The 576,716-nt window shown below is 44.4% G+C and overlaps 1 protein-coding gene across 2 annotated transcripts; it reads left to right on the forward strand.

The window, feature by feature from the left end:
- Window positions 1-45,337: 45,337 nt before the first annotated feature.
- On the forward strand, window positions 45,338-453,091 carry SEPTIN7 (septin 7). 2 transcript variants are annotated; one of them, XM_029589487.1, is made up of 15 exons: window positions 45,338-45,485; window positions 47,914-47,915; window positions 127,051-127,153; window positions 216,399-216,505; window positions 278,302-278,402; window positions 307,479-307,613; window positions 325,744-325,861; window positions 327,331-327,423; window positions 340,717-340,813; window positions 362,460-362,511; window positions 383,008-383,133; window positions 427,356-427,376; window positions 431,780-431,915; window positions 440,809-440,948; window positions 450,413-453,091. In XM_029589487.1, the coding sequence occupies exons 1-15, from the start codon at window positions 45,482-45,484 to the stop codon at window positions 450,450-450,452; spliced, it is 1,275 nt and encodes a 424-aa protein (XP_029445347.1). In that variant the 5' UTR covers window positions 45,338-45,481; the 3' UTR covers window positions 450,453-453,091. The 2 variants fall into 2 exon arrangements, with proteins under 2 accessions (XP_029445347.1, XP_029445346.1); XM_029589486.1 differs by lacking the exon at window positions 47,914-47,915 and adding an exon at window positions 67,100-67,104 and having other exon boundaries at window positions 45,341-45,485.
- The last annotated feature ends 123,625 nt before the right edge of the window (window positions 453,092-576,716 follow it).

Genomic DNA, 576,716 nt, shown 5'->3' on the forward strand with positions numbered 1-576,716 from the left:
TCTATCACACATATACATATACACACACATACACTTTAACTGGCTCACACACACACAGACATGCTTACTTTCACTGGCTCCCTCATATATACACACATGCTCACTCTCACTAACTCCCTCACACACACACACACACACACATGCTGTCTTCCATTTGCACAGAAAAACACACACTGTCAATCTCACTGGCTCCTTTACACAAACACATGCTCACTCAATGGTTCCCTCATGTGTGCGTGCGCACACACACACACACACACTCACCCTCACTGGCTCATGCATCTGGAGTTTATATCCCCCTGTAGACTAATGTCATTCAGTGCACCTTGTGCAATTCCGATCATAGGGCCTTGAAATGTTACTAGTGTATATGCCGTTGCAGGCCACAGCCACAGTGAAGAGGCAGTGTCTCTGGAGCTGAATGCAGTAGATCGGATTGGCAACTGCAGCCTGCCAAAACATGACAGTCTTACTGCCTCCCTTACACACACACACACACACACTCATTTTCACTGGTTCCCTCACACACACATTCAAACACAGGCTCTCACTCTTACTGGCTCCCTTACATACACACACATGCTTACCCTCACTAGCTCCCGCATATACACATGCACACAGACACACATGCTCTCACTTGCTCACATACATATACGTACTTATTTTCCCTGGTTCACACACACGTTCTCACTCACACAGGCTCCCTCTCATACATAAACATACACACATGCTCTCACTTTTACTGGCTCCTTCAAAATCACATACAAATACAGGCTCTTACTGGCTCCCTTACACACACATTCACAGACTCCCTGAAAAAAAAATGCTCTCACTGTCATAGTCTCCCTGACATACACATACACATGCTCTCATTTTCACATACTATCACTAGCTCCCTCAAAAACACACTTGCATATGCTCTCACTCTCATTGGCTCACCCACACACATGCTTAATCTCACTGGCTCCTTCACACAGATACACACACTCACAATGTTCTTTTTCACCGGTTCACACACATATGCTTTCAATCTTGCTTGCTCCCTCACAAACACATATGCTCACTCTCACTGGTTCTCTCGCACACCCACACACACATACATTCAATCTCACTGGCTTCCTCACACACATATGCTCACCCACTAACACCCTCACACACACACACACATGCTCAATAATTCTCTCACACGCTCACTCTCATTGGTTCACACACACATGCTATCACTCTCAGTGAGTCACACATACACTCCCACAGCCTCCCTCACAAGCTCACATTCTCTCAGGCTCCCTCACACCCTGATGTTCTCACTCTCACTGGCTTCCTCACACACACAAAGTTGCACATACACACACATGCTTAATCTTATTGGCACCTCCACACATTTACTCTCACTGGTTCACACGTATGCTTTTGCTCTCACAGGCTCCCTCACACACATATGCTCTCACTCGCACTGGCTCCTTCATAAACACATTTACACATGCTCACTGTCACTGGCTTCCTCACACACACACACACACACACACGCTCACTCTTTGGTTTGCTTACATGCACAAACACACTCTTATTGTCTCCCTCACACACATACACTCACTGGCTTGCTCACACACACATACATGATCACTCACTAGTTCCCTCATACACACACTCATATACACACATGCTCTTACTGGCTCATACACGCCTGCTGTCACTCACTGTCTCCTTCACACAAACACACACTCTCTCTGGTTTTCTTACACACACAGACACACATGCTCACTCACTGGTTACTTCACACACAGACACGTTCACTCTCACAGGTTCCCTCATGTATACACACACTTGTTCACTCTTATTGGGTTCCTCACACACATAACTCACCCACCGGTTCCCTCACATACATACACACACACACATGCACATTCTCACTCTCACTGGCTCCCTCACAGATACATACACTTGTTCACTCTTACTAACTCTCACTAACTCCCTCACATATGAACACATACATTCTCACTGTCATTGGCTCCCTCACACACTCACGTTCTCTAGATCTCCACATACATACTATACATACACACACACAGTTGCTCATTATTACTGGTTTCCTCACATGCACACTCACTCTCACTGGTTCCCAAACACACATACATATATATATGTCTATTCTCCCTGACTCCTTCATACATACATGCTCACACATACATATGCTTTTGCTCTCACAGGCTACCATACACATATGCTCTCACTCTTACTGGCTTTTTCACACATTACACAGGCATCTGCTCACACTCTCACTGGTTCCTTCACACTCACACCCATGCTCTCACTTTCACTGACTCCCTCACATATACATACACAAGCATATTCTCACTCTCACTTTCTCCCTCTCTCAAACACATACACTCACTCATTGGTTCACTCACACACACACACACACACATACACTCATTCTCACTGGCTCCCTTATACACACACACTCAATCTCACTAACTCCCTTACACACACACACACACACACACTCACACACACACTCTCTCACTGGCTCAGTGACTGGTTCCTTCACACAAATGCACACATTCACACTGCCTCCCTCAAACACACACACACACAGTCACTCTGACTGGTTCTCTCACGCTCATACATATGCACATACGTTCCCTCTCAATGGCTCCCTCACACACACACATACACACATATGCTCACTCTCACTGGCTCACTTACTCTATCACTGTCATTGTCTCTTTCTCTCTCTCTCTCACACACACACACACGCTCTCACTCGCTCCCTCACTTACATACGCTTTCACTTTTATTGTCTCCCTCACAAACACACATACTCTCACTAGCTCCCTCACTCACACATACCAGCTCTCTCTCCCTCACACATGCAGGCTTTCACTCTTGCAGGTTCTCTCATTCATACACATAGACTTTCTCACTACCACATGTTCTGTCACAAACCAGCTCTCACTCCCTCAGGCTCCCTTACATACACACATGCAGGCTGTCTCTCACACAAGCTCTCACTCCCACAGGCTCTCACACAAACACATACACTCTCAGGGCCTCCCAAAGTCTTTTGAGTCCCATTTTGGGCCGCCATGGGATGGAATCCATAGTGTTCCCTTTCTAGGTCCTCTTCTTGGGCTTTGGCATCAAATCCTTTTTGGTGGGGTAATGCCACACCCCCATGACCAGTAAGCCAGCATACGGAGCAATGACATAAGCCTACATCATCTCCTGCTTCTGCAGTGCCTGTCTTGCAGTAGGAGCAGCATTATCTCACAGGAGATGATGTAGATTGAAATGCTGCTCATTCTGGCTCATGTACAGGGGAAGAGGATGAAGAAAAGGATGAGGATCAGTCGGTGAAAGGTCCAAATGCAGTAGATTGCACCCCAATGGGCAGGGATTTGCATTACTCCCGGCCCACTCTGATGTTAGAAATGGGTGGCAAGCCATTTTTTGTGCTGGCTCTTGCCAACCTGTAGTGATGCCTATGGTACCCATGGTAAAAGATTATTCACTGTAGCCTTAACCAGCCAAGATATAATTGGATCTTGAACATAAGTGGTGCAATTAAGAGACTGAATTACTAATATCAGTTCTTTAGCAAAAATGGTCTAAAATTACTAAAACCCCCAAGTCCTATTGAAATACAGTTTCACTTAGAACAGGTTCAGTTGGAATCTGATAACACATCAACTATTTTGTCTAATAGCATATTAGTTTCCAAATTAACAAGTTTGTCTAATAATTCACCATCCTTCAAATTAAAAGATTCACTTAGACCAAGCTCAGTTCCAATCCCTGATAGCACATTGGCTGGTTCATCCTACCAGCCACCAAATTTATACCAGAAACCAGAGAGGTATCCTGAGGTGAAAAAAACAGCAATAACTTGATAAAGATACTTTGTGCTGTAATTTATAGGCAAGCTTGTTCAACTTTTCTTCAAATGCTATAAACACATATCTTGAGTAAAAGACACTCATGTGACTGTGTGCCATTAGAACCCCAACAAAATAAAAAATGTTCATTGAATGATTAACAAAGGAAGAGGGACTAATATTTTTTGTCTTTTTAATTGCCTCATGATAGCTAGTGGCACATGACTTATAAACCACCAAGACACTCACTGATTTTGACTTCCACCACTTCCTTTCTCTGTTGTACAGAATATTTGAAAACATGAATGCCCACACAAAATGAAGGTGATTTTTGGCTCTCATTAAGTTTACAGAAGCTAACAGGGAGCAAGAAGTTAAACAGAGCTTAAAGTATTATCTTAACTTCAACCATATCCTCGAGATAAATCTGAAAAAACATCAACAAAATAAACTGAATAACTTAGCCAGAGTGAGGTGATGTTACAAGCGCGCGCGCGGGCGCGGTCGTCGTAAGCGGGTGGTGGTGAGCCCTTGGGCCACGGCAGGACTCAAGGAGGAGCCCCAAGCCACACCGTGGGAGGTGAGCTGAGCAGGCATGGTGAGCCAGGCAGGCAGGAACAGAAGCAGGGAGTCCGACCCTCAGCCGGACCTGCATGCCCATGGTAGCCAACACGGGGAAGTTGACTAATGAACGGTCCTCCGACTGTTCCCGGCCCTTTCGGACCTGCCGCAGGGAACGGCAATGGGCAGCAGGCCGGACCGAGGCGAGGGCAGACAGAGTCCTTAAACAGAAGACATCAGACGGGGCAGAAGCAGGCTGAAGCAAGACGGAGACATCAGGACAAGGGCTGAGGCGAGACACAGGAAAGATCCAGGCGAGCAGGAACTCCGATGCTGGGATACTCACATCCGAAGCCCCCTCGGCTGGCAGAAGCTCAAGAGCCCGTGGGACGAATCCCTCCTGTTGGCCACTCCAGGGCCCAACAGGACAGAAGGCTCAGGAACCAGACGAGGACGTAGGTCAAGGCAGAGACAGGAAGACATCCGGGCAAGGGCTGAAGCAGACACTGTAGACAAGGCTGGACGGAAACATGGCACTGTCCATCAGGGCACCCTACTCAGCCCACCCGTGGGACTGAGTCGCAGACCACCCTGTCCCAGATGCGCCCTACACAGCCCAGGAAGGCTGGTCACGGACCACGCTGAGAAGGAGGGTGCAGGGAAACTCCAGGCGAACAGGAACTCCGATGCTGGGATACTCACATCCGAAGTCCTTACGGCTGGCAGGCACAGGAACAAACATCTAGGCAGAGACACTGGACAGGGATCCATCAAGGCATAAGATGATCATGGAAGACCTGGATCAGCAAGGATACAGACAACTGTAGGACCTGATCCAGAGGCCATTTGCAAGTGAACAGAAAGTCCTTAAATACTGGGGGTAGAAGGCAACTCCCTGGGAGCAGCTTGCCAGGACCGCCCACCGCCGGTCCTATAACTGGGGTAGAGAGCTGCGGGCCAGCCCCTAGGAAAAGGGTGTCGCCAAACAGGAAGTCCAAACGCTGGCAAGCAAGCCACAGGCACAGCTAGGCCTCTCAGGCCCTGGAGCAAGTCCCGGATGGAACACAGGCGAGGCCCAGGCTTCAGAGCGGCCTCCGGAGGAAGGTAAGAGACCTCCTGTAGCGCAGCAGCAGGGGGGATCGCAACAGGTGAACAATGAGCAGTAATTCAAAAAGTCACAGCTGACCGAGTTGGTTTAGATTCTGGTATCTAAACAACTGCTGGAAATTTTTTTAATTCAAGGTAGCTGATGGCAAGAGATAACTGGTGAAAATATTGTTAGAAGTAAACAATAAATCCAAAATATGTCTGTTGTGCTGGAGGTGTACCATTGGCCTGGTGCAGGATTGGTACGGCCCTCTGGTTGGACCCAGAGAGCACCTGCCACCAGGAGGCGGAGCACACAAGGAGAAGGAGGCTAGCTGGTGTTGCGTCCGTCGGTCTTCAATGGCTTCGCCCCGCCAACCTCTCTCTACTTTCGGCGCCTCCCGCTCACCTTGGACTGATGGCCGCTGCGGCGTCTGTTTGCCGTTCTCTCCGGCATCCCCGGAACTGCTTTGGTGCTGCCTCCCACCATTGTCCTTCAAGGTACCTCTAGGGCGCACGCCCTCATCTTTAACTCTACGTTGGCGCGAACTTCAGGGGTGTCCCCCTGTCTGATGTCACAACATCCGGGTATATCTGCCTACAGTATTTGCTAGCTCATTGAGTTAGCACCGGGATTCATACGGATGGGATTCGCTCTCCGTTCCTAAGCTACTCTGCCACTCCATCGCTATCTGGAACTCTTACTACCCTTCGGGGTCTCTAACGGGGTACCCGCTCCTTGGGGGCCTCTTCTTTCAGGTGCTATCAGGAAACCGGTACTCGCTCCTCGAGGGCCCATGTTCCCTGTGTCGCTGCCTGCAACCTCTACCCTTCTACTTGGAAGAACTAACTTACAGTTACCATCAGTGAGTACAGAAACCATCTCTCTCCACAGTACTTCACTGGAATCAGGTACTCACTCCTCGAGGGCCTGCTCTCTGCTCCGGTGCCAGACCTCTCATCTAGTGGAATCTCTGTTACTGCTAAGTGAGTATAACGCTACTGAGTCTCTCTGCTCTAAGGGATCAGGTACTTGCTCCTTGAGGGCCTGCTCTTCCTGTCTCGGAGCTTCTCCTATTTCTGCATTGGGACTCTGAATGTTAATCTTATTGTGTGCTCATAACTCTCAGTCTCTTTCCACTACAGCACTGCCTTGCAGAGGATCCGCTGTTCCAGCGTTCTGTGTGAGATGCACCCAGCCAGGCTCTACAACTACTACTCACTACTGCCACCTCTGGTGGTCATTCACATTGTTTAATAAAAGATTCAAATCTGTGTTTGTCTGTCTGGAGTCTAGCCTGAAACCGTGGTCCCTCACGGGACTGCCCCCCGTGGGCATGGTCAGCTGCCACAGTGTCCAAGGATCCACCCAAACACCATTAACCATAACAGCTGGAGCTTCGCCAATAGCAATCTGTGGTTTCCTCAGGTTGAGCCTTTGGGTAACCGGACTGCCTGGACTTAGGAGGGCCTCAGAAGGTCTCCTGGAGAGGTAGCGGAAAGGTGTTCCCACCATGAGTAAAGGTGCATGGCTGGTGAAGAATGGAGGAACTAAACCTGAACCTGGATCACCGGAGACTTCTGGAATGCAGCAAGAGATGAAGGTCCTCCAGGCGAGATAGGCAGCATCTACCGGTCTAGTCTGAAGTAGGCTGCGGGCAGTGTCTGAGCAGGCTGGTCTGGTGGTCACAGGAGCAAACAGAGTGTCCGATTGTAGCGCAAGGGTCAAAGCCAGGGTATCCGTCCGAGGGTGGTCAGCCAAAGCAAGAGTCAGTTCCAAGATCAGTCCATACATAGTCAAGATGAGCAAAGGGCAGTTCCAGGCAGCGGTCAAGCATGGTCAGAAGGCAGGCAGTGGTCAGTTCCAGGCAGCGGTCAAAAGTGGTCAGAAGGCAGGCAGTGGTCGGTTCCAGGCAGTGGTCAAACATGGTCAGGCAAGCAGAGGTCAGTACCATGAATCAGTCCAAGGAGGTACGACAAGAGGAGGAACGAAGAGCAGGAATCAGAAGCTGGAACACAGAGAGGACCACAGGAACGCAGGAGCACTGGAACAAGACTGGATCAAGGAAGCAGGTAAACGCAGGAACAAGAAACAGCAAACTAGTTACACCGAGGTGTCGACCCAATTGCCAAGGCGAGGCTTTGGGGACTGGGCCTCGCCTTATATACACAGCCTAGGTGATGTCATCATCAGGCGCCGTGGACCGGTTTCCCGCACTGAGCCCTTTAAAGGGCTGAGCGGTCCACACGCGCACGCCTAGGGGTGGGGCAGACGTCGAGGAGGACGCTGAGTGCCGGCATGAGGAGCGCTGAGAGTCAGAAGGCCCCGATGGGCCTGGGGACACCCAGGGATGCCGCGAGCAAGAGGTGCTGGCTGCGGCTGCAAGGGATAAGGAGCCGGAGTTGGTTGAAGCGCGAGGTGAGCAGGCCTGGTCGCGCCACCAACGCAGCCGGGACACGCAACAATGTCGACGGAGCGCACTGTTAGCCTGCTATTGGACGCGGGTTTTCCCTTACCCCTTATTCAGTAAGGGGAGGAAAACGCGCGTCCAACCCGCAGCACCTAATAGTGCCCTCAACATGCAAATGCATGTTGAGGGCCCTATTAGGTATGCGCGCGGGATACAGAAAGTAAAATGTGCAGCCAAGCCGCACATTTTACTTTCAGAAATTAGCGCCGACCCAAAGGTTGGCGCTAATTTCTTACGGCACCGGGAAAGTGCACAGAAAAGCAGTAAAAACTGCTTTTCTGTGCACCCTCCGACTTAATATCATAGCGATATTAAGTCGGAGGTCCCGAAGAGTAAAAAAAGTAAAAAAAAATAAATTTGAATTCGGCCCGCGGCTGTCGGGCCGAAAACCGGACGCTCAGTTTTGCCGGCGTCCGGTTTCTGAGCCCGTGGCTGTCAGCGGGCTCAAGAACCGACGCTGGCAAAATTGAGCGTCGGCTGTCAAACCCGCTGACAGCCACCTCTCCTGTCAAAAAGGAGGCGCTAGGGACGCGCTAGTGTCCCTAGTGCCTCCTTTTACCTGGATCTACCGCCGGACCTAATTTAAATACTGAATCGCCCGCTCTCCCACAGACTTTACTGTATCGGCCCGTATATGAGGGGACCACCTGATTAAACCCTAAACTGTTCAGATGAAAACAAATCTGCTATAAGACCGTCCCTGGGGCTTCTGCCTGGATATAGGTCACCAACAATAAGGTTGTTATGCTTAAGTAAAATAACAGAAATTAGTTAACTCAATCAAGAAGCCCCCATATTTGACAATGGTGGGAGACAAACTGTTAATAAAACCAGGATTACCACTACTAGGAAAACTCACTACAAAAGCATTGTGCCCCCCTCCTCCACCCCCACTTTGGATAACTGTGACCAACTCAAAAGCTAACCTTTGAGAGAAAACAAATTCTACTCCACCCCCTTTACCTCTGAGTGAGGTTTATGGAAATAAGTATAATCTTTCATTCATAACTGAGATTGAGACCATATCCTCCTCCCACACCCCAGGTATCTGTAAGTCATAAGATCTCTAGCTTATTATCCAAAATTAAATCATGGCCTAAAATACCCTAGTATTCACAGATACCCTGGTATTCACTAATGTAATTGAGATTGTAGGCAAACAATTAGATACAATTTTAACAGGACAACTGCTAGATAACAAGCCATTGGATACATTTCTGCACTTACTTTTTCCCTAGACAATTTGTAAAGGGAAAGTACGCACATATTTCCCCTTTGAGAAAGGATGCAAAGTTCACAGGGGAAAGTACCTGCAGATTTTGCAACTTAGTTTTGAAAATTGCCCCCCTAAATAAAGGATATAATTTAAGCATTTCCCAACAGAAAGATAATTTGGAAAACTGGAATTATTCACCCAATTTGGGAAAGTAATTTTATTATATTGTCATACTATTAGTGATAAGTGCATATTGTCACTAGATGGTGCTACAATATTGAAATATGCATAGAACAGATATTTTTCTTCTTTTTTTTTTTTTTGCATAAATTACACTTGATGCTAAAATGTACATAGTGTAAAGGCATGCTTAAATTTGCATCTGGCTTTGTTTCAGGTAAGAATACAGTGTTTTAAATAACTATGCCAAGAGTGTTTCCTGTGGAGTGCTGGTCCAGTTTTCATAAGGCAATGAGATCGAGACGGATAGTATTTTATTAACCTTAATTTTTATTCTACATACACATGAGGCTCCTCTAGTTCCTTTGGAACAATCTTTTTTACATTCTTCCACTTATGACCATGCTCTTTCCATCAGGAGTGACCCAGTTCTACATTTCTGTATTTCCGTTTTCTTAATGCTTTCTATAACAGGGGTAGGTGGCTCTGGTCCTTGAGTGTTGCAAACAAGTCTAGTTTTCAGGATGTCCATAATGAATATTCATGAGACAGATCAGCATACGGTGGAAGCAGTGCATGCAAAGATGCAGTACCTCATGCTTATCCATTATGGACATCCTGAAAACCAAACCTATCTGTAGCGTGTAAGGACCAGAATTGCCTACCTCTGTTCTGCAAGTTTGTGGCACATAAATAGCTTTAAGCACGTTAAATAAGGCAGTGTGGTAACTGTGGGCAGCCTGGTTGATTTATTGCTTTAGTTTCAGCTGAAATTGGAGGGGGGAGGGAAGAGAAAAAGGGTTTGTTCTTTTTGGTTTCTGCACTCAGTTCTAGCTGTGGCTGACAGCAGGAGAATAACTGCATACAGTATCTGAAGAAGAACAATGAGAGTCATGCCTGCCTATTGCAAGGACAAGCAGATAAAGGTATTACATAAATTGGAGCAGAGGCTGACCTAAAACGACAGGAGCTTGTTTGATTTTCCTGAGATACACAGAACCTTTGAGCAGTGGGGAAGGAGCTAGCACAGGGTGTGATTACTTTTATTTAATTAAATTAGTGAATAACTTTCTACCAAACATTTTTCTAAGTCACTATTTTGGGTGATTCAAGTCAATAAGGAAAAATATTGTTGCGCTTCCCGGCCGCATTCACTCCACGGCCGGGCCTGCTCACCTCGCTGTCCTGTCCATGTTGCACTCGGGGGGTGGAGCCTTGTCCTGGGGCAGTGGAGGGGCACCTCCTGATAGGAACAGAAGGCAACTGCCCCCAGGGGGGCAGAGCACTGAAGGAGACTAAGGCTTGGGGAGAGCTTCACACTGAAGCCCGAGGTCCCCCCGGGAGGAGCCAGTAGAGACCCGGGCCGCTTGGACTTAGGTGGGCCTCGCAGGGTCTCCTGGGAGAGTAGAAGTCCAGTGTACCCACAGAGACATGGAGAGCGCAATCGGGTTTTGAGACTGGAGGTCCGATGGAGCAAGGAGGACCAGAACAGTGCTGTGATGACAAGACACGGAACAACGCCAGAATCTGGAGACGAGGTCAGGCAGGCAAAAAGTCAATGTCCATAGGTCAGTCCGAGGGATGGTCAACAAGGCAAGGGTCAGATACTGGAGGTCAGACGTAGTCAGAGGCAAGCAGAGGTTTAGAGGCAGGCGGCAGACAGGCGAGCAGGTCTGGAATAGGCTGAGGTCTTTGAGGCAGGCGGCAGACAGACAGACAAGTCAGGAACTAGCTGGGATCGTAGACAGTAGGGATGTGCAGAGGGACTGCATACACTGCATGTGCAGAGGGACCGCATACACTGCATTCCCGGACTCTCCTGACCCCCACAAGAATTGCCAAAAGTCCCTGGTGGTCCAGCGGGGGTCCAGGAATGACCTCCTGCACTCGGGCCGTCGGCTGCCAGTATTCAAAATGGCACCAATAGCCTTTGCCCTCACTATGTCACAGGGGCTACCGATCCCCAAGACTTGCCAAAAGTCCCTGGTGGTCCAGCGGGGGTCCGGGAGCGACTTTCTGCACTCGGGCTGTCGGCTGCCAGTTTTCAAAATGGCGCCGATAGGCTTTGCCCTTACTATGTCACAGGGGCCAACCAATGGCACTGGTAGCCCCTGTGACATAGTAAGGGCAAAGGCTATCGGCGCCATTTTGAATACCGGCAGCCGACGGCATGAGTGTAGGAGATGGCTCCCGGACCCCCCGCTGGACCACCAGGGAGTTTTGGTAAGTCTTGGGGCGGTCAGGAGGGTGGGGGGTTTGTTTAAATTCGCTCCTTTAGACAGCTGAATAATTTGGTGAAGATTCGTTGTATTCGTGGGGAATCGCGATATGTTTCACTTCCCCACGAATACAACGAATATGGCCCTATACGTTGCGGATTACCAATACGTTGCAAACGAATGCACACCCCTAGTAGACAGGCGGCAGACAGGCAGGCAAGTCAGGAACTAGCCGAGGTCAGTACCAGAGGTAAGTCCGAGGGTACTACCTGGGGTTGTATAGGAACAGACAGGCGCTGAGACAGCAGGATACTGGAACAGGACTGAAGGAAGCGTGGTCAATCAGGCAGAGGTCGGGTTCTGGAGGTCAGTCGAGGTCACAAGCAGACCGAGGTCAATAACGGATAGACAAAGAGATTCAAGAGACTTGAGACTGTAACAGGAGCCCAGACAACCTAAGGAGGAAGCCACAGTGATTTGGGTGGTCGTCGACCGTTTTTAGCATAATGGCGCACTTTGTACCATTGCCAGGATTGCCATCCGCTCTAGCATATCTTCCAGCTACACGGCCTGCCCAGGATTTTCTCTGCTTATTTAACAGTTTGTATCTAAAAATTTATAATGTAGTGTAAAGAAGTTTTGGGATGTGTGTAGGACTTAATCTGAGAAGATTGAGATATTTTTAGGAGGCAAGGTTTGAAGTATGTGAGGATATGTATGATGTATGAATGAAGTGAGAATTTTTAGACACATACTTTTGTGGATAATATGTTAAATATTTAAACACATGTTTGTTGTAATTTTTCTAATGTAATAAAGATTAACAATATATGTCACTATATATGGTTCTTTGCTGATAGTTTTGTGATATATAATTTAAATAGCCAGAATAATCATATCCTTTAATATTATCTAAAGCAGTGGACAAGTTACAGGAATACAAATCTGCCACAGTTCTGCTCAATTTAATACCCAGATAATGCATGTTGTCCATTGCCCACCTCAAAAGAAATTAACCCATTCAATTATCCTTCGGAAATTTATGCAGAGGGAATGCTTCAGATTTATCATAATAAATTTATAGACCAGAAAAATATACCAAAAGAAGTTATAAGTTTATTAATATTACCCAACTCCTACCCATAAATAACATATCAGCAAAAAGGCTCAATTTAATTTATTTCTTGCCAACAAGAATCATTTCACAAATTAGCAATTGACAATTAGTGACCAAGGGTTCCAAAGAAAGAATAAATAAGAGGTGATAGAGATACCTGTCTGGTACCTCTAACTACAGCAAATTTATGAGACAAGTGATCATTAACTAAAAACTGCATTATAGGATTGCTGTTGCGGCCCCGGTCGCAGCACTCGCAACCGGGACCTTACCTTGTTCCCCCGGGGTTCGGGGCCAGGAGCCCCACGATAGACCGCCAGGTCTCGGGCCAGGGTTCTGGTGGCAGTTGCGGTGTTCGGGCAGGCCGGCACGGCCTGTTCTGCGGCGGCGTCTCCACGAGGGAGACGCCGCCGGCTTGCTGAAGGCAGCTCCTCCCCTCTTAGGCGTGCGCGAGGAGGCTGAATCTGAAGGGCCTTTCCCGCCTTTCGGCAGCCCGGCCCTTCCCCTGACGTCAGACGCCAGCAGATATTTAAGGCCGGCGTCTGCCCCTGCTAGATGCCTTGCAAAGAGGTTACCTCAGGCTGCTTAGTTGCTGTATGCCCTGGATATCCGCTTGGCTCTCTGCTGGTCTCTGTCTTCAGTTCCAGCCCTGGTTCCTGGACTCCGTGGTCTGGTTCTGTCCTTGTTCCAGTTCAGATCTTTCCTGCCTGTCCAGGTATTGCTCCTCCGGTCCTGACTTTTGCCTACTCTTGATGCCTCTTGCTTGGTGCCTGCCTCGACCCCGGATCACCTCTACTGGCATTGCTGTTCGCCTAAGTCCCAGCGGCTCGGGCTCCAACGGGCTCCTCCCGGGGGAGCCTCGGGCTTCCAGGGTGAAGTCGTCTCCTCCGATCTCCTAAGTCCCAGCGGCCCGACTCCTACAGGCTCCTCCCTGGGGGAGTGTGGGCTTCCAGGGTGAAGATCCTGCACTTCGCTCTGCCCAGTATCCGCCTCCCGGCCTGTACCTCACTCACGGAGACTCCCATCCATTTTCTCCGTTAGGCCGGCCCAAGGGTCCACCGTGTCACTCATAACAGTTTGCAAGGCCATGGACTCGGCGGATATGCCTGGCCTGCAGGCCATCCCCGGAATGGCCCAACGTCTGCAGCAACAACAGCATTGTCTAGATGTCCTCGCAGCTACAGTGGAGCATCTTGCAAATCGCCTGGACGCCATGCCGTCGGACCCATCTTCCGCTCCACCACCAGCTCCGGTGGTGAACATCAGTTTGGCCACTCAATTGCCTGCGCCCTCACGCTACGCTGGGGAGCTAAGACTTGCCGGGGTTATTTGAACCAATGCTTCATACGGTTCTCTCTGCTTCCCCAGCAGTTCCCTACAGATGCGGTAAAGGTAGCATATATCCTGTCTTTGCTAGATGGGAGGGCGCTAATTTGGGCCTCTCCGCTTTGGGAGCGCAATGACCCCTTGCTCAAAAACTTGCCACAGTTTATCTCCAACTTCAAGCAAGCCTTTGATGAGCCGGCTCGGCTAGCCACCGCCACTTCGGAACTGCTGCAATTAAGCCAGGGTTCTTGCTCCTTAGCGGATTATGCCATGGACTTTCGCACGCTTGCCCTTGAGGTGGGATGGCGAGACGATAGCCTCCGGGCAGTATTCCTGGAGGGTCTGGCCGGACGCATCAAAGATGAATTAGCCGCCCACGACCTCCCAGAGGATCGTAACAGTGTCATCGATTTGGCTGGGCGAATTGATCGCCATCTCCAGCAGAGGGCAAGAGAAGTACGACCGGTTTGATGTACCCCGTCACTAGCCCCTGTATTCTCCAGACCCCTATCTTCGGCCTCTTCTCCAGGAGCACCGCAACCGGAGATTGCCACCAAAGAGCCCATGCAGTTGGGGCATACTCCACTCACCGCGGAGGAGAGACAACGTCGCCAAACTCTGGGTCTTTGCTTGAACTGCGGTCAGAAAGGCCATTTCCTGGCTCGCTGCAAAGAGCGTTTGGAAAATGCCAGAACCTAGGAGGTCGTGAGGAGCTACTCCTAGGTTGTGCTAATACTGCTCCTCAATATACTGTCCCAATCACGTTGGAATACCCGGGCGGATCATTGGAGACCCTCGCATTCCTGGATTCTGGAGCAGGGGGTAACTTCATTTTGGAGGATTTGGTGCACCAACTGCAGATCCCCACACTGCCTCGGGAGTTGCCTCTGCGGATTACCTCTATCCGGGGAACACTCCTCCCAGGGAGCATCACCGCCTCCACAATACCTCTAACCTTACGCACCGGGGCGATCCATTTGGAGGAGATTGCCTTCCTAGTTCTGGAGAAGGCCGTCCACCCCGTGGTGCTAGGGTTACCATGGTTACAGAAGCACTCTCCGATCATCCAGTGGGACACCTTACAGATTACTAAATGGAGCCCCTTCTGCTTTTCTAATTGTCTGAAGGTTCCGAGGGTACCAGGTCTCCCTCTCTTACATACCACCATCGCCCTACCTGCACCTTACGTAGAGTTCTCCGACGTATTCTCCAAGTCAAAGGCGGAGATTTTACCTCAGCATCGGCCTTTCGATTGCGCCATTGATCTCTTACCTGGGACGACACCTCCTCGGGGAAGGGTATACCCCTTCTCGCTACCGGAGACCCGAGCCATATCCGAGTAAATCGCAGAGAATTTGGCGAAAGGATTCATTCGACCTTCAAAATCTCCAGCTGGGGCAGGTTTCTTTTTTGTAGGTAAAAAGGATGGATCGCTAAGACCATGCATCAACTATCGGGGTCTCAATGCCATCACGAAGCAGGATCATTACCCACTCCCCCTGATTCCCGAACTTCTGGTTAGGTTACAGGGGGCCAGGATTTTCACTAAACTAGATTTGCAGGGTGCATATAATCTAGTTCGAATTCGTCCAAGGGACAAGTGGAAGACTGCATTTAACACCAGGGATGGGCACTATGAGTATCTCGTCATGCCCTTTGGACTGTGAAATGCCCTGGCAGTGTTCCAGCACCTTATGAACGAGATACTCCGAAAGTTACTGAATACCTCTGTCATTGTACATCTGGACAATGTGTTTATTTACTCCCGTGATCTGTCTTCGCATTGTCAACATGTTCGACAGGTTTTACAGATCCTCAGAGACAATGGTTTGTACGCCAAGTTGGAAAAGTACTGTTTTGAGAAGGATTCCCTTCCTTTTCTGGGATACATAGTATCCGCCACCGGATTCCAGATGGACCCCGAAAAGGTGACTGCTATCAGGGACTGGCCTCGGCCAAGGGGCCTAAAAGATTTGCAACACTTCCTCGGCTTCGCAAACTTTTATAGACATTTCATCCCTCACTACTCACGCATCGTGGCTCCTCTTACTGCCCTCACCCGGAGGGGAGCTGACGCAGTGGACTGGCCAGCTGCTCCTTGTCAAGTATTCGAGACTCTTAAGGAGGCGTTTCTGCAGGTTATCTGTCTTCGCCATCCTGACCCTCTCCGTTAGTTTGTGGTGGAGGTGGACGCATCTAATGTCGCTGTAGGAGACGTGCTTAGTCAAAGCAGTGACTCCGGTCAACTCCTACCCTGCTCATATTTCTCCAGGAAATTCTCTGCTGCCGAGAATAATTACAGTATCGGTGATAAGGAGTTACTGGCCATCAAGCTCACCTTTGAAGAATGGAGACAATGGTTGGAGGGAGCCGTCCATCCTGTTACGGTGTATACAGACCATAAAAACCTGGAGTTCCTTTGCCATGCACAACGCCTGAACCCCAGGCAGGCTCATTGGTCCCTGTTCTTCAACCGCTTCAATTTCACACTCCACTACCAGCCTACTTCCAAGAATGTACGAGCAGATGCCTTGTCCCGCATAGCTGAGCTGGAGGAAAACGAGGATCAACCACAATATATTCTAGATCCCGCGAAAATTAATCTATCCAGTACCACAGTGAGTCCTCAAGGGAAGACGGTGGTTCCTCGGCGCTCTCGAAGAGGGGTCTTGGTCTGGGCCCACAACTCCCTCTCGGGGGGTCACGCTGGTCTCGAAAGGACCCTCGATTTGGTTAATCACTTCTACTGGTAGCCGACCATGAGGCGAGATATCCGCGCCTTCGTGGATTCCTGTCCTACCTGTGCAATACAGAAGCCCCGGACAGGGAGACCCTGGGGTCTACTTCAGCCGTTGCCCGTTCTGGTGGAACCCTGGACCCACATTGCCACGGATTTTGTGGTGGACCTCCCGGCCTCAGAGGGGAACACAGTTATCTGGGTAACCGTGGACCGGTTCTCCAAGATGGCCCACTTTGTTCCTCTACCTAAGTTACCATCGGCACCTGAGTTGGTTCACCTGTTCACACAACATATCTTCAGAATCCAAGGTCTGCCACAAGACATTGTTTCAGATCGAGGGCCACAGTTCACCGCCCGTTACTGGATTTCGATGTACAACTCAACCTCTCCACCGCTTTCCACCCTCAAAGCAATGGGCAGACGGAACGCACCAACCGTTCCTTGAAAACATTTCTTCGTTCATTCACAAATGAGACAGAATAATTGGGCGAAGTTGTTACCATGGGCTGAGTTCTCGTATAACAACCATACTCATTCTGCCACAGGAAGCTCGCCTTTCCTAATCGTTTTTGGGAAGCAGTTAAGACCGCCTTTACCTCTGCCTCTTCCCAGTGCGCTACCGGTAGTTCAGCTCTCCACCCAGCAGTTACAATCCCTGTGGACATCCATCCAAGGAAAACTCACCAAAGCAGCCAGGGCTATGAAGAAATGGGTGGATCAATGTTAGCGGCCAGCACCCAGCTTCCTTCCCGGAGATCGAGTCTGGCTCAGCACAAAAAAAACATTCAGCTCCAGATTCTGTCCCGAAGGTTGGCCCCGAGGTATTGCGGCCCCTTGCGTATAGCTGAATGTGTGGGTTCAGTTTCATACCGGTTGCGCCTACCATCCTCCATGCGTATACATAACGTGTTCTATGTCACCCTGTTAAAGCCTCTCATCCTCTCCAGGTACCACTGTCAAGTTCCTAACTCCACGGATCCGCCTGTACATGACGAACCTACATATCAAGTGCGGGAGGTTCTGGATGTCCGGTTCCATCTCCGATGTTGTGAGTATCTGCTTGCCTGGGAGGGCTGTGGTCCAGAAGACAACACATGGGAACCAGCCCGTAACATCCTGGATAAGTCTCTTCTGCAGCAATTTCACCATCTGCATCCCGGTAAACCTGGGCCTTCTAAGAGGGGGCGTAAGAGGGGGGGGGGGTACTGTTGCGGCCCTATTCGCAGCACTCGCGACCGGGACCTTACCTTGTTCCCCTGGGGTTCAGGGTCGGGAGCCCCGCGATAGTCCACCAGGTCTCGGGCTGGGGTTCTGGTGGCAGTCGCGGTGTTCGGGCAGGCCGGCACGGCCTGTTCTGCAGCCGCGTCTCCACAGAAACCTACTGGCCCCCAGAACCCAAGGACTCAACCTGCAGGGGATGGGGCTTGCTAGGCAGAAGTCTGGCCCTTGTCTTGCTCCAAGTACCACCTTGCAGTCAACTCCGGGGCCTGTAACACAAAATTGTGATCTACTTCAATCTTTCTTCCTCTTCACCGGGGCCGGAGCCGCAGATTTTCTGCCTTTCTTCGCGGCCCGGGACCGCCGCCGTCATATGATCTTCGCGGCACGGAGGCCGCAAGCCCCGGGCTCGAGTAGCGGCTGGAGCCGCCCCCGGGGCCTCCTGCAGTGGCTGGAGCTGCTGCCGTCATCGGGCCTTCTCCTCAGGCCCAGCCCTGCATCTGTGCGTGGAGTCGTCGGTGCACGCCGCTGTCTGCGGTCCTGCACAGCTCTTCCTGCTTCCTTAGGCGCCAGCGCGTGCCTCTCTGCTAGATTTAAAGGGCCAGGCACAGGAAGTGTGCTGGCCCCACCTAGGGAGTGGACTTCCTGCTCAGCCCTATAAAAGGGCTGCTCCATCATTCAGTCTTTGCCTTGCATTGGAGTTGCTTCACTCTGGAGGCTCCTGCCTGCCAGAGCTCCGTCAGGTCTTCTTCGTCTTCTCCATGGAGTTCTTGTTGTCATGCCATGTCAAGTTATGTCTTCGTTGCCTGAGGTCCCTGTCCAGGTGTCCTGGTGTCTCGCTTTGATCCTCCATTTCCTGATGTTCCAGGTTCCTTGGTGTCCTGTTCCTGTGTCTTCATCTTCAGTGCTCTTGAGCCTTTTGGTACCTGTTAGACCGGGGGTCCCTCGGATGATGTGTGCCCGAGTGTGGACTAGTCTACAGGTGGACTGGTGTCCTGTGCTCCTGAGCCATCATGCCCTGCCAGCCGTTGGTGGAGCTTCGGATGACATCGGCTCCGTCGGAGTTCTGCTTCGACTGGATCTTTCCCTGCGCTTGTCCCGCTCCCAGTGTGGTCCGTGACCAGTCTCCTCGGGCTGTGTAGGGCACGTAGTGGAACAGGGTGGTCTGCGACTCAGTCCCGCGGGTGGGCTGAGTAGGGCGCCCTGAGAGACAGTGCCAATGTCCTTCCGCCCAGCTTCTCGTCTCGTCTGGACTTCGTCAGTTCCTCATCTCATCCTGGATGCCGTTGCATCACTCTTGGTATCATGTCTTGTTCCTGATGTCGTCGCATCGACCCTGGTCCGGGATGGTGTCAAGTCTTCGTCCGCGATGCCGTTGCATCGATCCTACTATCGTGTCTTTGTCCGTGATGCCGTTGCATTGATCCTGCTGTCATGTCTTCGTGTCAAGGCCCGTCTGCCCTCGACCTCAGGCCAGGCCTGCTGCTCCATGCTGTTCCATGCAGCAGGTCCGAAAGGGCTCGGAATGGTCGGAGGACCATTCACATTCCAACATCATCTGTTGTTGGCCTCGGGAGCTTGCAGGCCTGGCAGAGGGTCAGACCGTTAGCCATGGTGGAAGACGCCATCAACCCTCGGGTCAGTCCTGGATCCGTCTGGGGTCAGGCTGAGGCCCAAGGGCACACTAAAACACCCAGCACATAACAATAGTGGAAGTAGAATCACAAATTTTTTTTCTTTGTACTTGAGATGAGGTATGTGAGTTGTAATGCTTGTATTTTTCACTAAGTTGCCCAATATTTTTCCAGTTTTCCCTCACCATTGATACAATTTATATTGATGAAATTGTAAACTGCATGTTTTAATGTCCAATAAACCATTTCATTTTTTTAACCATGTTCTGCTCTTCTTTTATGATTAAAATCAAATCATGAGTGTGAATATGTTTCAACTGAGACAATCTTTTATAGAGATCAGCAATCTTTTATCCCTCTTCTTATAACCCTTCTTAGCCTGCCCAGAGCCCACCCACTGCCCCCACACTGACTCCTCTAAAACCACTGCAGTGACACCAAAAGCAGCAAGAAGGCCTACCTGGCCTTGCTGTGACGTCCTTTCACCGGCACTGGCACCAGGGGATAGAGAGGGACATGCTGAGGATGCTTTCCCCGCCCCCCCCCCCACGCCACGAAACGAGGTGAGGAGTAAGCGGCAGCACCGAGAAGACCAGCCTGCTCAGAGCCTGCCCACTGCCCACCACCGACTCCTCTAAAACCACCGCGGCAATGCTGAAGGTGCTTGCGCCATGTCATGTGCGCCTGACGTGAAGTGGATTAACTCATAGATCCCTGAACCCAAAACTACAATCATGGGCCAGATGTTCTTCATTGAACCCATATCAAGATGGGGCCTGAAAGGAGACCTAAGGAGTGCCTCAAGTAAGAAGCAAAGAAGATCACAAATTTAATCTACCCAACAATAAGTACTAACGCTTCCAATATCTCATGTCTAATGTTACTCTGCTATTATTGAATGTCCAGTCTATCTGAAAAAAAATCCCTTTGATTAGCGACCTGCTAGAAGATTTAAAACCAAATATATTCTGTATTACTGAAACCTGGCTGACTAACAAAGATAGCGTACTGCTAAACCAAATTGTCCACCCTAATTATGAGGTATTTCACTTCCCTAGACATAAAGGAAAAGGTGGCGGTTTATTAATGATCTGTAAAAAATAACTTAAGCTAGTACCGTACAAAGTAGAGACTGACCCTCCCTATGAAGTGGAAATTCTAAAAATCAGCTAAACAAAGGTCTAATCTACTGTCCACCTGGTTTACTTCAAAAAGACTGCTCACCATTGATTGAATTATTCACTAAAGTGTTCCCATCTCCAGAATCTACACTAATTGTAGGAGACTTTAACCTCCAGTTGGAAAAAATACTAAGAACTGTAGCCTGTGAAATGTTTCTAGAAGTAATGGAAACCCTAGGTTTGTCACAATTCGTCTCAGAAGCCACTGATAAAGCTGGCCACTGTTACGATCGTGGATCCTTGGGCCGGCTAGAAGGTGGAGATGCAGTGCTGGAGGAGAACCCACAGCTGAGTCGTAGCCGGGAGGTGGACTTGAAGCAGAGATCGAGAGTCTTCACCACTGGAGACTCGAGATCCCCCCGGGAGGAGCCCTTGGGGACCCAAGCCGCTTGGATTTAGGCTCAAGGAAGAAGTCGGAGCTGTGAGATCAACAGGAACTTCACCATTGGAAGCCTGCGATCCCCCCGGGAGGAGCCCGTGAGGACCCGAGCCGCTTGGACTTAGGAGCAGTCTCCGGAGGATGAATGTTGAGAAGAACCCCAAATCAAGGTGGGCTGTAGAGATGCCAAAAGTAGAACCAGGCCAAGGGTCAGGGCAGGCGGGAGACAGCAGAGGCCGAGGACAAGCCGAAGTCAGGAGCCAGGAAGATGATCTGAAGTCAAAGCCAGGAGACAAGCCGAGGTCAAAGCCAGGAGACAAGCCGAGGTCAGGAGCCAGGAGGACACAGGAACAAGATGAAGATAGCAAATAGCCAACCTCAAAGAGGGAACCTCGTTGCAAGGCAAGATAAGGTTGGACTGCAGGGTTTAAATCCCTGCCGGCGTCTGACGTGTTGCCGGGTGGGGAGCCATCCTCTCCCAAGCTGGCCCCTTTAAATTTGGAGTCCTTGTGCGCACGCATACCTAGAGGGGTGGGACCCGAAGGATGGCAGCGGCGTCTCCCTCGCCAAGGGAGCACCGTGAACAGGAGCCAGCCAGGCCCAAACAGGCCCCAGAGAGGTCGCAGTGGCCCGGAGCGTCCCCGAGGTAGGAAGGGGGACCGGGGCATGGCCCGGGACCACAACAGTCTTTGATGACTCGGCTCATCAGACCGTCACTGGATCTGCTTTGCTTAATCTCCAGCAAGGAAATAAGCCACTCACAGACTATGTGATCGAATTCAAGACTTTAGCATCCAAACTACATTGGGACACTGGATGTCTACGTGTTATCTTCAAGGAGGGTCTCAACTCTCGCTTAAAGGATAATTGGTGGCTCGTGAATTGCCTGATACACTTGAGTCTCTGATGGAACTGGCCGGGAGAACTGACCACTGTTGTTACGAGCGCGTCCTCCACGCTGCTGAAGAACCGAGGGTTTGGAGGCCTTCAGGTTCTGTTGCAGGCGCGAGGAGCGCGGTCGCCTCTAGAGCAGGTGGTGTGAGCCCTTGGGCCACGGTGAGACTCAGGGAGGAGCCCCAAGCCACACCGGGGGAGGTGAGCCACTGCAAGCATGGAGAGCTAAGCAAGGCAAAGCTGAAACAAGAACTAGAGGACAGGGTCTGACCTTCAGCCGGACCTGCACGCCCCCAGCAACCAACAACGCAGTGTTGATTGATGAACGGTCCTCCGACTGTTCCAAGCCCTTTCAGACCTGCCGCTGGGTAACGGCATTGGGCAGCAGGCTGGACAGAGGACGAGGGCAGACAGAGTCCTAGGAACACAGAAGACATCATAGACGAGGGCTGAAGCAGAGACATCATAGACGCTGAAACAAGCAGGAATGTGGAGGGATGCAACAATGGCACTGTCCCTCAGGGCGCCCTTCGCTGCTAGTACGACTGGTCAGGTCACGGACCACCCTGTCCTACACCCGCAGGAGCGGGACCAGCGCAGGAAAGGTAAAGCGCTGCACAAGCAGTCTGAAGAGGGTACTGCACTCCTGGCAGTCTGAAGCGGGTTAAGAACATCAGGGTCAGGATCAGGAACAAACATCTGGAACCAACATCAAGGAAACAGGCCGAGACACAGGAGAGGGAGCCATCAAGACAAGCGAAGACCACGGTGGACCTGGATCAGCCAGCAAACACAGGCAACTGTGGAACCCAATCCAAAGGCAAACAGGAACTGAAGTGAAAGTCCTTTTATACTGCTGTATGCAGGCAACTCCCTGGGAGAAGTTCACCTGGACCGTCCCTCACCGGCCCTATAACTGAGGTGGAGTGCCGCGGGCCAGCCCTTAGGGAGGAGGGCATGGCCGAAGCAGGAAGTCCAAGCAAGCCACAGGCAGGCCTCAGGAACAGATAGGCCTCCCAGGCCCTGGAGCAAGTCCTGGATAGTTCACAGGCGAGGCCATGGCTTCGGAGCGGCCTCCAGAAGAGAAGGTAAGATGCCTCCTGTGGCGCAGCTACAGGAGGGATCGCAACAGTACCCCCCCCCCCCCTTCAAAGGGGTCCCCCCCCTTTCAGAAGGACCAGAAACAGAAGGCAAGCAAAGAAAACAAGCAAGCAAGCAACCACCACAAATCGCAAACAAGCAAGCAAAAGACACGACGAGAGACCAAAGAGCACGAGACCGGGAGCAGACGAGACCGAGGGAACATGGGACCACGCGAACACGAGACCGAGGGAGCAGCGACCGAATGAATGGAGACCGCACGAGCAGCGACCGAGCGAACGACACACAAAAACACAAAAGAGGGAGCAAGGGAACACTAATAGGGGCCCAGGAGAATATACAGATAATAGATGGGGAATTAGTCTCTGGGGTGGAGAGTCAAAAGCCAGCCCCCCCCCCCCCCTTTTTTGTACTCAAGAAAAATCTAGTATACAGAGTAGCAAAGGGGAATCTGGAGGGTGAAATGGTTGAGCAGCTTTTGGTTCCCCAGCTGTATCGTCAACAAGTGTTGCTGCTCGCCCATAGTCACCTTTTGGGGGGCCACCTAGGGGAAGAGGAAACACGAGAAAAGATTTTAGCCCAGTTCTATTGGCCTGGCTTGTATCGACATGTTCAGAACTATTGGACTGAGTCCCAGACCGGCAGCAACACACGTAGCTCCCCTAGTGCCTATGCCAATTATAGAGACACCTTTTGAGAGGGTCGCTATGGACTTGGTAAGCCCCTTAGAGAGGTCTAGTCGCAGAAACAAATATATCCTGGTCATTCTCGATTATGCAACCAGATATCCAGAAGCTATTCCCCTACGAGATATGAAGACAAACAATAGCCACGGCCTTGGTGGAGGTGATTTCCCGGGTGGGATTACCCAAAGAGATATTAACTGACCAAGGGACCCCGTTTGTCTCTAAAGCGATGAAACAAGTTTGCACATTATTGCCGGTTAAAACCCTGCAGACATCAGTTTACCATCCACAAAATGATGGGCTCGTGGAGCGTTTTAACAAAACTCTCAAACAGATATTGAGGAAGTTCATCACGGAAGATGGCAAGAATTGGGACTTACTCTTGCCATATATATTGTTCGCCATTCGAGAGGTCCCTCAAAGTTAGACTGGGTTTTCCCTATTCGAATTATTGTATGATAGAAGACCATGGGGAATCCTGGATGTAGTACAAGAGACCTGGGAGGAGGAACCCAATTCTTGACGGAATTTGGCCGACTATGTGATCCAGATGCAGGACCGACTGGAGAGGGCAGGAGAGGCTGCCCGACTATGCCTGGAAAAGGCCCAGGCTACCCAAGTCTGGCAATATAACCAGTCCGCTGTTCCTCGGGTCTTCCAGTCGGGAGACAGCATACTAGTGCTACTACCGACGTCGGAAAGTAAATTGCTGTCCCGTTGGCAAGGTCCGTATGAGGTGCTGGAGAAGATGGGCCCAGTGGATTATAAAGTGGCCCAACCTGACATACGGAAGAAGGCCCAGATCTTCCACGTGAATCTACTAAAAAAATGGGTTGCTCCAACTTGCAGTCTGGTCCAAGAAGAAGACTTTGCTTCAGACGTTTCGCTAACTTCCAAGCCCTAGATGATCCTATATGGGGACCAACTTTCCACAACGCAGAAAGTGGACTTGGATAAACTAGTGACTCGGAATAAAGATGACTTCTCGACTATGCCTGGGAGAACTCACTTAGCTTGTCACGATATTATTACAACCCCAGGAGTAATAGTTAAACAACGGCCCTACCGGATTCCTGAAGCCAGGAGGCAGGTGGTAGAAGCTGAGATGAAAGAAATGCTTCGACTTAGAATAATAGAGGAATCCAATAGTGATTGGTCCTCGCCTATTGTAATGGAACCTAAACCGGATGGCAGTATCCGGTTCTGTGTTGACTTCCAGAAGGTCAATGAGGCTTCCAAGCTGGACGCATACACGATGCCCCGCATGGATGAACTTATTAAATGCTTGGGAACTGCCCAGTTTATCTCTACGCTTGATTTGACAATGGGGTACTGGCAAGTTCCCCTGGCACCAACTGCGAAGGAGAAGGCGGCTTTTTCAACACCGAAGGGACATTTACAGTTTGCGGTCCTGCCTTTCGGACTTCATAGGGCTCCAGCTACCTTCCAATGCTTGGTGGCGCTTACTACACCCACATCAGGGTTATGCAGTGGCCTATCTTGATGACATCATCATTTACATTGGAGACTGGGAGACACAGCTAAGGCAATTACAGGCCGTACTTACAAGTCTACGAAAGGCTGGATTGACAGAGCCTCACATTGCCTTAACGGACCGGCTCCAGCTATCTGGCCCAGTCCACCTTAAGTCAGACAGGAAAGGGATCCTCAGGTGGGGGCATTTCCCTGAGGTAAGGGATACAAAGGTGAGGCCCTGAGAGAGTTAGAGTGGCCCCAGGGAGAAGAAGGAAACTGTAATGGAGTGCTGTGCTCTTTTGGAAAAACTGTTCTTGCATTGTCAGTCTACTGAGGTAAGCAGCCATTTTGATTCTGGTTCTGATTCTGTCTTGCTGAACTTTTTGTAATTAAACTGTTGAAAAGCAGAACAGACTCCAGCCTGGTCTGTTCTCTGACCTTCTCCTGTCTTAGACCACTCCAAGGGCATCACAGTCTCTCTGTTAAAACCCTTGATGCTCTCCGAGTTCTCTAAAAAGACCCCAGAACCAACTAATCTGGATATCGAGGATGACATCGAATATGCCGTGGATGACATCTTGGAAGTCCGTAAGAGAGGCAAGACATGGGAGTACCTCATCTCCTGGGAAGGCTATGGACCAGAAGAAAACTCATGGAAGCCTTTGGCGAACTTCATGGATAAGGACATTGTACGTCAATTCCATCTTGCACACCCATGAAAACCCAGACCACTGTTACTGTTGCATCCGTCGGTCGAAGATGGCTGCGACCGCTCTGCCTCACTTCTTTTTTGCCCTTCTCCTCCAGTGGCGAGTGCCAAAACCCTCGGCATCTCCAACTCAGCATGGGCGTCCCTGTCTGCCATGCTTCTTCCCGTGGCCTCTTAGGGTGCGTGCGCGTGCGCACGCTGCCTACACTTATCTACACGTCATGGCAGGAACTTCGAGGGCATCCCCACCGCATGACGTCAATACCTCCGGGTTTATAAGCCTCCGCTCCGCTCCTAGCGAACAAGTTAGCAAGGACTTCAGTTTAGCTACTCTGACTGCTTCTAAGCTGCACGCTTAGACTCCTTGCTACCCTCCGGGGAATCTCGCTCCTGAAGAAGCTCTGGACACCCGCTCCTCGGGGGTCTCTCGCTTCCAACTACCCTTCAGGGTTTCTACTAACTAAGACAACCGCTCCTCGGGGATCTCTCTTCTCTTTCAGGATTATCTGCGCTTCCAGGTACTCACTCCGAGGGCCTACCCTGCTCAGAGTATCCTGCACCACGGACCTCGGGTTCGCCTTCATCATCTACCAGGAAGTTTCCTGCACTACTCTTCAGTGAGTACCTTTATGATTCAGCTCTCCATTTCCACCCACCAGGTTCGACTTATCCCGCTGTGCGGAACACTACCAACCTTGTACATCTGGGTGAGACTTCTACATCTGAGGCTGTCTGAGCGTATTGGCACCTTGCTGGACTTCAGTGCCATTCCTTCCTGCATAATTTCCATCTATCTACAGCAGTACAATAAAGCTTTTCATCTCCAGTGTCTGCTCTCTGAGTCTAGCCTATCGCTGTGGTTCACCACGGGGCCCCTCCTCATGGGAGGAGTCATCACCACTGCGACTAAGAGTCCACACTATGCCACAAACCCAACATCCTCATTCCACCCTTCAGGTTCACGGCCTATCCCACACTGCGGAACACTACCGGACCTTTACTACATCTGGGTGAGACCATCATCTACAGAGACTGTCTGAGCTTACTGTGATATCGCTGGACTACAGCACTGTCCATTCCTTAGGCAAGATTCTACTCATCAACTGCAGTATAATAAAGCTTTCTCTCCTTAGTGTTTGCTTACTAGAGTCTAGCCATTCGTTGTGGTTCCCCATGGGGCCCCTCCCCATGGGAGGAGTCATCACCACTGCGACCAAGAGTCCACAATATGCCACAAATCTAACACACACTTAGATACATAACCATGGGGGTGACTGATTCTTAACCCTCTGTTGTTCATTCTTTTTATTATTTATTTTTTATTTTATTTTATTGTTTTTATATACCGACATTCGATCGAGATATCACATCGGTTTACACGTAACTAAAAACAAAAAAGACAAGACTTGCTTATTTTACATTATAACATGGTAACTATTTGTAACATGGTAACAGGAAGGAAAGAACAAGAAACTATACATGGTATTTGAAGAGAAAGAACAATCAACTGAACATGAGGCTAGCTAGGTAGCAAGATCTACTTATTTACAAAGGAAGCAGGTAGCTGCTAAGGGAGGTGATATTTACAGAATTGCTCTAAAATTGCACAGCAGAGATGCTGTAAAGTGAGGCAGGGAGAGGGAGGGGTTGTGGGAGGCTGTAGGGGGGAGATATGTTAAGGGAGAGTTGTCTGCGGTGGGGGTGAGTTAAGTATCTGGTGGGAAGGCTTTTCTGAAGAGCCATGTTTTGATTTGTTTTTTGAAAGCTTGAGTGGAGGGTTCATTTCTGAGGGGGGGAGGGAGGGAGTTCCAGAGTGCGGGGCCTGCCACGGATATGGCACGTTTGCGGGTTGATGAGCGGTTTGCTGTTTTAGAGTTTGGGACGGCTAGGAGTCCAGTGTTTGAGGACCTGAGGTTTCTATGTGTGGAATGAGGGAGTATGACATTGTTTAACCAAGTCATATCCTTGTTGTTTATCTTCTTATAGATGAGGGTGAGGGTTTTGTACTGAATTCTTTGGTTGATGGGAAGCCAGTGAAGCTCTTTTAGTGTGGGAGTGATGTTAACAACATCTCAACTATATGTGAAATAAATATACCTTTGCATGCAGATAAAAGACTCCTGGATTGCTGAAAAAATATATTCTGATTTAATTGACTAAATTGCAATCTGAAATTCAGTAAAATACAAGCTTATCTAAATTCTGCATTTTAATACCACGAAAAGATTACAGAAATGCTCTGGATGAATTTTTCAAAATTGACAATGAAGGAAAAGGGAAAGAGAGAGACAGAAAATGGGGTAAAAAAAAGTTAAGAAAACAAAAAAGGAAAGAGAGAATGGTTAGAAAAGAAGTGTGTGTATGTATGAGAAACCAGGGGATCTCAGAGAAGGGTTTCTATAAATTCCTTTGAAGCTGCCCACTTTCAGACACTAGCTAAGTAGTGTTCAATTGTTCTCTGATATGCTCATCCGGAGGCAACAGAAGCCATATTCAAAATGCCTGTACAGAGGTAAAATCTGCACTTAGTTTTCTTCATCTGTAGCTTTTGCATCTGTAGCAGGGATTTTCTAGGGTTCATAGTGGTATAGCTGATGTGGTCTTTTTGCATATTCTAAGCCTCCCCAGTTTTGGAGCCATCCTCTTTTTGGGGTTGGTCTCAGGATTATACATTGCCACTGAGCATGTGAAGAGTGTTATGCTCAGGCTTGTGGACTCTTGGGCCGAGGGGAGGATGGTATACCTTAGGAGGAAGATCCGTAGGTTCTCCCGTCGTGTGGCGAGGCAGGACAGAAGATGCGACCAGCTGACCCTTGGCACTGGAGACTGAGGCGACTGTGGAGGCAGACGAAGAGTCGTGGCATCAAGAAAAGGAACTGTGTCTTCACCCCTGGAAGTCCGTGGTCTCCCTAGGAGGAGCCCGTAGGGACCCGGACCGCTGGGACTTAGGCGGATCTTTGAGAGGTCAAGGAGTCGAGAGTTCGGTGCAAGGGCTAACTGGAGTTTCACCCCTGGAAGCCCGCGGTCCCCCCAGGAGGAGCCCGTAGGGACCCAAGCTGCTGGGACTTAGGTGGGCCCTTGGAGACGATGGTCCAGAAGAAGTCCGAGGTCAAGTGCCAGAGGGTCGTCGCTTACCAGTCCGAGGTCTTACACTGAGGGATCGCCACTTGCCAGTCCGAAGTCACACACCAGGAATCACCGCTAGCTGAACCGAAGTCACACAACAGGAATCACCGCTAGCCGATCCGAAGTCAGGAACCAGGAACACCAAGAAAAGACAGGAACAAGGATCTGAAGTACACGAACTCACCAAGGCAAGCAGACCTGACTACGTGGGACGTTGCCAAGTCGAAGAATGGGCAGAGGAATCTTCCCTTTATACTTCCTCTACTCTGGCCCATTAGAGACAGCTGTGAGTAGTTAAGGGGCCTGGCCCCTTTAAATCTGTGAAGGAGGCATGGCCTCATGCCTAAAGATGGCGGCAGCCATCTTGGATTCCCTCCGCGGAGGAAAGCCTGCAGAACGCTGCGAGGGAGGAGCGGGGACAGCTCCCCACCCGGCGGCCAGACCGGGGACCTGCACCGGGGCGACGGGCACGGACCCAGGGGCATGACTAGGAGTTGCTGCGGCGGGTCGCTGCGGCGGGTGAGGTAGGGGGCCGCGCCTGTGGCCGTCCACAGGCGCAGAACACAACAGTACCCGATGGAGCCTAGGCTTTGGAGTTTCCCAGACGTGTTGGACAACGGGCAATGAGATGACCCGCTTCTCCGCAATAGAGACAGAGGCCTGCCTTGCGGCGTCTTTGCCGTTCTTCTGGAGAAAGGGGGCTCCGTCCCAATTGCATAGGTTCCTCTGTAATTCCTTCGGATTTAGGTGCCGTTTGGGAGGCAGGAACCGAACGAGAAGAAGTGGCACCTGCTATGTGCCTTCTCGTGCTTGATCCCTCCCGTGCTCTTTCCTATAGTCTTTGATCGATTCGGGTTACTAAATCCACAATGGAATCCAAGGATTGAGGTAACTCTCGGGCTGCCATTTCGTCTTTTATTCTGGGTGACAGACCCTCTAAGAATATGGACCGGAGACAGTTCTCCTCCCAATGGAATTTGGATGCCAGAGTCCTGAATTCAATGGTATAATCCGCCAGCGGTCACCCTCCTTGCCGGAGTTGTAAAAGCTTGGAACCAGCAACCACTTGTTTCCCTGGATCATCAAACACTTTGTTAGGGCTAGACTGTGGTAAGGCAAGAAGTGGACCCTTGGGCCGGCCTGCAGGTTGATCACAGAGCAGACCAGGAGGCGGAGTCAAGGTCTGGCAAGGTCTCACCCGGAGCCGGGAATCCCCCCGGGAGGAGCCCGTAGGGACCCAGGCCCAAGGGGCTAGGGCACAGCCGAGAGAGTCCAGAGAGTTCAGAGGGACCTGCTGGGAACAAGTCAGGTCGTCACAGGCAGGCAAGTCAGAGAGGTGGGCGGAGTCAGGCCCGGCAGCAAACTGGCAGGCTGGGCCGCGGGCTGACCAGGACAGGAGCAGACGGCAGGCTAGCAGAGAGTCCCTTGAAATTTAAATGAGAGGGAGGTCCTATAGAAGAATTGGCAATAGATGAAAGGTGTGTGAGTACAGTTTTTGATGGGTTCAGTTTTAGACGGTTGTGGTCCAGCCGAGGTTATTGTAGATAGATACAGAGAGATTAAAGAAAGTGTATCTGTCCAAGAGTTTTTATAAGGGACAAGCAATTGAATATCATCCGCATAGATTCAAAAATAAACATTTAACGCTGCGAGAATTTGACAAAGTGGAAGTAAATATATATTGAAAAGTATAGGGGATAATGATGAGCCTTGTGGTACTCCAGATGATAATGAATAGAAATCTGAGCATTGGTTTTTGACTTGTATTTGTTGTTGTCGATTAGTTAGCACTCAATTTCAGTTTGAATAAATGGGTGGCCTTTAAATAGGAAACAGGAAGTGAATCATTTCTAGACACCGTCGGATTCAGTATTATATGGAGGCTTGTTGAGCACCGAGCTAAGATGGGAGAGCTGCGGAAGAACGCATAAGACACTGTTGGTGGACATTTGAAAAAAAAGCAAAAGAAAAAAGAAAAAAAAGGGGGGAGATAATCCCTGAAGAAGGCATTGGGTGCCGAAACTTGTACAAGTCGGGATCTTCAAACGGATTCTTGGACGAACATTTGGACATTTTAAAGCTAAGAAAAACAAGGTTTTGCAGTCATTATCCTGACGGATTAACAAATAAGAGGTGCGGCAGCACACAAAAATAAACATTGATATACGCTAAAATAAAAGGCAAGCTTCAAGCAGTAATAGGGGGGTAACCCTGTTGCCAATCTCTGAAAGTTTTTAAATATATATTGAAATAAAAAATGGAGGTCGGAGGGTGAGTTAATGATTAGAAAGTAAGGCACCAAGGTGGTTGCCCATTTACAAGCATATGAAACCATCCCCTGCCCTCTTAACAAATTTATTGATGTACCATTTGGCACTTTAACACTGAGTTTGGCAACAGTGTGTACCTAAAAAGACATATGTACCAGGTGCATTTTAAGGGTATAAATAATAGAACAACAGAAAGAATAATAAACTTGTGACCTCACTCTTCTAGCAAAGTCTCTGAATTCCTCTGGAAGCTCATTTCTTAACCCTTGATTTCCTTCTTTTCCCAATTACTCAATTCTCTCAGATTAAAGAGAGTTCAGTCCTCCTTAATCCCAGATTCTTTATTTTATTAGAATATAAATCCCAATTCTCATACCTTTCCTGATAAATACTTTAACTCTCCTTCTGAAGTACCAGTGTAGCACTGGTGTAGCACTGGTGTCAGAATCAAACAGTCCTTGAATATGTTCAGCTTTTTCCCTCAAGCAAGGGACAGGAATCCATTTCTTAGCTGAAAAAAACTTTACCCCTCAGGCTCTTCCTAAAAATGAAAACTGATTCCCTGGTTCCAAGGGCACTCAGCTCCAGGTGGAAAACCAATAGTCTTTGACTCCAAAAATAGGGAGAATAAACAAGAGACTGGAAGGGTGGAAACATTTCCTTGCCTCCAAAATGAGGAGATAGTTACTGATAGAAAAATTAACTGAAGCTTGAAACTTAGTTGCACTGGGTCACAGACAGGTCAAAATCCTGGAGGGGTTATAGCACACAGTCTTAATTTTCCCGCCCCTTGCTTTGCCCATACACAGGGATGCTCCAATCCTCTGTGCACCATTTGACCCAAGAGTTTTGCAATTGGAAGTCTCTCAAAAATGGATTAAGAGTAAACTGCAATTACAAGTAAGTCAGGTTAAACAGCTGGACCCACACAAGAGAAAATATATGATCCTTATAGGATAACTTAGAAAAAATAAAGAACAGGAGACAGACAGCTCCTGCCTTCAGGAAATCCAAACTAAAATCCACGAGGATTGATGGTGGTTGGGGATCATAAACAGCTAGAACATGGCATCTGCAGGTCCTACATGGGGGAGTAAAATTCAAACCTTTTTTTACTTGTAAAGGGCTCACGTCAACCTTTACGTGAGCCCTTGGTGCTACAGCGTGGTTGACACAACTTGTAGGCAAACCTATGAGGACTACACCGGCAGCTGAACACGCTCTGTAGCAGGATAAATTGAAGTTTTATCTGAACCAGTCACTTCTCCCTTATGTTGAGACCTTGGGTTCTGGTAGCTGGCAAGTCTTAGGCAGATCCCTAGGGTGGAAAAAAAGCAAGAGTCCAATAACCCACTAAAGTCAGGACAGAATCAGAGACAGGCCAATGTTGGAGTAGGCTGAAAACAGATGTGGTCCGGTTTAGGCAGAAGGTCAGGTCCAGGCAGCAGACAAAATATGGTCAGGTTCAGATAGAAGGTCAGATCCAGTTGGCAGGCAAAATGTGGTCAGGTCTAGACAGAAGATCAAGATCTAGAAAGTCAAGCCAAGGAAGGACGAAGGCACACTGAAGACACTGGACGAGATGAACAAAACAAAACTGGATAAGGCGGGCTGGACAAAAGAAGCAGAAAGAGGCAAAAAGAGCAGAGCAAGGCAAGAATGAAGTTGGAAGAGGCAAGGCAGGACTGCTGCGAGCGTGGCCTACAGCTGGTGTTGAGAGCACGGAGGTGCGGTCGCTAGCTCATGGGACAGCGTGAGACCATGAACCACGGTACGACTTAGAGAGGATCCCCAATGTACACCGTGGGTGGTGAGAGCATGCAAGCATGGGCGAAGCAGGAACAAAGCAGGACTGGAACCAAGGCAAGGAACCTGGAACAGGAACAAGGCAGGGTCAGCCCTCTGCTGGACCTACATGCACCAATGAGACCCAGCAATGCAATGCTGGTCTCAGGAGTAGCCCTCCGGCCACTTGAAAGCCCTTCTGGACCTGCCGCTTGGGAACGACAAGTGCGTGAGACCAGATGGAGGCTGAGGACTTGAAACTTGGGAGACTCAGACGAGGACTTGGAACTTGGGAGGACTCAGACGAGGCTTGGAACTTGGAAGGTACAGGTGGGCACTGTCATTCAGGGCACCCTACACAACCCCCCATGGGCTGATCATGGACCACCCTGTCCGCTTGCATGCCCTACACAACCTGGGAAGGCGGGACAAGTGCCAGGAGGGGATCCAACCAAACGAGGCTCCAATGACCGGAAACAGGAACCGGATCAATATGGATTTACCCTCGGGGTGGTCACCTGGAGGACTCGAAGAGCTGGAAGACTCGGAACTTGGAAGATTTGGAACATCAGGACTTCAGGAATGGAACAACAGGAAATCTGAAACCAGGACAAGGCAACAAAGGAGCTCCGATGAGGAACAAGACCATGAACATCGAAGACATGGAACGAAGAGTCATCTTAGACAAATGAAGACCACGGAAGACCTTGACTGGTGAAGAAGAACATGGACGACCATGGGATCTGATCTGAAGGCCCCCAGGAACAGGAACTGACCCCTTTTATAGGGCTGAAACAGGAAATGGACTGGGGCTAACATCAGGTGGAACTGCGGGCTTTTCCCGCTGCTGGCCCTTTAAATAAACTGAGGAGGCGCGTGCTGGCACCTAGGAAGTGCCCAGGAAGTGAAGTAGCACCGAGGACAGCGGCGTTCCCGCCACGAAGATGAAGGAGCATGCACCGATGGCGGCACTTAGGCTGCGAAGGAAGGCAGACCTGAAGGCGGCACTCCTGCCGCATAGAGACGAAAGTGAGTGGCAGCTTGCAGGCCTCGAAGAGGGGATCCCGGTGGCAGCTCCTGCTGCAATGAAGAACGGCAGCGGCCCCTCCTGCTGCACAGGGCGGCATCGGCGAGCCAGGACAGCATAGGCCGCCACAATGCATTCCTTCGGCGTCAGACAATGTTCTATGTAAAAAACCCCGGTCTAACCTCCCAGACCAGGGCAACCTTTTTGTTACATGTAAACCGGATTGATTTGTATTGCATACAGGAATTCCGGTATATAAAAATTAAAAATAAATAAAATAAATAAATTGGTAGAGTCAGGTAGTAAGTGAAGGGCCTGCTTGCGGGATGGGCTCCACAAGCAGGATCGTAACAAGGAGAAAGCAAGCTGAAAACGTAGGAATTCAGGAACGCTAGCAACACGCACTGCATGTTGCGTCAGAGGTGGACCCTTGGGCCAAGGTGGGGGTGACGCAACCCATAGGTAAGGACCTACGGTTCCCCACCGTCGGCAGGTGGAGTAATCTGATAGATAGAGGCCGCTGGAGCTTCACCTATTCCAGCCCTCGTTCCCTGCGGGTTGAGCCTTTGGGTGCTGGGGCCGGCAGGACTTAGGTGGGTCTCAATATAGAATAGCAAGAGAAGTTGGTTCAGCCCAGAGACAGGAGGCGAGTGATGGTGCAGTCCTACTCTGGACTGGGTAAGGTTCTGGAAACTTGGGCGTCAATGAAACGAAGGCAGACTGAGTTCGCTCGAGCAAAGGTAGGCCGAAGCCTGGTAAGTCCATGTCCAGGGAGTAGGCAGAAGAGGCGTCCAATGGTAGGCTTGAGTCAGGGCTGGCGGCAATCCAGGGGCTGTGGCAAGCAATGCTGAGGTCTGATCACGGAGATAGTCAATAGCGTAGTCAATCGAAGCTGAGGCCTGATCACGGAGAAGTCAATAGCGTAGTCAGACAAAGCAAAGTTCAGGGTCTGGAGATAGGCTGTAGCGTAGTCAGGCGAAACGAAGTCAAAGTCCGTGTAATCAATCCGAAGCATAGGCAGGGCAGGAATAAGGAAACAGGAACAATGAGGATCAGGAACGTAGTGACGAATCTCTTAGTAGCAACGAGTACTCGACCAGCGAGGAAACCTGTTGCAAAGGCAATGTATGGAGTGAGGCCTGAGTTTAAATACTATGAAGAGGTTGACGTCATCATCTGGGGCCGCAGCCAGGTTCCCGCTGCGGTCCCTACATAAGGATCAGCGATGCGCGTGCGCGCGCCTATGGAAGGCACGGTGCGGGTAGTGGCGTCTCTCTGCGGGCCACGCAGAGAGGCCCGACGAGCAGTAGCAACAGGACCAGGAATGCTGGGGACTGTGGCAGAGCCGGAGGCACCGGGGGAGGCCCGAGGTCGGAGCTGGCGGCCCACCACCGCTAGCGAGGAGGAACCAGAGGCTGGAGTCCTTGTGGAAAGGTGAGAGGGCCGTGCTGCGGGTCTGCCACGGACGGCACTCATAACACTGCAAAGCAGGAGACTCATTGCTGACTGCTGCAGGGCCTTGGCTTAAAAGAGGCTGACGTCATCTGAAGGCGTTTCTCAAGGGTTCCTGCCACTGCGCAAACACCTATGGGAAGGCCGGGTCACGGTGGCATGGGATGCTGGGTTCAAAGGCCTTCCTGCCATGTTGAAACAAAGCCACATTGGGGCTGACAGGAGAAACAAGGCAGCGTGAGAGGGTGCTCCAGTGGCTTTCAGCTACGTTGAAACTGACCAGCATCAGAGGTGAGTGCCATGAGCTGCAAAACTTAACATTACTAAATAGCTCTTAACCTTCCCAGCTAGTTAGTACATTCCTTTTAGAAAGAGAAATCAAAAGTTCCTGACACAACAAAAATAAATCATTAAATACATCACAATTTAAAAAGAAACATGAATATATTTTTGCAGCAGAAAAATTAGTGAATACTTTAACTCAAGAAATTAACCCATTCATGAAGGGCCAGATATCCATTACAGAAATGAGCCTGAGATGGTGACTCTGATTAGTGATATTATAATGCAGTACTGTTTTCAAAATATATTTTAAAACATCATAATAACCTCCAAAACTGATATATCAATGCATTGGCTTTTGTTCCATTAAAGCAAAGCAGTCAGGGGAAGCATTTGCCTGTATAGGATGAGGTCTGGTTCTTGACGTTCAAGATACATTAAACTGGGAAAAAGGGTGATAAAATTATAGATAGTAGTAAAAAATACAGTGCTATGTGTTTTCCGTGACTATTCATGGCTCAATAGCTGAGCATATATAATGTGATGTGATATTCAAATAAATATGCCTTTCTGTACTATATTTGGGGAGCATGAGGCTTTGCTAAATCAGTGAACTGATTGGGAAGTTATATACCAGGATATGGAGTTCATAAAAAGGGCAGATTCAACAGAAGAGGAGGAAGTGTGACTGTATGGTTCCGGAAACAGATTAGGCCTGGACAAGGAAATGGTATATTCAGTCTACCACTTCAGTAACAGACTAGACTTGAGAGGAATAAATAATAAAAATTGATATTAGGAAACTATTATGAGCCTCTAGGGTAGGATGGGAAAGCAGACCAGGAAATGTTTACATAGATAAAGGAAGTCTACAAAAAAAGTCAAGACTAGGGTCACTAGTATTTAAGTTAACTGGAAATTGACAAGAATCAAATATATTGCAATGAAGAAGTGGCATACCAGCATTTGAAAAGCAAACATTAAGCGAGAAACTAGAACAAATCCCTCCAAGGACATATGTGGAAATAAGTTCCACCTCATTCGCTATGGAATTTTGGAAAAATGTAAATGTGCATTGTAGATACTATACATGTACAATATACAGGATGAACAGTCCATAACAGATAAATGTACCATTGGACAATTATTAAACATATAGAACCATCATTCTAACCTTGATTATGGTCCCTGTGAAAAAGTGTATATTCCCAACTGGAGGATCTGGTCCTTGGGACCATGGTTGCCAGGCACTAATGGGCTCATTTCTGACTCAGAGGAGTTTACTACAAAAGGAAGACCAGGTAGAGGAAATTAGGTGAGACTGAGGGAGAGCCTGGCCCTAATCAGTGAGGTAATTACATGATTATGCATGTAGAGGATCATTTCTGGGAACTCTCCAGATTTGACCCAGATTTTAGAGACCCAACTCTGGATCTCTGGGAGAGCATCCAGGATTTCCAGGTCTTAAACATCCTCTTTTTCTCTATCATAAGATGAAGAAGGGGCAGGCATTAGGATGCAGGGGAGGCAAGCAGGAGTAAGCAGGGTGAAGTCTCTCAGCCTGCAGCTACTTGACTGCCTCTCACCTCTGATTGGCTCTATAGAATAATGAGCCAATCAGCAGTGAGAGGAAGAGGACACAAAAGCTGTACTCAGGAAATGCTTTCCCTGGGATGGGGTCCCTCCTGCTGATTCAGTCCTCACAGTGACTGCACTGGCCAATGGGGTCCCTCCTGCTGATTCAGTCCTCACAGTGACTGCACTGGCCAGTGGGGTATAGGAGAAAAGAAAGTGACTGACAGTGTGGAAATAGTGAGAGGATTGAGAAAGAGGAGGGAGGCAAGAGTGTGTGTGAGAGGGGAGACCAAGAGTTGGGTGCTAAAGAATAAGAAGAGGGTGGGGAGAGCAAGGTAGGGGATAGCAAGGATAAGACAACAAAGGGAGAGATGAGAAATAGGAGGAGGGGAGGAGGAAGATAAAGGGGGAAAACAGGACCAAGAATGCAGGAGATGGAGGAGAAGACCCTTGATTGGGGGAGGAATCCAGGAAGATAAGAATAAAAGAACATAAGGTTTGCCATACTGGGTCAGACAAAAGGTCCATCAAGCCCAGTATCCTGTTTCAATGGTGCCCAGTCCAGGTCATAAGTACTTGGCAGGATTCCAAACGGTGAATAGAGTCCATGCTGCTTTTCCCAGGGATAAATAGTGGATTTTCCCAAGTCTACCTTAATGATTTTTTTAAGGACTTTTCCTCTGGGAATTTGCCCAAACCTTTTCTAAACCTAGCTACACTAACATCTTTCACCACGTCCTCTGGCAATGAATTCCAGAGCTTAATTATGTGTTGAGTGAAAAAAATATTTTCTCCTATTTGTTTTAAATATACTAATTAGTAACTTCATTGCATGTCCCCTAGTCTTTGCACTTTTTTGAAAGAGTAAACAAATGATTTAGTAAACAGTCGATATTATAGGAGGAAGGGTAAGAGGAATGGAGAAGAGAGTGCAGAAGAAAGAGAAGGTAAATGGTATGTCATGGTTACATCTGCTGTGCAGCCTCACTGTGCCCTGATTCTGCCTGCTATGACACCTCCCCACCAACAGAGGCTTCCAGTGAGCTCTATTCCTAGTTACATGAGCCATGTCCTCACTGGCCACCTGATCCAGCCTGTTGAACAGCTTCCGCTCCACCAGGGGTCCTCAACAAGCTTAACCTACAGCCTTGCCTAGCTCCTCTTCCCAAGCTCCAGACCCATTTAACCTTGCCTTGCCAAACCCAAGATGCCTCTTCAAGGAGTCTCCCTTGGCTCTCTGACCTGGCCACTCCAGGCTTCTACCTTGCCTTGTAGCCTCTGAATCTTCTTGTTCCTTGCTTTGTGGCCTCTCTAGGCCCCTCTATACCTAGAAACCTTTGGACCTTTAGCTTAGTGGCCTACAGATCTCCAGCCTTGCTGGCCTTTGGGCTTCTATGTACTTTGTTCTGTGTTGTCTTGCCTATTCCTTGTCTGGTCCTGTCCTAGTCTGTCTTGTCCAGTCCTGTCTCTGTTTGGTCTTGCTGTGCTCAGCCAGGTCCTGTTCCTGGTAATCACTCCCTGTCTTGTCAATACCTTGTTTTGCCCTAGTCTGTATCTAGTTCCAGTTCCTGTCCAGTAGCTTGCCTTGCCTTGCCTGTGTCTCTCCCAGTCCGTGCTCAGTATCTTGCTTTGTCTCTGTCTATACTCAGCTCCAGTCCTTGCTCTGTGTCCAGCTCCAAAATCCAGTCCAACCCAGCTCTAGCCAGTCTCTGTCTACAGTGCCTGCCTTGCCTCGTCCAGCCTGTCCAAGCCTTACCTCACTCACCATGATGTATTGCGCCGCAGCCAATACCTGCCAGCCCCCAGACCCAAGGACTTAACCTGCGGGGTGAGGGTGCTGGTTAGGTGGAAGATCGGTCCATGTCTTGCTTTGCAGTCCTGTACTACTCCTGGGGTGGTGTACCCTGAGTCCAGACCAGCAACCCATGATATGTGAAAAGAGAGAACATAGGAAGAATAGGAAGAAGAAAAAGGAAAAAAACAGGAGAAAAGGATAGAAAAAGGAAGAGAAAGTATTAAAATAGCTGCTGACAGAAAGAGACAAAGAAGGAAGAGATAGAACTGAAACAGAAAAGGAGGGAAGACATCAGAGAGAAAAAGAAAACCAATAAAAAAAAGAATAGAGAGACAAGGGCAGATAATGAGAAGAGGGATGCAGAACCAAAAAAATGAAGCTGGAAACACCAAAGGTTGGAAATTATTTTATCTGATAGAGAATATTAGATATAAAGAAAGAAGTTCCTTTTGGGGGAGGGCAGGAAGGAGGAAGCCAAAAAGTCATTATTGCAAATAGGGGTGCCAAATGGCTCCAGATTTTCAGGACAGGTTGATCCAGTCCTGGTTTTACCCCATTGCATGCAGGGACTTGTATCTTGCTCTTCTAAGGAAATGTAATAGGGAAGTCAGAACTACAAATCCCTGCATGCAGTGGGATAAAACCAGGACTGGATCAGCCTGTCCTGAAAATCTGGAGCCAGATGGCAACTCTAACTGCAACCCCCCCCCCCCCCCCCCCCCCCCCCCATGCTAATCTCAGGGTGAGCATAACTCAAAAGTTCTCAGGTATGGCTAGAACTCAGACAGAGCCAAGTCTTGTGTATATGATTTCATTTAGCATTGTATTGATGTGTTTTTTCCCCTTTGATAATTTTTTTTTTTTTTTTTTTGCTGTCTATGGGCTGATGTAGTAAGCCGCACTGAGCCTACGGTGGGTTTTTACTCTGGTTTTAGCACAAGTTTCTTGGTGCTAACCTTACTCATGAATATAATATGGTTTTTAGCATTAAAAAAAACCCCACACTAAGAAACCCGTGGTATACCTTGCATGGAGGCATGCAAATAGCTTTGGGCTATTAGTACCTAATAGCCCAAAGCTATTAGGTACTACAGGGCAATGCAGAGAGCCTCGTTAACAGGAAGACATTTTAGTGTGTGTGGTTTTTTTTTTTAATGTGGGAAATGTAATGCCTGGGTCGGGCAGGAGTAAAAGTTAATTTGTTTTTAGTGGCCATTGTGGTGTTGGGTGTAGGAGCTTCTCTGAGTTTTTCTATGGCAAACATGGATTATGAACATTTTGTTTTTGATGCTTTGGTACATTTTGCGGGTGGGTTGAAGAATTAGAGTAGGCAGAAGCTTTAAAGCAAAGAAGAGAGAGGAAAGAGAGAGAGAGAGAAGGCATTTTATTGCTGCGAAAGAGAGGAGGGTCCGAGAGGAACAGGCTGTCCTGACTCAATCCATTCACAGAAGACCATGCAGGCAGTGGATATTTTGTGGTGTGGATATATAGACTAAGCTCCAGGGCAATTCTTTCTCTCCCTATGAAGAAATCTAAGATGGACATGCTGATCCATGCTTGATCAAGCTTCTCGGTTCCTTGCATTTTCTTGCTATTGGCTTTTTCCAGAATACAGTGACTGTAGTGGTAGGTATGGACCAGTTATCATTTTCAAGTATTTCATCCAGGTACCGAAGGCCATGATAAATTGGATAAGGGAGTTTATCAAGTACTCTTCTCCTGCTCTGACCCCTTGACCTGCTTTCTTTCCTTTCCTCCCCTAATTGCCCGCTCTAGCTCCCACATGCCACTCTCTTCCTGCCCCATCCCTGCTCCCTGGCTACACTCCATTGATTCATGCAACTAGACTCCTCCTATCTACTCTGTCACCATTTGCCCGCTTGTCATACTCATCCGCTTTCCTATTCGCACACCCTCTGTCAAGCTCCATTCTCTCCAAAATCATTAACATCCACTCTCCTCTTTCAGGAACCTAAATGTAACCTTGCAATATATATGTGATATGGGTTTCTTCTGTAGGTTATTAGTTCAGGGTTAACCAACTTCATAAGAACATAAGAAAAGAAATTGCCATACTGGGTCAGACCAAGGATCCATCAGGTTCAGCATCCTGTTTCCAACAGTGGGCCAAACCAGGCCACAAGAGAACACAGAGGAGTTTTGGCGTCTGTTATTCCCAAGTTTCAGTAAGCATATCTGGGAGGGGGACAGTGGAGCCTATTCAAAGGAGGTATGTGTTAATGCTTGGCTGAATTTTTTTTTTCTGGTAAGACACCTGGGTACGCAGCCAGGACATGGGACCCCTTTGAAAACTGTCTGCACTATATCCCGAGTTTTTTCTGAATTCCAAGTTAAGTTGAGGGGACAGCCAGAGCTGCAGGAGAGGTTCTGCAGGAAGAGCAGGCCCGGCGCGACCGGGTGCGCATCCCATGCATTTGCACAGAGTGGCACACCCGGGGAGGCGGTGGGCCAGCGGCAGCAGGAGAGGCCGCGGGCTCTCTCCTTCTTCGACCGCTGGCTGGTTAGGCTCCACCGGCGGCCAGCGGCCTTGCCTGCTGCCATAGGGCATCTTTCGGCTTGAGTGGGGAGAGAGCAGAAGCTGTGTGCAGGCGTGCATACCCGCCCGTGCACAGCTTCCTCTTCTTCACCTCTCCCTTCCAAGCAGGAAGATTGGTGGGCTGTCCAGCCCGAAGATAGCAGAAGGCCCTTGGGCTGTTGTGGAGTTCATCCCACCACGGCCAATAATCATTTTCTAAAAGATAAAGATGGATTCTTTCTACACAGCAGAGGCAAAAAGGTCCAGGAGGGGCAGATTCAGGGAGAGTTTTGATCCTGGCTTTTTTGTAATTATTTCTCAAAGAGGATATTTTGGATCTATTTGGGCAAGTAGCGCCGGCGCCATTTTGAATATTGGCAATACGGCCCGAGTGCAGGAGGTCGCTCCCGGACCCCTGCTGGACTTTTGGCAAGTCTTGTGGGGATCAGGAGGCCCCCCCAAGCTGGCCAAAAGTCCCTGGTGGTCCAGCGGGGGTCCGGGAGTGATCTCCTGCACTCGTGACGTCGGGTGACAGGAACCAAAATGGCGCCGGCGCTACCTTTGCCCTGTCATATGGTAAGGGCAAAGGGCCACCGGCGCCATTTCTATTAACGCAGCCGTGGCCCGAGAGCGGGAGATCGCGCTGGGACCCCCCCACTGGACCCCAGGTAATTTAAAACATTTTGGGGCGGTTCGGGAGGGTGGGGGATTTGTTTTAAAGGGTCGGGGTGGGTTTTAGGGTTGTCCAGGCGGGCGCTCAAGGCAGCAGGAAGATGCATGAATGCATGCCGCGCCCTGACCGGCTACGACAGCAGTAGCAAGCCCAGCAGCAACTGGTACAGCGGCATCGGCATGGGCTTCGACCAGTGGCACATTGGCCTTCACTCCAGCTACTCGGACTCGTGCTATGGGGGCCCGGGCGACCCTGAGGCTGACGGCGTTGGCCCGCCACAGGCCAGTCCACGCTCCAGCCTGTGTGGTCAGTCCCTTGAACTGGAGAAGGAGCTAGTGCTGCACATGAAGAAAGAGTATTTTGGTGAGTAACTAATGTGTGGTACTTGCTTCAATGCCGACAGATGTTCATGGGCCTTCCCCCTGCCTTGAGTGCCCAAGCTGGACGTCCAAGCTGTGACCTCGGACGTCTGGCTTGGACGTCCAGCCGGGCGCTCAAGGCAGCGGGTCTGTAGGAGAACCATCCACTTTCCTGGTGGAATGACATTTCAAATGACATTTGAAATGACATGTACCGCTTCATGGATGCGCTTGCATTTGCGTCTCATTTGAATACTGTATCGAGCGGTATGTGAACCAAATTGTGCGCACGGCAAACGAGGGTGCTCCCGGCACTGCCGCACTCTTTCTTACGCGTCCTTACTGTATCGGCCTGATAATGAGGTTTGGGTGGACCCTTGGACACTGTGGCAGCTGACTACGCCCATGGGGGGAAGTCCCGTGAGGAGCCACAGGTCAGGCTCAGCTCTGGACACACAAACATAGATAGTTCTTTATTTAGACAGTTTGACAGTTTGACAGGCCACCAGAGGTGACAGTAGTGAGTAGATGTTGTAGCCCGGGGAACAGCGGTTTCTCCGGTAGCAGTGCTGTAGTGGAGAGAACTGAGAAAGTGAGTACAATAGAACATTCACAGAGTCCCAAACATGGAGAAGCCCCGAGATAGGGAGAGCTGGCCCTCGAGGAGCGAGTACCAGATCCTTGGAGGTAGAGAGACTTGTTGGCAAAGTACTCGCACAGCGGTTCCACGTAGGAGATGGAACTGGGGCTGGAACGGGGGCTGGAGCGAGTACCTGGTTCCAGGGAGACAGCTCTGAGGAGTAGATGATGATAGTACTCACTGATGGTGTCTGTAGCGATTTCTTCCAAGTAGAAGAGGAGATAGATGCAGGCAGCGAGTCACAGAACATGGACCCTCAAGGAGCGAGTACCGGTTACCTGATAGCGACCTGAAAGAAACAATGAGGCCCCCGAGGAGCGTGTACCCCGTTAGCAGAAAGAGTCTAATAGGAGTTGGCAGGCAGAGTAGCTGGGTACGGCGAGCGAATCCTATCCGTAAGATCACCCTTGCTAACTCAACGGCTAGCAATAAACAGTAGGCTTAAATATCCGGGCAGTGTGACGACATCACAGGGGGACGCCCCAGAGGAACACGCCAATGAGGAAATAAGAATGAGGGCCGCGCGGTGCGCGTGTCCTAAGCTACCTGAAGAGCAAGGCGGGAGGCAGCGCCCAAGCCGGCCCGGGAACGCCGGAGAGGACGGCAGATGGACACTGCAGCAGCCAAGCATCCATGGGGAACAGGAGGAGTCGCAAGAAAGGAAAGGTAGGTGGAGTGAAGCCGTCGGGCAGCGACGGTCGCAACAATACCACAGGGAGAGAGGGGACTCTAAGAGATAGAAGATGAAGAGGACCCAGGCAGGGAAAGAGATGGTGAGAAATCTTAAGGGGAGGAGAAGCTAGTAACAGTGAGATCAACTTCACGTCCTTTCAAAAGGTTAACTGATTGATCAAAAATGCAGAAACAATGTTCAAAAATGCACTGCATCAAATAATGTGAATTTTGGTTCTGCAGACCCAAAATTCAACCACAGGTTGGACGGTGTGGATTTCCATAACTAGAATTGCTCCATCTCCTTATTAATTCGGTTCAGAAGTTATTCAATAACTTAGGCGGCTCATTCTGCAATTTCTGCAACATGCCACCGGGGGCTCGCGGGCGTGTTCTTCTGCCACATGTTTGGAAGCAGATTCTTGGGAATTCACCGCAGGATAACTTGCAGAGCTGTCACTTTAGACCAAGTTTATGATTTGCGATCGGAGTTCTAATTTTGTCTATAAATAAGTTTCCTCCCATCAGAATCGCATCTTTAGCAAACCAGGGGGAGGCAAAGTAATGAGGTCATTTTTCTTTTTTGTTAATGGGTGGGAGTAAAAGTTTTAGGTAGGGAAGTAAAACAGAGAAGAAAATGTTTTAAAACTGGACGTTAGCATTATGCCGCTGAAAAATTTTAAACGCATTCCAAGGCACGCAAGATGATGAAAGGTGGGGTTCATATTTTATCCAGATGTATTACGTACATACATACACTCCCGCCCCCAGCCAGTTCCGAAACCGTACGAAATATCGCGAAACATTTCCTGGTCCGAGGGGGGGGGTGGGGTCCTAATTCTCGAGACAACACCTCCTACTAGCTCTGGAAAGAAATGCCATTGAGTGCCGCACGGCGTAAAAGTTTGACTCCAAGTAAAAAAAATAAATAAAATAAATAATAATAAAATAAAATAAACGCGCAGGCGCGAATTCCGTTGAGGTGACGTCTCCACCGAACGAGTGTAGCGGCTATTCAGAATCCCCCTTTTCCTTTCCCGCTGCGCATGCGCGAGACGGGGGTGGGGCGGCGGTGGCTGCAGGAGTTGGGGGGGGTGGGGCGGCGCCGGCAGCGGATGTGGGTTCCCGGTCAGAGCTTAGGAGCGAAACAGCGGCGGCGACTGCAGCAGAAGTAGCAGCAGCAGCAGCAGCGGTGCTAGCGGGCGGCTGAGCGCGGCATCATGGGTGAGTGTCTCCACCCGGAGGGAGAGGTGGTAGCGCCGGTGTGTGTCCCTGTGTTTTTGCGGGCGGGCAGCGTTTGAAACTTTGCGCCGCTCCTGGTTGGTGACAGTTTGTGCGAGAGCGGCGGGGTCCGGCTTCTCTCGCTCGCTTCTTGTTACCAGCGGGGGCTGCGAGGCTCAGGAGGTGTCGAGACGTTTCCGCGTTGCTTGTGCTCCCCGCCCGGCTGAATAGAGTCGTGGTGCTAGTGATCTCTCCGTACACAGCTGACGGCGTCCCTTCGTTTCTCATCCTTGCTGCGGTTTGCAGGAACCGTCGAGAAGGTCCCGGCCGGGGTTCGTGCAGATGGTTATTTATTTATTTTATTTATCTCCGGGCGTGCGGAGCAGGACACTTTTTTTTTTCTCTCTCTCTCTCTCGTGTGTGTGGTTAGTGCCAGGAATGCACTCGAGTGAGCCCTACAGTTTATTTTAATCTTTAAGTGATCGTTAGTGTATTTCTTATAGTAAACTCCCTTTCCTTTCACTTAATTATGAAGTCTTCGGCGTGTAGTTTTCGTCAGAGCCTCTTACCACCCACCCATCGTACTTATTTTTGAATTTATGGAATCGGTGGTGGGGGAGGGAAATCAAGCTGCAGAATAACTTGCTGTCTACCCTGCTCATTTGAAATGTTTTGATGTTAAATAGTTGCCAGTTCTGTAACTTTTTTTTTCTAGTAAGGATTATAGAAATACTAGTTTTTTGCTATTCATGTTTGTAGAATACAAAACAATAACTGAATGTAAGGCTTATTTAAAGCATTATGGCAAACTTTTTTTTTGTTTCTTTTAATTCTACGTTACAGTCTTGGAATCCACAAACATATTTATCATTTTGCATATTATGTATAGTGAAATAAGCAGTGACCTTAATTTCGTTCTCCTTTTGTAGATCTAAATATCCTGGAGATATGCAAGGGCCTGAACAGTGTCTTGACGAGTATGAACAAGACCAGGTGTAATTGCTGTCCTTAGTATGACGATGTCTAATGTAAAAATTGAGTAACTAACTAAGGGTAGTCCCTTCTTGGTCTTAGCAGAGATTTGTGAACCAGTATAATGCTGGGATAGTTTTAATACCTTGCCACTCGACCCTACTAGAGATATAGCTATTAAATACATGACTATAAACTCACTAAGATTAGGTTAAGGGCACACTGCCCTGTAAGATGTGTGCATCTGTGTGTGCGCACACAGGTCTTGAACTTGTGCACAAGGAATCCCGATATTATTTGCATTATACTGGTTCATAGCCTACAAATTTCACCTCTGTTTATAAAAAGTTGCATAAAATAGCATTTTTGCACAAGTAGTCTTTCAATAATTAGAAGGAACATTTGGTTAAATGTAGTGGGCATATTAAAAGCTCATTGACTCTTTTTTAGGGTGGGACTGAGTGCATTAAATGTGTGAAACTGATATTTTTAATGGCGATGTTGAACAATCAAAGCTTGGAGTTGGTGGACAGGCCAACAGGAGAAAAACTGCAAGGGTATAATGGATACCCCCTGTTGTCCTTTCCACCTTAAGGGGTGGCCAACCTGTGGCTCTTTCATGTGCAAAATGTGGTTTTTGCCCTCCTTTCCCCATGGCAACTGAGTACCACTGCAGAAGACAAGACAGGTCGGGGGCTGCAAGCAAGCAGCAGAATGACAGAAGTCATTCTGCTGCTTGCTCCAACACCTCTCCTACTGTCCTCATAATGCTGCTGATCACACCAGAAACGAGAATGTCTGTCTGGAGAAGGCTGTAGAGCCTCCACCTCCTGTCTACAAGTAGTAGTACAGGAGGACAGCAAGGAAGAGCCAATCAACTGCCTGGTGCTGCCCATCTCCCACTCCACCTGGTGCTTGGAGCACAGGTGGTTTCTTTGTTCTGCTATCTAGAGGTGAGAAACTGTAGTGAGCACTGCCTCAGGCTTAGCAGATCACTGTGCTCCCAGGACTTGGGATTCTGCTTACAGCAGAGGAGAGGATGGAGTTACCCAGAGTTCCTGTCAGGCCACAGTGATTTATGGTGAGAAAAAGGGGTGAATACTTGGGGTGGGGCTAGGGCAGGGGTGTGAGAAGTGAATTTTGGAGAGGTGAAAGGTGCAAATGCTTGAAGGAAGAGCAATGACAAGAGAATGAAGGCTTCTGTGAACAGTGATATGAAAGGAGTGAATATTGGGAGAATTGGGGATGAATGTTGGGAGGAGGTGAGGATGGGGTTGAATGCTGGGGACAGCATAAGATGAAGCTAAATCAGGGCTTCCCAAATCTGTCCCGGGGACCCTACAGTCAGTTGGGTTTTCTGGATATCCATAATGAATATGCAGAGAAAGATCTGCATATAGTCTCTGTCATGCAAATATCTCATGTATATTCATTGTGGATATCTTGAAAACCTTACTAGCTGTGGGGTCCCTGGGACAGATTTGGGAAGCCCTGAGCTCTAAATGCTGTGGGAGTTGAGGGGAGGGGGTAATTTTCATCTTACTCCCCAATTCCCTGAAGTCAATAATACAAATTTGACTGTCTGGCATCTTATTTCTAATGTCTACGCTGCCACCTGCTATGCAACAGGTTTGAAGGAGACTGGGGCTCGGGTTGGGGGAATAGGGAGATAGAGCTAGGATAAAGTTGAATTAGAGCCATGCATGCGGGAGTGGATTGTGTGTGAAGTAGTGTGGGGAGAATAGAGGGAACTTGATTTAGTGAGGGATGGGGGTAGAAACAGTTCAAAAGAACTGGGAGAAAGCCAGAGGGAGTTTGTGTGAAAGAGAGGCAAAGGTGGGGATGGGGGGTACAGAGGAGTTAAAGAGCCAGAAATGGTGTCTTTGCTGTTGGGGCAAAGGTGATGACAATATGTAAAAGAGCAGAGAGGGTGAAAGGGGAGCAAGGATGGGTGACAGCCAATCTTACGTTCAGAGATAGCAGCTAGAGGTGAAGGGTAAAAGGGGAGGGTACTAGACCAAAAGTGAATGAAAGGGGAGGGAATGAGACAGAGGTGAGATGGTGGTTGAAGTGGGGAAGAGTTTGAGCATGACAATTGGGTGTGATTTGAGGGAGAGTAGAGCCAGAAGGAGTGATGGCAGAGTATATATGAGAGGGCCAGATGTGGAGCAGAGGGGTGGGAGAGGAAAAGAGAATGGGAGGTTGGGGACAGAAATACTGGGATTCTGTATAGGGTCTGGAGAGGAGAGAGAGATGGGGCAGGGAGAAGAGAGAGGGTGAGATGGGATACTGGTGCTGGGAAGACTGTGAAGTTAGAGGGGGGGGGGGGCAAAGTAGCACGGGAGTGCGGTTGGAGGCAATGCTTTTGGGCTGCCGAGCCCACCATCATTGTTCTTGAAGTTGGAGGATGTTATGCTGATGCTGCTGAGAGAGAGGCTGGAGGAAAGGGGGGAATTGAGAGAGACTAGTGGAAGAGTAGCGTGAACCCCCCCCCCCCCTCACACACACTCACAATGCTTGAAAATGTTTTGCTCTTTGATGCAGTAAAATCATTCTGATTCCTTGGCTCTTAGAAACATAGAAATACATCAGAAGAAGACCAAACGGCCCATCCAGTCTGCCCAGCAAGTTTTCACAGTTATTTTTCTCATACTTATCTGCTACTCTGACCGCTGAGATCAGGGCCCTTATTGGTAACTTTTTGGTTCTAATTTCCTTCCATTCCTTCCACCACTGCCATTGATGTAGAGAGCAGTGCTGGAGCTGCATCAAAGTGAAGTTTCAAGCCTAATTGGTTAGGGGTAGTAACTGCTGCAGTAAGCAAGTTACTCCCATACTTATTTGTTTACCCAGCCTTAGTGTGTGAAAGATTGGCTGCTTCTGCACTAATGTTTCAGTTGTGCCAGGAGAGTGAAAAAAAAAATGTCCTTAAATGTCTGTGATACCCGTTCATATAGCTGCAGGGTTTGCACTGCTGCTGCTCATTGGCCATGACATGAGAGAGTACATACTGTTGGACCACTATTGAGGTATATGCTATAGATGAAATGATGTTAATATGACTTTTTTTTGTCCAAAATGCAGATAATCATATTTTCAAGACAGGTTTTGTCACATTTCCTCTTGTGACCTGTGATAAACTAACATGGCATGATTTGTTTCAGCTAGGTTTGTGGGTTTTTTTCACCCATAAGAGTAAAAAAAATAAGTTGACAATATCTCTTCCCTAGACTAAAATGCTTCTAGATACATCTGTCTTGTACTGGAGTAAATATTTGAGGTTCAGTCATGTCAGATACTTACAACAATTACTATGTGGCAGAACCCAAATTTCTTAAATTCCAGATACAGGAAGTTAATCTTCAAAAGGATTTATGCATGTAAAACTGGGTTTTACATATGTAAAAGAGCTTTTAAAAATTGCTAGTTTTAGGCATGTAACACTTTTGAAAGTGTATTAAAGAGGGTTGAATTTTCAAAAGGTTTTACATGCATAAATGGGCTTTTGAAAATTGCCTTTATCTGCTACTTACACGTAATGCCATTGAACTTCACTCCGCAGTGTGGGGAATGGGCTTGAATGGAGCCATTCATTTGTTTGAATTGTGGTGGTATATTGGTTTTCGGTTAATATCCTGAAATATTAAAGAATAGCCAATAGGTGCATGGGCAATAAAGTTGTACAAAGTTGTAATTTTATACTATAGGAAATGTGAATATTACACTCATAAAGATATCAAACTAATAGATAACTATTTTCCCATATGTAGTTTTAGTTACTGTTGCAACTATACTAGTGACCTTGATGTGCAATCATTTTTTCATAACTAGTATGCTCATAATTTTTTTTTGCATGCCTTTGAAAATAGCTGGATTTTTGCTGGGATTTTTTTCCATTTAAACTGTGTGATTTAGATCTGGAGAAGGTCAGCAGTAGTCTCAAGTTGAACTTTTTTTTTTTTTTTTTAAATGCAAATCTGTGATCTGCGAGACATAATTGACAATAAGTGACAGGTTTTTTTTTATCCCTGGACACTCACCTTTCTTGTCTCTCACCCCAAGTTGTAGTGGCTGACTTGGGGTGGGAGTCTGTTGGCTGTCCAGCCTTTGCGTTGCAGTGTTTGTCTTGCAATGAAAACTATAAAGATGGCAGGTGGGTTGATAACTGTCAGTTTTCCTAGTCTCATGCAAATTACTGGTGCTGTGAAAAATCTGCTTCTCTCAATGGGATACACAATTGTATGATATTGTCTATTATAGGGCATCCTAAAATTATCCTGGTGAACCCAAAGCCAGTTGGATTTTCAAGGTATCCACAAATTTGCATGAAACAGCATTTAGCGAGTCAGTGTGAATTTTGCGTCTTGTATATTCATTCTGGATATTCTGAAAAACCAACTGGCTGTGATTTCACCGAGGTAGGTTTGGGAAGTAATGGGGTACTGTCCTAAGTCTGCTACACCATTTTGTGACTTTTGGAACCTTGCCGGCCCCAGAATTATTGCTGTAAGCACAGGCCTAACTAAAAACATATTAAAGATATTTAGAGCATGTGATATATATAGTTCTTTGTGTGGTCCTGAGGTTGTTTTCCTTATGTAGTAAAATGTTTTTATGTATTACTTGAAACTGGTCAACAGTATTATACTTTTTCCTTAAAATGTATGGAATCCCTTTTGAAAAAAAAAAATTCTGCTGCTTAAAAGGGTAGCCATAACATCATTCAGGTACAAAAATTGCTTTTTGGATGAATCTGGTATAAAAAAATTGGTTTTCTGTTGAGCCAACTTGCAAATTCCCCCCCCCTTTATTTGTAGAATATATTTACAGTGTAGCCAGCAGCTGTAGCACCAATATTAACTCATCCACTCCATTTAATAAAAGGGGGACAGGTCATAAGAACATAAATTGCCGTACTGGCTGAGATTACGGGTCCATCAAGCCCAGCATCCTGTTTCTAACAGTGGCCAATCCAGGTTGCAAGTACCCAAACATTAAATAGATCCCATGCTACTGATGCCGGAAATAAGCAGTGGCTATTCCCTAAGTCAACATGATTAATAGTTTATTTCACTCTCAGGGTCTGTAAAATACCACAGACTCCTAGTTAGGTACGAGGCCACCTTACTTTAATTATAACATTTTTAAAGATTTTCTTTTTGTGTATTAAAATTTCCCCATGTCAGTCCAAATATTCAATAATCCACATCGCTTTCACAACTTGAACTCAAAGGATACAAGAGGAACAATCACTACTTATCTATTCCAGTCTTGGCTGATCACCCGACACACGCGTGTTTCAAACAGCAAGTTCTGCTTCAGGGGAATTTCCTTCTGTATCTGTCTCTTAGATGTGCTTCCCAACTTCAGTGCTGCGATTTTTCATCTTCCATATATCTCCTCTTGGCTCAATTACCACAACTTCAATTTTCCGTGGCCCCCTTGCGCCGCGTCCATCTTTGAATTGGCACACCCACCCGAGTGTTCCTATTATAGCCTGGACCGGAACCTACGTCATCAGAGGCAATCTCCCTTCACGTCCGGTTCCTCGTTATTCAGAATACACAAACCCCGAGGCACTTCTCATTATGTATACGCCAAACAGTCGTATATCCTATTGTTGCCACTGCAAATAACCGCTTCTTTCTCTCTTGTTTGTGTTTAGCATAATGATGCTGCCCCGATGAAACGCCGTCTTCCATCACGTCCGCTTCAACGTCATTGCGAACCTAAATCACATGACCTTACAGATCTCTGTTTCTGAATTTTGGAATCCTTAGTCCTCCTGATTACCGATCACCATCAGAGATCTCCTTCCCTGATGTTTGTTCAAATATAACCGTATCCATTTATATCTGATATTTCATCATAGCTGGGTTCACCTCATTCGAAGGATAAAGCTCATCGCTGTGTCCTGAAAAACCCTTTCAACCTTACATACAAATATTCAACACCCTGTTTCTCCTAGGTGGCAGTAATCCACGGGAGCTTCTAAATGAAAGAGTACCAATTTATTTTTTCATTAAGATCTCCCGGATCCATTGTGTTGAGCCAGTAAATCCAGAACTGTTCCCGCATATTCAAACGTAATTGGATATCACCGCCACGTGGGCCACAATGCACCTGTTCTAAAATGAGCCATTTCAGATCTATAAACCTGTGTTGTAAAGTGATAGTGCTGTACTAAAGGGGGCTGTGACCTTCCCAGTCCTGATACAGCTTCTGTGCTCGATGAGCCTGGTTCTGATCTTCCGTTTTGTACGCCCGATATACAAAAGATTACACGGACATAATATAGCATAGATGACTTTCTCTGATTCACAATTAGTAAGTCCATTCAATCTTAGAACCTTATCTGAGTTTGGTACTTGCCACTGGCACCCTGTAACTGCCAGGGCACACATATCACAATGGCCGCACTCCTGGTGGCCTCCTGTTGGTTGGGACACTCTTGTGGATGTAAAAGTGGACTTCACCACCATGTCTCTAATATTTTGGCCCCTAAAGAATGCAAACCTAGGGCCCGCTTGAAATATAGAATGTAAAGTCAAGATATGCCAGTGGGTCTTAATGATATTCATCACTGTGCTGGCTTGTTTACAATATTGGAGAGTGCATGTGGTCTTTTGTGAGAACGAGCGTTGTTGGTACTGTAATAAATGTCCTATTAGCATATAACGCCCTCTTATATGCTTTTTTCACAACTGAATTTGGGTAACCCCGCTGACTGAATCTTGCCATTAAATCTGGCGCTTGTGCCCGAAACTCATCTATTGATGAACAGATCCTCCTCAATCGCAGGAATTGGGAGATAGGTAAACCATTCTTTAAACCCAGGGGGTGGTCACTGGAGTATCTCAAATAATTATTTCGGTCTGTTTTCTTTCTATACAGAGTTGTTTTGATATGGTCTCCATCACGTTGTATCAAAATGTCTAGGAATGCAATAGACTGTCTATCAAAATGTGCTGTAAACTGCAAATTTTTATCAATCGTGTTTATCCATGTCAGGAATAGCTTTAAATTGTCCTCAGATGACACCCAGATAAAAAATGTCATCGATATATCTCTTGTATTCTCTTATGAATTGAAACCAATGAGAGCTGTACAATTTTAGAGCTTCGAAATCTGCCATATATAAGTTTGCAATGTCGGGGGCAACTGTGGCTCCCATTGCCACCCCTCTCACTTGGAGGTAAAGCTTGTCATCAAATCTAAAGAAATTCCTAAAAAGTACTAGCTAGAGAAGATTCAAAAAGGAAACCAGAGGGGACCGAGTGTGGACGGGGTCGAGACTGAAAAATCTTTTTCAGTAAAATAAAAGCTTCCTGCTGCAGAATATTAGTGTATAATGCGGTGACGTCTAGGGTGACCAACCAATATTCTTCCGGCAGTTCTCTCACTGCATCAAGGATTCGCAACATGTGAGATGTATCTTGTAGGAATGAGAGGGCTTCCTTTACATATGGCTTCAAAAAGAAATCCAAAAACATTGACAAGGGTTCCAATACTGAACCTTTGCTCGAAACTATCTGGCGTCCAGGGGGAGGTTTAACATCTTTGTGTACCTTCAGAAGGGTATACAGTACTGGAACTACTGGTTGTTGAACTTTTAACGCCCGAGCTTCTCTAGAGGTAATGTACCCTTCTTGAAGACCATCCTCCACCAACTTCTCAATAATCTGTTGTAATTCCTCTGTTGGGTCAGTGGGGATAATTTGATAATAATCGCTTTGATCCAATTGCCTGTGTATCTCGCTTACATAATCCTCTATTTGGATCACAATAGCCCCACCTTTGTCTGCAGGTTTAACTATAACCTGTGAGTCGGATGCAAGTTGTCTTAAAGCATGATATTGATTGTATGACCAGTCTGATGCTCTGGAATAACCCATCATCAAACCCCGTGTCTCCGACTGGCCCACGTCTCTTAACACTAGCTGCATAAATGTCACTATTGCAGAATCAATAGGACCTGGTGGCATCCAGGTGGATCTAGGGGTTATAATAGAATGATCGCGGTTATCCTGATCTTTAAAAAACAATTGTAATTGCAATCTCCTAAAGAAGCGATGTAAGTCAATCCGGGTTTTAAAAGAATTATATTTACAGAAAGGGATATACGATAATCCCTTTTCTAACGCCTCTAAAGTGTTGTCAGATAATTCTACCTTCGAAATATTGATTACTCCTACATCCTGATGTATACCTCTTGTCTTTAAAAATTCTGCTGGTTGCGGTATTGTGACAGTGTTGCTGGTCCTTGCCAGTTGGAAGGCTTCGTCCCTCTGCGTCCTCTGTACGGTCTTGGATAATAGGGCTCTTTGTTTGCTCCTAAAAATGTAGCCGGTTGTACCGTATTCGAATTTTCTCCTCTCCTCTTCACTGTGACTCGAGTCGTCAGATGAATCTTGAAACGTAACGTGAGGTCGTCTTATTTTCTCTTTTGTTTTTCCAAAAATAGATGTTATCATTTTTGTAGTCCGTTTCGTCCCTGCGAAACTTCTGTATTTTAAACTGCTTTAATTGATTTTTGAACTGTGCTATATCCTGTTCTAATTTAGTAGTGGATGCTTCCACTGTTTCCAAATCCACCATAGTAGATAGTTGTGTGCGTATATCATCAACCTCTTTTTTGTTTTCATTCACTGAGATAGCCAGACGCTCCACTATCAAGACCATCAGGTCTAGTGAGCATTTGTTCAAAATTGCTATCCACCGGGACACGAACTCTTCGTCATCCTGGAACATCAAGGGACCTTTTTGTACCCTAAGACCCCTTGGTATCCTATGTTGCTTAATATATTCTACGATCGTCGCCTGATGTAATTCTGACCGGATCAATGTTTTGGAAGAATTACATCAGGCGACGATCGTAGAATATATTAAGCAACATAGGATACCAAGGGGTCTTAGGGTACAAAAAGGTCCCTTGATGTTCCAGGATGACGAAGAGTTCGTGTCCCGGTGGATAGCAATTTTGAACAAATGCTCACTAGACCTGATGGTCTTGATAGTGGAGCGTCTGGCTATCTCAGTGAATGAAAACAAAAAAGAGGTTGATGATATACGCACACAACTATCTACTATGGTGGATTTGGAAACAGTGGAAGCATCCACTACTAAATTAGAACAGGATATAGCACAGTTCAAAAATCAATTAAAGCAGTTTAAAATACAGAAGTTTCGCAGGGACGAAACGGACTACAAAAATGATAACATCTATTTTTGGAAAAACAAAAGAGAAAATAAGACGACCTCACGTTACGTTTCAAGATTCATCTGACGACTCGAGTCACAGTGAAGAGGAGAGGAGAAAATTCGAATACGGTACAACCGGCTACATTTTTAGGAGCAAACAAAGAGCCCTATTATCCAAGACCGTACAGAGGACGCAGAGGGACGAAGCCTTCCAACTGGCAAGGACCAGCAACACTGTCACAATACCGCAACCAGCAGAATTTTTAAAGACAAGAGGTATACATCAGGATGTAGGAGTAATCAATATTTCGAAGGTAGAATTATCTGACAACACTTTAGAGGCGTTAGAAAAGGGATTATCGTATATCCCTTTCTGTAAATATAATTCTTTTAAAACCCGGATTGACTTACATCGCTTCTTTAGGAGATTGCAATTACAATTGTTTTTTAAAGATCAGGATAACCGCGATCATTCTATTATAACCCCTAGATCCACCTGGATGCCACCAGGTCCTATTGATTCTGCAATAGTGACATTTATGCAGCTAGTGTTAAGAGACGTGGGCCAGTCGGAGACACGGGGTTTGATGATGGGTTATTCCAGAGCATCAGACTGGTCATACAATCAATATCATGCTTTAAGACAACTTGCATCCGACTCACAGGTTATAGTTAAACCTGCAGACAAAGGTGGGGCTATTGTGATCCAAAATAGAGGATTATGTAAGCGAGATACACAGGCAATTGGATCAAAGCGATTATTATCAAATTATCCCCACTGACCCAACAGAGGAATTACAACAGATTATTGAGAAGTTGGTGGAGGATGGTCTTCAAGAAGGGTACATTACCTCTAGAGAAGCTCGGGCGTTAAAAGTTCAACAACCAGTAGTTCCAGTACTGTATACCCTTCTGAAGGTACACAAAGATGTTAAACCTCCCCCTGGACGCCAGATAGTTTTCGAGCAAAGGTTCAGTATTGGAACCCTTGTCAATGTTTTTGGATTTCTTTTTGAAGCCATATGTAAAGGAAGCCCTCTCATTCCTACAAGATACATCTCACATGTTGCGAATCCTTGATGCAGTGAGAGAACTGCCGGAAGAATATTGGTTGGTCACCCTAGACGTCACCGCATTATACACTAATATTCTGCAGCAGGAAGCTTTTATTTTACTGAAAAGATTTTTCAGTCTCGACCCCGTCCACACTCGGTCCCCTCTGGTTTCCTTTTTGAATCTTCTCTAGCTAGTACTTTTTAGGAATTTCTTTAGATTTGATGACAAGCTTTACCTCCAAGTGAGAGGGGTGGCAATGGGAGCCACAGTTGCCCCCGACATTGCAAACTTATATATGGCAGATTTCGAAGCTCTAAAATTGTACAGCTCTCATTGGTTTCAATTCATAAGAGAATACAAGAGATATATCGATGACATTTTTTATCTGGGTGTCATCTGAGGACAATTTAAAGCTATTCCTGACATGGATAAACACGATTGATAAAAATTTGCAGTTTACAGATCTCCCAATTCCTGCGATTGAGGAGGATCTGTTCATCAATAGATGAGTTTTGGGCACAAGCGCCAGATTTAATGGCAAGATTCAGTCAGCGGGGTTACCCAAATTCAGTTGTGAAAAAAGCATATAAGAGGGCGTTATATGCTAATAGGACACTTTTATTACAGTACCAACAACGCCCGTTCTCACAAAAGACCACATGCACTCTCCAATATTGTAAACAAGCCAGCACAGTGATGAATATCATTAAGACCCACTGGCATATCTTGACTTTACATTCTATATTTCAAGCGGGCCCTAGGTTTGCATTCTTTAGGGGCCAAAATATTAGAGACATGGTGGTGAAGTCCACTTTTACATCCACAAGAGTGTCCCAACCAACAGGAGGCCACCAGGAGTGCGGCCATTGTGATGTGTGCCCTGGCAGTTACAGGGTGCCAGTGGCAAGTACCAAACTCAGATAAGGTTCTAAGATTGAATGGACTTACTAATTGTGAATCAGAGAAAGTCATCTATGCTATATTATGTCCGTGTAATCTTTTGTATATCGGGCGTACAAAACGGAAGATCAGAACCAGGCTCATCGAGCACAGAAGCTGTATCAGGACTGGGAAGGTCACAGCCCCTTTAGTACAGCACTGTATCACTTTACAACACAGGTTTATAGATCTGAAATGGCTCATTTTAGAACAGGTGCATTGTGGCCCACGTGGCGGTGATATCCAAATATGTTTGAATATGCGGGAACAGTTCTGGATTTACTGGCTCAACACAATGGATCCGGGAGGTCTTAATGAAAAAATAAATTGGTACTCTTTGATTTAGAAGCTCCCGTGGATTACTGCCACCTAGGAGAAACAGGGTGTTGAATATTTGTATGTAAGGTTGAAAGGGTTTTTCAGGACACAGCGATGAGCTTTATCCTTCGAATGAGGTGAACCCAGCTATGATGAAATATCAGATATAAATGGATACGGTTATATTTGAACAAACATCAGGGAAGGAGATCTCTGATGGTGATCGGTAATCAGGAGGACTAAGGATTCCAAAATTCAGAAACAGAGATCTGTAAGGTCATGTGATTTAGGTTCGCAATGACGTTGAAGCGGACGTGATGGAAGACGGCGTTTCATCGGGGCAGCATCATTATGCTAAACACAAACGAGAGAAAGAAGCGGTTATTTGCAGTGGCAACAATAGGATATACGACTGTTTGGCGTATACATAATGAGAAGTGCCTCGGGGTTTGTGTATTCTGAAGAACGAGGAACCGGACGTGAAGGGAGATTGCCTCTGACGTAGGTTCCGGTCCAGGCTATAATAGGAACACTCGGGTGGGTGTGCCAATTCAAAGATGGACGCGGCGCAAGGGGGCCGCGGAAAATTGAAGTTGTGGTAATTGAGCCAAGAGGAGATATATGGAAGATGAAAAATCGCAGCACTGAAGTTGGGAAGCACGTCTAAGAGACAGATACAGAAGGAAATTCCCCTGAAGCAGAACTTGCTGTTCGAAACACGCGTGTGTTGGGTGATCAGCCAAGACTGGAATAGATAAGTAGTGATTGTTCCTCTTGTATCCTTTGAGTTCAAGTTGTGAAAGCGATGTGGATTATTGAATATTTGGACTGACATGGGGAAATTTTAATACACAAAAAGAAAATCTTTAAAAATGTTATAATTAAAGTAAGGGGGCCTCGTACCTAACTAGAAGTCTGTGGTATTTTACAGACCCTGAGAGTGAGGGGCCTACATATAATACTTGGCATAAACCTGTTGAGTTGAAATATATTGACCAGTGATACGATTGGGTTGAATTTGTGGGTGCACATTTATAGACCTCCAACATCTCTCCCTTCCTCCCACAACAGTCTCTTCTCCAAGCTGAACCAAACCCTAACCTCTTTAGCCTTTCCTCATAGAGGAATTGTTCCATCCCCTTTATCATTTTGGTTACCCTTCTCTGTTCCTTCTCCAGTGCAGCTATGTCCTTTTTTAGATGCAGTGACCAGAATTGCATACAATATTCAAGGAGTGGTCTCACCATGGAGCGATAGAGGCACTATTTCCTTCCTAATAATTATTAATATTCTGTTAGCTTTTTTGACTGCTGCAGCACATTGAGCTGATGATTTCAAAGGGTTATCCATGTCTGCATCTTTTTCTTGGCTGGTAACTCTTAATATGGAACCTAACATTTAACTTTTAGCATGGATTATTTTCCTCTGCAAGCATCACCTTGGACATTAAATTTCATCTGCCATTTGGAAACTCAGTCTTCCAGTCTCGCAAGGTGGTCCTGCAATTATCACACTCTGCTTATGATTTATCTACTCTGAATAATTTTGTCATCTACAAATTTGGTCACCTCACTCTTCATACCCATTTCCAAATAATTTATACATATATTAAAAAGCACTGGTCCAAGTAAAGATCCATGAGGCACTCCACTGTTTACCTTTTTCCACTTAGAAAACTGACCATTTAATGATCCCCTCTTTTTCCTGTCTTTTAAGCAGTTTGTAGTCCACAAAAGGACATCTCCTCATATCTCATGACTAGTGTTCTTAGAAGCCACTCATGAGGGACCTTGTCAAAGGCCTTGTGAAAATCCAAATGCTGCAGATTTTGCAGGCACTAAGCTCTTTTTTTGAGGATCTTGAGTCTGTGAAGTCCAAACCACTGATGTAGTCTCCTCAACCTTCACCACCTACATCACCTCAGCTTGGGCTAGATGTCCCGGCCAACTTCCCATCGCCAACTCCTGTTCTTCCACGCAGCCCTGATTCACTGATCTCCTTCTCACAGAGTTCCTCCACAGGCATGCCTTCAGATCCACCAGAAGGCTTGCCAGAACCGTATTCACAACTGGAGGATCTCTCATACGTGAAATTCATTGAAAAAATGGGGAATCTTATAAATGTGGAGACTGGGAATTCAAGATCCGAAGTCTTAGGTATCCTAAACATTTTTTGAGATGCCACCAGAGCAGATGGCTTTACCACCTCGTTCGGTTTTAGACTGGGTCCTCCACAAGATGTGGGAAACCCACTTTTTCCACCATAACTGCATCTCTGAAAATAGACCTAAAATATAGAATGAGAAATTCAACCATCTACGACTCCACTCAACTAGCCCACAACTCTATTGTAGTTGAGTCTGTGTTGGCAAAGGCAAAATGGTAGAAACTCCATTCAAATGCACCTCCCGAAAAGGATCATAAGTACTTGGATGACTTTGGCCATAGGGTATACCATGCTTCCTTGTTATCCACAAAAATACAACTCCATCAATTCTATATGACACAATATTTATATGAATTTCTACAAAAATTGTGCCTAATTTTGTCTAGCTGCTGACAACACCTTGCTGCAGGCCTTCTTGGACATGGAAGGAGGTCTATGCCACTTGCTTCGGTCAGTTTACGAGGCATTTGAATCCTCTGCGAGATCTTCGACTGCTATTGCTGCCTGGCGCCTTGCTTGATTAAGGGCAAGCACAATTCATGAAGACGTTCATGACAAATTAGCAGATATTCCTTACTTGGGGTATAACTTCGGTGACAAATTTGGGGAAACTGTTTCCCATCTAAAAGAGCAAAGTACGGCAGTACTTTCTCTCACTTCCCCCTCGGAGCGTCATGCACCGCCTCGAAGGTTTTACCCTTCCTACAAAAGAAGATCCTACCCAAGGGGACCATTCAGACCTTTTCCTGCATATCGGTCACAACACTACGGTCAGCCAAGACCTTCAACTCTGCCACATCAGTCATGTGGATGGCCATGCCAACAGTGACAGCCTAAACAAGGGCCCACAGCTCCACAAAAGCAGTCACCTGCTTTTTGAGTTTCATCGAGCCACCTCCGCTGCCATTCATAGGAGGTCGCCTTCAATATTTTTACAGCAATTGGGAGGCGATCACCTCAGATCGTTGGCTGCTTGATATCATCAGAGAGGATTATCACCTGAACTTAATGGCTCTTCTATCCCTTCCTCATGTACCTCCTCTTCAAAGTACATCGACCCAATTATCCCTCAAAACAGAAATTGCAAACTACAGCTTCAAAAATCTGTTCAAACAATCCCTCTTCAACAATAGAATTGGGGATCTATTCCCAATACTTTCTCATCCCAAAGAAATTGGGGGCCCCCTGCCCCATCCTAGATGTACGAAATCTCAACACACAAATCCAGAAGGAAAAGTTCAAGATGACCTCTCTCAAAAACATCCTACCTCTCCTGCAGCCCAGTGACTGGCTGTGTTCCATCGACCTGAAGGAGGCTTACTCCCATATACTCATGCACCCCTCTTCCTGGCGCTACCTTTGTTTTTGCATTCAGAACAGGCACTATCAATACAAGATTCTACCTTTTGGCCTTTCTTCAGCCCCAAGAGTATTCACGAATTGCTTAGCGGTGGTGGTGGCTCATCTCAGGCAACTATCGATCCAGATTTTTCCTTATCTGGACGACTGGCTACTAGTGGCATCAGATCAGACTACTCTACGAGCACACACGGTGCACACAATCAATTGTCTTCAGACACTGGGATTCCTAATTACGAAAAATCATATCTACAACCTAACCAAACACTGCATTTCATAGGAGCTCTCATCAATATAGTGGAGGAGAGTCTACCTTCCGCAAGACAGGATGCAAACTCTCTCATGCCTAGCACAGAAATTATGCAGCCAATCTCATGCATCGGCACGCCAAATTCTTCAGCTGCTGGGTCATATGGTGGCATATAGTTCTTCAGCTGCTGGGTCATATGGTAGCATATAGTTCCCCACATGAGACTACACATGCGCCGCTTACAATGGGGCCTAAAAAATCAATGGTTGCAGTTCCTGCAACCCCTCACCTCCAGAATACAACTCACTAAACGGATGATCAGACATTCAATGGTGGCTCTCTCCCACCAACCTATCCTTAGGAGCTCCCTTCTGGTATCTCCTCATTCTATATTTTAGGTCTGTTTTCAGAGATGCCTTCAGGAAAGGTTGGGGAGCCCATCTCGCCGATCTCAAAACTCAAGGATTTTGGTCTCCCCAAGAATCCACGTACCAGATCAACCTCCTGGAGCTGCGTGCAATTTGGAGAGCACTTCAGGCCTTCTCTACTCAGGTCTGAGGAAAACGCCTCATGGCGTACACTGACAACCAAGTCGCCATGTTTTACATAAAGGAGGGTCCGGTTCATGAACACTCTGTCGACAAGCACTTTGAATACTCCATTGGTTGACTGCAGCCGAGGTAGCTCTCACCATAATCTAACATTGGGGCTTCCCAACAATCAACCTCTTTGCCATGGGAAAACAGTTGACAAACAAGTCTTTTGCTCCATCTACCCCAGCAACCTTCGGTACGCTCCAATGCCTTCCTCATTCCATGGATGGAGGGCTTGCTGTATGCCTACCCTCCCATACCGCTCATATCCAGGACAATTCAAAAATGTATTCAAGTCATAGCAGACATGATCCTCATAGCTCCAGCCTGGCTGAGACAACCATGGTTTGCATATCTCATTCAACTTTCCGTATGCCCACTGATTCCGCTGGAAGACCACCAACAGCTACTAACACAAGAGGGAGAATCCCTCCATCTGACGGCGTGGAGATTGAAAGGCAAATATTGAACCACCTCTGCCTACCTTCGCAGGTAGAAGATATCCTTATTGCATCCAGGAAACCTTCAACCAGACGCAACTGTGCAGTCAAATGGCATCGCTACATGGCATGGTGCAAACCACGGAACCTAGAGCCGTTCTCCTTTACTGCCATACAGTTGCTGGAGTACCTCCATACTCTTTACCAAGTGGGTCTTGCTACCACATCAGTTCGAGTGCATATCAGTGCTATTGCAGTTTTTCATCACTCTCATAATGGTCTTCCCATTTCCAACCATCCTTTGGTATCCAGATTCATGCGAGGCATGCTCCACCAGTGACAAAGCCACCTGTACCATGGGATCTAAACATTATCCTAGAGCAGCTTATGATGCCTCCCTTCGAGCCTTTAGACACATGCCACGTAAGATACCTAACCTGGAAAACAGTATTCCTGGTAGCCGTAACATCAGCTAGGAGAGTAAGTGAATTACAAGCCTTAGTTCACTACCATCTTTACTTGGAATTTTACCACAACAAAGTTACCCTTCGAGCTCATCCCACCTTCCTGCCCAAGGTGGTCTCCGCTTTTCATCTTAATCAAACCAGAACTCTACCAATCTTCATGCCAAAGCCTCATAACAATGAGTGAGACTGATTCCTACACTTGCTAGACTCTAAACGAGCTCTAGCTTACTATAAGCAAACTCAATCTCCTTCCAGACCTTCTCAGCTCTTTCTTTCCTTTAATCCAAATGATCCGGGCCAACCAGTCTCTAAGAAAACCATCGCCAGTTGGCTATCACAATGCATTCAGTTCTGTTATAACAAACGTTCAATCAAACTAGACAAGAAGCCTAAGGCGCACCAGATAAGTGCCACAGCAGCATCAGTTGCACACTTAAGGAAGGTTCCGCTACCGGACATATGCAAGGCGGCAACTTGGTCTTCCCTTCATACCTTCACATCACACTATTGTCTTCAACAACAAACGGCCTCTGATGCAGCACTAGGCTCAGCAGTCTTGTCAACCCTTCAAAATCGATGAGACTGTCTGCTCTTCCTAAGGGTTGGTGTCCTGGACTTCTAAAAGACATACTACATGGACACAACCTGGGAGTTAGGGACTCCCAGACAGCATGGCTAATTCAGCCCTGCTATTGACAGGAAAAAGCAAGTTTGCTTACCATAGGCGGTGTTTCCATAGATAGCAGTATGAATTAGCCATGCGATCCCTCCCTCCTCCCTAGACGGTCATACTTAAATTGTTACCTCTTGCTTGGCTACAAAGAGGCTGAGGGAAATGGAGAATCGTGCGGGAAGACGACCGTGCAGCCGCACAGTCAAAGCTCTGTGACTCACTGAGGAAAGCGCCACCTACTCCCGGTCGCGTGCACGCTCCCAGACAGCATGGCTAATTCATCCTATCTACGGAAACACCGTTAACGGTTAGCAAACTTGCTTTTTTTTCTGTTTAGTATTCTTCGAAGGCACCTTCCCCCTGAACCATGTGCTGCTGAGTGACTTGGCTTTCCCCTTTTTTCTAGTTTAAAAAGCAGGTAGTACTGCTTTTAAAGGTTAGTGCCAGCAGCCTGGTTCCACCCTAGTTAAGGTGAAGCCCATCCTTTCAGAATAGGCTCCCACATCCCCAAAATGTTGTCCTGTTCCCTGCACCATAATCTTATCCACACATTGAGAATCCAGAGCTCTGCCTGCCTCTGGGGTCCTGCGCGTGGGACAGGAAGCATTTTGGAGAATGCTGCCATGGAGGTACTGGATTGTGCCCATATGTACCACAATTGGCTCCTCCCCAGCACTGGGGAGGAGCCAATTTCTTTCTAAGTCCACCACCTTCACACCAGGCAAGCAAATTACCAAGCATAAGAACATAAGATATGCTATACTAGGCAGACCAAGGGTCCATCAAGCCCAATATCCTGTTTCCAACAGTGGCCAGACCAAGTCACAAGCAATCCTTGCATCCACCAGCCACTCAGCTATTTACATTCCTAATAATCGAATCACAGTTATGGCAACTCTAACTCTTCCCTCCTGGGCACAAGTCCTTGAAGATGTATCCTCTGCGCAAGAGAATCACTTGGCGAGCAGGTCTTTGCTACAGGATCACTTCCTACAACACCAAGGTGATGCTCTCTATCCATGTGACCTTGCTGCTCCAAGGTAGCACAGGAGCTCCCTGACTAAGAGTTAAGACTTTTTTCTACTATGTCCTTGAAGGTCTCCTTTTTATATACCTTTCTCTCAGTTCCTCCAAGTCTGCCACTATAGCCTCCAGAAAACCGGCATTGTTCTGAGAGTCAGCAGCTCTTTGCATCATGCGCATGCATACAGCCTCTCACCAACTGGTAGATAATTATGCATGTGGTATTGGTCCAAAAAGATTGGAAGGCTCCCATCTCACTGCTGGGACTACTCTCTGTTATCGTAATATTGAGTGAATAGTTTAGGTTGCTAAGGGAGTAGGGATGTATAAATTAAAGTTCTCTTAAATTTGTGGTGTATTTAATGTTAATTTGGTGTTGACCTGCAAGGGATAATAGTTAATCCATTGATAAGGGCTGAACACTCACTTGTTTTAGATAAATTCCTGGTTGATTTTTGGTGTGAAAATCTTTCTTGCCCTTTAAAATAGGACAAGTGTTTATAAATCCAAGAGGCTGCTTAGAGGTGCCTGGGAGGGAAAGAAAGACACTAAAAATCATCTACCTTTTTTGTTTTATCCGGCTACAGCTTTTCTTCTGCCACTGAATCTTGAATTTGTTTTCAGTGGAGAGCATGAGAGGGAGTCTACAAACTTCATCTTGGAACATGCTGAGGATGTTGGGCTTTATGACATTGAGAGTGTATATTAATGCCTGGGCATCTCATGTGGAGACATGCCATTGAAATAAGGTTTCAGTGAAATTTGTCCACTCCAGGAATGCATCTGTGTGCTAGAGGTGCTCAGACTCCATCTTGGTGGCTTTCCCAGTCTGAACAAGGACAGGCTTCCATATACAGCCTCATTCAGTTATCCTCGCCACAGATGCATTTATGCATTTGGGCACAAGGGAGGGTAGAGTATAGGGCAGGGGTGGCCAACTCGGGACCTCAAGAGCTACAAACAGGCCAGGTTTTCAGGATATCCATAATGAATAAACATGAGAGAGATTTGCATGCCTGTTTCTGAGATGGTTTTCAAGGGTGACTATTAAGGTGAACTGACCTAAATCACTGTGATCCTGGAAAATGTAGTAGGCCAGGATGACAAACTGAAGAGTAGCAAATCACCTGGATCGAATGGTATACACACCAGAGTTCTGAAAGAACTAAAAAATGAAATTTCAGACCTATTACAACTTGTAACCTATCATTAAAATCATCCATTGTACTGGAAGACTGGTAGGTGGCCAATGTAACCCCGATCTTTAAAAAGGACTCCAGGGGTGATCCAGGAAACTATAGACAGGTGAGCCTGACTTCAGTACTGGGAAAAATCGTGGAAACTGTTACAAAGAATAAAATCACAGAACATTTAGCTAGACATGGTTTAATGGGACACAGCCAGCATGAATTTACCCAAGGGAAGTCTTGCCTCACAAACCTCCTATATTTTTTGAAGGGGTGAATAAACATGTGGACAAAGGTGAACCCGTAGATGTGGTGTATCTGGATTTTCAGAAGGTGTTGGACAAAGTCCTGCAAGAGGCTTCTAAGAAAAGTAAAAAGTCAAAGGATAGGAGGCGATGTCCTTTTGTGGATTGCAAACTTGTTAAAAGACAGGAAATAGAGTAGGATTAAATGGTCTGTTTTCACAGTGGGGGAAAAAAGGTAAACAATGGAGTGCCTCGGGGATCTGTACTAGGACCAGTGCTTTTTAATATATTTATAAATGATCGGAAAAGGGACATGAGTGAGGTGCTTAAATTTGCAGATGACACAAAATTATGCAGAGAAGTTAAATTTCAAGTGGATTGTGATAAATTGCAGGGGGACTTTGTGAGGGTGGAAGACTGGGTTTCCAAATGGCAGATGAAATTTAATGTGGACAGATGCAAAGTGATGCATATAGGGAAAAATAACCCTTGAGGTAGTTACACATTTAAGTTCTATCTTAGGAGTTACCACCCAGGAAAGAGATTTAGGCCTCATAGCGGATAATACATTGACATCATCAGTTCAGTGTACTGTGGTGGTCAAAGCAGTGTTAGGAATTATTAGGAAGGGAATGGCAAAACGGTAGATGACATGCCTCTGTATCGCTCCATGGTGAGGCTTCATCTTGATAAGTGTGCAATTATGGTTGTCACATCTTAAAAAAAAGTAGCTGTACTGTAGAAAGGCAGAGAAGGGCAACTGAAATGAGGGGCATGGAACGGCGCTCTGAGGAAAGGCTAAAGAAGTTAGGGCTGTTCACGTTGAAGAGAGAGCTGAGGGGGAGATGTGATCATGGTCTGCAGAATCCTGAAAGGATTTGAACAGGTTAATGTAACTCATTTAATCTTTCAGATAATAGGACTAGGGGGCATTCCATGAGCAAGTAGCTCATTTAAAACAAATGGAAGAAAATATTTTTCACTCAGCACATAGTTAAGCTCTAGAATTCATTGCCAGGGGATGCGGTTATGGCAGTTAGTGTAACTGGAATTAAAAAGGTTTGGATAAGTTCCTAGAGGAAAAATCCGTAAATTACTATTAATCAGTAAGGAATAGTATTTTGAGATCTATTTAATATTTGGGTACATGCAGGTACTTGTGATTTGGATTGGCCACTGTTGGAAACAAGATGTTGGGCTTGATGGACCCTTGGTCTGACCCAGTAGTGCATTTCTTATGCACTGCCTCCATTGTACTCAAAATAAAGACCCAAAGATGTCGCAAGTATAAGAAACACAAATATATATGACTTGCTAAATGGAATATCTCTATTAAAGAATTAGTTAACCTTCATACGATACCAAAAGAAATTGGTTATCATGCTGATAAGCCCTTATGGTTCAAGGGCTTTGTAAATCATTAGGTGACTGAATATTGTGCGATTTAGTCCAGGAAAAATAATCCTTGAATGAGGGGCTTCTAGCACTTATCTTTAAATCCACTTTCAGTGATGGTTTTCGCCTGGATTTAAAGATAAGTGCTAGAAGCCCCTCATTCAAGGATTATTTTTCCTGGACTAAATCGCACAATATTCAGTCACCTAATGATTTACAAAGCCCTTGAACCATAAGGGCTTATCAGCACGATAACCAATTTCTTTTGGTATCGTATGAAGGTTGACTAATTCTTTAATAGAGATATTTTGTTTAACAAGTCTTATATATATTTCTGCCTCCATTGTATGCAGATATCTCAATCATATTCATTGTGAATTTCCTGAAAACCTGGCCTGTTTGTGACTCTCGATGACCAGAACTGTCCACCCTGGTAGGGAGCAAAATTCTATGCATGAAACAAGAATAGGATCTGTGCTTCATCATATCTGATCTTAAGGGGGCAAAGCAGGAGGTCAAAGTGAAGGCAAAAGCCAGAAAGATGCTTGGCTGCATAGGGAGAAGAATGATTAGAAGGAAAAAAAAAAAGTGAGTATTCCTTTTATAAGTCCCTGGTGTCATCTCAATTGAATTATAGTATACAGTTCTGAAGACCACATATTCAAAAGAATATAAACCAGATGGAGTCTGTCGCGAGGGTGGCTATTAAATGGCCAGTGATTTTTGATGTAAAGCATATGGGGGCAGACACAAATATCTAAAAATGTATACCCTAGAGCAGGGGTTACCATCTTTGCAAGGATCACAGACTCCTTTTCAGCTTCAAAAAGTTTCATGGACCCACTTACACTTCTCTTTCATTTTTGCTTTCCATAACAACAGAAATAATGGTATGCATTCCAGATTTATACAACTTTGATCTAAACTGAATATGTAGGGAGGGCAATTTCCAAAGCTATTTAAAAATTGCCTTTATAATTGAAAGTTGAGGCTATTCCGCCTTCCAAACCAGCTTCAATGGGGAGAAGGAAGCAGGTTGAAAAAAAGTTCCAGGTTGGCAACTTGGGATGGCCCAAAAGAAAATCAGCAGCAGTACCTGCAAACCTGCAATCTGGTTTTCCAAGGGAAACTGCCTGTGGAGTTTCCTTTTGAAAACTCAGGCCAGCAGGGGAAAGCCAATACTTTTGTTCCTGCATACTTCGTTTCAAAGCAGACACAGTACATGCATGAAAGTATGCATGAGAATTTCAAAATGAAATCTCTGTATGTAGTCTCTCTCTCTCTCTCTCTCTCTCTCAACTTAGCCCTGTTCCTTTTTTCCTCCACAGGTAAATGTATGCTGTTCACAGAACTGGTACTTTCACTGTCAGTAACGAAAAACAGCAATTTTTTAAAGGCCTTTTTATCTTGGTAAACAGGTATTTACCTAGACAAAAAGTTTTGAAACTGACCCCTGTTTTAGGCTGCGTTTGCTTTTATACTTTTATGATTCTTACAAACACAGAAAATAATAGTCACAATAACATTGAGGTCCATATTCAAAAGCCATTTAATCAGCTAACTTATCAGTCTGTTTGGCAAAACTGGCATTTTCCTACCTGGCGAAATTCTAGCTGGATAACTCCGATATTCAGTCCCATTTCCTCCTTTATTGTTTTGAGCCATTCTGCTCACTTTTTTACTGCAGCTCTCCTCTCTCCCTGTCAGGCCAGTGGCAGAATATGGTAGTAGTGGGAAATATTTCTCACTTCTGTGATAACCCTGCTTTTCTCAGTGTGCAGCAGAAGTTTGTAAAGGTTCTTAGAGTTAGTCAGCCCCGCTTTCCCACATCCTCACAAAGTGCAGCAGTAAAGTTTACAATTGGTTTCTCTTCCCTATCCTAAACATTCAGTGGTGCAGTTTGAGACTTCTAATACTTGCGAATGTCTCTGTCCCTCCTCTTCCTGTTCTGCAGCAATGTGGGGTGAAGTTTTCAGGGCCGTAGTAGGCCCCACTCTCTCTCCTGCTCTGTGGTAGCAGTAGCCTGCTCATTTTCTCCCTATCTAAACTTTCGGGTACCCTTCTGGAGGACCCCTGGGACGATCTTGTGGACTATTGGCAGTTCATAGCCCCCAGGTTGAGAACCATTGCCCTAGAGCAGTGATGGTGAACTCCAGACCTCGGAGTGCCACAAACAGGCACTCCCACTATATGCAAATCTCTCATGCATATTCATGGTGGATATCCTGAAAACCTGGCCTGTTTGTGGCACTCGAGAACTGGAGTTCGCCATCACTGACCTAGAGGAAAGGTGGCATGGGGGAGATATGATGACATTTAAATATCTCAAATGTTTCTATGCACAGGAAGTGAGCCTCTCTTTCAAAGGAACGGAGACTGTTGAACAAGGAGTTATGGGATGAGGGTGAAAGGAGAGAGACTCAGGAGTAATCTAAGGAAATTTCTTTACAGAGGGTAATGGATACATTGAACAGCCTTCCAGTGGAGGTAACATAGACGAGGACAGTATCTAAATTCAAGAAAGCATGGGACTGGTGGAGATTATTGCAGATCCAAGTATTTGGTGTGCTTAGACAGAATAGATAGGCCATATGATCTTTTTTTTGTCATCAAGTTTCTGGATTTTAAATCTACTTTCTGTATACTATGCACTATTTGATTAACAAGTAGTGAACACTATATTCTATATTTTATAATTGAGGCATTTTGTTGGGGGAGTGGGAGGGCTTCCCCCAATAGTTCCTCGTAAAATTCCTCCTTTCTCTTTGCTCTTTCAGCTCAGTTTAAACAGTGCTGGGATTTTGTTACCATGAGCCTTCTCTCAACGTTTTTCACAGGGATTTTTTCCCCCTATATCCCCTTTGTATACCTAATTTGGCATGTGCAACAGTTCTGAGGCTGGGAGCCATGTAGTAGGGTTCCTTCCAGAAATCTATATAAGGGGCTTTAATTCTGGCTACCAGCTATCACACTTAATAATTTAACATGTTTGAAGAGTCGTTTTCTAGCAACTAAGTTTTTCGGTCCAAAGTGCAGTTTTTCATTTTGGGTATAGAAATCTTTGGGAGCAGTAGTGATATCCACAGAATAGGAAAGAGACCTTTGAGTGATTATAGCCATTAATTTCAAGGAAGAGAGTAGTGGATCAAATCAGTGGCTAGAGTTGGTAGCATGCATAAGGAGGGATATAACTAGTAGAAAAGAGGCAGTGATTAAGCTGTGTGTGGTTCATTTTGGAGAGATCTCATCTGGAGTATTGTCTCTAGTTCTGGAGGCCTTATCTCCAGAAGGATATAGATTTGAGGTGGTCCACAGAAGGGCTATCAAAATGATGTAGGATCTGCATCAGAAACACATATGAAGTGACTGACTTCTCTAGAATGTATGTGTTTAGATTTGTAAGACAGAAAAAATGAAACATTAAAATATCTAAGAAGAAGCAAACCTATTTTCAAGGCAAAAGAAGTTCTAGAACAAGGGGGGTCATAATATGAGATGCCAAATGAGGACAGATGTCAATGAATATATTTTTTTTTTCATAGAATTTGTGATGGAAGTGTAGCATGTCCTCCTGGTATGAGTAATAGTGATGGCTAAAACAATAATAGGTTGTGTAAGAGCTTGGGATGAGCACAGAGGATCTTTAATTGTTAAAAGCGGAGAGAGCACAAAGCAAGACCTAGTGGCACATATAAAGCCTTCATTGCGCCACACTTGTAGATTTCAACAGTGAGTGCTGGGGCTACCAAAATGTATGCAAGATGGTTAATATGAAATGTTAGGATTCCTAATGATAACACAGGCATTCATATAACTGCCTCTTAGTCTCCCTGAGGGTAGAAGGAGAGGGTGGGGAAGTTATCTGCCACTCTGCCTCTAAACAAGCATCAGCCACAAGAAAAAGCCCAGGGTTCAGCTAGCACTGGATGCCTTTTTTGTTTTCCTCTCATGGTCAAAGGTAAAGGTACATTTTAATACACTTTTGTGTCGGTGAATGTTGAAAAAGTCTACCTTCATAAAAAAGTTTCCCTTGGATAACAGGTCCCATTATTATTGTACAAGAAAGACAACACTGTTCTGTTTTTTAATCCTTTCAAACTGAATGTAGTTGATCAATATACATTGTAAATTATATTTTGGAGAGCATGCATCTGGCCCTGATCCTGAAGAAGACAGATGGGGTAGATATTCAAAAGCCATTTAGACAAATAACTCACAAGTCTAAATGGATTATATGACATATTCAGCCTCTTATCCAACTAAATTGTAGCTTGATATGTTATCTGGCTATAATTTAGCAGGGTGTTCTGGGGTTGTACCAGGGAAGAGGTCCTGTTATCTGCTAATTTAGCCAAATATCAAGTACATCTGATTGTTAGCCGCATATCTTTAGATCTGCTCAGAGGTAAGTTTAAAGTTATCTGGCCTTGTATGGCTGGATATCTAGCTACTTACCTGGATGTCATCAGAGATATCCAGGTAAATAGTGCACATTTAAAAAAAAAAAAAAAAAAGGGGGGAGGGAGGGGGGAATTAGCAAGTTGCGGGTCTCCCAACCAATTCCTATGACCTGTTTCAACTCTCCTCTCCCACTCAACAACAAAAAGGGCACCAATTTTTAAAAGCACCCTAAAGTGCAAGAAGGTGAGTACTCATGACCTGGGCCTCCAGCCCCCCCCCCCCCCACCACTAAAAAAAAAAAATAAAAATTTTTTTTTATCCCTTATGCCTCCCCCCCCCCCAAAAAAAAAAACAAAACATCCACTCACCCAAGCCAGGCACTCCCCACCCCCCCTGTTACTTGCAAATCACCCCTCTTGATCTGCCAAGACTGTATGCTTTGTGTTATTATCTAAGTAACCCTGGAAGCATATGCCGGCATTGTTTAGTTTAGCACAGCGATCCCAGCAGAACAAAAGGGATGACTTGCAAGGTAACTAAGTGGTTAGGAGGGGGGGCGTAAGTGGATGTTCCGGTGGGGGAGTAGAAGGGTTAAAGTTAATACTTTTAGCAAGGCCGGGGGCTGGAGGCCTGTGCCTGTAGCGCTCAATGTCTTTCACTTTAGTATGTGTTTTAAAGATTGGCCCATTTCTGGGGTGGGGGAGGTGGGCATAGGGCCAGGAGGCTTACGACTTGGTGCATTTTTTTAAAAGGTGTGTGACTTCCCTGGCCACACTAGGCCAGATAACTGTCTAATTGGCCATATTCAGCTAGTGGCCAGTTAACTTTAACCCTATCTGGCAAATTGTAGCCAGATAACTTTATATTCAGCAGGACATTTATCCTGCTGAACATACTGGACAAGTTAGCTGGATAACTTCTCCTCTAAACGGCTTTCTGAATATTGGCCTCGGACATATCTAAAACAGATCTAGGCTTCCTTTTAGTCTCTCAACAGTTACACTATAAGGAACAGCATACCTTCTGTAGCTCCAGTTTGTAAACCTGTGCTAGTTATCTGACCCATTTTCAATTTTTCCATATGTTCCTTAAAGGTAACACCATTTGTCCTGAAATTTGGTGAAATTGAGCTCTGTTACATTTTGCCAACTTGTTCATAACTATGTTCCTCATGTAGCACAACGACATGTTTTTTCACTCCCTGACGATCTTGCATGATGTGAATCAACATCCTCCAACTTCTGCCAGCCTGTCCTGCTATTAATCCCCCTGGTGTCGAGGAGAAATCAGGCTTGGCTAGGGGTTTACTGAATTTCCACTAGGGTGTGGGTGGAAGAGGTGAGCACTATCCAGTGGGAGCACTGAGAGGAGAGGATCACCTTGCTGGTGGCTGAAAGGAATCAGTAAGTTCTGCTTGTTTAAAAAAATTTCCCTATTGGGGTAGATTATTTAGTGTTTGTATTTTCCAACCCTCCCTCCCACCTACCCCCTAGCTCATCCTTTAATTTATAGGCAGGTGCCACTTTTACACTAAAAAAAAAAAAAAAAAATCAGCCTTTTAACTTCACTTTATGAATTCCCCACACCTTATTGAGAGATCATTCTCCTGTAGGTCACAACCAGATATTCAGGCTAATACAGTATCGTGTGCTCCAGAGCGCACTGTTAACCTGCCCTTGGTTGCATGTTTTCCCTTAACCCTTATTCAGTGAGGGGCGGAAAACGCGTGTTCAACCCGCGGAACCTAATAGCGCCCTCAACATGCAAATGCATGTTGATGGCCCTTTAGGTATTCCCGCACGATACAGAAAGTAAAATGTGCAGCCAAGCCGCACATTTTACTTTAAGAAATTAGCGCCTACCCAAAGGTAGGCGCTAGTTTCTGCCGGCACCGGGGAAGTGCACAGAAAAGCAGTAAAAACTGCTTTTCTGTGCACCCTCCGACTTGATATCATGGTGATATTAAGTCTGAGGTCCCGAAGGGTAAAAAAAATAAATAAAATGGGCCGGCAGCTGTCGGGTTGAAAACCGGATGCTCAATTTTGCCGGCGTTCGGTTTCTGAGCCCGTGGCTGTCAGCGGTCTCGAGAACCGATGCCTGCAAAATTGAGTGTCGGCTGTCAAACCCGCTGACAGCTGCCACTCCGGGCTAAAAGAAGGTGCTAGGGATGCTCTAGTGTCCCTAGCGCCTCCTTTTGCCTGTTTCTACCCCCGGGCCTCATTTAAATAAAGAATCGCGCGCACAGGCGAGTGGGCGTTCGTCCGCTCTCCCGCGGGCTTTACTGAATCGGCCTGATTGTGCATACACTAATGCATTTAAAAGGACCCTAATTAGACACATTCCTACTCCCATAGCAACCTTAAAACTTAACTAGGAACTGAACAAATTTGAGATGAAGGCAGCAGTCCAGGAGCAAGAGAGGGGGATTCCCAGTCTTGGGCATAGTGTCACGTATAATTTTTTTACCTGCTGGTGAGAAGTTGTACATGTGCATCCAATGCAAAGAGCTCCTGGCTCTCAGAGAAAGAGTCTGATCTCTGGAGCTAGAGTGGCAGAACTGGAGGAGCTGAGGCAGACAGGTATATAGATGAGACCTTCAGAGACATAGAAACAAAGTCCCAACTTCAGACTGGCACCCCTGGTGCTGCCTTGGAGGAAGAAGGTCTCATGAACAGAGAGCATCAACCTGGTGCAGCAGGAAAAGATCCTGTAAGCAAGGACTTGCTCTCCAGGTGGTGCATTGTCCTCTTGCACAGAGGATGTTTCTCCCATGGCTACTGCCCAGGAGGGAAGGGTTAGGTTGGCTGTCATAATTGGTGATTCAGTTATTAGGAATGTAGACAACTGGGTAGCTGGTGGGCATGAGGATCGTCTGGTAAGATGCCTACTTGGTGTGAAGGTGCGGACCTCACGTGTTACCTAGATAGGATTTTAGACTGTGCTGGGAAGGAGCCAGCTGTTGTGGTACATGTGGGCACCAACAACATAGGAAAATGTGGGTGGGAGGTTCTGGAAGCCAAATTTAGGCTCTTAGGTAGAAAGCTTAAATCCAGAACCTCCAGGGTCGCATTCTCTGAAAAGCTCCCTGTTCCACACGCAGGTCACCAGAGGCAGGCAGAGCTCCGGAGTCTCAATGCATGGATGAGATGATGGTGCAAAGAAGAGGGATTCAGTTTTGTTAGGAACTGGGGAACCTTTTGGGGAAGGGGAGAGTCTTTATTTTTTTTTCCCCCCAAAGGGATGGGCTCCACCTTAATCAGGGTGGAACCAGACTGCTGGCACTGACCTTTAAAAAGGAGAGAGAACAGCTTTTAAACTAGAACAAGGGGGGAAAAGCCAAGAGTCACTCAGCAGTGCATAGTTCGGAGAAATGTATCTTTGAAGGAAACTGATGAAACAGGAGAGTTATGGCATCCCAACAGAGAGGTTCCAATAAAAGAAAAAGTAGCCCATGTGCCTATAAGTAAAGAATTGCCTGAGCTAAAGAATTTCAAATTATCCATATCAACTGAAAAGAAGTTTGTTAATACAAACAAAACACACTTTGAAATGTCTGTATGCCAATGCAAGACAACTAAGTAGTAAGACGGGAGAAGTAGAATATATAACACTGAATGACAAGATAGACATAACTGAAATCTCAGAGACCTGGTGGAAGGAGGATAACCAATGGGGCAGTGCTTTATCAGGATACAAATTATATCACAATGATAAGGAGGAGGATCAACTTGGTGGGGTGTTGCACTTTGTTTGGGAGGGTATTGAGTCCAAAAGTATAAATATTATACAAGAGACTAAATGCTCAGTAGAATCTATAAGGGTAGAAATTCCATGTGTATTGGGTAAGAGTATAGTAATAGGAACATACTACAGTCTACCTGACCAAAATGATGAAACAGATGGTGAAATGCTAAGAGAAATCAGGGAAGCTAACCAATTTGGCAGGGCAGAAATAATGGGAGATTTCAAGTACCACATAGTACAAAAAGTGCAGATAAATTGTCAATCCTGACAAAGGACTCAAAGCTGGTTTCAAAAGTGAAATGAGTTTTTATTAATTCATTAGGCAACTCCACTGGTTTATATCACAGAAAGCTTTACGGCGTCCCCCAACACGGTCCCGTGTTTCGCCTTAGGGCTGCATCGGGAGGGCACGCCAGCAGGGATTCACATATGAAATACTGAAATAAATCAATCCAAAGTCAGGATGCTATATAGGTCTTACAGCCGAATAAAGATAAAAACAAGTTAAACCACAACTCTTACCTGACAGCTGATGTGCTTGATTTTGACAGGGAGCGCACTTACCCTAAACGCTGTCAGGTATTTAAAGAATGGCAGTGGCGCCAAAACTACAGGTGAACCAATGACGTGGATCTGATGACCTCGTTCATTGGTTCCCATTCCTGTAGCGCGCCCTAGCAATATTGTATGCGACCAGCCTTAACTGTGAGAGGTCTAAGTAAACAGGAACCATTCTATCTCCCGGTTAAGTCCCTTAGGGGCAACTGAGTCTAAAATGAAAATCCAACGCTGTTCAATGCGACCAAGCTGTTCAGCATAGCAGCCACCGCGAGCAGGTCGTGGAAACACCTCAATGACACTGAACATGAGATCTGAGAGATTATGAGATTTTTTTACCCAGTGGTCTACCAATGGTTCATTCTCTCTTGAATGCCGGATGTTAAAACACGTATCATAGAGCACTGCTCTAACCATCCTTGTGGTTTTACCAACATATACTAGTGGGCACGGACAGGTGGTCACATAAACAACTCCGGAGGTAGTACAATCTGAATATGAGCGAAGTTGAAAAACTCTTTTAGAAACCGGATGGATAAAGGAAGTGGTAGATGCTGTGTGGCAGCACACTGTGCAGTGGCCACAGGGATGGTGTCCCAGTACATTTGGTGGATTTTGTTGCTGTGCAAGATCTGCGTGGACAAGTTTGTCTCGTAAATTCTTACCCCTGCGATATGTGAACCGTAGGGGACCCGGGAACACCATCTCCATGGACAGTGCACGCCAGTGTCTGCGGATCATAGTGGTGATTTGTCGACTAAGGGTAGAGAAAGGCAAAATGCAGTTGGTAACTATGGTGTCAGAACGGGAGGATGGGAGAAACAGCAGGTCTCGATCAGTAAATAATGCACGTTTCATAGCTTGTCTTACCACCCGCCTAGGATACCCCCGAGATAAAAATCGGGCTGACAATTTCGGCTTGATAAATAAATTCTCTCCGAGTGGAGCATAACCTGCGTAGTCTAAAAAATTGACCCGTGGGAATGTTGCCTCTTAGGGTGCTCGGATGACAACTTTGAAAAGCTAACAAGGTGTTTCTGTCTGTGTCTTTGCGATGAATGGTAGTCAGAAATTGGGCATTGTGGACTGAGACAGTGATATCTAAAAAAGCCATCTGGGATTGATGCCAGCAAAAGTTAAATTGTAAATTAGAGTCACGGGTGTTGAGCCAGTCGATGAACATAAATAATTGTATCTCGGTGCCCCGCCAGACCAAAAAAACGTCATCGATGTATCTTAACCAGGTTACAATGTGTTGAAACCCCTCTGAAGGATATACAAAGGAGTCTTCAAACTCTGCCACAAAAAGACAGGCCAAACTGGGGGCCATAGTGGCCCCCATCGCCGTGCCTTTTACCTGTAAATAAAATGTGTCATGGAATCTGAAATAATTTTGTGTGAGTGCTAGGGTTGCCAGCGTAACTAACAGTGAGGTCGGGACTCTCTGGGGATCCGTGCGAGTGTTTAGAACTTTTTCAATGACCCTAAGCGCAGCAGGTTGAGGAATGTTGGTATAGAGAGAAATGATATCAAGGGTAACTAGAAAAAACGGCTCGGTTGGGAACGGAATCGAGTGTAGAAGAGTGATGAAATGTGCCGAATCCCTAATATAGGACCGGATCAAAGGTACAAATGGCTTTAGAAAAAGGTCCACAAATTGGGACAAGGGTTCCAATAATGAACCGATGCCAGCCACAATAGGACATCCAGGGGGGTGTTGAGAGTCCTTGTGAACCTTAGGAACCGTATAAAAAACTGGAGTAATAGGATGCTGAGTCACCAAAAATTTGGCCTCTCGAGGGGTCAAAATGCGGCGTTCCACTGCCTGCTCGACAATGACTTTAATCTGCTGTGACAGCTGGGAAGTGGGATCCTCCAGTAATGGTTGATAAAAGGAGGTATCAGAAAGTTGACGCATGGCTTCTGATATGTAATTATCTCTATCCTGGATAACAATCCCCCCTCCCTTATCCGCTGGCTTTACTACAATCGAGTTATCATTCTGAAGAGTCAGTAACGCTTGTGATTCCAGTTTGGAGAGATTAAATTGGGTATAATGACGAGTGGAAGCGAGCGCCCTCATGTCCTGGTCCACCAGCCTCTCGAAGGTTAAGAGAAGCGGATCGCCAGGGCCTGGGGGGACCCATCTCGACTTTGCCCGAACTAGTGAAAGATCTGGAGGGGAAGGAACATCTGCAAAGAACTGCTTAATTTTCAGCAATCTACAAAAGCGGTGAAAATGTACTTTATAATCAAATAAGTTCATTTGCACCGTAGGCACAAAAGACAGACCCTTGGTTAATACATTTAATTCAAGCGGTGAAAGCAATCGTGATGACAAATTAAAGACAGAGGGACGATCTAAAGCCATGGGTCGGATGCCTGATTCATGGCCCGGGTGGTCCGTTGAGTCTGTTGTGCTCGACCCCGGGAGCGGGTGTTGCGGATGGTTTTGGAGGGAATGCCTGGGTCCGGTGGACGCTGGCCTGAATCTAAAAAAGAGGCTGCAATAGAGGCATAGCGTGATGACGATCCAAGTGTAGAAGATGAACTTAGGAGAGCCGTAGAGGTAGTTGCCGCGGAGTCCTCGCGTGAAGACTGTGGATGCGTAGCTGGAATGTCCTCGCCCGAGGAATCGCCAGATGAATTGTGCGCAAAGGTAACGGGATTGGGACATCCATTTATATACAAAACCAGACTTATAATCGGTTTCGTCTCGAATGAATTTTTGATGTTTTATCGTCTTTAAATCAGTTAAGCTGGGTTAGAAATTCTGAATGTTCCTGCTCAAAAGTAGTGCTCAACGTAGAATTCTTGATAATTTTTATTATCAAGATAATATTATCTGGCTGGCATCGGTTCATTATTGGAACCCTTGTCCCAATTTGTGGACCTTTTTCTAAAGCCATTTGTACCTTTGATCCGGTCCTATATTAGGGATTCGGCACATTTCATCACTCTTCTACACTCGATTCCGTTCCCAACCGAGCCGTTTTTTCTAGTTACCCTTGATATCATTTCTCTCTATACCAACATTCCTCAACCTGCTGCGCTTAGGGTCATTGAAAAAGTTCTAAACACTCGCACGGATCCCCAGAGAGTCCCGACCTCACTGTTAGTTACGCTGGCAACCCTAGCACTCACACAAAATTATTTCAGATTCCATGACACATTTTATTTACAGGTAAAAGGCACGGCGATGGGGGCCACTATGGCCCCCAGTTTGGCCTGTCTTTTTGTGGCAGAGTTTGAAGACTCCTTTGTATATCCTTCAGAGGGGTTTCAACACATTGTAACCTGGTTAAGATACATCGATGACGTTTTTTTGGTCTGGCGGGGCACCGAGATACAATTATTTATGTTCATCGACTGGCTCAACACCCGTGACTCTAATTTACAATTTAACTTTTGCTGGCATCAATCCCAGATGGCTTTTTTAGATATCACTGTCTCAGTCCACAATGCCCAATTTCTGACTACCATTCATCGCAAAGACACAGACAGAAACACCTTGTTAGCTTTTCAAAGTTGTCATCCGAGCACCCTAAGAGGCAACATTCCCACGGGTCAATTTTTTAGACTACGCAGGTTATGCTCCACTCGGAGAGAATTTATTTATCAAGCCGAAATTGTCAGCCCGATTTTTATCTCGGGGGTATCCTAGGCGGGGTGGTAAGACAAGCTATGAAACGTGCATTATTTACTGATCGAGACCTGCTGTTTCTCCCATCCTCCCGTTCTGACACCATAGTTACCAACTGCATTTTGCCTTTCTCTACCCTTAGTCGACAAATCACCACTATGATCCGCAGACACTGGCGTGCACTGTCCATGGAGATGGTGTTCCCGGGTCCCCTACGGTTCACATATCGCAGGGGTAAGAATTTACGAGACAAACTTGTCCACGCAGATCTTGCACAGCAACAAAATCCACCAAATGTACTGGGACACCATCCCTGTGGCCACTGCACAGTGTGCTGCCACACAGCATCTACCACTTCCTTTATCCATCCGGTTTCTAAAAGAGTTTTTCAACTTCGCTCATATTCAGATTGTACTACCTCCGGAGTTGTTTGTGACCACCTGTCCGTGCCCACTAGTATATGTTGGTAAAACCACAAGGATGGTTAGAGCAGTGCTCTATGATACGTGTTTTAACATCCGGCATTCAAGAGAGAATGAACCATTGGTAGACCACTGGGTAAAAAAATCTCATAATCTCTCAGATCTCATGTTCAGTGTCATTGAGGTGTTTCCACGACCTGCTCGCGGTGGCTGCTATGCTGAACAGCTTGGTCGCATTGAACAGCGTTGGATTTTCATTTTAGACTCAGTTGCCCCTAAGGGACTTAACCGGGAGATAGAATGGTTCCTGTTTACTTAGACCTCTCACAGTTAAGGCTGGTCGCATACAATATTGCTAGGGCGCGCTACAGGAATGGGAACCAATGAACGAGGTCATCAGATCCACGTCATTGGTTCACCTGTAGTTTTGGCGCCACTGCCATTCTTTAAATACCTGACAGCGTTTAGGGTAAGTGCGCTCCCTGTCAAAATCAAGCACATCAGCTGTCAGGTAAGAGTTGTGGTTTAACTTGTTTGTATCTTTATTCGGCTGTAAGACCTATATAGCATCCTGACTTTGGATTGATTTATTTCAGTATTTCGTATGTGAATCCCTGCTGGCGTGCCCTCCCGATGCAGCCCTAAGGCGAAACACGGGACCGTGTTGGGGGACGCCGTAAAGCTTTCTGTGATATAAACCAGTGGAGTTGCCTAATGAATTAATAAAAACTCATTTCACTTTTGAAACCAGCTTTGAGTCCTTTGTCAGGATTGACAATTTATCTGCACTTTTTGTACTATGTGGTACTTGAAATCTCCCATTATTTCTGCCCTGCCAAATTGGTTAGCTTCCCTGATTTCTCTTAGCATTTCACCATCTGTTTCATCATTTTGGTCAGGTAGACGGTAGTATGTTCCTATTACTATACTCTTACCCAATACACATGGAATTTCTACCCTTATAGATTCTACTGAGCATTTAGTCTCTTGTATAATATTTATACTTTTGGACTCAATACCCTCCCAAACATAAAGTGCAACACCCCACCAAGTTGATCCTCCTCCTTATCATTGTGATATAATTTGTATCCTGATAAAGCACTGCCCCATTGGTTATCCTCCTTCCACCAGGTCTCTGAGATTTCAGTTATGTCTATCTTGTCATTCAGTGTTATATATTCTACTTCTCCCGTCTTACTACTTAGTTGTCTTGCATTGGCATACAGACATTTCAAAGTGTGTTTTGTTTGTATTAACAAACTTCTTTTCAGTTGATATGGATAATTTGAAATTCTTTAGCTCAGGCAATTCTTTACTTATAGGCACATGGGCTACTTTTTCTTTTATTGGAACCTCTCTGTTGGGATGCCATAACTCTCCTGTTTCATCAGTTTCCTTCAAAGATACATTTCTCCGAACTATGCACTGCTGAGTGACTCTTGGCTTTTCCCCCTTGTTCTAGTTTAAAAGCTGTTCTATCTCCTTTTTGAAAGTCAGTGCCAGCAGCCTCGTTCCACTCTGGTTAAGGTGGAGCCCATCCTTTCAGAAGTGTCTCCCCCTTCCTCAAAAGGTTGTTCAGTTCCATACAAAACTGAATCCCTTTTCCCTGCACCATCATCTCATCCACAAATTGAGACTCTGGAGCTCTGCTTGCCTCTGGGGGACCTGCATGTGGAACAGGGAGCATTTCAGAGAATGCCACCTTGGAGGTTCTGGATTTTAGCTTCCTACTTAAAATCCTAGATTTGGCTTCCAGAACCTCTCTGCCTCATTTTCCTACATCGTTGATGCCCACATATATTACGACAGCCGGCTCCTCCCAAATACGGTCTATAATCCTATCTAGGTGTGATGAATAAAGTCTGGCACTTTTGCACCAGGCAGGCAAGTTACCAGACGGTCCTCATGACCACCAGCCACCCAGCTATCTACATTTCTAATAATCGAATCACCAGCTATGTTGGCTGACCTAACACTTCCCTCCTGGGCAGTAGCCCTGGGAGACTTGTCATCAGTACGAGAGGACAATGCATCATCTGGAGAGCAGGTCCTTGCTACAGGATCACTTCCTGCTACACAAGAGTGATGTTCTCTAATGGGGAGACCTTTCTGACCCAAGGCAGCACCAGGACTGCCAGACTGGATTTGGGACTTGGCTGCTACGTTCCTGAATGTCTAATCAATGTATCTCTCTGTCTGCCTCAGCTCTTCCAGGTCTGCCACTCTAGCCTCAAGAGATTGGACTTGTTCTCTAAGAGCCAGGAACTTTTTGCACCGGGTGCACACATACAATCTCTCACTGGTGGGTAAAAAAATCATACATGTGACACTCAATGAAAGACTGGAAAGCCCCCTTCTTGCAGCTGCACTGCTGCCTTCATCTTAATTTTGTTGAGTTCCTAATTAAGTTTAGGTTACTAAGGGAGTTGGAATTAGAGTACTTTAAATTTATAGGTGTATTTACTAATTAATCTGCTAGTGTCCTACAAGGGGATGATTAAATTCTCAAGGGCTGGCGCAATATTATAATTTAGATAAGAGCCTGTGATTTTTAATGTCGGTTGCCTAAAAATCAATGGTTGAGCTGGAGTGGGTGGGTGGGAAAGACGCACTAGAATTAACTCAGTCTAGCTTGCTTATTATCTTACACACGCACAAACTCTAAAGAATACATCCCACTATTTTAGCTCTCTCCAAACTTTGTCCTAAGACTTTCCAAAACTATACTTACCAATCCTCTTCAACCATCATTAAGTTGATCCTCACTCAAAGGATTGAGAGGTTTTGGCATGCGTTCCCAGTGCTCTTCTACTGCAAAGAGTGCGGGGCCTCTGGAAGCTGGGGCTGTGGAGTTCAAAGCCTGGATCACTTACTGTGACCTGTGGAGTCCTCTCCCGAGGGATGCTGGGAGCAGTATGCAGATGAGCCTTATAGTCCTCTTCTACTGCAAGAAGCAGTTGTTCTGCCCAGATTGAGATTGGTACCCCATCTTTTTTTGTTGTCCCGGTGGTCATTGTCTTGCTGGAGAACAGGGAAGTCTGGACTTGAAGTTTTTTAAATATTTTCAAGCAAATTAACAAACACAGCCTGCTTACCTCAGCAATGCTGGCAACAGAAATGTAGTAGTTTACAAATTTCTAGCTTCTGTTCTCATCTGGGGTATCCTTTTCACACTGGGCCCTTGCATCTTATCCTTCTCCCCAGGGGAAATGCCCTGCAACCAGAATCCCCTTGTGACTGTCTTAGGGTGGACCGAGCTAAATGCCTGGTCCTGGATTTTTAAGGAGGGTCTAATGTACACTCATTTATAGTCCCAAAAAAGGAAGGTACTTTTTGTCTTATCTTGGATCTCAGAGGGTTAACGGGCATCTCAAGGTCCCCTGTTTTGTATGGAGACTACATTTGATGATGATAGTCTGGGGGACAACAGGGGATAGAGTTCCTGTCCTTGTTGGTTCTGTCAGAAAGCGTTTCTCCTTTGACACCATCATTCTCTGTTCCTCCATTGGTGAAACCTGAGACACTGATGATGGAGGCTATATGGTCTGCAGTTGCCATTCTTCATCAAGCTATTTACTCTTTTGGCCTAGTTAAGTTTCAAAATGCAGGATTATTTTCAAACTCAGGAAGCCAGTGCAACAGTTCAGACCCAAGAATTAACCTATATTTCTGTAGAAGTAGTTTAGTTAGCCAAGGGCCAGACTGTTAATTCGAAATAAGTTATCTATTGATAGGAAGTTAGAAAATTTTTGAGAAACTTGAGGCACCATAATTTGAGATTTATAAACTTCCCCAAGTTGCATATGGTTTCTCTATTGGAGCTTTTTAATATATATCTAGAGGGAAGTACTCAAAGTACTAGATAATGCTAATAAGTAAAGTCTCTCTTCTTAAAGATAGGAAAGTGGAATGGGAAGTTTAGTGGAGGGAGCGTTCTTTAACATTCTGGACCAGACTCTTTGGAAAGATCATAGGAGAGAGACTGAAAGGGCATTGCTCCTGGTTTTTTTATTTTTGAATAAGATAAATATTTTCCATCCTTTTTTTCTAAATAAGGACACTTTCTTTGGGAGATGATATGGGTATATCCTGATTTATGTAAGAAAACTCAAGAGCATCATAACATTTCTTGAAATAAACTATATATGTATGTATGTGTGTGTGTGTACAAACGTACAGCAATTAAAAAAAATATATAAAAGGAAAATTAAAAAACCCTCAACTTGTGGATATACTATAATAACTAGACCAGCAGACTCGTCTGATTACTAAACCATTCCAGTTACCAACTTCTTGGAATCTTAAAAAATAAAAAAAACACACACACGTGTGTATGTGTATGTGTGTGTATGTGTGTGTGGTTTGTGTGTATGTATATGTATGTTTGTGTGTGTGTGTATATATACACACGTACACGTGTGGGTTTTTAAAAAACTTTTATATTTATGCATTTTTACAATTACCATATTTTTCGCTCCATAAGATGCACTTTTTTCCTCCCAAAAGTGGGGGGAAAATGTATGTGCGTCTTATGGAGCGAATATAAAAAAAAAACAAACTAAAAATCTAACAACCCCCCCCCCCCCCAAGACCTGCCAGAAGCCCCTGGGGGTCCGGGAGCGATCTCCTGGGCTTGGGCCATCGGCTGCCTGTAAACAAAATGGCGCTGATGGCCCTTTGCCCTCACTATGTCACAGAGGCTGACCAATGGCAGCGGTTATGGGGGTGGGGGGTTGTAGTAAATTAATTTGGCAAGCGTTGGAGGTGGGTCAGGAGGGTGGGGGGTTGTTAATTAATTTAAAGGGTTGGGATGGGGTTTTTTTTTGGGGGGGGGGAGGGGTTCCCAGAGAGAAAAGTTTTCTGATCTGGGGAATGGACCGAAATGGCCTTCCCCAGACCCGAAACAAAATGGGGAGAGAAAAAAAAAACTATGCACTCCCCTAATTTGCTCCATAAGATGCACAGACGCCCAGGAATAGAGCCGGTTTAGCACAAAATTGTTTTGTTTTTTTTTAATTTTCCCCCTCTGAATCCTAGGTGCGTCTTATGGCCAGGTGCGTCTTATGGAGCAAAAAATACGGTAATCACAGAGAGTGTTTCCAGGTTTACAGCATTATTCTTTCCAAATAATCTTAAGACATTTCCTGTCTATAACTTATTCTCTTAATGATTTTTAAATAGGTAGGTATATAAGATTCCATCTTAAAACAGAACATTACAACAAATATGGAAAAAGAAAGTAACCTTTTTCCAAATTATCCTGAGTTGGCTGAATTACATACAGTATTCCCAATTCCCTGGTTATCCAGCAAAAATCTTAATTGGGATGGCTCAAAGAAAAAAAGAGTACATTATTCAGGTATACCAAACATTTACAGGAGTGTCTGACATTTTAGCCCCCAGCTGCTTAGCTTCCTTACTCATCTCCAGGAATTTCCTCCTTTGGATTTGAGTAGACTTGGTTAGGTCCGGGAAGACCCAAATCTTGTGCCCCAGGTACAATTTTTCTCACAGGACAAGTAGTATGGTAGTCCTCACACATGGGTGACATCATCAGGATGGAGCCCAATCATGGAAAAAAAAGAGACTCCATCCTGATGATGTCACCCATGTGTGAGGACTACCATACTACTTGTCCTGTGAGAACACCTGTTACAGGTAAGCAATTTTGCTATTCCTGTTACGAAAAAACAAGTTTAATACTGAGTCTCTGTCAGTTGATAACACAACTGTCACTAGAAGAGTGCCTCGGTATTCAATTTGTTCTTCTGTTTCCAAAAAAGCAGTTAGGTTAGCTTCTGCTCCCAGTAACTGCACAGCCGTTGTTCCCTGATCTTTCTTTGTTGAAGTTACAAAATATATATTAAAAATTGATGGTAATGTTTCCTTTGAAAATTGAAAATCTTCAATCAGATATCTCTTAAATTGTTCTCTAGGAGAGATTAATTAAACTTTAAGAAAACGTAATACCCATAGGTTATGATATCTGGCTGAGTTTCCTAAATTCTCAATCTTCATATTTTTTTCTTGAATCAAGTTTGAGTTTCCTGACTAGAAGAAGATTTTACATCCAATTCTTTTTTTTTTTTTTTTTATTCCAAGAAGTTGGTAACTGGAAAGGTTTAGTAATCCTATGAGTCTGGTCTAGTTATTGTAGTATATCCACAAGTTGAGGGTTCCTTTTTAATTTTCCTTTTATATATTTCTTTAATTTAATAGTTTTTTTTTTCTTTTCTTGAATCCCATTCTATAGTGGGCTATTTGGAGATTTGTGCTTTGTTTTTCCTCTTATTTACTTTTCTTTTATGTCTGCACAACTGCTTTTATTTCATGTTTTAAGTGTATGCTTGTACAATAATTTGAAATATATATAAATACAGAGAAAAAAGCACTTATTTACACAGTCATGTTGTGATTGACCTGTACTGGGTATGTCCAGTAACCTCAGATTGATGTGTCTTGATTTTGGGAGTGTTTTTCTCAGTGGTGGTATCTTGATGCATTGGCCAGATTCATCTGTTGGTTGAAGCAGATTATGGCTGTTTTTACCATTGCATTTTTATTTATTTATTTATTTATTTAAAGGCTTTTATATACCGGAGTTCATGCACTAGTGCATACCACTTCGGTTTACACGGAACAAGGAACAGAAAATTACATCAAACAGATTGAACAATTAAACAAATATACAATTACATCCAACAATTGGGTATAAATAACATGGCTAACTTAGTAGGAACTTAGAGTTAGAGGTGAAGGAGAGAAATAGTACCAAGTGGTAATAGAACAATGTTAATAGCTGAATAATAAATATAAATAGTAAATACAAGTTCTTATAATAAATACAGGTGTTTACAGATTACAGTCTTCATGAAAAGTTTACGTCTACAGAATAGGGTTAAGTAAATAAGAACTGGCGGTTATTTCTATAGGAATGAAGACTTCAAAAACTAAGGTTACATCTGGATTAAGAGGTATTGGTGTAGCATGTTCAAATATTTAATGATTTGGAATTGTGAGACCAAGGATAAAATTAGGAGTTGTTTGATATGATTATAAAAGCGAGAATGATTCAAGTTCTGGGATGTGGTTCTGAGCTAGACCTTTAAGTGTAGGCTTTTGTAAAGAGCCAGGTCTTGAGTTTCTTTTTGAATGTTCGAGTACACGTTTCGAGGCGAATGTCCGTGGGGAGGGCATTCCAATGAAGGGGGCTGGCAGTCGAGAATGCACGTTTCTTGAGTGAGGACTTGGCTGAAGGTACGTGTAAGGTGCCTAAGTATTTGTTTCTGATTGGTCGTGAAGACTCGTGTAGGCGAAGTGGAAGGCTTAGATCTAGCGACGTTTGTGAATGGATGTTCTTGTGTGTTATAGTTAGCACTTTGAAAATGATTCTGGATCTGATGGGGAGCCAGTGTAAGTGTTTTAGTATGGGTGTTATGTGTTCACTTCTGCTGGTGTTAGTAAGAATCCTTGCGGCGGAGTTCTGCAACATTTGTAGAGGTTTTGTGGTTATGGTTGGAAGGTCTATAAGCAGAGAGTTGCAGTAATCGATTTTGGAAAATAATATTGTTTGGAGGACTGTTCTGAAGTCCTGAAAATGCAGGAGAGGTTTCAGCTTTTTCAGAATATGTAGTTTATAATAGCATTCTTTCGTTGTGTTCTTGACAAATTCTTTGAGGTTCAGCCTTTTGTCTAAGGTGACCCCAAGGTCTCTTACTTGAGTGGAATTGATCATTGGTGGTGAGGTTAGGTTGTTGGTAGGCTGAAGGTTCTCATCTGGAGTGATAAGCAAAAGTTCTGTTTTTGACGTATTAAGTACTAGGTTAAGGCTAGATAGGAGTGAGTTTATGGACTGTAGACAATTGTTCCAGAAGTTGATGGTGCTGGAGATGGAGTCAGTGATTGGCAGCAGAATCTGAACATCGTCTGCGTATATGAAGTGTGTGACCTTAAGACTTGAGAGTAGATGACATAGGGGGAGAAGATAGATGTTAAAGAGGGTGGGGGAGAGAGAGGATCCTTGGGGAACTCCGAAAGAGGATTTGACCGGGAGGGAATCCTTGTTGCTGATTCTGACCTTGAAAGTCCTATTGTGTAGGAAGGATCTGAACCATTCCAGGGCTGATCCTGAGATGCCTATGTCTGAGAGCCGGTCGATCAGGATAGAGTGTTTTACGGTATCAAACGCAGCTGATAGGTCGAGGAGAATCAGGAGGTATGGGGTCTTTTTCTCCAGACCTACGAGGACTCTGTCAGTTAGAGAGGTTAGGAGGGATTCCGTACTAAGGGATTTGCGGAATCCGAATTGGGCTGTTGTGAGTATTTTATGCTCTTCTAGGTATTCAGATAACTGTTTGTTGACTATCCTCTCCATAAGTTTGGCTACAAATGGAAGGTTAGCTATGGGGCGAAAATTAGCTGGGTCTGTAGGGTCCAAGTTGGGTTTTTTGAGGAGAGGTTTGAGGGTGGCTAGTTTCAGGATGTCTGGTACTAGTCCTTGGGTTAGCGAGCTATTAATTATCTCTGCTAAGGGCTTCGCTATGATGTTCGGAATGGTGAGTAGGAGTTTAGAAGGGATGGAATCTGTCGGGGTGAGTGGAGGGTTTCATCTTTTTGAGAGTCATTTCTATTCAAGTGAGGAGATAGGTTCGAATGAATCTAGGTTTATGTTCTGGTTGCGTGAAGGAGTGATGATAGAAGGAGGGTACTGTGTTACTGGTTGCTAGAGGGGGCCATTAGCTTGAGAATTTTGTTTTCAAAAAAATTGAGCAAGTTCTGTGCATCTTGATTGTGCTTGATCATCTGGGATAGTTGGTGAGGTGGGTTTTGTGAGCTCTGAGACATATGTGAACAGCGCTTTGGGATCAAAGGAAAAATTGTGAATTTTGTGGGCATAAAAATCTCTCTTTGTGCGAAGGATGTTGTTTCTGTAGTTGTGCATGAGGGTTTTGTACTCATTCAGTGTAGTGTTGGAAGGATTCCTCCGCCATGCGTGTTCTTTTTTCTCAATTCTAATTTGATGGTTTTTAGTTCCTGCGTGAACCATGGTTTTTTGGTTTTGCAGGCTGGGTTGATCTCTTTGGTTTTTTGGGGGCAAAGTTTTTCTGCCACCTTGTTCGTAATGTTGTGCCATGACGAGGTGGCTGTTTCTGCGTCTGAAAGGTCAAGATTGGCGAGTTCCGAAGATAGGAGAGAGGTGAGGTCCTCTCTAGAGCATGAGTTCCTGTAGTGAATTGTGGTTTTGGTGTTTGGAGATATGGGGTTGTCCTTGATACAGAGATTAGTTGTTATCAGGTGATCTGACCATGGGATAGGGGAGCATTGTGGTGGGGAAGATTGTGAAAGGCCTGAGTTGATGAATATAAGGTCCAGAGTGTGCCCTGCTTTGTGTGTGGGACCTTTAACAATTTGAGAGAAGCCCATAGCCTTAAAAGAAGATAGTAGCATATCGCAATTAGCGGATAAAGGGATCACGTCTGTGTGAATGTTAAAGTCTCCTAGGATGACAGCTGGGGTGTCATTTTTTAGGTGTTTGGCGATGAGTTCAATGAGTGGTGATGGATCTGAATCCAGGAGACCGGGAGGGGCATATATTAAACAAATTTGGAGCTGTTTGATTGCAAATGTATGCTTTTATTATAATTTGTCTAGCTTTATAGATAGTGTGGGCTATAAATATTTTTAATCTTTTTTTTTCATTTTACATCAGCCACTGTCTTTCTATATGTATTTATCATTACAGATTGAGATTCTCCAGTTAGGCAAATATTGAAATATGGACAAAGTACTGAAAGGTGCAGAAAATCCATTAATCTAAATAGCTAGCTGCTAGGCATGTGTAATACAATATGAAATGGCAGAGAGTGGAAGATTTCTCCCTGACCACCAGAGCTTGAGCTCAGACAATCTGTTTGCCTGTCCAGCCCTTGTTTTTGAAATCTCAATAATTATCTGTCTATCCTGCTAGACTAGGCAATAAAAGTGGATTTTACTTGGGGGGCGGGGCCCAGCCAAGCTAATGAACATAGAGAACTTTTTTTCTTCTGACATCACTGGATAAAGTGATTTGCAAGCCTGGGCATCTTGCCTGTAGTTTTATTTCCATCAGATGTACAGGTGGGTGTGCAGCAAGATTGCCTGTTTGCAGGGTCCTTGGTTTATGCCTTAGCCTAGTTGGTCACAGGATGGGACTGTTCCTTGGGCAACAGCTCTTCTTTGGACTGCTTTCTCTTGTTGAACAACCTTCTTTCCATGGTCTTTTAGCTTTAGCTTTTCCTTAGTGGAGTAGGCCTTGAGTCTGATCCCAGGTTCTTTAGTGGTCCTGGTTGATCACCTCTTGTAGGGTGGGCAACCAGTCATTTTATCCTGTTTGACTCCTTGGGAGAAAGGGCCCCCCCTGCCTCATTGAACCGTTTAGTATCAAAACATCCTCACCATGTGAGTATAATATATTTCACACACAAAATTTCACCCCGGTGCCTATTTTTATATTATAATGGGTAATTTCCTGTATAGCCACTCAGCAATTAAATTTATCAATGTATTCTTGTATAATATTTTAGGAAATTATTTAGGACGACGGGGGAGAGTTTCATATGCTTAGTCACCACCCAGGTGCCAAGTTTGTGATGTAATCATTAACACACCTTCCACCTCCAATTTTATTCAAACTTATATATTTTAAAAATTACTGAACTGAATTACAGGAATTTAACTCGTTTTTTTTGTGTTGGTTTATATTTTTTTTGTTTTTCATTACTTAATAAAATAATCTGCGACTAGCACTTTTTCCAATTGTTTTCATTTTTAAAGCCGCCAAAGGAAAACTGCTATTACTTAGCTTTAAAGAATGTCTCTTGTACTCCCGACTTGCGCAAGTTTCGACATTTGCTGTCTTCATCAGGGTCTGTTCATTCTTTAATAAATGTTCTTCCAGTAATGACTTTTAATTTCAAATCAGTGAAAGGAGAGAAAAAAAACATCACAGAAAATGTGGCAAATGCACATGCTCCATCGAACCTCCGTTCTCCTTTGATTCCTGATGGCGTTTGTTGCTCTGTCTGCTTCCTATCTGTTTTTTTAAACCCACTTCCTGGATACTGGCCTGACCTATCCGCAGCTTTAAATCAGAGAAAAACCAATCCAATTGGTCATTGAGTCCCGTTGGTTGCTCCGTATGCAATCTGACTATCCATGCCTGTTTCCCGGCGATTGAGGGCTAGTTGTCCACCCTGATTATCCACAATACTATCAATGATAGTCCAACGCAGTCGCCTCAAAAGTGTGTTGATATCTATACAATGCTGGACAATAGGGGCTGTGATGGTTACATTATTTATACGGATCGATGTTCAGCTATTCTAAGTTTTACTGCCCTACTGGTACGACCCACGTACACCTTCGGACAATTACATACAATAACATATATTACAGATTTAGTAGTACAGTCAGTGTTTGACTTTCTGAAAATTTTATATCCTGTAACAGGATCCATCCATATGTCTCCCTCAATGGTAAATTCACATACTGTGCATTTGCCACATTTTCTGTGATAGTTTTTTTTCTCTCCTTTCACTGATTTGAAATTTAGAATGGATATACATCAGAGTGGTGGAAGCTCATTAGTAATTGGTACAGATTCATAGACGACATATTCTTTGTATGGCGAGGAACGGAGCAACAACTTAGTAATTTCATCGAATGGATTAACCTACAGGATGATAATTTAAAATTCACGTATACAAGTAGTGCAAAAAGCATTGCATACCTTGACGTTTTGATACAGCTTAGGGGAGACACGATTCATACAACGGTTAACAGGAAATTAACAGATAGAAATAATTTACTACGGTATGAAGTTTTCACCCGGTTGGATTCAAAAGGGGTTTACACGTTTCCCAGTTCTTTCGTATACGAAGGATTTGTGCTACATTAGAGGAATTCAAAAAAACAAGCGGAAATTCTTAGTAAAATTTTTTTTGAAAGAGGGTATCCCAAGAAGGTCATCCGCAAAGCTTACAAGCGAGCTAGATACAGTGACAGATTCTGTTACAATATCGACCAGCTAAGACACAGAACAGAATGGTATGTGTATTATCCCAGGACAAGCAGGATGCTAGTCCTCACATATGGGTGACATCAGTAATGGAGCCCTATGTACGGAAAACTTCTTTAAAAGTTTCTATGAAACTTTTGAAAGGCACCGGAGTGCCTACTGAGCATGCCCAGCATGCCATGATATTCCCTGCCACAGGGGTCTCTCTTCAGTTTTCTTTTTTCCGCGAAGCGGTTAGCCTCGCGGTTTGATTGGAGTCTGAGGTGAATTTTCATTCTCCAAAAAAATTCGGAAAATTTCAAAAAATATTACCTTCACCGCAGGGGTTTTCCCCATTTGTTACCGGCGGTAACTTTTTTCTCTTTCGATTCCCGGCTGGGAACGATAAAATTCGGGTTTTCGCCGTCGACGGCCGTCCGGCGCCATGGCCTCCATGTTTAAAAAGTGCCCGAATTGCTCTAGAAACAATGTCGATTACCGACCCGCATTTTGAATGTGTTCTTTGCCTAGGCAAGGATCACAACATTCAGGCATGTTCATCTTGTGCTGAAATGACCAATAAGGGTCGGCGACTTAGGGCCGAGAAGATGGAGCAGCTTTTTTCAGTTCAGCTGCTTCCAAGACCTCCACTTCGGCTCAGTCTTCGCCATCGGCCTCGGTTCGGCAACTGCTATTAAAAAAGAAACTTCCGGCTGCGGGAGACGCTTCCACTCTCCATCCCCCGCGATTTCATCGAAGGCATCCACTTCAGGAAGCGACAAACAGCCCTGAGAAGCATCGCCATCGACGGCGGGAGTCGGTGTCCTGAGACACTACCACAGGACGGCCTCTCCGCAAAGAAAACCCGGGACGGAAGCAGAGGCTCCAAGGGCCTACTGACGGCGATCCCCACTGATATCGGTGCCGGGTTCCGAACCTCCTCAGGGCCCTGATGGAGGAATCGGCATCGCCAACAAGCCGCCTCCCAGGTCCACAAGCTGCGCGAGTGGAACTTGACTCCCTCATACGTCAAGCGGTGCAACAGGCTCTCCGAGACGCGATTCCACAACCATCGATGCCCATCTCCGCACCAACGATTCCGGGGTCATCGACGATGCTGCGGGAACCGACATCGATTCCAACCCCGGTGCATTCACCGATACCACATACGCCCCCATCCGATTCCGTCTCGGTGCCACCGATGCCCATGCCGGTGCCTCACCAGAAGGCCGATTCCAGCAAGCCGATTACTCAGGAGGATGTTCCCATTCTGCACCCAGTTTTCAACAAATTGGACACACTACTGGGAATCTTGACAAGACAAGTACCACAGGATCCACTTCCAGGCCCTCAGGGGTACCGGGGCCCCCTAGGCCACACTCACCTGTAAAAGGCGTCAGTTCCTTACCCCAGGCCCACAGGATGAACCGGATGATTCCAATTCTGAAATATTCTTCGGAGGAGATTTATTCTCGGAAACCGTCTCCAACTGAGGATCACAGAAAGTCTCCACCGGAAGACCTCTCCTTTACAAATTTTGTTAGGGAAATGGCTGATACCATTCCATTCCCTATACAAACAGAGGTGGATCAGAGAGCAAAAGACTTTGGAAGTCTTACAGTTTGTAGACCCTCCAAAGGAGATGTTGGCAATCCAGTTCATGAAGTCTTACAGGAACTTCACACAGAATCTGGGAGCATCCAAGTTCTGTCTCACCGGTTTAACAAAAGAGCTGAAGCCACGTACTTGGTACAGACCAACTCCAGGATTCCAAAGAACACAACTCCCCACCAATCAGTGGTAGTAGAAATCCGCCCAAAAGAAGGCAAGAGACAAAAATCTCATGCTTCAGTGCTGCCTGGGAAAGAGAGTAGGTTGTTAGACAACCTAGGCAAAAAAGTTTTCCAGGGTTCCATGCTGGTATCAAAAATTACATCTTACCAGCTGTACATGAACCAATACCAAAGGAACCTTTGGAAACAGGTTCAGGAAATTCTCTTGCCCTTCCGGATCAATACCAAGAGGCATTTCAAACACTTGTACATAAAGGCCTTGACTCTGGCAAACACGAAGTCAGAGCAACTTACGACTGTTTTGAGACAGCAGCAAGGTTTGTCAGCATCGGCTATAGCGGCAAGACGATGGCATGGCTGAAGGCCTCGGAATCTTCGCCCAGAAGTCCAAGATCATTTATCTGATCTACCATGCTTAGGGGATAATCTCTTCGGAGACAAGATAAAAGAAGCTGTAGCGACACTTAAGGACCACTCGGAGACGTTAAAGCAATTGTCGTCTCAGCCTCAGGAGTCGCAGGCCTCTTCTAGAAGTTTCCAAGAAGAGAACCTCGACTTGCCTTACTATCGCCAACGTAGATACTACCCCCCAGCAGGTAGACAAAGACCTAGCCGCCCAGCACAACGCCAGCAGCCTAGGCAAAGGCAGCCGAGGTCTCAGCCACCTCCACAAACGACAGCCACTTCTGGTTTTGAACATCCCCAGAGAGCAGCAGCATAAATCCGTTCCCAGAAACACCTGTAGGAGGCCGCAATTCAACACTTCCTCAGCAATTGAGGCCTCCAGCACCACCGACCAGTGGGTGGTTATCCATCACGAACTCACGGTTACAGGTTGGATTTCTCAACTACCCCTATAGGAGAATCCACCACTTCACTCTCACTCAATAAATCAACACTCCATAATTCTTCAAACAGAATTATCCACCCTTCTGAGAGCCAGGGCCATAGAACCAGTTCCCTGGTCCTCAAAAGGGCAGAGGATTCTACTCTCGATATTTCCTCATTCCAAAGAAAACAGGAGGCCTTCGCCTATCCTAGACCTCAGGAATCTCAACAAATTTCTCAAAAAAGAAAAATTCAGAATGGTATCCCTAGGCTCCATTCTACCTCTTCTTTCAAAGGGGAGATTGGCTCTGCTCTCTGGATCTTCAAGATGCCTACGCTCACATCCCATCTACCCTCCTCATCGCCAGTACCTGCGATTTCGGGGTACTAGATCAACACTTTCAATACAGAGTGCTGCCATTCGGCCTCGCATCAGCACCAGAGTATTAACGAAATGCATGGCTGCAGCAGTGGCACACCTACACAAACAAAAGGTGCACGTGTTTCCTTATCTGGGACGATTGGGCTCATCAAAAGTCATTCAAAAGAAGGTGCTGGTCACTTCCCTCAAGCTCACCATCCAAGTCCTTCATTCCTTGGATTTCTCATCAACTACCAGAAATCCCATCTGTCCCAACTCATCTACTACAGTTCATAGGTGCAGAGCTAAACACTACGCTAGCGACTGCTTTTCTACCAAGAGCCGTGCTCAGACACTTGTCCTCTTAACTCACGATCTCCGCAACCGATTCAAGGTGACAGCTCACCAGTGCCTCATTCTTCTAGGGCACATGGCTTCCACGGTTCATGTAAACTCCCATGGCCAGACTGACCATGCGACTTCTACAATGGACACTCAAGACACAGTGGATACACGCCACTCAACCAATGTCCACTCCTATTTACATCACACCAGAGCTCAAAGCTGCACTTCTCTGGTGGACGTTAATGCCCAACCTGCTCAAAGGGTCTACCTTTTCAGCAAACCAGTTCCACAAGTGACGTTGACTACAGATGCATCCACCTTAGGGTGGGGAGCGCATATTGGTCATCTAAAGACACAGGGCAAGTGGACACGACTCGAAGCCACTTTCAGATAAACTTCCTAGAGCTTCGAGCTATACGCTATGCGCTGCATGCATTCAAAGACTGCCTATCACACAAGACTGTTTAATCCAAACGGACAACACAGTAGCCATGTGGTACATCAACAAACAAGGAGGGACAGGTTCGTACCTTCTTTGTCAAGAAGCAGCACAAATTTGGGACTGGGCCCTGACACATTCAATTCTTACGGGCCACCTACCTAGCGGGCATCCACAACACAGTGGCGGATCGCCTCAGTCGTCAGTTCCAACCACACGAATGGTCCTTGGATCCAACAATAGCATCCAAGATCTTCCAGCGCTGGGGACAACCGACGATAGATCTCTTTGCATCCCAGCTCAACTACAAGTGAACAATTACTGCTCTCTACTCCGACAGCAGCAGAACAGCCTACCAAAGGACGCATTTGCTCGCCATTGGAACTCAGGCCTGTTATACGCGTATCCTCCGATACCACTTATAACCAAAACACTAGTGAAGCTACAACAGGACAAGGGGACTATGATACTCATAGCCCCATATTGGCCTCGACAAGTATGGTTCCCCACACTGCAGATCTCTGTCAGGGATTCCCATTCGCCTGGGAGTAGCTCCCAATCTCATAACTCAGGAACAGGGTCAGTTGCCGCCATCCCAACCTTCAATCCCTGTCCCTGACAGCATGGATGTTGAAAGCTTGATCTTACAGCCATTCAACCTCCCATCCACTATATCTCAAGTACTTATAGCTGCACGTAAACCTTCCACTAGAAAGAATTATTCCTACAAATGGAAACGGTTTACGCTGTGGTGCACTCAGCAGGATTTAGATCCTTTCACTTGTCCCACTACATCGCTACTTGATTACCTTTACCATCTTTCAACTCTGGTCTAAAGACATCATCTGTAAGGGTACACTTAAGTGCAATCTCAGCTTACCATAATAAGCTGGACGACGCTCCTATCTCCACACAGCCTCTCGTCAGTACATTCATGAGAGGCCTAACTCACATTAAACCTCCAGTTCATTCCCCAAGCATAGAATGGGATCTGAACGTAGTACTCACTAGACTTATGCGTTCTCCCTTTGAGCCCATAAGTACCTGTGACCTTAAATACCTTACTTGGAAAACGGTATTTCTCATAGCCATCACTTCGGCCAGAAGGGTCAGTGAATTACAAGCACTAGTCACATACGAACCTTTTACAAAGTTCTTACATGACAGGGTAGTCCTCCGGACACATCCAAAGTTCCTTCCTAAGATTGTCACAGAATTTCACTTAAATCATCCATAGTTTACCTACATTCTTTCCTAGGCCTCATTCCCATCAAGGTGAAAGAGCCCTACATACGTTGGACTGTAAGCGTGCGCTCTCCTTCTATTTAAAACCTCACTACAGCCCAAAGAAAATCCAGTCAGCTGTTTGTATCCTATGATCCAAACAAACCAGGCAAAGCAGTGGGTAAGCATACTCTGTCAAAATGGCTAGCAGATTGCATACAATTTTGTTATGAAAAAGCAGCCTTACTCTTCAAGGGCGAGTAAACGCACACTCAGTCAGAGCATGTCAGCCTCAGTAGCACACCTTCGCTCTGTGCCTATTCTGGACATTTGTAAAGCAGCAACATGGAGTTCTCTTCACACCTTTGCAGCTCACTACTGTTTAGACAAGGAAGGAAGACAAGATTCAGCATATGGACAAATCCGTCTTAAAGAACTTGTTTCCAGTATAATCCCAACTCCTTCTACATCCAACCTGCTGTGATTTCGGCTGATTCATTTCAACAACAATACCTCACGGTTACTTCAGCACAAAATGACTCAGCCTCTAGCTTGCTAATCACCCATATGTGAGGGACTAGCATCCTGCTTGTCCTGGGATAAAGCAAAATTGCTTACCTTGTAATAGGTGTTATCCCAGGACAGCAGGATGTAGTCCTCACGAAACCCACCCGCCACCCCGTGGAGTTGGGTCCGATACGTTTATTTTATTTTTGGCTAACGCTAATTGCTACAAAACAAGACTGAAGAGAGACCCCTGTGGCAGGGAATATCATGGCATGCTGGGCATGCTCAGTAGGCACTCCGGTGCCATTCAAAAAGTTTCATAGAAACTTTTAAAGAAGTTTCCGTACATAGGGCTCCATTACTGATGTCACCCATATGTTGAGGACTACATCCTGCTGTCCTGGGATAACACCTATTACAAGGTAAGCAATTTTGCTTTACCTCGCAGTACTTCCACTACTGCAATTATTAATTCTATTAAGAAACATTGGCACATTGTGGCGCGTCATAGTGTTCTGAGTGAAGAACCTCTCATAACAACCAGTAGAGGAAGAAACATTAGGGATCAAGTTATCCATTCTAAATTTCAAATCAGTGAAAGGAGAGAAAAAAACTATCACAGAAAATGTGGCAAATGCACAGTATGTGAATTTACCATTGAGGGAGACATATGGATGGATCCTGTTAAAGGATATAAAATTTTCAGAAAGTCAAACACTGACTGTACTACTAAATCTGTAATATATGTTATTGTATGTAATTGTCCGAAGGTGTACGTGGGTCGTACCAGTAGGTCAGTAAAACTTAGAATAGCTGAACATCGATCCGTATAAATAATGTAACCATCACAGCCCCTATTGTCCAGCATTGTATAGAATATCAACACACTTTTGAGCAACTGCGTTGGACTATCATTGATAGTATTGTGGATAATCAGGGTGGACAACTAGCCCTCAATCGCCGGGAACAGGCATGGATATTCAGATTGCATACGGAGCAACCAACGGGACTCAATGACCAATTGGATTGGTTTTCTCTGATTTAAAGGCTGCGGATAGGTCAGGCCAGTATCCAGGAAGTGGGTTTTAAAAAAACAGATAGGAAGCAAGACAGAGCAACAAACGCCGTCAGGAATCGAAGGAGAGCGGAGGTTCGATGGAGCACCGCAGAAATTAAGTCATTACTGGAAAGAACATTTATTAAAGAATGAACAGACCCTGAGGAAGACAGCAAATGTCGAAACTTGCGCAAGTCGAGATTACAAGAGACATTCTTTAAAGCTAAGTAATAGCAGTTTTCCTTTGGCGGCTTTAAAAATGAAAACAATTGAAAAGTGCTAGTCACAGATTATTTTATTAAGTAATGAAAAACAAAAAATAAAATATAAACCAACACAAAAAACGGGTTAAATTCCTGTAATTTAGTTCAGTAATTTTTAAATATATAAGTTTGAATAAAAATTGGAGGTGGAAGGTGTGTTAATGATTACATCACAAACTTGGCACCTGGGTGGAGACTTTAAGCATATGAAACTATCTCCCGTTGTCCTAAATAATTCTTAAAATATTATACAAGAATACATTGATAAATTTAATTGCTGAGTGGCTATACAGGAAATTACCCATTATAATATAAAAATAGGCACCGGGTGAAACTTTGTCAGTGAACCTTTTGGCAATTTCTTTCTCTTTCTGCCCCCTTCCTTTATTTGTAGTTAAGCCCTCCATAAAATCTTATTAGACAGAAAGAGCTGAATTATCGGGAGCATAGTTGACAGAGCATTTGTGGGGCTCTCCTGCTTGTCAAATGTTAGCAACCTTAACCAGTGTAAGCTGGGGTGACATTGCTATCCTTGATGCAGTTCTCTCCCATAGCCCTCATGCCTGCCCAGTCTCTGGTGCCCCTTAACAAAAAAAAAAAAGGGGTGGTGGAGAAGAATAACTTGCCACTAGAAAGAACCTGTGGCTGTAGATGTGCTGTCTACGAAGTCGTCATGGTCATAGCATGGCTGGCTCATTTTGCCTCGTATGCATTGTTAATGCAGGGGCTGCTTCCTGCAGATTTAGTTTTGGGCCTTTGTGTTCCTCCTCTCCTGGAGAGCAGATGGCCAAGGCTGGGGATTGCACGGCAGTAACAGGATATGTAAGTTTCCAAATCCCTCATTGTCCATCTTCAGTCCTGCTCTCCAAGGTCTGCCTCAGAGACAGGGACTTAGAGCTCCTAGGTTGGGTGGTTAACTATTCAAGGTGCTTGCTAAGTCCTTCCCAGTCCTTAAGAGTTTTCAGGAACCTGGTTTGATATGAAAATAGGATATGTATTCCTAACCCAAAAAATGGACCAAAATAGAATTGCTCATACTTGCATTCCTATCTCAAAAGCTTCCCAAAGTGTGGGACTATCTTCAACTTGCTTTTTTGATTGATTAGATTATGCCATTTATTGATACAGTTGCATACATAGAAGCAATAGAACTTATCTTTTGGTATGGGAAGCTTTTTTTTTTTTTTTTTTATATTATATAAATTTAGAATTAACTTCTAATCTGTTTTTCTGGTGATATAAAAGCAACATTGAGGGCTACTTTTAGCTTGCCTGAGCCATAATTACTGCAATGAGTAAAATAACTTATTTGGCCCAGTGGCTATGGCATGGAGAATCCAGGTATAGATTCCTTTTATGGCAAGTATAGATAAGGAGGGAGAACGGCTGTTAAAGTGGCGAGCTTTTGCAGACATTGTGTGGCACTGAGGGGTGTGCCTGAAGGAGGCATTTCATGTTCTCCAGCTGGTGATGGCTGCTACAGCTGCCCAGGCATGCCATCTAGAGAGATGGGGGAAGGGGGGGGAATACAAGGTGAAGGGGTGGGGGGGAAGAATACAAACTCCAAGAAGAGAACTTGCACAGCAGTATATTTTGCTGATGAAGCTAAAAATTACAGTAGAGTATCAAAATATTCGTGTATATGCTCACACTTTTTTGTTTCAGATTGATTACTACTAATATAAAGATCTATTCCTTTTTTTTTTTTTTTTTGCACAAGGAAATGTACCAAATGTTCTAATCTTGTATTTTATAGTAAATTCACAACTTTTAGTGTGTGAAAACATGAAGGTAAGCATTTTTCTCATAAGAGAATGCAACAAACATAATTCAATAAAATAAAAACCCTTTTTGTTATCACACTTATTGGCCCTAACATATACGTAATTTTTAAAAAGTACCATACTCATACTACCAAAAAACTGGAGCAAATTTGAGTACTAAATAGAAAGGTAGAAAAAGTATCAACTGCCTGAGTGCTTAAATGTTTGAGCATACAGTTTTAGTCCTTGAGACATCTTGACATAGAAACAGGCTATAAAAGTGGTAATTGTGGCAGCAGTGAAAGATAATTGGATATTGAGCTCAGCAGCACATTCAGGCCGATACTGTAAGGTCCACAGGAAAATGGCGCTCGGTATTGAGCGCCTGCTTTCCTAACGCGTGCCCAGCCACCTCTTCCTGGGTGCGCTATACTACATATAAATGAGGGGTTGTGCTGAAAAGAAGGTGCAGGGGCAATAGCATGCCCCCTAGCGCCTCCTTAGCGGGTGCCCAGGAGAGGTTGGCTGTCCACGGGTTAGGAAAGTGGATGTTTTGTAAAATTGTCTATTTTCCTGACTTTTTTTCTGCTTTTCTGTATACTGAGTGTAAAATGTGTGGATCAGCCGCACATTTTTTTTTGTATCCCAGGCAAATGACTAATAGCCTCATCAACATTCATTTGCATGAGATGAATGCTATTAGTTTCGGGGGGGGGAGGGTTGGATGCACGTTTTGGATGCATTAAATCCCTTACTGTATAAGGGGGTAGTGGATGCGTTTCGAAAACTGAGTGCACTTTAGAGTATCGGCCTGATTGTGAATTCCTCCTGGAAGTGCAGTACAAGTCTGAAAGGCCAGCAGTGAAGGCGGAGTATTCTGTGAAACTGATTTGGAGCCCATTGCAGACCAGTAATCTTTTTTCAAGGGCTTATGTGTTCATAGAATGCAGCAGATGTTTCAAGCAAAGGACTCAGATGTTACATCTCCATGGAATGTTTTTTCTACTAGAATTCTAAAGTCTCTTGGAAACTAGGGGAAGAACATTTGTTTTTAGGTTGCTAAATATATGCAGTACATGTGTGCAAACTAGAGACCACTTATGAAACTGGAAATTGTTTATAACTAGAATATGGACCACAAACTTTTTTTTTATTTTATTTTATTGGCATTTTCAGATAAGTACATTTAAAGTGTAATACAGAACATCACATTGAGCAATATCAATGAAATAAACAATGGCTGTAAAGTTGTTTCTCGTTCTTCATTAACAAATGTAACAAGAATAACCCCCACCCCGTCTCGTTATATCCTCTAATGTCCATCCTCTGTTGTATACTGTAGGAATAGTTTCCGCAATCCAACGTTATTGTAGGTGGCCCTATGGTTGTTTGTCCTTTATTTGCAGCAAGAGTATTATGAGTCCTCAACAGTCCGTGAAGCATCCAAGGCATGTGCTTGTCAGCAAACATACAAATACCCCAGGCAGTGTAAATCAAGTGAGACATTTTCTCCTCAAGTTGCAGATCTTTCTATTTGCACTTGGGTTCTTAAAGATAGATGTCAGTGGTCTAGGGATTAAATGTGTATGTCGAAGAAACTTAACTAGCACCATCTGGATAGCTTAATGGTTGCCACACCAATCTATGGGCAGATAGTCTATCATGTTGCACCGCTGTTTTAAAAAAAAAAATCTAGGCGACGATGTGCTTGTAGTTTGAACACCTCACTCAAGGTGGGTAGTCTTATGGACTTCCAACATTGGGCAGTTGCAATTCGGGAAGCTAGCAAAATATACATACATAGTCTTCTGCTGATACCTATTTAAAGCTTCAATGGGTGCATTTAATAAAGCTGACAAAGGGGCTAGGGAGAGACCTGGGTCTGGAATATCTGATTCATCCATTGGTTAATAGTACCATTTTGGCAATCAGCTTGCATTCCCCACCAAATATGATAAGAACCATTAACTCCACATTCCCTCCATCACTTTGGGGACAACAACAGGATATACTTATGCAATTTTTCGGGATCTAGATGCCACAGATAGAGCATTTTATAACTGTTTTCTTGTAGGCAAGCGGATATAGACACTTGCTCGCCCTCTGAAATATAATGTCCCGTAATTTAGCAGAGAGGCTCTCCTGTGTGCTGCTTCCCATTTTAATATGATGGGGTGTAGAACTGAAGTTTTCAACTGTTGTAAGCATGCAATATAATTTTGATACCACTTTGTTAAAGTATCAGCCCTAATGCACATGTTCTCAAAAAGAGAGGGGATTCCTCGTAGTTTTTGGGTCCTGTCAATGTCTTTAATGAAATGCCTAACTTGGGTGTAAGGGTAAAAAGGCATTCGGCGGTAATGCAAACTTCTGTTAATTGATTCAAGGTCATTATCCCACTCCCTGATACAATACGTCATATAGTGGAAATGCCTGCTAGATGCCACTTCTGGAAAAGCTTCTGACTGGTAACCAATGGTAAACTCTTTGTTATGAAATAAGGAAGTTGGTTAATAGGAGACGTTCCCTACCACTTTTCCTTCCATCTTCCCAAAACGTGAGCGTGATATCCAGGGACCAGGGTAGACAGTGAATGTAAGTCCAGGTATTTCCTGTGGCTGCCAGGGCATGGCAGCAATAGATATTGCTCCAATCAACTGGTTAGCAGTGACCCATTATTTAGAGGTGTATACTTGTGCCATATCAATTAAGGCTTTGAGTTGAGCAGCAACATAGTAGGCTTGAAGATCGGGTACCCCCTAGTACCCCTTGTTTCTTGTGGTGGTGCAAGATGCGCCTGGCCACCCTAGGTGGTCGACGTTGCCAAATAGTCGAAAATTTCTTTTGTGTCTTCCGCAAAAAAAGCTGAGGGGCCAGAATTATGGGTAGTGTGGGTGAATAAATATAAATAGGTAGGATTTCATTTTTATTGTCGCATACGCCTGGGCCATGTAATGGACCCTTGTGCCATTTATTCAGATCCTTATCAATGATTCTAGAGAGAGGTGTATAATTAAGATTATTTATTTATTGTAATTTTTAATATACCGACCTTCTTGCATGAAAATGCAAATCAGGCCGGTTACAGTGAACTGAATAAGCAGGAAATCGAATTCCTTAGTCTGATACATTGAACATATAAGATCCTTCAAAATGAGTATTAATATAAATCCCTAAGTATTTGAAAGCTTTTTTGGCCCACCGAAAGGGAAATTCTGAGAAACATATTGTATGTTGGTCTGTGGCAAATTAATACTCTAGCTTGGATTTTTCCAAATTTACTTTGAATCCTGAAACATTGCTAAACTGAGTTAATTCAGATTCTACCCTATTAATGATTAAGTGGGATGCGCTAGTAATAAACATGATGTCTGCGAAAAGGGGATAGTTTAAAACTGCTGTCCTTTTATGGGGATTCCCAGGATGTTATTAGATTGCCTGTATCCGGGTTGCAAAGGGTTCTAGAAAAATGGCGAATAATAATGGGGAGAGAGGACAGCTGTCGGGTACCTCTTCCTATCGTAAAACTGTCCTCATAACCCCCGTTTATTTTGACCATGGCACTGTGGGATTATTATATAGCTTGGAGTATTCATTGTAGAAAGGATGGGCCAAATCATTTTAGTTAGTTTGAAACAAAGGCCAATGAACCATGTCAAATGCCTTTTCTGCGTCTATGGAGAGAAGCGCAGCCAGAATGCTCTCCTTCTTTGCCAACCATACCAGATCCAAACTTTTCCTGACATTGTCCACCGCCATATGGTGTGGCATGAATCTCACCTGAGCTGAGTGTACTAGGAGAGGTAGATATTTATTTAATCTCAAAGCTAATATCCTAGCCAATATTTTTTAATCTTGGTAATTAATGAAATCTGCCTATATGAACCGCATAGAGTAGGATCTCTGCCTGGTTTAGGCAGCATGGGTAATGCCGGCTGTTTTAGATTGGGCAAAGAGATTGCCACGGTCTTGGAGATAATTAAAAGCTCCATTAGATGTGGGGCCAAGCATTCTGAGAGTGCTTTATGGTACTTCCTGGGTAGACCATCTAGGCCGGGCGATTTATTTATTTATTTTTTTTTTAGAGATTTGATCACCAGTGTCACCTCCCTTAACGGAAATAGGAGTATCTAGTGCCTGTTGTTGCTTTGGAGTTAGCATAGGGATTCTATGCTGTTCAAATATTCTATTTTGTGATCTTGAATCTGTTTGTTAGCACTGTAGAGGGTGGCATAAAAATTTGTGAAGCATCTTCTAATTTCCATGGGATCCCTAGTAATATGATCATTGGTATCTTTTATTTTGGAATTTTACTCTGAGATATGCGTGCCTTCAATTGGCGACCTAACAGTTTCCTGCCTTGTCGCTACCCTCAAAATATTTCTGTTGTGTTCTCTCTAGATTTGTAAGCCAATTGAACATCATCTAATGCAAGCGGTTCTCAACCGGTGTGTCGCGACAAACTAGTGTGTCGCCAAGCACCGGCTGCTGTGTCGCAGTGCTCCCGGTCTCTCCCGCAGCTCTTTTCTTCCCTGCTGCCGTTGCCGCCGGGTTGTCAACACGTTCAAAGCCCAGTGGGAAACAGCATCAGTGCTAAAAAAAAAAAAAAGCCTGTGGCACTTGTGGCTGGCCTTTTCTTCTTCCCGCGCCTGCCCCCCCCCCCCCCCCCCCCCTGTGACCCGGAACAGGAAGTGATACGCGGTGTGCGGGAAGGAGAAAGAGCAGCGGTGGGTGCAGCATCGGCCCCCGAGCAATTGAAGCAGACGGTAATCGGGAAAGGAGACAGCAGCTTGAGCCTCCCGCGGCCGATGGGATTCTTCTTTCTTGGCTTGCGGGGGCTGGAGGAGGAGGCTGCTGCAGCTACCATTTGTGCTCGGCGGGGGGGGGGGAAGAGGAAGTGAGTGAGAGAGAAGCAGCCAGCCTGCGTGTGATTGAGAGCATGTGTGTGAGTGAGAGAAACTGGTCAGAGAGCTGATGTGTGTGTGTATATGTGAGAGACAATGAAAGTGACTGCTCAAGGAGATGACTGTGTATGTGAGAGTGTGAGACATTAGTCAGGGAGGTGACTGGTGTGTGTGTGTGTGAGAGAAAAAGCATTGAAGTGAGAAAGCATGGGCATAAGAAGCCTGCTGTTGTGGGGTGGGTAGATGTGTGTGAAAGAAAGCATGGGAGTGAGAAGCCTGATTTATGTGAGAGAGCATTGGAGTGGGAAGTCTGTGTGTGTGCATGCATATGAGAGAGAGAGACTGGTTGGTAAGGTGACGGGATGTGTGTGAGAGAAAGAGACTGGTGTGTGTGAATGTAAGAGAGAGAATGTGATTCAGGGAATGAGAAGCTTGTGCACGTGGAGAGCGAGCATGGAAATGAGAGAGAGACTGGTGTGTGTGTGTATGTATGTGTGTGTAACAGAGAGAAAGTGATCATGGGAATGAGAAGCCTGTGCATGTGAAGAGAGTGAGCATGGGAGTGAGAAACCTGGGTGTGTGAGACACACCATGGGGAGTGAGAAGCCTGTATATCTGAAAGAACATGGGAGTGGGAAGCCTGTGTGTGTGTATGCATGAGAGATCAGGTGACTGGTGTGTGTGAGAGAAAGAAAGTGATTATGGGAATGAGAAGCCTGTGCATGTGGAGAGAACAAGCATGGGAGTGAGAGACTGGTGAGTGTGTGAGACAGAGAAAGTGATTATGAGAGTGAGAAGCCCGTATATGTAAGTAGAACACGGGAGTGGGAAGCCTGTGTGTATGGCATGAGAGAAACTGTTCAGGAAGGTGACTGGTGTGTGTGTCAAAGACTGGGAGATGATTAGTGTGTGAGAGACAGAAACTGGTCATGGGGGCATGACTGGTATGGTGTGTGTGTGTGTGAGAGACATGGGCATTAAGGAAGAGGACCAAGAGTATAGAGCTTAGCCTCTACTGCTGCTTCTGCTGTGTGCTACTGCCTGCATGGAAGAGGAGTAGGAGAGCTGCTGGAGGGGGGTAAGTAAAGGTGGTTTTTTAAGTTTATTTTTCTTGATTGACTGCCATTTTAATTATTTAATATTATGTGATGTCTGCTTTTTTTGAAATATTTTATTGGTGTTTGGAGAATTTTTAATAGTTTTTATGAGTTTTTAATTGTTGGATGTTATTCTGTTCATAGTTGGGAAACATTTATTCTGCTTACTAGTATAGTTTTACAATTATTTCTGTGTGGGGATCTATAGCTGCTTGCTAGTTCTGTTTTCCTAATAAGAGGTGTATTGGTTTTTAGGGCCTGATTTAATATTTATAGTGTTGCCTTTTCATAGATAGGGTTGCTCCTGTTTGAGTGTATTCCATAATACAGATGTAACTGTGTGCGGATTAGTTTATGTGCATTACTACAGATCCTGGGAGTATGTTAGGTCGGTTCTGTGTCTGTTACCGAGATGAGATATTTTACTAGCATGTAAGAGTTTTATCAGTCTTATTTGTTGTGTTTTCTCAAGAGGACATGCATTGGTGGTAAACTGCTGTCTTTTCATAAGTAAGGCTATTGAGCCTGGAAGTAGAAAGAGTTTGAGTTGCTGTTACTGAGATGACACCAGAACCAGAATATCTTTTTTGAAGGGTGAATTGTATGGGGAATGTCATAATTCTGCTTTACATCCATTATTGTGGGTCAGGGGGGTTCCCGTGGATGCAAACTGTACTTTTACATCTAGCCCATTGACGATCATGGGTCAGTGTGTCACGCATGTGAGAACCATCTGTCAGGTGTGTCCAGACAGAAAAAAGGTTGAGAACCACTGATCTAATGTGTTCAGCTTAAGCCTGGCCTCAGTTAGCTGTCTATAAACCTTAGTGGACTGAGATTGGTAGTGTTTTGTAGATAAATAGCTAATTTTAGATAACAGTTGTTGGTGTGCTGAGTCCCTTTCCCTTTTAACCTTTCAGATCCTGCTCATTGAAGGAATTATTTCCTCATTCCCCTTTTTACGTATCTTAGTTAACTAGACGCAAATATGGTATAAAAAAATGTGCAAGTAATTAAAAGTATATGAAAAAATGTTCCACTTGTGGAACGTTGGTACCTAAAAGGTTTTAACAGCAGTGGCATTGGCTATGCACTGTCCTCTAGCCACTGCCTTGGAGCATTCCCACAAACATCCCACTGAGGTCGTGGGATCATTGTTAACCTGATAATATTCTGTCAGATCTCCTGCTAGCTGTTGAACAAATGTTTTTTGTTAAGCAGGGAGGTATTGAGGTGCCAGAAGGACTGCCCTCCATGTCCTCCCTGAATCACCACATCCATTCACACCATCCCATGGTCTGACCAAGTGATTGGTTCGATTTCACTCTGTGTGATTTTGGTGAGCAAGCAGTCATCTACCAGAAAAAGGTCAATTCGAGAATGAGTTGTGGGGTTTAGAGCAGAATGTATAAGTCCTGGAAGTTGGATTCTGGTGGTGCCAGATATCCACCAAGTGCCAATCCTTCGTTGCAGATTGTAGTATTGCCCTAGCTTTCTGCCCCTGCGTAGGAGTGTGTCTAGTGCTGTTATAGGAGTTATCTAAGTCCTTCTGAATGGTAAGGTTAAAATCACCTCCCCATATTACTTATCCCGCCCCATGCCTTTCCAATAGTTGCTGTATTTTGGGTAAAAAGGTGGCTTGGTCCTGGGTGGGTGCATACACAGACAAAAGTGAGTAAATAACTTTGCCCATTTTAATTTTAAGAAAGACAAATCTACCTTTATCATCTAGAACTTGCTCCATTGTGTCAGAGGATAGTGGATGAAATGAGGATGCCTGTCCCTGCATATCTGTTGTCCTTCCCCGCTGCAGCTAAATATACATGCGGATATTCTCGAAACGAGAGCCAGGTGCTCATGCCTTTTTCTAATGTGTCTCTTGCAAAAAGATGATTGTAATATTCAGTCTCTTCAGGTCCTTCTGGAGTAAATACCGCTTTCTATAGGTGTTGAGGCCTTTGATGTGGCTACTTTAATCACCATGTCTTACATAAATGGATTGCATAATGGAATATATAAGCAAGGTCTTTGCTTTCTCACAGGACAAGCAGGATGGTTGTCCTCACAAATGGGTGACATCGAGGATGGAGCCCACCATGGAAAACTTCTGTCAAAGTTTAAACAGAACTTTGACTGGCCCCTACTGGGCATGCCCAGCAAGGCACTGACTCTGCAGCCAGCAGGGGTCTCCCTTCAGTCTTCTTTTTTCCGCGCAGCAGTTGCCACGCGGTGAAAGGAGCTCTCTAACCACGTTCCTGACAGGAATTTGGAAATTAATTTCCTAAGAAAATTTGCCCCTCAGGGGTCTCCCTTCGACAAATTTTTTAGTCATCTTACGGAACCCGGTAAGTTTTTTGCCTTCTTCCATCGACTGCCGTCGAATTTGGCCCTCGAGGCCTGTTGGCACTTACCGATCCCCAGCCTAAATTTTGGCTTCCAGCCATGGCAACGGGGTTCCGTCGTTGTCCGGATTGTACCCGGACTATGTCCATCACAGACCCCCACAGGGTTTGTGTAATGTGTTTGGGTAGTGAGCATGATGTCCTGACTTGCACCAAATGTGCCTTAATGACACCCAAGGGTCGCAAAGCCAGGATGGAGAAGATGGGGCTCCTCTTCCATGCACCCACCCCAACGCCATCGATAGCATCGACGTCATCGGAACCGGCACCGTCGAAGTTGTACCACCATCGGCAACCCTCCGGTGACCGTCCACCATCGATGACTTCTCGGCCGTCGACTCCTGTCCCCTCCCCGGATGGGCGAGGAGACCGGAAGGACAAGCATCGCCATTGACGGCACAAGTCTCGGCCTGTCGAGGATCCACAGTCATTGACCTCTGAACAGGCCGAACCACAGACTAAGAGGCCTCGATCAGACTTGGCACCGTCCACGTCTCGTTCGCAGGCATCGAGGAAACCCTCACCCTCTCGGGGTGTGGGAGCCGTGATCCCACCAGTTACGGTGGTCCCTCCGGCTCTGCCTCAGCCTCCCTCTCCCGTCGAGCCGGGTATCGTTACCCCTGGTCTCCGGGCAGAACTGGACCGGCTGGTCCAGGAGGCCATCGAGAAAGCGATGCAAAGATTCCAACCTCCATTGGCACCGTCTCCGGCACCGATTCCGGCACCGACTCCACCACCGAGGAAGGAACCGACCACCGAACCTTTGGTGGAAGCGCTGGCACCGCTACTACAACGTATGGAGGCACTTATACATGCCCTTCCATCGATGATTCCAGTAGCACCGACAGCGCCATCGTCTCAGACTGGATTTTCATCGGCGGGAGAAACACCGTTCCTGATTCCCCCTTCCGGGGTGGTCCCATCGGTGCCTTCTCGTATATCTCCACCGATTTATCCTTTGGCTCCATCGGTTCCAAGACCGGCACCGACTCCATCGGCAGCACCGAAACCCTCGATGCCGTTCCCAGTACCGATTGTACCACCGGTTCCTCCAAGGTTTCCTTCGATGCCTTCGGATCCTCAACCAGGTCCATCGGGGCTTCAACCCCCAAGTGATCCCTATGATACCTGGGGTGATGATACATCTTCTGACACAGATTTACCATCACCGCCTTCTCCTACAGAGAGTAGAAAAAGATCTCCTCCAGAGGATCTCTCCTTTATTAATTTTGTAAAGGAGATGTCCGAAATTGTACCTTTTCAGCTGCAATCTGAGACCGATGACAGACACCAGATAATGGAACTGCTTCAATTTTTGGACGCTCCAAAAATCATCGCTTCCATCCCCATTCACCAGGTGTTTCTCGATCTCTTAAAGAAAAACTGGGAATCTCCTTCATCTGTATCACCAGTTAACAAGAAGGCTGACTCCACATACCTCGTCCAGTCAGCACCAGGCTTTCAAAAGCCTCAACTGGATCATCGCTCTGTGGTTGAGTCCGCACAAAGAAAGGCCAAGCGTCTAAAGCCACACTCCTCCACTCCGCCGGTCAAGGACAATAAATTCCTGGACAGTGTGGGATGGAAAGTGTACCATGGAGCTATGCTGATTTCTCGCATAGCCTCATATCAACTCTACATGACACAATATAACAGAGCCATCCTTAAACAGATGCAAGATTTTGCTGACACATTACCTGACCAATACCAGCCACAGCTTCAGGCCCTTCTTAACAAAGGGTTTGAAGCAGGGAAGCATGAGATCAGAACGGCTTATGACATCTTTGATGCCTCCACAAAGGTTTCAGCTACTGCCATTTCGGCCAGACGTTGGGCTTGGTTAAAGTCATCCAACCTTCGCCCAGAGGTCCAGGATCGTTTAGCGGATTTACCCTGCTTAGGGGACAATTTGTTTGGAGAACAAATTCAGCAAATTGTAGCTGAATTAAAAGATCACCACGAGACGTTAAAACAACTTTCTTCTGTTCCGTCTGAGGTTTCCTCCAAACAACCACTTAAGAAGGACTCTAAGAAGTCGTTCTTTCGGCCACGCCGTTACTACCCTCCATCGGCCAGGCCTCGTCCAGCTCGATCCTCTACTAGGCCTCAGCCGCATCAGCCTAGGAAACAAAGGCCTACTGTAGCCTCTCCTCCTGGGCCTGCGGCTGGCCTTTGACTCCCCTGTAGGGAACACATGCCAAACCCCTCTTCCAGACATTCCTGTAGGAGGTCGACTGTACCATTTTCTACAACCTTGGTTGCAGATCACCTCAGATCAGTGGGTGCTAACAATTATCGCACAGGGTTACCACCTCAACTTCATAACTCTTCCGGCAGACTCCCCGCCTCTTCAAGCGTGGAGTCTATCCACCCATTTGGCTCAATTACAACAGGAAGTATCTCTTCTTCTGCAATCAAATGCTATAGAACCCGTTCCTCCCTCTCAACGAGGCAAGGGATTCTATTCCAGATACTTCCTAATACCAAAGAAATCAGGGGGACTACGTCCCATTTTGGACCTTCGAGCCCTCAACAAATACCTTCAAAAAGAGAAGTTCAAAATGGTAACCCTAGGCGCGCTGCTCCCTCTGTTACAAAGAGGGGATTGGCTGTGCTCTCTCGACCTCAAGGACGCTTATACCCACATTGCGATCACACAATCCCATCGCAAATATCTGCGGTTTCTAGTAGGCCACGACCATTATCAATACCGTGTCCTACCTTTCGGTCTGGCTTCTGCCCCACGAGTCTTTACCAAATGTCTCGTAGTGGTAGCAGCATTCCTAAGGAAGGAAGGTGTCCACGTCTACCCCTACCTGGACGATTGGCTAATCAGGGCCTCCACCCAACAGATAGCTCAATCCTCCCTAAAATTGACAATTCAAACACTCCTTTCCTTAGGGTTTCTTGTCAATTACGAGAAATCTTGCTTAGTCCCGTCTCAAACCTTATCCTTCATTGGGGCAGACTTGGACACCTTACAGGCAAAGGCTTACCTTCCTCTTCAGAGGGTCCACACCCTAATATCCCTGGCTCGCCAGCTCCAGTTTCAGAACACGGCCACGGCTCGCCAGTTCCTCATTCTCCTAGGACACATGGCATCCTCGGTTCAAGTCACTCCCATGACCCGACTAGCCATGAGAGTAACACAATGGACTCTACGACACCAATGGATTCAAGCTTTTCAGCCTCTGTCCTCCATAGTCACAGTCACACAAGCGCTGCGCCTATCCTTAACCTGGTGGACGACTCAGGTCAACCTCCTTCAGGGCTTACCTTTTCTTCCACCGGATCCGCAAGTAATCCTAACCACCGACGCTTCTCACATCGGTTGGGGAGCCCATGTGGATGACTTTCAAACCCAAGGGTTATGGTCCAAAGAGGAAGCCGATCACCAGATCAATTTCCTGGAACTTCGAGCAATCCGCTATGCGCTCCGAACTTTCAAAGATCATCTATTTCATCAGATAATCTTAATCCAGACGGACAACCAAGTGGCCATGTGGTACATAAACAAGCAGGGAGGCACAGGCTCCTTCCTTCTGTGTCAGGAAGCTGCGCAGATCTGGGCGGAAGCCCTCTCCCACTCCATGTACCTCAGGGCCACTTACCTGCCGGGAGTAGACAATGTATTGGCAGACCAGCTGAGCCGTGTCTTCCAACCACACGAGTGGTCACTCGATCCTCTGGTAGCGACCTCTCTGTTTCACAAGTGGGGTTCTCTCCGCATAGACCTCTTTGCGTCCCCTCAGAACCACAAAGTGGACGATTACTGCTCTCTCATTCGGAGCCAGCACTCTCGGCCGAGAGATGCATTCTCCCTCAAGTGGACAACCGGTCTGCTCTATGCATTCCCTCCACTCCCTCTTGTGTCAAAGACTCTCGTGAAGCTACGCCAGGACGGAGGAACCATGATCCTGATAGCACCTTACTGGCCACGCCAAGTATGGTTTCCAATACTCCAGGATCTCTCCATCCGCAGGCACATTCCTCTGGGAAAGGACCCGCATCTGCTCAATCAAAACGACGGATGCCTCCTCCATCCCAACCTCCAAGCCTTGTCCCTGACGGCATGGATGTTGAAAGGTTAGTCCTTCAACCATTTAACCTTTCAGATTCCGTTTCTCGGGTCCTGATAGCTTCACGAAAGCCTTCCACAAGAAAGTCTTACTCATACAAATGGAAAAGGTACACATCATGGTGCACTTCTCAGTCCCTTGATCCCCTTTCCTGTCCAATCTCCAAATTCTTGGACTATTTATGGCATCTCTCTGAATCAGGTCTTAAAACCTCTTCTATCAGAATGCATGTCAGTGCGGTAGCCGCCTTCCATAAGGGTATTGGGGGTAATCCTATTTCAGTACAACCCCTAGTAACACGCTTTCTTAAGGGCTTACTCCATCTAAAGCCGCCCTTGCGTCCTCCGGCCCCATCCTGGGACCTTAACCTGGTTCTTGGTCGTCTTATGAAACCTCCTTTCGAACCTCTGCACTCCTGTGACTTTAAATATCTCACTTGGAAAGTGTTATTCCTTTTGCCTATTACTTCAGCTCGCAGGGTTAGTGAATTACAGGCCCTAGTTACCTATCCGCCTTACACTAAGCTCCTGCAGGACTGGGCGGTACTCCGCACTCACCCTAAATTTTTACCTAAGGTAGTTTCGGAGTTTCATATCAATCAATCTATCGTACTACCTATCTTTTTTCCCAGGCCCCACTCCAACTCTGGAGAGCAGACCCTGCATACCCTAGACTGTAAACGGGCTCTAGCTTTTTACCTAGACCGTACAGTTTCTCACAGGAAGAGCACTCAATTATTCGTCTCTTTCCATCCTAACAAGTTAGGACAACCTGTGGGTAAGCAGGCTCTTTCTTCCTGGTTGGCGGACTGCATTTCTTTTTGCTATGAGCAAGCTGGCATTCCTTTTCAAGACCGTGTTAAAGCACACTCTGTGAGGGCCATGGCGACTTCAGTAGCACACCTTCGATCGGTGCCGCTTCCTGACATCTGCAAGGCTGCAACCTGGAGTTCCCTCCATACCTTTGCAGCCCACTATTGTTTGGACAAAGCTGGAAGACAGGACTCCATCTTCGGCCAATCTGTCTTGCGTAACCTTTTTCCAACCTGATGTACCAACACCCTTCCACCTACCCGGTAGGGTGCGGATGCCCTTTCCCAAATTTCTCCTCACTTGTTGTGCCTGCTGCACACCGTTGGGTACATTTGGTGGAAGTCGGGACATCCTCAGCTCGGTACTCACCCATTTGTGAGGACAACCATCCTGCTTGTCCTGTGAGAAAGCAAATGTTGCTTACCTGATGTAACAGGTGTTCTCACAGGACAGCAGGATGTTAGTCCTCACGAAACCCGCCCGCCTCCCCGCGGTGTTGGGTTCGTTTTATTTTTACTTTCTAGGCACTGCCTGTAGCTTGAACATCAGACTGAAGGGAGACCCCTGCTGGCTGCAGGGTCAGTGCCTTGCTGGGCATGCCCAGTAGGGGCCAGTCAAAGTTCTGTTTAAACTTTGACAGAAGTTTCCGTGGTGGGCTCCATCCTCGATGTCACCCATTTGTGAGGACTAACATCCTGCTGTCCTGTGAGAACACCTGTTACATCAGGTAAGCAACATTTGCTATATCCTTAAAGAACCTAGACCACGGGCAAAGCATCGTTAATACCTTTTGCTGACCATTCCCAACACAGCGGTTTTCCCGTTGATAGCAGGGCTGAATTAGCCATGCTGTCATGGGAACTGTCAATCAAGGCCTGGGAGGCAGAGCTTAAGCAGTGTAGACTTTTTCAGTCTCTGCGGCTGCACGTGAGTTCCTGCGCAGGAAAGTAACAGATTCTCCTCAGTCTGTGTTTTTCCGCGCGTGGGAGTGCACGCGGAGCTATTTTTCTCCTCAGAATTCTTTCTGTTTTTGAGATGTCGAAAAAGCCTTCGGGTTTTAAGCCATGTCCCTGTGGTAAGATCATGTCTGTCACTGACGGACATGATCGCTGCTACCGCAGCTTGGGATGCAACCACAATCAATCGGATTGTGAATTTTGCGAGCGAATGTCCCCGCGAGCACGATGCCATAGGGCCTATAGATGGCTAGAACTCTCTGCGGAAGGAAAATCGTCGACCACTCATTCTCCACCAGGACCGGTGGCGAGGACATCATCGCTGAAGAAAAGATCATCTTCGTGGGACCCGCAGACCTCCAGAACCAGAGGTAGGAAAAAGTGGGCCAAGGAACTAGAGGGAGCCCAGGGATCTGGGTTCCTGTTGGAGAAACTGGACTCACTGGCTAAGCCGGCCCCGGACAAACAGCAGGCCCGACATTCATCGGATAATGTACGGACACACAAGGCTCCTGAGGTGCCGAGGGGACAGTGGCCTGTAGTACATATTGAGCTGCCACTTTCCCAGGGAGGCCCCAAAAACTACGCCGGCACAGGCGCCGCTGCCAAAACAGCAACTGGCGCAAAGGACCCCAGAACGGAGAATTTTGAGCACGGAGCCGGGGTCAAAAAACGGCCGATGACCGGGAAATATCGGTGCAGAAGCGCTCGAAGCCGGCCCTGAAGAGGCATGACTCTGCGCCGAAGAGGCCAGAGCCAACACCGGGGCAAAGGCCGGTGCCGAAGACTCCGGACCGGTGCCGAACAGACGGGAGCCAACTCCCAAGAGATCGAGCTGGCGCCAAAAAAAACCCGAAACAGACAACAGAGGAGCTGCATCCGGTGCCACAAATGCACCGGCATCAGAAAAAGCCGGAAAGGAGACCGGAGGTGCGAGAGACTCTACCTTTGGAGAAACAAGCACGAGATCTGACTCCTGGAGCATTGCAACCGCAACTCACAGTACAAAGAGCTATTGAGACACCAAACCCAATCGTCGACGTGGAGTCATAAATCATCAAGGAAGTCTGTATTGGAGAGGGATTCTCCGACAGAATAGACACTCAGACCGCAGGAAAAGGTCTAAGCGCCATAGAGATTCATCTTCCTCTTCCAGATGAGAGCATGGTCACGCGCATAAACGCTGCCGTATCTCACCCCACACAAGATATCATCAACCTCATCCTCCTCCCATCATAGGAGCATATCTGGAAGCTCTCACTGTTCAACTAGACGAATAATACAAATTTCTTCATCTACTTCCCCTCGTTCCAACTCCAGATCAACAGACAGAGTTATCGCAACACCAGTGGGAAGCACAGAGTAGTCAATCCGGCGGAGATGACAACTTGGGGCCTCTTGCCCCACACTCAACACAACTAAATTTATCAGGAAAATTGAGAGCGTCTCAGGAATGCCCCGATGCCACCACACACCACAAAGGCGTTTTGGGACCTTACTCAGTCCTTAGTGGGATTTTTTGAGACTCTCAAATCCTCCTATACATTACCACCGGAATCCTCACCCACTCGTGAGGACGCAGAGGAACAACCTCAAGCACTCCTTCGGGAACCAGTATCGGTACAGCCACGCTCTCCACCCATCTCCCCAATTCAGTCACCATCCTCTCAAAAGTATTCGGTATCAGTACACTCTTCGCCTTCCTCTTCCACTGGCTATCCGTCTGATCCACTGGAACAACCTGCGGAACTGTATTCTCCCCCAGAGGATCTTTCTTATCCAAAATTTGTGGATAAGATGGGAGCCATTTTAAAGTTGGACGTGCAGAAACTGCCAGAACCGAGAGCGGAGACATTAGGGCTCTTGAAGATCTTCGATACCCCCGGTGAACCATCATCGCTTCCGCCACACACCGTTCTTCACCGCGTTCTTCACCGCCACACACCGCCGCACAGTGTTCTTCAGAAATCATAGGAGACCCCCTTTGCCTTACCAGCAGTGTCTAGGAAGACTGATTTAAAGTTTAAACTGCAAAACCCTTCTGCGTACTCCACTCCACAATTACCACATGAGTCTATTGTGGAATCAGCTTTACAGAGATCAAGGAAGTCCAAAACTCATGCCTCTAACCCCCCAGGCAAAGATAACAAATGTCTAGACGACTTCGCAAAACGAATCTATCAAAATGCTATGCTAACTGCATGAATCCATCATCATCAATTCTACTTGGTACAATACATGTATGAATGTATCCAAGCAACCAAGGGGATGTTTACCTCAGCAGGGGACACAATCCCTTCCCCTTTTTCAGACATGGAAGAATGCTCCCGTCACATGCTTAGAGCAGTATACAAGGGATTTGAGAACTCCTCTCGTGCATCAGCAACAGCTATAGCGGCAAGTAGACTAGCTTGGCTGAAGGCCAGCGCCATCCGAGAAGAGTTACACGAAAAGCTAGCTAATCTTCCCTGCATGGGTGATAATCTATTTGGGGACCGTTTTTAGCCTAGTGGTTAGAGCAGTGGACTATGAACCAGGCGACCAAGGTTCAAGTCCCACTATCACTCCTTGTGACCTTGGGCAAGTCACTTTACCCTACATTGCCTCAGGTACAAAAACTTAGATTGTAAGCCCTCTGGGGATAGAGAAATACCTACAGTACCTGAATGTAAACCGGTGTGATATCTTGATTGAGATGAATGTCGGTATATAAAAATAATAAATAAATAAATAAATGATACTGTTGGGAAGTTAAAGGACCAAGCACTTGCAGTACAGTCTTTAACACCAGCCTCTTCAAGAGATTTTCACACATCTCATAGGCAATCTTTCTCGAAGACCCTACAGGAACTTCCAACCCTTCAGAACGCAGTCTTATCAGACCTTTCAAAGCAGAATCATCCCCCTTAGCGACAGCAGCAGAGGGGAAACATCGGTCACAAAGACAGCAGCAGCCGCAACAAACCACGGTTCCAGCCAAGACATCGCAATCTTTTTAGGAACCTGGCCACCACCTCCCCTGACAGAAGCCCTCCCTGGAAGAATAACAGCGTGCTTTACCACCTGGGAGTCCATAACATCGGATCAATGAGTTCTGGAAATAGTGAAGAATGGATATCAACTTCAGTTTCTAACCAACCCCCAAATTCCACATCTAGCACCTCAGGGTTTGCAAACACTACACCCCCAACTCGCCCAAGAGATAGCCTTACTTCGACATCAGAGGGCTATCTGATACATCCCTTGGGCGCAGTGGTGCAAGGGTTTCTACTCCCCATATTTTCTAATTCCAAAGAAATCGGGGGGCTACCGTCCCATCCTGGACCTCAGGGACCTGAACAAATGGATAGTTCGGGAAAAGTTCAAGATGGTATCTCTGAAATCCATCCTTCCATTGTTACAACCCAGGGACTAGATGTGTTCAATAGACCTCAAGGATGCATATACACACATACCAATCCACCGATCCTCTTGGCAATACCTATGTTTTCAGTACCACAACCATCATTACCAATACAAGGTCCTACCATTTGGCCTCTCAGCAGCCCCCAGGGTATTTACCAAATGTATGGTGGTGGTGGTGGCCCACCTTAGTCAGCAAAGACTATCGTTCCATATTTAGATGATTGGCTGCTAGTAGCATCGGATCTAATCCTTTTGAAGCATCATCTCAACAAGGCGATCAGCTGCCTACAGGAGTTGGGATTTATCATTAACTACCCAAAATCCACCTTACAGCCTACACAGATGCTGCAATTCATAGGAGCCCGTCTCAAAACCATTCGAGCCAGAGCATTCCTTCCGGACGACAGGAAGGTGACAATACGCTCCCTGCTCCAATCACTGAAGGAAACGCAGTGTCCAATGGCTCGAAACATATTGAAAGCTCTTGGGTCATATGGCGGCAGCAAATTTCACAGACCCAAACACAAAACTTCGCATGAGACTCTTGCAGTGGGGTCTCAAGACAGTGGAAACATTCGCAGCCATTGCAAAAGCGCATACAGCTGACAGCTCAGATGCGGAAGGACATCGACTGATGGCTCCGGGTACCAACGTTGGACAAGGGAGCTTTGTTCAGTCCTCCACAGCACAATGCAGTCCTCACGACAGATGCATCCCAGAAGGGATGGGGAGCTCATTTCGATCTCTTAGAGATGCAAGGCCTCTGGTCAACCACTGAACAAACTCTGCAGATCAATCTATTGGAACTCAGAGCGATACGAAATGCCATAAACACCTTTCAAGACTACCTACGGAGTCGAAGGCTCATAATATATACGGACAACCAAGTGGCGATGTTTTATATAAACAAACAAGGCGGGTCCAGTTCATGACCCCTCTGCAGGGAAGCCCTTCAGATCTTTTCCCATGCACACAAAAACTCCATACATCTTCAAGTCACTTACCTGCCGGGAATAGCAAACACCAGAGCAGACAGGTTGTCGTATATTTCACCCACACGAGTGGACGCTCAATGCAGAAGTGGTACGGACTATCTTCGACCGGTGGGGAACGCTGACCATAGACCTCTTTGCCACAGAAGCCAACACTCACCTTCCTCATTTCTGTTCGATCCAACAGAGTCTATCACGGATCGCTCAAGACGCATTCCTTATTCCATGGACGTCCAGTCTTCTATATGCATTTTCTCCGATTCCATTAATCACCAGGACAATTCAAAAGTGCATAGCAGACAACAGCCAACTGATACTCATTGCCCCAGCTTGGCCCAGACAACCGTGGTACTGTTATCTCTTACGTCTGTCGATCACAACCCCAATTCAATTACCAGACCGTCCAGACCTTCTACTTCAGGAAGGGGGAGTACTCATTCACCCACTCCATTGCTCCCTCCATCTGACTGCATGGCAATTGAGTGGATGCTATTAACTGAACAAGGGGTTTCTGCAGTAGCACAGGCCATACTTCTAGAATCCAGAAAGCAGTCTACCAGAAGAAGTCACTCCTTTAAATGGAAACGCTATTCCAACTGGTGTGAGAATAATGGTATTCCACCTATAGACTGTTCACCAACGCGCTTAATGGACTTTCTACATTCTCTGTATAAGGCAGGGTTAGCAACATCTATAAGAGTTCATCTCAGTGTGATTTCGGCATATCACAGACTGATCAATAATGGCTGAACATCCTTTAGTATCCAGATTCATCAAAGGTTTAATACATCTTCGTCCACCAATGTCCAAACCGCCGGTTCCATGGAACCTTAATGTACTGCTTGAGCAACTTATGCTACCACCTTTCGAACCTATGGATTCAGCACATATGAAATATCTCACTTGGAAAGTTGTGTTTTTGATAGCCATAACATCTGCATGTAGAGTTAGTGAGCTGCAAGCACTAGTTCATTACAACCCGTACTTGCAATTTTATCACAAAGTCGTCCTACGAACTCATCCATCTTTCCTTCCAAAGGTGATTTCGTCTTTTCATCTGAACCAGGCAATAGAATTACCAATTTTTTCCCCAAAACCTCATTCGAACGACAGGGAACATTTGTTACACAGCCTCGACTGTAAACGAGCGTTGGCATACTATAAAAGAACACGGTATCACAACTGTTCTTCTCGTTCATCCCGAATGCCCCTGGGTTGCCAGTGGCTAAACTATCTCAAGCTGGATTTTTCAATGCATCCAGTTTTACAAAAAGAAAGACTTACCACTCCCTTCGCTCCCAAGAGCTCATCAGCTACGAGCTATGGCAACCTCAATAGCACATCTTCGAAACGTGCAACCAGTAGACATTTGCAAGGCTGCCACGTGGTCGTCATTACATACTTTCGCTTCCCACTACTGTATAGATAAACAATCAGCAGGGGATGCGAAGTTGGGACAGGCGATTCTGCACACGTTGTCTAAAGACACGACTACCACAGCTAGACATCACGCTACGGATGATTAGGAAGCGTGACTGGGAGCTTGGAACTCCCATGACAGCATGGCTAATTCAGCCCTGCTATCAATGGGTTAAAAAGCAAGTTTGCTTACCGTAAACGGTGTTTCCGTAGATAGCAGGATGAATTAGCCATGCGGACCCACCCGCCTCCCTGGCAGTCGTGTTCTTATCCGCTACGCTCAAGCTTAAATACAGACTGAGGAGAATCTGTTACTTTCCTGCGCGGGAACTCGCGCGCAGCCGCAGAGACTGAAAAAATCTACACTCTGCTTCTTAAGTTCTGCCTCCCAGGCCCTGATTGACAGTTCCCATGACAGCATGGCTAATTCATCCTGCTATCTACGGAAACACCGTTTACGGTAAGCAAACTTGCTTATACCATGCATGTATTGATTTTCCTCTTCTTAATATGCGGGTTAACTTTCCCTCCCATCCCTTTATGATCCGTTGTCTGTCTACCACAGATCCCCTCATACGGGGACTTGCTGGTCAGTACAAGAAGTCTCTCCCCCCCCCAGCGATCTATAAGGCAATCATGAATGTTAGAATATTATCCCCTGAAAACAGCATTGCATACAGAAATTAAACATGAAACCATGGCTTGAAACACAAACACTTATGTAAGAGCCATAACCCATCCTTGTGACTAAACAGGCGCTTTTTTTTTCCCTTCCTTTCTTTTTTTTTTATTTTTTATTTTTATTTTTGAAAGCTTGTTCATCCCTATACTGAGCAATTTTGCCTTATGTGGAACTGAGTAAAACTGTACAACGTCATCCTTGGTCCGATAGACCATCTTGAGAAGTGCTGTGCTTAGAAGTTGTACAGCGTTTGGGCCTTTCAGCCCGCTGCCATTTGGGAGCAGAGTTTGCCCGGGTGTTAGAAGCCTCCTTAGGCAGCGCCGGAAACTCGAGCATCAGGCCTGCCTCGTGGAAGGCTGTAATGGAGTCTGTCACCAACTTTAGTTGGTGGGTTTTACCAGCATGCTGAAATGTTAAAGCGAACGGTAAGTTCCAGCAATACTTTTTCAGCGCGACGTAAAGCTTCTGTTACTGCCCGCAGCTCATACCACTTTTTCAAGGTGCTCATGGCCAGGTCTTGGAACACCACTACCTCCGTATTATTATAGTCCCAGTGGGGTTTCTTACGTGCAATGGCTAGGAGATGTTCTTTTTGTGTAAAACTTTGAAAGTTTAGGATAAGATTCGGAGGTCGGCTGTCTCTACATGCTTTAAGTGCCAGATGTGCGCGTTCAATTGTAAGTGCTTGAGGCTTGTCTTCATTTTGTTCGCTTCTGGATGTTTGAGCTAAAAGAAATGTGCAGAATGCTCTCGCCGTGGCCATGCTGTCTGCAAATTCCGCAGTTTCTGGGATCCCTCTGAGCCGGATGTTGTGGCGCCTCGACCTATTTTCTAAGTCTTCCAGTTTATCTGTGAGTAGAGTTATCTGTTTTTGTCTCAGCTTTTTTGGATTCCAGGGCTTTTATGGCTGCATTGTGGCTTTCCAAACGCATATCTAGTTCATCAACTCTATGCTCTAGGGCAGTGGTTTTCAACCTTTTTTCTGTCGGGACACACCTGACAGATGGTTCTCACATGCGTGACACACTGACCCATGATCGTCACGGGGCTAGATGTAAAAGTACAGTTTGCATCCACACAATAATGGATGTAAAGCAGAATTATGACATTCCCCATACAACTCACCCTACAAAAAAGATATTCTGGTTCTGGTGTCATCTCAGTAACAGCAACTCAAACTCCTTCTACTTCCAGGCTCAATAGCCCTACTTATGAAAAGACAGCAGTTTACCACCAATGCATGTCCTCTTGAGAAAACACAACAAATAAGACAGATACAAACACTTACATGCTAGTAGAATATCTCATCTCAGTAACACACAGAACCGACCTAACATACTCCCAGGATCTGTAGTAATGCACATAAACTAATCCACACACATTTACACCTGTATTATGGAATACACCAAATAGGAGCAACCCTATCTATGAAAAGGCAACACTATAAATATTAAATCAGGTCCTAAAAACCAATACACCTCTTATTAGGAAAACAGAACTAGCAAGCAGCTATTGATCCCCACGCAGAAATAATTGTAAAACTATACTAATAAGCAGAATAAATGTTTCTAAACAGCTATGAACAGAATAACATCCAACAATTAAAAACTATTAAAAATTCTCCAAACACTAATAAAATATTTCAAAAAAAGCAGACACATCACATAATATTAAATAATTAAAATGGCAGTCAATCAAGAAAAATAAACTTTACTTACCCCCTCCAGCAGCTCTCCTGCTCCTCTTCCATGCAGGCCGTGGCACACACCAGAAGCAGCAGTAGTGGCTAAGCTCTATAATCATGGTCCTCTTCCTTAATGCCCATGTCTCACACACACCATACCAGTCATGCCCCAATGACCAGTTTCTGTCTCGCACACTAATCATCTCCCAGTCTTTGACACACACACACCAGTCACCTTCCTGAACAGTTTCTGTCATGCCATACGCACAGGCTTCCCACTCCCGTGTTCTACTTACATATACGGGCTTCTCACTCTCATAATCACTTTCTCTGTCTCACACACACTCACCAGTCTCCCATGCTTGTTCTCTCCACATGCACAGGCTTCTCATTTCTATAATCACTTTCTTTCTCTCTCTCCACATGCACACACACACACACACACCAGTCACCTGATCTCTCTCATGCATACACACACAGGCTTCCCACTTCCATGTTCTGTCTTACATATACAGGCTTCTCCCTCAATGCTGTGTTTCACACACACCCAGGTTTCTCACTCCCATGCTCACTCTCTTCACATGCACAGGCTTCTCATTCCCATAATCACTTTCTCTCTGTTACACACACACACATACACACACACATACACACACACACACAAGCCTCTCATTTCCATGCTCGCTCTCCACTGCACAGGCTTCTCATTCCCTGAATCACATTCTTTCTCTCATATTCACACACACCAGTCTCTTTCTCTCACACACCCCATCACCTTACCAACCAGTCTCTCTCTCTCATGCATGCACACACACAGGCTTCCCACTCCCATGCTCTTTCTCTCACATAATCAGGCTTCTCGCTCCCATGCTTTTTTTCACACACACACACCCCTCCCCCCCCCCCTCAACACCAGGCTTCTTACGCCCATGCTTTCTCACATACCCAGATTTCTCACTTCCATGCTTTTTCTTTCTCACACACACACATCAGTCACTTCCTTGAGCAATGTCTCACACTCTCACATACATATCAGTCATCTCCCTGAGCAGTCACTTTCATTGTCTCTCACATATACCCCACATCAACTCTCTGACCAGTTTCTCTCACTCACAAACGTGCTCTCAATCACACGCAGGCTGGCTGCTTCTTTCTCTCTCTCACGTCCTTCCCCCCCCCCCCCCCCAGAGCACAAATGGTAGCTGCAGCAGCCTCCTCCTCCAGCCCCCGCAAGCCAAGAAAGTAGAATTCCATCGACCGCGGGAGGCTCACGCTGCTGTCTCCTTTCTCGATTACCGGCTGCTTCGATTGCCCGGGGGCCGATGCTGCTGCCGCTGCTACTTTATCACGCGGCATGGGCCGGCTCTTTCTCCTTCCCGCGCACCGCGTATCACTTCCTGTTCCGGGTCACGGGGGGGGGGGGGGGCGAGGGTAGAAGAAAAGGCCAGCCACAAGTGCCACAGCTTCTTTTATCACCGTTGCCGTTCCCGCTGGGCTTGAACGTGCTGATAGCCCGGCGGCAACGGCAGCAAGGAAGAAAGAGCAGCGGGAGAGACCCGGAGCACGCGACACACTAGGGTGTCGCGACACACCGGTTGAGAACCGCTGCTCTAGGGATAAGAAGTCGTCCTGGAGCTCTGAAAAAGAGGCCAACAGTTCATCTTTATTATTTTTAATTTCTGCTCTTAGATCGATGAACCATTCTCTCATGAGCGATTTGGTGGGTAGATCAGCTAGGGTCGGTGTGAAGTCTGTTGCTGCTTGCGGAGAAAGTATCAGGGCCTCGGGTTTTCATCCTTTCTCCCTCTCCCGCCATGCAGTCGGCAATGTCAGACCCTATTTTTCTGGCTTCTGCAGCCATTCTTGTGAAGGAGAACTTTTGCAAGTGGCTTTTTTTCCTCAGTCATCGGACCTGTATAAGGAAAGGCTCAGGCATAGACTGATGCTGTTTTGGGTTGGCTTTGTTTGCTGTTTCAGGTGATTTAGGTGAGGGGTTTCGGGAGCTGCAGGTTTAAGCGGCCATCTTGCCTCGTGGTGAACAGCGCCCCCCCCCCCCCACCCCCCCATAAACCAAAATTTTAATGTACATTGTGATCATGTAAATTCTAAAAATGCGCACATCTAACTTTTTTTTTTTCCTTCCTTCCCCTGTTTTGCTTTGCTCCATTGATACTGTGCTTACCTGGACTGGCTCCTTTAACATACAATACTTGGATTTCCTGATGTTTTTCCTCCTCGATGTACCTGCAACACTCGTATGGTGGAAACTTATTGTTAACAAAGTAGCTGTAAGTATTGATTATTATCATTGTATCCTATAGCTGCTTTAAATGTTTTCCTTGTTCATGAGTGGCTAATTACAGTGCTTGTTTCTGCAACTGCAGCAGAATAATGCAGGCAAACAGCTGTCTTTATAGTTGGAAGTTTGGAAAAAATATTTACTGCAAGCAGCAAAGTATACAGGTTTAAGATTTAAAGTGCACAGATTGTCATAGGGAAGTTATTTATAAAGGTTAGTAATTTTGTTTTACGTTGCAGTAAACACTCCCATATAAAGTTGTTTCTAAAATAAGAGCCTTCTAGTTTAGTGTACAGTTACACATACCCTTCCTTTTGAGTAATTTGTGAAAACATACCTGAGGGTAAACGAAGTTCTGTCTGCCAAGCGGCAGACAGGTGCATTTTTCTGCAATTTGCTACCTGTCTATAGTATATTAAGTCAATGCAGGATTACCCTAGTTTATTTTTAGCAGTGCTGTGTTGCTTAGGTAGCACTAAAAGAACAGTGATTACAAATGTTTACCTTTTGGGAGAAAATGTGAATGTGACACTTCAGGTGAGATGCTGTTGCTGTGCATTATATGATCAGTTTTCCCAAAAGAGGGTGGCTCCTTGCCCTCAGGGTCAGTTATAGCTTGTAATTCCCAAGGCACTCATTGGTTCATCCGTTTTTGAGTCAGAACAGTTGGAAGAGAACATTGTGAGCTACTCAGTTTTAGGTTTTCTTCTGTATGATTTTTTTCTTATCAAAACCACAGAGATATAGTTCTACTTTGTTCAGTGTTTGCCAGAGCAAAGTTTATTTTTTTTAATATAGCAAATGTTTGCAACAGATTTTTTTAAAAGTTGGAATTAATGTTTAGAAACACTATTCTGAGCTAGAAAAATTTGGAAGAAGGATAAATTAAATTAAAACAAGTTAGCTATTTAGGATTATTTTCCCTTTTGCAACATTTGCCCTTTAAGAACAACAGTTCTTCCTTAATATTGTGATTTTTTTTTTTTATTATTTTTTTTTTTATCTACAGCATCTGAATCAGTTACAATGAATGCATGGGGTAGGGTTGGATCTGTCCAATAGCTGAGTTTAGACATTAGTTATAGTGAATGTCCTATAAAAATAAAACACAACCGTTAAGTACTTAAAGCTTTTATTTGAACGGTCTAATCCAAAGCCTTTTTACCATTAGCAACAGAAGAACCTTGAAGGATATGTGGGGTTTGCAAATCTCCCTAATCAAGTATACAGAAAGTCTGTGAAGAGAGGCTTTGAGTTCACACTCATGGTAGTAGGTAAGCTATATTTCTTGTACAAGTAAAAAAAAAAAAGAATTGTCACTTTTACAGTGTGTAGATGGTGGTGAGCTTTCTTGGTATAACATTAAAATGACTTATAAATGTGTGGTGTTAGATATTAATAATTGGGTTGGAATATTCCCAGCTTTCTGAAAATTGGCAATTGCCTTTGGCCAAGTCTTGAGGATAGCTGCTGTGATAGGCTCAGGTCTGAAATGAGCCACTGTGGCCTAGGACTGCTCTACCTACTTCAGAAGAGGGTGGATGGAGAGAGACAAAAGAGCAAATATACAAATATTAGATAATTAAAAATCCTCAAACCAAATAAATGATCAGGAAGACACAGAACCCAAAGACAAATCCCAGAACAAACAGAAAATGAAAACAAACAATCCAAAATTCAGACAAGTATAAAAGCATTAAACACCCCCCCCCCTTCCCCCACACACACACAAAATAAAGAACAAAACAGAGAAGTTACAATTAAAAATATGTCCTGGCTCTGAATGTTGATTGATGCCTAAGTATTCTAAATATATTCCACCTCGGTCAGTACTCATTTGTTTGTTCATGCTGCAAGATTTTGGCTGGGCTTAAGACTTGATGTTGCATATGAGATTTTGTATTTGAGCATGTAGAAATTAATTTTGAAAAAGTTCCAGTGAACTTTGGACCAGTTCAACTCTTTTGAAGTAAGAACTAAGAAAATTTAGAAGCACCTGATTACCTGTGTGGAAATTTTATGTTAGCAGTTTTCATTCATAGAATTTGACTTACCAGATTGCTTAGCGGAGAGAAAATCAGTAATGCTTAACTGATTATTTTAGGTCATGCCATTGGCCAGTCACACTTTTTTTTTTGTCTCCTGTTGGTTTAATATGTTGGATTCAAGTAGTGTAATTTCTTTTTTTTTTTTTTTACTTATTTTATTAAATGATCAAAAGAGTACAAAGCAGGCAGCGTGACAAGGCTCAATAACAGAACATAAAGAATATACAGTCTGTGCCACCTGCCTCCCCTCCCAAGATACCCCCCCTCCCCTCCCTTCCCACCCGCCCTGCATCCATGTGCTCAGAAACTAACAGGGTGCAATAGGTCCATGATCAGTGGGAAAGCAAGAAAAAGGGTACCACCAAAACAGAAAGTAAAAAAATGAGAAACACGCAAGATCCTGCGAAGAGAACCTGTGGTACTCAGTCAAGTAGTGTAATTTCTAATGAGATTGACTGACTGGTGTAAGGGCCTTTTATGAATAAACTTGTGCAGTGTATTAGTTATTACCATTTTAATTGGCTAAAAGGTGAAAGCTGGTTACCATACCATTGTTCTGTACTTGGAATAAAGTGTTTTGAGTCTTGACTTTGTTTTAATTCCTCAAATTGTACCCACTTAAACGATTCCCTTTTCATTTGCAGAACCAAAGAAATGTTTACCTAATGACACACATTCTTGTTCTCCAAAAACAAACAGGATGGTAGTTCTCATACATTGAGTGACATCTGATGGAGCCAGGCATGGAAAATTTAACTTTGACTGTGCCTTACTGAGCATGCCCACAAGTCATTATGACACACATCCACCCGGGATCCTTTAGTTTTTTTTTTCTTTTCCCCTGCAAAGGTTTCCAGTCGTGGTTATGTGCCTTAAGCTTCTGATTTTTGTGCATTTTAAGTGTGTTTCTCCACGATTGTCAGGATTCATTACAGGGTCCTGCAGTTTTGTCCCTTGTACTTAGCATAGGTAAGGTTTTTTGGTCATTCCTCTGTTTCTGCTTGACTTTTACTTTGGCCATGCTTCTGTGGAATTGCTCTGGTGGTGCTCACTGGTCTTTGAGTCACCACCACCATTGAATTTGATACTGCTTCCCTCTTATTTCAGCTGATCATCTCTAGCCAGTTCCAGTGTTGCTCTCTGCACAAGGATTATCTATTGTCGTCCCCAGTGGATAGGTGTCCTGTCCCTTGAGGCATCGCATGATGATCAGGAACATTGCAAATGTGTCTATAATCCCAACAGGATGCCGGTCTCGCCTGGAACTGCTGGAAAAATATTTTGGGCACTGTAAGACGGATGTATTGAACATCTGTATTTAAGGACCTCAGAGCTGCATTGGTGAAGGGAGCATCATCTGGGATGAGGGACCATCATTTCCCTTGATGTTGCTGGCCAATAGGGACCCCAGAGAGAGGCTGTCATCTCACTGTTCTTGAATAAAGAAGGCATTGCGTTCTGCTTCTTTGACACCAGTATCTAGGGAAGCTAAAGTAGCAACATCTGTCTAAATCAGTGCCTAATGTTTGTATTTATTTAGAGCTTTTCTATACCGGCATTCATGATACAATCATATCATGCCGGTTTACAGGTAACAGGGGGTACAATAACCATGAGCATTTAACAAGTGGAAAAGAACAAAGTTACAATAAAACAGGGTTGTTAGAACTGGGGAAGGAAGAAGACTAAAGCAAGAGTAACTTTACAGTAGTAATTATTTACATAGTGCTGAAAAGTCTTAGTTGTTGTTGTGAATCAGTTAGCGTCAGGAAAGGCTTGTTTAACCAAGTCTTAAGCCTTTTTCTTTTTTTCTGTTTATTTTCAAATTTTTTGAACTTACACCCAAGAATAACTCTTGTACAGCAAAATTGATGTTTGCCCTTATCCATAACTATTACAAGAAAAATAGTAGATGAAAGATCATCATCAGGTAATTATACAAACATCATAATTTATAAGAATATTTAGAGGCGGAACTATGAGCACAAATTTAAGCAAACATAATTATAATTCATTTAACAACCAAGTGATGCCATTACATTACATTACTAACTAGCCGAGACTTGAGGGGATGCCTCTTGGGTTCTGGCTTCTATGAAAGCCCTAAGTTGTGCGGGCTCTAAGAAATTATACATAACACCAGAATGCTTCACACAGCATTTACATGGGTACTTTAAAATGAAATTAGCACCCAACTGAAGTACTGACGAACGCATATTTAGAAAATCTTTTCGTCTGGTTTGAGGAGTTTTAACCATGTCAGGGTAAATCCAAATTGGATAACCATATACCTTACTTTGTCTGTTTCTAAAGAATAGTTTCATTACATAATTGCGATCAGACAAGAATACAAATGAAATTAATAAAGGTTTCCTTTGGGTTATCTCAGTATCCATAGAAATTTCTAATATATCAGATAAATCTATCATAGGTATTTGAGTCTCAGCTGCTTCCAGTCCTTCAGTTTGTGTCCGCTGTTGAAGATAATAAGCCTTTGTAATCACCGGCAAAGCAGTTTCTGGTATTTTAAGAATTTGTTTCATATATTTTCGGAATAAGTCCATCGGGGAAAACAGAGCAACAACTGGAAAATTCAGAACCCTTAAATTATGGGCTCTGAGAGCATTTTCAATATAATATTTTGTTGGTAATATTGTCTATCAATTTCTGCTGCACATTTTCAACCTTTAAAACTTTTTTGTCCAAATCTTCAACCTTTTTCCCAAAATTGGAAATAAGGTTATTATTCACTATAGTTTGGTTCCTAGTTTCTAAAGTTACAGCAGATAAAATCAATTGAATTGTCTATTAAAAGTTTAATATTGCCCATATCCCATGCAGTGTTATAGTTTCTGGGGTAGCTATAGAAAAACCCGCAGCTAGGGCTCTCAAATGACTGTCTCCCGCTTCCTCCTCAATGCTCACCGACCTTCCTTTGCCATCTGATGTCATTGGCTTCTCTTTCTTCCTAGCCCCCAACGAGGATTCCGGAGTTAAACTTGTCAAAACATTCTGGACTCAGAGCCACTGCTCCTACCAGCCTACGGGTCTCTCGGGGGCTATCCTCCTGGTCTACAGGGTCTCCTCCGGTCAGGTCTAACGCCGAAGGACTCCCCCCTTCTTCCGGGGTTCCAGGAAGTATCGTGATGTTTCCCGAGTGAGCTGGGCTCCCCGGGGCTTAAGGTGGTATATCAGGTCTGGGGAGGCTGTGCGTGCTCCTGCACTTCGCTCCCAGCGACCAAGCTATCCGAAGATGTAACTGCTCCCGCGAAGAACCCTTCGATTCGAGGCTGTCGGGGATCAATAGAGGGCGAATCTTCTCTCGCCTCTCTTATTCTCCCCTTTCTTTTAGTGTGCGGCATTTCTCCGTAGAAAGAAATCGTAAAGGTAAGAGCCTCTTCTCTAGGCGTTCATTCCAGACTCACTTGGCGGCCATCTTGCCTCTGGCGGCCATCGTCTTAAGCCTTTTTCTAAATGTTAATAAGCATGGTTCCTGTCTGAGATCAGGGGGTATGGTATTCCATAGAGAAGGACCCACTGTAGAAAAGGCCTGATCTCTGAATGCTAGATGGTGGGTAGATTTGGCTGGGGGAACAAGCAGGGCACCTCTGTAGGTTTCTCTAATGGGCCTGAATGAAGTGTGTAGTTTGAGCGGGATTTGGAGGTTAAGAGGGGCTTGGGAATGGATGGTTTTATGGACGATGGTGATGGACTTGTGAAGAATTGTGAAGTGTATTGGTAGCCAGTGTAGATTTTTAAGAGTGGGAGAGATGTGGTCTCTTCTTTTGGAGTTTGTCAAGATTCTGGCTGCCGTGTTCTGGAGCATCTGAAGAAGTTTGATGGATGAGGAAGGGAGACCTAGTAAAATAGAGTTGCAATAATCTATCTTGGAGAAAGTTACGGCTTGGAGGACTGTTCTGAAGTCTTGAAAGTGAAGGAGTGGTTTAATTCTTTTTAGTACCTGCAGTTTATAGAAGCAGTTCTTGGTAGGGTTGATGAATGTTTTTAAGTTGTCTATTACTACTCCTAGATCTCTTGCTTGGGAAACAATGGTGTTAGCCAGTGCACTTTGTGAGGTATTACTGTTTTCCGGGGAGATGAGGAGTTCAGTCTTAGCTGAGTTTAGTATCAGGTTTAAGTTAGCGAGGAGTATGTTGATCTCTCGGAGGCAGTTTTCCCAGTGTTTGAGTGTTTTGGTAATGGATTCTTTGATGGGGATCAGGATTTGCACGTCGTCGGCGTATAGGAAGTGTATTAGTTGGAGGTTAGTTAACAGCTGGCATAGTGGAAGAAGGTATGTGTTGAAGAGAGTTGGGGACAGGGAGGAACCTTGAACTCCTAGTGAGGAATTGATGCGAGGGGATTCTTTATTATTGATTCTGACTCTCTAACCTCTGATAGAGGAATGTTTTGAACCATGTAAAGGCAGTGCCTGTTGTTCCAATGTCCGATAGACGGTTGAGGAGGATGGAATGGTTTACGGTGTCGAAAGCTGCCGACAGGTCAAAGAGAATTAGTAATGATTGTCCTTTGTCCAAGCCCATGATGAGGTGGTCTGTTAGCGATATGAGTAGGGTTTCAGTGCTTAATGCCTTGTGGAACCCATATTGTGTAGGGTGCAGAATTTTGTGATCTTCCAGGTAATCGAAGAGTTGCGAATTGACTAGTTTTTCCATAATCTTGGCTACAAATGGAAGGTTGGAAATAGGGCGGAAGTTGTTTGGATTGTTGGGGTCTAAATCAGTGTTTTGTTTTTTTTAAGAGAGGTTTAAGAGAAGCAAGTTTTAGGGCGTCTGGGAAGATTCCCTGTGTTAAAGAACAGTTTATGATATCCACCAGTGGTTTGGAGATGGTGTCGGGTATTAGCAGGAGTGGTTTTGATGGGATTTGGTCGAAGGGATGGGAGGAAGGTGTTTCATTTTCTTTAATAGAGATTGAATCTCTAGCGCGGTGGTGGGTTCGAACGCTTCAAGAGCGATTCTTTTATTTAGGAGGTGGTAGGAGCTAGTAGGAGAGGTGGGGCAAGGGGGCAAGAGTTAAGAGATTGGAGATTTTGCTTTGGAAGAACAGAGCCAGTTCGGCTTTGGATTGTGCTTGGTCGTTAGGGATAGAAGGTGTGTTAGTTTGTTTAGTTCGGATACGTAAGAAAATAGGGCTTTTTGCATCAAAGACAAGGTCGTGAATCTTGTGAGCGTAGACATCCCTTTTTGACCTTAAGGTAGAGTTCCTGTAGTAGTGGAGGGTGGATTTGAAGCGGATAGTGTGCTGGGGCAAGGGGCTTTGCACCATTTGCTTTCTTTCTGTCTGAGGTTTTGTTTGAGTTTTCGTAGGTCATTGGTGAACCACGGTTGTCTCTTTGGGGAGTTAGGGTTGAGTTTTTTTGTTGATAGTGGACATAATTTATTTGCTATTTTCTCTGTAATATTGCTCCAGGATAGTAGGGCTGAGTTGGGATCTGAAAGGTTTATGTGCGGAAGTTCTTTAGCCAGGTGGTTGCTGAGGTCCTCGGAAGAGCAGGATCTTCTGAAGAGATTTATTTATTTATTTATTGTTTTTGTTATACCGAGTTTCATGATAGGCATCACATCAACCCGGTTTACAAATAACAAGGAGTGTAAAGCATAACGTAACGTAAAAAACAATATTTTCAATAAGAACCTTGAACTTTAAATACAGTGAATCAGAAAAAGGGAGAGGGAAAGTTACAAAAAACAAGGAAAATAAACTTGGGATGGAAGGGGAGAAATTGAACAGCACAATATTTACATTTCAGCCTATTGATACATTAGAATAGCAAGTGAAAAAATAAGACTATGAAACGGTACATAGGTAATCAAATGAATAAATATGACACAGTTGTGAATGGTAATAGTATGATAAATATTCAGCAGGAATTAGTGAGAGAGGGTTTGAGGTTGGTTGATTCGTGTTTACATTCCATTATTGCATACGAGTTAGTGCTAGTGAGAGGAGGTTTTATTCAAGGCTTGGAAATGCTTTTTTGAAAAGCCAAGTTTTTAGTCTTTTCCTAAATGTTAAAGAGCATGGCTCTTGTCTCAAATCAGGTGGGATCGAGTTCCAGAGAGCTGGACCTGCTGATGAGATATGAAGATTGAAGGGGGTGTGTGGTATAGGTTTCTGTTATTGAGAAGGTAGTGGAGATTAAAGAATGATCCGACCAAGGGACCAGTGGGCATATAGGGGGGGATGAGTGTGTGATGCCAGAGTTTATGAAAATAAGGTCCAGGGTGTGGCCCGCTTTGAGAGTGGGCTTATTGATGATCTGCTGGAAGCCCATGGCTGTAAGTGTGGAGAGCAAAGCCTCGCAGTTGGTTGTGAGTGTGGTGTTGTCGACATGAAGTTTGAAATCTCCTAGGATCAAGGCTGGGGAGTCCAGATTCATGTGTTTTGCAATAATTTCTACAATGGGGGGGGGGGGGGCACCTGAGTCGAAGTCCTGGTGGGGCGTAAACTAAGAGGATTTGGAGTTTGGTCTGTTTTCAAGAGGCCGACTTCTAATTTTGAATCAGATTTTGCTGGGAGTTGGGAGAATCTCAACTCTTTTTTGGCTGCTAGAAGAATGCCCCCGCCCCTTGTAGGCAGCATGGCCCGGCGCATATTGAAAAGACTCCTCCCAACCCCAGTCCCATGGCAGGGTTGTACTGTATCAACAAGCTGGGAGATGTAGCCATGTAGCTCCTGTGTTGGGTGACTATCCAGCTGTGCAACTGGTCCATCTCAGGATGGTACTCAGGGCCGCACACTGTGAGCGTGAAGAAGGTCCTCAGGACAGACTGAGTCAGTCCTTGGAATCTCATAAAAGGTCCCTCAACTGGAGGGTACAGAATCAGATCTTACATCCCTGAAGCACAACAATGGTGGATCTGTTTGTGACCTATCTGACCCGGAATATCTTTCATTCCAGAAAGTGGGCACATGGAAACTAGCCTCAGACTCCTTTTGTCATGGATTGAAGCAGGGGATTGCTGTATGTGTATCCTGCAGTCCCACTAGTAGTGAAAACTCTGAAGGTCAAAGAGGACAGGTGGACCATGATTCTCATATCTCCCTTTTGGCTGAGACAGATCTGCTTCCTGCTTCTCTGGGTGATGTTCACCAGGGAACTGATCAGATTGGGGTCTTCTCCAGATCTCATCTCTCAGGATCAGGGCAGGTTGTGCCATCCCAACATAGAAATGATGGCAGTAAAAGACCATATGGCCCATCCGTTCAATTAATTTAGCATTATAATTTTCATAACTTTCTTGGAGATCCTTCTGTATTTATCCCATGCATTCCTGAATTCAGGTACTGTTTCTCTCCACCACTTCCACTGGGAAGCTGTTCCACACATTCACTACCCTCTCTGCCCCCTTTCAACTTCATCTCATGACCCCTCATTCTAGAGCTTCTGTACTTGGAATAAAAAGGCTTACCTCCTCTGTATGGAAACCTTTTGAGATATTTGAATGTCTTTATATCTCCCCTATCTCTCCTTTCCTCTAGGTTATACATGTTTAAATCTTTAAACATATGCTTTAGAATGAAGATCACTGACCATTTTAGTAGCCACCCTCTGGATCGACTCCATCCTGTATCTTTTTGAAGGTGCCGTCTCCAGAATTATACACAGTATTCCAAGTGAGGTCTCACTAAGGACCTATATAAGGGCAGTATATTCTTTTTTTTATATTTATATCTTTATTGATTTTCCATAATTAAAACAGAAACAAAGAATACACAAAATTTAGTGCAGTAATCAACCATACAAACTTATGTTTTAAACTACTACATGTTTTCTTATAGTTTAACCAAATGAAACAGGTACTTTTGTCAACAAAAAAAAAAACCAGAGGTACTAAGATAGTTGGGAGATTCAATATAGAATAATCACTTTTTAAAATAGACAATTCACAGTTCTATGCTATTCCTTTTTTACTTTTTCGCTAGAGAGGGGATGAGGTGGTTAATCTCTTCTGTTCAACAAAATATTTTAACTGATCTGGTAGAAAAAATATGAAAACATCTTGATCTCTCTTTAATATGCACTTGCAGGGAAATCTTAGAATAAAGGAATATCCCATAGTTACCACTTCCTGGCGATATACCAAAAACTGTTTTCTCCTCTGCTGTGTAGCGAAGAATAAATCAGGGAACATTTTTACTACATTTCCATGAAAGGAAATAGGGTATTTGGAAAAATATCTTTTCATTACCTTATTTAGGTCGGAAAAATGTATAAAGGAAACTAGTAATATACCCCAATCAATTATCAAATTATTTGAAGTTTCTAAAAAAAAATTAGTTAAATCTCCTTAAAGGCAATTCTGAAACATTGAAGTTGACATTTTTCTTTGGCAAAAAGTAACAATAACTAACACTTGGCAGTTCTTGTTTGGAGAAGAGCAACACTTCCTGTAGAAATTTTTTCAACGATTCCATCGGTAACTCTCAGACTACCCTTGGAAAATTAAGTAGCCGGAGATTTAAATGTTTTGAATTGTTTTCAAAAGTTTCTATACGCCTAGATAATACTTCTCTATCCTTCGCTACAGCAGCCTGAAATTCCAAATTCTTTACTCCTGTTTCTTCCAGTACTTTAATTCTATCTACAGACTTTTTAACCTCATTATGTATATTCACTAAATCCTGCTGGCTTTTCCCTGCAATAAAGTCTATCTTTTTCTCTAACCCTTTAATATTAGTAGACATTACAACCATCAAATCCCAAACTCAATCCAGTGTAACCACTGCAGGACGAATTAGTCTCCATAACCTCACCCACAGCTACTTGTTTTTCTCCTCCAATATCGACCTCAGGAGATGTCCTTCCTTCTTGCTGTTCTTAACTCCGGCCTACACTTAATCCCATTGCAGCTGAGGGCTCTCCACTCAGACGTTCCAGGGAGACCTCAGTTCCTACCAAGGGTGGCTTAATTGTTGTGTTCCCAGGTATCATCTCATTCGTCCTCTGCAAAGGTGGTAATCCCAGATTGGGACTCAGCGACGCCTCCTCCATAGATCCAGATCTTCCTCCCACTTGATCTGGTTCAGCAGATTCCTTGGCTGCTGGAGTTTTTAGCACAGACGCTGACATATATCTAACAATCTCCTGTCGGATAGGAGATGGTAGGGGCATAGTGGGATATACCCTATCTTTGCCCTTTCTTTTAGGCAGCATATTGACAATGAAGAAATTCTTACTCCAACAGTTTGTCACTTATAGTCGGTTTCCTGTGATTTAAAATTTCTTTACCTCTGTGGCTGCTAAAGTCTGAACACGAAGCTTCTCCGCCTACTCCGTCCTATTCTGGACCAAGCCGCGTGCGCCGGCGGCAGTGGCGTGCCGCTGCCTCGCTGATCTTATGGCAGGTTGGGCCCGTCCCCCTGACATCAGGGCCTCCAGAGCAGGTTTGTTTTGTTTCTGGTTCCCCAGAAAAAGCTTACGATCCAAAATAGTCAGCCAGGGGCAGTATCTTCTATTTCTTTCTGCTGACCATTCCTTTCCCTGTACAGCCAAGCATCTTTCTGGCTTTTACCCTTGCTTTATCCACCAGTTTGGCCACCTTAAGATCATCAGATACAATTACCCCAAATCCTGCTCTTCCTTTGTGCTTAGAATAATTTCATCTCCAAAACTGTACATTTCCCTTCGTTTTTTTGCACCCTAAATGCATTACTCTACATTTTTTTGCATTAAATCTTTAGCTGCCAGACCTTAGACGATTCCTTGAGTTTTGCTAAATCCCTCCATGTTTTCTACTCCTTCCTGGCTGTTCACCCTGTTAAAGATCTGGTGGCATCAGCAAAAAGACAAACTTTTTCTCGACAACCCTTCTGCTATGTCGCTCATAAAAATATTGAAAAAAATTGATCCAAGGTCCAATCCCTGAGGCACACTGCTAGTAACAACCCCCTCCTCAGAGAAAATGTCATTTACCACTACCCTTTGTCACCCTGAGCCAGTTTCTAACCCACTCAGTCACTCTAGGATCCCTACAAAGAAGACACAATTTATAAGTCTATTTTGTGCAGAACTGTGTGAAAGGCTTTCCTGAAATCCAAGTACACTGTCTAGCGCTCTCCCTTGATCCAACTCTCTAGTCACCCAATCAAAGAAATTGATCAGATTAGTCTGTCAAAATTTACCTCTGGTAAAACCATGCTGCCTCGGATCTTGCAATCCATTGGATTCTAAAAATTGCACTATCTTCTGTTTGAGCAGCAATTCCATTGGTTTGCTCACCACAGAGGTCATTAATTGGCCTTACTCCTTATTTCCACTTTTATGAATAGGAAACACATCTGTCCTTATCCAGCCCTCTGAAACTAATAACTCTAAAGAAGCATTGAAAAGGTTAGCTAGCAGAGCTGCCAGGACATCTCTTAAGTTCCCTTAGTAACCCTGGATGTATCCCATCTGGCCTCATAGCCTTATCTGCTTTAAGTTGGGTTAGCTCCTTTGGAACACACTGTTCTGAAAATAGACTGAAATTTACCTCACTTGCAGTCTTTGTTTTAGTTTTATATGGTCTTACTCGGGCCCTTCCACAGTGAACACCGAACAGAAATTTAAGCAGTTTTACTTTTCCTCATCAGCCTCTACATATTCCTCTCCTTCATTTTTAGTCTCACAATGCTACTTTAGTACTTCCTTCTATCACTAACATATTTAAGAAAAAAAAATCGTCCCCCCCCCCCCCCCCCCCGTTTTACCATATTTGCTATTTTTTCTTTTATTTGAATTTTCGCATACCTGACCACTTTCCCAGCTTCTCAATTTTTCCAGATATTTTCATTTGTCTTCCATGTACTGTGATCTATTGTAGTTTTATGAATGCTAATATTTTCTCCCTCATCTTTTCAGCTACTTTACAAAACCATAACTCTTTCCTCTTCCCTTTGTTTATATTCATAATTAAAAGATTAGTTGCCCTTATATTTCCTTTTAGTTTTGCCCACTGCCCTTCTACTTCCCCAAGATTTTCCTGTCCTGCTAATGACTCCTTAAGGTACTCCCCCATTTTGAGAAAGTTAGTTTTCCTCAAGTCTAGGATCCTCGCCTTAGCATGAACTTTCATCTCTTGTGTCCTAATATTGAACCACACCATCGGTGGTCACTGCTTCCCAGATGATTATCAACTGCAGCATTAGAAATACTGTACCCGTTGGTAAGCACCAGGTCCAGTATTGCTCCCTTCCTTTTGAGTTCTGTTGCCAGAACAGTTCTCCTTGCAGAGAATCCATGATATTCCTGCTTAGATAAAATATTACATTTGGGATGTCCCAATAAACATATAAGGAAAATTAAAATCTCTTAGCAGCAGCACATTCCCTTTCCCAGCAAGTCTGTGAATCTCATCTGTGATCTGCCTCCCTCCTTATTCCATCAAGTCCTGTTGTTCGCAACTTGCATTTTGAGAAGCTGACTTTGCAACCACTTGAGTTATCAGACGATGTATCTTGAGTTCTTTTAGCTTCAAGAAAGGATTCCACTAGAAAATGCTGTGGATTTAAATGGAAGACACAAACATCTTGATGACCTCCTGCATTTATCTGGTCTCAAGACCAACTCTGTAAGCGTTCACCTTAGTGCAGCTGGCACCTATCATCACCATGTAGAAGGTAAGCCTATCTCTGTAAAATTTTTAGTTGTCCTATTTATATGGGGCCTGCTTCATTTGAAGCCTTCTGGCATACCTCTGTATTTTGTGATTTAGTCGGCATCCTGTCCCAATTGATGGAAGCTCCTTTTGAGCCACTGCACTCCTGTAACCTGAAGTACCTGACTTAGAGGGGGGTCTTTTTTTTTTTTTTTTGTGGTGGCCAGAATTCCAAGCCCTAGTAACTTATCCATCTTATTCCAAATGTTATCATGATCGGATGGACACATAAGACTAACTGAAAGGTTGTTGGAAGTCCATCGTAATCCATCAGTCATCCTTCTAACATTTGTTCACAGCTTACATATCCACCAAAATAACCCATGCTATAGTTATGTTCCATATTAGGAATTAGCACCCACGAAAAAGATGTAGGCTTCATAGTGAATAATACATTGAAATCGTCGGCTCAGTGTGCTGCAGCATTCAAAATAGCAAACAATCGGGCCAATCCTGTATCGTGCGGTAGGAAGAGCTGCGTTAGTGCCTACGGCACCCGCAGTTACCGCCCGCACAGAGCAGCTCACCTACCGCGCGATCCTGAAGCCTAATTATATGTAAATGTAAGCCGCGTCCGAAAAGCCTTAGTCCCGCGCAAACCAGGATACTGGATAGAGCGCCTATACAGGATCCTGGGTGCGCGGGCCTAAGGCTTCACGCCACGCTGGTATCTGTCATTTCAAATGTCATTTGAAATGACAGATACCAGGAAGCAACGGCGGCGACAGCGCAGAAGCAACGGCGAAAGGACTTTTCAGTGTCCCCCCTCCTCTCGGAGCAGGGCGCGAAAAGCTGCCTTGCTCCGGGAGGAAGGGGGACACTGACAGCGACGAAGCTTTCCCCCAGCCCGGACACCGGCGAAGCCAGAAGACAGCGGCGGAGAAACGGCGAAACGACTGTCAGTGTCCCCCCTCCTCTCGGAGCAGGGCGCGAAAAGCCGCCTTGCTCCGGGAGGAGGGGGGGACACTGACAGCGGCAAAAACTTTCCCCCCAGCCCGGACACCGGCAAAACTTACAATTTTGCAGCCATGAGCCACGAGCAGGAAGGCGAAGATCTGGCTCCGATAGCTCCTCCCCGACAAGATGGCCGCCTGCACGGGGAAAGAGTACAATTGGCCGCTCAAGACGTGATGTCGTGACGTCACGTCTTCAGCGGCCAATTGCACGCTTTCCCCGTGCAGGCGGCCATCTTGTCGGGAGGAGCTAAGGCAGGCCAGATCGTGTTCGTGCTCGTGGCTGCAAAAAAGTAAGTTTTTTGCCGGTGTCCAGGCTGGGGGAAAGTTTTGCCGCTGTCAGTGTCCCCCCTCCTCCCGGAGCAAGGCGGCTTTTCCGCCCTGCTCCGAGAGGAGGGGGGACACTGACAGTCGTTTCGCCGTTTCGCCATCGCTGCTTGTGCGCTGTCAGTGTCCCCCCTCCTCCCGGAGCAAGGTGGCTTTTCGCGCCCTGCTCCGAGAGGAGGGGGGACACTGACAGTCGTTTCGCCGTTTCTCCGCCGCTATCTTCTGGCTTCGCCGGTGTCCGGGCTGGGGGAAAGCTTCGCCGCTGTCAGTGTCCCCCCTCCTCCCGGAGCAAGGCGGCTTTTCGCGCCCTGCTCCGGGAGGGGGGAGAAGAGACAAGCGGCGAAACAACTTACTTGCACGGGGGAAAGCGGTCTCCGTGGCAGCCCCAGTCCTCTCCCCTCCTCCCGAAGCCAAAAAAAAAAAAAAAAGCTTTTTTTTTGGCTTCGGGAGCAGGGGAGAGGACTGGGGCTGCCACGGAGACCGGCACCCATGATCGCGGCCGGGGCAGGTGAGCGGGGGCTGGGGGAAAGCTTGCCACCTACCCTGACCCCTGCCTCTACCGCCTGGGTCAGGGTAGGCGGTAAGTTTGCAGGTTAAACGCGCGACAAAGCGGCAGGGAAAGGTAGCGTTAGTCGGGGGCGCGGGTTACGGGATGCTAGGGGAATAGCTAATTCGCTCGTTTGCATGCAATATCGCGCTAATTCGCTCGTTTGCATGCAATATACATGCCGCGGGCGGAAGGGGTTACCCGGGGAATTTAGGACGCGGTAGGAGTAGGTTAAAGGGGATTCGGGATCGCAGGAAGGGCTAACGCGGCCGGAACGTGAGTTAAAAGCGGCTTAGGAGCAGGGTAAACGCAGCCGCACTTTACAGGATTGGCCCGAATGTTAGGAATTATTAGGAGGAGAATTTATTTTATTTATTTATTTAAGGTTTTTATATACCGAGAAAGGTTGGGAACATCTTCTCGGTTTACAGAAAAAAAATCAAAAAACATAATGCAGCAACAGGCTTAAACATGGAACACAGAGTGATCAATCTAGCCAGAAGAGACGTTGAAAATGTCTACTTGGATTACAGAAAAAGGTAATGCAGTAACAGGCTTTACAATGAACAAGTAGCACAGGGAGATAATTCTAAAGGGTATTCAAAAACAAGAAGAGGAGTTATAAATTGAATGCATAGCAGGACAATGTGTAATAGTTCTAAACAACATTTAGATAGACAGGCAGTGCTCTGGGGAAGAATAACAGAGCAATGTGTGAGGTGGTGGGGAGGGTGTAGTTGAATTTGAGGACATTAAGTGGGAAGTGAGAAGGGGGGCAAAGGCTAAAGGATAAGGGTGTGTGAAGCTAAAGGGGTATGGTATGAAAGGTGAGGGTGGGGGGGTGGGGGAGGAGGTAATAGTTAATTACGTGAAGGCTTGTTTGAATAGCCAGGTCTTGAGGTTCTGTTTAAATTTCTTGGGGCATAGTTCTAGGCGAAGGCTGAGGGGCATGCGGTTCCAAAGAGTGGGACCTGCTGTGGAGAGAGCACTGTCTGAGGTGGACTTAAGTTTTGTGAGAGGGTGTGTGCAAGATAGCCAGATGTTGGTTTCTGGTGGGCCTGCTAGAGGTACGAAATTGGAAGTGTTAGTTGAACCAGTGCATATTTTTGAAGTGTAGAGATTTATGGATGATGGTGAGGGACTTGTATAATATCCAGGAAGTGATTGGCAGCCAATGTAGGTGTTTGAGTACAGGGGTGACATGGTCATTTTGGTGGGCATTAGTGAGGATCAAGGTGGCTGCATTTTGAAGCATCTGAAGGGGTTGGATAGTGTTTTTGGGGGGGGCCCAGTAAGATGGCATTGCAATAGTCCAGTTTAGACAGAATGGTGGCTTGGAGAATAGTGCGGAAGTTGTTGAGATGTAGTAAGGGTTTGAGTTTAAAAAAAAAAAAAAAAAGTATGAAGTTTGAAGAAACCATCTTTTAGAGTAGCGTTGATGAACTTTTTAAAATTAAATTGATTGTCTAGGGTGATGCAGAGGCTATGGACCTGGGGGGTGAAGGTGATGGGAGATGGTGGTGTGTTGGGTAAGGATAGGTTGAGGTTTAGATTGCCAGGTGAGATGACTAAGCTCAGTTTTAGCGGTGTTGAGGGCAAGGTAGTTGTCAGCAAGGAGGGAGGTGATTAAGGCGAGGGCAGAGTCCCAGGTTGTCATGGCATTGGACAGTGTGTCAGAGATGGGTATGAGGATCTGTACATCATCCACATATACGAAGTGCGGAAGACAAAGATCTGATAAAGGTGGCAAAGGAGGAGGAGGTATATATTGAATAGTGGAGGAAAGTGAAGAGCCTTGGGGAACGCCTTGTGTCAGGTTATATGGTTTTGATTCACAGTTCCCAATTTTTACTCTGTATTGTCTATTGTCGAGGTATGAATGAAACCAGTGGAGAGGGGTGCCAGAGATGCCGATTTCTTGGAGGCGTTGTAATAAAATGTTGTGGTTAACAGTATCAAATGCGGAAGAAATATCCAATAAGACAAGGATATATGATTGGCCTTTGTCTAGGGCTTTTAATATGTAGTCAGAAAGTGATGAAAGTGAAAGAATGATGAATAAAATGGAAAATGCCATAATGCCTCTGTATCTCTCCATGGTGAGACCGTACCTTGAGTACTGTGTACGGTTCTGGTCGCTGCATCTCAAAAAAGGTATAGTTGCACTGAAGAAGGTTCAGAGAAGGGCGACCAAAAAGATAAAGGGGATGGAACAGCTCCCCTATGAGGAAAGAGAGGGGTTAGGGCTGTTCAGCTTGGAGAATAGATGGCTGAGGGGGGATATGATAGAGGTCTTTAAAATCATGAGGTCTAGAATGGGTAAATGTGAATTGGTTATTTACATTTTTTGATAATAGGACTAGGGGGCACTCCATGAAGTTAACAGGTAGCCCATTCTTTTTCACTCGGTGCACAATTAAGCTCTGGAATTTGTTGCCAGAGGTTAGTGCAGTTGGTGTAGCTGGGTTTAAAAAAGGTTTGGATAAGTTCTTGGAGGAGAAGTCCATTAACTGCTGTTAATCAAGTTGATTTAGAGAATAGCCACTGCTATTACTGGCATCAGTAAGAACATAAGCAATTGCCATATTGGGTCAGACCAATGGTCCATCAAGCCCAGCATCCTGTTTCCAACAGTGGCCAATCCAGGCTACAAGGACCTGGCAAGTACCCAAAAAATAAGTAAATCCTATACTACCGATGCTAGTAATAGCAGTGGTATTGTCTAAGTCAACTTGATGAACAGCAGTTAATGGACTTCTCCTCCAAGAACTTACCCAAATCTTTTTTAAACCCAGCTACACCAACTGCACTAACCACATCCCCTGGCAACAAATTCCAGAGTGTAATTGTGTGTTGAATGAAAGAATTTTCTCCAATTATTTTTCAATGTGCTACTTGCTAACTTTATGGAGTGCCCCCTAGTCCTTCTATTATCCAAAAGAGTAAATAACCAATTCACGTTTACCCATTCTAGACCTCTCATGATTTTAAACACCTCTTTCATATCCCCCCTTAGCCATCTCTTCTCCAAGCTGAACAGCCCTAACCCCTCTCTTTCCTCATAGGGGAGCTGTTCCATCCCCTTTTATCATTTTGGTCACCCTTCTCTGTACCTTCTCCATCACAACTATATCTCTTTTGAGATGTGGTGACCAGAATTGTACACAGTATTCAAGGTGCAGTCTTACCATGAAGTGATACGGATGCATTATGACAACCTCTGTTTTATTCACCTTTCCCTTCCTAATAAATCCAAACATTATTTGCTTTTTTTGACTGCTGCAGCACACTGAGCCAACTATTTCAATGTATTATTCACCATGATGCCTATATCTCTTTCTTGGGTTATAGCTCCTAATATGGAACCTAACATGGTGTAACTACAGCATGGGTAATTTTTCCCTATATGCATCACCTTGCCATTATCCACATTAAATATATAAAAACTTGCATCAGAAACTTTACTCCTGGATAGGTGGATTAAATTTACAGTGCTAAAATAGTTCAGCCTATGTATTTATCCCAGGACAAGCAGGATGCTAGTCCTCACATATGGGTGACTGGCACAGTGTACCCACTGAGCATGCTCGGCATGCTATGATATTCTCAGCCACAGTGGTCTCCCTTCAGTCTTCTTTTTTCCACGAAGCCGTTAGCCTCGCAGTTATTAGGAGTCCTGTGTGGTGATTTTTCACCATATAAGAAAGTTTGTTAAAAACCCGAAAAACTTTGACACTGCAGGGATCTCCCGTTTTTTTTACCATAGCAGTAAGTTTTTCTGTGTTTTGTCTGTTCCATACCGTATATATTAGCCTAAAAGTCATTGACGGCTGTCCGACTTTCACAATGGCTACGGGTTTTAAGAAATGCCCGATTTGTTGCCGTACCATGTCCATTATGGACCCACACTTAGAATGTGTACTTTGTCTCGGCGAGCAACACGACGTTTTGACGTGCCCAAAGTGCGCCGAGATGACGCCGAAAGGCAGAAGACTCCGGATGGAGAAAATGGAGCACCTGTTCCATTTACAACTAATGCCATCGACATCGACGTCCACGCAGTCATCTCCGGCTGGAGCGATATGCAAGGTCGTCCTCAAAAAAACAAAGACTGGATGAAGCGGGAGATCGGCCATCGCCAACCCCTTCAAAGGCTTCGATAAAATCGATGTCTGTCATCGCAAAGATCACCAAGCAGAAGCATTGACATTGGAGGCCTCATGATCCCGAGACCGATCCAATTACCGATGGTCCATCGATGGATCCTGAATCAGCACCAAAGAAGCCTCGGAGAGACGATGCGACGCAGACACCTTCCACCCCGAGGCGATCCCCACTGATATCTGTGCTAGGAACCATACCTCCACAGGGCCCTGCGGAGGTACTGGTATTGCCTTCACTGCCTCCCCCCCCCCCCCCCCCCCCCCCCCAATAGCTGCTCTGGTCTCACCTGCTATGCAGGCGGAACTGGACGGGTATATCCGCCAGGCAGTTAGCGATGCGCTCCTCGACATGCCTCCAATGCCAGCACAGAGTCTTATCAAGTCCAGTGCCATCGCCAGTACAGATTCCACCGCCGGTTCCATCGACGCCATTACCGATGTCACTGACTCAATCACCAGTTCCATCAATGCCGATGTCCACTATATCTTTTTTTGCGCCGATTTTAGCAAAATGAGAGTATCTAATCTGTGCCATCCCAGTGAAACCTCAAGAAGTACCGATGCCAACACCGAGGGGAGAGGATTTTACAGAAGAATCTCCGATTCCGGATCCACTCCCAGGTCCATCGGGGGTTCCACGTCCATTTCCACCAATTTCCCCATTGTTCCCGTTGAAACCCAGGGAACAACCATCGATGCCCTCAGTACCAAAGGTACCCATGCCATCTACACCTCTTCGACTGCATACTCCTGATACATGGGATGATCCTAACACTGATACCTCCTCAGAGAAAGTCCTCTCGGAACCATCTCCTCCAGAGGAAAGAAGAAAAATCCCCTCCTGAAGACCTATCCTTCTCCAATTTTGTCAAGGATATGGTTGACACCATTCCCTTTCAGCTGCGATCTGAGGAGGACACCAGACAAAATACCCTGGAAGTGCTGCAGTTCGTGGACCCACCTAAGGAGGTGTTAGCAATGCCAATTCACGAAGTCCTCGTGGAATTGTTACACAGGTTATGGGAGCATCCCTGCTCCATACCTCCAGTAAATAAGAGGACCGACGCAACATATCTGGTCCAACACATCCCAGGCTTCCAGAGGACTCAACTGCCTCACCAGTCAGTAGTAGTTGTTAGCACAAAAGAAATAAAAAAGAATAAAGACTCATTCTTCAACTTCACCAGGCAAAGACAATAGGTTCTTGGACAACATAGGCAGGAAGATGTTTCAGGGATCTGTTAGTTTCCAGGATTGCGTCCTACCAATTATATATGACGCAATATCAGTGTAACTTATGGAAACAGATACAAGAACTCTCTGAAACTCTCCCCCAGCAGGTCCAGGATTCTTTTTCTTCTATAATACATAAAGGTCTAGAGGCGGACAAACACGAAGTTTGTGCAGCGTACGACTGTTTTGAGACTGCATCAAGAATGTTGGCCACAGGTATAAGTGCTCGAAGATAGGCCTGGCTCAAGGCCTTAGACCTGAGACCAGAAATATAAGAGAAACTAGCTGATCTCCCTTGCATAGGAGACAATCTCTTCGGAGACTAGGTTAAGGAAGTGGTTTCCTTGCTAAAGGAGCACTCAAACTCTAAGACAACTATCCTCTGTACCTCAGGAGTCTCAAGCACCATCAAGAAGACTCCCACGAAAAGATTCCAAACGTCCATACTACAGGCAGAGGCATTATTATCCACCTGCCCATGGACGCTCATCCAGACCAACTCAAAGAGCACAGTCTAGACAACCAAGAGTGCCTAGAGCTCAACCCCCTCCGCAAACAGGAACAAAATCGGGGTTTTGAAGTTCTACCAATCTGACCCCAAATTTGCCGGTAGGAGGTCGGATTACTTTCTTCCAACACAATTGGTCTCGCATTACCACAGACTAATGGATACTCTTATCACACTTCAAGGGTACCACTTGGACTTTCTCACTGTACCAAACGATACTCCACCCACCTCGTCTTGGACAGTAAACAACCAATCCACACTCTTACAAGAAGAATTATCCACCCTTCTGAGAGCCAGGGCTGTGGAACCAGTTCCCCGGCCTCAGCGGGGCAGAGGATTCTACTCCCATTATTTCCTCATTCCAAAGAAAACAGGAGATCTACGTCCCATATTGGACATCCGGAATCTCAACAAATACCTGAAAAAAAGAAAAATTCAGTATGGTGTCATTGGGCACCATGCTACTTCTACTTCAAAAAGGCGATTGGCTCTGTTCTCTGGATCTTCAAGACGCTTACGCTCACATACCAATATTCCCTCCTCATCGCAAGTACCTCCGATTCCTAATAGGAAGTCAACATTTCCAATACAGGGTGCTACCATTCGGCCTTGCCTCAGCACTTCGAGTATTCACAAAGTGCCTGGCAGTGGCAGCTGCCCACTTGCACAAGGAAGGAGTGCACATGTTTCCTTACCTGGACGATTGGCTCATCAGAAGCCAAACAAGACAAGGAGCTCTCAACTCTCTCAAGCTCACAGTAACTCTACCTCATTCCTTGGGATTCCTCATCAACTACCAGAAATCCCACGTCACACCATCTCACCTGTTACAATTCATCGGAGCAGAATTAAACACCATAACAGCAAAAGCTTTTCTTCTAAAAGACTGTGCACTGACACAAGCCTCGATAGCAGGCTCTCTACGCGCAAGTACACAAATAACAGCTCATCCATGTCTCACTCTGTTGGGTCATATGGCCTCCACAGTTCACGTCACTCCTATGGCCAGATTAGCCATGAGACTCACTCAATGGACACTCAAAAGGCAATGGATACAAGCCATTCAACCACTGTCTTATCCAATTCAATTAACTCAGCAACTACAATCCTTGCTCCTATGGTGGACAAACATGGACAACTTGCTCACTGGCCTACCTTTCCAACAACCAATTACACAAGTGATGTTAACTACAGATGCATCCACCTTAGGGTGGGGAGCACACATTGGCCATTTGCAGACCCAAGGTACTTGGACAAAACTCTAAGCTACGTTTCAGATAAATTTCCTAGAGCTTCGAGGTATACGTTATGCGCTGCATGCGTTCAAGGACTGCCTTTCCCACAAGACTGTTCTGATATAGACAACACAGTAGCCATGTGGTACATCAACAAACAGGGAGGTACGGGCTTTTATCGCCTTTGTCAAAAAGCAGCACAGATTTGGGACTGGGCCCTAGCACACTCAATGCTTCTACGGGCCAATCATCTAGCAGGAATTCACAATGTAGGGGCGGATCGCCTCAGTCGTCAATTCCAACCTCACGAGTGGTCTCTGGATCCAGAAGTGGCAACCAAGATCTTCCAACATTGGGGCCAACCAACAGTAGACCTCCTTGCATCACAAGTGAATTACAAAGTGGACAATTATTGCTCCCTGTTCAAGCAGAAAAACTGCTTACCCAGGGACGCCTTTGCTTGCCACTGGAACTCAGGCCTTCTATGCCCCGATACCGCTCATAACCAAAACTCTAGTGAAGCTACAATATGACAAGGGGTCCATGATACTCATAGCCCCGTATTGGCCTCGACAATTATGGTTTCCAATACTCCTCAATCTCTGGATCAGAGACCCAATTCGCCTGGGCACAGCACCCACTCTCATAACTCAGGATCAGGGCAGGTTGCGTCATCCCAACCTTCAGTCCCTATCCCTCACAGCATGGATGTTGAAAGCTTGATCTTGCAACCACTCAATTTTTCAACTAATGTTTCTCAAGTGCTTGTAGCTTCACGTAAACCCTCCATACGAAAGAACTATCGTGCCAAGTGGAAAAGGTTCACCATGTGGTGTACACAAAACGGTATAGACCCTTTTTCTGCACTACATCTTTATTAGACTATCTATGGCACCTCTCAGACTCGGGTCTCCAGACCTCATCTGTAAGAGTACATTTAAGTGCAATCTCGGCTTATCACAATACTGTCGGAGATACACCAATATCAGGGCAGCCCCTCGTTAGTAGGTTTATGAGAGGTTTAATTCAGCTTAAACCCCCACACCGACCACCGGTCACTGAATGGGACCTAAATGTGGTCTTAACAAGGCTTATGCATTCTCCTTTTGAACCCATGGATTCCTGTGATGTTAAATATCTCACTTGGAAGACTATTTTCTTAATAGCCATCACATTTGCGAGAAAGGGTTAGCGAGTTACTAACACTTGTCACATACTCACCCTACACAAAATTCCTACATGATAGAGTGGTACTCCGTACACACCCAAAATTTCTTAATAAGGTAGTTACGGAATTCCACTTGAATCTATCAATCATCTTTCCTATTTTCTTCCCAAAACCACCTTCTCATCAATGAGAGAGGACTTTACACATCTTGGACTGTAAACGTGCGCTTGCGAACTACTTAGATCGTACTACGGCCCATAGGAAATCCACCCAGCTCTTTGTTACTTTTGATCCAAACAAACCTGGAAAAGCGGTGGGCAAGCAAATGCTATCTAATTGGCTTGCAGATTGTGTACAATTTTGTTATGAAAAAGCAGGCCTTCCTCTCCAGGGTGAAGTAAAGGCTCACTCAGTAAGAGCAGTGTTAACTTAAGTAGCACACTACAGTTCAGTGCCAATTCTTGACATATATAAAGCAGCAACATGGAGTTCTCTTCACACCTTTTGCGGCTCACTACTGTCTCGACAAAGGACGACGACAAGATTCAGCCTATGGACAATCTGTCTTAAAGAACTTGTTTCCAGCATGATCCAACTCCTTCCACATCCAATCTTTCGTGATTTCAGGCTGCCTCATTTTTCCCAGCAGTACACCAGTTGTTGTGCCTGTTGCACAATTTGTATGCTGTTGGTCCAATACAAAAATGACTCAGCCTGTGGCTTGCTAATCACCCATATGTGAGGACTAGCATCCTGCTTGTCCTAGGATAAGGCAAAATTGCTTACCTTGTAATAGGTGTTATCCCAGGACAGCAGGATGTAGTCCTCACGAAACCCACCCGCCACCCTGCGGAGTTGGGTCTGATACGTTTTATTATTTTATTTTTTGGCTAACGCTTATTGCTACAAACGAGACTGAAAGGAGACCCCTGTGGCTGAGAATATCATAGCATGCTCAGTGGGCACACTGTGCCAGTCAAAAGTTTCTAGAAACTTTGACAGAAGTTTTTCCGAAATAGGGCTCCGTCAGTGACATCACCCATATGTGAGGACTACATCCTACTGTCCTGGGATAACACCTATTACAAGGTAAGCAATTTTGCTGTCTGCATTGGGAGGTAATAGCTAATCTCTTCATTAGCATGAGATTTATAGAGGAGGGTGCTAATCTATGCTCATATCTTTTGTACACAAAACTCCTTGCTGCATAAAGAGTAAAGTTTGTGTGTACACAAATGTGTGCACAAGTACAAGTAAAATTGTGAGCTCTTCCGAGCGTGCCTTATTAAATTGCCATCTCAGTAATCAGGTTTTTTGAGTTAGTGTGATAATGGAATACAGGTTTTGAAGAAAAATTTCCTTAATTTAATCTCTCAAATTACAAGGTAACTTGAAGGAATTGTTTTATCAATAAGATTTCTCTTAAATTGGCCTCTAACCAGTTGGTTGGCAGTGGTAATATTCATTTGAAATTGCTTTATGTACCTCTTTGTACTAAATTTAACAAATGCTCCAGATATGAATTTTAAGTTCTAGTTTGCATTTTTCATTTCCTTTTTCTACATAATTCTTAAACCAGTTGCTATTTTATTTGAGAGCTTATTGGAACTCAAGGATCAGCCATAGCCTAATTTATCCACATTCTGAGAACAGTTGTTCACGCTATTGCTCACTTGTCCATGTAACAGCTGGACATCACATTTCAGCCAGAGAATGCAAATTGAAATGTATTAAAAAATTCCAAATATTCAAATATACTTTTAATTTCCTTTCAAAGTGTATGAAGATAGGGGTTGGGAGTGGTTGGTTTTGCAGCTAAGATACTTCTTGTAGAATAGTAAAATATGAAATTCAAATGATTTTGCATGATGCACCAGTGCTATTCTAATAATCCTTTAGACCACATTTGTGTTCCATTTTCTCTCATCTTTTCCTATAGCTTAATTTTTTAGAAACAGTGTTCAGTGATGGGCGAAAGCCAAATAGAAAAACTATTATAAGATCTTATATCGGAGGCTCAGTAAGCATATTAGTTCAAATTAAAGTGTTCCTTTTTAAGTATGTAATGTTGCATCAGGAATGGGCAGACTAGATGGACCTTACAATCCTTGTTTGCTATAATTTTCTGTGCCACCAAACAATCCACAAGGTGGGGGTAAATTAATGTACTTAACACTACTCAACCCACACCAAATTAATTAATTTTATTATTTTATCTTTAACTTTTTTATATTTTTTTAATGGATTAATATACCTCACACCAGTAATCACCATATCATTAAAATTGTAAACACCCTTTTCACAATAAAAAATTTTTTTTTTTTTTTAGAGAAGTGATGTTTCATAAAGTACCTTCAAGAAACCATCCAGGTTATCTTTGATGTTTTTAAATCATGAACACCACCTTCCACCCTGTGGTATAATTTTTTTTTTCATTTCAATTTTTGTTACTCAATAGATTGTTTATCTCTTGTAAAATATTGTGAAAAGTTCACCATCAATATGAATGAAACCCATCCACCAACTCATTGTAAATGAGCCATACTTAGCTTCAAACTGAGACGCTGAGAAATCGAATCGGCATGAGCGTGTTTTACCCAACAAGGCGTAGTTTCGAATCTCTTCTTCGTCAGGGGAACTGCATCACCACTGCTCTTCTCAGCTCATTCATGCTAATCCATCTCATTTTCTCTGAATTCAAAAAACGCTCGCAGCGCGCTGTCTCTGTTAAAAAAAAAATAAAAAATAAATAAATAAAAAAAAATGGCGAACAGAGGCAGCGCGCAGGTAGTGCAAGTGTGCGATAGCCTTAGAAAATAAGGCTCATATTCGGGCATCTCAGCCTGGCGTGCCCTCTATCTTGTGCTACCGCTGTTTAGAGGCTCAGAGAAATTACCTTTCTCTGATTTTACTAAGCCTGGTTCTTCCCAACCTGATGAGATTGAGTAAATATGGGTCAGGAGAAACACCTGATATTAGAACTCCCTTGATTGGTCACTCAGCAGGGGACGGCAGCTCAATGGGCACTGCACAGGTGCCTACTGGTTTTGGTATGGATCCTTCTTCCTTGGGTTGAATTCTTTCAGGGATTTCAATCCTTTCTTCAGGCACAGTCCTCAGCCCCATCCAATCCTTTCATTTCAGTTCCTCAGGTGGTGGTGTTTCCCTCTTCTGGTATTATGTTTAAGTGCCAAAGTACTCCTCAAGCTATAGATGTTCCTGACAGGAATCCGGAGGGCACTGATGATGAGGCAGATCCTAACTCTCTGGAGGATGGGGAAATTCCTCTGGGATTAGAACCATATAGTACTATGTTGCGGTTCTTTCATAGAGATGAATTGATGGCCCTGATTTCCTAGACATTGAAAATGCTCGGAGTTCCTAGAGCAGATTCCATGTCTTGAGCCAAAGAAAAATCCCATTTTTATTTCTTTGTATAAAGCCTCTTGTGTTTTCCCAGTTATGGAGGCCATTCAAGAATTGATTGATCTTGAATGGGACGCCCAAGATGCAAATTTTAAAGGGGGACGGAGCTTGGAAGGCTTGTACCCCCTGGATCCAGTGGCGAGAGAGCATCTGTGTTTCCTGAAAGTGGATGCGCTTGCCTGTGCCTTCTCTAACCGGACAACTATCCCTGTTGAGGGAGGAGTAGCCTTGAAGGATGTATGATGGGAGAATTGAGGCCATCCTTAAGCAAGCATTTGATGCAATGGCAGTGACTTTGCAGATAACTTTCTGTTGTTCCGTGATGGCCAGAAGTTCATATTCAGAAGTTATCTCAAGTGTCTCTCTTGGTGAGCAATATATGCCCGACAATGTGGTCCTATCTACAGGTTCTTGGGTTGATGTGGCAACCCAGGAAGTGATTCCGTGGGTGAAGGCACATATGTGTCCTCTTCAGTGCTCCCTGCTGTCTCATTGGAACCTGCAGTCTCAGGATGCATATAGGGAAAAATAACCCATGCTATAATTACACGATGTTGGGTTCCATATTAGGTGCTACAACCCAAGAAAGAGATCTAGGTGTCATAGTGGATAACACATTGAAATCGTCGGTTCAGTGTGCTGCGGCAGTCAAAAAAGCAAACAGAATGTTGGGAATTATTAGAAAAGGAATGATGAATAAAACGGAAAATGTCATAATGCCTCTGTATCGCTCCATGGTGAGACCGCACCTTGAATACTGTGTACAATTCTGGTCGCCGCATCTCAAAAAAGATATAATTGCGATGGAGAAGGTACAGAGAAGGGCTACCAAAATGATAAGGGGAATGGAACAACTCCCCTATGAGGAAAGACTAAAGAGGTTAGGACTTTTCAGCTTGGAGAAGAGACGACTGAGGGGGGATATGATAGAGGTGTTTAAAATCATGAGAGATCTAGAACGGGTAGATGTGAATCGGTTATTTACTCTTTCGGATAGTAGAAAGACTAGGGGGCACTCCATGAAGTTAGCATGGGGCACATTTAAAACTAATCGGAGAAAGTTCTTTTTTACTCAACGCACAATTAAACTCTGGAATTTGTTGCCAGAGAATGTGGTTCGTGCAGTTAGTATAGCTGTGTTTAAAAAAGGATTGGATAAGTTCTTGGAGGAGAAGTCCATTACCTGCTATTAAGTTCACTTAGAGAATAGCCACTGCCATTAGCAATGGTTACATGGAATAGACTTAGTTTTTGGGTACTTGCCAGGTTCTTATGGCCTGGATTGGCCACTGTTGGAAACAGGATGCTGGGCTCGATGGACCCTTGGTCTGACCCAGTATGGCATTTTCTTATGTTCTTATGACTATTCAATTCGGCTCCACCTGACGATGGGAGTCTGCTCTCACTTCCAGTGATGGTTGCAAGCAGGTCATCTGTGGAAGGGAGTTTTCCTGACGTTGCTGGACTGGTTGGTACTCACGACAGTTGTGAGCTCCAAGGTTGAGGAGCTCACTGTCAGGAACTTAACAGAGTGAGGGCGCTAGAATACAGAGGAGTATCTCTGGAACATCAATCGGCGGAAGCCTGGATGGTCCAGTTGGCATGCTTGCAGTTCAGCAGTCTACAGGGTTGTGCGGTCCGAATAATGATGAGTAAACCATTATGATGGCTACACTGAATGACGGTATATAAAATCAGTAAATACATCTGACAACGCAACAACTGTGGCTTACTTCAATCAGTAGGGAGGAACCAAGAGCCAGCAGGTATCTCAGGAGATAGACCAACTTATGGAATGGGGGGAAATGCATCCCCAGGTGATTTCGGCATCGCACATTGCAGGAAAAGACAATGCAAGAGCAGACTTTCTCAGCAGAGAGAATCTGGATCCAGGAGAATGGGTATTGTCTGAGGTGTTCTAGCTGATGGGTTGCTGGGGCCTCCTGTTTATCGACCTGCTGGCGACTTCTCGCAGTGCAAAAGGTCCTTGATTCTTCTGTCACAGGAGAGCTCCGATCTTTCTGTATCTATGCTTTCATGCAGGTTTGGCTGGAAGACAAGCTGCTGTATGCCGCCTCCCCCCCCCCCCCCCCCCCCCCCCCCCCCCCTCCGTGGCCCATATTGGGCAGAATAGTGTGAAGGATTGAAGGCCACAAGGGGATGGTGCTACTGGTGGCATCGCATTGCCCCAGAAGATCCATGGTATGCAGATCTGTGAAGACTCCTGGTAGAAATCCCCTTTAGTCTTCCACTGCACAGGAATCTGTTACAGCAGGGGCCTGTCCTTCATGAAGATCTGACTGTTTTGTCTTACGGTATGGCCTTTGAGAGGGCTCGCTTGTTAAAGCGTGGATATTCTTCTGCAGTGATTGCCAGCTTGCTACAAGCTCATACGTTTTCCACTTCCTTAGCCTATATGTGGGTTTGGTGAGTGTTTGAGGCTTGGTGTGAGGATTGAGGTTTGCTTCCTTGTTCAGTGAAGATCCTGCTCATTTTGGAATTTTTGCAGGATGGGTTAAATAAAGGGTTGGTCCTTAATTCCTTGAAGGTACAGGTAGCGGTTCTTGCCTATTTCAGGGGCCAGGTGAATAGTGAATCCTTGTCATCCCATTCTGATGTGGCCCATTTCCTGAGGGGAGTGAGACATCTTAGTCCTCCTTTGTGATTACCAGTTCCTTTGTGGAGTCTTAACTTGGTGTTGGATTTCTTGGCAGGTCCTATGTTTTGAGCTCTGCGTAGCCTTTCCTTGTGGCTACTGACCTTGAAAACTGTGTTTATCCCAGGACAAGCAGGATGCTAGTCCTCTCATATGGATGACGTCACTGACTGAGCCCTATCCCGGAAAACTCTCTGTCAAAGTTTCTAGAAACTTTTGTCTGGCATCCTGAGCCTACTGAGCATGCCCAGCATGCTATGATCCCTCGAGCCACAGGGGTCTCCTTCATTCTTCTTTTTTCCGCAAAGCCATTAGCCTTGCAGTTCTAGGAGTCCTATGTGGTGAATTTTCACCTGATAAAAAACTTGATTGAAACTCGGGAAAAACTTTCGACACCGTAGGGGTCTCCCTTTTTTTCCATCGCGGTAAGTCTTTCAATTTTTTCTGTCTGTTCCAATACCATCAAATCGTGCCTGAAAGTTGTCGACGGCTGTCCGACTCTCATTATGGCTACGGGTTTCAAAAAGTGCCCGAATTGTTGCCACACTATGTCCATTACGGACCCACACTCAGCGTGTGTACTCTGCCTCGGCGAGGGACATGACGTCTCAAAGTGCCCAAGATGCGCTGAGATGACGCCGAAAGGCAGAAGACTGCAGATGAAGACTGTGTGGACATCGATGTCCACACAGTCGCCTCCAGCTGGAGTGATCAGAAAGGTCGTCCTTAAAAAAAAAACAAACAAAAAAACACAACAAAAAACGGAGACCGGATGAAGCAGGGGATCGGCCGTCACCATCCCCTTCAAAGTCTTCGATAAAATCTGTCGGGCATCGAGCACAGGCAGAAGCATCGGAATCGGAGGCCTCATGATCCCGAAATCGATCAGATAACTGGAACTCAATCGACTGATCCCGAGTCAGCGCCGAAGAAACCGAGGCCTTCCACTCCAAGGCGATCCCCAACGATATCTGTGCCGGGAGCCATACCGCCACAGAGCCCTGTGGAGGTACCGGTATCGCCTTCGCTGCCTCCCCCATAGCTGCTCTGGTTTCACCAGCTATGCGGGCGAACTGGATGGTTACATCCGCCAGGCAGTTAGTCGCGCTCCTCGATATGCCTCAGATGCCAGCACCAAGTCCGCCATCGAGGCCAACACCATTGCCGGTACCGGTTCCACTTCAGTCACCGGTACCCATACTGATGCCATTACAGATTCCATCGCCGGTTCCACCGCTGCCAATACTGGACATATCCTTTTTTGCACCAATTTTAGCAAAATTGGACACTCATCTGTGCCAACCCGGTAAAATCACCAGAGATACCGATGCCAGCACCGAGGAAGAGGAAATAGTAAAGGAAATACCGATGCCTGAACCACTCCCAGGTCCATCGGGAATCACACGCCCACGTCGATCGTTTTCTCCACTGTTTCCTTCGAAGCCACTGGAGAAACCGTCGATGCAAACTGTACCCATTCCATCGACACCTCATCCATATTCACCGGACACCTGGGATGATCCCAATACTGATACTTCTTCAGAGGAAGTCCTCTCAGAACCTTCTCCTCCAGAGGAAAGAAGGAAATCCCCTCCAGAGGACCTTTCCTTCTCAAATTTCATCAAGGATATGGCTGACACCATCTCCATCCGGATTGAATCTGAAGAGGATGCCAGACAAAAAAACTCTGGAAGTGTTACAGTTCGTGGACCCACCTAAAGAGGTGCTGGCAATTACAGTTCCCAAAGTCCTCATTGACTTGCAACACAGGCTATGGGAGCATCCCTGCACCATACCACTGGTGAACAAAAGGACTGCTGCTACATATCTAGTCCAGCACATCCCAGGCTTCCAAAAGACTCGATTACCTCATCAATCAGTAGTAGTTGAGTCAGCTCAAAAGAAATCCAAACGAATAAAGCCTCATTCATCTAATCCTCCTGGGAAGGACAAAAGATTCTTGGATACCATAGGCAGAAAAATGTTTCAGGGTTCCATGTTGGTCTCCAGAATTGCATCCTACCAACTATATATGACACAATATCAGCGTAATTTATGGAAACAAATTCAAGAACTCTGAAACTGTCCCCCAGCAATTCCAAGATTCTTTCACTTCCATCATCCATAAGGGCCTGGAAGCTGGGAAACATGAAGTTCGTGCAGCTTACGATAGTTTCGAGACTGCATCAAGAATGAGGGCCACAGGTATAAGTTCCCGCAGATGGGCCTGGCTCAAGGCCTCCGACCTGAGACCAGAAGTGCAGGAGAAACTTGCTGAGCTCCCTTGCATAGGGGACAATCTGTTTGGAGATAAAGTAAAAGAGGCAGTTTCTCAGTTAAAGGAGCATTCGGAAACCTTGAGATAGCTTTCCTCTGTGCCTCAGGAGTCTCAACCATCATTTATTTATTTAAGGTTTTTATATACCGGCATTCATGAAGGACACATCATGCTGGTTTACATAAAACAGGAGTGCAGTAGATACATCAAACTAGAACTGTAGTGATGGAAGGTACAGTTACAATTAACAAGGGTAGAAGAACTGGGAGAAGGAGGAAATGAAAGGATAGATTAGTAACGGTTAAACTATATACAAGCTATACAAAGACATGGTTGTGGGCGGTTTGTTTCGAGAAAGACAAAGGTGATGATATTAGTTTGTGTCTGGGAAAGCTTGCTTGAACAGCCAAGTCTTGAGTCTTTTTCTGAAGGTTAGGAGGCAGGGCTTCTGTCTTAGATCTGGAGGAATGGAGTTCCATAAGGGAGGTCCTGCTGTGGAGATGGCCCGGTCTCTTAAGGTGACATGTTTGGTAGATTTTGCGGGAGGTACTTGGAGAGAACCTCTATAAGCATCTCTGGTGGGTCTTGAAGAGTTGTGTGTTTGCAGAGGGATTTGCAAGTCAAGGGTGGTGAGTTGATGGGTAGTTTTGTATATGACAGAGATGGCTTTGTACATGATTCGGAAGTGTATTGGCAACCAATGAAGCTCTTTCAGGATGGGAGAAATGTGGTCTCTTTTCCTGGCGCCTGTCAACAGACGGGCTGCGGCATTTTGTACCATCTGCAATGGTTTGGAGTAAGATGAGGGGGAGGCCTAGTAATAACGAATTGCAGTAATCTAATTTTGAAAAAATGACTGCTTGGATGATTATTCCAAACGACCATACTACAGGCCACGACGTTAGTATCCACCTCCTGCCCGTGGAAGGTCATCTAGGCCAGCTCAAAGAACACAGGCCCGACAACCAAGAGCACCTAGAGCTCAATCCCCTCCGCAAACAAGGTCAACTTCGGGATTTTGAGATCACATCAGGGGACAGAAGCCTGTCTACCAATCCGACCCCAAATTTGCCAGTAGGAGATCGGATCACTTTCTTCCAACACAATTGGTCACACATCACCACAGACCAATGGGTACTCTCCATAACATCTCAAGGGTACCATCTGGACTTTCTCACTGTACCAAATGATACTCCACCCATCTCGTCTTGGACAGTAAACAACCAATCCACACTCTTACAAGAAGAATTATCTATCCTTCTGAGAGCCAGGGCTGTGGAACCAGTTCCCCGGCCTCAGCAGGGCAGAGGATTCTATTCCCGTTATTTCCTCATTCCAAAGAAAACAGGAGGCCTACGTCCCATATTGGACCTCCGGAAACTCAACAAATACCTGATAAAAGAAAAATTCAGTATGGTGTCATTGGGCACCATGCTACTTCTACTTCAAAAAGGCGATTGGCTCTGTTCTCTGGATCTTCAAGATGCTTACGCTCACATTCCAATATTCCCTCCTCATCGCAAGTATCTGCGATTCCTGGGAGGAAGTCAACATTTCCAGTACAGGGTGCTACCATTCGGTCTTGCCTCAGCACCTCTAGTTTCACAATGTGCCTGGCAGTGGCAGCTGCCCACTTGCACAAGGAAGGAGTGCACGTGTTTCCTTACCTGGACAATTGGCTCATCAGAAGCCAAACAAGACAAGGAGCTCTCAACTCTCTCAAGCTCACAATAACTCTATTCCATTTGTTGGGATTCCTCATAAACTACCAGAAATTCCACTTCATACCATCTCATCTGTTACAATTCATCGGAGCAGAATTAAACACCATAACATCAAAAGCTTTCCTTCCAAAACACCATGCACAGGCTCTCACCTCGTTAGCAGGCTCTCTCCGCACACACTCTCAAATAACAGCTCATCAATGCCTCACACTTCTAGGTCACATGGCCTCCACAGTTCATGTCACTCCTATGGCCAGACTAGCCATGAGAGTCACTCAATCGACACTCAGAAACCAATGGATACAGGCCATTCAAGTAACTTAGCAACTATGGTCCTTGCTCCTGTGGTGGACTAACATGGACAATTTGCTCACAGGCCTACCTTTCCAACAACTGGTTACGCAAGTGACATTAACTACAGATGCATCCACCTTCGGGTGGGGAGTGCACACTGGTCATCTGCAGACTTGAGGTACTTGGACAAAACTAGAAGCTGCATTTCAGATAAATTTCCTAGAGCTTCAAGCTATACGTTATGCGCTGCATGCGTTCAAGGACTGCCTTTCCCACAAAACTGTTCTGATACAAACAGACAACACAGTAGCCATATGGTACATCAACAAACAGGGAGGTACGGGCTCGTATCTCCTTTGTCAAGAAGCAGCACAGATTTCGGACTGGGCCCTAACACACTCAATGTTTCTCCGGGCCACTTATCTGGCAGGCATTCACAATGTAGTAGCGGATCGTCTCAGTCGTCAATTCCAACCTCACGAGTGGTCTCTGGATCCAGAAGTGGCAACCAAGATCTTTCAATGTTGGTGTCAACCAACAGTAGACCTCTTTGCATCAAAACTGAATTACAAAGTGGACCAATTTTGCTCCCTGTACAAGCAGAGAAATAGCTTACCCAGGGATGCCTTTGCTCGCCACTGGAACTCAGGTCTTCTATACGCGTATCCTCAGATACCGTCAATAACCAAAACCCTAGTGAAGCTATAACAGGACAAAGGGTCCATGATACTCAGAGCCCCAAATTGGCCTCGACAAGTATGGTTTTCAATACTCCTCGACCTCTCGATCAGAGACCCAATTCGCTTGGGCACAGCACCCACTCTCATAACTCAGGATCAGGGCAGGTTGCATCATTCCAACTTTCAAGCCCTATCCCTGACAGCATGGATGTTGAAAGCTTGATCTTGCAACCACTCAATCTTTCAACCAATGTCTCTCAAGTGCTTGTAGCTTCACGTAAACCTGCCACACGAAAGAACTATCATGCTAAATGGAAACTGTTTACCTTGTGGTGCACACAAAACAGTGTCAACCCCTTTTCATGCACTACATCATCTTTATTAGACTATGGCTTCTCTCAGACTCATGTTTCCAGACCTCATCTGTAAGAGTACATTTAAATGCAATCTCAGCTTATCACAATACCGTCGGAGATGCACCAATATCAGTGCAACCCCTCGTTAGTAGGTTTATGAGAGATTTAATTCAACTTAAACCCCCACACCGACCACCGGTCACAGAATGGGACCAAAATGTGGTCTTAACAAGGCTCATGCGTTCTCCTTTTGAACCCATGGACTCTTGTGATGTTAAATTTCTCACTTGGAAGACTATTTTCTTAATAGCCATCACATCTGCTAGAAGGGTTAGCGAGTTACAAGCACTTGTCACATACTCACCCCATTCAAAATTCCTACATGATCGAGTGGTACTCCGTACACACCCAAAATTTCTTCCCAAAGTAGTTACGGAATTCCACTTGAATCAATCCATCTTGCCTACGTTCTTCCCAAAACCGCACTCTCATCAATGAGAGATGGCTTTACACACTTTGGACTGTAAACGTGCGCTTGCGTACTACTTAGATCGCACTACGGCCCATAGGAAATCCATCTAACTCTTTGTTTCTTTTGATCAAAACAAACCAGGAAAAGCGGTGGGCAAGCAAACTCTGTCTAATTGGCTTGCAGATTGTATACAATTTTGTTAAGAAAAAGCAGGCCTTCCTCTCCAGGGGCAAGTAAAGGCTCACTCAGTAAGAGCAATGTCAACCTCAGTGGCACACTATTGTTCAGTGCCAATAGCTGCCACATGTAAAGCCGCAACATGGAGTTCTCTTCACACCTTTGCGGCTCACTACTGTCTCGACAAGGAAGGATGACAAGATTCAGCCTATGGACAATCTGTCTTAAAGAACTTGCTTCCAGCATGATCCAACTCCTTCCACATCCAACCTTTCGTGATTTCAGGCTGCCTCATTTTTCCCAACAGTACACCAGTTATGCCTGTTGCACAAGTTGTACACTGTTGGTCCAATACAAAGATGACTCAGCCTGTAGCTTGCTAATCACCCATATGTGAGGACTAGCATCCTGCTTGTCCTGGGATAAAGCAAAATTGCTTACCTTGTAATAGGTGTTATCCCAGGACAGCAGGATGTCCTCACGAAACCCACCCACCACCCCGCGGAGTTGGGTCCGATACATTTTATTATTTTGTCTTTGGCTAACGCTCATTGCTACAAACGAGACTGAAGGGAGACCATTGTGGATCGAGGGATCATGGCATGCTCAGTAGGCTCAGGATGTCAGTCAAAAGTTTCTAGAAACTTTGACAGTTTTCCGGGATAGGGCTCAGTCAGTGACATCACCCATATGTGAGGACTACATCTTGCTGTCCTGGGATAACACCTATTACAAGGTAAGCAATTTTACTATTTCTTTGGTCTCTGGGCCAACATTGATGACAACTGGTGGAAAGAGAAGGCAGGCTGATGATAGGGGCAACATTTTTTAGTTAGGTAGGTGCAGTGGCAATATTCACCAGCGTGTGCACGCTCAGCCCTCACCTCTCATGTTTACTCTGCAAGTGACAGCAGCATTACTAATGAGTCAGCGCAGAGCCTCTGAGCCAGTGCAAGCTCACAGGCCTTGCAGTGATCCTGAATCTGCTTTGCTTAAGGGGCTTCCTGTCACCACAAACTCATGCAAGGGCAGGACCGTTGCAGGGCCTGTAAGTATCTGCTGTAAGCATTACTAATGCTGCTGCTGACATCTGAAGAGTGTTGCTAGTTTGAGGCACTTGTGACCCCCCCTGCTGAAGGTTTTGTGACCCCCCATTTGGGGTCACAATACAAACTATACTGGGAGAATTAATTTGATATGTTGATGGGATCAATAACTGATAAAAGTGCAGTTTTTAATGGGTAAAAGTAATACTGTAAGGCTTAATTTTTATAAAACTTTTTTTTATCTCAACTGTAAGTGTTCCATCAGGGTGTGCACATTTTTCTATATAATGCTGAAGAAAAACTATTTTACTATTTATTTCCTGTTTTAACAAATGGAACTTCCTTTAAACAACACAAGGAGATACATTTTTTTTTTTTGGTAGGTAAAAGGAAGTTGAAGGAATTTGTTCAAAAATTAGTTGGTCTTGTTGTAATTGGAACATGATTAGGTCAAAATATAGAACATGAGAACAGATAAAGGCCAGCTTCACAATCCCTTCACCCTCAAGTCGTCCTGTGCTTGTCCCATTCTTCTGATACACGCCTTGTTTTCATCGCCCCCATTGGAAGGCTGTTCCAAGCATCATCTGTGCTTGGAACAGTGTGTTTGGATTTTTAGAAGTCATTTGACCAGAGACTTCTTGGAAAATTGGAAGGTCAAGGGATCAGAGACAGTGGATTGGTAACAGGATTCAAGAAAACTGTTAGAACTAAATGGTCAATTTCCGAATGGAGAGAAATTTAGTGGCATTCCCCCGGGGTCTGTATTGGAGCCTGTACTACTTAGCATATTTATAAATGATCTGGTGAAAGGATCGAATGAGGTGATTAAATTTGCAGACACAAAACTGTTTTGGGTGTGAAGAACTACAGAAGCACCTTGTAATACTAGGAAACTGGACTTCTAAATGGCAGATGCAATTTAATGTGGACAAGTGCAGAGTCATGCATGTACAAAAAAATAATCCCAACTACAAATATGTGATTTTGGGTTCCATTTTAGGAGTCACTATCCAGGAAAAGGACCTCTGATCCTTGTGGATAATATTTTAAAATCATAGGCTTTGTGTGTGGTAGTGGGTAAAAAAGCTAATAGAATGTTAGGAATTATTTGGAAAGCAATAGAGAACAAAACTGAGAATATCATAATGCCTTTGTATAGATCCATGGAGCAACTGCTCTTTGAGTATTGTGTGCAGTTCTGATTGCCCATCTCAAAAAAGACATAGCAGACATGGAAAACAAACAGAAAAGGGTGACAACAATGATAAAGGGGATGGAAAAGCTCCTTTATGAGAAGCTAAACAGATTTGATCTTTTTAGCTTGGAAAAGATGACAGAGGATATGATTGAAATCATGAGTGGGGTGGAACAGGTAAATAGGAAACTAATTTATCCTTTCAAACAACATTTGGACAAGGGGAAACTTTATGAAGCAGATTTAAAACTAATTGAAGGAAGAATTTTTTCACTCAGCGCACAGTCAAACTATGATATCTGGAGGATGTTATCAAGGTAATAAACATAGTGGGATTTAAGAGGATTGGATAAGTTCCTGAAGGAAAGTTCCTTGACTAGTTATTAGGCAGTTTACTTGGGAAAGCTGGTGCTTATCCCTAGGAGTGAAATTTAAGAAATAGATCAACTATTAGGGATCGGACAGGTTCTTTGAGGTAGGGTTGATGTTAATTATTTGTGGTGTTGGTTTTTGTTTTATTAACTGTTTTATGCTGTTGATATGTTATAATTTATACTTTTCTATTTAGAGACATTTTAATTTTTGAAGTCACTATTTGTTAGAGTGCTTATTTATGTTTTATATTATGAATATCAATTAATCCACAGCGAATTATGGAGCAAGTGGAATATAAATTACAATAAATACTTGTGATCCAGACTGGCTGTGGTCAGAGACAGAATGCTGGACTCAATAGACTTTAGATTGACCCAGCATTACACTTCTTATGTTCTTATGTTTCTGTAAGGTGTAATCCAAGGATATATTTCTAGACTGCCCCCTTTTACCCTAATCCCTGACCCCCTCTAGAACCATCTTTTTGTTGCTTAGAAGGCAACCTCTTTCATTTTTTCCTTAGAGGTATTTAAATGTGTCTCAATCTTTTCATCCAGGATATACATGTTTAGCTCTTTAAGTTTGTCCCTATGTATCTCTCTATATGCTTTGTGATGAAGGTTTGACCGTTTTAGTAGATGCCATCTGGACAGACTATTCAGTTTATTTCCTTTTTAAAGGTATGGTGAGTAAAGTGGTTGACTGAAAAATATAACTATGTAATATAGCAGTCACATGCAGCATTTATTGTGATTAAGGCAGCATGGGACATGGTGAACCTGGTGAAGCTTGATGGTTTTAGTAGATTTGCTAAGAAGAACCCTTTTATAAAAACTTGTATCTACAAGATGGAGAACCATTTATGGGTTATCTGTACTTAAAACAAAACAAAACAACCCCCCCCCCCCCCCCCGCAAAAAAAAAAAACCAAACCCAACTAAAGTTCCATATGGCCAAGGTTATCCAGAGAGATTAAACATATGCTTAATTTTAATGATTAAATGATTCAGATTATTTTTTTCATTGAAGTTCATATGCATACATGTTTTTATTTCACAGTAATCTGTAATAAAATTTAATTATTCTAACTGCAGCAAAAAAATTGAACAGGAAAACTATTTCATTCTGAGGTCTACACATTGTCCTTCATAGCAGACTTAGGAAAATCCTCTTTAACAGTTGGTATTTGAATCTGAGCATCAACAGTGTTCAGCATTTATAGTAGGACTTCTGTTTTTCATGGATTTTTATATAGCTAGGTGTGGAACCCAGCAGGAGCTCTGAGCCCGCACCCCTAACTTCATTCTGTTGCTGGAAGCTGCAGATTCATGGTAGAGTCCAGAAGAGAAGGAAACTGGTACTACTGGCAGTTCAGAGCCCATGTTCAGCTTTGAGCCTTGCCAAATAAGTCTCTAAGCAGAAGCCTGATTTAGAGTTGTTCTAATCCCATGGCACCTTAAGAAAATGATAGCAGCCCCACAAAGCCAAAAATTAGTGGTCAGACAATGAAGTAGAAATTAAAGCTGAAGAAACTAATATTAGCAGCTTTGAAAAGTCTTTGAGAACTTAAGTAATTGAAGAAAAGCTGAAGTATCTGAATGGATAACAAGTTTATAGATTGCAGGAGCAAGAACTGGAAAACAAGGGAAGTTAGATGGAGACTGCATCAAGTGAGAAAATGCAAAAAGAATCCCAAGGTTAACAGTGGGGAGAAAAGGACAGTGATAAGAGTAAAAAAGTGCCAATAGTTATTTATTGCCTAATGGAAGGCTGTAAAGAGAAGTCACCTCTGTTCCTTTCAATTTTTCTGATAATGCAGTAGTTCTGATATCCTGGATTGTTTACTTTTCAGAACTCAAATTGCTCATTTTCTGTGCAAAATAAATTAGATCCACTTCATCTTATTTCTTTATTTTTGCTATAACCTTTATAATCATTTGTCAACTACATATTTATTTGTCTTCTGCTGCATGCATGTCTATGGTGCCTCATACTCTGCTGGGCACAGCTGATCATTGTAGGGAGATTTGTACAATACTCACTGCCCTCTCTAATAGCAGGGAGTTGAAAAAGTAAAGACCAATTTAGAGCGTAGCCCAAAAGGCCCCTCTGATCTCTCCTGTGCATCTGCATTGCCATTGGCTCTTGAAACCTTGGTTTGCTATCCCAGGCCACTGCTAGTGAAGGCCCTTGCCAGCAGCTGTGCTTCTCCTTTTATCTTTCTTTGATGTGCATGCCTTACCTTCAGTTAGGGTAAGCGACCATGCATGTGCTTGTCAGAAATGCAAATGGACAAGTAGACAGATGGACATGCAGTCTATAACATGTGCTCTTGCTTTTTTGCGAAACATGTTTAAAAATGGGTGATACCTGCAGCGGTTGGAGCAGCCAAAGAAAAGATGAGCAAGGAGTGTGTATAGATTCACATGCTGTAAGGCTTTTGTCCTCTGTTTTGTTTTTTTTTTAAATTGAGAGAGAATACAGGCAAGAAACAGTTGCTCACAGAAACCTTGAAAGTTCAATGTGAACAACAAGAATACAAAGTCAGCACATTATCAGGTACACATAGATAAAAGGACAAAGAATGTTGTAATCTGTCTAAAGCAGAAGAAATATGAAAGGAATGAAATGGATTTAAGGAAAGTATTTGTTAGAGTAAAACCAGAGCCCTTGTTTCCTGTGGCAGATGTTTCAAATTTCTATGATAGTTGTGGCAAGCATGTATAGTTTTTGCATAACAATTCACATCTGACTATGTAAAATAGGCTTTCAATTAATAAAAAAAAAATTTTCACCATGTTTAAACTATAGTTAAAACTATATACAAATATAACATTTACCAAGTATAAAAATCAGGATGCTGAGCACAACAGCAGTGGGGCAAAGTTTTTGTGAACAATTTAAGGAAGTTTTTAATTACAAAGTTCAGTTTGTTTTGAAATTTGCTTGATGCATTTTTTTTTTTTTGTATTCTACTCTTTGACTAGATTACAATATCTGAACATGTTTTCTGCAAATCGATTCTCGGATTATACTGACCATTAGAGAGAATAAAAAGAACACCACAAAAGTGCATTAATACAAGTTCACCAAAAGAAATATCAGCTAAGGATAATGTATATCCAGAGTACCCAGTATCCAACTTGTCGTTATTCCCTCCCATCATCCTTACCACTTCGTTTCCCAAAACCTTGTCACAGCGTATGTCCCATTTTTGCCCCACCCCTTCTTCAAACATTAGCCATATCATACTATTATTCCGACTCACTGATACCTTGGATCCAGTATCCAGAGACTCCTGTTTCTTCATGCAGTTTTGATATCTACTTGCCATACTGTAAATATACTGCAAGTTGGTGTGTTAATACATAAAAAAAGATTATTGAAAATACCATTTTTATTAGCCTTTATTGAATCTCTTGAAGATTGGGCTAGTTTGGGGCTACAGTGTGTCTGCCTTTGGGCTACAAACCCCACTTAAAAATGTTGGAACACTATTTACTAGCTGTAATGACAGCTAGTAAATAGCTAGTAAATAACAGGCAGATAAGACTTCTTTGCATGAACTAGCTATTTACCTTCCTACATTCTCCTAGTCAGACAAGTCAGATCCCCACAGTCCCTTAATCTGACATACTGTGTAGTCTTGGGCTGTGAGAGGCTGTCATGCACCCAATGGGGCAGTGACGCATGGTACTGGTCAATAATGCATACTAAAGATGGAACGCTTATGCTCTTGACATTGTGTGCACTCTGATCCAGTTGGACCTACATCAAATGTGCTATGAGGAAAATGTTTAAACTTTAAATAGCTTGTGGAATATCCACTCCCACATTCCCATTGTTACAGCATGGTCAGGACACCCAAAAGAGACATCAGCTGCTCTTTAAATGCCCCATTTCAGTTTAACAGTGACCAATCCACATGCTAGTAACTTTTATATAGAGGATAGCATATCTGAGGAGGGTCACAAGCAAGAACAGGTGTAGTCTACCTTGACTAATTGTGAATATAAATTGAAAAATTAGTGTGGTTGGCGTATGTGAGCCCTTTGTGCTGCAGCGTGGTTGACACAGCCTCCTAAGTGAACCTACAAGGCCTATTCCGGCAGCTGGCAAACATGCCCTGTAGCAGGACATTTTAGAACTTCACCTATACCAGCTACTTCCCCCGCAGTTTGTCCTTGGGTTCTGGCAGCTGGCAAGACTTAGGTGGGTCCCTAGGGTGGTGACTAAAGCAAAGAATCCAGTAGCACGCTGGGGTCAGGGTGGTCAGTTCCAGGCAAGAGATCAAGTTCAGGCGGCATGGTCAGGTCCAAGCAAGAGGTCAGAATCTGAAAGTCAGGCCAAGGGTGGACAAAGACACACAGAAGAAACTGGGAAGATAGACCATATGAGGCAAGGCTGAATGAGGAATCAGGAACCATGAACTCAAAGCAGCACACAATTCTAAGGCAGGAGATCCGTTGCTAAGACGAAGTAATGCTGCAAGTCCCTTGCTTAACTAGATCGGTTGGCCTGACATCAGAAGGCACCATTCAGCATTTCCTGCTGCGGGGCCTATATAATGTGCCCGTATGCATGCACACTTAAGGGAAGGCAGCAGGAGTGGTGGCTGTCAGCGTCTCGGGCCGTGCTGGATGGCAGTTGGGGCAGGAGGCTGTACATTGACCATGAGATGGGTCCAGCCATGTTAGGGGTGTGTTAGGCCACTCACGTGGCCCTCCTATTAGCCGCCGAATGTAACAATTATCTTTAAAGGAAAGATACAGGTACACAAAAAGAGGAATAAAACAACCTGCCAGATGCTAGACTAAGCTAAACTTTTAATGCTTGTATATGTATGTTTTTTTTTTATTATCTTTAAGACTATTTAGAGGTTTGTCAAGTAACTTTTCTCATAGCTGATGCCAGTAAAAGGTTGACTTGCTAATGATTCTACACACACTGAGTATTCAGTCCTATACTTAATCTTGAATCCCCCATATGCCAGGAGTCTGGGATCAGCCATGGCAAGATCCAGAGCTTGGAAAGACTTCACCCTTTGAAGAAAACAGGGGGGGGGAGAGAGTCGTACACGGCGAAAACTCTGGCACACAGCTTGGCATTCAGATGTGGCAGTTCCCCCCCCTCCCCTTGAAGAAATGGGGAGAGGGAAAAAGACCTGCAACATAGCAGGACTGCCCCCCCGAAGTAATGGAGAGGTGGGGGGGGGGGGTAGAAGACCTGCAATGTGGCAAAGACCCTCCACTTGCCACATGATTATGCATGAGCTTATGCATATTTATCAGATGGAAAGTATAAGATGGGGCAAAGAAGAAGGGAGCAAAACCTGAAAAAGCAAAGGCCCCCCCCCCCCCACTAGAGAAGTGAACCCTGAGGGGAGCGAATCCTGAGTGACCCTGAAAGAAAAGAAAGGGGGAGCCTGAAGACCAGCACCCCCTGCTATCAAGGAGGGAGAAGATTAGGTGTGCCAGGAGACCTGAGAGAGGAGACGCCCTGCTCAGGTGCGGAGAGTAGAATGGAGCCTGAGACTGTGAGGGGTGAGCAAGCCCCAGATAGCCCAGCAAGCACCAGAGCCAGAAGTAGCTTTGCCAGAACCCATCCCAGAGTCAAGTCTCATCACCTGCCCACACTCTTCAGCTCTCCAGCCAGAGCCTGTTTGAGAGGTAAACAGGGGAGATCACCTGAAGCTGTACCAGGTAAGTAAGTTAGCCATAAGTATTAATATATTAAGCAGGCTAAGATTTGTCATGTGTGAAACTACCCATGATACAGAAGTTTCTTTAGGGAAAACTGGTGTTAGTGGTCAGGATGTTAGAGACAATTTTTTTTCTAAATGCTACACACTGCCACATTTGATAAATAAATGTGTTTTCTGAGGAGAATATAAGTTTTCGTTTCCTGACTTAGGATCGTGAAGTAAGGTGGGAGGACAATTTGAACTGTCCTGTAGCACTCAGGTCCCTGCACCCTTAAATTTGCTTACATTGCTATACTAAAATGCTGAACCCCTCATTGAGTGACCTATTCAAAATACAGCCACTAAATCCAAATTTTTAAAAGCCAAAAACCTAAATGTTCCTCATTTTTCCTATGTCATAAACAGATGTTTTTTTTACAGCAGAGGATGAAGTACCAATAATCTTTTAGTATTCTGCTTTGATTGGGAAACATCTCTCAGCCTTATGTTCAGAGGCTGAATTCCATTTCAGCAGTGTTCTAAATCAAAGGAGCAGGATCTTGAATTGACAACCTTTTTCATTCTCAGTAGTGCAGTCCTGGCATTTGCACATAGAGGTCAGTATTCAAAGACATTTAGCCGGAGAATTCGCTAGCTACCTGGAAAAATGGCAACATTTTAAATATTGAGTCACTTATATGGATAAATTATACCTAGGTGAGTTGTCAACTGGCTATAATTTGGCTGGATAAAGAAAGATGTTCAAAGTCCATTCTGAGTTAGGTCTAAGTTATTTGGTCAACTTAGCCAATTTTCAGTTGTAACAGGCTCTAAAGCAAGTCTAAAGTTATCTGGCTTTCTGTGGCCAGATAGCTTGCTACTTAACCAGAAATCTTCAGATATTAGTTAAGTGGCACTGTTTAAATCCCCTCCCCCCCCAAAAAAAAAATGCCTTGCTGGCCTGTGGCCAATTCTAACCCACCTCCCCAATATGGTATACATGGCCCAGCCAGGCTCTGCATTCCTCACCCTCCTTCCAAATATTTATTTAAAAGTTTTTCTATACAGTCATTAAGTTATTTACCATCATAAGTTTACAATAGGGCACAAATAGAAAAAAAAATAGTAAGAAAAAACTTTACAATGAAGGTGCCATTAATAATCGGTAACAATTGAATCGCTAGAACTATTTGAATTCTGACGTAAGATGTCTATTAGTACCTGTCTCGTGGGTGGGTATCTACGGTTTTAATGTTATTTACGCTTAACAGTGAGGTAAAGATGATTTCCAGGTTGGTACCTAGGGATTATATGTTAAGTGCTTTATGCTGGCTCTTCCTTATCTGTTTTCAACGTTCTCTTTGTAAAAAGCCTGTTTGAAAAGCCATGTTTTGGGTTTTGTGTTGAACATTTTGAAATCTTTCTGTAGTCTTAGTTCTAGGGGCATGGTGTTCCATAGGGTGGGACCCGCTAGAGATAGTGCACGCTCCCTCACCTGTGTTAGTCTTGCTGTTTTTACTGATGGGATGGTTAAGAGGGCTTTATTTGCTGATCTTAAATTTCTGTGGAACATGTACTCGCAGTGTTGTGTTCAGACATATTCTGCCTTTTCATCATGGATCAGTTTGTGTATTGTGCAAAGTGCTTTGAATTGAACTCTGTTTGATAGGTAGCCAATGTAGAACTGCTAGTGTATCTGTGGTGTGATCTCGTTTTCTTTTGCCTGTGAGAATTCTCACCGCATAGTTTTGTAGTAATTGCAGTGGTTTTATTTCTGATATTTACAAACAGATGCATTGGATAGTCATTGTCTTCCCACTTTTGCCCCTTTCCACAGTTTTTGGTTTTTTTTTATATAATTTATTTTAAGCTTTTTCTAATCCACTCTCCCCACCCACAACCTCTGCAACTCCCTGGCAGCTGCCTGCTAGAGATCAGCAAAGGGAGAGACAACCAAAGAACCAGCAGCAATCCTAGCCTAAACCTGGGACCAGTTTTGATACCCTTGAGGCTTGCTGCCCCTGGGGGTGGGTTGAGGGTGTGGGAGAGAGTACAGTTCTTTCTTCCTGAATGGATCATATGTCAAAATACAGGTGGATCCTGAAAAGTGGGGATAATGCTACTGCTTTCGCCTCACTCTTATCTGAACCAACAAATGAGAGTCTTCAGATTTGATCCCTTCCATTCTAACTGCGGCTGGAAATGGCATCTTTTCTTCAGTAGAAGGTGATTGATCTTGGCCAGGGGGTTCTGTTCCAGGTATTTTCTAATCCCCAGGAATTCAGAGGGATTGAGGCTTAACCTGGATTTATGGAAGCTGAATACATTTTTTTGTTTGGGAGAGGTTCAAAATGAACTCCCTTCAGACAGTTTCTTTTATTCCACCGAAGACTGGATGTGTGCTCTGGATCTGAAGGATACTTATGTCACATTCCTATTCACCCAACCACTGGAAGTTGCTCAGGTTTCTAGTGAGGGATGCACACTACCAGTACAAGGTGCTTCAGTTTGGCCTCTCTGAGCCACAAGAGTGTTCACAAAATATTTAGCAGTCATGGCTGCACAGCTTAGTTAACAGTCTGCATTTTCCCCATATGTGGATGTTTGATGACTGATCCATCTGCAATGGGAGTCAGAGTCCTTTAAAACAACCATCCAACTTCTGTAGTCTCTGGGGTTTCTGGTCAACATCTCCAAATCCAAATGAGTCCTGTCTCAATTCAACTTATAGCCTGGATAGACTCGCTTCGAGAGCATTTCCTCCCATCGAAAGAGATGGAATATTGATGGATCTGGCAAAGTCCTTTCTATAGTTAGATTGTACATCAACAAAGTCAGTCTGGATTCTTCTTGGCCGTATGGCTGCAGTAGACCATATAGTTTTGCTGGCTCATCTGCACACATGGGGTCTTCAGTGGTGCTTCTGAAGCCAGTGGGATCAATTCTATTGCCAAATCCCATCAAATCTCTGTAACCACTGAGGTGAGAGCATCCCTTCAGTGGTGGATGAACCTGGTGGCTCTTACTTTAGGTCTCCTGTTAAGCATTCCAGCACATCAAGTGACCCTGTCCTCTACTGCTTCCACAGAGGGTGGGGAACGCACACTGGTGCTGCATGGACTCAAGGGTCATGGTCTCCAGTAGACAGTCATCTGAAAATCAACCCTTTTTAGATGTGAGCAGTTTGTTATGCTCTTAGAACTTCTTCTCACCTACTCCCTGGAAAGAAAATGTTAATCCTGACTGACAACTGGGTAGCCACGTTCTATGTGACAAAGCATGGGCTTGTTCACCGTCTGCAAGGAAGCCTTCTGAATCTTGTCTTATGTTGGCCATCACAACGCCTATTACAAAGTAATCTACCTACTGGGAATCCAGAATACTTTGGGGGACCATATCAGAAGAATGCTGCAGCTGCACAAGTAATCCTTGAATCAAGGGATTAGTTGACTTGTTCACTAGCTTGGGAACACAGACAATTGATCTTTTCGCCTCGGAGGACAACCAGGACGTTGATATCCTTTATGCAGCCGAGCAGCTATAGAATAGCTACTAATGCTTTCATGCTAGATTGGAGCCCAGATCTACTCTATGTATACCTGCCTGCTTTTCTCCTTGCCAGGATTGTCCAGAATGTCCTTTAGATCAAAGTGAAGATAATTCTCATAGTACCAGCCTCTCCACAGCCTGTTGAGATACAGAAACAGTCTGACAGTTCAGTCTTGGGATCTACTGAGAATGTTGCAGTCTTGCATAGGAGGATTGCTGTCCCTCGTGGTTTGAATGTTGAACATGCAGTTGTCTTCCTTAGTTCTCCCCAAGAAAGTAGAAGATGTACTGATTTCAGCTAGGATGCTTCAACTAGAATATCCTACAGTTTCAAATGGAAGAGGTTTTCAACGTGTTGCCATATCAGCCAGCTGGATTTTTTCTGTGACTTGAGGACTTGCTTCAATATCTATTCTTCCTCTCATCCTCTGTCCTCAGCACCTTTGTTATATTACAAGCAGGTGGAAGGGGCTCTAATCTCTCTCCACCCATTAGTATCGAAGTTCATAAAAGGTTTGTGGTATTCCAAGCCTCTAATCAGTAAACCTTCAGTGCTTATAAATCTCAACCTAGTGTTTGACTCATGAAACCTTCCTTCAAACCTCTCAAATCTGTGGGCTTGATGTTTCTTACCTGGAAAGTGTTTAATGTCATCACTTTAGCTCAAAGACTATACAAATAGCAGGCCCTGGTTTCCTACTCACCATGCCTGAAGTTTGTTCACAACAGGGTGATTTTTACATACTTACCCAAAATTTCCTCCAAAAATGGTGTCAGATTTCCACATAGCCAAGCTATTATCTGCTTCCTTTCCAAGACTGCATGTGCACAAAGGAGAAAGGGCTCTTCACTTGGATTGTAAGAAAGCCCTGGTGAATTACCTTAAGATTCAATGTCAGATTTCTCAACTGTTTTGTGTCATTTGATCCCAATAAATGGGGAAGGACAGTTGCCAAACAAGCTGTCAAATTGGCTAGCAGACTACATTGCACACTGTTATACACTGACTGGCTTACAGATGGCATACTGTGCCAAGGCTCATTAAGTGAGAGCCATGATAGCTTCAGTGGTTCATCTCGGACCATTTCCATTGAAGACATATGTAAAACTGGTTGGCAGCTCCCATCTTTGTCCCACTATTTAGACATATCTCAAAGTCAGTAACTTTAGACTAACAGTTCTGCACAACTGGTTCACCCAGTAATCTACTGTCTGCTAGAGGGACTTAGACTGTGCATTTTCAGTACTAGCTCCACAATGCAACCCTTAACTTGGGACTCTTCACATGTTATGACTGAGTCATGCCTGCTTGTTGATGGGGGGAAAAACAGGTTTGCTTACCTGTAACTAAACAACTTTCCGTAGATGGGATGAATCTGCCATACTTACTTAAGCCTGCCTGCCTGGAGAGTAGACTATCTTGCTAAAGCTTAAGGTTGTAGAAGAGACTGAGGGGCTCACGAAGCAGCAAGCCTTTTATTGAGCCCTGAGAGCTGGGTTGGTTTTGGTGCCATTGGATGATGTCACCCACCCATGATGGCTGATTAATCCTGCTGTCTATGGAGAACACTGTTACAAGTAAGCAAACTTGCTTTACTGAACAGGTAAGAGGCAGGAACAAAAATCTAAGATGGATCACAACATGGAAATCAATCAGTTTGCCAATTCTGCCATATTCTGGTTTTTGTGTGATCAAAATTCCCATTTTCTTTGAGTATTAACTATTTTTTAACCAGTGAAAGATCTAAAAAAAAATATGCTTGTTCCTGTGTATGTTTGAACTGTCGTTGCACATTTACTAAGAATATTGAGTACATTTTAGCTTCTGTTGTGGTTATGGTTCCCTATCACCATGACTCAACCAGTGAGAATGTTAGGAACAGGAAGAAATAAAGCACATCATTGAAAACCCACTCTCTGAGCACAAAACATAGGAAATGCAGAAGTGGTTACAGGTTTCTTGGCAATGGAGAAAGAACTAAAACCAAGTAAACATTAAGATCTAAATATGCTAAAGTAATTGTCCTTTCATGCTTTTCTAACCAGAGTTCAAAGTGTTACAGCAAGTTAAGATGCACGATTTACAGATGATATAGTGGCAATATGAAGTTTACATTCATAAATTTATTTATTTAGTGTTTTTATATACCGATAATCGTTTGGAACATCTAATCAGTTTAGAGACAGCAAATTAGCAACAGGCTTTACATATAAAGTATAAATTAGTGAATAAACAATTCAGAAACAGGCTATGTTTAAAGATTGGAAGACCATGTAACTAATATGAGAATAAAAATACCCAAACTGTACATTGGTTAGCAACAGGTGTCGAAGCATGACAATGAATATACATAAGTTTACATTTAGCTTGGAATTCAAAGAGTTAGTGACAATGAGTGCATAGTTATTCAGTGGTGTCGATCATCATTAATTGTAATATTGAGTGCAAATCTACCAAGTTGGGGGAGAAGGTAACTGAGACCAGCGAAGGGAGGAGAGGGAAAATGATGAAAAGGGGGACAGGGAGTGAGGAGGGAAGGCTCAGGTAAAGGCTTGCTTGAAGAGCCATGTTTTGAGGTTGTTTAAATTTCTTATAGCATGGTTCCTGTCGCAGCATGTGGGGCATGTTATTCCATAATGAAGGGCCAGCAGTGGAGAGGGCACGGTTGGATGTGGACTTAAGTTTCATAGATTTGTGTGAGGGAGTGTGTAATGTAGCTGCGTGTTTTCTAGTGGGTCTGCCAGTATCATGGAAGTAGAGGTATTCCTTGAACCATTGCATATCATTGTTGTGGAGGGATTTATGAATTATAGTAAGTGTTTTGTATTATATTCGGGATGTTGCCGATAACCAGTGTAGATATTTGAGTACAGGGGTGATATGATCATTTTTGTGTACATTTGTGAGGATGCGGGCAGCAGCATTTTGGAGAATTTGTAAGGGTTGGATCTTGCTTTTCGGGAGACTTAGGAGAATGGCATTGCAGTAATCAATTTTTGAAAGAATGTTGGCTTGAAGTATAGTGTGAAAATCATTAAGTGTAGCAGGGGTTTGAGTTTTTTAATGTAAGATCTCAAGATCTTAGACAGTGGTGTTTGAAGAAATCTTTTATTTGTAGTTATATAACCAGAATCAGTTGGATAGGATCAACCCTGAATTTTTCTTTTCTTTATTTTCTACAATATGCACTTCGGGTATGCAAGATGGTCCATACAGCAAGAGGCAGTAGATGTGGCATGAAATGCTTCAGTCTTGCTCAAGGCAGGTGAAGTGATGGCAGGTAGAATCAGGATGGAGAATCTCTCCTCTGGCCACCTGGGTCAGACTCAATTTGAGCTGTGCGGAACAAGATAACATATCTGTGCTTCCCACATGGTCAAACCATGCATCTGACACAGATAGAGGAGAGAGAGACTGTCAGATCTTACTTTGGTGGCAGGAGAAGAAAGATGCCACATGAAATGCTATTTTCCTTTTCCAGCCAGTGAGGGAGGATCAATGTGGATAGAATAAGATACAAGGGAAGAGGGGAATTGGAGTGCCTCAGCAGAAATATTTTGTCCACACAAATGGTCCCTTCAGCAATCAGCAGCAGACATTATTGAATATCTGGGCATTTCCAACAATCAACCTATTTGTATCAGAATAAAACAGAAAACTAGAAAAGCTTTGCTCCATTCTTCCCAGCAAACTCAGATCCACTCAGGATGCTTTTCTGCTTAATTGGAATGCAGATCTCATGTATACTTTTTCCACTGATTCCGCTAATAGCCAGAACGGTGCATAAAGTTCTAAAGGTCTGGGCCTGTCTAATATTTATAGCTCCAGCATGGCCAGACAAGTCTGGTTTGCATATTTAGTTCAGCTGTCCAGCCATTCTCTGATTCCTCTTGGGTAAGATCTACACTTGTAACTCAAGAAAAGGGGTGTCTGTTTCACTTAAACCTTCCCTCCTTCAACCTGATGGCTTGTCTGTTGAATGCTTAATGATAGAATTTTCCTTATCCAAAGCCACAACAAATGTCAACTAGAAGAGCTTATGGGTTTAAGTGGAAAAGGTATTCTCAAAGGACAAGCAGGATGGTAGTCCTCACACATTGGTGACATCAGATGGAGCCTGGTAAGGAAATCTTATGTCAAAGTTCCTAGAAACTTTAAGCACACTGAGCAATATCCAGCTAGTCCTATACTATGCATCCACATGGGGTCCCTCTTCAGTCTCTTTTTCCCGTGGAGCTGTCTGCATCATAGTTGGATTGAACACTAAAACATTTGGCTTTTTGCCTCATGCAAAAATTTTTTTTGTGGTTTTTCACTCTCTCTTTCGAAAGTCCATCACTGGGTCCCTCTTGGTCCCTCCCCATAGTGTCCTTAGTCAGGGTTTTCGGTGTTTCGGATGTTTCCTTTCACAGTTGTTTCCCCCTGTGATGACTGTGCCTCTGTGCCTGTTTTCCATTGATACCCACCACCATCGTTCGTATCTTTTCCCGTTTGTTTTGCCACGTCTGTTTTCTGCTGATGCACCCAGTGCCCAAGGACCATGTCTATCACTGATCCTCATGAGGTCTGCATCCTCTGCTTGGGGGCATCACATGATATCCGCGGTTGTCGCTTGTGTGCCCAGGTGACCCTGAAGGGACGTCTGCTTTGACACAAGATGGACAGCCTCTTTGGGTCAAAGAAGTCTGAGGTATCAGCAATGCCAGCATTGGAAGACCTCTGAGCCACACCGATGGACATCACAACATCAGCGGAACTGTTGGTTCCATTGGTTACCAGTGGATAGGGGCGCTGAGCCTGACCATTGTCTATCTCCTCCAGGCCGAGGACATTGGGTTCATCATCTAAGACCGGGCTGAGCATTGTGGGACGACCAAGAAGCATGGACACCATTCGCCCGGGGACGCTCTGGCTTTTTCTGTGATACTCCCGAAGCGACCCCCATGGCGAGGAGCACCAAACCTCCATCAAATGCTTGGTGTCCACGATGGTTGCCACTGGTCCTGGTGCCCGTCACCAATCCCCCCCTTGTGGGTCCGAGAAAGATCTGGCCACCCCTCCTCCTTCCCAGTCAGTTTTGGCATAGGCAACGTTTGAGGAGGAGCTGGAGCATAGAGTGCAGCTAGCGGTGGCTTTGGTCCCGAGACACTGACAGAGCTGGTGCCGCCAATGCTTGTTCTGCTTCTGGAGAAGCTCACTGTGCTCATCAATGCATTACCGACACAGCTGGCATTGGTTCTTGAGATGGCACCGGTGCACGGTGGGGCACCAAGGCCTCCTCCTACTGAGACAGTGGTCGTCACAGGTTGCTCCAAGGAGGAAGCTCCGCTGAGGCAGTTCCATCGGTGCTTGCACCTCCTGACGGCTGAGCACTTGGTGCCCCATTCCCTGTGGTATACAAGGAGGAAGAGGGTCCCTATGACCCCTGGGGGGATGATCAGATGGAATCCTCTGAATTTGCATGGTCTCCCGTCAGACCCTTTTCCTCCAGCGGAGTGAAGGAAGTCTCCACCTGAGGACTTTACCTTCACAGGGTTTGTCAGAGTGATGGTGGAGGCTATCCCATTCCAGCTTTTGACTGAGGAAGACACCGCCAGGCACAAAATGCTTGAGGTTCTTCAGTTTGTGGAACCTCGTAAGAAGATCGTGGCGGTCCCAGTACACAAGATCCTTATGCAGTTGCTTCTGAGGATTTGGGAACACCTCCTCCCAGTGCCTCCCATGAATAAGGCAAATGGGGGTTTACCTCGCCTAAAAGCCTGCTGGATTCGATAAGTGTTAACTGCCCCACCAATCGGTGGTGGCTGAATCTTCCCTCAAGAGGGCTATGCGTTCTCAGACCCACTCCTCGATGCCCCAGGGAAGGACCACAGAGCGTTGGGCGCTCTTGGGAGAAAGGTGTTCCAAGGTGCCATGCTTATTGCTTGCATCGCTGCCCACCAGCTCATCATGAGCCAGTACTCACAGGACATCTGGAAGTAGGAGCAGGAGGTAGCTGAGCAGCTGCCTTAACAGCAGCAACATACCCTCATGTTGCTGGTGCACAAGGGCTTGGAGTGTGGGAAACAGGAGGTCCATACGACCTATGATATTTTTTAAATGGCATCGAGGGTCTCTGCAGCGGGAATCAGCGCCCGCAGTCTGGCATGGTTGCAGGCCTCTGATCTCAGACCAGAGTAAAGGAATGACTCGCTGATGTGCCCTGTATTAGAAAGAATCTCTTCAGAGATTGAGTGAAGGATTTTGTAGCCTAACTCTGGGACCATCAACTCTCCACCAGCACTCTGGACCCATCCTCCTCATCCAGGAGGCCATTGAGGCAGGGGCCCAGGAAGTCTTTCTTTTGCCAAAGAGAGAACTATTCTTCACCACCTCGATCCCGTACACACCATCAGAGCTCCTACGGCTGTTCCAGGCAGAAGAGAGCTCCCAAACCCCAGCCAGTTCCTCAGTCAACTCCGGGGATGGGATTTTGACTGGGCCATAGGGGAGCGTAAGCCTGTTGCCTGGACCTGGTATGTTGGACCCTCCAGTCGGGGGCAGGCTGTGGTTCTTTGTGAACCGGAGGCCCAGTATGACCTCGGAACAATGGGTTTAGTTCATTGTCTGCCAGGGGTACCAATTAAACTTTCTGGGAGTCCCGCTAAATTGCCCTCTGTACCCATTTTAGAGCCAGTAGCACATCAGGAGGTACTACAAACAGAACTTACCTCCCTCTTAATGGCCAGAGCAGTCGAGCCCATACCACTAGGGCAAATAAGGTGGGGATTCTACTCCAGGTACTTACTGATGCCAAAGAAAACTGGAGGACTCAGTCTCATCCTAGACCTGAGGGCTTTGAACAAGTTTCTAAAAAAAAAAAAAAAAAAAGAGAGAAGCTTGGGGCAAGATGGCTGCCGAACAGGTCGGTTGGTAAGCACCGAGAGGAGAGGCTTATTTCTTGAAATTAAAATCAGTCTGCAGTGCCACATACAAAGAGGAAAGGGAAACTAAGGGGAGTAATAGTAGATTCATCCTTAGCTGATCCTCGGCAGCCTCCAATTTCGGGGTTTTTCACTGGAGCAGCCACTTCATCACCGGAGAGCTCTGTTGCTGGGGGAGCGGCGTTAGAGCGAACGCCGTCACGACCCGCTCTCCCTGGGAACAGCTTTTTGCCACTCCAAGCTTCGGTAGAAGCAGGGGGAATCTCGGCGGTGGACCGAGAAAGAAGCAGCAAAATTTGAGCAGCAGGGAGACCGAAGTGCAAATCTGGAGCAGCAGGAGATGGGAGGAACTTGCTCGAATGATTTGGAGAGAACAAATGACAGCCTCCATATTGCTGGCTCAACTTGCAACAGGAGCAACATTAAATCTAGGTAATGGGGTAAGCGGAGCATTCGCGCTGGAGATGAGAAATACCACTGGGAACCTTCTGATACATTAATTACTACAAAACCTGAAAACATAACGTTAGATGGAATATGGACAGTGCTAAAATCCATTGATAACTCAATAAAAACTTTAGCTCAAGTGACTACTGATACAAAAAATCAAACAATTCAAAATAATAAACTGATCTTGAATTTTGACAAAGTAGAAGATCTGAACAAGAGAATTTCAAGTGTTGAAAATATACAACAGAAGCTGGTAGTCTCAGAAAGAGTTGCTACAAAAAGACTAGAGGTGGTGGAAAATTCCTTAAGAGCTCATAATCTTAGGATACTTAATTTCCCTGTTATCAGAACCACTTGACCTCTTGAGCTTTTCAAGACGTACATGATGCAAGTTTTAAAAATACCAGAGTCTGCATTACCTGTGGTAGTCAAGTTGTATTATCTTCAGCAACGTGACCAGATGGCTGGGCAGGAATCACCACCAGGACAATTGTCATCTTTGAATATAACTAATCTACTTGAGATGTCCCAAGAATCTGTGATCACTTACAGGAAACCTTTGCTAGTATTCACCTTCTTATCTGAACTGGCTATGCTCTCTCGACCTAAAGGACTCACACCCATATCAAGATCTTCCCCAATCACAGGAAGTATCTCTGATTTGTGATGGGGAAACATTTCTAGTATCGGGTGTTGCTGTTCTGGCTCACGTTTGCTATATGAGCCTTCACGAAATGCCAGGCCGTGATGGTGGTGCACCTCTGCAGCCTGGGAGTGCATGTTTTCCCATATTTAGATGATTGGCTGGTCAAAAGCACGTCTCAGGCAGGTGCCAGCTGGTCCATGCACTTCACCATTCGAGTGTTGGAGTCACTAGGGTTTGTTCTCAACTACCCAAAGTCTTATCTTAGTCCGTCACTTCAATTGGACTTCATCAGAGCCCTGCTAGGCATGGCTCAAGCCAGGGCCTTTCTGCCAGGCCAGAGGGCCATCGCTTTAGCGACCATTGTGACAGAGGTGCAATAGAGCCAGCAGATATCAACTTGGCACATGTTGAGGCTTTTGGGTCACATGGCTGCAATAGTTTGTCACTCCCTTGGCACATTTACACATGTGCAGAGCCCAGTGGACCCTGAGGTTGCCGGGGTGCCAAGCCATTCAGAGCCTCCAGGATTGCATCAGTCGCACTGTCTCTCTGGCACTTTGTCTCTGGGTACTCTCTAATCTGGAATGCGGAATTTCCTTTCAGTGTCTCCCTACTTGTGCTACTCTGGGGTGGGGAGCTCAGGTAGATGGGTTTGGCACCCAGTGACTGTCTGCTCAGGAACGTTCTTGTCAGATAAACTTCCTAGAGCTTTGGGTAATCAGGTATGCGCTATGGGCTTTCAAAGATGGCTGTCTAACAAAATTGTTCTGACCAAGACAGCCAAGTATCCATGTGGCATGTCAAGAAGAAGGGAGGCAAGGGATTGTACCTTCTGTGTCAGGCAGCGGTCCAGATCTTGTCCTGGGCCCTGGTGCTCAGAGCCATGTACCTGGCCCTGGTGCTCAGAGCCATGTACCTGGCCCTGGTGCTCAGAGCCATGTACCTGGCCCTGGTGCTCAGAGCCATGTACCTGGCCCTGGTGCTCAGAGCCATGTACCTGGCCCTGGTGCTCAGAGCCATGTACCTGGCTGGAATAGAGAACATGATAGAGGACAGGCTGAGTTAAGCCTTCAGACCCCACGAGTGGAATTGGATATTACATGTCTGGGGGAGCCCAGAGTAGATCTATTCACATCCCCCTGCAAGTGGAAGGTGCCTTGGTTCTGCTCCCTGTTCAAGTCAGACGGCAAACCAGCCTCGGGCGCTCTTGCCCATCATTGGGGCAAAGTCTTTTATATGTGTATCCTCTGATTTCCTTAATGGCAATGACTTTCTTGAAGCTTCGCAAGGACAGAGAGACTAGATGCAAGGTGTTCCATAAAGGGAAAATAACCCTTGCTGTAGTTACACGATGTTAAGTTCCATGTTAGGAGCTACCACTCAGGAAAAAGATCTAGGCATCATAGTGGATAATACTTTGAAATCATTGGCTCAGTGTGCTGCAGCAGTCAAAAAAAGCAAACAATGTTAGGCATTATTGGGAAGGGAATGGTTAATAAAACGGAAAATGTCATAATGCCTCTGTATCGCTACATGGTGAGACCGCTCCTTGAATACTATGTACATTTCTTGTCACTGCATCTCAAAAAAGATACAGTTGCAATGGAGAAGGTACAGAGAAGGGCAACCAAAATGATAAAAGGGGATGGAACAGCTCCCCTATGAGGAAAGGCTGAAAAGGTTAGGGCTGTTCAGCTTGGAGAAGAGATGACTGAGGGAGGGGGGGGGGGGGATATGATAGAGGTCTTTAACATCATGAGAGGTCTTGAACGAGTAGATGTGACTCGGTTATTTACACTTTCGAATAATAGAAGGACTAGGGAGCATTCTATGAAGTTACAAAGTAGCACATTTAAAACTAACTGGAGACCATTCTTTTTCACTCAACGCACAACTAAGCTCTGGAATTTGTTGCCAGAGGATGTGGTTAGTGCAGTTAGTGTAGCTGGGTTCAAAAAAAGTTTGGATAAGTTCTTGGAGGAGAAGTTCATTAACTGCTATTAATCAAGTTGACTTGGGGAATAGCCACTGCTTTTAATCGCATCAGTAGCATGGGATGATCTTGATGTTTGGCTACTTGCCAGCTTCTTGTGGCCTGGATTGGCCTCTGTTGGAAACAGGATGCTGGGCTTGATGGACCCTTGGTCTGACCCAGCATGGCAATTTAATATGTTCTTATTATTCTCATAGCTCCTCATTGGCTGAGACAGGTCTGGTTTCCACTCCTGCAGGAGTTGTCCATCCAGAAACCAATCAGTCTGGGGACTTCCCAGGATCTCATCACGCACGATCAGGGAAAGCTGTGGTATCCCAACCTCCAGTCCCTGGCATTCTCAGCCTGTATGTTGAGATACTAATTCTGCAGCCACTTGATCTTTCTGATGATGTCTCAGGTCCTGGTGGATTCCAGAAAGCCTTCTACTATAAAGTCCTACGGGCTGAAATGGAGGAGGTTTTCTGAGTGCTGTGAGCAGAAGGTCCTACATCTGTTCTGCCCCGCTCAAAAACTGCTAGACTACTTTCTACACCTATCGGAGGCTGGCTTAAAATTCAATTCCATCTGTGTTCATCTTAGTGCGATTGGCACATACCACCGCGGTGTAGATGGCACGCTCATCTCTGTACACCCCATAATTGAAAACTTCATCCAGGGCCTGCTTCAATTGAAACCTCCCCTAAGGCCTTATTCTTTGTCTTGGGAGCTCAGTGTGGTATTGGCTTAACTGATGAAAGCTCCTTTTGAGCTGCTGCGCACCTGTGATCTGAAGTACCTGAACTGAAAGGTCATATTTTTGGTGGAAGTCACTTCAACGCGCAGGATCAGCAAGCTCCATGCCTTAATGACTTATCCACCTTATACTAAATTCTATCATGACAGGGTGGTCTTGTGTATGCACCCTAAGTTCCTGCCTAAGATGATGGCTTTCCATCTTAACAAGTCAATCGTCCGGCCCATTTTCTTTCCCAGGCCCTATTTGCACCAAGGTGAACGAGCACTGCACAGTTTGGACTGCAAGTGAGCCATAACCTTCCACCTGGAGTGAACAGAAGCCCATAGAGAGTCCACCCAATTTTGCATTTCTTTTGATAGGAATAGGGTGGGCATTGCTGTTGCCAAACAAGTCTAAATCCAGTTGGCTAGCAGCTTGCATTAGGTTCGACTAGTCTGTCCTCCGGAACCTGTTTGAGGTGTAGAACCCAACTCTCCCTACCTAGTTGTTGGGGTTCAGGCTGTCCTTTCTTGTTACCAACAGCTCCAGTGTTGTGCCCATTGGCACCTGGTTAGGTGTCTGTTGGTCCCCTTTTGTGTTGAGGAGCAGCCTGTAGCTAGGGATTCACCAATGTGTGAGGATTACCTCAGAGAAAGCAGAATTGCTTACCTGTAACAAGTGTTCAAGGACAGCAGAATATTAATCCTCATGAAACCCGCCCACCACCCCTCAGAGTTGGGTTTCTCCTTATCTTTTATTTTATCGTAATTCTGTTAAGAGACTGAAGAGGTACCCTGCGTGAACACGTATAGTGCAAGCTGGGCATGTTCACTCTGCTTAGTCAAAGTTTCTAGAAACTTTGACGTATGTTTTCCATATCAAGCACCATCTGATGTCACCCATGCGTGAGGACTAACATCCTGCTGTCCTCGGGAAAACACCTGTTACATGCAAGCAACTCTGCTTTCTACATATCAACACAACTGCCTGGATCCATTTTATATGTGAACCAAGAGTTTACTGATTTATCTGCTCTCATTTTCTGATTCATACCTTGCCATCTCATCAGAACGAGTGCATCTCAGTGCCATAGTAGGCTTACTCTATTTGTATATGGTAAGCTAACTCCATTTTCTAGTATCCAAGATCATGAAAGACTTGTAGCATACTAAACCATCAGTTCTAAAACCTTCCGTTCCATGGGATCTGAACATGGTCCTGGCACAACTGATGAAGCCAACCTTTGAACCATTGGAGTCAGCCTCTCTTAAATTTCTAACATGGAAAGTAATATTCCTTTTAGTGGTAACCTTAGCCATAAGAATTGGTTAACTTCAGGCTTTAATTCATTATCCTTTTTATTTGCAATTCTTCCACAATAGTGGTACTCTGCACCCATCCATATTTTCCACTGAAGGATGTCCTTTTTCCTTATTAATCAAGGCATTGTGCTACCATATTCTTTCGAAAGCCACATGCACAAATGGTTAGAGCTCTTCATACTTTGGCTTACTACAAAAGAACACAGCCTCATAGTCTAGCTTCCCAACTATTTGTCTTAAGATTCTAACAGACTGGGCATAGCACTGACCAAATGTACATTGTCCAATTGGCTAGCAGACTGCATTGCACACTTTTATAAGTTAGCAGGCATTCAAGTTAGATTCCATCAAGGCTCATCAAGTTAAAGCCATGGCTCTATCAGTAGCTCATCTGTTGTGTTTTCATAGATAGGATGAATTAGCCATACTAAAGACCTTCTTCCTGGAAAGTCACCACAAGAGTTTACTGTTTTATTTATTTTATTTTTTAAGGCTGTTCCACCTCAACTGGCAGCTGAGGGTCTACTCAGAACTCTGCAGTGGTTGATTACACTTGGGGGGGGGGGGGGAGGGTATTAATATGATAGTAACCCTGGGTGAAGTGGGCTGCCAACTATTGTTTTTTCTCCATCCCAGAGTGATATTTTTTTTATTGCGGAAAAACCCGTGATAAAACAAAATTGCTGAGAAATATCACAAACACCCCCTGAGATAATTTTCCTCTCCCATGGTAAAATATTGTAGCTTGATAGATCACCTTAGTTTTAAAGACAGATTGGATTTGTTTTCATTTAAAACAATTTTTAATTTAATTTTGTCGGTGTGAACATACTGATTTATACAACGTAAAAGTAAGCAAGTTCTTCAGTACTAATTATTTTTACATTATCAATTTTGTACCAACAAATCACGTACAAAATACCCTTTAACTCATAACAGTATGTTCAAATATCTTGTATTAACCAGAGTCAGGCTTCCGAGTTGGAAAGCAAAGCATATAAGTAAAAATCCCTAGAGGAAGATAGGGCTGTTCAGCTTGGAGAAGAGATGACTGAAGGAAGGATATGAGAGAGATCTACAAAATCATGAAAAGACTTGAACGGGTAAATGTGAATCGGTTATTTACTCTTTCAGTTAATACATGAAGTTAGCAAGTAGCTCATTTAAAACAAATCAGAGAGAGGCTTTTCATTCCATGCATAATTAAGCTCTGGAATTTATTGCCAGTGGATGTGGTTATGGTAGTTAGTGTAACTGGGTTTAAAAAAGGTTTGGACAAGTTTCTGGAGCAGAAGTCCATAAACTATTTGTTAGTCAAAGATTAGTAGCATGGGATCTATTCATTTAATGTTTGGGTACTTGTGACTTGGTTGGCCACTATTGGGGACATGATACTGGGCTTGATGGACTCTGGTCTGACCCAGTATGACACATCTTGTGTTTTTATAATCTCTTCTGACTACCATTTGGGTCATATAAATGTGAGATGCAGTTAATGTTATAAATGGTCATGAATGAGCCCTATATTCACTCAAATCTCTGCCTCTTCCATTTGACACAATAAGAGAGCCTTTCAATGAGGGCTGTTTCCCAGGGCTTATTCTTCCAGTGTGTGATTATAGGAGAATGTTGTAGGTGCAATGCTTTAGTAAAACCAGCAGCTTGGTAACTAAATCTTTATATTTAGTTGGAATTGAAGAGTTGTCCCAGCACTCCAACAATCCAGGAGCGGCGATGGGTAGTGGAAACTTTATAATTCTAGATATCTTACCTTCCACCTCCCCTCAAAATTGGGAAACACACTTGTATAACTATTTAAAAATATGACCCTACACTCCTGCATCCTCACCAGCAGTAATAGATGCTTGTGTCAAATTTAGCAAAACAGAGTCCTGTAGGTTCCTATGAGGGAGCCCAGCTGTTAATCCCACCTGCTTAAGGCACATACATCTTTTGTTTGTGGCCCTCCATTCTTCTCTCTGTCCCCAGTATCCAGTCTGACACCTAGGTTTCTGTTCTACTTAGGTTTTGTGCAAATTCAGAGCCAAATTTAGCATCCATAATGCACATACAGATAGATACAATCCCCTTAATGTGCATAACTCTTCCTCAGCTCTATTGAGCTTCCTGATCACCCATCCCTCATTCACATGATGCTGTAAAGCCTACTTGAACTGCAGATAAGTGCTTAATGAGGAACTGGCTAGATTAAGCTTCCCTTTTAGGAAATTAGAAGATCTGAAGGAGTAATCATTATATACCTGCAAAATAAATTTCAGCCCTTATGACATAGCAATCAGGAAGAAATTTGCCAACAGCTATATTTGGGTTATTTCTCAGTGGAGCAATGGGTGAAAGTCTGTCCATGGACAACTTGACACATCCTCCCATCACTTTCCGTGAGCCAAAATGGAACTGCTGCAACACACCCTTCAGATAAGTGGATTGCAAGTACAATAATGCATGAAAATTCATCTTTCTAGTCTAATATGTCTCCAGTGAAATCCAAGGCACCAGTGAATTCATCCAAAACCATTCTTTAATACTTGTCAGCCTCTGAACAAAGAATTATAACTTCAGGTTTGGGAGTTCCATACCACCTTGACTGTTATATAACCAAGAGTGCTAAGCTTGATTCTAGAGGTTTTGAAATGCCAAATAAATATCAGTAATAGCCAAGTCCTTATTAATTTGTATTATGGGCACATAATTCACCTTAGTCAAAAAGCTTCATGAATTCATACATCTGCACACCTAGCTATTTAAATCCATTTTGAACTGGGTTCTATTGGAAAAACATCCAACTTACACAAGTTTGTTATATTCAGACCCTTCATTCTATTTACTGAATACTACAAATGAATAGCCATCTCTTTGGGATTTGTTAGATAAATGGGAACATCAGCATATGAAATTGTTTCCACTCCTTGAAACTTAAAACCAGAAATCAAAGCTGACCCTTTGAGCCAATGACTCAGTGGCTGTCAGAAGTGGGGATAACAGGCACCCCTGCTTGATGGCATACATAATAATAAAGTGAGAATTAGTCCATTGATCAATACATGTGCTTACGGGGAGGCATACAGAGTGTGAATAGAGGCCAGAAAAGCTACTGGAAATTTGAATTTCTGCAGTACTGTAAAGAAGAATGACCGCTTAATCTTAAAGGCTTATACAGTTTTTTTAAATATTTATCCATCCTGTGTATATGGAGGTGGTGTGTGTGTTTGTGTAGGGAGAAGCAGTAAGGATGGGAATCGGGAGGGAAAAGAAAAGGACTCAGGTAGTGAAGTGGAGAAGGGATGGAGATGCGAGGCAGCACCACCTCCCCCATTTCTAGACTAGATCCTCCCCAGAAGTTTAGATTCTTAGTCTTCGGTCAAAGAACAACTGTATCAAAAGAAATATTGTTGAAATCAAGAATACTAAGTTGATTGCAAGCACACCTTTTTAATAGTCAAATGATAATTGGTGTGTAAAGGAGCTAAAGGACTGTTTATAGTGAATTTAATACTGTGTGCTATTTATAGATGGTAGTTCTTTTTATTTTTAGAACTCTTTCCAAACTGATAGTTAAATGTCGATGTTTAAATAAGAGATATAAAGGTTTTTAAATTGTAGACTTAAGAACATAAGAACATGCCATACTGGGTCAGACCAAGGGTCCATCAAGCCCAGCATCCTGTTTCCAACAGTGGCCAATCCAGGCCATAAGAACCTGGCAAGTACCCAAAAACTAAGTCTATCCCATGTTAACGTTGCTAGTAATAGCAGTGGTTATTTTCTAAGTCAACTTAATAGCAGGTAATGGACTTCTCCTCCAAGAACTTATCCAATCCTTTTTTAAACATAGCTATACTAACTGAACTAACCATGTCCTCTGGCAACAAATTCCAGAGTTTAATTGTGCGTTGAGTGAAGAAGAACTTTCTCCGATTAGTTTTAAATGTGCCACATGCTAACTTTTATGGAGTGCCCCCTAGTCTTTCTATTATCTGAAAGACTAAGATCATGAGAGGTCTAGAACGGGTAGATGTGAATCGGTTAAAGACCTCTATCATATCCCCGCTCAGCCATCTCTTCTGCAAGCTGAAAAGGCCTAACCTCTTTAGTCTTTCCTCATAAGGGGAATGGAACAGCTCCCCTATCATTTTGGTCGCCCTTCTCTGTACCTTCTCCGTCGCAATTATATCTTTTTTGAGATGTGGCGACCAGAATTGTACACAGTATTCAAGGTGCGGTCTCACCATGGAGTGATACAGAGGCATTGTCATTTTCCCTTCTATTCACCATTCCCTTCCTAATAATTCCAAACATTCTGTTTGCTTTTTTGACTGCCGCAGCACACTGAACCGATTTCAATGTGTTATCCACTCTGATGCCTAGATCTTTCTTGGGTGGTAGCACCTAATATGAAACCTAACATTGTGTAACTATAGCATGGGTTATTTTTCCCAATATGCATCACCTTGCACTTATCCACATTAAACTTCATCTGCCATTTTGATGCCCAATTTTCCAGTCTCAGAAGGTCTGCCTGCAATTTATCACAATCTGCTTGTTATTTAACTACGCTGAACAATTTTGTATCACCTGCAAATTTGATTACCTCACTCATCGTATTTCTTTCCAGATCGTTTATAAATATATTGAAAAGTAATGGTCCCAATACAGATCCCTGAGGCGCACTCCACTGCTCACTCCCTTCCACTGAGAATATTGTCCATTTAATCCTACTCTGTTTCCTGTCTTTTAGCCAGTTTGTAATCCACGAAAGGATATCGCCACCTATACCATGACTTTTTTTACTTTCCCTAGAAGCCTCTTATGAGGAACTTTGTCGAACGTCTTCTGAAAATCCAAATACATTACATCTACCTTTATCCATGTGTTTATTAACTCCTTCAAAAAAAGTGAAGCAGATTTGTGAGGCAAGACTTGCCTTGGGTAAAGCCATGCTAACTTTGTTCCATTAAACCATGTCTTTCTATATTTCTGTGATTTTTATGCTTAGAACACTTTCCACTATTTTTCCTGGCACTGAAGATTTGTTTGAAACTAAAATCTCATAAGACTAAATAAATCCTTGTCCAAATCATTTGATTTCTTTGTATTTTTGTGAATATTATAGTTGAATCATTTTTTTTTTATATCAGCAGGGAGGGATTGCTTTAGGATCTATTTAATCTCAGATCAGAATACATTTTTTTTGAGTAGTGTGAGATGCTCTGTTTCTGACTGCCAACAATGTTCCATTAGGAACTATAATCTGTAAATTGATTTTTGTAATTTCTGTTGTAAAAAAATATACACTAAATTTTCAGAACATTTTGTCCACAGTATACTTTGCTGTCAAAAGCTTTGTTAATATCCAGATATAACACATTTGGTATTTCTTTGGTCACACTCAGTCCAAGAAATTGATCAGTTATTTCCTTGGATCTTGTAACCTGCTGAATTCATGATGCTTAACTTTTTTTCTTTGGATAAATTGATGGAGACATTACTAATGTGGAGGTCAGGCTGGCCTGTAGATTACCAACCTCCTCCCTATTCATTTTATGAAGATCTATTAGCTGTTAACTAATTTATAACTTTTGTTTCTTTTGACTTGCTGTTTGCAAAGCCCAGCAAGAAGCTGAGGGACAGCTAGAAGACTCTCTGAGCACAGAGTTCTTGATGGACTAAACTGGTTTCAGATTATTGCTAGAGGTGGAACACAACATTCTTGTCATGTTTTTGCATCCCATATACCTCCTTCCCACAAAAATAATTTCGATGAAAATGGTTTAGAAGTTAAGAACAGTGCTGTGTTTCAGCTCATCAGATCTGTGGGGGGGAGGGGAACACTTTAAATCTGTCAGGCTGTCTAGATTGAAATACTGTCTTAGTCATCAGGTGCCAAAAAAACCATGAATATCCATTATTCTGTTTTGTAATTAGGGCTAATTGATACTTAATTTACAACTTTTAAAAGTTATTCAACAGCTATTGACTTTACCAACTTACTGTGATATTTCACTTGAAACTGTTTTATGGAGCAGCATGGTGGTTGATTTTTAAGGCTATTAAACAGATGTGCAAGTAAAAATATTTACAGAAGTTATCTTTTAATCAGTGGTTGGGGCTGTATTGAGTAGATGGCAGAACTATAAAGCTGTAAGCACCAGTTTACACATGAAGTAAATGGTGCCAAGCAGAGAAACAACGATGGCTTGGAAATATACAAAATTTAATTTTTCTACTAGTGAGCCCAATTGCTTGATTTTTGAGTTTATTGCATATCTGTGTGTTTCTCGCTTTTATATACCACCTGTGTTGATCATACCACTGGGTGAATTTTGCCATTTATTTTAAAGGGAAAAAATGAAGTCTTACTGGGTTAACTTATAAACTCAGTTAACAAATCAGTTGGTTTTGAAATGGGTATTCCTCAGTTTAAACAGACTTAAGCATGCTTTGTTTTCAGGACATTTGTTTTAAAATTAATCTCTTGATAATTGTAACAGTTGAGAGATTATTGATAAAAGGCAACCAGGATATGTAGTCCTCCAAGGTGAGTAACATCCAACAGAGGCCTATTTTGTGTGATGATTGTATAGCTTTCTAGAGTTACATTTTTGTTTTGCTGAGCATGTGTAGGTCATTCCATACCATGACTGTTGAACAGGGCCCCACTCAATTCCACTTTTTCAGTGGTTCCTTATGGTCACTTTTCTGTGGTGAGTGATCTCAGGAATTTTTCTTTCTTTTCACTTTGCCTCCCTTGGTTCAACTATCTCTGATTCTCTTAAACACTTGTCTAAGAATATGAAAAAATGTATCTATTTCCTTCATTTCTGCATAGCTAAGTATTTGATTGGATATTTGTTAAAATCAAATGTTTTGTGTTCGTAGTAGCTAACTTTCTCCTGAAGTCCATCAAGGAAAAGAGAATAAATGGTTTGAAGTGCCTCCCCAAGTGCAAACATGGTCACCGGTATCCCCCTTGATAAACGTGTGCTTTGCATGGGGATAATCCTACTGTCTTAGGATGTTTCACTTGTAAGGAGATGACTCCTAGAAGCCATCAGTCCTGCCTTGAGCTCATGAAAAACACTTGGCACAGATGAGTCCCAGCCACCTGCACTGGAGGCATCGACATCAAAGGGTCTAGGAGCTGCACTGGCAGTGCATAAATATTGAGGAAGCATTGTACTAAAAGATAAAGCATCAATAGAGGCTGAGATAAAACAATTCCATTGCATTGGCATCAAGGGAAACTGCTGCAGGCCATGAAGCAAAGGCGACAAGGCATCTAAATTGGTCCCATGATTTTGATTGCAGTGAGTTAGCCACCATATCTTCCTATCCATCCCTGCAGAGAGGACTGCTCATCCTTGACAGATTCTGGGGAATTGCAACAGCCTTCAAGGGCATAGGTCACAGCCACTGATATGCTTGATATGACCCTTAAGATAACTTCACCTTCAACTTCCGAGGACATTTTAGCATTGGCAGTTTGAGTTGCTGAACAGAGATTGAAATGCATGCCTCCATTTGTTTCATATCAGTCCATTAGCATGGAGGGTATAGAGCAGTGCATTTGAATACATGAGGGTAAAAGCACCCCCAGGCCTCTCTGACCAGACAGATGCAGGTTCGGGCTAACTTGCAAGTCCAAAGGTAGGAATTGGAATCCACATTCAGAGTAGTACGAGCATGGATCTGAGGTCTAATCTGATTAGATAATACCCATAGGAAAGGAGAGTATTTTTATTAAAAGAATGTAAGAGTATATTCCTTTTTCAATTAAAGAAGGAAGAGCCCAGAGTAAAAATGTTGGAGGCCCTCCAATTTCTCAATTCCTCAAAGGATGATATGGCAGTACCTATCTGTTATTCCAAAGAATATGCTGATGAGAATGGGGAAGACCCTGCCCTCTATTCCCGCTGTTAAAAGGAAAGAAGACTTGATGTTCTGTCAAGAAGCCTCCAGGATTGTTGAAAGCATCAGTCTCAAGAAGACTAGGACTCATTCCTCGGTATTCCTTGGGAAGGACTCCTGTACACTCTTGGGGGAAATTTTATCATAATGCTATACCTATTTCTGGACAACATCCTACTAGCTCTTCATGGGCCTTTATTTTCATAACACTTGGCAAGAGGCCATGGATTTTTCCAGATTTCTTCCAACTTGGACAGTCTGATTTCACTAGTAGATATGGGTAAGGTGTGCAAACAAAACCACTGGGTTAGAGCAACCTCTGATTGGTATTGCATAGAGATTCTCTGCCATAGGATATGTAGACCCTTTGTGGCTGTTCACTTTAGACCTGAGATCATATGTTCAGGATAGGCTTGTTGATGTGCCCTGCAAAGGAGAGAATCTTTGGAGATAGTTTAGTGGTTGCTGAAATAAGACCACTGTTTCCTTCAGACTTTCCATAGCAACTTCTGATCTACCCTCCACATCTGCCTGGACGTATTTGAGCGGGGCCCTCGAAAGAGGCAATCTTTCCACTCCCTCACTATGAAAAGCACGGCCCTTGCTCTCATCTAAGACAGCAGAGGCTTTTAAGCCACACTCAGCTCCCCAATCAATACCTGAGATGGGTTTTTGACTGGATCCATTAAATACTTTAAATCTCCTTTAGGAGTTGGTTTTTTCTTTTATAGGTATATAAAGAACTAAGGGGCGACATTATGGTGTCATGGGATGACCATGCTCAGAGCATGAACACTCTAGAAAGCCATGCAGTAATTGCACCCACTAGAGCTTTGCCAGATGTCACCCACCTGTGTAGACTAATATCCTGCTGTCTTCAGAGTACCTGTTACAGATAAGTAACTTTTGCTTTCCTAGCGTGTAGCAGATGGACTCAAAACAAGTGGGATATAGTGTGCTCGTGCTAGCAGTTGGAGACTGTTCTGACGTCAGCACGGGTACATATACCCCCACAGGAAGTGTGGCAATTCAGTAATTTCCATCTCCAAAGCAGTTTGGAGCTCCCTCACGCTTGCTGAGCATGTTTTCAAATTCTACACGACTAAATTCATAGAAGATCAAAGCTCCGGAATCGTCTGCAAGCCCTGCTGAGCACCACTCGGCCCACAGCTTGGGATTACTTACAGGTCCTCGGCCTTATGGCATCCACTCTGGAGGTGATGCCATGGGCACGGGCTCATATGAGACCATTACAACGCGCCCTCCTATCTCGATGGAGCCCACGATCACTGAACTACACCACACACCTACCTCTTCCAGCCAGAGTGCGGAATCAGATACGGTGGTGGTTGCAGCCCGGCCACATGAGCCGGGGGTCAAGAATGTCCTCCCCAACCTGGACCCTGCTCACTACGGATGCCAGCCTGAACGGATGGGGAGCACATTGCGAAGAACTCACCGCCCAAGGGCGGTGGAACAGAGAAGAGTCGGGGTGGAACATCAACCAACTAGAGGCATGGGCAGTCAGGCTAGCGTGCCTGCGATTGGCCCACAGACTTCGCAACAGAGCGGTCAGAGTGATGTCAGACAATGCCACCACGGTGGCATACATCAACCGACAGGGCGGAACCAGAAGCCAACAGGTATCCCTAGAAATAGCCCCCCCTAATGACTTGGGCGGAAGCAAATCTTCAGGACATCTCCGCCGTCCACATCGCCGGGAAGGACAACGCCACGGCAGACTTCCTCAGCAGAGAAAGCCTACATCCAGGGGAATGGCAGCTGTCGCCCTCAGCTTTCTGGATGATTGTGGACCGGTGGGGGACGCCGGGCATGGACCTACTAGCGGACAGGTCAAACGCTCAAGTTCCCAGATATTTCAGCCGCAGGCAGGATCCTCTATCTCAGGGGATTGATGCCCTGGTACAGCCATGGCCTCAGGGGATCCTGCTATATGCCTTTCCTCCATGGCCCCTGCTGGGCGCCATTATACACAAGATTCAGCGGCACAGAGGCCTAGTTCTTCTAGTGGCACCGGACTGGCCAAGAAGACCCTGGTACGCAGACATGAGAAGACTACTGGCAGGGAATCCACTACCCCTGCCTCCACACAGGGATCTGCTGCGGCAAGGTCCCATCCTCCACGAGGATCCAGCTCAATTCTCTCTTATGGTCTGGCCCTTGAGAGGGCTAGATTGAAGAAACAAGGATACTCGGGGCCGGTAATAGATACACTCCTCCGAGCATGCAAGTTCTCCACATCACTAACATATATAAGGATCTGGAGAGTATTTGAAGCCTGGTGCGAAACTCACTGCACCAATCCACATGCCGCTAAGGTCCCTATCATTTTGGATTTCCTGCAAGATGGACTTCAGAAGGGTCTGTCCCTCAGTTCCATCAAAGTTCGTGGCAGCGCTATCCTGCTACGGTCCCCGGAGTGACGGCAACAGCATCGCCACACACCCAGCCGTTTCACGTTTCCTGAAAGGAGTCAAACACATTCGCCTGCCACTGAAGTGGCCGGTGCCCCTGTGGAACCTCAACCTAGTGTTGGAATTTCTAGCGGGATCCGCCTTCAAACCCCTTCGAGACCTGTCTCTCCGTTTGTTGACCTTGAAGATGGTGTTCTTGCTGGCTGTATGTTCAGCATGCCGCATCTCAGAGCTACAAGCACTGTCCTGCCGTGATCCATTCCTCAGAATCACTCCAGAGGCTATCCATCTTCTCACAGTTCCTTCCTTCTTACCCAAAGTAGTCTCCCAATTTCACCTCAACTAGACCATATCCTTGCCAACCACGGAAGGTTTGAAGAAGTCAGAAGAAGGTCGAATACTGCGTCATCTCGACATCGGCAGATTACTGGCCAGATACTTGGAAATGTCAGAAGCAGTACGAAAGACGGACCATCTGTTCGTCCTTCACAGCGGGAAGAAGCAAGGAGAAGCGGCCTCACTGCCAACCATCGCCCGCTGGATCAAAGAAGTTATCAAGGCGGCCTACGTAGAGGCGGGAAAACCACCATCTCTACCGGTTAAGGCTCATTCTACCAGAGCGCAAGCAGCCTCTTGGGCAGAAACTAGGATGCTGTCACCTGCAGAGATATGTAAAGCGGAGACGTGGTCCTCCCTCCATACCTTCTCCAGGTTCTACAGTCTGGACGTTCAGGCCAGGGAGGACACAGCATTTGCGAGGGCAATCCTAAACTGACCTCTGGCAGCCTCCCACCCAATCCGGGAGTAGCATTTGTACATCCCACTTGTTTTGAGTCCATCTGCTACACGCTAGGAAATGTTGAGATTACTTACCTGATAATCTCCTTTTCCTTAGTGTATGCAGATGGACTCAGCATCCTGCCCGGCTGTCGGTATACATGGGGATTCGCCGATTCACGGTAAGCCATGTTTGCTTATATAGGGCTTCCGCCGGGTGTCGACGCCTTCCGGTTGAGAACACTGGCGGTCTCCAGCTACCATCAATTGGTCAGGGTAATCCTGTTCATTTAAACCAGGGGTCGGGAACCCATGGCTCGCGAGCCAGATATGGCTCTTTTGAGGGCTGCATCTGGCTCGCAGACAAGTGTCGCCATACTTCGCGGTTCCCCGCTGACCCAGCTGCTCCCCGGTCCTCCGCCGCCCGGGCTTAAAATGCTGTCAGCCCGGGCGGAACGCGGCAGGACAGCTGGAGTCAGCGGCACCGGCGTGCTCTCTTCTCCTCCCCCCCGCGGCCCGGAAGAGGAAGTGGAGAGCATCGGGTGCCTGCGCGGGAAGAAGAGACCACACTAGCGTGGTCTCTTCTTCCGCGCAGGCACCCGATGCTCACCACTTCCTCTTCCGGGCCGCGGGGGGGAGGAGAAGAGAGCACGCCGACTGGAGTCATCCGGGTGCCTGCGCGGGAGTCATCGGGTGTCAGCCGGGTGCCAGCGCTGGAGTCATCGGGTGCCTGCGCGGGTCTTCCCGCGCAGGCACCCGATGCTCTCCACTTCCTCTTCCGGGCCGCGGGAAGAAGAGAGCACGCCGGTGCTCTCTTCTTCCCGCGGCCCGGAAGAGGAAGTGGAGAGCATCGGGTGCCTGCGCGGGAAGACCCGCGCAGGCACGCTAGTGTCCGGGAAGAAGACTGCAGCGTGGCTCGGAGGAAAATGAAAATCTTCAACCGCGGCCGATGGGACTCCGCCTTCGCCTCCGCGAGGGCTGAAAATGAAGGAGGTTAGCGTTGGGAGGTGGCTGCTGCTGCCGCGAGTTCCCGGGGGGGGGGGAAGGGAAGGGGAAGAGAGAGAGTGAATGAATGAGCGAGCAAGCATGTGTGTTTGAGATCCTGTGTGTGTGAGTGAGAGATTGCATGTATGTGAATGATTGAGAGCCTGTATATGTGAAAGAGAGTATGTCTGTGATTGAGATCCTGCCTGTGAGAGAGAGAGCATGAATGTAAGTTTACCATTGGGAACCTGTATGTGTAAGTTTGTAATTGAAAACCTGTTTGTTTGAAAGAGTATGTGTGTATGATTGAGATCATTTGTGTGTGAGAGAGATCATGTGTATGTATGATTAAGAGCCTGTGTGTATAAGTAAGAGAGAGATCATGTGTGTCTGTCTGATTGACAGCTGGTTTAGGTGATGGAGCATGTGAGTATGTGATTGAGAGCCTGTGTTTAAATGAGAGAGAGAGAGACCATGTGTGTCTGTGTGATTGAGAGCTGATTTAGGTGAGGGAGCATGTGAGTATGATATTGAGAGCCTGTGTGTAAATGAGAGAAAGAGAGGACATGTTTGTAAGCATGTGAATGAGAGTCTGTGTGTGAGAGAAAAAGACAGCATGTATTTATGTGATTGAAAGCCTGTGTGTGTGTAAGCGTGAAAAGATAGACAGCATGTGTGTAAATGTGTAATTAAGAGCCTATATAAGTGAGAGAGAAAAAACATTTGTATATGTGAGTGACTGAGAGCATGTGTGTATAGGTGTGTCATTGAGAGCCAGTGTGAGAGAGAGCGCTGGTATGTGACTGAGAGAGGAGAAAGTTCCAAGCAAACCACCCCACCTCCTGCTAATTCAGAACAATCTCAGGACACCTGGATATCAAACGTTCCCAGGTATGCAGAGCAAAAAAATTTTTGTATCCTTATTATTTTTCATTACTGGATCTTTGTGTCTGCTATTTTGAAATATTTTGTTGGTATCTGGAAATGTTTTATATGAGTTTTTAATTATTGGATATTCCACTCATCAGCTGTTTCGAAATATGTTCTTTTTGTTAGTACAGTTTTACTGCTGATGATTTTATATTTCTTGATTTGTTTTATAAGGATGTGTGATGTTTCTTTTTTCCTTTGTTACACTGCATACAGAGACTCTGGCTTGTTGCAGTTTCCAATTCAGTTTTTGTCTGCATGCTTCTTGTTATGCGTTTTGGTCTCTTTATTCTATGTTAGGTGAGGGACAGCACGTGATTCAGGTGAGGTTTTCTGCTGGCGTGTAGTTTCTGTGTAGGACTCTATAGCAGCCTGACTTGGTCCGTTTTCCTAATAGGAGATGTATTGGTGTCTTAAGGCCTGGTGTAATATTTTCAGAGACTTATTGTACTTTAAAAGTGTGATCTTACATAAAATGCACACATTTACTTGTATTTAGTTTTAAACATATTGTATGGCTCTCATGGAATTACATTTTAAAATATGTGGCGTTTATGGCTCTCTCAGCCAAAAAGGTTCCTGACCCCTGATTTAAACAATCGGTCAGTCACACATATATCCATAAAAGCTTTTGCAAGGAAGATTACTGAATTGCTACACTTCCTGTGGGGGTATATGTACCCGTGCTGACTTCAGATCTGTCTCCAACTGCTAGCACGAGCACACTATATCCCACTTGTTTTGAGTCCACTGCATACACTAAGGAAAAGGAGATTATCAGGTAAGTAATCTCAACATTTCTATTCACACAGGGTGGTGGTTATAATCCTAAACAGTCGTACTGTAGCATCAGACTTTCAAGAAGGCTGAAGTGACCTGCATTGAGGGTTCATGGTTAAAATCCAAACTTTAATGAGCAAGGGGAGACAATTTTTTTTTCTCAATAGCCTGACTAACCTTGCTGGCTGTGGAGATTACAAAACTTGGTAATAAGACATAGAAGGGGGGGGGGGGCTGGGGTTTAGCTTAATTACTTGTCTTGTAAGAACTAGAGTTGAGGGTGGTAAGGACTGAAATGGAGGTAGTAGAGGCTATTCCTGACAGATTTTGAACATACTTGGAACAGGTATTAGAAAGCAATGGTAGAAAAAGGATTGAGAGTTTGGTTAAAAGAGATGGGGGAGAGAAGAGGTGCAATTGATGCTGGATTACATATGGTGATTTACATAAGCATATAGTTACACATGGAAATGTATATGTATATATACCTACCTCTGTACATATGTTCCTGATTTATTGTTCCCAGTTACATTTGAGTCTATGAAAGTTTATTTATTTATTTATTTATTTGAATCTTTTATATACCGAGGTTTAGCACATGCCTTCACCCCGGTTTACATTGAAACGAAACAATGATATATAGAACAAGTTGTGAAACAAAAGTATATGCATATAGCAGGTCATGGAGCAGGTTGTAACAGGAAATAACTAAAATAATTTAAGTCAAATAACGAAAATGAATATAGAAATGAAAAACGAGGAAGGTATATACAAACTCGTGCTCTTAATACAAGAAAGTATGAGTGGGAAATGAAGGAAAGAAGGGGGGGGATGGGGTAGGGGGTAGGGGGGTCGGAGGGGGAGGAAGAGGGGGGATAAGAGGTGAGGTGTAGGGGCAAGGGAAGGGCAAGAGGGGGAGGCAATGGGAGGAGGAAGGGGTAAGTAAGCGGAGAAGAGAAGAGGGGAGAAGGAGGGGAGGCTTAAGGCATCACAATTGTAATTTGCTTAAATCATCATTGAAAGTCTGGCTGAAGATCCAGGTTTTCAGTTCTTTTTTGAATGATTTATTTTCGATGATAGTGGTGAGGTAGCATGGTAGGGCATTCCAGAGTTTTGGGCCCGCTATGGAGAGAGCTCTATTTCTGGTATTAGTAAGTTTTGCCATGGGATATGTGGGTATTTCGAGTAGTCGTTTGTCAGAAGTTCTGGTGTTCCGTTGAGGTTTGTGGGGGTGGAACATTTTACTGACTGCGGAGTTATCTGTATTGTGTACTGCGTCGTGGATGATCGTCAGGGTTTTGTATTCTATTCTCTGAATGATTGGTAGCCAGTGTAGACTTTTTAATACTGGGGTGATGTGATCCGCTTTTTTATTACCGGTCAGAACTCGAGCAGTGGCATTTTGCAGTAACTGTAATGGTTTTATGGTGGATTTGGGGAGACCTAATAACATTGAGTTGCAGTAGTCTAGGTTGCTGAAGATCAGGGATTGTAGTACTGTTCGGAATTCCTGATAGTGGAGGAGCGGTTTTAGGTGTTTTAGTACGTGAAGTTTATAGAAACCTTCCTTGGTTTTGGCTGCTATGTGTGTTTTTAGGTTGAGATCTTTGTCGATCCATACACCGAGGTCCTTTGAGCTTTTTAGAGGTATGGAGATGTTGATTAGAAGAGAGTTGTGGGAGATGGTTTGGTCTGAGATGTTTCTTCCAATGAGGATACATTCAGTTTTATTCATGTTTAGGCATAATTTTAACTTGTTGAGCATGTTTCTAATTGTTAGGTGTTTGGCAGCTGTGCGGAGGGCGTCTTCTATTGAGTTGGTGACAGGGATGATGAACTGAATGTCGTCGGCGTACAGAAAGAAAGTTATTCCAAGACTGGAGATGAGGTGGTAGAGAGGGATTAGGTAGATGTTAAAGAGGGTGGCCGAAAGGGCAGAACCTTGTGGTACACCGGTGTCTAGAGGAAGGGGTTTTGATGAGATGTTCATAGTGACCTTGAAGGATCTGTTATTTAGGAAGGAGGTGAACCATTTGAGGGTGGTGCCGGAGAGGCCGATGTTTGTGAGGCTAGATAGAAGGATTTTGTGATCTACAGTATCGAATGCCGCGGAGAGGTCTAGGAGTATTAGGAGGTGGTTAATCTTGATGTCAGCACTTCTTAGAATTTCATTAGATAGGTTGGCGAGAAGTGTTTCCGTGCTCTGATTTTTTCTAAATCCGTGTTGATTCGAGTGTAGAATGTTGTTTGATTCAAGGTGTTCGTTTAGTTGGGATAAAGCAGCTTTTTCTGTCAATTTGGCTAGTAGGGGTAGATTGGAGATGGGGCAGTAGTTCGGGTCTGACGGATCTAGGTTCTTCTTTTTTAGAATGGGAGTGATGGTTGCTGATTTTAGTTCGGTTGGGAGTTCGCCTTCTTCTAGTGATTTGTTCATGATGGTGGCTAAGGTGGGGGCGATGATATGTGCCATATCTTTGAGGTTCCGCGTTGGGATAGAGTCAAGTTCATGACGCGCAGGATTTATTTTATTTAGCATTTTTTCGGCTTCAGTGTTGGAGACAGGGTTGAAATGAGACCACTGGGGTATATTCTTAGATTCTAACCAGTCATCTGTGGTAGTAGATTTGTTGAGAGAGCTTATTAGTCTGTTGATTTTGTCATTGAAGAACGTGGCTAGGTCTTGAGTTAAGTTGGTATCATTGTGTGAGTGGGTAGTAGTGTTTTTGTCCTCTGTGAGGTTTTTTACGATGTTGAATAAGGCATTTGAATTGTTAGAAGAGTTTTTAATCTTTTGGCTGTAGTAGTTTCTTTTCGTGTTTGAAATCGTGCTTTTATAGATGGCAAGGTGAGTGCGGTATCTTTGTTGGTTAGTTGGGGACATCGATTTTCTCCATTCTTTTTCCAGTTCTCTTTAATAGTTTTCCTGTATACTTGTTTTAATGTATTCTGCCTTGAGGCGACTGTTTAATGTATTTCCGCCCTGGAGGTGACTGTTCAGTTCCTTGTAAACCGGTGCGATATGTATTCTTTACAGGAACATCGGTATATAAAAATTAAAAATAAATAAAAGGGAAGCTAGGATTCAAATCCTACTGAGATGATGACTCCTGAAATTGGTCAAGTCACTTCACACTCATTGCCTCAGCTACAAACATAAGATTGAGTTTTCAAAGGAGTTACATGCATATATCATAGCACTTTTGAAAAGTCCATTTACATGTGTAAAACCTTTTGAAAATTACCTCCTTAGATTGTAAGCCTTTTTGGGACAGGGAATTCTCAAGCAGGAACAAAGCAGCCGCACAAGTGGGTGATGTCATCCGATGGCATCGATGCATGTAACAGAGCAAATAAAGATACATCAAGACTGCGGTAGTGATCTAATTTTTTGAAGCCATAAATCAATTTGGCTACCGTGTTCTGTAACAAATAGTCTTAAGAGAAATGAGTGGAAAACCCTAGTAAAGTACATTAATATAATCAATTTGACTAAGCACAAAAAGTGAGTTAATTTTACCAAATCTGATCTTCCTAAAAATGGTTTAACACAAATGATATAATGGAAATAAACATGAGCTAACTACTGATATCAATTTTAGCAGAGCAAAGCTGGAATCAAGTTTGACCCCAAAAATGGAAATCTGTTCCCTGAGAAAGGGAGATCCTGCCATTACTGATGAAATAGTTGGTGACATTTCTTCTACTCAGCCACATAACCTCTGCCATTTTTAGATTTACCTTCAATTTATGGTTAAGTAAACTGAACAGTAATCTTATCTAAACATATATTAAAATTCCTTAGATTTTCTTAGTGGTATTAATCAGCCCAAGCCAGCACCTGAATGTCATCAGCAAATAAAGGCACTAAATCCAGAAGGGGAATCGTCACCTCTTACCCCAAGTTGGACAGAGCTAATAGATTTACAAAAATACATAAGAACCGATTTACACAGTGCAACCCTCGTTGAATATCTGAAGCACCAACGCATCCCTAGAGGTCTGTGCCTGACAAAAGAACCAAAGCTTTACACAAAATATCCAGAGTTTCTCGAAAAATGGTCATATATATTAAACAAATGCTCTATGGATCTGATTCTACTGATAATAGATCAAGCACGGAAAATTGAAATTGACCTTCAAACACAATCCATGCTAGAAACATTGAAGACCTATGTAGCTCTTGATATCTTTGATACAAGTCTTCAAGAATTCAAAAAATGCATGGATAAATTCAAATTGGACTTAAGCGTATAAAATTAACAAGTTTGAGAGATGAAGCAGACTACAAAAAAGGTCCAGTATACATGTGGCTTAACCCAGACTCATCAAATAAAAAACCAAGACATGTCACGTTAGCATCTGACAGTTCCTCCAGCAGCGATGAGGAACCCTCGGGGGACTATCCAAGACCATCAACACAATGAGGACAATATCCCCGTGGGAGACGCTGAACAGGCTGAAATTTCTCCACAGGGGAATGGAACAGACCAAGAACACTCTCTCTCTCAGTTCCCATCCAATCAGTATGCAACAAATCAGTTTCCACCATAAATTGTCAGCAACAAACATCAGCGGTTATTAACATCTCTGGCTGTCTTTTATCCGTAATTGAAGAAAATGTAGTGAACAAAGGCTTAAATTTTGTCCTTACACAAACTCATAGTCCATTCAATTCTGCTGTGATTTTTATAAATTCATATGGCAACTACAGAGGAAAATATTCCTATCAAAATGTCCACCAATGCCTTAAGACACCTCACTAGTTAGATTAAAATCCAATTGGAATCCTCCGGGGGACCCGGCAATCAATACTTTTCAAGAAATAGTAATCCGTGATGTAGAAAAACCTGAAAGAGAAAAAACCCATATTTATTACAATGTCATTTTCAGAGAAATCAGCGTTACTCCGGCTTCAGAAACGATCAGACATTGTAATCAAACCCGCCGATAAGGGCGGCGCAGTAGTGGTCATAAGCAGTGAAAATTATCAACAAGAAGTCCTCCGACAGGTCCTCTAGACTAGCTTTTAGAAACCACTCGCAGAAGACCCTACCCCGATGATTTTGAATGAAATTGAAAAACTAATCGAAAAGGGATACGAGCAAGAATTCCTCTACTCCAGAGCTTTCCAAACTTTTCATGTTGGTGACACACTTTTTAGACAAACATAATTTCACGACACGGTAATTCAGTCTACTAGTAAACCAGAGGTTAAAGGTTAAACGAATGAAACATATTTCGACAATTTATGTATGTTTCCTTAAATATATACATAAATAAAATGTTTCATGATACAACATATCTCATGAAAACCTTAAATTTATATTAAAAATATATATTCCAAGATTCATGTTATTGTTATAATTTATGAGAAACAATAATAAAATTAATTGTCTGTCCCCCCACACACTCATCTCTCTCCTCCCCCCAGCACATGTCTGGCCCCCACACACTCATATCTCTCCCCCTCAAGCACATGTCTGTCCCCCCAGCACGTTTGCCCCCCACTCACTCATCTCTCTCCCCCCAGCACATGTCTGGCCCCCACACTCATGTACCTCGTCTTTTTGATTGTTGCCAGTTAAGTGTTTCACTCCCTTCCATGATCACCAGACACTGCTGCTTGCAGTCAGTACTCCTCATGGCCAGGCCTCATCGACAGCAGCAGCCAATGCAAGGATGGCTGGGCTCGTTCCACCCACCAAGCCCCCCCAAAAAAACGCGATTGACAGCAAAAATCACCCAATAATAAGCAACCCATAAACTGAAAAAAAAAGTGAATCTCTAGAAAAAAAAAAGCCCAAACTCGCATCAGAGTTGACCGGGCTTGTGCGACACACCTGCACACTGCAGGCGACACACTAACGTGTCCCGACACACAGTTTGGAAAGCTCTGCTCTACTCACACTGAAAGAATTTTTTAATCAAAAAAATACACTCGTATACCAGTCCTATATATTGTTCCCAAAATATATAAAACATTGGAAAACCCTCCGGGGCGCCCAATAGTATCTGCAAATGATTCAGTGCTAGAGCCTATTTCCATTTTTTTGGACAAGATATTACAACCATATGTCTGAAGCTCCATCATATGTCAAAGACGGTTCTCAGTTCTCATTTTACAATATCGTGATACACTTGAAGTCCCAGAGAACTGTCTATTAGTCACAATGGATATAGAAACGCTATATACAGTGATCCCACTGGATTTAGCAGCTAAAGCAGTATTAGACATATTGGAAACTTGTCCTGCACCACAACGTCTACCTTCATAATACATCGTTGAACTACTCTCATTTGCTCTTACCAAGAACTACTTCATGTATGATGGGCAGTTTTATCTCCAAGTTCGGGGCACTGCAATGGGGGCAGCCATGGCCCCAGATGTAGCAAACATTCTCGTCGCTGCATTTGAAGCTCGACACATTCAAGATTGCCAATGGCAACAGCATATGATCTGCTGGAAAAGATACATAGACTATGTACTTGTAATATGGAATGGAGCCAAATCTGGAGTTTTTTACTTGGATAAACTCTCTGGATTCTTGCTTAAAGTTTATCATAAACTATCATAATCAACAAATAGCATACCTTGACATTCTCATTATAAAACAAAGCACCAAGCTACATACCAGCATTCACCGCAAGGAGAATGAAAAACAATCTACTACGCTTTGATATTTTTCATCCTACGGTGTTTAAAAAGAACTTACCAGTAGGCCAATTCATTAGGCTCCGGCGTCTGTGTACTGACCAACTTGATTTAAAAAATCAGGCCAAAAAGATGGCAGACCATTTCATATGGGGGGGTGGGGGGGTGTACCCTATCCTCATGTCAAGAGAGCATATAGATGAGCCCTGTATGCCAACAGGGGTTACTTATTCTTAAAAGGAACACCAGAAGACTTATCGCATCGACAAACCATGGTATTAAGGCACACGAAGTCCTCTAGCATTAGCCAGGTCATCTGTCACCATTGGAAAATCTTACAACAGATTTATCCAATTTTTGGAGATCAATACGATTTGCCTACAGCAGGGGCTGCAATGTTAAAGACCATGTTGTGCATGCCAGTAACAAAGTTCCATCTTTCCCCCCCCACGGTAACAGAATGCAAAGGCTGCAGCTTCTGTGCATTGAAAGTACCCAAAACAACGGTCCTATCAGCTGAGGGACATCAAATTGCCTTACCTGAGAAATTTTCCTGTTAAGCTAGCTTTGTAGTATACGCAGTTTTTTGCTCCTGCAATTTTAATGTCGGGATGACAAAGCGATTAATGAAAACGAGACTGACGGAACACAAAAGCTGTCTAAAAACTGGAAAAATGGAAGCGCCTTTAGTGGCACATTATGTTGAGCATCAACACTGCTTTGAATATCTAAGTTGGACTGTATTGGAATACATTGGTGCGGCGGAGACAGGGTAAAACAATTAAGGCAACATGAACAGCATTGGATATTTCAATTAAGCACGGTCTCCCCACATAGGCTGAATCAAGAAATAGAATGGGCCCAGTTCATGTGAATCTCTGGTTTGAATTAAAGTCAGTTTCATCTGTGTGTAATCATGAATAATCTGCTCACTGATTCACATCAAGCACATGCACATAAAAGCGAGATCGCGGAGATCACCTCAGTAGGAGGCATCTCCCGCACCGCGATGACGTAAAGAAAACGCTCACGGACTCGTAAGTGTATCTCAGAAGCGGGGAAAGGAGAGTGGAATCCCATGAAAGTGGTTGTGATGTTTATTCTTTTTAGAATAACTTAAAATGCAATAAAGAACATCCCATTAGCAACAGAGAGTAAACCCGATACCAGGGACGTTCCTGAGGCAGCTTGGATGCGAAACTTGATCACGTCGAACTGTACTCTGTTATCAGCTAAAGGAAAGTATCCTGAATTTTCCTCTTTTAGAGTGAAATAAGAGGATTTCAATAATTCGCTTTGATAAAGTATATAGCACATTTTATACAAACAAAACTTTTGAAAAATATAAAAAGAAAAATTGATACCAGTGAAGGAAAGACCAATGATTAAAGATGATCCCGTGAGCGGTTTAAGCAAGGAGCAGAGATGCCCAAAAAACCGCAGGATGGTATGAAGGTCTATAATAATCACACCCGATATACAGGTGATGGGTTCTTCTTTTGAAAACTGAAAATTTTGAAATTAAAAATTTAATTGATGTGGTGCTTACATTAATTTATAATAAATCCTTATTGTCAACTCAGAGAAAAGGAGTACTCACAGTATATATTCGAATATGGCACCTATTTGAAAGCTTCTGTTGTAAACAGGGAGTTTCTCTCTGGAAAGCTGATCTAGTTCAGATCTTGGACTTCCTGCAGCGAGGTCTAGATAAGAGTTTAGCCCTCAACTTTCAAAGTCCAGATTGCAGCTATTTCCTGTTTCGGAGACCCAATAAAGGGTAGGCACGCAGCAATGCATCCGGATTTCAATCTCTTCTTGAAAGGAGTAAAGTGCATTAGGCTACCCTTTTGCCTTCTCGTCCCCTCATGGGACCACAACTTGGTCCTTAGAGCACTAACAAAATCTCCATTAAATCGCTGAAGCGAGCCTCCCTTAAAGATCTGTCTGTCAAGACAGTTTTCTTGGAGGCCGAAGGCTTTCCGAACTTCAGGCACTCTCCTACAGAGATCACTTTTTGATTTTTTTTTTTTTTTCCCAGACAGACAAATTCAGGCCTGTCCCTTCCTACCGAAGGTGGTGTCTGTTTCATTTTAACCAAGCTATTACCTTACCAGCCTTTGAAAAAGCCAAGACGGGGGGGGGAAAAGAGCTATATTTCCAGGATGTCAGACAAACTTTACTGAGATACCTGAAAGCTACTAATGCTTTCAGGAAGTCAGACTTCTCTTTCTGTTCGCAGGTCTGCAGAAAGGAAAGGCAGCTTCCAAAGCTACCTTGGAAGTTAGATGGATCAAAGAGGCCCATCGGTTCAGCATACTTGCTGAAAGATAAATTTAATTCCAATGGGGCTGCAGGTGCACTCAGCTACAGCTCAAGCAGCTTCTTCGATAGAGGTTTCTAGGGTGTCCCTGGAGGAAAGTTGCAAAGTGGTCACTTGGTCGTCCCTACACTCACTTACTAAAATTATAGACTGGTTATACTGGCAGACACAGACACAACCTTTGGTGCCAGAATATTGAAGGCTGCGCTCATATTCTCCCACCCACCAGATTAAAGGCTTTGATACATCCCAAGAGTAACTGGTCTAGCAGTAGGATAAGGAATGTTAAATTATATCTTGACTAATTTTCTTTCCTTGACTATTGCTAGACCAGTCTAGTCCGTCCCTGCCCCCCCCCCCCCCCCCCCCAACTAGCTGAACGAGCGCTTCCAAGTATAAAGGAATTCCTTGGTGGCCTGTCCCGCCCCAGAGGGAAGGTGGGATCCTAAACACCTTCGGGAGTTGGGGGGAAAAAATGAAATGTTAGTCATGTCAGTAATTGTTTATTCACTTTAAATCAATTTTGACTTGTCCAGGAGGTAATCTGAATCTTGAAGAGTAGACTTACGTCTTCACCACAGTTTTTTTTCTTTTGTTCTTATCTTAATTTCCTTATTCTGATCGTAGTCTCCAAAGCAGCTGGGCATAGTTCAGCTCTGGCAATAGTCTACTGAAGGCTGCCTACAACCACACCCTTCTTATGGTGGACCTGATGTCACATGCAAAATTGAGAAGTGTGGTCTCTGTCTTCACCAGAAATGGAAAGGGAATATACCCCAAGAGTAACTGATCTAGCAGTAGTCAAGGAAAGAAATGATCAGGTTAGATATAATTTAATATTGGGCACCATTGTCTTGATTAAGAAGAATTTTCCAAGTGTACCTTGATATTTTGCCTGTACCTTGATATTTTGCCTGTACCTATTATATCTTATGAAGTCCAAAAGGAGGCTGTCTTTGGCACATTGTAGATTTGGAGACATTGCTCCTAAAATATGGTCAATTTCAAAATTGCCTCTTACTACATAACAAAATAAAGCAAAAATTAAAAATTGTTATCACCATTTTATACTAGAAATTTAGTTTTTCCTTTAATTCAGAGCTTTCTTTAGTAATTGACAGCAATTTGAAAAGTAAATACCTTTTGTACCTGAGCTACCATTGGAAAGGTGTGCACAAAATTCAAATAAGAGTAGTGTTCGTAATGTAGATACACTTCTATCCTACTTTGGAATGTCTTGTCTTTTTTTTTTTTCCTTAGTCCAGTAGTTCCTCATTTTCCTTTCAATTTAGTCAGAACCAAAGCTAGGATCTGGCATCATGAGCCTTCATTCAAAACTACCTGGAGATTTTTTTGCCCTATTTTTCTCTCCCATGTTTCTAGTCTGTCATTGTTGCAATGGTCCTGTGGCAGGAAGCCTCTTTATCATAGGCTCTATTTCTGGCCACCAAATATCGCACTTAACAATGGAAAGCAAAATATTAGCTAAATCAATACCACAAATGAGAAATCATAAAGAATATATAGTAGTACAAAAAACATTTCAAGAAAATTAGCAAAAACAAAAAGTTCTTCATAATTGAAGAATATATTCAAATTTTAGTATAGAAAGATTTATATATCAAACACTAGAACAAATAAACACCTCAGAGCATATACAACCCTATAAAACCAGAATGAAAATGGATTGAGTCCATTGATCTAGTTTCAAAGAAATGAAAGGCTCCTGAATTTCCACTAAAAGGAAAGTCTCAGAAAAACAAATGCCTAAGGCATTTTATTTAACCAGCATAAGTGAAAATCCAATGCAATTGAAGATCCGATCCAATGTAAAATATGAATATAGTCCACCATCAAAATATCTTTTAGCTGAAATTATCTTGCAGATGATAGGATAGAATTCACCATATCCTTCAAGAAATTGTGCATGAGCAAATTTTTGTTGGATTTAATGCTGGAGGATCCTCTGATGGTTAAACCCGGACTTGGTCCATGTTTTGTTCTATAATGAGCTGCCTCGGGGAATAGCGACCATGAACCATGTCTGGGTTTAACTGTCAAAAGAATCTCCAGAGGATTATAACTTTCAAAGGTTCGCTAGCATTAAAGCAAATGCTTTGATCTCTGTTCCATGAATGCAAGTACTTTTCTAATGTTACTTTTATAAACTATTTTTTCTCAAGGAAAAGTGTTTTAATTGACTTTGAAGCATAGCTTTCATTTCTGTAAATAAGGCAAATTTTCTTTACAGTGGCATTTACAATTTGTTTACTTGGATTGCCATGGTAATTAATCCTACAAATTCTTTAGTGTCTACATGACCAAAGTGTTATAAACAAATTGAAAAAATGTTTTCCAATGTAAACCATGTGAATTTAAAATTCCTCTCTGGTTCCTAAAACTGTTAGATGAAGTTAGCCACAGAGAGAACCTTTTACTTAGGTCATAGAAATAAAAAATTGTTCTACTCCAGAGTTTGCAAAGTTACTAAAACTAATTTTCTGCCAGATTCTCCTTAGACAAGCAGGAAAGTCAGTCTCACTTGTGGGTGAATCATTTATTAGTGCCTAAGATGTAAGTATATATCTCTGAAGTAAAAACTTTTTTTTTCCTGAGCATGTGTGGTGCACTATACCTGGCCAGTAGTCAAGTGAGGTTCCCTCAGTCTTTTTTTTACCTTCCACGGACCAAGTAAGACAGCTCCTGCAGTGCTCTGACCATTTTAATCTTTTTTTTTTTTTAACCTGAGAAATGTTTTTGAAGGCTCTATCTGCTGCATCTGTGTTACCAGTTACTTATGGTGCAGTATCTGCACTCCCCTGTTTGGAGGCTAAAAGGATTAATGAACTCGTTACCCAAAAACAAGCAGGACAATTTCAAGAACTTCCTTGCACTGACGAGTGTGGTATACATCTTGTCAGATCAGCTTATGCTAATACTTTTATTCCAGGTTTTCACCCTCTCCCTCAGAACCAGAAGAATTGCCTGGCTACAAGATTCTGGCTGTTGGAAGGATGTACATGAGTGAGTGCCTCTGAGTCACCTTGCATTGGGGAAGATATCTTTGAACCAAGATAATGGAGTCAGTGGATCTGGTTCAAGATCACTGCTCCATTCTACAGATGTCAGCTTACATGATGGAGTTTACATGGACTACAAAACAATTCCATACTCCTTCCCAGGAAAAGCAACCTTCTTTCAAGAGGAGGCACCTACCACGGGTTTCTGCCTCAAGGATGCACACCCCTCCATCAGTAGCTGAGAGCAAGGCAAGGAGACATAGCCAAACAAAAGAAAAATTTGGTTTCTAAGTAAAAATAGACTTCTCTCACCACAGAGTACAGTGTCAGTACCCTGGAACCACCTCAGATTAGGGGTCCTACAAGTAGTTGCCATACTCTTTGCATTACAATAGTCATGAATCATGTCTGACTCCTACACATCAAAAATGGTTATGGGCTGAACTTCTTATGTTACTTGATTGCCCACCCAGACCGTAACTAACAAAAGCCAGGACAAGGCCCCTTTATAGGAGGAGATTTCCTGGAGGTGAGGGCAATAGGCCATATCCCTGCTACAGAGAGAGGCTGTGTGTTCTATTCAAGATAATTTCTCATCCCCAAAAAGAGAGGGCCTGCAGCTCATTATGGTCCTGCAAGCTCTCGATCAAGTTAACTGCAGAGAAAAGTTCAAAATGACCACACTAGCTAGAATTCTACTTCTGATGTAACAGGGAGACTGGTTCTGATTTCTGAACCTAAAAGATGTTTATACCCATGTCATGATGCACCTGAATCACTGGTGTTTATCAGATGCGCATGGTACACTAGCACCACCAAGTATAGTGTGCTTTCCTTTGGCTTTCATTGGCACAGAGTGCCTTACAGTGATTCAGTGGTATCTACATTTTTCCTTACATGGATGATTGCCTAATCAGAGAGTCACCCTGTCCTCTAGCCCATCAGTTTCTGAAAGTAGCAATCAAATGGCTAGAGTTTCTGATTCATAGCGAACTATCAAAAGTCCAGTCTCGGTCTCTCATTTGAGTTCAGTGAAATAAGTTTAAATATCAAGGAAGCCAAGGTTTCTCTTTATCCTCAGGGAGAATAACAAATATAGTCTTCAGTACAGTCTGTCTCCAAAATACAAGCAGTCTCTTCATGAAACTTTCTCAAGATACTATATGGCTTCCAGCATCCAAGTATTGCCAATGGCAAGATTAAACATGAGACAATCCTAGTGGACCTCGTGTTCTCAGACCCTATGTCACCATATTTGGGTGATCACCTAATTGAGAAATCCTTTGCTTGTGGCCCTCCAGGAACAACCTGAAAGTTAGCTTGCTGTTCAATATGCCATCTCATTAGGTGGTTCTGACCACAGATGCTTCTGTGGTGTTGGGAAGCACACATTCAAAGTCTACCATTGCAAGGCTTATAGTTCCCCAAGGAGCATCACCTCTCCTTCAGTCTGCTGGAAAGGTGAGCTATAGAGGTGGCTTTTTCAGCCTTCCAGCACCTGTTGTGTGGCTATCTTTGTACAAATTGACCACCAAGTGGCCATTTTTTATGTCAGCAAGGATGGGGAAACATTCCTTCCTACTATGTTTGAAGCAGTCAGAAGTGAGCAATGAGTTATATTGCATGCAGTCTTTCTCCATGAGACCTACTTAATGGGCACAGAGAAAGTTCCAGCAGAAAAGTTGTACAAAATACTAGACCCACGCCAATGGCTCTAGAGTAACCAAGTGGTTTGTAGAATCTACTAGTTGTGGGCATTACAGACAGATATGATTGCTACCAAGTCCAACAAGACAGTTTGACAGTTTTGTTCAAGGAAGGCCCACCTAAGACAGGCTTTGTGTATGCCTCCCCAAATAACTTGGCCAGAGATTTTTAGATTAATGGTAAGGGAGGATTGGGGATCCAAATTCTAATAGTCCTAACCTGGCCCAGGCAAAAATGGTTCCTCCTGCACCTACAGCTCTTTCCAAAAACAGATTAGTCTGCCTTCTTTGTCAGCCGTGATCTCCCAAAATTATGGCTTGCTGCTTCATCCAAAACATTGTCATGCTGGCATTGATAGTGGATATTGAAAGAACCTTAATTTCTTCTCTTGGTTGCTCAGCGGAATTAACCCAGACACTTCTACTGTCTACCATACAAGAAAGTCTACTATAAATGGAAGGCATTTTCTAGTTATTGTGCCAGCATTAGCCTCTGTCTTTTCTCATGTCAAATTTAAAATCTATTTATTGTATTTTTCGCTCCATAAGTCGCACCTGACCATAAGACGCACCTAAGATTCAGAGCTGGAAAATTTAAAAAAAAAAAAAGAAAATGGTGTGCTAAACTGGCTCTGTTCTCGGGCGTCTGTGCGTCTTACGGAGCAAATTAGGGGAGGGCATAAAATGTTTTTTGGACCCATTTCGTTTTCAGGTCTGGGGAGGGCCATTTCTGTCCACTACCCGGATCAGAAAACGTTTATCATTCTATTTGTTCGAAAAACAAAAAACCCCCATCCCAACCCTTTAAATTTAATTAACTACAACACTCCACCCTCCTGCCCCCCCCCCCCCCCCCCGACTTGCCAAAAGTCCCTGGTGGTCCAGCCGGGGTCCGGGAGCTTTCTCCAGCACTTGGGCCATCGGCTGCCAGTATTCAAAATGATGCCGATAGCCTTTGCCCTTACTATGTCACAGGGGCTACCGGTGCCATTGGTCGGCCCCTGTCACATGGTAGGAGCAATGGATGGCTGGCGCCATCTTAGTCCGCTGGACCACCAGGGACTTTTGGCAAGTCTTAGGGGGGGTCAGGAGGGTGGGGGGGTTATAGTTAGTTTGTTTTTTTTTCTTTTTTAATATTCGCTCCATAAGACTCTCAGACATTTTCCCTCCACTTTTGGGGGGGGAAAAAGTGCGTCTTATGAAGCAAAAAATACGGTACTTCATTTCTCTGAATTGGGTCTTAAGACACATTGTGTAAGAGTTAATCTTGGCAATATTGTAGTTTACCACAAGCTAGTGCAGGGTTCTCTGTCCTTAGTTAAACACTTCATGGAAGGTCTGTTTCATGTGTGCCCTCTCCCCCACTTCCCATGACGCTACTCATTGTATTATGGGATGTCAGTGTGGTTTTGGCTCAACTTATGCAGTTGCCATTCAAGCCCATTCATTTCTGTAGTCTAAAATATCTAACTTTGAAATTAGACTTCCTGGTGGCAGTCTTCTCCGGCAGAAGAGTAAGTAAACTCCAAGGGTTGTTAACCATTGTGTCTAATTTTTCAGCAATAGTTTGTACCTCATACTCATTTTGAATTTCTACTGTAGGTGGTTTGAGTTTGGACCAATCTATTCTTACTAAGTTTTTCCCAAGGTCTTGTGTGCACACAAGGCTGCAGCAGCACTGTGCATTTTGTACTGTAAAAAAGGGCTTTATCTTTTTTTTTTTTCTTTACCTAAGCAATGCCAAAGATGTCAGAATGCCTTCATAACTGTCTTTCTACCCCAGTAGACCTGGATTGCCTGTCACCAAATGCACTATTGTTAGTTGGGTCGCAGATTGATTTTCCTATGACAAAGCAGGCTTATCTTTACAGGGGTCTGTCAAGACCCATAATGTTGGAGCCATGGCTGCCTCGACTGCTAACTTAAGGGTCAGTCTCTGTTGAAATCACTTGCATTTGTAGAGCAGCCACTTGAAGCTCTATGCATTCCTTTGCATCCCACTACTTGATGCTGACTCACTGAGACACATTAATTTTGGCCAGTCAGCACTGCAAAATTTGTTTAAAGTTTGTGTTTTTTTTTTTTTTTTTTAAAGTTTGATAACTCCTTTCTGCAATTACCCATTCAGTGGGTTTTTGGGGAGAGTAGAATAGTAGGGGCTGCAAGATGACCCACAGCTTGCTAGTCCCCACAAGTGTAATTGACTTTCCTGCTTGTCCATGGAGAAAATTGTTTACTATTTGGTATTGTCAATGAATAACAGGTCAAGTCACACATACCCTTTCACCTCTCCTTGGAGTTATCAGAATTTTATTCTGTTACTTTATTAGCGACTGAATGAGGGGACCTCACTAGTCCAGTGAGCATGTGCAGCATACCACACATGCACCAAAAGTTTATTTCAGAGCTAAGCACTTCCATCCTCTGCCATCAGATGATGTTGCCCATAAGTATGACTGACTTGTCCTGCTATCCATGGAAAATACCAGTTACAGGTAAGCAGTTTTATCCATTCGAATACAATTATCACACTGCAGTTTTGTTTCTTAAATCTTTTTATTGGCAGGTACATAGTAAAGAAAATTAAATATTTTATTAGGTTTGTAGATGGAACACTAAACACAGTTGCCCCTAAAAAACATTTTGTCAATCTATTCCTGCCCTCATGAGTTCTGTCATGAAATAGAATACATTAGTGCATCGTAAAGGAAACTGAGTAAAGTACAAAGTGTATCAAAGTAATGATTGATTTAGCATTGTATAGATGGATTTTCCTGCATTTGAAGTTCCAGATTAATGTATTGTAATAGGCATCTCATGAGTTGTGAATGGATCCTTTTTCATAGTATGCAGTTTCCTTTAAGTCTTATAGATGGAATTTTTAGTATCTTGTGGTAATTGATAGTAGCTCAGTGAAATTTTTCAAGGTAAGTTGTGATTTTCCCTCTAGCTGTGATCCTGTCTATCCCCTTGTGATTTTAGCATTTTATTAAATGAGAATATTTTTCCCAGATGTAGGAAGCTCGGGTCTGTTCAGTTAATTTATATGGGGGGGGTGTCATGTAAAGATTTTAATCATGCAAATTGGAAAAATTAAATCAGTATTTAAATTTGGAAATGACAAACATTATTGATGTCTGTATAGTTCATTGAACTGTTTTCCATCTCCTTTAGGTGAATCTGGATTGGGAAAATCAACGCTAATCAATTCGTTATTCCTAACAGACTTGTATTCCTCCGACTATCCTGGCCCTTCACTTAGAATCAAAAAGACAGTACAGGTATGTATTGATTAGTTCAAGATTTTCTGTAGCATTTGAGATAACTGATAGTTAACAAATTAACATATTAAGATACTATAAATTGAAGCTATTGTACCTTTAGTGAATATGCAAAATTGTATTAAAATATTGTAACTGCTATAAGTCAGACATGCTCATGATAGGAAATAAGGTAATTTAATAGAAAACAAAACTATTTCAGAAATTAAGGCCTATAGTCAATATTTTAGAATTTTCTGACGAACCTAGGTTAGGCAACATGGATCCTCAAAAACCATACTGTTATCTGGTTTTCAGATTATCTGCTTCACACTAAAAAGTTTGTACTTAACTTACTGAGATTTTATTTATTTAGTTAAACATGACTCTCTGCCCTATCCTTTTGGCCCCAAGCTTCTTACAATAACGTAAGTCCGCCAAATGAGCAAAATATGTTCTTAATGATTTTATCTGTATTTATATGTAACAAACTAACAATCCTCCCATTTCTGTCTCCTTCCCACCACCCCCTTGCACAGTTTACATACAGATGTAATTGCTGTACTTGGGTATTAAATTAAGTAATACAAATAGCAGTGAAGGCAGGAGAAGACCCAGTTCACCTGCTTCATCAACAGATAATTATGGACCTTAGGTGGGTCACACAGAGCTTGTACATGAGGCCTATAAGCTGCTGGAAAAGATTGTGGATGCTGGAGCAAATCTATAAGCATCAACAGAGTGGACAGATTGTTGGAAAAGGTCAGATGTGCTCCTGTAGTGTCATAGCAACATCAAAAGAGACTTCCATTGTGTATGACCTTGAAAGAGGAACAAACTGAGATCTGGATACAGTGCTTCAAAGTAACACTTCATAAGTTGAGCATCTTGGACAGTTTTCTATGTGAATGTGTTGATCAGCAAACTGCACAACATTTATTAGAAACTGCAGTCTTTCAAATGCCCCAATGGAGTAGACAGATTCTGCATGTTGAGCAATAGTAGCAAGTAATTGATGACAAAGACCAAAATGGGCCATCCTGTCTGCCCAGGGCTATATAGGATTGTAACAGTTGCTCCATGCGAATTACCCAAATGCAGTCCTACCACCACTTCGTGCAGATTACCGAGTTTACTAGACAGCGGCTGTAGGAACTGGGAATTGCTTTCTGTTGTCATAAGAGAAGGATATCCACAATGAATATTCATGCAAGAGTTGTATGCATTTGGCTTGTTTGATTTACATATTCCTACTTTTAACCATCTGTTCTGTATAGGGTTCAGTATTGCCAGCTAGGTCAACACAAGTCTTAGGAAGAATTCCTGGGATGTCCTCTTTACTTGGTATCATCTTTGCTGCTGTCATTCTGTCTCTTCCTTTGGTTTGTGGGCATATAGAAGTAGGATATTTTGTTTCATTCTGTTCTGTATATGGGCAGGCCAGTGGTTCCTGAGGGTACAGTTGGTGCCTGTCTGAAGAGTTGGCATGATCACACAGTAAGTTTGAAATGGAGGACTGCATTGGATCTTTTAAAGTGGGCCACCAGACTGTTAGTCCAAACTCCAAAGTTTAACCACAGCCAGTTTTATCCCTAGGTTTCATGTAATCACAAAACATATGAATATCTGAGAACTGCGAGCTGAAGTAACAGGTGTCAGCTGAGTTGTCCTAGGTTGCTCTCCTGAGGGAAAGCACTTTCTGAAGGTATCCATTGCCAAAGTTTTTCCTTAATCCAGCTGCAGAGGTAAGTGATAATCAATACTGGATTTGTTCAGTGAGTTCCTTATCTTACGCAGAAGTTAGTGTTAGCCTAGTGTTAGACATTAAGTTACTAAGCAAATTTATAATACAGAAGATTTTAGATGGAATCTGTCATCCATCCAAGTGATTGGAATAAAAAACTTGTGTGTTCCTTGAATTTGTAGGATGCTGATCTTTACATCCTTATCACACTCACCATAAGTATCTCCATTTTGTCACAGATGATCAGTATTTCTTACATTCAGCCTGGCACTGTCTTAAAAAAGCATCTGGTATCCTACTAGCAACATTTCAGGAACAAGAGATCTTTGTATATCCTTTTCTAGATATATTTACATATCTATTTTAAAAATGTGAGCCAAACCCTTTTCTAAAGCAATAGAGATGAAAGGCTTGTGAAATCTATCTGGCACACATGGAAAAGAGAATTTAGAAAGAAGATCCTTGTTGAGAAAAAAATTAAAAATTAATTTCAATAGATAATTTGGTTGCATGGAGAGCCTCTGTTATGACTTTCAACACATAAACTTTGGTCTCAGAAATGAGTATTCTAAAAATGGTAGGATTGTTCAGAAAGATTTGCACATAAGTAATATACTGAAGTAAAGACAGAGTAAAAAATTATCAACAGAATGCAAAGCTTTTGTTGTAGGTGGAGAGCACGTCTCAGTTTTAGTAGACATTATATACAGAAAGGTGCACAAATACTCAACTAGGAGCTCTGTCCATATGCAGGAGGTGGGATATCCCAGTGCTAAATGTCATCATGCTTCAAGTTTCCAATTTTTCAGGAGATTACAAGATTTATGGAATACATGTATTCTGAGGATACATTCTCTCAGAAATGCAGTATTTGCGGGAGGAAGTGACGTCACCAGGCTTAATGGCTGCTTGAGCCATGAGCTGCTCTTCTAGTCTTTAAAAGATCACTATCCACGGGAGCCTGAACCAGACCAAATCTTGCTGAAAATCGTGAGAAACTACACAAACCAGACTCGAGATGGCAGCAAAAAGAAAATCCATAGATTTTAACTTTCTCGTATCAGAAAGTGGGGGACCACGGGATTGAAGCAGATTGACAGGCCAATGGAACCACCCCTCCAGATGGCGGCACTGACTCCTTTAATATACATTCAGAGGAGGCTCCGACTCTCACAGAATTCCGCGATTGGTTCTGTGGATTGTGACAGGACTTAAATTATGAAAAGGAAATTCAAGAAATGCTGGGAGAATTTCAAGAGGAAATATCCGGACTTGGCCACAGAGTAGATAATATTGATGCTAGAGTTGATGCGCAGGCCGGGACAAATAAGCAGCTGCATGAGGTTTGTACGGAACTTCAGGAAGAAAATCTAAGCATGCGGGCTAAACTAGCAGACTTGGAGAACAGGGCAAGAAGAGGGAACCTCCGCTTCAGAGGTTTCCATGAAACACAGGAAAACACAAACTATGTCTACAATTCGTTGGTTCTGCTCATTTTTGCTGGAATCCAGTACTGACCACGAGGAAGGGCACCAACCAGTTAAGTTGGATAGAGCTCACAGGGCCCTGCGAGCAACAGGCACTAGCCAGCCACGAGTTATCCTTGCTTGCTTTCACGATTACTCTTTGAAAGAAAAGATAGCGGGAGAGGCCAGGAAACAAATGTGCTTGGCCTGGGAGAACCAAGAAATATCAGTATACGCAGACCTGTCCCGAGCAACACTCCAAAACAGGCAGGAGTTGAGGTCACTGCATTTCTAAGAAAAGAAAATATAAAATACAGATGGATGCATTCTTTTGGATTAATGTTAACTTGGGACGGAGTGTCCTCCCATATACAATCTGTAACTGAAGCATCAATAATATTGAAAAACCGTGGCTTTGCACCGGTGACAATTGAGACATTGAGCAATAAAAAAAATTCTTGCCTAAAGAGCAATGTTCTCGTTGGCAAAGGGCGAGTGCAAGAAACAGCAGACTGAAACTCTGATTCACAAAGGAAAAATATGGACAGCACTTGAGATGTCAACTCTGCGAAGCTGCAGTTTGTACCATCTATATACCAGTACAAATCAATGAGCTATGAAACTTATAAGAATCATTTACTTTGGTTCTTTTTCTAAAACATTGGACAGTTGGAATTTTGTGGCCAGCAATATGGGAAAGTGGCCGGCCATGGGATTTTGGCAACAAGAAGTTTTTTTTTTTCTCTGGTCTCCTGTTGAGACGATACAGATGAGGCTAGAAGGAGCTTATATGATGATGACTTTACCTTCCTTCTTGAGAAGAGGCTTAATAGATCTGCATGGAGGTCTGAGCAGATCAGATTGGGCAAGAAGGGGAGGGGACGGGGAACTTAACAGGGAAGAGGGGGATGCACACGTCCAATATGTTTGAGGATGCGAAAAACGAGTATTGGTATTATGGTGTCTTCCTGAGAGGGACTTGAAGGGAAAGGGGTGCCAACAAGACTTTGCAGCATGTAATAATCTTGTGCCCAATGACTCATGTTTAGCCCTATCTGGGATACTTTTTTCCGTACTGATAACATATAGAGTCCTTATTCGTGGCATTAGACCCACTGGGCAAGGGGGGAAGAGACCTAGAGACAGAATCATTAAAGGGTTAAGGGGGGGGGGTGTCCACCCTGGAACCTTAATTATGGCTACATTTCACATAATCTCCCTTAATGTTAAAGGACTCAATTCCCTGTTTAAAAGACACTTTTTTTTTTTTTTTTAAGAAGTAGGAGATGTGTGGGCGGATATCATTTATTCAAGAATCCATTTAAAAAGCAGACACGAGTCACTCTTAAAGTCCAGTCAATATCACCATCAATTCTTTTCGCCATGCTCGAAATTAGGTAAATACACTGGGGGTTGGTATATTGTTTTCACAGCACTTGGTGTTTGAAAGTCAAATATGTATCCGAGATCCATTAGGCAGATATATTTTATTGCAAATTTTGGTGGATGGGATGGAATATACGTTGGTAAACATATACGCCCCAAATCAGGATCAAGGAAGGTTTTTTGAGGAGCTGAATTGGGTCTTACTATTACATGGGAAAGGCAAATTAATCATTGGAGGGGATTTCAATTTGGTAAGAGCCAGCGCTAGATGCCTCGCGGGGTAGCGTATCTGCTGCACCAGTCCATAGGAAAAAATGTAAAGGAGCTGTTGGATAATTGGCAAATGATATTTGGAAAGCACACTATCCATCGTCAAGATCTTATACCTTTTACTCCTCCCCACACACATCCCACTCCAGAATAGACTATTTCCTGATAGCCAAAGCGTTATTCCACAACATCACTAAACAAGACATTACCCCAGTGGCATGGACTGACCATGCAGCCGTATCGATTGATTTCACTTTTACCCAATATGACAGAGAGACACTTCTGGTGTCTTAATGATTCTCTACTGACCGATGAAGGGTTTAACAAAACTTACTCTACGCATTCAGGAATATTTGAGACTAAATGACAATGGGGAAATATACCCACCAACAGTTTGGGACTCCCTTAAAGCATGCCTGAGGAGGCTATTCATATCTAGAGCTACTTTTATTTTAAAAAAAAAAAAAAGAAAGAAAAAAAAGTATTGCTTCAGCTATTCAATACTAGGGAAGATCATTTGAGATTAGAATCTTCAAAGATGGTACGTCTACTAGACATAGCAAACGAGTGTTTCGAGGGGGCAACAAGGCTGGCAGAAATTTAGCATGTAAATTGAAGAAGATAGCTAATCAAAACACAGTTGCCAAGATAAAAGATGAAAAGGGCATTACATTGACAAATATAGAAGTCTGCAAAAGATTTCTAAGCTTTTATATAGCAATTTATACGCCCCAGAAAACCATATTTGATAAGATGAGGTGGATAGGTATCTTGGGTCAGTCCTGATACCCTCCCTGTCAGACGAGGCTCAGCGGGCACTAGATGAGGAGATCTCTACATGGAAATTTTGAACTCAATAACAACGCTAAAGGTAGGGCAATCCCTGGCCAGGACGGCCTTACAGCAAAGTTCTATAAGCAGTTTGCTCCATACGTAGTAGCATATCTACAGAAAGTTTTCAGCTGAGAACTGGAGGATCACTAGCTCATAATTCTAATATTGCAGGGATAACTGTACTGCTTAAACCAGGCAGAAACCCTACCACCTGTGGGTTGTACCGACCTATATCCCTATTAATTTTAGACCTTAAAATTTTGGCGAAAATATTGGCAGGATGAATGAACAAATATTAATACCCTTATTCATCAAGACCAAGCTGGCTTTATGCCTGGAGGCTAGCGGGGACTATTTACAAACTGGTAGACATGATGTGGTGGGCTCATGGGAACCATGTTGATGCTATTTTTCTCTCCATAGATGCCGAAAAGGCCTTTGACATGGTTCACTGGCCTTTTCTCTTTGGTGTGTTGAAGAGGATGGGATTTGGGCACTTCTTTTGTACATGGATAGCAAGCTTATACACAGAGCCCAAGGCGTGTCTCAAAATAAATGGGGGATATTCTGACCATATTTTAGTGGGTCAGGGCACTAGACAGGGATGCCCCCTTTCACCCCTATTGTTTGCCATCTTTTTAGAACCACTGGCCATTACCATACGCAACAGTGATGTCTCAGTCTTTACTTTCCCTCACCACACATTTAAATCATCCCTATTTGCCGATGACAAAATGTTTTCAATAACCAAGCCTCATACCTCCCTTCAGGTTATAGAACAGGATATTCGAGAGTTTAGTGGAGTATCAGTGTTTAAGGTGACATGGGAGAAGTCCGAAATCCTTGACCTCACATGTGAACCAGAGACAGTGCAAACACTCAAGCAAAACCACCCGTTCCGCTGAGCTTCTCAAAAGATTACATATTTGGGCATATATCTATCAGCACACCCTATGGATTTGTTCAAATTGAATTATTCCCCCCTTCTAAAGCAAGCATTGTTGGATTTGGATAAATGGTGTAATCTTCCCATTTCATGGTTAGGCCGGATAGCAACGATAAAAATGAATTTTCTCCCCAGATTACTGTACCTATTTCACTCCTTACCCATATCTATATCTAGCGATATTCTGAAGCAATGGCAAAAAAGTTGTTCATCTTTATTTGGAAGAGACGACCACCCAGGGTTAATAGATCTGTCCTTTTTCAAAACAAGATGGCAGGGCATTTGGGTGTACCCAATTTAATGTGGTACAATGTGGTGGCACAGCTGAGACCCCTGATTGTATGGCACCAAACAGACGATGCTAAACATTGGGCGATTATTGAACAAACTGTCAGAGATGCCTCTAGAAGCCACACCATGGCAGGCCAGAAAGACTTAGAGACCTTGCCACACATGCTGCCAGCTACAAGGCATACACTGAATACCTGGGAAAGGTGGAAAACAAAGCTAGAGGGGAAACAAACTTTGCTACCCCCATACTCACCTGTTTCATAATATCACCTTCCCCCCATGCCTCTCGTTATCCTCCTTTCCAATGTGGAAAGTTCAGGGAATAACACGACTCGAGCATATTTAGGAGGGAGGTGTCCCTATTTCCTTTGACTCTCTGTGCCGGGCACACAAATTACCACTCTCAGAATACTTTGCATATCAGCAGATTTGTCATTTTCTGCAAGGATAATCATATAAAAGACAATTTATATATGGGGAAGTCTTTGAAAGTTATTGTTTGACCCTGTTTCAATTTAAGGGACTTATTTCCAAGGTGTATAAGCTGCTAAAAGTGAGACTCACCTCTGCTCCAAAACATATTAAGGCTTGGAACAGGGACTTGCCCAGAGAATATTCTACAGATGAATGGTCTTAAATATATGAACATCTGGGTAAGACCTAGATATCGTCGTCTTTGGTCGAAAATGGGTATAAGTGACTATACAGATGGTACTTAACCCCAGAATGATTAGCGAAAAATTTCCCTAAAAACGATGGGGAAATGCTGGAGGGGATGCAGTTCCACGGGCTTATATGCATATATATGGTGGTCAGGGGAATGCATTGTACCTTTATGGAAGCAGGTCGAAGATAAGATATCTCGCATTTTAAAGGATACAATACATCACCGGATGGAAACAGCACTACTGCATAATAATGATCCAACCACGCATTCTCACCAACACTCCTTTATAAACCAGGCGTGTATTGCGACTAGACTGGAGATTGCCAAAGCTTGGAAATAGACGCATTGTCCACCCCTAAAGACAGTGTTATTGCGCCCTGATAATGTATGCTCAATGAACCAGTTGACAGCGGTAAAACATCAGACCATGAAGCGGTTTCATCACACTTGGGGGACCTTTATCTCCTGTGGCGCTCAACAACTACATCAGAGGACACCAAGAGATATTACAAACGTCATAACCCGAGGAGGCAGTCTGAGAACGATGCTTTATGCCCAGTATGCAAAGGGACATCATATATGGATGATACACACAGTCTGGGCACACTCTATAGCAACTGCTTCTTGGACAGAAGCACCTGATATAATATCTGGACATTGTGAGCAGAGGGAGGGGGGGTTTGATAGTCATGGGGTTGGGGGAATCAAAATGATGTTTATAAAGTTGATAATCTTTCATATGTATGTTCATGCTAATCACCAATAGAACTGTTTACACAAAAAAAAAAGAAATGTATTTGCATTTGAAAACCAGGCTTGTTTACAGCTCTGACTGCAGATGCCTACCTGTAATCTAGATGCTTGTTTGACAGTTAACTTTTACTAAGAAATTGACAAGTGGAAAACAAAATGCATGCTTAAAAATGATCTCTGTTCAGACACTAAATTATATAGCCAGCTGAAAGTATCCTGGGTTGAAAAGCAAGCTTGGCGCATGCAGATTACAATATTTTATCTTGAAAAAGGTGTTGGACTGCTTTTGGAAGAATGTTTGCTGCCAGAAGCAGAGCAGTGCTGCTATTCAGTGGATGACCCCCATCAGTAAAAGTTCTTTTGAAGTTAAACTATTTCACGATTCATTTGGAGCTAAAACTTGAGCCAGAAGAGACCTTTTATATACCTGGACAATAAGCTTCCTTATATTCTGAGTAGTCTGTTCCCTTTTTAGGATAGGTGTATACTTTTTCTGAATGTTAAAACAATGGGAAGATTGTTTTTCACAATGTCCAGGCCACATTGGGAATCACTGAGCATAAGATGGTCATAAAATGTCTGTATAAGGTAGTTTCTGTTTAGAAGAATGTTTTAGGCAATCAAAAATCAGTACTTAACACCTTTTTATTTTTCAATCCGTGTGCTGGCTAATTTTGTAATACTACGTAAAAATGACCAATTTCTTGATGGAAATTTACAGAATATAGGTTCATATGAGAAAAGCTTGATGGACAGGATGTAAATTTTTCCTTCTATAGTGCCACTAGCTTTGGCTATAGTATTGAATTAGACTGAAATATAGTTTTACTCAATACAGCTTCTGCTCAATTTGTTAGCAACATAGAAACATGGCAAAAAAAGACCATGTGGTTCATCCTCTTTTGTCCTCTACCATGTTCTTGTGAAACAGTCCCTGAGCAATTGTTTTCTCTTATCCAGAGCCCCGATCCTCTGAATCAGCACGTGTCCTTGGAGACCAAGGCTGGGGAGCAGCAGTGGCGGTCATTGGACCATCTTTATCTGGGGCCCCTCTGGGATTGCAATGGTGACCTCCTCCCTTATTTTGAGGCTCGTTGCCTGTGGTGAGTTGGTTGTGTCAGCGCCTCAGCAAACAGTGATTTCCTAGTGTGTAGCAGATGGACTCATTACAAATGGGTATAGTGTGCTCGTGCTAGCAGTTGGAGACGGATCTGACGTCAGCACGTGGTACATATATACCCCTGCAGGAAGTGCAGGCGCTCAGTAATTTCCGTCTCCAAAGCAGTTTGGAGCTACCTCACGCTCGCTGAGCGTTTTTCCAAATTCTAACGACTAAATTCATAGAAGTCCTATCTGAAGACGAGCCCCGCACTCCTGCGGTGATACCATCGGGTCCCTCCCCCAGTTGAGTTTCCCGAGGTGATTTCCGTGGTCCCTCGGAGGTACGAGCCTCGGTCTGGTGGCCGATTCGTGGCAGGGATCTAGCCCCCGAGTGAGAAGGGCTCGGGCGCGGCATAGAGGCAGCCTCGGTCCCGATCCGTTCGCGGTGAGGACTTGGCCCCCGAGCGAGACGAGTTTGGGTGCGGCCTAGAGGCAGCGGGTGCACTTCCTCGAGCGCGGCGGTGAAGGTAATCACCCTCTCCCCCCGCAGCCGGAGACCGCCCGGGTCGCAGCCGGGAAGTGCCGAAGATCAGGTAAGGCGTACATCTTTACTTTACTGGTCTCCGAGGAAGCGAGGATTATAGCGGGATCTGCTTGCGTAGCAGCCCGCCTAGGAGGTCACCATTTTGCCTGCCTGCTCGCCGTCACCATCTGCCCTGGTTCGCTGCCTTGCCCTAGCACTCAGGCTCAGTGCACAGGCGACGGGTGTGCAAGTTAGGCGCCCGAAAATAATTGGGCGCACATTGTTGATAGGCACACGTTGCTAAGCGCACGTTGCTAGGCGCACATCTTAGCGCATATTACAAAGCGCATAGAGATAAGACGCGATGGAGCGTATGAGAGCCCATGCGTCCGCAGAGCCGGCGCCTCCAGAATCAGGCATAAGAGCTCTAGGCCTCTGCTCAGCATGCCACCTCAGAGCCACACAGAGCGAGGAAGCAGACTCCCTATGTGCCCAATGTGAGGAGGCCCTGGGAGTTCCAGGGCCGGTCTCAGCCCAGCGTAATTGCTAGTTCTTCAGGGAACACCTCTAACCTAGCAGGCTGCGCCGAGCAGCCAGGGAACCCTAGAGACCTGGTGCCCCTAAGGCTAGAACCTGCTTCGCTCTCATGGGTGGAATTATTCAAGGGGATCCACGCCTTTGTCTAGATGCAGTCTGATCCCCGAACGGTCCCATACGTACGAGATGACCCGGCCCCTGGACCCTCAAGATCTAGGCACCGCCACCCGGAAGCCCCACTTATGGGGGTTCAGATTGCTCTGTGGAAGAAGAGCTCCCCGAGGAGGGAAAACTTCCCTCGGGGATAGAGCCGTATCGAACCATGAGACGCTTCTTTCTTAAGGAGGATCTCCCAGACCTGGTCTCTCAATGCCTGTCGGAGCTGGTTATCCCGGGCCACGGCACCCCAGGGGAACCTACAATGAACCCCCTGCTGGAAGGCCTTCGTCAAACGGCCCACCACTTCCCCCTCCTACAAGCAGCACAGCAGCTAATCGATCTCGAGTGGAATGCGCCGGAGGCCTCATTCAAAGGGGGTCGGGCCTTGTCTGGCATGTACCCCCTGGACCCGGCAACCAAGGAGCTGCTGGCGTGCCCTAAGGTAGACGCCATAGTTTGCGCAATTGTGAAGCGCACCACCATTCCGGTGGAGGGAGGGGCGGCCCTCAAGGATGCACATGACCGGCGCATGGATGCCATTCTGAAACAAGCCTTTGAGGTGGCAGCCATGTCCCTATGAATTGCGACCTGCTGCACTGTGGTGACGCGTTCCTGTTTATCACAAGCCAGGAACAACACCCCGGGAGAAGAAATGGAATCAGCACTCTCGTTCCTCACTGATGCTGCCTCCAATCTAGTCCGTACGGCAGCCAAGGGAGTGTCATCCTCAGTGGAAGCCAGGAGCAGCTCTGGCTGCGGAATTGGTCAGCAGACTCCTCCAAGACGCGCCTTACCAGAATGCCCTTTAAGGGATCCCTCCTGTTCGGCAGCGACCTCGAGAAACTGGCTAACAAATGGGGCGCCTCTCCATTGCCCCGTCTACCAGAGGACAAGTCAAGGAGGAACCAGCGCCCTTTTCCTAGGCCATCCAGAGGTAGAAGCTCTCAACGCTTCAACCCTTACAGGACTCTCTACCAAGCACCTTGTTCTCAGACCAGGAACCAGTCCTTTCGGACCAGGCACAGCAAGCGGGGAACTGGCTCGGGTTCGGGTACCGGCCGCACCCCACAATGAGAATCAGCCGACCCATCTGAGGGACGAAGCCATAGGGGGCAGGCTAACCCTATTCTACCGCGGGTGGGTCGAGATTACTTCGGACCAGTGGGTCCTCGACATTGTCTGGGAAGGGTATTACCTGGACTTCCTTCACCTCCCTCCGGACAAGTTTGTGCAATCTCCTTGTCCGCCCCTCAAGAGGGCGGCGCTGGAAGCTACCCTGGGAAGGCTCCTGTCCCTAAAAGCCATAATCCCAGTGCCTGCATGGGAGATAAATTCTGGGCATTACTCCATTTATTTCATCGTACCCAATAAGGGGGGCACCTTCAGACCTGTCCTGGACCTCAAGTCGGTCAACCGGCACTTAAGGGTCCCAGGATTTCGCATGAAAACTCTGCGGTCAGTCCGAAGTGCCATACAGCCAGGGGAGTATCTCACATCCCTGGATCTGTCAGAAGCTTACTTGCATATCCCAATCCATCGGGATCATCAGCGCTACTTACACTTCAAAGTCCTGGGACAACACTTTCAGTTCCGGGCTCTACCCTTCAGGTTAGCCACTGTGCCACGGACCTTTACCAAGGTAATAGTAGTGGTGGCAGCGTCACTCAGGAAGGAAGGATTTCTCGTCCATCCCTACCTAGGCGATTGGCTGATCAGGGCAAAGTCACCGGAGGAGAGCCACCGGGCAACCAAGAGTTATATCTCTTCTGGAAAGCCTAGGATGGGTAGTCAACACAAACAAGAGTTCCCTACAGCCTTCGCAGTCGCTGGAATACCTCTGAGTCCGATTCGACACCCAGGGAGACAGTCAGCCTGACCTCCAAGAGGAAATTAAAATTCCGGAATCGTTTGCAGGCTTTGCTGAGCGCCACCCGGCCCACAGCTTGGGATTACCTACAGGTCCTCGGCCTAATGGCCTCCACTCTGGAAGTGGTACCATGGGCGCGGGCTCATATGAGACCGTTGCAACGCGCCCTTCTATCTCAGTGGAGCCCACGATTACAGAACTACACCGTGCATCTACCTCTACCGGCCAGAGTACGGCATCAGTTACGGTGGTGGCTGCAGCCCGGCCACATGAGCCGGGGGTTAAAAAAGTCCTCTCCAACCTGGACCCTGCTCACTACAGATGCCAGCCTGAGCGGCTGGGGAGCACACTGCGAAGAACTAACCGCCCAAGGGCGGTGGAACAGAAGAGTCGGGGTGGAACATCAACCGACTAGAGGCACGGGCAGTCAGGTTAGCATGCCTGCGGTTTGCTCACAGACTTCGCAACAGAGCAGTCAGAGTGTCGGACAATGCCACCACGGTGGCATACATCAACCGACAGGGCGGAACCAGAAGCCGACGGGTATCCTTAGAAATAGCCCCCCTGATGGCGTGGGCGGAAGCAAATCTCCAGGACATCTCCGCTGTCCACATCGCCGGGAAGGGACAATGCCACGGCAGACTTCCTCAGCAGAGAAAGCCTAAACCCGGGGGAATGGCAGCTGTCGTCCTGGCCTTCCAGATGATCACGGATCAGTGGGGGACGCCGGGCATGGACCTACTAGTGGACAGGTCCAACGCTTAAGTACCCAGATATTTCAGTCGCAGGCGAGATCCTCTATCCCAGGGGATCGACGCCCTGGTACAGCCATGGCCTCCGGAGATCCTGCTATATGCCTTTCCCCCATGGCCCCTGCTGGGTGCCATTATACACAAGATTCAGCGGCACAGAGGCCTAGTTCTTCTGGTGGCCCCGGACTGGCCAAGAAGACCCTGGTAATCAGACATGAGAAGGCTACTGGCAGGGGATCCTCTACCCCTGCCTCCTCACAGGGACCTGCAGCGGCAAGGTCCCATCCTCCACGAGGATCCAGCTCAATTCTCTCTTACGGTCTGGCCGTTGAGAGGACTAGACTGAAGAAAAGGGGATACTCGGGGCCGGTAATAGATACACTCCTCCGTGCACGCAAGTTCTCCACATCACTAACTTATATAAGGATCTGGAGAGTATTTGAAGCCTGGTGCGAAACTCGCAGCACCAATCCACATGCCGCTAAAATCCCCATCATTTTGGATTTCCTGCAAGATGGGCTCCAGAAGGGTCTGTCCCTCAATTCAATCAAGGTTCAGGTGACTGCGCTATCCTGCTACGGCCCCAGGAGTGACGGCAACAGTATTGCCACACACCCAAACGTTTCACGTTTCCTGAAAGGAGTCAAACACATTCGCCCGCCGCTGAAGTGGCCAGTGCCCCTGTGGAACCTCAACCTAGTTTTGGAATTCCTAGCCGGACTTGCCTTCAGACCCCTCCGAGGCCTGTCCCTCCGTTTGTTAACCTTGAAGATGGTGTTCTTGCTGGCCGTGTGTTCAGCACGCCGCATCTCAGAGCTACAAGCATTGTCCTGCCACGATCCGTTTCTCAGGATCACCCCAGGGGCTATCCATCTTCGCACGGTTCCTTCCTTCTTACCCAAGGTAGTCTCGCATTTCCACCTCAACCAAACCATATCCTTGCCAACCACGGAAGGTTTGAAGAAGTTGGAAGAAGGTCGAATACTGCGTCATCTCGACATCGGCAGGCTGCTGTCCAGATACCTGGAAATGTCGGAAGCAGTATGAAAGACGGACCACCTGTTCGTCCTTCACAGCGGGAAGAGGCATGGAGAAGCGGCCTCACGGGCGACAATTGCTCGCTGGATCAAAGAAGTTGTCAAGGCGGCCTACGTAGAAGGGGGAAAACCACCACCTCTACGGGTCAAGGCTCACTCTACCAGAGCGCAAGCGGCCTCCTGGGCAGAAAATAGGATGCTGTCGCCTGCAGAGATATGCAGGGCGGCAACGTGGTCCTCCCTCCATACCTTCTCCAGATTTTACCGTCTGGACGTCCAGGCCAGGGAGGACACTACATTTGCAAGGGCAATCCTAAACGGACCTCGAGCAGCCTCCCACCCAGTCCGGGAATAGCTTTTGTACATCCCATTTGTAATGAGTCCATCTGCCTACACTAAGGAAAACGAGATTAACAGGTAAGTAATATCTCCATTATGCTTCAACTCTCTTTAGGGGAGTTGCTAGGTCTTTCAGGATTGAGAGGCCCCAAACCTGCTACTTCTCTTTCCACTCTGGAGGGGAGATTTGACTGGGTTCCGGGGCAACACTTTCAGGTTCCCCTATGGGTGCCCTACTGTGCACTCCTTCGGGGGTTTCCCTTGTTTCCATTCCCAGACAAGGGATGCCACTGCTGTGATTGACACAATTCCCAAGAATAGCCTAGCGTAGCACTCTGCCTTGGAGGCTCTGAGGTGGGGCATGTCTAACCTTGAGGGACCCTGTCCAGTGTTGCTCCCCAGTGCTCTCCAGGTTTCCCCCGGTTCGGGTGCTACCTTGGTATCTGCTGGGCTCTGTGGGCATCTTTCTTAAGGATTGTTATAGTCAGTCATCCTTGCATGTGGGACCCTCCTCTGTGAGGAGTGTTTTGGTCCAACAGCTAGGCAATCATGCCTTTCACCTTTTTGTCATGTCCATGGCAGAGGGAGTTGGAGGCCAGGTACCCTGCATGAGGAGTACTGCTCGTGGTAGCGTGCAAGCTATTCTTCCATCGTTTTCAGAATTACCCTGTCTGTGGGCAGAGCAATCATGGGTAGTACAACGTTATCCATTGGTGGCCATGTGCTCCCTTAGGAGGGGAAGTATATGCACTCATGGCTGTGATAATGGTTCCGCAGATCACCCTGGGCCTGCGCTGATGCCCTTTGGGTTTCCGGGCTGATGATACAATCAGGTTCTACCTGGATTTGCACTTGTGACTCCCTGGCTTCCCGTCTCCTGGTGGAGCCTTTGGGACTTCTCCCCTGGGAAAATCGCTCTCAGTTTCCACTGCTTCAAGAAGACTGAGGGCTCCATCTCAGTGGGATACTCCCTGCTGCCTTCGGCGGTGAGTTCTTCGCTTGGAGTTGATAGACAACTGGGCGACTTGTACTTGCCCTGGCAGTCTGTTGGTCTGCCTCCTTGTGTTCTTCTCTCCTTCCAACTTCCGATTGGTTTGTTGGGAGGAGTGGAGATGCAGGGAGAGATACTGCCTTATTTTTTTTTCTTTCTCTAGGTTGCCCAAAGGGCCTTTCTGATCCTCTTGCTATCCTGTGACAGGATAGATGAACCGGTTCTGTCAGATGCACCTGAGTAGGCTTCAGGTCTATTTTATCTCCCTGCTGGGAAGCTTTGGGCTGCAGGTCTATTTCGGGAATAGCTCTCATCCCCTGAAATCCTTGACTCTGTCCTGCACGGTCAGCTAGGTCTGATGCTTCGGCACATAGTGTCTATCCCAGGCCTTGCCTTGGTTTGTTCAAGTGTGACGTGGGTTTCTTCTGCCCATTTGGCACTCTTTTCCAGACCTTTTGGCGGTCAGTGGTCGACAGTCTCTTTCTTGAGGGTTCTCGGAGCACAGGTTGGCTTTTTTTTTTTTTTTTTTTTTAACACAGAAGTTTACATTTCTGGTTCCTTCCTGTATCCGGGAGGATCTAGATCCACTGTTCTTGTCAGAAAACTTGCTTGTACTGTTTTCTGTGTTGTGCTGTTACTTCTGCTTTCACTTGCATCACTCCCCTGCCTCGGGAATCCCTGCTACATATAAAGGTTTCTGTCTGGCTTTCTTTGCAGAACCCAACTCTTTCCGGCTTGTACCCCTTGTGGTTTGGTTGCCTCTCAGGCAAAAGAGGGAGTAGTGCTCCAGCACTATGCGGTTTACCACTTTGTCCTGCTCGGACAGCCTGTAGCATGGTATTCACTCATATGTGTCGACTACTGTCCGGCTTGTTCTAGGAGAAAGAGTTGCTTACCTGTAACAGATGTTCTCCTAGGACAGCAGGATGTTAGTCCTCATGAAACCTTTTCGCCTCCCCTGGGAGTTGGTTTCTCCATGTATTAGTTATATCATGGACTGAGGGACTCTGCCTAGGGAGCAGGGTGATGACTTCAGCTGCACATGCTCAATGGGGCATGCTGAAAGCTCTTGAATCTTTGAGATCAAAGTTTCGTGCTGGGCTCTGTCCGATTATGTCACCCATATGTGATGACTAACATCCTGCTGTCCTAGGAGAACGTCTGTTAGAGGTAAGCAACTCTGCTTTACCAGTTAACACAACAGTAATCCTTGCAGAGAATTCAGGATCTCCTTGTTTCTAGAAGATATTGCAGTTGGGATGTCCCAATCAACATCTAGAATATTAAAATCCCTTAGCAGCAGCACCTCCCCTTTCACAGCAATCCTGTGAATATCCTCCATTAAATCTCTCTTAATTTCCTCTGTATATTACATGTATATAAATAGATTTTCCATTCCCTCTTTCCAGATTAACCCACAGTGCTGCCTCCTTACCTCGTAAACCCAGCAATGCTGTTGCTTTAATAGAGTTCTTTATATATAATGCTACACTGCCTCCTTTCCTTCCCACCCGGCCTTTTCTGAATAGATTGTAGCAGGGTATAGCTATATCCCAGTCAGTTTTCCATGACCCAGGTCTCCATGACAGCTACTATATCTAAATCAGCTTCTTCCATGACTTCCTCTATCTTGGACTCTGTTCCCCATTCTATGAGCATTAATGTACATAGCTTTCCAAATATTGCCTTTTTTCTCATATTTCCCATATCTTTGAGTATTTAATGTTTTACTTACCTTAGGGCAGTGGTCCCCAAACCTGTCCTGGAGGGCCACCAGCCAGTCGGGTTTTTGGGATATCCACAATGAATATGCATGACAGAAAATCTGCATGTTATGGAGGCAGTGCATGCAAATTTTCTCTCATGCATATTCATTGAGGATATCCCAAAAACCCGACTGGCTGGTGGCCCTCCAGGACAGGTTTGGGGACCACTGCCTTAGGGTTTCGTTTACCCATCCCTAATGATTTTACTTTAAAGCTGCTTTCAGTAAGTTTGTCATTCTGTGTTACAAGACACTGTGCCCCTTCTTTGGCAAGTGGATCCCATCTCTGCTCAGCAATTCTTGAAATATCATCTCATGATCAGGAAGCTAAAATACTCACATCGACACCATCTATGCAACCATTCATTTATTTCCAGAATGCAAACTTCCCTGCCTGGGCTTTTATCCTTAACTTGGAGGATTGAGGAAAATATCACTTGTGCACCTATCTGCTTTACCCTCTCTCCCAGAGCCATGAAGTCCCTTTTGATATGATCTGTGTGCCAACATGGATAAATAGCATCAGATAATAGTAAGTAGACTTGAGGATTCTCGGCAATCTCTCTGTGATGTCTTGGATTTTGCCACCCGGCAGCACGCTTCCCAGGACAATGTCTGGTCAGCAGATGGATGCCTCTGTGCCCCTCAGAAGCGAGTCACCAACAACCACTACCCTTCACCTCCAAGGTGAAGTGGTTGCTGTGCCCGCAGCTTTGGGGTTTGCATGTCCTGGTTCCTCCCCATCAAGGGATGACCTCCTCTTCCAGGGCTGCATACCAGTTCTTCAGTTCAAGGGAAATCGGAGCCGTGGTGTAGGGTCTAGAGGCCTTAGTAATCTGGGTCCAGCTGTCATCTCGTGGAACAGCTTCACTTTCAACTCTGAGTTTCCATCTTAGGTACCTTGATAAGTATTTTATCAGTGTATTCCTCATTTTCAGGCTCGCCATCGCCTCTTTGAGCTCTGCCACCTCTTTTTGGAGGGAGTCTGCAGACACCTTTCTGATGGAACTGGCTTCCTCACTGTGAATCAAGACAACTATCCGAGATTCGGCGATAGTGTTTCCTGGACATCCTTCAGTTGCTGGTAGCTTCTGGTACCTGTTAAAAGAAATGAGAGAGACCCTATTGACTTGTTTTGAACTAAATTCCTTCTGAATAAAACCTGAAGTAAATTTACTGTAAAGAGTTGTGAGGTCCTCTCCCACTGCAAGGGGTGTGGGGTATCTGGAAGCTAGGGCTGTGGAGTTCGAAGCCTAGATTTGCTTGTGGTAACCTCTGGAGGCCTCTCTTGGGGGCAGCTGGAGAGTATATGCTGAAAAACATATGGAATCCAAGGCATCTGCATCTGTATTAATTCTTTAGCTAGCCCAGTGTTTCATAGACTTATTTTATTGGCTTAAGAGCAAGTAAGATATTGCAGCTGGTGCACATTGCAGTGAAAATGCTTGCTGAGAATTCATGAGTGTTCTGTGATATTTATTTCACACATGTTCTCTGTTTTTAATGATACATTGCACTTATTCATAGACAAACTGTATTACCTTGCAGAAATTGTGAAAGCTGAAAAATAGATGGCTTAAAGCATATTCCGTGGTATCTCACCCTATCTTATTTATTTATTTATTTCGGATTTTTATATACCGACATACTCAATACAAGTATCGAATCAGGTCGGTTTACATAGAACAATTATGCCAGAGGGGTTCACTGCCACCTGCTGGTATAAAATATTTAGTCACACTTGCATCTGCTATCTACCACTTCACCACCTCTTCAAGCAGGTATCACTTTCTCTCCACCAACATTCTTCTTCTAGTCTGTTAGGGAGGTGCTCAGAGACGCGCAGGTATGCACACACAAATGCACACACCCTGCTCCTTTAGTGTGCATGGTATTTTTTGTTTGCTTCAGCTATCTTCATGACTATTCCCCCGTGAGAGGGTGCAGTCCACTTCATCTCTTTTTCAGGCATTTTGGTTTATTACTGTTCTGATGGGTTTCAACTTCATGGGCCCTGGTTCTTGGAAGCACCTGGGGTCACTGGAAGCGTCTTTCCCATACCCACTGCCATCCTGGGGTGGCACTAGAGTCTCCACTGCTCATATTTCAGCAGGTTATTTTTCCTCTTGGGGTCCTGGGCACCTTTGGCAGGTTCATATGGAACTTTTGATTGGAGATGGATAACCTGCTAGACCCTGGGGGAGGGGCATTTCCCAAGGGGATTTTTTTCCTTGTGCACTTGGCTGAGAGTTGGTGATTGTTCCCCCCCCCCCCCCCAATTTATTTATTAAATAGGTAGCGCAAATCGAACTTCCTAAGTAGTTTTCAGATTAGATGTTCATAAAATCATTTAAAACAAAATTAAAAACTTAGACAAAACTTTAGTAAAAACAAACACAGAGAACATGAGAAAAATGAACTTGACAGTCTCAACGTTCAGTGCATCCTGCCAAAAAATTATTCTGAAATTCCTAATATAATAAATCCTGGAAAAACAAATTAAAAATAGTGACAAAACATTCATTAAAAATGCAACACAAATATTGCCAGACATAAGTTTAAAAGGCCATTGGACTAGGACGCCTCTACAATACATTTAAAATCATTGTGCCCGTCATATTTAAAATAAATGAAAAGCCTGCTGTAAAAGAAAACCCTTGACTAATTTGCTTAACTTTAATAATGTCTCCTCCTTAGGATGTGGTAGTGCATACCATAGAAACATGACGGTAGAAAGACAATATGGCCCATCTAGTCTACCTATCTGTCCTATTTAGCATTATAATTCCCATTACCTCCTTAAAGATCCCCTCTGTATTTATCCCATGCTTTCTTGAATTCAGATACTGTTTTTGTCTCCACCACCTCCAGTAGAAGGCTGTTCCACATATTCACCACCCTCTCTGTAAAGAATTACTTCCTATGATTACTCTTGAGACTACCCCCTTTGAAGTTCATTGCATGACACCCTTGTTCACGAGCCTCTCCTCCATTGAAAGAGGCTCATCTCCTGTGAATGGAAACCTTTAAGATATTTCGTTCTCACACATCTCCTCTATCTTGCCTTTCCTCCAGGGTGTATATGTTTAGATCTTTGTCTGTCCCCATATGCCTTAGAACAAAGACTACTGACCATTTTAATAGTCGCCCTCTGGACTGACTCCACCCTGTTTATATCCTTTTGAAGGTACAGTCTCCAAAACTGTACATAGTATTCCAAGGGACATCTCACCAGGGACCTGTACAGGGGCAATATCACCTCCCTTTTTCTGCTGCCCATTCCTCTCCCTATATAACCAAGCATCTTGCTGGCTTTTTCCATCACTGTAGCCACCTGTTTGGCCACCTTAAGATAATCAGATACAGTCCCCCCCAGATCCCGCTCTTCCTTTGTGCTTAGAATATTGTACCTTTCCCTTGGGATATTGCATACTAAACGCATTACTCTGCATTTTTTTTTAGCATTAAATCTTAGCTGCCAGACCTTAGACCATTCCTCGAGCTTCACTAGATCCCTCTTCATGATTTCTTCTTCTTCCTGGCTGTCCACCCTGTTACAGATTTTGGTGTCTTCAAAAAAAACCTTCCCCAACAATCCTTCAGTTATGTTGCTCACAAAAATGTTAAAGTACTGATTCAAGGAGTGATCCCTGAGGCACACTGTTAATCTTTCTCCTCAGAGAAAATGCCATTTATCATTACCCTTTGTCACCTCCCACTCAGACAATTTCTAACCCATTCAGTCACTCTAGGATATATACCAAGGGCACACAATTTATAAGTTGTCTGTGCAGACCCTTGTCAAAGACCTTGCTGAAATCCAAGAGAGCTAGTACTCTCTGGTCGCCCAATCAAAGAAATTGATCAGATATGTCTGACAAGATTTACTTCTAGTAAAGCCATGCTGCATTGGATCTTACAATCCATTGGATTCCAAAAATTGCACTATCCTCTGTTTTAGCATTGATTCCATTAGTTTACTCACCACAGAGGTCAAACTAACCAGTCTATGGTTCCAAGCCTCCTCCTTCCACTTTGATGTATAGGAAACATTCACCATTTTCTAGCCCTTCGGGACTACTCCAAGACAGGCCCTTGTACATAAATTAGTCTCTCATGATTCATCCAGTCTAATGACTCTCTAAAAGAGGGAATATCCAATAAAATGTGATCTCAAAGATCTAGAAGGACGATAGTTTAAATGCTTGTCTAAAATTATCTGGCACAAGGCTATGCAGACATTTAAAAAACTAGTATCAATTCTATTCACTAACTTATTGGCAACCAATGATACTTTAAAAGTATTGGTGAGATGTTGGTGGATTGAAGTCCCAGATACTGTTCTGGCAGCTGACGTCTGTACACATTGCAGTGCTGTAAGGGTTGTTTGGAGATGTGACATATAGAGATGGAAGATGAAAATCATGGCAGAACTGTACTCTGAGGACAGCTACTTCTATGATCTGTAACTGTCAGATGTGCAGATTACATATTCTATGCTAGATTATGTTCTGATGCCTACTGAAAATGCTTACCTAGCAAATTAAATGTTAAATATTGGGCCATCATATATGGGCATCGATTTTTTTATGCAAGCTAAAGTGTCAACAGCACCTACTGCTTCTAGTTTGTAATCCAGTGTCTCCAAATCTTCTGGAGGCACACCTAACCAGTTGGGTTTTCAAGATGTGGTTATAATGAATATGATGAGAAGGATTTGCATAATTTGGAAGCCAGGTGCAAGCAGATCTCTCATGCATATTCAATTTGGCAATTCTAAAGTCTTCCAACAATGAAAGTTATATTAAAATTTTTGTTGGATGGCCTAAAGACAAACTCAAGGTGAACCTGCTCAGACATTGCAAATATTTGATTTCCTGGCATGTAGCCAGATGGACTCAGAACAAGTGGGTATAGTGTGCTCGTGCTAGCAGTTGGAGACGGATCTGAAGTCAGCACGGGTACATATACCCCCACAGGAAGTGAAGCAACTCAGTAATTTTCCGTCTCCAAAGCAGTTTGGAGCGCCTGCACGCTCGCTGAGCGTGTTTTCCAAATCTATTTTCTACTTTTTACTTTCTACTTTGCAAATTTCTCAGAAGACAAGCCCCGCACTCCTGCGGTGATACCCTCGGGTCCCTCCCCCAGTTGTTTCCCGAGGTGGTTTCCGCGACTCCTCGGAGGTCTACGCCTCGGTCCGGTGGCCGAATCACGGCAGGGATCTAGCCCCCCCGAGCGAGAAGGGCTCTGGCCTGGCTGAGAGGCGCCTCGGTCCCGGCGTGGACTTAGCCCCGAGCGAGACGAGTTCGGCGGCTTAGAGGCAGCGGGTGCATTTCCTCAAGCGTGGCGGTGAAGGTATTTCCCCTCTCCCCCCGCAGCCGGAGACCGCCCGGGTTACAGCCGGGAAGCGCCGAGGATCAGGTAAGGAGTACATCTCTTATTTTTGGTCTCCGAGGTACGAGGATCGGCGGCGTTGCCTGCATGTGGCACGCCGTGGAGGTCGCCATTTTGTCTGCCTTGTTCAGGTATTGAGCGCCCATGATAGGCGCCTGTTGATGGGCGCACAACGCAGCGCATATATTGCTAAGCGTATGTTCATATTGTATATTATTGAGCGCATATTGCTGACCGCATATTATTGAGCGCATATTGTATATTATTGAGCGCATATTGCTGACCACATATTATTGAGCGCATATTATTGACAGCATAAGCGCCGGGCCCTGCATTCGCAAGATGCGATGGAACATTTAAACGCCCCGGCGTCTCCAGAGGTGGTACCTCCTGATTCCGGCGTGAAAGCTCTCGGCCTCTGCTCAGCGTGCCAGCTTAGAGCCACGCAGAGCGAGGAGCCAGACTCCCTTTGTGCCCAATGTGAGGAGGCCGTGGGAGCCTCGGGCCAGGACCAGTCTCAACCGAGGTTTACCGACAGTTCCCCAGGGGCCACCCCGGATCTAGCGGGCCGTCTCGAACAACCAGGAATCCCGGGAGACCTGGTACCCCGACGGCTAGAGACCACTTCCATTTCCTGGGTGGATTTATTTAAGGGGATCCATGCCTTTGTACAGATGCAGTCAGCTTCCCGTCCAGGCCCTGCTGCCGCTCCGGCTGACCCTGCCCCTGGACCTTCTCGCCCTTATCGCGGGCACCCGCCTCCAGGCAGTCCGGCTCCTGCGGACCCTGATGTCTCGGAGGACGAGTCTGAACCCCCCGAGGAGGGGGAACTTCCCTCGGGGATAGAGCCATATCGAACTATGAGGCGGTTCTTTCCCAAGGAGGATCTCTCCGACCTGGTCTCTCAGTGCATGACGGAGTTGGCTATTCCAGGCCCCAGCACCATGGAGGCATCTACGCAGAACCCCCTGCTGGAGGGTCTTCGTCCCACAGCCCGCCATTTCCCCTTCCTGCAAGCGGCGCAACAGCTGATCGATTTGGAGTGGAATGCGCCGGAGGCCTCATTCAAAGGGGGTCGGGCCCTGTCTGGCATGTACCCTCTGGACCCGGCAATCAAGGATATGCTGGTGTGCCCTAAGGTGGACGCCTTGGTTAGCGCTGTGGTCAAGCACACTACCATTCCAGTGGGGGGGGGGGGGGTGCGGCCCTCAAGGAGGCTCATGACCGCCTGGACGCCATCCTGAAACAAACCTTTGAGGTGGCAGCTCTGTCTCTGCGAATCGCAACCTGCTGCACAGTGGTAACGCGTTCCTGTTTCACAGGTCAGGAACAATGCGCCGGCAACAGACATGGTCAGCTCTCTCGTTCCTTACGGATGCCGCCTCCGACCTAGTCCGTACGACAGCCAAGGGAGTCTCATCCTCCGTAGCTGCCAGAAGGCAGCTCTGGATACGGAACTGGTCAGCCGACGCTCCTTCTAAGACACGTCTCACTAGAATGCCGTTCAAGGGGTCTCTTCTGTTCGGCAGTGACCTAGATAAACTGGCCAGCACATGGGGTGCCTCTCCAGTACCTCGACTGCCGGAAGACAGGTCCAAGAGGAGCCAGTGCACCTTTCCGAGGCCCTCCAGAGGTAGAAGCTCCCAACGCTTCACTCCCTATAGGAGTCGCTACCAGGCACCTCGTCCTCAGGCCAGGAACCAGTCCTTTCGGACCAAGCAGCATAAGAGGGGAGCCGGCTCGGGTTCGGGTCCCGGCCGCACCCCACAATGAGAATCAGCCGATCCATCCGGGGGACGAAGCCATAGGGGGCAGGTTAACCCTCTTCTACCCCAGATGGGTCGAGATTACGTCGGACCAGTGGGTCCTTGCCATCATCCAAGAGGGGTATTATCTGGACTTCCATCACATCCCTCCGGACAGGTTTGTGGAATCTCAGTGTCCAATCCACAAGAAGGCAGCATTGGAATCTACCCTGGCGAGGCTCCTGTCCTTGAAAGCCATAATCCCAGTACCTGCATGGGAAATGAATTCTGGGCACTATTCCATTTATTTCATGGTACCCAAGAAAGAGGGCACTTTCCGGCCCGTATTGGACCTCAAGTCAGTCAACCGATACTTACGGGTATCGAGGTTTCGCATGGAAACTCTGCGCTCAGTCAATACCGCAGTACAACCAGGGGAATTCCTCACGGCCTTAGACTTGTCAGAAGCCTACCTGCATATCCCGATCCATCAGGACCATCAGCGCTACCTACGCTTCAAGGTTCTGGGACAACACTTCCAATTCCGGGTTTTGCCCTACGGGTTAGCCACGGCGCCGCGGACCTTCACCAAGGTGATCGTAGCGGTGGCAGCGGCTCTCAGACGGGAAGGAATCCTTGTCCATCCCTACCTAGACGATTGGCTGATCAGGGCGAAATCCCGAGAAGAGAGCCATCGGGCAACCAACAGAGTAATCTCCCTGCTGGAAAGCCTGGGATGGGTAGTCAACCTAAACAAGAGCTGCCTACAGCCTTCCCAATCACTGGAATACCTGGGAATCCAGTTCGACACCCAGGCAGGCAAAGTCAGCCTCACCACCAAGAGAAGGTTAAAACTCCAGATGCGTCTACGGTCCTTGATCGGAGCCAGCCGGCCCATAGCTTGGGACTATCTGCAGGTTCTCTGTCTCAAGGCATCCACCCTGGAAGTGGTACCCTGGGTGCGGGCCCATATGAGACCACTACAACGCTCTCTCCTCTCTCGATGAAGCCCACGCTTCCGGAATTACTCCGTGCATCTACCTCTACCAGCCAGACTGCGGACCCAGCTACGGTGGTGGTTGCAGTCCAACCACACGAGCAGGGGGTCGAAGATGTCCTCCCCCACGTGGACTCTGCTCACCACAGATGCCAGCCTGAGCGGATGGGGAGCACACTGCGAAGAGCTCACCACCCAAGGGCGGTGGAACAGAGAAGAGTCGGGGTGGAACATCAACAGTCTAGAGGTACGGGCAGTCTGATTAGCCTGCCTGCGATTTGCTCACAGACTGAGGAACAGAGCAGTCAGAGTGATGTCCGACAACGCCACCACGGTGGCATACATCAATCGACAGGGCAGAACCAGGAGCCAACAGGTGTCCCTAGAGATAGCCCCGCTGATGGCTTGGGCAGAAGCGAATCTCCAGGACATCTCCGCCATCCACATTGCCGGAAGGGACAACACCGCGGCAGACTTCCTCAGCAGGGAAAGCCTAAATCCGGGAGAATGGCAGCTGTCCCCCACAGTCTTTCAGATGATTGTGGATCAGTGGGGGACTCCGGACATGGACCTATTAGCGGACAGGTCCAATGCTCAAGTACCCAGATACTTCAGCAGCAAGCGAGATCCGTTCTCACGGGATCGACGCCCTGGTTCAGCCATGGCCTCCAGGGACACTGCTATACGCCTTTCCTCCATGGCCCCTGCTGAGCGCCCTTATACACAAGATTCAGAGGCACAGAGGCCTAGTTCTTCTAGTAGCACCAGACTGGCCAAGAAGACCCTGGTACGCGGACAGGGGAAGACTACTGACAGGGGAGCCCCTTCCCCTGCCTCCTCTCGGGGACCTGCTTCGTCAAGGTCCCATCCTCCACGAGGATCCGGCTCAATTCTCTCTTATGGTCTGGCAATTGAGAGGGCTAGACTGAAGAAAAGAGGTTACTCGGAGCCGGTGATAGATACACTCCTCCGAGCTCGCAAGTTTTCCACATCCCTCACCTACATAAGGATCTGGAGAGTATTTGAAGCCTGGTGCGACACTCATGGCACCAACCCACATGCAACCACAATCCCTATTGTTCTGGATTTCCTGCAGGATGGGCTTCAGAAGGGTCTCTCCCTAAGCTCCATCAAGGTGCAGGTGGCTGCGCTGTCTTGCTATGGTCCCGGGAGGGGTGGCAAGACCATCGCCACGCACCCAGATGTTTCCCGCTTCCTGAAAGGAGTCAAGCACATTCGTCCGCCACTGAAGTGGCCAGTGCCCCTGTGGAACCTCAACATAGTTTTGGATTTCCTCGCAGGATCCACCTTCAGACCCCTTCGGGGCCTGTCTCTCCGTTCGCTAACTTTGAAGATGGTGTTCTTGCTGGCAGTGTGTTCCGCACGCTGCATCTCAGAGCTACAAGCGCTGTCCTGCCGTGATCCCTTTCTGAGAATCACTCCAGAGGCTATCCATCTTCGCACGGTTCCCTCTTTCTTACCTAAAGTAGTCTCACAATTTCACCTTAATCAAGCCATATCTTTGCCAACCACGGCGGGTTTGAAGAAATCAGAAGAAGGGCGTTTGCTACGCCATCTAGACATCGGCAGATTGCTGCCCAGATACCTGGAAAAGACAGAAGCAGTACGAAAGACGGACCATCTGTTCGTCCTTCACAGCGGGAAGAAGCAAGGGGAAGCGGCCTCTCGGCCCACCATAGCTCGCTGGATCAAAGAAGTTATCAGAGCAGCCTACGTAGAGGCCGGAAAGTCACCACCTCTGCAGGTCCAGGCTCATTCCACCAGAGCGCAGGCGGCCTCTTGGGCAAAATCTAGGATGCTGTCGCCCGCGGAGATATGTAAGGCGGCGACATGGTCCTCCCTCCACACCTTTTCCAGATTTTACCGTCTGGATGTCCAGGCCAGGGAGGACACAGCATTTGCTAGGGCAGTCCTACGCGGTCCTCAGGCAGCCTCCCGCCCAGTCCGGGAGTAGCTTTTGTACATCCCACTTGTTCTGAGTCCATCTGGCTACACGCCAGGAAATGTTGAGATTACTTACCTGATAATCTCCTTTTCCTTAGTGTAGACAGATGGACTCAGCATCCCGCCCGGCTGCCGGTATACATGGGTTTCACCGATTCAAGGTAAGCCATGTCATTTTCTTACATAAGAGCGTCCACTCTACCAGGTGTCGACGCCTTCCGGTTGGAAGCGCTGGCGGTCTCCAGCTACTATCAATCGCTCAGGGGAAACCTGTTTCACTAATTCATTGATCGTCAGTACACATATATCCATAACAGCTTTTGCAAGGAAGATTACTGAGTTGCTTCACTTCCTGTGGGGGTATATATACCCGTGCTGACGTCAGATCAGTCTCCAACTGCTAGCACGAGCACACTATACCCACTTGTTCTGAGTCCATCTGTCTACACTAAGGAAAAGGAGATTACCAGGTAAGTAATCTCAACATTTTAAGGCCATTTAAAGGGTCTTTCTACTCATCAAGAGATTATTCATTTCCTTAAAGCTGCCAACTGGATTGGAGGTAGTGAAACCCTCTACCATCCGTAGTCTAAATTTAGTTTTGAAATCCCTTTCAAAACTGCCTTTTGTGCCCATAATTTTTGTTTTTCTGGTTTTTTATGTTGACAATATTTTTGGTGACCAGTTGCTTAACCAGAAGGATGAATGAGTCTCAGGCCTTGTCCTCAGTGTCTCCTTTCCTTACATTCTTTTATGAGAAGGCAATGCATACAACAATGGCAAAAGCTAACTTAGCTTTTCATCTAAATTAGGAAACTGTTCTTTTGGCCTTTTGGCCTAAGAGTTAAAGGGACTTAAGTTTATTGCAGAATCTCCCCTTTTTATTGTCTGTAAACCAGGTTAATTTTAGTGTGTGTGTACCAGATTTAAAAGAAAGCTAAGTTAATTTCTTTTTCCCTTTCCCACCCATCTGTAGAACGTTTATTGATTTATAGACTTTTACAATAATTAAGTCGAGACATTTTCATAGAAAAATTCATTCAGGGATTTTAATAAAACAAGGGAGTAAACAAGCCCTTATCTATAAATTAATTGTCCCTTTGCGGCTCTTTGCCAAACTAAGATAAAATACACCAAATAAAGTTAAAGGACTTTATTATAAATTAAACATCCCTTCTCCTTTAGTAATCTTAACTATTCATTCAACAATTTTAAGATGCAGCCAGTCCAGCAGTGAGATGGGTCTTTCCAGTCTTTTGCACCAAGTTATACATGTTATTCCTGGGGGAATTCTGCGCAAAAAACCTGAAAATTCTACAAACTTTATATTGGTTAAAATAACACAATTTACATGACAGTCTTTAAGTAATTACATTTTAAATCATTACAGAAAAAAGTTATTACTTAAAGTTGCAGAATTTTAAATATTTTGAGCAGAATTTCCATAGAAATTCACTGTAAGAATGACCCTTCCACATACACACACCCTCATACAGGCTCCCTCACTCTCTCGCACACACACATCCCCTCATACAAGGCCCTCTTGCGCATACACCCACACAAGCTCCCTTTTCTTTTTCACACATACATCCTCATGCAGGCTACCTATGTCTCTCTCTCACGCAGCCCTTCACACAGGCTCTGTCTCACACAAACGCTAGCCCTCTCACATACACACGATCCCTTTTTCATGCACACGAGCTTCCAATCTCTCTCATATAGGCTCCCTCTCTCTGAAACCCACACTCAAGCATCCCCCCCACTCCCCCTCTTACCAACCAAGCTGTCTCTCACCCTCCCCCACACCCCCTTCTCCTTTCTCACACATTCTCTCACTGGCATCCCCTCCCATGCTCTCACACCCTCCCCACTCCCCCTTACCAACCATGCTCTCTGTCACCCTCCCCTTTCTCTCACACACATTCTTTCTCATCGGCATACCGTGGGACGTGCTCTGTTCGCGGCGAAAAGGGAAGGCCCTCGTGTGCCGCGAATGGCGTGCCGGGCCTTCATCTTAGCCACAAACGGAATGCGGCACACGGGGGTCTTATCTTTTCGCCGCGCCGGGCCATCATCTTCACTGTGAACGGAGCGTGTGCCACGAGACGCGCTCCTTTCGTGGCATGCCGGGGTCTCTTCTGCTATTTTCTGCGCAGAATTTGGCAATTCTGTGCAGGGGGTAATTCTGCGTTCCGCAGTAGCGCAGAATTCCCCCAGGTGTAACATGTATAATTATCTAGCAGTTGGTGAGAGGTTGTGTGTGAGCACTTGATGCAAAGAGTTCCTGGCTCTCAGAAAGCAAGTCCAATTTCTGGAGGCTAGAGTATACAGACCTGGAGTAGCTGAGGCAGACAGTTATATAGGGGAGATCTTCAGGAACGTAGTAGAATAGCCATACCTCCAGTCTGACAGCCTCTGTGCTGCCTTGGAGGAGAGAGGTTTCCTGGAAGGAAACTATTAGGCAGTCTGTGAATAAAATAAAAAATCATACTCTGAATTGTCTATATGCAAATGCCAGAAGTCTTAAGATTGGAGAATTAGTGTATGGCACTGAATGAAAATGCAGATGTAATAGGCATCTCAGAGATGTGGTGGAAGGATGACAACGAATGGGATACTAGGATACAAATTATATCTAAATGATAGGCTGGATCAAATTGGTGGAGAGATGGTGTTATATGTTAAGGATGGCATAGAGTCAAACAGGATAAAAGTCTTAAAGGAAACAAAATGTAATGTGAAATCAAAATAAATAATCTCTGGATAGAAATTCCCTGTGTGATAGCTTTTCCCTAACAAATTAGGCAACACTATAATGGAAGATTTCAATTATCCCAATACTGTGGGGGGGGGGGGGGGGGGGTGGGGGGGGCATGTTAAGGAGGTAAAGGGTTTTTTTTTTTTAAAAGAACTATAAATGACTTCTTCTTAGAGCAGCTGGTCCTGCAACCAAGAGAAAAATAATGTATATCAGTGGTTCCCAAACTTGTCCTGGAGGACCCCTAGCCAGTCAGGTTTTCAGGATAGTAGTAAAGAAGTGAAGATTGGTGTATATAAAAAAGCCTTTTATTGAAATTTGCCTGACTCTGGCCGAGTTTTGCTCTTTGGTCGAAAGCTGCCTCAGGGGCAATATGTATGGGCAGGATCTATTGCATGCCTGCAGGGCTAAAGCCACAATATTAGTACATCCACTTATATATACAAACTTTGGTGCCTGTTAGACAGTACATGTAGTCAAGACGTGTAGTGTCAAATGTGAAAAACACTACTTTCAATTTTGTCCTCAAAGTATTGGTTGATACTGTGAACCATTTAGACAGAGGTTACCAGATACAATTCTACCGCATATCTGAGGTACGTATAATTGCTGGTATAATTGCATGCGATAGATCCTGCCCATACATATTGCCCCTGAGGCTGCTCTCGACCAAAGAGCGAAACTCGGCCAGAGTCTGGCAAATTTCAATAAAGGGCTTTTTAACATGCACCGATCTTCACTTCTTTACTGCTATACAGCCAACTGGATCGGCTTCCGATTTGTTTTCTAGGTTTTCAGGATATCCTCAATGAATATGCATGAGATAAATTTGCAAGCACTGCTTCCATGTACTGCAAATTTTATCTCATGCATATTTATTGTAGATACCTGAAAACCTGACTTGACTGGGGAACCCCAGAATAGGCTTGGGAACATGCACTCTAAATCTAATCCTCACTATGATGTACGATTTGGTGCAAGAGGTAGCGGTGAAGGGGCTGCTTGGAAATAGTGATTATAACAATCACATTTTAATATAATCACAGAAGGGAGGATATTACATAAAATTTATGGAAAATAGGTAAATTAGAAAAAACTAAAAGCATTTACAAAGGTTAAACGTTTGCTTGAGGCATGAATACTATTTAAAAACACTATCTTGGAAGCCCAAATAAAATGTAGTCCATGCATTAGAAAAGGTATGAAGACCAAGCAACTGCCAGCATGGTTAAATGGTAAGGTGAAACAGGCTAATAAAGCCAAAAGGGCATCTTTCAAGAACTGGAAGGTGGATCCAAGTGAAAAAAAAATAGGAAGTTAGATGTCAAGCATTAAAAACGCAGACCAAAAGGAAATTTGAATAGATTTCTAGAAGCAAAAATCCCAAATAAAAACTTTCAAGTACATTTGAAGCAAGAAACCTGTGAGAGGTGGTTGGACCACTAGATGACAGGGGTAAAAAGTGCTCAGGAAAGACTAGGCATAGCAGAAAAACTAAATGAATTCTTTGCTTTGGACTTTGAGGGAAGATATTGGGGAGATATTACCCTTAACAAAAACGTGAGGATAAGCTGCATGGAGTGGCAGTTAATTCCATAAGAAACATGCTAGGCAGACAGGATGGACCATTTCTTCTTTTTCTGTCATCATTACTATGTTACCTAAATTCTTTGAAGGAGATGCTTGAGAGAAACTGAAGCAAATCATGATGCGCCATGAAGATGTAATAAAGCATATTGACAAATTAGAGAGTAGCAAATCATTTATTTTATTTAAAAATATTTATAGCCCACATGCAGTGAACCAGTCGAGCTAAGTGGGTTACAATACATAAAAACAAAAGTTACAAAAAATACAAATGTTAATAAAAACAAAATAAAACATCTTGAGGAATAATCATCCAAAAACCCAAATACTAAAATGCCAGTTTCAAAGTTATTTAAAAATAAATCTGGTCCATATTGCATACACTCCAGAGTTCTGAAAGAATTAAAAAAAAAAAAAAAAAGAAGATATTTCTTAGCATTCAGATAGGTGGATCCATGACTGGTGGGTTATGCTGCTCTACCAGCAGATGGAGATGGATCAAAGCTGACATCACAGGTATATATATTCCTGCACTGATTTCAGCCTCCCAGTATTCTCCATCTCCAGCAGATGGTGTATGTGCATCTCCCTACTGGAGATTGCGGTTTTTATAGAAGGAGGAAGTTCTCCACTTCCTTAGCCTATGTGCGGATTTGGCGAGTTTTTGTAGCTTGGTGTGAGGATCGAGGGGTTCTTCCATGTTCGGTTAAGATCCCACTCATTTTGGAATTTTTGCAGGATGGATTGAGCAAGGGGTTGGCCCTTAATTCATTGAAGGTATAGGTGGCAGCTCTTGCCTGTTTCCGAGGTCAGGTGAATGGTGGACTCTTGCTGGCTCAGCCAGATGTGGCTCATTTCTTAAAAGGGGTGAAACATCTTCGTCCTCCCCTGCGGTTGCCAGTGCCCTTGTGGAGTCTTAATCTGGTTTTGGATTTTCTAGGGAGTCCCAACTTTTGACTGCTGCATAGCTTTTCCTTGAGGTTACTTACCTTGAAAACTGTGTTTCTTGTGGCAATTTGTTCTGTGCATAGTCTCTGAATTGCAGGCCTTGTCTTGCTGGGAACTGTTTCTGCAAGTTACTCCGGGGTGATAGTTACGCACTGTTCAACTTTCTTTGGAAATCAAATAATTCTCTGCTGTCTGGACAGGGAGAGAGATGTGGATGAATATCGCTTGTTAAGGTCCTTGGATGTCAAGAGGCATATCTTGAGGTATTTAGGGATTTCTTTTTATTATTATCTCTTTATTCAAATTTTTCAAATTAAAACATAATACAACATTGTATTTTCATATAATAAAGGTAATCACATTATGAGACATTCATAAATCTCAAACAAAAAACCAACTAAAACAAACATCTCAATATATCTCTCATGTGAACTATAATGTGGGGGGTCCTGACTAACCATAAATTTTGCATTAATCAAACTATAAGGGAGTGATTTCTATTTCTGTTTGAGCAACCGATATTTCTGACTGATTGGTAATCATTCCTAGACTAGTTTTATCCCTTAAGAAATTCTCCAGGTGGGATGGCTCATTAAAGGAAAATTTCTTACCCTGGTAATTGACAAAACATTTTGATGGAAATTTCAAATAAAAAGTAGCACCAATTTCCAGGGTTTTACTCTTTAACATAAGGAAATGTCTTCTACGCAATTGCGTAGGTCTAGACACATCCGGAAAAACAAAAATTTTTTGGTCACAGAATGACAGATCCTTATTCTTAAAGAATTTCCCCAATACTATATCTTTATCTTTCTCCAATGAAAAAGAAACAAATAATGTTGCCCTTTTATTTATAATATCAGTAGACTCTTCTAAAAAAGTAGATACTCCTATGCTTTTATCCTCTAACTGACCATTATTATCACTAGGACACACTGGGAAATAATAAATTTTTTGATATCACCGGTATATCCTTATCTTCAAACGCTAAATTTTCTTTTAAATATTTCAAAAACATTTCTATAGGTGATGATAATCTAGTAAATGGGAAATTAACAAACCTTAGGTTTTTAATTCTCATTAGATTCTCCACATTTTCTATTTCAGCATGTAAGGAATTACAATCAATGATATTCAAACATTCTCTCTCTTGAACCTTCTGTATTTTCCCTTCTACAATTTTCAAAGTTGACTCTACTTGATTTAATCTTTTTCCTTGTTCCACAATAGACAACCTGTTAACATTTACTAATGAGGATAATGAGTTGTTAACTTGAACTAGGTTAGAGTCCAACTTTGTCAAAACCCTCCACAAATCCCCCATAGTCACATTAGCCGGGTCCACAGAATCAATTTGTGCCCGGTCTAAGGTAATTACTATATTACCTTCATCTGCCTCCGTAGATTGTGATACAGGGCAGGCAATCGAATCGGCTACAGTCAATGGAGATTGCATTTCTTGTGCACTCACATTTCCTGAAGTCTTCTCGGCTTGCTGATCTTTTCCTGTGATTCCTGGGGGTTGGGGAGGGGTCGGTTGATTGCCTGGACTTAAAGAGGCTTCGGAATTGCCTCGTGTAGAGTCCATATATGGCGTTCCCTGCCGATTAATATGTGCGTCCATGGGACCAATTCTCACAGCTGTTGGCGATGATGTTGCGAAACGCGCCTTCCTTTTTCGACCCATAAGTTAGTACCACTGGGTGCAAAGTTCCAAGGGTTATCCAGCCGGCCGCGGTCCTCGTGGTCAAAGCCGGCTTAGGCAGCGCGCCGGCCGGCACTACGTGCCGACGTTCCTCGGGTTTTGTAGGCCCGGTCCCTGGATGATGACGTCAGGAGCACAGGATCAGCTGGCTCCAATTAAGCCCAGCTCCGTTCTCTCCACGCTCACGGAGAGAAAACCTGCAGGTGTTTTTGGCAGTCTCTGCGATCCTTACCAGGACGGCTCTCCTTCACTCCCTTCAGTTCTCTCTCAGGGCCCCCTCTGATCTCCGCTCCTCGGGTTTTGTAGGCCCGGTCCCTGGATGATGACGTCAGGAGCACAGGATCAGCTGGCTCCAATTAAGCCCAGCTCCGTTCTCTCCCCGCTCACGGAGAGAAAACCTGCAGGTGTTTTTGGCAGTCTCTGCGATCCTTACCAGGACGGCTCTCCTTCACTCCCTTCAGTTCTCTCTCAGGGCCCCCCAGGTATTTAGGGATTTCTGAACCTCTCAGGAAGACAGACTGACTATTTATACTCCACGGTGGGAGTAAACAGGGTGAGCTGTCATCACGGGCTACAATAACCCACTGGATTAAGGAGGTAGTCACAGCCGTGTATGTGGATGCTGAGCAGCCGTTGTCTAGTTAGGTTGGGGTTCAGGCAGTGTCATGTTGGAGACTAGATTGCTGTCTCCCATTGAGATTTGCTGAGTTGCAGCATGGTCCTCCTTACGTACCTTTTCCAGTCATTACCGTCTGGATGTGCAGGCCCGGGAGGACACAGCCTTTGCACGTGCTGTATTGATCGGATCACGGGTTGCCTCCTGCCCTGTTCGGGTGTAGCTTTTTTGGTACATCACACTGGTTGTGGATCCACCTATCTGAATGCTAAGAAAGGAGAAATTATGTTCCTGATGATTTCCTTTTCTTTAATGGCTTCCGGATGGTGATGCGTGGCTGCGTGTTCCAGGAGTTACTGGTAAATTTCAATCCAGTCCCTAGACTAGTGTTACACTCCTTCTCTGAGCTCAGTGGTTTCCTGTTAGCTGAGTGTTAGAGTGGTTGTCTGTTAATAATAAAGTTTTTGTTAGGTTGCCCACAGTCGACTTTTGCAGAGAATACTGGCGGGCTGTTGTCAGTGCAGGGGTATATACACTGTGACTTCAGCTTTGCTCAGTCTCCATCTGCTGGTAGAGGTGCATAACCCACTGGTCATGGATCCACCTATCTACATTAAAGAAAAGGAAATTATCGGGTATGTAGTAATTTCTCCTTGCGTACTTATTTCTAGTAATCTCTTAACAGTGAGCTTGACATCCGTACTAGGCAAAATGGTAGAAGCTATTCTGAAGAACCAAATTGCTGGCCAACTGGGTAGATATAAATCAATAGGGTAGAGACAACATGGATTTAGCAAAAAAAAAAAAAAAAAAAAGTCTTGTCTTAAAAATCTGTTCAATTGTTTTGAAGGAATTAATAAACATGTGAACATGGGTAAGTCAGTTGATATATAGTGTTTCTGGATTTTCAAAAGGTGTTTGACAAAGTCCCTCATGAGACTTATCAGGAAATTAGCCATGGAATAGGAGGCAATGTCCTATTGTGGATTGGTAAGTGGTTAAAAGATAGGAAGCAGAGTAGGAGCGAAGGGTCATGTCTCTCAATGGAGAAAGATAAATAGTGGCATGCCTCAGTGATATGTACTGAGATCAGTATGTTTTAATATATTTATAGAAGATCTGGAAAAGGGAATAAGATAATCAGCTTTGCAGATGACACAAAATTGTTCATAGCAGTTAAATCACAAGCCAGTTGTGAGAATTGCAAAAGGAACTTGCAAAACTGGGGGGATTGGGTGTCTAAATGGCCGATGAAATTTAATGTGGGCAAGTGCAAAGTGATGCATATAGGGAAGAATAATCCAAACTATAATTACACAATGGTGGGTTCCATATTAGGCATCACCATGAGTGATGGGGAACAAATAGGGAGTAGTTATTTACCCTTTCCAGTGATACTAGCACTGGGGAACACTCCATGAAGCCTAAGCATAAGCGCTGGCAAGTTAAATATAAGACATTGGTAAGATAGGCTAAGAGAGAATTTGAAAAGAAGTTTGATGTAGAGGCAAAAACTCACAGTAAAAACTTTTAAAAATATAACTGAAGCAGAAAACCTGGGAGGGAGTCAGTTGAACATAAGAACATGCCATACTGGGTCAGACCAAGACCAGTATCCTGTTTTCAACAGTGGCCAGTCCAGGCCATAAGAACCTGGCAAGTACCCCAAAACTGTATTTCATGCTACTGTTGCTAGTAATAGCAGTGGCTATTTTCTAAGTCAACTTAATAGCAGGAATAGACTTCTCGTCCAAGAGCTTATCCAATCCTATTTTAAACACAGCTACACTAACTGCACTAACCACGTCCTCTGGCAACAAATTCCAGAGTTTAATTGTGCGTTGAGTAAAAAAGAACTTTCTCCGATTAGTTTTAAATGTTAGATGATCAAGGGGTTAAAGGGGCACTTAGAAAAGATAAGGCCATCACAGAAAGATTAAACTATTTGCTTTGGTGTTTACTGAAGAGGATGGTGGGGAGATATCCATATCAGAAAAGGTTTTCATGGGTAATGATTCAGATGAACTGAACCAAATCACGGTGAACCTAAAAGATGTGGTAGACCTGATTGACAAACTGAAGAGTAGTAAATCACCTGGACCGAATGGTATACAACCCAGGGTTCTGAAGGAAGTAAAAAAATGAAATTTCAGATCTATTAGTTAAAATTTGTAATCTATCATTAAAATCATCCATTGTTCCTGAAGATTGGAGAGTGGCTAATGTAACACCAATATTTAAAAAGGGCTCCAGGGACAATCCGGGAAACTACAGAGCAGTTAGCCTGACTTCAGTGCCAGGAAAAATAGTAGAAAGTGTTCTAAAGATCACAGAACATATAGAAGGACATGGCTTAATGGAACAAAGACAGCATGGCTTCACCCAGGGCAAGTCTTGCCTCACAAATCTGCTTCACTTTTTTGGAGGAGTTAATAAACATGTGGATAAAGGTGAACCGGTAGATGTAGTGTATTTGGAGTTTCAGAAGGCATTTGACAAAGTTCCTCATGAGAGGCTTCTAAGAATAGTGAAAAGTCATGGGATAGGTGGCGATATCCTTTCGTGGATTACAAACTGGTTAAAAAACAGAGTAGGATTAAATGGACAATTTTCTCAGTAAAAAAGGGTATACAGTTGAGTGCCTCAGGGATTTGTACTGGGACCTGTGCTTTTCAATATATTTACAAATGATCTGGAAAGGAATAAGACTAGTGAGGTAATCAGATTTGCAGATACAAAATTATTCAGAGTAGTTAAATCACAAGCGATTTGTGAGAAATTGCAGGAGGACCTTGTGAGACTGGAAAATTGGGCATCCAAATGGCAGATGAAATTTAATGTGGATAAGTGTAAGGTGGTGCATATAGGGAAAAATAACCCATTCTGTAGGTTCCATATTGGGAGTTACTGCCCAGGAAAGAAATCTAGGTGTCACAGTGGATAATACTTTGAAATCGTCGGCTCAGTGTGCTGTGGTGATCAAAAAAGCAAACAATGTTAGGAATTATTAGAAAGGGAATGATGAATAAAAGGGAGGATGACATAATGCCTCTGTATTGCTCCATGGTGAGACCACACCTTGAATACGGAGTACAATTCTGGTCACCGCATCTCAATAAAGATATAGTTGCGATGGAGAAGGTACAGAGAAGGGCAACCAAAATGAGAAAAGGGGATGAAACAGCTCCCCTATGAGGAAAGACTAAAGAGGTTAGGACTGTTTAGTTTGGAGAAGAGACGGCTGAGGGGGGATATGATAGAGGTGTTTAAAATCATGAGAGGTCTAGAACTGGTAAATGTGAATCGGTTATTTACTCTTTCGGATAATAGACTAGGGGGCACTCCATGAAGTTAGCATGTGGCACATTTAAAACTAATCAGAGAAAGTTCTTTTTCACTCAACGCACAATTAAACTCTGGAATTCGTTGCCAGAGGATGTGGTTAGTGCAGTTAGTGTAGTTGTGTTTGAAAAAGGATTGGATAAGTTCTTGGAGGAGAAGCCAATTACCAGTTATTAATTAAGTGGACTTAGAAAATAGCCACTGCTATTACTAGCAACAGTAACATGGAATAGACTTAGTGTTTGGGTACTTGCCAGGTTCTAAGGCCTGGATTGACCACTGTTGGAAACAGGATGCTGTGCTTGATGGACCCTCGGTCCGACCCAGTATGGCAACTTTTTGTGTTACAATGTCCTTAAATGTATGAACATGGGACATTTGATAATCATTTTACATCCACATTATTTAATCGGTTCCGTTAATAGAGATTTTGCTTTCAAAAATGCAAAGTCAGATAGATGTATCCTTTTAGACAGGGCCGGTGCAGGGGGATTAGGCGCCCTAGGCGAGCCTTCTCCCTTGCCCCCCCCCCCCCCCCCCTGGTCTCGGCCCCGACTCCTACATTGTTCTCGATTACACCCACTGACTGTGTGGTTTTCTGGGTCGCGAACAGGTTGGGCACTGCTCGCGGCCTGCGAAATCTCCACTTCTCTTTGCCGCCGCTTGTGGCCCCATATGGTTTGCACCTAGTGGGTACCAAGGGTCTCCGGCACCCGGGGGCTAATGCATTTGTGTGCCTCTCCAGCATCCCCCCCTTAATCCTTCTTGTACTAATGCTTAAGGTCACAAAATCAGTGGCATCTCTAGACTGAAGAATATTTTTTTTTTTTGGGGGGGGGGGGGAAGAGCCAAAATGAAATTTCTTCATCACACCCACCTCTATAGCATGGATCCTGCTTTAAAATTGGTTACAAAAAAAAAAGTGTTAATAAAAAGTTCAAAGGGTCTTCTGTGTAATTTTAAAAAGCTGGCCAGTTTCACCCTTCTAGTAAAACTACTATAAAATTATTTGATAGCCTCATTCAACTAATTCTATATGGCTATGAGAGTGAAGTCTGGAATATATAGGAAGGGACAGAATGTCAATACAAATCCTGCACCTCCAGTTCTCTAACTCTGTGCATCCACTGAAATTCCCCCAAACAATGGAGCTTGGATGTTTCCCTTACAGCTCATCATACTAAAAGATATTTTCAAATTCTGGTGTCACCTCACAGTAACAGCAGCACAAACACCTTCCACTGCCAGACACATTGTGAACTAACACAAAACCCAGCAAAAAAGGCACTCAAAATCTATACTGCAATCCCATCGTAACATAACAGTAATAACACCAAGGACTCAAACAACATTAACCCTACCTGTGAAAAAGCAAGGGTAAATATTACACTGGGTCCTAGAATACCAATACATCACCTACTGAGGAAACAAAACAAACCCAATTGCTATAGGTCCCTATACAGACATTACATGCTAGCAGAATCTCTCATCACGGTCACACACACACAGAGCAGAGACAGACTCTCACCAAATACAGAATACAAAATAAAGGAGCACAAATTAGACAAAAACTGAAATGGAAACTCCAAGAAGCCAGATTCTGTGTATTAACAATGGAAAAACAGAACCACCATTCCTTATAAAACAAATAAAATCAAGAAGCATAAAGCATCAGTTATAATAGTAAAACCATAATAAAAGAATATTTTAAAACTACTGATAAATAGAATTTCTAATAATTAAAATCCTATACATTTTTTTTACAATTTCCCAAACACCAATAAAATATTTCAAAACAGCACTTATATCAAACACCCAATAATTAAAACTAATAAGGATTTTAAAAAGCCCCTGCTGACCCGTTCTGTGGGAGCTCTTGATTTCCAGTCACCCTGATATTGTCAAGGATTAGGTTATCCTCTCTCACACATACTCACATGTCCATTCTCTCTCACACATACACTCACATACATACACATTCATGCTCTTATATCCACCTTAACCTCTCGCTCTCACAGACACAGACACACTCTCAGGATCTAAGACACTCTCTCCCCCTCCACACACACCACCCCCTCACACAAACTCTTACTCCTCTGGATTTTCTCATACACACTCATGCTCTCACACTCACTGGCTCCTTCACATACACACACACACACCCAGGCAAGCTCCCAGTCACTCACACACACACACACAGACCCCCAGGCAGGCACCCATGCATTCACACACATACTCCCCCAGGCAGACTCCCATTCATACACATGCACACACTAAAGGAAGACCCCCCTCTCTTTCTTTTGCCAGCAACCTCAGAGCCTCTCTCTGCTGCCACTGTCACTGCTGCCGCATGGCTATTTGGGAGGTGCTGATTGCTGCTCCTGGCAGTGAAGCCCATTCTGCTGCCTCCTCTGTGCAGGCCCTGTGGGCTACCACTTCCTCCATGCTGATCTCATACATTGTGAGATCCGCATAGAGAAAGTGCTACTCTTGCACATTCCCAAAGATTACATGTGCCAATCACTAAAAAGTAAAGTTTTCTAAACGGTTGGTCACAGGCTTTTATGTTCCACCTTCCCTTTCTTATTTTTTTGCCAATTCCTTTTATATTGTCTTTTTTCTATTTTCTCTCCATCTTCTTCCCTCACACAGTCAGGTTCTCATTATCACATGCTTTCTCTCTCTCTGTCTCTCACACACACACGCTGTCTTCTCTCACTCCCACACGCTGTCTTCTCTCACTCCCACACGCTGTCTTCTCTCACTCCCACACGCTGTCTTGCTCAAGCACAGGCTCTCACTGTCACATTCTCTCTCATATACAATCATTCATACACAGTCTCTCACTGGCACACGCTGTCTGACTCACACACAGGCTCTCTCTCACTCCCACAGGCTCTCATGGTCACATGCTGTCTCTCTTGTACACACAGGCTCCTCACATGCTGTCACTGCAAACATTCAGGTCCTCACTCCCACACACAGTCTCTCAACTCATCTCATACACGCACACATACACACTCTACAGGCCGTGGGCCTCCTCTTCTCGGGTCACCGCAGGATGGGCTCTGCAGCAGCCCTGATCTTTTCAGGCCGCCCTTCGCAATGTGGGATCCGCAGCGGCCCTGCTACCGGGCCTCTTCCTCTTCTCGGGCCGCTGCAACTTGGGATTCGCGCTGGCCCGTAAGCGCTGCTCCTCTTCTGCACGCGCTGATGCTTCTCCTCCTTCCTGCCCGCGCAGCTCCGGCACTGTTTTCTTTCAGGGCCACGCAGACAGGAAGGAGGAGGAGCACCTGCACGTTTAAACGCGACTTTTTTCTTCAGGCCATGATGACGTGAGCTCCACCACGGTCCTGCTGATCTGCCTGCTATGTGTCGCTGTTCAGCCGCCAGTGGGATGAGGTCCACCTGTGGTCACATGAGCCTCCCTGTGCCCGGGGGCATTGACTCCCCTCGGGATACCACTGCTCACGGTGTCCCCTAATACTCTGTGCCTTAGGCCCAGGCCTAGTTTTTCCACCGGCCCTGCTTTTAGAACGTTAAAACATTACTTAGCATTTGATTGGTCCCAGTGTGTTGCAAAATTGATACAGGAGGGCTGGGAAAACGCATTTGAAAAAAAATTAAATATTTTGCTTTGGCTGTCATTACTGGTGGTTACAGATCACCATTAGGTGAAAGTCTGCATTATTCTGATAAATCTACTGTGAAAATAAATTTGATCTGTCTATGATTTTCCAATGGTTTGTAAACAAACTATTAGCTGAAAAGAGCCAGGGTGAGGCGTTGGAAATGTGATTGTAAAAGATACATATCTTCTTTAAGAAGTCCCTTTTATTTCCTGTGCCTTTTCCTTTCAAGGCAAAAAGGGGTGTCTCTTGCATAGGTTGACCTTAAAACAGTTTGGAGCTTTTATGTTTAAATGTTGGTTTTAAAGGCAGCCTTATTTGATATTTCATTAATGTGCCTGAAGTACAAATTATGTGTTTTTCTTAAAAATAAAAAAAACTCTTATGGTTCTGTTTATCCATCTGACTCTTTCTGGAAGTATTGTACTCTAGGTCTAGGGTATACTGTTGCAAGGAAAGGAAGGGTACATAGTTGGAGCCAACACTTGGATATAGCATTTTGGCATAGCTCCCACAAGAGGATGTTGTGATTGGGGGTGACTTGCTCAAGAGGACTGAACTCAGGGGAAAAAGAAGCACCAAAATTCACTGTGAAGGAGTCTTAATACCCCTCCTTAAACTGTGCAGGATCTAGCCTGTACAAGCTGAGGGGGAGAGTTCTATGGGTGGGACCCCGCTGGGAAGAAAGAATCCTGTGGGTTTTAATCCAGCTGGGGTGGGTAAGAGGCAGAAAGAACCCAGCTGGAATCAATAGACCAGGCCCAGGTCTCCGGGAGAAGGCAGCTCCTGTATACATTGCTGACCTAAGGTGAATTCTGTATGTGAATGGTGATTGTTACTGTTGAAGGTAAGCAGATATGTGCTGATTTTGAGCACTGTAAATAAAAGTACTCTTAAGCCTTGACTGCTCATTTACTGTGACACAGTTCTGTAGTCTAGTTAAGTTATGAACTTTCAGTTGAACCAGGAGATCTTCAGGAAAGACACCCACTTCCTCTGTACTGCCCTTGAGAGTGCAGCCTTGCCAACTTTTATTTGCTCTGGAGTTGTGTTTTCTTGGTAGATCCCTACATAATACTGTGATCTTTAAGAGTCCCTTGTAAACATCCATTTGGAATGAAATTGTAAGCAAGTTTTAAATTCTAGGGCTTGAATTAATTTGTTTTCCTCGAATCCCTTAGGAATGCTTGTCAAGGCAGGTGATAGAATACAGTTGGATTGTTAGCTGTGAATTATACTAGTTAGTTATTTTCTGGATATCTTCCAGATGTTGCTAGTTTTTCTTGTCCATATATGGATTTAAGAATCTTTTAAGTTGCAAATGAAGTCTGAGAGATTAAGTAGTTGCCTAATATTGAGCTTTGCTGTGTATTTGCTAAGTTGTTTACCCTGCAAAGGTTGACATGCTAAAGGTAATGCATCTAATTTGTGTAAAATAATGCTTTAGTTCTTATCACCCAGTTAGATGAATCCAAAACAAGTGGGTTATGCACCTCTACCAGCAGATAGAGACAGAGCAAACTGACATCACAGTATACATACCCCTGCAGTGACATCAGCCCGCCAGAATTCTCTGTCTCCAGCAGATGGTGGACATGCATCTCCCTACTGGGGATTGCTTCAATTTAAAAAAAAAAAGAGGGAAATAAGGAAAAGAAACTTGCCCTGCTCTTTTGCGGTGATACCAAAAGGTCTTTCCTCCAGTTGAGAATTTCTGAGATGATTTCCATGGTCCCTCAGATGAGTGCCTTGGTCCAGTAGCTGGTTTTTCAGCCGGCATGGACTTGGCTATTAAGCAGCTGAAAGACAGTGGGTGCAGGAAGCAGAGTGTGGCTTGTGATGGCAAATGTCCTCTCCCCCGCAGCCAGAGACCATTTCTGTACTCAGCCAGTTAAGGCTTAGCTCAGGTAAGTTTAAAAAAAAAAAGAAATACCGAGGAGGATGGCTTTTAGCTATAGGGCTTCCTCCTTCCCCTGGTCTCTGTGCTTGGTACACCATTCCAACATTTGTCCACTTCCGTGGGATGTCGAGGGATGTGAGTAACCTCTGTAGGCTAGGCCCTGCTCTGAGGCTTTTTGCTGCATGCCACATGGTGGGCCTCAATGGCATTTTGCGCGCTTTAGGCTGCCCTCTACAGGATTGTCTGTTCTGTGTGCATCTAGCTGTGCATCGAAGTTAAATGTCCAGTTTTTGCATGTTTAGGCAGGCCTAATAGTCTACGCATCCAAGTTAAGTGGCACCTTAAGTGGCCGTCTGCTTACCTGTATGCATAAGTTAAGCATTGCTGTGCGCTTAATTTTTTTACAATGCCTAGGCATTGGGATGCCTAGAATTTTTGGACGCCTAAAACAAAAACCCCAAACAAAAAAAAACAACCTAGAAACATGCTTCCAGCCACCAATCAGCATGCTGCTAGTCTAATGGCACCTATATCTAAAAAAAACCCTGAAACCTAAACGCCTTTCTCTTTGCACTGCCTGTCATATTCAGGCATTTCAACCAGGAATGCCCACTGATTTGTGCTAGTGCTATTTGGCGGCTCAGGGAGTGTTATCTTCCTCTGATTTCACTAAACCTAGTTCTTCCTAGCTGAATGCAGGTCTGGGGAAAGACTTTTCAGGTGAGGCGCCTGATTTTGGTACTCTCCTAACTGGTTCTTCAGCAGGGGAAGGCAGCTCGATGAGTATACTTCAGGTACCTCCTGGTCTGGATACTTCCACGTTTTCACGGGTAGAATTTTTCCAGGAGTTGCAATCCTTTCTTCAGGCACAGTCCTCAGCCCCATCCATTGCTCCCAGGGCAGAGTTGCAGGTATTAATCTTTCCTGGACCTACTGGTAAGTGCCGGAGTACTCCAAGAGCACCAGCAGGACTACCTGAAAGAGATCTGGATGGCATGGATGATGCCGATCCTGACTCTCTTGAGTGTTGTGAAATTCCTCCAGGATTAGAACCATATTGGGACTATGCTAAGGTTCTTCCATAGAGATGGACTGCTGGCCCTGATTTCCCAGACCTTGAAAATGCTGGGAGTACCTGGGGTAGATTCCTTGTCTGAGCCAAAGGGAAATCCTATTTTGGTTCCTCTGCATAAAGCCTCTTGTTTTTTTCCCTGTGATCGAGGCCATTCAAGAACTGAGGTCTGGTTTTGGAAGGCCTGTAACCTCTGGATCCAGTGGTGAGAATGTGTTTACGTTTCCCAAAGGTGGATGCACTTGTATGTGCAGTCTCCAAGCAGACGAATATCCCCATGGAGGGAGGAGCAGCTTTGAATGATGTACACAATAGGAGGATTGAAACTATCCTTAAGCAGGTATTTGAAGCAGTGGCAATGAATTTGCAAATAGCTTCTTCTTGTTCCCTGGTGGCTCGCTCTTGTTTATTTCTCTCTAGTGGTTGATGACTCTGGGGTGAATTTTCAGGGCAGTTATGGAGCCAGTGGCCGCCACCTTGGCAGATGCAGGCTGCGATTTGATCCCACCGCATCCCGTGGGGTGGCTTCGATAATAGCAGCCAGGTGTCAGTTATGGCTGAGAAATTGGTTGGCCGATGCAACCTCCAAGGCTAACTTGTCTCTGTTCTGCTCTGATGAGTAAGAACATAAGAACATGCCATACTGGGTCAGATCAAGGGTCCATCAAGCCCAGCATCCTGTTTCCAACAGTGGCCAATCCAGGCCATAAGAACCTGGCAAGTACCCAAAAACTAAGTCTATTCATGTTACCGTTGCTAGTAATAGTGTGGTTATTATCTAAGTCAACTTAATTAGCTTAATGTGATATAATATATAGCGATGTAATACTGTGATGTAATATAGTTTCTGGTAATCTACCCTCTTCTCTTCTCTCTCTAGGTCTTCCTATCTTTCTTTCCTCATCCTTGTTCCTTGAAACCCCTGTTAGATGTAACTTTTTATTTTCTGGTCCTTCGCTTAAGTTGTTACCCCAGTTGAATGTAAACCGATGTGATATTCATTTGAATGTCGGTATATAAAAGTTATAAATAAATAAATAATTAATGGCAGGTAATGGATTTCTCGTCCAAGAACTTATCCAATCCTTTTTTAAACACAGCTATACTAACTGCACTAACCACATCCTCTGGCAACAAATTCCAGAGTTTAATTGTGCGTTGAGTGAAAAAGAACTTTCTCTGATTAGTTTTAAATGTGCCACATGCTAACTTCATGGAGTGCCCCTAGTCTTTCTATTATCTGAAAGAGTAAATAACAGATTCACATTTACCCGTTCTAGACCTCTCATGTAATTTTAAGTAAGAAAGGTGTTAGTAAGGGGTTTCCTTAATGATTACATCAGCACTCCTTAAAGTTGATGCATCATTTTGAGTGCAGTTAATTATTAGATCATTAGAATAACTCAGATTCTAAAAAATGAATGATCTTTCTTTTATGAAGAAAGTATTTAATTGATCAAGTCACATCATAGATACAGGAAAAATAAAAAATCAAAATGGTTTCCAATGTGTTAAATCTGCCAAGATCTCGGACATGCCATACGCTGGATAGCACAGCAGCCCCGAGCTTCTGGACTTCATGGTATATATACCCTTTTGTTTTTTTTTTGTTTTTTTATTACCATTCATAGGCTTATGGCCCAGGAGGTTAAAAACTAATTTTATTTCAATATGTCAAGTCAAACAATCTCAGACACCTGGTTTCATGTATATTAATTACTAAAAAAATTACATATATGTCAGGGTACATGGCCAGGAAAATTTAGCTGTAAAAAAATTCTTTAATCTTTATATCTGATGTGCTTCATCAGGCCACTTGGGTGCTTTGATCTTTCATCAATCTATTTGACAAGAGTACCTGATTACATATTGCTACCTTCAGTACATAAGTAAAGAAATGTCAAAATAACATAGGCATCGAGCATCTAAAACTTCTAATGACTAGATACATAGAAACATAGAAATGACGGCAGAAGAAGACCAAACGGCCCATCCAGTCTGCTCAGCAAGCTTCACACACTTTTTTTTTCTCATACTTATCTGTTTCTCTTAGCTCTTTGGTTCTATTTCCCTTCCACCCCCACCATTGATGTAGAGAGTAGTGATGGAGCTGCATCCAAGTGAAATATCAAGCGTGATTAGTTAGGGGTAGTAACCGCCGCAATAAGCAAGCTACACCCATGCTTATTTGTTTTATCCAGACTATGTTATTCAGCCCTTATTGGTTGTTTTTCTTCTTCCCTGCCGTTGAAGCAGAGAGCTATGCTGGATATGCGTGAAGTATCAGTTTTTCTTCTCCCCTGCCGTTGAAGCAGAGAGCTATGCTGAATATACGTGAAGTATCAGTTTTTCTTCTCCCCTGCCGTTGAAGCAGAGAGCTGTGCTGGATATGCGTGAAGTATCAGTTTTTCTTCTCCCCTGCCGTTGAAGCAGAGAGCTGTGCTGGATATGCGTGAAGTATCAGTTTTTCTTCTCCCCTGACGTTGAAGCAGAGAGCTATGCTGGTAATGCGTGTAATACATGAAATACTACTTGCAATAGGCATATGTCTGTACTAATTGTAAAAGTCAAAAGGCATAATCATTTATCTAGAGTTTGGTGCTAATTAAGAGACAAATTCTGGGAGCTTTGCCAAGGTAGAATACATCAATAATGAAGGTCATTCTCTGTTCTTTATCTTAACAAACCACTGGCTATCTTCACAGCTGCACGTGGTCCATGGGAGAGAGAAAGAAAGAAAGGAAAAAAAAGTAAAATGAAATGAAACTAGAAATGGCAGTACAGCACAGGTCATTTCAGAATGGTTCAGAGGTTACTGATTTTCATAGTTCTGATTTTTTGAGGATCCGGGGATCTCATCACTATGTCAAACCTCACGAAATTGCCCTTTAAAGGCTTGCTGTTTTTGGGAGCGAGTTGGAGAAACTGGCCAGTAAGTGGGGCAAATCACCAGTTTTTCGATTACGGAGGATAGGAAGCAGATGCCATGTTCCTTTAACATGAGAGGTCATGCTAAGGGATCCAAGTGTTTTCAACCCTATAGAGGAGCAGCTTTTCAGAGAACTCGACCTTTTGGTAGGTCTCAGTTCTTTCATCCCAGACAGACCACAAGGGGCACAGGCTTGTGTAGTGGACCCTCATGAACCTCCCAATGAAGATTTGCCTACCCACTCTTGGGAGCAGGAGATAGAGGGATGCCTCTCTCTCTTCTATCAGAGGTGGGTCGAGATAACATTGGATCAGTGGGTCCTGGAAATGATACGAGAAAGATATGCGCTGGAGTTTCACAGTATTCCTCAGGATGTGTTCATGTTCTCTCCCTGCCACTCTCTGCAGAAGAAGCAGGCAGTGGAGAATACGTTGGCAAGGCTTCTCAGTCTGAGTGCTGTGATTCTGGTTTCCATGTCTCAAGGAAATACATGGCGCTATTCAATTTTTCTTGTGCCCAAGAAAGAGGGTTCCTTTCATCCCATCCTGGTGTCAACTGTCGTCCAAGCATGAGGCATTTTCGCATGGAGACCTTGAGCTTGGTGCTAATGGCTATACATTTGGGGGAATTTGACCTCTTTGGACCTGTCTATAGCATATCTTCACATTTCCATTTGACTAGAGCATCAACGCTTTTTGTGGTTTGCAGTTCTGGGAGCCATTATCAGTTTTGGGCACTGCTGTTTGGTCTGCCACTGCTCCCAGGACCTTTTCCAAGATAATGGTGGTAGTTGCAACAGAATTGAGAGAGGATGGGATCCTAGTACACCCGTATTTGGACTACTGGCTGATTCAAGCCAAGTTGCTGGAGGAAAGCAGTCTGGTGACCTGCAAGGTGATCTCCCTGTTGCAGGAGCTCAGCTGGGTTATGAACCTGGTCAAGAGCAATCTTCAGCCTGCCCAGTTGTTGGAATTCCTTGGTGTTCGGTTTGACATGGCAAGGTTTTCCTGCCGGAAGCTCGTATTCAGAAGTTAATGGCACAGCTGCGTCTATTGATGAACACTCTGCGCCCACCCATATGGTCCTACCTGCAGGTACTTGGTTTAATGGTGGCAACCCTGGAAGCGATACCATGGGCGAGAGCACATATGCATCCTCTTCAGTGCTTCCTGTTGTCTCTGTGGAACCCATAGCCTCTGGACTTTTCAATTCAGCTCCATCTGCCAATGGATGTCTCCTGACTGCAGTGGTAGCTACAGCTGGATCATCTAAGGAAGCGAAATTCCCTAGCACCACTGGTCTGGCTAGTACTGACAACTGATGTGAGCCTCCATGGTTAAGGAGCTCACTGTCAGGAGCTGACAGCGCAAGGGTGCTGGGATGTAGAAATTCTCTGGAACATCAATCATTTGGAAGCTAGGGTAGTCCAGCTGGCATGTTTGCAGTTTGGTGATAGGCTGTAGGGTCGAGCGATCTGGATAATGTCGGATAACGCATAGACTATGGCTTACATAAATTGGCAGGGAGGAACCAAGAGCCAACAAATGTCACAGGAGATAGATCAACTTATAGAATTAACTGATCTACATCTCCAGATGATCTCAGGCTTACATATATCCAGGAAAAGACACAATGTAAGAGCAGACTTTCTCAGCAGGGAATGTCTGAACCCAGGAGAATGGGCATTATCAAATGAGGCATTTCAGCTGATTCTGGATCGTTGGGGTCTCCTGTTTCTAGACTTGCTGGCTATTTTTTGTAATTCAAAAGGTCAGTGATTCTTCAGTTGCAGGAGAGATCCAAAGTCGGGGATCCCGAAGAGGATCTGGCCACCCATCCTTCCTCCCAGTTGGTATTGGCATCAGCAATGTTTGAGGAGGAGCTGGAGTGCCAAGTCCACCTAACAGTGGACCGGGTGCTGCAGGGCTCCAGTCCTGTAGCACTGATGATACTGGACCCAGTGCCGCCCTTCCTCATACTGCTTCTGGAGAAGTTCAACATGCTCATCAGTGCATTATCAATCCAGCTGGCATTGGTTCCTGAGACGGCTTCGGTGTCCGGCGGGACACCAAGGCCTCCCACTACTGATACAGTGGTAGTTGCTGGTTCCGCTGAGGACGAAGCTCCACTGAGGCCAGTAGAAACATCTAGGCCTACCGCCCCTGTTCAGTGAGGATGTGGAAACCTGTAACCTTGGGGGGATGATGCTTCTGAGTCCTCTGAGCGTCTCCCGTCAGACCCTTCTCCTCCAGTAGAGTGAAGGAAGTCTCCACCTGATGACTTAACCTTCGCAGGGTTTGTGAGGGTGGTGGCAGAAGCCATCCCATTTCAGTTATTAACAGAGGAGGATGCCAAACACACAAAATGCTTGAGATCCTCCAGTTTGTGAAACCTCCTATGGAGATTGTGGCAATCCCGGTGCACGAGATCCTTAAGGAGCTGTTGCTGAGGATATGGAAACACCTCTTATCGTGCCTCCTGTTAACAAGGTGGACAGGGTCTATCTTGCCCAGAATGCTGCCGGATTCGATTTGTGGTCCAATCCTCCCTCAAGAGGCCAAGCACTTGGACTCATTCCTCAGTGCCTCAGAAGAACCATAGAGCGAAGGACACTCTTGGGGAAAAGGAAGGCGCCATGCTTATTGCCCACATGGCTGCCTACCAGCTCTGCATGAGCCAGTACTCGGGGCACATCTGAAAGCAGGTGCAGGAGGTGGATGAGCAGCTGCCTCAACAGCAGCAGGACACCCTCATGTCACTGGTGCATAAGGACCCGGAGTGCAGAAAATACGAGGTCCAAGTGACTGTTATCGAGATGGCATCGAGGGTCTCTGCAGTGAGAATTGGTGCCGCAGAATGGCATATCTGCGGGCCTCGGATCTCTGACCAGAAGTACAGGAATGCGGTGATGCCTCCGTGCCATGTGCTGGGGAGAATCCCTTCAGAGATAGGGTGAGGGATTCTGTGGCCCAACTTTGGGACCATTTTGAAACCCTCCAACAACTCTCCACCAGCACTCCAGACTTGTCCTCTTCTAGGAGACTGGCGAGACAGGGGCCAAGGAAGTCTTTCGCCAAAGAAAGAACTATCTTCCGCCCTCATGCTCCCATCCACATCATCAGGGTTCCTCTGGTTGTCACAGGCAGCAGAGGGCCCCCAAGCCCCAGCCGGCTGCTCAGTTAACTCCAGGGCTGGGTTTTGACTGAGATATAGGGCACATAGGCCAGTCGCCCATACAAGGGACATTGTACCTTCCAATCGGGGGCAGGTTGCGCTTCTTTGCAAACCAGTGGCCCAGTATAATCTCAGACCAGTGGGTTCTTTCCATCGTCCGTCAAGGTTACCAATTGAATCTATTGGGTGTCCTGCCAAATTGCCCTCCCTACCTGTTTTGGGGGCTGGTAGCGCGTCAGAGGTACTGCTAACCTAGCTATCCTCCCTCTTAACGGCCAGAGTGGTTGAGCCCTTACCACAAGGCAAAAAAGTGTGGTGTTTCTACTCCCACTGCTTCCTGATTCCAAAGAGAACAGGAGGGCTCCATTCCATTCTAGACCTGAGGGCCTTGAACAAGTTTCTAAGAAAAGTTCAAGATTTTTTTTTTCCCTCTGGCACCTTGATCTCCCTTTTTTGCAAAAAGGGGACTGGCTATACTCCCTTGATATAAAGGATGCATACACTCATCGAGAACTTCCCCACTCATAGGCAGTATCCCTGATTTGTGGTATGAAAAACAGCACTTCCAGTATCAGTTTTTGCCGTTTGGGCTAGCGTCAGCACTATGGGTCTTCACAAAATGTCTGGCCTTGGTGACAGCGCACCTTCGCAAGCTGGGAGTGCATGTTTTTCCTTATCTGGACATTTGGCTGATCAAGAGCACATCTCAGGCAGGGGCCACGAGGTCCATTTGCTTGACCATCTGGGTGTTGGAGTCACTAGGTTTCGTTCTCAACTACCCAAAGTCCCATCTAAGTTCTCAATTCAGTTGGGCTTCATCAGAGCCCTGCTAGATGTGGCTCAGACAGAGGCCTTCCTGCCTTGCCAGAAGGCAGTCACCTTGATGACCATCGTGCCAGAGATTCAACAGAGCCAGCAGGTGTCTGGCACATGTTGAGGCTGTTGGATCATGTGGCTGCGACCATCCATGTCACTGTCTTGGCATGTTTAAGCATGTGCAAAGCCCAATGGACCCTGAGGATGCAGTGGTGATAGACCATTCAGAGCCTCCAGGATTGCATCAGTCATCCTGTATCTCTGGGACTCATTGCCCTGGTGACTGGTAATTTCAAATCTGGAACAGGGAATCTTTTCAAAGTCTACCTACCCAAATTGACCTAACCACGGATGTGTCCACCTTGGGATGGGGAGCTTATGTTGATGAACTTAGCACCCAGGGTTTCTGGTCTGCTCAGGAACGCTCTTGTCGAATCAACTTCCTTGAGCTTCGGGCTATCAGGTGTGCGCTAATGGCTTTCAGAGGTTGGCTGTCCAACAAAGTTGTCCTGATCCAAACAGACAACCAGGTAGCCAGGTGGAATGTCATCAAGCAGGGAGGCACTGGATCGTTCCATCTGTCAGGAAGGTGTTCCAGATTTAGTTGTGGGCCATGACCCACGGGATGATGCTCAGGGCTAAGTACCTGGCCAGGATGGAGAACTAAGTAGGAGACAGGCTGAGTTGAATCTTCAGACCCCACGACTAGTCCCTGGACCATGGGGTAGTGAATTGGATATGCCGCCTGTGGGGGAGCCCAGATGTAGATCTGTTCGCATCCCCTTGCACCAGGAAGGTGCCTCAGTTCTGCTCCCTTTACAGGTCAGACGGGAAACCAGCTTCTGATGCCCTTGACCATCACTGGGGCAAGGGTCTTCTGTTTGCGTATCCTGATTCCCTTAGTGGCAAAGACTCTCGCTTGCAGCTTCAAGAGGACAGTAGGACTATGATCCTCATAGTGACTCACTGGCTGAGACAGGTCTGGTTTCCACACCTATAGGAATTGTCAATCAGGAGATTGATCAGTCTGGGGATTTCCCCAGATCTCATCATGCAATATCAAGGCAGGCTGCAGCATCTCAGTCTCCAGTCCCTGTCACTCATAGCCTGGATGCTGAAAGGTTAATTCTGCAGCTGCTTGATCTTTCAGCGGGATGTATCTTGGGTCCTGGTGGTTTCTAGAAAGCCTTCCACTAGAAAGACCTATTCACTGAAGTGGAGGAGATATTCCTTGTGGTGTGAGCAGAAGGCCCTATATCTATTCTCCTGCTCCACACAAAAATTGCTTGATTACCTTGTACATCTGTCAGAAGCTGGCTTAAAAACTAACTCCATTAGAGTTCTATCTCAGTATAGTTGGTGCATATCACCAAAGTGTAGATGGTACGCCCATCTCTGTACAGCCTAAAGTTGTACATGTTATGTGGGCCCTGATTTGATTGAAGTCTCCCCTAAGGACTCTCACTTTGACTTGTGACCTCAACATGGTGTTAACTCAGCTAATGAAAGCTCCTTTTGAGCCTCTGCGCACCTGTGACCTGAAGTACTTGATCTGGAAGAATATATTTTTGTGGCAGTCACCTCAGTGCACAGGGTCATTGAGTTTCCAGGCCTTACTGACTTATCCACCTTACACTACGTTTTATCATGACAAGGTGGTCTTGCGTACGTACCCTAAGTTCGTGCCTAATGTGGTGACTGACTTCCATCTTAACTAGTCAATTATCCTGCCAACATTCTTTCCCAGACCCCATTTGCACCAAGGCAAATGAGCACTGCACAGTTTGGATTGCAATTGAGCCTTAACCTTCTACCTGGATCGTACAGAAGTCCATAGATAGTCCACCCAACTTTTATTTCTTTTGATAGGAATAGGTTGGGCATTGCCGTTGCAAAACACACTATCCAATTGGTTAGGAGATTGCATCATCTCCTGTTATGCCCAGGCGGGACTGCATCTTGGGGGTCAGGTTAAGATGCATCCTTCAGAGCCATGGCAGTGTTAGCCCATTTGGAAGCAGTTCCCGTGGAGGAGATGTGCAAAGATGTGATGTGGAGGTCTCTTCACACATTCACACATCACTATTGTTTGGATAGGTATGGCCAACGCAACCATAGGTTCAGCCAGTCTGTCCTTCGGAACCTGTTTGAGGTATAGAACCCAATTCTCCATGCCTAGGGCCCATTGTTTGGGTTCAGGCTGTCTTCCTCATCTTATACCAACAGCATTGTTTTTGTGCCAGTTGGCACCTGGTTAATTGTCTGTAGGTTCTCTTGAGTTGGGGGGCAACCTGTAGCTAGGGATTCACCCAAATGTGAGGACTACCATCCTGCTTGTCCTCGGAGAAAGCAGAATTGCTTACCTGTAACAAGTGCTCTCAGAAGACAACAGGATGTTAGCCTCACGAAACCCACCTATCACCCTTTGTCGTTGGGTTTCTCCTATTTTTTTGGTTTATTATAATTCTCTGTTACAAGACTGGAGAGGGACCCCATGTAGATGTGTGGTATAGGGCATGCTGGTTGTGTCTAGTCAAAGTTCTAGAAACTTTGACAATTTTTCTGCATTAGGGCTTCATCTTTCTCCTTGATGAGTTTATGCCCTGGTTGTACTAGTTCAAATTTTTGTAACCTTTATTTTTCCATAGTAAACATTTTTCTCACAGGACAAGCAGGATGGTTGTCCTCACAAATGGGTGACATCGAGGATGGAGCCCACCACGGAAAACTTCTGTCAAAGTTTAAACAGAACTTTGACTGGCCCCTACTGGGCATGCCCAGCAAGGCACTGACCCTGCAGCCAGCAGGGGTCTCCCTTCAGTCTTCTTTTTTCCGCGCAGCAGTTGCCACGCGGTGAAAGGAGCTCTCTAACCACGTTCCTGACAGGAATTTGGAAGTTAATTTCCTAAGAAAATTTGCCCCTCAGGGGTCTCCCTTCGACAAATTTTTAGTCATCTTACGGAACCCGGTAAGTTTTTGCCTTTTTCCATCGACTACCGTCGAATTTGGCCCTTGAGGCCTGTTGGCACTTACCGATCCCCAGCCTAAATTTTGGCTTCAGGCCATGGCAACGGGGTTCCGCCGTTGTCCGGATTGTACCCGGACTATGTCCATCACAGACCCCCACAGGGTTTGTGTGATGTGTTTGGGTAGTGAGCATGATGTCCTGACTTGCACCAAATGTGCCTTAATGACACCCAAGGGTCGCAAAGCCAGGATGGAGAAGATGGGGCTCCTCTTCCATGCACCCACCCCAACGCCATCGATAGCATCGACGTCATCGGAACCGGCACCGTCGAAGTTGTACCATCATCGTCAACCCTCCGGTGACCGTCCGCCATCGATCGCTTCTCGGCCGTCGACTCCCGTCCCTTCCCCGGATGGGCGAGGGGATCGGAAGGAAAAGCACCGCTATCGACGGCACAAATCTCGGCCTGTCGAGGATCCACAGCCATCGACCTCTGCTCAAGCCGAGCCACCGACAAAGAAGCCGCGAACAGACCGGACACCCTCCACGTCTCGTTCGCAGGCATCGAGGAAACCCTCACCCTCCCGGGGTGCGGGGGCCATGATCCCACCGGCTACGGTGGTCCCTCCGGCTCTGCCTCAGCCTCCCTCTCCCGTCGAGCCGGGTATGGTTACCCCTGGTCTCTGGGCAGAACTGGACCGGCTGGTCCAGGAGGCCATCGAGAAAGCGATGAAGAAATTGCAACCTCCATCGGCACCGTCTCCGGCACCGGTTCCAGTGCCGCCCCCGGCACCGACACCGGCACCGCCACCGAGGAGGGAACCGACCACCGAGCCGTTGATACAAGTGCTAGCACCGCTACTGAGCCGCATGGAGGCGCTCATGACGGCCCTTCCATCGGTGATTCCAGTGCCATCGACAACACCACCGTCTCCGACTGGATTTTCATCGGCAGGAGAAACACCGTTCCGGATTCCCCCTTCCGGGGTGGTTCCATCGGTGCCTTCTGGTATATCTCCACCGATATATCCTTCGGTTCCATCCATTCCACGCCAGGCACCGATTCCATCGACAGCACCGAAGCCATCGATGCCATTTCTGGTTCCACCTACGGCACCGATTCCACCTCGGTTTCCATCGATGCCTTTAGAGCCTCAGCCAGGTCCATCAGGGTTACAAACCCCACTTGATCCCTACGATACCTGGGGTGATGATGATGATACATCTTCTGACACGGATTTGCCTTCGCCTCCATCTCCTACAGAGAGTAGAAAAAGATCTCCTCCTGAGGATCTATCTTTCATTAACTTTGTGAAAGAGATGTCAGAAGTTGTACCTTTTCAACTACAATCTGAAGCTGATGACAGACACCAGATGATGGAACTCCTTCAATTTCTGGATGCTCCAAAAATCATCGCTTCCATCCCTATACACCAGGTGTTTTTGGATCTGCTCAAGAAAAACTGGGAATCTCCTTCATCAGTGTCCCCAGTTAACAAAAAAGCTGACTCCACCTACCTTGTTCAGTCAGCACCAGGTTTCCAAAAACCTCAACTGGATCATCGCTCTGTTGTGGTTGAGTCCGCGCAGAAGAAGGCCAAGCGTCTTAAGCCACACTCTTCTACCCCACCTACCAGGGACAACAAGTTCCTAGATAGTGTTGGACGGAAAGTCTATCATGGAGCTATGTTGATTTCACGCATAGCTTCATATCAACTTTATATGACTCAGTACAACAGAGCCATCCTTAAGCAGATGCAAGACTATGCTGACACGTTACCAGACCAATACCAACCGCAGCTTCAAGCCCTTCTTCACAAGGGATTTGAGGCAGGGAAGCACGAGATTAGGACTGCCTACGACATATTCGATGCTTCCACAAAAGTTTCAGCCACAGCCATCTCAGCCAGACGTTGGGCTTGGTTAAAATCATCCAACCTTCACCCAGAGGTTCAGGATCGTCTTGCTGATTTACCCTGCTTAGGCGATAATTTGTTTGGAGAGCAAATTCAGCAGATTGTGGCGGAGTTGAAAGACCACCATGAGACGTTGAAACAACTCTCATCTGTCCCACCTGAGCTGACCTCCAAGCAACCGCAAAAGAAAGACTCTAAGAAGTCATTCTTTCAACCACGCCGTTATTACCCTCCATCGGCCAGGCCTCGTCCAGCTCGATCCTCTACTAGGCCTCAGCCGCGTCAGCCTAGGAAACAAAGGCCTACTGTAGCCCCTCCACCTGGGCCTGCGGCTGGCCTTTGACTCCCCTGTAGGGAACACATGCCAAACCCCTCTTCCGGACATCCCTGTAGGAGGTCGACTGTACCATTTTCTACAACCTTGGTTGCAGATCACCTCAGATCAGTGGGTGCTAACAATTATCACACAGGGTTACCACCTCAACTTCATAACTCTTCCGGCAGACTCCCCGCCTCTTCAAGCGTGGAGTCTATCCACCCATTTGGCTCAAATACAACAGGAAGTATCCCTTCTTCTGCAATCAAATGCTATAGAACCTGTTCCTCCCTCTCAACGAGGCAAGGGATTCTATTCCAGATACTTCCTAATACCAAAGAAATCGGGGGGACTACGTCCCATTTTGGACCTTCGAGCCCTCAACAAATACCTTCAAAAAGAGAAGTTCAAAATGGTAACCCTAGGCGCGCTGCTCCCTCTGCTACAAAGAGGGGATTGGCTGTGCTCTCTCGACCTCAAGGACGCTTATACCCACATTGCGATCACACAATCCCATTGCAAATATCTGCGGTTTCTAGTTGGCCACGACCATTATCAATACCGTGTCCTCCCTTTCGGTCTAGCTTCTGCCCCACGAGTCTTTACCAAATGTCTCGTAGTGGTAGCAGCATTCCTCAGGAAGGAAGGTGTCCACGTCTACCCATACCTGGACGATTGGCTAATCAGGGCCTCCACCCAACAGATAGCTCAATCCTCCCTAAAATTGACAATTCAAACACTCCTTTCCTTAGGATTTCTCGTCAATTACGAGAAATCTTGCTTAGTCCCGTCTCAAACCTTATCCTTCATTGGGGCAGACTTGGACACCTTACAGGCAAAGGCTTACCTTCCTCTTCAGAGGGTCCACACCCTAATGTCCCTGGCTCGCCAGCTCCAGTCTCAGAACACTGCCACGGCTCGCCAGTTCCTCATTCTCCTAGGGCACATGGCATCCTCGGTTCAAGTCACTCCCATGACCCGACTAGCCATGAGAGTAACACAATGGACTCTACGACACCAATGGATTCAAGCTTTTCAGCCTCTGTCCTCCATAGTCACAGTCACACAAGCGCTGCGCCTATCCTTAACCTGGTGGACGACTCAGGTCAACCTCCTTCAGGGCTTACCCTTTCTTCCACCGGATCCGCAAGTAATCCTAACCACCGACGCTTCTCATATCGGTTGGGGAGCCCATGTGGACGACTTTCAAACCCAAGGGTTATGGTCCAAAGAGGAAGCCGAACACCAGATCAATTTCCTGGAACTTCGAGCAATCCGCTATGTGCTCCGCACTTTCAAAGATCATCTCTTTCATCAGATAATCTTAATCCAGACGGACAACCAAGTGGCCATGTGGTACATAAACAAGCAGGGAGGCACAGGCTCCTTCCTTCTGTGTCAGGAAGCTGTGCAGATCTGGGCGGAAGCCCTCTCCCACTCCATGTACCTCAGGGCCACTTACCTGCCGGGAGTAGACAATGTATTGGCAGACCAGCTGAGCCGTGTCTTCCAACCGCACGAGTGGTCACTCGATCCTCTGGTAGCGACCTCTCTGTTTCACAAGTGGGGTTCTCCCCGCATAGACCTCTTTGCGTCCCCTCAGAACCACAAAGTGGACGATTACTGCTCTCTCATTTGGAGCCAGCACTCTCGGCCGAGGGATGCATTCTCCCTCAAGTGGACAACCGGTCTGCTCTATGCATTCCCTCCACTTCCTCTTGTGTCAAAGACTCTCGTGAAGCTACGCCAGGACGGAGGAACCATGATCCTGATAGCACCTTACTGGCCACGCCAAGTATGGTTTCCAATACTCCAGGATCTCTCCATCCGCAGGCACATTCCTCTGGGAAAGGACCCGCATCTGCTCACTCAAAACGACGGATGCCTCCTCCATCCCAACCTCCAAGCCTTGTCCCTGACGGCATGGATGTTGAAAGGTTAGTCCTTCAGCCTTTCAACCTTTCAGATTCCGTTTCTCGGGTCCTGATAGCTTCACGAAAGCCTTCCACAAGAAAGTCTTACTCATACAAATGGAAAAGGAACACATCATGGTGCACTTCTCAGTCCCTTGATCCCCTTTCCTGTCCAATCTCCAAATTCTTGGACTATTTATGGCATCTCTCTGAATCAGGTCTTAAAACCTCTTCTATCAGAATGCATGTCAGTGCGGTAGCCGCCTTCCATAAAGGTGTACAGGGTGTCCCTATTTCAGTACAACCCCTAGTAACACGTTTTCTTAAAGGCTTGCTCCATCTGAAGCCACCCTTACGTCCTCCGGCCCCATCTTGGGACCTTAACCTGGTTCTTGGTCGTCTAATGAAACCTCCTTTCGAACCTCTGCACTCCTGTGAGTTAAAGTATCTCACATGGAAAGTGTTATTCCTTTTGGCTATCACTTCAGCTCGCAGGGTTAGTGAATTGCAGGCCCTAGTTACCTATCCGCCTTACACTAAGCTCCTGCAGGACCGGGCGGTACTCCGCACTCACCCTAAATTTTTACCTAAGGTAGTTTCTGAGTTTCATATTAATCAATCCATCATACTACCTATCTTTTTTCCCAGGCCCCACTCCAACTCCGGGGAACAGACTCTGCATACCCTAGACTGCAAACGAGCTCTAGCTTTTTATCTAGACCGTACAGTTGCTCACAGGAAGAGCACTCAATTATTTGTCTCTTTTCATCCTAACAAGTTAGGACATCCTGTGGGTAAGCAGGCTCTTTCCTCCTGGTTGGCGGACTGCATTTCTTTTTGCTATCAGCAAGCTGGCATTCCCTTTCAAGACCGTGTGAAAGCACACTCTGTGAGGGCCATGGCGACGTCAGTGGCACACCTTCGATCGGTGCCGCTTCCTGACATCTGCAGGGCTGCAACCTGGAGTTCTCTCCATACCTTTGCAGCCCACTATTGTTTGGACAAAGCTGGAAGACAGGACTCCATCTTCGGCCAATCTGTCTTGCGTAACCTTTTTCCAATGTGATGTACCAACACCCTTCCACCTTCCCGGTAGGGTGCGGATGCCCTTTACCAAATTCCACCCCAGTTGTAGTGCCTGTTGCACGTCGTTGGGTGCATTTGGTGCAAGTCAGGACATCCTCAGCTCGGTACTCACCCATTTGTGAGGACAACCATCCTGCTTGTCCTGTGAGAAAGCAAATGTTGCTTACCTGATGTAACAGGTGTTCTCACAGGACAGCAGGATGTTAGTCCTCACGAAACCCTGTAGCTTTGAAAATCAGACTGAAGGGAGACCCCTGCTGGCTGCAGGGTCAGTGCCTTGCTGGGCATGCCCAGTAGGGGCCAGTCAAAGTTCTGTTTAAACTTTGACAGAAGTTTTCCGTGGTGGGCTCCATCCTCGATGTCACCCATTTGTGAGGACTAACATCCTGCTGTCCTGTGAGAACACCTGTTACATCAGGTAAGCAACATTTGCTTTCTAGTGTTTTAGCTGCTGTAAATATGCCAGCCATTTTATGTTCCTTTTTTTTTTTTTTTTTGTAATGTCTTCATTCTCATCAGTATCTCTTTGATTTGTGGTATTGCAAACTATGCTGTACCTCAGAAAGGGTGCCTTGCCAAGACTCTGTATGTTTCTTTTCTTTGCAACTAACAAGGAATCTTTAAGTGCCTTGCTTGCCACTCTTTTGGAAGTCTTGTCTTTTATTTTGATTTCTTTTTCATGCTACTACAACTTCCCCTCTCGGCTTATAAAAAGCATGATGGAAACTTTGGGAAAATTAGGCTATGAGTAAATAAGCATTTTTAGTGGATCAGAAGTGATCTAATTGAGTGTCAAATCACTGTAACAATTTCATAGTTATGTGGCGTGTGTTGTGCTTGAAAGGAAGTAGCAATTCAGAATGTTTGAGCAACTGTTGAGTAGTTCAAAGGAAATAAACTTTTTGAAAGAAAATTAAGCCTATGTTAAAAGGCTGCTACTGTCTTAGTTTTAGATTTATATTCCACTTTTCACACTTTTTAAGCACTTCAAAGTGGATTACATTCAGGTACTGTAGGTATTTCCCTATCCCCAGAGGGCTTGCAATGGAGGGTAAAGTGACTTGCCCAAGGTCACAAGGAGTGACAATGTGACTTGAACCTGGGTCTCCTGGTTCATAGCCCACTGCTCTAACCACTAGGCTATTCCTCCCACTCTTCAATGAAAACTGGCTTCCCTGGTTCTCAACCTCTTCTAACCACTAGGCTATACCTCCAGTCCTTGTGGGTAACCACTCTATCTTAATGGTGTTGCTATTTTACTTGTCAGATTGCACAACTTGACTTGTTGCTGTTCAAAGCTTTCATTTTCTTAAAAGCCTAGCTGGAGGCCAGGAATGAACTGAGTTAAAATGGCTTGCGCTTTTCTTCCAGGGAAAACAATGATTTATTTTGGTTCTGTACGAATATGCATGTTTTTAGTATCAGAAATTGCCAGCTGTGTTAGTGGATCTAGATGTATCTACAGAATTGAGCCAGAATCATTAACAGGTAGTTTGTAATAGTCAATGGGTTAAAAATTTTGTTTTGGAATTGCTCCAACCTATTTTTAAAAGTGTATTCTTTTTTTTATGGTACAATCCATGTTGACTGAATTTGAAATTTTTATTTTATAGGTTGAGCAATCAAAAGTTTTAATAAAGGAAGGTGGTGTTCAGTTACTTCTCACAATAGTCGACACACCAGGATTTGGAGATGCAGTAGACAATAGCAATTGGTAAGGTCAAGTTTTCATGTTTCAGTTTCTGCAAACATTTGTTATCTTTTCATGTTCACTTTGTAAACTGATCATTTTAGTTTCTCATTTGCAGTTATTTATAAACTCTCCTTTTCAAAGCATTTTAAAAGTATTGTGACCTCATAAACATGTTTAGGATAATTTCGATAATATATTGAGCCATTTGTTTTTTCTTTTTTTTTTTTTTAAATTATGGATTTCTTAGTATCAGTCTGAGCCAGATATATTAATGTATTTGCATGCATATGGTCAAAAAAGGCTAATTTGGATAGCAATAAAACCTGTCTGACAGGGCAGAATTTCAGAAGTCCTGGTCTACTGTTGCAACCGTCCCTTCCCGAAGGCTTCACTGTGCCTACCTTTCTTTCTTTGCACCTCCTCTCGCTATGGATGGGACGACTGGCTGCCGCGGTGTTTGGGTGCTGTCTCCCGCCATGCTCCGCTGGTACCTTAGGGTGCATGCGCTGCGCGGCCCTCACTCTTATTTTCCTACTTGGCGCGAACCTCAGGAGCGTCCCCCTGTGATGATGTCACGCTGCCCGGATATTTAAAGCCTACGATGTTTGCTAGCCTTTGAGATAGCAAGGGGGATTCCTACGGACGGGATTCACTCTCCATACCCAGCTACTCTGCCTCTCCAATCTTCCATTGGACTCTTAACGTTAACTGGGTACCCACTCCTCGGGGGCCTCACTTGCTTCTCAGGTCGCTATCAGGAAACCGGTACTCGCTTCTCGAGGGCCCATGTTCCCTGACTCGCTGCCTGCTCCTACCTTCTCTTCTGCCTGGAAGGATTCGCTATCTTAAACACCAGTGAGTACTGCCATCTTCACTCAGAGCTGTTCCCTGGAACCAGGTACTCGCTTCTCGAGGACCTGCCTCCGTTCCAGCCCTAGTGCCGCCATCTACGTGGAACCGCTGTGCTGTGTGAGTACATTACCTTCAAGCCTCTCAGGGATCAGGTACCCGCTCCTCGAGGGCCTGTTCTCCCTATCCTGGGGTTCTCCATACTGGGGCTTTGTGCATATTCCACTGTACTCATCATTCTTAGTTCTTTCCACTACAGCACTGCTACCGGAGGAGTCGCTGTTCCAGCGCCTGAGGGATACTAGCCCAGCCAGGCTACTTGTACCGCCACCTCTGGTGGCTTCATCACGTTGTCTAATAAAAGATCAATCTCTGTCAGGCTGATATATTTGGACGTGGCATTTGTGGATGTGTGTTTTCGACGCGCTAGCTTTACCCCTTATTCAGTAAGGAGTAATAGTGCATCGAAAACGCGCGTCCAACTCCCCCGAGACTAATAGCACCCGCAACATGCAAATGCATGTTGATGGCCCTCCGACTTAATATAATGGCGATATTAAGTCAGAGGTCCAAAAAGTTGTCGGCTGCCACGGTGTCCAAGGATCCACCCAAACCTCACTAATTATAACATCTGCAGAGCCCCTCTAGTTCACAGCTGAATAAACTAGTATTGAAGAGAAGCAGAGACAGAGAAGAACCACTTTAGCTTTTTGAGGACTCTTCTGACCTCCTCTTGTATGAGGCTACATGCCCAGAAACACACACACACACAATATTGAGAACTCTGCAAAGGGAAAGCAGAACTTCCTTTTTAATACTGCAGCATTTTAGTACTTGCTGTTCTCACAGGACAAGCAGGATGGTAGTCCTCACATATGGGTGACATCAGGATGGAGTCCAATCACGGAAAACTTCTGCCAAAGTTTCCAGAACTTTGACTGGCTCCTACTGGGTATGCCCAGCATGGCACTAACCCTGCAGCCAGAGGGGTCCCCCTTCAGTCTTCTTTTTTCCGCGCAGCAGTAGCTTCGCGGTTTAGGTGCTCTGAAGAGATTTCTGACAATTTTCCTCGACTTATTTAAAATTATTTTGCCCCACAGGGGTCCCTCCTCTAACTTTTCTCAGGCCGCGGTACTCCGGTAAGTTTGACAGTCTTTCGTCGATTATTGTCGAGTTCGGCCCTCACGGCCTACTGGCCGTCGACCGCACAGCAGCTCGATTTTTTTTCTATGGCCATGACATCGGGGTTTCGTTGGTGCCCGGACTTTACTCATACTATGTCTATCACAGACCTTCATGGAGTCTGTGTAATGTGTTTAGGCCGTGAGCATGATGTCCTGACTTGCACCAAATGTGCCCTCATGACACCAAAAATTCGCAAAGCCAGAATGGAGAAGATGGGACTCCTCTTCCGTGTTCACACTCCTACGTCGTCCATCACATCGACGTCATCAGAACCGGCACAGTTGAAGTTGCACCAGCATCGACCTTCGTCCGGTGACCATCCGCCATTGACGTCTTCACGGCCATCGACTCCGTTACTCCCACTCAAGATCGAGGGGATGGTAGGGAGAAACATCGGCATCGTAAGTCTCAGACCGTCGAGGGAGCGAAATCATCTACCTCTCCACTGTCCTAGCCACCATCGAAGAAGCCCCGTCCAGAAATGGCACAGACCATTCCTGTGACCGGGACATTGAGGTCACCCTCACCCGATTGGGGTTTGGGAGTCGCGATTCCGCCTGTAAAGGTGGTCCCTCCGACTGTGCCTCCGCCTCCCTCTTCCGTCACGGAGCCGGGCTGCTTGCTTCAGGTCTCCGGGAAGAACTGGACCAGCTGGTCCAGGAGGCCATCGACAAGGCGATGCAACTGCTCCAGGTTCCATCGGCACAGAGAGTGGAACTGGTCACCGACCTGATGACAGCAGCGCTGGCACCGCTGCTATCCCGGATGGAGGTGATCAATACCACCCTTCCACTGGTGATTCCCGGGTCTCCAATGGCTCCGGTGCGCTCCCCGTTGATAGCTTCATCAGGAGGAGAAACACCGTTCCGCATTCCTCCTTCGGGAGTATTGCTTCAGCCATCGATGCCAATTCATCCCTCGCAACCGATTCATTCGTCTGGAGCGATACGCACATTGGCACCATCGATGCCTTTGATACAGGCAACGATGCCCTCCAGGCTGTTCATGGTGCCCCCGGCGATTCCTTCGATTTTCTCGGAGCCTCAGCCGGGGCCTTCGGGTATCCAACCCCCTTCTCGTCCTACAGGTCAGTCTGCTGATCCTTATGACACCTGGGGTGATGATACTTCCACAGACACCGATGACTTACCTTCACCTCCCTCTCCTACTGAAAGTAGAAAGCGTTCTCCTCCAGAGGACCTTTCTTTCATTAATTTTGTGAAGGAATTGTCTGAGTTGGTCCCTTTTCAGTTTCAGACGGAGCAGGATGATAGGCACCAGATATGGAGCTCCTCCAGTTCCTGGATGCCCCTAAAGTGATCACGTCTATTCCCGTTCATCAAGTTCTTCTTGACCTCAAAAAGAACTGGGAAAACCCAGGATCCATTGCCCCAGTCCATAGAAAAGCTGACACTACCTATTTAGTACAGTCAGCCCTCTGCTTTCAAAAATCTCAGCTCGACCACCACTTAGTTGTGGTGGAATCGGTTCAAAAGAAAGCAAAAAGGACGAAGCCTCACTCATCTACCCCTCCTGTTAAGGAACACAAGTTCCTAGACAATATTGGTCGACGAGTGTTCCAAGGGGCCATGCTCATCTCCAGAATTGCTGCTTACCAGCTGTATATGACCCAATACAATAGGGTCATTTTCAAGCAGATACAGGACTTCTCTGAATCCCTGCCTGAACAATTCCAACAGCTTCAAATCCTTGTCAACAAAGGGTTTGAGGCAGGAAAGCATGAGATAAGAACAGCTTACAATATCTTCAACACCTCTACTAGAGTGTCTGCAGCTGCCATTTCGGCAAGACGATGGGCCTGGCTCAAATCTTCTGACTTTCGGCCAGAAGTACAAGACAGGCTATCTGACCTACCATGTGTAGGAGACAATCTGTTCGGTGAACAGATCCAGCAAATAGTGGCTGAATTAAAGGACCATCATGAGACCCTTAAACAGCTCTCATCGATACCTTCCGACTTCCCCTCAAGACAGCCCTTTAGGAAGGACTCTAAGAAGTCATTCTTCCGTCCAAGGAAGTACTATCCTCCACCAGCAAGATCCCGAACTTCGAGGCCTTCCCAAAAACCTCAGCCTCGCCAGGCCCGGAAGCAAAAGCCGCAAGCAGCTCCTCAGCCGGAGCTGCTTCAGGTTTTTGACTTTCACTTGGAAAGCAGCAGTCTGATTCCTCTGCCAAGCATACCAGTGGGAGGTCAATTGTGCCACTTTCACGGCATGTGGCAATCAATCACAACTGACCAATGGGTGCTAGCAATCGTTGCTCAGGGTTACCACCTAAACTTTCTTGCTCTTCCACCGGACTCACCACCTCTGCAAGCATGGAGAGTATCCGACCATTCTGTCCTTCTGGAGCAGGAGGTTTCCCTTTTTCAGTTAAGAGCAATAGAACCTGTCCCACTCTCGCAGCAAGGCCTAGGGTTCTATTCCCGGTATTTTTTGATCCCCAAAAAATCCGGGGGAGTTCGTCCAATTCTGGACCTACATGCTCTCCACAAGTACCTTCAGTGAGAAAAGTTCAAGATGGTAACCTTGGGCTCGCTTCTACCTCTTCTGCAAAGAGGAGAATGGCTCTGCTCTCTGGACCTTCAGGACGCATACACACACATTGCGATAACTCCAGCTCATCGCAAGTACCTCAGGTTTTTAATAGGCCCAAAGCACTTTCAATATCGCGTGCTTCCGTTCTGCCTAGCATCGGCACCACGAGTCTTTACCAAATGTCTCGTGGTGGTCGCAGCTTTTCTCAGGAAGGAAGGTGTTCACGTCTACCCCTATCTGGGCAACTGGTTAATCAGGGCTCCAACCCAGCAAGCCGCTCGGTCGTCCCTCGATTTGATCCTACACACTCTACTTTCTCTAGGATTTCTCGTCAATTACGAAAAATCCTATTTAGTCCCATCTCAAACCTTGTCGTTCACTGGGGCAGACTTGGGCACCTTGCAGGCAAAAGCCTTTCTACCTCAACAACTAGCGCTAACCCTCGTGTCTCTCGCTCACCAGTTGCAGTCTCAGCATACAGCAACAGCTCGCCAATTCCTCGTCCTTTTAGGACACATGGCGTCCTCAGTCCATGTCACACCAATGGCCCGCCTGGCCATGAGGCTCATGCATTGGACTCTGAGGTCACAATGGATTCAAGCTGTTCAACCTCTGTCGACCATTGTCCACATCACAGACGCACTCAGTCTGTCTCTCTCCTGGTGGAAAGATCACGACAGTCTCCTCCAGGGACTTGCCCTTTCAAGTGCCAGATCCTCAACTCATTCTCACCACCACCGCTTCCAACCTCAGGTGGGGAGCCCATGTGGACAATCTACAGACACTAGGGTCTTGGTCTCCAGGGGAAGCCAAACATGAAATAAACTTCCTAGAACTTCGAGCAATGCGATATGCTCTCAGGGCTTTTCAGGAACGCCTGTCAAATCACGTCATCCTGATTCAGACGGACAACCAGGTGGCCATGTGGTACATCAACAAGCAGGGAGGCACAGGTTCCTTCCTTCTGTGTCAAGAAGCTGCGCAGATTTGGTCGGAAGTGCTCTCCCACTCAATGTACCTCAGGGCCACCTCCTTCACGGGAGTGGACAATGTTTTGGCAGACAAACTGAGTTGCGTCTTCCAGCCACACGAGTGGTCTCTTAACCCCTTGGTAGCGACCTCAATGTTTCGCCAATGGGGATACCCCCAGACGGACCTCTTTGCGTCTCCTCAGAACCACAAAGTGGACAATTACTGCTCCCTCATTCGGAGCGAGCGCTCTCAGCCCAGAGATGCATTCTCCCTCTCTTGGGCAACCAGTCTGCTCTATGCATTCCCTCCACTTCCTCTTCTTTCGAAGACTCTTGTGAAACTACGTCAGGACAAGGGAACGATGATCCTGATAGCACCTCACTGGCCACGCCAAGTGTGGTTTCCCATACTCCAGGATCTCTCCAGCCGCAGGCACATTCTCTTGGAAATGGACCCACATCTGATCACTCAAACCAACAGATGCCTAAGCCATCCCAATCTTCAGGCCTTGTCCCTGACGGCATGGATGTTGAAAGGTTAATCCTTCAACCGCTTAACCTTTCAGATTCGGTTTCTAGTGTCCTGATTGCTTCCCGAAATCCTTCCACAAGAAAATCTATTTCCTATAAATGGAAAAGGTATGCATCATGGTGCACTTCGCAGTCCCTTGATCCCTTTTCCTGTCCAATCCCGAGGTTTTTGGACTATCTCTGGCATTTGTCAGTCAGGTCTAAAAACCTCGTCCATCAGAATGCATGTTAGTGCGGTAGCCGCCTTCCATAAAGGTGTCGAGGATGTTTCTATCTCAGTACAACCCCTCGTAACACGATTTTTAAAGGGCTTGCTCCATATCAAGCCACCTTTTTGTCCTCCGGCCCCTTCTTGGGACCTTAATCTGGTTCTTGGTCAGCTCATGAAACCACCATTCGAGCCTCTTCACTCCTGTGACCTAAAATATCTCACATGGAAAGTGATTTTCCTTTTCGCTATCACTTCAGTTCGCAGGGTTAGTGAGTTACAGGCCCTAGTTACCTATCCGCCTTACACGAAACTCCTGCAGGACCGGGCGGTACTCTGCACTCACCCTAAGTTTTTACCCAAGGTAGTTTCAGAGTTTCACATTAATCAATCCTTCATACTACCTATCTTCTTTCCCAGGCCCCACTCCAATCCAGGGGAACAGGCTTTGCATACCCTTGCCTGTAAATGGGCTCTAGCTTTCTATCTAGACCGTACACTTGCCCACAGGAAGAGCACTCAGTTATTCGTCTCTTTCCATCCCAACAAATTAGGGCAACCTGTGGGTAAGCAGACTCTCTCCTCCTGGTTGGCAGACTGCATATCTTTTTGCTACCAGCAAGCGGGCATTCTTTTTCAAGACCATGTTAAAGCACACTCTGTGAGGGCCATGGCAACTTCAGTAGCACACCTAAGATCCGTGCCACTTCCTGACATTTGCAGGGCTGCCACTTGGAGCTCTCTCCATACCTTCGCAGCCCACTATTGCTTGGACAAAGCCGGAAGACAAGATTCCATCTTCGGCCAGTCTGTCCTGCGTAACCTATTTCCATAGTTGACGTACCAACACCCTTCCGCCTGCCCAGTGGGGTTCTGGATGCCCTCTACCAAATTCCACCCCAGTTTTTGTGCCTGTTGCACGCCGTTGGGTACATTTGGTGCATGTGCGGACATCCTCAGCTCGGTACTCACCCATATGTGAGGACTACCATCCTGCTTGTCCTGTGAGAAAGCAAATGTTGCTTACCTGTAACAGGAGTTCTCACAGGACAGCAGGATGTTAGTCCTCACAAAATCCACCCGCCGCCCCGTGGTGTTGGGTTCGTAACGTTTTGTTTTATTTTTTTGGCACTGCCTGTAGGTATCAAATAAGACTGAAGGGGGACCCCTGCTGGCTGCAGGGTTAGTGCCATGCTGGGCATGTCCAGTAGGGGCCAGTCAAAGTTCTGGAAACTTTGACAGAAGTTTTCCGTGATTGGGCTCCATCCTGATGATGTCACCCATATGTGAGGACTAACCTCCTGCTGTCCTGTGAGAACACCTGTTACAGGTAAGCAACATTTGCTATTTAATTGTGATTGGAGGTAGGCTATGCAGGCTGCAACATTGACTTTATATGTAGTTCTGCACAGAATAAGAGTAAAATGGGAGAGGCAGCTAAATGGGGAGCAGTAGTAGAGGAAGGTGTGGAAGGAGGGAGAAATGACACTATGGAGAGTGGCTATTGTGACTGAAAAGGGGAAGATCCCTGAAAGAGTTCAGGGTGATTGAGAAGCAGAAGCTATCGCTGAGGCAAAGGAAAGTGACTGAAAAGGGGTAGGACAAGTGAATCAAAATTGAAGGGAAACAGCAAAATGAGATGGGGGAAAGTAAAGTAAAATTTGATGTCTAAAGTGCAAAACAGAAAGATAAAATGGAAAAAGGACAGAAATGTAGAAAAGCTTAGTTTTATCTTTATTTCCTTTTCTTTGGCAACTGGTAAAGAAAGAAACTCTGAAAGCAATATAGTATGTTTCCAGAATGTGTTAAAAGCTCTGTGCAGATCGTGGGTGAGGGCTCATTTGGGATATTCTCATTTTTGGAAGCTGCATCTCCTATGAATCGCGACAGTGCAGGTAATCCAGAAAAGGGCTGTTGGAACGATTCAGGCTCTGAAATCATGCACCCAAAAACTTGTGCAGAAATTATGGGAGTTTTAGCTTGAAAGCACTCAGTTTAAGATTCTAATAAAAGTTGCACAATGCATTTTCACAAGTTTGGATGCAAACTTTTCTTTTCAGTACAACTATTTTCTTTCTATAATTCTCAAATTATCAAAACATAAGCTGTTTCAAACTTGTGCAAACGAACTGTCCCGTGTTGGCTCAATGTACAAATTTTTGCACAGTTTTTTTTCTTCAAACTTAAATCTAATTCAGTGATCCTCAATGCTCATATAAACCGGTCATGACTTTCAACCTATTAGATTGTATAGTCATTAAAATATAATGAGGCTTTTTAAAACATTGTGTCTATAAAATTAGTCTCAATTTTGATGGGTTGCAAAAAATCAATTTTACATACACAGTAAATAACTATGATGGCAAATCATCTGCCAGTCTAGTCTTCCCATTATCCTTTCCTGTTGTATTATCACAGTCTACTTGATCTTTGACTTTACATTTATTTCCTCTCAACTAAGGACCATCTGTGTGTATCCCAAGCTTTCTTGAATTCTATTACTGTATTTGCTACTTCCAACTCTGGGTTGAATATTTCCTTGTTACTTGGAGTCTGTTTCCTTATTACTGAAAAGTTCTTGTTTGTGCATTATATATCTTTGATTTATCCCAGGACAAGCAGGATGCTAGTCCTCACATATGGGTGACATCAGTAATGGAGCCCCATATACGGAAAACTTCTTTAAAAGTTTCTATGAAACTTTTGAGTGGCACCGAAGTGCCTACTGAGCATGCTCAGCATGCCATGATATTCCCTGCCACAGGGGTCTCTGTTCAGTCTTCTTTTTTCCGCGAAGCCGTTAGCATCGCGGGTTAATAGGAGTCTTGAAGTGATTTTCACCTTGTACAAAATTTGACAAAAATTACTTAGCCGCAGGGGTTTTTCAATTTTATTACCAGCGGTAACTTTTTTCGGTTATCGATTCCTGGCTGGGAGCGATAATTTCGGGGGTTTTTGCCGTCGACGGCCGTCCGGCGCCATGGCCTCCGGCTTCAAAAAGTGCCCAAATTGCACAAGAACGATGTCGATTACCGACCCGCATTTTGAATGTGTTCTTTGCTTAGGCAAGGACCACGACATTCAAAAGTGCAAATCTTGTGCTGAAATGACCAGTAAAGGTCGTCGTCTGAGGGCTGAGAAAATGGAGCAACTTTTTTCCATTCAGCTGCTTCCACGGGCATAGACTTCAGCGCAGTCCTCTCCAACGGCTTCCGTTCGTCAGCTTATACTAAAGAAAAAACAACCGGAGGCGGGAGATGCCTCAGCCTCATCCCAGTCGATATCTTCAAAAGCATCGACTTCGGGCAGCGATAAGCAGAAGGAGAAGCATCGCCATCGGAGACGACAGGATACGATGGCCGGAGAGACTTCCACAGGTACGGCCTCTCCGGCAAAGAAAGCCCGGACGGAGACAGAGGCTCCAAGGCCTACTGAAGGGCGTTCCCCACCGATATCGGTGCCGGGTTCCGAACCTCCTCAGGGCTCTGAGGGGGTATCGGCATCGCCTCCACCGCCTCCCTCCACAGCTGCTCTGTTTTCACCAGCTGCGCGAGTGGAACTTGACTCCCTGATACGTCAAGCGGTGCAACAAGCGCTACGTGAGGCGATTCCACTATCGATGCCGGTGCCACCACCATCGAGGCCGGTGCCATCACTATCGGTGCCCATCCCGTCGATTCAGAGGTCACCGACGATGCCAGCGGAACCGGAGACTATTCCTACCCCGGTAAAGTCACCGATGCCGCACACGCCTCCACCGATTCCTTCCTCGGTGCCAGCGACACCAGCGCCGGTTCCTCCTAAGGATGTCACCGTGCTACATCCAGTTCTTAACAAACTGGACTCGCTCTTGGATATCCTTACAAAGCAATTGCCTCAGGACCCAGTACCAGTACCGTCTGGAGTACCAAGGCATTTACCATTGGACCCCGTCCCAGGCCCATCAGGAGTACCAAGGCCTACTAGGCCTCGCTCACCGATTCCATTACATCCTAAGAACCCAGTTGCTTACATTCCACATCAGGATACTGGGGACACCACCTCTGATATTTCTTCGGATGAAGAGATATTTTCAAATCCTTCTCCACCAGAAGACCATAGAAAATCTCCACCGGAAGACCTCTCATTTACTAACTTCGTTAGGGAAATGGCGGAGACCATACCTTTCGCTATCCAGACAGAGGTGGATGAGAGACAAAAGACTTTGGAGGTCCTACAATTCGTGGACCCTCCCGGTACATGAGGTATTCCAAGATTTACAGCACAGAATATGGGAACACCCAAGTTCTGTACCATCCGTGAACAAGAGGGCTGACGCTACTTATCTGGTACAACCTGCTCCAGGATTCCAGAGGTCTCAATTGCCTCATCAATCAGTGGTGGTTGAATCTGCCCAAAAGAAGGCAAAAAGACAGAAGTCTCATGCTTCCCTACCGCCTGGAAAAGAAAGTAGATTCCTGGACAACTTAGGTAGAAAGATATTTCAGGGTTCCATGCTGGTTTCAAGGATTGCTTCCTACTAGCTCTATATGAACCAATACCAAAGGAACCTGTGGAAACAGGTTCAGGAACTCTCGCTTTCCCTTCCAGAGCAGTTTCAGGATTCACTTCAAGATATTGTACACAAAGGCCTTGACTCGGGCAAGCATGAAGTTCGAGCAACTTACGATTGCTATGAAACAGCAGCACGCTTGTCAGCATCCGGCATAGCTGCTAGAAGGTGGGCATGGCTGAAGGCCTCTGATCTTCGTCCAGAGGTTCAGGAGCATTTATCGGACCTACCTTGTCTAGGGGATAACCTCTTTGGGGAGAAGATTAAGGAAGCTGTGGCAACCTTACGGGACCACACCGAGACCTTAAAACAGTTATCCTCTCAAACTCAGGATACTCACACTTCTTCCAAGAAGTATCCCAGATGGGACACTCGCCGACCGTACTACCGTCCACGTCGGTACTATCCCCCAGCAGGTAGGCAAAGGGCTAACCGCCCAACACAACGCCAACAGCCCAGGCAGAGGCCAGCAAGACCTCAGCCACCTCCACAAACAACTACTACTTCTGGTTTCTGAACAGCCCCAGAGAGCAGCAGCCACGTCAACCCATTTCCAGACGTTCCAGTAGGAGGCCGCATACAGTATTTCCACAACAATTGGACCTCCATCACTACCGACCAGTGGGTGTTATCCATCACGACTCACGGTTACAGGCTGGATTTCTTAACAATCCCGATAGAAAATCCGCCACTTCACTCTTCCTCAATAAATCCACATTCCATAATTCTTCAAACAGAATTATCCACCCTTCTGAGAGCCAGGGCCATAGAACCAGTCCCTGGGCCTCAAAAAGGCAGAGGATTCTACTCCAGATATTTCCTCATTCCAAAGAAAACAGGAGGCCTTCGTCCCATTCTAGACCTCAGACAACTCAACAAATTTCTCAAGAAAGAAAAGTTCAGAATGGTATCCCTTGGCACCATTCTACCTCTTCTTCAAAGGGGAGATTGGCTCTGCTCTCTGGATCTTCAAGATGCATACGCTCACATTCCCATCTATCCTCCTCATCGCCAGTACCTGCGATTTCGAGTACTGGATCAACATTTCCAATACAGAGTGCTGCCGTTCGGCCTTGCATCAGCACCACGAGTATTCACAAAGTGCATGGCTGCAGCAGTGGCACACCTCCACAAGCAAAGGGTGCACGTGTTCCCTTATCTGGACGATTGGCTCATCAAAAGTCAATCAAAAGAAGGAGCTCTCACTTCCCTCAAGCTCACCATCCAAGTGCTGCACTCTTTGGGGTTTCTCATCAACTACCAGAAATCCCATCTGTCACCAACTCATCTCATACAGTTCATAGGTGCGGAACTGAACACTACATTAGCAATGGCTTTTCTCCCAAAAGACCGTGCTCAAACACTTGTCCGCTTGACTCAAAATCTTCGCAACCAAATCCAAGTTACAGCTCACCAGTGCCTCATTCTTCTAGGGCACATGGCTTCCACGGTTCACGTAACTCCCATGGCCAGATTGACCATGCGACTACTGCAATGGACACTCAAAGATCAGTGGATACAAGCCACTCAGCCAATGTCCACGCCCATTCACATAACACCAGAACTCAGATCTGCACTTCTCTGGTGGACATCAATGAACAACCTGCTCAAAGGCCTACCCTTCCAGCAGCCAGTTCCACAGGTGACTTTGACTACAGATGCATCCACCTTAGGGTGGGGGGCACACATTGGTCATCTAAAGACACAGGGCAAGTGGACAAAACTCGAAACTTCTTTTCAAATAAACTTCCTGGAGCTTCGAGCTATACGTTATGCGCTGCATGCGTTCAAGGACTGCCTATCACACAAAACTGTTCTGATCCAAACGGACAACACATTAGCCATGTGGTACATCAACAAACAAGGGGGGACGGGTTCCTACCTCCTTTGTCAAGAAGCAGCACAGATTTGGGACTGGGCCCTACTACACTCAATTCTTCTACGGGCCACCTACCTAGCAGGCATCCACAACACAGTAGCGGATCGCCTCAGTCGTCACTTCCAATCACACGAATGGTCCTTGGATCCAACAATAGCATCCAAGATCTTCCAACGCTGGGGTCAACCAACGATAGATCTTTTTGCATCCCAGCTCAACTACAAAGTGAACAATTACTGCTCTCTCCTCCGACAGCGGAGCAGCCTACCAAAGGACGCATTTGCTCGCCATTGGAATGCAGGCCTGTTATACGCGTATCCACCAATACCACTGATAACAAAAACTCTAGTGAAGTTACAACAGGACAAAGGGACCATGATACTCATAGCCCCATATTGGCCTCGACAAGTATGGTTCCCCACACTGCTAGATCTATCAGTCAGGGATCCAATTCGTCTAGGAGTAGCTCCCAATCTCATATCTCAGGAACAGGGTCAGTTGCGCCATACCAACCTTCAATCCCTGTCCCTGACAGCATGGATGTTGAAAGCTTGATATTGCAACCTTTCAACCTTCCAACCGCTATATCTCAAGTGCTGATAGCTTCCTGTAAACCTTCCACTAGAAAGAATTATTCCTACAAATGGAAACTGTTTACACTGTGGTGCACTCAGAAGGATTTAGATCCTTTCACTTGCCCCACTACCTCACTACTAGATTACCTTTACCATCTCTCAGAGTCTGGTCTTAAGACATCATCTGTAAGGGTACATTTAAGTGCAATCTCAGCTTATCATAATAAGTTGGGAGATGCATCTATCTCCACGCAGCCTCTCGTCAGTAAATTCATGAGAGGCTTAACTCACATTAAACCTCCAGTTCATTCCCCAAGCATACAATGGGATCTGAACGTAGTATTAACTAGGCTTATGCGCTCTCCATTTGAACCCATAAGTACTTGCGACCTTAAATACCTTACTTGGAAAACGGTATTTCTCATAGCCATCACTTCGGCCAGAAGGGTCAGTGAATTACAAGCACTAGTCACATACGAACCTTTTACAAAGTTCTTACATGACAGAGTAGTACTCCGTACACACCCAAAATTCCTTCCTAAGATTGTCACGGAATTTCACTTGAATCAATCAATAGTTTTACCAACATTCTTTCCTAGGCCTCATTCCCACCAAGGTGAAAGAGCCCTACATACTTTGGACTGTAAGCGTGCGCTCTCCTTCTATTTGAACCGCACTACAGCCCAAAGAAAATCCAATCAGCTGTTTGTATCCTATGATCCAAACAAACCAGGTAAAGCAGTGGGTAAGCATACTCTGTCACTCTGGCTCGCAGATTGCATACAATTTTGTTATGAAAAAGCAGGCCTTACTCTTCAAGGGCGAGTAAACGCACACTCAGTCAGAGCAATGTCATCCTCAGTAGCTCACATTCGCTCTGTATCTCTTCTGGACATTTGCAAAGCAGCAACATGGAGTTCTCTTCACACCTTTGCAGCTCACTACTGTTTAGATAAAGAAGGAAGACAAGATTCGGCCTATGGACAATCCGTCTTAAAGAACTTGTTTCCAGTATAATCCCAACTCCTTCTACATCCAGCCTGCTGGGATCTTCGGCTGATTCATTTCATAAACAAGACCTTACTGTCGCTTCAGCACAAAATGATTCAGCCTCTAGCTTGCTACTCACCCATATGTGAGGACTAGCATCCTGCTTGTCCTGGGATAAAGCAAAATTGCTTACCTTGTAATAGGTGTTATCCCAGGACAGCAGGATGTAGTCCTCACGAAACCCACCCGCCACCCCGCGGAGTTGGGTCCGTGACGTTTTATTATTTTATTTTTGGCTAACGCTTATTGCTACAAAACAAGACTGAACAGAGACCCCTGTGGCAGGGAATATCATGGCATGCTGAGCATGCTCAGTAGGCACTTCGGTGCCACTCAAAAGTTTCATAGAAACTTTTAAAGAAGTTTTCCGTACATAGGGCTCCATTACTGATGTCACCCATATGTGAGGACTACATCCTGCTGTCCTGGGATAACACCTATTACAAGGTAAGCAATTTTGCTATATTTGAATTTCTTTATTTTATGTCCCTCTTCTTTAAAGAAATACATATTTAGGTCCTTGAATCTCATTTCCCAAAACTTAAGTGTAGTGTGTTAACCATTTTGGTAGCCTTTCTCTGAACTGCCTCTTTTATTGGCAATATGACCTCCAGAACTGGACACTAATGCATATGAAGTTTCATCAGTGATTTCTTATAGGTATATTAGCCCTCTCATTTCTCCATTGATAATCTTTCTTTATGCACCCTATTATTCCCATTATTATCCCAAGACAGCAGGATGTAGTCCTCACATATGGGTGGCGTCACTGATGGAGCCCTATAGCGGCAAACTTTCTGTCAAAGTTTCTAGAAAACTTTTGACTGGCTGTGTATGCCTACTGAGCATGCTATAATTCCTCGAGCCACAGGGGTTTCCCTTCAGTCATCTTTTTTTCCGCTCTGCTTTTAGCCTCGTGGTTAGAGAGCCCTTTGTGGTAATTACCACAATTTATTTTCCTTAGCGGAAAAAGTATTAAAAGTTATCCCTCGACAAGGGGGTCTCCCTTTCTTATATTATCGGTAAAAGAATTTTTTCGATCGGGACCGTTTTTGACTAAAGGTTTAGTCAGAAGGCCGCCGACGGCTGTCCGGCCTTTACAATGGCCACCGATTTTAAAAAGTGCCCTAAGAGTGCGATTACAATGTCCATTATGGACCCACACTCTGAGTGTGCACTTTGTTTAGGTGAAAAACACAACTTCTTAACATGTCCTCAGTGCGCTGTGCTGACATCGAAGGTCAGACGGGCTCATCTGGAAAAGATGGAGCATCTTTTTCATCTCCAATTGCTACCATCGGCTTCGTCCACGCAGTCACGCGGCAAAAAAGTTAGTAAAAGCAAAACGCCGTCCAGATGGAAAAGGTGATCGAATATCACAGACTTCTTCTCAGTCGTCTGTCAAATCCACCTTGATACTCGAAAAGAAGGTCGTCGAACAGGGTGAGAGATATCTGCATCGACATAGTCGACCTTCGATTCCCGATCAGACTTCTATGCTCAATACACAACCACTTTCCATCGAGCCGATGTCGAAGAAACCTTGGATGGAGGACTCAGGGCTTTCGAAGCCCAGCACTCCCAGACCATCCCCACCGATATCTGTGCCGGGTACCACGATTCCACAGGGTTCTGTGGAACCGCTGGTTGGGCCTTCACTGCCACCCCCTATAGCTGCTCTTACCTCACCAGCTATTAGGGCGGAACTGGACGGTTTCATCCGCAGGCAGTCCGGGAAGCTTTACGGGAGATGCCATCGATGCCAACGCCAATACAGGCACCAATGCAGATTCCACCGGTTCCGACTCCATTGCTGGCACCGTTGGTTTCACAGATTCCTATGCCAGTTCCTGCATCGACACAGATGACAACACCGCCGTCGATGCCGGATCTTTCTTTACTAGCACTGATGCTAGTTAAGCTCGATGCCCTTATCGATGTCTTGCCGGTGCATCCGCCATCATCTAGTGCAGAGTCTCCATCTCTGATGCCCAATCCACTCCCGGGGCCATCGGGGATTTCGCAGCCGGGACCATCTTTTTCGCCCCTCATTTCAATCAATCCATCGATGCCTTCGGTGCCACCATTCCACCCTCGCGTGACACCTCCACGACATTCTTCTCCAGATGTCTGGGATGATGGAGACACGGATACGTCCTCCGAGGACATATTGTCTAATCCATCCCCTCCACAGGAGACAAAGAAATCGCCACCGGAGGACCATTCCTTCTCAAATTTCATTAAGGAAATGGCAAATACCATTCCATTTCCACTGGTAACAGAAACAGACACCAGGCAAAAAATCTTAGAGGTTCTTCAATTTATGGATTCTCCTAAGGACATTATTGCAATACCAGTTCATGAAGTGCTCATGGAATTGCAACTCAGATTGCTGGAACATCCTCGCACAATTTCACCAGTAAACAAACGTACTGATGCTACTTAGCTTGTGCAGCAAATTCTAGGTTTCCAAAAACCTCAGTTACCACACCAATCTGTAGTGGCTGAATCCGCTCAGAAAAAATCCAAAAGGATTAAGCCACACTCATCTACTTCTCTAGGGAAGGATCAGAGATTCTTGGACATGATTGGACGTAAAATGTTTCAAGGATCCATGTTAGTTTCCAGAATTGCGTCATGCCAGTTATATATGACGCAATATCAGCGTAATTTGTGGAAACAGGTCCAAGAATTTTCATCTTCACTTCCTCAACAATATCAATAATCCTTACAGAGCCTCATGTACAAAGGATTAGAAGCAGGAAAGCACGAAGTCCGTGCGGCCTACGATGCTTTTGAAACCTCATCTAGAATGGCTGCAACGTGCATTAGTGCTCACAGATGGGCCTGGCTCAAGGCTTCAGACCTTAGGGCAGAGATACAAGAAAAGATGGCTGACCTCCCTTGTAAAGGAGATAATCTTTTTGGAGAAAAAGTGCAGGATGCTGTACTGCAGTTAAAGGAGCATTCTGAAACTTTGAAGCAATTATCATCTGCTCCATCAGAAACACAACCTTCTACCAGACGAACTGTTAGAAAAGATACTAGATGGCCATATTATCATCCAAGACGATATTATCCTCCAGCAACTCATGGCAGGACATCAAGACCACCTCAGAGGACCCAGACTAGGCAACCTAGAGCTCAGCCTCCTTCTCAAACAGGGCCTGCATCGGTATTTTGAGATACTGCCGGAGAACAGCAGTCATTCCTCAAATCCATTTCCAAAACTTCCTGTAGGGGGCAGGATTTCATATTTTCATTCCCAATGGTTGAGCATCACCACAGACCAGTGGGTACTCTCTCAAGTCTAGAGGACGTGAATGAAGAGTGGGTGGCTTGCCGGACTGACTGCTATTGCCTGGAGATAATACTCTTATTCAATAAACATACACATGGTTAATGTGACTCCAACATTGCTATAAGCTTTAACAGCAAGAGGAAATGTGGAAAGAATTTGCATTCACAAAAAAGCAGGGAGTAGCTTGCTTGTTATGGTGGTTACTACCCCAAACCAAATAAGCCTGATACTTCACTTTCAATACATATCCAGCATAGCGCTCTGCTTCAACGGCACGGGGAATGAAGAAAAGTGGATCTATATACAAACAACCAACAAGGACTGAATTACATAGTCTGGGTAAGCGGATAGGCATGGGAGTAGCTTGCTTATTGCAGCGGTTACTACCCCTGACTAAGCTAGATATTCACTTAGATGCAGTTCCAACACTGCTCTCTGCGGTAATGGTGGGGGTGGAAGGGAAATAGAACCAAAAGGTTACTAAGAGCCAAGACTAACAGAAGTATGAGAAAAAAAAAAAGTACAAAGCTTGCTGGGCAGACTGGATGGGCCGTTTGGTCTTCTTCTGCCGTCATTTCTGTTTCTGTTACAATTAACATAGAATCTCATGGTTACCATCTCGATTTTCTCTAAATTCCAAACGTCAATCCACCAAGATCACATTGGATACATTATCATTACTCCACACTTCTACACACAGAATTGTCCACCCTCCTGAGAGCCGGGGCTATAGAACCTGTACCCCGACCTCAGCAGGGCAGAGGATTCTATTCCCGTTATTTCCTCATTCGAAAGAAAACCAGAGGCCTTTGTCCCATCTTAGACCTTTGAAAACTCAACAAGTTTCTATGGAAAGAAAAGTTCAGGACAGTTTCCTTGGGTACAATGCTTCCTCTTCTTCAAACAGGAGATTGGCTCTGTTCTCTGGATCTTCAATGCATATGCTCACATCCCAATATTCCCTCCTCATCGCAAGTACCTACGCTTTTTGGTGGGACATCAACATTTCCAGTATCGAGTTCTACCATTCGGCCTTGCCTCAGAACCACGGGTAATCACAAAATGCCTAGCTGTGGTAGCGGCATACTTGGGCAAACAAACCATCCATGTATTTCCCTATCTCGATGACTGGCTCATCAAAAGTTGATCAAGAGACGGAACACTCAACTCGCTGACATGCACAATCACACTACTTCCCTCATTGGGTTTTCTCATAAATTACAAAAAAATCCCATCTTCTACCATCTCGCATTCTTCAATTCATAGGCGCAGACTTGAACACAACAATGTCCAAGACCGCGCACACATTCTATTGACTTTAGCAAAAACTCTGCGTGCACAGAACCAGAGCAACAGCCCATCAGTTCCTCATTCTACTCAGTCACATGGCCTCCATGGTACATGTAACTCTCATGGCCAGATTAGCCATGAGAGTAACTCAATGGACATTGAGATCACAATGGCTCCAAGCCATTCGACCACTGTTGCATCAAATCCAGATAACCCACCAGTTAAGTTTATCCCTTCTCTGGTGGACAAACGAAGACAACTTACTAGCAGGAAATTCTTTCCAGCAACCAGTTTCACAAGTGACTTATTTATTTATTTATTTTTAATTTTTATATACAGGAATTCCTGTATACAATACAAATCAATCCGGTTTACAATAAACAATGTTACCCTGGTTGGGGCGGTCCAACCTGGGCTTATTACAAGGAACATTGAAAAGTAACCATAATATTTAACATTTAACATTTGTCATAATTTGTGTTTTGCAACAGTACATGAGTTCAACTTTTTACAAAGAGCTTTAGTAGCGACAACCTAGCTACCATACAGTATACAAGTAACTTTAACTTTAACTACTTTAACTACAGATGCATCTACAGACTTTAATCTACATTTATGTAGATTAAAGTCTGTGTATGTAGTTAAAGTCTGTATTTATGTAGTTAAAGTCTGTGGATGCATCTACAGATGCATCTACAGACTTTAACTACAGATGCATCCACCTTAGGTTGGGGAGCTCACAAAGGCAATCTCTAGACTCAAGGCACTTGTACAAAACTCGAGGCAACACTCCAAATCAATTTCGAGCTATACGTTATGCGCTTTATGTGTTCAAAGACTGCCTTTCACACAAGACTGTTCTAATACAAACCGACAACACAGTTGCCATGTGGTACCTGAACAAACAGGGAGGTACTGTCTCATATCTCTTTTGCCAAGAAGCCACACAAATTTGGGGCTGGGCCCTAACACATTCCATGTTTCTCCGGGCCACTTATCCAGCAGGCATTTACAACGTAGTGGCAGACCGCCTCAGTCGTCAGTTCCAACCTCACGAGTGGTCCCTGGATCCCTTCGTAGCAACCATGATATTTCAACGTTGGGGTCAACCAACAGTGGATCTCTTTTCATCAGAACTGAATCACAAAGTGGACAATTTCTGCTCCCTGCACAAACAGAGAAACCAGTTAGCCAAGGACGCCTTTGATCGTCACTGGAATTCAGGCCTTTTATACGTGTATCCCCCGATAACGCTAATAACCAAGACTCTAGTGAAGCTCCAACAGGACAAGGGGTCCATGATACTCATAGCCCCGTATTGGCCTCGACAGGTATGGTTTCCCATACTTCTCGATCAAGGAACCCATTTGCCTGGGCACAGCACCCACTCTCATAACTCAGGATCAGGGCCGATTGCGCCATCCCAACCTTCAGTCCCTATCGCTGACAGCCTGGATGTTGAAAGCTTAATCTTACAACCATTCAATCTTTCAACCAAGGTTTCTTAAGTGCTTGTAGCTTCACGTAGACCCTCCACTCGGAAGAACTATTATTCTAAGTGGAAAAGATTCAACATGTGGTGTACACAAAAAAGTATTAACCCTTTTTCTTGCCCCACATTCTCTTTACTAGACTATCTGTCACCTTTCAGACTCTGTTCTCGATCTCGTCAGTGCGAGTGCATTTAAGTGCAATCTCAACTTACCATAATACAATAGGGGATGCACCAGTATCAGTGCAACTTCTTGTTAGTAGGTTTGAGAGGTTTAATTCATCTTAAACCTCCTATACAACCACCAGTCATAGAATGGGACCTAAATGTGGTTTTGATAAGCCTCATGCATTTTCCTTTTGAATCCATGGCATCCTGTGATATTACATTTCTTACATGGAAATCTATATTCCTAATAGCTATTACATCTGCTAGATGGGTTAGTGAGTTACAAGCACTTGTCACATACTCACCCTATACAAAATTCTTACATGATTGAGTGGTACACCGTACACATCCAAAATTCCTTCCCAAAGTAGTTACGGGATTCCACTTGAATCAATCCATAGTCTTGCCCACATTCTTCCCAAAACCTCACACTCACCAAGGTGAGAGGTCTTTGCACACCTTGGACTGTAAACGTGCACTTGCATACTACCTGGATCGCACTGCAGTCCACAGAAAATCCTCTCAACTCTGTTTCTTATGATATAAACAAACCGGGTAAGCCAGTGGGAAAACAAACACTCTCCAATTGGCTTTCACATTGTATAGAGTTCTGCTATGAAAAAGCAGGCCTTCCTCTCCAAGGGCGAGTAAAGGCACATTCAGTACGAGCAATGTCAACTTCAGTAGCACACTCATTCAGTGCCAATAGCTGACATATATAAAGCTGCAACATGGAGTTCTCTTCACACCTTTGCAGCCCATTACTGTTTGGACAAAGAGGGACGACAAGATTCGACCTTCGGACAATCTGTCTTGAAGAATTTGTTTCCAACATAATCCCAACTCCTTCTACATCCAACCTGCTGTGATTTCAGGCTGCCTCAATTTTCCCAACAGTACACCAGTTGTTGAGCCTGTTGCACAAGTTGTATGCTGTTGGTGCTCTACAAATATGACTCAGCCTGTAGCTTGCTAATCACCCATATGTGAGGACTAGCATCCTGCTTGTCCTGGGATAAAGCAAAATTGCTTACTTTGTAATAGGTGTTATCCCAGGACAGCAGGATGTAGTCCTCATGAAACCCACCCGCCACCCCGTGGAGTTGGGTCCGTTAAGTTTTTTTATTTTATATATTTTAGCTAAAGCTTATTGCTATAAATGAGACTGAAGGGAGACCCCTGTGGCTCGAGGAGTTATATAATGCTGGCATGCTCAGTAGGCTCACACAGCCAGTCAAAAGTTTTCTAGAAACTTTGACAGAAAGTTTTCCGCTATAAGGCTCAGTCGGTGACGTCACCCATATGTGATGACTACATCCTGCTATCTTGGGATAACACCTATTACAAGGTAAGCAATTTTTGCTTTCTTGCAGATGTGTTGTCCTACTGTTTTGTAACTTTGAGATTCAGATATGATCACGTCTTTGGTGCACATAAGTGTCCCATCCCTTATAACGTGCTGCTCTTTTGCAATATTGCATCCCAAATGCATGAGACTTTGATTGCATTAAAGCTTAGTTGCCATTCTTGACCATTTCTTGAACTTCCTTGGAGAACTCATTTTTGTACTCCATGTAGTGTTCCTACTCTGTTGCAGATCTTAGTATCCATTGGTGAAAAATAATTCTAAAACATGGGGATCAGATACAATTTTTAGGAACCCGGGTAAAACATTTTTTTGTTAATTTTTGTTCGCTATTTTCTTTTTCTTTGTAGCCTCACTTCTGTGTAAACAGGGAGCAGATCTGGGCTGAAGCAGCAATGACTTTTCCCAGGCCCACTATAGCGGCTCACTGGGCCTAGGCCTGCCTAAGCCAACACTAATTTTCTTTTTTGGCAGGTCACCCAGGAATTTTCTACCTTGATACAAAGAAAAATATTTTCTTGACCATATATGATTATAGGTTCCAGTCTTGTAATTTTCCATTTCTCAAGCTCCTCCTTTAAAGCATCAGGGATTCATTAGGTAAAGTAAACCTGAGTTCTGCAAACTGGATCATAATTACAAGCCTAAATGCTAGTTATTTACTCACCTGTTACTTTAACACTTTACAGATCACAATTTATGGTATGTTGAAATATTAGGGTAGTAATTTGTAATGCTATGCCTTTTTATGAAATTTTCCATCTTTTCTAATGCTATATTTAAACTTTGTTTCATGCATATAATACAATTTTTTTTATTGTTCTTCAAAGTCACAACCTTGGAGAGGCTATCCATTAAAAAAAAAATAAAAAAATCTGGGGTCACGTGATGTGGTGTAGCTGAACAGACGTGTGTGTGTGTTCGGCTATGGGCACAATCCCACCCAATCTATTACCATTGATACCCTGAAGATAAGAAATCTCTTCTCCTTCTAGCAGTGGAAGCAGTACATGTCTATAGATAAGTACATGTTAAAATCGCAACTAACTATGCGCTTGCAAAGGGGTAAAAAAGAGAGAAAAGAGCAAGGAAGGCCAGGACAAAATGGCGCCGGCATCAGGCAGTACTACACCATCGCCTTCTCACGGTGATTCTATGGGCTCTCCGCTGAAAGACAATCCAAGTGACATTATAACCCAAGTTACGGAAGCTGTGGTACGAGCACTCGACTCTCGACTCTCGGTTCACTAATTTAGCGGCGCAATTTCAAGAACTAAAGAACACCATTGTGGACATTCCTCCGAGAATGGAGCGTGCAGAGGCGCGGATCGCGGCCCTAGAAGAAAAAAACCTCTTCTCTAGTTCGGAAGGTTAATGCTCTCGATCATCCATGGCAAGGGCGGACAAACTGGATGACCTTGAAAATAAAGAGAGGCGAAATAACTTTCGTATTTCAGGTCTTCCGGAATCTCTTGAAGAGCAAAATCTCAGCCTCTTCTTGGAAAAATGGCTCCTGGAGGTTTTGAATCTCTCCAATCTGGACTGGAAATTAAGTGTTGAAAGGGCTCACCGTTTAGGGAGATGTCAAAATGGCGACAAACGCCCTCGTTTAGTCATTGCTCATATAATAAATTGGTCACAAAAACAAAAGTTTTGCAAGCTGCTCGCACAAACAAGGACTTAGCTTACCAATCTACCCTGGTTCGCCTCTTTCAGGATTTTTCGGTGCAGCTTTCACAGAAGAGGAAAGCGTTCAGTCCACTCTGCACGGACCTGTATCATCGCAATATAAAATTTCAGTAGCAGTACCCGGCAACTCTGCGTATTTGGCATGCCGGAACAGTACACCAATTTACAAATACTGCTGAGGCGAAATCCTTTATTGAAGGATTACTGGGTGAGTGAATTTTTTTTCTTTATTGGATTTAGCAAAGGTGGCAATAGACACTTTTGAGATGATATACAGAAAGACTGGGAGTCTCATGTTTTGAACTCATTCACACAGGACATGTACGCTGGAAGTTTTTTTTTTAATATATATATATATTTTTTTTCTTCTGAATGGAGACAGAAGATTCCAGGTTTACTGGTTGTGCCTTCTCAAAGATTACGACTGTTCCAAGTGGGTTTCACATTGATTCTTTGCCCCCTGTTGGAGGGGCATAAAGTTTTTTTTCTATTGAATTTGATGACGTTATGCTATACAATATGCTTGTGTACTCCGAACGTCAGCACGCTATGCTAATAAGTATATGAGACCTGCCGGGCTTGTTAAATGTTGGCAGACGAATCTTTTGGAAGTGGATTCGCAAGGACGGTATATCTTCAAACGTCCATGGGTAAAGTACTTTGCTCTCAGCGTCCTTTGTAACCACAAGAGTACAGCCTTCCACTCAACTGCCTTGGAATGCTGGAAGAGCAACTTGGATCTTAATCTCTCTGTGCAGGGATTAAACTTTCTGCCGTTCTTTTAAAGGACAGTTTGGGGTTGGATGGTGCCCTGGCACATTTTTGCGTGACTCTTGATCAACCGTGAGATTTCAGGGAGGTTATGTGCTTTCGGGGAAAGAGGGGGGTGGGTGTGGGTTGGAGGGGGATTACTCTGCTAGCTCTCCTACTGCTTATTTGCAGGAACATTGTATTTTTTATTATACATGTATTTATGTGGTCCTGGAGGGGGAGGTGGGAGAATATGTCGTCGTTGGGGCTGGAGGGTCTAGGCTGGGGGATCCTCAGGCCGGACAGTCGGAACCTATTGCTCATTTTCCTAATCCTCATGACCCATGACCCCTTCTAAGGTGCGAATTATTAGTTTGTGAATGGGTTAGTTAATCCCATCAAGCGGGCAAAAGTGCTTCAACATCTACGAAGAACTAAAACTGATATAGCGTGCTTACAAGAGACCCATCTCACTGCTGTTGAAAGCAAAAAATTATGCTGTGATTGGGTAGGGCAAGTGTATTACTCACAAGCTAAAGGCAAAAAAGCTGGAGTGGCGATATTAATCAATAAGGCTTTAAATTTTCAATTAATACTTGATATAGCTGACCCTGACGGCCGCTACTTCATTCTTGTGGGAAGACTAAATGGAAAAGAATTTACGCTCTGTAATGTTTATGGCCCCAATACACCATCTACTAAATTCTTTCATATGCTAAGCTGCCAGCTATTGAAGTATAAGCAGGTATGGCTTCTGATAACTGGTGACTTTAATACAATTATGGATCCCCAGTTGGATAAATCTTCTTCCTGTCAAAAAAAATTCTCCCCCTACCTGTTTGGCAAAATTTTGCAAAAGCCTCCATGTTATGGATTACTGGCTCAATTTGCACCCTGAGGAAAAAGACTATACTCATGTTTCTAAAGCACACAAAACACTGTCTCGCATAGACTACATTCTTGGGGACCAAACACTTTTCCCATTGATTCGGGAGGCGAACATTGGGCATACTAGCATCTCTGACCATGCAGCAATCTGGGTGGATATACAATTAGGAGGGAAGGCTTCCCACTCCAAATGGTGGTGATTCCCCGCATATATGAAAAATAATCCTGATTTTCAAAAGATTTTGCAAGAAAAATGGTCCCTTTTCACTGCAAACAATGCAGAACATCTGGATAATCCCTTTCTTTTCTGGGACATGAGTAAAGCGGTAATGAGAGGGGAGATAAGATATTATCTCAGAGCCAGAAACAAGACTTTGACCTCAAAATTTGCAATTGGAAAATGATTTAGCTCAGATTAAAAAAAATGAATGATTCAGGATCCCTCAGACAAAAATCTAGCCTGTTTTCACACTACACTTGGTGAACTGCAAGTCTATTTACATCAAAGAGCGATCAAAAGTTTCCAGGCTGCGGAATATAATTTTTTTAAACATGGGAACAAAAGGGGAAAACCTTTAGCAAGCTTGGTTAGGGCCCATTGTCACAGAACCTATATTGAAAAACTAAAAACTGCCCAAGGTAGCTGGGCTACACAAGAAGAGGAAATTGGGGAGATTGAGATCTTTCTATGCAGATTTATATACAGAGGATAGAGTTGGGGGATCATTAGAAGAACAACAATTTTTTAAACATCTGATTCTACCTCAACTTATGCATCAACAGCTAGAAATGTTAAATAAACCAATCACTGTGCCGGAGTTAGTCACACTGATTAAGAAGAGCAAAACAGGAGTACTGTTGGGAAAGCTCCAGGGCCCGACGGGCTTTCCTATAGCTATTTCAAAATCCTATAGAATCAAATTGCTGGACCCCTGTGCAATTTTTTTCAACAGGGTCTATCAAACTGTGCGTTCCCACCAGAATTTAATAAAGCATATATCTGTTTTTACCAAAACCTGGTAAGGATCTAGCACAAGCAGCTTCCTACAGACCTATATCTTTATTAAACTGTGACCTTAAGCTACTGGCCAATGTATTAGCCACCCGCATAAGTTTAGTTCTCCCTACTCTTAACTCAACCCACCAAGTGGGGTTTGTAAAGGGCAAATCGGCCAGTTCACACACAGTAAATCTAACAACAATGGCAATTGCAATTCCCACCAACTAGTCACTTGCAGTAAGTTTTGACTTGGAAAAGGCCTTTGATAGGGTAGCTTGGCCTTACCTATTTTCAGTTTTGGGTAGATATAAGTTTACAGGAAATGTGCTACAATATCTATCCCTCCTTTATATACAACCCACCTCTCATCTACTGGTCAATGGATCCATTACACAACCCTTTTCTCCTCAACAAGGGGTCAGGCAGGGGTGTCCTTTATCACCACTCCTATATGTTCTTTCTTTGGACCCGCTTTTGAGAGTTATAGTGGAAAATAGAACCATTAAAGGGCTAGAAATTGCTCACACCTCTTTCAAAATGGTGGCATTTGCTGATGACCTGCTTATTTTTCTTACAGATCTGCTTCTCTCTTTGCCTTTAGTATTAGCCCATCAGACTCTGTTTGGATCCTTCTCTGGGTTGAAGATAAATAGGGAAAAATCTGAGGTGATGTCAATTTATGGTCAGTTAAGACGAAGGTGGGGAATGAGCTTCCCCCTTCGGTGGTTGGACAACCATCTCAAATACTTGGAGGTCAGGGTCCCTCCCGACATTAATAAGATTTACCAATGTAATATCCGGCCCATGTTGACTCTCCAGGACTGTGTATACAAATGGTTCCATTTATCTCTTTCACTATCTGGAAGGATACAGTTATTCAAAATGAATGAACTTCCGCGTTGGCTATATCTATTTCAAATGTTACCCGTGTGGTTGAGTAAACGAAAATCTTCAGGAACTTTGCAGACTTTTTCGAAAGTTTATATGGCAAGGACGGAAAGTTAGAATCGCACTTCGTTATTTACAATGCACCCTTACAAGCGGGGGGTTTAGCTTGCCCTGATTTTAAAAAAATATAATCTAATTTGCATGGTGAGGCATTTCAAGGATTGGTTTGCTGGGACTTCATATCACTCTTCTATGACACACCTGTGAGCATGGTTTGAGAGTATAAACCTTACGGCTTTAATCCAATTGCCACCGCAGTTGATCCCAGTGAAAACTAGACACTTCTTAATTCTAGAACCTGTAAGACGGGCATGGGATTGCTTAAGAACATACAGGGGCATATCACGTAAGGTCTCAGTGCTGATCCCACAATTTCACCCGGGAACATACAATACCCTATTTAGAAATTGGACCAATAAAGGCCTTAAATTTGTGGGGCAGTTAATTAATAAGGCCACTAGTCAGCTGTATAGTTTCCAAGACATACAAGACAAATATGGGCTGCAGCACTCCGATTTTCACGCCTACCTACAAGTTAGGCATTATTTAGTATTGCAAAGGTTACATGAATTTCCACTAGCCTCATACAGCTTTTTGGAAGCCATCCTCCTTGGGCCTTCACAGGGCAAGCGAAATGTTCCCATGTTATGAAGGCCTTGACGAAGCAACTTCCTGCTTCGTCAAGGTTATCTTAAGGAAATGGGAGAAATATCCTACTTTAGACTTAACTGATCTTGACATTAAGGAATATCTAAAAAGAGTACCGAAAACCTCAGTAAATTCAGTTCTACGTGAACTACAACTTAAATTCATTTGACAATATTATTATTCTAAACAGAAAGCCTTTCACCTCAAAATTTGTCATACTTCCTTATGTTCAAAATGCGAGATCTCAGAAGGGGATTACTTAAATTGCTTTTGGTCATGTCCCAAAGTTCATGCTTTCTGGATGGCCATAAGGGCCTTCAGCTCTAGACTTTTTGGATGTGGTATTCCAGACCTCCCACAAATTTGGTTATTTGGGAAGATAAATTTCACACACAGATGGGTCTCAAAACAGCACAAAACTTTTTTTGATCTGGCAAATTTAATGACGAAGCAGACTGTACTGTCAGTCTAGCTTTCGACGGAAGCGCCAGCATTGGTTACATAAGATGCTAAAACTGGCTGCCTTTGATTTAATTTTGACCAATAAAGACACATCTAAATGGCTAAGACTCACGGAACTATGGGATCCTTTCCTAGCATTACAAACGGCAGAGATCAGGAACAAATTCACTGCTCTATACCCCGAGAAACAACCCAACCAGGGCAGTACCCGAGCATCGGCACATAACTATATTCTACCCGTGTTAACTAAGCTACTGTTTCAGTTCTACAGGTTCTCTTTTTTGAATTTAAAAATTTAAATGTACATATTGAAAGCTAGCAGGAGAGGGGGAGAGAGTGTGTGGGGGGAAGGGAATAAAGGGACTAACGATAAACCATAAATGACAAGACTGACTTAAAGTTAAAGGTTCAAGAATTTGTCACCGATAACATACTTTGCATCACAGTCTACCTTTCATTTCGTTGGTATCTTACGACTTCTGTAGTTCTGGCTGTGTTACAATCTATTTGTATATGCCTACCTGTACCTGCATTGTATGTAAATTCCTTCTTCACTGGTTTGGTTTTAGTTAATGGTATCCTTATGTTATGCTTGTTTGGTCTGTTATGCCTGACAATTTCTTCTCTTTTGTAATTATTCTGTATGAACGTACACTTAATTTGGAATCTTAAATAAAAAAGATATAAAACAAAAAAATATCTGACATGTAAATCTGTTTAATTTGTGTACCTTGTAGTTGGCAACCTGTTATTGACTACATTGACAGCAAATTTGAAGACTATCTGAATGCAGAATCCCGAGTGAACAGACGTCAGATGCCAGACAACAGAGTGCATTGTTGTTTATATTTCATTGCACCATCAGGACATGGGTCAGTATTCAGTAATATTCACTTACTAGTCCTTTTATTTTTCTTTTTTTTTTACAGTTTAATTTACATCTGAATAGTGTGGTTTTTTTTTTGGTTTTTTTTTTAAAGCAGATGCTGTGACCTACATGGACAGGTCCCATAACTATTGCATGCAAAAATCTGGAGGACTCTTCCAGAGCTTTCTAGTATGTGAGGAAATTTCTGCATACTACTTGGTCTGCTGCTCTTCAATTGTAATTTTTTTTTTCTAAGAACCAGTGCTACTTCCATCTTCGTTTGCAAGGGTTTTTTCTCAGCTATTGTTTGCTCTTTTTTACCAGTGATCTTCATTTGTTGTTTTACTCTATATTAGTCATCTTAGATTGGCCATTTCAGTGTTTTCTAGCTTTTTTTTTCCTCTTTGCTTTCCAACTCAACAGTCACAGTTTTGACTCTGCAGATGTGCACTCAAAAGTAGTAGGTAGTTAAGGTTTCTTTTAACTAAGCACCTATCTTTTTTTTTTTTAATTTTTCATATTTTTAATGTCAACATTTTCCAGTCATATCTGGAAAGAGTAAGCCCAACCGAAATGTGGCCTTGAAGCCAAGGAAAAATCCCAGAGGACTATTGTGTGGCCAGGCCTTGTTGAAGCAGTCCTTGGCCACTTCAGCTTCTCAGGCAAGTGCTGCCACTATCTCCTTATATCAGATATGGGAAAAACCTGTTAGATTTACAGCAACTGGACTCTAAATCTAAATGGTCTCACTGTTCAACCTTTCCTGTTCTAGCTTCGAGCCTGAACTGTAGCTCCAATCATAGGTACAGCCCTGGCAGGCTGCTGCTGTCAAATTGTGTCCAAGTATATAGACTGCTGTTAAGCTTCTGGAGCTTGAAAATAGTCCTGATCTGTAGCATTTTTTACAGATTGCACCAGTGCCTGCACTTTCCATGTTAGAACCACTGCTGGAGCGTCTCAATGTGCTCATCACTGCAATTTATTTATTTATAACTTTTTTTATACCGAATTTCAAGTAACAGGGTTACTTATCATTCCGGTTTACATTACAACAAGTAGCAAATATTGACAAATATGTCTTACAATGAACAAGGATGTGAATAACTTGGAGAACATAACTAGGAAAAAAGAACCATGTGTGCATTTACAACGAATTGGATTAAAGGGATTTCAAGCTAAATAGGAGGGAAATTAACTAATGGAGGGGGAAGGGGGAGGGGAGTTACTGTGGCTGAGTAACGTAGACTTAGGTCATGGCTAGCGAAAGTCTGTGACAGTCTGTGGGAGTTATGGATGACTCATGAAATTATGGGAATGCTTGGCCAAATAGCCATGTCAACTGAGCAGGCGCTGGTTCCCAGGGGATCATCTATGCCCGGCAGGGCACCGATGCGTCCCCCGCCTGATCCGGTGCTTCACTGGTTCCTCTGAGGAGGAAGCTCGTTTGAGGCCGGCAGGGACACTGCGGCCTTCAGCCCCCACATCCAGCTTTACCCAGGCCAACACTGGTGCCTAGGCTGCTGGATGTCAGTGAGGAGGAGGTCCCTTGCAGATGTCAGTGAGGAGGAGGTCCTATAATGACCCTGGGGGGATGACACAATGGAATCCTCCTCCAAGGACTCGGAGGGTCTCCCCTCGGAACAGTCTTCTCCAGAGAAGAGAAGGTCTCTGCCTGAGAACCTGTCCTTCACAGGTTTTGTGAGGACAGTGGTGGAATCCATCCCATTTCTGTTGATGTCTGAGGATGCCAGGCACAAGATACTGGAAATCCTCAAGTTTATGGAGGATCCTAAGGCGATTGTGGCAGTCCTGGTACATGAGATCTTTAAGGAGTTGCTGTTGAGGATTTGGGAACACCCTCTCACAGTTTCTCCTGCCAACAGGAAGGCTGATGGGGTTTACCTAGTCTGACAGGCTACCGGATTCAAAAGGTGCCAGCTGGCACACTGATCTATAGTGATCAAATCCGCTCTCCAGAAAACCAAGCGCTCTCGGACCATGTCTGTGCACACGGGGAGAGAACATAAGAACATGCCATACTGGGTCAGACCAAGGGTCCATCAAACCCGGCATTCTGTTTCCAACAGTGACCAATCCAGGCCACAAGAACCTGGCAAGTACCCAAAAACTAAATCTATTCCATGTTACCATTGCTAATGGCAGTGGCTATTCTCTAGGTGAACTTAATAGCAGGTAATGGACTTCTCCTCCAAGAACTTATCCAATCCTTTTTTAAACACAGCTATACTAATTGCACTAACCATATCCTCTGGCAACAAATTCCAGAGTTTAATTGTGCGTTGATTAAAAAAGAACTTTCTCCGATTAGTTTTAAATGTGCCCCATGCTAACTTCATGGAATGCCCCCTAGTCTTTCTATTATCCGAAAGAGTAAATAACCGATTCACATCTACCCGTTCTAGACTTCTCATGATTTTAAACACCACTATCATATCCCCCCCTCAGTAGTTTTTTCTCCAAGCTGAAAAGTCCTAACCTCTTTAGTCTTTCCTCATAGGGGAGTTGTTCCATTCTCCTTATCATTTTGGTAGCCCTTCTCTGTACCTTCTCCATTGCAATTATATCTTTTTTGAGATGCGGCGACCAGAATTGTACACAGTATTCAAGGTGTGTTCTCACCATGGAGCGATACAGAGGCATTATGACATTTTCCGTTTTATTCACCATTCCCTTTCTAATAATTCCCAACATTGTTTGCTTTTTTGACTGCCGCAGCACACTGAACCGACGATTTCAATGTGTTATCCACTATGATACCTAGATCTCTTTCTTGGGTTGTAGCACCTAATATGGAACCCAACATTGTGTAATTATAGCATGGGGTTTTTTTCCCTATATGCATCACCTTGCACTTATCCACATTAAATTTCATCTGCCATTTGGATGCCCAATTTTCCAGTCTCACAAGGTCTTCCTGCAATTTATCACAATCTGCTTGTGATTTAACTACTCTGAACAATTTTGTGTCATCTGCAAATTTGATTATCTCACTCGTCGTATTTCTTTCCAGATCATTTATAAATATATTGAAAAGTAAGGGTCCCAATACAAATCCCTGAGGCACTCCACTGTCCACTCCCTTCCATTGAGAAAATTGTCCATTTAATCCTACTCTGTTTCCTGTCTTTTAGCCAGTTTGCAATCCATGAAAGGACATCGCCACCTATCCCATGACATTTTACTTTTCCTAGAAGCCTCTCATGAGGAACTCTGTCAAACACCTTCTGAAAATCCAAGTATACTATATCTACCAGTTCACCTTTATCCACATGTTTATTATCTTCTTCAAAAAAGTGAAGCAGATTTGTGAGGCAAGACTTGCCCTGGGTAAAGCCATGCTGACTTTGTTCCATTAAACCATGTCTTTCTATATGTTCTGTGATTTTGATGTTTAGAACACTTTCCACTATTTTTCCTGGCGCTGAAGTCAGGCTTAACCGGTCTGTAGTTTCCCGGATCACCCCTGGAGCCCTTTTTAAATATTGGTTACATTTGCTATCCTCCAGTCTTCAGGTACAATGGATGATTTTAATGATAAGTTACAAATTTTTACTAATAGGTCTGAAATTTCATTTTTTAGTTCTTTCAGAACTCTGGGGTGTATACCATCCGGTCCTGGTGATGTATTACTCTTCAGTTTGTCAATCAGGCCTACCACATCTTCTAGGTTCACCGTGATTTGATTCAGTCCATCTGAATCATTACCCATGAAAACCTTCTCCATTACGGGTACCTTCCCAACATCCTCTTCAGTAAACACCAAAGCAAAGAAATCATTTAATCTTTCCGTGATGGCCTTATCTTCTCTAAGTGCCCCTTTAACCCCTCGATCATCTAACGATCCAACTGACTCCCTCACAGGCTTTCTGCTTCTGATATATTTAAAAAAGGTTTTACTGTGAGTTTTTGCCTCTACAGCCAACTTCTTTTCAAATTCTCTCTTAGCCTGTCTTATCAATGTCTTACATTTAACTTGTGAACACTTATGCATTATCCTATTTTCTTCTCTTGGATCCTTCTTCCAATTTTTGAATGAAGATATTTTGGCTAAAATAGCTTCTTTCACCTCCCCTTTTAACCATGCCGGTAATCATTTTGCCTTCTTTCCATCTTTCTTAATGTGTGGAATACATCTGGATTGCGCTTCTAGGATAGTATTTTTTAGCAATGACCACGCCTCTTGCACACTTTTTACCTTTGTAGTTGCTCCTTTCAGTTTTTTTCTTACAATTTTTCTCATTTTATCAAAGTTTCCCTTTTGAAAGTTTAGCACGAGAGCTGTGGATTTGCTTACTATCCCCTTTTCAGTCATTAATTCAAATTTGATCATATTATGATCACTATTGCCAAGCAGCCCCACCACAGTTACCTCTTTCATCAAATCCTGTGCTTCACTGAGAATTAGATCTAAAATTGCTCCCTCTCTTGTCAGTTCCTGAACCAATTGCTCCATAAAAATATCATTTATTCCATCCAGGAACTTTATATCTCTAGTATAGATCCCCATGATAGTTGTCTGCTTTGCTTGGGGGTGGACTATGATGTCTTGGGGTGTTCTGGAAAATGACCTCTAGAAGGGATGTCTTTCCTGCCAGGACCTCTTTGGGAGAGTTTTCCAATCCGTTGACATTGGCAGATCCAGAAGGTGCATTGATGGCTGGTGGTGCACTGACGGGAGTGCATTGCTCCTCAGCTTCGAGCACCCATAAAGTCCAAGAAGATAGGCAGTCATCCTGCTTCTCCTACCTCAAGAAAGCGAAGGGTTCCATTTAGTTCTGGCTTCAAAGAATTTTGATGACATCAAGTGAAGGCCAAGAAGCATTGATCTCTATTGGTAAGCGATGCCAGGAGTGGGAAATGTATGGCTGCTGCCATAAATCCTTCAAAGTGTTCAGATTGAAAACATCTCATCCTCTCAGGAATTGCAAGAGATCTTCAAGAAACCAGGCAGATGTGACCTTTTATCCCGATACCCATGCTTTGTTGACATTGATAGTTTTTGTAGAGGAGATGGACAGAAGAATCCAAGAGACAGACCAAATATTTGCATTTTTTTCACTGATGCCTGCTAACCAGATATGTTGGGTAGTTCCGCCCACTCCCTGCTGCATCGGGGGAGGTCCACAGGGCCATTTAAAGCACCCTTCAGCTGAATCTAATCATCTTGCCCAGCTATCTGTTGCACAGTGCACTTTACTATCAGCACATCTGAGCCTGCATTTTGCTGCTGATCCTAGGAGCTCTGCCCCCTTACTCACCCAGGCTATTTAAAATGGGCATGCAGAAACTTTGCTTGGCATTTTGCTGCTGTTAGGATATGGGAGATCAGATGGATATATTCCTCTTAGTGGGAGGGATCGTCAGTTATTTTTTACATCTGATTTGAAGATCAGGCCTTGGGAAAGAGATATTGTCTACCCTTAACTGCTGCTGTTTAAGAATTGTTTCAAGGAGGATGTTGAGCCTTGAATCTTTTATTTTCTCATATCTTATTTTAGTCCAATACAAGGAATAAAATTAAAAGTAAAATGATACACAAGACAAAAGGAAAAACTTACAAAGAAAACATTCCATCTCATGGATCACTATCTTTCTCCATCAGGGGGGGAATCTAGAAGAAATATCTATTATAAGGAAATAAATCAGGTGCCAAAAACTATTAAAATATCATACCAGTGTATATTCCCACCCACTCCCAATATAATCACCCAGCTTTTTAGCAAGAATAGTTTCTAAATGAACTGGATCAACATAGATAAACTTATATTTTCATAAGAACTTTAAGAAAAATAAGGCACATGTTTTAAATATAGAAAAAGCTTTCTTCTCATTTGAGTCTCTTTGGCAACATTGGGGAATATCTGAATCTTCTGTTAACAAAGCAGTTCATTCTTATACTTAAAATACTGCCTAAGTATCACCTCCTTGCCTGTTTCAGATGAGAACTAACAAGTAGGGTTCCTCTAACTTCAGTTATATCATGTGAATCTTGAAAAAATAGTGAAAAATTAAGCTCTCAATAGGAGCAAGCATGTCCATAGAACCCTTATCCACATTTGAGCTTTTATAATTTGATAATCTTTATGTTCTTTTAAATTTAAATCTTTATTTACATTTGTTTTTTTTTTGTTTTTTGTTGTTTTTTTTTTTAGTTATGTAAACCGTTTTGATTAAACACTGTTTGTAAAGACGGTATACAAACACTTTTAAATAAATAAAAAATTAAGAAGTATCCTGTTACTGTCTGTGGTAGCTAATAACATTTACAAAAAAAATCTTTCAGAGAGGAAATTTGCTAAGTTCCCCAAAATATTTAAGTAATTCTTTAGACAATAGCCACTTAGTTTTAGGAAAATTTAAAAAAAATGTAATTTTCTAGCCCTCATATTTTCCAGGGACTCATTTTACAATGCAACATTAATTTATCCTCAATGTCAACAAGTGTAGATTGCAGTGTAGCTACTGAAGGAGACATGACCACAAACTGGTTCTCAAGCCCTACAAGTCAGTTCTCAAATCATACATCTTAGTGGCAATATCAGCAGAAAAGAAACGAAGCTGGGATACAGTGCCAGCTAGAAAGATTTTCATATGCTTAATCACCATCCATATGTCTGTTGCATCAGAAGATTTAGGCACAAGCCCACCTATAAATGATCCACCAAGGCCTGGATGTGGATTGATTGACTGTGGTAACATAACATTTGCAGGTTCAGAAGTGACCACTAGCAAGTACATTCATTGTAATATACAGATCTTGACTCATCATGTTCAGAGGAGAGCCATTTAATTCCATATGTGGACCTCAGACTGCTTTTAAAACTGGTACCCGACTTCTAGGACTCAAAAAAGCTTCATTGGCCTCCTCACTTGAATTACTGGTAATGCTGCTGTTTAACCACACCAAGTAGTTATTTGTAAACATAAGGTTAATTGGTAACACTAATAAGAGAGCCTTAGATGGGAACTTTACTGTCCAGCAGTCTGCTAATTATATTGGAAAATTATCATTAGCTGATAACTATGTTGTAGCAGGCCTCAATGGGATCTGTGATAAATGTGTTCATCTTAGCACTTGATGCAACCCAGTTGATGTCATCTACCCCAATATGGGGAGAGATCCAAACTGTTGGGAGTAATGGGGAGGAAGAGGTTATGGATAAGATTAAAAATTCATATTGTTCTCTTGATCCCTGTCTGTTCTCTTTGCTATATTTTCTCAGCAATGAGTATTTGAAGTCTTTAACTTCTTTGGTAAACCAATCTCTATTTGAAGGAACAGTATCCACTGCTTTCAAAAGCTTTGGTTTGGCCTGTATTTAGGAGGGGCAGTTTACCTGTTTGTCCATCAAGCTACAAATCAATTTCAAATCTTTCAACTTTGGGGAAGTTGTTAGAGAAAGTAGTTTATCTGCAGCTTGACCCCTTTTTGACTTCTAATAGTATTTTGCATGTTTTCAATTTGGATTTTGAAGTAAAGTACTAAGGCATTACTTCTCTCATTTTATTTTAAGAGAATTTGATAGATGGCTGTTATAACAGTGTTCCTGGATCTTACTGCAGCCTTTCATACTGTTCCTCATACAGTTTTATTAAGTCAAAGAAGGCTGAGATTCAAGGGACCATTTCCTAGCGTGTAGCAGATGGACTCAAAACAAATGGGTATAGTGTGCTCGTGCTAGCAGTTGGAGACTGATGTGACGTCAGCACGGGTATATATACCCCCACAGGAAGTGCCGCAAATCAGTAATTTCCGTCTCCAAAGCAGTTTGGAGCTACCTCACGCTCGCTGAGCGTGTTTCCAAATTCTAACGACTAAATTTCTAGAAGAAACCTATTGAAGTCAAGCCCCGCGCTCCTGCAGTGATACCTGGCGGTCACTCACCCAGTGGAGTTTCCTGAGCAGGACTTCCGTGGTCCCTCTGAGGTAAGAGCCTCGGTCCGGTGGCCGGCTCGCGGCAGGGACCTAGCCCCTGAGTGAGAAGGGCTCTGGCGCGGCTTGGCCCCCGAGCGAGACTAGCTCGGGCGCGGCCTGGAGGCAGCCTCAGTCCCGGCGTGGACTTGGCCCCCGAGTGAGAAGGGCTCTGGCGCGGCTTGGCCCCCGAGCAAGACGAGTTCGGGAGCGGCCTAGAGGCAGCGGGCACACTTCCTTATGCGCGGCGGTTGAAGGTACTCTCCCCCCCGCAGTCGGAGACCGCCCGGGTCACAGCCGGGAAGCGCCGAAGACAAGGTAAGGCGTATATCTTTACTTGGTCTCCGAGGAAGTGTGGATTCGCTGGGCCTGCCTACGAGGCAGTACGCCAAGGAGGTCGCCGTTTGCCTGCCTACTCATCTTCGCCGATGTGCAATAGGCGCGTGTTAGCGCACGCGATAGGCACGTGTTAGCGCACGCGGTAGGCGCGTGTTGTTAGCGCACGCGGTAGGCGCGTATAGGCGCGTGTTGTTAGCGCCCGCGGATAGGCGCGTGTTGTTAGCGCCCGCGGATAGGCGCGTGTTGTTAGCGCCCGCGGATAGGCGCGTGTTGTTAGCGCCCGCGGATAGGCGCGTGTTGTTAGCGCCCGCGGATAGGCGCGTGTTGTTAGCGCCCGCGGATAGGCGCGTGTTTATAAGCCGCCCTTGGATAGGCGCATGCTGTTACGCGCACTTGTTGAACACCCATCATTGGGCGATACCGAATTTCAGGCGAATGGAGAATAAGAGAGCCCATGTGGCCGCAGAGCCGGCACCTCCAGAATCTGGCATGAAAGCTCTAAGCCTCTGCTCAGCATGCAACCTCAGTCACACAGAGCGAGGACGCAGACTCACTATGTGCCCAATGTGAGGAGGCCATGGGAGTCCCAGGACAGGACTGGTCCCAGCCCAGCGGTTCCTCAGGGAGCACACCGGACTTAGCGGGCCGCGGCGAACAACCAGGGAACCTGAGAGACCTGGTGCCCCTACGGCCAGATCCGGCTTCGCTTTCCTGGGTGGAATTATTCAAAGGGATTCACGCCTTTGTCCAGATGCAGTCTGCTCCTCGAATGGGTCTTTCCGTTCCGGCTGATCCGGTCCCTGGACCCTCGAGACCTAGGCGCAGCCACTCACCACCCGACAGCCCCGCTTATGGGGATTCGGATTGCTCCCCGGACAGTGAGGAGCCCCCCCGAGGAGGGTGAACTTCCCTCTGAGATAAAGCCATATCGGACCATGAGGCGCTTCTTTCAGAAAGAAGATCTTTCAGGCCTGGTCTCACAATGCCTATCGGAGCTGGCCATTCCGGGCCAGGATATCCCAGGGGACCCTAAAATGAACCCCCTGTTAGAGGGCCTGCGCCAACCGGCTCACCATTTTCCCCCTCCTACAGGCAGCACAGCAGCTAATCGATCTGGAATGGAAGGCACCGGAGGCCTCATTTAAAGGGAGTCGGGCCTTGGCAGGCATGTACCCTCTGGATCCGGCGTCTAAGGAGCTGTTGGCGTGCCCCAGGGTAGACGCCATAGTTAACGCAATAGTGAAACACACCACCATTCCGGTTGAGGGGGGAGCGGCCCTCAAGGATTCGCATGACCGACGCATTGACACCATTCTGAAACAAGCTTTTGAGGTAGCAGCCATGTCCCTACGAATCGCGACCTGCTGCACCGTGGTGACGTGCTCCTGTTTGTCACAGGCGAGAAATAACACCCAGGGAGCAGATATGGAATCAGCTCTCGCATTTCTCACTGATGCAGCCTCCGACCTCGTCCGTACGGCAGCCAAGGGAGTCTCCTCTTCAGTGGCAGCCAGGAGGCAGCTTTGGCTACGTCTTTGGGTGGCCGACTCGTCCTCCAAGACACGACTCACAAGAATGCCCTTTAAGGGTTCCCTACTGTTCGGCAGTGATCTCGAGAACTGGGCTACTAGATGGGGTGCCTCTCCATTACCCCGCCTACCAGAAGACAGGGCGAGGAGGAGCCAGCGTTCTTTTTCTAGACCATCTAGAGCTAGAAATTCGCAGCGCTTCAACCCTTACAGGACTCGCTATCGAGCACCTCGTTCCCAGGCCAGGAACCAGTCCTTTCGGACTAAGCATAACAAGAAGAGAACCGGCTCGGGTTCCGGCCCCGGCCGCAACCCACAATGACAATCAGCCGACCCATCCGGGGTTAGCAGCCATAGGGGGCAGGCTAACCCTCTTCTACCACATTTTGGTCGAGATCACTTCGGACCAGTGGGTCCTCGCCATCATCCGGGAAGGATATTACCTGGATTTCTTTCGGCTTCTGCCGAACAAGTTTGTGGAATCTCCTTGTTCACCGCTCAAGGCAGCGGCACTAGAAGTGACCTTACAGAGGCTCCTGGCCCTAAAAGCCATAATCCCAGTACCTGCAGAAGAGGTAAATTCTGGGCATTATTCCATTTATTTCATAGTACCCAAGAAGGAGGGCACTTTCAGGCTCGTCCTGGACCTCAGGTCAGTTAACAGACACCTACGGGTCCCCAGCTTTCGCATGGAAACTCTACGGTCGGTCAAGAATTCAGTACAGCCAGGGGAGTTTCTCACCTCCCTAGATCTGTCGGAAGCCTACCTGCATATCCCAATCTATCGGGATCACCAGCGCTATCTACGCTTCAAAGTCCTGAATCAGCACTTCCAGTTCCGAGCTTTACCCTTCGGGTTGGCCATCGCGCCGCGGATCTTTACCAAGGTAATAGTAGTAGTGGCGGCGGCACTCAGGAAGGAAGGAATTCTTGTCCATCCCTACCTGGACGATTGGCTGATCAGGGCAAAGTCACTGGAGGAGAGCCACCGGGCAACCAACAGAGTTATAGCTCTTCTGGAAAGCCTCGGATGGGTAGTCAACATAAGCAAGAGCTCCCTACAGCCATCCCAGTCGCTGGAATATCTAGGGGTCTAATTCGATACCCGAGAAGACAAGGTCAGCCTGACCTCCAAGAGGAAATTAAAACTCCGGCATCGTTTGCAGGCTTTGCTGAGCGCCACCCCGGCCCACAGCTTGGGATTACCTACAAGTCCTCGGCCTAATGGCCTCCACTCTGGAAGTGGTACCATGGGTGCGGGCTCATATGAGACCGTTGCAACGCGCCCTTCTATCTCGGTGGAGCCCACGATTACAGAACTACACCGTGCATCTACCTCTACCGGCCAGAGTACGGCATCAGTTACGGTGGTGGCTGCAGCCCGGCCACATGAGCCGGGGGTCAAAAATATCCTCTCCAACCTGGACCCTGCTCACTACAGATGCCAGCCTGAGTGGCTGGGGAGCACACTGCGAAGAACTAACCGCCCAAGGGCGGTGGAACATCAACCGACTAGAGGCACGGGCAGTCAGGTTGGCATGCCTGCGGTTTGCCCACAGACTTAGCAACAGAGCAGTCAGAGTGATGTCGGACAATGCCACCACGGTGGCATACATCAACTGACAGGGCGGAACCAGAAGCTGACAGGTATCCTTAGAAATAGCCCCCCTGATGGCGTGGGCGGAAGCAAATCTCAGGGACATATCCGCCGTCCACATTGCCGGGAAGGACAATGCCACGGCAGACTTCCTCAGCAGAGAAAGCCTAAACCCAGGGGAATGGCAGCTGTCGTCCACGGCCTTCCAGATGATCACGGATCAGTGGGGGACGCCGGGCATGGACCTACTAGTGGACAGGTCCTACGCTCAAGTACCCAGATATTTCAGTCGCAGCAGAGATCCTCTATCCCAGGGGATCGACGCCCTGGTACAGCCATGGCCTCCGGAGATCCTGCTATATGCCTTTCCCCCATGACCCCTGCTGGGTGCCATTATATACAAGATTCAGCGGCACAGAGGCCTAGTTCTTCTGGTGGCCCCGGACTGGCCAAGGAGACCCTGGTATGCAGACATGAGAAGGCTACTGGCAGGGGATCCTCTACCCCTGCCTCCTCACAGGGACCTGCTGCGGCAAGGTCCCATCCTCCACAAGGATCCAGCTCAATTCTCTCTTACGGTCTGGCCATTGAGAGGGCTAGACTGAAGAAAAGGGGATACTCGGGGCCGGTAATAGATACACTCCTCCGTGCACGCAAGTTCTCCACATCACTAACTTATATAAGGATCTGGAGAGTATTTGAAGCCTGGTGCGAAACTGGCAGCACCAATCCACATGCCGCTAAAATCCCCATCATTTTGGATTTCCTGCAAGATGGGCTCCAGAAGGGTCTGTCCCTCAATTCAATCAAGGTTCAGGTAGCTGCGCTATCCTGCTACGGCCCCAGGAGTGACGGCAACAGCATTGCCACACACCCAGACGTTTCACGTTTCCTGAAAGGAGTCAAACACATTCGCCCGCCGCTGAAGTGGCCAGTGCCCCTGTGGAACCTCAACCTAGTTTTGGAATTCCTAGCAGGAGCTGCCTTCAGACCCCTCCGAGGCCTGTCCCTCCGTTTGTTAACCTTGAAGATGGTGTTCTTGCTGGCCGTGTGTTCAGCACGCCGCGTCTCAGAGCTACAAGCACTGTCCTGCCATGATCCGTTTCTCAGGATCACCCCAGAGGCTATCCATCTTCGCACGGTTCCTTCCTTCTTACCCAAGGTAGTCTCGCACTTCCACCTCAACCAAACCATATCCTTGCCAACCACGGAAGGTTTGAAGAAGTCGGAAGAAGGTCGAATACTGTGCCATCTCCACATCGGCAGGCTATTGTCCAGATACTTGGAAATGTCGGAAGCAGTACGAAAGACGGACCACCTGTTCGTCCTTCACAGCGGGAAGAGGCAAGGAGAAGCGGCTTCACGGGCGACAATTGCTCGCTGGATCAAAGAAGTAATCAAGGTGGCCTACGTAGAAGCAGGAAAACCACCACCTCTACGGGTCAAGGCTCACTCTACCAAGAGCGCAAGCGGCCTCCTGGGCAGAAAATAGGATGCTGTCGCCTGCAAAGATATGCAGGGCAGCAACGTGGTCCTCCCTCCATACCTTCTCCAGATTTTACCATCTGGACTTCCAGGCCAGGGAGGACACAGCATTTGCAAGGGCCATCCTAAACGGATCTCGGGCAGCCTCCCACCCAGTCCGGGAATAGTTTTTGTACATCCCATTTGTAATGAGTCCATCTGCTACACGCTAGGAAATGGAGAGATTACTTACCTGTTAATCTCGTTTTCCTTAGTGTAGGCAGATGGACTCAGCATCCCGCCCAGCTGCCGATATACATGGGAATTCACCGTTTCAAGGTAAGCCAAGTTTTCTGACATTGGGCATCCACCCTGCCGGGTGTCGACGCCTTCCGGTTGAGAACACTGGCGGTCTCCAGCTACTGTCAATCAGTCAGGTTAATCATGTTCAGTCAATTGATCGGTCAGTCACACATATATCCATAAAGCTTTTGCAAGGAAGATTACTGACCGCCTTCACTTCCTGCAGGGGTATATGTACCACGTGCTGACGTCAGATCCGTCTCCAACTGCTAGCACGAGCACACTGTACCCATTTGTAATGAGTCCATCTGCCTACACTAAGGAAAACGAGATTAACAGGTAAGTAATCTCTCCATTTTCAATGTTCATTATGAGTTTTGTGGAGGATAGGCACTGTTTGATTTCTGCAAGATAGCTGGTTATTCTCTTATAAGTTTCTTAAATTGTATTCTGAATTGGGATCAAAATGTGAATGTCAGTGTAAAGGAAATGGGTTAGGCCTAGGCAATCCAGTGTGTGGCAGATTGGTAGCAGATAGAGGTTGAAAAATGTTGCAGACAGGGCCAATCCTTGTGGGACTCCTGTACTTAGCTTTACCTTGTTTGATAGGTTATTGTTGAAGATTACTTGGAAACTTCTGTTCGATAAATAAGAGGTGAACCATTTTAGTGTGGTTCCCGTTGCTCCTATTTCAGATAGTCTAGTGCAGTGCTTTCCAAACTGTGTGTCGGGACACGTTAGTGTGTCGCCTGCAGTGTGCAGGTGTGTCGCGCAAGCCCTGTCAACTCTGATGCGAGTTTGGGCTTTTTTTTTTACTAGAGATTCACCTTTTTTTTTTTCAGTTTATGGGTTGCTTATTATTGGGTGATTTTTGCTGTTAATTGCGTTTTTTTGGGGGGCTTGGTGGGTGGAACGAGCCCAGCCATCCTTGCATTGGCTGCTGCTGCCGATGAGGCCTGGCCATGAGGAGTACTGACTGCAAGCAGCAGTGTCTGGTGATCATGGAAGGGAGTGAAGCACTTAACTGGCAACAATCAAAAAGACGAGGTACATGAGTGTGGGGGCCAGACATGTGCTGGGGAGAGAGAGATGAGTGAGTGGGGGGGCAAACATGTGCTTGAGGGGGAGAGATATGAGTGTGTGGGGGCCAGACATGTGCTGGGGGGAGGAGAGAGATGAGGGTGTGGGGGACAGACAATTTGTTTTATTATTGTTTCTCATAAATTATAACAATAACATGAATCTTGGAATATATATTTTTAATATAAATTTAAGGTTTTCATGAGATAGGTTGTGTCGTGAAACATTTTATTTATGTATATATTTAAGGAAACATACATAAATTGTCGAAATATGTTTCGTTCGTTTAACCTTTAACCTCTGGTTTACTAGTAGACTGAATTACTATGTCGTGAAATTATGTTTGTCTAAAAAGTGTGTCACCAACATGAAAAGTTTGGAAAGCTCTGGTCTAGTGAGTAAGGTAGAGTGGTTAACTGTGTCAAATGCAGCAGATAGATCCAGGAGGATTAATATGTAGCTTTTTCTTTAATTGAATCCTCTAAGTATGGTGTCATTTAATGACAATAGTGATTCGGTGCTTAAATTTTTTCTAAATCCAAATTGCAAGGGGTGAAATATGTTCATTTCTATGTGGTCAGATAGCTGTGAGTGAATGATTTTTTCGATGATTTTTGCTGAGAAGGGTAGGTTTGATATGGGTCTATAGTTTTCAATATTCTCTGGGTCTAGGTTGTTGTTTTTTAGTAAAGGTTTGATTGCTGATTTTAGACAATCAGGGTATATCCCTTCTGTGAGTGATAGGTTAACTATTTTGGTTATTTTATTTATTGAGTTTTCAATCAATTTGATGGTTTGTGTGGGGATGTTGTCATTGGGATGGCTTGCTGGATTCATTTTTTTAAAATAATTTTTTCGATTTCCAGTGTGGATGCGTAGTCGAAGTTATGCCAAGCTGCAGTTCTTTTCACGGAAGATGATGGGGTTTGAGTGTTAGTGATGGAGTTGTTGCTAGAGTGAAATATTCTGCAAAGTTGTTGCTTTTGTTTGCGCTTAAAGGTGAAGGTGTTCTCATTTCGTTTGGGGATTTGGTGAGGTTTTGTATGATGGTAAACAGCATTCTGGGATTCTGTTGGTATTTATTTTCGTAGTGCTAATTGGGCTAGGAAAGAATTGAGAAGAGTGTCTGTTTTATTCTTGCGCCAGAGTCTCTGTTTTTCTGAGTTCCCTTTTGGCTGCTCTTATATTTTCATTATACCATTGATTGCGGTGTTTAGGATTTTTAATGGATTTTAAAATGGTTGGGTTTATTTTGTCAGCTATGGCTTTGGTGATGTTAAACCAAGAGGTGGTGGCTGTTTCTGTGTTTAATTCAATGTTCTTGAGTTCTTCTTGGAGATTTTGTTGTAGTGTTTCGCTGTCAAAGGGAGGGCAGAATGAGATGGTTTTTATTTTGTCATCTCTTCTGGTTGGTGTATTGTTGTAGGACAGGGTAGTATGTATGAGAGAGTGGTCTGACCAGGGAATTTCTGTTTGTTTGGTGTGAATTCCATGTGTCCGTGTTGATAAAGACAAGATCTAGTGTGTGTCCTGCTTTGTGAGTTGGTCTGTTGACTATTTGTTTTAGACCCATTGTTGCTAGTGCATCTGAGATTGTTTTGCAGGTGGAGGAGTGGGGTCGAGTGTCCATGTGTAAATTGAAATTTCCCAGGATGATTGGTTTATTGAGTGACAAATTGGTGATTGATTTCTATGACTGGGGAGCAATTTTGTTCTAGGGTTCCTGGTGGACAGTATACTAGCAAGATTTGTAGCTTTGAGTCCAAAAGTGCAATTTCAAGAGGAGAGGATATCTTGGTTGGGATGAGTTTCATTTGCATGTTTTTTTTGATAATTAGCATGATTGATTCTGAATTTTTGTAAAGCGGAGACTGTTTCTCTAGGCAGAGCAGTTTTCTTGGTGATTTACATATTTGTTCTTTACGGATGTTGTACAATATTATTCATTTTGTGTTTGATTCATACTTTTCATTTAAACCACAAATTCAATAGGTCTTGAGGTCGGAGTATTTTAAATTGTGGTTTACACCAATTAAAATACATTTTGGACTGGTGTGATTTTCAGACTGTTCAAACATTTGTCTTGACCTCTGTTGATTATTGTAATTGTTTTATTGCAGCATTCCTGTTTCACACCTTAAGGCCTTACATGACCTTCAGAATTCTGCTGCCCAGTTGGTTTTGGGGGCAAAGGCTAGATAACATATAATTCCTTTATTACAGCAGTTGCATTGGCTCCCATTAGAGCAGCAAATCAAATTTAAAATTCTGGTTCTAATCTTTAAATCTTTGAAAATGAAAGAGCCATCATAACTTCCTGAGGTATTAAGCATTTACAGTCCCTCCCATGCTCTACATTCTGCTAGGAAGTGACTTTTAGCCATCCCTTCTATGAAAATTGCCCATCTGTGTGAGGTCAGATGCTGTGCTTTTTCTATAATAGGACCCATATTATGGAATTTCTTGCTAGATTCCTTGTATTGAAAATGCGGATCTACTTTCTTTTCACAAACAGTTGAAAAGCTGTTTGTGAAAATCATCAATTTCCTGGCGTGTAGCCAGATGGACTCAGAACGAATGGGTATAGTATTCGCGTGCTAGCAGTTGGAGACTGATCTGACGTCAGCACGGGTGTATATATACCCCCACAGGAAGCGTAGCAACTTAGTAATTTCCGTCTCCAAAGCAGTTTGGAGAGCCTGCACGCTTGCTGAGCGTGTTTTCCAAATCTACTTCTGAACTTGATCACTGAGAAAGCTGAGAGAAGTATGCAGATGTACTGAAACTTCTGCAGTACCAGTACAGTCCCTTACCCATTGCTGTACAATGTCTGGTGATGCCAGCTCAGCTCTTATTCAGTATTCTCATCGTTGACAATGAAGTAGGTGAAGAGGGCCCCCACTCTGGATTTCTCAGGGGAACTACAGTTCAATTCTTAGCGCCAGTTATATACCTAGTCCTTACGGAAACAAAAAAAACAGGCTAGAAGGAAAAAAAATGTCAAAATTGCATAACTGAGTTACAAAAATATTCACTGCCACAGAGAAGTTATGAACTTAACCAAATCTAATAGTGAGCCACTGAGAGTAACTTTATAAAGAAAAATTGGCAGCAAATTACAGAGTAACTTGCAACCAAAAAAAAAAAATCCACAAAAAATGTTCTTGCTAAGGAGCATGCAAAAGGATACAGTCTTTATGTGCACTTCTTTGAAGCACTTACCAGCAAACCCAGTAGACCTGTCATTTGTTTCCTGTTAGAGAATGTCTACAAGTGTGTGTTGACTTCAGCTCTGTAGTTTCTAGTTGGTGTTGCAGTCAGACTGTAAAAGGGCTGAAGAGGAAACTCCAGAAGTCTCTGCACAAGTGAAGGAGCTTAAGATTGTTCAACATAAACTGTCAAAACAGCCATATTTTTCTCAAAACAGGCATTAATTGGTTTTGAAATCTGATAAGCAATCATTGCTTTTAACTAGCAGTTACGGCATTTTGGCCTGAGGCCTTCAGCCATTTTTGGGCCAGACATTTACCTCTGTAACATAAACTATACTTTCATGGTTTTTTCACATCACCTAATTTTGCCTACCAAATTCTTAAATATGTATGATAAATTGCTGTGTAAATATTACTTTGTTTTTTAGGTTGGAAATGTTTAGGAACAAATTTTGCCATCCTGATTTTTAAAACATGCAAGCTAAATATCTTGGAGTTGAAAGCCAAACCAAATTTAAAAACAAAATTAGGTTTCTACTTATAAACTTGGTAAATTTGGTACCAACTTTAACACACCCAAATCCGCATTAAATCTTGCAATGTGCTTGTTTGATAATGAAATCTTGTGTTTACGTATTAATTTAGTTTTGATTTTTGATATTACTCCTATTTTTCAGACTGAAGCCACTGGATATTGAATTCATGAAACGTTTACATGAGAAAGTTAATATCATTCCACTTATTGCCAAAGCAGACACCCTCACACCAGAGGAATGCCAACAGTTTAAAAGACAGGTAAACTGAGGCCTATGGTTTTCTGACACTGACCTTAATTTAACATTGTGCCATTTTTCTATTGTCTAATAATACATTGGAATTCCTAAAGGAGCTTAGAAACTGCAAATCAGGCTGGCAACTTACTAGAAACTGAAAATTGTTCAGCTTGGTCTGTCTGTTCTGCTGTATTTTCTTCAGTCCCCTGCTGAAGTAACTGTTCTCAGCAAATTAGTAGTAGTAGCTATGTTTTCCAATGATGTGATTGTATAGTGATACGGGTGGTGAATTACTTACTGCTACTATAATCCTAGTGTTCAAAGCCAAGAATAAATGTGCATTTGCACTTTCAAACATAAAATATTGAACAGATATCATAGTGGATGTGTTTAAAATAGTACAAAGCAGCATCCACAGGAAATAAAATAACTGGTTCCCAATTCATGAAAAGTGGCTGCTTTCTCCTTTCCTCATCCAAGAACAAAAAAAAGCAAATATAGTGGTGATTTGCTTCTTTGAAAGTAAAGGAAATTTAAAAAAGTATCCAAAACAAAATTGAAGATCGTAGTTATATGAAGCTGGAAAAATGATCCCATTTGTTTTAATGTACTTGGGATCCTTCGTTAGCTTGTTTTAGCTTCCTTTTCAATGGTACATGCTTATCCAGAATCAAGAATGATCTCTTAAAGGAGAGCCTTATTCTGTATAAAAAAAGTTCTGTGCAAAAAGCTATACATTTTGCAGGAAGGTTAATGAACTAAGTCGATCTTAGGAAGTGCAGGGCACAGGGCAAATCAGCTGGAGTGCTGTCCATGCCCACTCCCACCCCCTTAGGAAGGGGGCCCTTTGCCATACCTCCTGGCTTAATAGAAGTGATATGGGGGAAGTTCATTCAATTCTCTGCTTTACCTCTGCCTCAGGAAAGCCCTGCTTCCTAACCTCATATCTCATCCTTTGTCTCACTCACACTCACTCACTCTCACTCATGCTTCATCCCAGAGTTCCCACTATCCCCTCCTCAGTCTCTGATTTATTTATTGTCAGATGGCTGCTCCTTCACCACCTCTCTAACTGTTCCTGTTGCCATGCGGCTCCTTTCCCTCCTGTGCTGGTCAGTTCAGTAATTTCACTGCTGTGGGAGGAAGAGAAGCGAGGAGCAGGATGGAATTGCCAGACCCAATCCCCTGCTTTCTGGGCCACAAGCACGTCTGATGACATCACAACAGAGCATGGCTCCCTGGTGGTGCAGGGCCCTTCAAAGCCTGGGGCCCAAGGCAATTGTCCTGGTTCCCCCCACCACCACCACCACCACTGCAGGACAGCTGTGAAAGTGACTAAGTTGTGCATCTTTTCTTTGGGGTGTCTTAGAGGAGGCATAGGAGTATTAATGCATACCTACCAAGTTAGCCTGTGAGGAAAGAATGGGCAGAAAAATTTGATATCTCTAACAGTTTCAGTCAAAGTATTTTAAGTTCACATTTCTATTTTAGATAATGAAAGAAATCCAAGAACATAAAATTAAGATATATGAATTTCCAGAAACTGATGATGAAGAAGAAAATAAATTTGTTAAAAAGATCAAGGTAAGTTTTTAATGTATGTGTTTGCTTTTTTTCTAGCAAGATGCTATTATTTGATATCTTTAGTTCTCACAGGACAAGCAGGATGGTAGTCCTCACATATGGGTGACATCACAGGATGGAGCCCAATCACGGAACACTTTCGTCAAAGTTTCTAGAACTTTGACTGGCACCTACTGGGCATACCCAGCATGGCACTAAACCTGCAGCCAGCAGCAGTAGCCACGCGGGTTAAGGAGCTCCATAGAGATTCCTGACAGGAATTTTCCTCACGGAATTACTGCAAACTTTCATACCCCACAGGGGTCCCCCTCTCGAATTTTTGCTTCTGCGGTACTCCGGTAAGTTTTTGACCTGGTTCCAGTCGATTCCCGACGAGTTTGGCCCTCGCGGCCTACTGGCCGTCGACCACACCACGGCTCAATTTTTCAAAGGCCATGGCATCGGGGTTCCATCGGTGCCCTGACTGCGCTCGCACCATGTCCATAACAGACCCCTATAAAGTCTGTGTAATGTGCCTCAGGTGTGAGCATGATGTCCTAACTTGCACCAAATGTGCCTTAATGACACCAAAAGGTTGCAAAGCCAGAATGGAGAAAATGGAACTTTTCTTCCGTTCTCAAACTCCGACGCAGTCTATTGCTTCGTCATCCGAACCGGCGCCGTCCACTTCGTGCCAGCATCGGGCACTGACCGATGACCATCCGGTGTCGACAACCTCCCGGCCATCGACTACCTCTACTCCCCCTCAAGACCGAGGGGATTGTAGAGAGAAGCATCGACATCGACACTGGAAGCCTCGGACCATCAATGAAGGAAAGACTTTGACCTCGCCATCGTCCGAGCTGCCATCGAAGAAACCCTGTCCAGAAAAGACCGACCCTTTCTGAGACCAGTTCACCGAGGCAACCCTCACCCGGACGGGTGTTGGGAGCTGCGACTCCACCTTTAACGGTAGTCCCTCTGGCTATGCCTCTGCCTTCTTCCCTTCCGGAGCCGGGGCTGATTGCTCCAGGTCTCCGTGAAGAGCTGGACCAGATGGTTCAGGAGGCCATCGATAAGGCGATGCACAGGTTCCTCCACCGAAACCAGTGCCGATTGTGGAACCGACCACCGATCCCATTCCGGCAACATTGGCACCGCTGCTCTCGAAGATGGAAGCACTTCTAGCCACTCTTCCGCCGATGGATCCGGGATCACCGATGGCTCCGGTGCCTTCTCCACCTGCTCTGTCATCCGAAGGAGAAACACCATTCCGTCTTCCTCCATCGGGAGTCCTGCCGATGCCTCAACCATCGATGCCGATGCGGCCATCGGCTCCACCGATCCATCCATCGATGCCCTCGATGCCTGCATCAGTGCCTCCAGTACTTCCCTTGATGCCTTCAGAGCCTAGACCGGGACCTTCAGGAATACCTTTGTCCCGTCCCTCTCAGGTTCCTAGAGGGACAGGTGCTGATCCCTATGTCACCTGGACTGATGATTCCTCCCCAGACACAGATGATATACCATCACCACCCTCTCCTACTGAAAGCAGGAAGCGTTCTCCTCCGGAGGACTTGTCCTTCATAAATTTTGTGAAGGAAATGTCTGAGTTGGTTCCCTTCCAATTACAGATTGAGCAAGATGATAGACACCAGATGATGGAGCTGTTACAATTCCTGGATGCTCCCAAGGAAATCACTTCCATCCCTATCCATCAGTTTCTTTTGGATCTTCTCAAAAAGAATTGGGAACACCCTGGTTCGGTAGCTCCAGTTAACCGAAAAGCAGACACCACTTACTTGGTCCAGTCAGCTCCAGGGTTCCAAAATCCTCAACTGGATCACCAATCCATGGTAGTAGAATCTGCCCAAAAGAGGGCACGACGCTCAAAACCCCACTCTTCCTTCCCTCCAGGCAAGGAGCAGAAATTCCTGGATGCCATTGGCCGACGTGTCTTCCAGGGTCCATGCTCATCTCTCGGATCGCCTCTTACCAGCTTTATATGACCTAGTATAATAGGGTCTTATTCAAGCAGATACAGGACTTTGCAGAGTCCCTGCCTCAGCAATTCCAGGAACAGCTACAAACCCTGGTTCACAAAGGTTTTGAAGCGGGGAAACATGAAATAAGGTCCTCTTATGACATCTTCGACACCACTTCCAGGGTTTCGGCCGCTGCTATTTCTGCAAGAAGATGGGCCTGGCTTAAGTCTTCGGACTTGCACCCTGAAGTACAAGACAGATTGTCTCCGATGCAAGGCAGATCGGACAATCTGTTTGGTGAACAGATCCAGCAGACGGTGGCGGAGCTCAAGGAACATCATGAGACCCTTCACCAACTCTCTGATGCCTTCTAAATATTCGACTAAACAACCATTTAGGAAGGACACCAAAAAGTCATTCTTCCATCCAAATAAGTCCTTTCCACCACTATCTAGAGGTCGTTCTACGAGGCCTTTCCAAAAGGCCAAGTCTCGTCAACCTTGTAAACAAAAGCCGCAAGCAGCTCCTCAACCAGGCCCTGCTTCCGGTTTTTGACTCCTGCATAGAGAGCAGCAGCCAGCTTCCACTGCCACAGGTGCCGGTAGGAGGTCGATTGTACCAAATCAACAACATATGGCACACAATCACCTCGGACCAGTGGGTCCTTGCCATAATCTCTCAAGGTTATCACCTGAACTTTCTCTCCATCCCACCAGACTCCCCACCTCTGCTGACGTGGGGAACATTAGACCATTCACTACTCCTGGATCAGGAAGTCTCCCTACTCCTTCAATCCAGAGCAATCGAACCAGTGCCCTACTCCCAACAGGGCCTTGGATTCTATTCCCGGTACTTTCTAATCCCCAAAAAATCAGGCGGCATTCGTCCAATACTGGACCTGCATGCCCTCAAGTATCTCCAACGAGAAAAGTTCAAGATGGTAACCTTGGGTTCCCTCCTTCCTCTTCTGCAAAGAGGAGACTGGCTCTGCTCTCTAGACTTCCAGGATGCGTACGCATACATTGCGATAACTCCATCTCATCGCAGATTTCTGGTTGGCCCCAAGCACTATCAGTACCGAGTGCTCATGTTTGGCCTAGCATCTGCTCCATGAGTTTTCACCAAGTGTCTCTTAGTAGTAGCAGCCTTCCTCAGGACTCACGGTGTCCACGTCTACCCCTACCTCGACGATTGGTTGATCAGGGCTCCCACTCAGCAAGCTGCTTGTCGTCCCTTCATCTTACCTTACACCCTCTGATTTTGCTAGGGTTTTTCGTCAACTACATGAAATCCTGCTTAGTCCCATATCAAACGTTGTCCTTCATAGGGGCAGACTTGGACACCTTTCAAGCAAAGGCTTTTCTGCCTCGACAGCGAGCTCTCTCATTTCCCTCGCACACAGCTACAGTCTCAACACCATTCGACTGCACGAAACTTCCTCATCCTGCTGGGACACATGGCATCCTTGGGACAGGTTACCCCAATGGCCCGCTTGGCCATGAGAGACATGCAGTAGACTCTAAGGTCACAATGGACTCAAGCTGTTCAACCACTATCGACCATTGTCCACATTACCGACTCAATTCGTCAGTCTCTAGCTTAGCGGAAAAATCAGATCAATATTCTCCGAGGCCTACCCTTCCAGGCTCCAGATCCTCAAATAACTCTTACCACCGATGCGGCTGGGGAGCACATGTCACCAATTTGCAAACCTAAGGAGCTTGGTCTCCAGAGGAAGCCAAACACCAAATCAATTTCCTGGAGCTACGAGCAATCAGATATACAAACAAGCACTAAACCATGTATATAAATTAAGAAAACATTTACAAATTATCATGAGGACTGCTCCTTGCCTCCCTCGCATTCTCCAATGTATATTATCTTTCGTCCCCCTTCTTATTTCCTACTCCAAGTTTACACATCCTTGTTATAATGTAACTTTATACTCCTTCAAATCGTCTCTACTGTTTGGTTGGTTATAGTTTCTACTTGTTTGATGTAAACAGAGCTGATTTGATTTGTATCAAGAAATTCGGTATATAAAAGCCTTTAATAAATAAATAAATAAATATGCTCTTAGGGTGTTTTGGGATCGCCTGTCCAACCAGGTCATCCTGATCCAGACAATCAGGTGGCCATGTGGTACATCAACAAGCAGGGAGGGATGGGCTCCTACCTACTGTCAGGAAGCAGCACAGATATAGGCAGAGGCCCTTTCCCATTCGATGTACCTCAGGGCTACCTACTTGCCGGGAGTGGACAATGTGTTGGCAGACAAGCTGAGTTGCACCTTTCAGCTGCACGATTGGTCTCTCAACCCCATGGTAGCGGACTCTGTATTCCAACGTTGGGGTTATACTCACATAGACCTCTTTGCATCACCTCAAATCTGCAAAGTAGAGAACTTTAGTTCTCTCACTCGCAGCCACCACTCACAGCCAAGAGATGCATTCTACCTCTCATGGGCAACCGGTCTCCTATATGCATTCCCTCCACTTCCACTTCTCTCGAAGACTCTTGTGAAGTTACGTCAGGATAAGGGAACCATGATCCTGATAGCACCTCACTGGCCACGCCAAGTGTGGTTTCCGATCCTTCAGGACCTCTCCATTCGCAGGCACATTCCCTTGGGAAAGGACCTGCTTCTGATCACTCAGAACGACGGGTGCCTACACCACCCCAATCTTCAGGCCTTGTCCCTGACGGCCTGGATGTTGAAAGGTTAATTCTTCAGCCACTCAACCTTTCGGAGCCAGTTTCCTGTGTCTTGATTGCTTCACATAAGCCTTCCACGAGAAAATCTTATCTTTACAAATGGAACAGGTTTAAGTCATGGTGTTCCTTTCTGTCACTTGATCCTTTTACCTGTTCCACCGCGAAGTTTCTGGACTATCTCTGGCACTTATCAGAGTCAGGTCTAAAACCTTCCTCCATCAGGATGCATGTCAGTGAGGTAGCCGCCTTCCATAAAGGTGTTGGGGATGTACCCATTTCAGTATAACCCCTTGTAACACGCTTTTTGAAGGGCTGGCTTCACCTCAAACCTCACTGCGCCCTCCGGCCCCTTCTTGGGACCTCAACCTGGTTTTGGGTCAGCTCATGTAACCTCCATTCGAGCCTCTCCAATCCTGTGATGTTCGATATCTCACATGGAAAGTGATTTTTCTTCTGGCAATCACATCCGCTCACAGAGTTAGTGAGTTACAGGCCCTAGTTACCTATCAGCCTTACACTAAACTTCTGCATGACCGGGTAGTACTCCGCACTCACCCTACGTTTTTACCTAAGGTAGTATCTGAGTTTCATATCAATCAATCCATTATACTACCCACCTTCTTTCCCAGGCCCCATTCTAATCCGGGAGAACAGGCTCTGCATACCCTTGATTATAAACGTGCTCTAGTGTTCTATCTAGACCATACAGCTGCCCACAGGAAAAGTACTCAATTGTTTGTTTCTTTCCATTCCATCAAAATGGGTCAATCTGTAGGGGTAAGCAGACTCTCTCCTCCTGGTTAGCGGACTGCATATCCTTTTGCTATCAGCAAGCAAACATTCCACTTCAAGACCGTGTTAAAGCACACTCTGTGAGGGCCATGGCGACTTCGGTAGCGCGCCTATGCTCGGTGCCGCTTCCTGAAATTTGCAGGGCTGCTACCTGGAGTTCTCGCCATACCTTTACAGCCCATTATTGCTTAAACAAGGAAGGAAGACAAGATTCCATCTTCGGCCAGTCTGTCTTGCGCAACCTTTTTGCAACTTGACGTACCAACACCCTTCCACCTGCCCGTTAGGGTTCAGGATGCCCTCTACCAAATTCCACCCCAGTCCTTGTGCCTATTGCACATCTTGAGTACATTTGGTGCATTTCTCAGACATCCTCAGCTCGGTACTCACCCATTTCTACAAGCACCGGAGGTCCGAGAGTAAAAGATCACACCGGGACCCTTCCTCTGGACCCCAGGTAATTTAAGGCATTTTGGGGGGGTTCGGGAGGGTGGGGGATTTATTTTAAAGGGTCGGGGTGGGTTTTAGTGTGCCCGTTTTCCCGCCCTCCCCCTTCTCCTCCCCCTTCCCCCAATTTACGATTTTTTGACGATAAATCAGGGGAATTGTTGTTGTATCGCGGCTCTAACTATTTTTGACGATTTAAAATATATCGGACGATATTTTAAATCGTCAAAAAACGATTCACATCCCTACTGAGCATGCCACTAACCCTGCATCCAGCAGGGGTCCCCCTTCAGTCTCTTTTTCCACGCAGCAGTAGCCTTGTGGTTTCAAGAGCTCTGAGAATTCCTCACAACTTTTTCCTCATAGGAAACTTACTTTAAAATTTTCAAAATTTTTCCACATCCCGGGGTCCCCCATCAACCACTGACTTCCGTCGATGCTGGTAAGTTTACCTCGTCCTTTGCGCTTGGTTCCCTGTGGTGCTTTCATCGGTGCCCGATGGCCACTGACCGCGCGCCATCCTTCTTTTTCAAACAAAATGGTGACCGGGTTCTGAAAATGCCCAGAGTGCCCGAGCACCATGTCCATTACGGATCCTCACGACGTATGTGTCTTGTACTTGGGGCCCGCTCATGACGTCCAGTGTTGCACTAGCTGTGCCCAGATGACGCCAAAAAGCCACAGAGCCCACTTGGAAAAGATGGAAACCTATTTAAGCGAGTGTCTCCGTCTACTCCAGCCAAGATTACTTCGAGTCAAAAGCCTTCATTTTCATCGACTCCGTCGCCATCGACATCTCAGCGCCATTGGGACACCAGTGTCCGTCCTTCACCGGCTTCTTCACGTTCAAAGGCATCGACATCTTCCTCCTCTGTGCTGGAGAAGGACCAGACCGAGCACTGGGAAAAACAGTCACTGCCATCGACGTGAGCTTTCTTCCGATGCCGGCACCGGCAAGCCATTAGCATCGACAGAGCCACCGGCCAAGAAGTCCCGGGGAGAAGGGGCGCCATCCCCCTCTGGACCCAGGACACAGAGGCGTTCCCCACTGGTACTGGTGCTGGGAGCAGAGACTCCACTGATACATGTGGATCCTCTGGCAACGCCTTCTGAGCCTCCAACCCCGATGGGTTGGCTGTGCTGCCAACACCAGCCTTGCGGGAGGAATTGGACCGGATGGTCCGAGAGGCAGTACTTCGGGGATTCCAATCGTCACTGGCACTGGCTCCCATGCAGACACCCGATCCGATGCCTACCGTGCTGGCTCCGCTCCTCGAGCGCCTGGATACCTTAATCGGTGCATTACCTTCGGTGCACATTCCTTCCATGCCATCAGCATCTCCAAGACCACTAACACAGATTCCTATTCCATTGTCCTCTGAGGATCAAAATTTACCGATGCCAGAGCAGATTCCAGGATCATCTGGTCTATTGCTACCTCGACATCCATCAAAAGCATTGATGCCATCACCGTCCTCTGTGCCTGTGTTGGTACCTCCCGCCTTCCCATCGGTGCCACCTCCAGATCCTGCTGGATTTGGACCTTTACCTCCATCTGAAGGCCCGCATGATACTGGAGATACACCATATGATCCCTGGGGTGATAATTCCTCTGACACTCAGAACTCGGATGAACTCCTGTCGGAGCTTTCACACCCAGAAGAATGCCGTCACTCCCCTCCTGAAGACCTCACATTTGCCAATTTCATTAAGAGATGTCTGAAACCATCCCTTTTAAGCTACAAACGGAGGAGGATGCCAAGCACAAGATGCTTGAGGTATTGCAATTTGTTAATGCCCTTGAAGTGATGGCAGTTCCAGCACATGAATTGCTCCTTGATTTGCTACAATGCACCTGGGAGCACCCTGGCACAGTTCCACCAGTGAACAGAAAAACTGATGCCACCTATCTGGTCCAGTCAGCTCCAGGGTTTTACAAAAACCAACTGCCCCATCAATCTGTAGTCGTTGAGTCTGTCCAGAAGAAAGCCAAGAGATCCCGGCCACATTTTTCTGCTCCTCCAGGTAAAGAACAGAAATCCTTGGACGACTTCGGACAAAGTTTGTTCCACGGTTCCATGCTGATGGCACGTATAGCAGCCTACCAGCTATACATGACTCGGTACTCAAGGAATCTTTGGAAGAAAGTCCAAGAATTCTCTGAGACCCTACCGGAAGAATATCAAGAAGGGCTAACTGCAATCCTTCAAAAAGGTCTCGATGCTGGAAAGCATGAAGTTAGGGTAGCATGCGACATCTTTGAAACGGCCTTGTGAAAATCAGCAGCAGGCATAAGCGCCAGACGCTGGGCATGGCTCAAGTCTTCTGACCTATGCCAAGATGTCCAAGAAAGGTTAGCAGACCTCCCATGTACAGGCAACAAATTGGCGACAAAATTCAGGAAACTGGTGGAGCTAAAAGATCACCATGACACCTTGCGTCAGCTGTCCACTCTCCCCTTGGACTTCCCATCTACCACCAAGAGATCTTTGACAAGATCCTAGAAGGCTAACCTATGAGCCGCATAGGTATTACCCGCCTCCATCCCGTATTCGACAGCCTAGACCTTCTCAAAGAGGTCAGCCTCGACCACACAGGGCCCCAAAATTTCAAACTAGCAACAATTCAAGAAATCATTAAAAACATACTTATTTCAACTAGCCTTTAATATTCCTGCATCAGAACACACTTAATCACCTTCGACGTTTATCTTCCTCCACCAACCCAACTCTACTTAAGTATACTTATGCGGTTTGCTGCTGAATACTAGATTAGACTTTATTTTTTAAATTTTAGTAATTTTTATTTTTTTTCATGTTTGTGTTGGTTTTAGTTTTTACAATATATTGTTTGAGATGTTATATTATGTATGTTTGTATGTAAACCGCTTTGATTAATTTTTATATTGTAAAAGCGGTATATAAACATTTTTAAATAAATAAAAGCCCAACCAGCCCCGCAGACTGGTCCAGCATTGGGGTTTTGACTCCTTTCTAGAGGGCAGAAATCAACCTCCGCCTACCACACCCATTCCTGTGGGAGGCCGCCTGTGTCATTTTGCCAGCATATGGCACACAATTATAACAGACCAGTGGGTCCTTTCTGTGGTCACCCACGGTTACCATCTGAACTTCCTCACACTGCCACCAGACACTTCACCAAATCTGGTGTGGACTCTGACCAATCACTCTCCACTTCTTGAGGCAGAGCTCTCGACCCTCCTGCAGTCCAGTGCCATGGAACCGGTACCTCGACTACAGTGGGGTCAAGGGTTCTACTCTCTGTATTTTCTAATTCCAAAAAAAGTCAGGTGGCATTCGTCCTATTTTGGACCTACGTGCCCTAAACAAACATCTCCACAAAGAAAAGTTCAGACTGGTAACCTTGGGCACCATGCTCCCTCTCCTGCAATGGGGAGATTGGATCTGCTCTCTAGATCTTCGGGAGGCTTATGCCCACATTGCCATATATCCTTCTTATCAAAAATACCTCAGATTGATAGTAGGCCACAGTCATTTTCAATACTGAGTGCTACCTTTCGGCCTAGCATCAGCACCCCGGGTATTAACCAAATGCCTGGCAGTAGTGGCAGCTCACTTGTGACAACGCAACATCCACGTCTATCCGTATCTAGATGATTGGCTTCTCAGAGGTCCATCCCAAGAGGTAGTACTTCACTCCCTCCATTTCACCATCAGCCTACTGCAATCCTTGGGATTTCTAATAAACTACCCCAAGTCACATATGACTCCATCACGCACCCTCTCGTTCATCGGAGCAGATCTAAACACTGTCCAAGCCAAAGCGTTTCTCCCCAAAAAATCGAGCACGCACATTATCAACCTTGGCCAAAGCAGTACACTCACTGAACCACTACAGCTCGTCTGCTAACCTTGCTAGGTCACATGGCATCTACGGTTCATGTTACCCCAATGGCTTGACTAGCCATGAGTGTAACACAATGGACTTTAAAGTCCCAGTGGTCCCAATCAAATCAACACACATCCCACATTGTCCATGTCACTAGCCAGCTTCATCTCTCACTAGCTTGGTGGATACAGGAGTCCAGTCTTCAGATAGGACTACCCTTCCAACCTCCGCAACCTCATATTACTCTGACAACAGATGCTTCCAACCTGGGTTGGGGAGCCCATGTCGTCAATCTCAAACCCAGGGAATCTGGACCACAGCGGAAGCAAAGCACCAGATAAATTCAATATACCCTCTTCGCTTTTGGGATTGCCTCTCCAACAAGGTAATCCTACTTCAAACAGACAACCAGGTAGCCTTGTGGTACCTCAAGTAAGGGGGCACAGGCTCTTACCTGTTATGCCAGGAGACGGCGCAGATCTGGGCCTGGGCTCTCCCACTCCATCCTGCTGAGAGCGACCTACCTGGCAGGCGTGGTCAAAGTTATGGCAGACAATCTCAGCCGGACCTTTCATCCCCACGAATGGTCCCTGGATCCCACTGTAGCGAACCGAATATTTCACCAGTGGGGCCACCCACACATAGACCTCTTTGCGTCAATTCACAACCAGAAAGTAGACAATTTCTACTCTGCACCGCAGCCACAACACACCACCATGAGATGCCTTCGCCCACTCGTGGGCAACGGGTCTTCTGTATTCCTACGCTCCACTTCCACTCAGCAAGACTCTCGTGAAATTATGGGAGGGCCGGGGCACAATTATCCTCATAGCCCCTCACTAGCCGTGTCAGGTTTGGTTTCCCATCCTTTCCAGTCCAGCAACCAATTCACCTGGGCACAGATCCAACTCTGATAAAGCAGAACAACGGATTGGTGCGTCGTCCGACCTTCACTCCCTGTCTTTGATAGCTTGTATGTTGAAAGGTTAATACTACAATCCCTTAATCTCTCTAACAGTGTATCCCAGGTCCTCATGGCTTCATGAAAGCCTTCTACTAGGAGATGTTATTGTTCCAAATGGAAAAGATTCTCCTTGTGGTGCACCACAAAAGAAATAGATCCACAACAAAGTTCCTGGACTATCTGTGGCACCTTTCCGAGTCTGGTCTGCAGACTTCCTCCCGAGTCCACGTCAGCGCCATAGCCGCTTACCATAAAGGTGTAGGAGATGCCCCGATCTTGACGCAAGCCCTGGTAGGGCACTTTGAGAGGCTTGCTCCAGCTAAAGCCTCCACTGCGTCCTCCGGTTCCAGCATGGGACCTCAGTGTTGTGCTAGCATGGCTCATGTGACCTCCCTTCGAGCCCCTACACTCCTGCGAGCTTCGACATCTCACTTGGAAAGTGATCTTTCTAGTTGCTATAATATCAGCTTGCAGAGTCAGTGAGCTACAGGCACTGATAACTTATCAAATTTCTTCACGATCGTGTGGTACTCCACACTCACCCTAAATTTCTGCCGAAGGTGGTTTCTGATTTCCACTTAAATCAGTCCATAATACTTCCTACCTTTTTCCCAAGGCCTCACTCACAACCAGATGAGCGGGCTCTGCATTCCTTGGACTGTAAACGTGTGCTTGAATTTTATTGGACCGCACTGCAGCCTATAGAAAGTCCACCCAACTATTTATCTCCTGCAATAAAACCAAATTGGGAGTTCTGGTTGGCAAGCAGACCCTGTCTACCTGGCTGGCGAACTGTATTTCCTTCTGCTACCGACAAACAGGCCTTCTGCTACAGGGACGCGTAAAAGCGCATTCAGTAAGAGTAATGGCAACGTCAGTGGCGCACCTCTGTTCTATATCTCGTGCTGACATCTGCAGAGCTGCCACATGGAGCTCCCTCCACACATTTGCAGCACATTATTGTGTCAACAGGGCTGGCCGGCAAGATACCATTTTTGGCCAGTCTGTCCTGCATAATTTTTCCAGTTTAATAACCCAACTTCCTTCCTGCGACCCACTGAGAAACTCAGGCTGCCCTCCTACCCAAAACCACCCCAGTTGTTGTGCCCATTGCACGTCATTGGGTGTTTTTAGTTCACTCTATTCGGGCATCCTGTAGCTCACTATTCACCCACATGTGAGGACTATCATCCTACTTGTCCTGGGAAAAAGCAGAGTTTCTTACCTGTAACAGGTGTTCTCCCAGGACAGCAGGATGTTAGTCCTCACAAAACCCGCCCGCCACCCCGCGGAGTTGGGTTCACTTATGTTTTATTTTATTTTTTGCTCATACTTTTCGCTACAAACAAGACTGAAGGGGGACTCCTGCTGGATGCAGGGTCAGTGCATTGCTGGGCATGCTCAGTGGTGCCAGTCAAAGTTCTAGAAATGTTGACAAGTGTTCCGTGATAGGGCTCCATCCTGATGATGTCACCCACATGTGAGGGCTAACATCCTGCTGTCCTGGGAGAACACCTGTTACAGGTAAGCAACTCTGCTTTTTGTATTATTCATGTCATCTCTACTAAAATCATAAGATTGCTTTTTTTAGTGAATACATCCTTGAGATGTTTGGTATCCTTTGCCATTGCAAGTATAGTTGCATTTAACAGACTAGACTGGTGTACAGTTCCTAAAGGTGAACTCTGTTTTATTGCAGTTTTAATAGATACACTAGTATAATGATGTTACTGAGAAATAGTGCATCACATACAGAAATAAGTTCTCAAGAAGAGAAACAGAACCACCTTCCAATAAATTCCATAACATGACTTCAAGTTACAAACAGAGGGTTGGGTAAGATGTTAAATGGCCGGTCTGAGCATAGTTAAACATAAAAATTAGAATCCAAATGAACAAACACCTTACAGGGCATGTAACTTAGAGTCCTTGGAGGAATACATTTATGCAAGAGTTTTATCAGTAAGGAATCTTAAAAAATAAGATTATTCCCCTGATGCATTATAATACTGGAAATTTTAAGAAAGATGCTCCCATGCCCAAAGCCTGTGTTCTAAATTCCAAAAAAGCCTCCTTAATGGTCTGCATTTACTTAGATCAGGAAAAAAATACTAACACACTCATTGATAAGGAGATGTTTTTAAAATAGATCTTCAATATCAGGTCTGGCCAATTCTCGAGCAAAGGGAACTATTAAGTTCCCTATAGTTATATCTTCTTGCGATGTACATTGTGCATGCAGTGGTCTTTCTTCATAAGAAATATTGTGGTTTCAGATTGTATATTCACTCTACAGTTAAAATTCACTCCTCACCACCTTATTAAAAAATGTGGTTTGACTTTATGCTTCTGGATATGAAGACTCTGTGCTGTCATTATAAAAAGGCCTTGTGAACTAACTATAAGTTGGGGGATAAGCTACAAGGAAAAATAGAACCCAAAAGTGATCTGATGAAACACGGTAAAACTAAAATTCTTGTAATATAACAAATATAAAGAGCATAATTAGAAGTAGTTAACAATACCTGTTCTATTTTGTAGGACCGTTTACCTCTTGCTGTGGTGGGTAGTAATACTATCATAGAAGTTAATGGCAAAAGGGTCAGAGGAAGACAGTATCCTTGGGGAGTAGCAGAAGGTAAGAATCAAAGATTATTAAAGCATGTTTCCCTCCTATAAGGGGTCTATGCTTTAAAAAGAAAAGGCAAGAGTCTAGAAATGTGTATCACATAGAATTTTTAGTTTTTGGCAATCTTACAAGCTGTCCTTTCACTGATGTGTTTACCAACCACCAAAAGCAGAGTAGTGAGAAAACTAAAGATGGTCCCTGACCATTACTCCAGTTCTTTCTCGTATGAAATGACAAAGTAATTTAATAGTGGTGGTCACCTGTTAACGTAAGTCAGTGTTTCCTAACCTTTTTTGTGTTGTGGCACACCCCAGCACAGGATTAATTTCATTGTGGCACTCCACCACCTTCACAGTTGTCCTCTTCTCTTCCCTGTCATCCCACCTCTGGCATCACCTTTCCTCTCTCTCCCCTTACAATCATCCTCCCTTTCCTTTTCCCCACACCTGGCACCATCACCTTGTCTTCTCTTCCTTCAACCCCCTATCATCACTTGATCCTTCCATCCCTCTTCCCCACCACCCTGGCATCACCTTTTCCTTTCCCCTTTCATCACTTTCGCTTCCCTTCTCTTTCCCCCACACACTGAAATCATCCATTTCCATCCCCCTCTACCCATATGACATCACCATCACCTGTCTTCTCTCTCCCTTTCACCACTTGGCATCATCACCACCTTCTCTTTGCTTTTTTCCTGACTTCACCTTGTTTCCTTCCCTCTCCCCAACCCCTAGCATTATCACCACTTTTTCTTTGTCCCTCACCCCCTGGCATCACCTTCTCTTCTGTTTCTCTCCACCATTTTGACATCATCACCTTATCTTCCCTCTCCCCATGGATTCATTACCACCTTCCATCTCCCACAACCTCTCTTCCTTCATCACCATCTTCTTCCTCTACCCCCTGGAATTATCCCCAATTTCGCTTCTTGTCCCTCTAACACTGTCATCTTAATCTTCCCTCCCTAGCATTATCACCTTCTTCCCATCCCTGTCCTTCTACCTCTCTGGTATATCATTACCTTCCTTGTCATAAGAACATAAGATATGCTATACTGGGTCAGACCAATGGTCCATCAAGTCCAGTATCCTGTTTCCAACAGTGGCCAATCCAAGTCACAAGTACCTGGAGTACCTAAACATTAAATAGATCCCACACTACTAATGCCAGCAACAAGCAGTGGCTATTCCCTATTGATTGATAATTTATGGACTTCTCCAGGAACTTATCCAAACCTTTTTAAACCCAGTTACACTAGCTTAACTACAACCTCTGGCAACAAATTCCAAAGCTTAATTATGTGTTGACTGAAAATGAATTTTCTCAATTTGTTTTAAATGTGCTACTTGCTAACTTCATGGCGTGCCCCCCCAGTCCTATTATCCAAAAGAGGAAATAAGAGATTCACATTTACCCATTAATTTTGTACAAAATTGGCATGACATTTTTCAAATTAACCTCGGACTCTTGTCCTTGGTCCAATGTCCTACTAAAAATTTATGAACCATCTCAACAATTGATCATCTAATCAAGGTTTACTTTTTGTGCCCTCAATTTGACAGGCCCAACTTACAAGAGACTCCGCTTTCTCAGTTGCTGCACCCATTTTTTGGAATTCCATGCCTATGGAACTCCGGATAGCTGATTGTGTCAAGAAATGTAGACTACTTTTAAAAAACTTTTTGTTAAAACAGGCATTCTATTTTAAGAACTGTAGCTTTTGACTTTTGTTATATCGTAGTTTGCGAGATTATTTTATGGCAACTCCCGTTTTTATGTTTCGGTTGTATAGTTTTTATGTCTTTTGTATATGTATTCATTATGTATCTATTATGAAAGTTTTAATTCTTGTACATCACTTAGGCCATATTTGTGTTAAGCGATTAATAAATTTGACAAATGAAATATGAACAATTCTAACCTCTTTAGCCATTCCTCATAGGGGAGCTGTTCCATGCCCCTTATTTTGGTCACCCTTACTTTCTCCAGTGCAACTATCTCTTTTGCGATGTGGCGACCAGAATTGCACAGAGTATTCAAGGTGCAGTCTAACCATTGAGCATTATGACATCCTCAGTTTTGCCATTCCCTTCCTAATAATTCCTAACACTGTTTGCTTTTTGACCGCCACAGCACACTGTGCCAACTATTTTAATGTAATATCAACTATAATTGCCAGATCTTTTTCCTGGATGTAACTCCTAAAATGGAACCCAACAGCGTTTAGCTACAGCATTGGTTATTTTTCCTTATATGCATCACCTTGTATTTGACCACATTAAATTTCATCTGTCATATAGATGCCCAATCTCCTAATCTCGTAAGGTCCCTCTGCAATTTATCACAATCCGCTTGTGATTTAACTACTCTGAATAATTTTGTCATTTGCAAATTTGATCCCTCACTTATTAGTACCTCTTTCCACATCATTTATAAATATATTAAAAAGCACCGGTCCAATTACAGATCCCTAAGGCACCCCACTATTTGCCTCTTTCCACTGTGAAAACAGACCATTTAATCCTATTTCCTGTCTTTTTTAACCAGTTTGCAATCCACAAAATCTCCTAGTTTTTGTTTTTTTAGAAGCCTCCCATGAGGGACTTTGTCAAATGCCTTCTGAGCATTGGACTATGAACCAGGAGACCAGGGTTCAAGTCCCGCTGTCGCTCCTTGTGACCTTGGGCAAGTCACTTTACCCTCAATTGCCTCGGGTACAAAAACTTAGATTGTAAGCCCTCTGGGGATAGAAAAATACCTACAGTACCTGAATGTAAACCGGTGTGATATCTCAATTGAGATCGAATGTCGGTATATAAAAAATAATAAATAAATAAGATAAATAAATAAGATAAACTAGTGGACCTCCCCTGCACAGGGGACAATTTGTTTGGTATGAAAGTTCAAGAAGCAGTCTCCCAATTAAAGGAACATAATGAGACCTTAAGGCAGCTATCCTCTCTGCCTCAGGATCCTACTACACATGCTGCTCGAAGAACTCAAAGAAGAGAAATGAGGAGGCCTTATGAAAAGAAGAGAAATGAGGAGGCTTTATGAAATGAGGAGACTCTTTAAATCGAAAGCTCTCCAAGTCTGCCTTATCTACACCCCCCCAGGTCTTCTAGAGAAAGACTCCCCCCCCTTATAGAACTCTTTGCCGACTCACTCAATACTGACCTACCCACCATTCTACTCGGAGATTTCAATCTTCATGTGGATTCCAATCCACAATCTCCAGCTTGTGAAGCCTTCAGCTTGTGAAGCCTTCATCTCCTCTATGGAAGCAATGGGCTTCACACAGATTATACACTCTCCCACCTTAGACCTCATCTTCACCAACTCCTCCATTACCACTATCAACTCCCCATCATGTATCGACATCCCATGGTCTGACCACCCTCTCACTACAACAGCCAACCCCTTCTCTCCCTTCCCAACCTCATTCCTTCAAATACTGCAAATCCTGCTCCGTAGACTCCCTCACAACTGCATGCTCAGACATCTCCAATCAACTCGACCTCTCATCTGCTGACAATGCGATCTCCTCCTGGCTTGACTCCACCCTAAACATAGCAAACACACTCTGCCCTCTTATCTGCAAAACCATCAAACCTACTCTTCCAAGCAAAAAACCATGGTTTACCCCCGAACTTAAGAACCTCAAAACCAAACTTAGGACATCAGAAAGGCGCTGGCGTAAGTACCCCACTCCTGCATACAAAACCACATACTATCAACTCATGCACGATTACCGAAAAGCCATTCTCCAAACCAAGCTCTATTATTATGCCCATAAGATCCACAATTTTCAATACAATGCCAAAGCTCTTTTCACTATGATCTCAAACCTCACCAGAACCACTCCGACACAACCAGCAACACCCACACCAAAAAATTGATGCAATGAGTTTGCACACTTTTTTCAAAACAGTCTCCTCACTATTTGCACAATTCTCTCCTAACACTAACGTGACACTCCCCACCCCCAACCTTACACCCTTTTTCTCTTCATTTGACCCATCCTCCTCCCTTCAGATCGAAAACATCTTAAACGAGACCCTCCTCTCACCCCTCTGAAACTATTCCCACCAAGCTGTTACTATCTATTCCTAAAACTATTGCTAAACCTCTTTCCAACATCCTCAACCGATCTCTGGAGCAAGGCACCGTCCCCAACACACTAAAACAAGCTGTGGTTAAACCCATCCTTAAAAAATCCAACCTCGATCCTTCCTATCCTTCCGCCCTTTCTAACTATCAACCCATCTCCAATCTCCCATTCTTATCCAAAATCCTAGAAAAACTTGTCAGTTCTCGCCTTTCTGACTATCTCGAACTACACAATATCCTCTCCACTACCCAATATGGTTTCCGAAAATATCTAAGTACCGAAACCTTACTTCTGTCTCTAACAGACGCCATACTCAAAGGTCTGGACACTGGTAATTTCTATCTGCTTGCCATGTTAGACATTTCTGCTGCTTTCGACACGGTCAATCACAGCATACTTATCAACATTCTCATCAGCATCGGAATCTCTGGAACTGTTCTTGCCTGGATAAAATCCTACTTACAAAACCGCAGCTTCACAGTTATTACTGATAACAATGAATCTGACCCTATCAGCATTGACCGAGGTGTCCCTCAAGGGTTCTCTCTCTCCTCCACTCTGTTTAACATTTACATGCTTCCTCTTACTAACCTCTTATCCAACCTTGGCATCAAGCACTTCATCTATGCAGACGACGTCCAACTTCTTTTCCCCTTTACTGACTCCCTCCCAAAATTGGGAATCTTGCCTTACTTCTATCAACGAACAAACATGCCTTACTTCTATCTTCTCACAAACATGCATCTCGCTCTCAACCCTCAAAAAACCGAACTCCTCATTATATCTAATAAACATCCTCCACCCACTACCCCCCCCCCTTCTCATTCAACTACTACCTTCCTCTCCCACATCCGTAACCTGGGAGTTCAAATTGACAACCAACTCTCCTTTAAACCCTTCATTAAATCCATCCTAAGCGAATGCTACTTCAAGCTTCAAACAATCAAGAAACTCAGACCTCTCCTATATTTTGCTGACTTCCGCACAGTACTCCAGTCTATTATCTTTTCCAAAGTAGACTACTGCAATGCTCTCCTTCTTGGCCTCCCTGCTACCCATTCCAAACTCTTACAACTCCTGCAGAATGCTGCAGCATGTATCCTCACAAACTCCAGAACAAGAGACCACATAACCCCAATACTCATGGAGCTTCATTGGCTACCGATGCAAACACGAATCCTATACAAAACCCTATCCCTAATTCATAAAAGCATCATAAAGGACTCCTCTCACTGGATCACCCCTCCTCTCTAACTGCGCACCTCCGCCAGATCAACTCGCTCCACCCTTCAAGGAACACTTCGTACTCCCTCAATCAAATCCACCAAGCATATCTCCACAATGAACCGAGCTTTCTCCTTGGCCGGCCCTTCCCTTTAGAACTCCATGCCCCCAGACCTACGCGCAGAAACATCTACACATAAATTAAAAAAAAATTGAAAACCTGGCTCTTCCTAAAAGCCTATCCCTCAGACTCTATTCCAACTCCTCGTGACTAATCCCATAGAATTGTGTAAGATAACCTCCGTATCTGAAAACAGATTGTTACCCCCTCACACCTTTTATTCCCCCCTGCTTTGTAAATATCCGTGTAAATATATGAAACTGTTTATTCTTTATACATAATTTACCTAATTCATATAGTTCCCGTTCCTATGTTTCCATGCATTATAAGGTTCCTATGTTTCTATGTATTATAATGTTTTTTGTTCTATGTACAGGCTCCTGCCTAAATCGTTTCAAGTTATTTGTAAACCGATACGATGTACAAACGGTTATCGGTATATAAAAATTCTAAATAAATAAATATTACCATCAAAAACGATTTTGTCCTCCCGTAACTAGGCCTAGACAATCAAGGACTCAGCACAGAACACAGCCTAATCAGCAGAGAGCACCCAGGCCCCCCAGCCTGCTACTCAAACAGGTCCTGCGGCGGGCTTTTGAAGATATCTTCAGAGAACTAAGCCATTCAAAAAATCCTCAATCAGAACTCCCTGTAGGAGGCAGATTATCCAAATTTTACAACAATTGGATAACAGTAACAATGGATCAATGGGTTTTGTCCATAATATCTCGAGGTTACAAACTCAATTTCCTCTCAATTCCCACAGAATTTCAACCCAGCTTCACCTCAACAAAAATCACATTCCTCAACTTCAAATAGAATTATCCACCCTTCTGAAAGCCAGGGCTGTGGAACCAGTGCCCTGGTCTCAGCAGGGCAGAGGATTCTACTCCCGATATTTCCTCATTCCAAAGAAAACAGGAGGCCTACGTCCCATCCTAGACCTCAGAAATCTCAACAAATTTCTAAAAAAGGAAACGTTCAGGATGGTCTCTCTAGGCACCATGCTTCCACTTCTCCAAAAAGAAGATTGGCTTTGTTCTCTGGATCTACAAGACGCTTACGCTCACATTCCAATATTCCCTCCTCATCGCAAATACTTGCGCTTCATAGTAGGCCACCAACATTTCCAATAGAGAGTACTGCCATTCGGACTCGCCTCTGCTCCCAGAGTATTCACCAAATGTCTGGCAGTGATAGCAGCACACTTGCACAAACAAGGTGTCCATGTCTTCCCATATCTAGACGACTGGCTCATCAGAAGTCAATCTCAACAAGGAGCAATTACTTCTCTCAACCAGACAATTGCTCTACTTCACTCCATGGGATTTCTCATCAGTTATCAAAAGTCCCATCTCGCACCATCTCATCTACTCCAATACATAGGAGCAGAACTGGACACCACCCTTGCAAAAGCCTTTCTACCCGAGGATCGAGCAGAAACACTATCCTTCCTAGCAAACTCAAGTTACTCAAAGACACAAGCAACAGCTCATCAGTTTCTAACCTTACTAGGACACATGCCCTCCACAGTTCATGTCACTCCTATGGCAAGGCTCGCCATGAGAGTAACTCAATGGACTCTACGATCACAATGGATCCAAGCCATTCAACCTCTGCATTCCCCAATTCGAATAACCCACCAGCTACGCTCATCTCTGCTTTAGTGGGCAAACAAGGACAATTTGCGCAAGGGTTTACCCTTCCAACAACCAGTCCCACAAATAACGAACTACAGATGCATCCACCTTGGGTTGGGGAGCTCACGTAAACAATCTCCAAACCCAAGGTACTTGGACAACACTCGAAGCAACATTTCAAATAAATTTCCTAGAGCTTCAAGCTATACGTTATGCGCTGCATGCGTTCAAGGACTGCCTTTCACACAAGACTGTTCTTATCCAGACGGACAATACAGTAGCCATGTGGTACATTAACAAACAGGGAGGTACAGGCTCGTATCTCCTTTGTCAAGAAGCTGCACAGATTTGGGACTGGGTCCTGAACCACTCAATGTTTCTCCGGGCCACTTATCTGGCAGGCATCACAATGTAGTGGCGGATCGGCTCAGCTGTCAGTTCCAACCACGCGAATGGTCCCTGGACCCCGCAATAGCGACCAGGATTTTTCAACGAAGGGGTCAACCAACCATAGATCTGTTTGCGTCCCATCGGAATCACAAAGTGGACAAGTTCTGTTTTCTACACAAATACAACAATCAGCCAGCAAAGGATGCCTTTGCTCGCCCTTGGAACTCAGGCCTACTATATGCGTATCCTCCAATGCAGCTTCACTAGAGTTTTGGTTATAAGCGGTAACAGGACAAGGGGGTCCATGATACTCATAGCCCCATATTGGCCTCGACAAGTATGGTTTCCCACACTTTTAGATTTCTCCATCAGGGATCCCATTTGCCTGGGAGTAGCTCCCACTCTCATAACTCAGGATCAGGGTCTGTTGCGCCATCCCAACCTCCAATCTCTATCCCTCACGGCATGGATGTTGAAAGCTTGATTTACAACCACTCAATCTCTCAACCCATATATCTCAAGTGCTTATAGCTTCACGTAAACCTTCCACACGAAAGAACTACGCTTCCAAATGGAAGAGATTCATCTTGTGGTGCAAGCAAAACAACATCGATCCTTTCACTTGCCCCATTACTTCTCTACTAGACTACTTATACTATCTTTCAGACTCTGGTCTCCAGACTTCATCTGTAAGGGTACATTTAAGTGCAAACTCTGCTTACCATAACAAGATTGGAGATGCACCAATCTCCACACAACCTCTCGTCAGGTTTATGAGAGGTTTAACTCAACTCAAACCACCAATTCGCCCTCCAGTCACAGAATGGGACCTGAATCTGGTATTAACAAGGCTCATGCGTTCTCCTTTCGAACCCATAGATTCCTGTGATCTTAAATTTCTCACATGGAAGACTATCTTCTTAATAGCCATTACATCAGCTAGAAGGGTTAGTGAGCTCCAAGCACTTGTAACGTATGCACCCCACACTAAGTTCCTACATGACAGGGTGGTTCTCCGTACACATCCAAAATTCCTTCCCAAGGTTGTCACGGAATTCCACTTGAACCAATCCATAGTTTTACCCACATTCTTTCCAAGACCTCACTCCCATTAAGGAGAAACAGCCTTACATACATTGGACTGTAAGCGTACGCTATCCTTTTTATTTAAACCGCACTACAGCACACAGGAAATCCACTCAACTCTTTGTTTCCTATGACCCAAACAAACCGGGTAAAGCAGTGGGTAAACATACTCTATCCAACTGGCTAGCAGATTGCATACTATTTTGCTATGAAAAAGCAGGCCTTCCTCTACAAGTGCGAGTAAAGGCACATTCAGTAAGAGCAATGTCAACCTCAGCACACTATCGTTCAGTGCCAATCCTTGCCATATGTAAAGCAGCAACATGGAGTTTTCTTCACACCTTTGCAGCTCATTACTGTTTGGACAAAGAAGGACGACAAGATTCAGCCTATGGACAAATCCGTGTTAAAGAACTTGTTTCCAGTTTAATCCCAACTCCAACAAACTTCCACCAAAACCAGCGGATGAGGTTCTTCCAACTACACTCTTCGATGACCCACTTCCAGGACCATCTGGTATCCATCAACCACCCAGGTCCTCCCCAAAATCTCCTTATAGAGATGATGACCCTTGGGATGATCAGCACACTGACACATCATCTGAGGACTTCATGTCAGACCCTTCACCTCCAGAGCAAAGGAAAAAGTCCCCACCAGAAGATTTGTCTTTTTCAACTTTTATACAGGATATGGCGGACACCATTCCTTTTAAGCTATCTGCAGAACAGGATATCAGGCAACACACTTTAGAAGTCCTGCAGTTTGTTGACCCGCCTAAACAAGTATTGGCTATTCCAATACATGAGGTACTCTTGGACCTCCAACAACAGATCTGGGAGCACCCATGTTCTGTCTCCGCAGTAAATAAAGGTGTAGACACCACATACTTGGTGCAGACAGCACCAGGATTTCAAAAGGCACAACTACCACATCAATCTGTGGTAGTGGAATCTGCCCAGAAAAAATCTAAACGTATCCGCCCACACTCCTCAACTCCTTCAGGAAAAGATCACCGCTTTCTAGATTCCCTTGGCAGAAAAGTATATCAGAGTGCAATCCTGAATTCCAGAATCTGTCTATCAACTGTATATGACACAGTATCAGAGAAACCTCTGGAAGCAGATGGAAGAATTTACCAATTCTTTACCTACAGTTTCAGGAAGCAGCACAGGCCATAGTCAAAGGCCTAGAAGCCGGGAAACATGAGGTGAGGACGGCCTATGACAATTTTGGCACGGCTTCCAGAACAGCAGCTGCTGGAATCACTGTTCGCAGATGGGCATGGCTGAAGGCCTCTGACCTCAGACCTGAGGTCCAGGAAAAGCTTGTGGACTTAACGTGTCTAGGAGACAACTTGTTTGGGGAAAAGGTCCAAGATGCCGTGCAACAGCTTAAGGACCATACAGAGACCTTACGTCAATTCTCAGTTGCCACAAGATACCTCTACACAACCTCCTCGTCGACTAACTCGGAGGGACACCAGACGTCCTTATTACAGGCCAAGGAGATACTATCCCCAAACCTCTAAGGGTAGATCCACTAGACCACAGCAACGATCCCAAGCCAGACAACCTAGAATAACTCGCCCTCCACCTCTTCCATAGACAGGCCCAGCGGCGGGCTTTTGAAATACAGGCCAGAGAACAAATCCATCCCCTAAATCCTCGACCAGACCTGCCAGTGGGAGGAAGAGTATCATACTTTCACACACATTGGCAAACAACAACTTCAGACCAATGGGTACTCTCTATAGTTCTCAAGGTTACAAACTCAATTTCCTATTAATTCCACCAGAATCTCCACAGAGTTTCTTCCCACAGCAAGAATCTCAACTAATTCATCTACAAGCAGAATTATCCACCCTTCTGAGAGCCAGGGCTGTACAGCTAGTGTCCCGGACTCAAAAGGGCAGAGGATTCTACTCCCGGTATTTCCTCATTCCAAAGAAAACAGGAGGCCTACGTCCCATCCTAGACCTCAGAAATCTCAACAAATTTCTGAAGAAAGAAAATTTCAGGATGGTTTCTCTAGGCACTATGCTTCCACTTCTTCAAATAGGAGACTGGCTTTGTTCTCTGGATCTTCAAGACGCTTACGCTCACATCCCTATATTTCCTCCTCATCGCAAATATCTGCGCTTTATGGTGGGCCATCAACATTACCAGTACAGAGTACTGCCATTCGGACTAGCCTCTGCTCCCAGAGTATTCACAAAATGTCTAGCAGTAATAGCAGGACACTTGCACAAGGAAAGTGTACATATCTTCCCATATCTAGACGACTGGCTCATCAGAAGTCAATCTCACCGGGGAGCCTGCCGAGCCGAGGACGAGGAGCAGGAGAGAGTGTGACACCGGAAGGAGCCGTGAGAGAACAGAGCTCCGCCCCCACCCTCCGACGTTTGCGGGAGCTGCTGTGGGTATAAAAACTTCTATCTACATTCTCTGCTTGGGAGCCTACCGAGCCGAGGACGAGGAGCAGGAGAGAGTGTGACACCGGAAGGAGCCGCGAGAGAACAGAGCTCCACCCCCACCCTCCGTTTGCGGGAGCCGCTGTGGGTATAAAATGTCATCACCGGCGCACCGAAGCTGCGCACCAAAGGGGCGCGCCCCTGGGCGCGTTTTGCTTCGATAGAGAAAACATCAAATGGGGAGGAAGAGGAAAATTAAGACCTCCACGCCGACAACGAAGGAAGTCTGAGGACCCATGGATGCCCACATCCACCGGAGGGTGAGTCAAAGTATGAGAGATTTGACAACTGAAATATCGTTTACATCAGGGGAGTCCGGAACCCCTCCTCCTCAAAACCAAACATCCTTTTCACCCTTGGTGGAAGGAGAGTCCAATGAAGATATATTGGACTCTTCTGGTTTAGCAATACAATCTGCTAAACCACCAAGGGAGGATAATCTGGTACAGACTATGGCTTTGGGAGCAGTTGGAGGTGTAATAACTGCAAAAGAGGGTATTCTTAACCCCTCCCCTATTTTAGATCTGAACATATCTGAGCCAGAAAATATATCCTTGACTGATATTTGGACAGGAGATTAGTCCAGTCCATGAATCAAGCCACATTATTTGCAACAGATACCAAGAAAGCCCTTGAGGAACATGAAAAGAGACTGCAAGCTATAGAAGCAACTAATGTGGTAACAACTACACAGGTTGCTTTTATTCAGGCGTCAGGTCCTGCATTTATTAAAGACTCAGTAATGATATATAAGCAGTTAGAAAATATGGAAAATGTGTTAAGGAAAAATAATCTTAGAATATTGAATTTTCCTATTTCCAGATTGTTGTCTGCTAAAGAATTATTTAAAAAATACTCAAAAGAAATTTTGGGTATTTCTGAAGAAATTATTATTTCTAACTTGTATTATGTATCTAATTTGAAAAAGAACATTGCAAAAAATGATGATGTCATGGATGTACTCCAACCGGAAAGCCCTAATTTGACATCTTTCTTAGAGGCTTCGGTGGATAATATCCAGGTAAGATCTACTTTAGTAGTTGTATTTGCATTAGAGAGCCATAAGAACTTAGTTTTTCAGAAATATTTCCTTAACAAAAATTATGTCTTCTGTGGACAAACAGTGCAAATTTTTCCTGATGTGTCTAGGGTAACCCAACACAAAAGGAAACAATTTCTGCTAATGAAACAGAGGGTTTTGGCCCTAGGGGCCACTTTTTTTTTCTAAAATATCCATGTAAATGCATGATTTCCTATCAAAGGAATAAGTTTATTTTCGTAGACCCAGGGCACTTAGAAACTTTCCTTCAAGATAAAAGTGGCTGAGTGGTATACAGCCCTTATATAGGAGTAAAAAAGTTTGGTAAAATGGAATAATTTCTCTCAAAGTTATGTTTGTTTTGTTTTTTTTCATAATTTCCTTTAAATATTATTTTAGTAGAAAGGCTCCCCAATGATTATGGGGTCTGTATTGTGTTAGTTACATAAAAATTTTTCCTTTATGATTGAAGCTTACTGAATTATCATTATGTTGTAATGCACTATTTTCCTTTTCTTATTACATGTAAATGTTTTTTGAGAAAATTAATAAATTATAAATAAAAAAAAAAAGAAGTCAATCTCACCAAGGAGCTCTCACTTCACTCAGTTGAACAATTACTCTACTTCACTCCATGGGCTTTCTCATCAATTATCAAAAGCACCATCTCACTCCATCTCACCTACTTCAATTCATAGGAGCGGAATTGAATGCTATCCTATCAAGGGCTTTTCTACCCGAGGATTGGGCACGAACACTCTCCCTCCTCACAAACTCCATTTCCTCATTGAAACAAGCGACAGCCCATCAGTTTCTAACCTTGCTAGGCTATATGGCCTCCACAGTTCATTACTCCTATGGCACGCCTTGCCATGAGAGTTACCCAATGGACTCTAAGATCACAATGGATCCAGGCCATTCAACCATTACATTATCGAATTCAAGTAACCCACCAACTACGTTCATCTCTCCTTTGGTGGACAGACATGGACAACTTACGCAAAGGCCATCCTTTTCAGCAACCAGTCCCACCGATAACTTTAACTACAGATGCATCCACCTTGGGTTGGGGAGCTCACATAGACAATCTTCAAACCCAAGGGACTTGGGCAAAACCCGAAGCAACATTTCAAATCAATTTCCTAGAGCTTCGAGCTATACGTTATGTGCTGCATGCGTTCAAGGACTGCCTTTCACACAAGACTGTTCTGATCTAAACGGACAACACAGTAGCCATGTGGTACATCAACAAACAGGGAGGTACGGGCTCTTATCTCCTTTGTCAAGAGGCCGCTCAGATTTGGGGCTGGGCCTTGAACCACTCAATGTTTCTCCAGGTCACTTATCTGGCAAGCATTCACAATGTAGTGGCAGATCGACTCAGCCGTCAGTTCCATCCACACGAATGGTCCCTGGATCCCTCAGTTGCGACAAGGATCTTTCAACGTTGGGGAGAACGACGATAGATCTCTTTGCGTCACATCTGAATCACAAAGTAGACAACTTCTGTTCCTTACACAAACAGAAAAACCAGCCAGCCAAGGACACGTTTGCTCGCCCTTGGAACTCAGGCCTACTATAAGCATATCTTCCGATACCACTCATAACCAAAACTATAGTGAAGCTACAACAGGACAAAGGGTCCATGATACTCATAGCCCCATATTGGCCTCAACAAGTATGGTTTCCCACACTTCTAGACCTCTCAATCAGGGATCCCATTTGCCTGGGAGTAGCTCCCACTCTCATAACTCAGGATCAGGGTCGGTTGCACCATCCCAACCTTCAATCCCTATCCCTGATGGCATGGATGTTGAAAGCTTGATTTAAACAACCCCTCAATCTTTCCACCAATGTATCTCAGGTGCTTATAGCTTCACATAAACCTTCAACACGAAAGAACTATTCCTCCATGTGGAAAAGATTTACTTTATGGAGCAGACAAAAAGACATTGATCCTTTTACCTGCCCCATTACTTCTCTACTAGACTACTTATATCATCTTTCAAACTCTGGTCTCCAGACTTCATCTGTAAGAGTACAATTAAGTGCAATCTCAGCTTACCATAACAAGATGTGAGATGCACCTATTTCAACGCAACCTCTCGTAAACAGGTTTATGAGAGGTTTAACTCAACTTAAACCACCAATTCGGCCACCAGTCACAGAATGGGACCTGAATTTGGTCTTAACAAGGCTCATGCATTCTCCCTTTGAACCCATAGATTCCTGTGATCTCAAATTTCTTACATGGAAGACTATCTTCCTCATAGCCATTACATCAGCTAGAAGGGTTAGTGAGTTACAAACACTTGTCACGTACGCACCCTATACAAAATTCCTACATGACAGAGTGGTTCTCTGAACACATCCAAAATTCCTTCCCAAGGTAGTTACGGAATTCCACTTGAACCAATCCATAGTTTTACCCACATTCTTTCCAAGGCCTCATTCCCAGCCTATATACATATACATCTAGGAGAACGGCAATAGAGAAAAGAACAAGGCCACTGGTGGATCCCATCTCGCCGTTGGCCAAGAAGATGAACAGGACCATGAGACCACCAGCAGACTCCCGTCTCACTGGCAGCTGAGAAGAGAAAGAGGACCCCATCCTACCGGGGGCAGAGAAGATGAAGAGGCCAGCAGACTCCATCTCGCCAGCAGCCGAGAAGAGGAATAGGCTCGGGAAGTCACCGGCAGACTCCATCACAACAGCAGCCAAAGAGAGAAGAGGTCCAGGAGGCTACCTGCAGCCAAGAAGAGGAGGGAAACCCGTTCTTCCACTTCTGTAAGTGTGCCAGACTTCAAAGTGCTAGCCCCGTGAGTTTTGAATAGCGAAGGGCAGGCACACGAGCAGTGGGTGAAGGGTTCCTTCCTCTTTTGACAGCCTCCCAGGCTTGTGCCTCTTGGCTGCAGGCAGGATTGGGTCTTCCAACAGCATTCCAGACCCAATGGAGAGCTTGCCTGTTTTGTTTTTATATATGTGAGTGAATGGGAACCTGCCTGGGTGGGGGTGTATTTATTTATCTATCAAATTTTCTATACCATCGTTGATACAAGTCATCACAATGATTTACAAATTGTAAAATACATAGGATAAAATAATGTTAATAAACGGTTGAAATTTAAACTAATAAGAATAAAACAGCGAATATTGTAAAAAGATAAAAGAAATGAAATAAGTAAAAAGATAAAAAATAAAATGTGAGAAAGTGGCAGCCTGCATGTGTGTATGTGAGATCCTGTATGTGTGTATGGAAGAAGGAAAGAAGACAGGAGGAGGAGGAGGTGAAGGAAGAAACAGAATAAGAAACTGAGAAAGGAATAAGGAAAAGACAGACAAGGGGAAAAAATGGACCAACTGATTATTAAAAAAAAAAAAATTCTTTTCAGCGATTGGAATATGGCAGTTTTGGGAATGTGCATTTCTTATATATTTGCATTTTGCTTTTTCTTCATTATTCCAAAGTTCACAGAATCTGGTTTCTCTGGTTTTCCATTTGTTTTTCCTGCATATTTCTCTTTCTAATTTGTAGTCCCTTATTCTGTATTAGGTAAGGGTCTGTCTGTAATGCACATGTTTTGACAGAGGTGTGCAGTATTTTGACTAGCATGTAGTTTCTCTGTAGGGATTTGTAGCAGTCTGGTTTTATGTTTGCCCAGTAGGTGGTGTATTAGTGTTCTAGGGCCTAGTGTGTCACACAAGGCTCTCACAGGCACGTGCTCGGGAGAGAGAACCTTTGTGTATGTGAGAGCATTTGCATGTACAGTATATGAGAGAGGAGGGAGTGTGTGAAAGAATGAATGTTAGTATGTGTGTGAGTGAGAGAGAGCTCCCACCTCCTCCAATCTATGATGATCTCAGGGTGAATGGAAATCCAAAGGTCCCAGATGTGGAGAGCAGGAGTTTTTGTAATCCTTATTAGTTTTGTTTCTATTGTTTTAAAACATTTTATTGGGGTTTTTTGGGAAATATTAGAACATTTTTTAATTATTGGTTATTTATCAGATGTTTTGAATTATTTTATTGATGTTTGGGGAAATTTAAAACAAATTTATGCACATTTTTTTAAATTATTGGATGTTTGTTGTGTTGACATTTATTTATTAGACCACAGCTATCCTATAGCACCAAATTTAGGGAAGGGAGTAGCGACCCAGCAAAGAAATAAATCAAAAAAAGCTAGAATCCCAACATATCACACTCAATACTGGTGTAAGTACACAACATCATATTCGTCAGCAGACCTCATATAAGGCATACGTATTTGATGCTAATTAGCATAGTAGCATAAGTATACCGGTGTTGTAATCATAGGTCATATATTGTCCATCAAAAGGAATTTTTTCAAGAATATTTTTTATGCAAGTAAAACTTTAAAGTGGCCCATTGGCCCATCAAAAATTGTATATCGTTGCAAAATAGCACTTAGCTTTGGTTATCGAGGACATAGCAGAGACAAGGACGTGAGGACATGCACAGCGTCAAGCCCGACACGGACCGTGTTTCGGCTGGAAAGCCTTCTTCAAGGGCCAATGATATCTGCAATTTAAACAATCCATAATGTAACATAGTAACAAATCAGCAAATATATATAAACTTTATGCAGCAGTGATACCAACGATAAAGATGAAAAGTCAGCATTTTCAGATGGTAGCGTTTTCTCCTCTGCCGAAAGGGACGCAATCGCGCCAGTTTTTAAAGTGTCTGTAACCAATAAAAAACCAGACTCCACCCAGGACGTAACGTCATGGTTGCTAGGCAATTCCTAACACACAAGAAACTCCACCCAAGACGTAGCGTGATAGTTGCTAGGTCATTCATAGCAGTGAATACCACTCAATAGACGCGTTGAGACCGTCTGGATGTGTACATTGAAGCTGAAATATCCAACGTTGTTCGCGAATATTAAGAAGTCTCTGAAGATCACCCCCTCTCTTGGTAGGGAATATACGATCAATAATCCGCCATTTTAGGTCTGTAAACTGATGTTGATGATCAAGACAGTGCTGGACAATGGGTGCATTAACCTTCCCAGTATTCAAGCAGCTGCGATGCTCAATTAATCGTGTTTTAATATTCCGCTTTGTTCTGCCCACGTAGATTTTAAAACATGGGCATATAATAATATATATAACATAGGAGGTAAGGCAGATACAATTTAATTTATCTCGGACACAACATAAGGCACTTACAGAACTAAAAAGATCTTCTTCCCTCGTTATTAAACAAGCAGACAAGGGCGGTGCCACTATTGTCATGGACAAAGAATTCTACACTACAATGGTTACTGAGCATGTTTCTGACGCTATTAATTACAGAGTGCTACCTCAAGATCCTGGTCCGTCTCTTCTTAAACACATTGAGGACTGCATTGAGGACGGGTTTGCTACAGGTTTTATTACAAAAAAAGAATCTGCTTTTCTTATCAAAAAGGACTACAGATCTCCGATTATATATATGCTGCCCAAGATACATAAGCATCCCACCATCCCTCCAGGTAGACCCATCGTTAACACAATAGGATCTTTGTTAGAACCTTTGTCCATTTTTGTTGACAGATTTCTACAACCTTTTATTCCACAGATGGCTTCCTATATAAAGAATACAAAATCTATGTTATCACGTTTGGAATCAATACATATACCATCTACATGTATTTTGGTGACTCTTGATATAAAGGCGTTATATACCAGTATTCCTCAGGATGCAGCTCTTTCTATTTTGGAACAATTTTTGGAGATCCGTCCCAAGCCACATCTGGTACCTACCGAATTTTTGGTTAGGTTAGCAAGATTTGCTCTTTGTGACAATTATTTTTTGGAAAATGATCAATTTTACAATCAGATACATGGAACAGCTATGGGGGCCACCATGGCTCCCAGTGTAGCCAACTTGTATATGGCTAATTTCGAAGAACAGCTGTTATCCTGCTCCTATTTTTTCATATATCTCTCACTGGACTCGCTATATCGACGATATATTTTTTCTTTGGTATAGCGATGTTCCACATTTGAATGAATTTTTACAGTGGCTAAACACTTTAGATTCTAACCTTGTTTTCTCAATGCAGTTTCATCATCTTCACATTTCTTTTTTGGATATTTTTATTACAATAGACAATGATCATTTTACCACTACTTTGTACAAAAAACCAATGGATAGAAATACACTTCTGCATTTTTCTAGTTTTCATGCATATAGTCTAAAGAAGAGCCTTCCAATCGGCCAATTTTTGCGCCTCCGGCGTCTTTGCTCTGAGAAAATTGAGTTTAATATTCAAGCCCAAGGGTTGGCATCTAGATTATTACATCGTGGATATCCCCCGGCTGTGATTAAAAAAGCATTAAAAAGAGCATCCAATGCTCATCGAGAATGGCTATTGTTGGAGCCTACAGAAGGACGGCTGGATCCTCCATTGGTGTGTACAATTCAATACTCTTCGAGATCTCATGACATTGCTAAGATCATACGTGAGCATTGGTACATTATTCAGATCCATCAGGTTTTTCAAGAATTTCCGCTTATTGCTTTTAGTAGAGGAAAGAACCTGCGAGATTTACTAACTCAAACCCGGACGCACATTGATGCTACTGTAACTACAGATGAACCAGTCGGTCACTGGGCCTGTGGGAAGTGCACTATGTGTGCACAATCTCTTGATGGTCCGAATTGGACTGACAATGCTGGCATAATACATGAAGCTCATTTCCATTCCACCTGCCTTACCTCCTATGTTATATATATTATTATATGCCCATGTTTTAAAATCTACGTGGGCAGAACAAAGCGGAATATTAAAACACGAATAATTGAGCATCGCAGCTGCTTGAATACTGGGAAGGTTAATGCACCCATTGTCCAGCACTGTCTTGATCATCAACATCAGTTTACAGACCTAAAATGGCGGATTATTGATCGTATATTCCCTACCAAGAGAGGGGGTGATCTTCAGAGACTTCTTAATATTCGCGAACAACGTTGGATATTTCAGCTTCAATGTACACACCCAGACGGTCTCAACGCGTCTATTGAGTGGTATTCACTGCTATGAATGACCTAGCAACTATCACGCTACGTCTTGGGTGGAGTTTCTTGTGTGTTAGGAATTGCCTAGCAACCATGACGTTACGTCCCGGTGGAGTCTGGTTTTTTATTGGTTACAGACACTTTAAAAAATGGCGCGATTGCGTCCCTTTCGGCAGAGGAGAAAACGCTACCATCTGAAAATGCTGACTTTTCATCTTTATCGTTGGTATCACTGCTGCATAAAGTTTATATATATTTACTGATTTGTTACTATGTTACATTATGTATTGTTTAAATTGCAGATATCATTGGCCCTTGAAGAACGCTTTCCAGCCGAAACACGGTCCGTGTCGGGCTTGACGCTGTGCATGTCCTCACGTCCTTGTCTCTGCTATGTCCTCGATAACCAAAGCTAAGTGCTATTTTGCAACGATATACAATTTTTGATGGGCCAATGGGCCACTTTAAAGTTTTACTTGCATAAAAAATATTCTTGAAAAAATTCCTTTTGATGGACAATATATGACCTATGATTACAACACCGGTATACTTATGCTACTATGCTAATTAGCATCAAATACGTATGCCTTATATGAGGTCTGCTGACGAATATGATGTTGTGTACTTACACCAGTATTGAGTGTGATATGTTGGGATTCTAGCTTTTTTTGACATTTATTTATTAACATGGTTTTAATATTATGAATGATTCTTTTGCTTGATGTTTTGCGAGGAAAAATAATTGGGCTTCTGATTTCCAGTACAATTGTTGGCAAGTTTTTGTTTCGAATTTGGTGAGGGTTTGTCTGTATTTTAAAGATCCATTTCTTGTATAACTTTGAATTCTTGGTGTGAAAATGGTACTTATTGGCTTTTACAGCATTATGGTCCTCTCTTCCTCATTTCTATTTTCAACAGAACTTTGCTCTTTATTAATTTCATTTGCATGCAGAAATCAGTTTTGAATGTTCTTGCAGAAAATAGTTTTTCATTAACATGTTTTATTGTAACTGCTGTTAGTAGATTAGGCAGTTATTTTATGGGATGGACTTAGCTAATTTTCTCTCTAAGAGTTGGGTTGCTATGAGCATAAAATTGATAGGCTTTTTGCATCAAAGGAAGTAGTGCCCACAAAGTAATGTAGGAGGGTGAACTGTTTTCTAGGGTACCTGGCAGCAGCAAAGTTTCTGGTGCACTATCAACTTCAGCAGTCATCTAGGCCCCTGACTGGAACCAGTATTTGTTAATATATTTATAAATGATCTGGAAAAGAAAGTGACTGAAGTGATCAAATTTGTAGATAAAATTATTCCAAGTTTTTAAATCTCAAGAGGACATTGTGAGACTGGAAAACTGGACATGCAAATAGCAGATGAAATTTAATATGGACAGTTGCAAAGTGATGCACATAGGGAAAAGTTGCCTACACTGTATTTACACGGTTAGGTTCTGTATTAGGCATTACCACTGAGGAAAGGTATCTGAGCTTTATCATGTACAATGCTTTGAAATCCTCGACTCAATATGTGGTGGCAGTCAAACCCCCCCCCCCCCCCCAAAAAAAAAAAACCCCAAACAATGTTAGGAATTATTAGGAAGGAAATGGAGAATGTCATAATACCTCTGTACTGCTCCATGGTGATACCGCACCTAGAGAGAATACTGAAAGCAATTCTGGTTGCTGTATCTCAAACAAGATAAGAGTTGAACTGGAAAAGGTACAATGAAGGGTGACCAAAATGATAAAAGGGATGGAAAGGCTAAAGAGATTAGTGCTGTTCAGCTTGGAGAAGAGACAACTAAGGAGAAATATGACAGAGGTCTGTTTTTTTGTCATAGATGATATTTTAAATTTTGATCCATGGTGATTTGATCTTATGTATGTACATTTGTTAACCCTCACGATCTAATGGAGTGTGCGTAAAGAAATAATGTTAAATAAATCATGAGTGGAATAGAACTGATGAATGTGAATCAGTTATTTGCTTTTTTAAAAATACGGAGATTAGGGGACACTCCATGGAATTAGCAAATGGCACATTTAAAACCAATCTGAGAAAATTCTTTATCACTCAATGTACAGTTAAGCTCTGAAATCCATTGCCAGTGGATGTGGCTAATGCTGTTGGCAAAGCTAGGTTTTGAAAAGGCTTGGATAAGTTCCTGGAGGAGAAATCCATAAACTGTTATTAACCAGGTAGACTTGAGAAAGCCACTCATCCCTGGGTGTTAACATGGAATCTGTCTACTGTTTGGGATCCTGCCAGGTACTTGTGACCTGGATTGGCCACTGTTGGAAACATGATACTGGGCTTGATGTACCCTCTGTCTGACCCAGTATGGCAATTCTTATGTTCTTATGTAACCATTAAGCTGTTTGTAACAACTACTAGTAGCATTCAATTTTCAGACCAAATTCAAAATGTAATCACCTCTCTTATACCTCATTGTGCATTTCAAAATGACTTATAATGAAAATGGTTTGTGGACTGCTTGCTGTATCTTATCCTACAAACATAACTTTTTGTTTTAATTTAGTGGAAAATGGTGATCACTGTGACTTCACAATTCTACGAAACATGTTAATAAGGTAAGCAGCAAAGGATATGCTATTTCAGAAAAAAATATAATGAAACACATAAGGGATTGTTACTACAGGTATGTAAAAGTGAAGAGGACAGGATATTTTTTAGCAAAAAATGACACAAGGGATTATGTGACTACAAATATGTAAATGTGAAGAGGACAAAGTCAAGAAGACTTATCTAAAGCATGAGTGGTTTACCAGTCTTTATATTATGTTCATTCTCTGAGGACAAGCAGGATAAAGTCAGCCACACAAGTGGGTTATGTCATTTATTTATTTTATTTAAAAAAAATTTCTATACCGTTAAGTTATTTTCCATTATAACGGTTTACAAAAAAGGCACGTATAGTTAGTACTTTACAAAAAAGGTGCCAGTAGTATTCGGTAACATAGAAATGTTAAACTAGTTGAATAATGATATATATTACCTATTGATACATGACTCATGGGTGAAGCACATGTGATTCATTCTAGACTTTTCAGTTGTTTTTACAATTATCAGTGTGATAAAAATAATTTCCAGGTAGGTTTCTGGAGATTGTGTTGGGCGCTTTATGCCAGCTGTACCTTACTTATTTTCACTGTTCTCTTTGTAAAAGGCTTGTTAGAAAAGCCAGGTTTTCAGATTTATTTTAAACAGTTTGAGATTTCTCTGTAGTCTTAGTTCTAGAGGCATAGTGTTTCATAAAATGGGACCGGCCAGTGATAGAGCTCACTCCCTGACCTGGGTCAGTCTTGCCGTTTTTACTGACTGGATAGTTAAGAGTGCTTTGTTTGCTGATCTTAAATTTCTATGCAGTACATGTACTCGTAGTGCTGTGTTCAGCCATTCTGCTTTTTCGTCATGGATCAGTTTGTGTATGGTGCACAGTGCTTTGAATTGAACTCTTTGTTTGATTGGTAGCCAATGTAGTTCCGCTAGTATATCTGTAATGTGATCCCTTTTCGTTTTGCCCATGAGAACTCGTGCTGCCGAGTTCTGTAATATTTGCAGTGGTCTTATTGATGTATAAGGCAATCCTAGCAACAGTGCATTGCAGTAATCAATGCTCGCAAAAATTAATGCTTGAAATACTGTGCGAAAGTTTGATAGTGTCAGCAGTGGTTTTAGTTTCCTAAGTACCATTAGTTTGGCATATCCTTCCTTAACGTTTAGAGATATGGGTTTGAGGTTTAGTTCTGTGTCTATTATCACACAGAGATTGTGCACTTTCTCAGCTAATTTGATTTTTTTTATCGCTTTTGAGTATTAATGGTGTTTGAATTATGTTAATGTTCTTTCTAAGTGTAGGTATTCAGTTTTCTCAGTGTTTATTACTAGTTCCATTTGGTTCAGTAATTGTTTGTCTTTGTACATATTGGCTAAGTTTAAGGTTTTTTCAATGGTGTCCTCAATAGGTAGGATAAATTGAATATCATCGGCGTAAACGTAGTGTATGATTCCTAGCTCTGCTAGAAGATGGCATAGTGGGAGTAGGTGAATATTGAAAAGTGTTGCTGATAGTGCTGATCCTTGTGGAACGCTTGTTTTCAGAGTTATTTTTTTAGACAGGGTGCTATTAATTTGTACTTGGAAAAATCTGTTACTCAAGTATGATTTAAACCATGTAATTGTTATGTAGTCCAATTTCTTCTAGTCTTTTGATTAGTATTTCGTGATTTACTGTGTCGAAGGCTGATGATAGATCAAGTAATACCAGAACGGTAATGTTTTCCACTGTCAAATCCTCTAAGAATATTGTTTGTCAGTGCTAGTAATAACGTTTCGGTGCTGTAATGTTTCCGAAAGCCATGTTGTGATGGATATAGGATGTTATTGTTTTCTAGATGCTCTGATAGTTGTTTTTGTACTGTATTTTCTATTAATTTTGCAATTAATGGTAGATTGGAATCTGGTCTGTAGTTAGTGTTAGGGTGTCCATGTTTTTTTTCTTTAGTATTAGTTTGATTATTGCTCCTTTCAGTATGTCTGGCATAGATCCTTCCTCTAGTGAAAAGTTTATAATTTTAGTTAGTGCTGGGACGGTGATGTCTGGAAACATTTTTAGTTCGATGATGGGTAGTGCATCTATACTATGTGGGGCTGTTCTAAGACAGAAGAGCGCTCTCTGAAGAAAAAAAAAAAACTTCAAAAAAACGCAGGCCTGTCCACACAGCCACCTGCTCTCTCTTCCATCCTCTGCTCGTGCATATGGATGTGTCTGCTCTTTCAAAGCCACTCATTGAAGCCTTTTTGCATGTAGTTTAATTTTTCTTCTCAGATCAAAATTTTCTTTTTTCTTTAATTTACAAGTATCCAAAAAAAATTGTGCATGATTCCAGTTTTTTTGAAAATTGAGTTTGACTTCGCTTCTATCCTCTTTGCAGTGCTGGACTCCAAAAGATGTCATGTATGTTAAGCGACAATGTCCCTTAGATGTCTAGGCTCTGCTCATGACATGCCAGAATATGCTGCCTGTGCTCACATGTCCTCCAGGGACAGAAGATATAGAAAATACATATTTCCTGGAATCATTTAAGACAGCAGGAAAGAAAACAATCACTAGTTGAACAAGGGACCATTACCTAAATTTAAAAAGGGAGCATCCTCTTTCAAGTTCAGCTCCATGATTTGGCACACTTTCGGCACAAGCACCCTTCCCCCTTCAATAAAGAGGAAAGTACGTTGCACTCTTCAGCACCAAAGAATAGCAATGCAATGTTGCCACAGACCATTGGCACAGAGACAAAAGAAGTCCTCAGTGGAACAGAGCATAGAAAAGACAAAGGCAGAGAGTACAATATAGTCAGCTGAGAATCTGTGATGCAGATGATATATCATTGCTATTGACGAGGAAAAACACCAGAACCTTATTGATCCCAAAATTATCTTGGTACCAAGATAAGTTTTTTGACACAGAAAAGCTGAAATTGGGTAACTTTTTTTTTTTAATTATTATTTTTTTTAATCAGGCTTCATATGCAAAATGAGAAATGCCATGCCATTTTAGTCCTGAAATCAGATGGTTCCTCTGAACTTCCTCCACCTACAAAATATCTTCTTTGCTGAAAAGATATGACTGGAATTTATTAAGAAAACCTATTAAAAAATCCCAAGATTGCTGCTGCCTAATCTATATTGATTTCAGTCAATAACTCAAGCATTTTTCTTAGAGGCTAGTTCTTCACACCCTTTGTTTCTATTTTGAATGTTATTGTGGCATGCGGTAGTTCACAATGAAGAACAGTTGCATGAAACATTGATACAAATGATTCTGGATTCAATTGCCTAAATCACCTATGCCAAATCATTTCTAACTTGCATGTCTCAAACATGCATTGCAAGCTAAATTCCCAACATATAAGGAGTAAATTAGCTGGTGTCAGGGTTTTGCTTGGTTTTACTTGCAGTAGGCTAAAATAAAAACTTTGTTTTAAGGTGTACAACACAAGGTGGATAATCGAGAAGACTGAGTGTTTTTGTATGTCTTATATACAGACTGGCTTGCTGGCACCTTTATATATGAACAGAGTCTGTCTCATAAGTTTGACTATCTCTACTTTTTGACCTTTCCAACATATGGAGACAGGTAGCGACCACCGGGAGTGTGCCTATGTGGAATACAAGAACTTGGCAGGAAGGTGTGGACAGGGGAACCCAAAGAGAAATCTTCAGCAGAAAACTCCATCCATCCTTTGTTTCTTTTGCTTAGCTCCTTTGTCTGTCTTTCATGGTCTTAATAGGTCCTCACATGAAAGCCCACAATCTCAAAATCAGTTACAACCTAAAAGCAGCAGTGGTATGTTTTCATCAGGGCTCAAAGAAATCATGGGGAAGCCAACGGTTTGGTGACTGCGATGGACTTCAGTGGTGCTTAGAACAGTTAAAGGACGGTTGAGAGATCGGTGGAAGATCCAAGGGGAGAGTTGATATTGGGTTACATTTGGAAATTTTATATGCAAATTAAGAGAGGATGAATCTCACCTGGGCAAACTGGATGTGCCATTTTGTTCTTTATCTGTTGGCTCTTACTTTATTACTACATTTTAAATAATGTGGCTTCAAAGTTGAACAGTCAGTCTACTATTCTGGCTTATCTGTGTAGAGATGAAATGATCCAAACTCACGTACATTCTGATTCTCACAGGACAAGCAGGATGGTAGTCCCCACATATGGGTGATATCAGGATGGAGCCCAATCACGGAACACTTCTGTCAAAGTTTCTAGAACTTTGACTGGCACCTACTGGGCATGCCCAGCATGGCACCAACCCTGCAGCCAGCAGGGGTCCCCCTTCAGTCTTTTTTTTTCCGCACAGCAGTAGCCACGCGGGTTAAGGAGCTCTTCAGAAATTCCTGACAGAAATTTTCTCTCACGGAACTTCCACAAAATTTTCAAAATAATTTACCCCAAAGGGGTCCCCTTATCGATATCTTTGCTCCGTGGTCAAACGATAAGTTTTTTACCTGCTTGCGGTCGATTTCTGTCAAGTTTTTCCCTCGCGGCCTACTGGCCATCGATCGCACCGCGACTAAATTTTGTTGAGTCCATGGCGTCTGATTTCCGTCAGTGCCCTGACTGCACTCAAACGATGTCCATCACTGACCCTCACACAGTCTCTGTGATGTGTTTGGGGTCCACCATGATGTCTTTACTTGCACCAAATGTGCCCAAATGACACCAAAGGGTCGCAAGGCAAGGCTGGAGAAGATAGGACTTCTCTTTTGGCCAGAAACCCTGACTCCATCGATAGCTTCGACGTCATCTGAACCAGTACCGTCTACTTCCCGTCAGCACCGGGAAACTGCTGCTGCCCAACCAGCTTCAACAACTCTGCGGGTGTCGACCCCCCCCCCTCTGTTTCTCCTCAGGAGAAAGACCAAGGAGAACATCGAGAAAAACATGGACAACGCCATCGAAAAGCTCAGGCCACCGATACAGGCAAGCCCTCTGCATCGATGTAGTCTGAGCCACTGACAAAGAAGTCCCGAACAGAAAAGGCCCCATCCTCTTCTGTCTCTGGGTCACCGAGGCGTTCCCCCACCTGGATAGGTGCCGGGATTCGTGATTCCACCTTCACCGGTGGACCCTCTGGCTACGCCAGTGCTGCCTCCTACTCTGGAACTGGGTGTCCATGCCCCAGGTTTCCGTGAAGAATTGAATCAGATGATCCAAGAGACCATCAGTAAAACACTCCAGGGGTTCAAACCTCCATCGATGCCGGTTCCTGCTCCGGCCACGGATCCGATACCCATGGCGATTGCACTGCTATTGGCATGAATGGATAAGCTAATCAGTGCCCTTCCACTGGTGCATCCGAGGGAACCGATGGCCCCGATTCCTTCCTCACAGATACCCTTGTCATCGGAAGAAGAAGAATCAACAATCTCTATTCCACCCTTCAGAGTGCTACCACAGACACATCCATCGATGTCTCAGATTCTATCGGTGCCTGCCTCCGTTGATGCCCCCATACATTCCATTGATGCCTAGGCCCGGACCTTCCGGAATAACACAGTTTCTCCCTTCTGATGAACATATGAGAGCTGGTGATGAGCCATACAATCCCTGGACCGATGATTCGTCCCAGGATACAGATGATCTGCCTTCACAGCTCTCTCCTCCTGATGAAAGGAAGCGTTCTCCTCCAGAGGACTTGTCCTTTATCAACTTTGTTAAAGAAATGTCTGAAACAGTTCCATTCCAGCTTCAGACCGAAGAGGACTCTAGGCATCAGATGTTAGAACTTCTCCAATTTTTCGATGCTCCTAAGGAAATCATGTCTATCCCTATTCATGACATCCTCTTGGACCTTTTAAAGAGAAATTGGGAGCACCCTGGCTCTGTGGCACCTGTCAACCGTAAGGCAGATGCCACCTATCTAGTTCAGCCAGTCCCTGGCTTCCAGAGAACTCAACTAGATCATCATTCAATAGTTGTGGAGTCAGCCCAGAAGAGAGCACTTCGCTCCAAACCCCACTCTTCCATTCCCCCAGGAAAGGAACAAATTTCTGGATGCGTTTGGAAGGCGAGTATTTCATGGATCAATGCTCATCTCTCGCATTGCTTCCTATCAATTATACCATGACCCAGTACAACAGGGCCCTGTTTACGAAGATTCAGGAATTTACTGAAGCCTTACCTCTGCAATTCCAGGACCAACTTCATGCTCTAGCACAAAAGGGTGTAGATGCTGGCAAACATGAAGTACGGTCGGCATCTGACATCTTTGACACCGCCTCCAGAGTTTCAGCGGCAGGAATTAGTGCGAGAAGATGGGCCTGGCTTAAAGTCTTCAGACCTCAGACCAGAAGGTACAGGACAGGTTAGCTGACTTGCCCTGTGCTGGGGATAATATTTTCAGAGAAAAGATTCAAGAAGCAGTGGTGCAGCTCAAGGACCACCAGGAGACTCTACGCCAGCTCTCCTTACTGCCTTCTGATCTCTCGTCCTCTTCCAAAAGATCTTTTAGAAGAGACTCCAAGAGACAATTCTACCAGCAAAGGAGATTCTGTCCCCTGGCGTCCAGGACTCGAGCTTCTAAGCCTTACCAAAAAGGCCAATCCAAACAACCTTGAGTACAGAAGTCACAGCCAGCCTCCCCAGCCAGGTCCAGCGTCTGGCTTTTGACTCCTTCCTAGAGAGCAGTACCCAGCCTCCACTTCCGACCATTCCTGTCTAAGGCCGGTTGTGCCACTTCTCCAAACCATGGCATACAATCACCACAGATCAGTGGGTACTCGCTGTAATAACCCAAGGTTACCACCTCAACTTTCTCTCTGTTCCACCGGATTCCCCACCTCGGCTGACATGGGGAACATCCGACCACTCACCGCTTCTGGAGTAGGAGGTCTTCCTCCTCCTCCTCCTCCAGTCCTGAGCAGTAGAACCAGTGCCCCTCTCCCAACAGGGGCAGGGGTTCTATTCCAGGTATTTCCTGATACCAAAAAAGTCAGGTGTTGTTCACCCAATACTGGATTTTCGCACCTCAAACAAATACCTTCAAAGAGAAAAGTTCAAGATGGTAACCTTGGGTTCTCTTCTTCCCCTTCTCGAAAGGGAAGACTTGCTCTGCTCTCTAGACCTCCAGGATGCCTACACACATTTCAATTACTCTGTCACATTGCAGATTCCTAGTAGGCCCAAAACACTTCCAATATTGAGTGTTACCTTTCAGCCTAGCATCTGCCCCACGAGTCTTCACCAAGTGCCTCGTAGTGGTAGCTGCCTTTCTCAGGAGTCAGCATCCACGTCTACCCCTATCTCGACGATTAGTTGATCAGGGCTCCTACTCAGCAAGCTGCACTGACGTCTCTACGTCTCACGTGCCATACCCTGCTCTCCCTAGGGTTTCTTATAAACTATCCAAAATCCAGGCTAGTTCCCTCTCAAACCCTATTGTTCATAGGGTCGACTTGGACACTCTAAAAGCGAAAGCCTTCCTACCTCAGGATCGAGCTTTCACTCTCGCTTCTCTGGCCCATCGACTGCAGTCTCAACACTCAACTGCATGTCACTTTCTGATCTTACTGGGTCATATGGCCTCCTCGGTGCATGTCACTCCTGTGGTCCGCCTGGCCATGAGAGTAATGCAGTGGATTCAGTCTTCTCAGCCAATGTCCACCATTGTCCACATCATCAACCAGCTCCGCTTATCGCTGCCTTGGTGGATAAACCAATCCAATCTGCTTCAAGGCCTTCCATTTCAGGCTCTAGACCCTCAAATAACCTTAACAGATGCCTCCAACCTCTGCTGGGGTGCACATGTTGCAAACTCAGGGCATTTGGTCTCCAGAGGAAGCCAAACATCAAATCAATTTCCTGGAGCTTCGTGCAATCAGATATGCTCTCAGGGCTTTTCAGGATCATCTTTCCAACCAGGTCATCCTGATTCAAACTGACAACCAGGTGGCCATGTGGTACAACAAGCAAGGGGGAACTGGCTCCTACTTCCTGTTTCAGGAAGTCGCACAGATATGGGCGGAAGCCCTTTCCCACTCGATGTACCTTAGGGCCACCTACTTGCCGGGAGTGGACAATGTGTTGGCAGACAAGCTGAGTCGTACTTTTCAACCGCATGAGTGGTCCCTCAACCCCACTGTAGCGGACTCAATATTCCAACGTTGGGGTTACCCTCACATAGACTTCTTTGTGTCAATTCACAACCGCAAAGTAGGGAATTTCTGCTCTCTCACTCGCAGCCAACACCCTCAGCCAAGAGACGCTTTCTCCCTCTCGTGGGCCAGCGGTCTCCTTTATGCGTACCCTCCACTTCCACTCATTTCAAAGACTCTCGTGAAGTTGTGAAGGGACAAGGGACTAATTCTCATAGCCCCTCATTGGCCACGCCAGGTCTGGTTTCCAATTCTCCACAACCTATCAGTACACCGGCACATTCCTCTGGGGAAGAACCCGCTCCTGATCCCTCAGAATGGCTGCCTTTGTCACCCCAACCTCCAGGCCCTCTCCCTGACTGCCTGGATGTTGAAAGGTTAATCCTTCAACCTCTTAACTTTTCAGAGCCGGTTTCCTGTGTCCTAGTAGCTTCCCGAAAGCCTTCCACAAGGCAGTCTTATTACAAATGGAACAGGTTTGCAGTATGGTGTACTTTCATGTCCATAGATCCCTTCACTTGTTCAGCACTGAAGTTTTTGGACTACCTCTGGCAACTGTTAGGTCTCCAAACTTCTTATATCAGGGTACATGTCAGTGCGGTAGCTGCCTTCCATTAAGGTGTCGGGGATGTACCTATTTCAGTACAACCCCTCGTAACACGTTTTTTGAAGGGCTTGCTCCACCTTAAACCTCCACTGCACCCTCCGGCCCCTTCCTGGGACCTCAACTTGGTTTTGGGGCGGCTCATGAAACCGCCGTTTGAGCCTCTCCAATCCTGTGATCGCCGCCATCTCACCTGGAAGGTGATTTTTCTTTTGGCAATCACATCTGCTCACAGATTTAGTGAGTTACAGGCCTTAGTCACCTACCCGCCTTACGCTAAACTTCTGCATGATAGGATGAGTGCGGAGTACTACCCTAAGTTTTTGCCTAAGGTAGTAGCGGAGTTTCATATCAATCAATCCATTATACTACCCACCTTCTTTCCCAGGCCCCACTCAACCCCAGGAGAACACATACCCTTGACTGTAAACGTGCTTTAGCATTTTATCTAGACTGTACAGCTGCCCACAGGAAATGCACTCAATTGTTTGTTTCCTTCGATCCCATCAAATTGGGCAAACCTGTCGATAAGCAGACTCTCTTCTCCTGGTTAGCGGACTGTATTTCTTTTTGTTACCAACAGGAAGGCATTCCGCTTCAAGACCGTGTTAAAGCATACTCTGTCAGGGCCACGGCAACATCAGTAGTGCACCTACGCTCGGAGTCGCTTACTGACATCTGTAAGGCTGCTACCTGGAGCTCTCTCCACACCTTTGCAGCCCATTATTGTTTAGACAAGGCTGGCAGACCAGATTCCATTTTCGGCCAGTCTGTGCTATGCAACTTATTTGCGAACTGAGGTACCAACAACCTTCCGCCAGCCCAGTAGGGTTCAGGATGCCCTCAACCAAATTCCACCCCAGTTCTTGTGCCGCCTGCACATCTTTGGGTACATTTGGTGCATTGCTCGGGCATCCTCAGCTTGGTACTCACCCAAATGTGAGGACTACCATCCTTATCCTGTGAGAAAGTAGAGTTGCTTACCTGTGACAGGTGTTCTCACAGGACAGCAGGATGTTAGTCCTCACGAAACCCGCCCGCCACCCCACGGTGTTGGGTTTGTTATGTTTACTTATTTTTCGCATGTACTTTTACTATAAGACGAGACTGAAGGCTGACCCCTGCTGGATGCATGGTTGGTGCTATGCTGGGCATGCCCAGTAGGTGCCAGTCAAAGTTCTAGAAACTTTGACAAAAGTGTTCTGTGATTGGGCTCCATCCTGATGATGTCACCCATATGTGAGGACTAACATCCTGCTTTCCTGTGAGAACACCTGTTACAGGTAAGCAACTCTGCTTTCCCCACAGCTTTTTTTTTTTTTACAAAGATAGGAAAACTCCAGAAGGCTTTGAGTTGTCATATGCTGCCGCCTTGTTCCATTCTGTTGAGGAGGGATAGACAAGTCTTCCATCAGACTCTGCTCCTCAACACCCTAGGAGTGCATCCCTTATTGAGAATGTCTAATACCTGGCCTTTTTATAAAGAATGGCAATAGAAATTCCCTTCAGTCTACAAGAGGAGGCAGAACCCAGAGAAGATGTTTGACTTAAATATAATCAGGGTCCCAAAGTAAGTGGTAGAAATTCCAGTTTATCCCAGGACAAGCAGGATGCTAGTCCTCACATATGGGTGACGTCGGTAACGGAGCCCTAGTGCGGGAAAACTTCTGTCAAAGTTTCTAGAAACTTTTGACTGGCAGCCTGAGGCTACTGAGCATGCCCGGCATGCCATGATATTCTCTGCCACAGGGGTCTCACTTCAGTCTTCGTTTTTCCGCGCTGCCATCGACATCGCGGTCATAGGAGCCCTGTGAGTTTCCCTCACACAACCTTGACTAAAAAAGTCACTGATTTCTCAAATTTTTTTCCCCATTTGGGGTCTCACTGTGATTATCACCGGATGGTGACAGAAAAATTCTTTTCCGATTTCACATTTTTCACATTTTCTCTCAAGTTTCCATCGACGGCCGTCGATGCAAACATAGCCTTGGGTTTCAAAAAATGCCCAGCCTGCAACCGAACAATGTCTATAACGGATCCCCATTTAGAATGTGTTCGGTGCCTTGGAGAACAACATGAAATCGCTTCGTGTCAAAAATGCCAAGAGATGACTCCAAAAGGCAGAAAACTCAGGCAAGAGAAAATGGCACAGCTTTTTCAAATTCAATCCGTGCCTTCCCCTTCGACTTCCACAAAGTCATCACCGGTGGGAGTCACGAAGAAAATTCTTATTAAAAAACTACTCCCGGAGGGTTCCGGCGATGCCTCTTCACCAGCACCCTCCACTTCATCGACAAGGTCAGTCACTGAGTTGAGACCCAAGCATAAGCATCGACAGCATCGTTCCACGGTGTCCCCGTCTCTCCCTCCGCCGGAAGAACCGCTAGCTAAGCGACAAAAACCGACTTCGGTTCCGTCTACTTCCATCTCCTCTGTTCCATCATCGACACCAATGTTGTCATTGACATCGATACCGGATTTGATTACACTGATTAAACAAATTGTCACCGAGGCTTTAAAACATCAAATTCCAGAGCAACCGCCGATGCAGACACCCATGTCGATGCCGGCGGCAACGCAGATGATGATTTCATCGATACCGGCTTCACAGCCGATGCCGACGGTTACGTCTGCCGGCGTATATGCTGATGCCATCGATTCCTCTATCCACATAGATATCGGTGACACATCGATGACGGAGCCTGCTCAGGCATTGATTCCATCGAAACCATCGGTGCCTACGCCTCTCTCGTTGCTATCGATGCCATCTGGACCTATATCATAGATACCATCCATCAGTACATCGATTCCTATCTCGATGTTTTCTTTTCTTACATCGACCATGCCATCTGCTACACAGTCGATGTCTCTTTACACAATGGCACCATCCATACCTCCTTTCCAAAGGCCATCCACATTGATGCACAAGTCATCAGGGAAATATAAGCATTCATTGCCAAGACCTTCAACTGCAGCCACTGAAACTACTGGTTCAGAAGCAGCAAAACCTTCTCACTAAGAGATACCAGGAGCTGTTGGCTTCCTTGCCTACCATTCCAGGGCAAGAGGAGGAGGAAGAGGAAATTTCACCTGACCCACTGCAGGGACCTTCTGGTGTACCCCCACCTCAGAAGCATACACCTGCTCCATACCAAACTCCAACTTCTGATACTTGGTCTGACACTGCATCTGAGCCCTCATCAGAGGACTTTATGTCCTACCCTTCACCACCTCAGTCCAGAAAGCAGTCACCTCCAGAAGACCTCTTTTTCATCATTTATACAGGAAATGGCAGAGTCGATACCATTTCAATTACAAGCTGAAAAAGATGAGACACAGACCCTGGAAATACTACAGTTTGTAGATCCACCTAAGCACAATCTGGCTATTCCCATCCATGAAGTGCTACTGCAACTCCAGCAGCAGATTTGGGAGCATCCCTGCACAACTCCTGCAGTAAACAAAAGGGTAGACTCTACGTATCTCGTACAACCTGCACCAGGGTATCACAAAACTCAGCTTCCTCACCATTCAGTTGTAGTTGAATCTGCACAAAAGAGGTCTCGGAGGACAAGAACCCATGCCTCAATTCCTCCAGGAAAGGACAATAGGTTCTTAGATCAGATGGGTTGGAAAATATATCAAGGAGCAATGCTGAACTCAATCTCAGCATACCAACTTTACATGACTCAACACCAGAGAAATCTCTGGAAACAGAGATTGAAGAATTTGTACCATTCCTGCCTCCACAACACCAAGAGGCAGCACAAAATATTATTCAAAAAGGTTTAGAAGCAGGGAAGCACGAGGTCAGAGCTGCCTACGATGCCTTTGAAACATCTTCAAGAATAGCTGCATCGGGCATTAGTGCCAAGAGGTGGGCCTGGCTCAAGGCCTCTGATTTAAGGCCAGAGGTCCAGGACAAACTTGTTGACCTTCCCTGCCAGGGAGATAATTTGTTTGGTACCAAAGTGCAGGACGCTGTTGCTCAGTTACGAGAGCACTCAGAAACCCTGAAGCAACTATCAACTCTCCCTCATGATTCTGCAACACATACAAGTCGCAGACCCCCACGTAGAGAGACAAAACGTCCTTTCTACAGGCCAAGAAGATACTATCCTCCCACATCTAGGCCTAGGCCTCCTAGGTCTCAACAAAAACCTCAACAGAGACAGCAACGGGCGGCTAGGCCCCAACCAGCTCCTCAGACAGGACCTGCATCCGGTTTTTGAAATTCAATCCAGGGAACAAAGCCTATACTCCAATCCCCAATCCACCTTACCAGTTGGCGGAAGAGTATCCCAATTTTACAAAGAGTGGATGTCAATAACATCCGATCAATGGGTCCTCTCAATAATACATCAAGGATATCGCCTCAATTTCACATCACTCCCTCAGGATTTTCCACCGACGTATTCTCATCTCAACAAAAATCACATACTCCATTTACAAACAGAATTATCCGCTCTTCTGAAAGCCAGGGCTGTGGAGCACGTGCCACAAAGTCAGAAGGGCAGAGGATTCTACTCATGGTATTTCCTCATTCCAAAAAAGCCCGGAGGCGTACGTCCCATCCTAGATCTCAGAAATCTCAACAAATTCTTAAAAAAAGAAAAGTTCAGGATGGTTTCTCTAGGAACCATGCTTCCACTTCTGCAAAAGGGAGATTGGCTTTGTTCTCTGGATCTTAAAGATGCTTATACACACATTCCAATATTTCCTCCTCATCGCAGGTACCTGCGTTTCACAGTCGGCCACCAGCATTTCCAATACAGAGTGCTGCCATTCGGCCTCGCTTCTGCTCCCAGAGTATTCACCAAATGCCTGGCAGTAATAGCAGCACACTTACACAAGCAAGGTGTTCATGTCTTCCCTTATCTAGACGATTGGCTCATCAGAAGTCAATCTCAACAAGGAGCTGTCACTTCTCTACATCACACAATTGCTGTACTTCAAGAAATGGGGTTTCTGATCAATTATCAAAAATCCCACACTACTCCAATTCATAGGAGCAGAGTTGAACACCATCACTGCAAAGGCCTTTCTACCCGAAGATCATGCAGAAACACTGTCCCTGTTGGCAAACTCAATTTACTCACGCCAACAAGCAACAGTGCATCAGTTTCTCATCTTACTAGGCCACATGGCCTCCACAGTTCATGTCACTCCTATGGCAAGGCTCGCCATGCGCGCAACCCAATGGACTCTAAGATCACAATGGATCCAAGCCATTCAACCATTACATTATCCAATTCAAGTAACTCACCAACTACGTTCATCACTACGATGGTGGACGACCAAGGACAATTTATGCAAGGGCTTTCCCTTCCAAAAACCAGTCCCCCAGATAATGTTAACTACAGATGCATCCACCTTGGGTTGGGGAGCTCACATAGACAATATCCAAACTCAAGGGACTTGGACAAAACTCGAAGCAACATTTCAAATCAATTTTCTGGAACTTCGAGCTATACGTTATGCGCTGCATGCGTTCAAGGACTGCCTTTCACACAAGACTGTTCTAATCCAAACAGACAACACAGTAGCCATGTGGTACATCAACAAACAGGGAGGTACGGGCTCATATCGCCTTTGTCAAGAAGCTGCACAGATTTGGGCCTTGAACCACTCAGTGTTCCTCCAGGCCACTTATCTGGCAGGCATTCACAATGTAGTGGCAGATCAACTCAGTCGTCAGTTCCAACCACACGAGTGGGCCCTGGATCCCTCAGTAGTGACCAGGATATTCCAAAGTTGGGGAAAACCAACAATAGACCTCTTTGCGTCACATCTGAATCACAAAGTGGGCAACTTCTGTTCTCTACATAAACAGAAGAACCAGCCAGCCAAAGACGCCTTTGCTCGCCCTTGGAACTCAGGCCTACTATACTCGTATCCCCCGATACCGCTCATAACCAAAACCTTAGTGAAGCTACAACAGGACAAGGGAACCATGATACTCATAGCCCCATATTGGCCTCGACAAGTATGGTTTCCCACATTGCTAGACCTCTCGGTCAGGGATCCAATTCGTCTAGGAGTAGCTCCTACTCTCTTAACTCAAAATCAGAGTCTGTTGCGCCATCCCAACCTTCAATCCCTATCCCTGACAGCATGGATGTTGAAAGCTTGATCTTACAACCACTCAATCTTTCCACCAATGTATCTCAAGTGCTTATAGCTTCATGTAAACCTTCCACACAAAAGAATTATTCTTTCAAATGGAAAAGATTTACTTTGTGGTGCAGACAAAACCACATTGATCCTTTCACTTGCCCCACTACTTCTCTTCTAGACTACTTATACCATCTTTCAGACTCTGGTCTTCAGACTTCATCCATAAGAGTACATTTGAGTGCAATCTCAGCTTATCATAACAAGATGGGAGATGCACCTATATCCACGCAACCTCTTGTCAGTAGGATTATGAGAAGTTTAACTCACTTTAAACCACCAATTCGGCCTCCAGTCACAGAATGGGATCTGAATTGGAGAAATTACTTACCTGATAATTTCGTTTTCCTTAGTGTGGTCCCTGCCGCGATTCGGCCACCTGACCGAGGCTCTTACCTCCGAGGGACCACGGAAATCACCTCGGGAAATTCAACTGGGGGAGGGACCCAAGGGTATCACCGCAGGAGTGCGGGGCTCGTCTTCAGGTAGGGTTTTGTTCTTTAAATTTTTTCTAACGCTCAGCGAGCGTGACGATAGCTCCTAACTGCTTTGGAGACTGAAAATTACTGAGAATCTGCACTTCCTGCAGGGGTATATGTACTAGGTGCTGACGTCAGATTGAAATGTGATCCGTCTCCAACTGCTAGCACGAATACACTATACCCATTGGTTCTGAGTCCATCTGCTACACGCTAGGAAACTGGTTTTAACAGGATTAATGCGTTCTCCTTTCGAACCCATAGATTCCTGTGATCTTAAATTTCTCACATGGAAGACTATCTTCCTCATAGCCATTACATCAGCTAGGAGAGTGAGTGAGTTACAAGCACTTGTCACATACGAACCTTATACAAAGTTCCTACATGACAGAGTGGTACTCCGTACACATCCAAAATTCCTTCCCAAGATAGTTACGGAATTCCACTTGAATCAATCCATAGTTTTACCCACATTCTTTCCAAGGCCTCATTCTCACCAGGGGGAAATAGCCTTACACACTTTGGACTGTAAACGTGCATTGTCTTTTTATTTAAACCGCACTTCAGCCCTCAGGAAAACCAATCAACTCTTTGTTTCCTATGATCCAAACAAACCGGGTAAAGCAGTGGGTAAACATACTCTATCCAACTGGTTAGCAGATTGCATACAGTTTTGCTATGAAAAAGCAGGCCTTCCTCTCCAAGGGCGAATAAAGGCACATTCAGTAAGAGCAATGTCAACCTCAGTAGCACATTTTCGTTCAGTGCCAATCCTTGACATATGTAAAGCAGCAACATGGAGTTCTCTTCACACCTTTGCAGCTCATTACTGCTTGGACAAACAAGGACGACAAGATTCAGCCTATGGACAATCTGTCTTAAAGAACTTGTTTCCACTCTAATCCCAACTCCTTCTACAACCAATCTGCTGTGATCTTCGGCTGACTCATTTCCACAACAACACATCACTGCTGCCTTCATAGAAAATGACTCAGCCTCTAGCTTGCTAATCACCCATATGTGAGGACTAGCATCCTGCTTGTCCTGGGATAAATCAAAATTGCTTACCTTGTAATAGGTGTTATCCCAGGACAGCAGGATGTAGTCCTCACGAAACCCACCCGCCACCCCGCAGAGTTGGGCCTCATACCTTTTATTTTATTCTTGCTAAAGCTTATTGCTACATACGAGACTGAAGTGAGACCCCTGTGGCAGAGAATATCATGGCATGCTGGGCATGCTCAATAGCCTCAGGCTGCCAGTCAAAAGTTTCTAGAAACTTTGACAGAAGTTTTCCCGCACTAGGGCTCCGTTACTGACGTCACCCATATGTGAGGACTACATCCTGCTGTCCTGGGATAACACCTATTACAAGGTAAGCAATTTTGCTTTACAGACTCCCCTGGCGAACTTCATGCAAGGATGTGAGAAACACTTTTATCTCCCCTGCCTATGTCAAGTAACCTCAAATATAGAGTGTAAGCAGCTGCAGAACATCTCAAAGACCAGCTTCCAAATCAATCAGGTAAAATTGACATGTGAAGATACTAGAACGCTGGGTAATACAGCAAAACATGTTTCAAGCACCCATTCTAAACTCAAGTATCTACTTACCAATTGTACATGGTTCAGTGTTATGAATTTTTCCCTACCGAAACTTGTCACTTAGAAGTGCTTCAAATAGACAAAATGAACCATTTAGTACCAGTAATTCAAGAAGCTGAGGAATCTGAAACACATTATCAGGTCAGCCTTTGATGTTTGTCACTTTTAGAACTTCCACAGTAGTTATTGGAGCCAGAAGACTAACTTGGCTGCATGCATCAGATCATCATGATGTTGTGCATGACAGTCTTGTAGAACTTCATGCACAAGTGACAATTTCTCTTTGGTGAAAAGGTAAAAGAAACAGAGGATATATTGAAAATCCCCGTGCTGTCCTCTTCACCCTTTCAGCAGCTACAACTGAGCAACCCCTTACTTCCAAAAAATGATCAGCATCAGCCCTACAGGAGGCAATACCTTATTTCCAGGAGAAGATACTATTAGTATGCTTATCACACTCATCTTCAGCAACAGCATCAGAGCAGACAGTGTGGCAAGGACAGAACATGGTCTTTAGTAGCAAGACTGGTGGGTACTGTGAATCAAGGATATCATTTAAATCTCAAATCTACTTCTCCCAAACAATCCTCCAATACTGATACTGAACAGTTCACATTTCCTTCAACAAGAACAGTCATTCCTCTTGATAGCCAGCACAGAAGAACCAGTTCTACTACAGGAATGGAACTCTGGATTCTATTCCAAATATTTTCCAGTTCCAAAAATAACAGCTGGTTTCTGACTAATCTTGGACCTAAGGAATCTAAACAAATTCCTAAAGAAAAAAATTCAAAATGAACTCTTTGATTACTATGCTTCCTCAATTAAAGAAAATCTTCTGGCTTTCTTCCCTGGACCTCAAAGATGCTTGCACAGACATTTTGATTTGTGATTCTCACAGGAAATTTCTGCACTTCACCATAGAAAACAATCACTATCAATATTGTGTTCTCCCATTTGGCCTTTCAGCATCACCCTGAGTTTTCACAAAATGCCTTGTAGGTGTTGCTGTTCAAAAACATTGTTTTCTCTCAGATGATTTTTCCCTGCTTGGACAACTGGCTCATAGTAGGCCAATTCCCTTCAAGACACTAGTTCTTCCATCCACTGTGCCATGCGCACTCTTCAATACCTAAGAATTCTCATCAATTTTCCAAAATCCAACATAAAATATTCTTTATATAATCTTTATAGGAGCCTACAACCTCTGGAGAAGCATTTTTGCATCAGAGGGCAAACAAGTTATCTAGAATAATCCTAATAACTATAGGCTGGAGACAAGTCTCCACTCATCTCTTCATGAAGATATTAAGTCATATGGCAGCAATGGTCTGTTATCCTTTGTGCATCTTCGCATGAGACAAGTTCAGTGGCAACTAAAGTTTCGAGGGAACCAGATTCTTCAACCAATGTCACACAAAGTAAAAATGTCCAATGCTCATCATTTCTCTGACATAACAATTGGACTGTTCATATCTGCTGAAATGCCAATTTCACAAACTCCAAATTCAAGATACTCTGACAGATAACTTCCATTCAAGGATGTGGAGTTCATCTGAGAAACCTCTACTCTTAAGGAACCAGGTCACAAAAAAAATTGCTTCATATCAGCCTGCTAGAATTGAGATCAGTCTTCAGTGTTCTGAAAGTGTGCAGTCTATGGTAGAAGAACAAGGTGATGGTGATTCAGACAGCCAAGTAGCAATGTTATGTATTGAGAAAAGGTACAAAAGGTTCTTAGAAACTTTGGCTGGAACTAGCAAAAATTTGAACATGGGCAATTTCCCAAGTAATTTTTCTTTTGTCTGGCTTTCTGGAGCTCAGGATAAAATGGCAGACAACCATGCACGTGATCCCTACATGTTCAAATAGAGCAAGAACTTCTCCAACCTTGGGGTACTTTGCAAATAGATCTCTTTGCAATGTCTTTCAACAGCAAGGTTCCATATGTTGCTCCAGGAGACCAACAAGGGATAGACTAGCTGTGGAAGCTTTCTCTATTCCATGGAAAATAGGACTACTTTCTCCAAAAGGCAAGCAGCATGGCAGTCCGCACACATGCATGGAAGTTTTGACTTCAAAGTTTGTAAAAATTCAGAGTATGCCCTACTGGCCATGTACAGCATGCTATACCTCAACTTGTCCATGCACAGCCCCTTCTGTCTGACTTCTGCAGGGCAGAATAATGCCCCCTAGGGGTGTCGCCTCTGTGCGACCATGATCCCCTAGGGGGCATCATTCCCAGTTTGACCTTATAGAAAAGCACTCAAGGGTACCATAAGTCCAAGTCAGAAGTTTTGGAGGCATCGACATCAAGGGATTCAGAAGCTGTACCAGCTGCTAGCAGTGTATCAACTTCAGAGAGCATCAGTCTGTCTCAATATTGAGCACCATATAGGACCAGGAAGATAGGCTGTCAACTCGTCCTCTCACCCAAAGAGAGCAAAGAGTTCAACCTTTTCAGTACCAGCATTGCAGAACTCTGACATTGGTCTCAAATGAACCACAAAGCTGAAAGCAGGCACATTCTAGCAGTTGCCACGAAATGTCCTGAAGTATGTATCCTTGAATATCATGACAGTTTGAGGGACTAGGTGTCTGCCTTATATACACCTCTGGTGCCTCAGGAAGATGTGACAACCACATCTTCTGTCTCCCAGGCCATGTTGACATCAGCAATTTTTTAGGAAGAGCTAGATAGGAACATCCAGTAGACTCTGAATCATAAGATTCAGAGCATTAGTGCACCAGGATTGACTACAGTGGTGTCTCTGCAGATGGTCATACAGATCCTATTGGAGTTCTTGCTGGCATCTGGCAGAGGAGCTCCAATGCTGGTTCCTTAAGGATATTGGGCATTTGCATAGTCTTAATACTATCTGACCATAGCTGTGATCATTACATGATAGTTTATAGGTTTGGATATCTGGTGATGCTATTGAACTAATGTAAAAGCACTTACAGTACCTTTCTTTGCATATATAAAACTAAGAAAAATACCTTTCTTTTAAAAAAAAAAAAAAAGTGTCTTATGGACTATGTTCTTATGCCAACAAATGCTTTTATCTAACCTGCCTATGGCGGAATAAGCACAGATTGATATCAGTATTTAAAAACAGATGAGACTGCCTTTTTTTTTTTTTTTTTTTGCTGTTTGTTTTGTATGTATTCCTATTTAATAACAGCCTGTAATACTCCTGGCTATTCTTCATCCAAAAGGCTTGGTTATCTTAAACTTCTCCAAAAAAAAAAAAAAAAAAAGTCTGGACAGGGATCCCAGTTTAGCTAGTCAAGTTCTTATTGTGAAAGAGAATTGTGTTAACATATGGTGCATTATCAAGGTGAGTTGGAAAGCAAATGAAACCCATTTGCACTGATTCTTAATTATCCTTGTTAGCTTAAAAAAAGACTCCAATTTCAGTATCCAGGTATTTTTCACATGTACTCTTAACAAGTATGGATATTTTCAAATTGTATGTTCCAGTTTTATGCACAGTAGTATTAATATCTGAAATTTTATAAGATATGTAACTTGTTGACAGAACCCACATGCAGGACTTGAAGGATGTCACAAACAACGTGCATTATGAGAACTACAGAAGTAGAAAACTGGCAGCTGTTACATACAATGGAGTTGACAACAACAAGAACAAAGGGCAGCTCACAAAGTGAGTAATTATATACATGTGGTATGATAGTTCATAACATAATGTAAATTATGTGTAGATAAAAACTGAGTGGCCCAGTAATTATTTTGAAGCCCAGGGTCTCTTCTAGTCTCAAACGTTTTGGTTAGTGTTGCAAATATTGCTGAACTAGTATTTCAAGCCTCTTGAGAGAGAAATTAATCAAGTGCTACTGTTAGAAACGCTTGCTGTTAAGCACACAACAGGACTTCCCAAACCTGTTATGGTATCCTCAGTCATTTAGGTTTTCAAGATAGCCATAACAACTATGCATCACACACATTTGTGTACAGTGGGTTTTTAGTATATCCAAACGCATCGTACATATTCTGCATATCCTGAAAATGTGACTGGCTGTGGAGTCACCAGGATAAGTTTAGAATGCCCTGGCCTACAAGCACTATTAGGGCCAGTTCAATAGACCAGAGTTCAGTTCTCGCCTCAGGCTGCACAGGGCTAGGGGTCGGCATTAGTGAATACTGTTGATTTAGCCCTTTTGAGAGTTCAGTTTATTTGGTCTTGATTAACCACAATATCTGTTTCCATCCAAAAATCATAAGACAATTTACAGATAAAGCATCAAATTCTAATACGTTAGCATGAATAATTAAAACTCAAAAACCTCCAAGTTGAGTATTGTTTCAATAGTCAAGAATAGTGGTTGGCGGGGGAATCATGTTCTGCTTTCAGCCACTATAGGCCACTGCAGCATTTAACATAATATAGTGTCATGTGCTGGAGGTCATCCCAGATAAAGTACTTATGGTAGTGTAAATCTTTTTGCTAAGAAGTTATGCAAGAGCTATGTTTCACTAATCACTGTATCTGTAAGAGAATGTGTGAGAAAAATATTGAGGTTCATATTGTCTGAGCTAAATACAAAAGTATTACCGTATTTTTCGCTCCATAAGACGCACTTTTTTTCCCCCAAAGGTGGGGGGAAAATGTATGTGCGTCTTATGGAGCGAATATAAAAAAAAAACCAAACAAAAATCTAACAAACACCCCCCCCCCCCCCCCCCGACTCCCCCAAGACCTGCCGACTTAATTTCCTACAACCCCCCCCCCCAAGACCTGACAAATTAATTTCCTGCAACCCCCCACCCTCCTGACCCCCCCAAGACCTGCCAAACGTCCCTGGTGGTCCAGCGGGGGTCCGGGAATGATCTCCTGGGCGTGGGCCGTCGGCTGCCAGTAAACAAAATGGCGCCGACGGCCCTATGCCCTCCCTATGTCACTGAGACCGACCGCTGCTATTGGTCGGTCTCAGTGACATAGTGAGGGCTTAGGGCCGTCGGCGCCATTTTGTTTACTGGCAGCCGACGGCCCTATGCCCTCACTATGTCACTGAGACCGACCAATAGCAGCGATCGGTCTCAGTGACATAGTGAGGGCATAGGGCCGTCGGCTGCCAGTAAACAAAATGGCGCCGACGGCCCTATGCCCTCACTATGTCACTGAGACCGACCAATAGCAGCGGTCGGTCTCAGTGACATAGTGAGGGCATAGGGCCGTCGGCGCCATTTTGTTTACTGGCAGCAGACGGCTCACGCCCAGGAGATCGTTCCCGGACCGCTCCTGGACCCCCAGGGACGTTTGGCAGGTCTTTGGGGGGTCAGGAGGGTGGGGGGTTGCAGGAAATTAATTCGGCAGGTCTTGGGGGGGGGTCAGGAGGGTGGGGGGTTGCAGGAAATTAATTCGGCAGGTCTTGGGGGGGTCAGGGGGGTGGAGGTTGTTAATTTAAAGGGTTGGGATGGGGATGGGGGGGGGTTTTGGGGGTTCCCACAGAAAGAAAAATTTTCTGATCTGGGGAGTGGACCGAAATGGCCCTCCCCAGACCCGAAAACAAAATGGGGAGAAAAAAAAAAACTATGCACTCCCCTAATTTGCTCCATAAGACGCCCAGACGCAGAACCGGTTTAGCACAATTTTTTTTTTTTTTAAATTTTCCCCCTCTGAATCCTAGGTGCGTCTTATGGTCAGGTGCGTCTTATGGAGCGAAAAATACGGTACTTATTTTTATAGCGCTACTGGATGTACACAATTGTATAATGATGATGATCAGGTACAATAAATCCCAGCCTCAGAGATTACAAACTATATGGGTACCTGAGGCCATGGAAATAGTGACTTGTTCATGGTCACAAGGAATATCAGTGGGAAAAGCAGGATCTGAATGCTGGCTTCTTTGCTTCTCAGTCCACTAGGTGACTCTCCCTCCACAAAGTCAAAGGCCTTACAGTGAATTTGAGAACGGGTTGCAGTTTTCCCTCAGAGAATAAAAATGAATTAAGTGCCAAACATCTTACTTAAAATACGATCTTACAATAATAAAAATCACAATAAATAATACATTTAAAACTTTAGGTATTCATCTCCCTTACATCTACAAATATAAAATATATCTAAAAAATTTTAAAAGGATTGCCATTTCAAAAAATAAAATAAAATCCATTTATACATCTCTGGTCTCTGTAGCAAATGCCTGTGTAAACAGCCACATTTTAAGGTCAGTTTTAAAATGTTTATGCTCAGTACATATTCTCAGTTCCTGAGGCATAGAGTTCCACAATGCTGGGCCTGCTAATGATATCGCTCTCTCACGTACTTGAGTAAGTCGTGCGGATTTTAACAATGGTATAGGTAAAAGTGCTTTATTCGCGGAACGCAAATTTCTTTGTGGAACATGTAATCAGAGTTTTGTATTGAGCCAATCTACGTTTCCACCATATAATATTTTATGAATGGTGCAAAGGATTTTATACTGAATTCTCTATTCGATCGGGAGCCAATGTAAATTGGCCGGTATTGGTATGACCTGATCTTTCTTTTTGTGCCTGTTAAAATTCTAGCCACAGTGTTCTGTAATATCTGCATAGGTCTTATAACTGAATTTGTTAATTCCAGTAGAAGGGAGTTGCAGTAATCTGTACTCATAAATATTAGAGCTTGTAAAATTGTTCTAAAGTCTGAAAAAGGTAACAGTGGTTTCAAATTTTTTAATAGCATTAATTTTGCGTAGCGCTCTCTCACTTTTGATGTGTTTAAAGTTAAGTTCCCTGTCAACTATCACCCCTAAGTTTCATACCGTATCTGCTAGCTCAATTCTTTGATTATTTTTCATAATGATCAGAGTTTGTATTATTTTTGACTGCTTCCTCATGAGATGAATGCGGTTTTATTTGTTTATTATTCCATCTGCGTTAGTAATTGTTTAATTATATCTAAATATATGTCTGCTACTTCTAGTGTGTTTTTCAGTGGAGTCATCAATTGGTAACACTAATTGGAATGTCATCTGCATAAACTAAGTATAAAATTCCAAGACCCAATAAAAGAATTTAGTGGTAAAATATAAATATTAAAAAGTGTTGCTGACAATGCAGATCCCTGTGGCACCCCCGTTTGTAACTCAGTTTTTTCTGATAGTTTATAGCTAATCTGAACCTGATAAAATCTATTGGATAAAAATGATTTAAACCATGTAAGTGTTTTTGTCAATCCAATTTCTGTTAGCCTCTGTAATAGAATGGTGTGGTTCACCATATCAAATGCGGCTGATAAATAAAGTAAAATGAGTAAATATTGATTGCCATAGTCAAAACCGCGTAATATTGTGTCTGTCAGAGAAGTAACGTTTCAGTACTGAAATTCTTCCTAAATCAGTGTTGTGCTGGGTATAGTATATTATTGACTTCTAAATGCTTTCAGCTGTTTTTGAACTGATTTTTCTATTAAGTTTGCCAAAAAAGGCAAGTTAGACACTGGTCTATAGTTATTTAATACTGAATCATCCAAATTCTTTTTCTTAATAATGGGTTTAATTATTGCTTCTTTGAGTTTATCCGGAAATTCTCCTTCATTTAGCGAAAGGTTTATAATTTCAGTTAAACATGGTGCTACTATGCCAACTATAGGTTTCAGAGCAGTTATGAGTATTGAATCATTGATATGATTTGCTGGATTCATTTTTCTAATCATATTTTCCATTTCCGAAAGTCATTCGTCCTTAAATTCATTCCAAATATTTGCCTCGTACACACAATTTAATCTCTTGTTCCATTGTTATATTTAAATTATTTCTTAGATTTTCAATTTTAGTTTTAAAGAATAAAGCAATTTCATTGCATCTATGTTCTGCAAATGTTGATTGTGACAAGTTTTTATCTTTGATCAGATCATTAACTATTTTGTATAGTGTTCTCGGGTTATGCACAAATTTTTGAAGTTTTGTGCTACAGTATTCTTTCTTTGCAGATACTATTAACTTCTTATAGTAAGCTAAAAAAATCTTATAAGTAGTTAGTGTTTCAACATTTTTATTCTTTCTTCATTTCTTTTCCTTGTTTCTCAATTTGATTTTTGCCTCTTTGGCTTGAGTAAACCAAGGCTTGTGTTTATTTATGCAGGCGGATTTCATTGGGTTTATTTTGTTTGTAATATTATTTATCTCATACCAATTGGATATAGCATTAGTACAGTTTGAGAAATCAATGTTTTGTAAATTGGTTTCAGGATTAGTTTGGAGGAGCTCTTAGGACAATATTCAAATTTTATTTTTGTGTCATTTTGCAGTTCTAGGGTTGTTTTGCATTCTAACTTTGATTTAATGAGTGATCAGACCAAACATGTCCCCCTCTCTTTCCATCCTACACCAATAATCTCCCTTTCTTCCCCCACCTTTGGCTAAGTCTCTTCTCCCTCCCTTCCACCCCCATTGCAATAGCATTCATCCTTACTCGTGGTGGCTAAAGGTTCCTTCTCCCTCCTTTTCCAGCAGCGTGCTTGCTGTAGTTCTGTGCTCTGCAGCACTACACTTCTGATTTTTGTAGGACCAGGAAGCCTAATGATAAGTGCTTCTGCTGGTGTGGGGGGTGTGGCAGGAAGCCCACTTCAAATGCTGCATCCGCTTTGGCTGGTTGTAGGGGGATGCAGGACTTCAAACACCACATCAGTGACTCAGAAGGGTGAATACTTTCACTGGTTGGTAGGACATGCTTTGAAATGTAGCACATGCTTTGGCTCTCTCTTCCAGCATGGCAGACCTTGAAATACTGCATCCACAGCTCTGAAACTTCTCTTTAATTATCCTAAAATTAGGGTGAAAATCAGTTTAAATTGAAAATGAATGACCCTAGTAATTAGAGAGAATTTGTGCTAGCCTGTTTCTCAAGAAATTCTTTCCTTTAATAAGTGATGAACAAGACATAAGTAGGAACAGATTTCATTTTATTAGAGGCAACCCTTTTATAAATGGTTTCTTGAATGTAACCTTATTGTTGAACTGCAACATTGATGTAAACACATGAGTTGCGCAAGCCTAAGATAGTGTCATCCTAATGAGTGATGCTCAGAATGGAGTGCAGGCATTATCTGGGGGGGGGGGGAGTGCCACAAGCTCTGTTTTTGCATCATTCACACTTCACTGAGCTACAAAATGTTACTGAGTTTAAAAAAAAAAAAACCCAAAAAACTCCTAACACTATAGGTAGTGTCAAGTTATATCAATTTTGGCTGTCAAGTCAACAGTTTTCCATTGTTTTGTTGCTATTGAATATCAGCAATGGACCAAATTCTAATGGAATCATTCTGTATAGTATTCTAAATCAGATTAGTTTTGTCTTTTTGTCTTGGTCTTTTCAGTGATTATCTTCTTGAACTTAGTGGTGTCAGGTTACCTGAAGAAATTAGATTGTGATATGATTCAAGCTTGTAAAGTAGTGCAGTCTTTGGGGCTCATTTTCTAAGTATTTTTCCCATAGACACAATGGGAGAAAAGCTTTAGTAAATTAGGCCAGTTGCTTGCTAAATTACAAGACTTGAGGAATTGGAAGAAATTTGAAAAATATTAGCTGCTAAGGCTATTGCCGAAGAAAATTCTATTTCATTTCCAAGCACTGAGAAATCTGCTTACCAAAACAGCTCCAAAACTATGTTGCTGAACTGCATGCAGCAGAGAACACACAAATCAGAAAGTGACTCATTTTAAAGCTAAAGTATTCTTCCAGTTCATCCTACAGTTATTGAACCTCAGAAATGATTTACAGAGGATTGCAGTATTCTGAATGGGGTTAGTGCTTTGAATCCCAAGTGTTTCGATGCTGAAAGACTAACCTTTTGCAAACCATTATGACTATAATGTGAAAGTCTGAAGCAGAGCTTTTAAACTGTTTCCGAAAGTATTAGGTATGAATAAGAGATGACAACAGTACAAAAAGTGCTTTAGCTTCTTAAAGAACTGAAAATGTAGTTTACTAACCTCCAGTGACTGTACTATTGCCATTACAATGCATACATGAAGGCCTGGGAGTAAAAGTACATTTTCTGCATCGACAAGAAGGCATGAATTAACCATAATGCATAGGTGACAGCATTCAGCACCAACATGGATGTAGCTCTTAGAGCTCAGTAAGAACTTTACTGAGCATGCATGTGATATCTCACTCATGCTGCCTCTTGAGCATCTGTCTTTCTTAGTCCAAGCTACTGCATGGATGTGTCCTAGTCTTTCTCAGAATTTTTCTGTTTGGTGTCTAGTGCTCCTGTCTGCCTTGTTGCTTTCAAAAAATTTGTCACTGCATTGGCAGCCCCTCAAACAGAACTTTTAAGCTCTTGAAATTTATAATCTCTAGAAAAAATGTTGAAGAGCACAGAGATAGCCAAGAAACCTACAGTAAGCAGGCTTAAGGCCTGCATCTGTGGGTATTGGATATTCTGTACAGATACACACTATCACTGTTTGGGCCTTGATTATGAATAACTGAGCTGAGACAGCTGTGATTAGATGTCCCTCAGGGTGCAGTACTACTATACTTGGAAGATGGAGGCCCTAGGAAGGCACCAGCAGGTAAAAGTCTCATGTCTCGGCACGAGGCCGAACAGCAGAGCTGCCCCTCACTGAGAAGCAAAGTGTTGTCAGGCTCTCAGAGCATAACGTTGAGCTGGGAAGACTGCCACACCTCCACTCCCGTAGCACCAGCATCTGGATCTACTTTAGGTCAGGGACTGAGTGTAGGTCAGAAGCTTGTGGCACCAGAGGAGACACTGAGTAAAGTGCCTAAGTGATACTTGGGACCTCTTTCAGGGCAGTCCTCTCTCAGATCCAAAGAAAAGATCAGTACTGTTAGCACAGGACTTCCCTGGAGGTGGTCTTCCTCGACAGAGGTGAGTGAGATTCAGCTTTATTGACTCTGGTACCATCTTCGTGGTGCCCATCCATTTGTAGCAACATATATTCTCTCAGCGTAGATCATACTTTCTAAGGTACTACTGTATAAGACACAGTCAACACACTCAGCACAGCAGACCTCTGTGCCATCAGTTACGTCCAAGAGTACCACTGTGTCTATCATGTCTCGGAAGGCACTATCAGCGCCATCTATGGAGAAATGTGCTAGTTGGCAGGAGTTGTCTGTGCATCTGGTGCCAAAGCACCTTGGAACTAGCAGACTCTGCAACAGAGGATGCTGCCATGGCACTGGGTTCTATGTCAGCTTCACCAGCAGCCCAGAGTTAAGAGTTTCTGAAGAGTATACATCTCCCTCCAACTTTAGCGCAGAGGGTCCCTGAAGTCTGAGCCCAACTATCTGAGCTAATTTTTTTTTTTTTTTTGCCTACTTCATCTCTGAAGATTTAAGAGGGAGATTAGATTCTCTCCCGTCCAAAATGGAGATACTCCCACATAGGACTACTCAAAGTCCAGCACTGGTGTATACTTCACTGCAAAGGCTTCCAGCATTGAGTTATGAGTTAGTCCTCACCTTGTAGCAGATTCTCCTCTTCCAGGGGAATCCCTTCAAGATTTGAAAGGGAAGAAGCAGGATCCATCCTCTTGAGTTCCTACTGGATATTCCCTCTGTCGCTCTGTTCATTGTTTGGGTCATGGCTTAGTGTTCCCTCGTGGTCGAGATACATGGATTCCATTTGATCCCCTGCTGGAATTGCTGCAGCATACCTCCTCTCCAGAAGATCTCTATTCAAAGTTTTTTGATAAGCTGCCCAAAATTCTGTGAATCGGTGTTAAAGAAAAGGAGCACAGAACCAGATGTATTTGGACTTCTCCAGATCCCAGCAGATTCTGCGGCTATTCTAGTTGACATACTCGTCCAGGACCTACAGATGAGGATGTGACAAACTACATCTTGTCTTCCGGTAGCCCAAAAACTGAACCTGAAGTTTAGAATTCAGGCCACCCTAGGATTTAGAGTGGTCTAATTCATGCACCCCTCTGATGGTGGAGTTGGCATTGAAGTGTGCTGGGCACACCTATGATCATTGTAATATGCTTCCTGGGAAGGACCCACAGGTGTTGGATGCTTTTGGGAAGGATGTCTTCCAAGGTTTCATTCTTAATGCTTGAATTGCAACTCAGCTATACATGGTACAATACTTGCATGAATTTATTTAAAATATTTCATTCCTGTGCTTTCCAAAGCTTGTGGCGGATTACAATATTACACAGAAAATGATGCAATAAAATAGGACAAAAGATCAAAATAGACTGAAGAACTGCTGAAAAAAAACTGCTGTGAAATATACAAATTATCTAGAAAGATGAAATGACCGAACAAGATATCTAAACGGGAGATTCAAACACCTTAAAATAAGTTTGAGAACTTTCTTAAAAGCCTTGGTCTTCTATGTTATGTATAGCTGAAGGGAGGGAGTTTTACCCATAGTTGTGTGCATAAACCGTAATTGCCAATGCAGCAAAGAGTTTTATGCGCATAAAAAGTACATTTAAAACTGTGCGTTTGCTTAGCACCTTCAAGTGAAAATCCCATGCAAATGAAGATGTTAAGCATTGCCTTCAGAGTAGAGAGGTGTCCCGGCTTCACTTGTATTTTCTTAGCACTATTTAAGCTGCTGAGAACACCCCTGAGCAGATCACCCCCCACCCCAGACAGTCCAAGCCACTGAATTTCCAGCTGAGAAATAGAGAACCAAAGTCAAGCTCTCATCTGCCATGTGCAAAACCCTCTGATTCTTCCCAGTCGCCCTCTTCCCAGCCGGAAGGGAGACATGATGTAAAAATCCCAGAGAGTTTGGGATTGTTTCAAAGAGAGGGAGTCTGTCTAGAAAGTGAGTGACAAAATCTGTCTGAAAACTCCCAAAATGGAATTTGTAGCCAGTTTAGCTAAAGCCAACAATCCTGGGAGAGAGAGAATGGGGTAATTTCTGAATTCTGCCACCTCCCACAGATCAGAGAGCCCCACTGGTTTCTGCTGCTTTTCTTATTGCTGATATGGAATTGGGAAAGTTTTCATTTGGAAGACAGAAGCACCTTGGTGCCATACCTGTTTAAAATGTGCATTCAGCCTATGCTGAGTGCCCGTTTTCCAGTCTGCACTTTTTTTTAAACTCCTGATGCATTAGCATATCATTAGCTTTTTGCATAGGGAGTTAAAAAAAAAAAAATAGCTTGTGCATTTGGAAACTGTGCTTCAGCACATAATTTATAATGCTCAGCTTTCTGCATCGGCCTCTAAGTGATTATAGAAAGTTGTACCTATACTGTTAAATGACTTCCTGGATGAGCACAAAGTACTAAACCTTAACCAGTGCAGGTTCTGCTCTAGGCACAGCAGAGAAACCTTATCAGTTGTGGATTTTCTTTTGCAGGAATTAGATCATGGTGGGGCTGTAATAGGGGTATTTCTTGATTTATCAGCTGCTTTTGATATTGTTAATCATTCAGTTCTCTTTGAGAGATTATAGAGATTTGGAATAGGAAGAAATGCTATTGGTTGATATGCATCATTTTTTGACTAACCCGGAGCAACAGTCCTTATGGTACACACTTGAACCAGGCATCCTTCAAGTATCTGCCTTATCGCCAGCTTTAATATTTATTTGCAGTCATTATGTTAGATATTAGATACTTTTAATATCTATGATAAGGTTTATGCCACTGATATACACTTGTTTTTTTCCGGTTCAGGACTGTTTAGTTTCACCCTTGATCTTCTCTCCTGTTGTATGCATGTTTTGAACATTTAGATGGGAGATGAGGCAAAAACAGACAGTGTGGGAAGGTTGGACTCCCATTCCCAATATGCGTTCAGATCTTGATGGTAGAGGGAATAACATTACCATTTCTGGATGCTATACATGATCTGTGCTTCCAGCTTCATTCCCGCTTATTTAAGCCACAGAGCAGAGTAGAACAATTTTGAAATCAGGCTTTTATAAGCTTAAATTAAGACACCTAAGTACTAGCAAGAGATGATTTTCACTCTGGGCAAGATTTTGTTTACACCTTACTGGACTATTGTAATTCACTTAATATTTGTCCAAATGTCGCCTCAGAGCCCTGCAGCTGTTGCAGAACTCTAGCCCTGTTTGTTCTGGGGTGGAATCCCAGAGAGCATGTTTCTCACAGGGCAAGCAGGATGGTTGTCCTCACAAATGGGTGACATCGAGGATGGAGCCCACCACGGAAAACTTCTGTCAAAGTTTAACAGAACTTTGACTGGCCCCTACTGGGCATGCCCAGCAAGGCACTGACCCTGCAGCCAGCAGGGGTCTCCCTTCAGTCTTCTTTTTTCCGCGCAGCAGTTGCCACGCGGTGAAAGGAGCTCTTCTTACCACGTTCCTGACAGGAATTCGGTTTTTTTCTTTCCGAAGAAAATTTGCCCCTCAGGGGTCTCCCTTCGACAAATTTTTGTCACCTTCGCGGAATCCGGTAAGTTTTTTGCCGTTTTTTATCGACTGCCGTCGATTTTTGGCCCTCGAGGCCTGTTGGCACTTACCGATCCCGCGGCTAAATTTGGCCCTAGGCCATGGCGACGGGGTTCCGTCGTTGTCCGGATTGCACCCGGACTATGTCAATCACAGACCCCCATAGGGTTTGTGTTTTGTGTTTGGGTAGTGAGCATGATGTCCTGACTTGCACCAAATGTGCCTTAATGACACCTAAAGGTCGCAAAGCCAGGATGGAGAAGATGGGGCTCCTCTTCCATGCACCCACCCCAACGCCATCGATAGCATCGACGTCGTCGGAACCGGCACCGTCGAAGTTGCACCACCACCGTCAACCCTCCGGTGACCGTCCACCATCGATGACTTCCCGGCCGTCGACTCCTGTCCCCTCCCCGGATGGGCGAGGAGATCGGAAGGACAAGCATCGCCATCGACGGCACAAGTCTCGGCCCGTCGAGGATCCACAACCATCGACCTCTGAACAGGCCGAGCCACCGACTAAAAAGCCTCGGTCAGACCTGGCACTGTCCACGTCTCATTCGCAGGCACCGAGGAAACCCTCACCCTCTCGGGGTGTGGGAGCCGTGATCCCACCGGTTACGGTGGTCCCTCCGGCTCTGCCTCAGCCTCCCTCTCCCGTCGAGCCGGGTATCGTTACCCCTGGTCTCCGGGCAGAACTGGACCGGCTGGTCCAGGAGGCCATCGAGAAAGCGATGCAAAGGTTCCAACCTCCACCGCACCGTCTCCGGCATCGATTCCGGCACCGTCTCCGGCACCGACCCCGGCACCGACTCCGCCACCGAGGAGGGAACCGACCACCGAGCCTTTGGTGGACGCTCTAGCACCGCTACTGCGCCGCATGGAGGCATTTATGACGGCCCTTCCATCGGTGATTCCAGTAGCACCGACAACACCATTGTCTCCGACAGGATTCTCATCGGCAGGAGAAACACCGTTTCTGATTCCCCCGTCCGGGGTGGTCCCATCGGTGCCTTCGCATATCTCTCCACCGATCTATCCTTCGGCTCAATCGATTCCAGGACCGGCACCGATTCCATCGGCAGCCCCGAAGCCCTCGATGCCATTCCCAATGCCGCCTGCAGCACCGATTCCATCAAGGTTTCATTCGATGCCTTCGAATCCTCAACCAGGTCCTTCAGGGCTTCAAGCCCCACATGATCCTTACGATACCTGGGGTGATGATACATCTTCTGACACAGATTTACCTTCACCACCATCTCCTACAGAGAGTAGAAAACGATCTCCTCCCGAGGATCTCTCCTTTATTAATTTTGTAAAGGAGATGTCAGAAATTGTACCTTTTCAGCTGCAATCTGAGACCGATGACAGACACCAGATGATGGAACTGCTCCAATTTCTGGATGCTCCAAAAATCATCGCTTCCATCCCCATTCACCAAGTCTTTCTTGACCTTTTAAAGAAAAACTGGGAATCTCCTTCATCTGTGTCTCCAGTTAACAAGAAGGCTGACTCCACATACCTCGTCCAGTCAGCACCAGGGTTTCAGAAGCCTCAACTGGATCATCGCTCTGTTGTGGTTGAGTCCGTGCAAAAGAAGGCCAAGCGTCTAAAGCCACACTCTTCCACTCCACCTGTCAAGGATAATAAATTCCTGGATAGTGTGGGACGGAAAGTGTATCATGGGGCTATGTTGATTTCACGCATAGCTTCATACCAACTTTACATGACTCAATATAACAGAGCCATCCTTAAACAGATGAAAGACTACGCTGACACATTGCCGGACCAATACCAGCCACAGCTTCAAGCCCTTCTTAACAAAGGATTTGAGGCAGGGAAGCACGAGATCAGAATGGCCTATGACATCTTCGACGCTTCCACAAAAGTTTCAGCTACTGCCATCTCAGCCAGACGTTGGGCTTGGTTAAAGTCATCCAACCTTCGCCCAGAGGTCCAGGATCGTCTAGCTGATTTACCCTGCTTAGGGGACAATTTGTTTGGAGAACAAATTCAGCAGATTGTGGCAGAATTAAAAGATCACCACGAGACGTTGAAAAAACTTTCATCTGTTCCATCTGAGGTGTCCTCCAAACAACCACCTAAGAAGGACTCTAAAAAGTCGTTCTTTCGGCCACGTCGTTACTATCCTCTATCGGCCAGGCCTCGTCCTGCTCGATTCTCCAACAGACCTCAGCCGCGTCAGCCTAGGAAACAAAGACCTGCTGTAGCCCCACCTCCTGGGCCTGCGGCGGGCCTTTGACTTCCCTGTGCGGAGCACATGCCACATCCCACTCCCAGACATCCCTGTGTGGGGTCGACTGTACCACTTTTTACAACGCTGGATACAGGTCACCTCAGACCAGTGGGTGCTAGCAATTATCGCACAGGGTTACCACCTCAACTTCATAACTCTTCTGGCAGACTCCCCGCCTCTTCAAGCATGGAGTCTAACCAGCCATTTGACTCAATTACAACAGGAAGTATCCCTTCTTCTGCAATCAAATGCTATAGAACCCGTCCCTCCTTCTCAACGAGGGAAGGGATTCTATTCCAGGTACTTCCTCATACCAAAGAAATCAGGGGGGCTACGTCCCATTTTGGACCTTCGGGCCCTCAAAAAATACCTTCAAAAAGAAAAGTTCAAGATGGTAACCCTGGGCGCGCTGCTCCCTCTGCTGCAAAAGGGGGATTGGCTGTGCTCTCTCGACCTCAAGGACGCTTATACCCACATTGCGATTACACAATCCCATCGCAAGTTTCTGCGGTTTCTGGTAGGCCGCGACCATTATCAATACCGGGTACTACCTTTCGGTCTGGCATCTGCTCCACGAGTCTTTACCAAATGTCTCGTAGTGGTAGCAGCATTCCTCAGGAAGGAAGGTGTCCACGTCTACCCCTACCTGGACGATTGGCTAATCAGGGCCTCCACCCCTCAGATTGCTCAATCCTCCCTAAAATTGACAATTCACACACTCCTTTCCTTAGGGTTTCTTGTCAATTACGAGAAATCTTGCTTAGTCCCATCTCAAACCTTATCCTTCATTGGAGCAGACTTGGACACCTTACAGGCAAAGGCCTACCTTCCGCTTCAACGGGTCCAAACTCTCATGTCCCTAGCCTGCCAGCTCCAGTCTCAAAACACTGCCACGGCTCGCCAATTCCTCATTCTCCTAGGACATATGGCATCCTCGGTTCAAGTCACTCCCATGACCCGACTAGCCATGAGAGTAACACAATGGACTCTGCGACACCAATGGATTCAAGCTTTTCAGCCTCTGTCCTCCATAGTCACAGTTACACAAGCGCTACGTCTGTCTTTAACCTGGTGGACGACTCAGGTCAACCTCCTTCAGGGCTTACCTTTTCTCCTACCAGATCCACAAGTAATCCTAACCACCGACGCTTCCCACATCGGTTGGGGAGCCCATGTGGACGATTTCCAAACCCAAGGGTTATGGTCACCAGACGAAGCCGAACACCAGATAAATTTCTTGGAACTTCGAGCAATCCGCTACGCGCTCAGAACTTTCAAAGATCATCTCTTGAATCAGATAATCTTAATCCAGACAGACAACCAAGTGGCCATGTGGTACATAAACAAGCAGGGAGGCACAGGCTCCTTCCTTCTGTGTCAGGAAGCTGCGCAGATTTGGACAGAAGCCCTCTCCCACTCCATGTACCTCAGGGCCACTTACCTGCCGGGAGTAGACAATGTGTTGGCAGACCGGCTAAGCCGTGTCTTCCAACCACACGAGTGGTCGCTAGACCCTCTGGTAGCGACCTCTCTGTTTCGCAAGTGGGGTTCTCCCCGCATAGACCTCTTTGCGTCCCCTCAGAACCACAAGGTGGACGATTACTGCTCTCTCATTCGAAGCCAGTACTCTCGGCCGAGGGATGCCTTCTCCCTCAAGTTGGACGACAGGTCTGCTCTATGCATTCCCTCCACTTCCTCTTCTGTCAAGGACTCTCGTGAAGCTTCGCCAGGACGGAGAAACCATGATCCTGATAGCACCCCACTGGCCACGCCAGGTGTGGTTTCCCATACTCCAGGATCTCTCCATCCGCAGGCACATCCCTCTGGGAATGGATCCGCATCTGCTCACTCAAAACGACGGATGCCTCCTCCATCCCAACCTCAAGGCCTTGTCCCTGACGGCATGGATGTTGAAAGGCTAGTTCTCCAGCCTTTTAACCTTTCGGATTCGGTTTCTCGTGTCTTGATAGCTTCACGAAAGCCCTCCACCAGAAGATCCTATTCATATAAATGGAAAAGGTACACATCATGGTGCACTTCTCAGTCCCTTGATCCCCTTTCCTGTCCAATCTCTAAGTTCTTGGACTATTTATGGCATCTATCAGAATCCGGTCTCAAAACCTCTTCCATTAGAATGCATGTCAGTGTGGTAGCCGCCTTCCATAAAGGTATCGGGGGTGTCCCTATCTCAGTACAACCCCTGGTAACACGCTTTCTTAAAGGCTTGCTCCATCTGAAGCCACCTTTACGTCCACCGGCCCCATCTTGGGACCTTAATCTGGTTCTTGGTCGCCTTATGAAACCACCTTTCGAACCTCTGTAATCCTGTGACCTAAAATATCTCACATGGAAAGTGTTATTCCTTTTGGCTATCACTTCAGCTCGCAGGGTTAGTGAATTACAGGCCCTAGTTACCTATCCGCCTTACACTAAACTCCTGCAGGACCGGGCAGTACTCCGCACTCACCCTAAATTCTTACCTAAGGTAGTTTCGGAGTTTCATATGAATCAATCCATTATACTACCTATCTTTTTTCCCAGGCCCCACTCCAACTCCGGGGAACAGACTCTGCATACCCTAGACTGCAAACGAGCTCTAGCTTTTTATCTAGACCGTACACTTGCACACAGGAAGAGCACTCAATTATTTGTCTCTTTCCATCCTAACAAATTAGGACAACCTGTGGGTAAGCAGGCTCTTTCCTCCTGGTTGGCGGACTGCATCTCTTTTTGCTATCAACAAGCTGGCATTCCTTTTCAGGACCGTGTAAAAGCACACTCTGTGAGGGCCATGGCGACTTCGGTAGCACACCTTCGATCGGTGCCGCTTCCTGACATCTGTAAAGCTGCAACCTGGAGTTCTCTCCATACCTTTGCAGCCCACTATTGTTTGGACAAAGCTGGAAGACAGGACTCCATCTTCGGCCAATCTATCTTGCGTAACCTTTTTCCAACCTGATGTACCAACACCCTTCCACCTTCCCGGTAGGGTGCGGATGCCCTTTACCAAATTCCACCCCAGTTGTTGTGCCTGTTGCACGTCGTTGGGGGCATTTGGTGCAAGTCAGGACATCCTCAGCTCGGTACTCACCCATTTGTGACGACAACCATCCTGCTTGTCCTGTGAGAAAGCAAATGTTGCTTACCTGATGTAACAGGTGTTCTCACAGGACAGCAGGATGTTAGTCCTCACGAAACCCGCCCGCCACCCCGCGGTGTTGGGTTCGTTTTAGTTTTTACTTTTTTAGGCACTGCCTGTAGCTTTGAAAATCAGACTGAAGGGAGACCCCTGCTGGCTGCAGGGTCAGTGCCTTGCTGGGCATGCCCAGTAGGGGCCAGTCAAAGTTCTGTTAAACTTTGACAGAAGTTTTCTGTGGTGGGCTCCATCCTCGATGTCACCCATTTGTGAGGACTAACATCCTGCTGTCCTGTGAGAACACCTGTTACATCAGGTAAGCAACATTTGCTAACTCCATTGTTATACCAATTGCACTGTTTGCCTGCATTTCAAAGAATAAAGATTAAAGTGCTTACCTTGATTTTTAAGGCTTATGGTAAGGAAGGACAATCTTATTTAACCTGATAAGTATGTGCCATCTTGATGATTGCATTCAGACAATAATCAATGTTGGTGATATTCTGTAAAGTTATTTCATCTTGATAAGACTTCAGGGTTTTTCTCTTGTGGGTCTAGCATTGTTGAATAGTTTGTCAGGTGATCTTGAAGAGATTTTTGATTATAAATTTTTTTTGTAAACTAAAGACCCCTGTTACATGAGGCATTCCCTTAGATGTTAGTACTAATCCTAAGATTGGATCTGTCATAGTAATAAATTGGGAGTCTAATATGACTCTTGGACTCTAATTGGGAAGAAATTGTCAGGGGGTATGTAAACTTATGAGCACAACTGTAAATCTCACATTTGAAATAGCAACATTCAGAAACCAGTAGGAGAACATTTCAACCTTCCAGAACATTCTCTATCTGACTTAAGGTTGCTATACTCCTACAGAGGAATTTCAAAGGGAAAACTCTAGTGTGAAACTGCTCAATTAGAACTCATCAGAAAATTTAACAGAGACAGTGGTTTCATGTCATACTACAAATATCTATGAACTTAACTGTTCTCAGGTCATGCTGTCTTTTCACACTTACCTCAAGTTGTCAGTAGGCTAGACTATAATTCTGTTAACATGCTCCTTCCACACCCTGCCCTGCCTAATTTAGTGCCTTCTCTTTGTTCTGTAACCTCTCCTCCATCTCCTTATATTTTACCCACCTCCTGTACTACACTTCATGCATCTGCTGAAGTGTACTCTGTCTTCAAAAGCTTATTCTTCAATAAATTGGTTAGTCTGTAAGGTGCCACTCCCCTCTTGTCATTTTTGTGTCAGACTAATTGTGCAGCAGGACTTTATCTTCCCCTTTGTAGTTAGCATCTATAACCTCTTCTAAGACTTATGTATCTTTCAGACTCAGTTCAGCACATGGAGCAAAATAGGTGCCCTTTGTTGGTTTAACCCCTATACCTTTTTTTAACTAGCTTCTGTATCTTGAGGGGTAATGTACAATGGCTCTAGATTGTGCAAGCCTTTCCCTACAACACATAGACTTGTACAATGGGGTAATATGGCATGAGGGTACATTTTCTGAATTTCTAGCACCTGCTTGTAGGGTTATGGGTTATACCACCATCCTTTGTAAAGGAGTGGTGGTATCTTCCACTGGACTGTGTAACTCTTGCAAGGCTAGTGACAGATAGTGTCCACTTTTTCAAGGAACCTGTATTGGGCTTTTTCAGCTGTTGCTTTATTTATTTATTTATTTGGAGATTTTTATATACCGCGGTACGTAAAGGTCTACATCACCTCGGTTTACAGTAAACAATAACTTAGCACAAGGCTTTACAAGTAACCGGTTATACAGTAAGTGAACAATAAATAGCAACAGGTTTTACATAAAACAGTTAATAGTAATGTAAACAATCAACTTCAACAGTGGGTGACAACTTTATACAGGAAAACTGATTTTCAAGTAGAACTAATTTTCAGGTTAGACATTGATCATCTATAGTATGCTTGTTCAAACAACCATGTTTTGAGGTTTTGTTTGAACGTTTTGTGGCAGGATTCACGACGTAAGTCCAAAGGCATATTGTTCCATATGTTGATCCCAGCTATAGAGAAGGGAACGTTCTCTTGTGGATACGTGCTTGATGTGTTTGAGTGGATGAGCAGCTAATTTGGCTTGGTGGATATTTCTAATTGGTCTATTAGATGTGTGGAAAATAAACTGGTCAGAAAACCATTGCATCTCTTGGTTGTGTATTGATTTATGTATGAGAGAGAGCACTTTAAAAGTGATCCTGAACGTTACAGGGAGCCAATGAAGAAACATAAGAGCAGGGGTGATGTGTTCATGTCTTCGGGTATTAGTAAGTAAGCGAGCAGCAGCATTTTGCAGCATCTGCAAAGGTTGAATTGTGTTTTTTGGGAGACCCAGCAGTAGTGCGTTACAATAGTCTAGTTTTGGTTAGATTGTGGCTTGCAATACTGTCCGGAAGTCCTGTGCATGTAAAAGAGGTCTAATTCTTTTCAGCGTATGTAACTTAAAGAAGCCATTTTTAATAGTAGATGAGAGAAAATTTTTTAAGGAGAAGTGATTGTCAATCATAACCCCCAGGCTGCGGACATGCTGTAAATGGAAGCCGTCTGCTGTAAGGATAGATGATGTGTTAGTAGTGTTGTTCTTGTTCGGCGTGATGATGAGGAGTTCAGTCTTGTTAGTGTTTATTGCAAGACATTTTTCCATGAGTAGCTCTTTTATTTCAGCAAGGGCCGCATCCCAGGTTTTCAAGGCTTTGTCCAGAGAATCATTGATGGGAATGAGGATCTGCACGTCGTCGGCGTATATGAAATGGCGGAGATCCAATTTAACCAGAAGTTTACAGAGCGGAGATAGGTATCTTGATATCTTGTTGCTTGAGTAAGCCATTAATTTGCTCTATTAACTCAGCTGCTTGCAGGTAATATGGAATGTGAGTGACCCAGCAAATATGGTTTTCCTTAGCTTAGGATTGCACTAAATGACCAGGAAAATGAGATCCATTGATTTGCATCTGTCATGCTGTAGTATGAGATCTCCAAAGTCTTTATAGTATGATCACAATACTAGCAAAGACTGCATACTTTTAGTTCCCTCAAACTGAAGTTTTTGCAACGTTTTTTATAGAGAACATTGAAAAACTCACTAATACATTTCTTACTAGTAACAAATCAATGCACAGTAATCCCCTTGATTTCCGATCTTGGAATGTTTATGAACCCTTATCTGAACTAGAAGTTCAGCAAATCATAACTAATTTGAGTCCCTCTAACTGTCCATTAGATGCTATATCTACCATCTCTTTGAAAATTATTACAGAAGATATTCCTATCTTAGCAACACTTAATGTTACTTTCAGAAAGATATTTGGAAAAATCCTTAAAATGTGCTTCTGTTAAACCAAGTCTTAAAAACAACTACATTGACCCCAACAATTTCACAAGTTATTGACGTATCTCTATGCACATTGCTGCTTTTAGCAAAAATGATCGAGAAAACTCTATAACCAACTCTCAAATTACCTTGAAGAACATCAAATTCTCTACCCGTGCCAGTTCAGTTTTAGAAAAAAAACACAGTACCAAAACATTATCATCAATGAAAGATGTAATATCGCATGCATTTAATATTGGGCAAAGCTATTTACTCATTCTAATTGACCTTTCGTTAGCATTTCACACTGTTGATCATGGATTACTTATTAAATTATCAGTGTGACTGTATTAAAATGGTACATTTCATTTCTTTCTGATTGGTCATTTCAAGTAAACATTCAAAATACTCATTCTACAGTTTAAAAACAACCCCCCCCCCAAAAAAAAACTGGAATACTACAAGGAGCAGCATTATCTGCAGCTTATTTCCGTATTCCCATTATCCCAGGACAAGCAGGATGCTAGTCCTCACATATGGGTGACGACACAGAACGGAGCCCAGCACGGGAAACCTTTCTGTCAAAGTTTCTAGAAACTTTTGACTGGCCCTGAGAGGCCACTGAGCATGCCCAGCATGCCATGATATTCTCTGCCACAGGTGTCTCTCTTTAGTCTTCGCTTTTCCGTGCTGCCGTTCGCATCACGGGACTACAGCCCTCGCGTTTCGCAATTCTTGTGACTGAAAAAGTCAACAGTTTTTCTTGATATTCTCTCTCATAGGAGCTTTCAAGCTCACCGGCTGGTGAGTAATATTTTCATTATCATATTCTTCGGAAAAAATTTTCCTCACACTCGCATCCATCGACGGCCGTCTGTTTCAAAATGGCGATGGGATTCAAAAAGTGCCCCGTTTGCAATAGAAACATGTCTATAACTGATCCGCATTTGGAGTGTGTACTGTGCCTCGGAGAAAAACACGATGTTAGTACATGCCCCAAATGTGCAGAAATGACTGTAAAAGGACGGAAAGCCAGACAAGAGAAGATGGAGCATCTGTTTTCTCTTCAGCTGATTCCTTCTCCATCGAAATCATCGAGGTTGTCTCTGGCTGGAGCGACCAAAAAGGTCCTGCTTAAAAAAACCGCGTCTGGATGGCTCCGGTGATCGCCTGTCCTCTCCCTCCTCTATACTATCGACAAAATCGGCAGAACACCAAAAATCTAAACATCGACATCTATGTCCATCATCTTCTACATCGATGTCCCAGGATGAATCGATACCAAAGTGGCCCAGACAGCAGGAAACACCGGCACCTTCGATGCCTGGGCCTTCGCCGTCACCGATCCCAACCACCTCGTCAATGGACACTTCAGTACTGCCACAGACTACATCACCGGTGGTTTCACCAATGGTACAGCCTGAATTGTCTACATTAATAAGACAAGCGGTTCTACAAGCTCTAAAAGAGCAAAATATTCCGACGATTTCGTCGATGCAGACGTCCGTACCGACGCTGTCCGTGTCGATGCCGGTAATGATACCGATGCCGGTGGTACCACCGATGACGACATCCTTCTTGCCGCCCAGGATTTCAACTGGTTTTATAACCACTACACCGAGACTCGAGACACAATCCACATCACTTTTTGCACATATTCTACCATCGGTACCATATCCACCGATGACGACATCGACAGTATCCCCGCTACCATCGGGCCAACCTGCACTGGAACCTCCAGAAGTTCAAGATGAGGCCTTTCATCGACACCTTTTACAAAGGTACCAAAATGTGATCGATAACTTACCACCTGTTAGGCCACATACTACTTCTGCAGATGTTTTCATCGATGACCCACAGCCTGGTCCTTCAGCCCCCACAGCCTGGTCCTTCAGCCCCCACCTAAAACAATACAGAAATCACCTTACAGAGAAGATTCAGAAGACTCCTGGGATGATGAACCCTCTCAATTTTCTTCAGAGTTCATGTCTAATCCGTCTCCTGATCGAAGAAAGAAGTCACCCCCAGAAGATCTTTCCTTCTCCTCATTCATACAAAGCATGTCTGACTCAATTCCATTTAAACTTACAGCAGAGGAAGACACAAGAGCACAAACCCTTGAGGTGCTACAGTTTGTGGATCCACCCAAACAAGTACTGGCGATACCAGTACATGAGGTGCTACTAGATCTCCAAAAACGAATCTGGGAATACCTAGCTTCTACCCCTGCAGTAAATAAACGTGTGGAGACGACTTACATAGTCCAACCAGGCTACCACAAACAGCAATTACCACACCAGTCTGTAGTGGTAGAATCAGCACAGAAAAAATCTAAACATGTGCACCCACACTCATCCATCCCACCAGGCAGGGAGCACAGATTCCTGGATACACTAGGAAAAAAGGTATACCAGAGTTCCATGTTGAGCACCAAAATCTCTGCGTATCAACTCTACATTACTCAATACCAGAGGAACCTCTGGAAACAGATGGAAGAGTTCATAACCTCTTGACCCACCCAGTTCCAAGAGCCTGCACAAGCTGTAATAACAAAAGAATTGGAAGCAGGCAAACATGAGGTAAGAGCAGTCTATGATGATTTTGAGACTGCCTCCAGAACAGCAGCAGCTGGAATCACTGCTCGCAGAAGGGCCTGGCTCAAAGCATCTGACCTCAGAACCGAGGTACAAGACAAACTTGTAGACCTGCCCTGTCTTGGTGAAAATCTGTTTGAGGACAAAATTCAAGAAGCTGTACAACAGCTTAAGGACCACACTGAGACTTTACGTCAGCTGTCTCAAACCCCTCAAGAGCCTACGACTCGGTCTTTTCGTCGTCCTCCACGAAGAGATATGAGACGTTCCTATTACAGGCCACGCAGATACTACCCACATACTTCTAGGGGTAGATCCAGTAGACCTACACAACGCTCCCAGGCCAGACAATCCAGGCCTGCTCGTCCACAACCTCCTGCACAGACAGGCCCTGCAACAGGCTTTTGAAGCAAAGACCAGAGAACAGACCCAACCTTGCAATCCCAAGCCAAATATACCAGTGGGAGGAAGAATATCCCATTTTCACACACATTGGCAAAACATAACATCAGATCAATGGGTACTTTCCATAGTCTCTCAAGGCTACAAACTAAATTTCACTTCAATTCCTCCAGAATTTCCACCAACTTCCTACCCACAACAAAATGCTCAACTACATCAATTACAAGCAGAATTATCCACCCTTCTGAGATCCAGGGCCATACAACCAGTGCCCCGGACACAGCAGGGCAGAGGATTCTACTCCCGATACGTCCTCATTCCAAAGAAAACCGGAGGCCTACGTCCCATCCTAGACCTCAGAAATCTCAACAAATTTCTAAAAGAAAAATTCAGGATGGTTTCTTTAGGCACCATGCTTCCACTTCTTCAAGCAGGAGATTGGCTTTGTTCTCTGGATCTTCAAGATGCTTACGCTCATATTCAAATATACCCTCCTCATCACAAGTACCTGTGATTCACAGTACACCATCAACATTACCAATACAGAGTTCTACCATTTGGACTGGCGTCTGCTCCCAGAGTCTTCACCAAATGTCTAGTCGTCGTAGCAGGACACTTGCACAAAGAAGGTGTCCATGTTTTCCCATATCTAGACAACTGGCTCATAAGGAGTCCATCTCAACAAGGAGCAATAACTTCTCTCACTCGAACAATTGCTCTACTTCACTCCATGGGATTTCTCATCAATTATCAAAAATCCCATCTCACTCCAACTCATCTGCTTCACTTCATAGGAGCAGAGTTGAACACGGATCTAGCAAAGGCTATTCTACCTATAGACCGTGCAGATGCCCTTATTCTACTAGCAAACTCCATTTCCTCACGGACACAAACCACAGCCCATCAGTTTCTGATACTGCTAGGTCACATGGCATCCACAGTTCATGTTACACCAATGGCAAGGCTTGCCATGCGAGTTGCCGAATGGACTTTAAGATCACAATGGATTCAAGCCATTCAACCACTTCATTCTCCAATTCAAGTGACCCACCAACTAAGATCATCTCTGCTTTGGTGGACCAACAAAGACAACCTGTGCAAAGGCCTACCCTTCCAACAACCAGTCCCACAGATTACTTTAACTACGGATGCATCCACCTTGGGATGGGGAGCTCATGTAGACTATCTCCACACTCAAGGAACTTGGACAAAACTCGAAGCAACATATCAAATCAATTTTCTGGAACTTCAAGCTATACGTTATGCACTGCATGCGTTCCAGAACTGCCTTTCACACAAGACTGTTCTGATCCAAACAGACAACACAGTAGCCATGTGGTACATCAACAAACAGGGAGGTACGGGCTCGTATCTCCTTTAAGAAGCCGCACAAATTTGGGGCTGGGCCCTGAATCACTCAATGTACCTACGAGCCACTTATCTGGCAGGCATTCACAATGTAGTAGCGGATCGACTCAGTCAATTCCAACCACACGAATGGTCCCTGGATCCTGCAGTAGCGACCAGGATATTTCAACGCTGGGGTCAACCAACAATAGACCTCTTTGTGTCACATCTGAATCACAAAGTGGACAAGTTCTGTTCTCTACACAAACAGAACAATCAGCCAGCCAAGGATGCATTTGCTCGCCCTTGGAACTCGGGCCTACTATACATGTATCCTCCAATACCGCTCATAACCAAAACTCTAGTGAAACTACAATAGGAAAAGGTGTCCATGATACTCATAGCCCCATATTGGCCTTGACAAGTATGGTTCCCCACACTGCTAGACCTCTCAGTCAGGGATCCACTTCGTCTGGGAGTGGCTCATAACTCAGGATCAGGGCCGGTTACGGCATCCCAACCTTCAATCACTATCCCTGACAGCATGGATGTTGAAAGCTTGATATTACAACCTCTCAATCTTTCATCTCATATATCTCAAGTGCTTATAGCTTCACGTAAACCTTCCACACGAAAGAACTATGCTTCTAAATGGAAGAGGTTCACTTTGTGGTGCTCCGAAAAGAACATAAATCCTTTCACTTGCCCCACTACTTTTCTACTAGAATACTTATACCATCTTTCGGAATCTGGTCTCCAGACCTCATCTATAAGAGTACACTTAAGTGCAATCTCTGCTTACCATAACAAGATTGTGGAAATAGGTGCATCTCCACAACCTCTCATAAGCAGATTTATGAGAGGTTTAACTCCACCAATTCGACCACCTGTCCCAGAGTGGGATCTGAATGTGGTATTAACAAGACTCGTGCGCTCTCCCTTCGAACCCATAGATTCTTGTGATCTTAAATTTCTCACTTGGAAAACTATCTTCCTCATAGCCATTACATCAGCTAGAAGAGTTAGTGAGTTACAAGCACTTGTAACATATCCACCCTATACTAAGTTCCTACATGACAAGGTGGTTCTACGTACACATCCAAAAAAGGTAGTTACGGAATTCCACTTAAATCAATCCATAAATTTACCCACATTCTTTCCAAGGCCTCATTCCCATCCAGGAGAAACGGCCTTGCACACTTTGGACTGCAAGCGTACACTTGCCTTTTATATAGACCGAACTGCAGTCCATAGAAAATCCACTCAACTGTTTGTATCTTATGATCCAAACAAACCAGGTAAAGCAGTGGGTAAACATACTCTGTCCAACTGGTTAGCAGATTGCATACAGTTTTGCTATGACAAAGCAGGCCTTCCTCTCCAAGGGCGAGTGAAGGCACATTCAGTAAGAGCAATGTCCACCTCAGTGGCACATTATCGTTCAGTGACAATCCTTGACATATGTAAAGCAGCAACATGGAGTTCTCTTCACACTTTTGCAGCTCATTACTGCTTGGACAAAGAAGGAAGACAAGATTCAGCCTATAGACAATCTGTCTTAAAGAACTTGTTTCCAGTTTAATCCCAACTCCTTTTACATCCAATCTGCTGTGATCTTCGGCTAACTCATTCTAAAAAATACTTACTGTTACTTCACCACGAATGACGCAGCCTCTAGCTTGCTATTCACCCATATGTGAGGACTAGCATCCTGCTTGTCCTGGGATAAAGCAAAATTGCTTACCTTGTAATAGGTGTTGTCCCAGGACAGCAGGATGTAGTCCTCACAGAACCCACCCGCCACCCCGCGGAGTTGGGCCTCATACCTTTATTATTTTATTTTTGCTAACGCTTTTGCTACATACCAGACTGAAGAGAGACACCTGTGGCAGAGGATATCATGGCATGCTGGGCATGCTCAGTGGCCTCTCGGGGCCAGTCAAAAGTTTCTAGAAACTTTGACAGAGAGGTTTCCCGTGCTGGGCTCCGTTCTTTGACGTCACCCATATGTGAGGACTACATCCTGCTGTCCTGGGATAACACCTATTACAAGGTAAGCAATTTTGCTTTATGTAAATTCCTTTCTGGACTTAGTTTAAATTACAGAATTTACGCAGATGACATCCAGTTTTTTTATCCCTGCCTAATCGCTCTATTGCACATGCTTCAAACTTGCTCAATATTTTTTTTCTGCTATTCAGAAATTAGCACATGAAATTAGTGCTCAACATCAATAAAAGTGAAATTTATTTATCTAGGAAAACAGTTGAGTCCACTTAGCAATACAGCACCACCAAGGTTAATTTTGTGATTGCCTTGGCTGCATGTGATTTAGGAGTAATAGACTAATTTGTCAGTCAAAACACATTAAATCTATAATTAAATCTGGGTACTTAAAGATTAAAACCTTTATTAGAGTTTGAAGATTTCCATACTATCATTCAAATTTATTTTTTCCAAAATGGATTTCTGTAATTCTTTACTGTTAGGTTTATCTACTGGTTCACTTAGACCTTTACAACTATTGCAAAACGCTGCAGCATGTATTCTAAGAGGCTGTAATCGATTTGATCACATCACTTCCATTTTGAATGTTCTTCATTGGCTACCAGTACACTTCCGTGTACAATATAAAGTGCTGTCCTTAATACATAAAGATTAACAATGAAGGTGTAAATTGGATTGATACGGTTATATTTATATGTTACTCAAAGTTGAGATCTAATAAAGGTCTACTCGATATTCCAACAATAAGTTTTGCCCATTTGGGGGAGCTTCGTGAGAGCTATTTCAGTTGCAGGCTCTATATTATGAAATGAAATGCCTGAAAAATTGATTATGCCATGACTATAAAATTTTTAAATAAGGATGAAAAACATGCTCATTTAAAAGTGCTTTAACTATTCCATTTTTTCTTTTATATCTATAAGTAGTTGCTGACATTATTTAACCTTTATTTTCTTACATTTTGAATGAGTATCACATTGTGCTGAAGAAACATGGACTTTTTGTTTCCTTTTTTTTTCAGTTTTAATTTTATGTAAGGGTTTTTTAATTATATTTTTCATTTCTCATCAAATTTTTGCTTTGCATTTTAATACATTATGAATGTTATCCTCTGTAAAAACTGCCATGATCTATTTGGAACGATGGTATATAAATGTTTGTAAACAAATATTCTGCTGAGTGGCCAGTTTATATGGGTAAGCATACAAGTAACCTGAATAGATGTCCACCAGAGTTACTGCATGCAGACTTCTCTCTAATAAAGGCATAGGGCCTATGCCAGCGGTTTTCAACCTTCATAGTTCTGCGACCCTTTTAATACAATTCCCCACTATGTGGCGACCCCAACCGTAAAATTATTTTCGTTTATAGGCCTAAGTAACTGTACTGTATATACCGTATTTTACGGCGTATAAGACGACCCCCAACTTTTACAGTTAAAATATAGAGTTTGGGATATACTTGCCGTATAAGACTACCCCTCTTCCAACGCATTCCAACATTTACAGCAGGAGGGAGAGACTCGAGGAGTGAGGGCTCGCTGCCCGATTGGCCGGTGCTGGGCAAAAGGGGCTTGCTTCGGCAAGCCCCTTTTGCCCAGCACCGGCCAATCGGGGAGTGAGGGAGCACAGAATGAACTTTTTTACTGCATCCGGTGAGGGGAGGGAGTGACTCGAGGAGCGAAGGCGCGCTGCCCGATTGGTCGGTGCTGGGCAAAAGGGGCTTGCTTCGGCAAGCCCCTTTTGCCCAGCACTGGCCAATCGGAGAGCGAGGGAGCGCAGAATGAACTTTTTTACTGCATCCGGTGAGGAGAGGGAGTGACTTGAGGAGTGAAGGCGCGCTGCCCGATTGGCCGGTGCTGGGCAAAAGGGGCTTGCTTCGGCAAGCCCCTTTTGCCCAGCACCGGCCAATCGGGGAGTGAGGGAGCACAGAATGAACTTTTTTACTGCATCCGGTGAGGGGAGGGAGGGACTCGAGGAGCGAAGGCGCGCTGCCCGATTGGTCGGTGCTGGGCAAAAGGGGCTTGCTTCGGCAAGCCCCTTTTGCCCAGCACTGGCCAATCGGAGAGCGAGGGAGCGCAGAATGAACTTTTTTACTGCATCCGGTGAGGAGAGGGAGTGACTTGAGGAGTGAAGGCGCGCTGCCCAATTGGTCGGTGTTGGGCAAAAGGGGCTTGCTTCGGCAAGCCCCTTTTGCCCAGCACCGGCCAATCGGGGAGTGAGGGAGCGCAGAATGAACTTTTTTACTGCATCCGGTGAGGGGAGGGAGTGACTCGAGGAGCGAAGGCGCGCTGCCCGATTGGTCGGTGCTGGGCAAAAGGGGCTTGCCAAAGCAAGCCCCTTTTGCCCAGCACCGGCCAATCGGGGAGCGAGGGAGCGCAGAAAGAACTTTTTTACTGCATCCGGTGAGGGGAGGGAGTGACTCGAGGAGCGACAAAAAACCCATATTTCCTAGCGTGTAGCAGATGGACTCAAAACAAATGGGTATAGTGTGCTCGTGCTAGCAGTTGGAGACGGATCTGACATCAGCACGGGTACATATACCCCCACAGGAAGTGCAGCACATCAGTAATTTCCGTCTCCAAAGCAATTTGGAGCTACCTCACGCTCGCTGAGCGTGTTTTCCAAATTCTAAACGACTAAATTCCTAGAAGAAACCTATTGAAGACAAGCCCCGCACTCCTGTGGTGATACCAGGCGGTCACACACCCAGTCGAGTTTCCCGAGCTGACTTCCGTGGTCCCTCGAAAGCGAGAGCCTCGGTCCGGTGGCCGGTTCGCGGCAGGGACCTAGCCCCCGAGTGAGAAGGGCTCAGGCACGGCTTGGCCCCCGAGTGAGACAAGTTCGGGTGCGGCCTGGAGGCAGCCTCGGTCCCGGCGTGGACTTGGCCCCCGAGCGAGACGGGTTCGGGAGCGTCCTAGAGGCAGCGGGCGCACTTCCTTATGCGCGGCGGTGAAGGTACTCACCCTCTCCCCCTGCAGCCGGAGACCGCCCGGGTCGCAGCCGGGAAGCGCCGAAGACAAGGTAAGGCGTATATCTTTACTTGGTCTCCGAGGAAGTGTGGATTAACTGGGCCTGCCTATGAGGCAGCACGTCAAGGAGGTCGCCATTTTTGCCTGCCTACTCACCTTCGCTGATAAGCGCACGTTGCTAAGCACATTGTTAGCGCACGCGATAGGCGCACGTCGTTAGCGCACGCGATAGGCGCACGTTGTTCGCACATTGTAAGCCGCCCGTGTATAGGTGCACATTTATAAGCCGCCCGTGTATAGGCACACATTTATAAGACGCCCGTGTATAGGCGCATGTTATAAGACGCCCGTTCTAGGCGCATGCTGTTAAGCGCTCTTGTTAGGTGCACTTTATTGGGCAACACCGAATTTCAGGCGAATGGAGCACAAGAGAGCTCATGCGGCCGCAGAGCCGGCACCTCCAGAATCTGGCATGAAAGCTCTAAGCCTCTGCTCAGCATGCAACCTCAGAGCCCAATGTGTGGAGGCCATGGGAGTTCCAGGACAGGACCCGTCCCAGCCCAGCGGTTCCTCAGGGAGCACACCGGACTTAGCAGGCCGCGGTGAGCAACCAGGGAACCCGAGAGACCTGGTGCCCCTACGGCCAGATCCAGCTTCGCTTTCCTGGGTGGAATTATTCAAAGGGATTCACGCCTTTGTCCAGATGCAGACTGCTCCTCATATGGGTTTTTCCGTCCCGGTTGATCCGGTACCTGGCCCCTCGAGACCTAGGCGCGGCCACTCGCCTCCCGACAGCCCCGATTATGGGGATTCAGATTGCTCCCAGGACAGTGAGGAGCTCCCCGAGGAGGGTGAACTTCCTTCGGAGATAGAGCCATATCGGACCATGAGGCGCTTCTTTAGGAAAGAGGATCTGTCAGGCCTGGTCTCACAATGCCTATCGGAATTGGCCATTCCGGGCCAGGACACCCCAGGGGACCCTAAAATGAGGGCCTGCGCCAACCGGCTCACCATTTTCCCCTCCTACAAGTGGCACAGCAGCTAATCGATCTGGAATGGAAGGCACCGGAGGCCTCATTCAAAGGGAGTCGGGCCTTGGCAGGCATGTACCCTCTGGATCCGGCGTCCAAGGAGCTGCTGGCGTGCCCCAAGGTAGACGCCATAGTTAACACAATAGTGAAGCACACCACCATTCCGGTGGAGGGGGGAGCGGCCCTCAAGGATTCGCATGACTGACGCATGGACACCATTCTGAAACAAGCTTTTGAGGTAGCAGCCATGTCCCTACGAATCGCGATCTGCTGCACCGTGGTGAAGCGTTCCTGTTTATCACAGGCGAGAAACAACACCCAGGGAGCAGACATGGAATCAGCTCTCGCATTTCTCACTGACTCAGCCTCTGACTTCGTCCGTACGGAAGCCAAGGGAGTGTCCTCCTCAGTGGCAGCCAGGAGACAGCTTTGGCTATGTAATTGGGCGGCTGACTTGTCCTCCAAAACACAGCTCACAAGAATGCCCTTTAAGGGGTTCCTTACTGTTCGGCAGCAATCTCGAGAACTGGGCTACTAAATGGGGTGCCTCTCCATTACCCCATCTACCAGAAGACAGGGCGAGGAGGAGCCAGCGTTCTTTTTCTAGACCATCTAGAGCAGACCTGGGCAAGGGGCGGCCCGCGGGCTGAATCCGGCCCGCCTACGGTCTGAATCCAGCCCGCCCACTGCTGAGAGCAGACGGGGAATGAGGCACTGCTGCCTTCCCTTGCAGAGGGAAGGCAGCAGTGCCTCATTCCCCGTCTGAATGAACTGCTGCCTTCCCTTGCAGAGGGAAGGCAGCAGTTCATTCTCCGCTCCCTCACTCCCCGATTGGCCGGCCAATCGGGGAGCGGAGAATGAACTGTTTTGTTTTTTTTACAGCGTCCGGGGGGGGGGGGGGGGGGAGGAGGGAGTGACTCGAGCGAAGGCACGCTGTCCGATTGGCCGGTGCTGGGCAAGCCTTGCCCAGTACCGGCCAATCGGACAGCGTGCCTTCGCTCGAGTTTCTTTCCTACATATGTCACGGAGTTTTTTGCCGGTCCGCGGCGCGCGCTCCCGGTCTCTCCCGCTGCCATTGCCGCTGGGCTGTCTCACGTTCAAGCCCAGTGGAAACGGCAGCGGTGTTGGAAGAAGCTATGGCACTAGCGGGTGGCCTTTTCTTCTTCCCGCGCCTGCCCCTCCCGTGACCCGAAACAGGAAGTGATACAGGGAGCAGTGCGCGGGAAGGAGAAAGAGCCGTGCCGCGTCGGCTGCAGCATCGGCCCCCGAGCAATTGAACCAGCCGGCAATCGAGAAGAGAGTCAGCAGCATGAGCCTCCCGTGGCCGAAGGGATTCTTCTTTCTTGGCCTGCGGGGGCTCATGCTGCTGACTCTCTTCTCGATTGCCGGCTGGTTCAATTGCTCGGGGGCCGATGCTGCAGCCGACGCGGCACGGCTCTTTCTCCTTCCCGCGCACCGCTCCCTGTATCACTTCCTGTTTCGGGTCACGGGAGGGGCAGGCGCGGGAAGAAGAAAAGGCCAGCCGCGGGTGCCATAGCTTCTTCCAACACCGCTGCCGTTCCCACTGAGCTTGAACGTGCTGACAGCCCAGCGGCAACGGCAGCGGGAGAGACCGGGAGCGCGCGCCGCGGACCGGCAAAAAACTCCGTGACATATGTAGGGGGAAGAGGAAGTGAGTAAGAGAGAGTGAGAAGCAGCCAGCCAGCCTGTGTGTGATTGAGTGGTCAGAGAGCTGATGTGTGTGTGTATGTGAGAGACAATGAAAGTGATTGCTCAGGGAGATGACTGATGTGTATGTGAGAGTGTGAGGCATTAGTCAGGGAGGTGACTGATGTGTGTGTGTGTGTGTGTGTGTGAGAAAAAGCATGGAAGTGAGAAGTCTGGGTATGTGGGAAAGCATGAGCATAAGAAGCCTGGAGTTGTGGGAGTGAGAAACCTGGGTGAGTGTGCATGCATGAGAGAGAGAGACTGCTTGGTAAGGTGACTGTGTGTGTGAGAGAAAAAGACTGGTGTGTGTGAAAGTGAGAGAATGTGATTCAGGGAATGAGAAGCCTGTGCACGGGGAGAGTGAGCATGGAAATGAGAGAGATTGGTGTGTGTGTGTAACAGAGAGAAAGTGATTATGGGAATGAGAAGCCTGTGCATGTGAAGAGAGTGAGCATGAGAGTGAGAAACCTGGGTGTGTGTGAGACACAGCATGGGAGGGAGAAGCCTGTATATCTGAAAGAGAACTTGGGAGTGGGAAGCCTGTGTGTGTGTGTATGCATGAGTGAGATCAGGTGACGTGTGGGTGTGTGTGTGTGTGTGAGTGAGAGAGAGAGAGAAAAAGTGATTATGGGAATGAGAAGCCTGTGCATGTAAAGAGTGAGCATGGGAGTGAGAAACCTGGGTGTGTGTGACACATCATGGGAGGGAGAAGCCGGTATATCTGAAAGAGAACATGGGAGTGAGAGACTGGTGTGTGTGTGTGTGTGTGTGTAAGAGAAAGAAAGTGATTTTGGGAATGAGAAGCCTGTGCATGTGGAGAGAACAAGCATGGGAGTGAGAGACTGGTGAGTGAGTGTGTGTGTGTGAGAGAGAGAGACAGAGAAAGTGATTATGAGAGTGAGAAGACCATATATGCAAGTAGAACACGGGAGTGGGAAGCCTGTGTGTGTGTGTGTATGGCATGAGAGAAACTGTTCAGGAAGGTGACTGGTGTGTGTGTGCCAAAGACTGTTTGGGAGATGATTGGTGTGTGAGAGACAGAAACTGGTCATGGGGGCATGATTGGTATGGTGTGTGTGTGAGAGACATGGGCACTAAGGAAGAGGACCATAAGTATAGAGCTTAGCTTCTACTGCTGCTTCTGGTGTGTGCCATGGCCTGCAGGGAAGGGGAGTAGGAGAGCTGCTGGAGGGGGTAAGTAAAGGTGGCTTTAAGTTTATTTTTCTTGACTGCCATTTTAATTGTATGATGTCTGCTTTTTTGAAATATTTTATTGGTGTTTGGAGAATGTTTAATAGTTTTTATGAGTTTTTAATTGTTGGATGTTATTCTGTTCATAGCTGTTTAGAAACATTTATTCTGCTTATTAGTATAGTTTTACAATTATTTCTGTTTGGGGATCTATAGCTGCTTGTTAGTTCTGTTTTCCTAATAAGAGGTGTATTGGTGTTTAGGGTCTGATGTAATATTTGTAGTGTTGCCTTTTCATAGATAGGGTTGCTCCTGTTTGAGTGTATTCCATAATACAGGTGTAACTGTGTGCAGATTAGTTTATGTGCATTACTACAGATCCTGGGAGTATGTTAGGTCGGTTCTGTGTCTGTTACCGAGATGAGATATTTTGCTAGCATGTAAGCGTTTGTATCGGTCTTATTTGTTGTGTTTTCTCAGAGGACATACATTGGTGGTAAACTGCTGTCTTTTCATAAGGAGGACTATTGAGAACTGAGTTAATTATATTAGTCCGGCCCTCTAAAACCATCCCAATTTCTCATGTGGCCCCATGGGAAAATTAATTGCCCACCCCTGATCTAGAGGTAGAAATTCGCAGCGCTTCCACCCTTAAAGGACTCGCTATCGAGTACCTCGTTCACAGGCCAGGAACCAGTCCTTGCGGACTAAGCACAACAAGAAGAGAACCGGCTCGGGTTCTGGCCCCGGCCGCACCCCACAATGACAATCAGCCGACCCATCCGGGGGTAGCAGCCATAGGGGGCAGCCTAACCCTCTTCTATCGCAGGTGGGTCGAGATTACTTCAGACCAGTGGGTCCTCGCCATCATCCGAGAAGGATATTACCTGGATTTCTTTCAGTGATGGAGCGGCACTAGAAGTGACCTTACAGAGGCTCCTGGCCCTAAAAGCCATAATCCCAGTACCTGCAGGAGAGATAAATTCTGGGCATTATTCCATTTATTTCATAGTACCCAAGAAGGAGGCACTTTCAGGCCCGTCCTGGACCTCAAGTCAGTCAATCGACACCTACGGGTCCCCAGCTTTCACATGGAAACTCTACGGTCTGTCAAGAATTCAGTAGAGCCAGGGGAGTTTCTCACCTCCCTAGATCTGTCGGAAGCCTATTTACATATCCCAATCCATCGGGATCACCAGCGCCCTTCTCTCTCGATGGAGCCCACGATCACAGAACTACACCGTACGCCTACCTCTACCGGCCAGAGTGCGGTATCAGCTACGGTGGTGGTTGCAGCCCAGCCACATAAGCCGGGGGTCAAGAATGTCATCCCCAACCTGGATTCTGCTCACCACAGATGCCAGCCTGAATGGATGGGGAGCACACTGCGAGGAACTCACCGCCCAAGGGCGGTGGACCAGAGAAGAGTCAAGGTGGAACATCAACCGACTGGAGGCACGGGCAGTCAGGCTAGCGTGCCTGCGATTTGCCCGCAGACTTCGTGGCAGAGTGGTCAGAGTGATGTCGGACAATACCACCAAGGTGGCGTACATCAATCGTCAGGGCGGAACCAGAAGCCAACAAGTGTCCCTGGAAATAACTCCCCAAATGAGTTGGGCAGAAGCAAATCTCCAGGACATCTCCGCCGTCCACATTGCCGGGAAGGACAACACGACGGCAGACTTCCTCAGCAGAGAAAGCTTAAACCCGAGGGAGTGGCAGCTGTCATCCACAGCCTTTCAGATAATTGTGGATCAATGGGGGACGCCAGCCATGGACCTCTTAGCGGACAGGTCCAATGCTCAAGTTCCCAGATATTTCAGCTGCAGGCGGGATCCTCGAGCCCAGGGGATCAATGCCCTGGTACAGCCGTGGCCTCAGGGGATCCTGCTATACGCCTTTCCTCCATGGCCCCTGCTGGGTGCCATTGTACACCGGATTCAGCGACACAGTGGCCTAGTTCTTCTAGTGGCCCCGGACTGGCCAAGAAGACCCTGGTACGCAGACATGAGAAGACTACTGGCCAGGGAACCCTCTACCTCTGCCTCCCTCCAGGGACCTGCTGCGGCAAGGTCCCATCCTCCACGAGGATCCAGCTCAATTCTCTCTTACGGTCTGGCCATTGAGAGGGCTAGACTGAAGAAAAGGGGATACTCGGAGCCGGTTATAGATACACTCCTCCGAGCACGCAAGTTCTCCACATCCCTAACATATATCAGGATCTGGAGAGTTTTTGAAGCCTGGTGCGACTCACGGCACCAATTCGCATGCCGCTAAGATTCCTATCATTTTGGACTTCCTACAAGATGGACTTCAGAAGGGTCTGTCCCTCAGCTCCATCAAGGTTCAGGTAGCAGCGCTGTCTTGCTACGGTCCCAGGAGTGACGGCAACACCATTGCCAACCACCCGGATGTCTCACATTTCCTGAAAGGAGTCAAACACATTCGCCAGCCACTGCAGTGGCCAGTGCCCTTGTGGAATCTCAACCTAGTATTGGAATTTTTGGCGGGATCAGCCTTCAGGCCCCTTCGAGGCCTGTCCCTCCGTTTGTTAACCTTGAAGATGGTGTTCTTGCTGGCTGGGTGTTCAGCACGCCGCATCTCAGAGCTACAAGCACTATCCTGTCGTGATCCATTTCTCAGAATCACTCCAGAGGCTATCCATCTTCGCACAGTTCCATCCTTTTTACCCAAAGTGGTCTCACACTTTCACCTCAACCAAACCATATACTTGCCTACCACGGAAGGTTTGAAGAAGTCTGAGGAAGGTTGAATGCTACGCCATCTCGACATCGGCAGACTGCTGTCCAGATACCTGGAAATGTCAGAAGCAGTACGAAAGACGGACCACCTGTTCGTCCTGCACAGCGGGAAGAAGCAAGGGGAAGCGGCCTCACGGCCAACCATCGCCCGCTGGATTAAAGAAGTTATCAAGGCAGCCTACATAGAGGCGGGAAAACCACCGCCTCTATAGTCAAGGCTCATTCTACCAGAGCACAATCGGCCTCTTGGGCAGAAACTAAGCTGCTGTCGCCTGCAGAGATATGTAAAGCGGCGACGTGGTCCTCCCTCCATACCTTCTCCAGATTCTACCGTCTGGACATCCAGGCCCGGGAGGACACAGCATTTGCGAGGGCAATCCTAAACGGTCCTCGTGCAGCCTCCCGCCCAGTCCGGGAGCAGCTTTTGTACATCCCATTTGTTTTGAGTCCATCTGCTACACGCTAGGAAATGTTGAGATCACTTACCTGATAATCTCCTTTTCCTTAGTGTATGCAGATGGACTCAGCATCCCGCCCGGCTGCCGGTATACATGAGAATTCACTGAACTCACGGTAAGCCATGTTTTTTTATATAGGGCATCCACCCTGTCGGGTGTCGACGCCTTCCGGCTGAGTACACTGGCGGTCTCCAGCTACCATCAATTGGTCAGGGTAATCCTGTAGATTAATCGGTCAGTCACACATGTATCCATAAAAGCTTTTGCAAGGAAGATTACTGATTTGCGGCACTTCCTGTGGGGGTATATGTACCCGTGCTGACGTCAGATCCGTCTCCAACTGCTAGCACGAGCACACTATACCCATTTGTTTTGAGTCCATCTGCATACACTAAGGAAAAGGAAATGATCATGTAAGTAATCTCAACATTTCCGATGGTCTCTTAGGTGACCCCTAGCAAATCGTCATTCGACCCCCAAAGGGGTCGCGACCCACAGGTTGAGAACCGCTGGCCTATGCAGTCTGTCTGCCAGATCTGTGCTGCTTGTTTACCTCTCCTGATATGCCCTAATCCTTTTACTGGAGACCTAAATTGTCTGTTTTATTTGTTGGCAGATCTCAAACTGAGAACTAATTGTCTTGCACTGATCTCTTGTTAATGGCACTCCTCATTGTAATTCCCACTGGTAGGTAGCTTCTGCTCCTAAGTATCATGCCTGCTCATGAATCCATTTTGTTAATTCCTCGCGTACTTCTGCCAAATTTACAGATGAAATTTGTGCAGCTGCATCCACAGTTTGGTTATACCAAGCCTTTGCAGTATCATTGTGAGTGTGAGCATTCACATAATAAACAATGGTGAAAATAGTCTATACTAATCTCCATATCTCCTCCCACAACTCTTTTCCCCATAGTGTCTTGCTCCCTATTTTCCAATTATGTTTGTCATCAAGGCAACCAAACAGCTAGCCCATTTTCTATTGCCCATGATTCGGTGAACTGGTGACACCTGGAGTGGCTCAAATCACAGCTCTTCCGAATAGCTAACACTACAGCTTGCAGGTCTGCATACGGACTTCTCTGTTCCATCCCCTTCATAGTTATCAATTGTAGCAGAGCCCCAAAGCTACAGCTTTCCAGCAAAGTTTCCTACCTAGGTACTGAGCAGAAGCATTCCTGAAGCATACACCCACCCTTTCTTCATCTTGTATTTTGTCATATGGTTCTCCCCAGGACATGGGTGAGCTCATTAATGAAGTGAGTGAGCCCCACTTCAGGTTTGGGCTGGTCCTGTGGATTCCCGGCTGAGAGGAATTTGGCTACCTGTTCATGCAGTTCTTCCCCCCCCCCCCCCTTGTTGCCATGGCTTTGTATGCTCCATGATATGCCATTTCCACCTGATGCTTTTAACTTACGTCTGCACATCTCTCTGCCAGCAAAAGGCAGCTATTGTGTGGGGCTAGGTTAACTTTTAACCTGGTGTTAGGGCAGTTATTTACAGATTGTACTTTAACCTGTTCAGAGCCAGCCTGGCCCAAAGTGGGCTCCTTACATATCTCTACTTTCCCCCCCCCCCCCCCCCCCCCAGCAGCAGTGAAGACACTAAGCAGCCTTAATATATCTACTAAGTTTCTTTTTGCATCGTTCCCTTCCACAATGGTGGGGCCCTTCAGTGCCTGCCAACCATTGAACCATCACCGCCATAGTTTTTTTGCATTCCTTTTATTTTCTCTGACATATCTAGTGGGTTCCAGTGATGCTCCTGATGTAAAAGTACCACGTCTATCATAGACCCCCCTCCCGCCCAGCCATGATAGAATTTTCTTTTCCTTGGGGGGATATTTTATAATGTCCATAGGTGTGGTGTAAGTGTGCAACCATGACCCAGAAAGGATGTTGGTCCCAACTGGACCTTACTTATAAACTCTTTGGGCACCAGAGCAATCCATCAGCATCTGCATTGGAGACATCAATATCGATGGACCTTGGAGCTTCCCAGATTCAAGAAGCATAGTCTGCATCGGGAGGGCACCATTTGTTCCCTCAGTGCCATCTGCCATTAAGGAATTTGGAGACAGGCCATTATCTGACTCTTCCCAATTGAAGCAGGGATCAGATTCTGCCTCTTCAACTCCAGCATTGAGAGGATCTCATGTTGAGCATCAAGAGAAGCCAAAGAAGCACCTGCATCAATCTCCATCGAAGGGCAATGCTGGAAGTGAGTATGGGCCGGTGCACATTGAGAACCCCTCCACCTCCCCCCCTCCCAAAAACAAACAAACAAACTGGTCCTGTGACAAGGAGAGTTAGTCCTCAAGACACACCGAGGACTCACGATGGTCTTTACTGGTCCTGATGTCCATCACTGATCCCACCTCTCAGTTCTGAAGAGGATATGGTCATACCTCCTGCCTCCCAGTTTGTGTTGGCATTGGCAATCTTTGAGGAGAAATTGCATAAGATCATCTAGCAGGCCTTGGAGAAGAAGCTGCAGGGCTTCTGTGTTAGGGCATTAAGAACACTGAGGCAGGCACTGCCAGCCTTCGAACTGCTGCTCATTTCCCTCCAACTGCTCACAGGTGCATTGGCTTTGGCACCAGTGCCTGATCAGACACCGATGCCCAGAGGGGCACCAGGATTCGATGGCTGCCAGCCCCTAAGGAGAAGAAGTTTTCCCATTTAAGTTGCTCAAGGTCCAGGCCAAAGCAGCCAACTGCACCAGTCTGAGACCTGTTGGCTGAGGACAGAGTACCGAAAGAGTCCTTACTGGCAGACAGGGATGAGTTGGTCCCTCAATATTCATGGGGGTATGACTATGAATCTGCAGATGCCTCTGAAGAAGTGTCTACAGGTCTTTCCTCTGACCCATTTCTCCACCAGAGAGAATGAAATCCCCACCTGAGGACCTCTCCTTTGCAGGTTTTATGAGGAAGATGGCAGAAGCCATTTGCAGAAGCCATTCCATTTTCATTAGACTGAGGAAGAGTCCAGTACCAAGATGCTTGACATCTCCAGTTTGTGGAGCCTCATAAGGAGATTGCAACAGTCTGTTTACAAGGTCCTTCATTAGGGTATAGACAAGGATGTGGGAGAACCTCCTCTTTGTGGCTTCCATCAATAGGAAGGTGGGTGTGGTTTATGTCCAAAAGGCTTCTGGATTTGACAAGCGGCAGCTGCCATGCCAATTTGTTGTTGAATTCACTCTCAAAAAGACCAAGAGATCTAGCACCCATTCCTCTGTGCCCCTGGGGAGGGATTCTAGAGCAATGGATACTATTGGGAGAAAAGTTTTCGGGAGCTACACATTTCCTCTATAGCATCATATCAGGTCTTCATGGGCCAGTACATGTGGGGCATCCTGAAGCAAATGCAGAGAGTGGCCAAGCTGCTTCCTTAAAAGCAGCAAGATACCTTCCAGTCACTGGTGGACAAAGGGTTGGAGTATAGAAAACACATGGTCTGTTCAACCTTCAATGTTTTCAAAACGGCATCAAGAGTCTCTCCTGTGTAAGGGTAGGGGCATTCAGACTCTCCTGGCTGCAAGCCTCATATCTCTAATCGGAAGTTCAAGAAAGACACTTGCTGACATACTGTATATGTGAGAGAATCTTTTCGGAGATAGTCAAGAATGCAGTCACAAAGATCTAAGATCATTTTGCAATAACTTCAGTTCTCCACTAGCTCTCCAGACTCTGCTGCCTCTTCCAGGAGTTATCTGAAACCAGGGTAAAGGGGGAACTTCTTCCATCTGAGGAAGTGCTATCCTCCACCCTCTGTCCCCTCCATCAGACCCCTTTTGCTTGTCCAAGGCAACAGGATTCCTAAATCATAGATGACAACCCAGTCAACACCTGGGATGGGATTTTGACTGGATCACACACCTAGGAGCCTAGTACCCATGCCAGAGGACCACCTGGTTGGTGGAAGACTAGAGTTCTACGTAAACCAGTGTAACCTTGGATGTCTGGGGTCTCAGTAATAAGCAAGAGAGAGTGGAAATTAAACCTAGTGGGTCTCCTGCTAAATTGACCTCCAGACCCCTGTTCAGTTAACGCATCAGAAACTGCTTCTAAAGGAGCTCTCCTCCCTCTTCATGACCAGAGCAGTTGAGCCTGTTCCATCAAGGTAAAGAGGGTGAAGATTCTACATAAAGTATTTTCTGATTCCAGTGAAATCAGGTGGACTCCATCACATCCTACACCTAAGGGCCTTGAACACATTCATCAAGAGAGAAGTTCAAGCTGGTTTCCCTAGCCACCTTAATCCCCTTCCTTCAAAAAAGGGACTCGTTAAGCGCTCTATCTCAAGGATGCCTATATTCACATTAGAGATTTTCCCCAATCACAGGAAATATTTGATTCATTGTATGAGACCACCACCTCCAGTATTGCCACTTGGACTAGTATCTGCCCCACATCTTTTCACAAAATGCCTGGCTGTGGTGGTGGCGCACTTACGCAAACTGGGGTTGTTTGTGTTTCCTTACCTGGCTTATTGGCTAGTCAATAACTCATCTCAGACAGGAGCTAAGGAATTGATGTGTATGACCATCTGGATGTTGGATTTACTAGGATTCATTGCCAAATACCCCAAGTCTTACCTCAGCTCATCACCTCAAGTGGAGTTTATGGGAGCTTTGCTAGACACAACTCAGGAGAAAGCCTTCCTTCCTCAGCAAAGGGCCACCACTTTGATAGCTGCGGCAGGAAGGTTTCAGATGAATCAGCAGATATCAGTGTGGCACGCGTTGAGGCTGTTGGCCCAATGGCATTGATGGTATGGGTAACTCCTTTGGCGTATCTTTACATAAGAAGAGCCCAATGGTACCTTAAGGTCTCAGAGGCTGCAGGCCACTGAAGACCTATGGGACAGCATCCAGATCACTCAACCACTAAGGAGAACTCCCTGTCTTGTGGTGGGACAGTTCTAGTCTGGTCAGAGGAGTCCCATTACAAATTTCTCTGATCCATATTGTCCTCTCAGTAGATGGGGAACTCATGTTGATGGGCTCTGCACCTAGGGGTTATGGTCCACTTAGGAAAAATTGCATCAAATACATTTCCTAGAGCTAGTATGCTGTATAGGCTTTCAGATATTGGCTGTCCAACAAACTTGTCCAGACTAGCAACCAAGTAGCAATGTATTACATCAACAAACAGGGAGGTATAGCGTCATACCTTCTGTGTCAGGATAGTGTCAAGCTGTGGAGCTGGACCATCTCTTGGGGGATGATTCTTAGAATCATTTACCTGTCCAGAGTGAAAAATGTGCTAGCAGATTTGACTGATTTGGTCCTTGCAACCACATGAGTGAACCCTCATCCAGGAGATAGCGAATCAGGTCTCCCATTTCGAGGGAATACCTCTGGTGGATCTGTTCGTGTTCCCTTGAAACAGGAAGGTCCCACTATTCTGCTCCAGACAGAGGGGGCACACAGCAGACTAGCCTCTGATGCTTTTGCCCTGCATTGGGTCAAGGGTCTTTCATATGCGTATCCTCATACACCCTAGTGGCAAAGACTTTGTTGAAGCTCAAAGAAGACAAGGAAGTCATGATTGTCATAGACCCATTTTGGCCAAGACAGGTCTGGTTACCATCATTTGGGAGATGTCCATCAGGGCACTCTGTCAGACTGGGGATTTCTCCAGATCTCATCACTCAGGATACAGGCAGGTTGTGCTATCCCAACCTCAGGTTCCTGTTGCCTACCATTTGATGTTCAGAGGTTGATTATTCCTTTGATTTGTTTTATGTCTCTAGTTTTTAGCTTCCAGGAAGGATTCCACTAGAAAGTCCTATGGATTTAAGTAGAGAAACATTTGCCGTACGGTGTGAGCAAAGGGGCCCTAGATCTTTTCTCCTGCTTCACACAAAAACTGCTTCATTATCTTCTACATTTGTCAAATACTGGCCTCAAGAACAACTTGCTAAGGATCCACCTTAGTGTGATTGATACATGCCATCACCATATAGAATGCAAGCCCTCTGTAAAGCCTTTAGTTGTACATTTTATGTGGTGTCTGCTTCATTTGAAGCCTTCCATCAGACCACCTGCTGTGTCTTAGGATCTAACCATGGTTTTATTTCAATTAATGAAGATCATGTTTTTGTTGGCAGTTACTTTGGTGCACAGCATCGATGAGCTTTAGGCTCTAGTAACTTATACTAAGTTTTTCCATGATACGGTGGTGCTAGGTACCCATCCTAAGTTCTTGCCTAAGGTGGTATCAGAATTCCATCTTGACCAGTCAATAATCCTTCCAACATAGTTTCCCAGGCCACTTGTCCACCAAATACTGCACAGTTTGAACTGCAAAAGAGCCTTTGCCTTCTGCTTGGAGAATACTGAAGCCCATAGAAGGCCCACCCAACTGTTTCTTTTGAAGCAAAAAAGCTGGGTGTCACCATTGCCAAATATGCTATATCTAATTGGCTAGCAGATTGAATCTCCTCCTGTTATGCCCAGGTGGGTCTGAATCTAGTGAGCCATGTCTGTGGCAAGGCTGCAACATGGAATTCTCTTCACTCAGTTACTAGTATTTGGACAGGGATGGCTGACATAATACTAGATTTGGCCAGTCTTCCCTTCGGAATTTTTATGAGGTGTAGATCCTAACTCCATTCCCATCCAAGGGCCTGTTGTTGTTTCAAGCTGCCCCTAATAGGTTAAGTATAAAATACGCAAAAGGTTTGTGGCCAACAAAAATGTTGTGCCCATTGGCACTTGACTCCTTTTTCGTTAGGGGCAGTCTGTAGCTAGGGATTCCTCATGTGAGGACTACCATACTGCTTGTCCTCGGAAAAACCAAAGTTGCTTACCTGTAATAGTTTTTCTCGGAGAATAGCAGGCTGTCCTCGCAAAACCTGCCCACCACTCTTTGGAGTTGGTTTCTCCATAATTTTTCTCTTTCTAAATTATGCTGCTGAAGAGAGACCATATGGATGCATAGTATAATGGCATGTGTGGGAATTCCCTGTGAGGTGCAGTCTAAGTTCTAGAAATTTTGACTTAGTTTTTTGGGGCCAGGCTCCATAGTATATCACATCACCCATGTGTGGGAACTGACATCCTGCTGCACTTGGAGAACACTTGTTACAGGTAAGCAACTTTGAGAATGTTGGGGAGAGAGGAAAGGAAAGAGTGCTAATGGCAAGTGGGGAGAAGGTAGGAAAGGCAAGGTGATGGCAGGTGGGTGGAGTGAGGGGAAGATGATGGTGATGATGCTGAGTGGGGGGGGGGGGGGAGTAGAAGGAGAAGGATGAAAAGAAGGTTGGGGAAGAGAGAGACGGGAAGGTGATTCCAGGGGGTAGAGAGATGGGAAAGGGAAAGTGTTGATGCTAGGGATGGGGGGGAAGAGGGAAAGTGGTGTGCCATGTTGAAGTGAGCTCTGTGCCAGATGTTCCAAAACACAAAAGGTTGGGAACCACTGATCTACCATACTTGAACTCTGTGCTCTAATAGGCTACATCCAATAATCCAGTGGTTGAAGTGTGACAATTGTGTATATCTAATTTACTAACCCTAATGAATACATAGGTAATTAATCCAGAAAATCTTTGCTTTTCTAGCTATAAGAATTTAGCATTTTAGTGTCAGATTTAGTCTTCTGGTTTACATAGTTTTGTGGGCAGGTTCAGTATGGTTGGTTAAACTTAGTTTTTTGTAGAGCGTGTCTGTTTTAAGGACATATCTGTATTAAAGGCATGCTACTGGCTTTTGCATGTTTTGTTAATCCTCAGTAAGGATTACCAGTTTATTTTAGATTCTTACTCTTCTTAAAGCAGACCTTGTCATTGTGTCTTAATATAATTTTAGTGCCCTGTTTTCTTTCAGTTTCACTGATTCTGTGATGTAGGTAATAAGTGAAAATAAAGCTCAGTATATGTTCTGTGGTACATGTGAGACCTCTTCTGGTCAGATAAAAGTATATTCAATGAGACCAGAGCATTTTTTATTTTTAAATAACAATTCAGTCACCAATACTTTATAATAATGATGCTACAATAGTGATGAAAATAATCTTCATAAACTTACTGTAAAATAGACGAACTTGCTTGTATCTTGCTGTCATTGAAGCACTTCTACATCACTATTTGTATTAATACATGCCACTGCACAGTACAGATTACTAACTTGTTTTCAAAGTAAAATTAACAGAACTGGTTCAACCACTGATAAGATTTTTGCTTTTACAATGAAGATCTGCTTTTAGAATACATATATTAATCTTTAAGAATTATTCGTTACTGTGAATGTACTTTTTACATTTTTAATTTTTGTTTAAGCATGCTAAGTCTCTGTATTTTTGTTTTTTTAGATTTGACACAGTTGAAGGCATGTAAGTGGTTATTTGTTATTCCAGACTTAAGTGATTTCTTTAAAAATTAGTATCAGTATTACTTCACATTTTAAAAGTAAACTTTCCTATCAAGCATTTGCTTTGCTGCTTTTATTCTTTGTTCCAAAAATACTATGCATTACAAAATAGTAAATTATTCAAATCCATGAAACTTCTGAAACACATTTACAGTAAAGAACTGTATTTCTTTGTTTTCATACAAACTGGGACAAAGCCTCTTGATTAATGCTGTCAGTGTTTGAAAAGCCACATTTATACTACTCAAACATATTTTTTGACAGTTTATCCAAACTGTAAAGCCTAGAGAGGTTCAAGATTTTGAGACTAATCTCAGAATCTGGTCAAAGTTTGAAGGATCATAAAGGAGTGGAATGAATTTGTGAAGTTCATGCAAACTGTTCCAGTCTAAGTGGTCAACAATGTTTTGTATTACAGATTGTTTGCAGACAATAGACTGTGGCAGCTCATTACTGCAAGTCTCTAAACACTAGAAAATAACAAAATATGATTATGAATTGAGCTGACATGGCTAAAAGCTGTTAAGTAGTGTTTTGGGAACAAACCTTTGTAGCTTCCTTTTCTTTTATTTTGAAAAGTTTTGGGCAGTCAGTAAAATGGGCCACACTGAAAGGAACTCAAGATGATTGACATACTGCTTTACTATACCATAAACATACTTCTCAGTTGCTATATGTCTTGAAAAAGATTTGCCTGTCTTAAACCATGCATTTAAATTTGTTTCAAAAACATCTTTCACTTATCAATGTAAGTCATGATCTTTAGGTTTGAGATTGCTATTTATTTATTTATTAGCTTTTATATATTGACATTCGTGGCTACATCATGCCGGGTTACAATATAACTGAGAGAGGAAATTACAAAAATCCAGGGTGGGGGGAAGAGGGAGCAGATAGGAAGAGAGAAGAGGCGAGAGAAGAGAGGGAAACACAAGAAGAGGCGAAAAGGAACAGTACCTAATGGAAAACAGAGGAAACATAAGTAGCATTGCAAATTATATACTCAATTAGGGACAATGTGTAAACTTATCCACTGTGGATAACCTTATATAAATTATACACGTCAAACAGTATTATATACAGTAATATACATTATCTTTAACTAGTACATACAGGAGACACTATATGGCATTACAAATTATACATTCAGAAAGGCAGCTATGTATAGACTAGCAGGATTGCTAGAGGGAAAAGTAAGAGTTAAAGGAAAGCGGAGGGGGTAAAAAAAAGGGGTATAAATGGTTGCTACAAGGAAAAAGAAGGGTTTGAGGACAGGGGAAGGGGGTATAAGGGAAATAAGGGTATATAAGGAAGTGTGGCAGATGGGAGACAAAACAGGGGATCATTAAAAGGAGTAAAGAAGAAGGCTATGAGTACGTTAATGACAAGGGCTAGATTAAGAACAATCTTTATTCTGAACTCTTTGGCTACTTTTTGTTACCAGATGGGATTCTCAAAGTTTTTATGGTTCTTTATTTCATATATGTCTGGTTTATAGGAATACTAGCTTTTTTTGAGGAGAGGCGTGGGGGTGATAGTTAAGAAGTGCTCAGGCAGAAAATATTAAGCATACTGTTCCTGTAGGGCATATATTCTATTTATTGGTAATAAAAGCTATTGATAAGTGTTATTCTTAACATTATCAATATTTTTCACCTAGTCTAAAATTCCTTGTCTCATTTATTTATTTATTTAAATGATTTTATATACCGACAACCGTTTGCACATCGTGTCAGTTTACAAGTAACTTACAACCAAAGTATATATAGGCATAGCCTTTACAAAGAACAGTATGCAAAAGAACGCAGTAACAGAACAATAACTAGATAAACTGAGGAGGGAGGGATTCAGATTAGGAGTGACAAGGGAGGGGGCGGGGGGAGGGTGTAAACAATGACACAAAGGGATAGGTTATGTACAGGGTTTAGAGAGACATTCATTATGTACACTGGTTATATTCAAAGTTATATAACCCCGAATACAACACTCGTTGAGGTGAGGTTATATGTGAGGTTATATAACATAACATTCTTTATATACAAAGGTTAAAAGAAACATTTGTAGTTCCTTACTGATTTTTTTTTTTTTGGAGTAGGGAGCAGACAATCATAATCATTTGAGTAGGGAGCAGACAATCATAATCATTTGAGTAGGGAGCAGACAATCATAATCATTTGAGTAGGGAGCAGACAATCATAATCATTTAAAGGCATGTATTTATTATACTGCCTTATGAAGAATTTTATGATCATTTGGATTTTGTATGTCTATACACACCTTGATTTTGTTGCTACATTTTATTTATTTATTTATTTAAGTTCTTTAAATATACCGATGCTCAAGACAGGTCTTATCGAACCGGTTTACAATGAACAAGGGGAGAAACCAATTAACAGCAAGGCGTATAAAAGTTACAATAAAACAGGGCGTGAGTAACTTGGTCATTAGAAAATGAGGGATAGATTAAACAAACAGTAAAAAAAAAACATCCAGGCAGAGACTCTCCCAGCCTTTTCTGCAGTGTACAAGTTCACAGATTCTGGTAGTGCCATAGCAAGCTGCTGAGCTGACATTAGAAAGGAAACAGCGGATGGTTTAGTAGGGTAAGCAAGGAGGTGCTTTCACACAGACAAATCTAGAAAGTATCAGCCATATTTTGAGAACTGTTTGTAAAGGTTAACAATCCATGCAGTGTTTTCTAGTCCTTATTTTTTATTTGCAGACTAATATTTAGGTCCTTGGTCCTTCAGTTAACAAAATATAGGTTTCAATGATGTTTGAGTATATAGGGTGAAGAATACTGAGATCTTAGTATATATTACAGCAGATTCATAGCAGTTGCTATATTTCTAAAATATAGTATACTTTTATGGGTATATAGTGGCCTAAAAAAATATGATGTACATAATCTAAACACAGATTATACATACCTTGTATAGCAGACAATGTGCTGTGACAGATCTAAGTATTCATCACATAGAATATTAACAGTTTCATGAGTGAAGTAATCGCATGTCCAATTTCTAAAACATGCTTTTGAAATCTGTATCTTTTTATTAAAAAACAAAAACAAAAAACAATCATTGCTACCATTGTATGTTGAATAAGGAAATGAATCTGCCCTTATTAGTTCTAGGTAGACTCCTGGCAAAGATTATTATTGAAATACCTCCAGCTTTCTCTTTCATACTTTCCCTCTTGCTTTGTTAGAATGGCAGAATTGTGATGCATGGTTTTATATACATGATCTAATCAGTGGACTTTTGACATGCATTCCCCAAAGCCTAATTAACTGGTCACTTTAAAATTGTGCTCCTCAACCTATTCTGAGAACTCCTTTAGAAGATGTTAAAATCTTTATAATGCATAGATTAGATTATCTCCAAAGTATCTGAAAGATTGGTGCATTCTACTTGTTAGGAGCTTAAGATCCTCGCAAAAGGTCCAGCTACAGGTCCCCTCACCCAAAGGAGATAAGATTAGTGGAAACATGAACACATTTTTTTTTCATTTAGTGGGCCAGTTTTATGGAATTCTATGTCAAATAGAATTTGAAAATTTTTAGATACCTAAGTTTTTGGAAATGCTTTGCTTTTTAAATTAACATTTGAGTGGAAATAAGGTTTTTAGAAGTTTTATTATGTTGCTGTGGATTTATTTGAGTTTTAATATATTTTGGTTTTAAGTGTAATTTGTTTTAGATTTTTTTTTTGCTAATAGTTTTTTTTTATTTTATGTTGTATGTTAACTATGTATTTTGTTTACTATTTTTGTAAACCAGCCTGGAGTCTGAATAGGTGGTAAGTGAGGATGTAAATAAATAGCCAGATCTGACTCACAATTGAATGATCTCTCTCTAACCCCAAATTTGAAGCATATATTATCCTCATTTGAGTCACAGGTTGGATATCACAGTTTTAAAAGTGCTAAGTAATGATGCTATTAGTTTTAACCTTAAAAGAAAGAAAATGAAACCTGCTTGCTTTTATGGTAGCTGTTCTATTTGACTCTCATTCTTAACAAATCTCAAATTATCAAGCATACACTTTTTTTTAAAAATCATCACTGCATTAATTCTTGTCAATGAAAATGCTTATAAAATGAAATTTGACATTTTTGCTGTTTTCCAAGCTCAAAGAAATATGTTCTTTATATAAGATAACTTTTTGAGGAAATCATGTTGAAATACATTGTTTAAGAAAGAATTATATCTTCAGTGATTAATTTAGAGATTTGCTCTTAGAATTATCCAACTACATCCTTCCATGAAACTTTATTATTTCTCATTGCACATTTTTCCAGCATGGTGGTTGGCTACATCGTAGATCATTTTATGATATAATTTCTGGTTTTGGTTTACTGCAGGAGCCCCCTAGCACAGATGGAAGAAGAGAGAAGAGAACATGTGGCTAAAATGAAAAAAATGGAGATGGAAATGGAGCAGGTCTTTGATATGAAAGTTAAAGAAAAAGTTCAGAAACTGAAGGACTCTGAAGCTGAGGTAATAGAATATGCATCAGGTCCTAATGGTTTTGCAACTTTGGTAAAAGTGCTAAAATATTTAGTTATCTGGGTATATATATTTGGCATACTGTGATATGTTGGCATGACAATGAATACCTATTATAGTAGCACAAAGACTATCAAGATATGTATTACTACAGGAAGAATAACACAAAGCCAGCTGTAGTAAAGCAGTGGTTTTCAACCTTTCATGATTACTGTATACCCCTTTCAAGATTGAGATGTTTGTTACTCTTCATTCACAAAATTTATAGCAAATACACTTGGGTTTTTTTTCTCTACCTTGATTTCAAGGGAATTTTCCTGTTTCCATCTTTTCTGTCTTTGTTTCTTGGTTCTCCTTACCGTTTTCTTTTTGTCTATGCTTGTTTCCCTTCTTCATCTCATCCTCACTTGTCAGAATGCTTTCTTTGATTTTATTTCTCTCAGTCTTTCTTCTCTAACTCTCTCCTTCCCATTTTTCACCTTTCATTTCTTTCTTTTCTACCCTTCCAGTTCCCTATCTCTTTGCCTATTGACTCCTCTCAGCCCTCCATAGCATCTTTGCTGCCTGTCGTCCCTACTTCTCTTGCTCTCCTTCTCCTTGACTCTCTTCCTACACCTCCCTGCCCTGAGTCTTCCTCTTTCTGATTCTTCTATTCCACTCTGCCTTCCATCTCCCTTTCTCCCTACCTATTAATCTTTCACCTCCCAAAATTACTCTTTCTACCATATAGCCATCCACATCTCTACTCTTGATTTCTCGCTCCACCTCTCCCTGTTTTCTCTCTGTAACTCCCATTCCCCATCTTCCTAGTCTTGGTCTCTCTTGCATGGCACCTGGAGAGCAGCAGCAATAGAGTATCATACAACAAACATGGTAGTAGAAGGACTCAGGAAAAGCACCCAACCACAGGACTAAAGCAGAAAAGATAGATACGAGGGACAGCGCAAGCACTGTACTTCCTATCCCCATGGCTGCTCCCTCTTTTTCATGCCATTATGTAGACTTCATTTTCAATTAGGCAGCCCATGCGATGATACGAAAGGAGAAAGAAGAGGATAGGAAGTACAACACTTCAGCTGTCCCTTTACCTACTTTCTTTGCTTTAGTTACACAGCTAGCTGCCTCTCGTGTTCCTCTTGTACTAGTGATGGCAACCTTGAGCTGTCTTTATGGCAGCACTGATGTCGTACATCTCCATTTTATTTCTCCAAGTCAGAACATGGCAAGTGATGAGCCCAGGATCTCTTGCTTGAAGTTACTGCTGTCTGCTATAGGAGCATGTGGGTGCTTTCTTCAGTTAGGGCTCCCTTCTCCCGCATGGTTGTAGTGGTGGTCTGGTTGTGTACCTCCTGAGAGACATTCTCTGTCAGTAAACAGGATGAAATCAACCATAACCAGTGGGCAATGTCATCAGATGGTGCCAACATAGACACAGCTCTCAGAGCTCAGAAGTGTTTGAATATGCATGAGAGTGTCTACACACAGTGGCTGTCTTGTGAGCCCCTTTCTTTTTCTGAGCTACTGTTTGACTCTTTGTTGCTTTTGTATTTACAAGTTGTTTCTTTTTATGCTGTTGCCTCTGTAGCCCATCTAAAAGAACTTGTAAATTCTACTTAAAAAAAAAAACAAACCAGATATGGAAAAATCTAAGTTAAACCCTTAGCAGGTCCAAAGTCTATGGATGTGGGCACCAAATGTCCATCATTGACACCCAAACCATCTGCTTACCACTGCCTAGGCCTGGACCATGATGTTTCCAGTTGTCCTAGTTGCAGCAGGATGTCCCCACAGTCCCTTCATACCAGCACCTGGAAGATGAAAGGACTTTTGGAAGATGGTATCAAATAAGACCTCAAAGTCTCTGTGTGAGCAGCATAGCTAATCAGCCTCCAAGATTGAGACCTCTTTGCAGAGTTGGCACCATAAGAAGCATTGTAGATCACACTGGGACTTGGCCTCTTCTTCCCACACATCTGTTTGGAAAGCTCCCCCTACTGATGGTCTAATGTGTTTAAGTAACTTGATTCTCAGATGACTATTTCTCACCAAAAGAGAGAGGTTTTTCTAAATTCATGGCTGAATTCAATTGAACCCCAAGAGATCTAACCTCCTCCTTAGGAATAATCTCCTCCCCCATTTACTTCAAAGGGGTTAATAATTTGTTTTTGGTTTATGCTCTGGGTAGATGATCCACTAGAACTAGTAGTAATGCTATGCTTAAAAAAAAAAATCAAGAAAAGCTTTTCTTCAAAACATTTTTACTTTTCTGCCTTATTGTGGTGAACTTATAATTTAAAAAATCTTAAAACCCTGCTACTACTCTCCAAGAAGGGAATACATTTTTTACATGCTGATAGTGAGGTAGCTGTGTGTTTGACTATATATCTTTTAACTTTTAAAGATGAGTTATCATACATATTTAAAAATATCTGTGAACTTGCACCAGTTTGCCCTGCCCTTTCAAGACACCAAAAAGGTGATGAATGCACTTTGGAAGTGCAGTTTTTCTATTTGCAAAATATTAAAACAATTTCAGGGCTAGCCCAGTGGCTCAGTTACAAATTCTGCACATTGCCATGCAGAAGACTTGGATTTAATTCCTAGACCAACCTTATGCTCTCTGGGTCAACTGGGCATACTGCGGATGTAGAGTTCATGTCTCTTGAGGTGGTGGAAGTCTCTGGCATTACTCAGTAGTGACATCTAGTGGCCAAACTTGAGGGTCAGTGTTAGTTGGGGACTCTGCAGTGACTGGGTTGAAGTTGGGAAGAGGATATAAAAAAATAGGTTTGGGTGGGAAAATCTCAGGTAGTTACAAATGAAGGGTTATGGTGTTTAGCGCAACAGTGGAGAAATTACTTACCTGATAATTTCGTTTTCCTTAGTGTCGACAGATGGACTCAGGACCAATGTGTATTCTGCTCTTCTGCTAGCTGATAGGAGACTGAGTCAGATTTCAAAGCTGATGTCACTCTAGATATACCCCTGCAGTAACCTCAGCTGTTCAGTATTCTCTTCGAAAAGCCATTGTGGATATATCTTTGCTTAAATAACTTGATTAAAACTGAACTGGTTCAACTAATTTCCAAACTGGAGACCGCCAGTGCACTCAACCAATTAACACCGACCCTGGACAAACTGTGGGTGTCTTGAACTAGGGGTAGGCCGCGGTTTACCCATTCGCTATCTGAGGTTCTCCTTTTCTGGGGCAGCTGTGGGCGGGATACTGAGTCCATCTGTCTACACTAAGGAAAACAAAATTATCAGGTAAGTAATTTCACCATTTCCTAGCATGTAGCCAGATGGACTCAGGACCAATGGGATGTACAAAAGCTACTCCCGGATAGGGCCGGAGGCTGCCCGTGGCCCACTTAGTACTGCCCTTGCGAAGGCTGCGTCTTCTCGGGCTTGAACATCCAGACGGTAGAACCTGGAGAAGATGTTTATGGAGGACCACGTTGCGGCCTGACAGATCTCGGCGGGTGACAGTAGCTTGGTTTCTGCCCAAGAAACTGCCTGGGCCCTCGTAGAATGAGCCTTAACCTGTAGTGGTAAGGGCTTCCCTGCCCCTATGTAGGCTGCCTTGATTACTTCCTTGATCCTGCGGGCTATGGTCGCCCGCGAGGTCGCTTCTCCTTGTTTCTTCCCGCTGTGAAGGACGAACAAGTGATCCATTTTGTGCAACAGTTCCAATCTTTCCAGGTACCACACTAGGAGTCTGCAGACATTTAGATGGCGAAGAAGGTGTGAGTCTTCAGAGTCCTTATGTTCATCCGGAGATGGTAGTGAGATGGTTTGGTTCAAGTGAAACTCGGAAACCACTTTCGGAAGGATAGTGCCTGTAGTTCAGAGATGCGACGAGCTGAACATATTGCCACCAGGAATACAATCTTCAATGTTAAGAGGCATAGTGACAGACCGCGTGTTCTGAAGGAAGCCCCAGCTAGGAAGTCTAATACTAGATTGAGATTCCATAGAGGCACCGGCCACTTTAGGGGTGGTCGGAGTTGTTTAACCCCTTTCAGGAAGCGGGACAAATCCAAATGGGTTGATGGCTGGATACCGTCCACCTCTGCTCTGAAGCAGGATAGTGCGGCTACTTGGACCTTGAGGGAGTTGAGTGACACCCCCTTCTTCATACCATCCTGTAGGAACTCCAGAATCATGGGAATCTTGGTTGTCTGCAGGAGTATCCCGTGATCCTCGCACCAGGCTTTCGAATACTCTCCAGATCCGTATGTATGACAGGGATGTGGAGAACTTGCGTGCTCAGAGCAGGGTGTCAGTCACGGCCTTCGCGTAATGGTGCTTCTTCAGACAAGTCCTCTCAAGGGCCAGACCGAAGGGAATCGAGACGAATCTTCGTGGAGAGTCAGGCCCTGCCAGAGAAGGACCCTGCGTGGTGGTAGCACAGAGGGTTCCCCACAAAGAGTCTTTGCATGTCTGCGTATCATGGTCATCTTGGCCAATCCAGGGCCACTAGTAGAACTAATCCCCTGTGGTGATCTATCTTGTGGATGACCTAGCCCAGTAGTGGCCATGGGGGGAAGGTGTATAGTATGTCTTCCTCTGGCCAAGTCTGGTCGAGAGCGTTGATCCCTTGGGAGTGTGGCTCTCGTCTGCAGCTGAAGAATCTGGGGACTTGGGAACTGAGACGGGTGGCCCATAGATCCATGGCTGGGAGTCCCCAGCAATTTACTATCAGTTGGAAGGCTGTGGTCGACAGCGTCAATTCTCCCGGGTCCAGGCTGTCTGTGCTGAGGAAGTCTGCTGAGATGTTGTTTTTTCCTGCGATGTGGGAGGCTGAGATCCCTTGTAGGTTTCTCTCTGCCCATGCCATGAGATGGTCTATCTCCAGAGACACCTGCTGGCTCCTGGTTCCTCACTGGCGGTTGATGTAAGCAACCGTTGTCGCGTTGTCCGACATTACTCGAATCGCTTTGCCCTGGAGTCTGTGGCTGAATCGCAGGCACGCTAGTCTGACTGCTCGAGCTTTCATGCGTTTTATGTTCCATTCCGCCTCTTCCTTGTTCCATTGTCCCAGGGCCGTCAGTTCCTGACTGTTGGCTCCCTACCCTCACAGGCTTGCATCCGTGGTGAGCACTGTCCAGTTTGGTGGGGATAGGCTTACTCCTCTGCTTAGGTGCTTTTCCTGTAGCCACCACTGGAGCTGAGAACGGTACGTTCGCCTCCAAATACCAGCAGAGGTACTCTGCTGGTATTTGGAGGCGAATTGAGTAGTCCTGGGACAGTGGGTTCCATCGTGACAGTAAGGCGCGCTGGAGCAGTCGCATATGGGCTCTTGCCCACGGGACGAATTCCAGGGTTGATACCATGAGGCCAAGGACTTGAAGATAGTCCCATACCTTGGGGCATGCATTGGTCATTAGTTATCGTAATTGTTCCATCAGTTTCCTTCTTCTGGGAGGAGGGAGGAAGACTTTGTTCTGTTTGGTGTCGAAACGGGCCTCCAGGTACTCTAGAGATTGAGAGGGCTGCAGACTGCTCTTGCCTGTGTTTGTGACCCAACCAAGTTCCTGCAGTAGGCTCTTCACTCTGCTGGTCACCTGCCAGCTCTCTTCTGAAGAATTTGCCCTGATCAGCCAGTCGTCCAGGTAAGGGTGTACCAAGATCCTTTCCTTCCTCAGTGTTGCTGCCACGACCACCATGATTTTGGTGAAAGTTCTGGGGGCGGTTGCTAGGCCGAAGGGTAGCACTCAGAACTGATAATGGTGACCCAGTATCACAAAGCGCAGGAAACGCTGGGGAGCCTGATGGACTGGAATGTGAAGGTAAGTTTCGGAAAGGTCCAGGGAGGTTAGGAACTCTCCTGGTTGTAGTGCCATTATTACGGAGTGAAGAGTTTCCATACGGTAGTGTAGTACCCGCAGATGATGGTTGACTTTCTTGAGATCCAAGATGGGCCGGAATGATCCTTCCTTCTTGGGAACGATAAAATAGATGGAATAGCGCCCCGTATTTTGTTGGGGCGAGGGGACCGGAGTTATTGCCTTCAGACTGAGTAGCCTTGTTAGAGTGGTTTCTACTGCCAGTCTCTTGGAGTGGAAGTGGCAGGGTGACATCATAAATTTGTCTCGAGGGATACTGTGGAACTCCAGAGAGTAACCTTCTCGAATGATGTTTAGTACCCATTTTTCCGATGTGATCTTGACCCATCTTTGGTAGAAGAGGGCAAGTCGACCCCCTATTTCCTCTTCCTTGGATGGGTCAGCCCATTCTCATTGTGGAGCACGGCTGGATCCTACCTCCGGGCCTGCTCCTCTCTTGGTCTGGTTCTGAAAGGGCTTGCACCTTCCAGAGGGACGAGGTGCCTGGAACTGTGAGTTCCTGTAGGGTCTAAAGCGTTGTGAGCCTCTGCCCTTGGTTCTTCTGGATGAGGGACACTGAGATCTTTTATTCCTATCTTCCGGTAGCCGAGGCACTGGGAATTTGCCCCATTTTCTGGCTAACTACTCCAATTTGCTTCCGAACAAGAGAGATCCTTTAAAGGGCATTCTTGTGACGTTTACTTTAGATGTCTCGTCAGCAGACCAATTCCATAGCCATAGTTGTCTTCTGGCTGCCACTACCCCGAAGCTACGCCTCACGCTGAGGTGTGCACCAGGTCTGAGCTTGCATCCGTCAGGAAGGCTGCTTCAGGTTCCATGGTCTCACCAGTATACATTCCAGAGTTATTTGCCTCTCGAGAGGAGCAAGCAGGAACATGCCATCGTTGCACAGAAGGAAGCAATCTGCAGTGTCATTGCTGTTGCGTCGAAGGCCTGTTTAAGGATGGATTCCAGTCGTCTATCCTGAGTATCCTTCAACGCAGCCCCTCCCTCAATGGGAATCGTTCGCTTTGAGATGGCACAGACCATGGCGTCAACTTTCAGGAAACACAGGCGCTCCTTGGTCGCTGGTTCTAGGGGGTATAGGGCTTCCAAGGCCCGACCCCCCTTTGAAGCTGGCCTCCGGGGCATCCCACTCCAGGTCAATCAGTTCCTGGATGGCTTCCATCATTGGGAAGTAGCATGAGGCTTTACGAAGGGACACCAGGATGGGGTGGTTCTTTGGTTCCGTCATCGGGTCCATGCCTGGAATACCCAGAGTCTTCAGAGACTGGAAAACAAGGGCTGGTAGTTCATCCTTGTGGAAGAAGTGAAACAAGGTTCGGTATGGTTCCAGGCCTGGAGGAATTTCTCCTTTTTCCAGGGAGTCTCCATCATCATCTGAAGTGTCTGGGTCCCTGTCAGGGAAAATCTTGGTTAGGCGAGGCATGCTTCGAGGCATCTGAGTAGGGCCGGGAGGATCTTGTGCTTCCGGCAGGGTTTGAGCCTGGGGTGCAGCAGGGGCTGATTGCGCCTGAACAAAGGCTTGCAACCCTTGGAAAAATTCTAACCAGGAGAAGGTTCCTGGATCCATGTTAGTCCCGGGGGAGTCTGCGTAGGAGCCCCTGATGTGCCCTCTTGTGGAGAGGCCCCATCAGAGATGCATAGATCCAGGGAACTGTCATCTGTAGTAGTTCCGGACCCATCCCCTGACAGTGAGGGACCAGGCTTTGGTTCCCCCTGGGCTTCCTCACATTGCTTGCACAGGCAGGACTCCAGTTCCGGCTGCGCAGCTCTTATGTGGCAGGCTGTGCAAAGAGAGTGCCTTCTGGCCTTTTTGGGTGCCAGTGCCATTGCCTCTAGTTTCAATGCGCGTGTAGCTGTAAATGGGGCTGTGCGTGTAGTTGTGCGCGCAAGGTGTGTTCATTTGTGCGCATGGCCCAGTTGTGCGTGTAGTTGTTCGCGCGTCTGTATTGGACGCGCGCATCAGCTGTCCCGCGCGAGTATCGCCGGTCGAGAAGGGAAGATGGCGCTGATGCCCCCATGCTTCAGATGGCACCCCCAAGGTCTCCATGTAGACCCCTGCCTCAGATCGTGGCCTAGCCCAGCCAGGGCCACTCAACCCGATCGGTGCTCCCTTTTACCTCGCCTGGAAGTAAGCCAAAACGGTACGGCAATCTGAGCCTCAGAGACCAGAGACCTGATTTAAATTTTTCTGCTTACCTGATCTCGGCGCTTACCGATCGAGTGACGGGACGGTCTCCAACTGTGGGGGGAGAGGGCTTTACCTTCACCGCCGTGCTCTGTTTTGCACCTGCTGCCTTTCAGCCACCCTAGGGGCTAAGTCCACACCAGGAACCGGTTACCAGACCAAGGCACATCTCTGAGGGATCTCGGAAATCACCTCAGGAATTCCCAACTGGGGGAGGGACCCTTAGGTTTCACTGCAGGAGAGCGGGGGCTTGATCTTCTTTAAGGTAATTTTTCTTTTTCTTTCTTCTTTGCTGTATTTGTTAACACTATTCTAGTGTGTGGTATAGTGTCTGCATCTGCTAGGAGATGGAGAGATACTGAAGAGCTGAGGTTACTGCAGGGGTATATCTAGAGTGATGTCAGCTTTGAAATCTGACTCAGTCTCCCATCTGCTAGCAGAAGAGCACAATACCCGTTGGTCTTGAGTCCATCTGGCTACACGCTAGGAAATGGCTGGTTCTGATTGTGCTGGAAGACCAAAGGATCAGAGAATCTTCTGGGCTAGAAGAAAAATATAGTTCACAAATTATATGTCAAAAGTATCCAGACAAATAATTTCTAGAAACTGAAACTACTGATCATTATTAATGTATCTCTCCTAACTGCCACCTCCTTAGCCTTTAAAAGAAATTGAGGTCCAGTTAGCTTTAAAAAAAATAAATTCAACTTTGACAAACTCTTCATAGAAAAATTCACAACTCCCAATTAATAGCAAACAACTTATATAAACTATAATATATTAAACATTATACTATGTTATACTGTATTAAGTTCCATAACTTCAAGATATTTTTTTCTTACAGCTTCAACGGCGTCATGAGCAAATGAAAAAGAACTTGGAGGCACAGCACAAGGAATTAGAGGAGAAACGTCGCCAATTTGAAGATGAGAAATCAAATTGGGAAACTCAGCAACGTATTTTGGAGCAGCAGAATTCTTCCAGGTAATTATGTATAACATGTAGAAAGTAGTGGTATCCCATGAAAAATAAAAACTAGCTAAAAGAAAATCAAAGTAGTTGTATGGAGATATTACCTTTTATTATAATTAATAAATGTATATTGTGAATACCAATGGGCTCAATTTTTTTCCAGGCTAGCTAATTCTGTCTTGATTTTACCCCATTGCGTGCATAGTTTTTCTCTTTTTATTTTATAGAAAAGCTACTGAATCCATGCATACACTGGTGTAAAACCAAGAGTGGATCAGCTTACCCTGTAAAACTGGAGCCATTTGCTAATTCTAATATATGAAGATTGGTTCTAGGCCCATTAGAAATTGAGTGGAGCGTGGGAAACAGCATGTATGCGCATAGTCACTCCCTTAACCTCCCCTTGCCCTTAGAAAACCCTCTCTTCCTTTGCCATGGATAGATGATGGGCATGCTTATTGCAATTGGAAGAAGTATGTGTGCTGTGTAACTGCACACGTATTTTTAACCGCAGAGATGCCACAATGTTCAGATGTATGGTTTAGGCATGTGTATAAGTTTGCACCTGTGGAGGAACACACAGAATGCAAAACACATTTTAATTGTATTTTTTTCCTTAAGATGACTAAGGGATGCTTTTGGGTGAAATTCCCAGAGGAGATCATAGGGAAACAAAATCAAGACATCACAAAAAGTCTTTTGAGCAAATATTTTTTTTGAGAATGACTGACAGTGACCAACATAAAAACCTAGCAAATTGTGTGTATTTAGTTAGCGTTTCTTGTAATCCGCAGCCTCCAATATGTTTGGTGCAGCGTACATGTCAAACACACACATATGATTAAATAGGACCCATATTTGCAAGAAGGTGAAAAATCATTAAGTAACCTATGCATGGCTGTTATGAAGGTCCTGATATAAGAAGCGAGAATTGTGTATATTCATGGTACGCTGAGATATTTCAAAAACACAAAACTATCTTCAAGTGCTATTTATTTGTATGTATCCATGAAATAAGTGACTATCTGTTGTATTTTTGTGTATATATATGTATATTGAGTCATCTTAGTACAGAATAATGTGGTTACTGATGGTTAGGACCTCACTACTTTTCAGTAATCTCTGTATATGGAGAAAGATAAACAGGATATCTGTGTCAAGCTGTCTAATTGCTTCTGGCTCAAACATGCTGGCTCCTTTCTGTTCATTTTTCTGAGGAACTTGGTCTTTGGTCGGTGTCTGATCACAGCTGGTATGGCCTCAAAAACTTTGCATTGTTGGCTGCATTTCAGAAACATCACTCAAGGCTACAATGTGTATAATATAGCTTCCAATATCTGTTCTTGCAACTTGAAAATAACACAGTTCAGATCTCGGTCCAAGAGAATTTCAACTCCATATCTAAATATAAGTAATATATTCTTTATACTGGCTGTGACATTTGGATGTTGCAGCGGCAGCTTTTACTGTCCTTGGTGGAAGGAAGTATCCGCTATCATTTAGGATACCTACTGACCAGACTCGTGGGTTCTTAAGGAATTGTAGTCTGAGGCACATGGTCAAGTATTGTTGCGGCAGTGGGTGGGGGGAACCTAAGATAGTTAACTAAAGGCTCATGAAATTGATTTCTGTTGAGTTCAGAGTCCAGAAAAGCAGATGGAAACTGCTAGACAGAAAAATGGAAGGTCAAAATATTTGAAGGATTTAGTGTAACAAAGCAACAATACCCTTTTCCTGTTATAAGAACATGAGAGCTGCCATACAGGGTCAGAAAAAGGTCCATCAAGCCCAGTATCCTGTTTCCAGCAGTGGCCAAGCCCCAGGTCACAAGTACCTGGCAGGATCTTAAGGGGTAGCTAGATTCCAGGCTGCTTCTTCCAAGACTAAGCAGTTGATACCTGCAACTCTACCTTAATGGTTAATGGATTTTCCCTCCAGGAACTTGACCAAATCTTTTTTAAATGCAGCAATACTAATACGAGGGGGTCAAAAGCACTCAAAGGAGCCATAGGTGCTGCGCACCAAAGGAGCGCAATCAAGGGGCATGCTCGTTGGTTTTGCCCCTTTGTTTTTCACCAGAGTTTAACAAACTTCTGGCAATCTGTTTGAGACTACTTTTTCTCACTTTGGAATAATTTTTTGGTTTGATTTCATTTTATCCAATACTGACTGTTGGACTAACCTGTCTGATACCAATCATGGAAAATGTTCAAATACCCTCAATCATCACCCTCTCCAGACCAGAACATAAGAAATTGCCATGCTGGGTCAGACCAAGGGTTCAAGCCCAGCATCCTGTTTCCAACAGAGGCCAAACCAGGTCACAAGAACCTGGCAATTACCCAAACACTAAGAAGATCTCATGCTACTGATGCAATTAATAGCAGTGGCTATTCCCTAAGTATACTTGATTAATAGCCGTTAATGGATTTCTCCAAGAACTTATCCAAACCTTTTTTGAACCCAGCTACACTAACTGCACTAACCACATCCTCTGGCAACAAATTCCAGAGCTTTATTGTGCGTTAAGTGAAAAAGAATTTTCTCAGATTAGTCTTAAATGTGCTACTTGCTAACTTCATGGAATGCTCCCTAGTCCTCCTATTATCCGAAAGTGTAAATAACCGATTCACATCTACTCATTCAAGACCTTTCATGATTTTAAAGACCTCTATCATATCCCCCCTCAGTCGTCTCTTCTCCAAGTTGAACAGCCCTAACCTCTTCAGCCTTTCCTCATAGGGGAGCTGTTCTATCCCCTTTATCATTTTGGTTGCCCTTCTCTGTACCTTCTCCACAGCAATTATATCTTTTTTTTAGATGCAGCAACCAGAATTGTACACAGTATTCAAGGTGTGGTCTCATCGTGGAGCGATTATAGAGGCATTATGACATTTTCCGTTTTATTAACCATTCCCTTCCTAATAATTCCTAACACCAAGAAGTCCTGGGGAGAGGAGCCCCCATGCTCCTTTAGACCCGGGACACAGAGGCATTCTCCACCTGCAACGGTGCCGGGAGCCGAGACTCCACATATTCCTGTGGACCCTCCGGGGATGCCTATGGAGCCTCCAACCCCAGAAGTTGTTACCAACACCATCCTTCTGGGAGGAATTGGACCAAATGGTTCAAGAGGCAGTTATCCAAGCGCTTCGAGGATTTGTCGCCACTGGCACCAACTCCCATGCCGAGGCCTGACCCGGTGCCTACGATGCTGGCTCCGCTACTGGAAAGACTAGACACCTTCATCAGTGCCCGTGCCTCCTGGACCAACGATGCCTCAGAGGCCGCTGATTCCTCCACCGCCATCAACCCCAATTCCTTGATCATTGGACGAAGACCGTGACCCGTCTATGCCGGACCTGATTCCAGGGCCATCGGGTATACTGCCACCCACATGCCCATCGAAAACACCAATACCATCTGTGCCGCCTCACTCTTTTCGGTGCCTCCACCGATTCCATCAGAAGAACCACAGGGTGCAGGAGACCAGCCATACGATCTCTGGAGTGATGATTCCTCTGACTCACAGGATTCTGAGGACATCCCATCGGAAAGACTGCGCTCCCCTCCAGATGACCTCTCATTTGCAAGCTTTGTAAAGGAAATGTCTGAAACCATCCCTTAAGCTGCAAACTGAAGAGGATGCCAGACCCAGGATGCTGGAAGTTCTGCAGTTCGTGGATGCCCCCAAGGAAGTGACGGCAATTCCAGTCCATGAAGTTCTGCTTGACCTGTTGCATAGTACCTGGGAGCACCCAGGTACAGTTCCATGGTGAACAGGAAAACTGATGCTACCTACCTGGTTCAGTCAGCTCCAGGATTCCAGAAAACCCAGCTCCCTCACCACTCTGTAGTGGTTGAATCCACTCAGAAGAAAGCAAAGAGATCCTGCCCTCGTTCTTCTGCCCCAAGGAGCACAAATCTTCGGACGCCTTTGGACGCAGGATGTTCCATAATTCTATGTTGTCATGTATAGCAGCCTTTCAGCTATATATGACTCAGTTCTCCAGAAACCTTTGGAAGCAGGTGCAAAATTTCTCCAAATCCCTGCCAGAGGAGTTTCAGGAAGAACTGAATTCCATCCTTCAGAAGGGCCTTGATGCTGGAAAACACGAGGTCAGAGCTGCCTATGACATTTGAGACTGCCTCCAGAGTGTCAGCAGCAGGCATAAGTGCCAGACGATGGGCATGGTTGAAATCTTCAAACTTGCGTCAAGAAGTCCAAGACAGGTTGACGGACCTTCCCTATACAGGGGACAACTCGTTTGGTGAGGAAATCCAAGAAACAGTTGCGCAACGCAAAGACCATCATGATTGAGACATTGCACCAACTATCTACTGTTCCCTCTGACTTTCCATCCATTACCAAAAGGCAGTTCAGAAGGGATACCAGGAAGCTAAACTATAAAACCCATAGGTATTACCCTCCTCCGTCCAGGTTTCGTCCAACCAGGCCCTATCAGAAAGGTCAACCTTGTCAGCACAGACCTCCAAAAACCCAACCAGCTCCCCACACAGGTCCTGCATCGGGATTTTGACTCCCTTCTAGAGAGCAACAGTCAACCCCCACCTCCAGCAACTTTTCCTGTAGGAGGCCGCTTGTGTCACTTTGCAAACATATGGCACGCAATAACAACGGACCAATGGGTCCTTTCTGTAGTTGCCCAAGTTTACCATCTAAACTTCCTCACGCTACCATCGGACTCTCCACCTCGTCCCATGTGGAGTTTAATCGACCTTTCTCCACTTCTCGAGGAGGAACTTTCAACCCTCCTCCAGTCCAATACCATAGAACTGGTTCCCCGACTGCAGCATGGGAAAGGGTTCTACTTCCGATATTTTCTAATTCCAAAAAAGTCAGGTGGCATTCGTCCTATATTGGATCTTCGTACCCTAAACATACATCTACGCAAGGAAAAGTTCAGAATGGTAACTTTGGGCTCCATGCTCCCTCTTCTTCAAAAGGGGGATTGGCTTTGCTCTCTAGATCTTCAGGAGGTGTATGCTCATAAAGCAGTAACCCCTCCACATCGAAAATACCTCAGATTCTTAGTCTGTCACCGTCATTTCCAATACAGAGTACTACCATTCGGCCTAGCATCAGCACCCGGTGTGTTCACGAAATGCCTGGCAGTAGTAGCGGCTTACCTAAGACAACAAAGGATCCACGTCTATCTGTATCTAGACGATTGGTTACTCAGAGGTCCATCCAAGGAGGTAGTACTTCACTCCCTCCATCTCACTTTTACAGCTACTGCAATCCTTGGGGTTTCTCATAAACTATCCCAAGTCAAATCTGATTCCATCACGTACCCTCTCCATCGGAGCGGATTTAAACACCTTACAAGCCAAAGTGTTCCTCCCAAAGGACTGAGCACGCACATTATCAAACTTGGCCAAAGCAGTACAGACTCGCCGAACCACCACAGCTCATCACCTACTAACCTTACTAGGTCACATAGCGTCCACGGTTCATGTTACCCCAATGGCTCGTCTAGCCATGAGAGTAACACAATGGAGTTTAAAGTCCCAGTGGTCCCAATCATATCAACATATGTCCCACATTGTCCACATCACCAGCCAGCTTAGTCTCTCACTAACCTGGTGGATACAGGAGTCCAGTCTTCTGATAGGACTACCCTTTCAATCTCCAGAACCTCAGATTATACTGACAACAGATGCCTCCAGCCTTGGTTGTGGAGCCCTTATCGTCAACCTGCAAACCCAGGAAACCAGGACCACAGCAGAAACAAAGCACCAGATCAATTTTCTAGAGCTCAGAGCAATACAATACGCATTATTTGCTTTCCAGGATTGCTTATCCAACAAGGTAATCCTAATTCAAACAGACAACCAGGTTTCGATGTGGTACCCTCAACAAGCAGGGGGGTACAGGCTCTTACCTGCTATGCCAGGAGGCAGCGCAGATATGGGCCTAGGCTCTCTCACGCTCCATGCTACTGAGAGCAGCCTACCTGGCAGGCGTGGACAATGTGATGGCAGCCAATCTCGGACCTTTCATCCCCACGAATGGTCCCTGGATCCCACTGTAGCGAACAGAATTTTCCACCAGTGGGGCCACCCGCACATAGACCTCTTCGCGTCAATTCACAACCCCAAAGTGGAAAACTTCTGCTCTCTACACCGCAGCCACAAGACACCTCCAAGGGATGCCTTCGCCCACTCATGGACAAAGGGTTTCTGTATGCCTATCCTCCACTTCCAATCATCAGCAAGACTCTCGTGAAGTTACGACACAACCGGGGCTCAGTGATCCTCATAGCCCCTTACTGGCCGTGTCTGGTTTGGTTTCCCATCCTTCGCGACCTCTCAGTCCAGCAACCAATTCGCCTGGGCACAGATCCAACTGTGATAACGCAGAACGGACTATTGTGTCATCCGAACCTCCACTCCCTGTCTTTGACAGCATGGATGTTGAAAGGTTGATACTGCAATCCCTTAACCTTTCCGACAACGTGTCCCAGGTCCTCATAGCTTTACGAAAGCCTTCTACTAGGAAATCTTATCGTTCCAAATGGAAAAGATTCTCCTTGTGGTGCACCACAAAGGAAATAGATCCCTTTTCCTGCCCCACAACAAGGTTCCTGGACTACCTCTGGTACCTCTCTGAGTCTGGCCTACAAACCTCCTCCATCTGAGTACATGTCAGCACCATAGCTGCTTACTACAAAGACATAGGAGATGCCCTGATCTCTGGGCAGCCCCTTGTAGGGCGCTTTATGAGAGGCTTGCTACAGCTGAAGCCTCCACTGCGTCCTTCGGTTCTGGCATGGGACTTCAATGTGGTACTAGCACGGCTCATGCGACCTCCGTTCGAGCCCCTGCACTCCTACGAACTTCGTCATCTCACCTGGAAAGTGCTCTTTCTACTTGCTTTAACTTCAGCTCGCAGTCAGTGAGCTACAAGCACTGGTAACATACCCACCTTACACAAAATTTCTCCAAGATCGTGTGGTACTCTGCACTCACCCCAAATTTTTGCCAAAGGTAGTGTCTGATTTCCACTTAAATCAATCCATAATACTACCCACATTTTTTCCAAAACCCCACTCACACCCAGGTGAGCGGGCCCTGCATTCCTTGGACTGTAAACGTGCGCTCGCCTTTTATTTGGACCGCACTGCAGCCCATAGGAAGTCCACCCAACTGTTTGTCTCCTTTAGTAAAACCAAACTGGGAGTTCCTGTGGGCAAGCAGACCCTATCCTCCTGGCTGGCGGTCTATATTACCTTCTGCTACCAACAAGCAGGCCTTCCGCTACAAGGATGCGTGAAAGCGCATTCAGTAAGAGCCATGGCAACATCAGTAGCGCACTTCCGTTCTGTACCTCTGCTGACATCTGCAGAACTGCCACATGGAGCTCTCTCCACACCTTTGCAGCTCACTATTGTCTCGTAAGATTCCATCTTTGGCCAGTCTGTCCTGCGTAATTTGTTCCCAGTTTAATAACCCAGCTTCCTTCCTGCGACCCACTATGAAACTCAGGCTACCCTCCTACCCAAAACCACCCCTGTTGTTGTGCCTGTTGCACGTCGTTCGGTGTTTTTGGTTCACTCTATTTGGGCATCCTGTAGCTTGCTATTCACCCATATGTGAGGACTACCATCCTGCTTGTCCTGGGAGAAAGCAGAGTTGCTTACCTGTAACAGGTGTTCTCCCAGGACCGCAGGATGTTAGTCCTCACGAAATCTGCCCGCCATCCCGCGGAGTTGGGTTTGCTTACGTTTTATTATTTTACAAGCCTTTAAGCCTGTCAAAACGGGCTACATTAAAAGAAAAAATCTTTTCGGTTCATTTTTGGACATGGCTCTCTTCTAACTTCTTCTTCACTCCCCCTTCCCCTCGCTCATTCACCCTTCTCCCCCTCGTCAATCACTCCCCTTCCTCCACTTGCCAATTTTTCCTGCAATCCCATTCAAATGGGCAAGATTCCATTGGTCAGACCGGCACATCAATCAGAGCCTCTCTCTTCTCCACAACTTCTTACCCTTCCCACTTACTGACACATGTCCTTCCATCCCTTCTCATCCCTTTCCTTCCCCTCTCACTTCATCCAGAACCCCATCCCTATCCCAGCCCTCCTCCACTCCCTTTTTTCTCTTCTCCACAACTTTACCCTTCCCACTTACTCATTCATATCCTCTTCCCTTTTCCTTCCCTTCCCTTCCCTCTCATCTTCCCTTTCCTTCCCCTCTCACCTCATCCACAACCCCTTCCCTCTCCCTTAGCCCTCCTCCACTCTCTTTTTCTCTTCTACAGGGCTGGCTGTACCTTGCTGAATGTGGGAGATGCAGAGGGGGAGGGGCTCCGCTATGGGGACCTGCCTCTCTCCGAATCTCCCTCCCAGTGTACTGTGGCGTCTCAAATGGGCGAGATTTGCTCTGCTCCAGCCATTCCTGCTCCCTCCCCCCTTCCCCGGCAGCAGACGGACTGGCTCGGCAACTCTTTTGCCCTTTCCTCCTCCTGTGTGTAACGGTCCAGCAGTCCCTACTCCCTTCCCCGGCGGTGGAGGAACAGGCTGAGCCATTTCTCGGAGCAGCAGCTCGTCTGCCCTTTCCTCTCCCCTCTGTGACACCCAGCACGTCACGCAGAGCTCTCTGGTCCGCACATGCGCTGTAGAGCTGCTCTCTACTGCGCATTTGCGGGTTGTCGGTCAGAGCCCATTTATATTGTTGATTTTTCACTAGTACGTTTTGCTACAAACGAGACTGAAGGGGGACCCTTACTGGATGCAGGGTTAGTGGCATGCTGGGCATACTCAGTGTGCCAGTCAAAGTTCTAGAAACTTTGACAAAGTGTTATGTGATTGGGCTCCATCCTGATGTCGTCACCCATATGTGAGGACTAACATCCTGCTGTCCTGTTACAGGTAAGCAACTCTGCTTTCTATTTGCTTTCTTGGCTGCTGCTGCACATTGAGCAGAACATTTCAATGTATTTTCAACGATGGCATCTAGATCCTTTTCCTGTGTGACTTCTAATGTGGAACCTTGCATCATGTAGCTATAATTTGGGTTACTCTTCCCTAAGTGCTTCACTTTGCACTTGTCCACATTAAATTTCATTTGCCATCTGCATGTTTATTTCTCTTAGGGAAAGCTCTTGGCACCGCTTTAACCAGATCGTTATTTGCTTTGTTTAACACTCCATACTTATTGGAGAACCACTTAAACTTTGTCCAGAAGAGGCTGTCCTCTACTTGGTAATAGCTATGCTTTTCAACCAAGCAGAGAATAAAAGTTCATTATCAGTCTAGATTTGATAATTGAAGATCATATTTCATGCCAAAACTGGAATAATTGGGGACTAATTCAAGTAATTCAGTGGGTTCAAGAATATAGTTTTTTTTACAGTCTAAAGTCATATTGAAAATATTTTGTACTAGCACTATTACCATAATCATATTTCTTTATCATTTAGAATGTAATCATTTTTTGTTTTGTATTTTTTAGAACCTTGGAGAAAAACAAGAAGAAAGGGAAGATATTTTAAAAGCTTTTATTGACCACCAGCTAGTTACTCTTTATTAATTTAGTATACCATCCTGGACATCATTTTGTTGGATCCAGTTAACCAATCCTGCACCAGTTTTATCAAGAGCGGTGGATTTAACAGCTTGACATTTCTTTTATTCTTGATGAAGATTGATACCTTGAATTGTCTAGGGTTTTGTGTACTTAGATCATCAGCTCTGAGTACTTATTTTTATTTTTTAACTGATGTCTTTAATGCATACAAAAAATTTTTGTACAATCATGTTCTGGTGGTCAGTGGTCTACAGGATATTCTAAAATAAAAGGACTCTGAAAGGTTTTCAGTGAGGAGAAAATTGCCATAATGTTACAGCCTGTGCTTTCTGAATATTATACATGATTTCCATACAGTGCAACATATTCTAATCTAGCCTTAAAAAGTTGAAACTATTTTTGACACTTCCATTGTTTAAAAATATATATGGAAAAAAGAAACTTATAGGCTTACAATGCACCTCAGGCTTTTTATAAATGTATTTTTGTTTAGGGATTTTCTTTAAAATATATTTTCATTTAGTGATTTTGTTAGCCAGAATTCCATTACTGCTTCATTTTGTAACATTTAAATTAGGTATTTTTCATATATTGACCTTTCTAAACTAAATGTAGCTTTTCTTTCATATTCATAAATCTATTTCCTGAAAAATTTCCCCTTCCCTTTTATTCCCTAGTTGTATTTTATGATAATTAGCAGGAAAAATGTGATTAGGTCATTTTTAGAAACAACCAGATGGAGCAAAAGAGGTATAATGACCAGAGTCAAAACAAAAGAAAAAAGTTATGCAAGGTATATCTACAGGACACAGAAGGACAAAGTGTGTTAAAAAATGTCAGACTACAAAAATAGTTTGATCAAAAATAATTAACCATTACTAGCATGTAACTTGCTGACAAAGGGAAAAATAGAAAAAAGAAGGAAGGATGGAAAAAAGTGTGTAAACAAAATAGTAAGTATCAGAAACATAGGTTATTAGTGTAAACCCAACATGGTTCTGTTTCGGCCGAAAGGCCTTTATCAAGGAGAGTTGAAGTGATTGAAAATATAAATATGCAAGTACGGATTTGTGAGAGAATGCAAAATGGCATGAGCTATCTTTGTAAGAAAGGTGAGGAGGGGAATTTATTGTATTCAAAGCTCTGACAGAGTGAAAAACACAAAGTTCAAAGATACATCTTTAGTAACTAGAATATGCAAACTGGCAGGGAACAACCAAAGCGAAAACTTGAGGATCGATCTGTATTGAGAAAAAAATGAGCAGTAATTCAGAAAAACAAACATTGGAAATGTCTTATCTTTACGAAAAAGTATGAATCAAGGGTGAAAATGAGTTAAATATGTTAATACAAATTGCATTTATAGTCAACATAAGTTTTATACTGCTAAGACTACTTTTTTCTATTAGTGTTATATAAAGATTAAAGCAAACTTGATGAGGAAGAGCATTATAGCTAACGAGTAATGTCTTGACAGCCTGTGAACAGCCAGAATGGCATAGAAAAAAATGGTAAACATGACAGACTAATATTTTTTTTATGACAGAAGTTCTCATATGGGTGAAAATAGAGAAAATGAAAAAAGATCAAAAACTGTTTTTATTTATAAAATTGAAACATACCAAGGCTTAAATGAAATCAGATATGCTGGACAGTGTTACAGAAAAAGTATGAGTCATTGTAAAGAGCATTAATCAGACTTAAATCTTGAACTATATATGGAAATCAGTGCTGTTTCAAACTGAGCACTGAATTGTAGGCAAATCTTTCTATTAAAAAATGCATTGATTCTCATCATTCGCACTTGCTCGGTGATGAAAATAGTCGCTATTGAATGAAAATGGCAGTACCAATACCAGCAATTTAAAAAAACACAAAAACTCATTAGCATAAAGACCAGCAGGAGAATAGATTACAGATCATTAATAATAAAATATAAATATGAGCATCTAGACAGACTTCATAAGAACTTTTTTTTTTGCTCAAATATGGTAAAGTGTGCTTTTAGAAGTCCTGACAGTTTAGGAAAAATGTTTAGAGACAAAACCTTATAAGTAACAAATCAAATCTAAAAGGTATTCAGAAACAGAGCAATAATAGGTTTAACTAAGCAAAGGGTGTCATAAAAATGATTTGTATAAACAGGTAAACAATCACACAGAGAATCTACCTGGGCCAGCAGCAGTTTGGATGAAAAAATGAAAGGGAAAACACAAGACTTAAAGGTGCATGTACAGATGGTATTAGTGGAGAGAAATAGCTGCCCCAGTACAGGCCTTGAAAGCCTATGCCACTCATTGACAATGTAGAATACATTTTTATTAAAGACGTGGGATGATACTGACAAAATATATAAATACCATATGTGAAACACATTTTGTTCTGTGTCCTGCTGAAATGTTTTGCACAACTACTTTTTTTTCTCCCTGAGATAACAATCAGCTTCTGTGTGACTATGTACAGTCAGTCCTATATTTAACTAGAAATGAGAATCATGGCCTTTTAAAAGAGAACATTTTACATTTAGCTGTTTTCCTATATTGCATTTCTGTATTTTTGTTTGTATTGTAAAAAGTCACACAATAAACAATGTTATGAACTTTACTATGTCGCTATGTTAATATACCGACACGATCTGAATTCTCAAAGAAGTTTGCATCAGCAATTACTGCTTGTAGGAATGTTCATTTTATTGTCAATTTTATACTTCCATTTCCAGATAACCTTTTAATACAAGTAATGCAAAGCAATAATACTACAAAGTAAACAAAAGTTTAATTAACCTTTCACTAGCTGAAAGAGAAGAAATCAATGATAGTTTATCTGCTTCAGAATGCATAGGATTTAGGGTAGGGGCATAGAGAAGAGCAAGAGAAACGCCAACCTCTGGTCCTTTCTAATTGTTATACAGAAGAAATGTAAGCATTAGAGAGCAGGAATAGAATTATTCTAAATTCAGGAGTAATTTTAGGAAATCTTTCTTCACAGAAAGAATGGTGGATGTGTGCAACAGTCTCCTAGTGGAGATGGAGGTAAAAACAGTAACAAAGTTAGTCTGTGATAAACATAGAGGATCCTTAGTTGTGAGGAAGTGAAGGTAAAGCTAGAGATCAAGTGGAGTATACAGTAGTACACCAGGGGGGTATTAGGCAGACTTACATGGACCTTTTAGTTCTTTTCTGGACAACTGCTGAAATATTAGGATAGTTGAATTAACAGAAACACTTTCCCTGGAATGTGTACCTGCTAAATTAAGAATTTATAGCTATGATTTCCTAGCGTGTAGCAGATGGATTCAGGACCAATGGGTATAGTGTGCTCCTGATAGCAGTTGGAGACTGAATCAGATTTCAGTCTGATGTCAGCACTATATATATCCCTGCAGGAAGCTCTGCTCTTCAGTATTTTTCAGTCTCCTTAGCAGTTTGGGACTCTACACACGCTTGCTCAGCGTTAGGAAATCCAAACCAAAAGAAGAGAGAAAATTCAAAATCTTACCTCTACAAGACTAGCCCCACTCTCCTGCGGTGATACCTAAGGGTCCCTCCCCCAGTCGACAATTCCTGAGGTGATTTCCGAGATCCCTCAGAGGTGTGCCTTGGTCCGGTAGCCGGTTCCCGGCATGGACTGAGCGACTTAGAGGCAGCGGGTGCAAAACTGAGTGTGGCGGTGAAGGTATTTCCCTCTCCCCCTGCAGCGGAAACTGGGAAGCGCCAGGGCAAGGTAAGGTAGAAAACTTTCAGTCTCCGAGGCTTGGATAGCCGCACAGATCGCCCGTCAGCGTCTGTCCCATCGGGTTGAGCAGCCCCTTCCAGGCTAGACCCCAATCCGGCTCTAGGGTCCTCCCATGTGGAGACCCTCCTGAGGGTCGCCATCTTAAGCACATGGTCGCCAGCACCCTTTTCCCCCCTTGATCATCGTACGATCCGCCTGAGCCGTGCGCACAGTGGCAAGCCTGGTGCATACCTTGTGTGCGCACAGCGGCGCGCGCATAGGTGCTGTGTGCACAGCGAGGCGCCCACACCCCGTAAGCGCACAGTTCGGCCTGCACGCGTATCTTCACAGCCTGCATGCACACCCTTGACGCACCCAGAGCGCATATCTAAGCCTCCCGGTGCATGCATATAAATGCACAGACCAGGTTTGAATGCGCACAAACCATGGCACCACCGAACAAGAAAGTCAAAGCACAAGCCCTCTGCCCAGCCTGGCACATAAGAGCCGCGCAGCATGAAGAGGGACCTTGCCCTGTGGGTCTGTGGGGAGAATCAGGGCACAGTCCCCCCCCAGCCAGTACAGGAATCCAGATCCATTGATAGTACCCCAGACCTCTCTATCCCCAGCTCGGCCCTCCAGACAGGGCCCTCGGGGAACGCCGCTGGGTTCAATATAGACCCAGGAACCTTTTTCCTAGGTGGAATTCTTTAAAGGTCTGCAAACCTTCGTCCAGGCGCAATCTGTGCCACCAATGACACAGTCTCCACTAGAGGACCCAAGCCTCCCAGGGACGAGCCTCCCCCGGACAAAAACCTAACCCTAGGGGACACGGACACCTTGGAGGAAGACCAAGACTCCCTGGAGGAAGAGGAAATCCCTCCAGGAATGGAACCATACTGAACCATGATGCATTTCTTCTCCAAAGACGAACTACCAGACCTCGTGTCCGGGATCCTGAGGGAGCTGGCCATCCCAGACACAAACGCCTCAGCAGAACCAAAGATGCTCCGTCAGGCCTCACGCCATTTACCATTGCTGCAAGCTGTACAACAGCTGATCGACCTGGAATGGAATGCCCCGTAGGCTAGTTTCAAGGGAGGACGGGCCCTAGAAATATAGAAACATAGAAATGACGGCAGAAGAAGACCACAAACGGCCCATCCAGTCTGCCCAGCAAGCTTCACACATTTTTTCTCTCATACTTATCTGTTTCTCTTAGCTCTTGGTTCTATTTACCTTCCTCCCCCACCATTGAAATATCTAGCTTGATTAGTTAGGGGTAGTAGGGGTAGTAACCGCCGCAATAAGCAAGCTACACCCATGCTTATTTGTTTTACCCAGACTATGTTATACAGTCCTTATTGGTTGTTTTTCTTCTCCCCTGCTGTTGAAGCAGGGAGCTATGCTGGAAATGCGTGATGTATCAGTCTTCTCCCATGCCGTTGAAGCAGAGAGCCATGCTGTATATGCATTGAAGGTGAAGTATCAGGCTTATTTGGTTTGGGGTAGTAACCGCCGTAACAAGCCAGCTACTCCCCTCTTTGTGAGTGTAAATCCATTTTTCCACATTTCCTCTTGCTGTTGAAGCTTAGAGCGATGTTGGAGTCACAGTAAGCATGTGTATGTTTATTGAATAAGGGTATTGTCTCCAGGCAGTAGCTGTCATTCTGGTGAGTCACCCACTCTTCATTGGCTGCCTCTTGACTTTATGGATCCACAGTGTTTATCCCACGCCCCTTTGAAGACCTTCACAGTTCTGGTCTTCACCACATCCTCCGGAAGGGCATTCCAGGCGTCCACCACCCTCTCCGTGAAGAAATACTTCCTGACATTGGTTCTGAATCTTCCTCCCTGGAGCTTCAAATCGTGACCCCTGGTTCTGCTGATTTTTTTCCTACGGAACAGGTTTGTCGTTGTCTTTGGATCATTAAAACCTTTCAAGTATCTGAAAGTCTGTATCATATCACCTCTGCTCCTCCTTTCCTCCAGGGTGTACATATTTAGATTCTTCAATCTCTCCTCGTACGTCATGTGATGAAGATCCTCCACCTTCCTGGTCGCCCTTCTCTGTACCGCTTCCATCTTGTCTTTGTCTTTTTGTAGATACGGTCTCCAGAAGCCCTATATCCACTGGAACCCTGAGCCAAAGATCTCCTGGGGTTCTCCAAAGTGGACGCCATGGTCTGCGCAGTCACAAAGCGCACCACCGTTCCAGTCGACGGAGGAACGGCACTCAAGGATGCCCAAGACAGACGTCTGGAGTCCATCCTTAAACAGTCATTTGAGGCAGCAGCTATGTCACTTCAGATCGTTGCCTGCTGTGCCGTGGTGACACGTGCATGCTTGTTACAGGCCAGGAACACAACCATGCCCATTGAAACATTAGAACCAGCAATATCCTTCCTCACGGATGCGACCTCCGACCTGGTGCACACTTCAGCCAGGGGCGTCTCATCAATTGTAGCAGCCAGAAGGTAACTCTGGCTCCGAAGCTGGTCAGCCGACGCGACTTATAAGACGAAACTCACGAGAATGCCGTTTAAAGGAACCCTCCTGTTCGGAAGTGAACTGGAGAAGATAGACAAATGGGGCACATTTCCAGTATGTCTGTTACCGGAGGACAAGATCAAGAGAAGCCAACGCCCCTCTCCCCGAACATCCAGGGGCAGAGGATCACAGCGTTTCAGACCGTAGAAGAATACATACCAAGCACCTCACCCCACAGGCAGGGGCCAGTCCTTTCGGACAAACGCAACAAGAGGGGAACCAGCTCAGGCCCCAGCCGCACCCCACAATAAGAATCAACAGACCCATCCACAGGAAGAAGCCATAGGGGGCAGGCTTGCCTGATTCTACCAAAGATGGGTCGAGATAACATCAAAAAAGTGGATCCTAACCATCATTCGAGAGGGATACTTTCTGGACTTCCACAGCATCCCCCCAGACAAATTTGTGAAATCTCCTTGCCATTCCCCCTCCAAGAGGGATGGCAGTGGAAACCACACTAACCAAATTGCTCACCTTAAAGGCTAACACCGATGCCCGTGCACCAACGAAATACTGGACACTATTCCATCTATTTTATCGTTCCCAAGAAAGAGGGGAACGTACTGGCCCCAAGTCGGTCAACTGCTACCTGAGGGTACCACACTTCCACATGAAAACTCTACCTCGGTCATAAGGGCGGTACAGCCGGGAGAATTTCTGACCTCCCTGGACCTGTCAGAAGCCTATCTACACATCCCGGTCCATCACGATCATCAGCGCTTCCTACGCTTCACAACCCTGGACCATCACTACCAGTTTCAAGTGCTACCCTTCGGGCTAGCTACAGCCCCTCGGACATTCACCAAAATCATGGTCATAGTGACGGGGACACTGAGGAAAGAAGGAATCCCTGTTCACCCATATCTGGACGATTGCCTGATCAGGGCAAAATCTCCAGAGGAAAGTCATCAGATGACCACCAGAGTCAAGAATCTCCTGGAGAACCTCGGATGGGTCGTCAACGCAACCAAGAGTGGTCTGCAGCCCTCCCAATCTCTGGAATACCTGGGAGTCGAGTTAGACACCCAACAGGACAAGGTCATTTTTCCAAGGAGAAGGAAATTGATGGACCAGTTGAGAAAACTGTTGAACATTGCTTGCCCCACGGTATGGGACTACCTTCAAGTCCTTGGACTCATGACATCAACCCTAGAAGTCATACCATGGGCAAGGGCCCACATGTGACCACTATAACGTTCCCTACTAGCACGATGGAACCCGATGTCCCAGGACTACACCGTCCGCCTCCAGTTACTGGTGGAGGTATGGATCCAGTTCCTATGGTGGCTACTAGAAGACCAGCTGAGTAAGGGAGTAAGGCTATCCCCACTGACCTTGGGTCTTGCTCACCACGGATGCGAGCCTACGAGGGTGGGGAGTCCACTGTCAGGAACTGACGGCCCAGAGACAATGGGACAAGCCCGGGCAGTCAGGCTAGCCCTGCCTATGCTTCAGTCACAGACTCTGGGGTGAATCTGTCAGTCATGTCAGACAACACCACAACAGTGGCCTACATCAATCGACAGGGAGGATCCAGAAGCCAACAGATGTTCCTGGAAATAGACCCCCTAATGGCGTGGGCGGAAGCAAACCTAAAAGGGATCTCTGCCGCTCTCATCGTGGGAAAACATGTCACTGTGGATTACCTCAGCAGGGAAACTCTAGACCCAGGGGAGTGGAGACTGTCAACCACAGCCTTCCAGTTAATAATAGACCGCTGGGGAAATTCAACCATGGATCTTCTGGTAACACGATCCAACGCCCAAGTCCCCAAGTTCTTCAGCCGCAGACGAGAACCACAATCCCAGGGGATCAACGCCCTGGTCCAGACCTGGCCACAGGAAGACCTGCCATACGCCTTTCCTCCATTGCCACTACTGGGCGGGATCATTCGCAATATAGAACACCACAGAGGGCTAGTACTTCTAGTGGCCCCAGACTGGCCAAGAAGGCCATGGTACGCAGACATGTGAAGACTTCTGGAGTGGAACCCTCTTTCTACCTCCACTCGGACCTGCTCCAGCAAGGACCAATCCTCCATGAAGACCCAACTTGATTCTCGCTTATGGTCTGGCCATTGAGAGGACTCGCCTGAGGAAGAGCAGATACTCGGGGGCAGTGATTGACACCTTGCTCTGAGCACGCATGTTTTCCATATCTTTAACCTATATATGAATATGGAGAATATTCGAAGCCTGGTGTGAAGACCATGACATCTTCAGACAGTCAAAATTCCCATGATCCTGGAATTTCTGCAGGACGGCTTTAAAGAAGGGGTTGTCTCTCAACTCCATCAAGGTTCAACTGGATGTGCTGGCCTGCTTCAGAGCCAAAGTGGATGGCATCAGTCTATCTTCCTATCCAGACGTCTCCCGCTTCCTGAGAGGGGTCAAGCAAATCCAACCGCCTCTAAAGTGGCCGGTACCCCTATGGAATCTCAATCTAGTACTAGACTTCCTAGCGGGAGCTTCTTTCAGATCGTCACCAGGTTTGTCCCTACGGCTCCTGACCTTGAAGACTGCATTCTTAGTAGCAATATGTTCAGCCCATCGCATCTCCGATCTTCAAGCACTATCCTGTCAGGAACCATTCCTCAGATTCACACCAGGATCCATACAGCTGTGCACTGTACCCTCTTTCCTTCCAAAGGTGGTTTCTCATTTCCATCTAAACCAAACCATCTCGCTGTCATCTCCAGACGAGCATAAGGACTTGGAAGACTCACGCCTCCTTCACCATCTTAACGTCGGCAGACTCCTAGTCCGATACTTGGAAAGATCGGAATCCGTACGAAAGACGGGACCACCTATTCGTCCTTCACAGTGGGAAGAAACAAGTGGAAGCGCCCTCGTGGACAACCATAACCCGCTGGATCAAAGACGTAATCAAGGCGGCCTACGTAGAGGCAGGCAAGCCTCCACCTCTACAAGTCAAGGCCCACTCCACCAGAGCCCAGGCAGTGTCCTGGGCAGAAACCAAGATTCTGTCACCCACCAAGATCTGTAGGGCAGCGACATGGTCCTCTATTCACTCCTTCTTGTGTTCAGGCCCGGGAGGACACAGCATTTGCAAGGGCAGTACTAAGTGGGCCACGGGCAGCCTCCCACTCGGTTCGGGAGTAGCTTTTGTACATCCCATTGGTCCTGAGTCCATCTGCTACATGCTAGGAAATGGAGAAATTACTTACCTGATAATTTCCTTTTCCTTAAACGTAAGAAATTGCCATGCTGGGTCAGACCAAGGGTCCATCAAGCCCAGCATCCTGTTTCCAACAGAGGCCAAACCAGGCCACAAGAACCTGGCAATTACCCAAACACTAAGAAGATCTCATGCTACTGATGTAATTAATAGCAGTGGCTATTCCCTAAGTAAACTTGATTAATAGTCATTAATGGACTTCTCCTCCAAGAACTTTCCAAACCTTTTTTGAACCCAGCTACACCATCCTCTGGCAACAAATTCCAGAGCTTTATTGTGCGTTGAGTGAAAGAATTTTCTCCGATTAGTCTTAAATGTGCTACTTGCTAACTTAATGGAATGCCCCCTAGTCCTTCTATTATTCGAAAGTGTAAATAACGGAATCACATCTACTCGTTCAAGATCTCTCATGATCTTAAAGACCTCTATCATATCCCCCCTCAGCCGTCTCTTCTCCAAGCTGAACAGCCCTAACCTCTTCAGCCTTTCCTCATAGGGGAGCTGTTCCATCCCCTTTATCATTTTGTATTGAAAGTTTTTATTGGCACAAATGCATATACAAAACAAGAGTACAGTGTTGCCCTTCTCTGTACCTTCTCCATCGCAACTATATCTTTTTTGAGATGCGGCGACCAGAATTGTACACAGTATTCAAGGTGCGGTCTCACCACGTAGCGATATAGAGGCATTATGACATTTTCCGTTTTATTAACCATTCCCTTCCTAATAATTCCTAACATTCTGTTTGCTTTTTTGACTGCTGCAGCACACTGAGCTGACTATTTTAAAGTGTTATCCACTGATGCCTAGATCTTTTTCCTGGGTGGTAGCTCCTAATATGGAACCTAACATCATGTAACTACAGCAACGGTTATTTTTCCCTATATGCAACACCTTGCACTTGTCCACATTAAATTTCATCTGCCATTTGGATGCCCAATCTTCCAGTCTTGCAAGATCCTCCTGTAATATATCACAGTCCGCTTGTGATTTATCTATTCTGAATAATTGTCATTCGCAAATTTGATAACCTCACTCGTCGTATTCCTTTCCATATTGAAAAGCACCGGTCCAAGTATAGATCCCTGAGGCACTCCACTATTTACCCTTTTCCACTGAGAAAATTGACCATTTAATCCTACTCGCTGTTTCCTGTCTTTAACCAGTTAGTGTAGACACTCAGTTTCCTGCCCATGGCTGCCCCAGAACATGGAAACCTTGGGTGACAATCCCCGAGAGCAAGACAAGCACGGGTAAGCCATACTTTACCTCTAGTTAGGACACCCTTAGTTACCGGGTGTCGGCGTTTCTCGGTTGAGTGTACTGGTGGTCTCCAGCTAAAATTCACGTCAACCAGTTCTAGTTAACCAAGTTAATCAAGTTATTGAAACACACATATATCTACAATTGCTTTTCAAGGAGAATACTGAAGAGCAGAGCTTCCTGCAGGTTATATGTAGTGCTGACGTCAGATTGAAATCTGACTCTGTCTCCAACTGCTATCAGGAGCACACTATACCCATTGGTCCTGAGTCCATCTGTCTACACTAAGGAAAAGGAAATTATCAGGTAAGTAATTTCTCCATTTAAAAATGTCAAACATTTGGATAATAAATTCATGATTTTAAACTTTGTGGCAGAAGTCATTTCATTAGTGTAACAGGACCTTCATAACAGCAAGTGGTTACTTTGCCAGTCTGACGTTTCTACCACTATATCACTCATGTATAGTCATTGATCTCATGGTGTATACCCTTTTTCACTTTTTAAAAATGTTTTGGTTGCTCATAAAAAAAAAACAACAATTAATGGTTCCTACCCGACTTCTTGGGTTCCATGCAGTACTTGAACGTAATTCAGTCTGTTATCTCCACGTGGCATTACGTTTCGAGGACGTTGCTTCAAGGGCTGAATCATTTTAAAGTGCCAACTTGTGCTGTCTAAAAAATAATTAAACAAGATGTAACAGGTGGGCAATGCAAAATATGCAGAGCTTTCTATAAATGAACAAATTCAGATGGTTTAACAGATAGTCACGGTTATATAGGCTAACTCACTGTCTGTTAAGCGACAATACCAGTGTTCAAAAGTGATTACTAGGCACTGACACAACAGGTTCTTCATCAAACAGCTATTTTAAGAGATCAGTGCTGAATTCATTCCCGCCCTTATAAGGATATTTACATACATAGACGTTACCATGTTGACAGCATAGTTATGTCAATAAAAACCTAGTTCAGTCAATGAACACAGTCCACTCAATTTCTTTATTTAAGCCCAAAAGGGCAACAGTGTGCATATGAAAAAACCAGGCTTGTTCTCTCCATGCCAAGTTGAACATCCTACCTCCCCCTCTTCAATGTGTAGGCAAGGTTTCCAGCACTGCCCATCATAAATCCAAGGCAGTGTGTTTAAATTCCACAAAGTTGGACACAATAGGCACCCTCATTTTTTTTGATGTTCCAATATAGTATATTCCACAAGGGCAGCTAATGATATATCACAAAACATGATTTGCAGGAGACATCTCTAACTACAGAATATACTTTCCTGTCTCAAACCAGGTGGGATAATATCTTCAGCTATTCACATGATCATCTAAGTGAGGTAGTCAAAGGTGTGTCTTTATTCAGTGAAGATACACAAAGCCTCTGCATTGAGTTGGGCTAAATTAATAGTGTTACAGAAGAGATTAATACTCACTGACCTATGTTGTGCTACTCTCATTGAATATCTCAAACAACATATCCCGAAAGGATTGCCCATGTATAAGGAACCGAAGGTTTACACTGAATATCCTGAGATTTTGGACAAATGGTCCTATATTCTTAACAAATGCTCCATGAACCTTATGTTGATTGTTGAGCAGGCACAGAAGATCTTCAGTGAATTACAGGAGAAGACAGGTGCAATGCTGGATGATTTAAAAAAAGATACCTTTCTGGATTTGATTCTACCATCAGGATTTCCAGCGGAGTATGGATAAGTTCTGCTTTGAACTGAGAAACATGAACATTTATAAATTTAAATGTGATCATGCTGATTATCAGAGAGGACATAATTCTCCTTGGCTTAATCGTGAATGCAAAGAAAAAAAGCTAGCTTTGACCTTCCATCAGATAGTTCATCTGACAGTGATGAGACTACAACCACAGATTTTTTTTATAGGGAGCAGACACTGGTATCGAGGGGGCAGACCCAGATGTCAAGGCATGAGGAATTGCCATGCAGTCAAGTGAGAGACCATGTACCCAGCCACAATTTGACTTAAGATGTGATCAAGTGAGTGCCAGTTTGTGTGATATCACATCTTCTGTCATTAATATTTTACACTAGCCTTACCTTGGAAGAAGAGCGAGTACTTAACAAGGGACTTAATTTTGTACCTACCTAAACACATGACCACCTGCAGTTCTATTGTGATTTCTTTAAAGGCATAAGGCAGTTACAGCAGAAGGTGTATTTTTGAAATGTTTCCTCCAGTCACGGGATCTTTATCACTGATTGCAAATACATCCAAATGGTGCTGTGAGATTTGGGGGAGTTAGTCATTCATTGGCCTTTTTTTTTTTTTTTTTTTTTTTTTTTTTTTTTTTTTTTAAACACCACACATCAGGATATGTTAGCCATCAGACAGTTGAAGAGACAGGAAGATATTGTTCTGAAAGCTGCAGACAAAGATGGTGCAATTGTAGTAATGGGCAGTGACCAATACAATATGGAGGTATAACGCCAGCTCCCAAATACTGATTTTTATCAGGAATTAACAGATGAGCCCACACTGTGTCCTGGAAGATATTAAAACCCTGGAATAAAGTGGTTATGAGCATGGTGTTTTGTCTAATAAAGAGTTCTTAAGGTAACATCCAAGGACACCTGTCATTTACGTACTGCTGAAAATCCACAAGTCCCTCCAGGGAGGCTGATTGTTTGCCAGGGGTTCTGTGCTTGAGCTGATTTCCATTTTTTTTAGACAAAATGTGTTAGCCTTTTGTTCTGTTAGCTCCATCGTACATTAAAGATAGTTCAAACATGATTAGATTCCTTCTGGGTCTTGTAATTAAATTGGACTGGCTTTTAGTTACTCTAGACATTGAATCATTGTATATGATTCAATGTCTAGACTTATAGGGACAACCTGAGGGTCCCCACCAAATACATCATTGAAATGGCAACTTTAGCACTATGAAGTATTTCCTACAGACACATGGCACAGCAATGGGGGCAGTGATGGCATCCGACATCACTGCTTTTGAAAGAAAATACCTAACCACGCTTAGTTGAATTGACTGCATAAAATGTTGGAAACGTTATATTGATGATGTATTTGTCCTTTGGCAAGGATCCGCAGCATTGTTGATGGAATTCTGCACTTGGTTGAATTCTTTGAATTCCGTTTGAAATTCACAGTCAATTAGCATGAGAGAGAGTGTGCCTTTTTGGATATCAAGATTTTAAAGATCAGTGTATCCTGAAAACTACCATCTATAGGAAACCAAACGAACACAACAACCTTCTGTCCTATGAGAGTTTCCACCCAAGGAATTTCAAGAGGAATCTCCCAACTGGACAGTTTCTGCAGCTATGTAGACTGTTCAGATACTGAGGAATTTGAGGTTCAAGCACAAGTGATGGTTACTTGTTTATGCTGCATCAAGGCAACATATCAGAGAGCCCTGTATAGTAACCAGGGTTTGTTGCTACAACCACTAGTCTGGGAACCATCAGTCACACACACACACACTAGTGTTGAGGCATTCAACTATTTCTAGTCAAATCTGCAGGTCTATATGTAAACATTGGTCTCTACTTCAATGTACCCATGTCTCCTGTAAAGCTCCAGTCCGCTTTGCATTTTCAAGGAGTCGCAACATTCGTGACTAGGTCATTCAGTCTTCTACTTTTAGCCTAACCTCAGGGAATTGGAATTTAGTGGGTGCCATGGATACACTTGGTGTGATTTGAAGATGCAATAAGACCATGTTACATCTACTACCGAGAGAGTGTATCCCATAGTTAGAGATGTCTTCTGCAAATCATGTTGTGTGATATACATCATTAGTTGCCCTTGTGGACTTATGCTGTATTGGAATGACAAATCGGATAGAGAAAACTTGTTTAAACTGAGCACAAACATGTTTGAACACCAAAAAAATGGAAGCGCCTCTTGTCCCACTTTGTGAAATTTAAACATACTGCCTTAGATCTTCAATGGGTGGTGTTGGAAACTGTGCCTGCACATTGGAGAGTGGGGGATAGGGTGCTCAACTTGGCACGGAAAGAACAAACCTGGATTTTTCATGTACACACTGTTGGCCCTTGAGTGGACCATGTTCATTGAGTTAACTATGTTTTTTTGACATTATTATGCTGTCAACATGGTAATGTCTATGTAGGAATGGGAATGAAGTCAGCCCAGAGCTCTTAAAATGACTGCTTGATGAAGAACCTGTTGTTAGTGCCTGGTCTTCACTCTTTTGTACACAAGGATTGTCATTTAACAGACAGTGAGGGTAGCCTATAGAACTGTGACTATCTGTTTAACCATCTGAATTTGTTCATTCATAGAAAGTCTGGATATTCTGCATTGCCTACCTGTTACATGCTTGCTTGTTTAATTTTTTTTTTTTTTTTTTAGAGAGCAAAAGTTGGCGTTTTAAAATGATTTTCAACCCCTTAAGCAGTGTCCTCGAAACTTGGTACTATGTAGGGCTAAGAGATTAAATCACATTCAGACAAGGCATGGAACCCAAGTATACATGTAGTAACCATTTATTTTTTATGAGCAACAAAAACATTTTAAAAAGTGGAAACAGGTATACATGATCAATATAGCAGCAGAAATGTCAGGTTGGCAAAGTAGCCGCTAGGTGTTATGAAAGTCCTGTTACACTAATGAAAAATTTTCTGCCTCAGTTTAAAATCATAAATTTATTAGCCATGTTCTTTTTGACATCTTTAAATCAGTCATAAATTCTTTAAATTGGTAGTTACACATTCCAGGGTGAGTGTTTCTGTTAATTCAACTATCCTAATGTTTCAGCAGTTGTCCCGAGTTGTACTGTTGTGGCAAACAGTGTGACTTGGATATAGAACGTTTTCATGGTAGATGGATAGTTAAGTATAAGTTTCTTGTTAGATTGGATGGGTGTAAGAGAGTGAAACTGTAAACACATGCACTTTTCACCAAATTATTATTTTCCAATCTTAATTGCAACACCTTGGCTAACACTTTGAGGTCTGCATTCAATAGTGAAATGGGTCTATAAGACCCTAGATCTACTTCCTCTCTTCCCTTGTGAATCAACACAATAGTAGCATCTGTTAGTCTATGCTGACATTGTCCTATAAATGGACTTTTGCCAAGTGGAAGCAGTTTCACTGCCTTTTCCAACTCCCCTAACATAAGGGCTTCCCTCAGCCGTTCATTTTGTTCGGAAACCTTAGGCAGTTGTATTTTTCCCAGGTATCCTACAATAAATTCTAAATAGCAGCTCTCCTTCCCACCATGTGTCTTCATAATAAGTCCAGAAGGTATCATTTATAATCTTGAGATTATCCGACAACCATCCATCCGCTACCCTAATATTTGGAATTACAGTTCCTCTGACTCTTTTCCAAAGCAAGTGTGCTAGCAGTTTACCAGCCTTCTTACCATGCTCATAAAATTTAACGTAAAATGCATTGATCTTTCTATTATCTGTCTGTATTGACTCTAACTTTCACCTTCACACCAACAATTGCGTCCAAATTTGTTTAGAGCACCTCTTTTTATGAAGTGCTTCCAGCCTTACAATTTCTCTTTCCAGCGACTTTTCTTTTGCTTCTCTAGCCCACTTGTGATAACTCATGTATCCTATTATCTTACCTCACAATACCGCTTTCAGTATTTCCCACAGAACCACTGGGCTGTATTCTTCTGTAGAGTGAATTTCTTTAAACTCTTTAATCTCTTTTGTAACGAGGCCATAAAATCCTCTTCCTAATACAGATATATTTAACCGCCATGAACACTCCTTTGACATTATCTGAGATATGTCAAGAGTAAGCTCTTTAGGGTGATGATCCGACAAATAACATGAGGATATCCGCCCCTAACATTCTGCCCAATAGTCTCTGAGAACAAAGGAAATACTCTATAAATGACTGTAAGTGTGTACTGTCGAATGAGTGTAATTTGTACTGCTAGGAAATTTAGACTTCCATACATCCACCAAGTCTATCCTTTGAATCAGTTGTCTAAGTTCTTTGTTCTGCTGTATTCCACCTTGTCGTGACCTTTCCAAAGCTGGGTCCAGACACACATTCCGGTCACAATAGGATACAATGAGAAACAAACCCCCCCCCCCACCACCACCACCACCACCACATCTCTTATTTGTGAGAAGAAAACATTTCTGACCTTTTGTTTTGATCGTAAATATTAGCTACAACCAATGGCTATTCATAGAGAACCCCCTCAATAAGAATGAATCTGCCTTCCGGGTCTTTCTGTGTCTTGTGTATGCTTATGGGCAAATCTTAGACACTATTTTGTGTCAGTCGCTAAGTGATGAAGAGCTTGAGATGATTCTAGGTCTATCCTGCCCACCCCCATCCCTCACCCCCTCCCCTGAAAACATGTAGCATCCATAAACTGAATGCAGGATAACAAAAAACAAGATGATTAAAAAAAAGGCACAGTCCTGGGAAAATCGTATTCAAGCAATCTGAGCTCCCCAAACTCTATCCAAGCCATGAAGTTGAGCAATGCAAAACAGGGTGTTACCTCGCGACGAGCTGGGGCAGCAAGGGCACCGAGTTCCGGGTCTCTTCAGCGTTTTCCAGCAGGAGCTTGTGGCCAAATAGCATCCGGCTGATGCTATTTGGCCACAAGCTCCACCCCCCACGGCGCATCAGACTTTAACCCGGAAGTCCTCGCGTTTATGTGGGAACTTCGGGTATTTAAAGGACTGAGCACAGCATTGCCTCGGCTACAGGCTTGCTGGTGCTCCTATGTGTGACTTTGGTTTCCTGTCTGATCCTGACCTCTGATTGTGCCTGGACCTGCTCTGCCTGCCCTGACTACGGACTGCTCCTGGACCTGCTTTCCCTGCCGCCTGCCCTGACTACGGACTGCTCCTGGACCTGCTCTGCCTGCCGCCTGCCCTGACTACGGATTGCTCCTGGACCTGCTCTGCCTGCCGCCTGCCTTGACTACGGATTGCTCCTGGATCAGCTCCGCCTGCCTTGACTACAGACTTCTTCTGGATCTGCTCTGCCTGCTGCCTGCCTTGACTTCGGACTGTTTCTGGACTTACCTTGCTCACCCCCGCCTGAAGCACGGTCGTGATCTCCACTGGCTGAGATTTCCCTTGGATCTACCACTTCGGAAGGTAAGATCCTTGGCTTCCTTGGATCCACATATTTAATCATAACAGATAGCCGAGGCTATGGATCCGGTAGACCTTTCAGCCTTACAGGCCATCCCAGGATGAGCGACACGAATTCAACAGCAAGGAGCGTTAGACCAAGTTACGGGAGTCTTGGAGAGATTGGTGACCGAATGGAAGCTCTTTCTCTGGCCGCTTCAGCAAATTCAGCCCCTTTGTTACTGTCACCTCCTATACGCATGCAGCCTCCACCACGTTTTAATGGAAATCCTCAGCTTTGTCGGGGTTTTCTGAACCAATGTGTAATGCATTTTTCACTCCAAGCAGCAGCATTTCCCACGGATAGAACAAAGGTCACTTTCATCTTATCCCTCTTAGAAGGACCAGCATTGGCGTGAGCATCACCATTCTGGGAACGAGAGGATCCATTGATGGACAATCTGGAACAATTCTTAAGACTTCCGTTTAATATTGATGAACCTGGTCGGATGACTTCGGCAGCCTCTGAATTACTGCAAATTAAGCAAGGGCCCCAATCAGTGGGAGAGTATGCAGTCCAATTTCGAACCTTAGCAGTGGAGCTACGCTGGGGTAATGAGTTTTACCGCCATCTTCCGACAAGGCCTCTCCAAAGCTATCAAGGATGAATTAGCGGGCCGTGAAATTCCCGAATCTTTAGAGGAACTAATTCATTTGGCGATCAAATTGCTCTGAAATTCCAAGAGAGATCTCAAGAACGAGGTCTCGCGAGACGACCTATTCGATTGGCACAGTCTTTTCAAAAGACCTTTTCTTACTCCAAGAACTCCAGAACCTCAGGTAGCAGAGGGAGGAGCCTATGCAGATCGACTGGTGTCATTTAAGTCCCGAGGAACGTCTGCATAGAAGAATGAACAATCTTTGTCTTTACTGTGCTGGCACTGGACATTTTATCAATAAATGTCCAAGCAAAACGGGAAACTCTCGGACCTAGGACTGGTAGGAGAGGCCTCCCTGGGTCATGCCGTTTCCTCTCCACAAATACTAAATACAGTCTCGATAACGCTCCATAATAATACCTTTCATCTGCAAGCCTTCTTGGACTTAGGGGCGGCCGGTAACTTTATTGAAGAGACTCTAGTTCGTCAATTCCAGATTCCTACTAAGCAGCTACCAGTTCCCCTTACTGTGTCATCTGTTTCGGGGCAACCTTTGTCGAATAAAATTTTTCAAGTCACGCAACCCATCAAACTCACCACCGGAATTCTTCACCAAGAGACTATTCAATTATATGTTCTTTCTTCCTTAGTCAACCAAGTTATTCTTGGGTTACCATGGTTAAGGCTTCACCAACCCCAGATCGATTGGGGTACCTCACAAGTAGCCAGTTGGAGCAAGTACTGTCATCAGAACTATGTTAAACAGATCTCACCAATTAAAACCAGTAACTCCTATTCATTAACCATTCCATCCAGTTTACCACAAGTATATTTATTTTATTTATTTAAAACTTTTATATACCGGCATTAGTATGCAAACATACCAGTTTACATCTTAACTAACAGACTGAAAATACAATTAACAGGGCAGGGTAAATACAGGGCGCGTAAATACAAGTGCAGTTAGTATGGAAGAAAAGAGCAAAACATCAACTTTGAACGGTAACAGGAGGGCTAAACAAGAGTCTATATACAATTTAAGTACCACTTATAAGATTAATGGAGAGGTGGAAGATGGAGACAGTTATTCTGGGTAGGCCTGTCGGAAGAGCCAAGTCTTTAGTTTCTTTTTGAACTTAGAGTAGCATGGCTCAAGTCTAAGTATAGTCAGGAGGGAGGGAGTTCCATTGCTTACGGCCTGCAATGGAGAGTGCACGGTCCCTTGTGGCGGATAGGTGGGCTTTTTTGATGGGTGGTATTGATAGTGTGCCTTTGTTGACAGAGCGCATGGGTCTGTCAGAGTGTGTGGGGCAAAACGGTTCATCGAGCCAGTTAGAGTTGTGGGAGTAAATGGATTTGTGAATTATGGTTAGGGTTTTAAAGAGGATGCAGGATGCTATGGGGAGCCAGTGAAGGTCTTTGAGTATGGGAGTGATGTGATCAGATTTCCGTGAGTTAGCGATAATTCTGGCGATGGCGTTTTGGAACATTTGTAGGGGTTTCGTAGTGGAGGCGGGTAGTCCGAGGAGGAGGGCATTGCAGTAGTCTAGCTTTGAGGAAAGAGTAGCTTGGATGACAGTGCAGAAGTCCTGATAGTGGAGGAGAGGTTTCTTTATAACATTGAGCTTGAAGAAACCTTCTTTGAGGATGGAATTGATCTGTTTTTTTAGATTGAGTTGTTGGTCTAGAATTATCCCAAGATCTCTTACACAGAGTTGGGAAGATATGGTGTTGAAAACTGGATCATTGGAGATCAGGGGTTTAGGGGGTTGGTGCTGAGATAGAAGGAGCAGCTCCGTTTTGGATGAGTTTAAGGCAAGGTGGATGTTAGTGAGGAAATCATTTATGGTGGCAAGACAAGTGTCCCAAAAGGCAAGAGCATCGGTGAGAGAATTGTGAATGGGAATGAGGATTTGCACATTGTCTGTGCAGAGGTAGAATTTGAGGCCAAGGTCTGTGAGAAGCTGACAGAGGGGTGTAAGGTAAATATTGAATAAGGTGGAGGAGAGAGAAGAGCCTTGGGGAACGCCTTGGGACAGATGGTAGAGTGCGGATTTGGCATTTCCTATTTTGACTGCGAATTTTCTGTTGGATAAGTAGGATTTGAACCAAAGCAGGGCTAGGCCCGAGATACCTATTTCGGTCAAACGGTGGATGAGGTAGTTGTGATTGATGGTATCAAAGGCGGCTGAGATGTCGAGAAGGGCAAGGAGGTAGCAGTTGCCCTGGTCCATGCCTCTGAGTATGTGGTCCGTGAGGGAGAGCAGGAGTGTTTCGGTATTGAGGGATTTGCGGAAGCCAAATTGGGCAGGATGTAAGTATATGCAGAATTCAGGGGCGTGTTCAGCAAAAAGCAGGCGAAGATGCTACCACCCCATCGCACCTATCATTGTGAGATAGAATTACTTCCAGGGAAAGATCCCCCCCAGGGGAAGGGTTTATGCCCTGTCAGAACCTGAATCAGAAGCTATGAAAGCAATATATCCAGGGACAATCGGACAGGGGTTTCATTAGAACCCTCCTCCTCTCCGGCGGGGGCCAGATTTTTTTTTTGTGAAGAAGAAAGATGGATCATTACAACCCTATATTGATTATAGAGGACTTAATAACATCACTAAAAAGAACCGGTATCCAATTCCGCTTATTTCAGAACTGTTTGATCGTTTGAAAGGAGCACAGATATTCACCAAACTGGATCTCCGGAGAGCATATAACTTAATCAGAATATGTGAAGGAGAGGAATGGAAGACGGCGTTTAACACTCGAGACTGACATCATGAATACTTAATGATGCCGTTTGGACTATGTAATGCTCCAGCGATCTTTCAGACTATGATTAATGACATTTCAGAGATCTTCTTTACTCTCTACAATCATTGTATATCTGGACGACACCTTAATTTTTTCTAAAAATGAAACTCAACATAGGATTCATGTTAAACAAGTCCTTCAACGACTGCGGGAGAACAGATTGTATGCAAAATTGGAGAAATGCCTCTTTCATCAGCAGCAATTACCCTTCTTAGGTTATATTGTATCTCGTGCAGGCCTACGCATGGACCCTGATAAACTTAAAGCCTTATTCTGGATTGGCCTCAAACCAGTGGGACTAAAAGCTCTGCAGCGATTTTGGGGTTTTCCAATTACTATCGCCAATTTATTTCCGGATACTCCACTTTAGTAGCACCATTGACTGGCCCTAACCAAGAAGGGAGCTCCAAATTGTAGTTGGCCTCCTGAAGTGATCCAGGCCTTCCAACTCTTAAAGAGTTTGTTAAAGACCCATGTTTACAATGCCCTAATCCAGAGAAACCATTCATTTTGGAGGTTGATGCTTCTGCCCTAGGAGTTGGGGCGGTCCTTTTACAACCCTCCGAGTTAGGAAAAATTAGCTATCTGTGCATATTTTCCAGGAAATTCTCCCCTGCGGAAAAAAAATTATACCATTGGGGAATGGGAACTTTTGGCTATTAAAAGGGCACTTGAAGAATGGCGACATCTCTTGGAGGGGGCTAAATTTACCATTGGCATCTATACGGATCATAAAAATCTGGCCTACTTGTCTCGTGCTCAAAGCCTAAATCCACGGCAAGCTCGTTGGGCACTCTTTTCTTAGCAGATTCGACTTTGTTATATTTTCGACCCTCCGAGAGGAATGTTCGTGCCGATGCATTATCACGAAGTTTTATTTCCGATGACGTTTCTGAATCACCCTGACATATAATCGATCCAGCCCACATAATAGTGGCAGCAACTCTCACGGTCCCGGTGGGGAAAACAATGGTACCCAGACGTTCCAGACAAAAAAGTGCTACGCTTGGCCCATGATTCTTTATTTGCCGGACACCCCGGCAGACTTGGGACTATGAGCCTCGTGTCCTGTCATTATTGGTGGCCACAGTGGGTGGCTGACGTCAAGAAGTATGTGGACTCCTGTCCTACTTGTGTGGCTCAAAAGTCGTCTAGACAACGACCGAGTGGACTTGCAACCTCTTCCGATTCCAGACCGGCCATGGAATCACATCGCTACAGATTTTATTACAGATCTCCCTCTCTCAGAGGGCAATTCAGTAATTTGGGTTGTCATTGATCGTTTTTCTCACATGGCACACTTCGTTCCCTTACCGGGATTGCCGTCCGCGCCAGAATTGGGTCGATTATTTTTTCAGCACATCTTCCGAATCCATGCTCTACCTTCTAGTATTGTATCAGATAGAGGAGTCCAGTTTATGGCACAATATTGGAAGGATCTTTGTAAAAAGTTTGGAATAGACCTTAACTTTTCTTCCGCTTATCATCCCCAATCCAACGGATTAACTGAACGAACAAATCAAACACTCAAAACATTTTTACGTTATGTTAATCAATGTCAGGTCGACTGAGCGTCTTTACTACCCTGGGCTGAGCTCTGTCATAATGATCACGTTCAGGCTTCTAGCTCATCACCCTTTTTCTTGGTCTTTGGAAGACACCCCAGACTTCCACTTCCCATCCCGACTTCTTCTGCCGTTCTGGCAGTAGAACAAATTGTTCGTTCCATGACGACTTTATGGGACAAGACTCAAGTCTTACTACGATGAGTGGCCAGCAAAATGAAGAACCAAGCAGACGAGGAGAAGACCAGAACTCTCGCTAAAATCTGGAGACCTGGTGTTGCTGAGCACACGGAATCTCAAATTACGTACTCCTTCCCCAAAATTTGCACCTCGATTTGTCGGACCCTTTCCTATCGACAGGCAAATTAGTAAGGTATCCTTTAAACTCCATCTGCCTCCTACTTGCACATTTATGATGTGTTTCACATCTCCCTACTAAAACCTGCAATCTTATCCTGGCCCGCAAGAAAGTTTAAACAGACAACCCCAGCGGTCCTGCCCGATCGGTCTCAATATGAAGTCAGAGATCCTGGATGTCAGAAGATCAAGGGGGACATTACAATATTTGATCTCTTGGAAGAATTATGGCCCAGAGGAGAATTCCTGGGAGCCAGTCCATAATATACAGGCTCCTCGTTTAATCCGGGAGTTTCATAAACGTTTTCCAGGAAACCTCACCCTAGGAACAAGAGAGGGCCTTTGCGGGGGAGGTACTGTTACCTCGCGACGAGCTGGGGCAGCAAGGGCGCCGGGTTCCGGGTCTCTTCGGCGTTTTCCGGAAGCAGCACAGGCCAACGCTATTCGGCCACAAGCTTCGCCCCCCTTGGAGTATCAGACTTTAACCCGGAAGTCCCCGCGTTTACGCGGGAACTTCGGGTATTTAAAGGACTGAGCCCAGCACAGCATTGCCTCGGCTACAGGCTTGCTTGTGCTGGTGCTCCTGTGTGTGACTCCGGTTTCCTGTCTGATCCTGACCTCGGATTGCTCCTGGACCTGCTCCGCCTGCCCTGACTATGGATTGCCCCTGGACCTGCTCTGTCTGCCGCCTGCCCTGACTACGGACTGCTGCTGGATCTGCTCTGCTTGCCGCCTGCCTTGACTTCGGACTGTTTCTGGACTTACTTTGCTCGCCCCTGCCTGAAGCACGGTTGCGATCTCCACTGGCTGAGATTTCCCTTGGATCTACCATGCCGGAAGGCAAGATCCTTGCCTACCTTGGATCCATTAATTTAATCATAACACAGGGAACCTCCTCTCGCACAGCTTCAGTCGCTGTCACTGCTGATGGAACTCCGATGGCGCAGCTCAGCTTTATCCCAGCGCCCTGAAGCTTCCGAACTTCCACCACCGCTGATTTTACTTGTACACAGGAGGGCTTCCCTGATCTGATCAAGGAAGCACTGCACATCAACTGGAGAATCAAACAGCTTTGCTTTATTATTATAGACCACTTTCAGTTTAGCAGAGTAGACCAAGGCATATTGAAGATCACATTGCCATGGCACTTTCTTAATTGTGGTGAATCCGGCCCTCTTCTTTTGTAATGTTGCAGAAAATTTGGGATAGATAGCTCTCCCCTTTGTGCACCCCTTCGTGCAAACCTTTGTGTATATGTAAAAATTTATTTTTGTTTCCTTTAACTAAGCTGTGTATTCGACTAAGGAATTTTTTCCTGCTTTTTCTGTTTCACTATAAACCGGCATGATTTGCATTTAATGCAAGAATGTCAGTATATAAAAGTTAAAAATAAATAAATAAATGCGGTGTTGCTGAAACTTAACCTCTCCCTTTTCTCCTGCAGCATTTAGAAATTTGTACCTTGTTGGGGAAACATTGCAACTGAAGGATCACAGTACCCATCCATCCACCGGGGGAGGGGGGGGGGGGCTAATGCTCAGTGAGCCCACTTGATCTGAATAACCTGATCACAGTCCTCTACGCCCAGAGCCTCTGGAATCCATCGGGCAAAAAAGTCTCTCTGATTAGCTGCTTCTTTCCCCTCAGGAAATCCCACTAGTTGCAGATTTTTACATCTGCAGCGGTTCTTTCTATCTTTTCACTCATTGTAGCAAGCTTCCACGCCAAGACATCCACATTCTACCTTGCTCTGGTAAGGGACATTTCCAAATCCTTTACAAGTGCAACCATCTCCTCAATGCGTGTTGAGTTCTCATTTACCAATTCAGCCAGAGCTGCCACTTTACCCACTACTGTTTTCAACTCCATGTGGATATTCGCAGTGAGTTTATATGAAAATGTTTCAAACAGCTGCAGAGTTTTAGTTGTCTCAAAGGGTGTCTGGGACAGGTCACTTATCCTTTAAGGCCTACTAGCCTGCTGCATCAGCCTTCCCCGCAGTAGCCCTTTTGGATGATTGCTATGTTTTTCCCCTGCGTTCACCCCATATGGCCGGTAGAAATTGCTGAGAGGGTTCTTTGCTCATCTTTAGCTTGGAACAAAGTAAGGTAGACTGGAGAATTAGAGGATAAATTGACAAGCGTCCGGGGAGCACTTCTCATTCACGTCTACCTAGATGCAGTGCATGATGTGATCTCCCTCCCCCCCCCCCCCCCCCCCCCCAAACACTTTTAGTTCCATGGATTTATATAATGGGAAAAAAGTGTATTATAACAAACATTCTTTATAAAAGGAAGAATGACTAGCATGTTTAACTGTTTATAATTTCTGTACTTAGGGCCAGGGCAACAAGAACACTCAGACTCAGTACAATGGTACAAAGTAAAATTTATTTGGCTTTACCAAGTGTTCCTGGGAGAAGCTGTATGCTAAATGCCCTCTATCTTTCAAAATTACCAGCATCTCTCAGAATAACAGAAGTGGCTCTCCTTTATAGTCAAAGATACAGCATTTGCCGAAGTTTCTAGAGTCACGTAACTGCCCAGAAACTCATTTACAAAAACACATGATGCTGTTGTCATGATAACCTAGTATGCATAGAAAATGCTTGTGAGGACATCCTTCATTCATTTGTAAAAATCATACTATTTACTTGTCTTCCCTGACACACCCTCCCACCATAAAAAGTTCCTTTATCAACATGGCTTTGATGCACTTTGTTCCTTCTGATATCCTGTTGATCTTCTTTGTTGTGTAAACAGATAGCAAGTCTGTGTCCTATATAGGAGATAGGCCTGAATTCCGTTTGCTGGCGCCAGGACTTAATTAAAACTGTAACCTTAAAAGAAGAATCTTTTCACCTGGCTCCTGTCCGTGGAGATATGCATTTGTAAGACAAAAGCTTGCATCCTGGTTTCATGCGAACCAAGCTTCCCTGTATTGTGGTGCAGATATTGTCATTGATGCCCACCTGGCCTTTAATTATAGGCTTTGCAGAGCCTGCTAGTTTCCAGATCTTTCACATTCTTTGAGTCATTCACTATAGTTCAGCAGTGTCAGTGTGAATCAGCCCTCTGAGGATTCTGGAAATGGCTGAATAAGCCACAGTTCTGAACCAGAATTATGAATTATATCATTGTCCCTCTTGTGACACCGTCAATGGAAAAGGTGTCACACCAACCAGTCTTCGATGATGAGCCATGACAAAGGAACTTAAAAGTGTGTCCTAACCACTAACCTTGGTATTTATCAGGTGTAGTGCATAGGTGTGTGTCCCTCTAGAGTCCTAATTAATATGAATGATACTCCCACAAGCATTCACTAGTTAATCAAACAATAACATCATAACTAATTTTCACTAAGTAGCTATTAGCTCTATAATGGAGCTATACAGATACCTGCATTATAAAAAGGACCTACTTCATAATAGCATGATCACATATGTTATCTTTCAGAGTTAAGTAATTACATAATAGTGGTATAACATATAAAGATAAGTACACAGAGAGACCAGTATGAAAGTACTATGTTTCTCATATAATACTAGGTATACTGGGCAAGTCTTTTCAATGAATACTGTTATTGTAACAACTACCCAGGATAATATTCATTAAAATGGCAAACAGGGATATAATCAATACACATTACCAGAAAAGTAAAGGAAACCAATAGAATAGAAAAAACAAAAATCAGCAGAAGAATTCATACTGTTGTGCATACATGATGTGGGATGAATTATAAAGGTGTTGCAAAGCATAAGACATATGCTAGTCACATGCTGTAGTGATGGAAGATCAAATACAGAGGGCATATGCATGATAGGCAAAGGCATAGCAAAAGTCCAAAACATCATGCTAGTTCTGTAGGGTATTAATGGTGCTATGCAGTATTATGACAACAACCTGTAGCAGTGGAAGCACTCACTGTATGGACAGTCCTAATTCACTTGTGGTAGTCATCTGTCCAAGAGATAATACAGCTGTAGATGGCAAGGTTTCTAAACCAATTTCAGTCAAGGGGTATTAGTTATTACGGTAGATGATGGCTAGTAATACTGCTTCGTCTTCAGATACTTCTAAGGGAAGTGGGGCTAATACCCTTCTTAAATGATAATTTAAGGCTAATACCCTTCTTAAATGAAGGGTATTAGCCTTAAGGGATAATTTAAGGCTAATACCCTTAAATGAAAATGGCGCAAAGCCCCTTCACCAGCCTCACTCTCTGATTACAAACGATCACTCCATCTTTACAAAAGTACCACGTTGAAAATCAAAAGAGACTACTATGCCCGAAAGGTTCATCATCTCAGCTTTGACTCAAAAGCTCTATTCGCCTTCGTTTCCAGCCTCACTAAACCTATCACTCCAGATATACCACCCGAACAAGCCCAGACTAAAGCAGACGAATTGGCTCTTCGTTTTAACAAAAAAATATCGGATCTCCTTAATCAGCTGATTCCAAACACTACGTCTCCAGATAACACATATCTTCCCCAAAATAAAGACATCCAGCTTAATGCCTTTGAACCCATCACAATCACAGAGATACAAAATGTATTAAAAAGAATGAAACCGTCATCACACCCATTTGATCAAATCCCTACCAAAATGCTTCTTCTTATCCCGGACACAATAGCAAAAACCCTAGCAGATATTATAAACTGCTCCTTATCACATGGCATCTACCCAGATGACCTAAAAACTGCCTCAATCAAGCCACTGCTAAAAAAAACCAAATCTAAATGCATGTGATCCCAACAACTTCCGCCCTATTTCCAACCTACCATTTATAGCTAAAATCATGGAAAAACTGGTAAACACCCAACTATCCAACTACCTAGAGGACCACAGTATTCTGTCCCCAAACCAATATGGTTTTCGCAAAGCCGCAAGCACCAAAACGCTACTAATTTCACTCATGGACTACCTACTCTCTGGTATTGATAAAGGCCAAGCATATTTACTAATCCTCCTTGACTTCTCGGCGGCCTTTGACACCGTCAACCACGCCCTTCTTCTAAAACAGCTGGCAAACATTGGTTTAACAGGTGCCACACTAAACTGGTTCAAAAACATTTCTAGAAAACAGAGGATACAGAGTCAAAATTCATAATAAAGAATCCCAATACCACCCTTCTAATAGAGGAGTGCCGCAAGGATCATCACTTTCACCCACCCTTTTCAATGTCTACCTGCTACCACTCTGCCAACTACTTACAAAATTAAGCCTGAAACATTTCCTTTTTGCAGACGACGTACAGATCGTAATCCCTATAAAAGAATCAATCTCAAAAACAATGGAATACTGGGACAGTTGCCTATTAGAAATTAAACTTCTCCTCAACAGTCTAAACCTTGTACTCAATGCTTCGAAAACAGAATTCCTGCTCATATCACCGGAAAACAATAACACACTTCCTAAACCACCCACACTCCTTCAAACAACCCACGTAAGAGACTTAGGAGCCATCCTAGACAATCGTCTCAACCTCAAAACATTCATTAACCAAACCACCAAAGATTGCTTCTACAAATTACATATCCTGAAAAGAATAAAACCGCTGTTTCACACTCAGGACTTCAGAACAATCTTGCAAGCAATAATCTTTTCCAAACTAGATTATTGCAACTCATTACTATTAGGCCTCCCAGCTTCTTACACCAAACCTTTACAAATGGTTCAGAACTCTGCAGCCAGAGTCCTTACAAATTCCAGGAAAATTGACCACATTTCACCTATTCTCAAAAACCTCCATTGGCTTCCGATCCACTATAGAATCATGTACAAAACCATTAACATTTACAAAACTATCAACCAACACACGCAACTCGACCTACAAATACCACTTAAAAAATTCACCTTCCGCCAGGCCTATCAGGGAACACTACAAAGAGTCATTCCAAAGGCCAAAACCTACCAACATAAATCCTTGAGTCTCAGAGCCTTCTCATCAGCAGGTCCAGCTCTCTGGAACTCGATCCCACCTGATTTGAGACAAGAGCCATGCTGTTTAACATTTAGGAAAAGACTAAAAACTTGGCTTTTCAAAAAAGCATTTCCAAGCCTTGAATAAAACCTCCTCTCACTAGCACTAACTCGTATGCAATAATGGAATGTAAACACGAATCAACCAACCTCAAACCCTCTCTCACTAATTCCTGCTGAATATTTATCATACTATTACCATTCACAACTGTGTCATATTTATTCATTTGATTACCTATGTACCGTTTCATAGTCTTATTTTTTCACTTGCTATTCTAATGTATCAATAGGCTGAAATGTAAATATTGTGCTGTTCAATTTCTCCCCTTCCATCCCAAGTTTATTTTCCTTGTTTTTTGTAACTTTCCCTCTCCCTTTTTCTGATTTACTGTATTTAAAGTTCAAGGTTCTTATTGAAAATATTGTTTTTTACGTTACGTTATGCTTTACACTCCTTGTTATTTGTAAACCGGGTTGATGTGATGCCTATCATGAAACTCGGTATAACAAAAACAATAAATAAATAAATAAATAAATAAATGATGGTAAGCCTAAGTATATTTGGGGATAATCATAAAAACAAGTGAAAGCTGACTCTGTGACAAAGTCTTTAGCCTATTATGTAATCTAAAACAAACTAATGTACTTTGCAGAATTGATAAACCATCAGTGTGAGTGTGCACACAGGGAAAGGAAGGAATGTAATACAAATAAAAGACAGAAATAAGGAAAATTATAAGTCACAGATATGGTTTATAGTGAAAGGGCCAAGATAAGAAGAAAAGAACAATGAGCACTTAATATACCAAAAGATATAGTAATAGAATGTTGCAGACCCCTATGACAGAGCTCCTCATATGTAAGGTATGTATTTCTTTCAAGGAGAACAATCTCATAATAAACATCTCAGGCTACCCTAGTAAGAAATCTTTGTGAAAGAGAGTGAAACAGTCATTAGGTAAAATCTAGTAAATAGTGTCATAGTAAAAAGATATTCAAAGACGGGTTCAGCGAAGACATTAGAATAAAAAATAGAATATTGAAATATTAAAGATCAGCAAAGTGATTACCCTAAGTGCAAGCTGCAAAACAAAAGAATAGGAATAGCTTATAACTTATGCTGGTGTGGAAGAGAAACATATAAAGAGATCTCCCTCTTGAACCTTAAATTATCAGCTTTGAATCACACTGAAACACATCACCCTCTATGTAATCAAAGCAGCTTCCATAGATAAAAATAAAGAAAAACCTAGTACATATGCATTTAGTTGATTCAGCATATAAGTATTATAAATTCTAAGACTGGAAAATACTACTTAACTTGGAACATACAAACTAATAAAAACAACATCACTTAGATGATATCATTAACTTGAACACCTAAATACTGGCAGAGAATGAAAGAACCTAGATTCTGCATAAAGTCACTCCCACAGAACAAAGAGAAAAGCAACGATCAGGCATAAATTGTAAGCATTGCAGTCCATATAGTATGTAAGAACTTCTATGACCAAGGATAATTTCTGCAATTAGTGCATATATAGTTCTTAGTAGGATTCAGTGATGGCAGAGCAGAATCTCTTAACTCCTTAGATTAGATGCATGTGTATGAAGTCAAACCTAAATAAAAGTGCAACAAATCCGATTAAGTAGTAAGAAAATACTTTTATGTCACATACTCCCTATATTTAACTTGCCAAATAATCCCCACATTATTTCAAAACATCATGCAATGGTCCGGACCACAAACATAAATACTCAGACTTTACATTAAAACATATATGTCACAGAACTGACTACATAATGCATGCATTCATTCATTCCTCATTTTACACATGTAACATAGAACAGACAACATGACAAACTTTTGAGCTCAAAAAATTAAAAAGTACTTTCAAAATATAAAAGAATTGGATCGATCCACAAAAGAAAACAAAAACTCAGGATTAAATTAAAATAGATCTATTAAAAAATTGAAAAGGAATCAAACTGGAAAAAACTGTAATCTTCATCTCCCATGGAACAGAGACAGATGTGCTTTGTGCTTTGGTACTCTGAAAAGAAATCTAGCATATGACAGTTAATATAATGATTAAAATTAAATTTAAAAAATAACATTACAGGTTCCTTAAAAGTCAAACTACTGTTATACCTTAATTAAAAAAAAAAAAACAGTCATAAAGCTACTTTCCTTTCTATGATGGTTCACCTCTAGGAGGCGCTGTCCCCTGTGATAAGAGCTACTTCCTTTTACAAATCTAAAACCCTTTTTTTTTTTTTTTCTATGCTATAAACTCCGAACTCACTTGAAGGACAGACTTTGTTATACCCAAGAGCAATTCATTCCCTACTGTGCCCCACCCTAAGCACTCATTCATATGCATTAGCCAGAACCTGCAATTATATATGAGGCATCTCCCTGTTTTCTTGTGTTGTTAAACTATTTCTCCCTTCATCTAAAAGTTAGCATCTAATGCGGTATAAGCAAAACTGAGAAATATCTATCATCATTAGAATATAACATAAGGTCTTTCATTAACAAAAACTCAGCCTGGATGGTAGGCATATGAGATCTGTTCTCCATTCTTTTTTTTTTCTATTTCTTACGTCACTCTAATTAAATACCTTATATCTTTAGTCCCTCTTATATCACATACTTACTCTAACACTTTATATCAAACAAAAACCTCAAAACTCTTACATCAGCAGAACTGTACAATTCATTTTAAAAGTGACTCACTCCCAGTCTTTCGTCTCAACCACATTCCTAAGGGGGGGTCACCCCCTCTCCCGCCAAACAACTGTTACACTCAATGAAGAGGTTAGTTAAGTGATAAAGCACTTTACATTCCCTTATCCAGCATAAAAATAAAGCTCAATCCCCTCTTTAACATTACTATGTCCCTCCGAACAGCATCAAATTCACTTCCGCCTACTTTCAAATTCCCATTTTCAAACTGAACAGATCAATCCATTAAAATGGAGTCACCCTCTTTTGGTATATATATATTTCTTTTTTTTTTTCGTTCTATCTCTCTGCCTATGCACCTGACCAAAGAAAAAACAATACATCCCTTTCCAATGATAAATCAAAGCTGATTATGACTGACTTTAAATAAACACAGTTTCATGCTTTCTAAATGTAACCCACCGCACATTGTGCTAAGATCTCTTCACAATAAACCCTCATTACTAACACAATTCTAAAAACGTAGATGCCAATATGAGCATCTCTACATTCCTGGTAAGAAAATATGTATTAAAACTAGCTGGACAAACCGACGAGCCACTCGTTCTCCTTCTGCCATCATTGCTATATTTCTATGTTTACTGTAAACATAAGATACAATGTAACAAGCAAGGGAGGGGGAAAAGAAAAACAACATAGAACTGAAAGATTCCTTTCTCTATTTAATGAACTGCAGCAATTAATTCAAATGTCCCTATATACCACACTGCCAGCATTTCACAAATGTCCAGATTTAAGTTTAACTACAATCACTAAACTTTTTTTACAAGGAAACATTTTACACAAAATCTTAACTTATATATATAGATTCACACAGACAAAAAAATAAGCTTATAACTTATTAAAACTAATCAGAGGAGGAAAAGAAAAGATTAACCACATGTAGCCTGCTTTAAAAGCTTAAAGCCGTTAGCACCTTCCTGAACAAAAACAAACAACCAAACTGTGGTAAACAATCCACTAACTAAAATCTCCTTATCATACTAATAATAACTTTCAAACTTACCCAATTTAACTTATTCCCTCTTCTTCCTTCAGAAGTTACTGTACTGCAGTGAAAAATCACTAAGCCATGCGGTCTGAGGACAAAAGACCCCTGTTGCTACCTAAACCTCTGTTTTTTCAACTGTTCATTCTGAAGAGAGCATAACTTAACTTGAATTTTAATCAAATCATCAACTCATTTCCTGTCTCCCTAACATATATTAAAGAACAGTTTGCAAAAAGTATTCTGATCCCGATGTAACACACAATCTATATACACCGTACAACAAATAAAATAAAAACATTGATACGTACACATTTTTCTTTTTTTTTTTCCTTTTCTCGTTACATACTCACAAAATGGATCCTGCAGCTTAAAAACTTCATTCATCATCTTCTCTGAACTCATAATTCTCCGGGATAACCTCCAGCGTACCTGGGAAACTCACTATCTTTGGACGAAAAGCCAAATTAAACGTCCAAGAACCTAGTGTACTTTTGTCCACCAAACGTACACTACAGCAAAGAATAATTATAATAACAGCTATTCAAGTCCCATCTGGGGTGCCAAAATGTTTATAATTTCTGTACTTAGGGCCAGGGCAACAAGAACACTCAGACTCAGGTCAATGGTACAAAGTAAAATTTATTTGGCTTTACCAAGTGTTCCTGGGAGAAGCTGTATGCTAAATGCCCTCTATCTTTCAAAATTACCAGCATCTCTCAGAATAACAGAAGTGGCTCTCCTTTATAGTCAAAGATACAGCATTTGCCGAAGTTTCTAGAGTCACGTAACTGCCCAGAAACTCATTTACAAAAACACATGATGCTGTTGTCATGATAACCTAGTATGCATAGAAAATGCTTGTGAGGACATCCTTCATTCATTTGTAAAAATCATACTATTTACTTGTCTTCCCTGACACACCCTCCCACCATAAAAAGTTCCTTTATCAACATGGCTTTGATGCACTTTGTTCCTTCTGATATCCTGTTGATCTTCTTTGTTGTGTAAACAGATAGCAAGTCTGTGTCCTATATAGGAGATAGGCCTGAATTCCGTTTGCTGGCGCCAGGACTTAATTAAAACTGTAACCTTAAAAGAAGAATCTTTTCACCTGGCTCCTGTCCGTTGAGATATGCATTTGTAAGACAAAAGCTTGCATCCTGGTTTCATGCGAACCAAGCTTCCCTGTATTGTGGTGCAGATATTGTCATTGATGCCCACCTGGCCTTAATTATAGGCTTTGCAGAGCCTGCTAGTTTCCAGATCTTTCACATTCTTTGAGTCATTCACTATAGTTCAGCAGTGTCAGTGTGAATCAGCCCTCTGAGGATTCTGGAAATGGCTGAATAAGCCACAGTTCTGAACCAGAATTATGAATTATATCATAACCAAATGCAATGAAATTTCCCTCCATTTTTTCCATTGGTTATTTTCATAAACATAACTACGTCAGTACATATAAATATATGTAGTACTCATTTACTGCACAGTGAAAATTAAATGCACTTATGATACCACATTTTTGTAAATTAATTACGATTCCTTAGTGTTCAGATAGGTCAGTCCCAGTGAGAGGGTTATGCACCGGCAAATGGAGACGGAACAAAAGCTGACATCACGGTCATATAGTCCTGCCCTGACAACAGCCTGCCGGTATTAATCTGCAGCAGATGGTGGACATGCATTTCCCTTTGGGAGATTGCCTGTGTGTAAAAAAAAAAAAGTTGGAAAGATATCTATGTAGCACCGCTTGCCTCCTGAGGTGAGACTGTGCGGTCTCTCCCTCAGTAGAGTACCTTCAGTCTGGTAGCTGACTGGCGTGGACCTAAATTCTAGTTGGCTGTTGCAGGCCGAGAGAGGCTCTGTGGTGAAGGCTTTAGCTCTCTCCCCCCATAGCTGTGACCTGTTCCTACTCTCAGCCACGGAGGGCTGAGATCAGGTAAAAGTTTTTATATTTAAAAAAAAAAAAAGTCAGCTACAGGAAGACAGCAGGAGAAGGGTCTGTTTCCTCGGTGTTTGGCTGTCCACTTACGTCTGGGGAAATCTGAAAGGTGAGGAGAGAGTGCAGGCACAGTGGGTTGAGCAGCCATTTGCCTAAGCCCCGCTCCCAGGCATCTCCCATTTTGGCACATGTTAGGCTACAGGGTAGTTTTGTGTGATTTTTGCTGACAGGCTATTGGCTTGCGCGTCCATGTGTGCATCCGTTCTCTGTACGTTCAGTTTGGGCGTTCTGATCATATATCTTGTGTGTCCAGTTTGAGCGTGCAGTTGGACAAACGGCCTAGGCGCGTGGGCTTGGACGCACATTGTTTTGTACATCCATTTTGGGAGCGCTTGTACACACGGGAAAGCTAGGCACAAGCCTTCATCGAGCTGTATGCTAACTGCATGGTGCCCACAGTGAAGAAACCTAAGCACCTATCTCTGTGCTGTATGCCACATCAAGGTCATTCAGCTGGAGCTTTCTTTAAGCCTGTGTCAGCGTTGCCTTGGATGCTCGGGGATATTTACTTCCTTCCAATTTGCCTTGGTCTGAGGGGAGTGTGACTTCAGGAGACAATGCAGGGGTGGTCCCCCTCCCCTGACTGGTTCACAGGACGAGTCCTGAGTGGACTCTGGCTCGCAGGATGTCAGGTTCAAGCCTATGGAGTCTGGAATGGACCTGTCCTTTTCCTGGGTGGAATTCTTTCAGGGATTGCAGATCTTTCCTCAGGGCCAGTCTTCCGAAGCAGCAATTCCTACTAAGGTAGGTCCATGCGTGCCGAGTGCTCCTCTGCCTGTCTTCACTGTCAAGCGCCTTGGCTCAGTGCGGTCTGACAGCTTGAATGCAGGTGGATCAGGATGATACTGATGATGGTGGCTCTCCTAGTGAGGAAAGGGACATTCCCCCAGATTTGGAGCCATATAGAACTCTTCTACGTTTCTTTCAAAAAGGAGTTGCTGGGTCTGATATCTCAGACCCTCGGAGTGGCTGGGCCTGACTCCTTGTGGATGCAGGAGGAGGAGGAGGATCCTATTTTGGTCACCCTGTGCCAAGGCTTCTTGTTTCTTCTTTTGGATGCCATCCAGGAGTTGCTTGATCTGGAATGGAGTGTGCCAGAGGTGTCTTTTAAAGGGGGACGTGTCTTGGGTTTATACCCCTTGAATAAACAGCCTAGAAAGCAATTGTTTTTCCCTAGGGTGGATGCTTTAATGTGTTCTATCAAAAAACGTACCACCAACCCAGTAGAGGGAAGTGTAGCAATATTGAGGCTATTTTGAAGCAAGCCTTTGAGGCAGTAAATGATTTTGCAAATTGTTTCTTGTTGCGCTTTAGTAGTTCAGGCTATCTTGCATCTTTGTCAAGAATCTGGTGGCACTGGGTCTGAACTGGAACCTACAGAAGAACCAGGGGCTGCCTTCTTGCCTGATGCGAGCTGTGACTTGGTGCGCACAGCTGCCAGAGAAGCTGCTTCAGTTATTGCAGCCAGACAGCATCTGTGGCTGCGCAACTGGCTCGCAGATAATATTTCAAAGTGTAATCTGACTAAGCTGCCCTTCAAAGGCTCACATTTCTTTGGCGGTGAATTGGAAAAAAATGGCAAGTAAATGGGGAGAGACCCAGAAGCCAGTTTCCCGGACCTTTCGGGCAAATGGCAGCTCTCAAGACTACCGGTGTTTTCAGCCTTACAGGGGAGGTTCTTCCCAGAGATCCCGTCCCTTCCGCAAGTCTGTTCTCTTGCTCGCGAAGTCCTCGAAAGGATGCGGTCTTCAGAAGTGGAGCCCTTCGGGCTGTCCCAGTGAAGGTTTGCAGGCTCACCTGGTGATGCAGGAGATAGGTGGTTGTCTGTCCCGGTTTTATCACAAATAGCTTTAGATTACTAAGGATTAATGGGTTCTCCAAGTGATTCGGAATGGCTATGTTCTAGAATTTCTTCACAGTCCTCCAAATGCCTTCATGAAACTCCCCTCAGAAGAGGGTAGAAGTGGGAGCGACATTACAATGGCTGTTGAATCTGAAAGCAGTCATTACCATTGCAATCATTTTGTAATGCCCAAGAAGGAAGGCTCGTTTCGGCCTATGCTAGATATCAAGGGCATCAACAGACATCTGCGAGTCATGCATTTCAGTATGGAAATGGTGCACCCTGTCATGGCAGTTTAAGCAGGGCTGTACCTCATGTCTCTGGATCTGACTGAGGTGTATCTGCATATTCCCTTCCAGCAGGAACATCAGCGGTTCCTCCAATTTACTATTTGATAGTCATTATCAGATTCAGACCTTGCCTTTCAGACTAGCCACCTTACCCAGGAACTTTTCCAAGGTCATAGAAATGATAGTGGTGGCCCTTCGCAAGGAGGGCATTCTAGTTCACCCTTATTTGAACAACTGGTTGATGCGAGCCAAGACATTGGAAGAGTCTTTGTGCTCCCTTCAGGGTGGTTTCCTTGCAATTGGAATTAGGCTAGGAGGTGAATCTGGCCAAGAGCATTTTGCAGCCATCTCAGACCCTGGAGTATCTTGGGGTTCGTTTCGATACAAGGCAGGGCAGAGTATTTCTGCTGGAGTCTCGGATTCACACGATGCTGCAAGCTCTTATCACAGGTCCTGGGGTTGATGGCTGCCATATTAGAGATGGTTCCCTGGGCGAGGGCACCATCTTCAGCCTACCTTGCTCTCCCGATGGAGTCCACGGTCACAGAACTATGCATTGAGGCTGCTTCTGCCATTGGAGGTGAGATCTCAATTGAATTGGTGGTTACACGTGTACCATCTCAGGAAGGGAATTTCCATGATATTGGATTGGTTGGTATTCATGACAGATGCGAGCCGCTGGGGGGGGCTCACTGTCAGGAGTTGGTGGTGCAAGGATGCTGGAATGCAGCAGAGTGACAGTGGAACTTCAAAAGACTGGGGGCACGAGTGGTTTGTTTGGAATGCCTGCGGTTCACCGAACAGCTAGAGGCTCAGGCAGTCTGGATAATGTCAGACAATGCGACAATGGTGGCTTACATCAATCATCAGAGTGGATCCAAGTCTAGATAGGTGTCTGAGGAGATAGATGACCTCATGGTATAGGTGGAGCAGCATCTCCTAAGTATATCTGCCTCTCATTGCCAGAAAGGACAATATTAGAACAGATTTCCTCAGCAAGAGAAATTTGGACCCAGGAGAATAGGAACTGGCGGAGGAGACCTTTCTGCTCTTGCTGAACCACTGGGGCCTACTGGATCTAGACCTGTTGGCGACCTTCAACAATGCAAAGGTTCCATGCTTCTTCAGTCGCAAGTGGGACCCAAAAGGGATGAGCATCATCGCTCTTGATCAGGAGTGGCCACGCATGGCCCTTCTGTATGCGTTTCCACCCTGGTCTCTGATAGGCTGGTGCAGAAGATTGCAAGTGAAACCAACACAGTCCTTTTAGTGGCTCTGGATTGGGCTTGAAGACCCATGGTATGCCTATCTCCAGAGACGTCTGGTGGGCAATCCCCTCAGGCTATAGTCTGATGGATGTATTATGTCAAGGGCCCATTCTACATGAGGATCTGGGTCAATTCTGTCTTACAGTTTGGAAATTTAAAGGGCTCAGTTGTTGAAGCAGGGTTTTTTGCCTGTGATAGTTTCCACTCTTCTTTGGGCCCAGAATTTTCTACTTCTCTAGCCTATGTTCGAGTTTGGAGGGATTTTGAGACCTGGGGTTCTGAGCGAGGTGCTCAACTACTCAAGGTGGTTATACCTTTGAGTTTGGAATTTTTACAAGATGACTTGCTTAAGGGTTTGGCCTTTAACATCTTAAAGGTTCAAGCTGTAGCCCCGACTTGTTATAGAGGAAGAGTCAATGGAGGATTGTTGTCGTCCCATCCGGATGTGTCCCGTTTTCTGCAGGGGGTTAAGCATCTTCGCATCCCAATGCAGTTTCCGGTGCCTCTGTGGGACCTTAACTTGATCCTCGAGTTTTTTTGCAGGTCCAACCTTTCAACTGCCGCGTACTCTTACCTTGCAGCTATTTACCTTGAAGACAGTTTTTGTGGTAACAATCTGTTCAGCATTTCTGGTCTCTGAGCTGTAGGCTCTTTCCTGCCATGAGCCTTTTCTCCATATGACTCCAGATGCGGTTCAACTTCGGACTGTGCCCTCCTTTTTGCCCATAGTGGTTTTGGACTTTCATTTGAATCAGTCCATTTCTCTGCCTGTCTTGAATAGGGACAGAGATGAAGCTGATTATCGCCTTTTGTGTTCCTTCTATCAAGTATCATTTACTGCAGTATTTGGAGATGGCTAAGACTGTTCACAAGTCTGAGCACCTGTTTGTGCTCCATGGTGGAGGTAAAAGGGGATCTCCAGTGACGTGGGCAACGATTGCCTGCTGGGTTAAGGAGGTAATTTTGGCAGCCTAGAGGGCTGCTGCGATTGCCTTACCAAAACAGATTAGACTGCATTCCATGAGAGCTCAGGTGGTATCGTGGGCGGAACTTCTTTTGTTGTCACCTGCTGAAATTTGTCAAGTGGTGACATGGTCATCTTTGTACACCTTCTCCAAGCATTACTGCTTGGATGTTAGGGCTAGGGAGAACTCAACTTTTTGCATGGGCAATTTTGACTGGACTGCTGGCAGCCTCCTGCCCTTTTCGGGATTAGCTTTGGTACGTCCCATTCGTTGGGATTCATGTACCCGAACGCCAAGGAAGGAGAAATTACTACTTACCTGATAATTTAATTTCCTTCCCTTTAGTGAAGGGTAGGTCAATCCCAGACCCACCCCTGGCTGCTGGAGTTTGAATCTGTGGTTAGCTGCCATAGGGCAAGCTGCCATAGGGCAAGCTATGCCCTTCTTTTAATAACTGGTAAGTGATTTCTCTACCCCTTAATGTGCTGCCATAGGGCAAGCTATGCCCTTCTTTTGATAACTGGTAAGTGATTTCTCTACCCCTTAATGTGCTAGATATGTTCCTTCATTTGGCTGAGCTCAGTGTTTGTTGATTGAGAAACATGAATCGTTGCCTGTTGCTAATGTTCAAGTATAATCAGTTTTGTCCACAATTTGGCTTTTCTAGAGAAAACTGGTGGGCTGATATCAGGGCAGGACTATATATGGCTGTGAAGTCAGTTTTTGCTCCGTCTCCATCTGTTGGCAGAGGTGCGTAACCCACTCGTTGGGACTGACATACCCTTCACTAAAGGAAAGGAAATTATCAGGTAAGTAGTAATTTCTCCTGTTTCTCTGCTAAAGCATGATAGTTGTCTAATATTACTGTAACTTAAACATAATTTGCATTGATAGTTGAAGTACAGAATATGTGAAATAAATCTGATGCATTTCTTCCTGTATATTGTCAGATGGAGCAATGTAACTGGCTGTGGTTATTGCTCAGTTAAGAAGTATTAAACGTTGTGAAGGTTGCACAAGTTAGAAGAAAGCTCTTCCTGGCTATGTGCCAGGAAGAGCTTTGGGGGCAATGATTTTTCTTCATTATCCGTGCAAATACTTTATTTGCTGGTGTTAGATATATATTCTTTGAACTGAATCAATTGAGATTTTTCTTAGAAGCTAAAAGCATACCTAGCTGAATGACTATGCCCATGTAATTTTTAATCTGTGAGATCAAGATTTGAAGACTGGAGATCCACACCTAGGTTCTTTGTTTTGTTTTGTTTTTCTTTCTTTTAAATTAATTTCTTTAATATATCCTATGATGTATACTCCATTCCCTTGGGTTTTGTTGTGTACTAAGTGTTTTTCTGCTGGTGTTACCTTTAAATTATAATGTATTGTTTCTTTAAATACGTGCAGAAATTTTGTTTGATATTTTCTATTTCTTTGGAAAATGAAAATTATAAATAAAAAATTGTAGTGTGAACATTAGCCTTAACATACAGTTTGAGATTTCAAAAATTTTGAAAATATGGGAACTAAGTTTTTAGAATGTTTTACAAATATTCTGTCATGTAGCCTGTCTGATTCATAACTATAAAAACAAAAAATATTCTGACCAGAAGGTGGCAGCATTCCTCATCCAAAACTGTATGGTGGTAATGATCTGCAAACAATTTTCTTTTGGTACATTAAAAATATCATGATTTGTGTAGCACATATGAAATGCATTCAGTGCTGTACAGAAACACACAAGACAGTCCCTATTTCTTGGAGCCTACAACATTTTCATGGCAGGGGACACACAAACAATTGAGGCTTTGAATTATGACAGCAAGACCATGACACAAGATTTAAGGTAGGTGTGATGAACTGAGGAAGAAGCACTTTTTTAACTGAGCATCATCAAATATGTTTAGGGTTGGGAAATGTTTCAAGGAGAAATCTAGTTCTGTTAGTGTTGCTAAGGAGCTTTTTTATAATGGCATATCAGCTTCAGAAATCCTCAACTTTGCAGTGGTGGTGAAAAAAAAAACGATATGTTGGGAATTATTCGGAAAGGAATGGCAAATAAAATAGAATATCATAAAGCCTCTATCAATCTATAGTGCGTCTATATCTAGACTACTATGTGCTGTTCTGATCGCCATAGCTCAAAAAGGATATATCAGACCTATAATAAGTGACGAGAAGGACAACAAAAATGACTAAGGGGCTGGAACAACTCCTTTATGGAGAAAGGCTGAACATATCTGATGAGATATGATAAAGGTATATAAAATTGGGTAATATGAAAGAATAATAGAGAAGTTATTTATCATATAGTACTAGAACGTGGGGAAACTTCATGAAACTGGATGTGATTTCTTTACAAATTTTAAGAAAACATCTGGACAAATAGGACAAGTATCAGCTACACAAATGGGTGATATCAAGTGGTACTGAAACTGCTCTCTTAGCTCAGAAAGACTGAGAAAGTGTTTGAGCATATATGGGTGTTTCTGCTACTGTGTGAGTCTCCTCACTTTTTCTTCCTCTAGCACAGAGCTTTCCAAACTGTGTGTCGGGACACGTTAGTGTGTCGCCTGCAGTGTGCAGGTGTGTCGCGCAAGCCCGGTCAACTCTGATGCGAGTTTGGGCTTTTTTTTTTTCTAGAGATTCTTTTTTTTTTTCCAGTTCATGGGTTGCTTATTATTGGGTGATTTTTGCTGTCAATCGCGTTTTTTGGGGGGGCTTGGTGGGTGGAACGAGCCCAGCCATCCTTGCATTGGCTGCTCCTGCCGATGAGGCCTGGCCATGAGGAGTACTGACTGCAAGCAGCAGTGTCTGGTGATCATGGAAGGGAGTGAAGCACTTAACTGGCAACAATCAAAAAGACGAGGTACATGAGTGTGGGGGCCAGACATGTGCTGGGGAGAGAGAGATGAGTGAGTGGGGGGCAAACGTGCTGGGGGGACAGACATGTGCTGGGGGGAGGAGAGAGATGAGTGTGTGGGGGACAGACAATTTGTTTTATTATTGTTTCTCATAAATTATAACAATAACATGAATCTTGGAATATATATTTTTAATATAAATTTAAGGTTTTCATGAGATAGGTTGTGTCGTGAAACATTTTATTTATGTATATATTTAAGGAAACATACATAAATTGTCGAAATATGTTTCGTTCATTTAACCTTTAACCTCTGGTTTACTAGTAGACTGAATTACCGTGTCGTGAAATTATGTTTGTCTAAAAAGTGTGTCACCAACATGAAAAGTTTGGAAAGCTCTGCTCTAGCATATAAGGATGTGTTCTTGCTCTCTCAAAAAATGCAGCTACTTGTAGTCATGTTTTCCCTTACAAGGTTTTTCTTTCTGTTAAGTTTGATTTTTCATTTGAGCCTCCCCACATAAAAAGAGCAAATTTTTTTTCTTCAAGATTACGATTACCAGCATGGTTAAAAGGTGAGATGAAAGAGGCTACTTTAGAAAAAAAAAAAAAAAAAAAATCTTCAAAAATTGGAAGAAGGATCCATCTGAACAAAATAGGAAAAAAAGGGCACTTGCCAGGTTTCTTGTGGCCTGGTTTGGCTTCTGTTGGAAACAGGATGCTGGGCTTGATGGGCCCATGGTCTGACCCAGCATGGCAATTTCTTATGTTCTTATTGAGTTTGATTTAGCATTGCTCCTCTTCCAGATGGCAGAAGACTAGATGTCCCCTTGGCTCTTCTAAAATGACTGTCAGGTATGCATGACTGATTTGTCCAGTGTTTTGGGCCTTCCCATGATGATCCTAACCATGCAGCCTATGCATACATGTCATCAAGGGCCATAAAGTCAAGAGATTATACTTTGAAGAATTTATTAAATCTCCTCATGTTTCTACTTCAGCAATTAAGATGAAGCATTCTTTGGCACAGAGGCCATCACCTAACGCAAATGTGCAGTCCTGTCATGATTGGTGCCATGAGTTTGAAAAGTCTTAGCATAGAAAAGGTGGTGATGTAAAGTATAGTACCAAAGCACATATGAATTGCAGAAACTACCCCTTTCAGCATAATCTCTCCCCTGAGCTGACTTCTACATCATCCAGAAGCAAAACCATGGTTCCATTTTCTGTGTAGAAACAGCATGGAGAATTTGTTTTCAGCGCATAGAAATCAAAACAGATCCAAAGTTCTCCAAAACCATTATGGTTCCTAAATCACTGTTCTTTCCAACATTCCTTGGTTAGGAAGCTGTGGACTGAGTTTGTACAAATTATTTTGCTGATATGCCACTATCTCCTCCCTTGAAGCAGATGTCTCCCATTTTAGAATCATTGACGCCTAGTATGGGAAGCCAATCTACTCTTCAAACTTTTCAGGCTAGAGAAGACATAAACAGCAAGTGTCAGGACTCGCCCTAATCTAGAGAGTGGATGTCATCAGAAGAACATCTTACAATGGTGCTGTATGAATATCTGGACACAATCAATGGCTAAGTGAGGATTGGAATAGAGGCATTAACTGGACAGAGTCACTTTTAGGGATGAGTCTAGGCTAGTTTAGGCTGTTCTAAAGTTAACCATATAAACTTATCAAATTAACTATAAAATAGCTGAGTATATTTAGCAGCGCAGCTGTACCTCCAAATATCTCAGCCAAGTTAGCTGGATACATTTATCCGGCTAACTTGTGCAACCAGATAGTGACTAAAAATTGGCCCCATATATCTCAAGGATCATTGTGCTCCTTTCCTGACAATAGCAACTATGAAAGAAGTCTCAATCTCAGTACTACAAAAGGCAATGTTTCTCTACAAGGAAAAGATAAAGCAGCCCAGACAGTGTGTCAGAGCTCAAACCCAATCTATGCAGCTTTCTCAAACCAAATCAAACCAGAATGTTTTGCTAAAACATAAAACCAAATTACTAGTTAGCCTTAGACAGTCTTTCAACGAGGGGAAGACTTCAGCACTTCATTCCTGACTGATCTTTGATAACAGATCATTAGTTGTGAAAGATGATAAAGCAAAGGCATAATTTAAATTTAAAATCCCTCCCCACAAACAATCCATTAAGTTAGCAAGAAAGCACTCTCTAGTTGCAGATCAAATCAGACCTCTGCAGCAAAAACTATCAATCCTACTCTCAGCCAATGCAGTAGAGCTTGTTCTAATTCAGAAAAGGAACATAGGTTTCTACTCTACATACTTTCTAATTCCAAAAAAGACAGGAGGGTCTGCATCCTATCTTTAACCACAGGAGCCTCAAAATTCTTCTGAAAAATGAAAAGTTCAAGATGATCTCTTTGAGTAACATTCTCCCTCAATTGGAAATTGATTGGCTGTTTACCCTAGATCTCAAGGATACATATATGCACTTTCCAGTACACAAAAATTACATGAAATGTCTCCATTGTACCATACAGAACCATCATTACCAATATGGAGTTCTCCATCTTGGACTCAATGGCTGCAAGAGTATTAACAAAATGCTTTGCAGTAGTCGCTGCTCATTTAAGGTTACACAACATATTTGTTTTACCCTACTTGTGAACATAACATAAGAAATTGCCATACTGGGTCAGTCCAAGGATCCATCAGATCCAACATCCTGTTTCCAATAGTGGCCAAACCAGGATACAAGTACCTGACAAGTATCCAAACACTAAGTAGATCCCATGCTACTGAAGCCAATAATATCAGAGGCTATTCCCTAAGTCAGGGGTGGGCAATTCCAGTCCTCGAGGGCCACAAACCTGTCGAGGTTTTAGGATATCCTAATGAATATGCATGACATAGATTTGCATACAACTGAGGCAGAGTGCATGCAAATCTCTCTCATGCATATTCATTAGGGATATCCTGAAAACCAGACTGGTTTGTGGCCCTTGAGGACCGGAAGTGCCCACCCCTGCCCTAAGTCGACTTGATGAATAGCAGTTAATGGACTTCTCCTCCAAGACCTTATCCAAACCTTTTTTAAACCCAGCTACACTAACTGCACTAACCACATCCTCTAGTAACTAATTGCAGAGCTTAATTGTGCATTGAGTGAAATAATTTTCTCTGATTAGTTTTAAATGTGCTACTTGCTAACTTCATGGAGTGCCCCCTAGTCCTTCTATTATCCGAAAGAGTAAATAACTGATTCACATCTACCTGTTCTAGACCTCTTATGATTTTAAAGACCTCTATCGTAACCCATTTCAGCCATCTCTTCTCCAAGCTGATCAGCCCTAACCTTTTTAGCCTTTCCTCATAGGGGAACTGTTTCATGCCCTTTATCATTTTGGTCACCCGTCTCTGTACCTTCTCCAGTGCAACTATATCTTTTTTGAGATGTGGTGATCAGAACTGTACACAGTACTCAAGGTGCAGTCTCACCATGGAGCGATAGAGGCTTTATGACATTTTCCATTTTATTAACCATTCCCTTCCTAATAATCCTAACCTTGCTTTTTTGACTGCTGCAGCACACTGAGCTGACGATTTTAATGTATTCTCCCAGGACAAACAGGATAGTAGTCCTCACATATGGGTGACGTCACTGGATGGAGCCCTATCACAGAAAACCTTTCTGTCAAAGTTTCTAGAAAGCTTTGACTGGCACACTGAGCGTGCCCAGTATGCCAAGATCCCTGTATCCACAGGGGTCTCCTTTCAGTCTCTTTTTTTTAGCAATGCAGTTTGCCTTTCGTTTAGGAGCTCTGTGAGATTTTTCTCAACTTTTCCTCACAGAAACACTTTAAGATTTACTTCAGAAATAATTTTTCTCTATACAGGTGTCTCCCTTCACATACATTTCATTGACACTCAGTGAGTACTATGCCCTGATTTTCGGTCGGTTCCTGTCACTTCACTATCGGTTTCCCCAGGTTACCAACTGAATTACGGCCTCCTTTCTCCCTATGTCTGTCACCTTCGGTCCGCCCCACGATGCCCACGAGTGGTCTTCCTGCGATCCTCCACCGGGTTCATCGGGGCTAAAGGGATAGGGACGTCCACAGTTCCCATTGCCGCCAGGGCCGCCATCTATTCCCTCGATGCCGCCATCGATGCCTCCATCGATGCCCTCGACTAAACAAAACGCTCCATACTTCGGGTTCTAAACCAGAGCTCCTGTAATCCTTGGGTGACAGACAATGCCAGGAGCAGTGAAGGCACAGTGACAGTCCATCACCAATTGCCATCCAAGATAGCGAAAGCATCTTCCTCGGCGCTGGAGAATGACTGTGCCAAGCGCCGTGGGAATCATCACCAGCACGGTGACCGTCTGCCACAGACGCCATCCATGACATCAGAGGCATCTTACTCTGTGCTGGAGAATGACAGGGCCGAGCACCAAGGGGAAACAGCCAGCACCAAAGTTCCACGTTCGGTGCCGGCACTGATACCGCACCGGCATCAATGCCCATTGAGCCATTTGCGAAGTGTGCCCGGGTACATGAGTCTTCATGCTGCTCTGCACCAGAGATGCCGAGGAATTCCCCACCAACACTGGTGCCGGGTACTGAGCCACCACAAAATAATGTGGAAGTGCCAGTAACGCCTAGCTTTGTCTCTTCTGTAGCTGCGCTACCCATAACAACGGACAGGGTGGAGCTGGATGTTTACGGCGCCATCGATATTTGCATTGTTGTGGCACCACCTCGTTGCAATACCTACCAATGACAGCCTAAGTCATCACCGCCAATTCTTCCTTCTGAGCCTCCACCACGAAGGGCGATGGGCACACTAATCCCGCTTCGGCACCGATCCCATCGAGACATGGTCACTAAAACGGACCAGATGTTTTCGGAAGGTTCTAGGTCGTAACATCTTCCAAGAACCATATTGGTGTCACATATTGCTATTACCAGCTATGTCTGACACAACACCAAGGGAGCCTATCTACCAGCAACATGGGATTGCTTCAAGACATCCTCCCATTGCCAGCAACAGGACTCCATACTCGAAAGTAGCCTGGTTTCTGGACCCTGATTTATGGCCTGAAGTCCCAGATACACTAGCTGATCTGCCATACACAAGCTCCAACAGAAGGTGCTTCAATTGCAAGACCACTGCGAGACCCTGCGACAGCTCTTAAGTTTCTTGCACAGCAGAGAGGTATGTGGGAAGGACTTTCACCGCTCACGCTCCCGCGTGAGACCAACTGATATCCAGATTACACCAGCTCTGCCAGTCAGGCAGGCTCCTGGATTTTTCAACCTTCCAGACATCAGAGCGGCCATCCCACTGAGAGCCAAAGCTCAGGATACCTTTCCCCAGACGCAACAAGGCGGAGGACTTTAATCCTGCTATTTCCTTCTTTCAACAGAAAACAGGTGTTCTCCGCCCATCCTGGACCTCAGAAATCTCAACAAATTTCTTTAGAAGGGAAAGTTCAGAATGGTATCTCTCGCCACCATGCTTCCCTTACTACAATAAGTGGGTTGCCTCTATCCTCTGTTCTTTCTATATGCTTCATAGTGAGTTAACAACATTTTCAATACCAAGTTCTGCCGTTCATAGTAGCTTCAACAACTTGTGTATTTCACCAAATGCCTAGCAGTGACTGCTGCTCATCTACAGAGAAAATCAGCAGTCACGCCTTCCTTTACCTGGACGACTGCCTAATAGGAGTCCATCCAAGCAAGCTCTAAATTCTCCAAGACTCACTATAAATCTTTTAAATTTGGCTGGGATTTCTGATCAACCACCATAAATCCCATATGGAGCAGTCCTGGGCACTACAATCACAACTGCCTTCCTGCCCAAAAACCTCGCAGACATATTTTCAAATTGTCCACATCTCTGCGCGCATGCAACATGGCCTCAGCCCATCAATTCTTTCATTGCTGGGCCGCATGGTTTCCATTATCCACGTCACTCCTATGGCCAGACCAGCCATGAGAAAAACTCAGTGGATTTCAAATTTCAGTGACTCTAAGCCATTCAACTGCTTTCGTCCCTGATCCATATTACCGATCCACTACCAAATCCTCAGATGATCTTGGCCATGATTGCATCCAACTTGGGTTGGTGAGCGCAAATACACACCCTCCAAACGCAAAATGCGTCTACTCCGCTCCATGAAAAGTCTCAGAACAACTTCCTGGAGCTTCGAGCCATGAGTTATGCCTTTATGCCTTCAAACACTGCGTCTCTCACAAAACTTTGTGGATACAGACAGACAATATAGTGCCAATGTGGTATTTGAACAAACAGGGATGCACAGGCTCTTAACCGCTCTGCCAGGAGGCTGTGCAATTCTGCGCCTGGGCCCTTACACACTCCATGCATCTACAGGCCACTTATCTAACAGGCATACCGAACATACTAGCAAACCATCTCAATCGATGTCTCCATCCTCACAAGTGGTCCCTGAATCCATGTGTAGCGAGCAAAATCTCCTAGCGCTGAGGTCAACCAACCTTTGACCTCTGCATATGAATCGAACCACAGAGTGGACAGATTCTACTCCCTACACATGCATCGAAATGCATTCCCATGAATGCCTTTGCTCGCTTTGCAACAAAGGCCTCCTATATGCGTCTCTTCCAATACCGCTCATAGCCAAAACTCTCGTGATGTTGACAGCAGGACAGGTTTCCAATGATTCTCATAACAACGTCCTGGCTTCGACAAGAATGCTTCCCCATACTTCTCAACCTATCACTCCAGTAACCAATTCACCTGGCCACAGGTCAGTCTCATAACACTCAATTATAGAAACAGAAATGTTCATAAAGAATAAACCCACCAACAACATCCCCAAATCCACGATCCAATTTAGAAAAACCTGCTCCATGGAAACTCTCAGCAAAACACTCTCCAAGGAACTAACTAACTTGGACCTCACAAATCCGGACACCGCCATGAAATCCTGGATAACCATCACCCACGCAGCAGCTGATAAAATATGCCCTTTGACATCCAAAAATATTAATCATGCCTGTAATAACAAAAAAACCCTGGTTCTCACCAGAATTAAGAACACTTAAACAAAACCTTCAACATAAAGAACAACAATGGAGGAAGAACCCCACTAACACGGCACGGGACTCCTACAAAACCACTATGAGCTACTATAGGACCACCATTCTTCGTACCAAAAGAGACTTCTACGCCAAAAAAATACACAGCTTCATATACGACCCCAAAACACTCTTCTCATACGTTGCCACACTCACCACCCCTATTCCTCCTATCATCCCGGAAGAAGAAGCACAAAACAAATCCACCGAGCTGGCAGTCTTCTTCGACAACAAAATAAAAAAATCTACTTATCCCACTTGCATCCTCCAACCCCACCCCTAACCCCAGTCACAACTCCCAGCCTCCTCCGGACCAAAACCACCCCCCATCGACACACAAACAGTCCCTAGAATCTTTTGATTCCACTTCTTCCTTGGAAATAGAATCCATCATTAAGAAAATGAAGCCTTCATCGCATCCAATAGACCAATTTCCGACCAAACTCCTTCTTACAATTCCTAACATCATCGCCAAACCTTTGGCCAACATTATAAACTGTTCACTCACAAACGGAACAGTCCCAGACGCCTTGAAAACAGCCTCGCTGAAACCTTTACTAAAAAAACCCAACCTGGACCCATCTAATCCCACAAATTTTCGCCCTATCGCTAACTTACCTTTCATAGCCAAGCTAATGGAAAAACTGGTCAATATTAGACTCACAGACTACCTCGAATCCCACGGCATCCTATACCCATCACAATTCGGTTTCAGGAAATACAGAAACTCTCCTACTCTCATTAACTGACAACATCCTGTTGGGCCTCGACAAAGGTCAATCATACCTTCTAGCTCTGCTAGACATCTCTGCAGCGTTCGACACAGTGAACCACACAATCCTCATCGACCGTCTCATAGAAATAGGTATCTCAGGTGCGGCTCTCCTCTGGCTAAAATCCTTTCTAAGCGATAGATACTACAAAGTAAAAATAACCAACAAGGAGTCGCATCCGGTAGCTGCCAAACAAGGAGTTCCCCAGGGTTCCTCGCTCTCGCCGACCCTATTCAACATATATCTTCTTCCCCTTTGCCAACTCCTCGATAACCTCAACCTCACATACTTCATCTATGCGGACGACGTACAGATCCTAATCCCCATCAAGGAACCCGTCTCCGACACGCTAAACTACTGGAATAGCTGCCTTCACGCCATCAACCTCCTTCTCACAAGTCTCTGCCTCGTTCTCAATACGTCCAAGACCGAACTGCTAATCATTTCCCCTAATAACAACATTCTAGCCAACAATACTAACATACCGCTAGTAAATCAAGTGAGAGACCTTGGAGCCTTCCTAGACTCCAGAATGAATTTTAAAAAATTCATCAACAACACCACCAAAGAAGGCTTTTACAAACTACAGGTATTAAAACAACTTAGACCTCTCCTTCACTTTCATGACTACCGTTCGGTCCTTCAAGCTATACTATTCTCAAAGATAGACTATTGTAATGCGCTGTTACTTGGTCTCCCGGCCTCTTCTACCAAACCTCTTCAAATGCTGCAAAACGCAGCAGCCAGGATCCTCACAAACTCCCGCCGCATGGATCACATCACCCCGATTCTAAAAATACTTCACTGGCTACCCATTCGCCACAGAATTCTCTTCAAGACACTTACCATTATCCACAAAACCTTATTTCAAGAATCCTCGCTCCAACTTACCATACCCCTCAAACATCACTCCTCTGCAAGACCCACCAGATCTGCATATAGAGATTCCCTCCAAGTTCCCCCCAAAAAATCCATTTGTCACAACTCTATAGAAAAACGGGCACTATCAACTGCTGGACCTCTTCACTGGAACTCCCTCCCGCCAGATCTCCACCAGGAACATTGCCGTATCACGTTCAGAAAAAAATTAAAAACTTTGCTGTTCGCCCAAGCCTACCCCTAAAAAAAAAAAGCCTCTGGGTCACCCACACAGTCTTTTACCTCACAGATGCGTCCATTACCGCAACTCAAAGGAACTGTTGCCCAACCAATTGCACTATCTTATAATTTGCTTAATTTCATATTCTTTATGTAAATTTGTAAATATGCTTAATTTTGCACATATACTAGATAAAATCGTACATAATTCTTATCCTGTAAGCACCCCCTCCTCCTGTTGCCCTTCCCTCCAGTTAGAATTTGTTTAACTTAACTTTTAAAATTTGTTAGAATTTGTTTAACCTATTTTCTCTCTATCAGCCTAGTTCTACATTCCCTGTTATAATGTAACTTTTGTTGTTGTTTGCTCTGTTAACTGGTTACCCCTTGTTTACTGTAAACCGGTACGATAAGACCTGGTCTTGAGCATCGGTGTATTAAAAGAATTTAAATAAATAACACAGACTCACTGATATTCTCAGGTATTTGTAGCTTCACGACCTTCCACACGTAAATTTTACCATTCGAAATGGGCAAGTTTTACTACATGGTGTGCACCAAAGGGTATTGTCCCCTTTTTTCTGCACCACTCCATCTCTATTAGGCTATCTAGGATACTTTTCGGATTCTGGTCCCCAGAATTCCTCCACATGGGTACACCTCAGTTCCAATTCAGCGTACCACCTTGGGAGTAGGGGATGCCCGATTAACGGCTCAACCTCTAATGGGTTGGCTTATCATGGGTTCTCTACCAATTAAGCCTCCTCAACGATCACCAGTTACGGAATGGGGGCCTACATATAGTGCTTACAAAGCTCATACATTTCCCGTTCGAGCCTTTGCATTCCTATAACTTTAAAATTCAGACATGGAAAATTCTTTCCTTCAGCCATCACTTCTGCTAAAAGGGTCAGTGAGTTGCAAGCCCTTGTTGCATCCTCACCAGACACTAGGATCCTCTGTGACCAAGTGGTTCTCCGTACTCACCCTAATTCTCTTCTTAAGGTAGGCACAGCCTCTCACCTTACTCAGAATATACTCTGCCCACTTTTTCCCAAGGCCTCTCTCTCACCAGGTCGAGAGGTTTTTCCACACCTTGGACTGTAAGCGTGCACTTGCATTCTATCTAGACCGCTCTTCACTCATTAGGAAATACACCAAACTCTTTCCTTCTTTGCCAAAGACATGCTGCAAGTTCCAGTGGGCAAATAAACTTTCTCCAACTGGCTAGCAGACTGTATCGAATTTTGCTGTGAGACAGCACGACTTCCTCTTTAGGGGTGAGTCAGGCACATTCTGTAATGGCCATGGCAACATCGGTAGCACACTATCGTTCAGTACCAATTGCCGACATTTCCTAGGCTGCGACATGGAGCTCCCTTCGGACATTCGCAGCCCTCTACTGCTTCCATATGGAAGTCTGTCAAGACTTTGCCTTTGGCCAACCTGTCTTGAAAAGCTTTCTTCCAGCATAATCACCAACTCCTTCCACAACCATCTGTTGTGATTTCAGGCTGCCTCATAATAGCACAATAATTGGGGTGCCAATAGCACCCCAATTATTGTGCCTCTGCATGAGTTGTCTGCTATTGGCCTGTTGTAATATGAGTCAGCCTGTAGCTTGCTAATCACCCATATGTGATTACTACCATCCTGCTTGTCCTGGGAGAAAGAGTTGCTTACCTGTAACAGGTGTTCTCCCAAGACAGCAGGAAACCCACCTGCCACACCGTGGAGTTGGATCCGCTTACGTTTTATTTTATTTTTCGCTTGCACTTTTTTGCTACAAACGAGACCCCTGTGGACACAGGGATCATGGCATGCTTAGTGTGCCAGTCAAAGCTTTCTAGAAACTTTGACAGAAAAGTTTTCCGTGATAGGGCGCCGTCCAGTGATGTCACCCATATGTGAGGACTACATCCTGCTGTCCTGGGAGAACACCTGTTACAGGTAAGCAACTCTGCTTTATCCACTATGATGCCTAGATCTTTTTCCTGGATGGTAACTCCTAATATGGAACCTAACCGTGTAACTACAGCATGGGTTATTTTTCCTGATATGCAATGCCTTGTCCACATTAAATTTCATCTGCCATTTGAATGCCCAATCTTCTACTCTCACAAGGTCCTCCTGCAATGTATCACAATCCGCTTGTGATTTAACTACTCTGAATAATTTTGTATCATCTGCAAATTTGATAACCTCACTCATATTCCTTTCCAGATCATTTATAAATAAAGTACAGGTTAAAAATATTTTAAAATAAAGCGAGAAGACATAAAGAAAATGCTTAGCTACTCATATTGAAGGCAGTGATTCCCATTCCCAGAGCCCAGTGGGGGCTAAGCCATTATTCCATTTATTTTGTCGTTTCCAAGAAAGAGGGGTGACTTTGTCCCATCCTAAATTTGAAACAGGTCAATAAATGTTTGCAGGAAACTCACTTCAGAATGGAAATACTGAGATCTGTTATGGCAGTAAGAAAGGGAGAGTTTGTGATCTCCTTGGATCTTATACAGGCTTATCTACATATCCCAATAAGGAAGGTTCATCAGCACTTCCTGCATTCTTTGATGCTGGGAAGATGTTTTCAGTTTCAAGCTCTTCCCATTTGGTCTGGCCACTGCCCCAAGATGGTGGTGGTGGTGGCAGCGGCAGCAGAGACATTATGCAAGGAAAGGATTTTGGTACATCCTTATCTGGACAGCTGCTGATAAAAGCAAAGTCTGTACAAGAGTTCAGGGGCAACACAAAGGGTGGTTCAGTTTTTGAAAGAACTCAGTCCATTTCTCCAAGAGCAGTTTATAGCCTTCCCAGATCTTGGAGTATTTATTGGCTCTGTTTGACCCAAGGATTGGCTGTGCACATCTTAGAGGATTTGGAAATTGCACCATCAGACCCTTTTGTTACTGATGGGGTGGCATTAACTCTGCTTCATGGTAGCTGCTTTAGATCTTGTGCTTTGAGCGTGGGCATATGTGAGGCCCCTTCAGGGAGCTTTTCTGTCCAGATGGGATCCTCAATCTCAAAATTACTCTGAAGTTGCCAGTAATGGAGATGGTAAGGAGCGGTTGGTTTACAGCTCATTTGGGCAGAAAGTAATCTGAAGTTAATTGCAGCTTCACACATAGCAAGGGTGGAAAAAGTTGAAGTGGACTTTCTCAGTCACAATATCATTGACCCCGGAGAGTAATCTTTATATCTGCTGGCCTTAGGTGAGGAGTCCCACTCAGATCTGATGGCGACCTTCCAAAATGCGAAGGTGGATCAGTTTTTCACCAGAAGATGAGGAAAGGGCTCAGCTGATCTTGATGCTCTAAATCAGAAATGGCCTACAGAGGTGGATCTGTATGCATTTCCTCCATTGCCTTTTATAGGAAGAATGATTTAGAAGATTTTAGGACATAACATTCTGGTGGCTCCAGACTAGCCAAGGTGTCCTTGGTATGTGGATCTTGTGCTGTTATTGCAAGGGACCAATTCTCCACGAAAATCTGGCTCAATTTTGTCTTATGGCCTGGCCTTGGAGAAGGCTTGTTTAGTTTTTTAAAAAAGTATTCTCATACGTTGTGAGCATACTTTTGCATGCAGGAAGTCTTCTACTTCCCTGGCATACATTCATTTTTGGAAAATATTTGAGCCGTGATGTGCAGATAGTTGAATCCTATTAATGCGATGGTGCTGGAAGTGCTGGATTTTTTGCAAGGAGGTTTTACTAAAGGCTTGGTGCTTAACTCCTTGAAGGTTCAGGTGGTAGCTATTTCTTAATATAGGGGATCATGTTTTGGGAAAGCTCTTGTCCTCTAATCCAGATGTGAAATGTTTCGCATGGCATCAAATACAGGCTACTGGTTCAGAGTCAGATATCTGCATAGGATCTTAATTCAGGTTTGTCTTGTCGCGTTCACAGTTTGAGCCTATTCAGTTTGTGCTGATTTCGCTGAAGCTAATTATCTTAGAGATGGGTTTTCTGGTTGCTATATTTTTTTTTTTTTAAAGGATATTGGAATTACATACTTTTTCTTGTAGGGAGTCATTTTTTACATTTATGAAGGATATGATCAGGATTCATACAGTGCCCTCCTTTCTTCACAAGGGGTTACAGCCTTTCATCTGAATCAATCTGTATACTTGCCTTTGTTCAGGAAGCATACGGATGCAGAAGAATACAGGTTGCTTCACAGTTTAGATGTGAAAATAGTTCTCATGAGATATATCAAGTTCACAAATTTCCTTCAGAAAATCAGATCATCTTTTTGTGCTGTACAATGAAGTTAAAGGTGAAACAGCCACCAAGACTTTGGTAGCGTGTTGGATTAATTTCACAGGAGCTCAGGCAGCTTCATGGGCAGAGTTGCATTTGGTTTCTCCTTTAAAGATTTGTAAGCCAGCGACTTTGGTCTTCCTTCCATTCCTTCTTGAGATATCATTTGAATGTGAGCAGCAGGGAAGAGGCCTCTATCATCACTGAGGTGTTGACAGTATGTTTGGCAGTGTCCCACCCTGTTCAGGAGTAGCTTGAATACATCTCATTTATTTGGACTGGTCTGACTGGATGATGAGGAAGGTGATAGTTTTTACCTAATGATTTCCTTTCCTTGAGTCCAGTCAGACCAGTCCAGGACCCTCCCTAGGCTACCAAACTTTTGTTTTTCTCAATTGGATTGCAGGATGCTAGGAGGAAATCTGTGGGTATTTGAACAGAGCAGGCAAGTGTTCTAAGGATATGTATATGGTGGTGGTGTTACTTTATTTGGAAGCCCTTCGATTTACAAAACAATAAGAGAAAAATAAATACTGATTGTAATTTTTCCAATTAGCTTGTTACAGATAATACTGGCAGGCTGAGGTCAGCATGGATGCATATAAGGCATAGGAATCGGATGATAAAAATAAGCCCTTTATTAAAATGCCCGATTCTGGCCGAGTTTCGCTCTCTTACATGGAGCTGCCTCAGGGGCAACTGAAAATAGATATATAAGCATTGAATGATTAAAAAATAAAACAAATTACATATATAGGTGTACAAACTCAAAACATACTATAAAACAAAACAAATATGTATGTAAACCGGAGTGATTTGTAGTCCCTACAAGAACTTCGGTATATAAAAATTAAAAATAAATAAATAAATAAATGTCAAATATCCAGATAATGATACCACAGGCAATTTAAAATGGCTATATAAACATTAGAAATAAAAACAATTTAATGATTAATTAAAAAATTAAAATAATAAATTACATATATAGATGTACAAACTCATAACATACAATAAAACAAAACATAAATATATGTCAAACATCAAAAATGGTGAAAAGAATAGAAACAGAGTAAACAAAATTCCAAAATACAGTGATGCAGTGTAATGAGTGCTGGAGAGGCTAACTTTGTGTTGCAAAAAGTAATGTAAATTACAGGGAGTCAATGATTGTGGTGGACAACCTAACCCAAAAAAATTGGCATTGAACATGCTCCTTACTTGATTGTAACAGGACTTAGGTTTGTTCACAAAAGTGATATCGCAGTGACATTCCTATATCCAAATGGAAAATGACTAAAGATCAGTAACAGAAGAGTGAAATTGAAAATAAAAAATAAAAATAGAAAAATTCAAAGGCTACCTACAGTGTCATTGATTTTCTTGTTGTGTCTAGAAACCTTTTCTCTATTCACACTGCATTACCACATGGTATTAACAGTGAAAGTGGTTTTATTGCTGCAATAGACAAAAGTAATGAATGAAATACTTGTATGGATTTTATTTAATAACTTCTTACACAAACAAAATTTTAAAACAAAAAGAAAGCACGAACAATTCATGGTCATATAAAACAACTTATTTGAATTGACCCTATTATAACGATGTATTTAATGAAGTTGACAACCATAACGGACTAATATGCACATTGTAGCTATTCACTATACAATATATAGTGCTATTTCACAGCACTGTCCGCATAATGCTAATGTATAAATCATAACGTGTGTTACTACCTTCTTTTCAGTATCGGAAACAGACGGGGTGAATCAAGTGTAGCTTTTCCATTCACAGGCATAAAAGACAGTTCAACTATTTTCAGTACTCAGACGTGCTGCCATGCCATGCTGGAATGGCATAACATATTTTTTAATAACAAACTATTGTGGCAATCCACTTCATTACCAAATACTCTATTCAAATGGCAAACGAAGGATAAACTTAATATTATAAGCGATTCTTTTCATGCTCGGTATGTGCACAATAATCAAGCCGCTACGGACAGAAAATGCCGTCGATGGCGGTATTTTTTTAAAAATTCTAAAGAGATACATGATATTTGCCAAGTCGAACATCAAACTTTAAATTAATTTTACTATGTGAGACACAACCTAAAATAACAATATGCTTCAATATTAGATATATAAATGAAATGGTAGCCAAAAAGAAAAAACAATATTTGAACCAATTACTTACATCCAAAACGTGCGATCTGGAAAGAGGTATGATGAGTGAGGTGATCATATTTGTGGATGACACACAATTATGCAGAGTAATTAAATCTCAAGCAGTTTGTGATGAATTGCAGGAGGGCCTTGCGAGACCGGAAGCTTGGGCTTCCAAATGGCAGATAAAATTTAACATGGACAAGTGCAAAGTAATGCATATAGGGAAAAATAACCCATGTTGTAGTTACACGATGTTTGGAAAGAGATCTAGGCATCATAGTGGATAATACATTGAAATCATTGGCTCAGTATGCTGTGGCGATCAAAAAAACAATGTTAGGAATTAAGAAGGGAAATGGCAAATAAAAGATGGATGTCATAATGCCTCTGTATTGCTCCATGGTGAGACCGCATCTTGAATACTGAGTGCAATTCTGTTCGCCGCATCTCAAAAAAGATATAGTTGCACTGGAAAAAGTGCAGAGAAGGGTGACCAAAATATAAGGGACATGGAACGGCTACCCTTTGAGGAAAGACTAAGGAAGTTAGGGCTGTTCAGTTTAGAGAAGACAACTAAAGGGGGATATGATAGAGATCCACAATCATGAAAGGACTTGAACAAGATAATGTAAATCGGTTATTTACTCTCTGACAATAGGACTAGGGAGTAACCCATGAAGTTAGCAAGCAGCTCATTTAAAACAAATCAAAGAAAATTATTTTTCACTCAGCACATAGTTAAGCTCTGGAATTCATTGCCAGAGGATGTGGTTATAGCAGTTAGTATAATTGGGTTTAAAAAAGGTTTGAATAAGTTCCTAGAGGAAAAATCCATAAACTGCTATCAATTAATAAGCAATAGTAGCTTGAGATTTATTTAAAGTTTGGGAAATTGCCAGGTACTTGTGACTTGGATTGGCCACTGTTGGAAATAGGATATTCTGACCAGCTAAGGGCCCTTGAAGATTGGTGTTGCCCATTCCTGTGCTAGTATGTAGTTTCTCTATATTGATCGATAGTCTAGCTCAGAGGTTGCCAACCCAGTCTTCAAGACACACCTAACCAGTTGGGTTTTTAGGATTTCCATAATGAATATGCATGAGATAAATTTGCACACACTGCCTCTATTGTATGCAAATCTCTCTAATTTATATTTATTGTGGATAGCTTGAAGACCAGATGAGCTAGGTCTATCCCACGAATTGGGTTGAGACCCTCTAGTATAACTTGTTTTCCAATCTGCACCTCTCAATAAGGGTATTGATGTTTTAGGGCATGTTGCAATGTATTTGCACTGCTGCTTTTTCATTGGTAAGGTTTGTGCTGCTTGAGCCCTGGTTAAGCTTGTGCTGTCATTCTATGGCAGGTATGCTACATAGGTGTGCTGAGTTTTGTTCTTGGCAGTGGAAAGTTTGAACTACTTGCATCAGAATGGCTCCTGCAGCTTTAGCTGTAGATACTTGCAAAGGAAATGAAAGAAGACGATTACTATATTGTAGCATAGTTATGAATTTTCTGCATGTACAGGTCCTTTGCAATAAAAAGCTCAGTTGATGGAGTCACCGATAACTTATCAGGTTAAGTTTAAATTAATTTTTGTTTTCAAACCACCTCAGAAAAGGTTAAGTCTTCCTTTATGGAAGGAGGTATGATTGACAGATGCAGGAGTGGGCTTTCTCATTTGCTGCCCCCTTTTTAGTGGGATAGAATTTCGAAGGAGATTGATCATAGCTCTATACTATTGATTAGAGATGTGAATCATGTGATCGATCGTCTTAACGATCGATTTTGGCTGGGGGGGGGAGGGAATCGGATCGTCGCGGTTTTGTTCTTTTTTAAATCGTGTAAATCGTAAATCAGGGGAGGGCAAGAAAACCGGCACACTAAAACAACCCTAAAACCCACCCCGACCCTTTAAAATAAATCCCCCACCCTCCCGAACCCCCCCCCCAAATGTCTTAAATTACCTGGGGTCCAGTGGGGGGGTCCCAGTGTGATCTTCCACTCTCGGGCCACGGGTGCGTTAATAGAAATGGCGCCGGCGCTACCTTTGCGACAGGGCAAAGGTAGCGCCGGCGCCATTTTGGTTCCTGTCACCCGACGTCATGAGCACAGGAGATCGCTCCCGGACCCCTGCTGGACCCCCAGGGACTTTTGGCCAGCTTGGGGGGGGCCTCCTGACCCCCACAAGACTTGCCAAAAGTCCAGCGGGGGTCCGGGAGCGACCTCCTGCACTCGAATCGTATTGCCGTATTGGAAAATGGCGCCGGCCTGGACCCCATGTAATTTAAGACATTTTGGGGGGGTTCGGGAGTGTGGGGGATTTATTTTCAAGGGTCGGGGTGGGTTTTAGGGTTGTTTTAGTGTGCCGGTTTTCCCGCCATCCCCCTTCCCCCAATTTACGATTTTTGACGATAAATCGGGGGAATTTCTATTGTATATCGCCTCTAACGATTTTTGACGATTTAAAATATATCGGACGATATTTTAAATCGTCAAAAAACGATTCACATCCCTACTGTTGATACTCTGGCAGTATTCTTTGGGCAAGGATTAATGAGTTACTTATGTCTCTCCAGCTATTGTAAACCTGAGAGAGGTTGATATTCAGAAGATATTTACATAGATAACTGAAAAGTTATCCATCTAAATGGCAAAACTGGCATATTGAGAGACTAAATTCTACATAAGAACATAAGAAATTGCCATGCTGGGTCAGACCAAGGGTCCATCAAGCCCAGCATCCTGTTTCCAACAGAGGCCAAAACCAGGCCACAAGAACCTGGCAAGTACCCAAACACTAAGAAGATCCCATGCTACTTATGCAATTAATAGCAGTGACTATTCCCTAAGTAAACTTGATTAATAGCCATTAATGGACTTCTCCTCCAAGAACTTATCCAAACCTTTTTTTTCTAGCCGGATAAATCCACCCACCCCCAGAATGCCCCTAATGTATCTGGCTAAATTCTAGCTGGATAAGTCAGGGGTGTTCCAGGGGTGGGTGGGAGGTGTTTTGGGGAGAACTAGAGTTAGCCAGATAAGTTAACAGGATATTCAAAGTTAGCCAGTAACATATGCATCTTACTCTGGTCATGCCACTGACCTGTCCTAAAGTTAGCTGGATAAACATAGCTGGTGAACTTTAAGGTAGCTGGGTATATTCAATCGTGCAACTGCATCACTGAATATACCCTGCTAGTTAGCCAAATAAGTTTATCCAGCTAACTAGCCGTGCTGTTCAGCTGAATATTGTCCCTGAATTTTCTTTACAATGGTATAGTTATTTTTTTGTAACCCCTAGCTTCTTGTTGATAGAAGCTTGGGGGGGGGGGGGGGGAAGGGGTACAATTTTTAAGAGGTCATAGAATGTGCAGCTATTTGAAAGTGGCAGAACTTAGGGCTTTGCCATTTAAAGTTTATTCAAAATCATAACCACACATCAATACATACCAAGACAAAAGTGAACATTAAACTTAACTTCATAATCTTGATAAACAACCCCCCCCCCCCCCAACTTCTACCACCTTCTACCCCAAATCCAAACATAAAGCATAGGCAGGTAGACAAATAATAGCTTAAAATGGACAGAGCTGTAGGGGTTTGAATAATGTGGACCATAGCTGAGGAGTAGGGTGGTGGGGTGAGCAGGTAGTTGGATGGATATAGTTTGTGTGGTGGTCAGCTGCCCTTGATAGTATATTTTGTGTCTAGTTGTTAAAACACCATTTTTAGACTCTATATGGCATAAGGTATTGTTTTTATGTACTTAAAACTGTTTTGTGTATTTACTATAACTCACCTTCAGTAGTCTGAGGAAAGGTGAAAAATATGATTGACTAAATTTGTACAAACCAGTTATAGTGTGGTCTTGCAAAATAATTTAATGGGCACATTAAAAAGCCACTTAAGTGATGCAAAAAGATTTAGGCTGCTCACAATAAAAATTCAGTATGCTCATACTATTCTCATGCACAAAAACTTGAAAATGCATAGCTAAATAGCAAGAACATGTTACATACCAAAGGTGTGCTAAATAGTGTGAGCACATTGCTTTATTTACCTCATGACTCTGCTAGCTTCTAAGATGTATACAACTAAGCATGATATTTATTTATTTTATTTATTTAAAATTTTTATATACCGGCATTCATGTTGCAAACACATCATGCCGGTTTACATATAACAGGGGTGTACAATGAACAGTTGAATAACCTATTAGTGTAGAAGGAAGCAGTTACAAATAACAAGGTAATAGAACTGGGAGAAGAGAAGAAAAGGGAGAGAATTAGGTATAGGTATTTACATTAGTAATAACATTTTTACATGTGGAAGTGGTAGATCTGGCTGAATAGAATTAATGGGTTGCTGGCTGTCGCAGAGGGAAGAAGTGTGAGAGCTACTACACTCCAAATGAGTTGAAAGGAGAGTTCCAGGACAGCAGAAAACTAACACTAGTGCATGTTTTGATCCATCTGTCTTATGTATCGGTAAAGAGAACATGGTTGGGGACAGAAGGGGAGCATGCATGGGGAAGATAGAGAGGAGGGAGGGTCTGTGCACTGGCGTCTGGCCAGTTCCCGTTCTAACCACTCTCTAATGTAGGCACTGCAATGGCTTCACCATAGTTTGCTACTGCTTCAAAGCTTATAGACATGAGCTCTGCACTAAAGAAAAAAAACAATTTTTCAGCTGAAAAAAGCTTTCAAGGCTCAGAGTGCTGTTCAGCATCAAGCAACTGAAGGGCTACAGTGGTCTTGGCCTACCCTCACGATGTTGATAACAGCAAAGATCTTTGTCCTCTAGAGAACCTTTCCTTGGAAATATATTTACCTTTTCTGTAAAAAGAAGTAGATTTATTTTGAAGAGCTCATATGTATCAATATAATTCTTAATGTCACCATCTTCTGTTTTTCTCTCCTCTGTCTCTCCTGTCCTGCTAATGCCCTCTGAAAGCTTCCTTTATATACAATGTCTTGTAACGGTTTTCACATTTTTACATTTACCACATACTGCTCCCTAAAAAATACAAATCAAAATGCATTAAAGTAGGAGTTTGTTTCACTGGTATACATAATAATTCATCTCACACCAGAGCATATGAATATGAGATAATTGACCATCAAATATAATCTATACAATATGCTTAATAGAGTGTAGGTAGCATTGATACATGCATTGCATTATAATCACAAGGCAAAGATGCAATATTTTATTTTCTTTTTATGGTATGCAGATAAAAGTTCACTTATTTCATGCTGTACTACAAATCTTTCTTCTAAGAACACACGGTAGTTAAAAGGCCTCCTATAGACATCGACAACCTATGCAACAATTGGATACCTGAGCTTTTGGAGACCAATGCTCAAGACTTTACATGTTTGGGTGGGCCATTGGAAAAATTGATTGCACTCCTCAAATGCGATGGCTCCTTTGAAATCATTCACTTTTGTTCAATACAACAAAGCTCCTTGGTTCTCAGTTTCCTTGCATAGTCACAAAAGGTTGCTTCGAAGAAACAAACGGCAGTGGCAGAAAAATAAGAGCAACACCAATCTTTCCCTTTACCAAGCTAGGCTATGCTCCTATAAGACAATAGATCAAGTCAGACAGTAATGGTACTCTGGTTGCATTCTTAGAGCAGTCTCCCAACCTTTAGAGTTATTTCACATAGTCCACTTTCTAATCACTCCACCCAGCCCATCAAGCTTATCCATTACTACTCTCTGTGAAAGGTTCATCATTTTTTTTTTTTCATTCCAAATTAGCTCAAATCAGCACCTCTCTATCAGGTCGATACAGTAACGTTCAGTTAAAGATTGCCCGTCTGTAACGTGCTGGGAGCGCACAATGCAGACGAGTATGGCGGTCCAGCAATACAGTCTCCAGTTTCACGCGTCCTTAGAGCTTCCTAAAATAAACACATAACCCTTTCCGCACCCAGCATGTAAATGAACGAAAAAGCTGTATAATGAAGGAATTAGCTATTCCCCTCCGATACTGTAACGGGCGCTGATATTATCTCCTCAGTAACCCGCTGTTCTGCCGCGGCCTTAACGTGCTAGTTTACCGCCTCCCCCTAGTAGGAGTTAGTGTAGTGTAAAAAGCATTGCTTACCTGCCCTGGTCCCCGGTCCAGCCGTCCGGTGTAGCCCCAGTCCGGTCTCCTGCAGCCCCGTCCGGTCCCCTCCTCCCGAAGCGCAAAAAAAAAAAAAAAACCCGAAAAAGTAGCAAGGCTCGGGCCTGCTACGGTAGTCCCTTCTCCCTTCCTCCCGATTTCGCGGGTAAGTGGCGGGGGCAGCAGCGGCAGCGGGATCCGGGGGCAGCAGCGGCAGCGGGGGGGGGCAGCAAAGAAGCAAAAAAAGCGGCATCCGGGATCCGGGGGCAGCAGCGGAATTGATGCCCGAGCGATTTTGGCGCTCATGCCATGAGCGCCAAAATCGCACGGCCATTCATCCAGGCAGAGGGAGCCGACGGCGAACGACCTCCGGCTCCCTCTGCCTGGATGAACGCACGGCCCCCGCCGGAATGAATGCCTGTGCGATTTTGGCGCTCATGCCATGAGCGCCAAAATCGCACGGGCATTCATCCAGCCGGACACGCGCCCACCCATCCAAGCAGCGGCGGGAACCGGACACGCGCCCACCCGCTCCCCGGGATCTGAAGCCATCAGCAGGATCGTAGCTCCCCCCGACGAAGACGAAGATGGCCGCCTGCACGGGGGAAAGCGTGCAATTGGCCGCTGAAGACGCCAAACGTCGTGACGTCACGTCTTCAGCGGCCAATTGCACGCTTTCCCGTGCAGGCGGCCATCTTCGTCTTCATCGGGAGGAGCTACGATCTTGTTCCTGATGGCTTCAGAAAAGTAAGTTACTTTTGCGACTTACTTTTGGGATCTTGACAGATCCCAAAAGTAAGTCGCTTTTGGAAAAAAAACAAAATTGTCGCTTTTTGAAAAAAAAAAACAAAATTGCTTTTGGGTTTTTTTTTCTTCTCTGCCGCCGCTGCTGCCGCCTACCCGCCCGATCGAACACGCGCCCACCCGCCCGATCGAACACGCACCTTTGGTTTTTTTTTTTGCTTCGCCTCTGTGTCCCACCTCCTCCCGGAGCAAGGCTGCTTTCGCGCCCTGCTCCGGGAGGAGGAGAGACTCAGCAAGAAGTAAGTCGCTTCGCCGCTTCCCTCCTCCCGGTGTCTGTCATTCCAAATGACATTTGAAATGACAGGTACCAGCGCACCCAGGTTACTGTATAGGCGCTGTATTAAGTGCCTATACAGTAAAATGGGTTGCGCGGGCATAACCCTTCCCTATCGCTTCACAGCCGCGGCATGCATTTGCATGCGATTAGAAGAGAGTATCGGGGACTTAGTGAAGAGAACTGTGCGTGCGGGGAGGAAGGGTGCGCCTGACACTGCCGCACTGTTTCTACCGCGGCCTTACTGTATCGACCTGTATACTAGCCAGTTTGTTTTATCTTCACCATCTTCACAGCAACCTCCCAGTTCTGTTTTCATTATGGACCGAGTTCATACCCACCTTCTGAAGTAATTGATGTAACTATAGACCTGTATCAAACTTGTCTATGCTCGCAAAATTAATAGAAAAAGCAGTACAAAAACAATTAACAGAACATCTAGACAACAATAACATACTCTACCCATCACAACATGGCTTCAGAAAACACTATAGCACTGAAACATTACTAATCTCTTTAACAGATAACATACTACAAGGATTTGATAATGGAAAACACTACATCTTGATACTTCTAGATCTATCCGCAGCATTTGACACAGTAAACCATAACATACTATTAAAAAGACTGGACGAAATTGGATTACAAAAGAAAACAATTGAATGGTTCACATCCTATCTTTCAAATAGATCGTATCAGGTACAGATAAAAAACACAATATCAGACAAGATCGACCTAAAAACAGGAGTCCCCCAGGGCTCAGCACTATCAGCGACTCTATTTAACATTTACATGCTCCCCTTCTGCCACCTACTAGCAGGGCTAGGTATCATACACTACGTATATGCTGACGACATTCAACTAATTCTACCGGTAGAGGAATCTATTGAAAAAACTCTGAACTTTGCAATGCTGTACCTAGACATAATAAAACAACTATTAAACCAAATGGAACTAGTAATTAACATAGAAAAAAAACAGAATTCATACACCTTGAACAAAAAAACATTGTAAAAATTCAAAATCCCATCAAACTTAAAAATGATAAATCAGTGGAGTTAACTGATAAGGCTAGGAACCTAGGAGTAATTATAGACACAGAACTCAGCCTTAAACAACACATATCAATAAAAGTAAGAGAAGGCTATGCCAAACTAATGGTACTTAGACTAAAACCCTTGTTAAATCAAGAACACTTTCGTACAGTATTACAAGCACTAATATTTGCTAGCACAGACTACTGTAACACACTTTTACTGGGATTACCATATACCACAATCAGACCGCTGCAAATACTACAAAACTCAGCTGCCAGAATACTGACTGGAAAAAGCAGGAGAGATTATATCACCCAAACACTTGCAGATTTACACTGGCTCCCAATAGAACAAAGAGTACAATTCAAAACACTATGCACAATTCATAAACTGATAAATGACGAAAATGCTGACTGGCTAAACACGGCACTACGATTACATGTCCCCCAAAGGAATCTCAGGTCGGCCAATAAAGCACTGCTAACTATACCCTCAGTCAAAACAGCAAAGTTGACCCAGGTTAGAGAGAGAGCACTATCTTTGGCAGGACCATTACTATGGAACACACTACCACTCGAATTAAGACTAATGAAAGATCTAAAACTCTTCAAGAAAAGCCTAAAAACTTGGCTTTTCAAAAAAGCATTTCACAGTGAAGGCGCTGAATAACAACAAACACAGCTGAAAGTCACCTATAGATATAAAAATAAAAATTGATTTTATTACTCATAATTAAATATTAAATTAAAAACAGTATACACATATCTGATTATCCAAACAATCATATAAATGGAAACCCCAACTCACTTATCAATTAGAGTATATTACTGAACTATGTAACCGCAAATATTGGCACACCATGGATAACTTACAAACCAAACCTATTTCGTGCCTAAATGTAAACCGTTGTGATGGTACATTACTAAACGACGGTATAGAAAAGCTTTTAAATTAAATTAAATTACTAGGAAAAATAAAGGATGGGTTTTGCCCATTCACTTCCTGTTCCACAGCCCTCATCAAAATACTTTGCTCAGAGGTTGGAAATGTAATGAAAATCATTAATTTTTCTTTCTCTCAGGGTCTGGTTCCCACATCATTGAAATCAGCAATCGTTCATCCCCTTCTCATGAAATCCAATGAGGATGTCACTGATCCAACCACTATCTCTATCCTCCACTCCTGTCTAGAATCATGGCAAATGTTGTGCTTTCCCAGTTACAGCAGTTCATTGACTTAAATGGATAACTCAATTTGGCTTTTGTGCCTGCTACAATAGAGTCCTTGCTTGTATCAAGCCTTGATACCATCTGTCTTGGATTTTACATAGAAAAACATTTTATTCTGGTTTGGTTAGATATCTCTGTGGCAATTGACACTGTTAACCATTAAGTTTTGATTAACAGATTGGAAACACTGGGTATTTCTTCCACTGTCTTGGTCTGGTTTTCCTCCTTCCTAACTGATCGTTCTTACACAGTAAGTATAGATGGTATACCTTCTTCTCCATATCCTTTGACAACAAGTGTTCCTCAGGGTTCCTCTCTTTCACCACTATATCCCATACTGTGCCGCTTAGGAGTGTCATTCAAACGTTTTGCACACAACATCCAATTCATTTTTTTCCTTTCACTTTAACATTGGACCATGCCTTTTGTCATCTATCCTTATGTCTGGCTCAGATCAAGATTTGGCTACATGACAACAAATTTGCTTTGAGCCTACAGAAATCAGATTATTATCCTGTCATGCTCAGAATTAGCTGGTCTTCCCTCAGGTTTCTCATTTGATGGACTTTCTATCTCCCTGAGACTAAAGCAAGTTTGTTTCAAGTTGCTGGACCTAAACTCTAGAACTCCCTACCCTTTGAGATTAGGACTGAGGGAGATTTTGCCCGCTTCAGAAAGGCCCTAAAACTTACCTCTTTCAGCGCACCATTGCAGATTGAATTTCACTACTGTTATGCTAATCTTGCAATGTTTTGTGGTATTTATATTGTCATGTTTTATTGTATTTCACTATGTAAAGCAGAATAGAAATTTGTTAAAGTATGGTGGTGGCAGCATTATATTGCGGGAATGTGTTGTAGCAGGAGGGATACGGAAGCTTGTGAAGATCAAGGGAAAGATCGATAATCAAAGTACAGGCAGATCCTGGAGGAAAACCTATTTGTCTATCACAGACCTGGGACAGGGGAGAAGATTTACCTTTCAACAAGACCATGATCCTAAGCACAAAGCAAAAGCATAAACGGTGTAGGTTACCAAGAAAAAAAGTGAATATCACAAGCATAAATGGGGTAAACAATAGAACTACTGTGAAAAATTGGTGGAATACCAGAACCAGGTCAGTAAAACAAAGGGATTATTACTCAACTAGAATTTGTTCTGGAAATAATCTAGTTGAGCTCTTTCATGCTGTGAAAACATCTGGCTCCATGAATAGTATATGCAATAGAGATGCTACTGCCTTGTTATGTAATCAGTTTGCAATTTATTTTACAACCAAGGTGACCAAAATCTGTGCTAATTTTCTTTCTAATTCTATTTCTACATCATATGACCAAGTTGTGGTACAACCAGACTGGAGTTCATTTGATGCTATAACTGCTGACATCACTCATACACAGGTCAATCAAGTAAAGTGCGGCCACGTTTACCCCGCTCCTAACCCGCTTTCTACTCACTTTCCGGCCGCGTTAGCCCTTCCTGCGATCCACAATCCCCTTTAACCTACTCTTACCGTGTCCTTAAATCCCCGGGTAACCCCTTCCGCCTGCGGCATGTATATTACATGTAAACAATCGAATTAGCTATTCCCTACCATCCAAGTTCAGATTAAAAACACAATATCAGACAGAATTGAGCTACAAAATGGAGTACCTCAGGGATCCGCACTCTCGGCGACACTTTTTAACATCTATTTGCTGCCTCTATGCCACCTACTGGCTGGACTAGGTATCATACACTACATATATGCAGATGACATCCAATTAATACTACCAGTAGAGGACACAATTGACAAGACATTAAACCTAGCATTGATGTACCTAGACATAATTAAGCAATTACTTAACCAAATGGAACTAGTAATTAACATTGAAAAAACTGAATTTATACACCTAGAGCGTAAAAGCTCTGAGATAATCAAAAACCCAATCAAACTTAAAAACAATCAAGAAATAGTACTAACCGAGAAGGCTCGGAACTTAGGAGTAATAATTGACACGGAACTCAGCCTGAAGCAACACATATCACAAAAAACTAGAGAAGGATACGTCAAACTAATGGTCCTCAGGAGGCTTAAACCCCTATTAACCCAAGCGCACTTCCGAACAGTCTTACAAGCACTAATATTCTCCAGCACAGACTACTGCAATACTCTATTTCTGGGACTACCATACTCAACAATAAGACCTCTTCAGATATTCCAAAACTCGGCTGCCAGAATACTGACTGGTAAAAACAAAAGAGAACACATCACTCAAACACTGGCAGAATTACACTGGCTGCCAATAGAACAAAGAGTGCAATATAAAACACTATGCACAATTCAAAAACTGATTAACGAGGAAAAAGCAGACTGATTAAACACAGCACTACGCTTACCCGTCCCACAAAGAAATCTTAGATCAGCCAACAGAGCTCTACTAACCAGCCCCTCAGTCAAGACAGCAAACCTTACCCAAGTTAGAGAACGAGTCCTTTCCTTAGCCGGACCAGCATTATGGAATTCATTGCCACTCAAAACAAGATTACAAAGTGATTTAAAAAGCTTTAAAAAAAGTTTAAAAACATGGCTTTTCAAAAAAGCATTCTACAATATGAATGGGGAACAAGAAGTTTAAAGGAATAAGCGAATGAACATCTACACAAAGCTAAAGTCACCCTATTAGCATAATTGTATATCCATCATCATTATAGAATAACTTAAACTTGCAGTTTAAAGTTCAATTATTGTATGATTTCCTATTAATCATATAAAAGACAAGATCCAGATTTCACATTATATACCTTAGATTATGAAAATTGTTACCGTAAATGTTTTGGCACTTTGTTAGTAAGAATTTAATCAAATATATATATGCGTGCCACCCTGTAAACCGTTGTGATGGTGCAGTACTAAACGACGGTATAGAAAAGACTTTATTTTATTTATTTATTTAAAATAACGCGCGCCCTGACTATTGCTTTTTTACCCTGCCGTTTTGCCGCGCGTTTAACCTGCTAACTTACCACCTACCCTTACCCCTGCGTTAGAGGCAGGGGTAAGGGTAGGCGGCAAACTTTCCCCCAGCCCCCGCTCACCTGCCCTTGCCGCGTCCATGGGTGCTGGTCTCCGGGGCAGCCCCAGTCCTCTCCCCTCCTCCCGAAGCAACAAAAGCGAAAAAAAGCGAAAAAAAAAGTTGCAAGAGAGAGAGAGAGGGGAGAGAGGACGGGCAATCCTACACAAGGGATTGCCAGTCCTCTCTCCCCTCCTCCCGAGTCAAGGCGCGAAAAGCAGCCTTGCTCCGGGAGGAGGGGAGAGAGGACTGGCAGTGTAAAGCGACGAAGCGACTTAATTTTTTTGCAGCCCCCCTCCGGAGACGGACATCGGCGGACCGTGGCTCCCCTGCCTCCCAGAGCTGCCGAGGAATATGGACGCCTGCACGGGCGAAAGCGGCCCCTGTTTGTGCAATTGGGCCGCTCAAGGCGTGATGTCACGACGTTTGGCGTCACGGCATGTGACGTCACGTCTTGAGCGGCCCAATTGCACGCACGGGCCGCTTTCGCCCATGCGATGCGTCCATCTTCGCGGGCAGCTGGAGGCAGGGGAGCCACGGTCATCCTCGCCGATGTCAGTCTCTGGAGGGGGGCTGTAAAAAAAGTAAATCGCTTCGTCGCTTTATTTATTTATTTATTTAAAACATTTATATACCGTTTCATCACAGATACAAGAAATGACCGAAACAGTTCACAATACATTTTTCAAAATAAAAATTAGCTGTAAAATAATAAACCCCCCCAACTGAAATTAAATACCATTAAATTATAATAGAGAAAAAAAATTATATTAAAAACTCATGATCAATTTTCAGAATAAAATTAAATGCAGTAATTTAACCATTAACTTATAAACAAGAAAAAGTAATAATAATCCAACACTTACTAGGCATAAATGATTAAGCAAGAATAGTATTTAGAAATCAGTGTCTAATTTATAATGGGATCTAAGTTTCCAAAAGCTTCTTTAAAAAAGTATGTTTTTAAAGCTTTTTTGAATTCTTTTTTGTTTTGAATTTGTCTGAGGGTCAGGGCAATCCTATGCTTTACACTGCCAGTCCTCTCTCCCCTCCTCCCGGAGCAAGGCTGCTTTTCGTGCCTTGCTTCGGGAGGAGGGGAGAGGGGACTGGCAATCCCGAGCGTAGGATTGCCCGTCCTCTCTCCCCTCTCTCTTGCTACTTTTTTTTTTTTTTTTTTTTTTCCGCTTTCGTTGCTTCGGGAGGAGGGGAGAGAGGGCTGACAATCCCGAGCGTCTGAGAACTGGCCACTTCCTGGTACCTGTCATTTCAAATGTCATTTGAAATGACAGATACCAGCGTGTCCATGAAGCGTTAGGCCCGCGCACCCAGGTTACTGTATAGGCGCTGTATAGCGCTCTATACAGTAAAATGGGTTGCGCGGGCCTAACGCTTCACGGACGCTTCTTAGACGCAGCTTGCATTTGCAAGCTATTTACATACAGGATCGAGCGGTAGGTGAGCTGGACTGTGCGTGCGGCAACCGCGGGTGCGCCGGGCACTAACGCAGCTCTTCCTACCACTCGTTACTGGATTGACCTGACAGTTACTTAAATGAACTCCTCATGTCTCATCAATCCCTGTTCAACAGCCCTATTGAAACCAATAAAGGAGGATATTGCTGGACCTACAGCTAACATCACCAAATCTTCTGTTATCCACTGGGGTTTTGCTAATTTTCCTTAAGCAAGTTTGTGTGGCTAATTTTGAAAAAGCAGTGGCATATTGATTTTTTCTAATTTTGAAATAGGCCAACTATCGCCTAATATCTTCACTACCCTTTTTGGCTAAGATAATCAAATCTGTCATTTTATCTCAGCTAAACCAATTTCTGGAAGAGAACACCTTGATTGATCAGTTTCAATTTGGATTTAGAATTTTAGTATAAAGACCTTACTTATATCTAGTATGGACATAATCATTCAAGGTTTTGATAGAGGCATAGATTACATGCTGGTTTTGTTAGATATCAGCAGAGTTTGACACAACAGATCATAAGATCCTCTTTTCTCACTTGCAGTCTCTTGGTGTAGCTGGAGTTCTCAAATGGTTCTCATCTTATCTATCAGACCGATCGCCACAAATTTGAATTGGTAGTGCTACATTTCATTGGAATGCCATGACCATTAGGATACCTCAAGGTTCAGCCTTATCGACAACCCTGTTTAATATCTATTGTAACCCTTTTTTGTGGATATGCTGGTTCCTAAAGCGCTATAAAAAAGTGTATTTTGGGATTACCTCAGTCTCTCTCCCCCTCTTCTTGTCTCAAGGGATGGGTGGGAGGATAACCTTCAAGGCCCAGGGCCTGTGTGTGTTTTATAATAGCTTTTTGGGATAAGTTGAGTGACAAAACTTGCTGGTAGGTATTTGAAATAAATTTTACTGTGATTGATTGGAAAAGAATCAATAGGAGCAAATAATAGTGTGCAGTTACATTCAGGTTCTTCAGCCTTATAGGAGTACAGATTTTTAGTGTTTCTACTTCTGTGGACTTTGACTTTCTTATCCTCCATTGTGTGGATTGAATAAGTGTCCCAAAGTGGCCGGGGCATCCTAGTGGTAGATGTCCTTGTTCTTCACAGTACTTGAGGTTTACAAGTACTCCTGATATCCAATCTGTCCTGCACCCAGGGGTGGAAACTGTTTGGGGTCTCCAGATGTTGTCCTTTTTCTCCCTTGAATTCCTCTGAATGAAAACAGATGTAGCCTCCCTGGAGTAAAGGCTACTACTGGAAAAACATTCTTAAAAGTTATCCAGTTCTGGGTAAGGAAGAGTGACAGAAAAATACTTCTTGGTGGGGGGAGAACTTCTCTCTTCGCATTGATTGGGCACTGAAATCTCTTCTTGGTCTAGGTAAAAAGGTACCCAGCCCCTCCTAACCACCTTGAGCCAAGGGAGTCAGCCTGCCAAGAATGATGCAGGTCAAAACTGTAAAAAATCAGAAAAAACAGCAAATATCTCTCTCCCCTTTTCATCCAGCTCTGTACAAGTAGTTGGCCAGGCAGTTCCTCTCCCCTTCTTGTTGTAGGCTGGGGTCTAAACTAGAAAAGCACACTGAAACAGCTCCTTCTAAAACCAAACCTCCTCTGCCACACACTACTAAGCTAGTCCACCCTTGTTCCTCAGAGGCTCTCCATTCCAGTCATCCTCTGGGGGAAGTGCTGAAACAAATGGGATGCCCCTTTGCAGCATTTTACCCAAGGGTTGGGATCTAGGGCCATCATGGGTGGAGACCCCAAGAAGTCTTTACACTATCTTACCCCTTTATGTAAGCTAATGGAATATCTCTGCATAAACTATAGGGTTTATGCTGACAACATCCAGTTCTTTGTCCTATGTCATTCTTCATGGTCCTATACATTTAATCTCATTGATGTTAAATGTGAAAAAGCCAGAAATAATTATGGTGGACCCTCACAGTATGGCCAACAGATAGCACAGTCCCTGTCATTAGAACACACTTTGTAAGGAGCCATCCATACCCCTCAATTCCTCCCAACTGGAGAGTCTGGATTGGATGCCTGAAGACTGTTTAGCCCAGACATGTTAATACACTGGGGTTCAGTTTGAGGAAGCAGTCAAGGAGCAAGGATGTATTTTTTCCACACTGGTGGGGATTCTCAGCTTCCCCCAAAGGAGTTTATTTTAGAAGTAATATCTTCCCTGCCTAAGGGTCTTTCTTTAAATTTACAGAGAGAGAGACTTTTAAGCCTCATACCCTTTAGGGGCAGACAGGCTCTCACCAGGGGGACCAAAGCCTTGTGAGCCTACTCTAAACCCTTGATGGGCAAGCAAGAGTGATGGATCCTGTTGTGAGAGACGGTGATGGCAGAAGATGTATCCAGTTTAAACTTTAAGGTATTTTTTGGACTTAAGAAAAGTTGGGAGATTTTTGGATCCCCCTTCCGCACTGGGATTTCAGAGCAGAGGACTTGCCCGATCCCACTAACTTTTCCCCAAGAGAAGTTCCCCAGAAAGGGAACTTGCCAGGTTCTTATGGCCTGGATTGGCCACTGTTGGAAACAGGATGCTGGGCTTGATGGACCCTTGGTCTGACCCAGTATGGCATGTTCTTATGTTCTTATGTTCTTAAGATCAGAGTATAAGGATGAAAGAATCTTTAAAGAAAGAAGAATTAGAGCAGGAGACCTTATCTGGCTCTCTACCATCAAAGGATCAGGACATGCTGGGTGTCTGAAAAGATGTTATTTAAAGGTAGGATTTTTCAGTAAAGCGGGGGCCACCTCCACTAGGATTCCTGAACAGCTGCTGGGAGTGTTTGCACATATAAAAATCACCATGAGCTCTACCCAGAGGTCTGGTAAAAGGACACTTACCTACCCAGAATTATACCTGTGCCATCAGTCAGATATAAATTTACACTTCTGGATAATGGATTTTAATTTCAATATCAACCAGTAAACTTTATTTCAACACCCAGACCTGATCCTATCTGAGTTCTTACAGCCTCTCACCTGATGAGAAGCACCTATAGTTCTGACACATACTGCCACCCATTTTCTTATCATGTGGTCCATAAGCGAGAGCTTCCCGCCATAAAAAGAGCCCCCCAGGGAGTAAGAATGTAAGATGGAATGGTTAGCTGGTGCAGCCCCTGAGGAAATAAATTACTTATGTGCCCTTAGCAGGAAGAATTCTCAAAAAAAAAATTAGATTACATAATTATTCTTACCAGTTTGAAAAATCCAGCATCTGATACTCTAATATTTACATTTAGTGGTCACAACATTCCAATTAAACATGTCTGGAATTTGGGAGTTGTCACCGATACAGATATTTCTCTGAACACCTGGATTAAGACCATGGTTAAAACTTTCTTTTATAAACTCTGCATGCTCAGGCATCTGCGTCCACTTCTTGATCCTCAAGATTTTCAAACTGTATTATAGGTATATACCTTAACAGGTAAAGACTATTGTAACGCACTTTATATCGGTCTTCCAGCTAATACTCTCCTCGCTTTACAGATGTTTCAGAATGCTGTCAGTTGTTAATTGGTGCAAGGGTCCGTGATCATGTCATGCACTGGTTACCAATCCAGTACCAGATTCAATGTAAAATATTTCTCATTCATAAGCTTTTTCATAACAAGTCAATACCATGGTTTCATTCTATTTTATGAATTTATAACCATTTGTATAAACTGCGATCAGTCAGTAAGAATTTGTTGGAGATCCCTTCCCCAAAGATGGCACACCTCGATATAACCAGGGAGGGAGTCTCTTCAGTTGTGGGCTCCGGGGTGGATTGGCCTATCTGGGCTTCGTACATCCCCGTTGGGCCAGTCAGTCTAGTCACATGATTTATGTTGATCACAGCGGTCCCATCCCCGAGGAACCATTCCGATGTTATGGTAGAGAGGGAGCCTCCCTTCAGGCTTGGTGATCATTGTTTTTCATGCCTTTCCTGCAGCTGGAGCCGCAGCTCCATGGGCATCTCTCTTTAATTCCCCTGCCCCCCCCCCCCCGCCCCATGACTGTAGTTGTGTCTACTTGTCCCTCTATTTTTTGTTTTTTACCTTTCCCAGTGACATCACTGATATGCTGTGGGATTGCTTCCCCTCCCCTCACCACTGCAATGGCAGGAAACTGGCTTTCCCTCACACCAACTGTTTCTCTCTCTGCTGCAGGAGGCAGCAAGCAGATCTCCCACTTCTACCTCACCACAGCTCAAGGCTTCTCACTTATTTCTGCTGACAACCTCCCCTTATGTTAGGTCTGTGGCAAAAAAATAACTCTCTCCCACCTATCTTGATCAGGCCTTTCTGCCCACCTCATCCAAAACCAGCAGGTAGCCATACCACGAGCTCTCCTAGTCACTAATATAAGTTAAAAAAAAAATTTGTATTTATATTTAGAAGCAGCATCTTAGAAGAGAGATAGTGGGAGCGTGTGTGTGTCAATGGGTACAGGAAGTATGTGTGCATGTATGTGTCAGCAGGTGCAAGGGAGTGTGTGTGTGTCAGCAGGTGCAAGGGAACTTGTAGGAATGTCAGTGGGTGCAAGGGAGCATGTGTGAATGTGTCAGGTACGAGGGAGCGTGGTGCATGTATATGTGTGTCAGCGGGTACAAGGGAGCATGCATTGTGTGTCAGGTGCAAGGGAGCGTGTGTGTATACATGGGTCAGTATGTATATATATATATATATATATATATATATATGTGTGTGTGTGTGTGTGGGTCAGCAGGTGCAAGGGAGCATGTGTATGTGTCAGTGGGTTCAAGGGACTACTATTGCTGATTTATATTTCTTGATTTCATTGTTTGATGTTTTATGAGGAATGATATTTCTTGTTTTCCATTCTTGCACTTCATACAGGATCTGGCTTGTTGGGGTTTCCAGTTCATTTTTTGTCTGCATATTTCTATTTATGGTCTCTTTATTCTGTATTTGGGGAGGGTCTATCTGTGTTTTGCATGTATGACTGAGGTGAGGTATTCTGCTAGCATGTAGCTTTTTCTGTAGGGATCTATAGAAACAGAAATGACGGCAGAAGAAGACGAAACGGCCCATCCAGTCTGCCCAGCAAGCTTTCATACTTTTTTTTTCTCGTACTTATCTGTTACTCTTGGCCCCCATCAGCAACCCCCTGGTTCCAGTTTCCCCCCCGCCATCGATTATAGAGAGCAGCACTGGAGCTGCATCCAAGCGAAGCATCCAGCTCAATTGGTCAGGGGTAGCAACTGCTGCAATAAGCAAGCTACTCCCACGCTTGTTTGTTTACCCAGCCTGTGCCATTCAGTCCTTGTTAGTTGTTGACTGAATATAATTCCTCTCTTCTTTATTCCCCCTCCATTGAAGCAGTGCGTTGCGCTGGATATGTATTCCCAGTTAAGTATCAGGCTTAATTGATTCAGGGTAGTAACCGCCATAACAAGCAAGCTACTCCCATAATTGTTTACCCAGACTATGTAATTCATTCCTTGTTGGTTGTTGCCTGAATAAAAATCCTCTTTTCCTCTTTCCCCCCTGCCGTTGAAGCAGAGAGCTATGCTAGATATGCTCTGAAGGTGAAGTATTAGTCTTTCTCCCCTGCCCGTTTAAGCAGAGAGCTATGCTGGATATGCATTGAAGTGAAGTATCAGACTTATTTGGTTTGGGGTAGTAACTGCTGCAACAAGCAAGCTATTCCCTGGGTTTTTTTTGTGAATGCAAATCCTTTTTTTCCCTCATTTCCTCTTGCCATTGAAGCATAGAGCAATGCTGGAGTTGCATTGACAGTGAGTATGTTTATTGAATAAAGGGTATTCATCTCCAGGTAGTAGCTGTAATTCCCGCAAACTACCCCCATGCCTCTTCTCTTCATTCACATCCTTTAGACTTTATGGATCCACAGTATTTATCCCACGCCCCTTTGAAGTCCTTCACAGTTCTGGTCTTTACCACTTCCTCCGGAAGGGCATTCCAGGCATCCACCACCCTTTCCGTGAAGAAATACTTCCTGACATTGGTTCTGAGTCTTCCTCCCTGGAACTTCAAACCGTGACCCCTGGTTCTGCTGATTTTTTTTCTGACGGAAAAGGCTTGTCATTGTCTTTGGATCATTAAAACCTTTCAAGTATCTGAAAGTCTGTATCATATCACCTCTGCTCCTCCTTTCCTCCAGGGTGTACATATTTATATTCTTCAATCTCTCCTCATAAGTCATTTGATGAAGACCATCCACCTTTTTGGTCGCCCTTCTCTGGACCGCCTCCATCTTGTCTCTGTCTCTTTGGAGATATGGTCTCCAGAACTGAACACAGTACTCCAGGTAAGGCCTCACCAAGGACCTGTACAAGGGGATAATTACTTCCCTTTTCTTACTCGATATTCCTCTCTCTATGCAGCCTAGCATTCTTCTAGCTTTAGCTATCGCCTTGTCACATTGTTTCGCCGACTTCAGATCATTAGACACTATCACCTCAAGGTCTCTCTCCTGCTCCGTGCACATCAGCCTTTCTCCCCCCATCGAATACAGTTCATTCGGAATTCCAATCCCCATATGCATGACTCTGCACTTCTTGGAATTGAATCTCAGCTGCCATATCTTCGACCAGTCTTCCAGCTTCCTTAAATCCCGTCTCATTCTCTCCACTCCTTCCGGCGTGTCCACTCTGTTGCAGATCTTAGTGTCATCCGCAAAAAGACAAACCTTACCTTCTATCCCGTCCGCAATGTCCCTCACAAAGATATTGAACAGGACTGGTCTCAACACCGATCCTTGTGGTACACCACTTAAAACCGCTCTCTCTTCAGAGAGAGTTCCATTTACCATCACACATTGTCTTCTGTCCGTCAACGAGTTTGCAATCCAGGCCACCACCTTGGCACTCACTCCTAAGCTGTTCATTTTATTCACCAGTCTCCCGTGCGGAACCATATCAAAAGCTTTGCTGAAATCCAAGTAGATGACAACGAGTGCTCTTCCTTGATCCAATTCCTTGGTTACCCAGTCAAAAAAGTCAATCAGATTTGTCTGACAATATCTTCCCCTAGTGAATCCATGCTGCCTTTGGTCCAGCAATTCTCCTGACTGTAGATAGTTCACTATTCTCTCTTTCAACAATGACTCCATTACTTTTCCCACCACCAAAGTGAGGCTAATCAGTCTGTAGTTACCAGCCTCTTCTCTATTCCCACTCTTGTGAAGCGGGACTACCACCGCTCTTCTCCAGTCACTCGGCACCACTCCCGTTTCTAGGGATCTATTGAACAGGTCACACAGCGGACCCGCCAGCAGATCTCTAAGCTCCCTCAGTATTCTGGGATGAACTTCATCAGGCCCCATGGCTTTGTCCACTTTCAGTTTCTCCAGCTCTTCCCATACATTTTCTACTGTAAATGGAGTTACATCTACTCCACTCTCCTCCAGTTTCTTGTTAACTAGCGACGGCCCTTCTTCAAGGTCCTCTTTCGTGAACACAGAACTGAAGTATTCGTTTAATATTTCTGCCATTTCTTCGTCTCTCTCCACACATTGACCCTTTCCACCTTTCAATTTCACTATACCACTTTAAACTTTTCTTTTTTCACTGATGTATCTGAAAAATGTTTTGTCACTTCTCTTTACCTCCTTGGCAATCCTCTCTTCCGCTTGACTTTTTGCTGTCTTGATTAATTTCTTCGTCTCCCTCTGTTCTACCAGATATTCTTCTTTGTGCTCCTCCCTTTGGGATCCTTTATATTTCTTGAATGCTGTTCTTTTAGCCTTTATTTTGTCAGCCACCTCCTTTGAGAACCAGATAGGTTTCATTTTTCTTTTGCTTTTCTTTACTTTTCTAACAATGTAGATTTGTTGCCTTGGTAATTGCTCCTTTTAGATTGGTCTACTGTTGATCCACATCTCTCGTTCTCTCAGCCTTTTAGTTCTTCCTCCAGATACTTCCCCATTTCATCAAAGTCCGTGTTTTAGAACTGCAAAACTTGGGTCTTTGTGCTTCTTTTCTGCATCCTTTTTGTGATATTAAACCATACCGTTTGATGATCACTGGTGCTGAGGTGGGCGCCCACCTGGACATCAGAGACATTATCTCCAATAGTGAGCACTAAGTCGATTATAGCTCCTTCTCTCGGTTGTTCCATTATCATTTGTTTGAACAAAGCTACTTGCAGGGCATCTACTATTTCTCTACTATTAGATTCTGCAGATGGGTTTCTCCAGACTACATCTGGCATATTAAAGTCTCCAACGATCACCACTTCTCCCTTCTTTCCTATCTTTTGGATGTCTTCAACCAGATCTCTGTCCAGCTCTTCCTGTTGGTTTGGAGGCCTGTAAACCACTCCAATAAAAAATGGAAGCCCCCATCTTTTTTTAGGTCGGCCCATAGTGCTTCTTCATTGCCCCATCTTCCTTGCAGCTCAGATGCTTGGATATTGTTTCTGACATAAAGAGCCACTCCTCCCCCTTTCCTATCCTCTCTGTTCTTCCTTAACAAGTTATAGCCCGGTATTGCCGTATCCCAGTCATGAGATTCCGTAAACCATGTTTCTGTGACAGCAACAGCGTCCAAGTCCGCCTCCACCATTAGCGCTTGCAGATCTGGGATATTATTGCCCAAACTACGAGCATTTGTGCTCATAGCTTTCCAGCTTTCTTCATTCAGGTTACTGCTGTTCCTGGACTCCTTTTGGGACCTCTTTAGTTGAGTTTTGCTATCCACTCTTCCCTTTGCATTTGTGCAAGGGAAAAGATTAGTGCCTCTGACAGTCATCCATCACAGTGAGGTTTTTCCTTTGGTTTCTGATCTGGAATTTCTGTATGCATTGGGTTTCTTATCTCTTTTCAGATAACACTTCAATCTTTTTCTCAAGAACTTCTTCAGTATTTAATACAGAGAAGGCATTTTGTACTTGTTGCACTTGATACAGTGTGTGTCTCCGGATCACAGGTCTAATTGTACCAGAGCCCACTGTAATACTGTTTTGAGTTCCTTAATGCCCTGTGTGAGGGGGGGGGGGGGGGGGTAGAGTTGTGGGCTGCACAGCTGTCAATAACGGGTGTCTGTGGGTCACAGGTCTTATCCTACCTGAGCCCACAGTAAATCTTTTTCCTTGACTTTTGGTTATTCTGTGGTAATGGGAAATTAATTCCTGAATAATGTAAAGTGGCTGAGACTTTCTTTATTGAAGCTAATTCAGCTTTAACTTCAGCCAGCTCCTTTTCCAAGGTAGATAGTTCTGAACAAATGGGGCAAGCCTTAAGTTTCCATATGATTACCCTCAATAAAGGCGCCACAACAGTTGCATTGGATAGTCCTCATTTTGGTAAATTTGATGGATAACACTTAAGGAATTACCAAATTACCAGCCTATATAATTGACAAAATATGTATTCATGCAGATTATATCAGAAACCCAACCCCAGGGGTGGGTGGGTAGTGGGGCAGGGTGGGAGGGACCACCTTTTTGGTCACCCTTCTCTGGACCACTTCCATCCTGTCTCTGTTCCTTCGGAGATACGTTCTCCAGAACTGAGCACAGTACTCTAGGTGAGGGCTCAACAAGGACCTGTACAGGGGGATAATCACTTCCCTTTTCTTGCTCGATATTCCTCTCTCTATGCAGCCCAGCATTCTTCTGGCTTTAGCTATCGCCTTGTCACATTGTTTCACCGACTTCAGATCGTTAGACACTATCTCCCAAGGTCTCTCTCCTGCTCCGTGCACACCAGCCCTTCCCCTCCCCCATCGATCTATAGCAATTTAACTTGTTCTCTTTTCCAAATGGGAGGTGTATTGGTGTTTTTAGCCCTGGTGTAATATTTGTAACATTGCCTTTTCATAGATAGGGTTGTCACTGTTTGAATACTGGCTGTTAGAACTGTTTTGATATTGGATGTTTAATATGTTTTAGTTGTAATTCAGTTTACCTAAGGCTTTCTGAGAGCCAAACCCACATCCAACATGTTACAGTAGGCTTAATGCAATATGGGATCAAAGTTCTTTATTTTTATTTTGCAGGATTTTCTGGTTAGCACCACAGATGTGCATGTAAATATAATGTACATGCTGTAAGTGCTATTTTTACCTCATAATACTGTCCTTTGAATTTCCTTTTTAATCTAAAAACTGTTATAAATGCATAATTTTCAATTGTGTATGGGGAGGAAAGGGCTAGGGGGTACAAAGCTGGTAAGGGTCACCTATGGCACCTGATACCCTTGCATCAACCCTGGCTGCACTGGCTCCATGTGGGAATGAAGGATTCTGGAGCTGTACTGTTTTGGGTCCTGTGGTTCTCCCCAGTCTTGGCCAGTGATAAATTTTTCTTCTTTTTAAGCCCTGGAGAAACAGCCATAGATCATGTATGGTCTCCCCCTTCTCTCCCCTAAAGTAGATAAGGCAATGCAGAGCCTGAGGAATCGTAAAAGCAGAAGACTCTCTGTTGCACACAGTCAGTGGAAATGTGCTGAAGTGGAAGCAAGCTACAGTCCACAGGAAAGGGATGGGGTGAGCCTGGAAGAAGTGCCTGTGCAATGTTGGGGAGGCTTCTGTCTGCTGGGCTGTCCTCTGAAAGGGTCAGCTTGCCCTGGAAAACTAGCGAGTCTCCTGGAGTGGGAGTGGAAATGGGGAAAAGGAGAGGGCTGCAGAAGGGCAGCAAGAAAAAAACTGTTTATATAATGATGAGGTAATATTGGAGCGGAGGCACTAACTGTGAGCATATGAGCAGCAGCACAATGGCGTATGTGCGGGTTTCTTTCTCTGACACAGACATCCACACACACACTTTCTTTGATACACCCATACGCTGAGACCAAAAGTGAGTTTGTTTGTGTGTGTGTGTGTATGTCTTTGTATCAGAGAGACACACACCCTCTCTCAGACTTAAAGTGAGTGTTTGAAAGTGTGTACATGGGTGTTTTAGTCTCAGAAGACTGTATATGTTTGAGACTGGCTTGACAGTGTGGTTGTCACCTCATTAGGCAACTGGTTCAAAAGCTGATTGGTTTGCAAGAGACTTTAATACCAGACCAGGAATCCAAGCTTGATCTATCTATATATGTGAGAGATCTAACCAAACTTGGGGGGGAGGGCAACTGGTTGCATGGAGGGAAGGTGACTTTCCCCTGGTCTAGCTTGTGCTCTGCTACTTAGCTATTTAGGGAAAATGTGAAATTTATGTTGCAGAGATTTTTGGCTCAGTTTTGTCAGGCTCCAGGTCACAGGATGTACCTCTGAAGAAGGGTCAGTTTGGCATGCTTTCAGGAACTGTTGAAACACATGCTTCAGGGAAAGCGCACAAGGGTGTTGGACAGATACCCTGTGGGCTGGGCTGGTTTTGAAAAAAAATCTCCTGCGCTGATATTTTCCTGCAATCCGTCCCTATGCGAACCCCAGACTTTGGAATACCCTTCCAGAACATCTTCGACTAATATCGTACCTTAAGTCATTTAAGAGGGATTAAAAGACTTACCTCTTTATGCAAGCCTACTGTGACAATGTCACTCATTAATGACATGAAGTGGGTGTCACCTTTATAGACTAACCTATGTATTGAAGCATGAACTTTTGAAGACCGAATCCACTTTGTCAGATGCATCTGGCCTCAAAAGCTTATGCCTCAATTAATTGGTTAGTCTATAAGGTGACACCCGCCTCGTGTCATTTTTGATACACCAGAGTAACATCTGTCCCTTTGAATATGTGTCATTCATTGAATCACATTGTTATATTTTATTTAAGAGCAGGTTAAGTTTATGCTGCATCATTATTTTATCCCTTCAGTGTTTTATTATTTCTACGTCACTTTTATTAGGTGAATTTGCAATTTGTAATCCACCGCAAACATAACACGTAGAGAAGACAAATCTTTTAAATAAGTGGCCTAGTCAAAGCCCAGACCTGAATCCGATAGCAAAGATGTGCAGGACTTTGAGGACTGCAGTACATAGATAACTCCCAGCCAACTTGAAAGAGCTTGAACTCTTCTGCCAAGAAGAATGGGCATAAACTTCCTCATCCCACTGTGCAAAGTTATAGACAATTATCCTAAATAACACATACCTGCTATTGCTGCCACAAAAAGGCTTCCACCAAGTACTGAGTCAAGGGGTGTGAAGTCCTATACAATCAAGGTTTTTTTTGTTTTTTTATTCTTTATTACTTTTGGAATATTTCTATAATTGTTCTTTCATAAGTGTAAGTATGTTGTGTAGATTGAAACAAACTAATGCATTTTGAATTGCATTTTATAGACAGCAGAATGTCTTAAGACTGTCAAAGACATGTTTAAATGCCAGCAGTGCTCACTTTGTTTATTGTAAACTGCAATTCCAAAATGCTTGTGGAATTACAAGAAACACAAAATATAACATATATGGGAAAACAAATACAAAAAAAAGACATAATCTCACTCCAGCAATGATCCTGGAAATCATGCCAATACCTTGGAACCTGGCTTTTTTCACATCTCTGAAACCTCTGTGCCTTGTACATGTGAGGCGCGGAGCAATACCTGAATGAAACCCTCTGTTGTGTCACTATTTGTGTTATGAATATCTGATTAAGAATTTGTGTAAAAAAACAAGTGTTTTTTTTGACAAAGTATGGCCAAATGGGTTCATCCCTAAAGGCCTATGGGTAATTTTGTGCATGATCTCCTGTTCATGGCGCTTATGTTTTGGGCCTTCTGTTTTCTGTTAGCTGAGCCTTCTCAAGTGTATGTTCAGTTTAGCATGCTCATACTATTTAGCTTCCCCTCAGGAAGTAACCATGCTCATGTTAGTAAGTTAGCACCAGGTTCTAGTATGCATTAAATTAGTGTTCAGTTAGTAAGGGCTGACTAAACACTAGGAGGATGAGCATATCATATTTTAGCATTAGTTTAGAAGCCCCTCATTAGTAAATATTCCTTCATTTGCATGTGCTGGCACACAAATGTTTGCTCACCCTAAATCTTTCCATACCTTTAATGTACATTTTAAGTATGCACAAGAGGGCCTTAAATGTGCATGCTAAAATTTATTGCATAAATCCCTAAAGTGACAAACATGTTGAAGTGTTACGATTCACAAACAAACTGTTATATAAGGCTTCAAGATCCTCCTTATATAAATCTATCAATCAAACAAATCTCTAGAAAGGAGGAATTATATTTTACCAATACTGTCTCAAAACTGATTTTTGGGAAATTGTATCAGAATAAATGTGCTTTCACAGTCGCCTGGCTCTTGCCCGCATAGGGCTACAACCAGTATCGTGTATATAGCACACACAGTCACCTCATTTACTCTTTCCCAACAAACGCTGTTTTTATACTTTTTTTTTAAAACCCCATCACGTGACCCACTACTTTCTAAAAAACCTATCGCTCAGTATTTCACTGAACTCTTTCCCAACACCTAAGTGCTCCACACAGATCCTCACAATATATTTATCATATTTTTCATATTTTTGCAATCATTGACACATTTAAATTCTTATCGCTTTCTTTTTTTCGTCACTCCCGCTATTCATTCAGCTCGTTGTTTCATAGTGCCGCTGTTATATACACACTCCCATGCCTCCCGACATCGATGTTTCGGCGGAAACACCCGCCTTCTTCAGGGGATTTCTCTTTCAGTATTGGCCGTACCCGGCTCCTTTCCCCAGCACTGTAAAAAATATGAAAAATATGATAAATATATTGAGAGGCTCTGTGTAGAGCACTTAGGTGTTGGGAAAGAGTTCAGTGAAATACTGAGCGATAGGGTTTTTAGAAAGTAGTGGGTCACGTGATGGGGTTTTAAAAAAAAGTATAAAAACAGCATTTGTTGGGAAAGAGTAAATGAGGTGATTGTGTGTGCTATATACACGATACTGGTTGTAGCCCTATGCGGGCAAGAGCCAGGCGACTGTGAAAGCACATTTATTCTGATACAATTTCCCAAAAATCAGTTTTGAGACAGTATTGGTAAAATATAATTCCTCCTTTCTAGCGATTTGTTTGATTGAAGTGTTATGATTGTCAGTATTTTGCCAGTATATTTCTATCTGCAGCGCAAAATGCTACATACAGTGATTCAAGCCCTCTTTTCTGTGCTGAATCTTCATTTGCTTTGACCCTTTGTTTAAAGCAAACAAAAAAAATTATGTAAGGGCTCTTGTTTCTGACTGAGCTGGATATACTTAGTTATTCAAAAACACTAGCTTGTAGGGAGGGCAGTAGTAGAACTGCCAAAGTGCAATGAGGTGATTCTTCAGCAGCCAATGACAGAACAGATGGATGGTAGACAGAAAAGGAGTTGATACATGTCTACTGGCAAAACCAAAGATCTTTGCTCTTGTTGGCACCCAATTAACTTGCACTGTACTGCCAATTTTTATTCTCTTCTACTTTCTGACCACAAAAAGGAGAAATTGTGCAACTTTCAATCCAACTTTTTTTTTGTGAGAGGGGACATTATTTGAATTTCATGTACTAAAATTGCAAAAAGTACCCCTTTCTTTAACTGATTTAGCCTGTATCAAATACAGCACACCTTAAGCTCCCTTTAGACCTTTTGTTTTTTTAATGACTAAGTAGATGGGTGCACACCATACTGCATGTTTTCATTTGTTTTAGCATTGTTTTATGAAATTTGATAGGTAGAGATTTAATATACAATTGAGATGTGTGTGTGTATGTATGTATGTATATATATATATATATATATATATATATATAATTTTGGATAAAGGCTCAAATACTTCTTGAATTACTGTATAAAAAGTCATATTCAATGAGCATCTCTCAGATCTGAAGATATTGTGCCTCTGTCTAGAGTTGTAGTGTAACCACACCTGGAATACTGTGTACAGTTCTAATCACTATCTCAAAAAGGATGTGGCAGACCTTGAGAAAGAGATAGAGAAGGGTAACAAGAATAGTGAGGATTGGGACATCTCTCATATGAAGAAAAAGCATCTTAAGTATTTTAGCCTATCAACTCTTCATGGACCAGTATATGCAAAACATACAGAATAAGATGCAAAGGAGTGTCTGAGCATCTCCCTCAGGAGACACATGATGTCATAGATTCACTAGTGGACACTGGACAGGGGTATGCAGTTTACAAAATATATGCTCCAATCAGCCTATGTATTTGAGATGGCATCAAGAGTCTCTGAAATTGGCACCTGCAGACCTCAGAAAAGATGTTAGAGACGTGCAGATGTGCCATGCAATAGAGAGAAGAGGTCAGTCTAGCAGTGGCTGACATTAAAGAGCATTGTGCCATGCTTCAAAACCCTCTCCACTACTACTCCATTCTCACCCTCATCTAGGAGGTATTCAATTGGGGTTTCAAGGATATGGTACCCTGTGGCCCCCCCCCCCCCCTCCCCTCAGCAGCAGGGATCTCAAGTTCATCCCAGGCAGCAGAGGGCACAAAAACCACAGCCTGCATCCTAGCCAAAACCAGGGATGGGGATTTTATTGCATCTAGGAGAGCATAGCCACTATCCAAGTATTTGTGCCAGAAAACTTTACTTTTGGGGAAAGCTGGAGATTTAGATAAACCATTGGCCTGGAATAACTTCAGACATTTGCATTCTCAGCATAATCAGAAATGGATACAGATTACATCTATTGGAAACCCAATTAAATTGGTCTCTGAGAAACTTCACCTGCAAAAGGAACTTTCCTCCCTCTGAGAGACCAATTTATTTTTTATTTAAGTCATTAATAGACTATTTCCCCAGCCTTGAGAAAGTTGTTCAAAGCAGTGTATAACATTTCTAAAACTGTTCACACATGGTGACAACGTGGCTGGCCAATGGGATGGAACCTGTTCCAACAGGTGAAAGAAGTGGCCATTTACTCCTAATACTTAAAGATTAAAAAAAAAAAAGTGTGACTATACCATCTGAGACCCAAAGGCTTTGAACAAATTCCTGGTAAAGGAAAACTTCACGATTTCCCTGGGTACCTTGATTCTCTTTATAGAAAAAGGAGCCTGGCTATGCTCCTCCTGTTTAAAGGATGCTTATACCTGCATAAGATGTTTTTAAGGTCACAGGAAATTTCTCAGATTTGTAGTAAGGAAACATCATCTCCAATCTCGTATACTGCCATTTGGCCTAGCATCAGCATCACAAGTGTTCACAATATGTCTTGCAGTGGTGGCTGTGTATCTACACGAATTAGGTGCACACATTTTGCTACCTCGAGCACATTTCAAGGAGGTGCCATAGAATCAGTGAGCAAAACTATCCAGGTTGGTAGGGTTTGTCATAAAATATCTCAAATTCCATTTGAGCCCATCAACTCAATTGGAATTTTTAGGAACTCTTGCTAGATACAAATCAGTAACAGCCTTTCTTTCACAGGCAAAGATCATCATGCTGTCTGTAGTAGAACAGATAAAACCGAGTTAGAAAGCAGGGTTAGTAGCTTGGGGCATGAGGTTGATCTACATGGGATCAGCAGTACATGTAACACCCTTGGCACATTTCTATGAGACAATCAAAGTGGACTCAAGCAACTCAAGATCTTTGAGATTGAAATTCAGATCATTCCAGCAGCTCAAGGACTCTCTCTTGATGACCAATTAAATCAAATTTGGCTAAAGAAAACTCCTTCCAAAGTCTTCCAACTCAAATTGTCCTAACCATAGATGCATCCAACCTGGGTGGGGGCTCATGTAGGTGGGTTCCACACCCAGGTCCTTTGGTCTGCCCAGGAAAAGTATAACCAGATAAATTTCCTTAAACTAAGGGCAATATAGTATACTCTAAAGGCATTCAAAGATCAGTTGGCCAACAAGATTGTCTGTCTGCTACAGAAGAGAGGCTCAAGACAAACTAGCTTTGGATGCTTTCTTCCTAGATTGGGAAGAGGGTCCTCCTGTATGCTTATCCTCCAGTTCTTCTATGGCAAAACACTTTGCTAAAGCTCAGAAGAGACCAGGGGACCTTGATTTTCATAGGCCCCTCTTGCCTGAGGCAGATTTGATTTCTCCTCTGCTGGGAATTAACCATTAGGGAATCAATCAGGTTGGGGAATTCCCCAACTCTCCATCACTCAAAATTGGAGAACACTGCACCATAACATCAGCCCTCATAGCCTGAATGTTGAGAAGGTAGCACTGAATTTGCTTAACCTATCTGAGGATGTGTCTAAAATTCTCCTGGCACTACAGAAAATATTCCATAAAGAAATTGTGGCTTTAAATGGAGGTTTGCCTTCTGATGTTAGAGAGATGTCCTATACCCTTTCTCCTACCTCACACAAAGACAGCTTGAATACCTTCTGCATTTTTAAGAGTCTGGTCTAAAGACTAACTCGGAGTTCATCTCAGTGCAATTGGTGCTTACCACACCACCATGTCAAAGGTAAACATATTTCTGGACAGCCATTAGTTGTCAGGTTCACGTGGGGCTTGTTTCAGGTGAAGCCTCCCTCTGTCTTGGGATCTCAGTGTGGTTCTTGCCCAATTGATGGAAGCTCTCTTTGAGCTATTAGACTCCTGTGAGCTGAAGTACCTGACCTTGCAGTTTATATTTCTGGTGGTAGTGCCTTATCTGCTTTATACTAAGTTTTTTCATCATAGAGAGGTTCTGCACACTCATCCTATGATGGTGTCAGACTGCTAACTTAACTAGTGAATCATTGCACATGCTCAGCAGAGCATACTAAAAGCTTCTAAAAATTATGAAAAAGTCTTCACTGGCTGGATCTGTCTGATGTCATCCACCTGTGAAGACGTGCATCCTGCTGTCTTCAGTGCACTATTACAGGGAAGCAACATTCTCTTTCTTGTCTTTTTCTGCTTCAGTCTCACAGCTTTCAAGAAAGTGCAGTAGTGTTGCAAGGCAAGTCAACCCCAATAGGCTTGATCACAAGCACTGCAATACCTAGCCCTTCCCCTAACATCATAGACCTAGAGGACAAGGTGCTGCAGGCATGTGTGTTGTCCACCTAAGTCTGACTTTGAATGCCAGATCTGGAGCCCCTTCTGTCTGTCTCTAATGAATGGTGCTATATTCTTACAGACCCTTGATCTATTTTTCAAAAAGCACCTTGTCCCAGGTTTCACAGGCTGGCTCCTTTGTCAGTTCTTTGCTGCAGCCACTGATTAATTAGACCGGGTGGCACAGAGATAGTAATGACTAGGTTTAACTTTTCTACTGCTGTAAATAGTCTCTAGCTGTTAAGAAGTGACAATGTTGGCTAAAAGATCTGGCCGAGAACTATATCTGTCCCAAAAACACACTTAAATTAATGATGAAAAATACATTTAAAGGAGTGCAGCTGCCTACACTAAACCACTCAGGAATATAGTGATGGACCTTGCCAGTAAGGATCATAGGATGAATTGCACACTGCAGGAACTGACATTGCTACAGCCAGAAAAAAATGTGCCTTCTAGGGAATTATGGGATCATAAAAATGTCTGACATCTATGTTAAACAATTAAAAAAATTGCTCTCAAATGTTGATGCTTCGAAAAGCTATTTTGATGAGCAGTATTTTCTTGCACTATCTTAGCATATCTGTCTGGAAATATTTTCAAGACCTTCATAATGATGATGAATAAAGCACAGAGGGTAGGTCTTGTTAGATGAATCTGGTCAATCTCTTTGACTGGTTGACCAGAGAGTTGGATGTGAGGGGGGAGTGTTAGATGTAGAGTACTTGGATTTCAACAAGGCCTTTGACATAGATCCACATTGGTGAGTTATAAATAAACTGAGTACCCTTGGTATAGACCCTAAAGTGTCTGGTTGAATGGGAGGTGATGAAAGGTAGTAGTGAGTGCCATTACTAGGGCGTTTCACAGGACTCTGTCCTTGATCTGATTCTTTTCAATATTTTCATAAGTGTAAACCGCCCTACTGGGAAAACCTCCTCCGCCATGGTGTCTATGTGACCGACGGCAGGTAAGGCAGAGACTTATGATGTTGCTGGCAGGGAACACACTCAGAAGCCCTTTCTCCGATTAGGTGCTGCAAGTAAGGGGACTGGATCCCACCCAATATAGTTTCCTGCAATCAGTGAGAAAGAGCAGGGGAAAAAGAAGGGAAGAGAAAAGAAACATACCAAAGCACTGGATTTCTTCTACTGAACAGCAAGAGGTTTATGAGCATAAACAGATATTTAATGAAGCAAGCAATTTTCTTTATATACACTATGGAACATCAGTACTGTCACCGTCCGTAACCAAGAATGATTGTTCAGAAACAATTATCAGAAAAATATTTTGCATACACTGGTCACTCTTTTGTTATACTCTTAATTGCTTGACGTTATATGTACTAACCAAAATATAAGCGTAACAGGAGTGTACATTTAGACCCTCCTTAAAAGCCCAGAACATTTAGCCTGGTCCACCTTAAGAAGGGGGTAAGAAGCTAGGCCCAGGGGAGAGAAGGAAGCCTTCTGCTTGTCTTTAAAGCTACAAAATAAATCACGACTGTAACGCTGGGAAGGAAATGCGTTTACTTCTCTAATTGCCTTAGTAGGTCCTTTCTATTTCTTGCAATTTCTGCTTTGTTACCTTTCTTTTTGCAATCGTGTTCGTAAAGCGTTTTGTATTCTGCTTCTCTGCAGCTAAAAAAAAATATATATATTTGTTGTCACTACCGCTGCGAAGGCTATGCTCTTGATTCCTAAATGGTATGCTTCTTTTTAGGCTTTTATAAACATTTGTATTTCTGCATATGCTTTAAGATTTCCCTCTGTCTTTGTAGTCACGGAGTGAAGCCTGATTGAGCCTTGTAATACTCTGCTGGAAATGTCTCCGCTCCTTTGATTGGTATGTGTTTGATAACTCTGATCCTTTTGTGGTCTTTTGCTTTTGTTCCTATATTGAAATTTTCTCTTTACTTTCCCTGTACTGATGTTAGGGCGTTTCCTTTCTCATCCTTCCTGACGCAGCATCCCTGGCGAAACACGGCCATGTCAAGGGACTGTAGTTCTTGTGAAACAGCCTTGTGTGCTTGGAGCGTTTTGAATAAAATAGCACTTGATTGGAAAAGACTTTTCCTTCAAGTTCTATTTTCAACATATGGAACAATAAAAGTATGTTTTGGAGGTTCTGATGTGCTACCCAGGGGAGTGGTATAAGCTTCTGATAGATGAGGATTGTGGTCCATTGGAAAGGGTATTTCAAGCTTTCACAAATATTGAGAACATGCCCTTTAAATCAAATAGAGCCAACATAATTGCTTTCCCTAAAACAGGTAGAGATTCCACATCCCCTCCGATGTATTGTCCAATATCTTTGCTTAATTTTGATATGAAGTTACTAGCCAAAATTATGGCAGATCGGTTGGCACCCCTCTTGGCTGGGCTGATAACGGTTGAACAAGTGGGGTTTTTGAAAAGCAGGGTCTCTGTTATGAATGCGAGGGAAGATATTGGTAACTATTGACCAGGTGGTGAGACAAAAGGCACAATCACTTCTAATCAGTTTTGATGCCAAGAAGGTGTTTGATATAGTGGATTCATTTTTTTTTTTTGTTCACGTCTATGAAGTATCGGGGTTCAGATGGGCAGTTTTACACTTACTATATGTGAACAGGTTTAAAAAATTATTAAATAAGTTACCCATAGTGCAGAAAGCAGTCCGAAAGACGACATGCTGCTGTTTTATTTTGGTACTGCCTCTCCCTCTGTCAGCTGTTTAAAGCTGAGAGTGCAAACGGAGCTGCTGGTCAGTGTCACCTTAGCAGCCCAGCAGTGATGATGTAACAGCCTGGACTCTTAAGGAACCAGGTTATAGCAGTACTGCAAGGAGAGGCACAAAAGTAAAATAAAAGAAATCAAAGTAAAACAAAAGCTAAGACACATTAAAATAAAGGCAAGGGGGAAAGGACAAGCAGCAGAGGGCAATCACCAGCAGTGACAAGCTACTGCAGCCCCTTTCCCTGGGAGTGACAGAGGCACAAAGGAGCACAGAGCACAGCAAGGACAGCAGCAAGGGATGCTGGGATAGCCTCTGCTGCTCGGCTGTAGGAGAGAGGGTCCTGGAGAGAAAGATGAATCCTGGTAAGGAAGCCCATGTAGCTCCTGGGGAAAATAGTTTAAAAATAAATGTTTAGACCAGATTGAGTGTTGGGGTGATCAGTGCTAGCCCCTATCACTTGTGCAAGGCTGGCTTGGTGTGTTTATGTGGCTAGGGAAAGCCCCTGTGCTGGGACTCCAGCCTAAGCAGAAATCCAGTCCAAGTTTTCCTGCAGGCTCTCCCAGTATGTGTATTGTACAACTCAAAAGCAATAGGGAGGCTAGCCTCCTGGATTTTGGTAGTAATTTGCCTAGTGTAGGAGCACTAAAAAGTAAGGTGACTAGCTTCTAGACCCTTGTTTTGGGACAATGCAGCTATTTTTAAAATATAAGGAAAATTAAATAGATGTGGCTGACACCTCTGCCCTGAGAGTGGAAGTCCAAAGGAAAGTAAAATCTTTTTAAAAGAGACACTACTTTATAGTAGCATAAGTGGAGCAAGGGTTTGCTCTGAGAGAGATTTTTCCACGTGGGGAATTAAGTGGAGGGCAGGACTGCTGGTGGTCAGCTCTGCCAAGCCCACCAAAAAAGTATTTGTGGTGGTTAGCCTGCACTCTAAGGGGAGCAGCCAGAAACCAGTAACCCTTCTGTTGCTGAGGTCTTGTGTCCTTGGGAGATTTGAAAGAAAGAAAAAGATTTGATTCCAGATCCCAAAGATATTCCTGTGCCCTGAAGGTATTAAAAAAAAAAAAAAAAAAAAGGGACAGAGTAGTTAATAGTAGAAACAACTGAACAGGAATGCGGTAATTGTTTTCTACCTATTCTAATTAGAGGGGAGTAAGATTTTTATATTGTGTATAATATTATCAGTTATTTTCTTTAGCTAGATAAAACAGTTTCACCAAGCCACAGGACACCCACAGCAGAAAGACTTTTAGCTTACGGAAGCTAACTTGGTGCCAGGGAGGTAGTCTTTGCTTTGATTTAGTATAGTTAGGTAGCCAGGTACCCCTGCTGGAGGCGGACACTGGTGGACCACATGCCAGTGACCTCAGGTCCCATAGCCTGGAGGAGATAGTTGCTGTGTCAGAGACCATCACATCAGAGATTGCATCATAATGTTTTGAGCTAGGATCCCAGATAAGTGTGTGAATACACCTACAAAAGGAAATCATACCTTAGTTCTGACCACACTAGCTAATTGACCTCAATAGGAAGATAACACAAAGGATCAGACAACACTGAAAGTGGACAGTAAAAACAAAAGGGAAAAAGATACCATAAGAGGGAATAGAATTGTTAATATTGCTTTTGCACTGCTACCAGAAAATAAAAATTTGGAAAGTATTTACAATTTCTAATTGTTGTTTAATTGTCTATGACAAAAGTTGTTGGTTTTTTTTTTAAGTATTATTCCAAAGATAAATACTTGAATTGTATACTACAAGATTGCTTCTAATTATTTACTTTTTGGTAAAAATAAACTTGTCAAACATGTTTATCAGCAATTATTTCCAAGGTACTTCAGGTAACATCCTCCCTCAGGACAGTTATCCTAAATTTCTCCCTGCTTCCCCTTCCTGCCCTGGGAGTCTGCTGGGTGGGTTCTGGACCCCATTCCTGTGCAGAAGACCCAGTAGGGAAGAGGGCATCAAACCCTGTGAGGTTTCCTCTAGATGTCTTGCAACAAAACTTTTAGCATGCCACCAGCCTCAGCCACAACAGCAGGAGAAGGTCTCTGCCACAGGAGGGCACTGTTTAAATATATGTTCTCTGTAATCAAGAGCTAGAATAGTAATTAATGGGGATCTGTTCAGGGAGCTTGTTTTGCATAGGGGAACAAGACAGGGGTATCCCCTATCATCGCAATTGTTTGTACTCGCCCTGGATCCTTTATTGAGGGATATTATGGCCAATTCATATATACAAGGGATATCAGTAGGCACACAATTATTTAAACTGTCAGCATTCACTGATAAGCTTCTATTGCATGTGTTAGATTCTGAGATTTCTGTGAGAGAACTCCGAAAGGAATTTGACCATTATGGATGACTAATGGGATTTAAGTTAAATTTAGACAGTCTGAAGCACTTAGAACAGGGGATTGGTAATCAAGGGTTTGGCAAGGAGATTTCCCTCTTAAATGGGCAAATAGACAAAGTATTTAGGCGTCATAATACCTCCGGACCAGAAACTACTACAGTTACTTAATGTGAAATGTTTTTTAGATACCACTAAACATGCATTGAGAGCATGGACATCACTAAATCTGTGTCTAATGGGCAGGGTGTATTTACTTAAGGTGATGGTCTTACCTAAAAGGGAGAATGTTAAATACATATATCCAATCCACTTGAACAAAGTCTCTTTGGCGTTATATGCTAAGGAGGTTAGGGCCTATCTGTGGAAAAGGGAGGAAGCCCCGTATCTCAATAAGACAACTCATGAAACCATAGGGTAAAGGGGGATTAGAAGTACCTGATTTAAGATTGTACAACATAGCCACAAACTTATGTCATATTGGGGACTGGTTGTTAAGGATTAATTTTAAATGGATGTTCAATTTGAATCTAACCTAGCAAACCCAATTTCTTTATCTTTTGCACTTCATATTACAAATGATCAATTAGCCCAATCGATTAATCACCATTTGATTACTCCTCTTCAGCAGGCCTGGTGATGGCTTACCCAGAAATTACAATTGCATTATAAAAGCTCCCTTTTTTTTGCCATTTTTTTGCCATTGGTGGGTAACACCAACCTTTTACCTGGAATGCAATCTGGGGGATCCATCAAGGTGAAGTTGCCAAGGTTTTCATTTCAATGGATAGTTATTGAATGCTCGGGGGAAAATTCTATCATTTCAGGAATTGCAAGAAGCATTTGGATCTCAGGGGAGGGATTATTTTAATGTATTCAGGCCTGTCGTCGTGTAGAATCCCTAAATCAGATGGAACTAACTAAGGAGAAGGGGGGATTACTAGAGGAATGGTTTGATATTGAGGATCCAAGCAGGGGAACTCCATCTTCTTTTTATAAATCCTTGCAATGTATTGAGGGCCCATGGGATTTTAAAATATTCTGGTCTAGATGGCTGGCAGACTTGCACATTACAGGCCACTTTAAAATTTTTGAGTTCAAACTTTGCTTCATTGTTAAAATATCCAATAATGTACAATTACATGACTCAATTTGTTTTTGAATAGGGCAATTGTCTTTCAATATCAGGCACTTATGGCGCACGTTGCAGAGTTAGAGACCTGCATTAAGGAGTAGATTTTAAAAGCCCTGCGTGCATAAATCCTGCCAGATTTACGCGCCAGGGAACTGGCGCGCCTATTGGGGTAGATTTTAAAAGCCCGGCGCGCCTATTTTGCATAGGCACGCGCAAAGCCCCGGGACTTACGAATGTCCCGGGGCTTCGTAAAAGGGGCGGGAGGGGGCATGTCTGGGGGTGTGTCGGCAGTCCGAGGTCAGGGGGTGGTCTGGGGCGGATCCAGGGGCATGGTGACAGTTCGGGGGCGGGCTGGGAGGGCGGCCCCAAGTCCCCAGGCACTGCGGCCTGTCCCCGGGGGATGGCGAGGCGGCGTGCGCAAGTTACGCCTGCCTCAAGCAGGCGTAACTTGTACAACAAAGGTAGTGGGGTGGATTTAGGTAGGGCTAGGGGGTGGGTTAGATAGGGGACGGGAGAGGAAGGTGGGGGGCCTCAGAGGGAACGGAGGCAGGCTGCGCGGCTTGGCGCGCTCAAGCTGTCGATTTTGCGCAGCCTTGCGCGCGCCGACCCCAGATTTTATAAGATACAAGCAGCTACGCGCGTATCTTATAAAATCCAGCGTACTTTTTTAAAATCTACCCCTAAGTGTACAATGGCAGTTGGAACTTTTGGGCATGCCTTTTAGACATGTTCCAACATACAGATATTCTGGGAAAAAAAATGTTTTCTTATATAGAAAGGATCACTTCCTTGGTATTGGCATATGATGAGTTAGCTGCTTTATTAGGGGAGGGTCAGAGCCACAACTTCTTGTTCTACATCAGAGAGAGAGGGTGAGACAGGCAATATTGCATCAAAGAGACAATCAGATGCTTCCTCCATAACTTTCTGGAAAAATAAAATACATTATCTGTTAGTAAAGAGCAGATATCTTGTAAACTTTACATCCAGGTAAAAAGATGATGGTCTTGGATATATGGCTTCCATATATTAGGAGGCTGCCACATAAGACTCATAGTCAAATTTTGAATGACTTTTAACACAGGTAAGCAGAGATAACTATTCCCTATCTGTAATGTGACTTGATATATAAATATCTCCCTATGAGCTCTGATGCTTGGGGAAGGGACAGGAAGAGTGGGTGGATATGGGGGATGGGAATATAGGGATATGAGAATCGGTATTACTGGATGGAAGCTTTGTGAATTTTCATCATTATGTGGTTTTTGGTCTTTGAATAAAACAGATTTAAATGTGTTTAGGGTTGCCACCCTCCTTCTGCTATTGATCGCATGTGGAACCTGCTTTCATACCACTGTATTCTCTGCTGTTGCTGTTTGAATATATATGCAACATGTGTGATAAAGTTAATGACATGGATTACGTGGAAGTAAGTAGTTTTGCAAGGGAGAATATAACACACCCATGGGTTATTAATATCTGCACGGATTTCCTTTTGCAGAAACATTTAATTATGGGGGTGTGGTTTAAAAAAGTGTTAGTATGTCTTTAAATCTTATCTGCTCTTTCCTATGTGAAGAAAACCCAACCCCCAATGAGGAGAGTGAGAGTCTCCGAGCGAGAGGCAGTGTGATAGATTGCTGAATGTTCTGGTTCAGGGAGCTGGTGAGCTGAGAGTCAGTAGTTTCACCTGATATAACCTGTACAAATTACAGGTGCCAGAAACATTTCTGAAAGCTCAGGGGGTATCTCCAGTTGGACTGTTGTATGTTTTGTGTTCTGCTGTTACTTCTGTACTTCAGAATCCTACTCTGTGTGAGTACTGATGGAAACTACCTCATTTTTTTTCAGTTATGGTGTACCTTCTGTAAATAAAACAAGTCTTTTGGCACACCAAAGATTGTGGGTGTTCTGTTTCTGTGAGAGAGAGAGAGAGAGAGCACCTCTGTGCTGTGTTGCTCCCCAGGTTTTAAGAACATGAAGATAAATGTGTGCACCTGTGAGTGAAGCCTGTGATTTAACATTTGAAAGCTATCCAAGACTCCCAGCTGTGTACTTGCTCTCACAGAAATAATGCACCTAATACATCAGGTATTATCATTGCTTCCATTGAATGCAAACAGATTCATATTCATTGTGATATCCTGAAAACCAGGCCTGTTAATGGCATTCCAGGACTGGAGCTGCCTACCCTAGCCCACTGCATGCCATACATATGCCCTCTTCCCTTAGTGATTGCTGTAGGTCTCCTTGTACATGTGAGGGAGAACATTTTCCTAATTGAAAATATGGTCCTTTGGACCATAATTGTTGACCACTGAAGGCCATACTCATGACTTAGAGTGATTGCTGAGTCACTTCTCCACTCAGAGGCGTTGAGTCTAAAGGACTGACCAGGACGAGAAAATGGCATAATTAGGCAAGGAGGAAGAAACCCAGAGAGAAGGCTGCAAGATAAAGCCCAGAAGGGAAAAGGGAAAACTAGTGGTTTCTCAATTTTAAATTCCATTTTCCTTTCTAGGCTTGTATAACATTAAGCAGAACTGTCAAATTTACATCTTAGGTGGAATCATTATCTGAAACTGTAAGCATGGTAGGCGGTTCAGACATTGCTCAACAGATTAGAATACCTGAATCTCAGCAAATGTTTAGTAGATATCAGATGACTCCAAGAACCAAGCTATAATGCCTTGGTGAAAAGGATGCTGCTGCCAGCTTCTGTTCTTCAGCCATAATTGTGTCATACATTGGTCCATCAGAGCTGTTTATACTACAATTATCACTGGCACATCAAGGGTATCACTAAAGAGACCACAACTACAGCTCTCAACATTCTCCTTTCATAGAAACATAGTAGATCAGAAAAAGACAAGCAGCCTATCCAACCTGCCCAGTTATTTCTATCCACACCATTAAGCATATATCTCAGCTGCCAGTCAAGTACTGTGACCACTTGTAAGATAGCACCCCCTATCTTGGACAGGTTTTGTGGTCTTCCTCCTTAACATTCCACCAGTTTGGGGAGATGCAAGATACCTAGGGTCCTTTATTTTCAGTTGGAACTGAATTTTCACCCATAGTTTCCTAGATTTTTTGCAAAGGTGAAAATTGGTTTAAACCAAGTTTGACACTAATTCATCCATTACCCAACAGTGTGCCGCAGCACGAAGCACCAGTATGCAACTGCTACCACCATCCATAGCAAAGTCAATTTTCCCCCTCATTCCTGTCCCCTAAATCAGCCAGCTGCTGTCAGAGAGAGCAGGGGGAGGGGCCAGCACAGCAGCCGTCAGAGAAGGGGCATTCCCTGCCACCCTGCTTTAGCTCCTGCAGCCAGCAGGAGTCATCAGCAATCAACACTGCTCTCATGTTGCTTCTGACTCCTCCTCTTTGGGTGCCTCCTCCCCCCCCCCCCCCCCACCACAGCTGGAAATAAGGGTCCCTGTCATCTCATACAGTTTTAACCGCAGAGGGAAGCCCGAAGAGAAGGAGTCTGCAGCAGCTTGTAAGAGGCTCTGCTCATCCAACTCCTGGCTGCACGCTAAAGGAAATCTCACAGGGGGAGGTGCATCACATGCAGGCTGTGGAGGAGAATAAATGATTGCATCAGCGGCCAGACGGCTGGGGGAGGGGGGAGTGGGAAGATGACTTTGCGCCAAGATGGTGGGAAAGAGATTATTGCACCATGGCAGAGGGGGAAGAAAGATGATCATACAAAGGGGGAGTGAAAGAGAAATGAGGGTTGTGCTGGAGTGGGGAAGAGAAATGATTGTGCCAGGCGAGTAAGGGGGATAAGATGATTGCACACAAAAGGGGTAGAGGGAGAAGCTGACTGCACTGGAGGGAGGGGGGGGGGAGAGAGATGATTGCAGCAGGAGGAATGGGTGTGGGGAGATGATTGTGCTGGGGGAGGAGATGCCTGAAAGATGAAATGTGCTAGAAAAATTATGGGCACCTATGTTACTAACTACGGTATATTGGGAGGGAGGAAAGAATGCCTGGCCTTGGAGGGGGGAATGCAAGAAGCAGGAAAAGGTGGAGATTGTGCCTGGAAGGAGAGAGGAGAAAAAAACAAAAGGAAAAAAGAGCCAAAAGGAAAAAAAAACAAACTAAATTTTAAAAATCCACCGATATTTACCTAGAAAAATTAGTAACTTTTTTTTTTTACTCTGATTTTCTCCTGGTTTTATGCTTGCCATAACAAATATATTCCTGGGAAAAAAAAAAACAAGAAAAAGCAGAAATGAAGGTCCCTAGAGATCCCCTATTAAGTTCACACTCTGAACTCCACAAAGCTGCTGTTTTCGAATCCAGTCTCCTAGGTCTCCTGCATAGCCTGCCAAACAGATCCAGCTCTGGAGGACAATTGCACTCTCATACGTCTAAGTTATTACTTTGCTTACAATCTGCCAGCCAGACCCAACTGCCAGCTCGATTCTAGGACCCCTGCATAGCTTGCCAGTCGGACACAGTTACGTGAGTGACTTTACAGTACTTCTGACCCCCCAGACAAACCTATTTGCTAGCCTAAGTCTATAATCCTAGCACTGATATGCCCACACCGCATGCTCGCCCTCCCCAAACACATTTAGAAATCTTCTAGTTTACCCATTTGCTTCTTAGCTCCATCTCTTTCATTAGCATTTCATTTCTCGATGATATCTCCGTGCTGCACACCACCAGCCCTACCTAACTGTGAAAATCCAGCCAATCCTACTATGGGCTCCAAATGATGATCCACTGGGAGCTTGTGTTTAGCAGAGAAAGAAGGCACCAGAGAAGCACCACTGCAAAAACATCAGCTAGAAAGGCAGAAACCCTGAACCAAATTCAGGTAAAATGACCGAAAACAAAGTAACAGGATGATGTTGCTTCTCAGTAGCCATCTTAATTTCATGTCTGGAAAAAGCAATCTTTTAACTACTACAGCCATTTCCAGTGCAAGGCTATTGAATGAGTTTCATCACTTTATTAATGTCTTGTTTTTATCTGTTTTATCTCTTTAATATATATATATTTTTAGCACTTTTCAATATGTCTGACAAGCACTGAGGCAGTAGTTAAATCCCTGCATCTGTCTGTTCATCCGAAGACATGATAACTTGTTAAAGTGGTTTGCTCAGGTTCAGATTTTGTGTGAAGGCCAACCACGGTCCTGGAGTTTGTCATATTAGAATTCACCAGAACCAGATCAGTGAAATTCTGAAAAGTGCCATAATGGCTGGTCTTGAGACTTAGTGGCAGTGTTGTGCGCTGCCTATAGTAGGACCTGAGCTCTACTCCCAACTAGACTGGGGCTAGGGATGCTGTGCAGGCACAGCCTCTGGCGAGGAGGAGTCCTAGTTATTGTGCAGCGGTGAAACCTTGAGACTCTGGAAGAAATCCTGGGGCATAGCTGCCCCTATCCAAGGACTGTCACTGCAGTAAACTGGACTAAGGAATTTGGAGCAAATGAAGGCTTATAGTGCCATATCCCTGACCTCGTTCCATCTGAATTGGAAGACCAAAAAAACAGAAGGAAACTGCTGAGTCAAAAAGGAAAAGGAAGCACTATAAAAAATCCATGCCTATGCATGGATCTGAAAACTTTGTTTAATATTTGTGCTTGTCAACCTGCTTTCATGAAAACGTTGTTTGGCTTCTAATCTCACAATTAAAATCCCAGCAAAGAAATACTGGCACCAAGCAGGCACCTTCTTTTCGACAGTTCTGAACTTTTTCTGTAGTTGATCCATTAGTTCCTAGGTGCTTGGCCCAGAAATCTTTGTAAACCAAGCAGAAGGAAAATCCAGGGCATGAGAATTGTGCTCTGCTCACTGGTCTCATGGCAAATGCTGGGAGTTTCTATAGGGGCCCTTAAAAATGTGACCATGCCCCACCTCCACTCAGGCTTAATCCCCAGGGTTTCGTGGGCCTTAACGGGCGCTGACGCTCACTCAAAATAGTTAAGGGTACAGATGGAAAACGGCACAGAATTATGGGAAAGCAAGACCTGTGCGGCAGATGTGCATGACTGACCCCCCTAGCATCTGAGCCCACAGCCCCCTCGCAGCAACATTCTAACTCATGATTTCAACTCACCGTAGGGTAACACTGTCCAAAACTGCTGTTGCCTATGGAAAATGACTTCTTGGTCATACGAGCTAATGTAACCTATCCAAAGCTGTCCATTTTAACAAGAAAGAATCCCTGATTTTTGGACCCTCAATCATACCATTTTTACCGCTCTCTCCTTTTTAATGTTTTCCTTCGTTGCTGCACGTCAATGGAAGATTACAGTATCTGCTCTCGTTCTCTAAATCCTGTTTTATCCTTTCATTTTACTGGGATTACTGCCGTGTTACAGTGGTGACACAGGTTAATTGACATCTGAACACAATGTTCTTGCAAACCCAAACAGGGTCTGGCTTTCAGGATCTCAACAATGGCATTTCATGAGAAATGTCTGCAAAGAACCTGATTAATTTGCATATTTTGGTTAGGTCTCTGGGAATGCTGTGAATGCCAGAGTTGAGAACCACTAAGTTAATGTGCTGCTCCATATTTTGTGGAATAGTATATCCAACAGAATCTAAAAGAGGTTAATTGTTGTTGTTAGGTGCAAAGTATTATAGCTTTATTAAAAGGTGATATGCTTCCCGCTTACAAAAGCTTTACAACTTCCTCTGTATTACCTTTGCACATGCCAGCACAGTGTGCGGAGGACAGGAAGGGATGCTTTGCTTTTCCTGCCCTTGTTCCTGGCTGTGGGTTGGCATGACATCCTCAAAGGCAATGGGCCAAGAAGGAACCGGGCCAAGTCATTTGCAGCCACATAGCGTGCTTCCACTGCTACAGGCTGACCACTAATTCTTCTGGAATTGCACTCCTCACTCACGTGTGAAGGTGTTATAAAGAAATGACACGAGGAGTCTGAGTGTCAGGGTTTGTGCTAAATGATGACTGGAGATTACCTAACCTTTTTTCTGTACGTAAATTAATGGGCAAGTTCATGGTGTGTGCACTTCAGGTGGTTTACCTAGTGTCCCCTTTAAGGAAATATGGGAAAGATGATCTTTTAGAGCAGGGGAGGGCAATTCCAGTCCTCCAGGGCCACCAACCAATTTAGGTATTCAGAATACCTCTAATGAATATGCATGAGATTCATTTGCATACACCGAGGCAATATGCGTGCAAATCTGGTTGGTGACCCTGGAGGACTGAAATTGCCCTCCCCTGCTCTAGGGGGTTCTTCTGAAAACGATATAATCTTGTCTTCAGAGCCTGGGAGGAGTAGATCGAAGGGACCCATGAGGAGGCCGGATTGCCTGGGGTGCCTCTCCTCAAGGAGATTTGCAGGGGCTTTCCCGCTCAAGGCTGGAACAGTGTTTTTCCCTGAGGGGAAACAATGAGAGGATCAGCCTTTAGTACAAAGATTGAAATGTGATCTGAGGTCCCACAGTCAGTGGAAGGCCAAAGCATACAGAAGTTCATCAGGGTGTAAGAAGGAATCAGGAAGTCTTGGAAGGATACCAGGTTGCCTTTTGTGGTGAGATGTGCTATGCTTTTTCCAGGTAGGAGAGTAATGAGGCATCTCTAAGTGAAGTGAGCCTTGAGAGAAAGGTGAGTAGTTTTTCTACTGAAAGCAGGAATTGGAGTGTACGTTTAGTAATCTTTCCTACAAAAGATAAGTAGTATACAGTTGCTAAAAAAAAAACCAAACAAACAAAAATTTCATTCATATTCTGTGTGTTGTGGCAGAGCTGCCATGGTCTTGCTGATCAAATCAATGTCTCTTAAAAATGTTGTAGTCTCTAACTGCTGAAAGCCCCAGAAATACATTTTATTTGTTTAAAGATATTTTCTTTATCCCAAGGTATCGGGTTCGATAGAAGGTGGTATCAGTGTGTGGTAACTTGGTGATAGCAACTTGGAAACAGCCACAAAGAATGAGGAGGCAGACTCTGGCTGTTTACTGTTTGTATAATTTATTTACATTGGAGAGAATGAGGGGTAAAGCAAAATCAATAAATGATACTGCTCACCTTAACTTCAGGTAGATATACAGTCCTCAAACATAGGGGGTTTTCTCATACAGTGGCTTCCTGCCTGCTCCCTGGGACCTCTCTAAATCTTCCAGGTCCTGAGTTCTTAAACTCTGGTGAGGCACTCCTCCCTTCATCCAGGAATCCCTATTGGTTTGTATTTTAAGGAGGACTGGGCAAGAGAGCTGAGGAAGTTTTCTGTATACTTCCCTCATATCCCCCCCCCCCCCCCCCAGCTCAGCTTTGTCAGGATGAGCGCCTGCCTGTGCTAGGGCACCTCTCAAGACAGGAATTCTGCATTAATGTTTTCCCTGCCTTCCCTTTGGCGTATTTTATAGATGGACTGTAGGGCCAGGAATCATCTCATCACCCTCGCACCTTGTTTCTATTCATCTATAGGGGAGCGGTTGGTGGTCCTTTATGAGTGTGAATTGCCATCCCAGCAGGTAATAGCACAAGGCCTCCTGCTCACTTGTTGAGTAACGCCTCTCCCATGGCATTAGCTTACAGCTAATGTAAGCCACAGGATGTTCTTTGCTATCCTGCTCCTGGACTAAGACTGCTCCCAAGCCTACTTCTGAGGCAGCAGTCTGCACCGTAAAGGGTTCTGTGAAGTCTGGACTTAAGACAGGTACAGAGCATATCACCTCTTTTAGAGCCCGGAAGGCCGTCTCTACGTCAGCTGATCACTGGACCTTCTCTGGTGCTTTCTTGTGAAGGGCTCTGCTTCTCAGAGTAATTGGGGATAAACCTTATGTGATACCCCGTAAGGCCTAGGAATGCTCTCACTTTTGTTTTTGTTTGCAGGACTGGCGCCCATGTGATTGTCTCAATCTTCTGGGTTTGTTGATGGACTTTGCCCTTCCCCAGGGTGTAGCCAAGATACTGGACTTCTTGGCCTCCCAGCAAGCACTTCTTAAGGTTAGTCATTAGTCCTGCTTTCCTCAGACTGGTTAGCATAGCCTGGAATTGGGATAAATGTGTCTTCCAATCTGGACTGTGCTCCATGATGTCATCCAAGTAGGCAGCTGCGTAACCTTGATGTGAATGGAGCAGGCAACAACCAAGTGTTGAAACATTGCAGAGGTGCCATGAAGTTCAAATGGTAAACTGAAAAAGTCCCCCTGGTGTTGAAAATGCAGTTTTCTCCTTTGCCGCTGGTATGCAAGGTTCATGCCAATAGTCTTTTGAAAGGTTCAAGGTAGAGATGAACTGGGCTGATCCCAGGTGCTGAATTAGTTCATCCACTCATGGCATCGGGTACGCATCAAGTTTTGAGACATCATTGACCGTTTTAAAGTCAATGCAGAACCCTCAGGCATGATAATAGGTCTCCACCACTTCCAAAGCCTTTGTAGCATAAGGTTCTGGTGTAGGCAGACCCACTATCGCATAAGCTGTCTAGGCTGTCCAGGAACTGTTCCAGTAGAACCGTTTTGGCTACCTCCACTCTGGTATTCCCTTCCGGGCACAGCCACTTCCAAGCGACATCCTTTAGTTTGTGGAAGAGGTTCCTAGAGTTTTCACCAGCCTGAAGAACTCACCACCGAAGTCGCTGTCTATAGGCTTCTGGGGTGAATCCTGCGTTCTCTAGGATGGTGGTCTTGACTTCCTGGTATATAACCCTCCCTTATGGATTGGCTGTTTGGAAAGAATTTTAACTTCTTCCAGTAAGTAGACTCCCCAGAATAGGTAGCCCACCTGTCCTCTGGCCAGCCTGCCAGTAGAGCAGTGCATTCAAAGTTTTTTAGGAAACCACTGGGGTCTTCTCCTGGTGTCATCTTAAGTAGTGTCGTGATATAGGAGTTGGATTGGATACTGAGGTTTGCACAGCTTGTGTGTGTTATCTGTGTTGGCACAGTATGCTGCTGTATAACCTGTTCTTGCAAAGCCTGCTGCTGACTAATCTGGGTTTGCAGGGCATTCTGCAGTTGCTGCTGTCCTGTAGCAAGGATCTGTATTACTTGTTCCATCTCCACTTCTTTCCAAGCTGCCTCCCAACTATGTATTTCTCCGGAGAAAGGAGAGCAGAAGAAAAATTTAAAAACCTGCTTGCCTGTGTGGCCCTTACTTCTTGATCCCGGACTACACAAGTGGGGCTAGCCCCCTTGGCCTGTTGTGGGAAGGGTGTGGGAGTGAAACGGGGAAGCCCCAGGAAAGAAGGGGGAAAAAAACTCTGCAGAGTTTTTTTTTTTCTTCTGCTGTTGTGACTGTGAGGCTCTTGGCTGTGCTTTTTGCTTAGGAAAGAAATCCCACTGCTGCTACCATGTGTGGTAACTTGGTGATAGCAGTTTGGAAACAGCCACAAAGAATGAGGAGGCAGACTTTGGCTGTTTCCCATTTGTACACTTTATTTACAGTGGAGAATGTGAGTGAATACAGCTCACCTTAACTCCAGGTAGATATACAGTCCTCAAACATAGGAGGTTTTCTCATACAGTGACTTCCTACCTGCTCTCCGGGACCTCTGTAAACCTTCCAGGTCCTGTCTTAAACTCTGGTGCGGAGCTCCTTCCTTCATCCAGGAGTCCCTGTGGTTTTGTATTTTAAGGAGGACCAAGTGAGATAGCTGTGCCTTATCCTTTAAGGTAGTCTGAGGGAGTTTTCCGTATACTCCCTTACACACTGGTCAATTTTAAAAGCCCTCTGTGTGCCAAAGCCAGGAGAAACATGTGTGATGACCCAGCACGCACCACATGGATTTAAAAAAGTGCCCAAGTATATGCATATCTCCTGGTAAACGTACAAATCATAAAGTTCAAAAAGGGGCAGGATGTGGGCAAGTCTGAGCAGGCCGAGCCTGTAACATGAAGTCCGTGCGTAAATATTTATGTACACAAGTGCATGCTGAGGTCTCCTACCATGTAACTTTACTTCTCCTATGGACAGCGTGTAAGTATTAAAATAAAATAAATTAGGCTAGTTAGTGGGGTTTTAAGGTCATGGCTAATAGGGCAAACTGGGAACAAACTAGGGAAACGGGTAATTGCGTCAGCACATGTATCTACTAAAATCCCTCCACTTGCGCGATCAAGGTGGCATTTAATTGTGTACACATGTACGCGTATAGTCAATTTTATAACAGGCGCATATATACGCGTGTATGTTATAAAATCGCTGTGCATATGTGTACCTGTGGGCAAGTCTGAAAATTCACCTCATAGTGTTAGAGGAAAGTAGAGAGCAGTCAGGAAGGGGGTCACGTAGGAAAAACAGGGGTGTTGCGATTTCCCTTTCCAGTTTGGTAAGTGCCATGTCCACTATACAATCTGCTTGACCACATTTTTAAGTCAACCTAACTGGTGCTTACTTAGCTCCAAAACAGGCACCAGGTACTCTTATGTGCCCAGAAATAGATTAACAAATAAAAACAAATACATATCAGGTGATACCTCTTTTTGGACTAACAATACATTTCTTGATTAGCTTTTGAGAGCTAAACTCTTCTTCAGGGGGTTACACAAATAAGTTTGAACTATGCAGTGCTAGTAATTGCACGCTGTTCTTACAGTTTTGGATCACGCTTTTCAACAGAACTAGTGACTCTATGTGGGTCAAACTCACTTGAATGACCGATCAGATACAAGGGATAGAGGTGAGGAAGGGGTTGGGTTTGGGAAGAGAAGGGAGGGAAGGAAACAGGCTAGGCCAGTTGCAGTAACTTATGTGAAGTGTCTGCTTTCCTAGTTCACATAACGCAGAAAGCCATTGGCTGATGAAAAAGTCAGAAGACAGACTGAATATTCAGCAGACTTCTTGTAAACTTTCTTAAAATAAATCAAGCCTCACTCCTGTTCAGGAAGGTAGAAAAGTTCAGCACAAGACAACAACAGGATGGGCATTGTGTTTTGTTCTTGGCCAGTCTTGGTCGTGAGGAAACCTCTTAGGGATACCATGAGCAAGATAACAATACGGCTTTGGGAACTGTGACCTCTCCCCCTGCATAGTAGGAGGTTCACATTTTACTCTTCCAACCCTGATCAGTTTTAGCCTTTTTGATGCTTCAGCCAAACTTATGTACCAAGCACGCTCTGAGAGGCTGACACATTTCACAATCTGTTTCTAAAACTGAAGCATCCTTTCCAATACAATAGTGCTATCACTATTATTTTATAATCCTTATACAGTTATTGCGTCCAATATGGTTCAAGATAAGTGAATTTAAGGGCGTAATAAACAATTGAGGTGGGTTGTTCAGAGGCACTGGGGTCTACTGAATTTTATTTGGGACCTTATTGGTCAAATAGCCAGAAGGGTAAGAGTGTGGGAGTGTTAATGTGCAGGATATTCTATGCATGACTGTTAGATAACATAGCATCCATTAAGTAACAGGAAAATGTGGCAGTGTTGACCCCTGGAAAAAGTAGTGCACTTAGAGGTAGGGATATGCAGAAGGAAAAAATTCGATTTGGTTTTTGTTTCACCAGGACCCAAATTTGCTACATTAGTTTCATAGGGGGAAAAACCAATTCATTGATTAGTTTTATTCGTTTTCCGTATTCCCATTAAAGTCAATGGGGAAGTATTTGCAGCCTATTTTTGGCTGCAGAATTGGGGTTTTCTTATCAATTCTGATGAAACTTCTGGGGAGCAATCATCAGAACGAGAAAAGAGCTCCAACATACTTAGACTGTGGCAAAGTGGTACCAAAGTGGCATAAATAGCCTAAGGCACTGTAAAGGAGCAAAGGGGTACAAGGAGTGGCAAGATTGCTTTAACAGAGGTGCAAAGCAGCAGCGAGAGTGTCAAAAACACACCACAGCTTCAAAAGAGAGCACCAATAACAGTTGCATGAATCCTCGAAGGCAGCACGACAGGCAAAGCGGCAAGACAAGTGGCATCAACATCCTACAGCACAATGAAGGGGAATATAGCAAGCAGAAAGAGTGTCAGAAAAAACCACAAGGCGCCAATAAAGGGAAAAGCAGCAGAAAGACTAGCACCAACACACTGAGGAACCATGATAGTGGCAAGAACACCACAAGGAGTAGAGTGAGTCATCTGGTGTATGGCAGAAAGTTGATAGGGGCAAGACAGGCTGGCCCCGGGGAGGTAGTCTGGTCTCTGTGGTTTTGATAGAGGCAAGATAGGCTGGCCCTGGGGAGAGTTCCCTTTCCTTTGTGCAGGAAAGTGCTCCCTAGAATGGGTTTGCCCCTAGAGTGGGGTGTTTCCGTTGGCGTCTAGTGAGGTCTCACTGGTCTTTTAAAATATGGTGGACGTAGCAGATATACAAATGAGAATTTTGAAGGCTGAGGCGGAGGAGGTATCCATGTGAACAGCGGGTGTTAAGAGGCTGGCTGCACCTGGGGAGAGTTCCCTTTCCTTTGCACAGGAAAGGGCTCTCTAGAATGGGTTGTTGGCCCCTAGAGTGAAGCATGAGCATTCAAGTGTGGCGAGTCGACATGGAGAAGGTTTCCATATGAACAGCAGTTCAACATGGGTCAGATGGTGCTAAGAGAGAGGCTGGCTACACCAGGGGAGAGTTCCCTTTCCTTTGCGCAGGAAAAGGCTCCCTGCAATGGGTTGGCCCCTAGAGTGGAGCACAAACCTTCAAGCGTGGCGAGTCGTCGTGGAGGAGGTTTCCATGTGAACAGCAGTTCAACATGGGTCAGATGGTGCTAAGAGAGAGGCTGGCTACACCCGGGGAGAGTTCCCTTTCCTTTGTGCAGGAAAGGGCTCCCTAGAATGGGTTGGCTCCTAGAGTGTGGTGGTTCCGTTGGCGTCTAGTGAATACCCAGAAGCTATTAACTGTACTTATGCACTTCAGCTGATGACAAAGGAACTTGAAGAGCTCTCAGAAATAAGAAAACTGCTACTCAAGTCCAAATCTACAATATCAACCTATGTTGACTTTGTACCCTTCAGTGCCTCTGTAAACTATGGGAACACAGAGGATGAACTAGAGTACAACTACCACCAGTTTTCTATAGCACTAGAAACATTAATGTGGGACGCTATCCTGCGGTCGATGGGACAGGACGTGTGACTGCAGAGCTCCATCCCCTTTGCACCGAAAATACCCTCTAAATACTTGATTTCCCTGCTTTTTTGCTCCAGATCATGTTGCCGCGGCTGTCCACATCATACCTGCTCTCATGACGGCGAAATAGAACCCGTCTGACCTTAAACAATTTTCCTACGGGAAGCTGAGCGCTGATGAGGAGCCTGTGGGCACGGACCAGACCCGCCTCGATTTTGATGCTGCCGAGGCCTCAGGTGACATGGTCGGAGCCCTCCCCCAGCAGACCCAGCTTGCTGCGGGAGACTCAGTGACAAGGGAGGAGATGAGAGGGTGTTTTATGGAGCTTCGCGCCGACATGAGGCAGCATAAACAAGATGTTATGTCCTCCATTGCTGATATTAAGGAGGACTTAGCTGCCTTAGGACACCGCATGGATAAAGTGGAAGTGTGGATGGATGGTTATGTGGAGACCATGAACAAAATGGTGGCCCATCAGCAGCAATTCACCAAAGATCTATCTGACCTCTCTGAAAAATTGGAGGACCTGGAAAATAGAAAAAGGAGATGCAATCTCCGAATCAGAGATGTGCCAGACAGTCTGGAGTATGCCGATGCCCATAGCATCGCACAGCAAATCTGTATTTCCATCTTGCAAACTGAGCTCACGGACCAGGATAACAACTCTGTGGAGGCCCCTGCAATCTGGCTGGAACGAGCTCATCAGGCCTTGGGACAGCGCAGAGAGCAGAGATCACGGGACATAATTTGTTTTCACAGTTTTCTGCAGAAAACACAGGTCTATGAAGCGGCCAGAAAGCAGCGTGACATTGTGTGGAAATCTCACTCCCTAGCAATCTTTCAAGACATGGCGCCAGTAACTCTTAAATGCCGATAAGACCTGCATGAAGCCACAGCAGCCCTGCGATCAGGAGGAATACATTACAGATGGACTTTCCCATTCGGCCTGCAATTTCAAGTTCAAGGCATGACATACTGTGTCAAGACACTACCGGAAGCAGCGGAGGCATTCCAGCAGGCTCAGCTACCAGTCACGTTCCAGGTACCAAAGCCAGCCACAGCCCATCCCAAACCGGACACCATGCCTCGCTGGCACAGGGCTGGAAAGGGAGGACGCTGCCTCCGCCGACAATCGGGAGATGCTGGAGCATCCATGTCCGACCAGGGCTGAACTACTGGTATCCTTCTTAGTTGCTCTAATCAGTATTCTTTGCACAGAGTTGGCCTTGGAGATTGCCTCCATCATCCAAACGTACTTCAGACCCGCAGTTTATTTCCTTCCCTACACATACCCTCCAAACGCACATAGACGGGCGTGCTTTCATTGGCCGGAGCGTCCGTCAATTTGGGCGCACCAGCCAATGAAAGCACATAGACGGGTGCGCGTGACGTCACGCGCGCCCGTCTGTGTGCTTTATTGGCTGGTGCGCCCAAATTGATGGGCACTCCATCCAATGAAAGCGCATAGACGGGCGCGCGTGACACGCCGTGATGTCATGCACGCCCGTCTATGTGCTTTCATTGCCTGGTGGGCCCAAATTGACGGACGCTCCAGCCAATGAAAGCACGCCCGTCTATGTGCGTTTGGAAGGGTATGTGTAGGGGAGGAAATGAACTGCGGGTCTGAAGTACGTTTGGATGATGGAGGTTGAATCGCAGGTGATGGTAGTGTTCGGCGTACTTTGGATAATGGGGACAGTGAGAATTGTTAGATTGGGGTACACTGGGCAGATTTCTAGGTGCTGTGTAGGGGGGAGGGCTAGTAAGGTGGGTTTCCAGACTCGTGCTAGATACATTTTATGGATGCTGTAAGGGGAGGGGAGGCAAGTTGGGTGCCATCTTTTGGCAAAGTCTGGGAGCTGTGTAGAGGTTAGGCTGGAGCGCCCAAATCGACGGGCCGATGGAGCCCTAGCTGTTGCCGAGCCAGGAGAACCGGGACCTGCGCGGGGGGGACTGCTGCGAGCCGTTTTCGCCGCCGGCTGCCCCCTCCGGAGGGCGGCAGAGAAGGGAAGGGGCTGAAAAGTTACAAAAGGTAAGTTGCCACATGTTGAGCCGCTTCGGGAGGAGGGGATTTTCGGTTTTTAGGTTTTCATGGGTTAAAGTTGGGATCCGCTTCTGGGTGCCTGTCATTTGAAATGACATTTGAAATGACAGGTACCAGCGCACCCAGGATACTGTATAGGCGCTGTATTAAGCGCCTATACAGTAAAATGGGTTGCGCGGGCCTAATGCTTCGCAGACACGGCTTGCATTTGCAAGCAATTTAAATAGAGTATCGAGCGGTATGTGGTCAGAACTGTGCGTGGGGCAAATGAGGGTGCGCCGCGCACTGCCGCACTCTTTGTAACGCGGCCTTACTGTATCGATCTGTTAGTTAGATGTCCCATTTCCTTGCCTCTGCTAATAGCCCTGGCACAGTAATTACACTGAGCAAAATGCAGGTCCTCTGTCACTTTAAAGTGGCTCCAGATCACAGATTTATTTCGTGACCCCTTTTCTATAGCCTTCGGGGGTGCATGCTGGCACTGGAGCTGAAGTAGTGGGTGCGCCCTGAGAAGCAATGCCGGGGGGCGTTAGGCACACTCTGTGCCTGCGCTGACTGCTCTTCCTCATCATCATCATCAGTTTCATCTCTCCACTGCAGCAATGAAGTGGAGGCTAAGACAGAACTAACTAATCCCTCTAAACCTTCTTCAGCTATTACTTCTTCAATTTCTGATGATGAGAATCCCACACAAGATGATTCTTCATCGGAATCAGAAGCAAACAGTGCCTGCGCTACATTTTCAACGCTAAGTCGAGTCTGCTGTTGCACTGCTGCTTTTGGGTCTCGCCCTTTTGTCTTGCATGACTCAGCCTCCTCTTCCCTCACCTCCAAAACTACAGGGTCAGAAACAAGTGGTGGCAATGAATCATCTTTAAATTTGTTTTTTCCAGATGGAACTGCCTCCCCCTTCAGAGATTTTAGATTGGAACAGGTCCCTTTTTAACTTTAATGGAGGATTGGCACTGCCTTTTGAAGTGCCTCCTCTGCCAGTCCCAATCACTCGACCACGTCTAGCTTTCCCTGAGATCATGGATTTAATGTCACTGCCTACCAGTGATTTCAATTAAAAGAATTATTTCCAAAAGAGGCCTACTGGGGATTTGGCTTCAAAGATCCCCGCTGTCCCAATATATGTGAGTCTGCAAAACTGCCCACAGATGCAGTGCCTTGATGTACACTACAACTGGAACCACTGTAAGTGTACACAACAAACTTGTAACTACAAAAGAGGCCTACTGGGGATTTGGATTAAAAGAGCACTGCTATCCCAATATATGTGAGTCTGCAAAACTGCCCACAGATGCAGTGCAGTACCTGTACACTACAACTGAGACTGGTCTGTGTGCACAATTCCTAGTGATGCTGCTTCTTGTTTGAAAATACCAACTCTCACTATCTCCCACCCACAGCCTGCCTGTGCCTGCAACTGCCTACCCCAGGGGGGTAACATAAGCAGCAAAACGCCATTGCTAGCAGCTTGTCTCAGTGGGAGAGATTGTTGCGTCCGTCGGTCTCAGACTGCTTCGACCTTTGTGCCTCACCTTTCTCTCTGCTCTCCCCACTAGCCTTGGGAAGATGGCTACCGCTGCGTCTACATGCCGCTCTCTCTGGCATCCCCGGAAGGCTATGGCAAAGCCTCTCGCCATATTTCTCCTAAGGGCCTCCTAGGATGTGCGCTTGCTACCCACATCTTTATCCACGTCATGGCGGGAACCTCGGGGGCATCCCCCTCAAGTGACGTCACACCATCCTGGTATTTAGCCTGCCCTTGTTTACTAGCTAATCGAGTTAGCAAGGATCGTGAATGGATGGAAAGCTTCCGGTATGAGCTACTCTGTTGCTTCCTTGCTGCTACTGGAAGCTCCTTCTGCCCTTCGGGGTACTTCTCTAACCTGGGTACCCACTCCTCGGGGGCCCTTTACTTTCTTTCAGGTGCCTATCTGGGATCAGGTACTCACTCCTCGAGGGCCTGCTCTCCCTGGCTCAGTGCCTGTATACAACTACTTCTGCCTGCTAGGATCTCCACCTACACAGCTACCAACTTAGTTGTCAGTGTGTCTCATCTACAGCTCTGCTGAACTGGGAACCTGCAACCGGATCTCCCTATACTATCTTGGTGAGACGGGTCTCCTCTGCTGAGGGCCCTGGACTGCTATCTTTGGATCACCTCATTACTGCCACCTCTGGTGGTACATCTCAGCTGTATAATAAGACAGTATCTGTGTTTGCATGTCTTGAGTCTAGCCTAGTACTGTGGTCCCTCATGGGGCTCCTTCCCATGGGCGTGGTCATCTCCACAGTACCCAAGAATCCACTCAAACACCTCAAAACCAAAACAGAGATAGAGAGACCATCTGAGATCAATAATAAAAAAAATTGCAGTCAAAAAAAAGCCTGGCTGGCTGGCACTGCAGCAAAATCGAACAAATATCTTTTTCTATGGAAAATTCTATCAAAGTAGCTAGCAATTGAATACACATTTGAGACACTCAGGCTAGCTCTGAGTAAAGCCACCATCCCCGGACCTCCCCCACAAAGAAAGAGCATGGCACGCCGCATGCTTAACATATAAATAGTGCAGCATCATCAGGAATAGCGTCACAGAGCACTGAGTGAGAGCGGCGATTGACTGCATTAGAAAAATGCTTAGCTCTGATAGGTTGCACTCGTCTCCTTGCCAACCTGTCTGACCCACTCTGACAGGGCTGTGAGGTCACATATGACTCACAGGAAAGGGCTGTTTTTTGCTATGGATACTCCCACATGGCCTTCTCCTATTTCAAATGGCCGCTAAGAAATCACTGCGAAACAAAAGAATGAAACTAATATGATATGTTTTATTTGTGGGGGATCGCCATGCATTTCGCAAATCCACGAATACAACGAATAGGGACTTATGCATTGCAGATTGCACATTCATTGAAAATGAATGCACATCCCTACTTAGAGGTACTACTGAGTGATTTAAAAAGAAAATTAAATCAATGATTGCTGAAGTTACTATAACATGAGAAAATTTATTAGGGCTCCTTAATGCACACAAGAGAAAAACTGAAAGATGAAAGGCAAGGCTATGTTAGAGATTTAAAGCTAAGAATTGTTTTTCATTTTTACCACTTGGCTTACTAACTTGGCTTTTCTGCCATTATGTATTTATGGGAAAAACCGTTCATTAAGTTGGCTCTGAGAATGGGTAGATGCAAGTGAGGTAAGTATTTTGCCTTGATTTCATTTACCTTGAAAAAATTCAGCTGGTCCCCTAGAGAATCAGTAGGACCTCAAGGGGCCAGAAAGAACATTTCTGTAGCATCTTAAAATGTCTACTCTGCATATATACTGAACCTCTTACAATGTAGTCAATGTTTCTAGGATAACATTTACTCTGTCACTGTCTCTTTTCCATCTCTTAATTAGTTGACCTAAAACCAGGGTCTGCTCAGTTTAAAGTTGGCATGCTGCGTGTAGAGCCTCAGTAGAATAACTCTATGGAAACCAGGCTCATATTACTGATAGACTGGGGTATTGCCTCCATTCCCAAGAATGCAGATTGGTCCTCATTGCATTTAAAAGGTATGCTGGCAAACCAGGATGGTGTTCCCGGCATTTAGATAGTCAGGAGGCCAAGTGATGGAGTGAGATCCTGGTGGAAGTCCCATGAGCTCTTATTCTTATGTATCCCAATGTTATGTGATGTATAGTTATGTTAAGTGGAAGTTGTATCTCAAGTATTGACTGTCCATGAGAAGGAACTACTGTGGAACTAAATTTAAGCTTTGCCCTGACTGTTGAGTGTTTGCAACCTTGATTGAAGTCACCTGCTTATTTATACCTGCAGTACATCATAAGTCAGGGAATTTTTATCACCTTATCTATTAATAAACCAGCATTGAAATGCCATTCCCAGTGTGGTTTGTACACTAGGGACTTCTTACCTGACAATTACCTTCTATGTGTTTAGAATTATAGACTTTCATGTGTCAGGTTTGTGTTGGGTTTTTTTAAAACTGGAAATGCCCTAATTATTACTAGCAAACCTAGCACCAACATCCTGTAGGTAAACAACAGTTAAGTAAATGAGGAGAAGACTGACAGCCTGAGATTGTCACTAAGACCTCAGTGAGTATGAGTACTGGCTTTAGCCCTTATTGAAACAACTTTTAGATGTTTCAATATGGGCTAAGGAAATATTTTCAAGAGAATGATCATCTACCCTGGAGCTCACACTGGGATGTAGATGTACACATAAATATCAGTCACAGTAAACATCACAGAAATTACTAATGAAAGCACTCTGAAGATCACTTTTCTCAATAGCAATATTTTTCACTATCAGCTGTCTGATAGGAAAAATCTCCATTTTTCAGTACAGTAATTTTCATTTTTGTCATTCTCGAGGTATCCTTCTAGCTATTTTATTTATTTATTTATTTATTTAAATTCTGTGATTTCTATACAGCACACTCCAGTGATAATGGCAGTTTACATAGTTAACCATGCCCCCTTTTTTCACGCTCTTTTTTTCCCATTTAAACCAGAAGCTTTTCAGCCCCTAACTTTCGCCCTGAGCCAGGGCAGTTCCTATTAGATGTTGTATTAGCTTTGAATGTAATTAAATTGTTTAAATCTCCTCCAACACTTTTAGGTCAGTATCGATATCACTCTCCCTTTTTTTGTTTTTACTCGTGCCCGCTAGCACTAGTCACTTTATCTCCCACACCTCTTCTTCAGTTGTTTTCCGCAATGCAACTTTCGTCAAATTTTGTGTTCCTTTCTTTAGCTCTTACTACATTTTGACTTCTTGATGACCCCGAAGAAGTACTGTAAGACCAGCAGTCTGAGCTTTCTTTATGGTACCATTTTATCTTTAGCTTTGAGCTCCCTTCCCCTTGTTTCATCTCACGGGCTTTCCCTTTCAATACGATTCAGCAGCTTCTCCATTTACCTTAAAATCCTTTGACCGACATCTATATCATTGTCAAAGATTTTCTATATTGATATTCTAATTTTTGGTTCTTACTCCATTGTCCACAAACACTCTGATCAGCAAACCGTCTATTTCTTTCAGTGCTGTCACAGGATGCACCCTTTGGTTCTACTGCTGCTTATTCTTAAACCTGGCACTCTGTCTCTAACACTACTTCCTTTGCTTGCAGATTGTCTTTCTTCACACTGCCACCCCGTTTTGACACAAGAATCCTTTACTAGTGTATAATTGAATGGCACTTCCTATACATATAAGTATTTCTCAGTTTCATCTTTCCTGTTCATTGGTCCTCTGAAATTTATTAATAGTTAAGTGATTTTTATCTCATTTTTTCTTCATTTTCAGGCAACTGATTATACCATTTTCCCTGCATAACCACTATTGATTTGGTGTTTATATGATTGGGATATGTATCCTTTACTTAATATCGGACCGATACAGTAAAAGTTGCGGGAGAGCGAACGCCCACTCTCCCAGCGCGCACACAGGCCACTCTCCTGTGTACGCGATTCTGTATTCAAATGAGGGCGTCCCTAGCATCTCTTTTTGGACAGGAGCGGTGGCTGTCGGCGGGTTTGACAGCTGACGCTCAATTTTGCCGGCGTCGGTTCTCGAGCCCGCCGACAGCCATGGGTTCAGAAACCGGACGCCGGCAAAATTGAGCGTCCGGTTTTCAACCCGTGGGCTGATTTCAAAATTTTTTTTTTACTTTTTTTTAACTTTCGGGACCTCCGACTTAATATTGCCATGATATTAAGTCGAGGGTGTACAGAAAAGCAGTTTTTACTGCTTTTCTGTGCACTTTCCTGGTGCCAGCAGAAATTAACGCCTACCTTTGGGTAGGCGCTAATTTCTGAAAGTAAAATGTGCGGCTTGGCTGCACATTTTGCTTTCTGAATCGCGCGGGAATACCTAATAAGGCCATCAACATGCATTTGCATGTTGCGGGCACTATTAGGTTCGGGGGGGTTGGACGCATGTTTTTGACGCGCTATTACCCTTTACTGAATAAGGGGTAAAGCTAGCGTGTCAAAAACGCGCATCCAATTGCGGGTTAACAGTGTGCTCCGCCGGAGCTAACTGTACTGTTTCGGCCTGTAAGTGTTTAGAGTCCTCTGCGTTCCTGCCACATCATCCATGGTCCTGACACTACTTTGTGTTTGTTCTTACAGAGATTTCTTTCAATGGTGTAATGACAATGATTTCATATTATATGTAACTCATCCCTCCCGTTGCAGCCCTAGCAAAACACGGTTCCTTGTCAGGTGGATGGGTCTGACATTTCAATAAATGTTTGGCAACCTGGAATGATTGAATGTTTATCTAATTTGTTTTGGGTTTCTCCAAGTTTACTTAGTTAAACATACATAATAATACAAGATACATAATAATTAGACTTAATCTGATAGATGAACACTTTTTTTTTCTAAATTAATTGCTTGTGTTTTGACTTTCAATGCCACTCTCCCAGCAATTCCTGAACTTCTTTTTCTAGATTTTTTAAGTTAGTTAAGGTTTTGTTAAATAAATAGGACTGGATGTCAGTGGCAGGGTTCAGAGTACCTGCTGTCATACCCAATGTCCAGGCAATATGAAGAGGGAGGATATGAATTGCTGAAGGAGAGGGGAGGAGGAAATATGTGTAGTGACAATTAAAAAAAAAAAAAAGTGCATCATTTTACAGAACAAGGAGAAATATATTTTTAAAAAGTCAGTATCCTCGACAAAAGAAAAAACTTATTTATTTTTAAACATATAACCCACAAATCCTCAGTTCTGGGCAGCATACAAATAATATACATAATAGCAAAAATATAGCATAATAGAATAAAAATATTAAATATAAACATAATAAAATGTCATAATCATTAATCAAAAGGTCAGATTACATAAACCTTGTGATAATACCAGGACTGGTCTCTGTAAGACAATCACAGAAGTAAAATTGATATTCTAATTATTTTATAGATAAACATGTAAACAAGAAGGGAGCTCATATGATAGGGGTAGGGATAATTTTTCAGCCAGAACTGGTTAGACTGGGATGGATAACCTAGGGCAGAGACAGCAGTTAACAAGGGGTAAATCACAAGGGAAACCAGATTAAAGAAATCGCAGTCTTGGAGAGGCTGCCTCGCTCCTTGAAACCTAAAATTGACAAATACAACATTGCCTGAAACCTTCACTACAATCAAGATATCTACTGACAGCATTTATTCTTTTTCTATGTCTAGCTGGAACTTCTGTATTTTTTATTGGTTTATCGTCATGGCAGATATTATGTTATTGCTACTTCTTATCTGTCAAATTCTGTCAACATTTCTTACGTAAATAATTTTTAAAAATACCCAGTGATTAAATGGAGTAGATGGAGGGAAAGCCAGGTGAAACCCAGAAAAATGTTTCTAGTCAGTAACAAGAGCAATTCTCAGCAATAGAATACCAAACAAAGCAGACTAGATTAGAAAAATGCATCTTAAGGGCACGTACTTAAATACAAGGAAAGGGAACATCCATTTCCAGTAACATTCAGCATTACTGTAGATGTTAAGTATTGTATACAAAGAAGAGAAATCTGATAGATAAATGTCGGAAATAGGAGCTGCCAGCGATGGCCATGGATGTTTTGGAATCACTGAGACTCCTTGAAATCAGTCTCATGACTGAACTGTAAATTCAGCAAATTATACAGAAAAGAGGGAAAGGAGAGGGGGGTTGCTTTTATTTGAGATATTAATTGCATCCCATTTTCAGAAAGGATGAGAGGAGAAACTGCTAGGGAATGGAGATTTTATGGGTAGAAATTAGGGGGCAGAAGAATGATACTAATAGGTGAATTAACTGGGGGTGGGGAGGGCAAGATTTCTGGCTCTTCTTAAAGACAATTCTTTCACAGTAGTTTTAATTCTCCCTCCCACAGGTTTTGAGTCTCCTGACCAATGACCACGAAATATCAACATTCGTAAGAAGGACAAAATGTTAATAAGACAAAAGGAAAAAACTAATTATTAACAAATCATTGGTGAAAGTGAACCGGGATGCACAATTAATTGGAAAGGTTACAAAAAGGAAGTGGGAGATATATAAAAAAAAAAAAGCTTTGCAATGTTGCCAAGAAGTATTTATAGCAGTGAGAAACAAATACTGTATAAGAACAAAGTTAAATCCTACTTGGCTCAATCAAGAAGTCAAGAAGAAAAAGTCTGTCTAAAGGACAATATGAAAGGAGAAGGGACAGAGAAAATCTTACAGACAGGGTGAATTTGTGGGGCAATGGCCAGGAATGCAGTTCTGTCACTTATTTTCAGACCTGAGGCAGAGCAGCAGGGGTGTTCTGCTCCAGCCCCTCCCCTTCAGACAGCCTGCAGGGAAGAGGAAAGGAGGGGGTGAGACTGGAGCACACAGAGCAGAAAACAGCTACCCTAAGGTACAAGAGACTGTGAATGAGCACAAGTTTGAAAATTATGAGCAGCAGTGCCAGTCATGAAGGCTTCAACCTTGTCTTTGATAATTAACTCTACAGGTCACAAGTTTCAAACTTTGTGATATTTCAATATCTTTTTCTATCTATTATGCAGATTTAATTTCTGGCAGAACAACCCAGAATGGTTGCCTGCCACCTTTATTCTGGTTTTCAAGGAATTAGAACCCATGATCAAAGGAAGAGTATTAGGTACCCTAGGCAAGCCTTTAGCCTTATAACACACACACATACACACAATTAAATTATGCTTTTATAACAGATTTGACGTGAAAAAAATATTCAAAAGTACAGTCTTCTGAGGCATAAATATCACTTAAATCATGCATATTATATTTACATGTACTGCCGTGGTGCCAACCAGAAAATCTGCAAAAAAGACACTTGGAATTCCTATGGAATTAGACTTTTTGTACTGCATATTGGGTGTGGGCTTTGCCCTCAGAAAGCCATGAATAAACAGAATTACCATTACAAATATAGTAAATCTCCCATACCAAAACAGTCCTAACAACCTGCACATATTACACCAGGCCCTAGAACACCAATACAGCTCCTATTAGGAAAGCAGAACAAATCAGAATGTTATAGATCCCTACATAAATGACATGGTAGCAGAATACCTCATCTCGGTGTCACATGCAGAGAACACAGAGAGACCCTGACCAAATAACAAAATAGAGATAGCAGAAAGTATAAATAGAAACATGCTGAGAAGAACTGAACTGGAACCCACAGCAAGCCAACCTCTGTAACCAGAGCAACAATTACTATTCTTTACCTATTTGAAATTCTTTAGATGTGCGATGGGAGGTCCAGAACGCTAACCTGGGTCCCGAGGCTCTCACCACACATTTAAAGAGGCAGGAGAATAAAAACTACTGCAAAAGGGAGGCTGCAGCAAGTTGCTTTTTTTTTTTTTGGGGGGGGGGTAGCAACCCTTTAAGGTGGTAGAGTTGGGGGCCGCCAACACATTAACGGACCACTCGCAGCATTCCTTTGTGCTGCAAGCTTTGGCTGCAACACAAAAGACCACACCATACAGCTGCAATGTTTTTTTGCAGGAGATCCCCCCCCCCCCCCCTACTATCGTGGAACCCCCTCCCCTCCTTGTAGTAGTGAGACCCCCTCCTGCAATAATACATTGCGGCTTAGTGAATCCAGGGGTGAGTTTTTGTACATTGTTAGCAGCAAACGTGCTATGAGATATATGAGACAGATTATCTGGAATTTGCTAAAGCTTGTGTTACAAAAGGATGGCATCCAGATGATCAAAGATGGGGATTAGATATTTGTTATGGGAATGGAAATAACTGAAAGGAAGGCACCAGTGGATCAAAATTTATAGTTACATATTCCAAGTGAGTAACCACAGGGGGCTGCAGATGAGCTGCTATTTAATATTTTTTGTCAGTGATCTAGAACAAGGAATAAATATGTGACCTGGCTTTGTCTGTCACTAAGTTTTGCTCTGTTTTCTAGCATAGTAGAGGGTGGGTACGTTTTTGGGGATCCTCCCTTTGATTTAGCCCCATGTTTTTGTGGGAGGCTGAAGGGGACTGTAAAAATCCCCCAGAGCATGTGATTTGGGTCTTTGCCATCCCCCAGGTGGATTGCCCAGAAGGAGGAGAGGGAGCAGATTTTGGAGTTTTGAGGACTTTTTGCTACCATTGGATTTCGAGTGGAACCATTTTCCTCTGGAAGGGATTCTCCCTGATATCTGGAGGGTCCAGATTGGACACTTTTTTGTTTATAATCTTTTCATTAAAATTTTACAAACTACAACTGTAACACTGTTCACAAAAGTATCCTAGTTACATCCAAGCTCAACCCCTCCCATAATAAGTCCCCCTTCACCACGTCCTTGTAGCAGATCAAACCTTCAGTGTTACAGGAATTCTGAACTAAGCCCATTCTTGTGACATCAAGCTGCAGCCGTAAGTTAATAACAAGTAACAGCATAGAAATGTGGGGATCAATTCAGGCAATACTCAGCGGACGCCTTCAATGTGAGTTCGTTCTTCAATTCTGGCGACAGAGAGTTCACAAACATCGGTTTGACAATTGCTTTTTCTTAGAGGATTGTTGTATAGCTCACTTCTCCGACATGGATAATTCCAGCATAAATGCAAACCATTTAGCCTATGTAGGACTTGAGGCAGCAACCAGTTGGCCACAAGCAGTCAAAGAGCGGCTAAGCAAGCTTTTGTTAGAATCATCTTAACGGAAACACTTAGAGTGGACATCGGATCATTATGTCCAATTAAACAAAAGGCTGCTGCTGACCATATGGAGATGGATACATTTGCTGAAACAAAAAATTGTTGTACAGATTTCCAGAACAATTGCACAGCATCACATTCCCATAAGCAATGCAATAAGGATGCTTTTGGTTTGAAGGCATGCTTTACATTTATCTGATGATAATATTCCAGCGATATAAACTTTAACTGTCGCACGCATTTTAGAACGGACCAGCCACGTGCATATAACTCCTGTAATGCACAGAAGTGCGGGCTAACAAAAAGGGGGAGGCCACAGGGCAGGGGCTGGCCAGGACAGCAGCCCTTAGGCTCTGTCCTAGAGAAGTGCGCGCTTGGGAGAAGCAGTTATAAAATGATCAAGTCCATGTGTGCGCGCCGGAACCGCGCGCGCGTGGACACATGCACGGATCTTTTAAAATCGACCCTTTACGTTTGCAGATCCCAGGTCCCCCTCCTTCTTTCTGTGCTGCTAATGTAGTAAATGTAAGCCTTGCCCATTTAAAATTCTAGGAAAATTGAGAGCAAGCTCGTTGAATGAGGCGTTTATCTTTTTTCAGAAAGAAAAACCAGAACCATGTGAAGCAGGTTGAATAACTTGACTCTCTTTACCTTTGCTAAAGGAGTGGAGCAAGGGGTGAAGAAAGCTGAGATTTTTGGAGATTCCAGTAGGAGTTGCTGGATATGTTTTTACTTTAAAAGACTAGCTTTTTGGATGGAGGGGATTTTTCTCCTTTTCCCAGCCTTGTGGATGCTGGAGTTACATCGGGGATGTCCTACTCTGAGAGAGGGGAAGGATTGCTGGATATGGATGCTGGTGCAAGGGAGCAAAGAACTTGCGAGATGGAGAGGCAGGGACCAGGGATTGTCTTACATTGATTTTTTTTATGTTGTTGATATTTGCCATTCTTGCTTGGATTTTGATTTACAAACTAAAGTAAAATTTTGTTGGACCATCATGTAGATTCAGAAGGTTGTTCTTTACTCAGGCGTAGGATCATAGAGAAGAGAGAGTGTTGGTGGGTTTTGGGGGGTTTTTTTGTTTTTGTTTTTCTGGATCTTTTTGGGCCCCCTCCAGCAGCACCCCAGACAGAGAAAAAAATAAGAGCAGTGGTTTGGGAGTGGCTTGTGTTGACCACTGACTATGTCCACTCCAAGGGCCCAGGAAGTCAAACTTCCCCTTGCCGGACAACATAATGCCCCAAGTGCAGCCAAGCAGGAGTCCCGCTACAAATAGTTTTGCAGAAAATGCCATACTGTATTACTTTGTAAATACACAGGAGGCCTTGCTGATTTTACAGAGGGCTATAGAAGTGTTAGGCAAATAACAGATTAAAGGTAATATGCACAAGTATGGAGTAATACCAATTGGGCACAAGAATCAGTAGCTGCAAACTACGTTGAATGGGGTAATAATTACTCGATTTCTCTAGTTAAAAGACCTGAGTCTACTGGCTAAAAATAAACTGGGAAGCAGTGAACAAAGCCAAGCAGCTGAAGCCAAAGCTGAGTTAATGTTGGCAACATTAAATAGAGGGGAGGAAGCAGGAGTCGAAGATAACCTTCCACTGTACAAGGGTCTCATCAGGCCTTATTTAGAATATGGGTATAATTATGGAGCATGCTGCAATGATTCAAAAACTCATGTGGCCATTTCAGGAAGGGTACAGTTTATAGCTGCCATTACATCCATGCACGAGATAAGTACACCAGCACTCAAATATAAAATACATATGGATATTTCAAAAATTTGTATGTTCCACAAATAGGGTGCTGCAGGTTAAGGCATTGGCAAGTAGTGCAACTAATAATCCAGAGTAGTTATAAACAGAACCAGTATTATTATTATTTATTTATATACCGTCAATCTGGGATACAAACTTGGTGGTTTACAATAGAGTTAAAATACAAATACATAACACATGGTTAAATCATACAAATACGTATCGAAAAGAAAACAAATGTACAAATATACACCAAAATAATGAAAAAAAACCCCAAAACCTAGCTGGTGCAGGGTGTCTGTGAGTGAGAACATCTTGCTGGCAGAGCTTGATAGTCTTCTTAAATGTACTTGTATGGGAAGGATGCATAAGGCCTATCCACAGATATTTCCAGTTTTTTATTTTAAAACATTTATTTCCCACCCATATCAAACCTGTTGTGCTGGGCGGGTTCAGTTGTTCCAGAATAGCGCTCCACGGGGGCCCGATAAACTCTTTTGTCCTTTGACTTGGCTCCAAGGTGTTGACTCCAGAGGTGCAGTCCTTGGGAACACCGGGGATGGAAGATGATTTCCTGAAGATCAGCTTAAGCCAAAGGAGTAATATCTCCCCGCTGATCTGCAGGCCTTTGAGGCCAGGGATATGAAGGCGGTGGCTCTTGTGCAGATGGTAGACAGCTCTGGAAGTGTAGACGGCTTGATGGCAGAACAGCTTGGTTTCAGTGAGGGAGACAGGTTCTCTTCCATGGAGTAGGAACTGGCTTGTGTGAGGTGAATGGCGGAGGAAGTATTGGGTTGTTACCTGTTTCTCTGACTTTGGAGGAGTTGCAGATGCTCTCTTCCATGACAGGCAGGGATATGGAACAAAAAGAAGATACCTGCTTGGTTTCTTTGTCCAACTCTGGTGATACCAAACAAATTTAATTTCGAAACTTTTGGAAGCGTATTTGTGGCATGGAGCAATCCCTTTCAGGACAGATTTGAGCAATTTAAACTAAGCTAGAAGAGACCTAGCAGAGATGTATGGTCCAAAAATAGAGATTTCCAATATCACAAAAATGATATCGTTCGATGAAAAATGCACAACTATATACAAACAAGTCCTTATCAGTTTAGCACAAAAACATTTATAAATGATTGCCAATGGTATTGACTGCCCTATATTGCAAGATTTTAATCATCAATCCCATGCTGTGTATTTTTTTTATCAATACATGTAAAAACTGCTCTTTTCTATAAAAAAAATTGAAAACCATTTCCCTTCCTTGTAATTCAAACACCCAACACGATGCCATGTTTCAAGATCCTATCTCTGTTTCAGGGATAAAGGTTATGTCTCAAGCATGCATCTCCAAGCTTTGGTTCACTTACATTGCGTTGAATCTCGCTGTCTTTCATGAGGAGCATAAAAGGGAGAATGATGAGAATTAAAGACCAATCAAAAATCCTGACGTCACATGAATCACTAAACATGACTGGAATTCAAAAAAGCCTAGTACCAATCAAATACTACCTTACCACAACAAATGTTTATATTATAAAAAATATTGATTCATAAATGGCTCAAAATTTTACTTAGATAACTGTTGTGGAATGAGTTATTAAACAAATTCACACTCAACTAAACAGTTATGAAAATCTCTATGAGAAACACCCACTATTATCATTAATATGAAAAAATGAACGAATATGGGCTTCGGGTATTGCCAATCTATGATCAAAAATAAAACTGTTACACCCGTCGGTCGCAGATGGCTGCGACCGCTGTTGCTCACCTCCTTCTATGCAGCACTGACTCTGTGGGGAAGACTTGCGGTCTCTGCCAGCTATCGATGGCCTGCCTACTGTCCCCGGGCCTCCCTGGACGCCGTGGATGCTGCGACCACCATTTTGCCCTTGGAATCCCTTAGGCGCGCACACGCATGGGCCAGTCTTAAGCACATCATGGCGGGACCCTCGGGGGCATCCCCTCTGGATGACGTCATCCTTCCAGGACATTTAAGCCGGCTGGCCCTGCCTACCTACGACTTGGCAATGAGTTCCCTCACTGCTGAATCTG

Source organism: Rhinatrema bivittatum, chromosome 2 (assembly GCF_901001135.1).
Source record: "Rhinatrema bivittatum chromosome 2, aRhiBiv1.1, whole genome shotgun sequence".
Taxonomy (NCBI): Eukaryota; Metazoa; Chordata; class Amphibia; order Gymnophiona; family Rhinatrematidae; genus Rhinatrema; species Rhinatrema bivittatum.

Coding starts and splice junctions, on each gene's coding strand:
- SEPTIN7 (XM_029589486.1), top strand. Junction 127,154..216,398: donor GTTCACACTCATGGTAGTAG/GTAAGCTATATT, acceptor CATCTCCTTTAG/GTGAATCTGGATTGGGAAAA. Junction 278,403..307,478: donor GCAGTAGACAATAGCAATTG/GTAAGGTCAAGT, acceptor TGTACCTTGTAG/TTGGCAACCTGTTATTGACT.